Source organism: Sabethes cyaneus, chromosome 2, assembly GCF_943734655.1.
Source record: "Sabethes cyaneus chromosome 2, idSabCyanKW18_F2, whole genome shotgun sequence".
In the NCBI taxonomy this organism is placed as follows: Eukaryota; Metazoa; Arthropoda; class Insecta; order Diptera; family Culicidae; genus Sabethes; species Sabethes cyaneus.
Window position 1 is genome coordinate 87,819,004 of NC_071354.1, and position 576,716 is coordinate 88,395,719.

Consider the following 576,716-nt stretch of genomic DNA (forward strand, 5'->3'; position numbering starts at 1 on the left):
TTGATCCATAGAGGCACGGCCCCCCGGAAAGCTGCTTGATACTACCCTGCGAATTCTCTTGCAATTGAAGATAGACGACGTAACAAAGCACCTTGTAGGTGGAGTTGATCAACGTAACACCGCGTAAATCCTGCAATCGAGTCGATCGTGCTTTTTATAGATGGGATAAACCACATCTTCCATCTATTCATCCGATAGTTTTTCCTCCTGCAAAATTCTTTAAATTATCCAGTCAAGTATCGTTGCTAGTGCTAGTGGAGATTCCCGTCGAAGAACTGCTTCCAACTGTCGACTCACACTGGCTCACGCTCACTTGTGACCAGATTTCCCTCCTCATCCCTACACATATCACATTTACAAGAGTGGTTTACCTTCTCATGGAGCTTGGTTGCGCATCTCATTTGTCCAGTTCTAGCTCTTTACGATATCTGTCCCTCTGGCACTTTTTCCCCATCAGGGCCGTGGTCAACTCATTTCGCGCTCGTCGATCCTTGTCCAAATTCTCCCTCGTCGCTATGCTTGGATGATTTTTCCAAGCTCCTTTTTTCCTCTCTGTCGCTTGTGACATTCCCCGTCAAACCAGTAATTTCATGCACTCGACGTTTCTTCACCTACACCTATGAAGAACGTGATGCTCGAGCCACAAATGCTGATTCTTCACCTAGCACCGCGGTTGCGATCTCATTAACGGCCGAGCGTATCCTATTCCACTCGCCTTCGAAACTCGAAGCATCTAGCTCCACAGAGGAAGATAAAGTTTCATCCAGTAGGCGCGTGTAGTTCTCAACAGCTCCCAGATTATCTAATTGCCGAATGTATAACCGCGGAATGCGACTTTGTATATACCGAGGAAATTATCCATCGGCTGAAAAATAACAAAGTAGCAGAAAAGGATGGTACTAAAGAGGATCTTTAATCAAACCCGTCAAAACTATCCTGAATGTCGCCTACAAAGTGCTTTTCCCAGTCATCTTCCATTGACTGTCACCAATAGCCAATAAAGTCATTGAACGCTATAAGGCCAGTTTTATGGAAGATCGATCAACAACAAACTAAATCTTTACTTTGTAGCAGATCTTCCAGAAGTACCGCGAATTCCGAGTTCCCACGCATCAGCTATTCATCCACTGCAAAGCCGCATATGATATGGAAAATAATGAACGAAAACGGCTTAATTAGGAAGCTGCTCGGATTAGTCATGGGTACGGCAAATGGGATTCCGCTGATTGTTGAACCAGAGACCTGCTGGACACTGCTAGGCAATGGTGACGAGTTTTGGGTAATTGACCGACCCGTAGCCAAGGGGCTGGCGGCCTGTACCGACGAGTGACAGCATGCAACTTCTAGCCTAATTCTTATCATATGTTGCTCAATGGCATTCGGCATCTAATTGACTGTTTCGCTGTTTTCGATTTGCCTACCAACTCTCGCACTCACGCAATGAATACTATGAATATTCTTAGTGAACGACGGATGAAGGGTTTGTCTTCCAATTGCTGGATGGCAAAATTCGTCCTTTTCAAGTTGTACGTTCACCTCGTGATTTGGGCATTTGGAATGTTGACGTAAAACTCGTTCTTGATGTAATGCGATTGTCAATTGTGTGTTTGTAGGAGTTGATTTAATAGTCGTTTAACCATTTTTCCATAATACAGTTATTGAAGAGACTTCGTCTATGATTCATGTCTTTTGATACTCCAACAGTACGATACTAACTATGTTGCCACTGTAGTGCCGTATATTCTGAATTGCACCGATATCCAGTTCCGGTTGCTGCAGCAGCTCTCGAGCAAGAAAACTTGCTCGTTACTATTATTCATAAATCGGACAGTTAGGATACTCAAAGTACCGAGTTTTCATTCATTCACCATTAAGGGGCCACTCCATCTCAAAAGACCACACCGGCTGTAATTGACTATATTCGAATTCAACCAAATTTGACATAGTTGCAGATTCCGAGCCTACATTCAATTTACCAAAGTTTTATGTGGATTGTTCAATCTCCCTTGCAGTGACGCTTCTTCCTTTTTCTCAGATTTTCAAATAACTGATTTTTGACGTTCAAATGTCTCCAACCCAAATTCATGTGTAGAGTTAGACAAATAGGATTTCTTTCTACAAATTTCTATAAAAAGTTTATTTCTGAATAATATTTTGCCATCCGATAATTCGAAACGTATTTTTCCTGATTGGCCCATTTATATATAACCTACACGCTTAAAAAACTCGGCAAAATTTGCCGAGATTTAAACAGCCGAGCGTTCGGTGAAAATTTCGGTTTTGCAAATCGACGTTTACGGATCTACGTTTGGCATCATAAAAAAAATTACCGAACGCTCGGCTGTCCAAATCTCGGCAAAATTTTGCCGACTTTGGCGCTTTGTTTTAAGTGTATATATCTCATTACAAAAAATAACACACAAAGGATTGACTTTTCCACCGAATGGCTAGGTATATCTTCTCTTAATAGGGCAACAAACTAAATGATGATTCATGCTGGAAAGCCAGCCACCAATGGTGAAATCAAGTTCACACGCGTCAACTGTCTAAAGCAACCTTACTGTAAGTGCACCCGGTTTCAAAGCTCGCGAGCAGAAAAAAGAATTTCCTTTTTCATACAGCGCACTTCACTGCGTTTGCTGCTGCTTTGCCGGAAAACAAAAATAATACCACCCACAACCCATATTGCACCCGCCGAGCCGCAACAGCCCCAAGCAAGCGACGTTATATGCAACTTTCGGCTAGTCGTACATAAGAGCGTGATTCTCACGACTGTTTCACGATAGAAAGTATATAGTTTGCTTTCGAGCTACAGCTCATTCAATTATTGCTGGCGTGAGTCAGTTTCGTGATGAACTTGAACCGGGATACTTCGCGATGGAGTGATATTTCGGCTTTCGTAGACAGCATCCGTGTAGTGAGCCAGTATGATTGACCATAATCACTATCTGAGCGATTCAGAAAACCTCTCGCTCCGAAATATAGTTTTCCTGTAAGAGATTTTTCCCCATAGCTTTTATAGGGCCGGGAGAGAAAGGACTTTGACCACAATCGCAACGATAATGTGTGTGCATGTTATCAATTGAAGCGTTAAAATTTCTGGCCATATAGAAAAGTATGTCTAGCCAGTAGTGCATTTATGGATAGGTGAAGCCCATGACTCACGAAGCAATCGTATGTTCGTTCACAGGTCTGAGAAGCGTCTGACCTACCAAGTCATATAAACATGTATCGATATCGTTTGGAATTTAATCACAGCCGGTTGTGTTGAGTTAACTCAAGATGTGTACTATTTATCAGTTGTTTACGCTATCAAAAAACGAAACCAAAGATGAGTCATAAGTCATGAAGTTTACAGTGTACTCCAATGCTGGTTCAGTCAAGGATCGCGGAAAGGATGAACAAATATGTACGCGGAAATCAATAATTTTTAATGATACGAAATTAAATGGTGTGACTGATGATCGCTGGTGATGTAAAGCCGAATCTCATTATCAATTATTTCCATCCTTCCGAGAGAAATATAGATTGCACAATGTCATTCAGCGATTATGTTTTGATCAAGGTAAGATCTAAAACAATTCAATGTGAACACGATATCAATGATATAAGGTCTTGAAATAGTAGGCCTCTTACGATAACCGTAGAACGCACTCATGAAAAGCAACACACTATACATTTATTTAAAGCTTACATATTTAAGTTTTGAACGGCCAGTCCGTTCAATTCATAGCGTTCATTATTGGTTCAATTACGCCATTTGTAGACTTTTTATCGCGTCAGAATTTTTCGTTTATTATCGTTGAGGACCAAGTTGCCATTTCTAATCTCGCTTACCGTAAACTACTGTGTGTCAACGCCTTTGGCCTGTGACTGTCATTCGACTCTCACAGTGTCACCAAATTTCACCTGGTATATGCGTACCCTATGCTTCGGCATCCAGATTTGTAATCTTTCAAGGACATGAATCTTCATCAAATGGTTCAACAATTCCATCGAGCAGACGAGATCACGGATCTGAAATGTTTTCTTTCCCACGAGTAACCTCTACTACATACTTCTACGCAGTTTTTAGGACTTAATCTCAACGCTCTTCCGTTCATGCTGGGTAGAGTTCTATTAAACAGCCCAAACAGCCCCAACCGCCTCTCTTTGGTTTTGAACATACTTTTTCACTGCCGCAATGAGTGCAAACCAACTGGGATGCGAGGCGACGTTTATTACAAGCGCAGTTTTTTTCACCCGAGGCACGGCTGTGCATTTAATCGAGAGTGAGTGAAGTCGCGTACACTTTGTAGGCATCCTTAGGGCGCGAATCGCATGTGAACGGAGTCGCGTGGCACGCTAAGAGGCCAAACTAACGGTTCTACGAGATCCATCTCTACTTTCTTGAGGTCACACAACACATAACGAGACTGGGAAAGCATCAGCATATAAAAAATGGTACGATCTCTTCCGGAAAAATAACATACACTTCAACCGTGCAACGAACTATGTTGTTCTTGATACGCTCAAATGCTCTAGCTTGAAATAGGCTCCACTCGCCAGATTTGTGAATCCACGAACCGCACCGCACCTAGCAGGCGGTGCTGAAACATTCTACTCCAATCATAACTAACACGCACCCGGTTTAGGTGCATTTTTCCGACTCGCACCATAAACGAACATGAAACCGTACCTCGGTGTCAATTTCTTCTATTTGGCACGGCGTTATATACAGATGTACGCTCTTTCCCGTTTTCTTCTCATTTCGTGCTATATATCTGACAGAAAATAATGAAGAACGAAGACATGTATGTTCATTGGCACGGTGCCCACGAATTGCGAGCCGCTACCATCGCTACCAAAAGCTACCATCCTCCAGAAACTACAAAGCTTCGATGAACCAGAGTGTTCACGGAAACTTTAATAATAATCCTTAGCCAAATCATGACCTAAAAATATTACTCACTCGCGACTTGAAACAAATTTATTTGTATGTATACCTTTTCGCGTACGTAATGGCGGCCTTCAAAAAATATTAGCATGCCTTTGGTCAAGCTAACGTTTCCACCCTTGATTGTTGTTGTAGAACTGTCAAGCATACGTGAGCGGAGTTGTCAAAAGCAAAAAAACATTTTCGAAAAGTGTACCCAAGCACGCGAAAAGGTGGATATGGAGATTTGGAGATCAAATGCGACGGTATATTGTTAAATGCTAATTGATAATTGAAAATATTAGGTTTTGAAGATAAAATTAATTAGTCATGGTGTAAGACATTGAAGTAGATTTTCATGTTGCGGCAAAGAACTTCAAGAAAACCAGTACTAGAGACCGAGTGCAGAGGAGGAAGATATTGAGATGCGTTAACCAGTGGCGACTCGTGGTGGTTTAGCTTACCTGTTCAACCAGCGAAAAATACAAATTAATACGCAGCTTTTTTTATTATCGAAATTCTATATTTTATTCATAAAACAAACCTTAGGTGTATGCACGTAGCGCTTGCTATGTTGCGTAAACGGTGTATTTCGTGTATATGCTGCCGCAATTCGCATAGCAGTTCCGGTTTCTATGGAAGCGGCAGAGTAGCGGCAGTATAAATACGCAATACTCCGTATACGCAACATAACAAGCGCTACGGGAATACCCCTATTATTTAAATAACAACGGAATACGGCGGTTTACTTTACCAGCAAACCCGTCTCTGAATTTTAACTACGAACCTAAGACTTTCCGTTCAATTTACCTATTGAACCAAATTCAAGAATAACCACCACAAGCAATATGCGTAAGTTGTTCAATGCTAAAGATGAACGAGTTAATGAGAAAATTTTGCGAATAATGCATGCCATCCCCTTCGTACCAATACATTGTTCCTGGTGCTAATCTCTAAAGTAACGTTCAAGCGTCGTATTGAACGTTTTGCTCATTAGCTGCGTGACTAGATAAAATGGAATCAAAGCGCAGGCCATAGGGATATGTGGTAGTAAGTTGTTCAATGCTGAAGATGAACGAGTAATGAGACAATAATGCGCCCGCGCTTTCGAGTAAAAGCTGTTTCACATTCTCTTTTTATCTCCTTCGTACCCAGAATCAACACCAGGAATAATGTGTTGGTATATGCTTGTGCATTGAGATCAAAGCAACGTTCAAACGTCGTGTTGAACGGTTTGCTCAGCAGCTTCGTAAACTAAACTAATAATTTACCGAATTATTCGTATTGCATGTGCGTCGGTTCAAACGAAATCATGAACTAGTGATGAAAAAAAATTTTGTCGGGTTGAATTTTGTTGCCTGTCCTATGAACAGGTTGAACATGCGGACGAGTCGCCACTGGCGTTAACAAGAAATGAGCAGTCATTAACTTTACATTAACATTAACTTTCGGAAATCCCTATTTCGGCACAAAACTGGGTTCTGAATTTAAAAATGTATTCACTGCATTTTTCTTGCTAATCTGAACGCAGCGAATATATTCTCATGAACAGAAATTTTATTTCAAACAAAAAAACTGCTTTCGAAATGTACAAAATCAACGACGACTCATTTCACCTTAAATCCAATCCGGGATATGGCTAGAACTGCCCATGGTTTCATAGTTGACGTAACCACCATTAGGATGATTGAGAAAGCGTATTTTATCGTGTAAAATGTTCAAAGCCATATCCAGCTTTGTACGAGCCATAATGGCGGACGTGTTCGTAAAATTTGAACAGTATTTTTGACATTTCCCTAATACATCGCACGTTTTCTTTTCGCGCGTTCATGGTAAAACTAAAGGAATGTACGGAAAGAAAACGTGCGATGTATTAGAAAAATGTCAAAAATGCGGTTCAAATATTACGGACACATGCGCCATTATGGCTCGTAAAAAGCTGGATAACCTTTACGGTGAAGTTTTTCAATCAAATAATCTATCAATTTAGTAGAGATTATTAGTCAAAAGAGGCTGATGGCGTTCTATGATTCTTTTCACGTTTATTGTGTTTAAAAAATGCGAGTAAACAGACTGTTTGTTGAACGTTTATCCCAAAGCTTGGCGTAAAGCTATTGAGAAATTGTGCTGATTGATTATGCAGGGAGTTAAGTCAACTATAAAACCATTTGCAGAGAGCTCTATTTTCCCTAAATTTATCGAAAGTTTTTAAACAAACAAGTGTAGTTTGAGTATTGGGCATGAACCGTGGACTTCGTTCGTTTGACCGTTTTTAACCTGAACACTTTTTAATTTGAACCCCGCTGACATGACATTTGAACCATTTTTAATTTGCACGTCGTGCAAACCAGCAGGGTTCAAATTGAGAAGTGTTCAGATTAAAAACGGTCAAACAACGGGGTCCACGGTATTTACGGTATCACGGCAATGTACATAGTCGCATATTAGCAATCTTTATATATTGTCAATTGCAAGGAAAATTGTACCATCCAAAGTGAAATATCGCTCATAAAAGTGCTATTTTGCATTAAATCGTTTCGGTATCTTCGGCGCACTTTTTCGTTATCTTCCAAGCAATAAGTGAGCCGAAGAGACCGAAACGATTTAAGCTAAAATAGCCCATTTATGAGCGATTGCGCACTTATTGATTCGACAATTTTCCTTGTAATTGACAATAATTTTAATTTTATTACTATATGCATACATTTTTTTGCATCCGCCATCTAATGATCCAGCAATTTAAACTTTGGAAAGTTTTTTAATTTTGAGTGTACTTTTCTTTTCTCTGTTTTTTTGTAACATGGGACAAAATTTAATATTTCGGCACCAACTTTTCAAAAGTGCCAATCTGCAAAATGTAAACAAACCGAGTGAGGAATGCGTTCCCTATCTAGTCTAGCAAAAAACAACCCGCACTCGGTTTTACATTTTGCAGATGGTCTCTTTTGAAAAGTTGGTGCCGATTAGTATATCTAATAAGCTTCCAGTAGCAGTATAAAGAAATTCATAAACTGTTTTATTTATAACGAGCTCTGTTTTCAGTTCACAATAAGCGGCCTAAAGTAATATCTGGGTCGAGCCCAGCCATATTAAATTTCAATATTAACCAAATTACTACAAATTTTAGAAACATCGGCATAAAAAATTATCAAAACCGGAAGTTCGCTGACTTCATTCTCCCCAAAAATATCTCCAACTTTACCTTATTCACGGCCAAATCAAGAAGTAAGAGAATATTTACTGAAAAGTTTAAATGAATGCTTTTACAGTGGACCCTACGCTTTGTTATTGTTTTGGTGGTTTGATTCAGTTGGTAGTTGCATTGCAAGCAACGAATATTTCATTCTCCGATCGGATTTCTATCAGATTCTTTGGGAAAACGCAATGTGAAACATATTAAACACGATAGACTACCCAACAAACATTTGTGTTGTATAATAGCTTATTAAGCACTTGTTTATTGGATATTAGCTATATATTTAACGATTGAATAATACCGTTTTTGTTTTTTAACCTGGGTTATTTGCAATCCGACCACTGAATAAACAAACATTTTCGGGAGAATAAACAAACGTTTCGGGTTGCTGCTAATTTAATTGCTAGTTTATTGCTAGTAGCGGGGTTGAAACTGTAGAAAGAGCCAGGGCGAACCCGACGTCTAAAAAGTTCAACAGTAGAGCGAAACTAAGTCCAACCTGAGTGAAAAACCAAACGTTTTGACAGCCGTTCGATTGGAACTAGGACGAACCTAGATTGGACCTGAGCAAAAACGAAAACGCTATAAGCTACTATTCAAATAAAATGTTTGTTGGATAGTACCAGAGATGCCAGAAGTGAAGACATGTCTTCATTTTGAAGACATTTTTGTTACAAAGAAGACTTTTATTCTGAAATGTCTTCACTTGAAGACATGTCTTCACCATGCAAATCAAATGGGTAAAAAAAAATCTGGAAAGCCGGAAGAAGACAAATGAAGACATTTTTCTTGATTTGTGAAGACTTCAAAAAATCACCTGGCATCCTGGTTGAGAATGACATTTGAACAATTGCACGTCGTGCAAACCAAAAGCAAAGCCGTGGGCTTAAACCGTCATTAGACATTATCCTTCTTTATCGACAGACTTCGCAGCCGGCTGTTAGAGTACAGGCACAAATAAACAGACGAGACACTCGCGATAATTCCATCGTCCAATCAAAGACCACTCATTTTTCAAAAAAGCATGTTTCGCAACATGGCCACACCGCGGCGTGCAAGTGTTGCTTTGAGTTTTCAGTATAAAACCATTCAAATGTACAAAACCCTGCAGCATAAAACCCTGCAAATGCAAGCTACTCCGCAACATGCATAACAGAGGGTGCTAGTGTGCAAGCAAAATGTGCAGGACGATGATTTTTGAAGGATTTTCTTCTAAGTGTCATGTCAGTTCGTCAGTGGTACAGGAAAATTACGGGGCCAGTGTAATGATCCTACTGACTCTATCTAGCAAGCACCGCCTAGCCGAGATTCGAACATATACGACTACTAGCTTATTAGACCAGCATCGTACCTCGATGCTAACTGGGCGGTCGGGCAAACCAGCGGGGCTCAAATTAAAGTGTTAAGGCTGTGAACCATTTCGCGAAATTTTTAACTTTTTGGTTAAAATTTGACAGTTCGATGGTTATTTCTCCTTGAGTGGTTAAAATCAGTTCAGAATGTGAACCATTTCATATTTGACGGATTGATAGTTTTTTTTGCTCAATGAGAGCATATAAGGTGAGGATGAAAATATTGTTTTTTCTGTCCGAGTTAAAATCGGAGGAATTTTTGATGTTCATTTGCTTTTTTTGATAGATAAAATTCATCTCATTTCAATCCGGGTTGTTTGAACAAATTTGTAATGCGATAAGCATCCATACCAATGTAAAACAAATCTATCGAAAAATCAGCGAAACTTGTCGAAGCTCTCTTCCTCACCTGTGCATATCTCATTGGCTCTCAGAACTTGGTTAAAACTAACCATGCTCCCGAGCAGGGTTATTTTCGGAAAACCATCAAACTGTCAAATTTTAACCAAAAAGTTAAAAATTTCGCGAAATGGTTCACAGCCTAAGATTAAAAACGGTCAAACGAACGGGGGTAAACGGTAACAATAAATATAAGTGAAAATATTTAAGAGTGTATGAAATTTGCCTCGTGGGATTTTGTCAAACGAGTGACGTTTGCACATTGAACGCAACCAAATGCGACGATCGCGACGATGAAACATCTGCCTGCTCATTCTGTCGCATTAAAATTTTACAACAACATAAGATGTATGAACGAAATAATACTATCGCTTCACGCTTCACTCCAGTAAGTTATTTAGCGAAAAACGTCAAAGAAAGCAAACTTGCCATCAGCAAAGGCAGTCATTCATGAAAGTGCAGAAACTGTCGTACTAGTAATATAGTAGTACCAAATTTAAAAAACGATTTTTGTTTTGATGTTTTATTTTTTCATTATCCTTAGTTTTGCAATCGTAGATTTAATGCACATGTGCCACGTATGACGAATAATTTATGCAGTGAAACGAAATATTTTTAGTTTGTGTGCTTGTTTTCAATTGCTGCGAAATTTCTGGTAAGAATCTTATTTTCACACCCTTTCGACTTTCCCCGTCGTCGATACTGATGGCTGATAAAATGAAACCTGTCCGTCACTCGTACAACGAGTATATCGCACTGCTTGCTAAAAATAGCTCAAATGATGCTACTGATCCATTAAGGCATAATTGTTACTGGATTAAAATTTGATTTGAAAATCTCCAGAATCAATTTGTAGATTTCATGTTAGGGTTATTTACGCATGATAATTTTTCTATCCAATCGCACAGACTAAATCGTACATTATCAGGATGAACCGAGAAGAAAATCTTTGCTGGTTCCATGGAAAAGTATCCCGCGAACGAGCAGAGGAAATTCTTAGACGAGGTAAGTGTTGTTTCTAGATGCATAATGGTTTTTCATTGCAGATACGTTTTTTGTATCAGCCTTTTTTGCAAAATATCCTGTTAGCAGTGACATTCATCGCATTTTTCTTGTCTATGAAAATACATTGAATACGTTTTCGTGAACATTATAATATGCTTTAGAAATTTAAAAATTCAACGAGCAATAGGTACTTGAACTTTAAGTCAGCTACCTTGCCAGATTAGTGGAGATTACATAATTTCTGGCCTCAATTCTACCGTCTTGTTATGCAGAACCTAAACAAACTTATTTCAACAATAATAAACAGTGCTTTACTTGTCAACAAGTACGAAATGCCAATTCCATTATTCATTCGTCAGTTTTGCTCTATTTACCATTATCCGACCAATCTATTTTTCACAGTATTCTTTCAATCACTTAAAAATCATTCTCCCGTAAGCATACGTACACGTACGATCAATATGCCGTTGTGCTATAAAAATTAACGAGATACAGAAAAAATGTTTTTGAATTTTATCAATATTAGCCAATAACGAACATTGAAAGGTTTGAATAGTGACATGGTATTTTCTCACACACTGTCCTTCTAAATAATATGTGAAATTTTGTAACATATTCCCAAAACTGTTACTCTGCCATTCCCTGATTAATATAAACATAATTTGAACGAAATATACGGCTCTCTTATTCATTTCAGAGGGTGGTGACGGGATCTTTATGGTACGAGAAAGCAGCTCGTCCGAAGGAGATTTTGTTCTGTCTGTGCTGTTCCAGAACGAAGTTGTTCACTACCAGATCCGTCGTCACGGAGATGATGCTTTTTTTTCGATCGATGACCATACTCCGATCCACGGCCTAGACTCACTGATCGAACATTATCGGGAATCTTCCCACGGATTGGTCACTCAACTGCAGGCCATCTGTCGCAGTGAGCCTCCTCCCCATGATGTTCGCAGCCATGGGACAACGAATTTACTGCACAGAGCAACTAAAGAGTGTAACTACACGATTGTCTCGGAACTATTAAAATGTGGATACCGGAATATTGATTCTAAGAACCAGGACGGACAAACAGCAGTTCATCTGGCATGCCTACACGCAGAAGCTCGGATTTTAGAAAAACTTATCGAACGAGGGTCTAATATTAACAACCGCGATGCTCAAGGAAATACTCCTTTGCATGTGAGTAGATAAACATGAGTTAATAAAATAATATTTTTACGGTTCATATTTTTAGTACGCATGTCGAAGACAAAATGGTCTGGATATGGTTCGTTTATTGATTCACGCGGGGGCGAATATACAAGCACGAAACAAAGATACAGGATGGGTCCCATTGCACGAGGCTGCTGCCAATGGAAATCTCGAGTCGGTAAAGGAACTATTAGCTAATCGTGTGCCTCACATGCCCAGAACCAACTTCGGAGAACTCCCAGCCGATTTGGCTGAAGAGAAAAATTACTACACAGTTGTTGATTTTTTAAACAGTTATGAGCCTGCGCTTCCCACGACACACAAAGGTCAATGGTATCACGGAACTCTAGACCGGCAGGTTGCTGTTGAGAGCTTGAAGGAACATGCTCAAAAAATGCTGCCAATCAGTCCTAGAAAGGAAAATAAGGAAAATTCTACAAAATTTGAAGACTGGCCTGACACATCTGGAGTTTATTTAGTACGGTATTCCACAAAACATGGAATAGACGTTTTGACGCTGTTGTTTGATGGCGACGCAAAGCATTTCATGATCCAGAGAAAGCAAACTTTTCTTTACATAGATGATGGTCCTTACATGACATCCTTGGAGCATCTAATAGAACATTACAGTCGATTCTCCGATGGATTGCAGATTAATTTAAAATATCCTGTTCCGCCAAAACCGAAACCACCAATTCCTTTGTTTTCAACAATTCCTAAAACAAAGCACAAACTTGCAAGCAGTCCCCATGCGCAAATGAGTTCGCCTAGCAACGGAAGTACATCGTTCATTCGCAAATCAAGCGACAATAGTTTATCTAAAACGCAACGACCGCCTGCTCCGGTGCGAAATTTGTCCGTTCCAAATGAAAGCATTTTACGACAAATGAACAAAGTTGGTCTGTTTGAAACTGATCCAGACATTATTCCCACTCCAAAGATTTCTCCCAATATAGATGAGAGCAAAGCAAAGTCTGGTACTTCGACACAAAAAAAGAAAAAGAATATCATAATAGACGGCATGAAGAGTTTACGAAAAAGCAAAATTAAGCAAGAACCTCCCGCAGATCATGAGCGCCAACTGAATAGAGATAGTCTTATTGCACAAGTCATTTCGTCCAAAATTCTACCACAGATATCATTCTCTTCTGATTTTTCATTACCTCCGAAAAATCCACTGGATATGTCTGGTGAATTGTACAACATACCAAGCAACAACTGTGCTATAGTAGACATCGATATTGGCGAACCATCAGTTCCGTCCAGTCGTGTGATCGATCGAGTCAACAACAACGGAGCTTCCGCTGAAGGCAGTCCTTTGCATTTAACGTACGATCAACGCAGATCTTCCGGAGCTGCTGCAGGTGTCATCGATCGCTTCATAGAAAGTGATAAGGACATTTACAACGATAATAACCAGCTAGATAACAGTGTCGAAGAAATCTACTTTATCGATGCTCCGCCTACATTACCGGCTCCTAGACCTCCTCAAGTAAGGAATGATTTAATTGCTATGATCTATGTTTAATCTACTATGACTCCTCCTTTCTGCTTTTCAGTTCCAGACTGTATTTAATGACAATAACAATGCTTCGAGACAACCAGCACCACCCCCGCTTCCCCTGGTAACTGCTAATACTTCAACCAATTACATAGCCACACGAAACGTGCCTGTTTTTAGCAGTATTTCAGTAGAAGAAAGTGCTTCCCCTACTAGCCCTCCGCCCGCTTTGCTAGCCGGACTCCGCCAGGGAGGTCCGTTCGAGCGGTTGGATTCAACGTTGTCAACCTTTAGCCGTGATAGTGTCCAAAGCGGAGATTCGGAATTCCTTAGTATTATCCAGCAACAGCAAGATGAGGATGAGAAACTTCAGCTGAAATTGAACCGCAGTATATCAAATCGACCTAACTACTTCATCCCTAAGCAATGTATAATCACACAAAAAGTCCTCGGACGTGGAGAATTCGGTTACGTTTACCAAGGCTCACTAATTCCGTGCCAGTTAGACTCTTCGACGGATCTCTTGATCCCTACAACGGATAATCCATCTGAATACATCCCGATTGCAGTCAAGCAATTGGTCGAGAGCCAGGGTAAACGGAATCGGGCGGATTTTCTGCGGGAAGCTAGCGTTATGATCCGTTTAAGGCACCACTGCATTGTAAAGTTGATCGGCATTTGCAAAGGACCTCCACTGATGATGGTTGAGGAATTGGTACCGCTTGGTTCGATGCTGGACTACATTATTTCCCACAAAACTACTATAAATCCAAAACACGAGCTGATTATTTGGGCCGCACAGATAGCTTGTGGTAAGTATTTAAGCACTCCGTTGTTGAACCCGCAATGCTTAGATTATTCTTTTTCCTACAGGAATGCAATACCTCGAACAACATCATTTTGTCCATCGCGACTTAGCAGCACGGAACATTTTATTGGCTCATCGATATCAGGCTAAAATCTCCGACTTTGGTCTATCTCGTGCAATCGGTGCTGGTGATGATTATTATCGAGCCAGTCAAGGCGGAAAATGGCCAATCAAATGGTAATACTTCGAATTCTTAGTTACAACAAGGTTCTATTTAACAGAAACTATTGTTTCGGCTCACAGGTACGCTCCAGAGAGCTTCAACTACGGCACTTTCTCCCACGCTAGTGACGTATGGTCCTTCGGAGTGACAATGTGGGAAATGTACTCGCTAGGTCAACCTCCTTACCAAGACATGAAGGGCGTCGAGGTAATCAAACTGATCGAAAACAACCAACGACTTTCGCAACCAGACCTGTGCCCCAATAGAGTGTTTGATATTGTGAAAAGCTGTTGGAATTACAACCCAAAAAATAGACCGACGTTCAAATTTCTAACAAGATTCTTTACCGACGATATCGAATATCAAAACCTGCAAGAAATGGTGCAAAGTGGAAAGGAAATCAACGCGAACAGTAACAGTTGAGGTGATTCTTTTGCAAGCAGCAATATTAAAAGTATTATATTTCGATTATTTTGTCTCTGCAACTTGCTAATCAAATTGCTAAAGTACAGGGCTTTTTATAATACGCCATAAAACGTCTAACTGTACGACAAAGGATGCATCTGTGGATAATCTGTGTTTTATACTTTTTTCTAAAGTATCTCGTTTGAAAAGTTGTGCATATCGTTAGTCAACCAATATTTATTTGCCATAAAAGTAGTTGGTCGTACTTCTTTTAAAAATGTGGATGTTATACCTCTTATATTTATTTTAACCCATCATTCCTCTTCTTTAAAAAATGATAACTGTTTTAAGAAAACAATCTGAAATTTGACAAAGGTGAAATCCGTTGGCAAAATTGTAATGAAGCTTGTGTCATATGATTAAGAAAATCAGTATAAAGGATTTTATATCTTTCTTATGTGCCTTCAACCAATGTGTTATTTTAAAAGCATTTAAGATTGTCATTCAAATTCAGATTTCAATTAAAGGTTGAGCAAAAAAACAGTAAATACATAGTAATAATAAAACTGCATGAAAACTAAAAATGGTAGACAAACTACAGGATAACAAAACGACCTCAATTTTTTTTCTAAAACAATCCGAAAACGATATTTTTATGTTGATATTAGTTCTTACTAAGTACTGACATACAGTTTTAGCAACCAATCATATACAACCAGTAAACTGTTGATTGGGTAGTTATTATAAGTCAATATAGAGAAAGTTACAAACATGTTTAGATGTAGTATAATTTATTGGTACGGGATTATATAGATTACCTTGCGGCAATTACTCGATTAGTTTGAAGAATTCAATTTGAGCACGCCATTTGACTCTAGATTTTAAATCAGTGTATGATTCAGTCAAGTGAAATGAAGCAAACAGTTGAGGTTGGTAAAGGGCAGAAAATAGACCCCACCACGGTGGAGAGTAAAGATCGTATCCTGACAGGAAGGGGCACACTCATGCTGAGTGTTGACACGAAGATTAACCTGGCCAATTTTGAACATCTGATCGCATGTTAGAGAGCGTCTAATTGCTCCTGACGTTGATGCCAATGAAAGGTGAAACATCGTTTCCTCATCCTGCGGAATCCGTTTCACGATAACGTTTGACTCGGAGCGGGCGGCTAAATCGGAAAACGTGTTGTTTCTGCACTAAAGACAAAATGTCAGCCTCACCACGAAATTTGGCGGTAACCAGGCTCTAATGAGGCAAGCTACAATCAAGGAAATTCGATTTAGAACAATTGGAGTAATTCGGCGTGGAAGATAAGGCCAAGAAATGGAAACTTAGTACCTGAAATTGCCATTCGCTTCGTGGGTGACAATATGGCGCCCGAAATCTTGGCACTGCAGAAAATCTGCAGCGGAGGCAATAGGTGTGTGGAAGATCCATGGCGACAAGGCCCAGTTTTACCAGAGCGGTAGAGCCCCATCGAGCTAAAACGGACTTTGGCCCTTCGTGTTTGACGGTGAGCAAAATGCAGCATCGTGGGATGCACTGGAAGGCGATCAACGAGAGCATGTGTTTGTGGAAGCTTCCGTTTCCTTTTCCGTTTGCAGCACGAGGTGGGGCAGTTAGAGCCAAGTCTGTCCTAGGCTGAGAGGAGGTAGTTGTGATAATGATGAAAAAGTCCATGCGGACCACACTAGCGCTATAATGCGTTGATGATGATGTATTAATGAGAAAGAAGAAATGGCATAACTTGACTCTTCCCAGACCCGCTATCAACTATCAAGTAGCTAATTATAATAGCATAGAGATAAATTAAACTACAAACTATACACATATGCTTCTATAGCAAATGCAAATTAAAAACTTAATACCTAAATCGTGAGCAAAAGGCACACGAAGTTTTCAAAAAAAATGAAAGTCCAGGTAATTTGGAAAATTATTTAAATATAAGCAGTCAGCTAAAGCTGATCATAAATACCGCACTTAGGGAGTACAATCTTAAGACGTAATATGAAATCAAAACTTGCCCAAAAGAAAAAAAAAATTCTATAGATGACCGGCCGGACTAACACTTCGGTCAACTGAACGCCGTTCCTCGTACCAAGAGCACCAATATCACCCAATAATACTCAACGAAGTCTGTCATTTTTGTCATGCGTTATTTTGCTGTATTATATCCTCTTTCATTTTCATTTCATTTTTTAGCGCATAAGGCGGTCCAGGAGACTAGGTCACCAGTAAGAAATATCTATGCCCTCCATGCTGCGCCAAGGCAGAGAAAGAGAGACCCGGCAATCGAGAACAATAATCGTGCCGATCAATCGAATCCTGTTGCTCGATGCCAGGTGACAGATCAGAAAACAGTGGATAGCTCAGACCAGTGCTGAATATAAAAACATAATGAATATAAAAACATAATAACTGCAGCGTACAGATGATGCAAACCCCGTGCAGTTCTCCAATCGAACCGCTGTTGGGGACATATACCCTACCTTGCACCCACATACCTGCTATACAAGGTACCTGGAGTGATTGTCGCTACCAACCTCAGTTTGCTGGTCCCACCTTGTATTTTGTATCTGTTCCGATCAAACCTCCTTGCTGTCTTTCTTTGACCGCCTTCTAGTTCTATTGTATTGTCGATCATGATTACATGATTGTTCATCGACAGCGTCATCTTCATCCAAAATTCTATCCTCTGTAATGACCTGTAATACCCCCGTTGCTTCTCACACACATTAATGCATTGTGAAAGACGAGGTTGAAAAGAGAAAATAAAAAGAGAGAAATAAGATTTTTAGGTCAGTTTGATTTGGTGGTAATATTGAGTTTGAAATGGGGTTGGCAAACGAGAAAGCGTTCAACATAGCTTTCGCCAGCCCAAGTTCCTACCTAGCGCGTCCACGCGACCATACCTGGTAATACTCCATTGAGTAGCAAATCTAGGAGGTGCGATGCTGTGTGGTTCCCGGCTGCCTGATCTCAAAGCTTAGATTTTGGGCAGTCGGTTGAGCCTCACAGCTATGTTATCGTTGGCGGAACTAGTGCTCATTTCTAGGGGGGGCTATAGCCCCCGGCATTTTTTCGACCAATTTATTTCCTTGGCATATTAAGATTAAATGTACATTGATGCATAGGAACTTTAAGTTGTTTACTTTAACTTTAAGTTAATTACTCTTAGGTTTTATTATGTAATGTTATCTAACTATAGTTTTTTCTTAAATTTAAAAATACAGCCTAAATTTTCTAGGGGAGCTAAATGTTTTCTAGGGGGGGGGACCTTAGCCGCCCCTAGCCCCCCCTTGTTACTCCAATCGATATACCCGTAAGTACACCATACACCTGGTCATGTCTTTACGATTGTAGAAATGGGTACGTTAGTTGAAGTAACGATGAATATAAACATCGTTGTAAATTCTATTGGTTCGTCGAGCCTTTGTACTGCCAATCAATTGGCCATAAATCCTCGGTTTTCCCATTCTTCCAGCTTGCTCTTCACCAGCATACAGTTGGGAATTCTACGGAATGGATCAGCGAATGGTAAATAGTTAAGGTCCCTATATACGTATATGAGCATGATGGCCAAGAATGCTGATAACTTCTGGTTTGACCAATTAGCTCAGCAGTGTATGCCACAGGACCAAGCTAGCAGAAAATGTTGGGCTAGGCGCTCGGCTTGAATGGGCCAGCCAATATTTTGTTCATTTCGAGCACAACATAAGTGCGTGGAAGGTGTGAGGGGTGGTGAGGCTTAGAGCCACTTCCAAGCATTTTTTAAGAAGCACCTAAAAACTCTAAGAGTTTTATGCAATAAATACGTAAAATTGTTAAAATCGTCAATCGAAATTATCGCTTATCGCTTACAAAAGCAGTTATGTCTTATTCATAAAACATTCCAAAAAAAAAATTGTGGCATTTGTAAAGTTTCGTACGTGCGTGTGTGAGTGAGAGTGCTGGCTGGAAAGTGACTACATGTGAGATGTGAAGTAAACAAAAACAAAATTGTGCGGACATCAGACAACAGACAATAAACCTCTTTTTGGTAGCTGCATAATTCAAGTTATCATGAAAAAAAAATAAAAACCACTCATGAATTATTTTATCAACTAGAATATGTATTGCTAATTTTAAATTTCAGAAAACGTATTTTCACGATTACACGTTTATAGTGTGCGTAGGAGCAACTGTCATAGTTCTATAATCTAATGTAAAATGACTATCATGGTATTGTCATGCGAAGATTCTATAAAAAGTTGAAGTATGTATTGATAATGTGATGTTATCTGTCTACCCTGTCTACATTTGAGATCGCCGGAAATAGTACGCTTGAATCGCACAGTAATGCTCTATACAGAGTTCTACATTCAACGTAGATATAACATATAGCGTAAAATCGATTTTTATCTATATTGGCTTACGGTTTGCCACTGAGCAGACAATAGTTTATTAGGCAAAGTAAGTCTGTCGGGATAAGATAAAGTTTGCTGCTGATTAATCCGAAAGTGCACTTACAGCCACGAAAGCTCACAACACAGGAAAAGTTAACTAATCATAACAGTAAGTATAGCTGAAAACCTGGGGGTAATTAAAAGTCAATAAATGATTTATGTTTTCTAGCTTTGAGGTCCACAGTACAAAGTTTGATATAATTTTTTACAAGCTATGGCATTGTCCAGATCCTCAATATACCGTGACCTGTCAGAGGAGCACCCGAGAAAGCTTATACCGGAGCTATGTAAGCAATTTTACAATCTTGGTTGGGTTACTGGAACTGGTGGAGGAATAAGCATTAAACTGGACGACGAAATATACATTGCACCTTCTGGTGTGCAGAAAGAACGTATCCAACCAGATGATTTATTCATTCAGAACATAGACGGAGATGACCTACAGGAGCCTCCGGAATACAGAAAGTTAACGAAAAGTCAGTGCACACCACTATTCATGTTAGCATATCGTGAAAAAAATGCTGGAGCAGTTATTCACACTCACAGCCCCGCTGCTGTAATGGCTACACTTTTGTGGCCCGGAAGAGAATTTAGGTGCACTCATTTAGAAATGATAAAAGGAATTTATAGTTATGAATTGGAGCGCAACTTACGCTTCGACGAAGAACTCATAGTACCTATTATAGAGAATACACCATTCGAGAAGGACCTAGAAGAACGCATGGCCAACACCATGAAAGAATATCCGGGAACAGCGGCAATACTTGTTCGAAGACATGGCGTTTACGTGTGGGGTGGAAGTTGGCAAAAAGCTAAAGCAATGACCGAATGTTACGACTATTTATTTTCCTTGGCGGTCGAAATGAAAAAGCTGGGCCTCGATCCTAACGAAGTTCCAAAATACTACAGAAATAATAAGAAGTAACTTGATGTAAACCGGAACAACGAATAAATGTTTTTTTCTGAATTATAAGCAATAGGAAAACGGAAATGTAGTTTGAGCACATAGTGTTTTGCGATATTTGAAAAAAGAAAACCGCTTTAAGCATAGGAAGTTTTCTACCGATTAAAAAGTGCACCTAGAACCAATCTCCCATGTGTGGAAACAAAAGGGTACTAAGTTTAGAACCGTACAACCATTTATAAGCTTTTCAAATCTCAAAAATATTCGAAAACCTTCAAATTCGTTCGTTATTTAATTTATAGTTTTTTTTTAATTTGTACAGCACAATTACAGACTGGCGAAAAAAATCTACCTAAACTTAACTAAAACATGAAGCCGATAAACAACACATTTTTTTATATTTGGTCGGTGTTAAGTCAGACTGAACCAAGTGACAAAGCTCTGATTTCGAGAAAAACGCGTTCAAAGTTTGTTGTACTGTATGATTTATACCTATCAATCGTTCAAAATCATTTTATAACTCTAACCGTTTGTAACATTCATGTAATCTGTTTAAAACGACATGTAGCTTAGAAAATTATTGATCGTTTGCTGTCATTAACTCATTTTTTTAAATTTTGCGACTTGGTCCGGTCTGATTTAACACCGACCATTTGAACTATAGTATAAAGTAACTGAACCTATAGAAGATTGTTGGAAAGTGATCATTGTTAGTAGTAAGCCATGAGCCATAAAACATAAAAAAGCAATAGGAAGCCATAATAAAACTGAATAAGAAAAAGAAAATGAATAAGATTTACTTTTATTAGGTTACTAGCTGACCCGACAAACTTCGTATCGCCACAAATTAAACTGTGTTGTACATGAATCGTGAATCTCGGATGACATTTGTCACAATCTCGAGTTTCTGGGGAGTTCATGGGTGTTTTAATATACAAATTTTCCTCACAGTAAAGTAGAAAACAACTCCCCCCATTGCCTAGCCTGATAAAATAAAGCGGATAGCGTTTAAATATCCACCATCAATACAAACCATTTCGCCGAATACCATTTTGCGGAACACCAACTCTCGGTTGACCATAACACGGAATATAGAGTTTCGCAGAATACCATTTCGCGAAAAACCTTACGCGGGATGTACCATTTCACGGAACATCTTTTCGTAGAAAGTACCATTTCGCAGGGGTGACCCAATTGAAGGAAAGTAATAGAGGTCAGTAGATCTAGGAAAATAAATAAACCTAGATAGATGTGATCTCTACGGGGGCCTGCCCCCCGCAGTGGCCGGCGCTTCCGACGGCAGGTCGCCGGGAACACTCGCGGTCTCTGGCCGTCTCGCCCTGAATCATCTATTGTTACTATTGATAGTTTTTGGTAGTCTTGTTATTGACCAATGTTTTATGAAAGAGTCTAAAATTTCTCGAGTTCGAAATTTCGAGTTTTGCAGTTACCCAAAAATTTCTGTTTTATTTGTATGAGAGTCCTCATCCCCCTACCACAAGGGTGAGGGGTATCAAACAATCAAAAAAATTCCTGCCTCCAAAACCCCCAACATGCCGAATTTGGTTCCGTTTTGCTTGATTAGTTCTAGTTATGAGAAAATTTGTATTTCGTTTATATGGGAGCCCCCCGCCCCCCTCCTAAAAAGGAAAGGTCCTAATTCATCATAGAAAAAATGGTTGCCTCAAAAAACATCCACAGGCCAAATATGGTTCCATTTGCTTGATTAGTTCTCGAATTATGAGGAAATTAGTATTTCGTTTGTATAGGAGCCCCCCTCCCCTCCTAAAATGGGCAGGGGTCCTAATTCACCATAGAAAATATTCTTGTCCTCGAAAACTTTCACATGCCAAATTTTGTTCCATTTGCTTGATTAGTTCTCGAGTTATGAGGAAATTTGTATTTCATTTGTTTAGGAGCCTCCTAAAGTGGGGAGGGGTCCCAATTCACCATAGAAAAAAAAATTGTCTCCAAAAACACCCACATGCCAAATTTAGTTCCATTTGCTTGATTAGTTCTCGAGTTATGAGGAAATTTGTATTTTATTGGTACAGGAGCCCCCTTTCTTAAAGTGGGGAGGGGTCCTAATTCACCATAGAAAATATTCTTGTCCTCGAAAACCTTCGCATGCCAAATTTGGTTCCATTTGCTTGATTAGTTCTCGAGTTATGAGGAAATTTGTATTTCATTTGTATGGAAGCCCCCCCTCTTAAATGGGAGAGGAGTCATACTTCCCCTTCTAAAAAGGGGAGGGGTCCCAATTTACCATAGAATAAATTCTTGTCACAAAAATCTCCCACATGCCAAATTTTGTTCTATTTGCTTGGTTAGTTCTCGAGTTATGCAGAAATTTGTGTTTCATTTGTATGGGAGCCCCCCCTCTTAGTGGGGAGAGGGGTCTCTAACCATCACTAAAACCTTTCCTGGCCCCAAAAACCTCTACATGCAAATTTTCACGCAGATTGGTTCAGTAGTTTTGGATTCTATAAGCAACATCCCGACAGACAGACAGAAATCTATTTTTATATATAAGATGAGCCCTAAAAACTTTCCATAGAAAAGACTTTAAACAGCAGATATTTTTTTAGGCGTGAAAATTTGTCGAAGTGCCGTGAAGAAGCGATGCTGCAACATGATGAGCTGAGGGCGACTGTAAGAATAAGGCCCGTGCCATGAGTGAAGTGAGATGAGTAAGGTGACTGGAAGAATAGGACCTGAAAGCACTTATGGGTAGTGCCGAAAGCGAAAACGATTAAAGAAACCAGGGACAACGTGCGTAATACGGTCGAGGACCGTGGTTCAACGCGGAGAATTGGTTTGCTTCGGAAGCTTACGGCTTTCGATAGGATGATGACATCATCTGCCGGTCCTCCAGGGGTATGGCAACGACATTATGCTGTTGCTGACTAGTAACCAGGTGGTGGAGCTTGGCTTCAAGGTGGGTAGTTTGCCTGGTTTGTCGAAGTACGATCTAATCGTCTTTTTTCATAAAAACAAAAGAGCCTTCAACCGGAGTGACATTCTTTTGAAAGGAACCTTGAACGACTGCGACCATGACCATTAGTTTGATCTATTGTGGTATACTCCGGTTTGCGTTCCACCCCCTTCCTTATTGAATTGCATTACCTTTCGTTCGGTTCAGCAGACCATCTTGCTAGACGTAAGGACGCCCTTTTCGAGAAACCGGTCTTAGCCTTGCATTGACATAATTTGTATTCCGAGGTCTCGACCTCAAATTATAGAAGCGACATAATATGATATATCGTCTGTCAGCTTATCTATATTTTTAGGTGATATCTGCTCGGACAGTGTCTGGTTAAAATACCGATCATCATGCTCAAATCTGCTTATTCAAACTCAGTACCTGCTTGATAGCCATAATGGTGGCAGAACTTCCCAATTGGCATCAATCGTCGATAATTCTCAGACCCTAAGCTCAGATTTCAAGCACGAAGTAGGTAGCCCAAAGAATGGCTTAGATTAGACGAATTCAGTTGAGGAACTCGCAAAAAGAACGACCTTTTCGCAAAAAGATATTTGAAAATAGAAATGATATACATGTTTTGTTAAAAAAAAGTGCTACTAGCGATACTATTCGACATTCTTTTGCGTTCCATTGATAATAAACCCTGTAAATCTTAGAAAAAATACATGAATTGCTGCAGTAATTACATGAAATGGTTATGTAATATCTAAATAGCTCAGAGAGAATCCCAGATTATGTCTGTAGCACTCCGGCACGTAATCTGAGTTACTATCCAAATACTTAACAGCTACCCGAAACATTTGCTCCGAAATCTCAACACACACGACATTGCTATCCTGCAGCCAAAAATTTACAATAGGCTGCTGATCATATTTTTCATACCTGTACATTAGCTTCATTGTCCTATGTCTAACTAGATTGATATCGCGATGATTCTTTTTTATGACTGTGATGTCGTTATCTTCGTCGTCGCTGTCTCTGTCCTGCGCTTCATCACCATATTCGAGATGCTTATCCGTATCGAGATCCGTGCTTTTACGAATTTTAAATATATTTAAATTTGCATCCATGATCTGCATCAACAAATAGAACACCTCCCCATTCAAACCAGGTCTGCGCATTTCAAATAAAATCTTAAAAATAGGGGGCAGTCCGAGGTGGGAGATGAAGTTAAAATCATTCACAGTTTTGCGAACCAGATACTGGAAGTTTTCCAATGGTTGATCATTACGAAACAAGCACATTCTTGTTGGTTTGGTTTCGTCTGAAACATTCTGTAGAAAAAAAAACGTTTTAATATAATTTGATTAAATATCTTTAATGATTTTGATTGACAACTTACTGCTTGTGTTTGAAATTGAAGGTTTTCGTGCCACAGCTTCACGCAGCCGCTACGTTTCATTATTCCTAGATATTGCAAACAACGTTTACAGTACAGAAAACGTTCCGCTTTTAGATGAATACGCTGAAAATGTTTTTTGTCGAGAAGAACGTAAAACGGTCCGAAAAATACGTCATCTTCGGAAGGATTGAAGTGATTTGGATGAGGCATCTTTGCCGAGGAACATTCACCATTCGTATGAACAAGGTCATCTACTCTAGTGTGAGGATGCTGGTGACAATACCAATCATTGCTGTCCATATGATCTGACGGAAGTTCAAGCACTCTTTTAAAACTTACAGCTTCCTCTCGCAAAAAACTTCCACAGTTGCTACAGAGGATATTGTAGCTGCTACCTTGTTCTAAGTTGCATTCCAACTTCATATCAGTGCACCCATTGTATTCGTTAATTTCCAGCACTTCCGAGTGAAACTTGTTTTCATTAGTGTTTAAGCGAAAACAAATGTAGTTATTTTTAATCAATAATGAACTTAGTGTTTGGGTATGCAATTTGAAATAATCGTCTAGCCGAATCTCGTAACTCTCCGCATTGTTTTCCGTGACGATTATAATACGATCGGAACTAAGATCTATTTTGGTTGATTTGATTTCAGCAAAACGACGACTAAAGCAGATAAAAAAATTGGCACTTTGCAGCCGCGGTCGCAGCTCTATTAGCACACGTTCAATATTGCCGACAGCCATCCTTAATATTAAAGTTAAACAATCAAAAATTAAATTACCGTAGAAAATTTTAAATAGCTTTATCTATTGCCGACAATACTATTCTAATTTAGCCCTTTTGGGTTCGGGCTCAATCAGTTCGCTTCTCGCTGCCTCAAACTTTTTGTAGAGCTTATCAGTTTCACTTAAAACGCAGGAAAGTGTCGCCTTTTGATAATAATCTGGTAGCAGCTCAAGATTTCCGATAACTGATGTTAGAAGATGACTTTTCTCGCACTGAATACCAGGTGGGTCGTGCTTGAGATATGTTAAATGCACGTGTAAATGATAAAATGAAGGCTGATAGTGGATATAAACTCGCAGCTGATCAGCGCCGATTCCGTAGCGCGTTTTGATTGCGTCAATTCCTCGTTTTTGGATATTTTTCAGTAATGGCAAATGCGTATCATTTAGGTCCCGCAACGATTTGATACTTCGCTGACGTACTAAAGCAAGCAAATATAGCTGTTCCAATGTTTTACCGTCCCATTTTATATCCGGTAGCAAAATGAAGCCAAGCTCCTCCGAAGGATCCTCAAAGATAATACGGTCTTGCTCTTTGCGATGCTCTAATATGTTGTAAAGCCACTAAAATACAAATTGTTATAAAACAAAACAATATTCATCTCTAGATTCAATATCAAAATATAATCAATTAATTTAGCATGATGAGTTGTTTCAAATCTTTTAGATTCTATCATGCTGACTAAATAGGATTAGTTATATTATTTTTATTTTAGTTAGTAGACGTTAGTGGTTGGTACCAATATGATTTACTTCTCTAAACGCAATTATCCATTGTAAATCTCATATGACTACAATATCTGGGACATTATGCGTAAGTTAAGGACTACTGCACTCCAGAAAAAAGATCTGGACAACTTTCTAGATTATTTATATTATTATAGCAAATTATGCCAAGTCAACTAAATCTCAATTATGTTAGGCCAACTAAATTAGACATTCCTTTGTTTCGATTATTTAATTACCTAGTTCGACGAGACCTTTTATCGAAAGCTGCACAACCCAATGTTTAGTTTAGTGAACACTACGTTGATTTTAAAAATGAGCGCATAATGAATCAAGAAATATGAAAATTGCACAAACAACTCGTCGATACCAATGACGTAACCTTCAATAGCCACAAAGCCATGGCCTTCACAACCTACATATCAAACACAAAGTAACACTAACACCGACACCAGTTTTTTTCAGAAACCGTTAATCTATCACATCTGGAGCGAACAAACCAGTTATGTGACCAACATATTCTACATACTTAGATAATAAACACTAAAAAATGAAAGCGAAAGTCCACCTACCTCTAAGCTTAGCTGCTCCCGTTGTATGTGAGGCAATGTCACGGTTTGATAGTCTCGAGCAGTCTCCTCCAGCAGGTACTTTTTCTGGGTTGAAAATTTTATGATATGCTTCTCGGTAGCTGGATAAATGATTGTCACCTTAATTTCTGCCAAAACAAAGAAATAATGTTTACAGCTAAGTAGACGTGCATTCAAAGGTAACGCATCCAAGACTTACGATTCACTTCCGGATCTGCAACGCACAGAAAATTTCCGTAGATATCGTTAACAAATTCAGTCCTCAGCTGGGACGTGGTCGAAAAAAAGCTTCTCTCGACTGTTGCTGCACCAGTTGCGCTACTTTGCACACTTTCACTAGCTTGCGATAAGTTCGTCGCGACGTCTTTAGGATTTGCTATCGTCACCACCGCACACGTTTGATGACGCTCGTGGTTTCTCAGCTGCGGCTCGGTGAAGGCCGTCTTTTCCAACACAACGATCGCGTAATTTTCACGCGATAGATTCACAAAATGGCCCAACAGTGAGACGCTCTTATGGGTACTGTTATTGTTCAAAATACGAACGGGTTCGAAGTTTGCCAATTGGTAGCTGCTATCGGTTTTTCGGCTCACTCCGTCTTCTACCACTATGGACACTGAAGATGAATCAGACGCTCGGTTGGACAACGTTGCTGACGCTGGCTGACCTTGACGGCGCTGTGATTCGTCATAATTTTGATTGTTGCTTATGTTGTCTACGCTTGCCGTCTTCAGTGGATCAACACCTTCTAGCATGATATAGGAAACAAAATATTTACGATATTCTTTATCAAAACACTTGCAGTACACTTTTTTGAAGCAGTTTTTACTAAAAAAGTTAAATTTTAATCAACACAATACAATATAGATCGAAAAACAGCTAACAACAGCCAGAAAAACGAAAAAACCGCGTTTTTCTTTTCAAATAACATTTCAAGAGCAACATTTCAAATAGGCCGATCTCAAAATTGACAGTTTCGAGAAAATCGCTGATGAAATTTGTGCAACATTATTTAACTCCTCATTTGCTATAAACAGTTATGCGTAAAATTAAATATCGCATTTCGATGCAAAAACGTATCAGTTTATTGTGTAATGCAACAACTAGCAGCAAAAATATTATTTTGCCTTGCAATTTGCAAAAATGTGCGTTAGGCCCTTTACGGAAATCTTTCGGCAATACGACTTTATCATAAGGCCGATTTGATTATCCATTGTTGTTGTGCCTTTTGACATAAGGCTTTTATTTACTGCCAGTGGTGATATGATTTTGCTGTTCGGCCGGTGTTAGTTTGTGCTTCGCGTGCGGCCCTTTTTTATCGTAATATTTTGAAGCACAGTGACTTGAAAAAGTAAAAAGTTCTTGCCTAGGACACCGATTAGCTTCATTAGTTGTACTGGAAAAGTTGCGGTTTGATTTCTCCGGTAAATCTGATCCCCCGTTGAGCAGATTTCTGAAGCGAAACGTGTTACCCATGAGGTGCGGAAAATGTGTCAGTCCGTTAGGAATTAAATACAGCATTAACATTAAAGGTGTTCTATCCCAGTTAGGAATATAATGCTGATCTGGATCTCGGAGTAAGTTTCAATCAATTAAACGCATAGCAAGAATCCCCTGTATGAGTATTCATTGCTCGGCTGTTTCAGATTATTGACGTCAGACAATCATAAAAGCGAAAACTACGTTTTTAGGAGCAGAACCTGGTCAATGATTAAAATTGGATTGTCCTCGGAAAAAAGAAAGTGACCGCAGAGCAAAAAGCTAGCAGAAGTAGAAAATAAGAAGCAGTTTCACGATGATCCCGACTCAGTAATTATTCTCGTTGATATTGTACCGGCTAAGAAATCAAACTACGATCCGAATAAATGTGTAACATTCTTAAGTAAGCGTATAATTTTCTTGCTCTTTAAGAGAAATTGATTATTCGGCTAATAGTTACAAATGAAATAGACAATTTTCAAAACCAATCTTTTCTGTCTAATGCCAGAAACTTATGGTAATCACTATTGGTAGTTTGAAGCGATGCAGTGGGTTATTTACTAGCACTTACACTAAGTAGATCGTGTAACGTTCAGGTATATCTCGCCTTGGCAGTTCTTCGATAGTAAAAATCTCATAGGCGCAACAAACCAGAGAGAAAAGTATCCTCTACCGGTGATATATATGTATAGCGAAATAACATTTTTCGTGTGACCCGGAAAGTAACGTAGATATTAGTTGTCGCGCAGGTGAAAGTACTGGAATGTGTCGTCTACATTAGTAGAACTATATGAATGAGCATGCAGGTGAAATGCATTTAATCGTCGTATTTTTTTTAATTGGCCTTCCGAATATGGGTCTTCCTTGCAATTGTACGGTACGGATCATCTACACGGCAGCAACTGCAAATCTGACTGTTACTAAATTATACGATTGTTTACAGTTAACTGCCTTCGGAAACACAAACATTATTTACAAATACTTAAAACTTCTGCCAGTGATCATCCGCGAATCGCGATCCGCTCATTATGTGCGGAAATCCGTGGGAATCTCACATCAATCAAAATGGGCCGAACGCAAAACAAAACACAAATTGTGGATAGGCTTTTTCATGAGAAGGGCCAAAGCACAAATTGAAAACTTGGTTGCCAGTTTTCTCTTAGGACTTTTTTCAAATTTACTTTTTAAGACATTTAAAGTTTTCAAATAACTATGATGTTTTGTATTATTATAGATACTTGTTAATGCTATAGATATAACCAAAAACCCAGTTTGGTTATATTTTGCACTTTGGCCCTATTGAAATGTTGCTCTTGATTTTTTGTCTGTCATGTTCTGTCATTGTCACATCGTCGATACTGTCGACATAGTCGACCAAACAAGAGCATTAATTTTCGGTGGGTACATGTCATGGTACACTGAAACGAAATATTTAACATTTCAAAAACAAAATCAAACACATTTCATCAAGGAGACTTGCAACCTGCCCAAAGTCGAGAGACAGCTCAAGTAACAACGGTAGCTGAATTGCAAGAGCAATGGCTGTTTACGGATTGGTTTAAGGCGATCAACGCTGCATAAAGTAAGAACTTAAATGGTGTTTAAAAAGGCAATGTTTAAGCTATTTAAGTTTTTCAAACCAGCTCTTTCCCAAAAGCTGATAAACAAGCTTAATAGCGGATTTTTCTACTAAAAAATCTGCTTCTAAACAGGCATAAACATCAAACCTTTTTACGGCTGCTTAAAGGTGCTAAAGTGTAGAGTGGAAGCTTTCATTAGGCTCACTGCTTTCAAACTACTTTAAGGCTGCTTAATGGTGTTAAAGTGGCCTTACAAACTTCTACCAAGTTTTCTTTCGGCTCACAGCACACAGACTGTCAGAGCATAGAATTTCGCAATACGGCTGACAGCAAAAGTTTGTCAGTTATCGACATTATCGACTGCTTCACACTAGGTGGGCTAGGCTTCAGCCACTGACGAACTGACATGACACATAGAAGAAAATCCTTTAAAAACCATCGTCCTACACATTTTTCTTGCACAATAGCACCCTCTGTTATGCATGTTGTGGAGTAGCTTGCATTTGCAGGGTTTTATGTTGTAGGGTTTTTACATTTGTATGGTTTTATACTGGAAACGTGAAGCAACACTCGCACGCCGCGGTGGAAAAAATGAGTGGTCTTTAATTGGACGATGAAATTCACGCGAATGTCTCGTCTGTTTGTCTGTGCCTAAACCATAGATCAGCCACAGGTTGAATAAAATCAACTATAAAAGCGTTTGATCAGCCTGAAACTGTTACTTTGGAGTAATCCACCTTTTCGCGTTGCTAATGGCGGCTAGTGGGTACACTTTTCGACAATATTTATTTGCTTGTGGGAACTCCGCTCACGTATATATGCTTGAAAGTTCTACAACAACAATTAAGCACAGAGAACAGACATTTATGCTCATATAAAATTTGACGCTAATGATGTGTAAGCTTTTGAATGACAAACAGGGTTAGTTTTTAATGTGAACAACTGGCAACCCTGTGCTGAAACTTGTATGAACTGGCCGCCCTGCACTTTGTTATTATTTTGGTGGTTTGATTTAGTTCGTAGTTGCAAGCAGTGAATATTTCATTCTCCGATCGAATTTCTAGCATAAGCGTTGGGAAAACGGAATATGAGACAGAATAAACACACTAGGTTAGAACAAACAAACTGTGTTTATGTGCATTGTCTGCATAAGCAAATGATGTCGTGTTGAGAATAACATTTGAACCATTTTTAATTTGCACGTCGTGCTAGTCAGCGGGGTTCAAATTAAAAAGTTTTCAGATTAAAAACGGTCAAACGAACGGGGGTTCACGGTAATTTAACTATTATTAGCTGTTATTTTCGATACGCTGGCTGGTTCCTAATCGACCCTTTCGCGTGCGTAATGGCGGCTAGTGCTACAACTTTCGGAAAACGTTAGCATGCTTTTGGCAACTTTATTCACGTTAAGTTGATATTTCCAGCCTTAATTGTTGTTGTAGAACTTTCAAGCATACGTGAGCGGAGGTCCCAAAAGCAAATCAACATTGTCGAAAACTGTACCCACTAGCCGCCATTAAGCGCGCGAAAAGGTGGATTGTCGTCATCCATGGATGTTTAGTCCGCAAAATTTTGAAAATTTCACACCCCTGGTACAATTATTGGTACAAAATTCTTTATGAATGTTCCGAAATATCTGGCAACTTTGCACCATAATGTCATTTGTCATTCTTCTGTTTCGCAAACCGCCGCCGCCGAGCGAGTACTGCTACCGGTTAGTGCTTGATCGTTGATTATCGTTTTGCAAATTCGCAAATATTGCGTTCATACATTCAAGTAATTGTATATTGTTTAGCAAATTAGTAAACTAAGGAATATTTTTAACACAACCTGTTTAACAAAGTGGTAAACATTTATTAAGTAAACCTTCCAAGTGAACTAAGCGGAATCCTGTTTCTATAATGGAAATTAACGAGAATAATTTCGAGCGTCTAGCTAACTACTTGCAGCAAACACTTAGCCCTGATCCAGAAGTGCGTCGGCCCGGTAAGTCCAATGTCATACCGAAAGGTTATGTTGGTAAAATATTCATCTCATTCGTTAGCGGAGCGCTTTATCGAAAGCATCGAAATCAGTCAAAACTACCCACTGCTTTGTCTACATCTGATTGACCGACAGGCGGTCGACATTACCATACGAGTTGCAGCTGCAATTGCATTTAAGAACTTTGTTAAACGCAACTGGGGCTTTCATTTGGTAAGTATAAATCACCAGAAGAGTGTCCTATAAATTCTAATCCTGCATATGATTGTCACCCTTAAACAGGAAAACGACGGACCTGATAAAGTAGCCGAATCCGACCGAAATGGCATCAAAGCAATGATTGTCCCATTGATGTTAAAATCCCCGCTTTCTATTCAAAAACAACTTAGTGATGCTGTCAGCATTATCGGCAAATATGATTTTCCTCTCAAGTGGCCCCAGTTAATGGACGAAATGATTGAAAAATTTGCAACCGGTGATTTTAACATTATTAATGGCGTTCTTCAAACGGCTCATTCTCTCTTCAAGCGATACCGGTACGAGTTTAAATCTCAGGAACTCTGGGAAGAAATCAAGTTTGTACTGGATAAGCTTGCCAAGCCTTTAACTGATCTGTTACAAGCAACATTAGGTCTCGCAGAAGCGCATGCGAATAACGAGGAAGCGCTAAAGATAATATACGGCTCTTTGGTACTTGTATGCAAAGTGTTTTATTCACTTAACTCCCAGGACTTGCCGGAATTTTTCGAAGATAATATGGAAACTTGGATGAAGGCGTTCCATGGATTGCTAACTGTGGATATTTTATGTTTGAAAACGTCAGATGACGAGGATGCCGGTGTTTTGGAATTGCTACGCTCGCAAATATGCGAAAATCTTTGTTTGTATGCCCAGAAGTACGACGAGGAATTTGGACCTTATATGCCACAATTCGTCACCGCCGTATGGGAGTTGCTGGTGAATACAGGAATTCAAACAAAGTACGATACACTCGTTTCCAATGCATTGAATTTCTTGAGTACAGTCGCAGATCGCAATCACTACAGACATTTGTTTGAGGATCCAAATGTCCTGGCTAGCATTTGTGAAAAAGTTATCATACCAAATATGGACTTTCGAGTTTCTGACGAAGAACTGTTCGAAGATAACCCAGAGGAATATATTCGGCGTGACATCGAGGGTTCTGATGTAGAAACACGGCGAAGAGCTGCATGCGACCTGGTAAAAACGCTTTCGCAAAACTTCGAATCTAAAATTATAGAGATATTTGGTCAGTATTTGCAAGTCTTACTGGCCAGGTATGCCGAGAACCCAGTAAATAATTGGAAAACTAAAGACACAGCTATCTACTTGGTAACTTCGATGGCTTCCAAGGGCCAAACTCAGAAATTAGGAGTAACACAAACGTCCGAGCTCGTCCCGTTGCCTCAGTTTACACAACAGCAAATCATTCCGGAATTGGAACGAACGGATGTGAATGAGCTACCTGTGTTAAAGGCAGACGCTCTCAAATTTCTTATGACTTTCCGTACGATTCTCGGACCACAGATTATTGTGGCCACACTGCCATTAGTTACGAAACATCTGGCTGCCGGGAATGTGGTAGTTCATAGTTATGCTGCTTGCACTATCGACAAAATCCTCATCATGAAAGGTCCAGACAACAAAGCAATCGTTACGAAAGAAATTCTTGCTCCTTTAAGTGCAGAACTAATCACCGGTCTCTTTGCTGCATTTGCCGTGCAGGGTTCGAACGAGAATGAGTACATCATGAAGTGCATTATGCGAACTCTAAACACGCTACAGGAGGCATCACTTCCATTTATGATCGTGGTTCTGCCGAGACTTACAGAAATATTGACCGTTGTGTCGAAAAATCCGTCTAAACCACATTTCAATCACTATCTGTTTGAAACTTTGTCTCTTTCGGTGAAGTATGTTGTATCACAGAGTCAGCGCTCTTCAGCTTTTTATGAAACAATTATTTTTTTACAGGTTGGTGTGCAAGGCAGATCCAAATGCTGTTACTTCATTCGAAGAAGCTCTGTTTCCAGTATTTCAAGGCATATTACAAAACGACGTTCTCGGTGAGTGTTCATTTTACAATTATTTGGTACGTTATTTGACGTTTTGTTTTTCCTTAGAATTTATGCCATACGTTTTCCAACTGTTATCACTATTTCTTGAGATTCGCGAAGGACATCGTGCCATACCAGACACCTATTTGTCGTTGTTCCCTTGTCTACTAGCACCAGCGTTATGGGAGAGACCCGGCAATGTTACCCCACTTATCCGACTTTTGTGTGCTTTCGTGCGGCAAGCTTCGCCACAAATTAGCGCAGATGGTAAACTGAATGCTGTTTTAGGGGTATTTCAAAAAATGATTGCCTCCAAGAACAATGATCACGAAGGCTTTTATTTACTGCAAAATTTATTGCTGCATTATCCATCGTGAGTATTGATCCCTTTCCTGCTAATGAAAAAGTTTTTGAGGAATTTTACCTACGTTTTTCAGGGAAGAGTTAGGTCAAAGCATGCGTCAGATCTTTTCGTTGTTGTTCCAACGGCTAAGCTCTTCTAAAACCACAAAATTTGTACGCAGTTTCATCGTGTTTCTGTGCTTATATGCAGCGCGCGTCGGCGCTCAAGCTCTTGTGCAGATGATTGACAATATTCAGTCCTCGTAAGTATTATCTATTTACATTTGCTCGAGGTTATATGTAAAAGATTATCTCGTTCATCTTTTTCAGAATGTTTGGAATGGTCATCGAACGAATTTTCATACCGGATCTCAACAAAGTCGCCGGAGAGTTGGAACAAAAAATCGTCTCCGTTGGCATTACGAAGTTACTTTGCGAAACTCCGGAAATGATAACCGATCCGTATGTGAAGTTCTGGCCCCAGCTGCTACAAGCGGTTATTCAAATATTCGAGCTTCCACCTGACGAAACGGCTAGTGAGGGAGAAACTTTCATTGAAATTGAAGACGTGCCTGGTTATCAGGCAGCCTATTCACAACTTAACTTTGCACAGGCCAAACCAATCGATCCACTGCCGGATGTGAATAATATACGCCAATTTCTTGTGCAGCATCTAGGCAAACTGGCCCAAACTAACGCAGGTAAAGTTGGCGTTCTGGTGGCTTCTCTACCGGCAGCACATCAAGAGGTTTTGCAGAAATATTGCGCTCAGGGCGGAGTGCAAATTAAGCTCTAAAATTGCTCGCAGTCTGTTGTGCATCAGATCTGTACCTTGTGACATTCTTTTTCGTTTGAAACCAACTGCATTGATAATGTATATCATAAACTGTAGTTCAAGCAAAACTTCAATAAAGCCGCTAGGTGTTACTTTTTTAAATAATTTTTGTTGTTAAAAATTTGAATGCATGAATCAAAAGCGCATTATTTCGTTCTGTTTTAAAAAGCTAGAAGGAAAATATCACATATAGAAGATATCGAAAATCTTGCGAGGCTGCACTGAAGTAATGGATCTTTTGCATATCCCCAACTTGACGGTATCCAACGGGACCACACGGACGGAATCTGATGTAGATACTCTTTTTGAGATTTTTACCCTTGGCCAGTCTTTGTTCGGTTCCTTGGAGCCGTCGAAATACGATATCCTCTGTCCACCAGAAAATTGACTAAGCCTTCACGGTGCCTTCATCTTGAACAGATCTGACTTAATGTCATATCTACACAACTCCGCTCTATTTTACCCTTTAACGGGCAACATCGTAAAAATGATCCAATCAAGCTAATGACCATTTTTTTATGGAAGTACATTCAAAAGAAGCTAAAGTGTTGATTTTCCTGCAAAAATAATTGGACGAGCGCCAAGTCAAAAAGTCTAATTTCTCTTTTTGTTTCCCCATGTCTAACGCTCTATGCAGATATTTTTTGAATTCAGATATATTACAAATTTATACATACAAAAAATTTGAGGTCAAAAGTAAGGATATTCGCTTTTCGTGCAATAATTTTTTTCGAAATTTGCCTGAATTTTTGTTTTTAATAGATGATAACTTTTCAATGCATGGTCAAAATGTTGTGATATCAAAATGTCAAGAAATCTGTTCTGAATACATTTTTCATATTGTCAATTCAAAACAAATTACATATGTGACTCTGGAGCTGCAAAAGTGAAGGCCGTCTACAGACGCCTTTGCAAGCGTCTGCAAGTGTTTTAAAATTTTAAGAACCGACGTCTACAGACGCCTTTGCAAGCGGGAAAGTGTTTTAAAATTTTAAGAACCGACAAGGAGACTGAATATGTGAACGCAGTTTTTTGGGCCGAGGCAGTTTCAACAGTAAACAGAAATTCTACTAGATCCTCGGAGTAATTCTAGAAAAAGCTTGGTCGAACAAACAAGTGAATTTCCGTCATTTGAGGATTTTCGGATCACTGGCACTGGTTCATGTGCCGAAGCAAAAACATAAAAAGTTTGATGTGTAATCCCAGAAAGCAATTTTTGTGGGATATGCTGATGATATCAAGGGTTATCGAGTTTATGATCCGATTAAGCGTGATATCCGTATCGGTCGTGACGTGTTTATGATGCAGGAAGGAGAGCCCTAAAATTTACTTGATATTGCGGAAACTGCAGAACAAGTGCAGTTCATCAAGCTGTTCTGTGAAGCTGTTGGTGAAGTAGACAGCGCACCAGTTTTATCGGGAAGTGACTCCAGTGATATTTAATATGAAGATGGAGACAACGAACCTGCGCTCCCGTCGCAATCTAACAGACAAGCTGAACAGCAGCAAGAGTTGAGATACAGCGACCGGGAGCGCCGATGTCCAGGCAAGTATTCGGATTATGTAAGTTACAGTTCGTTTGCTGGTGAAGTTGTTTCTCCGCAGTTATCATTGATTCTGTCAGATATGCCGTCTGATGATCCCGAAAACTATGATGAAGCTCTAATCGCTAGCAGTGGATTGCAACCATGCGAGAGGAATTCGATGCCTCCGAGGAGAACAATACGTGGAAGCTATCCAATCTTTCAAAGAATAGGAAGTCCATTCGAAACAAATGGGTTTTTAGAACAAGGCGAGGTCCGAATATAACGCGCTTGATCGTGAAAGGTTGTTCTCAGCGGCCGGGAGTTGATTACGACGAAGTCTATTCTTCGGTGGTACGGTATTCCACTGTTGGTTACCTTTTGACGCTTGCAGTGAAATATAATTTGGATATCGACCAAATGGACGCTGTGACTGCATTCCCCCAAGGGTTGCCAAGTCTGAAAATTACAAAAACCGGCCGGTCGGTACTGCCTTAAAAACTGTGCGGGGGGGGGGGGGGGGGGGGGGCGTGCAGTTTGCTGGATGAGCAATGTTGTGGAGATCAATGGATCAATGGATTATTGAAGAAAGCTAGTTTTAGAGGGACAACAACTCGCTTCTGGCGCTACTAGATAATTTATTGTACATTACCGTCAGAAGCAAGATATTGCCACTGCAAAACTATCTCACAACACAAGTGAATCCTTGTTTATACTTTAAGCTGGATGGACAGAGGATGTTTGTCGTCACAATCTGTGTGGACGATTTTTTTATATTTTCTGATGATTCTATGCTGAGGGACAAAGATTTCACTCCTGCTTAATAGAATAAACCCAACGGATCTCACAAGTATTGTCCACGCTTCACGTGCGTAAGGAATTTAATCGGTTTGACCACAATTGCTTGTGAAATCCAAACTAAGAACGACTTTCAATTATAATACACCTCGCAGCTAGTGTCATTGTACCCCATCACCAGTCAGCGAAGGTGGACAAATTCGTCAACTACCTCGAACTCATCGCTGTCGATCGTCATACTACTGCCTAAGCGACGTCAGTGGGTACCTTGTGTACAGTTCTGCTACCGGGTCATCTGTGGGCTGTGGCATTCGATTGACCTCGGCAATCCCTATGAAACTCGCATACAGCATTTTGTATCATCCATCGTCTCCTAAATTAGTTTGATTAGCTTCCCGGAAAAGCCATTCTCGTCCACGATTTGCTAGCTCTTTGCAGTCAGATGAAAGTCAAGCGCAGGGAACCTGTATTCAGGTCCTTTTGGAGAATCTGCCCCAACGAAAGATTTGGTCCACCGTTGACAGTCCCCGAGAGAGACTTTGTCCAGTATGACCATACAGCTTCGAACGAATGCGCGTAATATTCGACGACATCAGGCTGCTTTATTGCCGTGAATCGCATAACAGTCCCATTTATATAGGAAACTCCTTAGAAAATGGGACTGTTATGCGATTCACTGCAGTTTAGACGCGCAAAATAAAGGCCAGCGTCGGTACCGATTGTTGTTCACAACGTTTGAATTGAGTTTTGACAGAATCTTAACCATCTCTGAGTACTGATCCAAGTTAACGGAACTTTATGTTCTTTCGTTCCTATCTCGTCGGAAGATGATCGTGCACAGCACTGTTTAAGAGTCATTGGCAGAATCAGATACCGTTTTGAGTAAGTAGCTTCTAACATTGTGCACAGGTACTTGAAAGAGCCCTGTTTCCCTGTCTGGGTGTGGCCAAGTATACCCGGGATTGGTTAACTGATCTTCTCCTGGTTATTTGTACCCTAATTGGTACATGTGGAGGTGGCATCTATATATGTCTGGCGAAACGAGAAACATTAATGGCTGAATGGCATTATTCAGCTGTTTACCAGCATATCAATTGGTCGGTGTTAAGTTAGACCGAAACAAGTGACAAAACTCTGATTTCGAGAAAAACGCGATCAAAGTTTGCTCCTCTGTATGGTTTTTAGCTATCAATCGTTCGAAATCATCTCATAACTCGGGCTGTTTGCAACATTTATGTAGTCTGATTAAAGTAAAATGTAGCTAAGGAAATTCTTGATCGTTTCCTGTCATTAACTTATTTTTTTAAATTTTGCGATTTGGTCCGGTCTGATTTAACACCGACCAATTATGCTTTGCATGTTTTGAAATTATGCAATGGTTCGAACTCGGACAGCTTTCTTATAATGAACTCAACTAGAACAGCCACGGCATAAATAATACAACAGACTGCATTTTTTAAATTTATTTTTCAAGGTTTCACAAAAACCAGTAAGGGAATGATTTTTCAAAGATTAGACTTATCCTATTTTATCCCACATACAAAGCTACTTCACCATATCCTGCTTCCGTCGACTGTTAAATATGTATACTGGGAAAATAACCTTATCCGTGAACTACATAACTACCTTCCTGTTCACTCTTAACTAAACAAATATAAATCAATTTCCATCATTTCTAAACGACGTCTTTTGAGCACTAGATACTACCAGAGTAATCGGAAATGTCGAACAAACACACTTAAATAACAAACGGAAGTATGGCCTTCCTACCCTTGGGATAGTCTTTAAACTCTTTCTTGTAATTCTTGTGCTTGCCAATAGCCCACAGTGTCATCTGGTACATACCGGCTGCAGCAAAAATCAACGCCGGAACGCAAGTAGTCATCAATGAAAAGGACAGCCAAGAGAAAAATTCATACGTATAGTTGGGACAGGAAACAAAGCTGGAAGAAAACACATTGGATTATTTTTAAAAATTTTAAGATAAAATCTGATGACTCACTTGAACAGCTGACTAAGCGGGTTGCCATCCGGAACAGGTATCTTGCGAACTGTCGAGCCAGCCGGTCGGAGGTTTCTCAACAGCATGTGTATGGAGAAGTTACCCAATTCACTTACCTATTGACAAAGAGAGAGAATAACCCACTTTTCTGAATTGAAATTCAAAATGATCACTTACTATAAAGCCAGCTAAGCCGGCATAGAGGACAGCTTTACTGGGCTCGGTAAAAAGTGGGTGGTTCACGTGGTAGGCAACGTATCCGGCGAACGCCCAATAATAAGAGCAATTCTTGAACAGATTGCGCAGCGGCATGGTGGCATGCGAAAAACGATGCACGAATAGAGTTTCCAGCAAACGTTTTCCATAGTGAGCAGTCCAGCAAGCTGCGGCAATGCTAAAACAGTTGATATAGAGCATTAGCTTTTTCTAAATCTTTGATTATTTAAAGATTTATTCAAATTTTACTATCGAATCACCAAAGTTAGTATAACACTGCCCCACCGTTATTATTTTTGATTAGCAAACTTATACGAGTTGTACCATCCCTTTTGGATACAGATATCGGTCTATTCCATGAACGATTTTACGTATGAGCGTCTAAAAGACGCTGCTACTTGTTTGGGTCGGTTGCCTATCTTCGTCAAAAGGCCAGATCAGGGGTGACATTGCGATTCTCGTTTCGTGTGATTTTGGTTCGTTTCGCCCATTTGTTTAACGTGGTCGAAACGAACCAAAACCACTCGAAACGAGAATCGCTATGTCACCCCAGATTGTCGCAAACGTTTGCCGGAGAACTAATAATCTGATAATCAAATAGTAAATTGTTAGATATAGCAATTCCATGATAAAAAGCAGTCGTCACATTATGACAAAATAGATATAAAACATCTATAATAAAAAATCTACCTTCAATCCAACATTTTACCTGAAAGGTAATTAACATATTATTTATCGTTTAATACTAAAGGCATTACAACGGATTCGGCAGAATAATTAAAAAAAGACAAGCTAAAAATGATGGTTTTTAGGACAACCCTAACTCAGAAGAAAGCGCACTAAGCACCCAATACACAATACGGTTCTAAATTTTCTTAAAAAAGAAAAAATCAAACAAAATTTGATTAAAATCATATTGGAAATTGACTGAATGTTTATAATCAGTCAAGAGTTAAGAGCTCAGCAAGAATATTTGCGAACGCTCAGTAATAGCGGTGTCGGCGCGTACAATGTTGTTTACGCTATATACACACAATAATGACGTCAGTACTAGCGTAATTCTATTTAAAGCTTTTTTGCAGGCAACTTTTCGAACAAGAAATTCGCCACAGTATAACTCGATCAATTGCATCACAGTTCAATGATATTCGTATTTATCAATCGATACCTAAAATCGATTAATTAACAACGTTACACTGTTTACCTTGCGTATCGCGTGTTGCGTAATTTTTAAGCCAAGACGTCCCACATGCTTCACATGTTCAGATATTAATGCATTTTTCAGGTTAAATAAGTGAAGATAATATTAGCTGAAAGTCATTTGCGTTGAAAATCATACCTGTAGGAATATGATTATTGGACATGGAATGGGACAAAAGAGTATGTTAACGACATAAAAAACGAACCGGCAAACGAAAATTAATAGAATGACAACAGCCGAAAATTTATTTAATTTTGCCAATGTACATATAACTTTATCGTGCACCGTGTTACCAACGAACGGTGGAGAAAGAAAAGCATTCAAGAGGAAATTATATAAATGACCTGGTGAGCTTTCGCTTTGATAACCGGTCAGTGCTATGAAAATGCGCACGTGTACAATTTTCGCATGATACCGTCACGCAGAGAACATGAGTTAAAACTGAAATCATCAACGTTTTCAAGTTTTCTTTTGGAAATTGTTGTCAACTAACGTGCAGCTCGATCAAAATCGAAAGTCGCAAAGGCGAAACATTTTATGAGGCGCTATAAATATGTACATAAATTATCGACCAGATAGCATTCGATAGTAATTTTAAAGAAATGTCGAGTAAGGTCTTGAAAAACTTACTTTGCCGTCAAACTCATCGCATTTGAAGCTGCTGTTCCATAGATTAAAGACGGTCGCTGATAGAAAATGAGGTATACAAATATCGGTCCCGCATATTCCGCCAGGAATACTCCTTTCCAACTGATTTGTGGTCCGAGGTCCCTGACGTATAATTTTCCACCGGAGGAAATGTTTAGGGCCTGTAGTGTATCGGAATCATTCAATGTTTTACCGCGGGGTTCCAAGCGAAGCGATTGGCGATGAATCGAGAGCGATTTCTTCAGTTTATATACTTCATTTTTCAATGCTTTTATTGTCGTGTCACCTTTAACTTGACACTTTCCTAGAAGTTTTGAGCTTTTAGCATCCAAAATTTCTACCTATAAATTAAGATACAATTCAGTGTTAGATAAACATAAGCCATATTCTATACTTACTTCCATGATTGATATTGGATTGCGAGCTGGCTCAAAATTAATTACTGTTAACAAGGAGCAAACACCGTACGATACACGCAAGCAACGCAACTTACTTTATGACGAACAAAAATTCAACTGACTGACAGAAGGAGAAGAGTGAAAGCCTTGTTGAACTGGCAGGGGTGTGCTCTGTTTATTGGGTTTATTGTTTGCTTCAAGTTGACAGAATGTTTCAAAGAACATATGGCTAAGGTATCCTTTTATGGTACCAGAATTTGCATGCGATATAACAGCCAACCCAACAGACCTCATACCGCTATGACTATTGAGATTGCTGACAGCTTCCGTACGCACACTAGGCCGCGTATACGTATACACGCGATACAGCTACGTATACAGCTCTATGAAGTCTGCTGATACCTGATATACAGCCAGAATTCGGAAATTGGGCCACGACTATCGAGTCATGTTCGTTAATTGGGTTTACTGACAGTTTCCTGAGGGGTACGCAAATTATTTTTGTTTCTGATTTTGAAAACTTTCGTGACTCCAAATACATATCAAAAACCTGGTTAGGTTTAAAATTGGAGTAATTTCGGTCTGCTGTCTTTGCATTCAAGTATGATGCATAATAATCGACTGTTGCTATGACTACCTAGTTTGTTTTTAAACAGACAATGTTAGCTGGGCTTATGTCCGCTCCGCTGAAAGCAAACACGTAAATAACACGTGCTCCAGTATTTGTTCGACGTTAGCGTATTCCGGACAGACGGAGCAGCAATATCATTGTTTGTAAAGTAATAATTTTCTGAATTGAAAGTTAATTTCTCCATGTTTCCTGTTCGTCCATGAGGACAAGTTTGGGATCAGCCGATGTGACTGTCTTCCGTTCACCGTATTGTCCCACTAACCTGTGTCACTTTCACATGATGTACGTGGTCTTTTCCGAGCTCCTCTGCTGCATCTGTTTCTGTGGCACTCTTGATCCTCCCCCAGCGTTAATCTAATGAGAATCTTTTTACCAATAATGCAGAGAGTTTAGCCATATGATTCGGTATGCAAGCTGTTCAAACAAGATTGGTTTTACGCGATTTTATTCGTATGATCCAGCAAGAATATCTTTCTTGCGTTATATCTTAGTATTGACGTGGCAATACTAGCCTCCTCCTGCTGGTAACTATTATTGAATTGTTTAGCAAGCTTCTGTTAGCGTTTTTATCGCTTTCGTCGCTGTATCACATAAGAGGCATAATTGTTTTATTTGTTTGTTTTATACTCCATCTGACTTATAAGTCTAAATGAATTTCTTACAACATAGGCACAGACAGACAGTGTGCAAACTGTCACTAAAGCAAGACTTAATAAGATGTTAGCGATGTTGATCGCCTCCCAGTTGGCCTCGAGGTAAGACGCTGGTCTAATAAGTCGTATGTTCGAATCTCGGCTGGGAGAGGCTGTTAGAGTCAATAGGATCGTAGCACTGACCCCGCACTGTCCTGTATTATAACAGCTGGTTGCGAAGTCTGTCGTATAAAAAACAGAAGTTCAAATTTCGATAACGGAATTAGCACCCAGGCTTTGCTTTTGAAGTTGATAACCCTCTGTGAGGATGGTATTTTACTTACTTACTTATGTGTCCATGTCCGCCGGTCCGGCAGAACAAAGGGATGAAATCAGAGATCTTCACAGCTGACGGTTACCCGGCATGGCTTTTACCTGTCGCCAGGACAGGCTCTCGTCTACAGCCCGGATGTCGTTGGCTATGCTCCGTCGCCATGAGCCTCTGGGTCTGCCTCTTCTACGCTGTCCTTGTGGATTCCAGTCGAGTGCTGCTCTGCAAACCTCGTTCGCTCCTATCCTCAAGGTGTGTCCGATCCACTTCCACCTACGTTCACAATTATCAGGCCACCAGGCACGAATAATGTATCGCAGACACCGGTTAATGAATACCTGCAGTTTTTGCGTTGTCTCCGCTGAGACGCACCACGTTTCGCAGGCATACAGCAGTACGGATTTAACGTTTGAATTAAAAATTCGGGTTTTCGTACGTAGAGTGATCTGGTTTGAGCGCCAAATGTTTCGCAGACCTGCAAAGGCACCCCTGGCCTTTCTGATCCGTGTGGCTATATCAGTCTTGGTACCACCATCGGGCGTTGTTTGGCTACCAAGATATTGAAAGGCGTGAGGCGTCTACCTGCTCAACTTGTTGTCCCGCTACTGTGAAGTAGGTGGAATTGTCAGTGTTCACTACCATAGACTTAGTTTTCGCTACATTGACTGTGAGACCTGCTGCCTGGGAGCTCTCGGAGAGGTCATCTAACTTGCTCTGCATATCGTTTCGGCGTTGTGCGAGCAAGACAATGTCGTCGGCTAGGTCGAGGTCATTTAGCTGCTCCATCGTTAGAGGATTCCAAGGCAATCCTCTCCAACTCCAACTAATATCTCATCCATAACGATGAGAAACAGAAGCGGTGACAAAATGCAGCCCTGTCTCACGCCAGCAGTAACCCTTATGGGGTCGGACAAGACGCCGTCGTGTAAAACCTTGCACGAGAACGCCTCGTACTGAGCCTCGATGAGATGGACTAGCTTATCTGGAACTCCTCTACGCCTAAGTGCGCCCCAGATGTTTTCGTGATTGAGTCGGTCGAACGCCTTTTCGAAGTCAACGAACATCACCAGAAGAGAGTCCTGGAATTCGTTGATCTGCTCCAATATAATGCGGAGCGTTGTGATATGGTCTACACATGATCGGCCAGCACGGAATCCAGTTTCTTGCCACCAGAGAGTAGCATCGATCTTCTCCTGGATCCGGTTGAGGATTACCTTACAGAGTACTTTGAGAGTAATACAGAGCAACGTGATGCCACGCCAGTTACCGCATTCCGTTAGGTCTCCTTTCTTAGGGACTTTGACCAATATGCCCTGCATCCAGTCCACCGGAAAAGTTGCGGTTTCCCAAATATTGCTGAAAAGCTGATGCATCATTTGGGCTGATAAAGATGGGTCAGCTTTGAGCATTTCGGCTGAAATACGATCTATCCCTGGCGCTCTATTGGATTACATACTCTTGATGGCTGCTACAATTTCATCCAGCGATGGCGCCTCCGAGTTCACGCGATTTATTCGACCTGTAGGCGTCATACGCTGCTGGTTTTGTTTGTCTTTGACATTTGAAACTCGGAAGAGTTGTTCAAAATGTTCAGTCCATAGCTTAAGCTGTTCTGTGCGGTCAGTCAATAGCTGACCAGCTCTGTCCTTAAGCGGCATCTTTGTATTCATCCTGCCACCACTAAGGCGGCGAGAAATATCGTACAACAAACGGATATCACCATTGGCGGCGACGGTTTCTCCTTGTTCGGCTAGGGAGTTATTCCAGGCTCTCTTGTCCCGCCTACAAGCACGTTTAACAGCCCTCTCCAGTTCGGCGTATCGTTGACGGGCAACTGTCTTAGACGATCTGATCCACGCTCGCTCGATGCCGGCTTTCGCCTCTCTCCGCTCGTCGATCTTGCTGCAAGTTTCATCCGAAACCCACTAACTCCGCCCACTGCGCGCTTTGCCGGGGGTTTCATCACTGGTCGTGATGAAGGCGTTCTTGATGCCGGTCCATTGCTCTTCGACGGTTCCACCAGGTGGCAACTCCGAGGCTCGAGATTCAAGTTGTTCAACAAAGGCCCTTTTCACCTCAGGATTCTCCAATCGGCGAACGTCGTAGCGGCACCCAACTTTCTCCTCCCGTCGTTGGACACGTGCGACGCGCAGACGTATCTCAGCGATAACAAGATGATGGTCGGATGCAATGTCAGCGCTGCGTTTGTTGCGAACATCCAGAAGGCTCCTTCTCCATTTCCGGCCGATGCAGATGTGGTCGATTTGGTTTTCTGTTCGGCCGTCGCGGGAAACCCACGTGACTTTATGTACTGGTCTATGGGGGAAGAGCGATCCACCAATGACCATGTCGTTATTGCCACAGAATTCTGTAAACAGCTCCCCGTTTTCACTCATCTCTCCTAGGCCATGGCGTCCCATGACGCGTTCAAGGTCCGCGTTGTTTGAGCCAATCTTCGCGTTGAAGTCGCCCATGTGAATTTGGATGTCCCCCTTCGGGATTTTCTCAACCACGCTGTTCAGCTGGCTGTAAAAACTCTCTTTCTCCTGCAGGTCGGCAGCATCTGTTGGCGCATAGCACTGGATTGCCGTAAGGTTCCTAACCCGTGTTCTGAATCTGGCAATGATTATTCGCTCATTTATTGGTTCCCACTTCATCAGGGCCGCATGTGCCCCTGGGATCAGTAGGAATCCAACTCCCCTTTCTCGAGTAGCATTTTCACCTTGTATGCCAGAGTAGAGCAAGACTTGCCCGGATGATGTCCTGTGTTCGCCGGTACCCGGCCAGCGGACTTCGCTCAGCCCCAGGATTCCAAGCTTCAGGCGGCTAGCTTCCCTGGCAAGTTGAGCCAGCTTGCCCTGCTGGGCAAGAGTCAGTGTATTCCATGTTCCGATTCGTGTGCGTGTTTTCATGCTAAAGGTCGTTGCCAATAATCCAGAGATTTCTTCTTTCATTTTCGGTAATTTTTTATGTTCTGGTACAGTAGGCTGTTAACCTAAGGTCCTTATCCCGCTGATAGGGCTGCCATCTTAATGTAGGCGGGAGCCACTGTGCCCCCTTTCCTGTTAGCATACGACAACCGAAGTTGCGTACCCCAGCCGGCACCTCGTGGAGGTAGGAATAGGAGTTAATGAACAGAGGTTATGGAATGCACATGAGGATCGTATTGAAGCGAAAAAATCCTCATACCATGGCCATATTTTAAGTATTATGACCATATTTTAGGAAGTGGAAATGATGGTATATTGAGGACAGCCCTTCGCTATCGCTTGAATCAGTCAGAGAATCGAATACCTGTTTTTACTTGAAGAGCTACACTCTAAAAAGATTTAGTTAGAAGTGGAATTCCAGTTGAAGTCTGCCAGGATTGGGCAATGGACAAGACAAAATGTATATCGAGGCTATAAAGCTTTTCGAGAGATCCACTGAGTCCAACCGCGCCGACAGTAGCAAGAATGGAGAGGAGCAGGCCAGCGGTGAGCGGCCACCGTCCGACTTGATGGATTCTCCGACAGTAGCTCATCAGGATTAGGGGGGTCTTTGGAAGACAAACAGCGTCATTCATGATAATTTTATATTGTTAGTTAAATACCGTTAACGCGATTAATCAAAAGACTTGCAAATCACTCTAATAAAGAGGAGAAATGAGAAAATAACTATAATTATTATAATTAATTACATGCAAAACAATACAATAGAGTCGACAGTAACAAAAATGATAGCTATATTGAAGATAATTATAATTGTAACACCAGTAGCAAAAACAATAATAATAATGAAGTAATAACACAGGAAACTGACACAGGAAACACAGTTACTGTCTATAACTTCCTGCCCGTTAATAATTGTAGTTTGGTAGCATAGGTATAAGAGAAAATTCCGACTCATCATAGAACACTCAAACATATATTCATTCATACCTATACACCCATGCACACTCATACATGCGTATATATACACATGTATACATGCACGTGTGTGTATATTTTTCAGTGCTGTGCTGTCTATAATCGCATAACAGTCACAAATTCTATGGCAATCCCATAGAAAATGTCTCGATTACCCAACGCATTACGATTTCGGCCTAAACGGACTTGATTTAAAATCAGATCCGTTCAATTCCGCTCCATTCCGCTTTACGAGACACATGCTGCACGTAAAGGTAAATTATGCAATACTACATACCTACTAGAAGACATATCTAACTTAAACTATATTACATTCTACATGCGGAACTAAGCTTAGGTGTGAGCCGCAGTGCGCATCGAACCAACTATCCATGGGAGGGATATTCTTTCAAATAATCATAACTGAAAAATGTCGAACGTCATTACAAATCAAAATACATTCAGATATATATTCATTCAGATAAATTGATTATTTATGGCGTGAACGATTAAAAATAATAAGCTATGTCATACGATTAAGTAGACAAGGCTAGCGATGTACATAATAGTTAACCTAATCAATTATAGTTGTAAATTATATCGTTTACCGCAAATGATACCTATATTTTTCGAAAAAATATTTACTGCATTCAACAAATTGTGATCCACTATGAGACGTACGGATCCATAATTTTCAATAAAAAAGAGATTAAGATGATGAAACTAGAATGCAAATAATACTACTCACGATTGCAAATATACATAAACCGTAACAAAACTGGGGATAGCCATATTTAGCAACTCGTACTTCTATTATCAGTCTGTCCCCAGGCTTTTAGAAGAGCAAGAGTTTTGTTCAGATGAGCACACCATTCATCGCGCTCTTCTTTTGAATCAGCCGATAGTAAGTGCCTATGAATTACATGAAACGACTCATTAATATCTGTGGTAATACAACCAATTTAAGAAAACTTACCGCTGAATGACAGTATTACCCTGTTTCTCCAGCACAAGTGATTCCACATCATCCGGTTTGGCCGGTCGTCGAAACTCTAGCAGTAATGTGTTCAATCGAGAGCACACCAGTCGAGGTGCAATGGTTACCTTCTGAGTGCAGCAATGCTGCAAATCGATGCTTCCGATCGGGGGCTTACGCTTCTCATCGTCCGGATATGTCCAATAGCGAAGCACGTGACCTTGCAAACGACACCAGCGTCGATGCCATGCCCCGAAACCGGACACATCCTCGAACATTGTGAGGAACCCACGATAATCGACATTTACCGTAAGTTCGCAATTCACTTTCATGTGAACGGTACCTTCCAGTGGACTTACGCCGGCAACTGGATTCAGTGTCCAGTTGGTTCGTTGGACTTCCTTCAATGAAAAGATTATAAAACCGTACTGAACCAACGCCGGACTGCGGACGGCTTGTGGGCCAGCCGGAGATTGCACCGGAGGCATTATCAAACGTGTATTGCTTTTTACACCTTTTGGTGTATGCAGCTTACTGGAGCCCTTTTTGTTCATTGCAATGTGGTACTTGATTTCATGAGGAAGAATTTCTCGTTGTGCAGTCATTCCATAAATTTCCATTGTTACCTAGAAAAATTAATGAAAAAATGTAGAATAACAGTTCTGAATCTTCTCAGACGATGAGTTATTGTACCTTAAAGTCGGCGAAAACATTGCTAAGCTGAAGCACGTCGGGGAATCGGACTGACAGCAGTCCTGGCAAAGTAGGAATGGTCTGAGTGGCTAGCACGGTTTCGTTATACTTAAGCAAACAAACTAAATGGTGACCACTAATGGTGTCAGATGCAAGTTTTCTTATGTATTCTTGCTTCAGGGGAAGAGTGATGTCTTTCACGGTCAAACGACCTTTCTCGGTGGGAGCACCTGGTGGTCTCAGGCAGCCTTCCACACGGAGACGTTGAACTTCATCTAGTATCGCCTGCCGTCGGTGAGCTAAGACAAAATTAGATAAGGAATTGTTTAAATAAACATTTAGACGGATTTTATTTAATTCGGTACTTACTCGCTACCAATAAATGGCGTTCGCCCTCGACGGATTCGCTAGAACCGGAAAATTCGATCGTTGCTGCGCACAAATTCAATGCTTGGCTGGTCTGTGCAATAACCGTCTGCTGTTTGCAGACTTCGTCTAAGAGCTTTTTAACCTTCTCTTGTATTAGATAATCATTTTCATCGGAAGATGTCGCGCTGGTTCCGGTGGCCGTTGAAGTGGCATCATCCGAATCTTCCGTTGTAGATTCCACTGCAACTCGCTGTGGATGCACAGGGGTGCGAACTATCTTTTTAACCGGTGTTGGGTTGTTTGAATTTTGTTGGCGCCTGTAGAAACTAACCGTGTGGACTAAAGTTACCATGTTGTTATCATCGGATGGGTTAATTTTAAGCTCAGATTTAACCGGGCTGCTGTAGTCTTGCTCTTGCTCACTGTCCATTTGCTGTTGCTGCTTAGGCGATGGTTTTTGCGGATCTTTCTTCTCTTCTGTTTCCTCCTCATTAATGGTTTGACAGTTTGTTTTTCGCGGATTCTTTTGATATGAAAAACTGTTGGATGATACTGAAGACTTGCGCTGCAAAACAAAAGTTTACATTATACATTCGAAAAACGATATTATAACCGACAATTAATTTCTACCAAGTTTTTATATATTTTATATTAAGTATTAAGTATGTTAAGTATGTTAGAAGAATTGTTAGTATCAAACAAGTTACTAGATAATTAGAACTGTTAATTTTAAAATATAAGGGAGAAACCAAAACAACAAAGCATCAATATTTTGTCAGTTCTTACTGGAGTGTCGAATTCTTCTCCGTTGTCCTCGTCGAGTGCTTCGTCGAGGTAGTCTTCCATGTCATCGAGAACACCGGAAACTTCACTTGTTGAACTATTTTGACTTTGGTAGCTCGGTACTGACTGATGATGCTCTGTGCTACTTTGTTGGTGCTGATCAATCTACAAAATTTGGGGATTGGCAATCGCAATACAGTGGTTAAGGGTAGTGCAACTAGTCCAAATTTAAATCTAATTGGGATAAAATTAACAATTCCACGCTAATCGCAAACTACTTTTTCAAAAACAAGCATGGCTTACGGTGGGGGGACTACTACTGGCTTACCTTAGTTCCGTGACTTTGCCGCCGTCTCCCACTACTAACGCGGCGGTCCTGCATTTTAACAGCTTGCATAATTTCCTGTCCTAGGCTAACGTCACAAATACCAGTATCCAAATCTGGGTCTTCATCAGAGTACATGTAGCTGTAAACACGTTTTACATTAGAAATATATCCTTCAAGCAACCAGTTAATTTAAAATATGATACAACAAGATACAATATTGTTATTTTATCCGGTTCTAATTGTCTAGTGAGTTTTGTCCCATCATCGGCAGTCAAGGAAGTAAGAAAAATGAAACACAACGTAGGGCGCGATCAAGTTGCTTTTCTCAAAATTTAGAAATGTTTTCTCAATTACCATCCTCTGTATCTTGCGCATAATGTGAATATTCGTATTTTCTTAGAAAAAAAAACTTGGATTGAAATCATTTTCTAACTTACCTATCATCGTCTTCATCCACCGATTCACCGTACTGGTCCAGCTCATCGTCATACTCTTGTTCTTCCTCACCGTAGCAGTCGTGATAGCGAGTGTCCTGGTTCCGGTCGCTCTCGTCTTCTCCGGAAACCGTTGCTGTCGTGTAGTCGTCACCCTCTGATTCCGTAGCTGTTGTTGTTTCGATGTCACTCAGTCTCGGATAAAGCCGACCATCCTTGGGAGCCACTATGCGAATACGTTTTACGTCGTCCAATGTGGAACGAACTTCGGGACTAACGTGCTCTTCACCGCTACGCCGCTTATTGCCGGCACTAACGGCGTCATCTGTACGACCCGCCTTCTTACTGCTCAACGTAAGATAACCAGCTGGAGGCATAGGAGGCGGCGAGGGGACCGGTTTCTCGATAAGTGCATCGGATGACATGTCAGTTGGTTTCGAAAAGCGGTTCAGCAACATTGCCATTTCCTGTTGACGTTGGCGTCGCGTTTCCTCAAGAATTTGTGATTCTGAAATTGTGCTGTTGTTGGACATCAACGCAGCGAAGGTATTCTTAATCGCCGACCCAGTGGCCGTCGAAGCCGCTGAAACAGGTTTGTTGTAAGTATCAATCTTTTGTTTCTGAGCAACTGGCTGCTCCTTTGGAACAGTTCCAATTCCAGTTCCCTGAATGGGCAGACAAGATGGAACGTATTTAATAGTAGCTGAAGACGAACTCTCTCCCGTTATTTGCCTAATAGAGGGTGCTATTCCAAAAGGCGATTTTGGAACCAGCGCTTGTCCTTTGTTCTTTTCGAAAATAGCCAGACGCTCCTTGAGTGACATTTCTGCTGGATCTTTGTGATTCTTAAGAATCGATTGACGGGAGTTAGAATTTTCGAACATTGCAGCTCGACCAGAAACCAAACCTTTGCTAATCTCAGCCTTTTTAGTCGAAGCTTTCACTATTTCTTGTCCTGACGATCGCTCCCGTGAGCCATCTGTAATATCAGGAGCACGAGACTTTTTCAATGGAACAAGAGCTTTTTCGTTTTGCTCTGTTTCTTGTTTCTCTTGAGACTGTTTAGATGGGTCTTTATAATCATACACCAGCTTGGAAGTAGTAGATTCACGCCTTTGAAATCCTTGTAATTCCAAAGCATCCATTACTTTTTGATCCCATTTAAGTGTTTTTGTGCCAACCTTATCAGAATCCATCCCGGAAGGTTTTGCTGGACTTAAAATTGATTTAGGTGGCTGAGGAGCTCTTTTTTTCGGAGTTGCTCCGGTATTTTTAGGACTTTCTTTTTTATTGGGACTTTGCCTTCGGTTCGGACTTTTATCTTTTCGTGCAACGGTAAGGGTGTCACGATGTTGTTTGATGTCTGGATGGGAAGTGTCGTCTTCCCAATTGTTAATCGAATCTGCCAGCATTGCTAATTTTGCAAGCTTTGGTTTCGGACGGGAGTTTTCTTTTCCCTGCGTGTTTTCTTCGTGGAAACGCCCTTCGGTGCGATGAACTGGTGATGATAAATCTTGCGATTCTGAGTATAGAGTTCCCAATCGCTGCAGTTGATTTCGGGAAGAGTCCCGAATCAAGCTTTTTACGTCAGTATCGTCCGTTTTATCAACTTTTCGGGTGACTTTTCCATTTGCATCAATCTCACATTCCGCCACTTCAACCTCAACCTATAAGATATTCAAAATTGTACACGTTTTAAAATTTATTTGTTAAATTTTACTTGTACGTTAGAGCCAGTAGTTATGTTGATCTCAACGGCAACATCAACATCCTTGCCTGAACTGGATGTCGGGTTGAGTTGAGTCTCGATTTTGGTGACTTTAGAGCCACCCGTCCCTTCTTGATGCATAGGATTCTTGCTTTGCGATGTCGTCGTTGCAGTATTGCCAAAATTTCTTGTCGGTTGTTTGGTGTACGCTCCTTCAGGCAAAGTGGGTTTTTTGGCCGGCGACTTAGGTGCCGCCGAGGACGAAGCCGTGGCCGTCGCGTCGTAATTGAACTCCGACAGTGGGAACTTGGGAACGTTTGTGATACCTAACGCCGCAGCGCGTTTTTCCGCTCGCTCCAATATGTTCTAGGGTTTAAAACTGTCGAAATTAGATTCAACGTGCTAGGATTAAGAGAAATCCGTCTACCTGCGTAAAAGGATCCATCTTTCATCAGTGAACGCCTACAGAGAATCGTCAACGGTCGAATTTAACTGCCTGTTTATTATAAATTGGGGACACTACACCAGGTTTCACTGTGTATAATAAGTGCAATACTTGCAATTTTCGTAGTTCAACCGTTCACAATTAAAATTAAGGTGTTTTTCAAATAAATATGACACAAAGCACAATTTTATCACGCTTTTAATCCGAGACCATCAACGACAGCGACTGTTACAATTTGCTTTCGTTCGTTCAGTGCGAAAATTTTAAAACTCTGCCAGAGCAGGATGCAAACTAGTAACTATGCAATTATACGTGCATACGAAAGAGATGGCAGCTTTACAGCAAAGTGGTGTGAGTTATGTTTTGGAGTTGCTTGAAGAGGGTACGCACGGAAAGTGGTATGAAAAGTGATGCGAGTCGTGATGTCTAAAGCTAAATATCAAACTTACACTAAAACAAGTAGCAGAGTATTTTGCAACCCAAGCAGAGATGCCAATGTTCCTGATATTTGTGCATGCATAAATTTGGGACCCTGTGATTTTCTCCTGAGTATTTTATTTTCTCAGTCTAATCTTTTGTATAACAAAAATACCTTATGGAGTACTTCAAACTTCAGGTATGTTAGTAAAACAAGAACTCACAGGAACTAAAATAATTAATGGGTCCCAAGTTTATACATGCACAAATATCAGGATCATTGGCATCTCTGAACCCAAGATACCCAAGATTTAACACTTCAAGAGCAACATTTCAATAGGGCCCAACTACAAAATGTACACAAACCGGTTTTTTGGTTAAACTTTAAGCTTTTTTTAGTATCTATAATAATATAAAACATCATAGTTATTTGAAAACTATATGTGCCTTAAAAATGAAATTTAGAAAAGCCTTATGAGCAATTGGCAACCATGTTTTCAATTTTGTGCTTTGGCCCTTCTCCTAGAAAAAGCCTAAAGCCAGTTTGTGTGTGGTTTTGCATTTGGCCCTTTTTGTGTGTGAAATTTCACGCACTGCGGCGAGCCGGCGGGTGGCCAATGGCCAATTAACGGTAAACAATTATAAAAGCAACTTTGTTCGAGAATTTCAAAAAGGTACATCGTGTTGTTTTCGATGCCGGTAACGAAATCAAGGTAAAGTTTGTTAGATACTTACAACCTGACTTACAGCTCTATAGTTTAGCTAAATAAATTTTTCGTCTCAGCTACCCATCAGCAATTTACATACTATCAACCGGGCAATCTTGCTTCTTTAAAGTACTTAGCAAAAAACTCACGGACTTTCTTTTCGTTTAGCGGAACGAAGGGAAAAGTAAACTTTCCACTTTGACGATCGAGTTTATTCTAATATATCGAACCAATTTAGCTTTCAGCTAAATTCTTACCGAAGAGCGAACAATATCAATAGCAATCGAAATGACAGCTGGATCATCAATGGGTTCGGACATCTATGCCCACTAGACTAGAGATCAACTTCTACACTCTACTTGATTATTAACCGAACTGTATATATATTACAATGCCTTCACCCTTAGGATCGAACTTATGCTTAATATTTTTACAACTATTTACAACATAATAAATTCGAAATTATTGAAATTATAACATTAGAATTCAATCGAATAATGAACATTTCATTTATAATAAACATAGCTTCCATCGAACTTCTTTTTTCTAGCTCGGCTAGATCTACGCAGATCTTTATCACTGTTGCTTCGAGAAGAGTCGTGTTGAACTCTTGAATCCTTTGATCGTAAAACATTCGGGTGTACTTCGTTTCTAGTTGGTACAGGTGGTTCCAAGTTCGGCGAAAATCCCCGGAATGGTTCGTCGTCATCGGAGCCTTCATGCCGCCTTTTTGAACCACGGCATAGCGTAGGTGTAAACCGGTCCAACTGAAGCGCCGTATTGCGCCTGCGTTCAGTTTCACCGAGCTTAATCTGCCCCCTGTGGGCCGAGATCAAGGCTGATCCGATCGAGATCTGTAAAGTATTCAAAGAAATTCTTTTAACAAACGTCGCTTCTAACCATTTCTGTGTTTCTTTCATATTATGATTTCTGTAATAAACCTTGTCTCCTGAAACTAGTTTATTGAACGGATCTTTAAGTGCCTTTTCAAACTGAACATGCTTTTCTTCATCGTCAAATTTGGATTGCTTAATCATTTTTTTGAAGTTTTTATTAGGGTTTGTCAAATCTAAAAGCGTTTTCGGTTTATAGCACAAAACTCTTTCAGACGGGAAATCTCCTCCCTCTGTCAGACAAGTATTACGGTAACCAAACAAAAAGTAGTCCAGTTTATCCTGGATACTTAAACTCTTTATCTCGGGATCAAGGAGAAATTTCTTTAAAATATCCTTTGCCACTCGTACTAAGCGTTCCGCTTGACCATTACTTTGTGGATGGTAAGGCGGACTTTTCATCACCTTGATCCCTTGTCTTTCAAGAAAAGAAATAAATTGTTGGGAATTAAACGGTGGTCCATTATCCGTCACCACAACATCCGGTAGACCAAAACGAGTGAATAAACTTTGCATGTTTTTAATAACTTTTTCGGCTTCCGTTCCATACTTCATCCATATTACTTCCAACCATTTCGAAAAACTGTCTACAATTAGCAAGAATACATTTCTTTCATGGTAGAAAAAATCCGCATGGATTCTACTAAACGGTCGAGTAGTTGGCGTCCATTTAAATGTAATGTTTTGCCCTGGCACAGAAACCATTTTTGCACAAACGTCACATTTTTTAACATAACGCTCAATGTCGTTATTAATGCCAAACCAGTATAAATATCTTCTTGCTAATTGTTTCATCTTGATAATCCCTACGTGATTTGCATGGAGTAGCTTCAACATCTTATTTTGGAGCGAAAATGGTATTACTACACGGTTCTGGAAAACTAAACAACCGTCCGTGATTTCTAAATCCTTATGTTGTGAATAAATATTTCTGAAACTTCTCTCTAATCTTTCTGGCCAACCATGCTTTGTAAAATATATTACCTGTTGAAGATATTGGTCATTCTGGGTCTCTTTAGCTATTACGGAAGAATCGAGAGGCAGTTCAATAGAAAAATTTAAACTATTCACGCTATAACTATCAACAACTTTAGGAACCTCGTTGCTTAAAGGAAATCTGGAACAAAAATCGGCGTTGCTCATTTTATCCGACGGTCTGTACAAAATATCGAAATTGTAAATGGACAACTCCATTATGTAACGTTGCAACCTAGTCACGAAAATTGAATTACGTCCCGATTTACCGAAAATTCCTAAAAGCGGCTTATGGTCAGTATATACCGTGAATTTCTGGCCGTACAGGTATTTATGGAACTTCTTTATCGTTGATACTATTGCCAGTGCCTCCAAATGCAGGATCGGATAAGTTTTTTGTGCTGTATTCAGCGAAAAAGAGGTGAAACTGATCGGCCTTTCTACTCCACCGATAGTGTGAGCTATCACTCCTCCTAATCCGTAGGATGAAGCATCAGCACAGACTATAATTGGTTTTTTGGGATCGTACAAAACTAATAAACTAGCATTGAGCAGCTGTAATTTGCATTCATTAAAGGCTTTGTCACATATAGAACTCCACACATACTTAACATCTTTTAGCAATAACTTATACAATGGACTTAAAATTGTAGATAAATTAGGAAGAAATTTGCCATAATAGTTTATGAGGCCAAGAAAAGCTTTTAATTGGGTAACATTTTCTGGTTTCTTAGCTTGCTGAATAGTTGCTACTTTCTCTGGGTTTGGCTTGAGGCCCTCCCCTGATATTACGTGTCCCAAATAAAGCAACTCTTTCACGAAAAACTTACATTTATCAAAGTTAACCTTGATATTAGTTTCATGCAATCTGTCTAAAACTAATAGAAGCCTTTTATGGCAATCCTCAAAATCTCTTCCAGCAACCAACACGTCGTCTAAATAGCAAAAGACCATATCTAGTCCTTTTAAAACCGTGTCCATTATTTGCTGAAAAATTGCAGCACTTGAAGAAGCACCTTGAGGAAGCCTGTTGTAAGTGAAAAGTCCTCTTGATGTATTAATAACGACAAATTTCCGTGATTTCTCCGATAAATTAAGTTGTGTATAAGCATTAGATAAGTCCAAGGAACAAAAACAACTACAATCAGACAAGGATGCAAATAAATCTTGCGCTAAAGGTAATGGGTACGTATTTTGAATCAAAACTTTGTTTATAGACACCTTGCAGTCTATGACAAGTCTAATCGTGTTATCTTTCTTCATAACCGCTATCACCGGCGAGGCCCATAAACTGGTTTTAATGGGAGAAATGATTTTATCCTTCTCAAGTTTTATTAAATAATTATCAACCTTTTCCTTCAAACGATAAGGGACTTGATACGCCTTTTTAAAAATCGGTGTATCCTCCCGCAACACCAAATCAGCCTCAAAACCAATAATAGGAGTAGATAGATTTTTATCAAAAATGCTTTTGTAATTGTCCTTTATATTGCTTACTATCATTTCAGAACGATTCTTTGGAAAAGTAGCATTTATTGAAAATATATTCGAAAAATGCTGTCTCCAACCTTCACAAAAAACATCCAGCCAGTCTCTCCCCATTAGTGGAGTAAAGCGATGTTCACTGTTTAAAATTATAAGTTCTAGCAAAGCCTCTCTATTATTGGTTGAAACTCTCACAAAAGCACTGCCTAGTATCTCCAATGTCGATCCATTTACCACCAAAAGCTTTCTATTGTTATTTTTCAATGGAACATTTAGCAATTGTTTGAAGAAATCAGATTTGCTCATCACCGAAACTGATGAACCACTATCAATTTCCATTTTTATCAATCTACCCTCAATGTCAGCTTCTAGGAAACAAGGTTCAGCAATCCTATTAACGGATCTAATCATAAGACATGGATAATCACCTGGAGAATCATCGCTGTTATAGTCGACCCTCAGTTTTTTAAAATAGTCGTACACATTGTCAGAACTAGGCGTCTCTGCGATGAACTTTACGGAATTCTTCCTCTGATTTTTGTAACGGTAGCAATTTTTCTGGATGTGACCCTTCCGATTACAAAAATTGCAAATAAAGTTGGCATATCTTCCACGACTGGAATTCCTGCGCCCCGAACGTGAGCGCCTTCTATCATTACCTCTATGATAGCTATTGTTCATCCTATCTCTACCTCTAAATCTGTCACGACCTCTATCAACTGAATTCCGCGGCCTATAATCCGATTCACGATTTCCTAAACGATTCCGAACAGCGTTAACACCAGTATTATAATCCGAATTTAAAGCACTTGTACTTGACATTATAATTTCTTTATTCTTAATCTTCTGTTCCACAATTCTCAACGTCAAATTATCAATTTCAAGAATGTTTTTTTGCAATTTCTTATCGTAAATCCCGTATATCAATTGGTCCTTAATAGCGGAATCGCGAAACTCTCCAAAATCGCATTGCTCTGCGAGAAGCTTTACGGCAAGTATAAAATTTTCACCAGTTTCTGTTGCACCTTGTTTCCTAGACCTAAACTTATGCCTCAAAATCGTGTCTGATTCGATTTTATCAAAACGCTCTTTTAGTTTTTTTTGTAATTGCCTCATAGGTAAGAGTTCTCAGCTCTATACCAGGATAAAGTAATTTGAGTTCCTCAAAAACATGCATTCCCGAGAAACTCATAAAAATATCTTTCTTTTTATCTTGCGGTATGTCATTACACGAAAAGAAATACTCTAGTCGCTCTACATAATTCGAAAAAGACGTGCCAAAGACGTATGGGTCTATTGTCCCCATTAACGCCATACCTGCACCAGATCAAAGCGACTAAAGATATATTTTTATAATAAATATAAAAGGCAATTTAAAAATAATAGACAAAAAAAAACGTACCTTGTCTAATCAGTTGTTAAACAAAACCGTGAAGCTCCTCGCTATTGTCCGTTCCACCGGATTTGAAAAGGCACTTCCGCCTTTGTGTGCTCCACAGAATAGCGCCTTTGTCCGGGATCCTAAAAAATGGTCACCTCCGCCTTTGTCCGCAATCTATTCAGACCTACGAAATGGTCACAGCCTTTGTCCGGAATCTTGTCGTACACGAAATGGCCACGGCCGCCTTTGTGTAGCTGGTACAACAAAGCCCGTCTCCAGGATCCTTTGAACGCTCCGTCCGAAATCGTAATTCCGTATTTCGCCCGCCTCTAGCGCGAAAAACCCGGTCAATCGCCAACTTTTTATACCTTGAAAAAGGTAAACACAACAAACCGGCAATCGGCGAAAGAAAAGCCCAGATTGCGTTAGTGTACTCTATACAACTCTATACCGTAGCATGCAACTATGTTGCCGATGCTGAGAGCGTTGCTTTGCAACCGACTGGCAAAACTTGCGCTGATTTAAAGTTGATAATTTGCTCTAGATTCTGCCCAAATTCGGCGTTCAAAAACGCTACCGAACGGCACCAAATTATCGCCCTGTACAAAACACTGTGTAGCGAAATTTCAGCTACCACTAAATGCCACTTTATGCACTTATTCAAACACACGCGTAGCTAACCGTTTTGGCTCGTCGCCACTTTAAAGCTCCTAGTGTTCAAATATTGCCAGAAGCATATTTGCAGTTTTCCGGTACGAAATTTGCGTTCTTATGGACCTACCTACGATTAGGATTGGACTTACGATTAAGAAAAATAATCATTCCTGGACTGCAATAACCGCATTCTTATTTGTTTATCGTCTCTAGTAAAATACAGGTTAATGAAGGTTTACTAACGTAATAATTTCTTTCAATTTTACTGACAAATCCCAAACTTTATAGGTTAGAAAGCTTTTATTCGATTTTATCAAATTACAAACTGGCAAGCTAATTGCAGAATTTCATCCACCATATCAAATTTGACTCCTGAAATCTGTATCAAAACAGTTTTACCAAAATCGTATCAAACCGTACCTCCATGTAGCTAGGAATCTCTAATCGGTGGACTAGGAACGCTCCGTCTTTGTTCGCCAATTACAATTCTTTGGTTTTTTCTATGAATGTTACAGCAACATTGGCAGCAAGTTCTTTGTCGTCTAATGACCTTTTCAGTGCTAAGCATTTCGTTTATTTTTGACGCTGACCTACAGAATGGAGGCTTGCAAAATGGCTTGGTTCAACTCGAATATTTTCGTCAACCATTCATTTAATTTTCTTCAGGCGTCAATCGGTGCCTGGAGAACATTTAGTACCTGTTGTAGTTCGACATGTTTCAATGCTTTCAATTCTTTTGACCCAGTTAACACAGATCTTCGATAACGGGAATGGTCATGGCAGAATTTTTGATACAACGGTACAACTAGGGAACAACGCTGATTGATGTTCCTGAACAAAAACTTTTAACAAATGTTGGAGTAAAACTTTTTCCGTACCTGCGGTATCGTTTACGGCGTTCCGCGGTCGGTTCAAAATAAATATTTCTTCTATCGGATACCACGCAAGCATAATCGTGCCCAAAGCGAGCACAACAATACCGCAAATCCGAGCGGTTCTTGGAATACTGAGAGCTTGTGGCAATTTCACCGACAAATTCCGGTTGCATCGTAACGTGCTGTTCGAACCACAGTATCGGCAGGAACACTCGCTGGACGTCCTCATATAAGCTAAAAGAACGGATATTGTGAGTCTTTACAGCCAAAAGAACAGAACGGAAGCTTACGCTATGTAGTTATTTGTAACGACTTCTATACGTTATATAGAAAATTCACAAGGCACTCGTAATCCGTTGCACAACCTCGTTCAACCTTTTAACAAGACATACTTCTTCTATAAATATTTATTTAACGTAAATTTCCATATTTTGACATACTAACCTTATCTTTTAGGTATTTGCCACTGTTTTTCGAGATTTATAATCAAAACAAAAAATGGGCCGAATGCAAAACATTGAATGAAAACGGCCTCAACAGCGAAGTCATATCACCAATGACAGAAAACAAAAGCCTCATGTCAAAAGCCCCAAAACAGCAATCGATAGTCAAATCGGCCTTATGAAAAGGGCCGTTCGCGGAAAATGTTTTGAAAATGGCCCAATGCATATTTTTGCAAATTTCGCAACAAAGCAACGTTTTAGTTTCTCGTTGTTACATTACATAATAAACTGTTATCACAGAGAACAGATTAACAGGCTCGAAGGAAGTAATCGATTTTTTGTGTGTAAAATCTGTCGGTAGCGCCCTCCAGAAATGAAGTATTCCACCACGCACACATATAAGGATTTTTTGACATTAGCTGAGGCCCTCGCTGAGGCTGTTTGCAGTAGGAATAATATCAAAAACATCAAATATCAAACTCCCGGATCCTCTCCTCCACTCTTCGCTCCCCTCTCACTCCTACATAACCGATCCTCAGCTAATGTCATTCTGGTTAGTGACGAAACCGCAAATTACTTCATAGTTTGCCAAACGCATCATAAAATATCCATGTACCTTTATCAATATTTCTTTGTGCTGGAGTTACATAGCAGCGATGGCAGCGACATCAAGATTTAGTTTGCCACTTACTGCTCGAGGGGTGCTTTATTGAAGGATTACTCGTAGATTACATAAAAACGTTTTACACACTTTTTGTTAATTACATGGTAGTCTGTTCTCTGTGCTGTTATTGTTTTACAGCGATATACGACAATTGTTTTAAAATATAACAATCTGTATTAAATAAGGAATTAAAAAAGATGCATACATTTCATCATCAGTTTTCTCGAAACTGTCAATTTGGACTTCGGCCTATTTGAAATGTTGCTCTTGACTTGATTTAACCAAAAACACTCCATCAAGAAGACTGGCAACCCTGCCAAAAGTCGAGAGACAGTGCATGACATTTGCAGGGTTTTATACTGTGTGTTTTTACATCTGTATGGTTTTATACTGAAAACTCGAAGCAACACACGCACACATGCTTTTTTACATATTTACATTTACATGTAATAATTTACATACACTAGCATGGGTTGGTTCAACTTTAACTCGGCAGATTGCATTTCTGCTAACCCTTAAATGCGCACGCTGAAAAAATTCATTTATAAAGAAAACTTACTTATCTAAAGGCGGTAAATATAATTTACTCTGGAGATGTTTTCCACTATGTTGTTTTAAAACAACATTACGCATTTAAGGGTTAAGGCCCACACACAATGCATACAGATTTTGCTCCCTGTCGGAAATTTGACAGAAAACCCATGGAAAAACTGTCAAATTGCCGCAACGTAGTAAAATCCGTATGCATTGTGTTTGGGCCTTAACCCTTAAATGCGTAATGTTGTTTTAAAACAACATAGTGGAAAACATCTCCAGAGTAAATTATGTTTACCGCCTTTAGATAAGTAAGTTTTCTTTATAAATGAATTTTTTCAGCGTGCGCATTTAAGGGTTAGCAGAAATGCAATCTGCCGAGTTAAAGTTGAACCAACCCATGCTAGTGTATGTAAATTATTACATGTAAATGTAAATATGTAAAAAAGCATGTGTGCGTGTGTTGCTTCGAGTTTTCAGTATAAAACCATACAGATGTAAAAACCCACAGTATAAAACCCTGCAAATGAAAGCTACTTCGCAACATGCATAAGAGAGGGTGCTAGTGTGCAAGCAAAATATGCTGGACGATGGTTTTTAAAGAATTTTCTTTGGAGGATTTATTTGAAAGACTTCTATGTATATCTCTATGCATAAATAAAAATTTTCTAAATCCGAAAATTTAATAAAATTTCTACATTCAAGTGCTTTTTAGCTAAAGCACCAACTGGTGATCACCCAACTAACGAACCGCCCAATAAAGCATTGCACGCAGACGTCAGTGCAAAGTTCTATAAACCTTTGCACGGTGCCTAACCTCAATTCTGGTTTGAAGTTTTTGTGTGGTTTGTTTTGATTCCTTTTGTAACCTAAATTTATTATTAGTGTGTTTATTACTATAATTCGTACCACTTATTCGCGGAACCGGATATACCCGTTTTTTCCGAACTGCACAACATACACTCAAACCCCGCTAATATGAAAAACACCAGATTGGACGAGTTCACGCGCACCCTATGAATTTTTTGTTTTGATTTGACGAAAACAAACATTTTGAAAACATTTTAGACATGCGCGAATTCTAACACGAATTCTACACGGCATATATTTGTCAATTTTGCAATTTTTTGCTTCAGGGTCTTGCGAGTAATCAAAACAAACCACACAACACTGTCAAACCTGGGACGAAAAACCAGGGGTGTGAAATTGTAAAAATTTTGCGGAACAAACATCTATGGATGGCGACAGTTTGGAACCAGCCAGCTTACCGAAAATAACAGCTAATATTAGTTAAATTATAGCTAACAGGCCTAGTAACAGGCTGGGTTTAACTGCTTTCTTACTACTGTTTTACCTGACTCACTGCAAATATACGTGTTATTGAAATAAAATATAACCATACGTTTTATTCGTTTATAACGCATATGCAGCTAATATCGATAACAAACGATTTTTTATAAGTTGTGCTTTTGTTATTGCATATAACTTATTGCAAAACGTTGCATAAAAAACAATTCAGTTTCATAACACAATTTTTGTGTACTACTGACACTTGAAATATAAGGTTTAAATACGTTATTTTTAGTGATCAAAATTAACGATATTTTCGATACAACGGCGATATTTTTCGAAACCTTTCGAACCAACACTATCCCGCGAACACAACGCATATTCGCAGTGAGTCAGGTAACACAGTAGTGACAGTAGTTTCATTTGTTTTAAAATGAATCAACTTTTAAGCACCTTTAAGTAGGCACCAGAACCAAAAGTACCAAAACCGCTGCGGAAAACACGCACTGACTTCGGCGTGCAATGCTTTATTAACGAATCCTCAAAGAGCAAATTATTGCTGTATTCAAAGCTGAAAAAGCTGCTGTGCTTTTTGTTCAGTGTTGAACTTTTATGGGATGTGAGCCAACATTATCAATTGAAAAAGTGTAAAAAAGAGAAAAAGCCAAAATAGAAAAAAAATTATTGTCAAGATTTTTTTGACAGCATCAACCCGCATCAAGGGAGAAAGTTTTTGATGCCATCAACTGGAAAAGCAAATTATTGTTTACGAAAAAATACTCGAATGTGTTAATTACAAAAAAAGTTATTAATAATTTATGATATTCAAGTGACTTGATTCCTTCCTCGAGTTAGTGCGATTGGTAACGGTTCTGCCGGAGGGTAAATCGATTATTTTACCGAAAATCGCATCGGCATGAATAATAGTGTGTACGATGTGTAAGTTACCTGTACGCAATGTAGCATCCTAAGAATCAGGACGAAACTTCTTTCATTTGCTTCATTCTTATTTTTGCAGACCGAATAACAATCCAGGCACCTACTGCCGGCTGTGTTTTTCGCAGACCAAGGTTGTGCCAATATTTCCGCTCGGAAGCAATCACAACCAGAAGTTGATCAACCAAGTGTATCAGTGGACCGGTGTACAAATCAACTATCAAGAGGATTTCACTTGTGCAATCTGCTGGAAATGCACGGTATATTTGGAAGAATTTCAACGCTTTTGTGATCGTTGCCGAAAGAACGATTGGATTGTCAAACAGAAACGCACTGACCAAATACGGCAGGTCCAGAAGAGCGAAAACTCACAGGAAAATAGTGGAAATCAAATGGACGATAGGCGTTTTGGATATATGTACCCATTGATGCAACCCGCCCTGGGATATGAATTTCGACTACCAAACGAAACTCGTGAACGACCGGGACCAGAACATCCTAGAACTCTTCCGCGAGTTTTTCATGAAGCTGTCCAACCTCCGGTCAGTCATGTAACTAAGTCTGAATCTCGCATAGATATTGACACAGAGTTTAAACATGTTCTTCCGGTGGAACGATTACCGGAAGAACTTGTTAACATGCTGGATTTACCGGCTTCATCTTCAAAACGACCTGCAACTAAAAATGAAGTTGTAGGCTCCGGAAACAGTAGCACCGGAGATGTAAAACCTCCTAAACAGCGCAGCAGTCAATATCAGAAAATAGTCGAATCCGGTGGCGTACAATGTCCCATATGCAAGAAGCCTTACACCACGGACAAAAATCTGAAAAAACATCTTCGCTTACACACGCTCTCATTACCGTTCACCTGCAACGACTGTGGAGCCAAGTTTTCCGAGCGTCGGGATTTCCAAAAGCACCAAGAACGATATCATGGTCCCAATGCAACTGCTTCCGTATCGGAAATCTTCCACTGTGAGTTCTGTTCCAGAGTTTTCACCCGACAGCGAGACATGACCAAGCATTTACGTCTCTTTCATGAGCCACCTGAAGATGCCAAGCTGGGGAACGTTAATTTGTAATGATTTGGTATTTAAGCAAATTGCGCAACTTATGCAAAGATGGGAAAAAATAATGGAATGATCTCAATATCTGCTAGGAATGGCTTGATAACCTAGGCACAAAACGGAGTTCACACCTGAAAATTTGATCAGTTCTAGAGTTAATAGTGGAAATTAACTATGAAAATAGTTTCGACTTTCCTTCATTTAAAGTTTTAGATTTGTTAGTTTAAAACAAATGTAATATTTCGTTTGACATAGTAAAACTGCTTGCACTACGACTTTGCGCCGTTCTGGGAATAAGATGTTAAAAATGAACTGTTTATGCTTGCTATTTTTACATGTTTTTATATCAAAAATTGAATATGTTTTAGTTCAATTCAAAAATGTGACTTTAAATTTTGTAAATTATGTATATTTCCAATGTTATACGCGAACGGAGAGTGGATCTCATATTTTAAAATAAAATATTACCTATGACTTGTGTTTCCAGTTTGTGTGAATCTATTTTTTCAAAGTTTAAGTTTAATTGTTAGAAATGATACTGCTTTACGAGCAGATCAAACAAGTCATTTTATTCAATTTCTATTGAGGAGAATGTGTACAAGTTTATATTTTAGAGTTTTCAGAAAATATTGCATCTAATCTAAGCGAGGTGTCTAGGGTATCAAATGCCATCAAGTTAAGAATGTTAGAAATTTCCATTGTTTTGTCCATCTATCATCGATACTTTAAAAATATCTGTACAACATTAATGTGTAATAAAGTAACAACATTGCCGCGTGGTAAAATGCGCTTTAGTTTGGTGCTTCGAGGTATTTGGGAAGTTGATAGTATTTCCCATAACCAATTTCTAGGAATTTTTTTCAACAAAAAATAATTAGAGTTTTCTGCAAGTACTACTTTACTTTAGTAGCGACGGTCCGTTATCGATCCTGCGCCGAACGAACTATGGTCCTCCAGTACTGACGGTCCTGGGCTGCCGTTCTTTGTCTCTTGAACACCAGTTAAAAGTGCATCACCCTCGACAGCACACATTCATTGGGTGCGGGGTCTGCGGTCTCTTTCTGGGGCTCTATTCTCACCTTCTCACAGTCACCTTACCTAATTTTTTTAGGTGAGAACACAATTTGCGATGCTCAGTCACGTAAGTGACTCCACTCACCTGGGTGACATATGCGAATGGTGAGCTGTTAGATGAGGTGAGGGTGACTGTCAGAATAGGGCGCGTGAGGTGAGTGAGAAGACTGTGAGAATAAATCCCCTGGTTCTCTGCTGAAAATAGTTTTGACTACTCTTTCGTTAGGCATTCTGGCCACGTGCCCAGCTCACCGCAGCCTGTTACTTACCTTCATTATGTCAGCATATTTTTTGTACAGCTCGTGGTTCAAGTGTCTGCACAACTTTCCATTTTACCACAGAGATTTTACCACGGAGTAATAGATCGCAGTTTTGCGCTCAAAAACCGTAACGTAACCGTCCGTAAAGAGCCACCGAGAGAAGTGATCTGTAGAGCACCAGCCACCAGTTTTGTCGAATTTGCAAACTACGGGACTTCAGCTGGCTAGTAATCCGCATTGGAAGCTGCAGTTCGTTGTTTTACTTCGTTGTCACCTGTTGCGAGCATAGCTAGGTACTATCATTTGGACTCCCATGTCCCATGCCAGCAACCATGCACATACTTTGTTTTGGCAGTGTCAATGGTGAGTCCCAATCTTGCTGCTTCCCATTATTTTAAAAGGCCTCTTCCATTGCTCTATACGGTTGATTCTGATAATGTCGACGTCATCCGCAAAACCTAGAAGCACGTAAACTTTTGTGATGATAATCAGTTCCTTCTTACGTTTGCTCTGCGTTTTGTACCTTCCAAGGAAATGTTGAATAACAGGTTAGAGAGTGCATTCCCTTGCTTTAGTCCATCCAACATCACGAAACCGGCTGAGGTCTTGTCCGCTATTCTGACCCGTGATTTCGATCAGTCCAGAGTCGCATGAATCAGTGTAACTAGTTTTGTCCGAAAACCATGCTCTATCAATATCTGTCACAGTACATTTCGTTTAACTGAATCGTACGACGCCTTGAAGTCCATAAACAGATGATGAGTCTGCAGGTTGTATTCCCGGAACTTGTCCAGTAACTGACGCAGGGTAAACATCTAGCCTTTTACGAAAACCAGCTTGGTACTCGCTGACGAAGGACTCCTCTAACGATCTCAGTCTACAGAACCGGATACTGGAGAGCGCATCTTATAGGTAGAATTGAGCAATGTAATGCCTCGATAGATATCGAGGTGCAGAGAAGCCCACGTTAAGACGTAGCAAGTACTCCTTGATGGCTGTAAATACCTTTCTTCTGGGTTTCCGTATAGAAAGAAATAACAGCTATATAAGCGGGACGCTCGGTTCTCTATCGCTGCTATATGGTTTCATGAGCTTTCATGAGTGTTCGTGTTTTCGTTGAAGAAAGTCCCACGTTATGAGGTCTGTTCCGTAGAGAGCCATCAATCTAATGAACATCCCGTATAGGGTAAATGAAGATAGAATTAACAAAAGGGCGAATGTCGCAAGCGTAAAAAAACCGAGTGAGGGTTGATTTTCCTATGCTGGTCCAGCAAAAAGTAACTCTCACTCGTTTTGTTTACATTTGCGACATTCGCCCTTTTGTTAATTCTATCTAGAAATCTCTTATGACCAGTGGTTGGAGAATTCGCGAAAAAGTGATCATTTGAATCGATTAACATCCCTCATGAACATACACTATTCGCCTGCCTCGCCGATAATGCACGCATCAGCTTTGAATTTTATCACGAACAGAACCTCAATATGAACATCAGAATTCGTTCAAAAATTGAATATTGAACATTGAGTGTGTTCGATTTTTCGGATATAGAATGCCCGGGGACGTCGGAAATTATTCAAAATAATATTACCACGAAAAGGGAATAGTTTAAAGTAGTGTTAGTGGCTTTACAAGCAGCAGAAAACGTCCATTTGCACTTTTGCTTTGCTCACGATATTCGTATATTCAGCGATGCTACGAAGCGTGAGTGTATGTTGCTCATTGTTATAGGCGAATTGAACCACTCGCGTAGCTGTTTTATCATGATAAAAACCGTTTACCGATGCTCGGCGTATCTATTCATTTTGCAAGTTTTCCAACCTCTGCTTATGACGCTACACTCAACCCCCGCTAATATGAAAAACACCTCGTTCAGATCAGGCGAATTCATTTTTAATCTGAATATTTGGTAACTCTATTCACTCCCGCATACGCGCAAAGCGCGCACCCTATGACTTTGTTATTTTGATTTGACGAAAACAAACGTTTTGATAACATGTCGAATATGCTCGAATTCTGAACATCCAGATTGTAATCCAGTGGAAATTGGCTCGACAGTTTCAACTAAAATAGTCTATTTTGAGTGTTGAAGAGAAATAAGTTGCATATGAGCTATATTGCCAAAGCTGCTGAGCAAGAGGAAACGTATTAAGTTTTTTTTGCTTTTTTTTTCAATTTGCCCGGTCAACTTAACCGTCAATTGTGTACGACGCTTGATCAGTTTTTAATGTGAACGCATTCATACCAACGGGGTTCAGATTAAAAATGTTTAGATTAAGGCAGGTCATTCCAGCGGGGGTACACGGTACTTGTATACCGTGGACCCCCGTTCGTTTGACCGTTTTTAATCTGAACACTTTTTAATTTGAACCCCGTTGGTTTGCTTGACGTGCAAATTAAAAATGGTTCAAATGTCATTCTCAATATGACATCATTTGCTTATGCACACAATGCACATAAACACGATTTGTTTGCACTGACCAAGCGTGTTTAATCCACCCCATCGGCAGGCAACCATGTTTTCGCTGCCAACATCTCGTGTGTGCGAAAATGATATAGCATGTCAGCACTGCGTTTCACTCAACTGCCAGCAGTCTGATTTGGGCCCGCTGTCAAATTTTGAGCCCACGACATGTTGTCGCTGACGTTTACTGCAGCTCGTTATAGAGATGTCGATGGGGTGGTTTAATCTGTTTCACACACCCCATCGCAGGCAACCATGTTTTCGCCGCTAACATCTCGTGTGTGCTAAAATGAGATAGCATATCAGCACTGCGTTTCACTCAACTGCCAGTAGTCTGATTTGGGCCCGCTGTCAAATTTTGAGCCCAGGACATGCTGTCGCTGACGTTCACTGCAGCTCGATATAGAGATGTCGATGGGGTGGTTTCACATTTCGTTTTCCCAACGATTATGATAGAAATCCGATCGGAGAATGAAATATTCGCTGCTTGCAACTGCCAACTAAATCAAACCATCAAAACAATAACAAAGAACAGGGCGGCCAGTTCATACGAGTTTCAGCATATTTAGGGTGGTCAGTTGTTCAAATTAAAAAGTAACCCCGTTAGTTTGCATGAGGAATCGTTCAAACGAACGGGGGTCCACTGTAATTATCATGTACTTAATAAATACATTGAAAATATGCTTGGAGTGCAGTGGGGAGGCAATAACGAAAAACTTATGGTTCAAATTGCTAAATTGCAATCATGTGTGGTAAACGCAGAAAATAACCACGCTAGTAATTTTCGCGTGGGACTCTAAATTGGTGGAAATTCCGCAATATTAGTGACGAGGACGAAACCGCAAATTACTTCATGTCAAAACCAGCTGACAGCATGCTGTGCTGGCACTATATCATCAGAGTTCAGAGCAGATAGCAGAAGCAGAGCCTAGAGGCTAGAGTAGTATTGGGCATCGAAACAAAAATAATCGATGTTGTTGAATCGATGTCAATAGTCTCGAAAACATCGGCACATCGATTAAATCGAGTGTGAGACATCGATGCTAATTGAATCGATGTTCGATGTTGGCTGGCAAATGAGGGAAATGGAGCTGCCGATGCTCCTGATCTGACTGACTGATTTTGTTTACGTTTGTACAAATCTAGAATTCTCACTAAAGAAAGTAAGAGATTTTGAAGGCTGGTTGCAGTAATAGAGTGACCTATGCTCTATTGCGTTATGCATTTGACGGAGAGCAATAACGTAGAATCAAAACCGTCCGCACTTGCGAGTTGAGCAATTTGTTATAAAAAACAAAATGGCGGTATGATGTTATACTTCCCCACCGTTCCCTTCATGGTGCAGTCATTCCGTTCGCACATATGCGAAGTTTCGTTAGATTTAAAAAAAATCATATTCTTATGAAGAACATTCGCAGAATATTAACACATAAAAAAACTAGAATCAGCAACACCGTCAACTGCGTCAATCGCACCGATCTGAATTGTCCAAGTTTCATCCAATTAATTGTATCGGGACATCGATGTGAATCGAAAAAACAACATCGATGTGACCGATTTTTCTGTTAGCTCACATCGAATCGAAACATCGGAAAATCGATGCTGGAACATCGATGTTTCGATTATCGATGTGACATCGCCCATTACTAGGCTAGAGCATTCATAGCAAAAGATACGAATATATTGTGTTACACTTGACCTTCCTTTTTTTCTATAAACTTATTTAGGTTTTAAATTTTTAATAACTTTATACATTTATATTTTGTTAATGTACTGATAGATGAGCTCGACAATTTTCTTTATTTTAAAATCATTAATGAGGTAGACTAATTTTAAATATTAGAAATAACAGTATACAATGCCTAAAACACGTTTTTCTCAGCTAAAATAAATATAATGCTGTAAGATTGACTTTGACTTGTCATGAGCGAGCAGTAGATTCGCAATTTGGGAGAGTAAAGTAAATGACGGCGTGACGCCAAAAGAGAAATAAAGCAGCTGATGACCCTGACGACAGGTTGCATCATCCTTTCTGCCCTTTGCGATCCAGTTTAAAACAAAGATCACGACAATTCGGTAGTAATCCATCGGTACTGATAATACGTGCCATTGCTCAGGTAATTCATTTCGCGATTCCAGTTTTGCATTACTCTTTTATGCTTTACGTGACGTAATAGCAATTGGGAAGGGGGCAAGCATTCAAGCTGATAATTTCTGGGCAAAGAAATATATTCATTCCCAGTTTTGTTCTCATCTCGTACGGTCTACAAAATGTCGAACGGTCTATTCCAGCCTAACGCAATGGTGAACTCTCCGCACATGGAAGAAGGTGGTGGCGACAAGCTAGCGCGAAAGGCCAAGGAGTCGCCTTTCATGCCGATTGGATTAGCAGGACTTGCCACCGTTTGCGGAATTGGTTTCTACAAGTACAAAACCCGTGGATCAATGTCGACGTCCGTATTTTTGATGCAACTTCGTGTGGCCGCTCAGGGTACCGTTGTAGCTGCCCTTACACTTGGTCTGGCATATACTATGGCCAATGAATATTTGTTTAAAAAAAAGGATGATAACTAGACGGCGAAGTAGTTTGATACGGTGCGCTCATTGAATTGAAAGGATTTCTAAATGTGGGTAAGTTACTGCTTGTTTAATGGTGTATCTAACACATTTAGTATATTGCAGTATTCACATCATTCTATTATTCATTAAGGTATTCAGAACTATAACGCTAAGAAGCACCGTTTCCCGGTAGCTCTTAATATAAATTAGCAAAAGATTAACTAATACTTCATAGTTTTCACTGAAATTAATGTGATGTGGTATTTTTTTTATCAATATACTAATGTCATTTAACCACTCGTAGTAAGTTTGTATTGAAATTTTAGGCGCATTAGCTTTCATTTTGTTGACTGATTGCTGATTTTTATAAATTCTCTTATTTGTGTTATTACAGATAAATTTTAAAAGCATACGCGCACGGAAATAATGTTACATAACTAAGCCTGTAATTCAAGCTACACGCCGGAAGTGAACGTCATGCCTTTAGTTGGAAAATATTCATCATACCTCGGATGCTCGTGATATCATTTGCACTCTTATACTGTGATCAATATCAAATATTAGAAAGGTATCGATTCAGATTCAGTATCATGTAGAGTAAGATATCAGTGTGCGAATTGCCAAACGATTTAATTACCAATTTCGTTTTGTGCGTGAGCTACTCGGCGATGCTGCTAGCTGCAGACCTATACGAAAGTGTGATCGCTTGTAATGAAAAGTGAAAATGAAAACTTGAAAGTTAAACTCATGATGATTCAGCACATTCTTGTTTGCGTTATCAAGTTTGTTTAGTTAATGCTAATTTAATTAAAATTTGTCTCAGTTATAGAAAAGTTGATGGATAAGATATATGTTAAGTATAAAAGTGAATATATAAGATAAACTACAAGAAAAAATATATTGAGTTATTTAATGTTATCACTGAATCAATAATCAATGGATAAAGGTATAGGTAAAAACGCTAGTTTATTTTTGACGAAAATTCAATTTAGATTTTAACTAACACAGAAAACAATTATAAGCTATTTCTGAAGCGCTAGATTTATTTTTAGTTTCATCTCAGCCACGTGTTTCATTAACGCTGACATGACAGTTGTTTATTCAAGGTCATGGTGCTTATTGCGGACTCAGTAATAATTGACAATTGAAGGATTGAAGTTTCGCTTGACTCTGCCAATTTTCACCAAAACAGTATAATATTTATTTTTAACGAGAAGAATAAGGCTGAATCGCGTACGCGCCGCGAGTGTTTGCTGCAACTATACGCTCTTTTTATTCAAAAAGAGAGAAGCTGGAAGCCAGTTGGCTAAGCCAAAGACGTTATCAACTTAGATTCATTCTCATTCTCGTTCCGTAGCTTATAGTTGGGCACTTTAGTCGTGCTGCTCTGCGTTTTCTGAATGTTTGCTAACGAAGTGGGCACTAACATGGAAGCATTTTCGGTAACAATGTTTGAGCTCAGTTATCTACACTTCAGCATTCTAACAATTCGAACAATTACGTTCCTACATTGCCAAATGTTTCACTTAGAATAGTTTGCTATATTGGCTAGCACTTTTTGAAAATTAAATGAACTTGTAATGTAGGAATAAACAATTCTAAGCACACCATTCCTCCGCCAGTATGTAGTCAGGCAGACAAACGAACAGTTTTGTGATAATTTTAAACGTGCAGCTTCAAAGCAGTCAAAATTGCATAAAAAGTTGAATTTTGATTTTGGCGTAGGACTACGTATTGCAGGAAGGTAGTGGTAGGGTGTCATTCCAAAAAATCTAAAAATACGAGCTTCACGAGAAAATGATAAATTTGGGGCGCTAGTAACCAGTAACATTTTAGTTTATGAGTAGCTTATTCAACTATTGTATAGCAATATTCGTAGAAGCGCTAATAGCGCTTGATAAGCTATTATACAACAAAAATGTTTTTCGGGCGCTCATTTCTCAACCATCTTGAACAATATCCCAAGACCATATATACCTTCGATTTCACTCGTTTCCATTTCTGAACTACACTAATAATTGTTTACATTGCTCATTTGGTCCCGTTCGTTTAATTCTTCTGGTACCCCTCTTTACGCAACTCTGATTTAGTTTTTTAGCAGAGAAAATATTATGTTTTATAGCTTTGTAAAACAAAGCAAAAAGTTTTATTAAGGGTTTAACGAAATTGGTCATGAAAACCACTAGAGGAACGTAATAAGACTTTAATTGCTCCATCTTCATCCTAACCAGGATGCTAGTATCTGTAGAAGGTAGCATGCACGTGCTTGGTTTTCCACTTCCACTTCTGTTCTGTGGTATTGTACTAGTACATTACCTCCCTTTCTTCGAAGTTATGGGTCCTTGTCCGCCGGTCCGGCAGAATAAAGGAATGAAATCAAAGATCTCCACTGCCGACGGTTACCCGCCTTAGCTTTTACCTGTAGCTAGGACAGGTTCTCGTCTACAGCCCGGATATCGTTGGCAAAGCTGCGTCGCCATGAGCCTCTCGGTCTGCCTCTTCTACGCTGTCCTTGCGGATTCCAGCCGAGTGTTTGTGTGCAGATCTCGTTCGCTCCATTCCTCAAGGTGTGTTCGACCCGCTTCTACCTACGTTCACGAATTTCTGAGGCTATCGGCCGTTGATGACATCGACGATGGAGTTTCTCATTCATTGGATATCCAGTTGTCACGCCACCAGGCAGGAATGATATATAACAGGCCCCGTTTAATAAATACCTGCAGTTTTTGTGTTGTCTCCGCAGAGACGCACCGCGTTTCGCAGGCATACAGCAGTGACTATATCAGTCTTGGTACCACCATCGGGCGTTGTCTGACTACCAAGATATTGAAAGTCTATCATAGAATTAGTTTTTGTTACATTTACTATAAGACCTGTTGCCTGGGAGCTCTCGGAGAAGTTCTCTAACTTGCTCTATGTATCGTTTCGGTGTTGTGCGAGCAAGACAATGTCGTCGGCTAGGTCGAGGTCTTTTAGCTGCTCCATTGTTACAAGATTCCAAAGCAATCCTCGGTTTGGTCTATTGTTAATTGCTCCAACTAATATCTCATCCATAATGATGAGAAAGAGTAGCGGTGATAGAATACAGCTTTGTCTCACGCCAGCAGTAACCCTTACAGAATCGGACAAGACGCCGTTGTGCGAAACATTACACGAGAACGCCTCGTACTGAGCCTCGATGAGATGGACTAGCTTATCTGAAACTTCTCTACGCCTAACTGCGCCCCAGATTGTTTTGTGGTTGAGTCGGTCAAACGTTTTTTCGAAGTCAAAAAATACCAGCAGTAGAGAGTCCTGGAAGTCGTGAATCTGCTCCAATATAATCCGGAGCGTTGTGGTATGGACTAATCTCATGTTTTTAGTCTTGACCTTGAAATGCCGTCATACATATATATTAATATTTTTTTTGAAACGGTGGTTCTACCATTGATGAAGGGACGGTAGGGGAAAGAAATGAAAATTTGTGGTGAAGGAGGGGAAAGAGCGGAAAGGTGAGGAGGGGGGGGGGATATTGGTAGCTACGCTTAACAAGTAGTCGTTTTGACTCCTACCTTTTGTCCAATGCTGGAAGGTGCATGAGTCGAACCAAGCTATAATCTGAGATTATAACCGGATTCGAACCCACAACACGCGCCAAGGCATGTGGTTCGCTGGTACTTGCACCTTTGAGCCGTAGAGGCAAATCAATATCAAGATAGCGACGCGTCTGGTTGGGTTATAGACACAAATTGTGCCTCTTCGTCCATCTATTGTAGATAACCACCGACCGAGAAGTTTTAATCTAACTTGTTTTTACTGGCAGGATTTTCAAAAACTTACCGTTCTGATTCAAATTTAGAACAGTCTCAACTTCGAACACTTCAAAATAATGTAAGTAAAGGGTTCACTTACGGCTAGACTCGAGCATGAAGACTTACCAGAAATCCCAGTGGGCGGCCTATCTAACCGATTTTAACGATCGTTGCTTTCCCTGGACGCGCGTTTGACGGTTTGGCTAAACACGTGACCGTAGCCCTATGGGAGGATGACTTTTGGAGGCGGGGGCAAACTATAATAGCACCGGACAGCCGCTCGACGGGAGGATGCTTGTCGGTGCCTTTGGACGTTTATCAACGGTTCATACTACGAAACAGCGTGTCGGCGAGAGGATTTCACTTTGGCGCTGGTACACAATTCCCTACCACGTGGCGTATACGGCTTACATTCGTGGATTGGAACGCCGGAAGGTAAACGAATGCTTCGCTTATGGACACTCGGATGGGGGGAATTAAACCGTCGCGCACTACACGGCCTACAAAGGCTCATTTTACTGTACAGGATTTATGATTATGGTTATATAAACCTCTAGTTTATCTTGTGGGCACGCATGGCACTCCGCGATATAACTATAGCAGGCTTCTCAACCATACTTTACGACCGAAAAGGTAACCGCGTGGAATTTCGAAGCATAGCAGAACAGCGGAGACACGCCCGATCGCTTCGACTAACCAAACAAAAACTCCCATCTCCTTCCGATAGGCTAGCAACGCCCTCTCGCAGGCTTAGGCAGGACTCCATAGCGTTACGCATCTCCTCTGCTCTCGGTCGGCCCGGGTGTTACAGCCATTGGCAACCGCGGCGTCTCGATCGGGATTTTTATCTTAAAACTAACAATTGTTTTTCCTACCTCCTGACATGCAACACAAATACAATTTTCGAAATTAATTATTTACTTTACTATGGGACATGGTCACATTTTATAGTAAAGTACTCGTTAGTATCGCTAATATGGCAAAATATTGTGCTTATTGTACACCGCCGTGTTCGTTAAAATGTCGTCTATCTGGCGTATAACATACACGGTACCGTTATTAAAAAATGAAATAGGCCATTTAAACGGAAAATGCCAGTTGGTTTGTATTGCCATCCCACACCTCTGAGCCTATTTTTAAAAAAATTGATAGACGAAGTTTTGAGTTACGCTCTTTTAAAGTTTTAAAAGGCAGACTGCTCATATAAAGTAAATAAAAATCTTCAATGACACTTCCAAAATGAACGTAACTCATAGCTGGTATTGATTTTTTATGCGACATACTTACTTACTTAGGTGGCTTGCCGTCCTAAGACAAAGCCTGTTGAACAAAATTTCTCCATGTAACTCGGTTGAGGGCTACCGCTCTCCAATTCCTCGGACACCGAGTACTCTCCGCCAGATCTCGTTCCACCTGGTCTAACCATCTTGCTCGCTGCGCTCCTGGTCGTCTTGTTCCTACCGGATTTGAGGCGAACACCATCTTTGCAGGGTAGTTGTCCGGCATTCTTGCAACATGCCCTGCCCATCGTATCCGTCCAGCTTTAGTTACCTTCTGGATACTGGGTTCGCCATAGAGCTGTGCGAGTTCATGGTTCATCCTCCGCCTCCATACTCCGTTCTCCTGTACGCCGCCGAAGATCGTTCTTAGCACTCGTCGTTCGAAAACTCCGAGCACTCGCAGATCCTCCTCGAGCATTGTCCATGCAACATGTTTATGCAACATATGCCCATTAATATGCCCATTAATATTTTTTTGAAACGATGGTTCTACAATTGATGAAGGGACGGTAAGGGAAAGTAATGAAGAAGTATTTTTTGGGAATGGAGGGGAAAGAGTAGAAAGGAATGGGGGGTAATAGGTAGCTGCACTTAACAAGTTGTCGTTGTGACTCTTACCTTTTGTTCAATGCTGGAAGATGCTTGGGTCGAACCAAGCTATAATCAGATATTATAACCGGATTCGAACCCACAACACCCGCAAGGGCATGTGGCTCGCTGGTACCCGTGTACCTATGAACCACAGAGGCGCTGGACAAAAGGAGACTGCAAAACCCATTTATCAAGATAGCGACGCGTCTGGTTGGGTTATAGACAGAAATTTGTGACCCTTCCTCCGTCTATTGTAGATAACCACCGACCGAGAAGTTTAAATCTAACTTGTTTTTACTAATAGGATGACGACACTATGCAGGCCCTTACGACTTGCAAGGTACTACACATGATGTTGTTCGTCTGCCAGCGTGTTAGCCGCGATTCTCAGCGCGGGTATTCGGGGGAAGGCCCGTTCTTATGAAATAGACTAATCTCCGACGCACCGATTGATGCAACGAACTATTGCCGTCATGCGCTGCTAGTTTTGCTGGTCTGTGACATTTGAAGCTCGGAAGAGTTTTTCAAAACGAATAGTCTATCGCTTAAGCTGTTCTTAACCTTTACGTCCCGATATCAAAAATGATGGTACTTGCAGTTCTACTTTTGGCTCTCTCTTCACTTATTTTCATTCGATTTTTATGAAATTAGTCTTAAAAGAACCACATTTGATTGGCCTTTAATGAAAAAATAAGTTGATAAATTATCCATTTTCCTGGAGATCCACCCCAGAACCAGCGATGAAAAATCCTTTGATTTGATACCCCATTTGCTATATTACTGAAGAGAATTCAAAACGACCAATTTTCACGCACTCTATTAAGCAGATTTCTAGTTTTATATCACATGCTACTTATGACGTCAAAAAAAATCCCACTGCGATCTGGAATATCTCCGGGAAAATAGAACCATAATTTATCAACTTATTGTTTCATTAAAAGCCAATCAAATGTGGTTCTTTTAAGACTAATTGCATAAAAATCGAATGAAAATAAATGGAGATAGAGCCAAAAGTGTTAGCAAGTACCATCATTTTTGATGTCGGGGACGTAAAGGTTAACGATCAGTCAGTAGTTGACCAGTTCTGTTCTTTAGCGACATCTTTGTATTCATCTTGCGTCCACTAATGCGAAAACAAACAGAAATCACCATTGGCGGCGGTGGTTTCCTTGTTCGGCTTGAGAGTTATTCCAGGCTCTCTTGTCCCACCTACAAGCTCGTTTAACAGCCCTCTCCAGTTCGGTGTATAGTTAATGGGCAGCTGTCTGAGCCGATCTGGTTCGCTCTGTTCGTCACTGGTCGTTCTTGATGCCGGTCCATTGCTCTTCGAGGGTTCCACCAGGTGGTAACTCCGAGGCTCGGGATTCAAGTTGTTCGACAAAAGCCCTTTTCACCTCAGGATTCTCCAATCGGCGGACGTCGTAACGTCACACCTACTGTTGTTGGACACGTGCGACGCAGACATATCGCAGCGATAACAAGTTTATGGTCCGAACTCGGAAGCAGTATTAGCGCTGGGTTTGTTGCCTACATCAAGAAGGCTCCTTCGATTTGGTTTTCTGTTCAGCCGCATTGAAGTGGATTTGAATATCCCCCCTTCGAGATTTTCTCAACCACGCTGTTCAGCTGGTTGTAGATTTTTTTTTCTCCTGCAAGCTAGGAGCATCTGTTGGCGCATAGCACTGGATTGCTGTAAGGTTTCTAGCCTGTGTTCTGAATGTGGCAACGAATATTCGTTCGTTTATCGGTTCCTACTTCATCAGGGTCGCATGTGCACTGGGCTCAGTAGGAATTCTCGAGTAGTATTTTCACTTCGCATGCCAGAGTAGAGCAAGACTTTCCCGGATGATGTCTTGTGTTCGCCAGTGCCCGGCCAGAATCTCGAGTCTCGTAGCTGACAGTTGGCGAAACAGCAATGGCATCCAGAACACTATCATCGCGACCAGTGACGAAGACCTCGGCAATGCCGGGCGGAGGAAGTGGTTTTCGGGTAAAACTTGATCGACAAGCAGAGAGAGGCGCAAGCCGGCATTGAGCGGAGATGGCTGTTGACCGAGTTTATAAGCGGGACAAGAAAGCCGATTTCCTAGCCGATAAGGAGAAACCGCCGCCGACAACGGTGATATCCGTTTGTTGTATGATATTTCTCGCTACCTTGGTGGTTCCAGGATGAATACTAAGATGCCGCAAATAGAAAGAGCTAGTTAGTCACTGACTGAACATTTAGAACAACGCTTTCGAGTGTTAAATTTCAGAGACCAACAAAAACCAGCAGCGGATGCCGCCAGTATTGGTCATGACTGTTGATATGTAATATGTATATCATATTTTCTAGCATAAACATATTAGGATAGATGTACCAGTAAGGGATTATAATTTTTCTTGCTTTGAAAGTTACAACATTGCTTCAAGTTAGTTTGTTTTTTATTGCATTGTGTTCTGAGAATGCTATTTACAAGAGATGGAATGGCATGCATGAATTTGTAGACACTTCACGGTGTGCAGACTTTTCACTTAGGTACTACTAAATTTTGCTATTCAAATAATATCGTTTGTTTCTGTACTTCGAGCACTTAGCTCGATTTTTTAGGAGATTGTGTTAAATCGCTCATAACATGTCCATCTTTATCCGTAGTACGTTTATAAACGTGGTTGCTGCTGGGAATCTGTACATATTCGTAGTCCAAACCTGACTGACTATTCTGGACAGGAGCAACTTGAGTATACACTGGTTGCGCTGCTACTGGTTCTACTCGATTTTGGGCATATATTGACGTCCTTCGTGCTGTTGGATGCACGCTGAGTGGCGTTATATTGATATCCCGATATACTGGTGCTCCGTGAGACGGACGCGCTGTTGTCACGACCACTGGGATTAACCCAGCTCGACCTAGTGTGTTGGATTGAATTTGACCAGGATCAGAAGTCGACGAGACGTACGCCAGATTAGTCGCCGGTTGATAATTGATGTACGTTCCCGATGATGGGGCTACGGTTGATTGGATGAGCGAGTTTGCGTGTGGTGCCGTGTTGTAACTGTGGATTTTGACGTCGTTCACGCGTAACCGGGACGGATAGTACGGTGCAGGGATCTGAGTTGGGGTGGCTTGAGCATAGTAAACATTCCGTTGAGGCTGTTGGACATGATGTTGGCGTTGTCGGTGAAGATTTTTGTAATAATTGTAGATAGGTTGAGCTGATTCTAGAGGTGATACTACTGGAACTGCTGTTACTGGAACCTGCACAACAGTTGGTGCCGCGGTTACATGATTGATTGTATTGGGACTATGTTCATTTTCATAAGTTACATCCGCTCGGTAGCCATTATTATCAGCTACGTATTTAACAATTTGCATTCGACCATCGGGAAGTTGAACTTTGTAGCTTCCTTTAACTGCTCCGTCCACATGTTGTTGCTGTGTGTGAGAAAAATCATCTCCAGAAGCTGCATCCTTCACGGAGTAGGAAAACACATAATGCTTTTTTTGGTTTGTTGCTTCCTGAAAAAAGTTTATTGATATAATAATATATAATGTGAACAATTCGCGTCTACCTACATTATAATTATCAATTTCGTTGTCCTCGTATGTCTCCTCTATCTGGCGATTCAAAACCCGAGCAGCGTGCTTTGCTAGAGCCTTGTATGCAGGTTTCACGATCAAATTGTCTGCTCCGGAAAAGCGTTCTGTTTTCGCCAGGCGTTCTTTCAACGCAAATTTCTCGTATGGATGAGATAAAGCATTCATCGTGGCCCTGTTCAGCAGTCGTGGGAACTGTATGGGACCTTGCCTGTTGAATGGGTTAAGAGATAGAGTTGAATGAAAGAAAAGAGGTTGTAAACCGATGTAGACTGTTTTGGTTTTTCAAGGTGATATTTTCCTTGAGTTTCAAAACAATAATTAGAATAGTAATTCGTACTCAAAAAAGTTCTGCATGAATTTTTCGCCATTAATGATAACGTTTTTATCGAAAATGCTGACTCCATCGTAGGCATTCTCATACGGATGAGGGTTTATATCTCGTGGTCTTAACAGGGACGAAGGCTCGGGTGTTTCAATAGCAAATGCGCATACAGATGATAGAACAATCACAAGAATTTGCTGTGCTGCTCTTGGTAACCAAATGTTCTGTAAGTGAGGAAAGAAAAACTTCATTTAGCACAAACTAATTTAATTTATATTACAAAAAAGTCATTTCAATGCTTAACAATGCGCTTCACGATCACTATATTCGTATCTAACTGGAAATTAGCTAATTTTAAGTTTGGTTTCAATCACAATTGCTGTATCGAACCCTGGTTCATATGTTTGATATTCGCGATATCTGTTTTTTAAGCACTCACCTGAATTTTTTTCAAATTATATTGCATTCTGCGTGACCTGCTTCCCTCGTATTCAGTAAGCAAAAATCATTTGCTCTTGTTTATTAGGTGTTATCTGCAGTAAAATGTCGAATTTTGAATAAAGTTAATATTTTATTTAATAAACTTAATGTGTTCACAATTAACCGCCAACACACCTCACAATGAAAATAAGCTGTTTGGTTATTTCATTTAATTACCGGCGTCACTCGCAGCGCAATTATTTTTGTAATTTAAACATTGCATTGCCTCGAGTACGTGGGGTTGCAAAGCAACCTGGTACGTGGAAATGAAATAAATGCTTTAGTGCGACACTGAACTGGCCACGCCATATTCAAGTAACGTAATCAGAACATTATAGCTTTGGCCCAATCTCCTTCCCTAAACTTAAATGGTGATTTTATCATCAACAAATTTAGTCTGTCGCATTTAGGCATGTCGCAAGTACCTTTCTACATTTTCATCGTGGTACCTGGTACGATTTATTGTCACTAGTAAAAATATCCCACACTGATTCTATCATAAAAGTGCACTTCTAATGCTGTGCAGTGGTTCAAGATATTTAAATAGTAGAGTTTTGTATTACCGGCTATGGATGGTTTATCACTAGTACTTATACTGACTTATAAGTCATATATCATGTGTATATCCGACATTGAAAAAAAAATTAAAAATGTATACTTAATCTTCAAGGTTGGACCTTACTTAAGCTGCAAAGTACCATATTCGTTGCCGTAACTGACTATTGGGCTATTAGCGTGTATCATATTGTAAAAATCGTTCACCGGCAGGCAATAATTCATAACGATCATAACATATTACGCCCATATGACTAAAATTGAAATTAATTTTTATATTTATGGAGCTAGCGACGGATAGCTTTGAATATCCGTAATCTACATGCTGGATAAAACAAGAAAAAACTATGCACAGCCATTTGACAACATCATTACGGTCTGCTTTTCAGCAATATATGGGGAACCGCAACTATGCAGGGCGAGGGCATATTGGTCAAAGTCTCTAAAAAAGGAGACCTAACTGAATGCGGTAGCTGGCGTGGCATCACGTTGCTCTGTATTACTGTCAAAGTACTCGGTAAGGTACTCCTCCACACTAGTCTCCGGCGGCAGCTAGCTGGATTCCGTACTGGTCGATCATGTGTAGACGATACAACAATGCATTATATTGGAGCACATCAACGAACTCCAGGACTCTCTTTTGTTGGTGTTTGTTGACTTCGAAAAAGCGTTTGACAGACTCAACCACGAAAACAACTGGGGCGAATTCAGGCGTAGAGGAGTTCCAGATGAGTTAGTTCATCTCATCGCGGCTGAGTACAAGGCGTTTTGATGTATGGTTTTGCACAACGGCGTCTTACTTACTTACTTACTTAATCAGCTCCAGGCCGCCTGCTGTTCGAAGAAGTCGTCTCCATTCTGCTCGGGACGTTCCGTCTTACATCTGCACTCCGTCGTAGATGGTGCGCAACACCTTCCGTTCGAAAACACTAAGGGCGCGTTGGTCCTCCACGAGCATGGTCCATGCGTCATGGCCGTAAAGGACTACCGGCCTAATCAGCGTTTTGTGGATTGTTAGCTTCGTGCGGTGGCGAATTTTGTTCGATCGCAGCGTCCTACGGAGTCCAAAGTAGGCACGATTTCCTGCCATAATGCGTCTTTGTATTTCTCTGCTCTTCATTATTGATAAGTCCAATCCGTTTGGCTTCAGCTTTCAATCCGATGTACGTTTCCGCTATCCTCTCAAACGTACGTGTAATGATGTCAACGTCGTCAGCGAAACCAAGGAGCTGGACGGACTTCGTGAATATCGTGCCACTCGTGTCTATTCCCGCTCTTCTTATCACACCCTCCAAAGCGATGTTGAACAGCAAACATGAAAGCCCATTACCTTACCGTAACCCTCTTCGAGATTCAAAGGGACTCGAGACTGCCAACGGTGTCTTATCCGGCCCTATAAGGGTTACTGCTGGCATGAAATAGCTATTTCATGGTTTGCTGTTTCTCATAGTTACGGATGAAATATAATTTGGAGCAATTGACAGTAGACCAAATCGTGGATTGTCCTTGGAATCCAACTAAATGACCGTGACCTAGCCGACGATATTGTCTTGCTCGCACAATGCCGACACGATATGCAAAGTAAGTTAGATGACCTCTCCAAGAGCTCCCAGGCAGCAGCTCTCACAGTCAATGTAGCAAAATCTAAGCCTATGGTAGTGAACCCCACCAACTTCACAGTAGCGGAACAAGTTGTACCAAGACTAATATAGCCACACGGATCAGCAAGGTCAGGGGTGCCTTTGCAGGTCTGCGAAACATTTGGCGCTCAAACAAGATTACTCTCCATACGAAAACTCGAATTTTCAATTCAAACATTAAATCCGTACTGCTGTATGCCTGCGAAATGTGGTACGTCTCAACGGAGACAACGCAAAAACTGCAGGTATTTATTAATCGGTGCCTGCGATATTCGTGCCTGGTGGCATGACAACTGGATATTCAATGAGGAACTCCATCGTCGATGTCATCAACGACCGATGGATTGTTTAACATTTCGCCGAATACAATTTCGCGGAAATCCAATTCGCGGATAGCCATAACGCGGAATATACTGTTTCATATAAAATCATTTCGCGATGTGAAATGTGAAACAGATGTGATTTCTTCCGACGGCGGGTCACCGGCGTACACTCGCCGTTGCTTGCGACCGGTTTGCCCTGAATCATCTAGGAAACGTTTGCTACTAACATGGTAAAAAGATGTCATATCTTAGGATAAGCAGAACTGGATCACCGCCAACACTCTATAAAACGTTTGCAGCATCTTGCACATTTTGCTATGTGGATTTCTGCGGAACATTTTACTGCGCATGTTTTCTGCGAAATGGTATTCCGCGAAACGGTACTCCGCGATATGGTCATCGGCGAAATGTTATACAACCGCAGAGAAGCACTCGACTGAAATCCGTAAAGACAGCGTAGAAGAGGCAGGCTCAGAGGCTCATGGCGACGCAGCTTAGCCAAAGACATCCTGGCTGTAGACGAGAACCTGTCCTGGCAACAGGTAAAAGCCATGGCGGGTAACCATCGGCAGTGGAGATCTCTAATCTCGTTCCTTTGTTCTGCCAGACCGGCGGACATGAAAACATAAGTAAATAACACTGCAAGGGTCAATAGGAACACCCCCAATAGGCCCAGGAATACCACATGGCTCAATTACGCATTGATTTATTTGGGAATTGGTTACTTTTTTATATTGGGTTCGTCACAGAGCTGCGCGAGTTGTCCACAATGAGTTCTTTCCCCTTTTATTTAGATACTGGTGGCATGAGCAGTTCGTAAACTGTGTAGAGCAATCGAAGCCTGCCTCAAAAGATGATCATTAAGACTGCCACGGCGGCTTTTCAATCCAATGTCCTTGTGGCATACACAGTGAATCCTCGTTACCTAATCTGCACAGGGCTTCGCGCGTTGTAGCACCGGCTCTGCTTTCAATAGCGATGTTTAATAAGATACGGAACAATCCATCCCCTAGCTGCAACCCTATGCGCGATTCGAAGAAACTCGAGAGTACCCAGCAAACATTTTCGTACGTATATCAAAGTAACAAATTTGATTTATGTACCGATATATATCTAGAAAAATCGCATTTGCTGCACGAAACCAGCATATGCGTACTGTTTTGGAGGCGATATACGTACTGCAAGTGATATGAAAATAATTCACATTCATAAGTATTTGTATACGATAAAATCCGACTCAACATGATTAGTTCCATAATGCTATACAATTCTGTGATGAAAATCGTATGTGAATCAGTTACTATCATTTTGTACGAATAAATGTAAACTAGGGTGCGCTTTATTAAGCCTTATGTACGATTTCGAGTTTGTTTAGCGATATTTAAGATGATTTTCACACATTATTATACGATTTGTGGTTTGCTGGGTACCATGGTTAGCTCGTTTGTCGCCAGGTTTCTCTCTTCGTCACTACCCAGTAAACAGTTTGTTTTATATAGGGGAAAAGTGTATAATGTGCCCCCCTAAGAATAAATGGATATATCTCCGTTATACTTCCCCAAATTAACGTTACAACTACGTGTATATGTTGGTACTTAAGCTGACAACCAATTGCAATTGTTTATTTCATTTAGGATTGTGGAATAAACATGCTAGGAATTATTTAATAGAAGCACCTAAATGTTGTGTTTCTCGTCTGCGCGGGGTAAAATGCCCCACCTGCGGTATAATATGCCCAATGCGGTAATTTGAGTATTTCTACCAGTGACAGACCAACTCTATTTTGTAGAAAGTAAAACTATTTCCTTTGTTTTGCAAAATATCGTTATTTTATGTAAAATAAACCTAGTTTCGGCCTTCTGGTGCACTTTTTCTTTTCTGCATGGGGCACATTATACGCAGCTGTGGCGTTTTGTACCGGGTAGTTGAATTACCTAGAATTTGGACGTTGGTAATAAATTATTCCCACCACGGTTACTCTACAATACTAATTGAATTAAATAATGGCAATCGACTTCAACTTAGATCTGTTTACATAGTTTTAAAGCCACATTTGCAAGGGGGGCAAATTGCACCACCGCAAGTGGGGCATTTTGGCCTGCTTTTACTTATTTGAAAAAATATTAAATGTTAAAGCAAGTCAAGCGTTTCATACCGTTATTTTTAGCAGGGATGTCATTTTGAAGTTCACTTTACGCAATCGAATCGCAACAACCGGTTATTTACAGATTTTGACAAGAAAATAGCTTATGGAAATGACGCCAAAAGTTACATCGGAAGCTGCTCAAAAACAAATTTATTTTTGTTTTGTTTTTACAGCATGTGACAACTGTCATACTTGCATAGTAGGCTAGTTCCATCAAATACTATGGTTTCTGGGTGGTTTTGCATTTTAATTTCGCTTGTTTAGCGAAAAACGAAGGGGGGGGCACATTGGCCACGGGGGGCACGTTATACATAATTCCCCTATCTCGATTGCAACTGAAAAATACGAAATCATAGTTGAACGAAAAAGTTATATCTCACACTACATAAAAACATATAGTCGATATAAGTACCAAAGTGGTGGCAATATACTTGCGAACATTTTGACAATCATTTGTAATTCTATCTTGCTTGTTTGCCTGGTCTACGAGGATCGAAGTACCTATCCACAAAGTGGAAGGTAGAACTTCATCCAGTACACGCGAGTAGTTCTCGGCAGGGATGATTCCTCTTCAGAATAAAAAAAGAGAAGAGAAAAATTCACACTTTACTCAGTCGCGATTTATGTTGCTCCGTTTTGTTTGAACTTTTCTCTTTTTTACTGATCGCGATTGCTCAGCAACCTGCTCATTGTGCTTCTCATTGAGGAATAAACTGAGCAACAAAGTGTTAATACACTTTTTGGCACAAAAAAACTGTTTAGACTTCTCGCAGCGGCAACAGTGCAAAAAATGTTGCATATGACGATGGTGGATGATAGATATGGCAACAATGTAATTCCCGTGCCGTTACTTGCTGCAGTACGAGCGCACAATGAGAATCTAAAGTTTGTTTATATTCCTATTTATTTTTGGTCTGTTTCTCATTGCGTGGATTTGTTTCTCATTTGTGGCAGTTCTGCTCATTGTTTTGAATGAAAAAAGTTTCACTTTTTGCACAATGAGTGAGTAAATGACAAGCCTGGTTCTCGGTAACTCACGGGTTGACTGATTGCCGAAAACTAATTGTTGAGCGTCGTAAAAATGGGGCGACTTAGTCTCTGTATATATATACAGAGACTATAGATTACAGGGAATCTATAGGTGCTCCCATCAGGTGGGTTTCATGGGGGCTCGCTCAACTACGGACCAAATTTTTACTATCCGACAGATCTTGCAGAAATGCCGGGAGTACAACATGCCCACACATTACATCTTTATTGATTTTAAAGCAGCATACGATGCAGTCGATCGAGACAAGCTATGGCAGATAATGCACGAACATGGTTTCCGGACAAACTGACGCGTCTGATCAGAGCTACATTGGATCAAGTGATGTGTTTCGTACGTATCTCTGGGACACTATCGAGTCCCTTCGAGGCGCGGCGAGGGTTGAGACATGCTGACGGTTTATCCTGCATGCTGTTTAACATCGCTCTTGAGGGCGTAATCCGACGAGCGGGCATCGAAACGAGAGGCATAATTTTTACCAAGGGTACCCAGCTTCTAGGCTTTGCAGAAGATATCATAGCCAGGAACTTTGCGACGGCGGAGGCAATCTACGCCAGACTGAAAGCGGAGTCTAGGAGAATTGGGCTAAAAATAAATGCGTCGAAGACCAAATACATGAAAGGAAGAGGCTCAAAGCCAAAGGAGTCAAAGGAAACTAGCGCGCGTTTCCCACGGACGGTAATCGTTGACGGCGACGAACTAGAGGAGTTTGTGTATTTGGGATCGCTGATGACCGCGGACAACAACACTAGTAAGGAGATCCAGCGGAGCATCCAAGCGGGAAATCGGGCCTACTTTGCCCTTCGTAAAACAATGTGCAAAACCCTTATTAGACTGGTAGTTCTTTATGGACTCGAAGCCGTGACGCTGCTCACGGAGGACATACGCGCCCTTGCCGTGTTCGAGCGGAAAGTGCTACGGACGTTATTTGGCGGAGTACAAACTGAAAGCGGAAAGTGGATAATTTCGGGCGTATATCTACTGCTACTAGGAAATGAATAGAGTCAAAAACCGTACCCCGTAGGGAGTGTATGTTGGTAATGTTCGGGAAAACCGGGCATAAAAGAAAATATGGTCGATTTAGTTAAATGTTCGTTGATCAAGTGATCTCCAGGTAGCTTTGTGGATATCTTTGCAGAGAAAGAAAATGCTTTTGATCGCCAGGCCAGCTGCAAAGTTGATGCATTGCTGGCCGTTATCGTTCGTGTCGGCGTGCAGACCATGGGGTCCGATCACCAGTCTATACATCGCTTCCTTGCCGATCTGGGCGTTCATATCCCCGATGACGATCTTAAGTCGTTGCCTCCGGTTGCGCATAGAATACTTTCTTCTCTTCGTCGGGTCTACCTTCGTGTGAGCAGTGATGATGGTGTAATTAAAGAAATACCCTTTTAGAAATGGCCCGCTTCCAGCTCATTGGTCACTCCACCGCTCTGGTAAAATTAGGCCTTACCGAAACGGATCCTCCATACCTTCTCGTCTTTGCAACCGATCGCTTGCAGTGCCACGATGCCGCAGTTTCGGGGTTCTAACTGATCGAGCAGCACTCTGGCGCCACCCACGAAATTCAGCAATCATTTCATGTGCTTATTTTGTTGTCTTTGTCTATGCCAAATTTTCCAAGTCCAACTTTTTTGATTTTTCGTAGTAAGGTGGGTTTAGGAAGGTTTCCTTAGTAAAGCCACGCTCGTGGTGGGCCGTCTTAAGTTTAGTGCCGAGACAACACATCTCTTAATTCAGCTTCCCAAAATCAGACGCTGCCGTGAGCCGCTCTTAACCTGGAGTACAACCGTGCACTTGGCTGAGAAATCGGCAAGCCACCAAGAGCCGCTTCTAACATGGGAACGTTCGCATGAGTTCCTCCCTTTCTGTCGGTATATAACCCTAATTCCTACCGGGATTGGTTACTAGATATCCACTAAAGTTACTCGTACCACGAGGAGGTATAGGGATGGGAGTTGCTGAATAAGAGGCTAAAGACTACGATGGGATTAATGTTATGCATTATCCAGTCATTCACCAACTAAAAAATATGCTAAACTACAGTTAATTACATAATACTAACTGATGACCTTAAAATAATCTTAATTGTCGTAACAAATCATAAGAAATCAGAATAATAGTATATATTGCAATTCTAATAGTGTTGAAAAGTCACCACTTGTGATTGAACACACAATATGATATAGGATAGTTACTCTTAAGTATTTTATGTAATCGAATATTTGCCCCAATAAAAAAAAAAAAAACTGATGACCTTACATAGTGAGTACCTATTATTATCTACAATGGCTTCTATATTATACTAAACTTATGAACATTCAATCCTAGATTTAACCTAAAAGTTAATCTAGAAAGATCAGAATCTTAGTACAGTAACGGTACTGTCGAGAATAAATAAAAATAGTCGAATTTAATTTGGAAAGGGGGGCTCCGTAGCCGCAAGGTAATCGAGTCAGTGTTACCAGGTCGATTGCCCATTTTCCCGCTGCCCAGAGGTTGATTTCCCGCTGAAATCCCGCTGTCTAGGGTCTATTTCCCACTAGAAATTCCGCTGAATCAAAAGTCATATTATTCTTTCGTTTCTGGTGCAGAATTAAAATTAAAAAATATTCATTTCAGTAAGGCTTGCGTTTGAAATCAAGATGATCTGCTGAAATTGAGAGGTTGCAATTAAATGAACATTATGCAAATTTGCTGCATTCATGTTGACGAAGCTTCAGGAAACAGAAAAAGAAATATCTTGTTATCCCTCATATAATAACAGTTTACTACGACATTTCGCAAGAATTATAAGATTAAGGAGTCTAAGAACACATGCGAAAATTTCGAAAGAAGCTTTTAGCACAAATTCTCTTTCTGTGTCTAGCTATGATAAAAATCATGTAAAATTTCAGCAACGCTGGCAAATGGTTATGGTTTTCGGTGACAATAGAAGATATGTTTCAATCTTTATAAGCAACCAAAATTCAAAAATATCTGAAAAGCGCATCGGCTCTTTGTTCTCGCTGATATTTTGTTTTAGCAAAAATGTACCGATTTGTCTTTTAGACTTAGGTTTTATCGGCTCATCAGCCGATTTGTTTTGATTTTGTTATCATACAAATGCTGCGGTATATAGCAAATTATGATGTACAGTGGACCCCCGTTCGTTTGAACGATTCCTTATGCAAACTAACGGGGTTAGCTTTTAATTTTAACAACTGGTAACCCTAAATATATGCTGGCTGCCCTATTCTTTGTTATTGTTTTGGGGGTTTGAATCAGTTGGCAGCAGCGAATATTTCATTCTCCGATCAGATTCCTACCATAATCGTTATGAAAACGCATTGTGAAACAGAATCAACACGCTAGATTAGTACAAACAAATCGTGTTTAGGTGCATTGTCTGCATAAGTAAATGATGTCATATTGAGAATGACATTTGAACCATTTTTAATTTGCACGTCGTGCAAACCAACGGGGTTCAAATTAAAAAGTGTTCAGATTAAAAACGGTCAAACAAACGGGGATCCACGGTATATAGATACATAAGTTGTTTATGTTGTTTTGTTTGCAATTCATAATTTGGTTGGATTTTGCCATTGGCAACGAATTAGTTTGTGGAAAAATTAGGAATACGCAAAACGGATTGGTTTGGTAGTCTTCTGCTTCTGTAAGTTCTAATGTGTATTTGTCAGAAATGATCCCATTATAGACAAAAACCACGGAGTTTTCTTATCAACAGAATATACTGAACCATCTGCCAATGCATGAGCAGACATTAGACTGTCAATAAACGAAGTTTTTTGCTCTCAACCTCTCTGTCAGCACTCTTCTTGCCTACCAAATATCGCAAAATCGAGATCCCGCTAAAATCCCGCTGAGTTATTTAAGAAAACCGCTAGATTCCCGCTAGCCGCTGTTTGGTTATTAAGTACCGCTATCCGGCTTGAAATCCCGCTAAATCTAGCGGGAAAACCGCTGATCTGGCATCGCTGAATCGAGTCTGCTTTGACAAGAGAGTGGTCGTGGGTTCAAATCTTAGTAGAATCAAGCCATTCGATGTCAAGTGACTTTAGCATGGGTTTATTCTCAGGCCCCTCCATTTACCCTTCCTTCATGCTGAATTCTATATTTACCCTCTGAAGCCTCTTGACAGTGCAAATGTCCCTCCTATGGTTAAGTGTACTGGTCAGAGGTACGAATGAGTCCTCGCCAGGGACGGCTATAATATGGGATAGTACTGCCAGCGAGGAATAAGTGGGTAAAGTAGATTAAGCTTTGAAAGAAGGGTAAACCCCAATACACACAAGCACGCATAAAATTTAATAAGCATATCGCTCATTCAATAGGGATTACAGCTAAAAGAAATGCAGTGCTGGTCATACAACAAACACCCGGGCGATATCACAATAGATCAACTGGTCTCGCTGATGAGTCCACACATGGAAAAAAATTTGGAAAAAGTTTTCTTTTATTTAATTTCAGGTTTCATATTCTACTAAGACGCTCCAAAAAACTTCAGTCAACCTAAAACAGCAAAAATATAGCGGAACATTAATAATAAATACTGAAAACTAGTTAATGATGCACAAAGAAATGCTTCCTGAGATTTTTTTACATGTTTTCCCACAAGTTAAGTGTGCTTAAAATGTGCTATTCTTCTGCAGCTTAATACTGGGCAGCTTTGCCACCCACGTTCGAGATCATTACATCTTTAAGTACCCTTAATTCTACTTTATTACTCGCAATCCAACGTGCAGACTGTGACAACATATGAAGTGATCATATGGCGAACATCAACAAGCCTGCCCCTACTTAAGTGTCAAGTAAACTAAGTGCCTACCTAAACATGTATCGACAAAATAATAATGATGTTATTGCTCCATCAATCGGGGCGGTCGACTCTGAATTTGTTCAAGACTCTTCAGAAAGCCAATTCTCCTGACGGGCGGTAATGAAAACAAGTCGAGTATGCTGACTGGCCGTCGGATTTAATTGCATTATGACAACAGTTATAGATAATCTCACCTATCAGCAGACGCTCACTTAGTTGGAATAACAGCTGGTTGACGTTTCGATTGAGTTGATTGTTTTTTGAATTTATCCTATATTTTTTAAAGATTTCGCTTTGATTTTTGATAATAAACTTAATCGTGCATGCCGCGTAGATCAAGTTAATTTGAGAAAATCTGTCAACGAGCTAACTAGTGTGCTATTTTAATTTTTGAGCCCCGAATAATCCAGCGAAGGAAAAAAGTGTTGATTGCAATACGAAGATTAAACATGTACGAAGCTGTATTATTCTCTTAAGGAAAAAATTATATGACGCTTTAACAAGGCGTGCCGGCACGAGGCACGATTCATTATTAAATGGAAACATAAATAAGTAAAAGCAAACAACGAGTAATCGCTTCTCGCACTTCGGTACTTGCTTGGGGTGTAAAGTGAGCGCACAGGTAGCTGTTAGAGCGGATCAAATACGAGGCTTACATAAATTGTTGCACATCAAAGGTATAGCATCTATGCCGAGCCGACTCAAAAATATTTGATGATGGTTTGTCTAATTAGATGGACATCTTGTAATACATCGTGTTAATGGTGTCAACACAATTAATCGATTTATCCGAAGACAACTGTTTTTGATTATGTCAACATATCAATTTTAAATTTCACAAATAAACTACAAGGTATACAGCCCTAAGGGTTGTACGAAAGGGTGACGTAGGACTATATCAGATCATTAGATCAAAGACTAATGTAAACTGCATTTCTGGCATATGTATGTGTAGGGAACGTATGAAGTTAGAAGAATTAACATAAAAATAAATCTAATGAAACTAAATCATTTGCTTCAGTGTAACTGAAATTGCTTTGCATGTGTTGCGAGAATTTGTCATGCGAACGGTAAGAGGCAAGGAGAGCAATCTTGAATCGCTCAATATTCGCGACTACGAAGTTGGTGATATTTGTTTGGTTTTTATGTGAGAAAAAAGAAGAGAGAAGTATTTTTGCTTTTTTCATCATTCATACTATGAAAGTTCGGCATGGGATTTCGCATAAGTGCGAACGGTGCGAACAGGCTTAAAAATCTTTTTCAGCTTCGTAGTCGCGAATGAGACTCACGTATACACCATAGAAAAAAATCGTGCCTTCTAAAACCCCCGCATGCCAAATTTGGTTCCATTTGCTTGATTAGTTCTCAAGTTTGAGGAATTTTTGTTTCATTTGTATAGAAGCTCCTCCTCTTACGCCCTCCATAAAATTGCTGGTCATTTTATCTATCCAACGACCTATAAATTGTTCAGTTTCGTTCAGTAGTTTAATAGTTATTACCATTTGAAATCTTTCATTCAAACGTTACACTTCTCTTTTCGTTTTCATAAAGTGCTACCCAGTCCCAGTATAGTAAACAAAGATGTAGTCCTACGTCAAAACGCACAGTACAAACATAATCAAAACAAAGATATGAAGTAATTTGCAGTTTCGTCACCAACGAGAATGACATTTGCTGAGGATCGCTTATGTAGGAGTTAGAGGGGAGCAAAGAGTGGAGGAGGGGATCCGGGAGTTTGGAATTTGATGTTGTTGATATTACTCCTACTACAAACAGCTTCAGCGAGGGCCTCAGCTAATGTCAAAAAATCTTTATATGTGTGCGTGGTGGAATACTTCATAAAACAAGCTGCTTTGAAAAAACATTAACAGAAAAAAAAAATCACAAGACAGTGTACAAGACACGACCGCATATATAGGTGACGCAGGACTACGTAAGTCTCTTTGTAGTGATAGTGGCATGTATTCATGCTTGTAATCATTCGATTCTTCATGTATACATGCTATATGCAATATATATACATGCTACTTGCGTTGTATGTAACATTTATCAAAGTAGTAACATTGCATAAGTTCAATTCTCAAAAGTTTGTGCATTTGAAAACAATTTAACAAAGAACACAAACTATTGCTTTTCTGCTACCTTACTGAAATTAAAGATAGTTTTTATTCTCCATGGTTTCCCACGTTGAAGGGATTTTACCAATTCAATCCTATTTTATCAACAGCACATCTTTTCACTACACTTCTAATGAAACGGCAAGCATGCGTATTCATACAGTCGTATTATAACCGAACACTACAGCTGTAGCACATTTTTCCAACACAGATATCAAATTCGCCGAGGTTTAATCGTCTCGCAGTAAAGAATTTGCGATCTGTTGGGATAACGAACTTGTGTCATTTTTTCTGGCACACTTCTCTAACACAGACATCAAATTGGACTAGGTTTAATCGCGTTCATAAGAAATCTGTTGGCACGAGGGGGCTTTGTTACTCTCTCTGGCGTACTTCCCAAGCAAGGACATCAAAATGGTCTAGATTGAACCGCGGTGTTAAGAAATCTTGTTGAAATGAGGAAACTGTCACTTGTTTTGGCTTGCTTCCCAAGCACAGATATCAAATTGGTATAGGTTTAGATCATCGTAAAGAATCTTCCAACCAATCACGAAGCGAGAATTCTGGTACAACATAGGTTCATTATTTTCAATTTTTCAATAGTTCAACATCAAGAATCCATACTTTTCTTCATTTGTGTCAATTCTTAGAAGATTTTTCGATCGATTGGTGTAAGAATATTAAAAATCGATTGGAAAACCGCTGAGCTATTAGCGCTCAAAACCTTTCATTTTTCGTGACGCTCGCATTTTTCGATTTTTTGGAATGACACCCTTTCTCAAAACTTGCCGTAAGACGTAGTCCTACGTCAAAACACATAATAGGACAAATAACATTTAAATAAGGGATGATTGAAACAAAAAACAAATACCCATTTGTTTGAATTTGTACAAACGCAAACCTTAAGGTGCTTTCAGTTTGACACCCGCTTAGGGTGTCAGCACGAACAATAAAAACAAATTAGCGATGATTGCTGAATAACACAGCTCGTTTGACTTGGTTCAGTGAAAAGCGAACACGCGTAAAATTCCCACAAAGAAATAAACGGTAATTTAGAATCTACATCGAATTGGAATGGGTGTCGGTTACACGCTGTCCGTATAGACTTGACTGCACGTTGTTTCTTTTTGCGTTGAATGAAATTATGATTATGCTTTTCAATGTCACCGACAACGGGTTATTCTTTTGTAGGGTGATCTATGCAAATATGGAGTCAATTTGCTCGGATGCCTATTTACAAATTCATTCGCATCACAATTTCGCACAATGATGACCGTAACATTGGCTGTTAAAAGGTTGGTAGCTAACAATTCATTGCAAATGTCACGATCTTGATTTGGGGTTCTCACCGTTTTAGGAACCGTTAGTACATTTTGCAAACTAGCAATAGCTATTAGACGAGAGAAATACTGATTGTTTGGTTTTGTTTAGAACGGCAATCTGATTTCTCCAGTTGGCTGTGGGCCATGGACCGAAAAGCTGTTTTTGATCACCGGAGTGGCACAGTTTGTACTCAAACCTACCATCATTTAGTGTGAAAAATTTAACTGTTGAACAAATGATTTCTTCTCATGTAACTGTAGATAATTGTACCTCAAAAAGATTTAATTTAAAATTGCCCTTTATACACAACGTTTTGGTTTATGCATTGCGTCAATGTTGATATGTAAACTTCGATTAGGCAAACTTTAACTGTTTCTAATGTTTAAAACTTGACTTATAACAGTTTTTGAACTTCTAATCCCAACTAGCAAAGTTTTTTTAATTTTCAGGCAAAAACAAATCATTTTAACAACTAATTAATAAGAGGTTTATTAACACTCACAGTAAATAAATCTATCTCTTTCAAACTGTGCTTTGCGCACTACCTTTCTACAATCATCCTTTTCGCTTTTCGCTCTGATAAAAGCTGAAGCAGTTCGCCAACTTTGTCAACTTGAAAATACATCCGTGAGCAGAAAAGTTAAAGTTTTACTGTCATCTGACTTCTGAACGATTTGGTTTATAGCGACCAAAATAAAATATCCCATAGAATATATAATGAATTTTGAGCAGTCTTAGTTCGTCTGCAGCATGTGCGCATTGAGTTTTATCGTGCACATTGATATGATAGGTGGATAAAATCAACACGCAACTGAAATTTTGTCATTTTCGAAAACTAGTTGTTTTAACCAAATAAATATTTTCAGTTAGTCAATCTTAATTTCTAGTAAAATCATTTAGTTGCTTCCTATGAGAGGAAAACCGATTAATAATAACTTCCTTTCTGCAAAACATTTTGCTTTGATAAACTTTTGTTTACGAGCTAAAACAAAATACTAGAATATGGCTTCGCATAAACAAAATATTTTTATGTTGAACTTTAGTATTCTTCATAATAGCAGCAAACTGTTTAGTCAGGGTGTTACCGTTTTAATAGCTCTATAAAACTAACAGATTTCTTGCGGTTTGACAAGCAACCGTGATAAGATAAATTTTAGTTGGTGTGCTATTTTGTATTGCTACGCCACACTTACGGTAAGTTTATAAGAGATGTGGTGCAGCCAACAAGTTTTAACGTAGTAATATAAGCAACCACAATAAATTTGCTTTATTAACAGTTTTATTATGGTTTCATAGCTGGTTATAAGTGTGTTTGGACTCGTATCCTCTTGGTATTGCGCAATACCACTATAAAACCAGAGGTAATGGTTAATACCGCAATAACACCTTTATAAAATTCAAGTAAAACCAAGTGAAATTTAGAATTGCTACTTGGGATGTCATGTTAAACAGAAACTTTTATTTCTTTTTTATTCACTAAGCCTTCACAGAACGATTGGATAATGCGTATCATATAAAAATTACCCCACAGTAGTTCTCAACCTGCTATCCAGCAACTTGTTTCTCTATCTCCACGAGGTTCCAGTTAGGAAAGGAATATCCAAAGGAAGCTTGGGTGACCAAACCTGGTAGGAGAACTTGGCCGTATGATAGTGAAAGGGATCTTTTTTAAACTTTTGAGCGTATGTCCTCCATGTTGGGAGCGGTGCAAAACGGCATCTAAACTCCATGAGGTAGGAAGGATACAACCACGTGTAATCGGATGGCGGACGATCAGTGTGGAGATGTGTAAACTAAGGATTAGAGTGGGGTGGGGCATAAGTGCGATGTTTGAAGTTGCCATCAGTGTCCATGGGATATACAGAAGCACAGCAATAAAATATATTTTATATTGATGCAACAGCTCAATATCAACACATTCACCTATAATTCATCTGGAGTAATAGTGTTATGCAAAACCATTTTTCTGGTTAGGTGCCGAATCGCACTTTTACCCCACTAGCGAGGCAAAAGTGCGAAGCTTGAATCCATGAAATTAGCACAGCAATAGCCATAATATCTTCAATCTACGATATGTTTCGGTAAGGAATTGCACCTTTCGTATTTTCCGCTACGTACCGCAGCCTCCGTCAGATCGAAACTTTACCAAACGTATTTTTATTGTTTCACCAGTGGATAGACACTGTTTTCCTCTGGCCAGGATATGTGGAGCACACAGTTATCTGAAGATCTTCCATATTTAGTATCTGTAATATTGTGCCTAAAACTGTATATAATTACCTGTGCATTTTTGCCTCGTCCATGAATCGCACTTTTGCCCCGTTCGTGAATCGCACGTTTGCCCCCCTAGGCGCTTGACGGAGTTTAATCAAATTATGGAAAAGCGAAATATATTTTGTAAATTTTTCCCACCGCATTTTCAAAAAAGGTGTGTGTGTGATGTGAAACGATGCTACAATTTTTTTAACAAGTAATATCCTCCTGTTGATATCGTTTTTGCCGCACTTTTATCCCCATCGCATTTTTGCCCCTCCTTACTCTAAAGACCCCCGATGACCCGATGACGATTGATCAGCTATGTAGAATAAGTGTACTGTGGCCCACAGAAGAACGTAAAAATTGTCATCGACGACATGAATGCTAAAGTAGGACAAAAGAGAATGAACAGCCTGCATGCCTCATGCAACGAAAATGCACAACAGTGTAAACTTCCCAGTTTCTTGTGACCTGGTAGTAACAAGCATCTCTTCCCCCGCAAAGATGTGCACAAAGCCACTTGGCGTCGGAGACCACCAGAACAACACTCAGAAAATAAAATCAACTCGATACCGAACGACGGCAAATGCTTCTCTGACATCACAAATATTCGTATACATATCGGCATGTAAAGATTTTTTTTTTTTTTTTTAACAAGTAGGGAAATCTGCTATCAGACACCTGAGAAGACAGCTCAGGGAGTGGGGTTTGGTATCCCGTGAAGATCGTGAAGATCCAGACCCACTAAAACCCTACTCGAGTCTCCAGCCTCAATCCCCCCTGGAACCACCTTATCGGTATTACTTCAGGGAGGGGCTATTGTGCTTAACGCACGCTCTTAGATAACTACTGGACTATGGTAGTTAGGCTGTTTATTCGCCGTTGATCGGCTTTCCAGCGGTTTTGTAGCTCAAGTACGATCTGGGTAGCAGCCGCATTGACCGCACCACAGACGTCCGAGCTAGAACACATCCTTTGGACTAAGTTATCCGGAGTAGTGTCCTGTCCGCTAACTGCCATCATGTTGCTTCTCACGCCCTCGAAACGAGGGCATATGAAGAAAGCATGTTCTGCAGTTTCCTCAACGTCCGCGCATTCGGGACACTCGGGGGACTCCGCATGCCCAAATTTGTGCAGATACTGTCTAAAACAACCATGCCCTGACAGAATCTGTGTCAGGTGAAAGTTGACTTCGCCATGACGCCTGTTGACCCATCCGGATAGTTCCGGGATAAGTCTATGTGTCCACCGACCTTTTGTGGAATCAGACCATGCCCGCTGCCATGTGATCATCGAGGCCGATCTTGTGGTACTCCGTATGCCTCTAGTTCCACGTTGGTTGAAGCACTCTACGTCCTCGCTGATGATGATACCAATAGGCATCATACCCGCTAAGACGCAGATTGCGTCATGTGAAACTGTGCGGTACGCACTCGCCACTCTTAAGCACATGAGACGATAGGTGCTTTCCAGCTTGGCTAGATAGCTTTTGGTACCTAACGCCGATGACCACACCGGCCCGCCATACCTGAGTATGGACTGGACCACGTTGGCTAAAAGCCTTCGCTTGCTGCCATATACCGCAGAGCTATTAGACATCATACGAGACAATGCCGAAATAGCTGTGGAAGCCTTCTTGCAGGCATAGTCGACGTGGCTCCCGAACTTGAGCTTGTCATCGACCATGACTCCAAGGAGTTTTAAGAACCGCGTTGACGAAATAGTGCAGTCCCCGACACTGATATTTGCTTGCTGCACCGACTTGCGGTTGTTCACCACGATAACCTCCGTTTTATGATGCGCTAGGTCCAGTTTCCTGGATCGCATCCAATCTTCAACAATGCTTATAGAGTGGGCAGCCGTCAACTCAACCTCTCTGATAGATTCACCGTAGACTTCCAAGGTGATATCGTCCGCAAAGCCGACAATCGCCACCCCTACCGGAAACTTTAGCTTCAACACCTCGTCATACATGACGTTCCACAACACCGGGCCCAGTATGGAACCTTGCGGAACCCCTGAGGTGATTGGAACGCATTTCTGACCCTCCTCCGTGTTGTAGCATAGCACACGATTCTGGAAATAATTTTCCAGAATTCTGTACAGCGACACCGGCACTTGGACGTTCCGAAGCGAGCTGGCTATGGAGTCCCAGCTAGCGCTATTAAACGCATTTCTCACGTCGAGCGTGACAACTGCGCAATAACGAATACCTGTCCTCTTGGGCTGGATTGCCACCTCGGCTGTCTTAGTGACAGACAAGATGGCATCCACCGTAGATTTGCCTTTTCGGAAGCCGAATTGGTTCCTTGACAGACCGTTTGTACCCTCCGTGTACTGTACGAGTCTGTTAAGGATAACCCTCTCCAGCACCTTGCCGGCAGTATCGAGTAGACAGATCGGCCTATATGACGAGGGGACACCCGGAGGTTTTCCCGGCTTCGGCAATAGGACCAGGTTCTGTCGCTTCCATCTGTCCGGGAAGTGGCCAGCTTCCAGGCATCTATTCATTACTGCCCCGAATAATTCGGGAGCCTCTAAAATAGCCGCTTTAATGGCCATATTCGGGATACCGTCTGGCCCCGGTGCCTTGCTCACCTTTAGGGATTTAGCGATATCAATGAGTTCCTCGTTCGTAACCGTCACTTCCTCCCCGACCTCCAAACCGCCGTCGCCCACGTTACTTTGGATGTTCGGCTGGGAGGCCGACCATCCTACGCTATGGTCTGAGATACTGGAACGTCGGCCGTGGGACGACTCAGCGGCCTGGGGCCAGGGCCTTGGCTCGTGGCGCGGAAAGAGGCCCTCGATGATCCGCTCCAGCATCTCTGGCGATTGCTCAGCAGGCGCCATCACACCCTTGGTCTTTGCCATTACGACTCTGTAGGCATCACCCCACGGGTTCGCATTGGCACTAGCACATAACCTTTCAAAGCAGTCTCGTTTACTAGCTTTTATCCCGCTCTTAAGCGCTGCGCGTGCAGCAACAAGTGCTACTCGACATTTAGCCCTGCTTTCATCCGAACGAGCTCTTTGCATAATTCTCCTCGCACGAAAGCACGCTCCGCGGAGTTCCGCAATTTTATCTGTCCACCAGTAAGCCGGTGACCTGCCATACCTAGGACGACCTTTCCTAGGCATGGTAGCGTCACATGCTCGCGACAGTACCTCAACCAAATGATCAGCGTTCGGATCGGGCATACCGCGATCACCGCACTCTCTCCGGATCGCTTCCACAAATACTTCGGGATCGAAGTATGATGTCTTCCATCCACGGGTGGTTGGAGTGTTGGCCCTACTCGCCGCCTGCCGCCTCGTTATCTGACCGACACCATAGCGGACCGCCTGGTGGTCACTGTGAGTGTAGCCATTATCTACCCGCCAGTCTCCTATCAGACCAGGACTGCCGAAAGTCACGTCGATGATAGACTCCGCACCGTTCCTACTGAAGGTACTTGTGTTGCCGACGTTGGCCAGATCTACGTTGAGCTTTGCCAGAGCTTCAAGCAGAATCCGACCCCTATGGTTCGTGCGACGACTTCCCCACTCTACCGCCCAAGCGTTAAAGTCGCCCGCCACAACCACCGGCCTTAAACCAGTCAGCACAACTGATACTCGGTCTACCATCCGCGTAAACTGCTCGATAGACCAACTCGGCGGAGCATAACAACTGCAGTAGAACACTCCACCCACTTTGGCAACCGCAAATCCCTCGTCTGCAGTTGACACAACCTCCTGAACCGGGAACCTGCTTGTTGTCCATATAGCCGCCGTCGCAGACCTATCCGAGACCCAGTTGCCGTTTCCGGCAGGGACGCGATATGGATCCGAGACTATGGCAATGTCCATTGCTGACTCAGAAACTGCTTGGTGTAACAGCTGCTGAGCTGTGCTGCAGTGGTTCAGGTTGAGTTGTGTCACTTGCACTATGAACGTGGCTTAGTCGCCGGCACACCGGCCGGGCACCTTGGACCTCCCGTTACGTGCTTTGCGTCCCGTTTACCGGTACAGATCAGGCACTTAGGAGGCTCCGCGCAGTCCTTTGCTTTATGGCCAGCACTGCCACATCTCCTGCACAACTGGCTCCTATCTGGCCCCTTGCAGTTCCAGGCTTTATGACCGTGCTCGAAACACCGGAAGCAAGCTTCCGACTGCTTGGACACGCTCAGTGGGCATACCGACCACCCCACTTTTAGCCTAGCAGCTTTCAGGGCTTTATTTCCGTCAATCAGCGGAAGTCGTATGGTGGCTACCTGGGTCCCGGCCGGACCCTTGCGTAGGCGAACCGCCTCGGTTGCCACCACCACTCCACTTTGCTCTTTGAGAGCTTGTACGACCTCACGCACTTCGGTGATCTCGTCCAGGTTCTTAAGCTGGAGAGTCACTTCTGGTGTGAGAGCACGTACCTTCACTCCGTCCCCGAGCACTCCTTCCGCTATGGGCTTGTATGCGGAACTCTTCTTTGTGGCGTCCTTCTTTAACTCGAGGATCATATCGCCCGTGCGTGAGCGGCGGATACTCCGTACGTCCGCGCCCAGATCCTCGAGTAGGGCGTCTCCTCTCATGGCCTTCAGAACCTCCGAGTATTTCGACCCGTCGGTTTTCAGGATAAGAGCGTCGCCCTTCTTCGCTCGCTTTCTTGCCGGTTTAGGTGGAGCAGTTTTTTTACTGGAGCCTCCTCCGCCTTTTCTCTTGGCCCTAACCTCGGTCCACGGGCCACCTGTCTTGGAGCTTCCCGCTGGTTCATCGGTTAGCTCTGCCAACCCGCTAGCCTGAGGGCTTTTACCGATCAGGCGTTTTTTCGGTCCGCCAGGGGTGCTATCCCCCGGGGACTGTCTCGGGCGCTTGGCGGATGCCTTACCGCTGCTGGTAGCGCTTTCCGTAGCCTCCTGGGCCGCGTTACGACACTCCGTCAACGGGCAAGCGTCCGTTTGTACTGCCTTCGACGCCTTCACGGTCACCTTCTTAGCCTCTCCTGCACGCGCCACGAGGTCGTTGTGCGTTTTGGTCGCTGCATTCAAGGTTCTCCGAAGCATGAGCAAGCTCTGCTTGAGGTCCTTGGAGAAATTGCCGCGACCTGACGTAAACTCGATTATTACCTCGAGCTGCTGTGACGCTGCTACCACTTTAGGTACAGCGTCTCTATTTTTCTCCATCGCCCTGATAAGCGCTGGGCCGTTCATCGCTGTGTCCGGCGTGGTAGGCATACCGCTGCCTTTGCCACCCACACTAGCGCTCCTAGTTGCATCCTTCTCCACCCTTGGTGGAGAACGCTGGATGCCTCCTCTCGCGAACGGGTTTTCCACCGTATCCACACTTGTTGTATTTTTGATTTTGTCTTCCATAAGAATCCCACGAGTTGAGGGGAAAGAAAAGTCAGCCACATCAGAGCCCCTCATGATGCGGTAAGGGCTGATTACTGTGGAGGGCGCTCTGGTACTCCACAGGCTCCGTTTGAGGCTGAGTATTTATAGAACCCCCCCCCCACCATTCATCCCTCGGCACGGGTCGCATGACACCTTGGATTAGGGGTTTATCCATTCATGTTTTTACTTTTAGCCATGGATAATAGCTATTAAAACCATCCTCCTTTGGGGGCTTTGGACCCTCTGCTCAGGTTCTCAGTATTTTCAGGTTCATCGAACATGCTTCTACCGAGATCCGTCATTTGCAGGCGGAGAGTTTACACTCAGCCTTCGCATGAGTGCCCCCTTCTCTATCCGCATACGACCCTAGTTTCCACCGGTTGTCCGATTTCCACTAAGGAGCGTATCCCGGATGGTACCACGAGGAGGTAGAGATAGGAGTTGCTAAATAAGAGGCTGTGGAACTTCGTGATAGTTCTGGAGCGCATTATTCAACCATTTACCATCCGGCATGTAAATATAGATTCGGACCATCGCCTAGTTGCCCCTGAAAACCCTAAAAGGTGTATAAGACAAAATCGAACGCTACGGGTCAGATTTTTGCAATTCGGATAGTGCTTCTGAATGGAATATGTATCGAGAGAATGTGTATGGACGAAGAAACAAACCTGATCATAATCGAGCGCAACGTGGTCGACAGGTGGACGCAGTTCATCGATGATCATCTCAATGGTGACATAATGGAAGGAGGTGGAAATGAAGTTAACCTGGAAGTGCTCACAAATGATTATAGCCTCTCCGCTTTCGATCTCGATCAGCCTCTCCGCTGATTCGGCGAGAAGTCGAACAGCGGCAAATACTACAGCCGCCGGAAAGGACCCACTTCCGCTAAAACTATACAAAAACTATAAGGAACGGCACTTCATTGGATAATTTCCAAGATGTGGGAGGAAGGGAAACTACCGGAGGAGTGAATGGGAGCTGCGGTTGGTACCATCTTCAAAAAGCTGCCATTACCGCGACATTGTCATTAATCAACGCTGCCTACAAGAAGGTCCGCAAATCTTATTATGTCGTCTATCTTCAATGGCAAAGATTTCGTATAGCAATGCCATGTGGGCTTTATGGGGGACCTTGCTACTACGGATCAAATTTGCACACTCCAACAAACCCTTCAGAAATGTCGGAAACAGAACGTGCCCATGGCATTATATTTTCATAAGTTTCTGGGTAGTTTACAATATAATCGAGCGCGAACAGTTATGGCCGCTAATTGAAGAAGGGCTGATTTCCGAAAAAACTGACGCGGCTGATCAAAGCTCAAAGCAATCAATCACAGCAAAGGAGCGAGTAATGTGCTATGTGTATGTTTCAAGCGCATTCTCAAATCGTTTCGAATTCTGCAGAGAGTAGCGATACTGTCCTATAAGTATCGCTATTGAACGTCCGGTGAGTGAAATTGTCTATATATTTGCACTGGTAAGAGGAAATGGTTATATGCTGTAAGAAGTGCTTCACTGGTTTCACAGCGCCTGATTTGTGCTGTCAGGTATTATGAACCAATTAGCAATGTATGATTACCATCAAATTATTATTCTCAGTTGCCTCGTTCGTTCCAAAAACAACAACCTTTTTTCGAAGCCACGACAGTTACTTATTTACTTCTACCACCCGACAGCCGGTGTGGCTCTTGCCATATCAAAAATTTCTCTACACTGTATTCGTACCTGGGCTATACTCGTCGCCAATTCGTTGCGCGTCTTGACACACGCAAGTCGGCTTCCACATGGTCAAGCCATCCAGCATGTTGGGCCCTTCTATTCCTGGTGCCGGAGGGGTTCTTAAAGAGAACGGAACTGCACAGTCGTCCGGCATCTTTGCGACGTGGCCGATCCACCGTTGTCTCAAATCTACGCAACTCTACGCGCTATCCGTTTGTACTCCACGAAAAATATTCGTTCAAATACGGCAGGCGCACGTATGTCTTCCGTAAGCGAAGTTATTGTCTCATGTCCGTAAAGGACTACCGGTCTGATTAGCGTTTTGTGCATCGTCAGCTTCGTGCGGCGACGTTTGCTTCTTGATCGAAGCGTCTTGCGGAAGGAAAAGTAGGCTCAATTTCCACCTTGGATGTGTCATTTAATCCTTACTCGTATTATTCTCAGCGGTGACCAGAGATCCCAAATATACGAATTCATCAACCACTTTCAGTTCATCGCCGTCAATAGTCACTGTCCGTGGGAGGTAAACGTTGCTTTCTCTGGAGCCTCTTCCTACCATATATATGGTTTTCGACGCATTATTTTGTAACCCTATCCTCCTAGCCTCCGTTTTTAGTCTGGTGTAGATTGCCTCCGCCGTCCCACGGTTTCTAGTAATGATGTCGATGTCGTCTGCAAAGGTTAGGAGTTGGCTACTCTTGCTGAAGATCGTACCTTTCGTTTTGAAGCCCGCTCCCACCTTCAATAGCGATAATGAATAACATACAGAACAGTCCATCCTCTTGCCGCAGACCTCTACGCGATTCAAAAGAACTCGAGAGTGTCCTCGAAACGCAAACGTAACACATCGCCCGCTCCAGGGTAGCTTTGATCAGCCGCGTCAGTTTGTCCGGAAAACCGTACTCGTGCATTATCTGCCATAACTGATCGGTTCCACTGTATTGTATGCTGCTCTGAAATCCACGAAAATATGATGCGTGGGCACGTTGTACTCTTGACATTTCTGGAGGATTTGTTGGAGAGTACAAATTTCATCCATAGTAGCACGGAACCCCCGCGGCAGTTACAACCATATAGCCTGTCGCCCATTTTGTAGATAGGACAGGCTACACCCTCCATCCTCTTCTCCAGTAGTTTCCACGCCTTCCAAATTCTTGAAATTATCCAGTAAAGTACCGTTACTAGCGGCTCTTGGCCATTTTTGTAAAGTTCTGCCGGGAGTCGGTCCTTTCCGGCGGCTCTATTATTCTTCAGCTGACCAATTTCTCACCGGATCTTTTCGAGATAGGGAGTCGGCACGCTATTGTCGTTTGTAGGTACTCCGGGGTTAACTTCCGTTGTGTCTCCTTCTGCTATATCGCTGTTGAGATGCTCATTGAAGTACTGCTTACACCAGTCGACTACCCCACGCTTGTTTATGATTAGATCCCCTCCCTCGTCATTACACATGTCAGGTTTAGGTACGTAGCCCTTACGAGTTTGGTTCACCTTCTCGTAAAACTTGCGCGTGTCAATAGCCCGGAATAGCTGATCCAGTTCCTCACTATCTCTGTCCTCCTTCTGGCGTTTTTTCCTGCCTAGGATCGTGATAAACTCATTCCGCGCTCGTCAATACTTGGCCAAATTGTCTCTCGTGGATATCTCTTTTTGTCCTCTTTATCGCTTGTTGGCATTCCCCGTCAAACCAATCGTTTCGTGAGCTCGAGATTTCCTTACCTAGCACCGCGGTTGCGGCTACGTTAACGGCTGAGCGTATCATACTCCAGTGCGCACGCAGTTTTCGGTAGCTCGCGGGTTGTTTAACCGAGCAGAGCGGCTTGTCGCGAGGTATACCGTCGATAGTTTTGAACGCAAATGTACTGTTACTAGGTGATGTTCGAGAAAAACCGACCGTCGATGAGAATATAGTCGATTTGGTTTGAGGTTTGTTGGTTAGGTGAGCTCCAGGTGGCAATGTGGATATCTTTGTGGGGAAAGAAAGTGTTTCTGATCACCAAGCCACGGGAAGCTGCAAAGTTGATGCATCGCTGGCCGTTATCGACTTATCGTTCGTGTCGGTGTGCAAGTTATGGGGTCCGATCACCGGTCTATATATTGCTTCCCAACCGACCTGGGCGCTCTTATTCCCGATGACGCTCTTGATGTCCCGTGATGAGCAACTGTCGTACGTAGCGTCCAGGTACACATAGAATGCTTCCTTCTCGTCGTCCTGTCTACCTTCGTGGGGACAATGTACGTTTATGATGGTGTAATTGAAGAAACGGCTTTTTATCCTCAAAATGCACATCCTCTCGTTGATCGCTTTCCATTACGCATTCCTACATTTTGACCATAACTACGAAGGAAGTTCCCAGCTCGTTGGTTGCTCCATCGCTCTGGTAAAATTGGGCTTTGACGCCGGAGATCCTACCAACCTTCTCGCTTTTGCTACAGACCTCCTGCCAAACTTTCAGTGTTCTAACTGATCGGGCAGCACCCTGTCGCCTCCAACGCAGTTTTGAGTAGTAGGATTACAGAGTGAAGTTTACATTAAAATTTTTAAGGTGGCGAGCTGAATATATGAGTCCTGTATCTCTGTATTAAGGCGGCCGGGCACTCATATACGTTACTTGTATGATTTTTGTATGGAAACGTAAATTCGCGGAGTAGTGAAGTTTTTAACGTAACGTTACTTAAACGAATTCGAATGCGTGATTTTGATGAGTTTCTCGATATCGTTATCTTAAAAATATTAAATCAGATCATGATCTAGTGCCCAGAGACTTTGCGAAAGCTAACTTCATTATCTATCGTTCATATCGTAATAAATTGTAAACCTCATCTAACAAGATGGCGCACGAAAAGTCGCGTTTTCTAAACAAGAATGTATAATGAAGATCGCGCGATAGTTTTTATAACGTAATTACTGACGCGTGCGTTGTTTCATTGGATCATATCATCTATCAAGATGAACCCTGATCTGCACCTTCCCCTACTAACACAAATCCTGTTCCGTGATACTTGTGGAGAGGCAGTGGTTCCCGCGGGCCGCGGTCTCTAGCAACAATAAGTATCGGAATAATATTCCTTCCGTTTTCCATGAGTACAACTCAGGTCGTGGTCGGCATCTTTATTGGTCAATTTGCAAAGTATTGAATTAGTAGAAGTACACAGTAGAATTGCATAATGAGAATGTCACGCTACTCCCAAGCAAGGATGGATCACTTAGACTCAATTCACATTCATTTGACAGTACCGTCTCAGTCATGCAGAATTTGAAAAAGATATATATAGCAAGATTGAAGAACTAGTTATTATCTACAACTTTTCTGAATGAAGTATTGCTGTATCTTTTGTATTTACGGTGCTACAATGCTAGTACCTCTTTGGTGTCTAAGCGAACGTTCATTTAGTCACTAATGAGTTACTAGCATTGTAGTGCCGTAAGTACAAATGATACAACAAAACTTTTTTCAGAAAAATTGTAGATAATAACTAATTCTGCAAATGTCCCATATAAAACTTTGTCAAATTTTGTTTGGCTGGAACGGTACTATCAAATGAATGTGAATTGAGTTAAAGTGATCGTGCCATCCCTGCTCCCAAGCACAATTCAGTTAGTTCTTTATGCAATCTTACTGGTTCAGCCAATAACGGAGTGCAACTACGGGCAATCTACCTTAGCTAAACTAAGCTAAGTAGCTTACATGCTTTATTTGAAATGTGTAATATATCGGAATTGGAAAAATAGACATGAAGACACGAAAAACATAAAAGAAAAATTAAATAATTTCTTGTCTGCAATTCATCCAGATAATTATTTGTGCTTGAAAATCAATACCTGAGCCTCTTTTGAATGTACTTTCATGAAAAAAGTTCACTCAAAAGTAGATGCTAATAACATAAGAACTGAGCAATTGTTCTGTGTATGGAAAGTTACAACATTGACAAGCGTTGATATCTTATCACCTTGAGCCGGTCATTTTCTATAATTAATTTCTAAAAGTGTAAAACCGTTTTACTTCTAATATTCAAACTGATGAGGTTGATTTAATAAATAAAAATGAATCATCACAATTTGTTTTTGAAATAAAGCAATATCAATAAACTTAAACCTTTTATGTACCACTTTTTGCTTAGATTATTCTCATGTAACGAAGTTGAGATAAACATGTAATTTATGTAGCTTGATTCCTAAGTTGAGTACTGACATTGAGACTTATTTTCGTATATTAAACTGATCGCATTAATGAAGAAATGTAATTTCGTTAAGTGATGATTTTAAAATAAACATTTAGAATTACATTGTAGAAAAACATCGACCAGGACTGGTATGATACTGGACTGGTATTCTACTAAATAAAAACAAAGATTTGTGTAATATTAGACACTTTCGCTTTTCAACGATTTACACAGAAGATACTATTTACCCGCGGTAATTATAAAATCATCCTAAATAAAAAAACTTTACAAATCGTGGAAAAAACTTAATTCATAAATTGTCGCAAACAATCGCGGTAATTTAAAAATGACAGAATTTTTTTTTTTTTAACCCAAAAATCGTCAAGAAATGGGACAAATACAAAAATCGCTCTAAAACAATGTTAATTCGAAAACATTGTGAAAATCGTCGTAAAAATAATTCGTGTTATTTAAAAAATCGTCGTAAAAACTGCTTCATTTTAAAAATCGTAAAAATAAATGGTGCAAAAAAACTCCTGAGTGCATGATTTTTCTGTTATTAATTTCGGTTGAAATAAGTCCGCAAAAATATGTCACCATTTGTGCAGGTTCGCACACTACAGTTAAGTTTGAATTGAAGTATATCACGCCAAACTGCGGTTTTGTAATTCCTCGCACGTTTTGGTCAGAAAGTGACCTAAAATAGCATGCATGCAGAGTTCTTCGAAGTTCGTTTTCGCCGGCGAGGGTGAGAAGACACGTAACTTACACTTGGTGTCCGAAAATATATCACTCAATAAGAAAATTTCACTGTTTGTCGTGATATGCAAATATTATGTGGAGATATGTCACTTTCAGTGGGTGTTATGAAATTGTTGGCGGTTGGTTTGTTGAACTGCATCGATAAGGCTTTTTGGGCTTTTAATTACTGCTTAACACTTGAAATGGTTACTTGATTTTTAGCACGACAAATCTATTGATCACTAAGCTAATTTCTTGGGTGAACTGCACAGTAAATTTGCCAAAGCAGCGCGCGACGATGGTCACTTGCGGAGATACTCGGTTAGTTGTCCAAAACTGATGGTGGTAGAAATGATACTAACAAAAGCTCCGGTGCTGGGCGTCAAGCTTCCGCATGGCTCAGCAGTGTACTTCTGTGCCTCCCGCGCATAATAGTGACCAATCTTGAAGGTGGGGAAAAGGTGCGCATAGAATATGGGTGGCAGAAACAGCATGCGGTACATGTTGTACATGTGCCTACACCTCGAGCGACCGTTTACGCGCATTTCAATCGTGTCGATCTGTACCGATGTCGGTAGGTTCTGACTCGGTACAAAGTACGACCGCTCGTCGACCACCGAGGTACAAGAAGGGTATTGTAATATGAATGTATGCTGTGAGAAATCCTGTAACTTCTGGCCAGATTAGCAAAATACAGTCCACTTTCCGCTTCGTTCTTGGTTTCTTTTCGGACGAAACACCGCGGCACGCGACGAAGTGCAACCGCGAGAAAATAATTGTGGGAAGATTGATTAATTAGGCATAACCTATGCGCTGAGATCGCGTTATCAACTGTTCTTTTGTGTTTACAGCTTCCATTATGTGGGTCGGAAATTAGTTGTCTTCAGTATTGGTGGATGTACGATAGTCTTACTATAGTAAGACGCATAAAGCTTAAATTAAAATAATTTGCACAATAAAAATGGTTGTAATAAAGCAACAACTAAAAGATATATCTTGCAAAATCAGCTATTAGGTATGCGACGGATTCCCAGGAGCCAGCGAATATCCGGTAAAATCCATAAATGTTTTTATGAAGAAAAAATAGATAAAATCGTCTAAATATCGAGGATTTCAACCCCTTCGCAACTTGTCCCTCTCGCACGACTATAGTTTGTAAGTATACTGATTTTTCATTATCAATGCAACTGGATCAAGCAATATGTATGGGAATGAAGCAACAGATTAGCAATCAGCTCACCATCCATTGATTGTGAAGACGAACTTTTCAAGTTTAAAGTTAAAATTTACATAACAAAACAATCATCGCACCGTGAGGATCGCGTGTTGTTTAAACTTGCGCAGTGGCATTGCCGAGCTCGCTTTTCTATCGTAACGTTGTGTACAAGACCAACTTCTTTCGGGCTTACCTATTAACCCGTTTATTTAGCCAGCTTTGATATGTGCCTTACAGGCTAGCAAAACTTATCGTGTGACTATTTGATGGTGATATTTTGCATTTTATGACTATTACCTACTAACGGTTTTTCATTTTTCAACGGCGTTGAGGCACATAGTTTCTTCCTGCATGAGTCACATTTGGAGTAATGGACAAATATAGACACTCTAGATTAGTTCCTTAGAATACTAGGAACCAGAGCAGAGAGTCCAAACCCCCGAAAAGGAGAATGATTTTCATAGCTGTTATCCATGGCTAGAAACGTGTTTGTAAACGTGAATGGTTAAAACCCCTAATCCAAGGTGTCATGCGACACGTGCCAAGGGATCAATGGCGGAGGAGGTTCTACAAATATTCAGCCGCAAACGGAGCCTGTGGAGCACCAGGACGCCCTCCACAGTAATCTGCCTTTACCGCATCATGAGGGACTCGTGTGATTCTTTATGGAAAATAAAATCGAAAATACAACAAGTAAAGATACGGTGGAAACCCCGTTCGCGAGAGGAGGCATCCAGCGTTCTCCACCAAGGGTGGAGAGAGATGCAACTAGAAGCGCTAGTGTGGGTGGCAAGGGTAGCGGTATGCCTACCACGCCGGACACAGCGATAAACGGCCCAGCGCTAATCAGGGCGATGGAGAAGAATAAAGACGCACTACCTAAAGTGGTAGCAGCGTCACAGCAGCTCGATATAGTAATCGAGTTCACGTCAGGTCGCGGCAATTTCTCCAAGGACCTGAAGCAGAGCTTGCTCATGCGGCCTCGGAGAGCGCTACCAGTAGCGGTAAGACATCCACCAAGCGTCTGAGACAGTTTTCGGGGGATGGCACCCCTGGTGGACCAAAAAACGCCTGATCGTGAAAAACCCTTAGGCTAGCCGGTTGGCAGAGCCAACGGATCAACCAGCGGGAAGCACCAAAACGGGTGGCCCGTGGACCGAGGTTAATGCCAAGAAAAAGGCAAAGAAAGCTCCACCTAAACCGGCAAGGAAGCGAGCGAAGGGCGACGCTCTTATCTTGAAAACCGATTAGTTGAAATACTCGGAGGTTTTAAAGGCCATGAGAGGAGATGCCCTACTCAGGGGTCCGGGCGCGGACATGCGGAGCATCTGCCGCTCACGCACGGGTGATATAATCCTTGAGTTAAAAAAGGACGCCACCATGCAGAGAGCCGTACACAAGTTGGTAGAGGAAGGAGTGCTCGGGGAGGGAGCGCAGATACGTGCTCTCACACCAGAAATTACTCTCCAGCTTAAAAACTTGGATGAGATCTCCGAAGTGTGCGAGGTCGTACAGGCTCTCAAAGAGCAAAGTGCAGTGATGGTAGCAGCAGAGGCGGTTCGCCTGAGCAAGGGTCCAGCCGGGACCCAAGTAGCCACCATACGACTTCTGCTGGCGGACGGAAACGAAGCCCTGAAAGCTGCTAGACTGAAAGTGGGGTGGTTGATATGCTCGCTCAGCGGGCTCAAGCAGTTTGAGACTTGCTTCCGGTGCTTCTGCACCATAGGAGTCACCTGTGCAGAAGATGTGGCAGTGCTGGTCATAAAGCAAGAGACTGCGCTGAGCACGGCCTAGCAGCTGTTACACCAAGCAGTTCCTGAGCCGGCAACGGACATTGTCATCATCTCGGACCCATATCGCCTTCTGCCGCAAACGGCAACTGGGTCTCGGGTAGCGCCGTGACGGCGGTTATATGGACGACAAGCCGGTTTCTGGTTCAAGAGGCTGTGTCTATCGCAGATGAGAGATTCGCGGTTGCCAAAGTGGGTAGAGTGTTCTACTGCAGCTGTTATGCTCCACCGAGTTGGTCTATCGAGCAATTTACGCGGATGGTAGATCGAGTATCAGTTGTGCTGAGTGGTCTAAGGCCGGTGGTTGTGGCGGGCGACTTTAACGCTTGGGCAGTAGAGTGGGGAAGTCATCGCACGAATCATAGGATTCTGCTTGAGGCTCTGGCAAAGCTCAACGTAGATTTGGCCAACGTCGAGAAGTACCTTCAGTAGGAACGGTGCGGAGTCTATCATCGCCGTGACATTCGGCAGTTCTGTTCTGATAGGAGACTGGAGGGTGGACAATGGCTACACTCACAGTGACCATCAGGCGGTCCGCTATGGTGTCGGTCAGATAACAAGGCGGCAGGCGGCGGGTAGAGCCGACATCCCAACCACCCGTGGATGGAAGACATCATACTTCGATTCCGAAGTATTTGTGGAAGCGATCCGAAGAGAGTGCAGTGATCGCGATATGCCCGATCCAAACGCTGATCATTTCGATGAGGTACTTTCGCGAGCTTGTGACGTCACCATGCCTAGGAAAGGCAGACATAGGTATGGGAGGTCACCGGCATACTGATGGACAGATAAAATCAAGCAGCTAAAGAACAATAAATCGGCTGTAAAGAATACCATCGAAGCGGAGCGGAGCGGAAAGAATAGCATCCTTCTCTGTACCTTGCAAGTTTTTTTTTTTCAAGACATCAAGTTCGCATAGGTTCAATGTTCAAATGATAAAATTATTCGAACAAAGGATGTAGTTTTACACATTTACAAAATTGTTTACTTTCAGGACATGAATATTAATCAGTGTTTCAACGATTTAAATTATACCTATTGGTATGGACATATTCTGTCCTTTTTCTGTCCTTTTTTGTTCTAGAATCGAAGTAAAAACGTAATCGCAGTTGCATAGGATCGTTATACCGGGCCTTTCAGTATAAACGTGATCACATGTGATTAGCTGATTCGTTCATTCTTGCCAGTGCCTGAAATTTATGCTTATTTCAAAAGGCGACAGCCGAATATACGACGAGTGGCGTGTAGTGTTTAGCACATAAATTCAGGTTAATTTCGAATCCCGAGCAAAAACGGGAACTCAGCTAGTCAATCAATATTTCAAAACGAATTTGGTAAGCAGAGAAATTCTTTGCATTCCAAACTACCTGATACTTCCTTCAATAGTGTCGGAAAGAGCAAGGAGTGACTCACGAACGAAACATATTATTTACATTTATATTTTTCATACCAGAGCATTTTGGCTCAGGCAACGGTGTCGATTGGTGATACAGATAGAACACAAAATACATGTAATTTATTGATTAATCACTTACGCCCACGCAGCCCGGCTACGATCGTAGAAGTGTAGTATGAAATTGAAACGACCGGTGGCCTTCAATTTGGAAATATAATTTTAATGTTTTACCATTCTCGTAAAACGGATCATTGTCGCCGCTCTATCGCAGTTATTTTATATCACCTTTAATGGTGCACCGAGATGTAGTGCTAGACTACATAGCCAAGGGGCTATAATCATCACGATCGCAAAGCGTCCCAGACACCCTTCGCATCTCGTGCGAAGCCAGGATAGGACTGGAACGGTGCAGCCCAAAAATCATATCTCGAAAAATGGTAACGGAAACAAAATACGTGCAACGATCAGACTCTCGGGGAACCATGACATTCCACGGCAACATGTGTTTATAAAGTAAATTAATTGGTGCCAGTCCTAGAGGTGTAACCCATGTTCGTGCGATATATCTGTTTCCTTCATGTAGCGTAGAATTATTTAGGGCACAAATGGTGGAGCTAAGAATAGTGAAACGATTTATTTTCTGCCGTGAATCAAAATCAAAAGAGTGTGAATTAACATTGTATCTTGATTTTATCGATTATGGGAAGTCGAGATCTCCTGTGTATGTTATCAGTTCTCGGTGTAAACATCAATCGAATTAATATCCAGGAGTAACAACCTTCATGAAGTATGTTAATTGGCTTTTCAGACAACACCCGCACAATCTAAGCACCGGTGGCTAACCACCAACCATGATCGGACTAGCGATTTTCTGATATACGTTTAACAGGTATAAACATATCTGCTGCCAGCGATTCGACCAAATTCGTCATTAATCATATTGTACCTGTTGTTTCATTTAATAGTAGTCTGTAAGATGGAGCGAGTTTCTTTCAAATGAAGTTAAAAAGAAATAGAATGTATACAGAATGTAATGCCACCAGACGACCAGACTCGACTAGATAGGGGGAGGAGAGAATAACGAATGGAATAAAGCTCCTGAGCTTTAGAATGGCGGTTTGTCTGCGTCTTATGTCCGAAATGGGAAACCAAGCGATGTTTTATTCTTCGTGTATTTCCTAAACTCTCTCTTGGCACGCCCAATTATAGTCCATAATTTGTACAGTTAAAAATCATTAGTATTCGCCTGTCAAATCGATCTGTCACAGAAAAATAAATAAATATAGCACTATTTGGTGAGTTGGAGGATATTTCTTTAGGTACCACAGTAACTATAATGGATTTTTCCGCATAAGAAATGCACAAAAATGTGTTACTACTTTGTCAACACGAAAGCTACCATTATAACATTGTTAACTTCAGAAGAAACCCTTTCTACTAACTAGTTCAGAAGCCATTTTCTGCATGTCCAATGTATACGCTTCTCAAGCATCATATCGTATAATCGATAAACTTACTAGCAATTTATGCAAAATTTGGTGACTAACTGGAACAGTCCCACGAACTTGGGGGACACGACCATGCCTTGCAAGTGGAATTTTGTTTATCATAAAAACTAATATTTTTTGCCATAAACTTTCCGATTGCTTTATGCTCGCGCATCACGCGAACTCAACCTCGTATGATTAATTATTTTATCTAAAGCTTCCCGAATATGTCCGCCAAAAGCCTCAAAACATACCATGACAGAACTAACATATATTTTGATGCGGTTTGCCAGTAGGCCAACTACCAGCCAACCAAAGCAAAACTACTTGGAGAATGTCTGAATTCCGTTACACAGTTGATGGCCCACCGATGCGATGGCGTTGCCAAGGAATTGTTTGCCGTAGCCTGGCGGCAGTCCCGTCCTGTCTGGTTAGTGGACTATAAAAGGAGCATGCATGATTCGCAAAGACCTTTAGTCGTCGGGAGTTACGCGTGTCGTCAAAATCGAGACAAAAAAATACACAAAATAAAAAGTGCTACCAAGTGAAAAAAAGTTGTAAGAACTAATCATGAAAACTGGCTATGGATTACCCACTGGAGATTCACTTGGATATCTTGGATATACGGCGAAACCCCATCTCTCAGTATCCCACGGTGCTGTCGGCAGCAAAGGATACAGTTTACCCAGTGGATTAAAATCACCCAAGCTCGGGGATAAGGATTCCATAACCTGGCGAGCAAAAAAATCTAAAATCAGGCAAGGCGAGGCTCAGTCAAGTGTAAATTGAAATTAACAGGTTTTAGTGTTGCATTACAATCTACTCGCAATTGGAATTGTGTGCCAACTCGTAGATTACTTCGGATACGTGCAAATGAAACCGAAAAATTAAGAAAATAATCATTTTTAAAATTTGATAGTATTCTGAATTTTCGAAAGTTTTACCAGGAAAAGTCCCAATCTAAAAAAGAAAAGTTTTGAGATAATTTAGTGAGAAGTGAGAGAGAGAACGTACTCAGAAATCCACCAAATATCGCAAAAAACCATTAGGTTGAAAACCACCTCTAATGCTAGCCTGTTCAATATTTTTGTAAAAGTGTTAACTAAAAACTGTGTGAAAAAATGTAAAAATAGGCACTTTGCAGATGCCTTTCGTTTTTAGCACCTCAGAGCCACACATGATATTTGTCTTGAATGGACAAAATGAAAAATGAACGGATTACTATATTTTGGTATAACATTACAATATTTTAACCATGCGTTCAAGAGAAATAGATAAAATAATATTTATTGGTAACAACATAGGTATTAGTTTATTGCATGAAAACAGATTCATCATTACTCATTCGCGTTTATCTTTATCGCCTTTCGTTCGCCTTTGTCTTTTTATTTGGTGGATCTATTATATCATCACAGCATCATTCGTCAGTAATCCGGTCATTAGAAACAAGTTTATTTTGACGTAGGACTACGTCTTTGTTTACTATACTGGGACTGGGTAGCACTTTGTGAAAACAAAAATAGAAGTGTAACGTCTGAATCTTCTTCTGTTGGGTACTCTCACCACTGCGTCCATTATTTTGAACTATTGTGGTATAACGTCTGAATAAAAGATTTCAAATGGTAATAACTACTAAACTACTGAACGAAACTGAACAATTTATACGTCGTTGGATAGATAAACTGACCAGCAATTTTATGTAGGGGGAAAAGAGCAATTTTACGGAGGCCTAGAACTAATCGAGCAAATGGAACCAAATTTGGCATGTGGGGGTTTCAGAGGGCAAGAATTTTTTCTATGGTGAATTGCGGCCCTTCCCCCCTTTAGGAGGGGGGCTCCTACACAAATGAAATATAAATTTCCTTATAACTCGAGAACTAATCAAGCAAAAGCAACCAAATATGGCATGTGGGGATTTTTGGAAGTGAGTTTTTTTTATGGCGTACTGAGACACCTTCCCCTTTTAAAGGGGGGGCTTCCAAACCAAAGAAACCAAATTTGGCATTCCCATACAAATGAAATACAAATATCCCTTCAACTCTAGAAATAACCAAGCAAATGGAACCAAATTTGGCATGTGGGGGTTTTAGGAGGCAGGATTTTTTTCTATGGTGTACTGAGACCCATCCGTCTTTTAACAGGGGCGGCTCCTGTACAAATGAAACACAAATTTCCTCATAACTCGAGAACTAATCAAACAAATGGAACCAAATTTGGCATTTGGGGGTTTCTGGAGGCAAGAATTTTTTCTATGGTGAATTAGGACATTTGCCATCTTTAAGAAGAGGGGATCCCCTAAGAATGAAATACAAATTTCTTCATAACTCGAGAACTAATCAAGCAAATGGTACTAAGTCAGGCATGTGGGGGTTTTCTGGGGCTAAATTTACTTTATGATGGTTTGAGACCCCTCACCCTTGTGGTGGGAGGATAATGAGTCTCATACAAATAAAACACAAATTTTTGCGTATGTGCCATATTTTCTGCTATGTAACAAGCGGTAAGCTGTGAAAGTAAACTAGTGTAACCTTCTCGGAGCAAGATACAGTGAATCGACGCCGCCAACTTACGTACTTGTTGACATTCATGTCAAAAGAGAAGGACATTCGAATGGCACGTCATATTTGCGATGAACGTGCTTTAGCTTTAATGTTATTTGTAACCAATGGCCCTTTTGAAGGCCACAAGCGAGTTAAAGTAAGGTTATTGAAACATGTCAAGTTACGCATAATCATATTTAATACAATAATCTGTGGCCTGGTCATTCATTACTATTTCAATCTTTATGATGCACACAAGTGATTTATAAAATAATTCTCTATGTATCAATGGTTACAGGCGTTATACTTAAGAACCCCTGTCCACGTATTTTCATAGCCACTATTGCATTCAATGAAGAATTGAGGCTGAATATTTCACTCTTCACTTTTAAATATTCACTTAAACAATGGCACTCACAGATTCTTATAAACATACATATGCCAGAAATGCAGTTTACGCTAGTCTTTGATCTAATGATTTGATATAGTCCTACGTCACCCTTTCGTACAACCTTTAGGGCTGTGTACCTTGTAGTTTTTTAGGACAAAATCGCCATCGTCGTCAGCAGGATATAGCCGAGGTGGCTCGTGCTGTTTCAAACAATCGTCTCTATTCAACTCGATCTTGGCCACTCGTCGCCAATTTCCCAGTCTTCTCAGAAGCTGCAAATCACTTTCGACCTGCTCGAGCCATGCTGCACGTTCCTGAGGCCGGTGGGATTGTTTGAGAGAACTACCTCGTGATTCATACGCCTTCGCCACTCTCCGCTTTTAGTTTGTACTCCGCCACATATCGTCCGCAGCGCTTTCCGCTCGAACACGACAAGGGCGCGTATGTCCTCCGTGAGCAGCATCATTAAGAACTACCGGTCTAATAAGGATTTTGTACTTTGTCAGCTTCGTACGACGGCATATGCTTCTTGATCGTAGTGTTTTGCGAAGGGCAAAGTAGGCCCTATTTCCCACTTCAATGCACCACTGGATCTCTATACTAGTGTTTTTGTCCGCGGTCTAGTGACCTCAAATACACGAGCTAATCTACCACTTCTAGTTCGTCGCCGTCAACGGTTGCCGTCCGTAAAAGGCACGCTTTTATTTTTTTATTTTTTATGTTTTATTTTGAGACTTCTCTTTTTTATGTATTTTGTCTTTGATGCATTTATTTATAACCCAATCCTTCTAGTCTGGCGTAGATTGTCTCTGCCGTCACAAGGCTCCTGGCTATGACATCAAAGTCATCTGCAAAGCTTAGGAGTTGGCAACCCTTAATGAAAATTATGCCTTTCGTTTCGATCCCCGCTCGTCGGATCACCGCCTCGAGAGCGGTGTTGAACAGCATGCTGGATAAGCCGTCACCTTATCTCAACCCTCACCGAGACTTGAAGGGACTCGAGCATCGCGCGTTCACTCGTTCCAACGTAGCTTTGATCAGTCGTGTCAGTTTATCCGGAAACAAGGTTTCGTACATTATGTGCCACAGCTGGTCTCGATCTACTGTATCGTATGCTGCTTTGAAATCAATAAAGATATAATGGCTGAGTAAGTTGTACTTTCGACATTTCTGTAAGATTTGTCGGGTGGTAAAAATCTGACCCATAGTTGGGCTTCATAAGGGCCCGCTTGGTAAATTACAATGTAAACTTACAAAGAATAACGCGGTTATTACAATTTCCTATTTTTTTGCTTCAATGCCGTGATGGGTAAAATTACTAATATTCACTGATAGTTATCAGTAGCGTACTAGAAACTACTGATAGTTATCAGTAACGATTACTAAAGATAGTTCCCATCCCAACGAGTTTCTTAGGACCGCGATAAACCTATAGTTCAGATCAATTTGATCTCCGGAGAGTGTACAGTTATAAAAAAGTGAGCGACCAATCCTATCATTCGCCCGATAATATCATCATGCTCATACTGCAAGAATTTATTCAAAACTGATGTCTTACATATAAGAAAAAGAGGTTGACGGAATTCAAGCATGTGACGTGATGGAGCAATTTTCAAAGTGAGGAAGAATTAGCGATTGTCTGATCCGAAAATACGTTTTCGACGTTTAATTTGTTGCTTTACAATAGTTCCATGTAATTGTTTACATACTTCCCAAGCAACCAGAAGTTCGAATATTACTTGACACGCGAACTCGATAGTTCACCATTAGTTTAAATTCAGTTCCGTGGAGCTTTCTTGCTGATTAGTAGTGTATATCAAGTATACGTGGAACTAAATGCTTTAAGAATTGCTGTGAGTACTTCATAGATACTTCAAAGCTATTAGGATGCTACATGAAGTTATGAAGTAACTTTAGTTGCTAACAAGTTCTGCGTGCTGCTTTTTGTTTACATTTCTGAAGATCAAATCAGCAGAACCTAAAACTATTTGAGATTAATTATTTTTATTTCACTCGAATAAATTTAATCCTCGCAGATTTCTAATTACAAATATAAATTAGAATGCAATGCTCTGCATTATTGTGTTCTGCTGTGTAGCATATGCGGTGTTTTCGAACAGTTCGAAAACAGACACTGAGGAAGCCTGCAAGTCGTAGGCGAAATACGTATCGGTCGTGAATAAAATATACATAGTAGAATTAAATTGGATAAGTTTTCTTCTTTTTTAATTTTAGGTTTCGTATTCTACTAAGACGCTCCAAAAACTTCATATATTAATATTTTTTTGAGACGATGGTTCTACAATTGATGGAGGGATGATAAGGGAAAGTAATGAAGAAGGTTTTTTTGGCAATGGAAAGAAAGAGTGGAAGGAAGAAGGGAGGGGAAAGAGTGGAAAGGAAGCTACGCTTAACAAATTGTCGTTATGACCACAGAGGCGCTGGACACGGGTACCAACGAGCCACACTAATTAACTAATTAGACTTTTTAGTTTCAAAACTTGAGGGTACAATGTACAAACACTATGAAGCAACTACGAAAAAGGATAGTAATAGTTAGTTTTATCAATATAATTAAGTTTCTTTTTGGGCTATAAATTAAGCCAGCTTTCAATATCCCGTGCTTATAGATTAATTATAAACGGAGATACTAGTGACAACAAGCAGTTTCAATGAATATACAACGACGTGTTCGTTAGTGGTAGGCAATGATAGCTACCGTCAGTGATGTCTCGAAGCGCAAAACTAGGTCCATTCAAAAATCAATACTAGGTCCATTCAAGATCATAAAAGGGGGTTAACATTTTTAAGGAATTTGAAGATTTTACTGGTTTTACTGAACTTTTAAATACCTAAATGAAAATTACACATATTTTAGCATCATTTTAAGAGTATTGTTTTGTTTTAAACCAGAAGGGTTCTGGGTAGTAACAGTTTGAAAATACTCTATGGTGACTGCCAAAAAGCTGAAAACAGTTACTTTTAAATACGCGGCAATAAAGTGGTTTTGGCTATAATTTTAATTAAATTTTAGTATATTTACGTTCAGAAATGCATAAAGATAAACATAAAAGTAAAATACAGTACAAAGACTTGATAGGTATATCCTAAAATTCTTATTTAAAAATAGGTCCATTCAAGATCAGAATTCGACTAGGTCCATTCAAATCATTTACCCTAAACGTAGCAAACTACGCAGGCTACGCGTTTTGATTTTAACGGGAAACTAGCAGTCATTAACTTTTCGACGTTCAGCCCAATTTCGGAAGTAGTTTTTGGGCCCAAAAGCGGGCTTCTGTTTATAAAAATGTAAATACTGCATTCTTCTTGCCAATCTGAACACAGCGAATATATTTTCATGAACAGAATTTTTATTTCAAACATAAAAACTGCTTCTGAAATTGGCAGAATCGATGACGACTAATTTCACCTTAAAACCAGAAACTGTCACGGCGGAGGCCATTTGCGCTAGACTGAAAGCGGAGGCTAGGAGGATTGGGTTGAAAATGAATGCGTCGAAGACCAAATACATGTATGGAGGCTCAAAGGAGAACAACGTGCGCTTTTCGCGGACGGCGATTGTTGGCAGCAACGAACCAGAAGTGGTAAATGAGCTCGTATGTGGGATCGCTGGTGGTCACGGACAGCAACACAAATGAGGAGATCCAGCAACGTATTCAAGCAGGACATCAAGCCTACTTCGTAAAACGGCACGTTCAAGAGGCATAAGCCGCCGTACGAAGCTGACAATGTATAAACCAGGGGCTTGCGATGGGTGCCATGTTTTTGTTGCCAACATCTCAGCACATCTCGACAAAGGTTGGCAGCAAATCTACCTGTCAGACGGGCGCTATTTCTTGCATTTTTTGAAATAGCGCCCTTCGTTAAGTGGACTGTCAAACACCGTTCGTTAAGATACGGATAGCACCCCGCTGGTATAAACCCACTTCTGGACCGATAGTTTTTAGGGATTTGACAATGCGCACTGAGGACATACGCGCCCTTGTGGACGGTGAACTACAACTTCAGAAACGCCTGGGAAATGGGCGACGAATAACCCAAGATCAAGTTGAATGAAGCTTAAAACAGCACGAACCACCCCGGCTCTAAGCTGTTGACGACGGCGACGAAGATCGTAATACCAGCCCCGCAAATTTTCTTGTGTTCTAAACCAGGACCCGGCATAGTCGAAACAAATAAAAGACGCTGACTTTCTATTACCTTCACATCATACATGAAGAGACTGGTCTCATTTGTTGAACAGAATGTTTCAAGCAAGCGCCAGCTGAAGTTGTTTCAAGCGACGACAACTGAAAGTCAGGCACGAACACGGTTTGTCGATGTTGACTAACTAGGTTGAATTTAAGTTGACGTAAATATTACATGCGTTATATTGTAGGAAATGTTACTCAAATTCAATTCATTTGCGTTAAAAGTTACTAACCTTCTACTGAATGTTTGATAGGAAAGTGAAAATGAAACTTCAAAATCGATCGTCATGCTGACGTGAAACCTGTTTTACTGACGCAGATTGAAACCAGATTTGAAGCGAAGCGGAGTTGCTTCAATGGAAACCGAAGCTTCATTGCTTCATTGTCGCGTGACAATTTGCAATTGAAGGTGATGTTGTCGGCTGCTCTAAGCTGATGGCTGTGAAATTTCAAGCTTGAAAGTGTAGAACAATTTTTCTTCTGGGGGATGTTTGAACCCCCAAACGGCCAGAACGGGCAACATAGCTGCTAGATGAACAATCAAAACAAAGCAAAGCCAGGTGTCACTTGCTGACAGTTGAATCACTAGCTTTTTAGCGGTCGATTCAGTACAGTTACTCGACAAAATCGTGTCGCGTGTGGCTTACAGAATACCAAAAGTAGACTAGTCAAGCAAAGTGACACTCGACGTAACTTACAGAATTCATTTTTTTTAGCAAGATCCTTAAACTAGTTAACATTCGTTTCAAGCCAGTTACCTAAAGTTGAGTAGTGCTACAAGCCACACAAAAATTTTCAAAATGCGATATCGTTGCCAATCATCAGAATAAATGTGATTGTGGCCTGATGAAACTCTTAGTGGAACTACTAACTCTGAGAAACGGATAAACCTTGTTGCGAATTTCCAAAATGAAGCGCAAAGACAACCCTGTATGTCGAATTTCACGTCACTCCGCGTATCGAGAAATGACCTTAGTGTCCTCCGGCTAGCTAATCACTGATTACAAAACGCGCAAGTATACAATTACACATTTACTTTAATGGTAGAATACCGATAGTGAAAACAAAGAGACGGACATATGATTTTCTTACGTCTACTCGGCTTATGAACTATATCTGCTGCTCTTCTTCTTACTCTATGTATCACCTGGATCGCGTTGGGAGGCCCATGATGACTGCTACGACATTTCAGGTGAACGAGCTCTGCTCTGTCACCGCCGATCTATCACTGACGTCGTCCGCTTAACTAAACTTCACCGAATCAGTGCACCGCGATGCTTTACTGTCCTGCTTGATAAAGGCTTGATCTTTGCCAAGGATGTGGCTATCTATTTAAGTCACCGTATAGCCATAAACATTTGCAGAATGTCAAGCTTTGTCAAATTGAACCTGTATTCGTAGTCCTACGCGACCCCTTTTTCCAGGAATCATTGTTTTTCCAAGACAAAACATCATTATTTTGTCAAACCAATAGTAAGCACAAAGCACAAGCTAATTGACATTTTTGCGGACTGGTGTCGAAAGAATGAGCTTTCTATTGGCGTACTTACTTATCTAAAGGCGGTAAACATAATTTACTTTGGGGATGTTTTTCACTGCGTTGTTTTAAAACAACATTGCGCATTTAAGGGTTAAAACAACTGAAACTAAGCAGGAAGCAGTTAAACACAGCCTTTTAGCTATAATTTAACTATTATTTGCTGTTATTTTCGAAATGTAGACGACTTCAGATTTGTCGCCATCCTTGGCGTTTTAGTCCGCAAAATTTTGACAATTTAACACCCCTGCCCTGGCTCGGATACTTCACGTGGAATGATCCATATAATGTGTATAATGTGTCATTAGCTGTTTGCATCGCCATTTGAGCGCAAGGAAATCATTCAATAAAATTATTATACAGCTTGATTAATAACTATAATTATAATTATTGACTCAATTATCGGGTCACGATTGCACTCAAGCTGATTTGCTAATTGGGCCGACTGACATTTGTTAGAAATTTTTAAACTCGAAATTCAATTGAATTTTGACATTCCTAATTTTGACATGTCACATAGCCTAACTAGCGAACACCTAACTAACGAACCGCCCAATTACCGAACCCTCAATTATTGAATATTTGCTGTATTCAAAAATAAATTGAAATAAGTATTTTTTAGTCCTAGCTTCGGCTGGACATATACTAACTATATTTTTAAACGTCCTGTATGGGAGTTATTTGTAAACAATTCACTACTGGGCGCCTCTATGGTTCAAAGGTACAAGTACCAGCGAACCACATGCCCTGGCGGGTGTTGTGGGTTCGAATCCGGTTGTAATCTCAGATTACAGCTTGGTTCGACTCATGCACCTTCCAGTATTGGACAAAAGGTAGGAGTCAAAATGACTACTTGTCAAGCATAGTTACCAATACCCCCCCCCCCCTTCCTTTCCGCTCTTCCCCACCTTCACCAAAAAAAAATTTCATTTCTTTCCCTACCGTCCCTTCATCAATTGTAGAACCATCGTTTCAAAAAATATTAATATATATGTATGACCGCATTTCAAGGTCAAGACTAAAAACTTGAGATTAGTCTGTCAAGCTCTGTCAAATTGAACCTGCATTCGTAGTCCTACGTGACCCCCCGATTTTCCTGGAATCATTGTTTTTCCAAGACAAAACATCATTATTTTGTCAACCCAATAGTAAGCACAAAGCACAAGCTAATTGACATTTTTGCGGACTGGTGTCGAAAGAATGAACTTTCTATTGGCGTGTGCAAGAATTCAGTCATATCTTTTAGTCACAAGAAACAACCTTTCAAGCATATGGAACTACCGCATCAGCAAAGAAATTGTGAAAAGCGTATGCGTGACCATTGAAGACTTGGGAGTGCTTGTTGATACGAATATCTATTTTCGGTAACACTACTATCAAAAGCCGACTAAAATTTGAGCTTAATATTAGATCTCCGGCCCGCCCAGTTAGCTCCGAACTACGATACTGGCCTATCAAACCAGCCGTCATATGTTCGAATCTCGCCTGGGCTATAGAGTCAGTAGAGAATTTGGAGATTTTACATTCATATTGCAAATTTACTTTTCAAAAAAGTATTTGACATAATTGTCGTTAAAAAATAATATTTTTTTGAATTCCTCGAAAATTTTCTTTGAGAATATGAAAATAGTTTCTTTTCAAACCTAAACATATAAAAGGATTTGACAAAAGAGGGTCTTTTAAAAAAAAAGGAAGTAAGAGGGGAGGTCCAACCGGCATCAAATTAGGGATTTTTACTTTCTGGCCTAAAATGAACAATTTGACTTTGGTTCAAATCCGAGAAGGTCGACTACAGACGGGGCACGAGGCTCGGACTAGAGGGATGGTGTGGCTGTCAAACTACATACATTGTCCATGTCCCACTCATTGGTTTTAGTACTTTTGGTTCTGGTACATACTCGGTACATACTTACTGGTTGAATAATCTTAACCTTTAAATGCGAACGCAGAAAAAAAACATTTTAAAAAATACTTACTTATCTAAAGGCGGTAAACATAATTTACTTTGGGGATGTTTTTCACTACGTTGTTTTAAAGCAACATTGCGCATTTAAGGGTTAAAACAACTGAAACTAAGCAGGAAGCAGTTAAAGACAGCCTTTTAGCTATAATTTAACTATTATTTGCTGTTATTTTCGAAATGTAGACGACTTCAGACTTGTCACCATCCTTGGCGTTTTAGTCCGCAGAATTTTGACAATTCCACACCCCTGCCCTGGCTCGGATACTTCACGTGGAATGATCCATATAATGTCAGCGGGGTGGTGTGGCTGTCAAACTACATACATTGTACATGTCCCACTCATTGGTTTTGGTACTTTTGGTTCTGGTGCATACCTAAAAGTTTATTCGTTTGAAGACTACTGAAATTAATTAAAAAGCAGTTAAACACAGCCTTTTAGCTATAATTTAACTAATATTAGCTGTTATTTTCGGTATACTGGCTGGTTCCAAGTTGTCGCCATCCATAGATGTTTAGTCCGCAAAATTTTGACAATTTCACACCCCTGTATAATGTGTCATTATCTGTTTGCATCGCCATTTGAGCGCTAGGAAATCATTCAATATAATTATTATACAGCTTGATTAATAATTATAATTATAATTATTGACTCAATTATTGGGTCACGACTGCACTCCAGCTGATTTGCTAATTGGGCCGACTGATATTTGTTAGAAATTTCTAAACTCGAAATTCAATTGGATTTTGACATTCACAATTTTGACATGTCACATAGCCTAACTAGCGAACACCTAACTAACGAACCGCCCAATTAACGAACCCCCAATTATCGAATATTTGCTGTATTCAAAAATAAATTGAAATAAGTATTTTTTAGTCCTAGCTTCGGCTGGACATATACTAACTATATTTTTAACGTCCTGTATGGGAGTTATTGGTAAACAATTCATTGCTGGGCGTTTTTGATATGTAGGTATGAAGGTCTTATTGTCGTTACAAGCAATTTTTTGCTCAAAATAATTATGTTAGTTCTTGTGTTCTATTTGACTAGATGAAGGCGTAAACGCATAGAGCAAAAACTGCTATTGAACTCGGAAAATCATTGACGTCCAGCTCCAATTTATTGTTACAAGATAGAAATTTACGTACTACTTAGACGCTCGTCCACCTCGTGGCATTGTAATGTACCTTCTTCGCTATTCACCCTAGTTCTGAAAAAAATACTGTGCCAAAAACAAGATAAACTCACCGTACAGCTCTCTACGTGACTGCTTTTCAGTTAATGTTGATTTATATACGACTAGAGTTCTCTTTCTTTCAGTCGACAGAAGTAAAGCGAGCTGGAAGAGACAGAAATACAAAACAAACCGATGCGCGACTGTAGCGCATACACGCAACTAACCAAACCATGTGCACGAACGAAGGGCATGTGTTAGATCAGGACCTTTTATCCTTACGCCGTGTATGTACACGTGTTGTTACGGGTAACTGAACTATGACGATCATTGTTGACGGTGACCAAACAGTTTCAAGTTTTTCATTATAAAGTAAAGTAACAAAACGATCTCTTTTATTTTCGATTATTAAAGTATATTCGTCGATCGAATGATATTTTGACTCTTGTCTTGATCAAAATGAACTCAGACAATGCAAGAATAACAGAGTTGGTGTTGAATTTTGATGCTTATTTGCCAAAAATACACGTTCCAGTAATAAGCATTTACACCATTGCAGGAAATCATCAGCAGCAGACAAAATCGATATTCCGCTCTACAAGAAGAAGACTTTCGATTTCACAGACTATGCATACCGCGAAGCGGTAAACCGTTTGAAGTTCCTATTAACAGAAGCATATGAGCCTACCAAAGTAGCGACATCAATTTATTATCGTGGTGTCGATGACGCTAAATCGGAGGTGTCCGACAATCAGTCGATTGTAGAGCGGCCATCTTTCAACGAGGTATCTAAGTATTTTAATCCTTCCGGGTTTTCGCGAAGCGGATCCGGCGCGATCGGCAGTCGGAGATTCAGTTTTATGAATACAGGGGTCGGATTATTGAAGCCAGTAACATCGAACGTCAGTTTGCAACCACCGTCAGGTACGCTTTTTATTGAATTTTATTAATTACAGATACTTTATCATATGTTTGTAGTTTGCAGTGTAACGCAAAGCCAGGAAGTTGCTCAACCGCCTCCGGAATTGCTTGGTTTCATAGAGAAACAAGAAAGTTATATTGAACAGTTGGAGAAAGAATCACAGTACTGCAGGGTAAAAATACATTTAAATTTTTTGTTGTCGATTAATCTCATTTTGACGATTTCTAATAGGAAGAACTTGCGACACTGCTTAAGAAAGTTAAAGATGTTGTTTCGGAAAATGAGGCTCTTACTGACAGAGTCCGGTCTAAAGCTATGTACCGACTGGATTCATCAGAAAGTGAAGATTTTGATTTAGAACGAACTCGAGACAAGAGACGACTGTCCGGACCGAACATTGTGTTTGAGTCACGTATCAGTGAGCTGGAAGCACAGTTGGCGCAATCGCAAATTGATCTAAAAAAATTATTCGACGAAAATGAGGAAAACAAACGCAAACTGGCGCATGGAACAAGCGACGCGAGCTGTTCGGACATATATCGTAAACAGGTGGAAAATTTGCAGAGGTATAAAAAATCACATTTGAAATTTCTCTTAATCAGATAAATATTATCCTATGCAGGGATAAGCAAAGTTTGGAGGAAACAGTGCGTAAATTGCAATTGTCAATCGACCAGCTGAAGGATTCGGAGGCAAACAACTTTAACAAATCGCAAAGATCCCGTGATATGATTGAACACGTTGCTTTCGAGCGAAATCAAGCGGAGATCGAAATTCGTCGGTTGAAGGTATGACATGTAATTCCGGAGTGAATCGCGATTGGGGCTCAACTACAAATTGTAAACAAATCGTTTTATCACACCATCAGCCTTAAAAAGACTGATAATATCCTTGGCAAGAATCCTTTCTTCTGTTTTAATCGTTAGAATGATTTAAAACAAGTTTTTAGTAATGGGCGATAGAAGTGTTTAATCAAAACAAAAGACAGTTTGCAGTTTAGCCCCTCGCATTGTTATGAAGTGACAGGCTTATTTGCAAATTGTTTTGTAAACAGGCGATAGTAAAGAGCTAAACTGCGTTGTTTTCAAAACACAGGCGCATTGTAAACAGGCGAAACTAAATAAAAAAATCAAAACAAGGCGAAACAGGGCTGGGCGAATCTCATTGTCAAAATGCTTTGAGGCTCATTCCAAGGGGTTCAACTATAAAACTTAGATTTTGAGCTTGAATGCACAAATTTTATGCAGTATTGTTGTGAAATTATAAGATTAATTTATTTTACATCAATTTATGTCTTTAAACTTGATTTTTGTAACTTTTATTTAAATTAAGATTTGAAAATGTACTGGCAAATTATCACAGTGATATTTCTCATTGTTCACACTTTGTTAGTTGCGCCCTTATCGCGAATCACTCCGGAATTAGTTTCTCGTTAAAAAATATATGAAAGTTTGTTGTTTCAGGATGAGCTCGATCGACAACACGAACGTGTTCGCGAGATCCAGCATGAAATGACAAAACGAATTGCAGAGGAACGGTCAAATGCTGAAAGACGCTATACATTCCAGGTTGACCAACTGGGAGGAGATTTGAGTAGCCAATGGGAGCAAGCGACGAAACTGCAGCTGGAAGTGGAACGTATGAAACGTATCGAGTCCGATTACAAGCGCGAAATCAATCAGAAAAACTCACAACTTGACGAGCTCAAGCTGGAGTTGAAAAATAAAATGGCAATTTTCATGTCCGATTTGAATCAGGCTAGTGCAGAAAAACAGTCTTTGGAACAAGAGATTACTTCTTTAAGGTAAAGTAATTTTACTATTTGGTATGTTATTATATGCATTATCCACAAATTAATTACATCGCTTGGTAATAGATTACAGTTGGAAAGAACTGAGCGTCAATCCAAAGTCGAAGTTTCACGCTTAACCGCTGAAATCACTTCATTACGCCAGCGCCTAGATCGCGCCGATGCTGATACGCTACATTGTAAGCGTGAGAATCTTAAATTAGCAGACGAAGTAGCATCTTTGGAAAAAGAGGTATTTTAAGATCTATATCATTGTAAAAGTTCTGCTACACCTTTTTAAATAAATTTCAGCTGACATTGGGAGAACTGAACAAGGAAACAAGACCTTCTAAAGAATTAGCTAAAATTATCTCGGATATGGAAGCTAAACACGGTAAGTTGGAGTTGAAGTAACATAGAATTGTTCAATATAGATCAATATAGAATGCTTAATAACATGGGTAAGCTATTGGAACCCGCTAAACGATAATAATCACTCAAACGAGTGCGCTATTTCTTTTCCATCATTTTGTGTTAAACGCTAGTGATTGTGATTATTTTCTTGCCTTTTTAACCGAGCATGCATCTAGATATTGCATTCATTTATGCTATTTCCATCGAGCAATTATTAAACAAATTCGCATACACCGCATTACACTTGACTGTGTGAAAGAGTGCAACTTTGAAGCAAAAATAATGTTTGCAACTAGCTTCTATGTGCTAAAACCTTGTGCAAGCGAACATGCAGTCAGTGGCAAGCCAAATAATGAACAGTGAGAAAATTTAAAATGATTATCTGGCGTGCTCAATAGTTTATCCATGAGCTTTAGACCCTTCATACTTCTTCTTTACCGTCCATAATGAGCTGCAGGTATTCGAATTTTCAATTCAGATAGAGGTGCTAATTGTACGGAAATTTATTGTAATATAAATGCTTGACCCCGTGGCTGTTAGCGCCACCAGATTGTCGCGTTTCCTTCAAAACAGACATCGGATATTAATAACGTGCACCTCGAAGCAGCTTTAGTGTGAAAACCATTTTCTTGAATACAATGCCCGCCTACCTTATTGCCATAATACACACACCAAAAATAACCGAACTGAAACTTTGTCTTGTCTCTTGACCACTTTTCTTCCTATAGCTGCAACGGTGTCAGAGCTCGAGGGCATGGTTCAAGATCAAAAAGAGCTCATGGAAAAACTAACCACCGAGTGCAAAGGCTTGACGCATAAGTTAGAGGACACGACACTGAAACATAAGTACATATTCTATGATTTTCGCTTTCCATTGTTTATTTTTCAGCCAAAGCTATTTTTTCTGTAGCACTTATTTGTTTAGTAGAAATTAAGCACAATTTATTGATAGTACTTGCAAGTTGTAAATTTTCCATACATTAGTAGTTGTTTAGTGAATCCAATGAGCAATGAAAAAGTGGAAACTAATTGATAATTTACCCTGAATCAAACATGCTAATCTCTTTAACCAACATTTCTGAATAAGTGGTTACTAAACCAAATTAGGCCGCAAAATAATAATTTAGCAATCGGAATAATTACTCTCAATTAGGGGTCAGTCCCGGCGTAGTGGTTAGCATTCACGCCTCTCACGCCGAGGACCCGGGTTCAAATCTCAACCCCCAGAAGTCACGAATGACCCAAAACTGGTTAAAGTGACTATAATATAAACAAAAAAAAATTACTGTCAATTATTATAGATTCAATTCCAAGCAATTATTACAGAATTTTTGATATTGGCGAGCCCAGACAATGAGCGATGGTGTGCCATCATTTTGTATCATATTTCATAGCATTGTTTGGTAAAGGGTGGTACATTCAAAATTTGGTCGGGCAACACAAGCATGCGAAAGTGGATTAAATTTTTAATCTAAAAAAATCATTTTCTTCCCTTTTAAGTTTAATTAGGCCATTACAAATATTTTATAAAGTTTTTGTCCTTCCGGTGTTGGGCCACCGAAGGGGGGAGCGACAAAAACATTGCATTATTTTGGCGAAAACAGTATCGTGTTGCTTCAGGAAAAACTGTTGACGTTTTTGCATGCACTCGTTCACGTAAATTTCCTTGTTGGCGGCAAAAAGTGTGCCTTTTCAAGTCACAGGTACAGATAGCTTGCCAAATCAGAAAATTATTAGTGAACTTTGACCATTTCATATGCTTGAAAATATCTGCAATACATTTCCCTTCCGATTACAGTATATAACTCCTGCCTAGGAAGCTACTTGAAGTCTGCCTTGATACAATTTTTGTCGGCCATCACTACGCAATCGAACTCCGTCAGCATCGTTGCATAGGGGGAAGTCCGGATGGCCAGATAGGCCTCTATGCCCGGACACTAGCGATTTCTCAAAAACAAGAAATCATAAAATTATTTGGAAAGAATAGGACAACAGTACCATCGAAGTACTATTGTTTCATTCTTTCCAAACACTTTTATCATTTTTTGTTGTTGAGAAATCGCCAGTGTCCGAGCATACAGGCCTGTCCGGCCATACAGGACTTCCCCCTATAGCCCACGAAATCTTAGTTTGCTCGTCTTGTTTTATTTCTTCTTCTTCTACCAACTGGGAGCCGGGGTGGTTCTTGCCGTATCAAGAATTCCTCTCCACGGTACTCGGTCCTGTGCTACTCGTCGCCAATTCGTAGAGCGTCTCGACATACGCAAGTCGACTTCAACCTGGTCGAACCATCTAGCACGTTGGGCCCTTCTATTCCTGGTGCCGGTGGGGTTCTTGAAGACAACGGATTTAGCTGCAGAGTCGTCCGGCATCCTTGCGACGTGGCCGGCCCACCGTAGTCTCCTACTTTGGCCAGGCTTACAATGGGAATCTCTCCAAGTAGTGCCTACAACTCAGGATTCATACGCCTACGCCACTCTCCGCTATCCGTTCGAACTCCGCCAAAAATAATCCGCAACACCTGTCGTTCAAATACGGTAAGTGCACGTATGTCTTCCGTAAGCAAAATTACTGTCTCAAGAACGTAGGGAACTACCCGTCTGATTGACATATCATTTTTGTCTGATTGGTGTCAGCTTGGTGCGACGGCGTATGCTCCTTGATCGAAACTACTTGCGGAGGGAAAAGTAGGCTCGACTTCTAGCTTGAATACGTTGTTAAATCTCCTCACTCGTATTATTGTCGACGGTGACCAGAGATCCCAAATATATGAACTCATCAACCTCTTCCAGTGCATCGCGTTCAATAGTCACTGCCCGTGGGAGGCAAACGTTGGTTTCTCTGTGGCCTCTTCCTACTATATATTTGGTTTTCGATGCATTGACTTGTTACCCAATCTTCCTAGCCTACGTTTTTAGTCTGGCGTAGATTGCCTCCGGCATCCTAAGGTTTCTACTAATGATGTAGAGGTCGTCTGCGACGGTTTGGAATTGGCTACTCTTGCTGAAGATCGTACCTCTCGTTTCGATGTCCGCTCGCCGGATCACATCTTCAATAGCGACATTGTATAACATATAGGACAATCCATCCCCTTACCGCAACCCTCTGAGCGATTCGAAAGGATTCGAGAGTCCCCGAAACTCGCACGTAGCACATCAATCGCTCTAGGGTAGCTTTGATCAGCCGCGTCAGTTTATCCGGAAAACCGTATTCGTGTATTATCTGCAATAGCTATTCGCGTTCAACTGATCGTAAAATCGTTAAATCCACGAAAATATGATGTGAAGGCACGTTGTACTTCCGACATTTCTAGAGGATCTGTACTTACTACTTACTTACTTATGTGCCTATGTCGGCCGGTCCGGCAGAACAAAGGGATGAAATCAGAGATCTCCACTGCTGATGGTTACCCGCCATGGCTTTTACCTGTCGCCAGCGCAGGTTCTCGTCTACAGCCCGGATGGCGTTGGCTAGGCTGCGTTGCCATGAGCCTCTGGGTCTGCCTCTTCTACGCTGTCCTTGTGGATTCGTTTCCTTCTTTCGCTCCTTTCCTCAAGGTGTGTCCGATCCACTTCCACCTACGTTCACGAATTTCTGTTGCTATCGGCCGTTGATGACACCGACGATGGAGTTCCTTCCTAGACGATCTGTTGGAGAGTAAAAATCGCCGTTGAGATGTTTATCGCAGAAAACCTATTAACCACTTCGCGCTCGTTGGTGATTAGATTCCCTTTTTCGTCCTTACACATGCCAGGTTTTGGTTGTGTTGGGTTCACCTTCTCGTAAAACTTGCGCGTGTCATTAGCCCAGAATAGTTATTCCTGCTCATCACGATCTTTATCCTTCTTCCTTCTCCTTCTTCTATCCTCCTTGCAACCTCAATGACGGCCGAGCGTGTCATGCTCCATCCATTTAATAAAGGTGTAGCGTCTAGCTCCACAACTGAAGGCAGAGCTTCATACACGTAATTTTCTGCAACTTGCAGGTTGTCTAATTGCCGAATGTTTAACCGAGGAGGGCGGCTTTGTCGCGCGGTATAAATCGTCGGTATATCGTTGTTGGGGTGCTCGTCATGGCTTGCACCCCAACAAACATTGTTGCTGCATAATTGTTTCTTAGGCGTTTGTTTCCTGAATGTTATCTATATGACAGTTGAATAAGTTTCTATTCAAATAAAATATCGACCACCACGCTCGTCCGTGAGAAGATTGTCATCCAAATTTTTGCACATATCGGCTTATAGTTCATAACCTTTGCGCGAATTGTTACGGTTCTCATAAAACTACCCTGCTTCGTTTACGTAAAATGGTGCTTCCGTCGTCCATCGTGATCACGTTCTTCCAGTTGGTACTTCTGCTTTGGGAGGGTCGAGATATGTATGTTTCGCGCTTGTTATTACCATTCCACGTTAGCTCCCAGATGTTGTTGATGTTGATCTTCTTTAAATGACTTTGCTGATATCTCTGCCCTAAGAAACTACTTCGATTTGCCACACCAACGAAGGTAAAAGTCTACACCAGTCTATACAATGCCTCTCGACCTACTAGAGCATTCATGTTTCCGGTGTTAAATTACACGTCTCTCTCTCTCTCTCTCTCTCTGGGCAGCCTTCATAAACTTGTTTTAGCAGCGCTTAGAACCATTTATTCTTGTTATCGTGTCTCGTACCTGCATGCTGCACGCCTGTTGAGATTTCGGCAAAATTTTACTGAATTCGGTGCTTTTTTTAAGTGACTACGGGAAAGTACCTGCAGCACTACGAAGTTGTGTGGTTGAAGTTCGTCATTATTAAAACACCGTTTACACTGTCAACTTTACAATTTAACGGCATAAGGATGATGAACGGTCGCGTTTAGCGTGAAATTCAAACGCCGTTTTGAGCCGATCCTAACATGGAGGACAGGCATTCGGAAGTTCGAAAGAGACCCCTTCCATGTCGGTATACGACCAAGTTCGCATTGTGGTTGGTTATTCGATCTTCCAATGGTTCAGGTATAAACTAGGAGACGACGGGGTAAGACGGCCCCCGTAAGCAATTAAATTGCTAGCATAAAATGCGCTCGAAAGTTCACTTTTTCTTGTATCACATATGAATAAGCATTTATTTACCAGCCATTAAAAATTATACAATTATTTGTTTTGTGTATTTTGCCACAATTTTTCGTCAATTTTCGAACAATTTTCAGGCGGGGTAAGAAGGACCACCAAAGGGGTAAGGCGGACCATGACGGAGTTAGACGAATCGTGGCAATTTTTAAGCGTTTTTAGAGTTGCAAAAATAACTTCAATAGTATGTACTCTTAAATACTTTTGGACACTTTACTTTTTGTTCTTACAATAAGTATGTATGTATCCTACTGAAACAAATTTTTTAAAGATTTTTCATAAAATAGCATAAAATTAAGTTGTAGCGCTCAGCCAACTCAAATGCCAGTTCTTTGACGTCACGCATACTGAGTCCATAAAACCGCTCTACCAGATGTAGCAAATGCTGAGCAAGTTCCTCATCCTGAACAGCATTTGAAACCAGGACTTTAAATCCGCCTCATTGTTGGCGTATCGTTACGTACTTTAATCTGCCGACGAAGGGTTGTCTTGGGAATTCCGAATGTGGTGCAAACTGTCCTGATGGACATACCTTTCTCAAAGGCTAATTTGGCCTGATTCATCTGATCCACTGTCTACTGCATCCGCGATGTTTTTCTAATATATTTTCGAGGCATCTAAGCAAACAAAAACGAACATCACATAGGAAAACCTTCAAACATTATTAGCGTTACCACGTATGGCCCTTTTACCCCGTGAAAAATGGCCCGTCTTACCCCTAGTTTACAATCTTCACCATTTTGCATTTTTCACTTAAGCCGTGCTATTTTACATACTTATTTCGACACACACAAAACAGGAATAATTATACAAACGTCAGCGACACGGACAAACATCGAAATACTCCGTTATTTTGCAAAAATCCCTTAGCTTGTTGCTGCTAAAATTAGATCACACAAAGTTACGACGAGCGACGAGTTTTGATTCTAATTTTGACGTTTTGTGTGGTGGATCACTATAGAGTGTTTTGAAATTATTGAAATACGTTAACAAAGAAGGTACGGTAGCGTAATTGCAAAAAATTTAAGGATTTCTATTCGAAATCGATGTGGTCCGTTTTACCCCGCCGAGACTTCTTACCCCGTCTTACACTATCAGCATTTACGGCTCAAGCAGTACATTCCTTTTAATCGTGGGGAAGATTTATGCCTTGTCCATCTTGCCCGTGCCATCATTCATGTGACAAGAATTAGAAGAAAAACAGAGAGAATAGGAAAAGGTGGATACAGGGTCTTTCAATGGTTATTCGTATTCTTCCAATCGGTAATTCGGGTATAAATACTTGAATCCTTCAACCCAAACCGGAACGATAATTTTTAGAAAAACTTCAATACAGACACACTATCTATACTAAACGAGGTTTCCTTTAAATTTTCTCGGTTTTATTCCTGATTTTATTCTACTCAGGGTAAGGATTAGGGTATATAAGTTTTCAGCAAAATGTTCAAATCATGCATCATGCATCCAAAGAAATATCTGAAAATAATTTTATTCATTAACTATTAACATTAAATGAATCATCAAATCAAAATATGGCATGCGCAAACTTTTGCGTTTTGGCAAAACTCACTTTGTTCACTATAGTAGAACTATGTATTGCCTAGACTATTGCACCAATTAGCTCAGACCACTCTTCCTAACGCTTGGGTTTTGGTTTTTATCCTTGCACGTTTTACCATTTTTCTTCACTGCGATGAATGGTGCTACAAAACCGTCACCGTCACCCAGTAGCCCCCAAAAACGCGTTCGCTTCTCTGCCGCTGTTCCAACGGAATTCGAATCGAGAAATCCGGCCAGAAGCCACTCCTTCGTTGATGTCCAGTCAACGACTAACACAGGAAGTGGCGTCGAGCCCAACAAGTTCTGCAGCAGCACAGCAACATCGCCCAACAGTAAATACTACTCCCATCCGCTCACGCCCCTTTGTCGCCGCTACCACAGACGCCGAATGCAAAGGGACGACTCATTCGTTAAGCGAAGAGCACGTGGAGAGTACTGCCAAACAGCAACACCCTATTAAGATCGACGTCAACGTAAGGATCAGTCCGATATCAAAACCAAAAACCGCCAGCGCCAAGGAGGAGTGCGTGGGCTAGATGTTGTCACGTGCTTCCTTGCGTTAAATCGTTTTAAATGCGTAGTACAGGTACTAGCTGAAATTAATACAGGTGCACGGTGTTGTTTGCAATTTCATAGATCACTAATTGTACAATTTTTGGGTTTCGATGTAGTTTTGTGTAATTAAGTTCGCTCTCATATATGGTTTTTCGCTTTTTTATTTGATTTGATAGAGAAGAGAAGAAAGAGTTGAGGCAGACCAATAATGAGCTTATGGAGCGTTTGAAGCAAGTTTGGGAAAACTACAAAAAAATAAACCCAACTTACAAGAACCAGCTTATAAAATGCACTGAATCGCTTGAATCTGATTCTAACATCTCATCTGTATCCAATTGTGATCCAAAGGTATGTAATAATTGTATCATTACTAATGTATTTCTTTTCGTATTTTTCGTCCATTGCAATTACACAGGCAGGAAATAGATATTCTGCAGAACAATCTTGAATTTCTCTCACAACGAATTGAATCCAGTGCTTTTACAGCGGCAACAGCTAATCATGATAATCAGTATGCTTTACCAAACACTATGGATAATGATAAACATTATCCAACTTCCGACCTTACTTCCACTATGTCTATCAATAATCCCATTAGCAATTATGATGTTACAAACGTTGACGCCAATGCAAAGCTCGCTCAAGAATATTTGAATTCATCTTCAAATCAAATGATGGCGATAGATGATGTGAAATATGAAGGTATCTTGTGAGGCTGGGAAGCCCCATTAAAAATTTCTGTTTGAACAACTTTATATATACATCACACCACTATCACTATGACCTGGATCTTTAAATTCTATCTATTTGGTCTAAACATACAACATAACCACAACAGCTATATTTTAACATACAACACACATTTTTGTATTTAAAAATGTTGAAAGATTAATTAATTATTTGTTTTCTAGGTTCCAAAACAGCTCCTTCCCGGCCAGGTAGTACAACGGCCCACTACCCTTCGATTCGGTCAGTGCAATCAGTCCCACAATCACAATCACAAACAGGCAAAATATCACGGCCAGAATCGAGAACATCCGACCGGCAGTATACCAACGGACGACAGCAATCGTATGGCGAGTTGTCCCGAACCAGCTCCGTCAATGATTACAATGAATCTAGAAGAAGCAAGCCTGCTGATGAAAAACGAAGCGAGTCCCGAGTGTCACGTTCCTCGATCCCCAATGAAGATATGCCAGTCAAGATGCCTATCAAGGAGTCGGAGTCTGGACGTTCTGACGTCGAACGATCGTCGCGAATCAGTGACAATACAACCGCTAAACCAGACAGCACCGGAAGCACTGGTAGAGTCTCACGAGAGTCCAATTCCAGCGGTGACCGATCGTCAAAACAGTCTATACGACAACAACCATCTTCGTTTGGCGAAACAGTCCCATCTAGTCAATATGTATCAGAACGTACAGAGTCCGTGGAACAGTATCAACCCAGTCCCACCAACCAATATTCTTCGCAATCTGGGGAACTCGAACAAGCATATCAACAATCGTCAGAACATTATCAGCCATCCAGTGAGCTCTACGGTGAAAATACCGGATATAACGCACCACAATATGACCCTTCGCAGCAATATGATCAAAATCAATACGAAGCATACGGAGAGCAGCAATATATGCCAGAGGCATACGACCAGCAAGCATACCAGCAGCAGCAATATCCAAGCTATCAACAACCATATGATACACAGCAGTATGCCTCTGAGCAAGTACATGATGAATCAAACTATCCAACCGGAAACTTGCAGTCCCCAACACAACAGTCAGTTCCGGCACCAATCGTCGCCCCAGCTCCAGTGGAATCATCCGAAGACAAACGGAATGTGGGATATTCACGCTCGAGAGGATCTGCAGGGGCATCAACCAATCAGCAACATAGCGCCGGGCCTAGAAACAAGCAGGCTGGGCAGAGCAAACAATCCAGCAACAAGTAATAGCTTTTGTTGCAACAGTTTACCGCGCCAGTTACCACAGAGTTGCCATTTTAAGCCGATAGAGTGCTACCCAAGTCTCAGCATTAGTAGCCCCAGTTTATTTGGAACCAGTCCTGAAACCAGCCTCACACCGTCGCCAACAACAACGGTACTGCAAAATTATAGCGCGGCCAGTCCAAATCCACACTAAAGCATCAAATTTATAAGAAATGAAAGTAAGGTCATTACTATTAGTTTTTGTTGTGAATATAAATAAATAGCAAAAAATAATACGTATATATGGTCGGTGTTCAATCAGACCGGACCAAGTCGCAAAATTTAAAAAAATAAGTTAATAACAGCAAACGATTACGAATTTCCTAAGCTACATTTTACTCTAATCAGAATAAATGTTGCAAACAGCCAGAGATACGAAATGATTTCAAACGATTGATAGCTTTAAACTACACAGCAGTAGCAAACTTTGACTTCGTTTTTCTCGAAATCAGGTTTTTGTCACTTGGTTCGGTCTGACTTAACACCGACCATATGTTTCGAGTATAAATAATATTTGGATCGAATATTCGTATAGTTCTGGCTTTAGTTTTCAAAAGGTCGTATAATCAACCCTTTTACATGCATTATGCGACCTTTTGAAAGCTAACGACAGAATTCGCATCAGTGGGGCTTTCTTCGGAAAAAATCCTTTATCTCATTATCTCAAAATGCTGCTGAGCTAGGTGCAATCATTTGATGTCCTAAGCAAGATATTTTTATTAGGATTCCAATGATATGGTGCTTGTTCACGGCACGCATTTATTTCTATCATTTTTTGCAAAAAGAAGGACATTTTACCCCAGTTTCTCGATATATGATGACATGTACACGTCTGTTTGCGACCACGAAACTAAAAGAGATTTTTAAGCCTCTTCCTGATTACACGAAATAATATTATATTTTTTGTTGTATATTTTCGCATAGCAAGTTCATTTCGTAGCTGTCAATAATTCAGCAATTGCTTAAAGAACTCACATTTTACCAGCCGAGAGCCGGGGTGGTTCTTGCCGTATCAAGAATTCGTCTCCATTGTACTCGACTGGGCTACTCGTCGCCAATTCATTGTGCGTCCCGACACACTCACGTCGGTTCAACCTGGTCTAGCCATCTAGCACGTTGGGCCCCTCTGCCGGTGGGGTTCTTGAAGAGAACGAATTTCACTGTACAGTCGTCCAACAGTCTTGCGACGTGGCCGGCCCACCGTAGTCTCCCAACTATCGCCAGGATTACAATGGGAATCCCAAGTATTACCTGTAGCTCGTGAGTCATACGACTCCGCCACTCTCCGCTTTCCGTTTGTACTCCGCCAAAAATAGTCCGCAACACCTATCGTTCGCTAGTGCACGTATGTCTTCCGTAAGCAAAGTTACTGTCTCAAATCCGTAGAGGATTAGCGTTTTGTACATCGTCTGCTTTGTGCGGTGGCGTACGCTCCTTGATCAAAGCGGAGAGAAAGGTAGGCTCGATTTCCAGCTTGAATGCGTCGTTGGATCTCCTTACTCGTATAATTTTGGGCGACCAGAGATTGATTTGTAATCCAATCCTCCTACTAGCCTCCGTTTTTAGTTTGGCGTAGATTACCTCCGCCGTTTCAAGGGGTCTACTAATGATGTTGAGGTCGTCTGCTAGGAGCCTAGGAGTTGGCTACTCTTGCTGAAGGTCGTTCCTCTCGTTTCGATGACCGCTCGCCGGATCACACCCAGGGTTGCCACATGCACAGATTATTCTGTATTTAAGGGGACATAAACGACCAAAAATTTTGAAAAAAACATTATTTTTTTGTTTCAGATTTTGATTCTGCTATCTTTTCCGCTTATTTTGATACTAAATTTGTAATGATACGACCATGGGAAGTGGTCGAAAAACGATCATACACATAAGCATTCCAGTGCGGCGTGGAACAACTTCGGCGGAATAAAACGCCGCTCCTGAAAAACCATGATTTTTAAATTTTATGTACCTTTTTCTCAGAAACTACACAACGTATTGGAACAAACTTTTTTTTGTTTTGTTGGTAGTAGCTTGGCAAAGACTTTTATAACTGTTCAGTTTCGTGAACAATACACAGCTAGAGAAAAAAGAAAAAGACAAAATTTTATTTTTTCAGGCATCTATTTTTCTTCTTTTTCGAAAAATAGAACAGATAAATTACAATGAGCAACTTTGACAACGAAGTTCCCGATTCACAGACTTGATACAGATTGTTAGCATCATGTTTACCACAATGAGTCCTATAGAAAAACAGCGACACTGGCATGATATTAAAACCGCTTACTTTCACGGAGTCCTTGAAGAAGAAGTGTATGTGCGTCAACCGCCAGGTTGCGAAGAAAAAGGAAAAGAAAACCTAGTTTGTCGACTTCAAAAGAGCATCTATTGAGCTTGCTGACATTTACCGTACGCACACATCGACGCGCTATTTGTTGTTGCTGTTGTTAGATTTTACATTGAGTTTACACGTTTGTTTTTGTTTTCCCCCAGTTGTACCCCGATAAAAAACATACGTGAAGTGAAAAACGATAAGTTTTTGTAGCCTTTTGCACTGGGCTTAGCAGCAAGCTCTATGGACTGCCTCAATCCGCGCGATGTTGGAACAAACGCCTTCACGCTACATTGAGTAAGTTTGGCTTCAAACAGTCAAAGGCGGACCAGTGCTTGTATGTGAAGGATTGTGGACATACGAATGTCTTTCTACTGGTCTACGTAGACGACATGCTTGTTGCATCAACCGACAGCAGTGAGTTGCAGAAAGTGTTTCGGAGTCTCAGTGGTGAATTTGAGTTGACGAATCTGGGAGATGTTTCTCACTTTCTCGGCATGGGAGTTCGACGAGTTGAAGGTGTTGAAATGAATTACCGCACCAATTTGTCGTTTAGTGTAGCAGGGAAACTGTTATACGATTCCAGCAGAATGCCGGCTGTCAACATAACGTCAGCTACCAGACGACGCCAGCTATCAGACGACGCCAGCTGTCAGAACGACTCCAGCTGTCAGACGACGCCGTCATGAACAACTCACTGTATTGTATAGGATCATGTGTATATAGAATTATAAGTATTGTTTCCATATCAATCGCTATTATAATGTAACCAAGAATCATGACCTCGATACATGTTACCAACACAGAGAACAGACTACCAGGTTATTGACAAAAAGTGTGTAAAAGGTTTTTATGTAATCTACGAGTAATCCTTCAAAAGAGCACCCCTCGAGCAGTAAGTGGCAAACTAAATCTTGATGTCGCTGCCATCGCTGCTATGTAACTCCAGCACAAAGAAATATTAATAAAGGTACATGGATATATTTTTATGCGTTTGGCAAACTATTTCTGGAGGGCGCTACCGACTGATTTTACACACAAAAAATCGATTACTTCCTACGAGCCTGTTAATCTGTTCTCTGTGTTACCAATAAAATTTACCTTTTACTCAGGCTAGATAAATAGTAGTGTTTCTATTAATCTACCTAGGTCCAACAGAAGGAACTTACAACATTCGTCTGCAAAGCTACATCGAAGAGTTGCTGAAAACACATGGAATGAGTGAAGCAAAACCTGCAAAGTCACCCATGGACCCGGGATATTTGAAGGATCAGTCTGAAAGCAAGCCGTTGGAGAATGCGGCTAAATACGGAAGCGTCGTTGGAAGTTTGCTATACGTGTCGGTAGTAGCTAGGCCGGATATAGCGAATAGCGCCGCCATTCTTGGACGAACGTTTAGTAATCCAACTGAGTTAGATTGGACAGCGGCTAAGCGTGTCTTGCGATGTCTGAAGAAGACGAAGAACTATACGTTACGTTTAGGTGGTGCGTTCGATGAACCACTTTCAGGCTACTCGGACGCAGACTGGGCCGGCGATTTACAGAGTCGAAGATCAACTTCTGGATATGCGTTTATGTTCGGTGGAGCTACAATCTCATGGGCTAGCCGTGGACAGTCGAGTGTTACCTTATCGTCCATCGAAGCCGAATACGTGGCGCTCAGTGAGGCATGCCAAGTGGCCATCTGGTCTCGCTGCTGCTCGCTGATTTCGGAGAGCATCAAACGGGACCAACTACAATCAAGGATGTCTCGCTTTCGTTCGTACTAAAAGATCCAGTCGCAGGTCTTTGCTGCTGCTCGCTGATTTCGGAGAGCATCAAACGGGACCAACTACAATCAAGGATGTCTCGCTTTCGTTCGTACTAAAAGATCCAGTCGCAGGTCCAAGCACATCGATACACGGGAGGAGTTTGTCCAGGAATTGCTCTAGAAAGAGGCAATTGCTCTGAAGTATTGTTCAACCGAGGTGATGATCGCCGACATATTGACGAAACTATTGGGACCAAATAAGCACAAAAGCTTCTGTGGTCAACTCAGATTGGAATAGGCAGTTATTCGGCAGTTGCGATCCATCGAGGAGGAGTGTGGAGAGCGATGTATACCCCTGCATTATTAGCGTGCATTTGCACACCCCTGATAAGTTTATTATATTATACGGCAACACTGCCGAGGGGCAAGACACTTTATAATATCATAATATTAATATATTAGGCCCTATTAAAACCCTATAAATGTATAAATAAATGTAACTTTATAGGGCTTTAGGTTATATTATGGGTGGGAAAGGTCAATATATTAAGGTTGGAAAAAAATTTCCATAGGGAAAAGTAATATATTTTCAACAGTGTCTTGCCCCTCGAACACTGCCTAGTCTCCCGTTTCATTCGCGCTAAAAACCTCAAAAAGAAATACAAGTGTTTTTTATACTTTGCAACCGTTTAAATAAAGTTACCGTCTAAATGTTCACCGCGTGCTTGTGAGTTTACTACTGGTCTTAATCTAAAGTCCCATACGCTGTTAGTTCCACTCGTTTGTTACTCTGCTTTGTACCAGCCATCATTTTATGCTTCAAACCACCCCATCGACATCTCTATATCAAACTGCAGTAAACGTCAGCGACAGCATGTCCGGGGCTTAAAATTTGACAGCGGGCCCAAATCAGATTGCTGGCAGTTGAGTGAAACGCAGTGCTGACATGCTATCTCATTTTCGCACACACGAGATGTTGGCGGCGAAAACATGGTTGTCTGCCGATGGGGTGCTTCAAACAAACAAAAATTCGATATTAGCTCAATATCGATTCAATGTTTTACAAAATTGTAACACCAACAAAAACGATGCATGCACCCCTCATGAAATCTTGCCCTTCTGTCAGTTGGCCCAACTAACGAATCACTTTTGGGCCGAGATGGTGGCCCAACCAGCGAAAGACGACTGTATATAGAGTGGCGACAATGTCAAAATTGGAATGATAATTATCTGTCAGTGTCATTCCAATCGAGCAGACGACCAATCCAACGCGTATGCAGGAAAGAGAAAGAAAATAAGCTTTGCTAGAGCATTGCATACTTTTGGGATCTCTGTATATAGTCACTCTAGTTAGTATGAGTGCGAGTTACCAGTAATTCACGTGAATGTTGCATGAAAAGTGTGATGGATGAGAATTACCTGTTTTCACGTAAACTTGACGTGCCGATTTTTTTGAGTGTGGGTTTAATTGATGCGCAGAGTTGCCAATGTTCCTAATTTTTCAAGATAATTTAGATTTTTTTATGGTGTTTCCAGAAATACAGATCGTGCGGGTTCGATTATCCGGGTGAAATTTTTTTTTGTTTTAAATAGGTTTTTTGAATATGCTTACGTTCAAAACGTAAATAATAAAAAAATTGTCCGGATAATTGAGTCCGACCTATACTTACAAACTTGTTTTTTTGATTGTCGAAACTAATGTCGAATTTGTTTATTCAATCCGGATTGGAACTGGATGAACTTTTTGCGTTCATTTGCTCCTATCTGACAGATAAAATTCATCCAGTTTCAACCCGGATTGAATAAAAAAGTTCGACATAGAGCTTGCGAAGTTGAAACCTGAAACCTCAATAACGTCTTAAAGATGTCTATTTTAATGGAATTCCGTCAATTTCATGCGATCGTGACTGGTGGCAGACAGTCAAAGCATAAGCAGCAATATGAGAGGATTTTTAAAAAATAATCTTTCATAAAAAATTGAAAATATAAACCGGAATTCTGGCTTTAGTTTTCAGATGGTCGCATAATGCATGGAGTTGATTCTAAAAATTAAAGCCAGAATTGATATTTTTATCCCGATTTTTAGAATTTTTATTTTCATTTTAATTCTGAAAAAAAAAAACTTGCAACTCTGGCTGTGCCAAACAAAAGAAAAAAATCTATCGACAAGACGACAAGATCCATCTTACCTGATGGTTCAATGTGAAGCGCTAGTGTAGTTCATCCGTTTCGCTTTCAGAAAAAATGTTTGAATAGTCGAGTAAATTTGATCAGGGACGTATTTATTTTTGTTCTGATAAAGGCTGTAGAAATTAAACGTTAAATATACAAGTTTCGTGCAGAAATATTACATTTAAATTGGCTGCTGTATCAATCGGAAAGCAGGAAGTATGGATGACATTGACGATTTTTTCGACTTCAGCAAACCCTTCAATCGGGTAGTAATTTCCGGTGGATATTGCAATGCTACGGTCGTGGAAGATAAGAGCCTTTTTGCCAAGATGCCCGAGAGGGAAAAACTTGGGAAAGAGTATGTCGGAAAGTTCGTTAAAGAGGAAGAATCGCAGTTAATTAATGTGAGTATTTTCTTCATTTAAGCTATCTACGCGTCATTGTCAGTGATCGACATTTATTGATTGCACTTTTTAGTTTTATGACTGTTTTAAAGGATAGGTAACAAAATGAAATTTTTGTTCCAGGCTTTTTTGGATGAAGCTGCTGGTCCATCTACCTCTCGCACTTCGAATTTGGAAGATGTGGATGACGATGCAACGATGGCTGACGAAGACGAAGAGCATACAAGAACACTTAAAGCCAAAGAGATGATGTTTCCTTTATTTCAACGGTACAATTTCGTAATGAAGCCTAGCAAGCTTCCCATCACTTACAGTAAAGATGAAATTTTGGATAGGATTCGGAGTAACGCCGTTACTATCCTGCAGGGAACGACAGGATGTGGAAAGACAACTCAAGTTCCTCAATTTTTGCTAGAAGATGCTTTCCATCGGAAAGAATACTGTAACATTATTGTGACCCAACCACGAAAGATTGCCGCTATGTCAATTGCAAATCGCGTTGCTGAAGAACGTAAATGCAAGACGGGAACACTTGTCGGATATAAAGTAGGTTTGAAGGAATGTGTCGGTCCGGACACTCGGTTGCTATATGTAACTACAGGAGTATTGCTACAGTCATTAATCACGGCCAAAACCATGGCTAATTATACTCACGTGATACTGGATGAGGTACACGAACGGGAAGTTGATATGGATTTTCTGCTAATAGTTGTGCGTAGATTTCTAGCCACTAATTCCTCTAAAACCAAAATTATTCTAATGTCTGCTACAATTGATGCGAAAGTGTTTTCTGAATATTTTAAAATTCCTAAGAAAAGTGGCTACCTTTCGGCACCCATAATTTCAATTGACCGTCCTCCTCCACATGAAGTTAATATATATTACAATGATGATTTGGACAAACTGAAAATAGATTTGGTTGTCGACTACGAAAATCCTGGCATTTCTCCGGAAATGTATAAAGTGGCTGCTAAACTCGTATTCATATGTGATCGTTTGCTTGAAGACGGCGATGACGATGGCAGAGCGTTTATAGGCAAACCATCTATTATCATATTCCTTCCAGGCATTAATGAAATCGATCATATGTATGCTTCTTTGATTGAGATGGCTGAACAAAGTCGTACATCCGAAACTAATCTGAAGCTTATTAAATTACATTCAACAATGCCAACTGACGAACAGGTAAGTTAGGTGGTTTGTGCATTTTTTAATGTGATATCTATCAGACGTTACTAAAACTTGTTTTTTTTTATTTTCAGGTTGAAGTTTTTCGTCGGCCTGCTCCAGGTCAGCGAAAAGTGATTTTATCGACCAACATTGCGGAAAGCTCTGTCACCATTCCCGATGTTAAGTTCATTATCGATTTTTGTTTGCAACGTAATTTATTTACGGACAGCAGTACAAGTTTTGCCACTCTAAAGACAGAGTGGGCTTCCCAGAGTAACCTCATCCAGCGTGCTGGTCGAACAGGCCGAGTAATGAAGGGCCGTGTCTATCGACTGATAAATCGTCGCTTTTTCGATCATCAAATGAACCTATCGTCTCCTCCGGAGATACTTCGTTGTCCATTGGAAAATGTGGTTCTTAAGGCTAAATTACTAGAGATGGGACCGCCTCATTCTATTCTGGCACTTGCTCTAAATCCACCCGATTTAAGCGACATTCGTAATACCGTTCTTCAGCTAAAAGAAATGGGAGCATTGTTGCGAACAGTAAACGGAAACACGGAACAGCTTGACGGAGACATGACCTATATGGGTCGTATAATGGCAAAGCTTCCGCTTGATATACGCATCTCTAAGCTAATCATTTTGGGATATGTTTTTAGCGTGCTAGAAGATACGGTCATCATTGGCGCAGGCATGAATGTCAAAAATATATTTCTTAGTCAAAACAACGTCAAAACTTATTCACAAAAAATGTTCTGGTCTGATGGATCAGGAAGCGATGGAATTGCTATTCTCAATGCTTATACCGCATGGAGAAGTCGTAAGGAACAAGCCGGAGATGGTGGTGACATGGCAAGTTGGACGCGTCGAATGTCACTGGACCTAAAGTGTATAATAGATATGGCTGAGTTGATACGCGAAATTAAGGATCGTTTGCAAAAAGCAGGATTAAAAGAAACAGCCGGCCCCAATCGAGTCGTTTGGTCATCCCGCGAAAAGACAGTGATCTTGAAGGTAATAATGGCTGGTGCCTTCTACCCAAATTACTATGTGCCCATATCGGCGGGTGGAAAAGAGGTGATGGAGCGGCAATCGTTCACAGAACTGGGCGGGCGTGATCCATGCAATACAGTGTTTTTCACCGGCTTTGACCACGAAAGATACATTGGCCCGCTCTATACTGCGCAGATAAAGAAGCTACTTAGTGAAGGCGATATATCTCTTCATTCTAACATCAAGGTAAGCAATCAAACATTTTTTTATTTTTCGTTCCTGCGTTATAGCGAAAAAAAACTTATATATCGTCATTCATCGTAGTTAGAGACTTTACGTGTCATGATGCTTAATTTTCTACTTGACTTTAAGCCCAATCCTATTTCATTTTTTATCGTACTGCAAACTAATAGCTCCTTAGTTGGGAACATGCTCTACATTATTTTTGAAACGAGCGTTTAATTATAGACCATCATATTATGAATTGAACAGTGCTTTGCTCTTTTCTTGAAAACCTTATGAGAGAAGCAAAACAAACTCTTTTCTGGAACCTAATGTAAAATATTACGATAAATGTATTTTTTCATTTGTTCTCTTACCAGGTAATGTATGATCGCACAACGAATCGCATATTCATCACCTTCCTCGGAAGTAACGATGATCGTAACCAGCGCGCCTCGTTCATGCCCGGCAAAGTCCACTCCGATGTGTACCGTGCCATAAAACTGCGCAAACTTGGCCAGCGATATCGCCCAACGGAGATACGTACCATGCGACAGAAGGACGCCATCGAGTATGCAACGCGGATTGGCCTCGGCAAATGGGAGGAGGCTAATGGGTGGGTACCTCGTCGGAAGATTGTTCGCAACGCTCATCTGTCGGTCATACCGCCGCTTCATCGGGCCAGTATGGTCTGTCAAGTCACACACGTTGTACACTGCAACAAATTTCATCTACGTCCAGAGGATAGTAGAAACAAGGATATTTTTGCCGATATTCATTCCAGACTAAATACTAATCCGCATCGATTGCAGCAATTCGAGCCGGATTGGCACTTTTCAATCGGACAGATGGTGGCTGCTCCATTACAGGAAAATAGCAAACAGTATGCAAGGGCTGTTTTGCAGAGTTACAAAAGTATGCGCAGCACAGGAGACGTTTTGTGGACTGTTTTCTTTCTCGATTACGGTCACACAGCAGTCTTGGGAGAGTCTGCCTTCAGATGTTTGGATGGACCTCTTGAATATTTGAAGGATATTCCACAGCGCGTGTTTGAAGCATCTCTGGCGGAAACTCAACCATCGGCTGTAATTTCCCCTCAAGGTATTTGGACAGCAGAAACGATAAATCGATTTAAAGAAATGACACTTGGAAAAATCTTTATTGCGGAAATTTATTCAGTTGTTAATAATGTTGCTAGTGTTTTTCTGAGAAAGGGAGATGAAATTGCAATAAATTGTGAATTAGTTCGATTGAAATATGCTCAATACTCTGAAGAGAGCTATATTTCAAAGCTTGACCATGACGCTCGCGAACGAAAACAACGCGAAATGTCGCTGGATGAAAACATGCGAATGGAAGTTTACCGTTTAGCGGAAACTAACCAGAATGTGTATGAAGAAGAAGAGTTAGAGGACGTGCACCCACCAGAAGAAAAACTACGTTGTAAAGTGGCTTTGTCTGGTCCTCACAGTCCCTTGGAGACAAGTGCTTCGGCAACTGTACGATCCGGTGTTATGAAACCGGTTGCTATCGAAGCCGATTCGGTAAACTCTGTATTGTTGGATTCCAATCCTCAAGATACCCACGAAAAGCTTTTGGTAGCTGGTTTCGTGAATGAACAAGGCAATCGCCTGATTTTAAGACAGACAACAATGATGCCGAACATTCCAGGTTTCGGTGCATTGATGGCTCTAATTTTCTGTCCAACTTGTCAGTTGAAGAAAGATGAAGATGAGACACGTGTCGTGAGCGTTCTTGCTGGGTTAGGCATGGATAAGTCTACTGGTGAAGCGTTGTATCCCGAGCATGATATTGCGCTTACACTAGATGTGGTTCTTACGGAAGAAGATATTTCACAGGTAAGTAACCGAAAAACATTGTTAGTACTATATAAAAACATTTTTCTTCCTTAGATAAATGCTTTGCGCTATACTATTGACAGTATTTTACACACCGACCACGATCAAACGATGCCTAAATTCAACGATGTTTCGATCGAGAAACTTAAGCTGAACATAAAAAGTTTCATTATCAAGTAATTTTCCCGGTGTAATATCACTGTCTCAGAAAGATTTACAGATGATTCTCTATTCCAGGATCCTAGAAGCTGAACGAAAGTTTATGGATGTTCGCCATGCTCCAAATGACTATATTTGGAAAACTGACGCAAATACTAGTGCAAGCTCTTCGTCTAAAAAGCGCAAAGATGATCTTAATATCTACAGCAATGCCATATATCCTCTCCATGAGCCGCTGAACCTACTGCCAGTTAGTGCTAAGGAGATTGAAAGAATGAAGAAACATTGCCGTGATCTGCACAAGCTGGCATTGACGTACGTATTCTGTTTGTTCATAATTTGTAGGAATAATTATATTTTTTTTTTATTTTTTTCTCTTCATTACAATCAGGGACATCCATCTTCCTCGACACGGTATCACATGTATGATGTGTAACACTGGATTGGAAACTCTGCCGCAGTTGCGAATTCATCTCTACTCTAAGTTGCACCGCGATCGTGAGTCACAAATCAAGTTCCGTCATTGATTTGTAATCTTTGCTTAAAAGGTGCGATATATCAGATCAAATTTGAAAATTTAATTTTCCTTTTATTATACTGTTTTTAATATGTGTTGGCGAAAACGCATTATTTCCATCCTATCTTGTCATTTTTTCCATATTGAGACGCTCCGTTCTGATGAACGTTTAGAAAATTATTTCAGTTTTTATCAGCCATACAAATTGGAAACTATCCTGAACTATTCAATGTAAAACTAAAGTTGAATAAATATGCTGATCATTTCATTCTGTCCTCGCCACATGTGACTATTCTTTATATCTTCGACGGGTACCATAATAAATAACAGAAGACGAAATCGCTATTGCGCGGTGGTCACCTTAGATAAAAAATTGTTTATTTGTACTGAAAATATCAACAGGCCTAGTGACCCAAGTGATAGACTTAACGTAGAAATTACGTGCTAGGATTTAAACAGGGATTTTTCAGCACTTTACGGTTGACGGCGTTGTCGGTGATCGTGCTGAAGTTACTGTAGTTAGTCCGTCGATGCGGCACGTGCATAAATGGCTATTGGGTAAGGTACAAGCCCGCACGTGTAGGTCAATGCTTTCCAGTATAGTGTTCGACATCGGAACGAGAATTAAAGTCCGGGTTCCGGTCCGGTCCGGTTAAAAGGCGTACGAACTTTGTTATTCCGACTATAAAATAAAAACTAATAATCCGGTCCGATTTGGCTCTGTTCAGGTTCCGGAACCGGAACAAAGCCAAATCGGACACGAATAACAAAGTTTGTGCCGATTTTTACCGGACCGGACCGGAACCCGGACCTCAATTTTCGTTCTGATGTTGAACACTATTCCAGCATAGTAGCCAAATAATCCGCCCGCGAGGTCAACAAAACGGAAACAACTATCACTCTATTCACGTCATGAAGAATATGCAGGGAGTTATACCACGCAAGTCTGAAGAGCAAAACGAATGAATGTCCGCTGCACTGACTCGATTCGGCTAACTGCATTTTGGTAGTAGTGACTCCAAACTGGAGCGCAATATTCTAGAATGGAGCGGATTACTGCACAATAAAGAGCTTTCAAGCAGTAAACATCATTTAAGCAGGAAGTTGACGTCATGGAAGTAGATGATAAATATAAAAGGACCAAAATGACAGCCTTGTAGGATTCCTGAAACCTGAGAAGTGGCCGCCGATATTCACCTTTAGTTGGCGATCGGATAGGTACGAGGGGAACCAATGCAGCCACCTATGCTAAGCTTATCCAGGTTAGCAATGGCAATTCAATGGTGGTTCAATTCGTCGAAAACTGCGGAAAGACCAGTGTAAAAACTACCCCTATTCTGTATTTCGAACGGATCACGCTATGTCTGAAGGGTGCGATTATTCAACTTTGTTGTACATAAAATTTTCTTTCACAACGTTTTAGTACAAGTCTCCACGATTCAGAATATGCTAATTTTAAAAAAATCCATCGGGGAAAAATTGAAAAAAGTCAATTTGAATATTTTAGCTGAAATCAACCGAGTACAGGTGTACGCACTTAGTAATTCCATGATCAAAAGTGCTCCGATTTTGTTCAAACTTAGAGGATTTGTTCTTTTTATGAAAATTTTAGACCTGTAGTTTTTGTTTGATGCTTAGGGTACATGCTCTTGGGACAGGGTGAGTGGACCACTTAGGGTGGTGCTAAAAATCATCATCTGTGTCATGACGCCTTCTCTTAAATACTTAACTTTTGAATCCCTCAACCGATTACAACAATTTTGATAGCAGTCGAAAGGTCCATTAATGAGTATCTAAAATAAAAACGTTACACTGTAACCTTTATTAGCTTTTATGAATAATATTGGTTTGCAACGCAAACCATTCAAACCATGGCATAATTATAAAAACCTTCCAGCAACAATGTGAGTTTCATTGTACATAACTGGTTCGAAACAAGTTGAACAAAATAAATATCCGTTTGAAATAGGGATGATTACCGGTTTGCGACCGGCCATCGAAGCTATTTAGCACGTAGGACGTGCGAGTCACAAGATTGGTAGTCGTGGAACCCTTGGCTAATGATTGATGTTGGAGTTGTATTGAAGGATCAAGAGTGCTACAGACAGACACCTGTTGTAAGTGGTAAGAGGAGTGGGAGAATTGAGTTGATGGAAGATGGTCACATGGGTTGAACCAGAAACTGTCCACACGGATATATTCCTGTTTGATTTTAAAATGCTGACGAAATGAAACAGGCGAAAACACATTACAAATTCATTGTCGCAAACATTCATTGGAGTTCGTCGGATATATGGTTTGCTGTGGATCAAAGTTTAGTCATACGGCTAGTAAGTACTACAAAAATGTCACGAGCTCAACACTTATTTATCGTCAGGGATAGTCACTTTGACACAGTTATGTATGGGACATTTGTAGTTATTTTCTGCAATTTTGATGAATAAAGCACAAAGCACTCTACTTAAACCTCTATGACTCGCCGATATTGCGAAGCCTTTGACCATATGAGCCAGTCCTTAGTGTTGATCGAACGATCTCAGAATTTCATGAAATTTTGTACGCGAACACAGTTAATGAATTTATGAACTAAAACCGTATTGAAAAATTTAGTCTACTTTAATTAAAACCCGCTTCTTTTAAAAATTCATGACTCTTGATCTAAGCATTGTAAATTATGAAAATGTAAGCAAATTTTCTCGGCAATCCAAGAAAAATATTCTTTGGAAAAGTTTTTTATATTAATTTGCAAGGCGAAAAAGTTCATTGAATAATTTTGAAATATCTTTTGTCACTTGGGTAATAGATTTTTAATCATAAAAATTTCACGGTAGTTTTGTTGATCGCATATATTTAGGATGCAACTGCTGACATTCAAAAAATTAAATAAATGTTAATGGAAACTCTTTTTTATGCTCCAAACTTCTGCTGTTTTTCCTCCTCGTACTTGAAGTGTAAATCCATACAATCCTGGTTTGAAATGTTAACCCAACCGGTTGGTTTAATGTGGTACACCCGTACAATTCCACCAGAAAAGGCGTCACGGTGTGTTGCATGGTAAATAGCACGGCGTCCAAGATCTTGTGCCTCCTCATCAGTTAAATCCCACCGATAGCCAGAGTCCAAAACACCGTAGGCATAGACGGAACCACTGCCAACTGAAAACACCTTTCCCGGGGTGCGTGTGCCTTCCGAATCAATGTAATACAACTGAGGACCCTATCAATGCATTAATTGTAAAAGGTAAGCATAGTTTCAATATTGTGCCTTAATCTTCTTACCCGTTTGTCGTATCCAGCCAACATCATACCCATACTCAGTCCCATTCCTTTATAATAGTACACGATGTTGGACATAATCTTACTAGCAGCCGCTACCGATATTCGCTCTTTGTTGCGTAGTTCGTAAATTCGACACTCCTTTGTTAGTACACGGTCCCAATAGACGCAGTCTGCTGCACCGCCGGCCAAGGTTCCCAATAGGTAGTCGTTTATCTCCACAATTTTTTTCATTGTCTGTGAACCAATGTATTGGCCGCCAGTTGCACGAGAATCAACCGCTAGGACGACGCCACCTTGGAATCGGAACCCGAGAGTTGTGGTTCCATGATCGAACTCCATTTTGATGCCACTCGATTCGCCATGAGCCGCCAGCTTGGCCAGATTTACAGCCGGCTGTTCGAAAGATTATTTCTCCTTAGTATCGAAACATAACCTAGGTAGCAATGACGATGAAAAGCAGAAACTTACATCTTGAAACGGTGGCACCGCCAATGAGAAACTATTCTGAAGATTTTCACAATCACGCTGGTACAGCTGGCGTCCCATGGTTGCTCCATTGAACAAATTCGCTGCTGATAAACCACAAACATCTGCAAGAGCCATTTTCACAAAAAGTTAGTAATCTGATGGAACCTGAGAATGGAACTGGATCTGACTGAAATTTTTTTTTTTTTTTTTTTTTTTTTTTTGGTTTGAGTGGTGATGGCCCGAGGAGCGATGCCTCATATTCGCCAGTGACCGTAGCGTTTTAGTGACGTCTAGTCGTTAAACAACGATATGTCCCATATCCAGAAATTGAAGAATTTCCTTCAGCTTGCCGATGTGTAATTCGCTCGTGTTGTTCTTTAGTAATTCCGATATGTTTTTAAAATTTCCCCAGTCGAAGTGGTTTCTGACATGTGTATATTTAATACAACGTAATAGTGCATGTTCTGTAGTATTTTTTTCACCACAAAGTTCGCATTCTTCAAAGTTTTCTATTTGCATTTTAGAGAGCCAGTAGTGTGAGTAATCGTGTCCTGCTACAATTCTGTTGAGTTTCCTGGTTTCTTCTCCGTTGAAGCTTGTGAACCAAAACCAAGGTTTTATAGGAAAGTGCTCAAACAGTTGATGGAATTTTGTTCCCTTGTTGTTTTCACGTGTATATTTATTGTACCACAAATCTGTGGCCGAATATAGTTGTTGCTTAAGCAGTCGTATCATGTCTTGCCATAATAGTTTGTTTGAAATCATGGCTAAGCTATTTACTCCGTTCTTTGCAAGAGAATCTGCTTTTTCGTTTCCGCTCAAGCCTACGTGACCCGGAATCCATTGAAGAACCGTACCAGTTGATTGTAGGTAGTTACATATTTCACCGGTTAATCTATCCCATCTCTTATTTGAATGGTGCGACTTTAGTAACTTGCAGGCTGCTAGTGAATCCGTTAGAATTACAGTTCTTTCTGGCTCAAGTTGTTCTACTTCTTTAAGTGCTTCCCGAATGGCTAAAAGTTCTGCAGTCATGATGCATGAGTCTTGCTCGAGCCTGATACTAACGCTGATATTGTTTTCTTCCTCGTAGATGCCGATTCCACATCCTGCTTCAGACCTGGAAGCATCTGTATATACTTTTCTCCAAAGCTGAAATTTAGTGTTTATATATGCATTGCATATATTCCTCATAACTATGGTATTCATTTTTTTCTTGTTTATTGGATAGTCCTCTATCTGAGTTATTATTTCAATGGCCTTTGGGTTTTCTATTTGTATGTTTTCGTAAACTTTGGTGACCTCCACACTATTTTCGATATAGACCCATTCCATATAGGAATAGTTTTTTTCTTCCTGTTTGTTTTCCAAATCTAATTGTAGGAGTTGGTGGCAAATTTGATCACCTTGCTTGAAGTGGCGCATTATTTTCTTTTTTGTGTGATAATATCTTTTTAATTCCAAAGGTTCCTCATTGGCCAGAGCGGCCAACGTGTTTATTGGTGTCGTCCTAGTGCATCCTGTGGCTATTCTCTGACATTGTCTATGTGTTATTTCTAGTGTTTGCTTGTATGTATTTGATGTTTTTCCGTAGATGGAACTAGCGTAGGCAAGATAGTTGCCATACAAGGCTTTGTGAAATAAGACCATAACTTTGGGCGTGGCACCTTTTTTTATGCTGCTAATTATTTTGAGCATATTTTGTCGGTGTTTTACATTGTCTCTGAGTTCTCTAACCTGGGTACCAAAGCCCAGATTCCGGTCCATATAGATACCAAGATACTTATGGTATCGCACACATTCAATTTGCTCACCCTGTATGTGTAACCCTACATCTGTTGCTTTGTGGTGGAATAGTATCACTTTAGTTTTGTCGGTATTTACCTTTAACCCCAATTTAGTGCTACATTCTGTGAATGAGTCAATTGCTTGTTGAGCCTTGGATTTAGCTTCTGATAACGTTTTTGCTTTTATAATTTTTAGGAAGTCGTCGGCGAATTGGATAGTTGTTACACTATTTCCTGTACCATCGGTGTAGTGGAGTTGGCAGGTATATATATTGAATAGAGTCGGTGAAAGCACATCACCCTGGGGCAGTCCTGACGAAGATGTTTTTTGAAGCGTTCCTTGTTCTGTATGTAGTAACAGAATTCTGTTGTTCAAGAAGTTATGAATCCATGTGACTATATCATCTGGTATATTCATTTCTCGCAATATAGTTATTAAGGTTGTTGTATTCACTGTATTAAAAGCATTTGAGAAGTCGAAGAAAATTCCGATACAAAACTGTTTTTCACGCTTCGCCTGCATAATATGATTAGTGGCATAATTTAAACAATCTTCTGTAGATTTTCCTTGACGGAAACCAAAGGATAGTTCTGGTAAGAATTGGTGGTTTTGCAAGTGCTTACATATCTTTTCGAGAACAGCTGTGTTCATCGCTTTAGTTATCGTGGGTAAACACGATATTGGTCTATAAGATTTGACATTGTTTGGGTCCTTATTCGGTTTAGGAATTGGAACGACTTTGATTTTCTTCAGGCTGTCCGGGAGATTTCCTTCACTGTAGAAGCTGTTAAGTTCATCGACTATTTTTTTCTTGACCGTTGTACTGAGATTTCGTAACATTTCGTAAGTGATCTTGTCTGGCCCTGGCGCTGAGTTTGCTTTTTTACTGCACACAATGGTATTCCATTTTTCCAGTGTAAGGAGTTGACTTTGGGGGGTTGAATCCGCTCTTATTGGCTGTATGTTGCAGGAGTCTTCGAAATTATCGTCCATGAATTTCGTAGCGATCTGTTTGTCGGTTGCTATTATATTGTTTTTGCTTTTATCCTCGCTGTTGTACTTTAATCTTCTAACCAATTGCCAATTTGCTCTGGTGTTAGTAGGATCTATATGTTTAGTAATTTCGGCGAGTTTATTTTTCATCAACTCCTTTTTCTTGCGTATAAATTTGGCTTCAGCCTTTTTCATTTCAATGAGATTGGCGATGTTTGCCAGTTGATTGAAATTTTTCCTGCAGTCTTTTTTGGTCTTATACAATTGTGTGAGCTCTTCGTTCCAGTAGTACTTGGGTTTATGCTTAGATAATCCAGCATTATTTTTAACAGAGATTTTTATTATTTCTTCCAGTGTGTTTATTGAATCGAAATCTTCAGGATGAATACTTGCTACCTCTTCAAGAATTTTTTTCTTATTGTATACTACTCTTTGTGTTTTTGTTTTGATGTTGTCGATTTGTATTTCTAAGAGCATGTGACCAGAACCGCCTAGGCTATAGTCTAATACCTTCCAAAAGCAATCATTGAAAATATTTACGGTGCAAAGAGTCAAATCAATTGCACTTGGTTGACAATTTAATGTGGCGGGTATAAAAGTTTTGCTTCCGTCATTCAAGATTAGGAGATTCGATTGGATTAACATTTCGTAAATCAATTTTCCTTTACCGTTGTCGTTCCTGCAACCCCAGGTGGTATTGTGAGCGTTGAAATCTCCGCCAATAATTACGTTTGTTAGTGGTTTGGTTTCGCTTAAAAGTATGGATAATCTTGATTCTAGTTCGGGTGTGCTTATTCTCGGATTTATATACACAGATATAAGGCTAAGTTCATTAGAAGGGATATAGATGCCAATCACTTCAAAATTATCGTTTGTTGTAAGCTGCAATAATGAATAATTATACAAGTCACGAAGGTATATACCTACCCCTCCTGCTGTTCGGTTCTGTCTGGTTTTCAGAATTTTATGGAATCCTGAAATGTTTACCGAGTGTAAACTATCATCATTTAACCATATCTCTGCTAAGATTGCTGCATCGTATTTATTTTCATGTAGTTCATGCGTCAACTCTGTCTTGTTTTTGCCGAGGCTCTGTATATTATTCTGTAGAATTCGAAACTTGCCCATCGTTAGTTGTATTCGTATTGGTACCTGTTGCGAGCCCCAGAGTTTGTCCCGCGTAAACTAGTATGTCTTTCAGTACAGCATGTCCATTTTCATGATTACCAGTAAGTACATTTGATAGTCCGTTGACGATTGTGGACATAGCGTGTGTTAGCTGTTCCTTTTGATACGTGGTTTTTTTCATTTGCTCTTCCCATCTTTGTCGAAGCTCTAAATACCTTGAAACTGTAATATGTTGTACCTCTTCTGGCTCTGACGGTTTACGTTTTTTATTTTGTACTACCCGTTCCACATTTTCGTTATTCGCAACCTTATCATTATTGTCTGTCTTGTGTTCATTTTGTGTTTGTTTCGGTGTTTGTGATGGGTTTACATGGTTTTCCTTTCTATTTGTTTGTTTAGTTGGACGACTTTGGGTGTTTTGTTTGGCCTTGATAGCTTCTGCATAGCTTTCATACGGTGTCGGAAACGAGTCCATGTTTTGTAAGATGCTGTATCCGTTTGTTGTTTCTATTTTGCACTGTTGCATCGCTTCTTGATATGTAATGTTTTTCTTTGCCATTAATGTCTTTATATTTTTTTGTTTGTTACGTTCTGGACATGAATAGTCTGTTGTTTTGTGTTGCCCTTTGCAGTGCGCGCATTTCGTTTCATTGGCACAATCTCCTTCGTGTTTTTCTGCGCAATTTGAACACCTGGGTGTTGATGTCTTGCAATTTTTTGTTATATGACCATAGCGGAGACATTTTTCACATAGGACAACTCTAGTGATGAACGGGTCAACTCGAGTCAGTACCCTGAAAACTCTTATAATGTTAGGGAGGACATTATTTCTGAAAACAATGCCGACTTTTCTTGTGGGTATTTTGTCACCATCTGAATCTCTGCGAGTCATTCGAAAAAGTTCCAATATTTCGACATCGGAATCGATATTTTGGTGCAGCTCATCCATTTTCATGTCTTCGGGAATTCCGTTAATGACACCTTTCACGGATAGATAGCCCTTGGGTATATATGCTTTTAGCTGTTTCAAAGATAAGTTTTGGCAATTGACCAGTCTGTTTGCTTCCTTCCACTCATCCACGTAGACGGTAACCTTGGCAAAAGCCGCCTTTTTTATATCCAACACTGTTTTAGTGAAACCATTCTGCTGTAATACTCTGCCTACGGCAATTTTGTTGATTCCGATTCGTCTGTCGCTTGTAGCGGGTTCGTGAATTTTTTCGACTGTAACCTTAAAAGGCCCAACATCTGTTGGCTTGTAATAATAAATTTCTCGCACGTGTCTGGCATCTCCTGTCTTTTCGTGGTATCCGCCATTTTGTTGATCCATCGGCACTCCTATAGGAGTGCCGTTTTCGACGCTCATACTCTTTGGATCGCAGATGAGAATCCGTAATGCACTTCGAGAGATTAATTTAGCTTCCTTCTTTTAATAAAGGACACTTATTTCAATTTTCAACACCTTCCCAATTTGTAACTTTTTTATACAACCAACGATTCGATAGCGTCCGTACTCCTTAAGAATCTGGCTGAGAATGGTCTGACTGAAATGATGACAAACAAAATGTAAAACAGAGATGCCAGATCGCCAAATATTTAAAAGAAACGGTCCAGTTTCTGATATTTAATACCCAAAAACCGAAAGCAACGCATTCGTCTTGGAAATAGTTTGAATTGAACTCTAATTTGCAATAAAGTCTACTATAAATATTTTTGCGTTTGCTGATATCAACGATATTAAGCATTAGGGCATTAGGGATTTGAAATGACAAATTCTATTTTTATTTAATTTAAACAAGCCCCTGGCAGACAACCATGTTCTCGCCGCCAACATCTCGTGTGTGCGAAAATGAGATAGCAATTCAGCACTGCGTTTCACTCAACTGCCAGCAGTCTGATTTGGGCCCGCTGTCAAATTTTGAGCCCCGGACTTGCTGTCGCTGACGTTTACTGCAACTCGATATAGAGATGTCAATGGTGTGAATTTAAATTAATTAGCTCAGCATATCTGGCATTCCTTGCTGATAGCTTTCGTCGCTTTCATCCAAAGTAAATTGATATATACCAGGTATGTGACCATCGAGGGTTGCATTACACTGTAAAAAATCAACACGTTTAAGTGAAGTGGATTCCACTTAGATCTGTGCTATAAGATACACCATATCAGATTCAAATGGAATACACTTGAAAGTGAAGTAGTGTGCTACACCAGATATCTTCAAGAAGGATACTCGGTTTTAACGTGTCATCCATTTGAAAATCAAAGTGCTACATCAGACATCTTCAAGAAGGATACTCGGGTTTAACGTGTCATCCATTTGAAAATCAAAGTGCCTAACATTTGTTTTTCAATCGTATCATATGAGATGTTAAATGTTTTGTTGAATGAAATTTGAATGAATTTCATATTGGATTTGATATGACTTTGCATATTAGAATCAGATGCTGTAATATGAGGCCTACTTTAGGCAAAAAGGGGTGCGTTTCTTTCGTATGAATTAAGCATAGTTTTACATTTATAAATTTAATATATCCGTTTATGATACATACCCAATAACTTTACGAAAGTTAAAATCGAACAAAGTCACAAAAATGTTATATATAAACTCAATTGAATGCAATGAAAGCATAAAGTTCCAGTGAGAAACTCCCGATTTCTTTCTTTTCGACGACTCATACCTAGAGCATAGATTTACAGTTGCTGTGCTCCTTCATAACCTAGTAATAAAAAATTAAAAGTCAAATTACTTTACATCAAAACAATTTAGTTGCAACTTAATCTCACCTGCTGAGCGAATTCGAGTAGGTTTTCACCACGGGGTTGAAGTGCCCTGTTCCTACTTCAGTCGTCCAGCTCGGAACTCGTGCTGTTCAAAGCTTAGGTCTAGGTTATCTTTCTAGATTTACGTCAAGTTGAAACTGTAATCATACGATACTTCGGGATGCTCCATAACTTGGAAAGTTGAAATACAGATAGTGTGTGTCGGGTTAAAACAAGAACGGGTGGCTATGCTTGAAATTCTCGCACCATTCTGATATACTGCCACTGGCAGGCTAAAGTATAATCTCTTGCCGCCCGGAATAAGATTCTTGCCTTTCGATGACGTGAATATTTGACTGATGGCGCGCTTTCCGGGAAGTTATAGGACTTTCTTAATGGTGCAGTTGCTGCCGGTAGTATTGATATGTGTGCTTGAAATGGGAAAGCTGGAGAAAACAATAGAAATGCCGCACGTTAGCCATGTTTATCTAGGCACCAGGCTTCTTTAGTTTCTTGAGTATAATCACTAGTTTGGTTAAACCGGAAGTTTCTGGACAAGACTATCCAAACTGCGAATTTGGTCCTCTAGGGACTATAATATTCGAAACTACACTGCACAACTTATTTTTTGACGGACTCTGATTTGAGGCCCTGCTGCTATCGACTAAAGTATTTCCAGTGGCCATCGATTGCAGTTGCAGAAGATGGTGATGAGCCGAAATTTTACGAATTTTATCTGCGAGCGATGACAACGAAAGTTTCCAGTATACCAGGAGAGATGTCTACGATGCCGAAGATACGCTGCTTTCGTTACTAAATTTGGAATGCTCACTTATCAGACAGGCATTCTATAGCGTTTACTACTTGATGTACGTCGGCAGGATTATTATTCACGCGATGTAATGATGTACAAAATGTAATATCGTTGGCAGGCTGTTCAGTTAGATTGGTTTTGTCTCTTTAACTTAATCTGCTCCAATTGATTAGCCAGTTCATCTACTTGAGGATCAGGTTTAGTGGTGGCGTCCGATACTAGTGGAGTAGATTTGAAACTTTCGGTTGATTTCTTATACTTTATAAAAATTTCCTTTTTTTTGCCATACCTACAAATTAAAAGCTTAAAATCATCTTAAGTTTTAAAAATCTGAACATATAAAAAATAGATAAAACTAGTCTACAAACTTGTTTCATAATTATTATTTAAAATTCTTATTTCTAGTTAACGATTTTTCGATGGAGATTATTTTGAGTAATCTTTCAATAAAATTAATGTTGTTTCTTTGCCCGTAACAATAAACGAATGATTGTGGATTAAGCATAAGCATAAAAATAGGATAGTTTTTACTCCGTTATCGACCAGAACTGATGAAAATAGCAAAATGATTGTTGGAAAAAGCGTGCTTGGGACATCAGTACGCAATTCCCCATTGTGCAGCTTTATCCGATCCTTGCATGCTGATCAAAACCGAAGCCGACCATGTCTGGACGCGGGTTCTGGTGGGATGGGAAGTTCAATAGTACTAAAGACCAGGAAAACTTCTGCATCTCCACAAGCATTTTAAAAAATCTGAGGGGTTGTTCACAAGACACAAGACAGCATGAGTCCTTATTCCCCTACCACAGAGGTAAGGGGTCTCAAACCATCATAAAATAAATTTATGCCTCCAAAATCCCCACCAATGTTCGTGATCGTAGTTAGGGTAGTCCGCTTACTAACGGGACTGGCTTCTTCACGCAGTAAAATAAAACGAGATGTCCGGAGACAACCATCCGCCAGCGGCGTTGGCTACTAGTGCACTGAAGGGGTCTTAGTACACCATAGAAGAAATTCCTGCCTCCTAGAACCCCTACATGCCAAATTTGGTTCCATTTGCTTGAATATTTCTCGAGGTATGATAAAATTTGTATTTTATTTATATTGGATCTCCCTTCTTAAATGTAGGGGTCCTATAATTCAACATAGGAAAAAATCCTGCCTCCAAAACCCCCGCATGCCAAATTTGATTCCATTTGCTTGATTAATTCTCGAGTTATGAGGAAATTTGTATTTCATTTATATGGTAGCCCCTTCTTAAAGGGGAGAGAAGTCATAATTCGTCATAGAAAAATTCCTGTCTCCAAAAACCCCCACATGCCAAATTTGGTTCCATTTGCTAAATTAGTTCTCGAGTTATACAGAGATTTGTATTTCGTTTGTATGGGACCCCTACCCCCCCTCCCCCTTAGGGACTCTAACTATCATAATAATATTTCAAGGCCCCAAAACTCCTACATGCAAATTTTCACGGCGATCGGTTCAATAGTTTCTGAGTCTATATGGAACATACGGACAGACAGAAATCTATTTTTATAGGTATAGATTTCAAACCTTTCAAAAATCTACGTTATATCGATGTAAAAGTTTTGTTATATTGAGTTACGTTACGTTGTGTCGAAGTTGCTTTAAATCGAGATTGCTTCATATCGAGGTATTGCTGTACATGCATTAATATATTTCAAAGTTATACTTGTCGTAATCGCGCCAGTCACATACTCTATACAAACTCTATAAAAAATATCATGGACACGCAAACAAAGTATATCATCTTCCAACGTTCACCCTGACTAATAGTAGCTCAGAGTTTTTAAGAATAGAACTATATTTGTTCAAAATTGAACATGATGTCTTAAAATCATGGCTGGCAAAGGGTGAACATGTGCATTCCATAACCTCTGTTCATCACCTCCTATTCCTACCTCCACGATACGCTGGGATACGCAACTTCGGTTGTCGTATGCTAACAGGAAAGGGGGCACAGTGGCTCCCGCCCACATTAAGATGGCAGCCCCATCAGCGGGATAAGGACCTTAGGTTAACAGCCTACTGTACCAGAACATAAAAAAGTTACTGAAAATGAAACAAGAAATCATCTCTCTGGATTATTGGCAACGACCTTTAGCATGAAAACACGGACACAAATCGGAACATGGTATATACTGACCCTTGCCCAGCAGGGCAAGCTGGCTCAACTTGCAAGGGAAGCTAGCCGCCTGAAGCTTGAAATCCTGGGGCTGAGCGAGGTCCGCTGGCCGGGTACTGGCGAACACAGGACATCATCCGGGCAAGTCTTGCTCTACTCTGGCATACGAGGTGAAAATGCTACTCGAGAAAGAGGACTTGGATTCCTACTGAGCCCAGGGGCACATGCGGCCTGATGAAGTGGGAACCGATAAATGAGCGAATAATCGTTGCCAGATTCAGAACACGGGTTAGGAACCTTACGGCAATCCAATGCTATGCGCCAACAGATGCTGCCGACCTGCAGGAGAAAGAGAGTTTTTACAGCCAGCTGAACAGCGTGGTTGAGAAAATCCCGAAGGGGGACATCCAAATTCACATGGGCGACTTCAACGCGAAGATTGGCTCAAACAACGCGGACCTTGAACGCGTCATGGGACGCCATGGCCTAGGAGAGATGAGCGAAAACGGAGAGCTGTTTACAGAATTCTGTGGTAATAACGACATGGTCATTGGTGGATCGCTCTTCCCCCATAGACCAGTACATAAAGTCACGTGGGTTTCCCGCGACGGACGAACAGAAAACCAAATCGACCACATCTGCATCAGCCGGAAATGGAGAAGGAGCCTTCTTGATGTACGCAACAAACGCAGCGCTGACATTGCATCCGACCATCATCTTGTTATCGCTGAGATACGTCTGCGCGTCGCACGTGTCCAACGACGGGAGGAAAAAGTTGGATGCCGCTACGACGTCCGCCGATTGGAGAATCCTGAGGTGAAAAGGGCCTTTGTCGAACAACTTGAATCTCGAGCCTCGGAGTTGCCGTTGCCGGAGTTGCCGGAGTTCACGACCAGTGATGAAACCCTCGGCAAAGCGCACAGCGGGCGGAGGGAGTGGATCTCGGATGAAACTTGGAGGAAGATCGACGAGCGGAGAGAGGCGAAAGCCGGCATTGAGCGAGCGCGGACCAGATTGGCTAAGACAGCTGCCCGTCAACGGTACGCCGAACTGGAGAGGGCTGTTAAACGTGCTTGTAGGCGGGACAAGAGAGCCTGGACTAACTCCCTAGCCGAACAAGGAGAAACCGCCGCTGCCAATGGTGATATCCGTTTGTTGTACGATATTTCTCACCGCCTTAGTGGTGCCAGGATGAATACAAAGATGCCGCTGAACGACAGAGCTGGTCAGCTATCGACTGACCGAACAGAACAGCTTAAGCGATGGACTGAACATTTTGAACAACTCTTCCGAGTTTCAAATGTCAGAGACCAACAAAACCAGCAGCGTATGACGCCTACAGTTCGTCGAATAAATCGCGTGATCTCGGAGGCGCTATCGCTGGATGAAATTGTAGCAGCCATCAAGAGTATGAAATCCAATAGAGCGCCAGGGATAGATCGTATTTCAGCCGAAATGCTCAAAGCTGACCCATCTTTGTCAGCCCAGATGATGCATCAGCTTTTCAGCAATATTTGGGAAACCGCAACTTTTCCGGTGGACTGGATGCAGGGCATATTGGTCAAAGTCCCTAAGAAAGGAGACCTAACGGAATGCGGTAACTGGCATGGCATCACGTTGCTCTGTATTACTCTCAAAGTACTCTGTAAGGTAATCCTCAACCGGATCCAGGAGAAGATCGACGCTACTCTCCGGCGGCAGCAAGCTGGATTCCGTGCTGGCCGATCATGTGTAGACCATATCACAACGCTCCGCATTATATTGGAGCAGATCAACGAATTCCAGGACTCTTCTGCTGGTGTTCGTTGACTTCGAAAAGGCGTTCGACCGACTCAATCACGAAAACATCTGGGGCGCACTTAGGCGTAGAGGAGTTCCAGATAAGCTAGTCCATCTCATCGAGGCTCAGTACGGTACGGTTTTGCACGACGGCGTCTTGTCCGACCCCATAAGGGTTACTGCTGGCGTGAGACAGGGCTGCATTTTATCACCGCTTCTGTTTCTCATCGTTATGGATGAGATATTAGTTGGAGCAATTGACAGTAGACCAAATCGAGGATTGCCTTGGAATCCTCTAACGATGGAGCAGCTAAATGACCTCGACCTAGCCGACGACATTGTCTTGCTCGCACAACGCCGAAACGATATGCAGAGCAAGTTAGACGACCTCTCTGAGAGCTCTCAGGCAGCAGGTCTCACAGTCAATGTAGCGAAAACTAAGTCTATGGTAGTGAACACTGACAATTCTACCAACTTCACAGTAGCGGGACAACAAGTTGAGCAGGTAGACGCCTTTCAATATCTTGGTAGCCAAACAACGCCCGATGGTGGTACCAAGACTGATATAGCCACACGGATCAGGAAGGCCAGGGGTGCCTTTGCAGGTCTGCGAAACATTTGGCGCTCAAACCAGATCACTCTACGTACGAAAACCCGAATCTTTAATTCAAACGTTAAATCCGTACTGCTGTATGCCTGCGAAACGTGGTGCGTCTCAGCGGAGACAACGCAAAAACTGCAGGTATTCATTAACCGGTGCCTGCGATACATTATTCGTGCCTGGTGGCCTGATAATTGGATATCCAATGAGGAACTCCATCGTCGGTGTCATCAACGACCGATAGCCACAGAAATTCGTGAACGTAGGTGGAAGTGGATCGGACACACCTTGAGGAAAGGAGCGAACGAGATTTGCAGAGCAGCACTCGACTGGAATCCACAAGGACAGCGTAGAAGAGGCAGACCCAGAGGCTCATGGCGACGGAGCTTAGCCAACGACATCCGGGCTGTAGACGAGAACCTGTCCTGGCGACAGGTAAAAGCCATGGCGGGTAACCGTCAGCAGTGGAGATCTCTGATTTCATCCCTTTGTTCTGCCGGACAGGCGGACATAAACACATAAGTAAGTAAGTAAGTCTTAAAATCATGTCTTAAAGTCCACGAATCAACAAATACTCATAAATAGATATAGAAGACCATCAAAGGTGGGCAGGCAAAGCCAAATTTAGATATAAATATATAGATACTAGCCGACCCGACAAACTTCGTTTGCCACAAATTAAACTGTGTTGTACATAAATCGTGAATCTCGGATAACCTTTGTCACAATCTCGAGTTTTGCAAGTTTCTGGGGAGTTCATGGGTATTTTAATATACAAATTTTCCTCACAGTAAAGCAGAAAACAACTCCCCCCATTAAATAAAATGATAAAATAAAGGGGATAGCATTTAAATATTCGCCATCATTACAAACCATTTCGCCGAATACCATTTTGCGGAACACCAATTCTCGGTTGACCATAACGCGGAATATAGAGTTTCGCCGGATACCATTTCGCGAAAAACCTTACGCGAGATGTACCATTTCCCAGAAAATCTTTTCGTAGAAAGTACCATTTCGCAGGGTTGACCCAACTGAAGGAAAGTAATAGAGGCAGGGCTTGAAAAGGGATCGCAAGTTGAATGTGACTGCCGTGAATGCGAACTTTCCGCATTCAAACTCCGCTTTTTGAACGATCATTTGACTGTTTTTTGAATCCAGTCAATCTCCCGCTTGCGCTGCTGCCGTCTTACAATTCATGCGGCATCTCAGCAAAAGCAACCAGTCGATCTCCCGTTTTGCTTTGCGCTTTGAGAATATAAACTGCAAACTGACTGGAAGCATACGGTGACGTATTTTTTCGTTTCTCTTTTTGTCTCCAAATCGGCTGCTCACAGTAATAGTTTGTCACCCGGACGTCGGTCCGACGCAAGCAAAATATTCGTTTGTATTGGACGGAGTCCGACCGACTTCTTCCATGCACATGTAGTGGTTGTTTTTTTGTAGTATTGAATCATACGATTGTGCGGTTGCTTTCGTTAGCGTGGTGATTGCCAATCATTTGACTGTTTTGCAGTCATTCGCTGCTCCAAACGGTAAGGCAACTTGATCGAAACAAAAATGTCAACAAATTTTAGAGCGCGGTCGTTCTGCTGCGTGCGATCGGCGTTTGACTGAGCAAACTGCCAGTTGTGTTATACATAGCGTTCGTATTCCACCTCTAAACGGACGGTGTGAACTTGAATGCGCGTTGGTGTGACTGCGGTAGAAAACAAGGATCGGTCGAAGCCCTGAATAGAGGTCAGTAAAAATAAATAAAATAAATAAACCTATGAGGAAATTTGTATTTCATTTGGATGGGAGTCCATCCCTCCTAAAAAGGGAGAGGGGTCCTAATTCATCATAGAAAAAATACATGCCTCCAAAAACACCCACATGCTAAATATGGTTCCATTTGATTAATTAATTCTCGAGTTATGAGCAAATTTGTATTTCATGTGTATGGGAGACCCCCTCCTAAAGTAGGGAGAGGTTTCAATTCACGATAGAAAAAATTCTTGTCTCCAAAAACACCCACATGTAAAATTTTGTTCCATTTGCTTCATTAGTTCTCGAGTTATGCAGAAATTTGTGTTTCATTTGTATGGGAGCCTCCCATCCTAAAAAGGTAAGGGGTCCTAATTCATCATAGAAAAAATTCATGCCTCCAAAAACATCCACATGCCAAATATGGTTCCATTTGATTAATTAGTTCTCGAGTTATGAGGAAATTTGTATTTCATTTGTATGAGAGTCCCCCCTCCTAAAGTGAGGAGGGGTCCCAATTCATCATAGAAAAAAATTTTGTCTCCTAAAACAACCACATGCCAAATTTGGTTCCATTTGCTTGATTAGTTCTCGAGTTATGAGGAAATTTGTATTTCATTTGCATATGAGCCACCCCTTCTAAAGTGGGGAGGGGTCCCAATTCATCATAGAAAAAAAATTTGTCTCCAAAAACACCCACATGCCAAATTTGATTCCATTTGCTTGATTAGTTCTCGAGTTATGAGGAAATTTGTATTTCATTTGTATGGAAGCCCCCCCTCTTAAAAGTGAGAGGAGTCATAATTTTCCTTCTAAAGTGGGGAGGGGTCCCAATTTACCATAGCATAAATTCTTGTCACCAAAAACACCCACATGTCAAATTTTGTTCTATTTGCTTGATTAGTTCTCGAGTTATGCAGAAATTTGTATTTCATTTGTATGGGAGCCCCCCCTCTTAGTGGGGTGAGGGGTCTCTAACCATCACTAAAACCTTTCCTGGCCCCAAAAACCTCTACATGCAAATTTTCACGCCGATTGGTTCAGTAGTTTTTGATTCTATAAGGAACATACGGACAGACAGACAGACAGAAATCCTTCTTTATAGGTATAGATTTAGATGTTCTATTTCCGAAACTTGACTTTTACCAGTTGTCACAGACTGTAACAGTCGGGTCTAATCTCGGGCCTAATCCAGATTCGATCATGCGATCGGAATGTTGGCCCAGTATCGTATCCCGAAGAATACTGGGAAGTGGATAGGATTTGGTTTTAATTTACTGTGAGCCCAGCGCGCATATCTACTTAAAGACATCTGCACCACAGACAACGTGCAAGCATGCCCAAGAATCCGCAGCAAATTTACTGGGCCCTCCTGGTCGCTTTAAATTATTATACAACTTCTTGATAATAGTCAATTGATTGATGTCTACACGCAAAATAATCCACATGTCCTGTCCATGTGAAAAATCACATAAATTTCTCTACAGGGAGTTACGTGACTTTCCGTTATTATTTCAGTTATTTCAGACGTTATTGGATAATACAATAACATTTATCTGATTTCCACGTAAATGAACGCATACGAATGCAAACAACGTGGAATTCACGTAAATAGCACGGGAAAAGTTGGATGGAAAATATTCACATAGATTTTCCCGTAATTTAGACGTGAAAATTATTTTGAGTCAATAAATTATATGCTTAAAGCGAGTTTTTTAATTACAAGTTGTTGATGTGTTTGGAAACTATTCACCTATACCGTGCAAGCACCATATTCAAAATAGTGCCTAATTCTGAACAGTTGCAAATTTTTCATAAATATTAACAAAATTCCAGCTATTTGAACAATTTAATCACTACGTCTGATTATTTTCTGTTATTTAAATGGTTTAAATAGCTAGAGTTTTGTCAATATTTAAGAAAAATTTGCAACTGTTCAGAATTAGGCACTGTTTTGAATATGGTGCTTGCACGGTATATAAGAATGCAACTAAATACAAATATAATAAAATAAACTTTACAATTTTGTATCGGAGTAAGGAAACAAATAATCAAAGGCAGAATAAAATATAAAAATTACCTCGGTGCTGCCCTAATTATCCGAAAAACAGGAAACTTAGATTTTACCACGGTTGATTCCCGCGAGTCTTTGCCCAACACAATCGTTAGAGGTTCTATACTTTTGTTGCGGGTATTTTAAATAAGCAAAAAAATTGCACTCATTGCTTTAACAGATTGTAGCAATGATGGATAATAACGACGATCAACGAGTAGACGCTACTTTTTCCTCGGAATCAAGTGTTTATGCCAGAAGTGCATTAGCTAAAAATGTGATGAATGTTGCTGCTATTAGATCCAGATGATTTCGTTAATTGTCGACGTTCGTTCCCGGCCACCTTGTGGGTGTCCAAACTAAAACGTAACTCAAATTAGTCAGTAATAAATTTACGGCAATAAAAGTACCTTAAAAAACAATATCCGTAGACCAGAAATATTGCCCGCACCACATCAGTGTGAGGTATTTTTAGCACGTCCCTTCATCTCCTCCCAGCTGACTTTTGAGTTTCGGCACGGTATCGCGTAGGGAATCCTCGGTGGTTGCATTCCGTGCTCCTACCGCACCAGAGTGTCAATCGCGACAATAGCAATACCCTCAGTCCATTTTCCTTTTGGTCGAAGGCTGTCGCTAAAATACCACCAAAATCAAATTACGTTTAAATCTTAACTAAATTTACCTTTAAACCAGAAAATAAATACTCAGCGATGTTGCTACAAAATTGATGCCTTAAATATCGATGCTGACACGATGCTCTGGAAACAACATAAATCAGAATATAAATAGCAATATTCACAAATTGATCAACAGTTACCTCTCATCAGAAATCTGTAGCCAAATCTAAACTTTCCGCAGGCAGCAATACCAGACTTGTACAGTTCAGCCATATTGTTTGTGATTGACTCTGACCGAAATTATTACTCACGTTCGAACAAAGTGGCTCACACTTGAATATTATGTGCATCAGCATATAGCACGAATTCAAGTGTAAACACATTTGATTGTTCGGTGCCTTGCCATATCGAAATCATAAGCACTGTCACTTGAAGTGTGTAAGTGCCAAAGCACTTGAAAGTGATGTGGATTCCATTTGGAATTTGTAGTGATTTACAAGTGAAATTGAAGTGTTCACCATTATTGACTTTCAAGTGTAGGTGGCATTTGGATCGAACGTGCTGTTTTTTTACAGTGATAGTGTGTGTAGAAAGAAGAAGAAATAGTTCTGAAATATGGTGGAACTTGCATGAAAATTAAAACTAAATTAATTGTAATTAATGAATGCAGCTATATTATTCCAGACAAATATTTGAACATTTACAATGAAATGTAAGGAATATATTTTAAAGTCATTTGCACTTGTAGCCTTTTTTATTATGCGTAAAAAATTTGAGAACATGGGTGACTAACTATTTCGATGTGCAATTGAAAAATGAATTAATGTTAATGTAATACTTCACGATCAATACGGTATACGGTTGCTTGAATTAAAACACGTTCCATCCATCATTTTGCTTGCATGATGCTCTTGAATATCTGCCTTTGATGTCTTCTTTTAAAAAATAGTTTTATTCGAATAGATGCTTGTGCTACTGCTTGAAAATCCTTAAGTTGAAGTCACTGTTCCAAGATGATACCTTTTTATCATAAATTTACCCGTCTCAACACTACGTAGAAAACGATAAAAAGGAATCTTAGATTGCTACAAAACGGTCTTAGAAGATAATTAACACTTTAAAAGCTTACCAGAAATCAGACGAAAAATATCGCGGGCGGATAACAATGTTGCTCATGCTGCTTATTGAACAATCATGTCCGAGCATTTTAAAAAAAATCTTTTTTGTTTTACTACTTGTAGGAAAGCGATATAACGACATTTCTTTGAGACATCTTGATACCGCTCTGACGAAAAAATTTCCGCTTGCAATTTGGAATGTTGCACTTCATTGTATTCATGAAAATACATACTAGAAATAATGTTCTAAGCATAAACATAAAAGCTGTAAGAAAAAAAAGACAAATCTTGCGTATCCAACGATTTTTTTAAAAAATTAACTAATGTTCCATACAAAATGCTCGAAATCTCAGAACTAGTGTAGATGTGTTAGTGCAAAGTGTATATGACAGCTCGCATTGTCATATACCTGGTATATATCAATTTACTTTGGCTTTCATCCAGAGATTTCATCCAAAGGTGAACAAAAAACGCTAAAAACGGCAAGATCCACAGATCATTGCACATGCACATCGCTTCTAAATAGAGTTTTATTTGATATTTTTTCATCCATAATGTTACATTATTGCTTAACATTATTGCTCTACACTCTTAAATGATTCTACCCGTAAATAGGTCGGATTTAGCTAAAGCTAGGTTGAGACTAAACTCAACCCCCGCTAATATGAAAAACAGCTCGTTCAGATTGGGCGAGTTCATTTTTAATCTGAATATTTGGAAACTCTATTCATTTTCACACACGCGCAAGACGCGCACCCTATGAGCTTGTTGTTTTGATTTGACGAAAACAAACGTTTTGAAAACATTTCAAACATGCGCGAATTCTAAAGGTTCGGTTTGTAGAAGACGAAATTGGCTCGGCAATTTTGACTAAAATGGTCTATTTTGAGTGCTGGAGAGAGGTAAGTTGCATATGAGCTATATTGTCAAAGCTCCTGAGCAAGAGGAAACGCATTAAGATTTTTTGCATTTTTTTAATTTATCGGTCAACTTTAACGTCAATTGTGTGTGACGCTTGATCGGTTTTTAATGTGAACGCATTCATACCACCGGGGTACAGATTAAAAATGTTCAGATTAAAGAAGGTCATACCAACGGGGGTACACGGTACTCAAAATGTCCCTAAAGTGTACAAACTCAAACTTTGAGTAAAAAATTCAACCAATTTTAGCTACTTGCTACTGATAATTAAATTATTCTCTGTGACGAGTTCCTACTACCAATTTTTGGTTGAAAAACTACACAATATCTGAGTTTGTGCACTTTAAGGGCAGAATGATTTAAGAGTGTAAGTCGTTTCCCTAAAAAATTGCATAACAATTTGTAACAGAAATTCAACAAACCCCCACCCACTACGTAATATTTTACCACAACCTTTGGCTTGGAAGACCAACAAAATAAGAACACAGTAGTGTCCCTGACGGATTTTCTCGATTTTTGGACGTTTCATCTCTTTCGCTCTTCACTGACGATTCAATTAGCGAAATTTAAATCATCTAAATTAACTTTTATTAGCGATTGCGCCCTTTTGAAGGTAATACTTTTCTTGAAATCAGCATTATTGAGCAGTCCACTGCTAATAGAGAGAAGACGGGTGGGTTTGTTTTTGTGCATGGAACTGAACCCGGTGAGAATTGTCACTACGAACCGGAAGTTTAGACACTATCCAGCTTTTTACGAGCCATAATGGCGGACGTGTTCGTAATATTTGAACAGCATTTTTGACATTTCCCCAATAGACCAAATCAAGGTGACGTCATCTGGCAGATACTGGCGCCCTTGTTTACAAACAGACCGCAGAGTCCAAAAAAGTTTCACCTGTTTAAACGGCAAGTTTGTTGTTTAAACCGAGTTTAACCAGCATTAGGACTAAATTTAAAAGCTATTATGCCTGTAAAATGTTAAAACACAAGCTACATTCGCTATAAACGGAAAAGAAAGTTTTTCAAAATGTAAACAAGGGTGCCAGTATCTGTCAATTGACGGTATGATGATTTGGTCTATAGACCAAATCATCATACCGTCAATTGACAGATACTCCTTGTTTACATTTTGGAAAATTTTCCTTTTCGTTTATAGCGAATGTAGCGTGTGTTTCAACATGTTACAAGCATAATAGCTTTTTAAATTTAGTCCTAATGCTGTTTAAACAACAAACTTGCCGTTTAACAGCTGAAACTTTTTTGGACTCTGCGGTCTGTTTGTAAACAAGGGCGCCAGTATCTGCCAGATGACGTCACCTTGATTTGGTTTATACATAGCACGTTTTCTTTTCGCGCGTTCACGGTAAAACTAAAGGAATGTACGGAAAGAAAACGTGCGATGTATTGAGGAAATGTCAAAAATACTGTTCAAATATTACGAACCCGTCCGCCATTATGGCTCGTAAAAAGCTGGATAGTCTAAATTCGTTAATTGAGTCACCGATGCATTCTAGGCTGCATTTCACTTATCAGTTCAGAATATGAATTTTCATTCAACTTCTTTATAACCACAGAGAGTATAACGTACGTTTTAAATGTCCCTTAAATGATGCAAGGGATGCAACCGATGCAACATGCAAGCAAAATATCTCGTTTTGTACGAGCGCAGCCAACGATAATATGTCAGTGAAAATTTCGGAGAGAATCTAATCTGATCTGAATCTGAAAGTGGTGTGTGCCTCTTGCTGTTTAATCCGATACATCGTTGCTTATCTAAATATTTAAAAGAACTTCCTATTTTGCTCAACTTGGCCATAACTTTTAACGTAAAATGCTTGCATGAACAAAGTGCTGTGCACGAGAATAACGCCTATTTTATGACCTAATATTACCGATTCCATCTCGTCACAATCCATCAGTATAGTAAAGTAAACGTCACTACATCACACGTCAGCCGGAATTCAGAAAATAGATCTGGAATTTCAGAGATTTAGTTGGTTTGTGCACAGTATTGAAATCGGTAAACTGTTTTGAAAATGGTTTTAATAGCGGCCGCAGTATGCACTAAAGCAGGCAAGAGTATGTGTTTTATATACCCAAGGCTTCTGGAATTCCGGTGAAATATCTCGCTAACATGGCTTTTTTTCAGCTATCGTGTCACGCCAGTTTGTCGAAATGACAAAGGCTCGTATCGAGGGTCTTTTAGCAGCATTTCCAAAGTTAATGACGTCTGGCAAGCAACATACATTTGTAGAAACGGATTCGGTTCGATATGTTTATCAACCCCTAGAGAAGCTTTACATGTTACTTATAACCACTAAAGCTAGTAACATCTTGGAAGATCTGGAGACATTACGATTGTTTTCGAAAGTGGTAAGAATACAGATTTTAATACATAATTTACGAGTCTAATATACTTTTTCAATTGTAGATTCCCGAATACTGTCGTTCATTGGAAGAGAAAGAGATCATTGAAAATGCGTTCGATTTAATATTTGCTTTCGACGAAATAGTCGCCTTGGGATACCGGGAAAGTGTAAACTTGTCGCAAATTAAAACATTCGTCGAAATGGATTCTCACGAGGAAAAGGTTTACCAGGCAGTTCGTCAAACACAGGAACGCGAAGCTAAACAAAAAATGCGTGAACGCGCCAAGGAACTACAACGCGCTCGAATGGAGCAGAAAAAAGGAGGGCTTGGAGCCGGTGGTCGTCCGTATGCTGCCATAAGCTCGGATGGATTTGGTAGCAGTGGAGGCATTTCCAATCACTCCACAATAACGACCCCGTCGATCGGTATTGGTGAAATTAAACCTGCCGCAACCGTACCGTAAGTATCAGTGTTTTGAAAGAAGAAATGACATGGTAAAACCTAAGTTTTTTTTACAGTAAGCCAGCTGCTCCGAAAAATGCGCTAAAACTAGGAGGTAAATCACGTGACGTTGATACGTTTGTTGATCAGTTGAAAAGCGAGGGTGAAAAAGTGGCAAGCAATCCAACCCCGGCTGCTCCAACTGCCGTTACCAAAGCAAAGCCTGTTTCTGACGTACCGATGGATGAGTAAGCGTGGTTATTTGAAATTTTTTACGCATTTTTAATATCTTATTCTTATTTTAGCATCCATCTCCGCTTGGAGGATAAAATTGTTGTTCGTTTGGGACGAGATGGTGGACTGCAGACACTCGAATTGTCTGGATTGCTAACGCTACGTATATCGGACGAAAAATATGGTAAAATCAAGGTGCAGTTGGACAATACCGACCAACGAGCTATTCAACTTCAAACGCATCCAAACGTTGACAAAGAACTTTTCAAAAGTAAAAATCAAATCGGTTTGAAAAATCCGGCCAAGCCATTCCCTATGAACACAGATGTCGGCGTACTCAAGTGGCGCTTCCAAACACAGGACGAATCAGCCATTCCGTTGACTAGTAACAATCATATCACTCAAAGCAATAGTTCATGTTTTATCTGAGTTTTGAAATTTTCAGTCAATTGCTGGCCATCGGAAAACGCAGAAGGTGGTTGTGACGTTAATATTGAATATGAATTGGAGCATCCGCGGCTGGAACTACAGGACGTGTGCATTACTATTCCCTTACCGTAAGTTGATCCTGTTATATTATTATTGTAATCTAAAAGAATAAAATTTATTCCAGTATGGGTATTGTCCCGGTTATATCCGAGTGTGACGGTGACTATCATCACGATTCCCGCAAAAATGTTCTTCAGTGGAATTTATCGGTTATCGATGGCTCCAGTAAGCGGGGCTCTATGGAATTCACGGCACCCAACTCTATTCCGGGTGATTTCTTCCCCCTCGATGTAAGTAATTACTTTATTTTTATAACAGCATTTTTGTTAACATTAGCAAGGTTAACATCAACTTTGTATTGGATAGGTTTCATTTTCATCAAAAGTTTCCTATGCCGAAATAATGCCCGTGAAAGTTCAGCTAGTTGAAGACGATGCAGACGTTAAGTTTTCAACGGAGACCCTCTTCTACACCGATAAATACGAGATTGTGTAAATTGCAAACTTTTGTCCGCTGCCGTTGTTTCCACTGTCAGGTGCCCTATAAACCTTTAAAATCCTTTCTGGGAATGCAAAACTATTCGTTCAAAATATTCAATATTGCATATATAAATAATTTTATGTTTATTTACCCATTAGTATGAGCTGTACTGTTTATTTTAGTTCTATTTGAATTCCATTCTGTAATGCTTAAGATTTATAATCACATCAAAAGCCCTTAGGTGTGTGGCAGGTGCGCCAAAAAATCCACGCTACAATCTTGAAATAAAATATATATTGCAAACATTAGCGGTAAGATATAAATTGTATCTAATTAATTTACTCGCATCGATTCAATGATATAAGTTCGTTAGAATACAGATTAATTTTTCAAATATGTTCTAAAATATATCCTGTTCCATGACATACCGTTAAATCTTGCAAAAGTTTAAAAGCTTTCGAAGCTCGATTTTGCTCTATTTCACATAACTTTTTCGATTTGCAGAAGTTGGCGGATAACCAGGAGGTTATTCAAGTCGTTAGTCTGGAATTCTACTACTCACCGGCAGTGTATACGTGAGCTAATGGCTCATGCTATATTCTGAGAGTCCCTTTGTCCTTTGTCCCTTAACTAATTAACGCTGGTGTCTACTTTCTTTAACAAAGCGCAACCCAAGGATCAGCTATGCTGGGTACCTCTACATCCGACATAGGACCAAGCCAAGCTAAACAGTTTGTCTACCCAGACTATTGGGTGCTGAACAATTGTTTGTCTTATCTCGTATATTGAACACATTATCACCGGATATTGTCGCGCTCTCAATCATTCAAAGAGTGTCGACTTATTCTTAACGGACATTTGCCGATTCAGTAACTCTGAACGAGAAAGTTCAGCGCATTTTCTATGCACATGTGGACCTTTTGTGTTGCCACTGCACCATTTCTTCGGAAACCATCGTTTAACTCTATTATACTTGTTGTGGAAATTTAATCATCAAAGCTCATTGGATTTATCAATCACGTCATACATATCTAATCCGGACACAGGTTTAAAACTAAGCAGTTCAACTCCAACTATGAACAATCAAAAAAATTTGACTGAACTTTTGGCTTGCTAACTACTTACTTTACTTACTTTTTCGGCGATAATCCGCTTATCGAATCCATGCCAAATTCAAAAGCCGTCTTCACATTACTCGGTCTTGGGCTACCGCTCTCCAGTCGCCCCTAACACCCGCTGTTCTAGCGTCCTCGTCAACAGCACTCATCCAACGGGTACGGGATCTGCCTCGTCGGCCTCTGTCCGGTTCTCTGCTAAATATTGTTTTTGCTTTTCTCTCATTTGGCATCCTTGCTACGTGGCCAGCGCATTGTAGTCTGCCGTAGTTAAAGCGCTTCACAATATCTGCATCTTTGTATACTTGCCACGCCACGGCTCACATCGTTGTCACATGTAACTAACGTACCAAGGAAAATAAATTCGTCGACCACTTCAAAAGTATCTCCATCTATCATCACCACAGTTCCAACAACCAACACCTGAAGGGCTACTACGCTCTCTCTGGTAAAATTTATGATAAGCCATATCCTCGCAGCTTGCGTGTACGCTTCTTTCACAGCTCAACGGTTAACACCGATGATATCGATGTCGTCCGCGAACCCTAGGAGCATATGAGATTTTGTGATGATAGTGCCGCTTCTCTGCACTTGGCCCTACGAATAGCACCTTTCAATGTAATGTTGAACAGCAAATACGATAGTCCGTCACCTTACTTCAAACCATCTAACATCACAAACGAGTCCGATGTCTCTACCCGCTATCCCGACGCTTGATTTTGAACCATCAAGTGTAGCATGTATCAGCCTAATCAGTTTTGTTAGAAAACCGTGTTCAAGCATAATCTGCCACAGCTCGTTTCGTTTAACTGAATCGTACGCCGCCTTGAAATCTATAAACAAATGGTGAGTGGTGAATTCCCGAAATTTATCGAGGATCTGTCGCAAGGTGAACATTCCCAGTAAACAATTTGGTTTGTATATCTCGATTGCAACTAAGAAATACGACATCATTTCTGAGCGGAAAAGTTATATTTCACGCCAGATAAGAACAAAGTCTGGAGTCCCGCAGGGTAGCAATCTGGGACCACTGTTTATTTTATTTTTTAACGATGCTGCTCTGACTCTGATTGGAAGTCTCAAACTAGTTTATGCAGATGATCTGAAGCTGTACGTAGTAGTACACACACTGGAAGATTGCTGGCGCTTACAAAACTCGCTAAAATCATTTGCTGATTGGTGTCAACGAAACAAATTAATTATCAGTGTGGAAAAATGTCAAGTGGTCACGTTCCATCGCAAGGTTGTCCAATTTTGTTCGACTATAATATCGACGGCGTTACTCCATCGTAACGGTGTTTGGATACCACGAACCAGTCTCATGCATGCATCCGTGCATTTACGACCGTTGAAGAGCATTTCGAGTTTGACGAACCGATTGAGCGTTTCAGAAGTAGAATTAAGTCATTGTTAGTTTAGTGTAGTTTTATTCATTAGGACACCATCATTGTCAGATGAATTAATTTCAAATAAACAAATAAACAAATAAGTATCAAAGTGGAAGTAACATACGTGCGAAAATTTTGACGATTATTTGTAGGTATTTCTATCTTGTATTTTATACAGCGACTTTTATAACACGCAACTTAATTCTTCTGAATATATGATTAAGATATAACTTAATATTGCAATCATCTATACTGCTTTATAAGTTACAGTTTACAGAGTTGTATATGAGGACACGCACGACTGCAAAACAATTTATTGTTCACTTTGGTTTGACATACTCTAATCATTACACAACTCCAATGTAAAATTGACATGCATACGATTAAATGTGAACTCTCTATTCGCCAACAAAGGTTTCCTGCAACGGGCTCATTTTGAGAAACAGGATGGGGTAGAGAATTTCGTATGCAGAATTGAGAAGAGTAATGCGTCGATAATTGCTGCATTCGTGTCGATGGCCTTTTTTGTAAATAGGGCATATGAGACCTTCCAACCAGTCCGTATAGGTAATTCCTCCTCAGTCCACACCTTTAGTATAACCTACCCTATTGGCATCTCTATGTCGAGCTGCAGTAAGTGACAGCGACTGAATGTCCCGGCCTTAAAATTGACAGCGGGCCCAAAACAATGTCGAGGCAGTCGAGTGAAACGTAGCCGTTGCAGTCGAGTGAAACGACGTAGTGCTATGCTCATTTCACAATACAGCCGTTCGCTCTCGACTTTCAAAAGTTCGGGCCGTCCTTTCCAACTGCTTTGCATTTTGGCTTGGTTGAGGCGACGAAATAGAGAATTGCATTGATAGAGAATTGAGAATTGGATGGTTAGTATCTGGAACAGCAGATCGCTGAATTTCACGGGTGAAGTCAGGGTATTAGTCGAAAGTTTGGCATCATGGCATTGCACGAAAACTATCGCAAATGCGAGAAGGAGTGGAAGATTCGTGGTAAAGCGAAGCGTTGGTGCTACATTCCGCTTTCGGAACTTGATTTTCAGTTTTTATTTAAAAGACTTTGCACGGATTGGATTACAAATCAATGCGTCAAAAACCAAATATATGGTACGAAGGGGCTCCAGAGAAAACAACGTTCGCCGCCCACAGACTGTCACCGCTATTCTATATTTCGAACGGATTGGTATTTCTAACGAAAGTTTTTTCGAACGAAATTTCCGTCAGCAAAATCAAATGGGCAAAACAAACAAAACAAAATAAAGATTCGTTCGAACTACAGAATAGGGGTGTGTGTCTATTTAGGGCAATGAACTTGAAGTGCTTGATAAGATCGTGGGTACTCTGGTCACAACCGCTGTCGACAATAGTTAAAAGATTCAACGCCGCATTCAAGCTGCAATTCGGGGCTACTTTGCCCCCGGCAAGATGATTCTGCCGAGGAGCATATGCCGCCGTACAAAGCTAACGATCAGACCAATAACCAGATTTGAGACTGTAGCTTTGCTTGCGGAAGATATACGTATCAGAGCTCGGCCTGAACACTTCATCTGATCCGGCCAACACGTCATTCCAGTCCGAGCAGCTGATACCGTTCACTCACGATGGCTCGCACTCCCCCACCGCGTGCAGAATCCAGGGCGTAAGATGAAGAATAGAAAAAGTAATATAAAATCTGTTTTCCAGTGTGCCGGTAGCCCTCACGGTCAGCTGGCTGTTCACGAGTTGTTTGCCTGGTGAGTGGGCTGTGTAAAAAAACGCACGAAACTGCAGGATGTCTGCAACGACGGCTGTTTATCATACGCTTGCGTCAGTGGCATAAGCGTTGGGTGCTATAGGTACTTCGAATACTCGCTTGCGTGAGACTGTGAGAGTAGGCATCGTTTGATTCTCGGTCGATATTTGCAACGTTGGTTATAAGACTCGTAGTGATTAGGGTTACTTCAAAGCAGAACCAGAGATTAAAACAGTCAGCATCTTGTTAATAAGGGTTACTAGTGTGTGACTGGATTGGTGGTTTGTGTGCATCGGGAAACGATTTCGCTATGGAAAAAAATTCGCGATGAACACATATTGCGTACAGCAAAGATTCGTTAATTGGTGGTTCGTTAATTGAGCGGTTCGTTAATTGGGTGTTCGCTAATTGGGCTATGTGAACACTTGAATGTCAAAATTGTATGGAATTTTTGAGTTTAGAAATTTCTAACAACTGTCAGTCAGCCCAATTAGCAAATCAGCTGGAGTGCAGTCGTGGCCCAATTAACGAATTCAGGCTGGTACACTCAACCCCCGCTAATATGAAAAACACCGCGTTCAGATTAGATGAATTCATTTTTAATCTGAATATTTGGTAACTCTATTCATTTTTACATACGCACAAGGCACGCACCCTATGAACTTGTTGTTTTGGTTTGACGAAAACAAACGTTTCGAAATCATTTCGAATATGCGCGAATTCTACACGTCTGGATTGTAGAAGAGGAAATTGGCTCGACAGTTTCAACTAATACGGTCTATTTTAGGTGCTGAAGAGAGGTAAGTGGCATATGAGCTGTATTGCCAAAGCTGCTGAGCAAGAGGGAACGCATTAACTTATTTTGCTTTTTTTCAATTTGCCCGGTCAACTTAACCGCCAATTGTGTGTGACGCTTGAGCAATTTTTAATGTGAACGCATTCATACCAGCGGGGTACAGATTAAAAATGTTCAGATTAAAAATCAGAGGGGTTGTGTACAAGACACGACCGCATATATAGGTGACGCAGGACTACGTAAGTCTCTTTGTATAGTGATAGTAGCATGTATTCATGCTTGTAATCATTCGATTCTTCATGTATACATGCTATATGCAACATATATACATGCTACATGCGTTGTATGCAACATTTATCAAAGTAGTAACATTGCATACGTTCAATTCTCAAAAGATTGTGCAGTTGAAAACCACTTAACAAAATCAAGAACACAAACTATTACTTTCCTGCTACCTTACTGAAATTAAAGATTGTTTTTATTACCCATGGTTCCCCACGTTGAAGGGATTTTACCAATTCAATCCTATTTTATCAACAGCACATCTTTTCACTACACTTCTAATGAAACGACAAGCATGCGTATTCATACAGAGTCGTATTGTAACCGAACACTACAGTTGTAGCACATTTTTCCAACACAGATATCAATTTCGCCTAGATTTAATCGTCTCGCAGTAAAGAATTTGCAATCTGTTGGTACAATGAACTTGTGTCATTTTTTCTGGCATACTTCCCTAACACAGACATCAAGTTGGACTAGGTTTAATCGTGTTCGTAAGAAATCTGTTGGTACGAGGGGGCTTTGTCACTCTCTCTGGCGTACTTCCCAAGCAAGGACATCAAAATGGTCTAGGTTGAACCGCGGTGTTAAGAAATCTTGTTGAAATGAGGAAACTTTGTCGCTTGTTTTGGTTTACTTCCCTAGCACAGATATCAAATTGGTATAGGTTTAGATCATCGTAAAGAATCTTCCCACCAATCACGAAGCGAGAATTCTGGTAAAACATAGGTTCATTATTTTCAATTTTTCAATAGTTCAACATCAAGAATTCATACTTTTCTTCGTTTGGGTCAATTCTTAGAATATTTTCCGATCGATTGGTGTAAGAATATTGAAAATCGATCGGAAAACCGCTGAGCTATTAGCGCTCAAAACCTTTCATTTTTCGTGACGCTCGCATTTTTCGATTTTTTGGAATGACACCCTATCTCAAAACTTGCCGTAAGACGTAGTCCTACGTCAAAAAGGTCATTCCAGCGGGGGTACATGGTATACGTATACGGCGATAAATGATAAATGAAAACAATCTCTATTCTACGGATGCTACATTTTTACTTTCAGTGTAATCAATGCACCGAACGCAGCCACTAGTGCCGGCAGATATTGCAGATGATGGAAACACTGTTCCGATGTAAACATGAAACGCAATAATTTTCGACAGGGCCCAAGTACGAAACAAAAGCAAACCGACTAAAAACAAACCAGTAATCGAGTAGAACCGCGCGCTTAGTTTTATTTCGCTTATAATATTCAACAGTTTCTAAATTTCCTTATATAAATATAGTGGGGTCAAGTTTTTCTATGAATGCATGTGTTGATTTGTGATGTTATTCAAGCGTTTTTTATACTCCTGTAACAAAACGGGCCATCTGTGGAGTAAAGCACGTTCTCGATCCGCTACACAAGAAACAATGCGATTACCCTCCACTAATTCGCCCGCATCGTTGATGGGAATTAGGTTTTTGTCAAGCATAGACCACAGGGAAGAACCTGCTCTCACAGCCGGAATATCCTTGTTCAACGTGAGAAAAGTTATTAAGTCATCTGGACTTGAATTTTCAGAAGGTTTCACATGTATTCGAACCAAATGTCCCGTATGCTCTGCGTTTCCCGAGCATGGCAAAGAGTCTGATGTGAAAAAAGAAATCATTTTTGTCAACAAAACGACAGGATGTTTTACTTGCTCCGCTTGTCACTATCTAGGACATTGGGATAAAATCGAAAAATTTTTCCTTCCTCATCATAGTATCAAAGCTGCACAGGAAATAAAAAAACTGAAGGATTTATTTATGGAGAAAAAAAGTACTGAAACACAAAGAACGATTGAGTTTCCTGTAGGATTACAAGAAGTCGATAATGCATTAGCTGTTAAAATCTGTACGATGTTGGATTTAAAGGTGCAATTTATTATAAAAGTACTTGTACATGAAAGCTAAATATTGTCTTTTTACAGGAAATTCCTGCCGCAAGTTTGGTAGCATTATCTTCGCGGTGGGATGCAAATCACCAGCGATTGTATGTTCCTTTATTAGACGTAGAATCAAAGTTAGTAGGTTATAAAATGGTTAGTGTTTCTGAAGATAGCACACTTGTGGAAGAAACCGTCCCCGATTCCAATTGTTCTGGGCTCATCTGTCTTAAAAGTACATCGATGTCTACCAAGGCACATTCCAAAGAACAGTCTAATGCTATATTAGTATTAAACATTTTGGATATGCTGGCGTTAAGCGCTGTAAAAATAAACGGTAAGGATGCAATACGGCAGTCTTCATTCAGTTTCCTGAAAATCAAGATTTCATGCAAGCTACTGCTGCTGTCTGCTGTGTACAGATTTACCACTAAAATGATGTAACAACCTCATCTTTGCAGCAATGGTGGTGTGTCTTCCTCATGATTTGAAAAGTCTGCCACAGCAGTGCCTCCCGGGTTTGGAAAGGTTTCAGAAACTTACATTGTGGTTTAACTACGACACTGCCGGTTGGGATACGGCACGGAACTACGCCAAAAAGCTGGATGAACGACGGTGCAATTTTGTACGTCCTACTGACGCGCATCCAACGCCAGCTAAAGCGCTTTCTTTAGGTTTGGACTTAAAATCCATCTATTCGAAAGCACAACCTATTCTACACCAATCAATAACCACTTTCCATGCATTGCGCCAAGACGTGTTAAGCGATTTGCAAAACATAGACAAAGTTCAGGGTGTAAAGTGGAAACGTTACCCGACGTTGAATAAACTTCTCAAGGGACATCGTAAAGGTGAGCTCACGGTACTTACCGGTCCGACTGGTTGTGGAAAAACAACTTTTATGTCAGATTATTCGTTAGATCTGATACTGCAGGGCGTTTCGACGCTGTGGGGCTCTTTCGAAATCCGTAATACTCGCTTAGCAGCGACATTGTTACGACAAATGGCTGGTCGACCCCTTGACGTTAATTTATCGGAGTTCGACTATTGGGCAGATGAGTTTGAACGACTTCCGCTGTATTTTATGACCTTTCACGGACAGCAGCCGGTCAAAGTTGTTATGGATGCGATCGAACACGCTCAGTATGTGCATGATATCCAGCATGTTATAATTGATAATCTGCAATTTATGATGGGTATATCAGAAGAAAGCAGGCATACAGACCGCTACTGGAAACAGGATGCTATTATTGCGTCGTTTCGATCGTTTGCAACTCGCAAAAACTGTCACGTAACACTGATCATACATCCCCGGAAAGAACGTGACACTGAAGATCTGACGACAAGCTCAATTTTCGGTGGCGCCAAAGCTTCTCAGGAAGCTGACAATGTGCTGATCATTCAGGATAAAAGGTTGACATCGGTTCGAGGGAAAAAGTATTTGCAGGTTGCCAAGAACCGTTATAGTGGCGACCTAGGAATCATGCCACTAGATTTCGATAAACCAAGTTTGAGTTACGCACAAAAAAGAAGAAAAAGTGAAGCGATAGGTACTGAATCGCCTGAAATAGCCATTGATGATAGTTAGGTATTTTATTTAATTGATGATACCTATGCCGTAAGACCAAAAGTTTTGTTAGGTATATGAAGAGCATTTATAATAATAAGTATTATAAAACGTTTACATTTATTTAAATTACGCTAGTTATGATATTACAAGCCTGATTACTGTATACAGTTATGCCGAAGATTGCCGATAGTTTTTTATATCCAGAAGCTTTTTACCGCACATAGCACAAATTCCTTTTTTGTAAGCACATTGCTGGCAATAGTGCGATCCGGCTTGATGGATTTTTTGCTTGCAAATGCTGTAATGTATCAAGCTGGTAAATATTATAAGAATGAATAAGAAAATGAAAGCAGCTTACCGGCAAGGTGTAAAATTTACTGCCATTGGATTATATCGTTGTTTTGCACTACTCAGTGCTTTATTTTCGTTAATCTTGCGACCGCCTCCTTCGGTGGTATTACGCGCTCCTGCCTTCCAAGGATCCGGGGTAATTACCTTGCCTAACTTTTTTTCACATTTCTCACAAACCATGTTATTGAACTTAGTATATTTTCAGTAAAACCTGTAAACTTGTAATTTTACTTAGCTTGATCCTGTGTTTAAATATTAAATTTAAAGCATTAGCATTGTTTGTTTATTTTTAATAATCTGTTTGATTGGTTTTATTTTGCGTTGTTGACACTTCTTGACACATCCTGGTGCCAGGGATGCCACATATAATTCTGCGTTTTTTGTTGGAAAAATCTGTCTATCTGTACATCTGTAAGAAAAATATCTGCGCAAAAATCTGTCTACTGCCAAACAATGAGGGTGAAAGAGACGGAGAGTCATTTTGCTGACTATGTCCGTCTCTTTCACTCTCATTGTAAGAGCCTAAAAAATCTGTGTAATTGGCGAAAATCTGTATTCTATGCATACAGATTCTGTACAGGCGATTTCTTTCAAATATCTGTTAAACACAGAATAATCTGTGCATGTGGCAACCCTGCCTGGTGCCTGCCGGTACTGTGGTGGTGAATTTTTTTAAAGGTGAGCTTGGTACCGGCGTTAAGCTATAGGCGAAAAAGTCTATCAGCAGAAAAATGTATAGGGTTGCCGAAAAATCACTGGCAAGTAAATTTAACAATGAGAGAGTGCCATCTGTGAGATTCTCAGTTCCGAAAGCCTTTTCGAATATTCAAAGAACCTGTTCGGTTTTATTGTCGGCTGCCAGCAATACCTTAGCAATAAAGTTCCAAATCTGAAAGCGACATCTATAAAGCAAGCGTCAAGTTGTACAGTCGAAACGATAAAGATTCTTGGGAACCATGCACAAACTACGTAAATCAGCGTACAACTGTACTACAGATCGTTACGTCAGACGTCGTTGAATATTCCCTTATGAGCAATCGGTTAGGCAAGATACGAACCAACGCGAAAGCGACACCTGTAAGCTCAGCATCGATTCACCTAGAAAACTCCGAAAAGATGTTTGTTTAAAAATCAAGTAGAATCAATATATTTATATATGACCGGAGTTCTGCCAGAACGAACCAAGCGCCAAAAATATTATTTTGAGTAATTCAATCTTTAACTTTATCGTCCCACCAACTGTTTGCAGCTGACCTAATAAATAATTTTATCACTCACATATCACAAACAGGATGTCTTTTATGCCATGAGATTATAAATATCCGTAAAATAGTATGTTATTATCGAAATAATTAACTTTTAGTTTTGGTATGCATGCACTGAGTTCACTTTGGCAGAATGGAATTGAAAGAATATGGTTTTCAGTTCAATCTGGTTGGATGTATTTTTACGTTATGTCATTTTTACAAGGTTGAGAACAACTTATGATGCATGCAAAAGTTCCATTTCGGTTTGACTAAAGATTGGTGAAGACTCTCAACCTTTTTCTTGAATCCGGCTTAAAGAATGGGGCATCTGGGTCGTGGCTATACTTAATCACAAGTATTCCGCATACGTGGGTTTTTATCCCATAATAAAACATCACCGTGTTTACATTTTTTGAGCCGAGGCGCCAATCGACGTTCTTCTGGTGAGAATCCAAAACTTTTTCAGAAGACTCAAAAGTAATGTTTTCTCCTGTTTCTGAAAAGTTATGTTTGAAGCAAATTAAAAAATTGCTCAGTCAAGATGAACCAGGTTCAACCAGGTTCACCAGGGATTAACCTCTTGAATTTCTGTCCTCCATAGCGAAGTCCCCAAGGAACAAAACGGCAGCACCTAAACAAGCAGGTGTGGAATAAGAGTTGTGTGGTAGCATTCGGTGCTGAATAAGCGAATTTGCTGAATTGTCTGTTGTTTAAACGTCATATGCTATATTTTTTCTAGCTTCTAATCAACATCTATACGTTGTTATATAAGTGCAGAATAAGAGTCGAATTATCGTTATGCAATCGTATCGGCAGTACGGCTAAGAGCAGGTGTGGAATAATGGTTGCTTAAAAGCTACCATGAAAATGCATGTCGAATAGACGTTGTGCAAACGTGTCAGTCAAGTGCAGGGATGGTTCGATCACTTTGACTCAATTTTGATTCATTTGACAGTACCGTCATAACGAGGCCAAATATGACAAAGTTATATATGGGACAATTGTAGAACAGGTTATTATCTATAATTTTGCTGAGTAAAGTTTTGCTGTATCTTTTGTAGTTACTGCGCTACAATGCTAGTATCTTAATAGTGACTAAATGAACGTTCATTTAGTCACTGAAGAGTTACTAGCGTTGTGGCACCGTAACTACAAACGATTCAGCAAAACTTTGTTCAGAAACATTGTAGATTAGAACTAGTTCGACAAATGTCCCATACATAACATTGTCATATTTGGCTCGGCTGAGACGGTACTGTCAAATGAATCAAAATTGAGTCAAAGTGATCGAACCATCCCTGGTCAAGTGCAATTGTGGAGTAAAAGTGGAATAAGAGTGGAATAAGCATTGCGCAAACGTATCAGCAGCATTACGGAGATCAAGTGTGGAATAATAGTGGAATAAGTGTGGAATGAGCGTTGCGCAAACGTATCAGCAGCATTGCTGAGAGCGAGTGTAGAATAAGAGTGGAATTAAAGTTGCCCAAACGCATCAGCTACATTGCTAAGAGGAATTATGGAGTATGTGTCGAATAATCGTCGTACAAACGTATCAGTAACACCACCAAGAGCAGGTGTGGAATAAAAGGTGCTTGATGGCAGCCAATAACACCAATAACTTGAATGTCACTTTATACTTTACACTTTATAATTTATGCTTTAAATTTATATTAGGTACACTTTATTTTTATTTTTTTTAGATACAATCAGAATAGAAAACATTTGCATAACCACTTTTAGCCGCCGCAAATCTTTGCTGGTAGTGGAATTCCTTTTAAGTGTTGTTGCCTGTACGGTGTGTATTTTTGCCCTCGGCGTGTCGTTATCCCTCATGGTACCGATAAATTTAACAAACTTATATCCAAAGACAGCTGGCTGCTTGACACTTTGCGAGTTACTCACAATGGATTTGCTCAGTGGGATGAATTTCGTCGGGCTGAAGTCACCAGAATTGTTATGATCGGGTGGTATAGTGGTGATACCACCACCACTGCTGGTAGCGCCGTAATCCTGTGACTAGCTCCCGCTCCCGCTGCCGGTGCGCGAAAACACCACTGCTTCTCGTGCCATTCGCTGCTCTTTTTTGTTTTTTGGATGAAAAAAACTAAATCAGAGCCGATGACAAATAGATTTGCACAGACAGCGAGCGACTTAAAGCAGCAATAAGCTCAGCAAAGTACTAGCACGAATCACTCCTGCTGTTAACTAATCACTGCTGCTGCTAATCACATCACTGCTAACTAAATGAACAATCGCTAGCCGAACATTCTGGATTTCTAGTTTCCAGTGAGTTTTATTCAGTAGCACCGCTCACCGTCGTCAATATTCAAAATGAAAAAGTCCTCGGCGTTATAAGTGTGTTATGTTGCTGGTGGTACAAGCGAAATGCTTTATTTTAGTACAAATAGTTTATTAAATGTTTAACATGTGCGGAATAAATACTTCTAAAGTAATCTAGTATAGCAGATGCCAAACATGATTTAAGAAACTACTCTTCAGCGCTTAAATGTATTTTAGCCCATTTTTGTTCCACGCTAGACAAACTTAAGCTGGTCTGGTAAATCTACATCGGCTAAAAACTCGGCGCCTGTCATATGTCAGATTATCTCAGATGTGTTCGTTGACGGCTTCCGACCGACAGGATGTAAGTTCGAATCCGGGTGAATGAAAAAAGTGTATGGCAGGCTTGATGAATTTTGAGCCAACCAATGATTTCCTACTAAGCCTCTTATTAAATTATAATATATGCAACATGGCCATGAAAATAACGAAACCCACAAAATAAAATAAAAATACTTCCTGCATATTTTTTTTCTTTTTGCTTGCTAAAGGTTGAACTGCTGTGGAATAAACGTAGCTTCAGTGCCATCAGCAAAAGTTTAATAAACATATCTATACGTACTGAATAAACATTTTAGTATACGTTGCATAACAGTCATACAAACGCATCTTCCACGCCCATATTCAGCACTGTGCTGTTTAAATTCTCCAAAACCAACTGTATAAGCATTGAACAGAGGTGTTTAGACATACTTGAAAAGCAGCTATATAGCATGTGCTGAATAAAAGCTGTCGGTAAAACGTTTAATAAGCAAAAATTGTTCCTTGGGTCATTCTCGATATCGTTCGAAAATATCCAGCTTTCCACGAGCGATAATGGCGGATATTGAGCACAAATGGGCACAATCTTTTGACATTCATTGGAGGAGCGTCGAATTCGCCCTGACGGAGTTACTATGGATACATTCATGATTGTTTGTTGTCCGAATGTAAAAATGTAAACATTGTTCAATTTTGCAGATCAGCTAAAGAGGAATATAATTGAACGGACAACAAGTTTTATGGATTGTGGCTTTGCAGTTTTCGCAAATTTCAAGGAGAATGTCCAAATACGCAGCGGAAAGTTTCTTATCAAGTCGAGACGCTGTTCGAGAGCAAACTTGACAACGGCTCGACCAACATGGAGTTGAATGTTTGCGTTAATGTGTAATGATTGTGAAAAAGTATTCTGATCCAGTGTCGCCAGCAAATTAGTTATGTTCCATTTCAGCTGATCTGCAAAATTAAACAATGTTTACATTTTTACACTCGAACAACAAACAATCATGAATGTATCCATAGTAACTCCGTCAAGGCGAACTCGACGCTCCTCCAATGCGTGTCAAAAGATTGTGCCCACTTGTGCTCAATATCCGCCATTATCGCTCGTGGAAATCTGGATTCGAGAAATTTAAGAAAATTGAGCTACTCTGCTATTGGTTTCACGTAATGCTACTGGTTGACGTAATACCCTGCATAATCAATCAGCGTAGTAACCTGTTTGTTTTCGTAGCTTTACGCCAAGTTATGAAAATAATCGTTCAAAAAAACAGTCTGTTAATTCGTATAAAGTGGCGTTCGCATTTTTTAAACACAATAAATGAGGAATGAATCATAAAGCCCCGTCAGTCCTGTTTTGATTAATAAACTCTTCTAAATTGCCAGATTATTCGATTGAAAAAGTTTATAGCAAAGATTATATGATGGCTTTAAACGTTTTGCCTTTCTACTATATGAAAATATAGTATAAAGGTATAGGAATCACTCGAAAAACCGAAAATCGAAAGAAAGCCTACTGTTTTACCTGACTCACTGCGAATATACGTATTATTGAAATAAAACGTAACCATACATTTTATTTGTTTATAACGCAAATGCAGCTAATATCGATAACAAACGATTTTTTTATAAGTTGTGCTTTTGTTATTGCATTTAATTTGTAAAAAGTTGCATGAATAACAATTCAGTTTCACAATACAATTATTGCGTACTACTGACACTTGAAATATAACGTTTAAGTACATTATTTTTAGTGATCAAATATTTTCGATACAAGGGCGATATTTTTCGAAACCTTTCGAACCAACACGATCCCGCGAACACAACGCATATTCGCAGTGAGTCAGGTAACACAGTAGTGGGACGAATGTCATATACCATTCGACTCAGTTTCGAAAACTGAGCATTTTCTGTGTGTGTATGTGTGTGTGTGTGTGTGTGTGTGTGTGTGTGTGTGTGTGTGTGTGTGTGTGTGTGTGTGTGTGTGTGTGTGTGTGTGTGTGTGTGTGTGTGTGTGTGTGTGTGTGTGTGTGTGTGTGTGTGTGTGTGTGTGTGTGTGTGTGTGTGTGTGTGTGTGTGTGTGTGTGTGTGTGTGTGTGTGTGTGTGTGTGTGTGTGTGTGTGTGTGTGTGTGTGTGTGTGTGTGTGTGTGTGTGTGTGTGTGTGTGTGTGTGTGTGTGTGTGTGTGTGTGTGTGTGTGTGTGTGTGTGTGTGTGTGTGTGTGTGTGTGTGTGTGTGTGTGTGTGTGTGTGTGTGTGTTTGTGTGTGTGTGTGTGTGTGTGGAACGCTTTTGATTGAGCCAACATTTCTCGAAGATGGCTGGACCGATTTTAATGACCTTAGTGTCAAATGAAAGGTCTAGGTGTCCCATTGTTTGCTATTTAATTTCATACTGATCGGACTTTTAGTTCAAAAGTTATGTATAAAAATATGAAAAATATGGGACTTCATTATCTCATAGGTCCCTTAACCAATTTGAATAAAATTGATTGCATATGAAAGGGGAGACTTTTAAAACCTTAACTTCAAGATTTCATGACAAATGGGCTTGTGGTTTGAAAGTTACATAAAGAAATGTGAAAAAAATGTATTTAAAACTGCTTTTTGTTGCATATAAGCATTACCGTGGACCCCCGTTCGTTTGACCGTTTTTAATCTGAACACTTTTTAATTTGAACCCCGTTGGTTTGCACGACGTGCAAATTAAAAATGGTTCAAACGTCGTTCTCAACATGACATCATTTGTTTATGCAGACAATGCACATAAACACGATTTGTTTGTACTGACCAAGCGTGTTTAATCGGTTTCACATTTCGTTTTCCTAACGATTAAGATAGAAATCTGATCGGAAAATGCAATATTCGCACTTGCAACTGCCAACTAAAACAAACCACCAAAACAATAACAAAGAGCAGGGCGGCCAGTTCACACAGGTTTCAGCATATTTCGGGTTACCAGTTGTTCAAATTAAAAAGTAACCCCGTTAGTTTGCATGAGGAATCGTTCAAACGAACGGGGGTCCACTGTAATTCAATAGGAAACATCCTACAATTTATTATCATTTGAAAGTTACTGTTGAGATCTATAAAACGAAACCAAGTTACTGAAAATTGGATGATTGATTCAAAAGTATATGTATGTATGTATGTATGTATGTATGTATGTATGTATGTACAGTGGACCCCCGTTCGTTTGAACGATTCCTCATGCAAACTAACGGGGTTAGTTTTTAATTTGAACAACTGGTAACCCTAAATATGGTGGAACTTGTGTGAACTGGCTGCCCTGCTCTTTGTTATTGTTTTGGTGGTTTGGTTCAGTTGGCAGTTGAAAGCAGCCAATATTCATTCTCCGATCGGATTTCTACCATAATCGTTGGGAAAACGCAATGTGAAACAGATTAAACACGCTAGATCAGCACAAACAAATCGTGTTTATGTGCATTGTCTGCATAAGCAAATGATGTCATATTGAGTATGACGTTTGAACCATTTTTAATTTGCACGTCGTGCAAACCAACGGGGTTCAAATTAAAAAGTGTTCAGATTAAAAACGGTCAAACGAACGGGGGTCCACGGTATGTATGTATGTATGTATGTATGTCTGTATGTATGTATATGCGATTTGCAATTTTAAAATTTGCATAGAAATACAAGAAGAGTGAGAAACATTTCAATTGTTATTTTCTTTACTTGCTGTTACTCGCAATCGGACGAGCAAAGCAAAAAGCGAAGAAAAGTATTTGATTTAATCATATAGGTATAGTGGTGTATAGTATTTAAAATACTAATGAGTTGATTTTCCCAAATAAATTTGTACCAATTTCAAACAAATTTTGCGCATCAATAGATGCTTTTACAATCAATAGACGCTACTGTTTTACCTGACTCACCGCGAATATGCGTGTTATTGAAATAAAACGTCACCATGCGTTTTATTCGTTTATAACGCATATGCAGCTAATATCGATAACAACCGATTTTTTATAAGTTGTGCTTTTGTTATTGCATTTAACTTGTAAAAAGTTGCATAAATAACAATTCAGTTTCACAATACAATTATTGCGTACTACTAGCACTTGCAATATAACGTTTAAGTACGTTATTTTTAGTGATCAAAATCAACGATATTTTCGATACAAGGGCGATATTTTTCGAAACCTTTCGAACCAACACGATACCGCGAAAACAACGCTATGCGCAGTGAGTCAGGTAACACAGTAGAGCTTAGAAATTTTATATGAAAAAGAGGAAGAAATACTAATAATTCTGTACAATTTGTTTTCGCTAGTGACACTTTAAAAGATAAAAGATGTCATGTATCATGTTTTAATACATAAATTAATATGGGTCCACTCATATCAGGAAAAATAACAAGCGCCGAAAATTATGTCGATCATATGGCCATCCTCAAGCATGTTTATGGCGCTGCTTTTGTTTCTTTGATCTCATCGTTTCCTAAAACATCTAAAGGGCAATATCATATAAACGATACGATCAAACTAATGACCATTTTTTCATTAAAGTTTATTCAAAAGATGCTCTAGTTTCGATTTTCATGCAAAAATAATTAACTGAAAGAGCGCCAACTAAGAAAAAGTCCAATTTCACTTTTTCGTTTTTCATATCTAATGCTCTACTCAGTTATATTTTCAGATTCAGATACTACCTTTTTTCAGATATAAGAATTTTAAATAATAAGGAACGGCAGAGGCGGGCACCGCTAATCAGCTAACCGCTAACATTTTAGCTACTGTGTTACCTGACTCACTGCGAATATGCGTTGTGTTCGCGGGATCGTGTTGGTTCGAAAGGTTTCGAAAAATATCGCCTTTGTATCGAAAATATCGTTAATTTTGATCACTAAAAATAACGTACTTAAACGTTATATTTCAAGTGCGAGTAGTACGCAATAATTGTATTGTGAAACTGAATTGTTATTTATGCAACTTTTTACAAATTAAATGCTATAACAAAAGCACAACTTATAAAAAATCGTTTATTATCGATATTAACTGCACATGCGTTATAAACGAATAAAACGTATGGTTACGTTTTATTTCAATAATACGCATATTCGCAGTGAGTCAGGTAAAACAGTAGCGAGCAGCACGTTCGCTACTGTGTTACCTGACTCACTGCGAAATGCGTTGTATTCGCGGGATCGTGTTGGTTCGAAAGGTTTCGAAAAATATCGCCCTTCTATCTAAAATATCGTTAATTTTGATCACTAAAAATAACGTACTTAAACGTTATATTTCATGTGCCAGTAGTACGCAGTAATTGTATTGTGAAACTGAATTGTTATTTATGCAACTTTTTACAAATTAAATGCAATAACGAAAGCACAACTTACAAAAAATCGTTTGCTATCGATATTTACTGCATATGCGTTATAAACGAATAAAGCGTATGGTTACGTTTTATTTCAATAATACGCATATTCGCAGTGAGTCAGGTAAAACAGTAGTAGGTTTTAAATGTGCTAGCGCTTCTATTACCTTCCGATAAACATAAGTACTACTAAATAAACTACCAGTCACTAATTTTTGAAAATAATTTTTGGAAATAGTTCAACTAGCCATGAATGAACTATAATTGCTCGCGTCGCGAACAGCAGCGAATAATTTTATCAATTTGTAAGAATCAGCACACATATTTTTGTTATTATTTTCAAAAATTAGCGGCTAGTAGTTTATTTAGTGGCACTTTAACTTATCGGAAGCTAATGAAAGCGCTAACAGATTTGAAACCTAGCGAACGCACTACTCGCTGGCTAAAAGGTTAGCGGTTAGCTGATTAGTGGTGCCCACCTCTGAGGAACGGATATTTAAAAATATAGTCAAGTTAATTATAGATGTTCCTAGGAAAATTAAAAATAATTAGGCATAATTAGGCAGTAGAAAGGCTAGGTCACACCGCTAGGTGGATTAATTCGGGTTTTTCACGATAAAACTGCGTTTTCTCAACAATGATGGTGTTGGTCGTTACGTCGACTATGCATCCATGGGCAGAGTAGATCTAGGAAAATAAATAAACCTAGATAGAGGTGATCTCTACGAGGGGCTGCCCCCCGCAGTGGCCGGCGCTTCCGACGACAGGTCGCCGGCAACACTCGTGGCCTGTGGCCGTCTCGCGCTAAATTATCTAATGTTGCTATTGATAGTTTTTGGTGGTCTTGTTATTGATTAATGTTTTATGAAAGAGTCTAAAATTTCTCGAGTTCGATTAGTTTTTGAGTTACGTAAAAATTTCTGTTTCATTTGTATGAGAGTCCTTATCCGCCTACCACAGGGGTGAGGGGTCTCAAACCATCATAAAAATCAGAGGGGTTGTGTACAAGACATGACCGCATGTATATGTGACGCAGGACTACGTAAGTCTCTTTGTAGTGATAGTAGCATGTATTCATGCTTGTAATCATTCGATTCTTCATGTATACATGCTATATGCAACTTATATACATACTACATGCGTTGTATGTAACATTTATAAAAGTAGTAACATTGCATACGTTCAATTCTCAAAAGATTGTGAATTTGAAAACAATTTAACAAAATCAAGAACACAAACTATTGCTTTCCTGCTACCTTACTGAAATTAAAGATTGTTTTTATTACCCATGGTTCCCCACGTTGAAGGGATTTTACCAATTCAATCCTATTTTATCAACAGCACATCTTTTCAATACACTTCTAATGAAACGGTCGGTAAGCATGCGTATTCACGGGAAACTAGCAGAAATTGACTTTTCGTCGGAAAGCCCAATTTCGGAAGCAGCTTTTCGGCCCAAAAGCGGGATTGTGTTTATAAAAATGTATATACTGCATTCTTCTTGCCAATCTGAACACAGCGAATATATTTTCATAAACCGAATTTTTGTTTCAAACAAAAAAACTGCTTTTGAAATTGGCAGAATCGATGATGACTAATTTCACCTTCATACAGAGTCGTATTATAACCAAACACTACAGCTGTGGCACATTTTTCCAACACAGATATCAAATTCGCCGAGGTTTAATCGTCTCGCAGTAAAGAATTTGCGATCTATTTGGACAACAAACTTGTGTCATTTTTTCTGGCACACTTCCCTAAAACAGACATCAAATTGGACTAGGTTTAATCGCGTTCGCCAGAAATCTGTTGGCACGAGGGGTTTTGTCACTATTTCTGGCGTGCTTCCCAAGCAAGGACATCAAAATGGTCTAGGTTTAACCGCGGTGTTAAGAAATTTTGTTGAAATGTGGTAAATTGGTCACTTCTTTTGGCTTACTTCCCAAGCACAGATATCAAATTGGTATAGGTTTAGATCATCGCAAAGAATCTTCCAACCAATCACGAAGCGAGAATTCTGGTAAAACAAAGGTTCATTATTTTCAATTTTTCAATAGTTCAACATCAAAAATCTATACTTTTCTTCATTTGGGTCAATTCTTAGAAGATTTTCCGATCGATTGGTGTAAGAATATTGAAAATCGATTGGAAAACCGCTGAGCTATTAGCGCTCAAAACCTTTCATTTTTCGTGACGCTCGCATTTTTCGATTTTTTGGAATGACACCCTATCTCAAAACTTGCCGTAAGACGTAGTCCTACGTCAAAAAATCCTGCTTCCAAAACCCCCCACTTGCCAAATTTGGTTCCATTTGCTTGATTAGTTCTCGAGTTATGAGAATATTTGTATTTCATTTGTATAGGAGCCCCCCCCCACTATTGAAGGTGGGTCATAATTCCCCTCCTAAAGAGGGGAGGGGTCTCAATTCACCATAGAAAAATCAGAGGGGTTGTGCACAAGACACGACCGCATAGGTGACGTATGACCAGGTAAGTCTCTTTGTAGCGATAGTAGGATGTATCCATGTATGTAATAATACGATTCTTCCTGTATACAAGCTACATACGTAACGTTTATTAAAGTAGAAACATTGTATACATTCAATCCTCAACCGATTTTGGAGTTATATCCATGAATTTTATTAAAACGAAGCCAAGTCAGCAACTAAACCAAACAGTAAATAAATTTTTATATGTTTCTACGTTGAATAGTGCTTTTTCTCTGGTAATCGGTAGACGGTACGCGCGAGTTTTCAAGAAGTTGAAAATTTTGCGCAACTTTTCTGCGGCTTACAAAAGAACACTGATAAAGCATTTACAACCTGCAGACGTTTTGGAAGTCGCAGAAAATGTCGCCCGTGACTAGAAAACTTATTTCCGTCATTTGTTGGTAGTCCGCAATACCGAAAAATTCAACTTTTCCCTCGTTGCCTGTGTTATTATGGTATTAACTGGGCAAGAAAATATAATAAACTCTTCAATCGTTGTGTGGCCCTTGAAAGGACCGATTATTTGATTATCATAACTCCAGCTTGCAATAAACGCACTTAACGTAATTCTCTGTTCGGCAAATTGGAGTACCGATAACCGCTAACCAGGTACGGCTTGTTGCAACGGACCAGCCAGAAAGCTTCAGCAGCGATTAACGAAGCCGTTCGTGTATGGTCCTGAATAACGATGAAATACCACTCAAAGTGGCCAGCTGCAAGTGACGTGGGATGCTTCTGGTCGTTTTGCTGTCGCGTGCAGCATATTTCCTGCCAATTCCAGAATTTCAGCAGCCAGATATTCCTTCACGGCAGCGAAACGAGTGCTCCAGCTCCAACACCTCGCTTGGTGAATTTGTATGTCTTCGTTGCCTTATCCGTGGGAAGCAGCAACAGCTGAAGCTCAACAATTTTCGATCGGTTTCTATAGGGCGTAAATTAAATACAATCATAAGGAAGCTTAACTCATAGCTTATATCGTATATATTTCTGTCATCCGTGCTAGGGAAGCACTGATGAGGGAAGGCAAAAATATGGAAATATTTCAATTTTTCAATGACGTGCATTGAAAATCAATAGTTTTCTGTATTTTCAATGTTTTCAATCGATTTTCCAATCAATGGGTGTAAATATCTTGGAAATCTATTGAAAATTGACTGAATAATAAGTCGAAGCGTGCCGAGGACCCGGGTTCAAATCCCAACCCCGCCGAAGTCACGAATGACCAAGTTGGTTAAAGTGACTATAATCTAGCAAAAAAAAAGTCGAAGCATGAAAACGCGTTTCTACTTTGATGACGTCATTTCCAACAACCAATCACGAAGCGAGAATTCTGCTAAAACATAGGTTATTTATTTTCAAGTTTTCAATAGTTCAACATCAAGAATTCATACTTTTCTTCATTTGGGTCAATTCTTAGATTTTCCGATCGATTGGTGTAAGATCATTGAAAATCGATCGGAAAACCGCTGAGCTATTAGCGCTCAAAACCTATCATTTTTTGTGACGCTCGCATTTTCGATTTTTTGGAATGACACCCTATCTCAAAACTTGCTGTACGACGTAGTCCTACGTCAAAATATGTGGTATATTTACCTTTATGGACGCCCATATAAACTTTTGAAGAAGTCCAACATTTTTCAGAACTATCAAAATCACCAAAAACTACAAGGTATACAAGCCCTACTGTGTTACCTGACTCACTGCGAATATGCGTTGTGTTCGCGGGATCGTGTTGGTTCGAAAAGTTTCGAAAGATATCTCCCTTGTATCGAAAATATCGTTAATTTTGATCACTAAAAATAACGTACTTAAACGTTATATTTCAAGTGCCAGTAGTACGCAATAATTGTCTTGTGAAACTGAATTGTTATTTATGCAACTTTTTACAAATTAAATGCACTAACAAAAGCACAACTTATAAAAGATCGTTTGTTATCGATATTAACTGCATATGCGTTATAAACGAATAAAACGTATGGTTACGTTTTATTTCAATAATAGGCATATTCGCAGTGAGTCAGGTAAAACAGTAAGGGTTGTACGAAAGGGTGATGTAGGACTATATCAGATAATCAGATCAAAGACTAATGTAAACTGCATTTCTGGCATATGTATGTTTATAAGAATCTGTGAGCGCCATTGCTTAAGTGAATGTTTAAATGAAAAGAGTGAAATATTCAGATTCAATTCTTCATTGAATGCAATGGTGGCTTTGAAAATACGTGGACGGGGTTTCATAAGCACAACGCCTGCAACTTTTGAGACATAGAGATCTCTTTTAAAAATCACTTGTGTGCATCATAAAGTTTGAAATGGTAATGATATGACCAGCCCACAGATTATTGTATTGAATATGATTATGCGTAGCTTGATATGTTTCAATAATCTTACTTTAACTAGCTTGTGGCGTTTAAAAGAACCATTGATTAAAAAAAAACATTAAAGCCAAAACACGTTCATCGCAAATATGACGTACCATTCGAATGTCCTTCTCTTTTCGATTCACTGTCTTTTGCTCCGAGGTTTTACTAGTTTATTTTCACAGCTTATCGCTTGTTACATAGCAGAAAATATGGCACAGACGCAAAAACTTTGTTTTATTTGTATGAGAGTCCATATCCTCCTACCATAGGGGTGAGGGGTTTGAAACCATCATACAACAAATAAATTCAAAATAAATTCATTCTTCCAAAAACGCCTACATGCCAAATTTGTTTCCATTTGCTTGATTAGTTTTAGAGTTATGAGGAAATTTGTACTTCATTTGTATAAGAGCACCCCCCCCCCCCCCTTTGGAAGGGAAGAGGTCTCAGTACATCGTAGAAAGAAATCCTGCCCTCTGAAACCTCCACATGCCAAATTTGGCTCCATTTGCTTGATTAGTTCTCTAGTTTTTAGGAAATTTGTATTTAATTTGTATAGGAGCCCCCCTTCTTACGGCGCTCCTTAAAATTGCTCTCTTACCCCCCCTGGCCATTTTATCTATCCGACGACATATGAATTGTTCAGTTTCGTTCAGTAGTTTAGTAGTTATTAGCATTTGAAATCTTTCATTCAAACGTTACACTTCTATTTTCGTTTTCACAAAGTGCTACCCTGTCCCAGTATAGTAAACAAAGACGTAGTCCTACGTCAAAAACAATCGCTCTAATAGAGCTTGCTAAGCCCAGTGCAAAAGGCTACAAAAACTTATCGTTTATCACTCAAACGTATGTTTTTTTTACCGGGGTATAACTGGGGGAAAACAAAAACAAACGTGTAAAATCAATGTAAAATCTAACAACAGCAACAACAAATCGCGCGTCGATGTGTGCGTACGATAAACGTCAGCAAGCTCAATAACGGAGTGATAGAGGGATTTCACAAGATTATTAAAAAGAAATCAAAAATTGCAAGTTTGTTGGTGATACTGACAGAATAAGGGTTGATGATTACATCACACATGCTCATGAGCCAAATATCACGAACAGAGTTGATCAATTCAGAAACCAAATTCGATCATCAAATCGCAACGCTAAACAAAATCGAGGTTTTACAACGGATCGCAAAAAAAGAAAATATCCGTTCACGATAACATCAACACCTAAAAAATCAGATGCACTGTCAGATAAACCTCAAGCTTTTAAAACTCCTAGCAGTATGTCCAGTCTGGTTTGATTAAATCCTGCTGGAGATATTCTGATTTGCGGAAGGCTAAAGAAACCTTCAAAAAAGGTAAAAGCAGACGTAAATTGCCTTTCTGTGAAAAATCATTTAAACCTGTGAATATAATGGAGAAACATTGGCAGGATAAACTGGGCGTATATAATTTAACTCCAATCGAGGAAGAGGTAATTTCAAAGTCAATTGAAATTGATGCCCAACGTTTATCTCCAACCAAACACATTGATTCAGGTTTAAAAGAGCAAAATTTATCTTTGGCCGAGGCGAAAAAAATCGCACAAACAGCTGATGAATCTGTTTTCTTCGGAATCGCTTCAACCGAAGATTTTGCAGGATTCGATAAATTCTTGGCTAATAGATTAGTCAAAGATTTAGGCTACTATACAGGCAGAAGAAACAATGATTGTGATACTATTAGGATTGCATTTGTAAACAATAATTGTTTGGAATATAGCGATCTAAAATCATTGTTTCGAGAATTGGTTGACTAATTTCATGCTAAATGAAATTGTCGGCCTACTTAAAAATAAATACAATAAAGAGGCATTTATTCTCGATTGTTGCTTTACTCCATTATTGTTCGGATTACAACCGACAAGAGTTTTTTTTTCAAAAATTGCTCAGTCTGAACTGAGTATATTACCAATGCTACATAAATCGCATTTCCCTGTAGCTATAATTGACGGAAAAAACAAGGAGTTGGTTTATTTTGACTCTCAAAAAGGGCTCACATCAACCGATATGCATGCGAAATTGCTGAAAATGGTTAAAAATGACAGTTTTTTCCAAACATTAAAGCCAATTGAAAAGCTTTGTAATTACCAGCTTTACGACGTTTTGACTTATCTGTGCTTTGGAAGTATGCCAGAAAGAGTGATAAAGTCCTCTCGTCCGAACAAAATTTCTTAGGACTGCGACAAACCTAGTCCAGTTTGATGTCCTGAAAGTAAACAATTTTGTAAAAGCATACAACCATCCCTTCCTTTTAACCTAGTTTATTTTTAAACATTGAATCAAGTCCAAATTGATGTCCTGAAGGTGAAAAGTCACAGAAAACTAAGCAGCAATCCTTTCCTTTTGCCTTTAAAGAATTTTGCTTTAAAGAATTGCAGGCAACTCACTGACGCAAAGCAGCAATTGAAACATTCAAAACTATTCTCCGATAAACGAGTCGCTGATTTTCCTCACTTTGAGAATTGCTGCGTTACTTCACATGCACAAATATCCCTTCAGCCGTGTTTCTTTATAAGACAACAGTTCCGAAAAATTTCTTGCAGTACCTATTCGCGATTGCGTAAGCTAAAGAGATTTTTAATCCTGTTCGCATTTACACGAAAACCCCGTTGTCAAAACTTGCGTGAAAACAAAAATACTTCTTTCACTTTTTTCTCACGCAAAAACCAAACAACTATTAGCAACTTCGTAGTCGCGAATGTGGATACAATCTGGCAAAAGGAAAGGATTGCTGCTCACTTTTCTGTGACTTTTCACCTTCAGGACGTCAATTTGGACTAGATTCAATGTTTAAAAATAAACTTGGTTGAAAGGAAGGGGTGGTTTTATGCTTTAACAAAATTGTTTACTTTCAGGACATCAGAGTAGACTAGGTTTGTCGCAGTCCAAAGAAATCTTGTTAGGACGAGAGAGCTTTATCACTAAGACGCAGTTCTACGTCAAAACCCGCTTACGTAGTTCTACGCCAGCTGCGCGGTTGTCTGGAATACAACCTTTCTGATTTTTTATTTCGACATCAGTTTAAGATTCGTTTAAATTTCAGGTTTTGATAGCTCTGCCGGCTTCGAGAGGTCTGCCGACTTCGGCGACTCCGCCGGCTGCACCTGCCGTACCGGCTTCGCTGGTGTCGCCTTTTTTGTTGCTGTGGATGTAGGCATTTTTAAACCACAGCGTCAACAAAACTGAGAAAAGAAATTGTTAAAACAAAAAAGATAGGTAATTTATTAAAACAGAACATACGATTATTTTTGCCTTTACAAGGACCTTGCAGAATAAACCGCAACGGGAGCAAAACTAAAAAATAAAATATACCTATAATATATTAATTATTAAATTTTTATTCACTTACCATTTTTGATTTTCCAGGGAGCACGTGCGATCTTCAACTCAAAGTTCTCTAATTCAAAATGCAAATTGACAATAGGTGCACAAATTATTTCAAGCTGTCAAAACACATAGAAAACTAAAATCATCAGAAGCGAATTTGAATTTCTTTTTACAATACGCGTAGTGATCCGAAATTTTCAATTATTCGATTGCCGATTAATCGGCGAGCGTTGTCTGCACTAATCGATTGATTCAACTATTCGTGGTTAGTGGTATTTGATTAGAAATAATCGAATATTTTTTTCATTAATTCGATTAATCGGACGATTATGAACGATTAGCGGCCATTATTCGGGGATTATTCGCATGATTTCCTTTGAACTATTCGATTAATTCAACTACTCGTGCTGGCAGTATTCGATTAAAAATTATTCGAATATTTTTATAGTTATTCGATTAGTTGAATTAATCGAACGATTAACGGACATCACTAACAGAGGCCACAGTTCGTCGGAAGAAGCTGCAGAAAACACTTTCTCAGGGCAAACATATGATTTTAGCGTTGGAGAGGAGGTCCTCTAAACTGTAAATGACTTGTTTTGCTTATGAGTAAAATAAAGTTCCCCGAACGGGTAGGGCAATCAAAAATATTGGTTTAAGTTAAATTAGGATACTTTTTTCGCTTATCTGGCCGATGCAATCCTGCCTGCAGTTTCCGGTAAGCGGCTAATTAAGTTTTTCCTGCGACACCCTGAATCTTGACACTTTCCTACTGTGTTACCTGACTCACTGCGAATATGCGTTGTGTTCGCGGGATCGTGTGGGTTCGAAAGGTTTCGAAAAATATCGCCCTTGTATCGAAAATGTCGTTAATTTTGACCACTAAAAATAATGTACTTAAACGTTATATTTCAAGTGCCAGTAGTACGCAATAATTGTATTGTGAAACTGAATTGTTATTTATGCAACTTTTTACAAATTAAATGCAATAACAAAAGCACAACTTAGAAAAAATGGTTTGTTATCGATATTAGCTGCATATGCGTTATAAACAAACAAAATGTATGGTTTAGGGTTGCCAAGTCCGAAAATTTCAAAAACCGGTTTATTTAGGTAGTCAAGACAACTAGTTGTTTCTGGTGCTGGTGGACAATTTAATGTATATTACCGCCAGAAGCAAAGTATTGTCACTGCAAAACTGGCTATCTTCAATGATCCACTGTTCAGTATTGCTAATAAATTTATCAGAAAATTTAACAAATCAGGAAAAAAGTACCAATTCGGCTTCCTATGTCGGTAAACCGGCCTTTTTGCAGGATTGACCGGCCATCGGCTTTGCAGGTGAAAAACCGGTCGGGCCGACCAAAAACCGGCTACTTGGCAACCCTAGTATGGTTACGTTTTATTTTAATAATACGTATATTCGCAGTGAGTCAGGTAAAACAGTAGCTGTCGTTCAAAACAATGTACAGCTGTTTTAGAAATGTCATTTCCAAACACAAGTTATGACAGATTTTTTAACAGCCTGGTTGTGGTAAGCGTAAGTAAGCGAAAATAGTACCTACGAAAGCCTTCGCTTACTAACTTAGGCGTTGGCGGCGATTTTGTATCTTCATTCATATAGAATGACAACATTGAGTGACATAAGCACCACCTACGAGACGAACGAGAAAAAACCTGTTCTTCGCCTACAGCCACACACACAATTTGCATGTGAAGCGAACTATATATCTCCTACAGACTGTTTCGTACCGGTTAGCACATGCCATCTGGAATCAATATTGCATTAATTTGATTAAATTCTTCGGATACTGTTCCCGTCTTCTCAAATACCAATAAGCTATAGAAAATAAACTCGATACAACATGAAAAAGTAGCGTGACATTGACTCGTACTGTAAAAGCGAAATATGAACAACGCCCTAGTTTGGTCGATACATTTCCTTTCCTTTTAAGCAAACTGAGCAAACGATTAGGTCATCATACTTCTTTTTGCTCAGGCTGGAAGATTACCATATAAAGAAATGTATTGATCATTCAAAAACCTACGCAAATAAATAATGAAAAACATGTTTGCTGCTGATTTATGCGTTGATTTTATTTGTCAAAACCTCATGCATGAGGAAAAATCGGTTTTTTTTGCGATTTGCACAATTTAGTATTCTTCTGCTCCTTCGCCCTCACCTTCACCGGAGTCCATACCAACTTCCTCGTAGTCCTTCTCGAGAGCGGCCAAATCCTCACGTGCTTCGGAGAACTCGCCCTCCTCCATACCTTCACCGACGTACCAGTGGACAAAGGCACGCTTAGCGTACATCAGATCGAACTTATGATCAAGACGAGCCCAAGCTTCGGCAATGGCAGTTGTGTTGGACAACATGCAAACGGCACGTTGAACCTTGGCCAGATCGCCACCTGGAACAACGGTTGGCGGCTGATAGTTGATGCCGACCTTGAAACCGGTTGGACACCAATCGACGAATTGAATGGTACGTTTAGTTTTGATGGTTGCAATAGCGGCGTTAACATCCTTAGGGACTACATCACCACGGTACAGCATGCAACAGGCCATGTATTTACCATGACGGGGGTCACACTTGACCATCTGGTTGGCTGGCTCGAAACAAGCGTTCGTGATCTCGGCTACCGAGAGCTGCTCGTGGTAAGCCTTTTCGGCCGAAATAACCGGAGCATACGTGACCAATGGGAAATGGATACGTGGGTATGGGACCAAATTGGTTTGGAACTCAGTAAGATCCACATTCAGAGCTCCATCAAAACGCAGTGAAGCGGTGATCGAAGAAACGATTTGGCCAATCAGACGGTTCAAATTGGTATAAGTTGGTCGTTCAATGTCCAAGTTGCGACGGCAGATATCGTAGATAGCTTCGTTGTCAACCATGAAAGCACAATCCGAATGCTCCAGGGTAGTATGGGTCGTCAGAATGGAGTTGTACGGTTCAACGACAGCAGTTGAAACTTGAGGAGCCGGATAGATGGCAAACTCAAGTTTAGATTTTTTGCCATAATCTACTGACAGACGTTCCATCAAGAGCGAGGTGAAACCGGATCCAGTACCTCCACCGAAAGAGTGGAAGATTAAGAATCCTTGTAAACCAGTGCACTGGTCAGCCAGTTTGCGAATACGATCCAGTACTAAATCGACAATTTCCTTGCCGATGGTATAATGGCCACGAGCATAGTTATTGGCAGCATCTTCCTTTCCGGTGATCAATTGTTCCGGGTGGAACAGTTGCCGGTAGGTTCCAGTACGAACCTCATCCACTACGGTTGGTTCCAAGTCAACGAAAACGGCACGTGGCACGTGCTTGCCTGCTCCGGTTTCACTGAAGAAGGTATTGAACGAATCGTCGCCTCCGCCAATGGTTTTGTCCGATGGCATCTGACCGTCCGGTTGGATTCCATGTTCCAAACAGTACAGCTCCCAGCAGGCGTTACCAATCTGGACACCAGCTTGGCCAACGTGTACAGAAATACATTCACGCTAGGGAAGAGAAAGTTTAAAATTAGCGCCTTTCAACAAAAAATGTCGAAAACGAACGGTGAAAGGAAAGAAATTCCAACTGGAAAATAGGCTATAGCATAAACGAAAATAACTGCATTTTTGGTCTTTCTTGCTTGCACCCCTCTTTTATGCTAACTGCAGCACAGCAGGAGTGTGAGCAAGAAAAAGCAGATGAGTCATACCTACAATGCATGCCACATTCGGCGTAGAAATGGGTGCGGTTTTTTAAAATTTATTTTTTGATATTGTTATTCAAGTAATACAATTTGAAATGAGACGAAAAATGAGATCAATTTTTTGAAAATGTTAACTTAAATGCGTATATTGCAGTTGCGAAGAAACATCTGCTGAGCAATCGGGAATAAAGACGTCGAAAAAGGGCAGATTGTGCAGCTTTCTTTAAATGAAAAATGTTTTAAATGGATAAAATTGATTGTTACTTACCATTTTGAATTGAACTTTTCACACAGCAGCAATAAATTAATAATATAGATTAAAAATCTGTGGACACGGGTTATTCACTCACGCTTGAGAACAGCAGATCAGGATGCCTTCCAAACCGAGAATGAGGTTTTCCGTTGCAAAGGAGCTATTTATGTGCTTCGGTTGCCAGCCCACGGTTAACTACTTGCGAGAGGGAGAGAAACTGTTATGCGCAGACGCCATGGTAACGTGGGCCGATGACGGGTGTTTTCACCTGGAAAGACTGAATGGAGAACTATACTGGATGCGCTCAAAAATTACCGCAATATGTTGCCGGTTCTCTTCTCTCGTCAAGTTTTGTTTAGGGTGGTACCTTTGTGTTTATTCATCTATACCTATAAAGAAGGATTTCTGTCTGTCTGTCTGTCTGTCTGTCTGTCTGTCTGTCTGTCTGTCTGTCCTGTGTTCCTTATAGAATCAAAAACTACTGAACCAATCGGCGTGAAAATTTGCATGTAGAGGTTTTTGGGGCCAGGAAAGGTTTTAGTGATGGTTAGAGACCCCTCCCCCCACTAAGAGGAGGGGCTCGCATACAAATGAAACACAAATTTCTGCATAACTCGAGAACTAATCAAGCAAATAGAACCAAATTTGGCATGTGGGTGTTTTCGGTGACAAGAATTTATTCTAGGGTAATTTGAGACCCCTCCCCTCTTTATAAGGGGAATTATAACTCCTCTCCCCTTTAAGAGGGGGGGGGGTTTCCATACAAATTTCCTCATAACTCGAGAACTAATCAAGCAAATGGAACCAAATTTGGCATGTGAAGGTTTTCGAGGGCAAGAAAATTTTCTATGTTGAATTAGGACCCCTCCTCACTTTAAGAGGGGGGGCTCCTGTACAAATGAAATACCAATTTCCTCATAACTCGAGAACTAATCAAGCAAATGGAACCAAATTTGGCATGTGTGTGTTTTTGAAGACAAAATTTTTTTCTATGATGAATTGGGACCCCTCCCCACTTTAAGAGGGGGGGGGGGGCTTCTATACAAACGAAATACAAATTTCCTTATAACTCGAGAGCTAATCCAGCAAATGGAACCAAATTTGGCATGTAGGTGTTTTTGGAGGCAAGAATGTTTTCTATGATGAATAAGAACCTCTCCCCACTTTAGGAGGGGGGGCTCCTATACAAATGAAATACAAATTTCCTCATAACTCGAGAACTAATCAAGCAAATAGAACCAAATTTGGCATGTGGGTGTTTTCGGTGACAAAAATTTATTCTATGGTAAATTGAGACCCCTCCCTCTTTATAAGGGGAATTGTAACTCCTCTCTCCTTTAAGAGGGGGGGCTTCCATACAAATTTCCTCATAACTCGAGAACTAATCAAGCAAATGGAACCATTTTGGCATGTGAAGGTTTTCGAGGGCAAGAAAATTTTCTACGGTGAATTAGGACCCCTCCCCACTCTAAGAGGGGGGGCTCCTGTACAAATGAAATACAAATTTCCTCTTAACTCGAGAACTAATCAAGCAAATAGAACAACATTTGGCATGTGGGTGTTTTTTTTGGTGACAAGAATTTATTCTATGGTGAATTGAGACCCCTCCCCTCTTTATAAGAGGAATTATAACTCCTCTCCCCTTTAAGAGGGGGGACTTCCATACAAATTTCCTCATAACTCGAGAACTAATCAAGCAAATGCAACCAAATTTGGCATGTGAAGGTTTTCGAGAGCAAGAAAATTTTCTATGGTGAATTAGGACCCCTCCCCACTTTAAGAGGAGGGGCTCCTGTACAAATGAAATACAAATTTCCTCATAACTCGAGAACTAATCAAGCGAATTGAACCAAATTTGGCATGTGTGTGTTTTTGGAGACAATTTTTTTTTCAATGATGAATTGGGACCCCTCTCCACTTTAGGAGGGGGGGTCCTATACAAACGAAATACAAATTTCCTCATAACTCGAGAACTAATCCAGCAAATGGAACCAAAGTTGGCGTGTAGGTGTTTTTGGAGGCAAGAATTTTTTCTGTGATGAATTAGGACCTCTTCCCACATTAGGAGGGGGGGCTCCAATACAAATGAAATACAAATTTCCCCATAACTCGAGAACTAATCAAGCAAATAGAACCAAATTCGGCATGTGGAGATTTTTGGAGGCAAAAATATTTTCTACGGTGAATTAGGATCCTTCCACACTTCAAGAAGGGGGGCTTCTACACAAATGAAATACAAATTTCCTCATAATTCGAGACCTAATCAAGCAAATGGAACCATATTTGGCATGTGGGTGTTTTTGGAGGCAACCATTTTTCCCATGATGAATTAGGACTTCTTACCTTTTTAGGAGGGGGGGGGGGGCTCCCATTCAAACGAAATACAAATTTGCTCATAACTTTAGAACTAATCAAGCAAATGGAACCAAATTTGGCATGTGAGAGTTTTAGATGGCAGAATTTTTTTTCTGTGGTGTATTACGACCCCTTTCCCTTTTAAGAGGGGGGGCTCCCATACAAATGAAATACAAATTTTCTTATAATTTGAGTACTAATCAAGCTAATGGAACCAAATTTAGCATGTAGGAGATTTTTGAGTCTTGAATTTATTTTATGATAGTTAGAGACCTCTCACCCCTGTGGTAGGGGGATATGGACTCTCATACAAATAACAGAAATTTTTGCGAAACTCAAAAACTAATCCAACTCGAGAAATTCGAGACTCTTCTATAAAACATTAATCAATAACAAGACCACAAAAACTATCTATAGTAACACTAGATCATTCAGGACGAGCCGGTCGCGAGTGTTGCCGGTGACCCGCCGTCGGAAGCGCCGCCCACTGGGGGGCTTGCAAAACTCGAGAAGTGAGAAAGATCATCCGAGATTCATGATTTATGTACAACACAGGTTAATTTGTGGCAATACGAAGTTTGTCGGGTCAGCTAGTCTTTTATAAACAAAATTAGTTATGAGTTAGTTTAACTTTTTCAGGATTATTGAATGTGAAAGAATATTTGAAAAAATCACACTATACAAGTTTTGTAAATTGACGGTAGGCGTACCGGTTCATCGAGTGTAACGGTTCAATGATTAAAATGGTTATTGAGAGCTTGACTCACCATGATATGTAGTTGGATCGTAAACTGACCAAGCAATTCAGAAAATATAAGTAGCGTAGATGCTCCAGTAATGGAGGGATTATGTCGGGGGATAGTGTTTAAAGACAATTTGAACGCTCAATTTATCAGTTTCCAATTGAACTACATGATAATATGGTGCACCATAATGTTGGCTTTAAATACATACCAAACTTATACTATTCTGCTGGTTTATATATCTAAAATATTGTTTTTCCTGACATTAGTCTGTGCTCCTAAAGTAGTGGTAATGTTCCTATAATAGTGGAAAATTTGCCTATAATAGTGGAATTTTGTTTACCGCCCTTAGTAACGCTTGCAGTGAGCATGGCAGCAGGTGGATAACAGCGTAGGCTTGTTAAAATGTTATGGATTGTTACGAATTTTTTAAGCAATTACACTTTATTGGTCTGTTCAAAGGAATTTGTAATTTTTGCACCAACATCTTTAATTTTAACTGTGTATCTTAGATAAAACTGTTAACAAATATATATTGAACAATATAAAATTGAAATTATCTAGAAATTCGCCAAAATTATGATATATTTCGCGTTTCCACCACTACTGGTACTACCACAACTACTGGAGCATCTACCCTACAAACATTTCAAACCAGCTTCCAGAAACGTGAGTAGGTATATAAAAATTTTACTTATTTTTAAATTTAAAACTCTGTGGCTAGGAGTACATAAATACAGTAGGTATTTGATGTAATGACTAAAATGAAAATTTTGAAGCGTCCTTCTTGGTTTAGTGCACTACAATTACTTAGATTTACTAGTGTTGACTGAAGTTTTTGGAGCGTCTTGGTAGAATACGAAACCTAAAATTAAAAAAGAAGAAAACTTATCCAATTTAATTCTTCTATGTGTCACATAGTAGAATTAAATTGGATAAGTTTTCTTCTTTTTTAATTTTAGGTTTACTAGTGTTGGTCAAACAAAACTATTACAAAATTCCGGTAAAAATCGTAACAGGCTTCCATTGCAATGATTAGCTCTCTTTATAGATGCTGTATATAAATCGTGAATCTCGGATAACCTTTGTCACAATCTGGAGTTTTGCAAGATTCTGAGCAGTTCAGCCTTAGATAATTCATTTTGACAGTTACGTAACTATATGAAAGCATGGGTAGTTTTATATACAAATTTTCAATTTTTCCGAACAGCAAAGTAGAAAACAACTTCCTCCATTGCTTAATCAGAGATGAAATAAAGCGAATAGCATTTAAATATTCGCTGTGATTGTATAACATTTCGCCGAATACCATTTTGCAGAAAATCAATTCTCGGTTGATCGGTTGACAAAACCATTTCGCGAAAAAGCTCTATGCGAAATATACCATTTCACGGAAAAGCTTGCTGTCGTTCGTTCGGACCCAGCTGAAGGAAGGTAATAGCACAGAGAACAGATTAACAGGCTCGAAGGAAGTAATCGAATTTTTGTGTGTAAAATCTGTCGGTGGCGCCCTCCAGAAATAGTTTGCCAAACGCATCAAAAAATATCCATGTACCTTTATCAATATTACTTTGTGCTGGAGTTACATAGCAGCGATGGCAGCGACATCAAGATTTAGTTTGCCACTTACTGCTCGAGGGGTGCTCTATTGAAGGATTACTCGTAGATTACATAAAAACCTTTTACACACTTTTTGTCGATTACCTGGTAGTCTGTTCTCTGTGGTAATAGCTCATCCATAATGATGAGAAACAGAAGCAGTGATAAAATGTAGCCCTGTCTCACGCCAGCAGTAGCCCTTATGTTTTCGTAGTTGAGTCGATCGAACGCCTTTTCGAAATCAACGAACACCAGCTGAAGAGAATCCTGGAATTAGTTGATCTGCTCCAATATAATGCGGAGTGTTGTGATATGGTCTACACATGATCGGCCAACACGGAATCCAGTTTGCTGCCGCCGGAGAGTAGCATCGATTTTTTCCTGGATCCGGTTGAGGATTACCTTACACGCGACGTGATGCCACGCCAGTTACCGCATTCTATTTGCTTTTCTTTCTTAGGAACTTTGATCAATATGCCCTGCATTCAGTCCACCGGAAAAGTTGCGGATTCCCATATATTGCATCCGGTTATGCATCCGATGGGTTAGCTTTGAGCATTTCGGCTGAAACACAGTCTATCCCTGGCGCTCTATTGGATTTCACAGTCTTTCATCCAGCGGTGGCGCCTCCGAGTTGACGCGATTAATTCGACGAACATTTGATCTCTGACAGTTGGTCTCTGACATTTGAAACTCGGTAGAGTTGTTCAAAATGTTCAGTCCATCGCTTAAACTGTTCTGTATGGTCAGTCAGTTGCTGATCAGCTCTGTCGTTTAGCGGCATCTTTGTATCCATCCTGACATTACTAAAGCGACGAGAAATATTATACAACAAATGGATATTACCATTGGCGGCGGCGGTTTCTCCTTGTTCGGCTACTGTGTTACCTGACTCACTGCGAATATGCGTTGTGTTCGCGGGATCGTGTTGGTTCGAAAGGTTTCGAAAAATATCGCCCTTGTATCGAAAATATCGTTAATTTTGATCACTAAAAATAATGTACTTAAACGTTATATTTCAAGTGTCAGTAGTACGCAATAATTGTATTGTGAAACTGAATTGTTATTCATGCAACTTTTTACAAATTAAATGCAATAACAAAAGCACAACTTATAAAAAAATCGTTTGTTATCGATATTAGCTGCATTTGCGTTATAAACAAATAAAATGTATGGTTACGTTTTATTTCAATAATACGTATATTCGCAGTGAGTCAGGTAAAACAGTAGGGTGTTATTCCACGTTCTCTTTTTTACGAGTAGGGAAATCTGCTAAGCACCTGAGAAGATACGGTACTATCAGACACCTGAGAAGACAACTAAGGGTGTGGGGTTGGGTATCCCGATCCTCCTAATGGGGCGTGTGGATCCCGACCCACTAAACCCTACTCGAGTCTCCAGCCTCGATCCCCCCTTTTTTTTTTTAACGAGTAGGGAAATCTGCTATCAGACACCTGAAAAGACAGCTCAGGGAGTGGGGTTTGGTATCCCGTGAAGATCGTGGAGATCCAGACCCACTAAAACCCTACTCGAGTCTCCAGCCTCAATCCCCCCTGGCACCACCTTATCGGTATTACTTCAGGGAGGGACTATTGTGCTTAACGCACTCTCTTAGATAACTACTGGATTATGGTAGTTAGGCTGTTTATTCGCCGTTGATCGGCTCTCCAGCGGTTTTGTAGCTCAAGTACAATCTGAGTAGCAGCCGCATTGACCGCACCCCAGACGTCCGAGCTAGAACACATCCTTTGGACTAAGTTATCCGGAGTAGTGTCCTGTCCGCTCACTGCCATCATGTTGCTTCACGCGCCCGCGAAACGAGGGCATATGAAGCAAGCATGTTCTGCAGTTTCCTCTACTTCCATGCATTCGGGACACGCGGGGGACTCCGCATGCCCGAACTTGTGCAGATACTGTCTAAAACAATCATGCTCTGACAGAATCTGTGTCAGGAGGAAGTTGACTTCGCCGTGGCGCCTGTTGACCAATCCGGATAGTTCCGGGATAAGTCGATGTGTCCACAGGCCTTTTGTGGATTCAGACCATGCCCGCTGCCATGTTGTCATCAAGGCCGACCTTGTGGTACTTCGTATGCCTCTAGTTCCACGTTGAATGAAGCACTCTACGTTCTCGCTGATGATGATGCCAATAGGCATCATACCCGCTAAGACGCAGATTGCGTCATGTGAAAGTGAAACTGTGCGATACGAACGCGCCACTCTCAAGCACATGAGACGATAGGTGCACAAGCACGTTTAACAGCCCTCTTCAGCTCGGGGTATCGTTGACGGGCAGCTGTCTTAGCCGATCTGGCGCAATGCCGGCTTTCGCCTTTCTCCGCTCGTCGATATTCCTGCAAGTTTAATCCGACATCTACTCCCTCCGCTCACTGCGCACTTTGCCGACGGTTTCACCACTGGTCGTGATGAAGGCGTACTTGATGCCGGTCCATTGCTCTTCGACGGTTCCACTAATTGGCAACTCCGAGGCTCGGGATTCAAGTTGTTCGATAAAAACCCTTTTCACCTCAGGATTCTACAAACGGCGGACGTCGTGGCGTGTGTCAGAAAACCCGCGGCTCACCCCTCAAGTGATAGCTTAGGGTGTCACAATAAGACTTTTATATGACGTTAACATTGGTTGACGCGATTTAGGGGTCGCACATTTGAGTTTTATGAAAAAATGGCATTTTTCAGAAGTAAATTCAAAAAAATATTTTTAGAAATGTTAAAGTATGGTAGAGGCGTAGAGTTAAAGTAAACCGCTCCGTACACCTGGCGAGACGTGAACCGATCCGGAGATGGCGACTTTCATAACGTCCACTCCTTCACAGCCACCCTCTCAGGGTTCTGCCATTCTTGATGCTACTCCTGCTCCTTCACCGTCCACTTTCCTTGCACCTGTCGAGACGTGTACCGATCCAGAGATGGCGACCATCATGACTTCCATCTCCTCACGGCCACCCTCGCAGGGTTTCTTATTGGGCTCAGCACTACTCGGTTGAGTTCGCCACTGCACTTCCACTTCGTCTGTCGAGACGCGAACCGATCCGCCCTCGTAATGTTTCTGTCAAAGCTTGGTTTGCTCCGTCCCGCTCGTCACTCCACCCAATAAGTCACTCCTCCAATAAATCACGTAAATATTATAAAACTAAATAAAAGGTTTTGATAAAGTAAATTAAATGATGCTTACAAATATTTATGCACTCTAGGAAGGAAAATGTAATTATCGCACGCAGTATGTTCTTGTGAATTTTACTGGTAAATAAGGATTTTGAGGAATAAGGAACGGAAAATAGAGTCAAGTTTATTATAAATGTTCCTGAGAAGTTAAGAAATAATTATTGTGGTAGTAGAAAGGCTAGGTCACACCACTAGGTGGATTAATTCGGGTTTTATGTTTAAAAATCAATTTCCTACAACCCACGCTTAGATATCATTTTGGAGCGAACCTAGTATCCGATATACGTTTTTCGAAACATAGTACAGTGGACCCCTGTTCGTTTGAACGATTCCTCATGCAAACTAACGGGGTTCGTTTTTAATTTGAACAACTAGCAACCCTAAATATGCTGAAACTTGTATGAACTGGTCGCCCTGCTCTTTGTTATTGTTTTAGTGGTTTGATTTAGTCTCGTTTACCATCATAAGAACCTTTCCAGGTCCCAAAAACCCCTGCATACAAATTTTCACGTCGATCGGTTCAGTAGTTTCCGAGTCTACAGACATATAGACAGACAGACAGAAATTCATTTTTATAGGTATAGATGAGGTACATTTAGTTTTAGTTTGTCCTCTATTTCGATAAAAAACTCTTTTTAAAGTGTATGTTATGCCAGGATCTTTTTTGGTAAACGCTCACCTAAGAATATTGTCTGGTGAGGCAGCTGATTGTATGTTATGAGCATAATGAATTAAATACATTAAAAACTTAAAATAAAACATTTCGTATGATTGGTATTCGATGTGTCTGTCAAATTTAACACAAGTTTTTCGTAGTCAAATGAGTTTCATTTTTCTATGTAATTAATGAGAGCCGTTCCGAATTATAGTGGTCTATTGACCATTTAGTTAATTTTACATAAGACGCAATTGTCTAGAAAACTCTATAATAAATTCTAAACAATTATTTTCACCAAACCTAGTGTTCTAATGTGTTGTGTTATATACAACAGTGATTCAACATGAGAATACATAAAAATCCCAACTTTTGTCAAAATATGCGATTTATTCACACCAATGTAGATAGGTAGACCACTATGATTTCATATATAATGTACCTGAAATCTCCGAAACGTTCCGCAATATAGTGGTCTATATCCATGGGATTTGTAAATGTCAATAAATGATACAAAATCTATAAAACGGGTATTGATGAAAGAGTATGACGACTGGGTATGGAATATTGTGTTCTGGCGCCATTTTGGAATCAAAGATGGCAACTTCCGGTTTTCTGAAAATGACCGTATATGCGGTTTCGAACAAGAACGTTTCCAATAAGGATGATCTCGAGTGATTCCATTAAGGCGGTCGAACGTTCTCATTGGAGTCTATGTAGCATATAGGAATTAACTTAATTAGTTCCAACATGAAATAAGTCGTGATCCTGACCGTATTTCAAGGTGTTATGGAAAATAGCGCAGAATTGTCTTACTACGTGGCGCTAGTTTATATGTAATATTTTTATATAGGCTGTATCTTGCGCTGCTGACTGTCTAAAAGGTTGCGGTCTTCGAGAAGGTTATTCAAATGACTGCCAGCTTTAAGGTGATATGCAAAATAGCGCAGAATTGTCTCACTACGCGGCGCTAGTGTATATGTAATATTATTATACAGGCTGTATCTGGCGCTGCTGACTATCTAGAAAGTTGCGGTCTTGGGGAAGGTTATTCAAATGACTGCTAGCTTTGAGTTAATACGAAATAGTACAGAATTGACTCACTACTACAAGGCTATGAGAAATAGTTAACTTCAACGCTCAATTTTTTCTCTAGCAACGTTCACTGCCTGTAAAAAATCCATCTACCATCTGTTAATGCTATTTTTTAAAAGGTCAGAAAAAGCCCACCAACTCACTTAATCTATTGGTCTCAGTCACGTGAGTACCAGTACTGCCAAATATTTTGACGTAGGACTACGTCTTTGTTTACTATACTGGGACTGGGTAGCACTTTGTGAAAATGAAAATAAAAGTGTAACGTTTGAATGAAAGATTTCAAATGGTAATAACTACTAAACTACTGAACGAAACTGGACAATTTATGTCGTTGGAAAGATAAAAAGACCAGCAATTTTAAGGAGGGGGTAAAAGAGCAATTTCTATATAGGCTTCTATACAAATGAAACACAAATTTCCTCAAAAATCGAGAACTAATCAAGCAAATGAAACCAATTTTTTTCTACAGTAAATTAAGACCCCTCCACTCTTTAGGAGGGGGGCTCTCATGGAAATGAAATACAAATTTCCTCAGAACTCGAAAACTAATCAAGCAAACGAAACCAAATTTGGCATGGGGGGGGGGGGGGGGGGGGGTTGGAGCTAAGGTTATTTTCTATTTTCTTCTTCTAAAGGGGGGGGGCTCCCATACAAATGAAATACAAATTCCCACCTACTGTTTTACCTGACTCACTGCGAATATGCGTGTTATTGAAATAAAACGTCACCATGCGTTTTATTCGTTTATAACGCATATGCAGCTAATATCGATAACAACCGATGTTTTATAAGTTGTGCTTTTGTTATTGCATTAAACTTGTAAAAAGTTGCATAAATAACAATTCAGTTTCACAATACAATTATTGCGTACTACTAGCACTTGCAATGTAACGTTTAAGTACGTTATTTTTAGTGATCAAAATCAACGATATTTTCGATACAAGGGCGATATTTTTCGAAACCTTTCGAACCAACACGATACCGCGAATACAACGCTATGCGCAGTGAGTCAGGTAACACAGTAGCTCGAGAACTAATTTATTTATTTATTTATTTATTTGCTTCATCCGACAAACTGTCTTAATGAAGATTTGATTTGACTGGGAAAAGCCGCCTTGAGTTACATGTTACTCAAAGCGGCATAAAAACCCAGCATCTTTTAATAGAACAGAGGCAACACATAGTACATGGCATAACTACATACATTATTCAAATTACACACAACATTCACTAAAAAGAAAATTCATTTTCACGTCGATTATATTCCAGCGCCATCTACCGAATAGGTTCATGAAGGCCATAGTTGGTCCGGTACGGGTCAACACGTACAAGCCGTTGATTCCGTTGAGGCCGGAGAGGGCAGTATAGATGCAGTTGTGACAAAATACCAGGGCAGTCCAGAGCACCCGACAGAATTTTATAAGCAGTCTTGGCTACAATAACTTTTCGCCGCTGCTCAAGAGGTAATACGCCAACAAGCAGACAGAGTTCCTCGTATAGAGGCAGAGCATCAGGGTTTCTCCATGGCAGCATGCGACAAATTTTGCGGATAAAGCACTTCTGAATTCGCTCAAGACGAACAATCCAGTAATCGTAATGCGGATTCCAGACAACGGAGCCTATCTCCAGAATAGAGCGAACCAAGGAGCAGTAAAGGGTACGTAAAGTACAGGGATCACTAAATTCACCGCCGATTCGGAAAATGGTTCCCAGCTAACTGAATGACATTTGGCTATCCAATACGATGCCAAGGTCCGTCACACTATCACTGCGCTGTAGTGGTGTGCCGTCAATACAGTAATCAAAAACTATCGGGTACTTTTTACGGGTAAAGCTGATGACAGTGCATTTCTGAATATTAATTAGCATATGATTGGAGCTGCACCATTTCACGAACATATCACCCAATTTTTGCAGACTCAAACAGTCAGTGGTTGTTTTAATTTGCAAATAAATTTTTACGTCATCTGCATAGCACAACCTTGTTCCATGAGGCAATAGTCGAGTGACATCATTAACGAACAGTGAAAATAATAGTGGTCCTAAAATGCTACCTTGAGGTACTCCTGATCCATTCTGAAACCACCTCGAATGAGAAGGGCCTAGTTTAACGGCAATTTTGCGATTGCGTAAATAAGTGCTCAGCCAGGAAAGTAAACTAGATGATGATGATGATTAAGCAAATGGTACCAAATTCGGCATGTGGGGGTTTTTTGGAGGCATAAATTTATTTTATGATGGTTTGAGACCCCTCACCCCTGTGGTAGGAGGATAAGGACTCTCATACAAATTTCGTTTACTAGAGACCAATCTGATGTTCTCTTTATTCCGTACATTAGATACAGATAACATGATTACTAGCCCTAGACTACTACGTAATGTACAATGTCTTTCATTGATCGTCTTTCACTGTCTCGCACACTTTAGGAATCTCTTTTCCGTTGCTTTATGAGTTTCGCTTAGTTTAGCATACACATTTCTTTCGCTGTCAAAGGTACATAACATCTGGTAGAGGTAAATTATTTCTCATGTTACGGGCGAACAATTATATTTGCGCTAGCGCTGCTGCTATGACCAATCTGTAGTGGTTGTCAAGCATGGCTGATTTGCTGACGGTGACATCTCTTATTACTCTACTCGTGCTTGACAACTACGATGCCAACATAACTCTTTATAATATTGGATAAGATAATGAACGAGTTACAAACCAACACTATAATAAACTAAAGAACAACAACAACTGTGGATCCTCTTATATTACTCAAGCGTAATTGTCGATCTTGAATAACAGGCAGATATTAAAATTTAACTAAAAATATTTTTTTAACATTACTGAAATATTTTTACAGATGGATCGACAAGTATAATAAGTCCTACTTCTCGGTATTTCGGTATTTCGTTCTCGGAAAATGGGTGCATTAGAAAATTGAGCTATAAACATTTGCACATTTACTTCGACTACAAACTATACAGTGTACAGTTTGTGCTTTGATTGTAGTTCAACCAACATCTAATGGTTTCCCATTTCTTACCAAATTATTATTTTTACACTGTAACTGCATTGTAGTTGTTAACAATATTTTGTTTTATGTTGTCTTAACAACATCGAACTTTTTTTTTAATTGCGAGAAAATGTAATAGTAGCCTTGTAGGAGATTATATTGACATTTTGGATAGCCTTTTCTGGATTCTGGCCCACTGTGCTGCGTATGATGTAGAGAAAATGCATTGGAAATTCCATTCATTTCAAACTAGAGAGTTGACCGTAATTGCTAATTAGCATTTTCTTCACTCTCTAATAGGTTTTTACACGGTTTTGAACCACACGAATAATAAATATTTATGTTTAAAGGATGCCTAACAGTTATTGCTACTGTATTAGGCGTAAATCCCCGGCGCCAATTGAAGACCTTCGGGTGTCTATATTATTATCGACTGTAACTCAGTTTGTATCTACCTGAAGATCAGAAAACTTTCAGGTAGGTGAAAAATGGTCACACTCTCACAGGCAAATGAATATTTTTAGTCATATGGAATTACGAAATTTGTTATTCACTTTGTTGGGATGAAAATTATAATTTACTGGGTGATGGATGGAAAGTGCTTGAAAACTCTAATGGAAAAAGACTGTCAGCCACCGGTTCAAGATACATGCTCTACGATGCAAACATATCGAGAACTACTGGGGCGTGTAATGTACACAATGCTGTCCTGTGTATTCGTCCGTATTTCAATTATTCCGTAGGGTAACTCGGCAGATATCTACAGAATACTGAAAATCTCCACTGGTATAGTTACTGAAATGAATTGTTCGCTACTTGAAATGACTTCAAGCTATAGTACACCAAGAAGGATAGTTCCATTGCTCTTGTAGGATTTGCCGACGATACTGTAGACCGAAAATCTGGTTGGAGACCATGACTACATTGCAATAATGAAGAACGTAGAATGCGGTTGCCGATTTTGCCATAGGAGGTGCTGAATTAACATCCAGATATGTTGTCCAATGCAATTATTTGAATACTGCAATTATTCTGACGATGTAAAACTATACTTACCAGTCAAGACTGACGCTGACTGTCTCAAACTTCAACTTGACATGGATAACTTTGAAAACGTTTTGCTCGGTAATGACTTTTTCTCGGAAAATCGAGTTTCAATACTACACTCAAAATATTCTGCACATAACTAATAGTAAATTTTCATATGAAATCTATACCTATAAAAAAGGATTTCTGTCTGTCTGGCCGTATGTTCCTTATAGAATCGAAAACTACTGTACCAATCGGCGTGAAAATTTGCATGTAGAGGTTCTTGGGGCCAGGAAATGTTTTAGTGATGGTTAGAGACCCCTCCCGCCACTAATAGGGGGGGCTCCCATACAAATGAAACACAAATTTCTGCATAATTCGTTCCCTATAATTATCATGAGCCGCATATAAACACAACCCTCCCAGAAATACACATAAAAATTATACGCATATGAATAGTATGTGCAATTGTACACATAAAAAATATACGCATATGAATAGTATGTGCAAAAGTATCGCGTACCCATAAATTATAACTGTTTGGCATATAAAGTTCATTAACTGGGCACATTGCAAAAATCTGTGTGTGGGACACATAGAAACTATACGAAAAGTTTTCTCAGTGTAGGCCGTATGAATAAAACAGTTTACTTTGCTTTTTCCGTTTAAATCGTATGGGAGTATTTGCTCTAATTCATACGGCCTACTGTTACAACAAAATTATCCTGCCCCGCAAAGAAATTGTTCGCGACCTAGCAATTTATTTTCGATAGCCCACTTTACGGAAGCTATGGGCAAATGTCGAAAGGTGGCCCAACCATGCTGACATTCCCATAATCAACAAAAAATGATAAAAATCTATATGAACTTATGTGCAAGTTTATCCAGCCAATTCGTTAAACGTATTTTTATAGTATAGTTTTAAAAGAAACTATTGAAATTAGGATACTGAGATTTACATAAAATATGTTAAGCATTTATGGTAAAAGTATTGCCGAAAAGATAGATCGCAATACAGGGATACCTCGATATAAGACTGCCTCGTTATAAAACAACCTCGATATAAGACAATTTTTGTCTTATATCGAACAGATCCCTTTGACATAGCTGGTAATGATACCAGAGTTAATTTTCCATTTCAAAATCGGCGCTATGAAGATGTTCATTATTTCAAAATAACCCTAAAATTATAAAAAACTAATAGTTCAAACAATAATAATTAGTTCAAAAAACGTAAACACACAACACAGAGCAAAATTTTTGAGAAAAACATGTTTCGATATCAGACAATTTCGATATAAGACAACTTTTTGAAATTATAAATTGTCTTATATCGAGGTATCCCTGTATCCTCTGACACTATCGCCAAAAAACATACTAGGGTAAGGGATCTAGTTTTCGACCCTGTGCTAGTTTTCGCACTACTGCTAAAACATTCATCAAATAGATTCCTAAGAAAAAGGTAGAGCAACGCTATTATTTAGGATATTGTCAAGGCTGTTATTCTGCTAGAAATTTTGCAAGACCCCACCAAAATTTGCGTCTGTGCGTCGAAATAATCAAGTTTTTTAAACTGGGACTGGAGTTCGAGTGTTTTCTTTTCGTCTAGTGAAAACAGATACGGAATCAAAATTTCCATAAATTGTGTATATTAGGACACTGAATTCATGCAATATGTTTTTATACAAAGAAAAGGCAATATTTCTGTCCAATTTTCTTTTGTTGCAGTGCATATTTGTTTTTTATGATGTAATTAGAGACGTTTAAAAAAGTACGAAAATTGAAACGCGAAACTGTTTGTGTTCTAGATTTCGACCGGTCGAAACAGTCTTCTGTTTTCTTTCAAGGACGCGTGTTTCATTTTTCGACTCATCGTTCAAAAGCCATGGAAGTCTAAAAAGTATCCAGACCCGAAAGTAATTGTATGATTTCAGGCGTTTTCCGGGATTGCATTTCATACATTTTCCATACATTCATTTAAAGGAGTAGGGTAATTGAAATAGTCTACAAAAAAGGTTTACGGTTTAGTTTTAAAAAAATAATACCAATGTGATATTACAGAAATGTTGCAGTTATTTTTTTGCATTAAATTCATTAATTTAAACAAGCCTCGACTTTGAGAATACAGTACTTTGTACTTGGGTCGAATATTAGAACACGTAAGGGTCGAAAACTAAAACAAGGCGTCGAAAATTAGCCCAATGGAATATTGAATTGAAACGAGAAAATGAGTGAAGAATATACATCGTACACTTATTTCCTTTTAAATGTCAATTGAAAATACATCCTTTTGTACTATTCTAACATATTTTCGAAAAAATAGCGCTATTTGGACGATATATTGCATTTTGTTAGCCATGCGTTTGTTTCATAGGTCGAATTATAGTGCCCTTACCCTACTATAGACTAATCTCAAGATTTTAGTCTTGACCTTGGAATGAGGTCATACATATATTTAATATTTTTTTGAAACGATGGTTCTACAATTGATGAAGGGACGGTAGGGGAAAGAAATGAAATTTTTTTTTTTTTTTTGGTGAAGGAGGGGGAAGAGCGGAAAGGAAGAGGGGGGGAGGGGTATTGGTAGCTATGCTTGACAAGTAGTCATTTTGACTCCTACCTTTTGTCCAATGCTGGAAGGTGCATGAGTCGAACCAAGCTGTAATCTGAGATTATAACCGGATTCGAACCCACAACACCCTCCAGGGCATGTGGTTCGCTGGTACTTGTACCTTTGAACCATAGAGGCGCTGGACAAAAGGAGACCGCAAAATCCACTTCTCAAGGATAGCTACGCGTGTTGGTTGTGTTATCGACACATATTGTGCCGCTTCCTGCATCAATTGCAGATTACCACCGAGCGATTACCACCGTCGTCCTGAAAGTAAATAGTAGTTAGATTAAAACTTCTCGCTCGGTGGTAATCTGCAATTGATGCAGGAAGCGGCACAATATGTGTCGATAACACAACCAACACGCGTAGCTATCCTTGAGAAGTGGATTTTGCGGTCTCCTTTTGTCCAGCGCCTCTATAGTTCAAAGGTACAAGTACCAGCGAACCACATGCCCTGGAGGGTGTTGTGGGTTCGAATCCGGTTATAATCTCAGATTACAGCTTGGTTCGACTCATGCACCTTCCAGCATTGGACAAAAGGTAGGAGTCAAAATGACTACTTGTCAAGCATAGCTACCAATACCCCTCCCCCCCTCTTCCTTTCCGCTCTTCCCCCTCCTTCACCAAAAAAAAAAAAAAAAAATTCATTTCTTTCCCCTACCGTCCCTTCATCAATTGTAGAACCATCGTTTCAAAAAAATATACTACTATAGGATGAAGTGGCTAAATAGAGTTAGTGCAAAAATCACTAAACAGAACGGCATTTCTCAATGTGTCGTTCGCAATCGATTTAAGAGCAAAGGGTTCACCAAGACCAAAGTTTGGGAAGGACTGTATGTTTTGTTTGCAGCTGCAGGTGAAAACTTAAAAAAAACTGTCTTGTTTCGTCCAACGTTGAGTGCAACTTTTCCACACATAGCCTCATATCTTATCGACTACGAGAATGTTCCAATAAACATGTAGATTTATACAAACTAAGCCTGATCAGCTTTGCATTAAACCCCCCGGAAGAGGGGGCTTAAACTATTTGTTATGCTTTCCACGTCAACCTATCCATATCATTTGCTAGTTTCACATTGGCAAACAATATTGTTCAAAAAAGCAGATAAAATCCAATTCAAGAAAAACTGTTATCAAAATGGGTATTTCAAAGATCAGATCATCTCAATAAAAGAGTATTATCGATGATAATAGGTCTCTGTTTAATCTTCAAGATGACAAACTTAAATAGTCAAGATGACAAAAAAATAGTTAATACACATAATTTCTTCTTTCCATGTATATGCAGCCTTTAATGCTAATTGAGACTGTAAAGTCGTAAATTTTCAATAAACATGAATTAAGTAGAAATCACACTTGAATGCATGTTTGAACAGCTTTCTGTGACTTGTTGTAAGCTCCTTCTGGAAAAAACGCTCACATAATCATTTGTTGCAGCTTACTAGCCGTCTTAGTGATAAGAACCTACCTTAGCACCCAACAGTGCATAAGTACCAACATGATTTTATGTGTGTGGGATATTTGATTGCTTTTTATGCTGTGCCTGCATTTTTTTACATTCTTAAAACGTACGGACGTAAGCAACCCAGCTCTCAAGAAATAAGAGAACCTAATCCTACAAAGACACACATAGCCGGTTCTTTATTGACAATGTAGATATTAACTAAGTATGGTGCGCAGATGTATTTAGCTTGTATCAGCATTATGCTATTGATTTTATGTTTGAAATGAAATATGGTTAAAAGATGTTGGCGTGTGCAGGCGTTCTATCGATAGTATTTTCCGGATGTTCCTTTCGGTATATGAGAGGTTTGCATGAGACCACCAACTCATTTTTGCAGCCCATTGAAGTGCAACCATACTGCTTGATATAGAACTATATTTCATTGTGTTTTACCAATGTGCGAACAACAATCGTGCTGTCAGGATAACTGCAACATTTACTCATTTGTCCTAATGGATAATGGTTATAAAAACATTTTGAAATTTGGAAACTTCATGCGTAACCTTTGGAAAATTTACAATAAATCGCATGGGTTATTCTATCTTCATCATCCATAAAATAACCAATTTCATTTTGAAATTTTTATTTAAGCTATGACTATGTACATTTGAAACGTCTGGATCAATATTCTTCTAATGTTGAAGATTGTTAAAGAATTATCTGGCGATATAATCTAGATCGTTTTAAAAATTGAATTTATTGGGCTTGATTTCACTTTCTTTTGTTATATCGCTGTTGAGGTTCTCATCGAAAAATCAGGCTCGTTTGTGATTAGGTTTCCTTCCTGGTTCCTGCACATGTCAGAATTCGGTCTATAGGCCTTACGAGACTGGTTCACTTTCTCATAAAGCTTGCGCGTGTCAGCCTGGAAAAGTTGTTTAACTTCTTCACGATATTTGTTCTCTGTCTGGCGCTTTTTCCACTTTTTTACAAACTTTTTGTATTGCTATTGTACATTGCCTCCAGCAGCGCATAGACCACCTGTTTCTTGTTGTGAGGGCCATCTACAAGCGGGCAATGCACGCTGATATGTTACAATTGAAGAAACGTATTCTCAACATACATATCATATTTCGTTACTTGGATCCATACTTAATCTGAAATTAAAAAAGAAGAAAACTTATCCAATTTAATTCTACTATGCATATTTTATTCACGACAGATACGTATTTCGCCTACGACTTGCGGGCTTCCTCAGTGTCTGTTTTCGAACAGTAGTAGTAGCCTGCAAGTCGTAGGCGAAATACGTATCTGTCGTGAATAAAATATACATAGTAGAATTAAATTGTATAAGTTTTCTTCTTTTTTAATTTTAGGTTTCGTATTCTACTAAGACGCTCCAAAAACTTCAATCCATACTGAATGTTCCGAGTCGATTTTTCCTTCTTAGTTGTTGTATTTAAACAGATTCGGTTCCTTCTTGTTTTACTATGTGCCTGCCATATTGATTTTAGAGTTCAAGATTCTCGCTCTGAATCAGACATTGTCATGAGCCGCTCCTAACATGGAGTGCAGACGTTTACTGGGCATTTGGTTGATACCAAATGAAAGGCATTATTATTACATTTATTATCTGTTAGTAGAAGTGATATGAACCAACTAAACCCTGACTAAAAGTAAATTTGGACGAATTGCACAATCTATAAGTCGTGACTGGAGTGTCGAAAAAAAACCCATAAATGACTGGATTGCAGTATTTTTATTCAGTTTTAAGTTTCACAGTGTTACTTTATTGCATTTATCTGGTTCTGATAAAATCTCGAACTTTTTTTCTTAATAGAACTTATCATACCCTGCACAGTTGAAGATGCGACTGAATCAGCAGGTTTCTTCACCTTTGAACTGTGTTCTCCGGCGAAGCCGTTGTTTGACAATTGCACAAAAATTTTCAATGGGTCGAAATTCCGGACAATTTGGAGAGTTTCTCTTTTGGCACGAAATCGACATCATTAGCTGTATACCACTCTAGCACCACTTTCGAGCAGTGACAGCTAGCCAAATCAGGCCACAATATAACGTTACCCTTCTGTTTTTCTTTGCCAGATTATGGCTTTCTTTGCGAACTTATCAGCAAACACGAACTTATATTTGCCTGGCACATCACTACGCCCAGTTGCAATGTGAAATTTTTGACCGGGAAGTTGCTTGAAATCCATTTTCACATGTTTCGTCGTCCATTAAATACATCCATTAAATTTCGTCAAAATATGCTCGCACAAACGCCTAGCACGCTTCTTGGCTACCAAATTCTGCTTCAAGTGCCGATTCGGAAGATTACTGGCACTGTAAGACCTTGTATAGCCTTCTCTAGCGAGGATATTCCGCGTGGTTTGATAGTTGGCATCGTACTTTCTAGCCATATCCCGGTTGGAGATGCGAGAATTGAGCTTAACACACCTCAATATTTTCCTCCTCAGCTTTCGGTCCTTAGTTCCGCTTTTCTTAATAGTTCTTTGTTCTTTGCAAAGGGGAAAGGACTCAGCTTTCTATGTGATCCGTTTACGCTTGTTGGGATTAGCAGCATGCGGTTGTTGGCACTTACTTACTGTACTTTTCTTTTTCGACGACAATCCGTACGAATTCAGGAGCTGTCTGCATGTTTCTCGGTCTTGGGCTGCCGCTCTTGAATCGCCCCTAACAGCCGCTGCTCTAGCATCCTCGTCAATAGCGCTTGTTCAACGGGTACGGGGCCTGTCGGGATAGTTAGCATCTTATAGAGTACGAGTTTTGTGCGGAGTTGCAGGCTGCGGGACCTCAGTGTCGTATCCGAAACTAAATCACGTCTTCCGTTCTCAAAATTAGCACACAGAATGACGTCTGTGACATTTCTATCATTATTCAACCTTACGGGATACGTTGGTCACACGCAAAGGAATTATATACTCGGTTGCCAGATAATACGCCAGACTTCATTAGCGCCTGAGCAGTGCTAACATTTAATTGTCATTTCTATTTTATGTTTATGAACGTCATTGACTTGTTCACATTCTACATTTCCAATGCTATTCACTACACTCAGCTAACTACGTAATCCGTAGAAAGTCCTGTTGGCAGCCGCTATCCGTCTTTCTACTTCACGGCTCTCATCGTTGTCACATGTCACTAACGTACCAAAGTAAACAAATTCTTCCACCACTTCAAAAGTATCTGCATCACCGCAGTGCCAAAACCCGAAGGGCTACCAGCCACCGTATTCTTTGTTTTGGTAGAAGGTGGAGGTGGAGGTGGAGGTGTTTTGGTTGGTTCCTCCTTGCGTATATGCCTCTTCCACAGGTCTACGTTTAACACCGATGATATCGATATCGTTCGCAAGCCCTAGGAGCATATGAGATTTCATGATAATGCTACTGCTTCTTTACACGCCTGCTCTTCGAATAGCACCTTCCTATGCAATGTTGAACAGCAAATTCGACAGTTCGACACCTTGCTTCAAACCATCTAACGTCACAGACGAGTCCGATGTCTCACCCGCTATCTGGACGCTTGATTTTGAACTATCAAAGGTAGCACATATCAGCTTTGTTGGAAAACCATGTTCAAGCATAATTCGCCACAGCTCATTTCGCTTAACTGAATCATACTTCGCCTTGAAGTCAAAAGGTGACTTTGCAAGTTGAATTACCGATTTATTGAGGATTTGTCGCAAGGTGAACATTTGTTCCTTCGTGAAGCGTCCCTCTTGAATACCGCATTGGTATTCGCCAAAAAGGGTTTCCAGCAACGGCATCAGTCTGAGAAACAGGATCGGAACAATTGTCAACACACCATTTCGCAATGGTCGATAATGCCTCCTGAACAAGAGCGCGCGGTGTCGGACAGATTCTCGCCTTTTGATTACAACTTAAGGTCGTCTGCAAACAAGAGTCGCGGACATTTATGCAGGAAGTTTACGTTATTGAAGTAGACATGGAATATTAAAGGACCGAGATGGCTACCTTGTGGAATTCCTGAATGGGCCATTTATAAAGTACGTCACGCTTATATGGGGGAGGAGGTTTGACCTAATTAATCGTGACGATTTGTGACGGTGGGGGGAGGGGGGGGGGGGAGTATGAAGTTATGTAACGTCATATTAATAAAATGTCAAATGGCAAATTTATTCGGGGAATTATAATTTAGCCTTCATTTTAAGATACTGAATGTGTGACAAGAAGGGAGAGGGTTGATTTTGGTCAAAATTTGCGTGACGTACTAAATGGATGTCGTCAATGAGCAGTGTACGATCTTGATAAACGGCCATCGAATGATCTTGAGAAATGGCCACCTTTAGGTGGCGATCGGATAGATATCAGCGGAACTAGTGCAGTAACGGGCCACCTTTGCCAAGCTTATCCGGTTTGACAATGGCAATTTGATGGTTCAATTTGTCGAAAACTGCGGAAAGATCAGTGTAAATAACATCTGTTTGCGACCGGTATTCTAAGCTATTTATCATGTAGGATGTGAAAGTCAAAAGATTGGTAGCCGAGGAGCTGGTTATCAGCGATGTACTATTTGAAAAGTGCAAATACTGGTTCAAACGCGACAAGGTCAAACAGTTTTGATATCGAATTTAAAGCAGGGATTCCACGATAGCTGTCTACGTTTATCCTATTTCCCTTTTTATGCACAAGAAACATGTAGGCCGATCACCATACTGAAAGAAAGACGCCTAAGTTGAGGGAAAAGATGAAAAGCTGAATCATTCGAGAAGCAAGAACGTGAATGAAGTTTTCCAGGAAAATAGGTGGTATGCTTCGGTCCAACGGATCGAGAAAGTTTCAGCTTCGTGGCGGCCGATGTAACCATCACTTCGTTTTTCGACGATTGGCCAAATTGACTGTAACACAGCGTTAACTATAAGTTGAATTACGTTTCAAAGATGTGTCGATTTCTGTCTTAAATAACAAGTAAGATGATACAACAAATGTTCTTTTCACCACCAGGCGGATTCAATCGGGTTCAATTGTATTGAGTTTGGGCCGCAGGATACTATAACAGTTAGACTTATGATTGTTTTTCAATCATTTCCCATAGTCGGATCATTTCAAAAACAGTGGAACAAAACATTTCAAAATAAGCGGAAAAGTCTATAATAGCGAAATTTGAAATAAAACGTAATGATTAACTTTTTCAAATATGCAGTCGGCTTTGTCCTTTGTCCTTGCGAAACAAATTCGAAGTAAACAAACGCCGCGCGAGCTATTTGTTGTACCTTTTTTTCAGGAACTAAACAGTGCAGAGAAACTTTATTTGTTGGATATCTTTAACAACTTTGGCGCTTTGTCAATAAAATATAACCCAAGTAAACGTTCTTCTTTAAACGTTTTGTTTGTATGTTTTTAGATGTTGTTTACTTTCCGCAAAAAGGTACATGATAGATTGAGAAACGCCTGATTTCACAGGAACCGAACGGCGTTTGAATGGAACATTTTCTATATTTCCCCGTGAAATGGCAACTCTGTTCTTGCCGGTTTGCAGCATAGCGCGGAATGTGTGCGTACGGGTGCGTATGTTGATGTGGGTAAAGGGGGTAGCTATGCTGTTGCGGGCGATGTGGGTAAATGGGTGGCAGGTATGCTATTGCAAGTTGGTAGCTCTATTCGTGCTGTTCGTGGTGGTAAGTGAATTGGTTTTCATGAGTTTGTTTTGATGATATATATGTGGAAGTATTTGTTTTTGTTCACGACACGCTTCATCTTTTGCAAGCCCAGTTCATATACCTATGCTTGGAAGTGCTGAATATCGTACCCTACACATTCAAGATGGCTTCAGTTTCCAACTAACACGGCAGACGGAAGGTTGATATTTGGATTTGCAGTTCTGTTTTTCGTCAGTAAAGACAAGTCGACAGCGAGTATAGTGGGTTTTTGGAAGTAGCAGGTAATATCCTAACTATTTTAATTCATGACAAAAAACAGTGAAAGTGTTTGTTCGTTTGGTTCGCTAAAAAGGGATAAGTTAAATAGATTAAAACGGTTCCACTCGGTAGCATCCAACATGTAGGATTATTATAGACATGTGTTTACGCAGTTTTAATATAAAACCTAGCAATACACTGCGGACCTCGTTTTTCAAATAGTGATTCGAATTTCAAAGGATTCTAAGCGATGTGACGAAATACCATGGATCCCCATTTTGAATTACATACACATGCTTTTTGAGCAGATTGTAAATATGAGTTTATTCGAGTTGTGTCAGTGTGAGTTACAATTTCCCATATACGCGGCAACAGGACCGGCAAAACGACAACGACGACGACGACAGCATGAATGTTGATGTTTCTCGTTCAGTTGGATTTGTCCAGTCGTAGTGTGCTGTGCCGCTAGAAGTTGAAAAGTGTTTCAGACCGAGCAGTGATCACGATATTTTTCGTGATTAAATGTGATTTTTTCTGATCAGCAAGGTACCGTAACACTGAAAATTTACTATTGAGTAAAAATTTCTATTAGTTTTATCGATACACTTTGTAATCATCAACCAAAGGCGGGGGTTTGGATCACACTGCTCGTGGTGCACAAGTTGCATGCAAATGTGGGTAAAATGGCGTCGAGTTCAATTTATTCCGATGGCTTCTCTGTTCAAGCCGGCAGTCAATTTGTTATTAGTCGTGCATTATAGTTATTATTTTGAACATTAAACTACTAGTGGTGTAAACCAAAGTTTTATAGTCGTGTACAGCGTGTTGCGAAAATGCCATGTTTCATATTTTTCCAATGACGAGACGCCATACTTGTCCCCGGTGCAATAAATGGGTAGCATAAGTTATGTCTCTGTAAAATCATTTTGCCACCGGTAGAACCCCAGCACCGGTGGGAAGCAAAAAATTCACTGGAAGTTAAGTTTCATATTGCGCTGAACGTGCAGTATTTTGCTTACTTTTGCTTTTTTCGAGTTGGTGCTTAGCATGTTTGACACTTGCCATACATATCTTCAAGTACCAGTATGTGGTACGGTCTAAATTAATTTATTTTTTCTAATTACGTTTGTCATCTTTTGATGTTTCATTTCATTAAATTTTACTACAGTGTAATGAGCGTTGCCATTTCACATCATTTTGATAAAATTTGAATGCATTTCAAGGTGGGTTATGTTTTTTTTTTGTTTTTAAGTATGTATGTTTTGTGCTCTTGTGCGTATGTATGAATAAGTACTTGTATGTATAAATGTGCGTATTTGATTTTGCACTTTGAAAGGGAAAAAATAGAGCGTTTTCAGCAATCACGCGGTTTACCGACGAAACCCAACACTCTGAGCCTTTCTCGTTCCTGGACCCCCCGTATAGGTTACTACGTGGCGTACCTAGACTTTTTACACAAAACTCATTGTACAACAATGCAATATTTTGTTTTATAGTTCGGATGTCTGGACTTTTTAATCTAATCATTATTTCCACAAAAATGGCCAAATGGTATATTCAATGTTAATATATGCATCCAACAAATAAAATATTATTGATTACTTTTGTACTGAATGTTTGACTTTTATAAACGTACCATTTTTTTACTTTTTCTAAGTCAAGGATGTAATTTTTTCTAATGGATTCACTGCAAATCAATATAATCTATAAAACAAGATTACAATATTACTATGACTTTTCGTTTCGTAAGACATTATATATAAAAACTATTCTGCTGGGGCTTTTGTAGAATTAGTTATTATCCGCAGTATTGTAGAAGTAAGTATTGCTATGTCCTTTGTATTAATGGTGCTATAGGACATTACAGTCCAAATACAAAAGATAAAACATTACTTCTTCAATAGTATTGAAGATAATTTACTAGCTCTACAAATACACCATACGCCATTTTCCAAATTCTGCTTGGCTGAGATGCAGTAATCAAAAGAGCAAAATCGAAGCAAAAAGAGCACTGCAAAGTCTGAACCTCAGTGTGCGATAGTGCGCCGAAGTTAAACAATTCTTCCACTTTTGTAAACGTTTTAATGCCTATATTCTGAAATTGGCGCGATCCAAATGCCGTCTGATGAACTGTGTTTATTGCAGCTCCATTGAGCGTTCGATGTTCGATGCGATGGTCGCAAATTGAACGGGATAACAGTTGTGGACAGTGAGATTCACTGTTAAGGACTTTATCTACAAATCTCGCCTGTTGCATTTTTCATCGGTGTTAGAGTGTATCTAGATCAAGTAGACGACATCTGTCTCCGTAAGGCGGCAAATTATCTGGATTTCACTTTGTGAGTATTCAGAGACATTTTTTTGGAATTAATATCATCCATAAGGATAAGGTTTTGCGGGGTTGTTATAGGAAAGTTCATAAACTTTGAATTTGAAGTGAATAATCGTATCATTAGCCCTGCAACTGTCCAGCACTCCAACAGTCGACTGCGAAGTCTGTTGAACAAAAAACGAAGGTCAACTTTCGGATTACCTACGAATGGCCGAATCACGAATGTCCGAAATAACAAATGGCATAATATATCTAATGGCCGTATCACGAATGGCCGAATCATCAAAAGCTGAAACACGAATGGCCGAACATCATATTCGGCCGAAAATAATCACGGCCTTCAGCCTGCACAATTGTTGGGTATATGCTGTCCTTACTCGCTGCCGCTCGGTCGGACTTAACTAAGGGTCAGTAAACCTAGGAAAATGCATGCCCCTAAATTATAGTGGTTTCTACTCCGCAGTGGCCGGCGTTTCCGATGGCGGGTCACCGGGACACACTCGCGGCCTGCGGCCGTCTCGTCCTGAATCTTCTAGGAAGCATTTGCTATTGGCACGACCAATATGTCTCGCATTCTATAATAAATCATTTGCGCTTAGAGGAAGACACAACTAACAATCATTTATACTCCACATCTACCAAAATAAAAAATAAGGTGCATAGTATGTGTTGTTTTTGTGAAACTAAGGTACAGAATTTTACGAAATGCTTTTTCCCTTCACCTATCAATGACGCAGATCATCACAGAGCTGCGAGTGGAACAAAAGGCAATAGATTTGATTTGATATGATTTGTCTTTATTGATGTGTAGGCTTTGTCCGTTATCAGACTTAAAAATATATATATCAATACATACAAAGAAATGACTTAAAAAACATTACATAGAATTGTTAAAATATTCTCTTAGACTAGATTTTAATTAAACACTAGACATATTAACAGAAATGACGGTAAACAGCCATTATCCGACACATGGGCTCGTTCCGGGCGTAATTCTGCGATCTGTTTGATAGATGAAACGGCCTAACCCTTCTTAGGTTGGTTCTACCTTCGTAGTTCGTCACCTGGCTACACAAATATGGAGCACTGTATTTTCCACAAATAAGGTCTTTGAGAAACAAAACATCTATCAAAATTCTTCGATCACTGAGACTGTTGATTCCTACTAGTAAGCATAGAGATCGGTAGTCCGGCAGTTGGTCTCTCCAACCAAAATTACGCACAGCTTATCGCACAATTTTTTTCTGTACCCGCTCAATTCGTTTGATGTATACGTTATAAATTGGTCGCTACCCCACGCTTGCGTACTCGATGGTCATGCGAGAGGGGAATATTTTAAATGTTTCAAATTCGTGAAGAGAAACAGATGAAAAAAATTATTGAAAATGTGTAAGGTCTCACAAAATGAGCAATAAATTTTTTTTGGAGCAGTTGCACTTTTATGTAAGTGCTAAACAAAGGTGTTCTCGAAGTATATTTTTTGTTTTATAATAAATAGTTGTGTTGCCTATTTTATTTTTTGTTTGATTAAAGTTATTTGTTAACTGTTTGCAATCGTTTTTTTGAACAGTTATTTAGGCATTCCGGGAAAGTCCGGCTTTTTGTGATTCGGCCTTCAGTGACTGTTATTGAAATTCGGCCATTTGGATTTCGGCCATTTGGATTTCGGCTATTTGTGATTCGGCCATTCGGTACAAGCCCCAAGTTTCTGAAACGGAATGTATCATCTAGGCTTGCTAGGCTTGGGCTTGGAATGGTTATTAGATGAAAATTTTAACTCTGTAGGAAAGCAAAACAAAAGTATTAAACACAACTTAAATAGAGCTAGATAATCTAAAATTATTTTTGAGCGTCTTAGCAGAGTCTCAAATATCAGTATTTACCTATAACTTATATAGAAATGTTGTACAACAGGTTTTTGAGGTTGCAAAAATAAAAAAAGAAATATTCACTCAATTATTTCGAATCCAAAATAGCTGATAGTATTTGTATGCCACAACTCATGAACAACTAACTTCTTATATTGTAATTTTATAGTATGGTCAAAATAAATTGAGAATCAAATATTGCAAAACTATTTGAAAAAGTCACCTCTTTAACAACAATCACGGCAAAATTATTTTATGGTTCAAGTTTTTGCCAAAATCGTTCTGGCATGGTATGAAAAACCCACAAAGCCACCCAACCCAAAAACATTGTTCTACCCGAAAACAGTAACCAAAACAAGAGCGACATCCTACTCGATAGTGATCCTTTACCTACAACAATCCAGTCGAACATAAAAACATCCTTCTTCTACCTGACAATAATAGCAATAATGGCACTCGTCGACTGATACTCGACACAATAGTTTTTGTTATTTCCTGGGGGCTTTACCATAGCTGATTGCAGTACAAAGAATATTAATAACATCATCAAAACGGGAACCACCAATAACTAGGGAAAAACCAATGCCTAATAAGAAGCCTAGTGTTGCCTACGATCAATAACATTATGAGTTTCATGTAGAGATATCCCTGGGGCGCTTTAAGTGTCGCAATGCGAAAAAACAAAAGTTTGCTGATTAATCTAGAAACATATCTTTTATGACAGTAGTTTTTACAATCCGCGGACATCAAATTGTAGAAGAAATCAATGTTGATAGTATCTGAGGCAGGGGAGACAAAGCGTGTAAAGCAAAGCCCCATGGGTATAAACGTCCTGTTGAGAACTTGACCCTTCTTCATCGACATACTTCGCTGTCGGCTATTAGAGTACAGGATAATTACGGGGCTAGTGCAACGATCCTAATGACTATATAGCAGCACCTCCCAGCCGAGATTCGAGCATACGACGACTGGCTTGTTAGGCCAGCATCGTACCCCGATGCTAACTGGGCGGGCAAAGAGTGAAGCAACGCTTATTAAGTTTGTATAACGTTCCTCGTTATCTAGGCTGGGAGGTCTGCGGATCGAACTAAGCCGTAATGGGAGTCAAGTCAAGTCGGATTCGAACTCAAATTTCTCTGCGAATATTTTGAATGTTTTTTTTGCTAAATTTCACCTTTTTGGTTATGCATAGCTTTTGGCCATTCGATAATCAATAAAACGTTGAAAGTTAGTAAAAAAATGAACGATTTATTGTTAAGGTTTTATATATCAGCAGTGAAAGTATTGCTAATAGTACTACAGGCCGTAAAGCCTTTCATGATCGGCTAGCGTTGCAATGGTCCTTAAACGTAAGAAATTATCAGTAACTTTTGGGATTTCGACAGCAATGTTTTATGTATAATGTTGTCTTACGGGAAGGCAGCAATATTGGTAAAATGGAAACGACAGCAATGTTTTCATGTATAATGTTGTCTTACGGGAAGGCAGCAATATTGGTAAAATGGAAATCTTAAAATGAAAGAACGCTCAGCTTTTAACCGATTTTTATAATTTATGCATCCATCAAAAATCCTAGCAATTGAGTCCTAAATAATGAGAAATAGGTTGTCATTTTTTGGTTGTAACGCAAGAAGGAAAAATAATGCTGCCCTGAATTCTTTACCATTGAAATGACATAAACGACTAAAAATTTTGTAAAAAATACCATTTGACTTGCAACATTTCAAAAGGTCCAATGTGCAAATGAGATATTCTTTTTGTGTCTCATCTCTTACGCTTATCACGGCGGGATAAATGCACTTAAATGTGTCTATTTTGCATGAAACGGTTGCTGGCGTTATTGGCTAGCTTACCTTAAGAAAAATTGGGTTGAAATGCATTTCGCTGTGATAAGCATAAGAGAGGAGACGCAAAGAAAATCTCTTTTTTGCACATTGGACATTTTGACACGCTGGTAAAGCTTTTTTAAATTTGGATTTTGATTTTACATACTTTTTCGCTTATTTTGATATTAATTTAGTTGTGATTCAATTCCGTGGATGCGATCATACATATAAGTATTCCAGTGACAAGCAGAACAAATGCATCGTAATAAAACACCGCCCCTGTAAAACACAATTTGCCTTTTTCTCGGAAAATAATAAACGTATTTAAACATTTTTTTGCTTTGCTAGTAGAAGGTTGGAAACATTTTTTATAGCTTTTAAGCTTTGTACACAAAACACAGAACAATATGTAAAAAGATAATGGACAAAATAAAATTTTGTGTTTTCTTTTTTCTCTGACTGCGTTTCAAAAACTATGAAAGTCTTTTTCTAACTTTTAAGATAAAAATGAACATGGTTTGGAAAAAATTTTTTGCGGAATTCACTGCCCTTCCTGTTGAAAATTTTTTAAACTTCTTCTTGATGATATTAGGCTGAATTTAGAGCGAATTTACGTAAATTTTCATAAAAAAAATCAAATATTGGAAACTTTCTATTTGATTTTTTAATAGGATCTTTTTTAAATAAAACTATGCTCTTGTAAGAAATTTGATAAAACTCTGGGACCATTCGACTAATTCCATCTGATAATTTTGAAAAATGTCTTGGTTTATTAAGAGAAAACTGCCAAACTAGGTATATATTTTATAATTAGCAAAACTTAAGGGCACATTCCATTCACAGAACTTCTGTTTTAGTCATTACTCTTTGTGCATCACATGTATTTTGTAGAAGAATTGTGCATCATACGAATGAAATCAAACCAAATAACAAATATAAAATATTATCGACACCTTTCGTAAATCCTAGTGAAACAAAACAAAAAACGGCTCAATTTAAGTTGAACAAGTTACAAAGGCTTGCTACCATCTCCATAACAGGAGCTATGAGTAGCACTCCCTCTAAAGCCTTAGAAGCTCTACTCAATCTTCTTCCTCTACATCAATTCATCCAATTGGATGCTATGAAAAGTGCTTTGAGGCTCAAGCGATCCATGAGGTTCTTCGATGGTGATCTCGTTGGACACTTGAGTATTTTCAAAGAGTTTTCCGTAAATCCCTTAATATTAATGAACGAAGATTATATGCCTAAGCGTAACTACTTCGATCACAAATTTCGTGTTCTTGATTTTACTCGCTCTGATTGGAATGCCAGAGAACCAAACTTTCGCTCAGGATCACTGGTGTTCTACACAGACGGATCAAGACAAAATAAGATGGCAGGTGCTGGTATAACAGGCCCAGGGATTAACGTTTCAGTTGCAATGGGAAAACACCCCACTGTATTTCAAGCAGAAATATATGCAATACTAAAGTGTGTATCGATATGCATAAAAAGAAACTACAAAAATGCAAATATCTGCATTTGCTCGGATAGTCAAGCAGCATTGAATGCTTTGAAATCAAAAACTCACACTTCTAAACTGGTGTGGGAATGCATAAAACTGTTGGAAAAACTTTCCTGTCGCAATATGGTCAACCTCTATTGGGTTCCTGGTCACTGCGGAATCAAAGGGAACGAAACCGCTGATCAATTGGCAAAGAAGGGATCATCTATGCAGTTCATAGGACCCGAACCCTTTTTTGGACTATCTTCATGTGCCCTTAAAATGGAACTTAGGAATTGGGAAAAACTAAAGGTACAGTCTAACTGGAATATTACCTCGAATGCCCGGCAATCGAAACGTTTTATAGAGCCAAATGCTCTTCAATCACAAAAACTATTAAACCTTTCAAAACCCGACTTGAGCACATACACCGGTTTGATAACAGGACATTGTCCTTGTAAGTACCACCTGAAACTCATCGGTAAACTTAATGAAGCTAACTGTCGCTTTTGTACTCATGAAATTGAAAGCTCCGAACATTTGTTGTGCGACTGTGTTGCACTATATCATAAACGACGTAGATATCTTGATAAGGGGCTGACTCAGCCCTGCGAGATTTGGAATGCTGCTCCTAATCAGGTGATAAATTTCATACGAAATGCATCACCTGATTGGGATAAATGCCGACAGTAGTTGAGGTGGCTCATCAAACTTTGATAGCTCACCGATACGACATGGCGTAAATTAAAAGAGGACACACCACAATAGATCAAAATAATGGTCGCAGTGGTAAGTCCCCAACACGGGAAAAAAAATCCTAGCCAAAAAATTTACAGCCAAAAAAAACTTCGACCAAATCGGGAGAATTGAACCGCTATTGAGTCGCTACTCGCTATCGTGAAAACTAAGCTAACAGACACCGTTAACCACATTACCACGGACACTATGCATATCTATATACTAAACGAGCATCACAAGTTCATAAGAATATACTCTCATGGCCCTCGTAGCCAAAACAGGTCGATAACCTCGCATGCAATGAGTTTTTGTGTGGATCAATGGGATTAATGAAATATGAGTTGAACCAACCACGAACCATTTGTTAAAGTAACTTTTGCGGCAGAAATTAACCCTTTCAAAGTTGCAGCTTGTTTTGCGTATATTTTTTCTGAAAAATAATAATATGATCAGTTTCATCATAACGGAAATATCTTGTCTCTATTCGATGCTTCTTTGAGAAAGTCTAACACATTAAAATAAGGATGTTGCTCAAAATGAAACTGAAAATCTCAAGTGACTGCATTCGCTTAACGGTCATGGGGGTCATAGTCATTCTAACAATCACTTTTCGCGAGTGTGTAACTTTTATTAAACTTTGGTATATCTAAATAAAGTATGTGTTTATTTCGTACCAAAAATGATAAAGTATAGTCTTGTTAAGTCACCAACAGTAATTATAATGAGCAATTTCGGTATTGGCTACCATGGCCATGAATTCCTAGCGCCTAGTTTCTCGAATGAGTATTCATCGAATCACAACTTTCGCCGAATTGGTTTAATTTCTGATTTTGCTCAGTAGGGATCACATTGAATGGTTCAATAAAGCTACACCTGTTAACAGTGGCTTTTGTTAAGTTCCTTTATAAGCGTATAATATTATTCCGCCGACAGTAGTGGTATTTCTCATTGGGTCGAACCAGAGCGGGCGCGCCATGCGATGCGTTGCGACTCATTTTGTAGCAGTTGAATGCGCAGCTTTTTTCCGTTTGCTGTTGTATGAAATCTTACTTAAGGTTGTCTAGTATCGCAGCTCGTGTTCACTTTGCAAGCACTTCTTGTAGCACTTTCCTTGTGTTGGAGTAACAAGAAAAACCTTAACAATGCATCGCTATCAGCAAAGAAGACAATAGCGAAATATTAGTTTCCGCACGAGACGCCGCGTGAAGTTGTTAGTTCTTTAAGGAAGTTGTAAGAATAAGGGTCAAAATTGCATGCTTTGATTTTTAAATTTTGCTGTTCACACTTACGGAAATTTAATATTTGAGTGCAGTCTTTTATCCGTCCGCCTAGCGAAGAGTCAAAATAAGAAATAAGAAATCCTCAGGTAAGTTAGCCGGCATAAAACGAACAAACATTTTCTGTCAACCATAGTTTGTATTGTGCAAGTGAAACGAATTCCAAATATTCCACCTTATAGCACTATGGCAGAGAGAAACAACAACCGTGGTGGAAGAGGAAGAACACGAGGGTTCGCTACAGCTGGTGGCGGTGGTGGTGGGCAGCGTGGCGGCGGCGGCGGCCGTGGACAGCAACGTCAAGCCCCTCCGCAACAACAGGCGTGGCCATCGCTGGGGCAACCCGCACAGCCAGCTGCTTCACAGCAGCCATCCGGTTGGGGTAATCAAGGTGCTCAACAACAGCGCACCCACACTCAACCAGCGCAACAGCAGCGTCACCAGGCTCATGCCGCGCAACAGCAGCGTCCCCAGGCTCATGCCGCGCAAGTACAGCGGCCCCAGGCACAGCCTATGCAACAGCAGCGTCCGCAAGCTCAGCCTGCGCAACAACAGCGCCCAGTGCAGGAGCCTTCGGCTGCTCCGCCCGTATCTGACTCAGAACATCGCCCACAAAGGGGATCTACTGGTGATGGACTAGCGGGACGTGGGGCGATGCGCGGAAAACGCGCACTTCCCGACGTCGTTCGCACGCGCCCGGTCAATTCTGTGGTTACAAAACAAGGAAAAACTGGTCAAGTGATCACTCTGCAAACTAACTATTTCCGCGTGACTCGCAAGGAAAATGAATCGATATTTCAGTACAGGGTTGATTTTAACCCACCATCCGATAGCATGAAAATTTTAAGCTCCTTGATGTACCAACTAAAGCCGATTCTTGGCGGCTATATCTTTGAGGGTACACAACTTTTCTCCAGGCATAGATTTGCTAAGGACGAAGTGGAATATACTACCAGAGATGGAACTACCGGCCAGGAGTACATTATTTCTTTTCGCAAAGTAGGAACCATCGACGGAACTAATGAGATGGCCCTCATGATTTTTAATTTGATCAATAGAAAAGCAATGGCAGGTTTAAACCTACAGCTAATTGGCCGAAACTTTTTTGATCCAGAAGGTAAAATACGCATGGGTATGTACGAGATTGATCTATATCCTGGCTATTTGACCAGTATTCGGCAGCATGAGCAAGATGTACTTATGTGCGCGGAAATAACGCATAAAGTAATGAGAGTGGACAACTGTTATGTGCAACTCAGGAGGTGCATGGACCGAGGGGGTAACTGGAAGGACACCTTCAAAAGATTGATAATTGGAACGATTGTCATGGCCAATTATGGCAGGTATAACACATACCTGATTAATGATGTTGAATTTAATACTACACCGGATAGCAGATTTGATACACAAGACGGGCCAACCACATTTATCCAATACTTTAAATCACGTTATAATATTGATATCAGGGATTCGAGACAACCCATGCTAATTTCGCGATCGAAGCCCAGAGACATACGTGCAGGTAAACCAGAAATCATCTGTCTGGTGCCGGAATTGGTTCGTGCGACTGGTATCACAGACGAAATGAGAAAAGATTTTAAGTGAGTACAAAATTGCATTTACCATTACATTTACCGTAATAGAATGTTTTTCAATTTACAATTCAAGGCTGATGCGTGATTTAGCGGATCACACTCGTTTGACCCCGGATAGACGTATTGAACGTTTAGAGGCATTCAACAACCGACTGGTAAAGACGCAGGCAAGCAGCGAAGTGTTTGATTTCTGGAAAACGGAATTAGATCGTCGGCTGGTTGAAGTACCAGGCCGCCTTTTACCCCAGGAAATTATCGTGTTCGACTTAGAGAGACAGTATGATTTGATTTATGATTGAATGATCGATGTTCGAAAATATATATTAATGTATTTTACAGAGGTATCCCTGCGGGAGAATCAGCGGACTGGCAAATGGCATTCCGCAACAGTTCCATGACCGTTTCTATACCATTGAAAAACTGGTTCGTTATTGTTCCTGGTGGACAGGACCGGTTGATTGCGGATTTTATAAACTGTTTGAAGAATGTTTCATCCGGAATGAGATTTCAAATGCAAGACCCTCTGGTCGAAAGAATAGGAAATGATTCCCCAGCTGAGTATGTGGCGGCATTGAGTAGACTAGTTGAAAGAGATCCTCAACTAATCATGTGCTTAGTAAGCAACGATAAACAGGATCGCTATGCCGCAATCAAAAAGAAATGCTGCGTCGATCGCGGCGTTCCGACTCAGGTAATCAAAGCGCGAACCATTACCCCAAAAGGCGGTAATGTGCGTACCTTGATGTCCGTTGCTACCAAAGTGGCTATACAAATAAATTGCAAGCTTGGAGGAATTCCGTGGGTCATAAAGAATCCGCTTACATCGGTAATGGTAGTGGGCTTCGATGTTTGCCACGATACAAAGGATAAGGCGAAATCTTATGGAGCGTTGGTTGCTAGCATGTACTGTGGTAACACTAAATATCCCAGATTTTTCTCCACTGTCAGTCATCATTCGAAGGGTGAAGAATTGTGCGACTTTATGGCAATTAACGTTGTTAAAGCGCTACGCTCCTATCAGAGCGATTTTGGAACATTACCGATGCGTATCATCTTCTATCGCGATGGTGTAGGTGAAGGACAGTTTAAATATGTCTACGAGCACGAGCTCAATGTCATCAAAAGGAACCTGTCATCCGTGTATCAGGGTGTTGAAGCAAAACTGTCCTTCTTTGTCGTCAATAAACGTATCAACACGCGATTATTTGACCAGAAAAAAAACCCCTTACCTGGAACGGTAGTCGACGATGTCATCACTCTGCCAGAACGGTAATTTTTCATTAAACCTCTACGTTTTGTTTTATATATGCTTGCTATAACAAATATGTTTTCTATTGCAGTAATGATTTCTATCTGATTTCTCAAAGTGTCCGCCAAGGCACCGTTTCGCCAACATCGTATAATATTTTATACGATAATACTGGACTGACGGCCGACCAACTGCAGCTTTACACGTACAAACAGACGCATCTTTACTATAATTGGTCTGGAACAGTTGGTGTTCCTGCCGTTTGCCAGTACGCTCATAAGCTGGCATTTTTAGTAGGACAATACCTACACCAGGCCCCAGCGGCCAATCTTGAAAAGAAGTTATACTATTTATAATTAAGCATTTTTATTTTTTTTTCATACCTTTTATTTCAAAGGAGAAATTATCAAAACAATTTATATTAAATATAATATATAAGTTTTAGGCATGTTTAGAAAGAGCAAAAACTTTTAATTATAAAGAGAATACCCGAAATTCGAGACCATACTATGTTACTTTGTATAAAAAATCATAAAAAATAAATAAAAAACTGGAAAACACGTTTTTTCTGTGTATGCCATGCTTCTCCTACTTGTCGCCTGTAGTTAGTCCTGTTGTTGCTTGTTGCTTAAACAGTTAATGATATTAATCTGATTTGATGAATTGTTTTTTGACTATTATTTAACTAATATTGAATACTCAAGGTTCTTACTCGCAAATGTTCGTAGTCGGTCTGTTATTTGTTATTTTTTTTATCTGTTGTATCGGTGTTGGCAATCGTCCTGTATGCCCAAAAATTAAAACAGTAACTCATGTCAAATTATTATTTTTTAATTTATGAATAAACGTTCAACAAAATATTATGTGCAAACGGACTTTCTCAATAGTGTTTTATAAGGCTATATTACATTTCAAATGAAACTAATAGCGTATAAATCGTTTTGGCCATCGTTGAGAAACTTGTTAAAGTGTAAGTGACAGCAACAGCTTTCATTTGGTACTAAGACCATTGAGATCGGTTGTATGGTTCCGGAGAAAATCGTCACGTAGTTTTCACATTTTTGCTTACAACTTTTAAACGGAATGTCGAACCACGAAACACAAAGCGGTGTAGCGAGCGGAAATCATAGTAGGAGAGTATGCCATAGTCTCGAAGCGAGCAGTGAAGCACCTAGGGATGATGATCGACGATCGGCTGAACTCAAACAGCCACGTGGACTATGCCTGTGACAAAGCAGCGAAAGCCATCAACGCAGTGGCCTCGGTCCTTGGTCAAATTGCAAGAGGAATGGGATGCGTCGTTAAACGGTAGATGAACGCACAGGCTCATACCGGTGCTGTCGACCTGGCTAAATAGGAAACATGGGGAAGTCAACTTTTACTTAACGCAATTTTTGTCAGGACACGGCTGCTTCAGGTAATACCTGCATCGGTTCGGACATGCAGCGACACCCGTCTGTCCAGAATGCGAACAAACAGAAGAAACACCGGAGCATGTGGTTTTCGAATGCCCAAGGTTTGCCGCTGTGTGGAATGACATGCCACCTCTGACCGTGGAGAGCATTGTGGGTGAAATGTGTCGAGAGGAGAGCATTTGGAATGCTGTCAGTAGCGTGTTAGCACAGATTATGGTGCAGCTGCAACGAACGTGGAGGAACAATCAGCGAACAACTAGACGTATTGGAAGTGGAAGCGGACCGGATAGAGCAGTACTGAGCTTGATGATAAGCCCTGCGAGGGTGGCCGTGAGGGGATGTAAGTCGGGACGGTAGCCATCCCTGCATCGGTACACGTCTTGACAGGCGTACTGTTAGCGTAGCATCCGGCGTGTTAAAAAACCCCTGCGAGGGTGACCGTGAAATCATGGAAGTCAAGTTGGTCGCCATCTCTGGATCGGTGCACGTCTCGACAGGTTTACGGAGCAGTGTGATCACACAGCCTCCCCCCAAGTAATGCCTTGCGGTAGTTCCTGGCCAGCAGCCCGTGAGGTTTTTAGTGGGTTAGAGTCCCACACCGTGCCACGTGATGTGTATCATCATTAGGATGCCACGCATTGAGCGTTTCCCCACGATAAAAAAACACACACACATACACATTGCTTTGCACACACACACGCACATTGCTTTGTTCGTCAAACCCTATCGATTGGTAGATTGGTATATGTAATTTCGTGTTTTTCGACCAATTCCTTAACCTTTGGTATTGTATAACAAAGGTAAAAAGGAAGGAAAAGCAAAAGTAGGCTTTATTTCTAATTCCCGTCGTAGTAAGGAAAGCCACTCTAATTGTCATCATTTCTTAGGTGAATTTAATGAATACTCCAAAAGTTCTGCTGCTGATTTGACTCAAACACACTTAGGTACCTTCAGATTCGTGCCCTTTGAATTCACTAAAAAGCGATTAATAAGGCATTTGATTGAAATTGCGCAACTAACTTTATATCGTAAATTCGTCGTACCGTCGTATTCAAATCCGTCCATCAAAATTTTTCATCGTCCGAACTAAAAATTACAATAATGTTTACGAAGTTAGCGCGCATGTATTTGTGTAGGACGGCATGATAAATGTTATTCTGCAAATTTCTGTAGGTTATGCAAGTTTTCCCGGCTTCAGAATAGCAACAATGCGTTGCGTGAGTTATTTTCATTTTATGAATTCTTTAATGAAAAAAAAAACATTTAAATAGATCTCAGTTCACTTTGACTGATTACGCGAGAGGCAACAATCTAAAATATTAGGGAATACCTTTTTTTATTGTGATTTAATGTGGTTTTAACCAATTGGTCATTCACCATGGGATTACCTAATGTTGTATTATGTGTCATAAAAATCGCTGATATTTTTATTAAAACTTGTGTTGTATAGGACGGGAATAGGCAATTACGATGGAGCAGCAATATACCCTATAAGAGAAAAAAGAGAATTTATGAGACCATGAGAGAAAAAGGTAGAACATGGGATCTAAATATAACTTTTCTTTTCATTTTACTTTTTATTTATTTCTTACGGTATTTCGTCCCTAACTTTCTGGCTTCATTAGTTAGTTCGAACGGTCAGTTCATTAGTATGTAAATGCTGCTGTATGCTAATAATTAAATAGTACAACCAAAAGGAAAAGGTTTTTCGTTCTCTATGCCCTCATAACTCATTAAGCTGAAATTAGCAGTCATCGATTCTGCCAATTTCAAAAGCAGTTTTTTTGTTGGAATAAAATTATATTCGCTGTTTATAAAATTATATTCGCTGTGTTCAGATTGGCAAGAAGAATGCAGTTTTTAAATTTTTACAAACAGAACCCCGCTTTTGGGCCCAAAAACTGCTTCCGAAATTGGGCTCTCCGACGAAAAGTCAATGATTGTTAATTTCCCGTTAATTTCGAGTTTAGATTAGCATGAACTCAGAGTCGCTTTTTACGCGAAGGATACGTTCCGTGTAAATCAAAACCGCGTAAAAATAAAATTATAAATTCTAAAACTATGTGTAAAAATAGACGTTTTAAGCGCATCCGTGTAAATTGCGAAAGTCGCATTAAAAAGCCGCGTAAATTCCGAAGGTCGCGTAAGAAATCACGGGAATTCCGAAATTCGCGTAAAAATAATCACATAAAAACAAATCGCGTTAAAAGCGACTGTAGTGTAAACGATTACGCTTCTTTTTTACTATACCCTATATACAAGCTACTGTAGCTGGCATCGCTGGATTTTTAGATACAGGATTAGTCTGCCGCCTGCGCCTGAATAAAGTCGAACTTGCTTTGCGGACAAACGACGCTCGTCGTAAGTTATGCGCGACCATTTTGCAAATAATAAATGACAATATAAATTCGGACAATTCAATAAGCGATACGATTTCGTATGACCTGCATTGTTCGTATTTCAGCTGCATTGTTCTCGTGGACATGCTCATACCTCATAACCAATGCACTCGTTTATCTAATAATCTGTTTCAATACTGTCGGTGACGAACAATTCCGAAAAGAAACATTTTCGTTAGATTGGTTATTGTGAAGTTTCAGAACTTGTAAATCTTCTATACCTATAAAAAAGGATTTCTGTCTGTCTGCCTGTCCCTATGTTCCTTATAGAATCGAAAACTACTGAACCGATCGGCGTGAAAATTTGCAGGTAGGGGTTTTTGGGGCTACGGAGGATTCTCTCGATGGCAAAAGTCCCCTCTCCCCACTAAGAGGGGAGGGGGCACCCATACAAATCTGGATTTCTGTCTGCTTTATGTTCCTTATAGAATCGAAAACTATTGAACCGATCGGAGTGAAAATTTGCATGTAGGGGTTTTTGGTGCCAGAGAAGGTTCTTATGACGGTTAGAGATCCCTCCCCCCACCAAGAGGGGGGGGGGGGCTCCCATACAAATCTATACCTATAAAAATGGCTTTCTGTCTGTCTGCCCGAATGTTCCTTATAGAATCGAAAACTACTGAACCGATGGGCGTGAAAATTTGCATATAGGGGTTTTTGGGGCCAGGGAAGGTTCTTATGATGGTTAGAGACCCCTCCTCCCACTAAGAGGGGGGGCTCCCATACAAATGAAACATAAATTTCTGCATAACTCGAGAATTAATCAAGCAAATAGAACAAAATTTTACATGTGGGTGTTTTTGGAGACAAGAATTTTTTCTATGGTGAATTGAAACCCGAGGGGCAAGACACTTCATAATATTATCATAATATAAATATATTAGGCCCTATTAAAACCCTATAAATGTATAAATAAATGTAACTTTATAGGGCTTTAGGTTATATTATGGGTGGGAAAGGTCAATATATTAAGGTTGGAAAAATATTTCTATAGGGAATAGTAATATATTTTCAACAGTGTCTTGCCCCTCGTTGAAACCCCTCCCCACTTTTGGAGGAGGGGCTCCTATACAAATTAAATACAAATTTCGTCATAACTCGAAAACTAATTAATCAAATGGAACCATATGTGGCATGTGGGTATTTTTGGAGGCATGAATTTTTTCTATGATAAATTGAGACCCCTTACCTTTTTAGGAGGGGGGGCTTCCAAACAAATGAAATACAAATTTCCTCATAACTCGAGAACTAATTAATCAAATGGAACCATATTTGGCATCTGGGTGTTTTTGGAGGCATGCATTTTTTCTATGATGAATTATCTCTCTTTTTAAGAGGGGGGGGGGGCTCCCATACAAATGAAATACAAATTTCCTCATAACTCGAGAACTAAGCAAGCAAATGGAACCAAATTTGGCATGTGGGGGGTTTTGGAGGCAGGAATTTTTTTTAATGATGGTTTGGGACCCGTCACCCCTGTGGCAGGGCTCTCATAAAAATAAAACAGAAATTTTTGCGTAACTCAAAAACTAATCGAACTCGAGAAATTTTAGACTCTTTCATAAAACATTAATCAATAACAAGACCACCAAAACTATCAATAGTAACATTAGATAATTGAGCGCGAGACGGCCACAGCACTATGGGCCAGAAATTAAAATTTCGGGACAAAAATATTTGCGGTTAAACAGCATGTCTCAGCACAATGTGGTCTTCGGCAACTTTTTGAATAAAAAATTGATGCATATTTTGAAGGGGTCGACCAATATTTAAGCGTTACTTAAACAACAATTTAAGTAATAACTTTTTGAGTAAACTTTTTTTCACCTTTTTGGTTTCAAAATATTAAAGATAAACCAATTTCAAGTAATTTTTCTGAAGATATCAAACTTCTACCTTTTACCGATTTTCAGCAATAGACCTTTGTTTATAAACGACCCGTCAAATCACATTTCTTCTTGTAACATGTTTATTTCAACAGACAGCTCAATGTGATGTTCTAGAAAATATTTTGCACATAAAAGAGGAATATTTTTACTGAAGACTGCTTTGCTTTATATGCATTAATTAATAAGATATAACTGGTTTTAGGTTAAAAACCGTCTGATGAAAAATCCGAATATCTTAGCCATCTGCAAGTATCTGCAATTAGTTTGCATACCAATTTGTAGGGAAATATCAAAGCTATCTGCCCAAATGTGTATTTCAGAGAATACCTGGGAATACCATGGCTGGGAATACCTAGGAATAGTGAGGATTTTTATTTCATACGTTTTATAACTTAATAAATATGCGTCCTAGCGTCATACAGTCTTCACAGAAAATATGTATTTTGACATACTAAATAACTTTATAGAACATTTGAAAGCAATAAAATAATCGTGTGAAAAGTTATTGAGTGTAATTGAGTTTTGAGCGCTCTTTTTTAACACATCATTATATTTCGTAACCGGTAAGAGATAGATAATTACTTTATTCAGCAAAGTTGCTTATTTTAGTATTTTCTGCAAGTTTTGGAGAAAAAAACTTTTTTTTTAAATTAATTAAGAAAACAAAAGTTTGTATCACCCTAATAGGTGAATTCATGGTCACCCTAATAGTGCAGAAAGATGCGCTATATTTTATTATTTTACTTCTTCGAAGACACCACCCTTGAAAATATACTCATTTTTCATCAAACGGTTTTTAGCCTAAAAACAGTTATATCTTATTAATTAATGCAGAAAAAGCAAAACAGTCTTCAGCAAAAATATTCCTCTTTCATGTGCAAAATGTTTTCTAGAACATCACATTGAGCTGTCTGTTGAAATAAACATGTTACAAGAAGAAATGTGATTTGACGGGTCGTTTATAAACAAAGGTCTATTGCTGAAAATGGGTAAAAGATAGAAGTTTGATATCTTCAGAAAAAATACTTAAAATTGGTTTATATTTAATATTTTGAAATCAAAAAGGTGAAAAAAAATTTACTCAAAAAGTTATTACTTAAATTGTTGTTAAAGTAACACGTAAATATTGGACGACCTCTTCGAAAGATGCATCATTTTTTCATTCAAAAAGTTGCCGAAGACCACATTGAGCTGAGACACGCCGTTTAACCGCAAATATATTTGTCCCGAAATTTTAATTTGTGGCCCATAGTGCACAGGCCGCTAGTTTTGCCGTTGCCGGCGATCTGCCGTCGGAAGCGCCGGGCACTGCGGGGGCCCCCCGATGAGATCACCTCTATCTAGGTTTATTTATTTTCCTAGATCTACTGACCTCTATTACTATCCTTCAGATGGGTCACCTATGCGAAATGGTACTTTCTATGAAAAGATTTTCCGTGAAATGGTACATCCCGCGTAAGGTTTTTCGCGAAATTCTGCGAAACTCTATATTCCGCGTTGTGGTCAACCGATAATTGGTGTTCCGCAAAATGGTATTCGGCGAAATGGTTTGTAATGATGGCGAATACTTAAATGCTATCCGCTTTATTTTATCAGGCTAAGCAATGGGAGGAGTTGTTTTCTACTTTACTGTGAAGAAAATTTGTATATTAAAACACCCATGACCTCCCCAGAAGGTCATCCTAGATTCATGATTTATGTACAACACAGTTTACTTGGTGGCAATACGAAGTTTGTCGGGTCAGCTAGTAGGGGAAGGGCGGTAAAGACGGACACTGCGGGAAAGACGGACACTTGTCATATTTCATAAACAATAATTTTTTGAAGCAAATCAATGATGGGAAATGTTTCTATAGATTGAATTAACACTTTTGAACTAAACTGCCGATTTTTAGCAGCGTAGCTGACAAATTTATAAGCAAAACAAAGAAAAAATGCGTATATACGCTAACCGATGTAATTTTGTGCGTGAAGAAAATAGCTGGTAAATCTTTAAAAAACAACATATTCATGCTAAACCGACGACATTGCGTTAGTTTGATCTTTCACTGAATATCCTTTGGAAACCTAGTGAATTTTTGAATATTCAGTAAAAAGTTATTGAAGTTTGAAAAAATGGTATCCAAGTCGGGAAAGACGGACACCCAACGGTAGGGAAAGACGGACACACAGATTTTGAACCCACTTTGCCCAACAACGATTTAACATTGCAAATACTTACATATTATATATGTAAAAGTAACCAGAAGTCATATAGCAGTTGCAATGAGCCAACTTTTAGAAACGATTAATTCGTCACCAATTAAAATATTGAAGGGAACCATACTATTTTCTCGCTCAAAGGGGGGATCGGGAAGGGGGTTTTACCAAACCAATTCTTTCCTAAATACATGATGAAATATGTTAATTTTTCTTAATACTGTTAATTCAACGACGCGTGACACCTTTTTGCGAGTGTCCGTCTTTCCCATATCAAGTGTCCGTCTTTCCCGCCCATGCACAGAAACTCTGATTTATACATGATGTTTATAATATTAAAAAAAGCATAAATTTTGGAAGAAATTTTCCAGCACACGTTGTAACTTTATTAGACAGAGACTTAAAGGTTCAGTTTATACGAAAATTGGGATCAATACAGTTATATTTGAGTAGATATTGAGTCTTTACCTTAAGGTGTCCGTCTTTACCGCCCTTCCCCTAATCACATAAAAACAAATCACGATAAAAGCGACTGTAGTGTAAACGATACCCTATATACAAACTACTGTAGCTGGCATCGCTGGATTTTTAGATACAGGATTAGCATTAGTCTGCCGGCTGCGCCTGAATAAAGTCGAACTTGCTTTCCGGACAAACGACGCTCGTCTTAAGTTATACGCGACCATTTTACAAATAATCAATGACAATATAAATTCGGACAATTCAATTTTTCGTTGTGCGTAAACTGACCAAATAGAAAGTGGCGTAAAAATAAATTATAATGCCAAGCTATCAAGGTATGTACCGCAGCTACTGATCCAAGCGACACGATTTCGTATGACCTGCATTGTTCGTATTTCAGCTGCATTGTTCTCGTGGACATGCTCATAACCAATGCACTCGTTTATCTAATAATCTGTTTCAATTCTGTCGGTGACGAACAATTCCGAAAAGAAACATTTTCGTTAAATTGGTTATTGTGAAGTTTCAGAACTTGTAAATGTATGATAAAATAACTGAATAATGTTAAAAGATAGCAGGCTAAACGATGCGCGGTACTCCATCAGCATTCCATCGATATTTTTATTGACGATTAATTTAGCCAGTTTTTTACATAGAAAGCCCAAATAGCAATTTAAATTTTACTGCACCGATTGTAACTTGTTTAAAAATATTTAACTGCAATCAATATCAATACCAGTAAATATAACAGTATCGACACTTTTGTCGATACACCACTTGTTACTGGTATTGCGTTACTTGACACTCGTGACAATAGATTGGCAAAACCAGCTTACATTTTTACGGGGGCTAGGTAATCCTGATTAAACAATAAAATCTTATTGTTTCTAGAGCGGGAGGATCTGCCCAGCTCCAGCGATGATTTATTTGCGTCAATGTTATCACAATACGTTCCAATTAGGATTGACTTGTAAATTTAAACGAATATTTAATTCCAATTGCAACTGTTACCTAGACAGCAAATACCTAGAAAAACAGGCGTTTGATAAACTTCTTAAAAACTAAAATGTTGGTGGGGTCTCAAATACATAATACAAAATTTAGGGGTCAGTCCCAGCGTAACGGTTAGCATTCACGCCAAGGACCCGGGTTCAAATGCCCTGCAGAAGTCACGAATGACCCAAGCTGGTTAACGTGACTATAATAATAATAAAAAAATACAAAATTTGACTTTGCCTTAGTGTGCCACTTACAATTTTTGTTAATTTTGAAAATATTTTAGGTAATCGTTTTTCATTTGTGATGGCATGTAGAAAAGAATTTTTAAGGCAATGTTTTATTAATGTTAAAAATGAATCAATTTTTGTTTTGTTATTAAAAACTTATTCTGCTGCATCTAAATTTATGGAAAGTTTGTCGAAATTTTGTCCAGACTTTATTTCCGGAGATGATTTTTATAACGTTGGTGCTTTTAATGTTAGCATTCTAACAACGTATTTGTCATTTGCACGAGTAAGCCGAAAACAGAGACCTCGACTTAAGTGGCCGATAGCGTGCGTTTCAAATTTCAATCTTTTCCAAGTTAAAAACTTAAACTTCCATACGTTTCATTGTATACACTTGCATACTCGAAAAATGTATTCTCCATCATTCAACACTTGCTGTTGCGGTTGACTCTTTTTGGTGCATCGCCCATACCAGTTATGCACCCTAGTGTTTACATGGGTCAAATTACATATTTGAATATCTGCTGCCACTAAGCAACTGTGGTATCCTGTCCTGGTCATGTTGTTGACAATTATTGTGTGCCGATAGATTAAGAAAATTTTGCTTCAGTCTTCAGAAACATTCATTATAGGTTTTCTTGTATACGAAGGGAAAAGGAGCGGGCAGGCTTCGAAATCACTTTTTCAAATGTGCACAGCACATAGCGGTTCCTTCAACGCGTGATGATGTGCAAGTCGATCGGTAAAATACATTTGAATTGTATTTGTTTTTTTTTTCGATTTGCTTTGCTTATTTGCTTATTTGCGCACTGTACGAGTGTGTACGAGATGCAATTGTTAAATTTTTTTTGTAAGATTATAGTCACTTTAACAGCTTGGGTCATTCGTGACTTCTGCGGGGTTGGGATTTGAACACGGGTCCACGGCGTGAGAGGAGTGAATGCTAACCACTATGCCGGGACTGACCCCGTTAAAATATTTAGTTTGCAGTTCAGGCTCCTAAAAGTCTAAAAAAGGTTGATAGGTAATGTTGCTGATGTATTCTTTTTTTGCTCATATGAATTAGGCCATTGCAAATCATTTTAAAAGTTTTTGGCACCCCCCTTGGAAATTGGCTTGAAAAATCGGGGGGCAAAAAAATAGTTTGTGGGATATGAGCTAAATTTTTTTTATAAAATCAATTGTCTGTGGGCTCTACAGCCTGGAAAACTTGAAAAATGAGTGTACGAGTTGAGTTAACGCATGAAATAGAAATGGAAATTCAAACAGCGGAATTTCCGAAAATCGGCCAAAAAAATTTTCTTTCGTTTTTGTCTTTTTTCGTAGATTTTTGCAGGGAAACTAACAACGTAGATATTAAAATCAAAAATAGATTTGGGTTTCACGTTTAAACTTAAAATAAAAATGCCTAAAATCCATATTGTTTGCTCGATTAAAAAATTCTCTGTTTTTTTTTCGCCCCCCCCCTTCTTTAATGGCCCAACACCGGAGGGACAAAAACTTTTTAAAATATTTGTAATGGCCTTATCATACATAAAAAACAATCAACAAGTGGATGTGATTAGTCGACAATTACGTTGTTTAATGTGTAAAAACCCGATTTAATCTATCTATTGGTGAAACAAACCTTTGTTATACCATATGTTTTTTAACAGTTTGTAACAAAAACGATCTTAGAAAGCACTTGATGGACGAATGAGACCAAATTTCCACCGAATACACGAAAAAAGTCGTAGACAGCATTTCAAAACGACTAAAGGCAGTTGAAATGACCAAGGGATACCATACTAAATACTAATCTTTGAAATTAGGCCACAGCTGCGAAATCAAAACTGTTAATTCGAATTCCGTACGAATATGAATTTGAGCGGATTTTTTCAAGCGCTAATTTATAATTTTTTTTTTCAGATAAAAACCATTTTTCCAAAACCAGATATCATACCTTAAAATTAACATCTGACACTATGATTTTACTTAAATAACATGTCCCTAAAATTTCTGTTAACTTTCAAATGTAGAAAAACGAAATCTGCATGTACGAATACGGATTTGTATCAATGTACTTCGAGGCCAACTGAGAGGCCTGTATAGCAACCTATTGGATGTGATTAAATCGCAGATATGAGTCAGAAAGACAATGCAAACTTGAGAATCAAATTACAATACATAACGCATCTTTTGCATTTATCTGATTTTCGGTATCGGTCAGACATCCGCCTCAGCCGCAGAAGGTTAAAGCTCTGTGGCTAACCGTGCCCTAATCTTAAGCCTCACGTTAGGCGAGTTTACAACCTGCTTGTAGACTCGTCTAGTGTTATCACGTCTACTCGCTAACTAGCTAGCTGGTAGACATGATGACATTGGACGAGTTTACAATCAGCAAACTCACTTGCTTGACTGCTAGAGTCAGTAAAATCACCTGATGTAATTGAGGCATTAATGATTAATGACAATGCTGTTGCAAATAATATAGAATCGAACTTTCCTTGAGCCTGAGCGGGAAATTTCCGCCAGCAATATTGTGCCATTCAGCAATTTTACGAGTCCAACGCAAATTCTTTTTTAATAATTATCCTGTACTTACTAAATGCATTGAAAATATGCTTGTCAAGCAAGGAAGGGGTTGTGGGGAAGCAATAACGAAAACCTGATGGTTTCAATTGCTAAATTGCAAACATATGTCGACAACGCAGAAAATAACCACGCTAATAATTTTCGCGTGGGACTCTAAATAGGTGGAAACTCCGCAATAACAGCTTACGTTACAAGCTGTAACTCACGGCTGAGCTGAGACGTTACACTGTTACAAGTTACCAGCGCCAGCCGATTTTGGCATTACACGGGAAAGTGGAATACACCGTTAAATAAGTTTACTCATAAATTGGTTGTATTTACCTTTAAAAGTTGATTAAAGCTACTCAGCAAATAGGACAAATTTTCTGTTCAGCCTGAGGTTGTTGTATTTTTTAACTTGAAAACTTCTTACCTGAAGCGCGGTAACATTAAAAAGTGATCAAGCATTGTGTGTTAAGTTAACTGGACGAAAGTAACATGTTTTTTGCCTTTCTACTATACAGTCAACTTTCGTTCGTTGGGCTATAGCCCATCTAAAACGAAGTCAAACGTCATTTCTGACAGCGTACCCAGGTAACCAATAAGCATTAAAATAAGCAGTAAATCAGTCGTTTATTAGCATCCCTGGCGTTTTATACTGCAGGTTGTTGTTTATCAGCTTTTTGACTGCATAACTGTTGTAAATTGGCATCCACAATTCTATTTAAACTCTTGTTGTTGGTAACTAGCTGCAAATAAGCATTGTCAGCACTATAAGAGGGCTAGCAGTAAAGTAGCCGCATATTTTGCCAAAATAGCATTTAAGTAGCATTTAAGGCAACTTAAATGCTTATTGGCTTGCTTTTAAATTGCATTGGAAATGCTTATTGGTTACCTGGGTATTTTTTCTTCTGAGGGGCTCTTGAATATAGTTGATTCAAGTGTGGAAAATATTTTATATAGAAAATATTAAAATTAATTAAATGGAATATTGTCAATTGCAAGGAAAATTGTACCATCCAAAGTGCGATATCGCTCATAAAAGTGCTATTTTGCATTAAATCGTTTCGGTATCTTTGGCGCACTTTTTCGTTATCTTCCAAGCAATAAGTGCGCCGAAGATACCAAAACGATTTAATGCAAAATAGCACTTTTATGAGCGATATCGCACTTTGGATGGTACAATTTTCCTTGCAATTGACAATACAATTGCATCACATCGTTTTCCGATCAATTATGAACTTGACCCTGCCATTTTTAGAATCACGATGAAACAGTTAAAAATGCCAATATATATTAACATTGTCGCATGAAATTCTACTATTTACTTGTTAAATAATCTAGAAATAAATTTCAACAACGAAAAGATTAGTTTCCACTAATCTACTGATTCCGTATTTAATATAAGTGTATATTTGTATAAACCTTTCTGCGACGATTTCGACAAAAACAATCGATATATCCCTCGGTTTTGACGTCTCAGCCCAATTAACGAAAGTCTTTCACTAAATGGGCTAAGAGTTTAGTGCAATTAGCGAAAGTTGACTGTATATGTATTGTCAATTGCAAGGAAAATTGTACAATCCAAAGTGCGCAATCGCTCATAAAAGTGCTATTTTAGCTTAAATCGTTTCGGTCTCTTCGGCTCACTTATTGCTTGGAAGATAACGAAAAGTGCGCCGAGGATACCGAAACGATTTAATGCAAAATAGCACTTTTATGAGCGATATCGCACTTTCGATGGTACAATTTTCCTTGCAATTGACAATAAATATATAGTATAAAGGTATACAAATCACTCGGAGGAAATGTAAAGAAGGTCCTGTGGGCAGAATGTCATATCCAGTTTTTTACGAGCCATAATGGCGGACGTGTTCGTAATATTTGACAGCATTTCTGACATTTCCCTAATACATCGCACATTTTTTTTCCATACGTTCCTTTAGTTTTACCGTGAATGCGCGGAAAGAAAATGTGCCATGTATTAGGGAATTGTCAAATATGCCGGTCAAATATTACGAACAGGTCCGCCATTATGGCTCGTAAAAAGCTGTGTCGAAAATATACTTATAAACAGGGCTGTCATTCGCTCACACTATGCGCCCAATGTTCCAATATTATGCCTTGTCGCACAGAGCGATTCGGCAACACACCTCTACAGCTAATATGCACACAGCGTACGAGCGAACGACAGCACTCGGTGAAAATCGCCCAGCGAGTGACCATCCAAACAGCACTTGATGCTGCCCTTTGCCACACTCCGTGCGGAATTAACGCAAAAAAATTGTTTTGTATTTACAAATTTTCTGCCCTTTTAAAAGTGAAAATACACGCTGTACTGAACAACTAATATGGTCTATGTTAAGTTAATACGGATCAGGCGACGCAACAGTAAAAATGTTTTTTTCAATCACACCACTTCAACTGACCCAGCGCGGGGTGTACAATCCAGCCGCGCAGAGTGCGGCTCTTGGTGTGGTAAAGCACGCAGCAAATTTATCACTCTGCGTTTGCGACTGCCTTTTCCTGGTGCGCGTAAAACACGAAAGAGCGTGTTTAGCAAAAGAGACACTGAAGGGAATTTGTGGGCGAACACACACCGCATGGCGAGTGTTGTGTTGTTTAAGAATGTGTGTCTTTTGGTCTGCGCTGCGGTTTATGCCACCTCTGCTTATAAAATTTACTGATAATAAAATTAACCGTAAATAGCATTTTATGTGATAGAACTACAGTCGGATCTCGTTCAACAGCAAATATAGATACGCGATTCTACGTTTCATAATTGCAACTCTGTTCTCGTTGTGAAAGTGTTGAAAACTCTAACAAATGCGACTGGACTCTGACGACATTCACCTTAAGCAGGAAGTACTCTGAAGCATTTCAATCGTAATTTTCTTCTCTTACTGTTACCCGCAATCGGAAATGTTTGTGGCACTTTGTTTTTTGAATTATTGATTTACTACATATATTCAGTCTGGAGTCTAGTAAGGAAAATACAATAATAGTTGCTCGCAGTAAATTGAAGTTAAACAATATGGCTAACTGAATTATAGATACATATTCAGATACTAATAAATAAAAAAATATGTAGTAGAAAGGCCAGGTCACGCCGCTAGGTGGATTAATTCGGGTTTTTTTTTCTTGTCCATCCGCTTTGGCAATATACAGCAATGATTCGCTCTTTGTCTTTTTTATTAATTTATCAAAATCAGCGGTTCTCTGTTTTCTACAATTCGGGTATTGAAAATTCATGCACATTTTAAAAACTTTTTTTTTTCATGAAATCCATACATGTTCGCGGGGTTCGCTACTTCATGAAAATTGAATGAAAGCTACCAAATATTTAGAATAAAATATGGTATGGTCTAAAAAAATTTCCCTGTAGACAAATTCATTTCAAATGTAGTACATTTTACTCAGGGTAAACAACGAAAAATCAAAAACAATACAAGGATAATTTGATCTCCAACTATAGATTGCTGCTACGACAGCTGTTTATAAAATAACTTATGTACAGTTACAAACATTCAAGTGTAGATATAAATATTTCAACACAGGTAAAAATAACTAAGCGTGAATGCTACAACAGTGCTCCTAGAAGTTCTGCGAAAATTTTCAACCCTGTTCAGTGCTAAATAGACACCAATTTTTTACTTGTTTGGCTATTACTTCGCTTCTTTTGTATTGGAATGTCAATGCATATTGTTTGTCACATAAGGTAATCAGGACTTATTACATTAATATATACATAAAACAGGAACAATGTTCTACTCAGATTTAAAACATCACTCAGCCTACGGACGACCAAGGGTATGTAATCATGCTATCTCTTTCTTATGTAGGACTGAAGAGAGCATCCTTCAACTAGTTCGCCGGCAATTAGATTTTCCATTGAATAAAGCGTTAGCCGTCACTCGAACCGAAACGTCAGAAAAAACGGTTACACTGCAATCATATGCATTTGACGTTCGTTTCAAACCCCTGCGGACGACAGCAAGGTAGCGTTTATTTTCCATGTGTTAGGTAGACCCCGCAGTTTATTCAGGCAGTAATAAACTCGAAACAGTCTTATTTGCCTAGCTCAGTTGGTTTGAAGTTTATTTTAATGTTGATCCTAAAGAGCTAGAGACTTGCAGTATATTATTTGCTGCATTATCAGTTTAACAAGTATAGTAAACGCAGCATGTCTGATCGTAAGTAAAGTTTTCAATCGTGTTCTGTGTTAGGTGAATCTAATTTGCTGTTTGGTTTCTGTTATTTATGAAAAGTTAAATCAACAAAAACGAAAACAAACTGTAAACGTGATAAAAAATCGTAGATAAACTTTCACTTTTTTATCGATGCCGCAACTTAAGTAATCGAGGATAGGACAAATTAACATTCATTGTCTTATGAATTATGAAAGATGTAGCAAAATAGTAAGCTTTGTTGACATTCCGCTCGCATAAATCGAGTAACAAAATGTTGCCTTACTCTAGATTTACTTAACACGTTGGCCCAATGGGCTTTCGGTGTACTGGTGGCCGACCAAATAAAACATAACACGTTGTTTTTATCAGAAGAGTATGGCCACAGAGAACAGACTGCCAGGTAATTGACAAAAAGTGTGTAAAAGGTTTTTATGTAATCTACGAGTAATCCTTCAATAGAGCACCCCTCGAGCAGTAAGTGGCAAAGCAAATCTTGATGTCGCTGCCATCGCTGCTATGTAACTGCAGCACAAAGAAATATTGATAAAGGTATATGGATATTTTTTGATGCGTTTGGCAAACTATTTCTGGAGGGCGCTACCGACCAATTTTACACACAAAAAATCGATTACTTCCTTCGAGCCTGTTAATCCGTTCTCTGTGGTATCGTTACCAAGAATTACGAAAGTATACCGAACTTCTCACTTAACTGGACTCTGCAGTTTGAAGAGAATGTGCGACAATGACAATGTTGTTGATAGGAAGGAATAATCCAAATTCAGCTGTAAGGCACAATAATCACAATTTTCCATTTTTTGCATTGTAATTCCTATTGTAGGAAACCTCTGGTTTTTGAGTATTGGGAGCTTTGCCCAAAGTTGAACGCGGTCCAAAGGAAACACCGCATTTGAAGCAAATATCGCGGTAGGACTGCTGCCGGAATGTTGTAAACAAACGTGTTGTTCTGGTTGTTCACATAACTGTGTTACCAAAAGCAACTAAACTAAAACTTTATGATTTCCATGTATAATCTTCTAACAACATCAAAATTGATCTGGCAACCATGAAAGAGCATATCATTTTTGATAACTTGCGCGGTGGATAACTTTCAATGAAACTCACAATATTTTATAATACCACTCCCCCCAATCCGGCGATAATCAATCAATAGTGGGTATTTTGATCGGAATTTTTTCTTTAATTTCAGGAAATCAATGTAAAATCAATGATAACTTTAAGTAATCATAATCAATTTTTAACAATTATAAGCGTTTGATTAAAAGTTATTATTAAAGTAATCAGTAATCTGTGTTTTTTTGCTGCTGTACGTTGTAATCGCAGCTGTTGGAAACCCGTTGTGTTAAGCTACTCACTTTTTTCATATTTTGGTAGAGTAAATTTTAAACGAACCTTACGTGTAATGTGTTTCGTGGTAAGGAACGTCTATTTTTCGTTTACCGTGTTTGAATTCCGCGCGCGTTTGGGGCGCCTTCTTTAGTTTGAATTGAAGAGTTGTCGTGAAACAATACGCAGTGCGTAACAGTGTTACTGTTTTCATCGTAGCAAACTTGGTGTAAACCGAAAAAAGCAATTTTGTAAAATTCCGGTTAAATTGCTTGTTCCGCCTAAACCCAATTTATAAAAATTAAGTTTTGAAAACACCATTTTACTAGATTGTGGTAGTTTAGAAGTTCCACCTGTTTATACAATCTATAATTAACTACGTTTACGTATTTTCCCGCAGGATACTATTCAAGAATGGCCGATGGTAGCAGTCCGCAGGATGGCAACGGTGGACGGAGCCGTGCCAGAGGATTTGCCGGCGGTTCCTCCCGTGGTGGATACAATGGTGGACCGTCACGTGGTAGCAATCGGCATAGTAGTGGAGCCGGATGGCCGGGCTCTGAAGAACATTCATCGAGAGGACAGGTCGGTAGTTTCCATCACCGCGAGCAACAACCTGGCAGCAGCCGTTCGTCTCGCCCTTATTCGCCACCACCACGGGCGGAAGATGCCGAATCACGGCCAGTAGATGAGGTTGCCGCACTTGTCCACAAAACGGAAGGATCAGGAGAACGCGGCCAACGCGGATCAGGCGCAGCTGGGCGAGGTGGAATGAGAGGAAAGCGCTTTATACCGGAGATTTGTCGCACAAGAACTGATGTCAGTGTTTCAAAACAAGGTTCTACAGGACGACAAGTCATGCTTCAGACTAATTATTTCCGTGTAGTACGAAGTGAAGATGAGCGTATTTTCCAGTACCGAGTTGATTTCGACCCGCCAGTCGAAAGTAACAAGCTAATGAAATCTCTTATGTACAACTTGAAGTCTAGTATCGGAGGGTACTTGTTCGATGGCACAATGCTGTTTACACGGAGTAAGCTTTGCAGTGAGGAGATTCAGTACAATACAAAAGATAGTACTACAGAGGAGGAATATCTCGTGAAACTACGACGAACTGGCGTAGTAGACGGCACAAACGAAACAGCGTTTGTCATTTTCAATTTAATAAACCGCAAAGCTATGGCCGGTCTGAAGTTGCAGCTGATTGGCCGCAGCTACTTCGACGCGGATGCTAAAGTATCAGTCCGGCAGTACGGTATTGAGCTGTATCCTGGATATGTTACTAGCATCCGTCAACATGAAAGGGACGTTTTGATGTGCGCAGAATTGACACATCGAGTTATGCGTACGGATACCTGTTATTCACTGTTTGAACAGTGTATGAATCAGCGAGGCAACTTCCGCGATAATTATAAGCGGATGGTACTGGGTTCCGTTGTAATGACAACTTATGGAAATAACAAAACATATACCATCTCTGACGTTGATTTTAATGTTACCCCAGAAAGTTCTTTTGAGACGAAAAACGGATCCCTTACGTTTATGAAATACTTCAAAGACCGCTACAATGTTTCTATTAGAGATCCCCGTCAGCCGATGTTGGTTTCTCGCCCAAAGACCCGTGACATCCGGGCTGGTATGCCTGAATTGATCTACTTGGTTCCAGAATTGTCACGTATTACCGGCATCACCGATGACATGCGTAAAGATTTTCAGTAAGTATATACAATGCTTATATAACCAGTATTTTGTCCAATTACCTTTGAATGTTGCATAGTTGCATAGCATATGAAAACCAAAATTTAATCCCCCTACTTATATTTTAGTTTGATGCGTGCTCTTGCTGACCATACTCGTTTGACTCCGGACAAACGTATCGAGCGATTAGAGGTGTTCAACCGACGCCTGCAGCAATGCAAGGAAAGCAGTGAAATCTTCACTTTCTGGAAGACGGAACTGGATCGTCGTTTGGTTGAAGTTCCGGCGCGAGTTTTACCCCCTGAAACAGTCTTTTTCCATCCGGAGCAAGCCAACTAGTAAGTATTTGTACTTGTTTACTTTTGATCTGGCTAATTAATGCTTTACAATGTGATTGTTTTTTTTACAGTCAAATGCTGGCGGGCGACATGGCTGAGTGGCAAATGGCTTTCCGCAACAATCCAATGTATTTAACTGTTGCTCTCACCAACTGGGTCGTTGTCATTCCAGGAGGCAGTGAGCGATTGATTGCAGATTTCCTGCAATGTCTGAAACAAGCCGCCCATGGTATGCACTTCCAGGTCGAAGATCCTCGTCGGGTGGTCATCCCGAATGATTCTCCAGTTGTGTACGTCGAGCACCTGAGCCAGATTTGTCAGCGTGATCCCCAGCTAATTATGTGCTTAGTCACAAACGATAAGGCCGATCGGTATGCTGCTATCAAAAAGAAGTGCTGCGTAGAACGTGCGGTTCCTACTCAAGTTATGAAAACACGCACCATCACGCCCAAAGGCGGCAACGTACGTACACTTATGTCCGTCGCAACTAAGGTTGCCATTCAGATGAACTGCAAGCTTGGTGGTATTCCATGGGTTCTAAAAAGTCCCCTGTCATCAGTCATGGTCTTAGGATTTGATATCTGTAAAGATTCTAAGGACAGACAGAAAGCTTATGGTGCGTTGGTAGCGTCAATGTATGGAGGAGGAATTAAGCATCCTAAATATTTTTCAACGGTTAATCAACATGCCAACGGAGGTGAATTGTCCAGCTTCTTGGCCCTGAATGTCATCAAGGCCATTCGTGCATACCAGGGCAGCTTTGGCGGTGCCATGCCACAGCGTATCGTTATTTATCGTGACGGAGTCGGCGATGGCCAACTGAATTATGTTTTGGAACACGAAGTAGCCGCTGTCAAGGAGAAGTTAGATGCAGCCTACAAAGCTTCGGAAATGCCATCCCGTTTGACATTCTTTGTAGTGAACAAGCGTATTAATACACGTCTTTTCGATAACAGACGTAACCCGCCCCCGGGAACAGTAGTCGATGATGTCATTACGCTGCCCGAAAGGTAAATTCACTTTGGCCTATTATATCATATGTTGTTTGTAACTATAAGTTATTCTGCTCTTTCAGAACCGACTTCTACTTGGTGTCGCAAAGTGTACGCCAGGGTACAGTTTCACCAACGTCTTACAATATCCTGAGAGACGAATCTGGACTTAATGCTGATAGATTGCAGCAATACACTTTCAAACAGACGCATCTTTACTACAATTGGTCCGGCACCGTTGGCGTACCTGCAGTTTGCCAGTATGCACACAAGCTATCTGCTCTGGCCGGACAGTTTCTGCATCAAACGCCCAGCACATGGCTTGAGAAGAAACTTTATTACTTGTAAGTTAACCGTTAAGATGTTTAATGCAATGAAAAAAATTCTTTTACCTTCGCGATATATCATATGAAATAAACTACGGTCTTAGACGTTTAAATTTGCATTGAATTATTTTAATTAAATGCTTTCCTGGCTTCACAATGTTAACTGTCGCATATTAGATCCTGCGTGCAGAATCATATTTTCTATAAAGCTGGAAAAATTGCTTGTGAAATGTTAGTGGCAATTCAGCTAAAAAAGTCTTGACTGCTGCATTAAATTGTTCATCACGTCACCTTGTCGATTGAGTTCGCTCTGCAGGACAGTAACATCGAATTCAATGCTTCATATCAAGTCAAATCGCCTTTGTTGTTATGCTGTCATACTTTTAAATTTTACTTTTAAATTGATTGACTGTGCTTCCTTTCAAAATATACGAATTTAAATTTTATTATCAATTAGAGTTATTAAATTTAAATAACTATTCCATGGATTTAAGGATGTTTTCTATATTTTGAACAAAATTTCTAATTGACTTGCCTTCAATAAATTATTTTCTCGGAGAGTAGATCTCGGATAGGTCAATTCAACTCCGCCAGCGACGGACCTTTGTCGAAGAACCACTACGTGTGGCTCTCTAAAAAGAGTGATTAAGTGATGGGAAAATTGGATTGGGACCCGAGCTGTCTGTCACAACCCAGCATAAAGGAGGAGTGTCAAGGTTTGTCGCTCGGCGTGATGCTTCGGATGGCTCCGTGGCAAATTTGTGGTGGAACCATCCGAAGCTGTGCACATCGAATCTCTTCCACGGCAAATCTTGTAAAAATCTTTTGCTCTCAATGAGCATGCAGTCGAGTAGCATGCTACATTCTGAACGAAATGCGGAAGAGGACCCTAATGCTCGGTATAATGCGATTGTGCTTAGGGGAATCTAATAGAGTTACCCAATGTCGAATGGAGCCTACAGGGTACCAGAGCATCCTGTGCAGTAAATTGCTCCCTATGTTCCAAGCTGGTAAAGGACAGTAGACTTTTCTTCCCAAGTGAGTATTACCAACGCGATGGAAAACTTCTCAAACATAATCGATAGAGAAACCAACAACCCCCAAAAGTTGGTGCTAAATACCGGAGTAGGTATGAAGGCAGCGCACGGAGGTTGTGAAGGGAAGTTTAATGACGGATTGCAGACATTATTGGTCGTGCAGGCTGAAGGAATCATAAAATCGAGGCCCCCGATGTACTCGCTGTTGGAATCCAAGCAATCCTGGCTCGACAACCCACGAACGTTCAAGCAGGGAAACTTGCGGATGATTACCGAATCGAGTCAGGAAATGAGGTCATGTCGCTCGTATGATTCAGCATTCGCAAGATGGATGGAATAGACAAACTCTTGATAAAATCGCGAATAAGATCGCAGTGCGGCCGGCGTCACGGTTGGCATTGCTCGATGTGACAGGAAGACGTGAAGACCCGGAGATCTCTGGACTACACCCGGGGAAGACTGTCACCGCAGAGAGCGGTCATCTGGTCACCCAAGCCAACACCATTTCTGAAGGGAATCCAAGCGGCGCGTCACAGCGGTGTGTAAAAGCAGCGCGTCGAAGGGGTGACAATGTGTGGTGAACGGGCTACAGGTCTCGTTCTTTCTCTGTGTAACCGTGTCCGAGAGTAGCCGCAGAAAATCGCCACGAGTGATCAAAGTGAAATTTACAAAACATATAGCTAAAGTTTAGTTTAAAAGTGTCTAGTTTAAACTTAAGGCTAGGTGAAACTTAAAGCTAGCTTACACTACTTAAAACTAAATACTTTCCAATGTATATCCTAAAACTATTACTTACCTATTACATACCAATTCTAAAATGTTACTTAACCTAGAGCAGAGCACTACGTGCAGCGCATAGAATTGTGCTTGAGCAGCCTTCGAGAGGCAAAGGATACTTAAAAGTAAGGTACTTAAATGCTAAATGTAACCTAAAACTAATATCTGAATCAAAATCTGCAGATTTGAAGCTAATAAAATACTTGCTGTCAAACAAGTTGCCTTTCTCCTTTCAGCTGCGTCAACAGAGGTAGAAGTGCACAGTCAGTACGCACGCTACTGGCGGAATGAGGGACACAGGAATGGAAGAGGACTTTAACCTAAATTCGTCAATAGGGAATGAGGAGAGGGGTGTGTGTGGATAACCATGCGTACAACACCTACTGCAGCCATGGAGGCATTGCTATGCTTACTGCCTGTGCATCTTCATGGGAGGAAGGAAGCAGAGCTTGTCCCTCTACGGCTGCAAAGCAATAAAACTATACTCGAAGGTGACTAAATCGGTCATCTTCGCATACTTCGGGAGTTCAATCTGAGGTGATTGAAACAGATCACTCTATGTGGAATAATGGAGGGCCCGATCTTCCACCTAGAACCAACTGCCTTTTTGCAGATGATTCATAAATGGAGGCCTGCACAGGCTCCGAAGTCGACGAACCTGGCATTAGGGAAACTATCCTATTAGGAAAGTGGCCCGCCGTTTATCAAGCAGAAGTATATACAATCACCCTTATTCTGCGAGTCACGTGCCTCAATACGACAATTGTCACTCGCCGTGACTCGCCACGGCGAGTCGAGTCACCTAGGTGACAACCGTGTCATCCTAAATATAGTTTATAGAGATTTAATCAGCTAAGCTGATCCGACGCCAATTTGTGATACACTAGAGTAACTATGGGTTAAAAGTTCAGACCCTCCTCGCTGCATTAGTTTAGGTGCTAATTGCCTGCACTAGCGCCGTCCGTTGAGTCAATTCTGCATTATTTTCCATACCACCTTGAAGGTGTCAGTCATTTGAGTAACTTCCCGAAGACCGCAACTTTCTAGATAGTCAGCAGCGCAAGATACAACCTGTATAAACAAATCACGCAGACACTAGCGCCACATAGTGAGTCAGTTCTGCGCTATGTTTCGTGCCATCTTGAAGATGGCAGTCATTTACGTAACCTTCCCGAAGATCGCAACTTTCTAGATAGTGAGCAGCGCAAGATACAGCTTGTATAAGAATGTCACATATACGCTAGCACCACGTAGTGATTCAGTTCTGCGCTATTTTTCATGCAATCTTGAAGGTGGCAGTCATTTGAGCAACCGTCCCAAAAGACCGCAACTTTCTAGATCAAGGGCTAGGGCGCAAGATACAGCCTGTGTAAGAGTATTACATATACGCTAGCGCCACGTAGTGAGACAATTCCGCAATAATATAATCTAATGAAAACCCGTTGATGTACTGAACAACTCTGTCGAAGACACCAACCTTCTATACGGTCAGGATCACGAGTTATTTCATGTTGGAACCAATTAAGTCAATTCCCATATGCTACGTAGACACTAATAAAGGGCCAAACAGAATGCTGCGTCAACGCGTCCTTCAGCGTTATTCTGACAGTTTTCCCATGGGTTTACTGTCAAATTGACGCTGACGGACACGTTGACGCAGCATTCTGTTTGGGCCTTAAGGATGTTCGACCGCGTTAACGGAATCCCTCGACCCCGTCCTTATTGGAAACGTTCTTATTCGAAACTGCGTTATTCGAGGGACTGCTGTAATCAAACCTTAACCTTTAACCCTTTATAAGGCAGTGGCAACTATATTGCCACCAACGTTTTGCACCAGACGGGCAGTGGCAAACATATTGCCACCAACATTTTGCGCTAGAGGGGCAGTGGCAACTATATTGCCACCAATTTTTTCAAGTTTTTCAGCAATTTTCTCAACAAAAAGAATATAAATGGGTTCTACCGAATGTTAACATTATGTTTCGCTGAAGTTTGTGTTAATTCCACGCGTAGTTGCCACGGCCTTATAAAGGGTTAAAATAGCAACTGAGTAAGCTTGTTCACTAACCTCAAGCTGGCCATGAAAAGTGAACTATTAATTTTCGGTGGAAGCTAAATTTTCATTGTCTTTCAAATGTTTTTGCTTTTGCGAAAATTTATGCAAAATTTCAAGTGAAACGTTACCCACAATTACAAGATGTCCGCTTATTCGCTATCCGAGGAGCAGGAACGTCAGTTCCGACGAATGTTTGAAACGTTCGACAAGGACGGAAACGGTTCGATTACCGCCTCGGAACTAGGCATGGTAGTGCGTGCGCTCGGTATGAATCCCTCGCAGGCGGAAGTTGAGCAGATGATACACGAGGTCGATCTGGACGGCAGCGGAACGATCGAATTGAACGAGTTTTTGGTGCTTATGGCCCGTAAACAGCGCCAGGATACCACGGATGAGGAACTGCGTGATGCATTTAAGATCTTCGATAGGGATGGCGATGGTTTCCTATCTGTTGATGAGCTGTCGGCCGTTATGAAAAATTTCGGTGAGCGTCTGTCCGATGACGAATTGGCAGATCTACTGGATGAAGCAGATATAGACAAGGATGGGAAGATAAATTACGAGGAATTTATTATAATGTTGACGAAATAGTCGTTTTAAATCAAATTGCTATCGGTAATTTTTCGGAGTGATTGAACTGAATCGATGGATTAAAATTAATGGTTTTATTTCTATAATGAAAATATAATATTTTATTAGCCTATAGCTTTTAATGTGTGTTCATTTCGTGATTGCTTAAGTATTTTCTAAAAATGTAATAAACTTTATCTGTTTTGTATTTCAAGTGGTAGAGTTCCGTGTGAAGAAGTCCTATTATCTAAAATAAAAACGGATGATTCCGCATGTCGTCATCGTTAATATTGTCAATTAACGCAACGAACCAAACAATAAAACTTCTGTTTTGCTTAACTTAAAAACTAGATACGCTCGCCGCTTGTCGATGCGCATTACGTTTCAGTATAGTTATTTTTACATGCACATATAAAAATATATAAAAAGTAAATATGGCCAAACATTTCCACTGTTTTACCAGTGCTTCGGTTATGCGATAAAATTTTCTGGGTTATAAACATTTACAATTTGGCGCTTATCAATTAGTCAATAGATACATCTTTCGGATACTGCGGAAACTGGCTGCGGGCTGGATTGAATTTCTATTTCGGTTCTATGCGAAGGTGCGAACTTTTTATTATTAATACTTTTGATTAATAGTAAAATGGAAGATCTAACTAAATTCATATCGTTGTGTTTTGTATGCAATCTCCCAACTGCGTGTGTTGTAAACGATCCGCATTATCCTGGTTATTTTCATTCCGTTCAAACAATAATTTTGGAATGATTGCAATGATTACATTGAATTAGATTCAAACAAGTACTTAAGTCTTTTATAGCATTTAGCGTAATTCCATAGAAATCTCATACGCATCTACTATCAATTGCACCATTAGTGAAGAAAATAATGAGTGGTTAGTCGTGGAAGAATAGTACATAGGTATTTATACATGTGACATCCGTTCAGTTGCCACCGAATTTGCCACTCGGATGTTTGGATTGATTCTTGATTGAGGTAATGCTTACTGACACCTTATTGCTGGCGTGATTGTTATTGATACTGCCAGCGTTATTGTTATTGTTGTGGATAAACGGTGGCGGGGATCGGGGACTGTCATGGCCATTGTTCAGCTTACTGGTAGAGTTGAACACTGGGATACGGGATGGACTCGCTTTGGTGCCGTTTCCATTACCGTTCATCGTGACCTGCAGAGTGGAATTTACTGTACTGGAACTGTTTAGGTTTATCGATGGAATCGAAGTTCGTCGAATCAAAACTGGGATTTCCGTTTTGGAGTTACTCCGTTCTAGCACGGAACGTACGTCTGTTTTGGAGTTGCTGCGTTCGAACGGGCGGACATCCGGTTTCGAGTTGCTACGCTCGAAGGGGCGAACGTCGGGCTTCGAATTACTTCGTTCGAATGGGCGAACGTCTGGTTTGGAGTTGCTGCGTTCAAAGGAACGAACATCAGGCTTAGAGTTACTTCGTTCAAAGTTGGAACGTATCTGGTCGATTCCTAGCGGACGTTTGTCATGGTTTTTGCCAGAGTCGTATGTGGAGGTGGTGAACTTAATTTCCGTATTGCGCGGGATGTAACTATGTTCACTGGACATTCTTCGTTCGACGGGAATGCGAGACGGCGGTGTGGTAGGTTTTTCCGGTTTCGGAGGTTTTTTCGTTACCTTAGGAGGTTCTTCGGGTTTTCCGTTTTGTTCTGATTCTGGCGTTTTTACGGTTATTTCCGTGACGAAACTATTCGGTGTAATGGGTTTCTCGGTGATGGGCGGGTTAGTTTCGATGACTGTTTTGTTTATTTCTGATAAAAAGTTGTGCTGAGACTCTGTATTGGCCGTATTTTCAATGCTGTCTTCAAAATCATCCAACGTTTGCAAACTAAAATCCAGCTTTTCGTCATCTATTAGAATGATTGACGATGGTTGAGAGGATTCCGTAGAAATGGTAACGATATTGTCCAGCGAGAATTTTGGAGCCACCGTGAATGGTTTGCTGTTGAGCGATTTGGTTAGATCAATTTCCAATGAGGAAATATTGATACTGCTTACGCCGTTTGTATTGCTGGAAAATACCGGAGAAGCTTGGCTACTCTCCGTAAGGTCGTTTTCTACCGGATGTGTTTCCGTGCTATTGATCAGAGTCAAACTGATCGGTTCACCAATATCATGATAGCTATTTTCGATCGTTATTTTGTTAGGATCACTATCTCCAGAGATGAACACAGATGGTGTATTTTCAAGCTCTTCTTTTTGCCCCAAAAGCTTCTTCAACACGTCTGATTTAGGCCGCTCAAGACTACCGAAAGGATATCTTGAGACTTTAACATCATCCGGTATGTTTGTATCATAGTTGGTAATTTTCACTTGATCAGTTTTGTTCATAACCTGTTCTGCTTCCAGGGGATAACTTCCATTATAGTCCATGTTGATTGTAGTTAACGAAACGTGTTCATTATCTTTTTCCATTTTCCTCTCTTCTGCAACAATGACTGCCGGAGCTACCTTATCTATCACTGTAACAGAGCTTGGTTTGTTGTCTTCTGTTCGTTTTTGTGGTTGGACGTCTAACGTTACGATATTGTCTTCAATACCATTTATCATAGTAGTTCCATTAACCATTTGAACCACAGCACTGGTGTTTTCTGTTAGCGGCTCTTTCGTGTTAGCGAATCCATTCTCTACAGAGACGACTGTCTTCTCTGACACATCTTCTGTGGAAGTCTTGATGTCACTTTCCGATGAACTATTCAACAATTCTCCAGAATTGATCGCATCCTCTAAATTACCCCAAGCCGAAGCACCTTTAAGCCTTTGCAAAGAGTTTATTCCATCCATCAGACCACCACTTATACCGGACGTTAGTTTGGGTTCCTTCGGGTCAACTTGTACCTGACCCTCGATTGATACTTTGCGTTTCTTATTTCCAGTTGTTGTGGTTCCAGTTACAACAGCAATGTCTGCATCTCCAGAAATTTCCAGGCTCTGTGCTCTCTCCAACGTATTGCTGTTGCTTCCTGGATTTGATTTCTGAGTTTCAAGCTTTGACAGATCTCCTAAGCTAGCCGTTCTTCTGTTGCTATCGTCGATCATCTCCTCGCTGCTGGTCGGGCTTGGTGAACTCTGGTGTACGGTTATGTCACTGGAGTCCAGCTCGATCTTGTTACCAAGTGGGACCTCGTGGTGTTCGACGTCAGAATCTGAAAAATGACCAAAACAACATTTATTTATTGCTTTCGATTCTGCAAAAGTAGAGGTTGAGTACGGAAAAATCGGAACACACGAAAAATTGAGTTATTTATTTATTTATTTTATGTTTAAAATTTTTCAAAACTTCAATGGATTACATTAAGAGTGTGTAAAATCACAGTAGGGATTTGTCGACAGACTAAGTTCATTTTTTTTATCATGGCAGAGGATAATGGGAGATTTCAAGGCACGTTGGAGGTAAAGAAATGCTCAATGTAGCTCTACGTGCGTTATTGTGGGTGACAAAATGCAAGGTAATATCCGGCCTGAACTCAAGAAGGTTATACCCAGCGTACTAGCGTACTACGGTTGACTAGACTGTATTTCGCTAAGAGCGCTAGCTGTCAGGGTCACCAAAGAGGACTTGAATAGTAATGCTTTCTTATCAACGAGAGCCAGAAAATTAGAAAATTTGCAAAACAATAGGTTGTTATCTTTTCTGGACCAGAATAAGGTTAATTGCCTTTTCGGGCCCAGATTGACAAGGCTGTTCAAACACTACGATAGACAAATATTTGTGACGGAACTTGGACTTGGATCTGAACTTGAGGTTGGGTCTGCCTAAAGCATAATTTTAATTTAACAAGATTTTCGTGTTCGAGTTTTTTTCCTATTCAATCTTTAGTCAACTTACCGTGACCAACTGCGTGCGTCATACTCTCGGTCATGGAACTTTTCTTGCGGTCACTCTTTGGTGTCGAACTGTTACTGGGTCCCTCTTCGTCGAACTTTTCCATGCCCGAAATACTGTCGATGGTACAATTTAGGACTTCTTCTGCGAAGTTATCGGAAAAGTTCATACGATCGCTGACGTTAAATTTCTTCCTGTCAGTTTCCTGTTCCGGAAGAATTTCTATGGTTTCGCCGGCGATTTGGCTAGCGTTGCCGACGCCGTCGGTTACATCGGAGCTAAGATTGGTGTACATGGTAACTGTGCTGTCATCCATTCCGGTTTCATTTTGCGGGGGTCTCGGAGCCTTTCCCTTGCGCTTGTTGTCAGCTTCGACGTTCGTCGATTTACGATTATCTTTTGCGGCATTGGCAGCTTGCATCATGAACCCTGGCATTTCCTGTGGAATGCCGGCTGCATCGCGTTTTATTCCACTGGATGTCAAGCTATTCTGGCGTTGAAATTCAGTCGGTGTGACGTTTACCTCAACCGGCGCTGTTTCAATTACCACTACATCTGGAACCATCTTTGGCTCTTTGGTACGCTTCTTTACAACCGGCGGTGAGGGAGATTTTTCCTTCTTGTCTTCGAATTCTTTCTTTTCGATGTTGGTGTTGTTTTCGTTGTCAGCTTGAATTTTGGTTGGACTACGACCGAACAGCTTATCGTTTACAGATGGTGGGAAAACGCGAATACCGAATTTGTGACCTTTTTTACCCTCTCCACTCGAGTCTTTACGGTCGACTTCCGCATGGCGTGACTGAAACTTTTCCTCTATCATCTCCTTCATCTGTTGTTTAAATGAGTGCTTTTTCGGTTCCTTTTCGTTCTCCTTGTGGACCGTGGGCAAAACCTTGTTCAAGCTGGGTGGTCCGGAATTTTGTTCCATCTTCAGTGTCGAGCTGGCGTCCTCACCGGGAAACATCTTTTTGCGGGAATTGCGTTCAATCTACAATTCGTAACGACTAGTAAACAACTGAACTATTGAGGTGAGATGCAAACTTACCGTATTCATGTCGGACTGACTGCTTGACCGTACCATAGGGTGAGACAGGGGTTGATGGCCAGGCTTGGGACTTTGTGTTGGTGGAATTTTCTCGCCACTGACACACTCCAGCTGAACGTTATACGGGGATGCATAACTTAGAATAGTCATCGCATCTTCCAGGGCGATGTGTCGAAAGTCGATTGTGAGACTGGTGATTCTGTCGGCTGTGGAAAGATGAAATATGAAACAAATTTTAGTTATGATATAAATTTCCCTATTTCCATTGTTATTCAACATTGACGAATCGATGAAAATAGTGTTTTTTTTGTAGGAGAATGAGCCACTGCGACCAATAATAGAGATCTATCGTGGTAAAATAATGTTAAAAATAATGTTTTCGTTAACGTGAACGAGGCTGACCAATGATCATTTATGTTAGTATTTAAAGAATAGATTCACGGACGCAAAACAATGAAACGGAGAACCCAAAAGTAAATAACATATAAGATAATATTTTTCAATGCAAAAAGGGACTTTAGTTTGTGACGTTTGTGATGTTTGCAGAAAGTTGGAAACCTCACAATCTAATGTCGATCGTGCTAAAAGAAAATTGAAGTTTAAAACTTGTAAGAAATAGAGGGAGCCGAAAAGAACCCAATACTATCCAAGAGTTTGAGAATGGAATAAAGACAATTTTTGTGCATTTTTCTTGAAACAACAGCGACTAATTTTTTTTTTCGTTTAGAGTTGTTTTTTTAGTTAGGGAATGACAGTTTCCGAAGCGCATTACAGCCTTCGCTCAGTGAATTTCCCGGGCAGGAGTCAGTAGGACAGATTCCACTGGTGATTGGACAGTTCAGCCTGCAAATGAAGCAAACGAATGAAAAGGGCTCAAGATTCGTCGACTTTATCACCACAAGATGGTTTGACGTATGGATGGTTTGAAAGTATGGCGATATAAACAGAAACGGAGGCAGCAAACTCGACTCTTTCAGGAGGAAATAGCAAAATAGGGTCTTCTGTTCTATCGACAAAAAAGGCAACAAGTTGTATTATTAGAACTACCGAGCGATCTCTACCCTGAGTGACGTCTACAAAGTGCTTTGCCAGGTCGTCATTGACCATTAGATTTGTAGGACGTTATCAGGTTTCATGAAAAGTTAGTCTGTGCTGTCGTGCTTCGAGACAGATTTGCTGCTGTCTGTTGTGTATTAAATTTACCCAAAAAAGGGTATAATTTTAAGAACGTGTAATTGATCGAAATCGATCAATTATATCAATTATGGCGGTCTTTCTGGCAACACTGTCATCCGATAAAAAAGTAGAATACACGAGCCGGTCTCGGCAGTCTAAGTTGATCTTCCAACGTGAACTATAGTGCTCTGTGCTCAGTGATCCGAACTCCTTTACTACGACCTACGACTATCTGCAGATCTTAGAGGATCTGCATTTCACCATCTGATTGATCTTTTCTACCTCTTTGGATTTCTGACTTTACCCGGACACACAAAGGAAAGACTTTAAAGTGGCGACGAGGATGGGATGTTACCTTAAAGCAAAAAATTCTTGGTGAATCTGATCAGACGCTTGAGGCGGCTGAAAAAGTGATTCAAACGTGGGAAGCAGCGAAAAGTAGCGTGGAAAGTTTGTCATCTGGCTCTAGATCTACTAATATGACTATTGAGCAAGTGGCATCTTTGCATAGACCTGGTGACCCTGTTGGTCCAACAATGGGCAGATTTTTAAAACTCGACAGGCTAATAAAAGAACAGGAGGAGAAGGATAAACTTTCGGTAAAGGAGAGGTTGGGGTATCAACCATATAATAAACATTTTTCTAATAAAAAGCGGTTCCAACCAAGCAAGCGTTGGAATTCTACAACAAAATTTAAGCCAGCTGAGTATAGGGAAGAACAATTTAGATTATCCGGTGGTTATAAAGATTATCGCGTCTGTGATTTTTGCGGAATAAGGGGTCATTTGAAGCGGCGATGCTTCAAACGCAAGGACTTGAAGAGGGAAGCTATTAACCTTGTAGATCAAATAAAACCGGGGCCATCGGGAACACAAAATTTAGTTGACCTTATGCAGAGGATGAGAACCGACGAGATTGACGAGACTGACAGCGATTCGGACGAAGGTAACTTGGAGTGCATGAATATAATTTCGATTAACAGGATAAGTGAACCATGTTTAGTGTCCGTCCGGGTTGAGGATAAATCTTTAGAAATGGAGGTTGACTGTGGTTCCTCCGTTTCGGTAATAAGTAAAACACAGTATTTCTCTCTTTTTACAAACTCTTTACGAAAATCAGCTAAACAATTGATAGTTGTCAATGGTGCTAAACTTATGATTGAGGGAGAAGCTAAAGTTTTGGTTTCATTCAGGGGGAAAACTGAGTTGTTAAAGCTTTTGGTTTTGAATTGCCAAAATCAATTTATTCCTCTTTTTGGCAGGCCATGGTTGGATGCCTTTATCCCGAACTGGAGAAAGTTTTTCTCAGATTTTCTGGAAATAAACAATGTTGCTGAAAATAGTTCTAACTTAATTGTTCCAGAAATTAGACATAAATTTGGTCATTTATTTAAGAAAGATTTTTCTTCGCCAATTGTTGGATACGAAGCCGACTTGGAACTTAAATGTGATAGGCCAATATTTAAGAAGGCTTATGACGTTCCCTATCGTTTGAGGGATAAAATTTTGTTATATTTGGACAAGCTGGAGAGGGAGAAAGTAATTACTCCTATACAGACCAGTGAATGGGCGTCTCCAGTAATTGTAGTAGCAAAAAAGAATAATGACATTAGACTTGTAATAGATTGCAAAGTCTCTATTAATAAAATAATAGTTCCAAATACCTATCCATTACCCACAGCACAGGATTTATTTGCTGGTTTAGCAGGGTGTAAAGTATTTTGTGCGTTAGATTTGGAGGGCGCATATACCCAGTTGTCTCTTTCACAGGAATCGAGGAGATTTATGGTGATAAACACTATTAAGGGTTTGTTCACCTATAATAGATTGCCACAGGGTGCTTCATCCAGTGCATCTATTTTCCAGCAGGTAATGGATCAAGTTTTAAATGGTTTAGAACATGTTTATTGCTACTTAGACGATGTACTAGTTGCAGGTACTAGCTTGGAAGATTGCAAGCAAAAGCTTTTTGAGGTTTTAAAAAGGTTAGAAAATGCAAACATAAAAATTAATTTTGACAAGTGCAAATTCTTTGTCACAGTTCTTCCATATTTGGGGCATATTATTAGCTCTAATGGGCTGATGCCTTGTTCAGATAAAATTGCCACAATTCAGCAGGCAAAGATACCAAAAAATGTAACGGAACTCAAATCGTTTTTGGGTTTGATAAATTATTATAACAAGTTTATTCCTAATTTGTCTTCTAGATTGTATTATTTGTACAATCTCTTGAAGAATGATGTAAAGTTTATCTGGAATAAAGACTGCGACAGAGCTTTTGAGGAAAGCAAAAAGGCATTAATAAATGCAAATATTTTGGAATTTTATGATCCTAATAAACCTATTGCAATTGTTTCAGACGCTTCTGGTTACGGTTTGGGAGGAGTAATTGCACATATCGTTGAAGAATTTGAAAAACCCATAAGTTTTACTTCATTTTCTCTCAATACAGCGCAAAAAAACTACCCTATTCTTCATCTAGAAGCTTTGGCTTTAGTTTCGACTATCAAAAAGTTTCATAAATATTTATATGGGAAATTTTTTTATGTATTTACAGACCATAAGCCTTTAGTAGGAATCTTTGGGAAAGAGGGTAAACATTCAATATATGTGACCAGGTTACAGAGATATATTCTAGAACTTTCAATTTACGATTTTGAAATCAAGTATAGACCTTCTGCTCAAATGGGAAACGCGGATTTCTGTTCCAGGTTTCCATTAGAGCAGATGGTTCCTAGCGATTATGATAAGGAATATATCAAAAGCATTAATTTCGGTCAAGATTTGCCAATTGACTATAAAAGGATTGCTTCAGAGACAAAGGATGATGCCTTTCTGCAGCAGATAGTAATTTATATGAAACGTGGTTGGCCTAAACGTCTTGACAAGCGCTTTGCTAATATATTTTCAAATCAGCAGGATTTGGAATTTTTTAACGAATGCTTACTCTATAAAGACAGGGTGATTATACCAACAGCAATGCGAAGCGATGTTCTGAAGCTTTTACACGCCAATCACGGGGGCATAGTCAAAATGAAGCAGTTGGCAAGAAGATACATATATTGGTTTGGTATAAATAATGATATAGAAAAGTTTGTCGCTAGTTGTGATGCATGCAACGGAATGGCGATAGTTCCAAAGTCAAAAGTACAGTCTCAATGGATTCCTACTACTAGACCTTTTAGTAGGGTACATATAGATTTCTTTTATTTCCAACATCACACTTTTTTGATTATCGTTGATAGTTTCTCAAAGTGGGTGGAAATAGAGTGGATGAAGAAGGGGACAGACACAGGTAATACCTTGAGAAAGTTAGTAGCATATTTTGCACGTTATGGATTGCCTGATGTTCTGGTATCAGACGGTGGTCCTCCATTCAACTCGCAGGCCTTCGTAAACTTTCTTGAAAGACAAGGAATTAAGGTTTTCAAGAGTCCTCCATATAATCCTGCTAGCAATGGGCAGGCGGAGCGATTAGTAAGAACAGTTAAAGAGGTTTTAAAGAGGTTTTTGCTTGAGCCGGAAGTTGCCGAGTTAAATTTAGAGGATCAGATTAACTTATTTTTATTCAATTATCGCAATTGTTGTTCGACGGTTGATGGACGATTTCCATCAGAAAAGATTTTCTGTTTTTCTCCTAAAACACTAATAGATCTAATGCATCCGAGGAAAAGTTATAAGCAATATTTAACAAAACTAACAACGCATGATCCACCTACGCAACCAGCTAATGATGTAATGGTAAAGGACAATTATGCTATAGATGTAGCGGATCCTTTCAAAAATCTGATGGCCGGTGATGAGGTGTGGTACAAAAATCACAACCTTCAGAACCATGCCAGATGGGTTAAAGCAATTTTTCTAAGACAAATTTCTAAAAATGTCTTACAGGTGGAAATTGGAAGCGTTCCAATAAACGCTCACAGGAGACAGCTTAGAGTAACACGTTCGGACCCGATGGTTCGACCCAATGTATTATACTCAGCAGGGGTTGCTGAGAGGACAAGCGAGACGGCAGAGGTAGCGGAGACAGGCGAGGCAGAAGAAGAATTAGGAAGTTTGCCGAAGGAGGTTTCAAGGAAAGGCCGGAAGAGAAAAAATGAAGAACTTTTTCCGGAAGAGATTTCCGGGAAAGATCGGAAAAGAAGAAAAGAAGAAAGGAAAGTCACTCCAATCAGGAGATCGACAAGAAAAAGAATATTAAATATCGATAAAGATTTTGTCTATAAATAATAATTGTTAAATACGATTTCGAATGTTTTATAGATATAAGATGTATATTCTTTCAAATGTTTTTTCTTAAGAGGGAAGAGCTGTTGTGTATTAAATTTACCCAAAAAAGGGTATAATTTTAAGAACGTGTAATTGATCGAAATCGATCAATTATATCAATTATGGCGGTCTTTCTGGCAACACTGTCATCCGATAAAAAAGTAGAATACACGAGCCGGTCTCGGCAGTCTAAGTTGATCTTCCAACGTGAACTATAGTGCTCTGTGCTCAGTGATCCGAACTCCTTTACTACGACCTACGACTATCTGCAGATCTTAGAGGATCTGCATTTCACCATCTGATTGATCTTTTCTACCTCTTTGGATTTCTGACTTTACCCGGACACACAAAGGAAAGACTTTAAACTGTCCTTCAGCCAGCCTTTTTGCCAGCGCTGCCGTCCACTCCTTCTGCTGTTCGGGGCATACCGCGCCGCCTGTGTGGTTCCACCACCTTCACATGTGCCTTTCTGTTCGAAAGAACCTTGACAGTGTTGTCAGAGCAGACCAATGTGAATCGCTTTATCAGTTTCGTCATTAATTATTATTATTATTATTCTTATCTCCCACATGCGCAACGAACTAAATCTTTATTTTGTGGCAGATCCTCCAGAAATACCGCGGATTCCGAGTCCCAGCGCATCATCTATTGGTTGACTTCAAAGCTGCATATGATAGAGTAAACCGATAAGAACTATGAAAAGTTATGAATCGACGAAAATGACGACGAAAATTTAGTGCGATGTTAGAATTACGGGTAGACTGTCAAACTCAGCTTCACAGGGGACCTCGACAAGAAGAATACCTTAATCTGCTCTTTAACATTGCGGTAGAAGGTGTTATAATATAAAGCAAGTGGTAATCAACATGCCAGGCGCGATTTATCTATTTTACCGATGACGTCGATGCTATCGGCAGAATATTTCAAGCCGTAGAAGGTAGAAGATCAGTACGCCAGATTAAAACACGAAGCAGAGAGAATGTGATTGGAGATGGTACACCTTTTTTGTATGGGTATTATCACTACGATCAGTATTTCGATCTGTTGTGATATCATCCAGGTGTTGTATTGCGCACTTCGTTTTTTTTTGCAGTATCGCTATGGAGTGCGCGAACTGCTTACAATCCTTGCTTAAGTGTCGGTTTCGCCCTTTTTTTCTTTTTATTCTTCTTTCTATTTTTTACCATCTCTTTAATTATAGAGTACAAGTTTTCACAGAATACGTAGAGTTTCCACAACCAGAATAATTTTAAGATAAATTTAAGGTATAAAGAAATAATTGTATCACGCGTGCACGGTTTTTCGTATGTTTTGGGGGGTGCGTTCGAATCAGAGGGGTGGTCAATTGACACTCACCCACAGTTAGCTAACTCCGCTTCTGAGTCTGATAACTCCTGCTTTCGACTAACGTCAAGCACCGCAAATTTAACCGCCGGTCTCTCGTACACGCCCTTCGCTGTTTTGATCGTAACCGTGCCCGCACGTACTTGACCGTCTCGGTTTACCATCCTAATGACGCGTCCTTTCGGTCTACAATTCTTCGGCAGATCCGGGTTCGCAATCAGCATAATATCATTTCTCCTGACCTTCTCATGCCATTTACATCGCTGGGTGAGTACTCTCGCACCCACCACTTCCAGAAATTGTTCACCATTTGCTGAGATAGGTGTCAGTCATGACTCAAAGCGATTGAGTAATCGTTCAGCTCAGTCCAGGGTTTAGAGCCGTCGGAATTGCCTAGCAACCAGCGATTTGGGGTAAAAATGGGAGTTGCCTCATCCTCTGTCGTGCGACGTGGTAACCGAAACTCTGCTAAGGTACTCTTCACTGACTGATTAAGCCGTTTCCTGCTCACCCCCTGTGGGGAGATCCCGGTGGATTGAATCACCAGGTGGTTGTCGAAACCACGAGCTCCACTGTAGCAGTGCATCATTACTCCGTTCCCATACGCTACAATCGGCACGTAACGGAATAAAGTTGTGCTAGATCCTGACAAATGTGTATTGCACGGTTGATCAATTCCTTATGCAGTAAGGGATGGTGTTTGAAGGCGCAGCTATTTACCTTGCAATCCTTTGATTTATATCCACCTTTGTGCTGTTTCAAGCACTTGCGACACGCTCTCACCTCACGTATTGCCGATGACTGTTCATCGTAAGAGAGTTCCAAGAAGCGTTTGCATTTCGTGAATGACACGCGAATGACACGAATGACACGAATGCCCTCTGCAGGCAAACAATGCAGCTGTTTTGGTTTACAATCTTAGCTCCAGTCATCGTGGATACGTTGGATGCATGCCCTTTGGTAGAACACTACTCAACGTGTGTGTTTACAAAAGCCTTCGACTTCTTGCGGGGCTCCTGGTTCTGGCAAGGCTTCGGCTGTCTACGCGGCTTAGAAACAAGGCAGGTATCTTCTGTTATAGCATAGATCTTCTCACTTAAGGTCACAAGATTGTCCCTTCGCGAACACCTGGTGTATCTTACCCATTCAACAAAGCGGAAAGCTTCCCAACAACGTCGTCCAGCAACGAAAAATCTCTCAGGTATTCCTTTCGCCCGCACGCGTCGATTGTACCAACAAGATTCTGCACTGCCAGCGTGAAACTGATCAACTTATTCATCGAAACGGTTCTAAATGAAAGCATGGGTAAGACTTTGTGCTTCAACTGCGGCTATCCAAACCGCAGCACGATACAGTCGAGCGCAATAAAATATATAAAGCACGAACGCTTTTCCGGACTTATCGACGCGGTTGATCCAAGCTACCTTGGAGCGAGTGATGTGCTACGTGCGTGTTTCGGGGGCACTCTCAAATCCTTTCAAATCGCGCAGAGCGTTGCCGCAAGGGGAAGGTCTGTCCTGTATGTTATTCAACATCGCTACTGAAGGTGTGATCCGGCGAGCGCCAACGGGAACAAGAGGAACGATATAAAGCAAGAGTAGTCAACTCATAGCCTTCGCAGACGACCTCGACATCACTACCAGGAACCTTGAAACGGCGGACGCAATCTATGCTAGGCTGAAAACGTTGGCTGAGAGAATTGGGTTACAAATTATTACGTCGAAAAATAAATATATGGTAGAAGGAGGCTCCAACTTTCGCTTCCCATGGACAGTGACCATTGACGGTGATGAACTGGAAGTGGTTGAAGAGTTCATATATTTGGGAACTCTGGCCACCGAGGACAACAATACGAGTAAGGAGATTCAACAACGCATTCAAGCTGGAAGTCGACCTTACTGTTTCCTCCGCAAAACGCTACGATCAAGGAGCATACGCCACCGCACAAAGCTAACGATGTATAAAACGGTAATCGGACTAGTTGTCCTCTACGGACATGAAGCTGTAACTTTACTTACGGAAGATATACGTATTTGAACGAAGGCTGTTGCGGACGAAATTTGGCGGAGTACAAACGGAAAGCGTAGAGTGGCGTAGGAGTATGAATCACGATATACAAGCACTACTTGGAGAGATTTCCAATGTATACCTAGCGAAGGTTGTGGGCCGGCCACGTCACAAGGATGGCGTACGACTGTGCAGTGAAATCCGTTCTCTTCAAGAACTCCACTGGCAACAGGAATAGAAAGGCCCAACATGCTAGATGGCTTGATCTGGTTTCAAAACTGACTTTTATGTGCATCGAGACGCTCACCAAATTGCCGACGAGTGGCTCAGGAGGACCGAGTACAGTGGAGAGGAATACTTGATATGGCTAGAGCCACCCCAGCTCTAAGCTGCTATAAGAAGCAAGTCAGCTTTGCAATGCAAACAAGAGGATAAGTAACTAAGTAGTGGTGGGTTTTGTAATTTTTTGACAACAGTTTGTATTGAACGTACTCGTCTTTCAGTGCTTAAAGTTCATACTGTTACGTATAAAAAAGGTTGTGTATTTCAACGAAAGTTTTCTTAACAATTAGCTAGCAGATAAGATAGATAGATAGATAAGAATCTCTCATTGTTACTTAGGTGCTCTTGAAAAGTTACGTGAGGCTTGCTCTACAAACCGCGAAATAGTTGAATTTTGTCAAATCTACCGTGTAGAATGTACTGAAACGTTTTCGTATATGAGAATGCCTGGCCTGAAAGAATCGAAGTGGATGTTGTACTAGAACATGTAATTCGTAGCTAAACCGGGAGTTATTAAGAACAATCAAGGTAAACTCAGAACTCTCGGATTGGGATATCATCAGAAAATACGGTGCCAGATGTAAAACCGATCGAAGGATGCATCTGCGAGGAGGCTACCAGTCTGTTCATGCCTGCAAACAGCTTAACAAATGCCTGAGGACATCCTTTTGGCAAATCTTCGTGAAACCCCAACCTTACCGTCGCCTAAAATTTGACGATAGAATTCAGTCAAGGCAAATGTGCGGGTGTTTGAACTGGAAAGGGAGGCCCATAACCATTAGTCGACAGTCTAAACAACATATCGTTAACAACAAGCTGAGATGAATTCAGGAAGCCGCTTATTTAGTTACATATTATTATATTATTTATTAAGGTTATCATATTGTATAGAAGTTAGCAATATAGTTTTATGGATCCTTAACAATCAATTATTATTATGCTCCATCCAAGTACGGTTCGATTTCGAAAGAAGGAGCTGAACGGTGCAGCAAAAAACAAGTTTCTTACCTGTGTTTACGGAACCGGCTGCTGGGCCCTGGGGCATGACTTTCTTCACGAAAATACCCTCCTTAAGTCCACCGTACACTTCCACTCCTAGTCCGGTGAAGTCTGACCCACGCAGGGAAACAAGCCTGGGGGTGGCGATCTGGGGTGGGAAGAAGAAAGGCACCTGTGAGCGGTTTTTTTGCAGTAGATGATGAACTCATCAATTGGATAATAAAACAGATGATTGACGATGAAGATCAGGTTGTTGTTACATAAAATAAATTTTTCTCTCGATATGTTCGTCGAACGGATGTTTTGACTGAGGTGTTTGTTTTATGGCGAGATATAAGTAATGAAAGTGCAAATAAATCTGTTGAAATTGATGGCGAAAGTGGTAGTTGGTCACGGTGTTGAACTGTGATCATGTTCGTTTTAGCAAATCTAATTTTGGTAATTTTATTTTATATCTCGTCAAGGATTATTATTTTTACCGAAGGGAAACCGTTACTTACATTGATGCAGCTATCGTCAACCGTTTTCCGCTTGTCGAGGCTGTTTTGCTTAGTGCCAGATGTCCAGCTGGGATCGAGCGGAGAGTTGCTCTTACTGATCCCGGCGGTGCCATCGCCTGTTTTGAACGCTGGGTTATCAAACGCAAATTCATCCTTCTTATTCTCGGGGTCCTCCGGGACGAGTTGTGATTCTACAGGCGAAAAAGGGAAGTAAAATAATTGGAATTAATGGTAATTGAGCCAATTAATAAATGATGCATCATTATGAAAAGGTTCTTAACGTACACTACTTCGGCAAAAGAAGGTTTGTATCCGAAAATGATACGGGAAATGTAAGTTTAATTTTTAAGTGCCTAATCATCGTTATTGTTTTTTTTTCGAAGAACCGATACCGCGCACATAAATAGGTGATGGATTGGATATGGCTTGCCATCCCCGCAAGCGGTATACAGAGTTGTAATACCGGCATTTAACCTAACACTCACTAATATATATCAGCAATGAGGCGATCGGCAGATGAAGTTGTTGTTGCGGATAATTTCGCGGATGCTGAGAAAATCAATGTTTGTCGGATGAATATATAACTGGAAAATTGTTCTATTAAATACTGGTTCCAGTAAATAGTGAAGCTTAGGAATCAGCTAATATTTGGTTATCAGCTGAACGCTCGACCTTGCTCGGGACCACCACCCTTTTTGTCTCCCAGACATTTGTACATTTGTTTTCTTTCTAGAAACTAGGTGAAGTGAAGTCAGTCAAGAAGACCCCAACGAATCAGCGGCAGTCAAGTAGCAGCAGGAAACCGAAGGCAGCTGACTTAGTGAAGGCCACGAACATGTTGTGTCTGTTGAAACGTCGGCCGTGAGTCCAACAAACTCCAACAACTTGTCCAACAAACTATGAAATGTACGCTTTTAATGGTCTGTAAGGTATTGAACCCAAACGAGACATAAAACAAAGAGTCCACAAAGAAATTGTCGGGACAGGTCACATTTAGCCGTTTTATGTGCACCGAAAGACGTCAACCCATCAGACTAAAGGGCCTCGACGAACGGACGAATCAGACTAAGGTCATCATGTGGATTTCCCACGACGGCCGAACAGAAAACCAAATTGATCACCTCTGCATCAGTCAACAGTGAAAATGGAGCTTTCTAGATGTACGAAACAAGTGCAGAACTGAAACTGTACCCGACCATCGCCTTGTTATCGCTGAGACATGCTTGCGCGTCGTGGGGTTCAGCGACATGGGGAGAATCTCGAGGTGAAAAAGGCCTTTATCGAAAAAATTGAATCCAGAGTCTCGGAGTTGGCTTGTGGAACCGCCGAAGAGCAATGGGCCGGCAAGAACGCCTTCATCCCGACCAGTGACGACAAAGTACGTAGAGGACCGAGGAGCTCTAAACGCTGATAAAATTGAAGCAGTTATCAAAAGTGTGGAATTCCACAGATTGCCAGGCATAGGCTGCATTTTCACCGAAATGCTCAAAGCTGACCCATCTTTGTCAGTTCAGATGATACTACATTCAGCAATATATGGGACTATTCAGCAATATATGGAAAACCGCAACTTTTCCGGTGAACTGGATGTAGGGTATATTGGCCAAAGTTCCAGAAAAAGGAGACTCAACTGAATGCGGTAATTTTCGTGACATTGCATTGCTCTGTATTACTCTGAAAGTACTCCACAAGGTAATCCCTAACCGGACCCAGGATCGACGCTACTTTCCTGGGACAAGAAGCTGGATTCCGTGCTTGGGCCATATTACAACCCTCCACATTATATTAGAGCAGATCAACGAATTCTATATCTTTCTTCTGCTGGTGTACGTTGACTTTGAAAAAGCACTTAACCGAGTTAAACACGAAAACATGTGGGGCGCGCTTAGGCATAGAAGAGTTTTAGATAAGCTAGTCCATCTCATCGAGGTTTAGTACAAAATGTTCTCGTTCAAGGTGTTACAAAACGGAGTCTTGTCCAACGCTATAAGGGTTACTGCTAGCGTGAAATAGGGCTGCATTTTATCACCACCGCTGCTGTTTCGCAACGTTATGGAATTATTTGGAGTGATGGGGCAGCTAAATGACCACGACCTAGCCGACTGTCTTGCTCGTACATCGCCGAACCGATAAGCAGAGCAAGTTAGATGACCTCTTCAAACGCTCTCAGGTTGCAGGTCTCACAGTCAATGCAGCAAAGACTAAAAACCCAAAAAGAATGCTGCGTCTAGGCATCCGTCAGCGATAGTAAACCGGTCAGAATAACGCTGACGAACGCGCTGAAGCAGCATTCTGTTTGGCCCCTAAGTCTAGGGTAAGTAACACTAACAATCCAAGCAATTTTACAGTCCGTAGCGGGACAACAGGCTGAGCAAACGAAAGCTTTTCAATGTTTTGATAGCCAGACAACGCCCGATGGTGGCATCAAGACTTATATAGCCACACGGATCTAAAAGGTCAGGAGTGTCTTTGCAGGACTGCGAAACATTTGACGCTTAAACCAGATCATTCTACAATGTAAAATCTACATACATCACTGCCTGCGATATATCACTTGTACCTGGTGGCCTGATGACTGGATATTCAACCAAAAACTCCTAGTACAATGTCATCAACATTGACATTGACATGTCATGTCATCAGAAATTCAAGAACGTAGGTGGAAATGGATCGCACACACCTTGAAGAAAGAAGCAAACGAGAGAAGCACTCGACTGGAATACACAAGGACAATGAAGAAGAGGCATACTCAGAGGTTCATGGCGACGCAGCTTACGCCAACGACATTCGGTCAGTTGACGAGAACCTATCCTGGCGACAGGTAAAAAGCTATGGCGGGTAACAGTCGGCAGTGGTGATCTCTGATTTCTAGAGATCAGTGGAAGCATCACCGACGCGGCGCTCTGGAACCGCGTGATGTTTATGTGGGACGGGGGGATGCTGGCCAACGTCGGCGCCCACAGCCGATCATTTGTGCGGCTGTTGCAAGATGAAGAGTTTTTCATCAGAAAACACGAACTCCTGACCAGCGTGCCGCGAAAGTATCAGTTTTGCTCTGTCCAGCCTCTTCTTCGTTGTACCCTCCGTTACCCCGTGAACGTTGCGTTTCTTGTACGGCTTTCATCCCGGGTCCTTAGCCATGATGGTGTGGACAGTCCCGATCGACACATCCAGATCAACAGCGGTCTTCCGGATCGAGTGGTTCATTTTTCGACGAACCCGCTCCCTCACCACCTTGATGGCTGCTCTAGCATGGTCCTTAGCCGAGCCTGTCTCCCGATACCGACGGGTGGTGTTATAGATGAAATTTCGCTTCACCCCGTGCAGCCAAGTAGCCAGAAGTGGGGACCAGGAGCCCTATCTTGGCTCCTAATACGTTATATCCATATCTCACTGCTCATAAATATAATACATTACAATACATTCAATGTATTGTAGTTCTAAGCGAAAAAAATATGCATATAAAAAAGTTAAAATCAAAACTGGGCCCCGCCCGCCTTCTGGCTACGTGGCAGACCCCGTGGGATTTCAACCGCCGAAATATGTCGCCGGGTCACTCACCTCTCGCAAACAACTTTACTACGACGTTGCGGTACTCCTTCATCGCGCGCGGTAAACAAATAACAAATGACATCAACTCGACACCTTGCGCGACGGTTAGCCTACATATAACGCTAAAGCTGGCACCAATACCAATACACAGAATGCACATTTTGTGCACTTACACAACGATGAAAAGTTGTATTCGAACTTATTGAACAGCCTGTAGTTGTAAATTCTCCAAATTTTTGAAATGCAATATATCCGAAAGCACAAATATTACTTTATTCTCGTTGAGTGATTCTTATAAAAATGGACTATGTAGTACTTTATAGCATTATGAATCAAAAAAATAAAACCGGCCGCCCTTAAGGATTTTCAAATGTGTTCGGAAAACATGAAAACTCGTCTGAATGAACCTATTATAAACGAGTTTAGAAGTTCAGGAAACACCATGAACCATCTATTGCAACAGGAAAAACAATGTTGCGAATCGACCCAGAAGCCAACGTTGTCTACTCTCACGCGAATGAGTATGAGAAGCATAGCATTCAACGCTTACACCGCACACTCAAACGTAAAACAAACAACCACCGTTGCTAAGTGCAGACATTCTGCTACCCACATACTCGCGCAAGCACATCCTCATATCGTCTTCCTGCATAGTTTATTCGCAAGTCAAATAACTCTTGAGTATTTAGCTGCCTGTGAGGCATAGGGGCTCAGTGGGATACAGGTTTTGCATTACTTTTTCTTTTCTTCTTCATTCTCGCCCTCGATTCTACTCACGGGCGGGAGAGCAAACTTTCGCGAGTAATCGATTTCAGCAGCTCGGGCGGCAACGAAGAACGAGAGAGACGAACGTAGCTGTTAGCTAAACACAATTAGATCACAAGAGTGTGGGCTTCGCAACACTGAGGAAAAATCAGGAAAAGTCAGAGAATTTTATTTTTGAAATTAAACCAACATTCTGAAATTACAAAAATAAGATATAATAGTAAAAAGTTAATCAATTGATCAATTTGGTTTAGAGATATTCGAATGTGCAAAATGAGTTTTTTTTGGAAATCTGCGAGAAATTGCGAGAAGCACTATTGCAAAGGAGATTAATAAATCTGTCTTAAACGTTGGAAAATGAATGAACAATAATTATACTGATTTGGGTTGAAGTCGCAGATGGTCATTTGCAACCGATCCACAGTGGCACGGATTCAAATGAATCACAAATGATTTTTTGCAGGGAAACTACTAAGTTTTTCGCATTTGTGTCTTCAGGAAAGTTTCTTGGTTTTTGAAGTACTTTTCTGTTATTAAAAAAATTGTATTAAATGGGTGGGTCAATAAATAATCAATTTAACATTTTTATTTGAAGACAAAAATAAACAATCCTTAAGAAAAAGTTGTACAAAATGTTATTTAAGTTTTTGTCGAAGAAAGAAAACTACTATCTCTCAAGGGAAATAACTTATAGTGCTACAAACTAATGCAACTTTCTCGATATTTTGAATTGAAATCGAAATACGCTAGGCACAAATGCCAAAAAATTAGCAAATGAAAAAATGCTCGGTTGTGAGTGTCTCAAATACGCACCGCAAGTCATGCACGTGACTGTTGATTTTTTTGGCAATATTTTTCCTTGCATATTTTGGTTCGGAACAAAGATATCATGCAAAATTGTGAATTTTATTCACAGTTTTCTCAAATGTTCCTCTGTGATCCACCGTGACATACATATGAAATGAAACATACTACATTGCAGTGCGTAAAATAGCGGAGATTGACTGCGCATACCTGCGCCCTTTCAAAATAAAGCCATTAAAGGTTGTTCGAAAACTAGACGAAGGCTGTAATAGTTCTAGAACCCAAAAGGGTGTATTTTGTACTAGTTTTTCTTAGGGAGTGTTCATTTTGACTTCAAATAAAGAAGTTAAATTGGAATAACAAAAAGTACTTTGAAAGCCAAGAAACTCTGCTAAGGACACAAATGCGGAAAACTTAATACTTTGCCCGCAAAAGCTTTTTTGGATCCGTGCTATTGATATGGAATAATCAATACTGTACACGAATTAAATATGCCCAAAGCAGTCTAGCACGGTGGTACCCATTCATGTTACCTGGTGTTTTTATTTGTTTTGTGCAAATGTAAAAACATGTAATCCTCTGCCATGTAGGGCTTAAGTACCCTGATATGTTTTTCAACAATTACTGTTTTAATGTATTTACACAAATTGCACCTATTAGACATTGCATTTATTATATCCGATGTTATAGCATCGTAAATATAATGACATCGTAATGTGTTCTTTTTTTATGTTAAATAAGATAATTTATTTGCCACACAAAGGGTTATAACACGTTGATCAACTTGATTGTAAGAGCTTTCCAAAACTGCTTTGCATTTTAAAAATAGAACCAGAAATAGTATGCAAAGTATCTATTAAACAACATCTATTGACAAATGCGTTAAGTATTGTTTTTTCACATAAACGCCAGAATCAGGTGTTTATGAGCTGAATGAAGATTTCTATATCTAAAAGTGGCTTTGGCTCCGAGAAATGTTGGATAAAAATCATTGTTAGACACATAAACGAATTCCTAATAGAAAACGGTTTATACCAGACCTTGGCAGCGTGTTTAGTTAATTTAACGCTCTATCCGTTGCGGTTATTTATAAGTATTACAGAGTTTGACATTTTTTCTTCTTGAAGACTCGGCACTGTATGGTGCCTGCGGCTAAATAGGTGTGAAAACAAGTTCACAAGTGGCTTGTTTTGGTGTCCACATGGCAGAGGAATTGATTTGTACGCACAGCGCATTATGTAAAACTTTTTCTCACACCTAGTTAACTGGGTGGTGAGGCAGAACCGATTGGGGAATTCACCAAAGATTATTGAGTTGGCCAAAATTGAACGGCTTGTTAATAGTTGAATGGCCTTCACACAAGGCGCAAATATCTAATCAAGTCAAAATAATTATTCAGTTGGCATTGGGAAATGAATATGAAAGCACCGAGAAAATCAACTGCATTCATCTGATAGTGAGCACTTTGCACTTTTTGAATTGTTTCTGTTGATAGATGTGACTGTTTTTGACGAAAATATAAAGGTCATTGAATGTTGTTGATTGTTTTACGATTAACATCTATCTTTTTTAATGGAATGGCCGCTAAAGTCTCATTCATTCAACAACACGTACGGTGGCTCTTAGGCATATAAAACAGTGTATTGCAATTTTAAATCATTATAGGGTAGGCATTTCATCATAAACGAGAAAGGGAAAAAAGTTTTTATTCAAGCATTGTGTGCTCAGCATGCTAATTATCCATATGTACGCACTGATCGTATCGTGGGTGCTTTAAATTCACTTGAAATACACACTTGACAGCCGAGATTAGTATCTTGTTCACGCAGCAGGACCTACCGGCACATGCGTCCAATTGGCTACCGGAGGCGCGTGATTGTCCGATGTATGGGGCTTTGTGGTGGGCCACACCTACGCCATCGGGAACTCGGCAGTGGGGAAAAAGAAATCAAAAGTGAAAAAAGTGAATCTTTCCGCGAACCGGAACAACAAATAAAACGAGCAATCACCCGTGTAACTTTCAACCGGCCGGCATGCGACGGCACACGCGACCCGTTTATACACCGAATGTGCCGAGATTTATTGTGTACCACATTTCGTATGGGCGTGCGATCGGCTTTTGTTTTCGAAAACAGAACTCTCACCTGTTCGGATGGCTACTCGTGCTGGACACCGGCAGCAATCATAACAAGAGCATTATTAAGTAGCGGGTTACTCGCCGATCCGTGTGTTGGCACACTGTGTAGCCCAAACAGAGAGCCGTCCGGTTCAGCCTTCTGAATAATTTATACGGCCGGCAGGTTGAATAGATGAGCTACGTGTTTAGTAGTGCTCAACATCAAGGTTACTGTGTCAGTGCATCCGGAACTGCACCAGTAGACCAGGAGTTCTCATGTACATGTATACATGCGACACAAGTTGATAAATTTGACACTTTCTTTTACGCTTGAAAAAAGCAAATACAAGAGAAAACAAATCGTTTGTTCATCAACGAAGATAAACTGGCTGGTTTTTGCGAAAGTATCTCGTCACTAAAATAAGTGTAGCAGATATTCGCAGAGAGTCTCACATCTTGAATTCTAAAGGGTGTTACGTTCAAAATTTGGTCGATTTGAACTTGACGCATTTCATAAAAATGCAAAATGATACCTCTATTTTAAAGCTCCTCCGTTAACAAAATAGCGTTTAAGGTAGAGGAAGCAGCTGACGAAATTCGATTGCGTAGTGATGGACGTCGAAAACTACATCAAGTCAGACTGTCAACACACTGCTGATCAGGAGTTTTATACGGCCATCAGAAGGGAAGACAGGGGGCAGACATTTTCAAGCATATGAAACTGTCGGGTTTCGCTAAGAAATATCCGGTTTGACAGACTGTCTGTCTTTGTGGCTTGAAAAGCGACATTTTCATTGAAACTATAACCGTCAACCAAGAAATTTACGTCAACGAGTGCTAGAAAAACAGCATAGCTGAATAGATTTTGTGTGTTTTATAGAGATTGAAAGTTTAAACGAGAAATAATTGTCCTTGATCAAATAAAAATTTTATTAATTTACGCGCATTTTGGTTTGATCAAATTCATATCATCTCTTCAGACCCACACCGGTGTTTGTTAATTGATTTCGCAGTTTCTTGTAGATAAGTTATTTGACGATCAAAAGGTTTAAGTTAAAAAGATTCTTTTCGGAATTTGCAACGTAAATATCTATTCTTTTTTCCAAATATTTCACTCTGTATATATTTTTTCAAGAGAGCAAAACTTATCTCGATCCATCACAATTAATTCCCCCAGTTTCCACCGATTAAATAACAGATAATGTGTCTGGCCTCTAGCATAACAACAGTTGCAATCGTCACATCTAGCCGCCGAGTGTGGTCCGATTAGAAGGACAATAACAGCAGGACACTTTTGTTGCTTTCACGGCCATTAGTTAACCACAGACCTATCAACTAGAGGTAAGACAAATGGCGCGTATTGTCGTAATGGTTTAATGTTGCCACCAAGGTAGAAACCTGTAGCCATCAGCCAGGAATTTCGCATACCTACCATTCGATTATCGAGCGTTTCGTGCCCAAAAGCCTATAGGGCAAAACCTGCTCTAGACAGTTCGTAACACACAAGAAAGCGTCGGTGAGGTAACGAACGGCCGTACCAACCTCTTACCTTCTAATGGGTTGCGCGTGTGTAAAAAATTACCTTTCTAGGCCGATCACAAGTCGTGAGTAAAATGGTTGCAGGTTTTCTAGGAACGACTTATCTTGAAATGTTAGCTGAAGAACGATTAGATTCGGTACGTTTAATGAGCTTTGGCAGGATGGATTTCTTTTGTGGCTTTATGTAATGTGATATGTGAAAGGAAATTGGACACTTGTAGAATCAGTCTAACATTTTTTTTTATTGTCAGTCTTACAATTTTTTATTTTAACAATTTTAGCAGGTCTAGTCTTCTTTAATTTCTAGACGAAATGGTATCTTGTCTACACAACTCTACGAGGATGATACATATATGTATGTAAAAACGTCTATGATACTGGATAACCGAAAAAGAAAAACTGTAATTGAAACCCAATTAACAGTAAATTAGATTTCTTACAAAATTTCAGCAATGTTCTAAACGGGTGATCACGATAAAATTGTAAGCCACGCGCGCGTAGAACAGTTGTGAGAAGTAGTTGTGAGAACAGTTGTGACTCCGAAAGAGGAAGAAGTCGCTTTTGGAGACACTCTTTCAAATAGACTTGTCCATTCATCGTTTCAGCGGTCACAAAAGGAGTACACCGCTTTCCGCATGAATAAATTGTTTGTCAAACCTAGAATTTCTTGGCATACTTCGACATCTTCTGTTGGCTCCTAATATACCTTCGTTCGTTCAGTGAAACCCCTAGTTTGGGTAGAGAGGAACGTTATACAAACTAAATAAGCGTTGCTACGATGACCCTCCCTTACCTAATTATCCGCTCTCTCACGTGTTGTCTCGGAGATACTATCAACACCTTTACTTCACTACTTTCTTTTACTGTTCCTTCCTCTATTGGAAAGACTGCCGTTATAAGATTTCAGAGATGTAGGAAAATTTGTAAAGTGAACTATATTGTCATTATAAAATACTAACTGACCCGGCAAACTTTGGTTCCATTTGTTTGATAAGTTGTTGAGTTATGAGGAAATTTGTTTTTCATTTGTACGGGAGCCCCTCCTCTTAGAGGGGAGAGGGGTCTCAAGCCACCTACAAAAATTTCCTACCTCCAAAACTCTTGTATATGCCAATTTTGCTTTCATTTGATTAGATTTATTACATCTTCAACATAGTTGCATAGACAACTTACTAAACTAATGATTGGTTCCTACGTCTAAAAACAGTCTTACTTATTTGAAAATCATAAGCTTCACCAACTTCATTGAAAACAAGGTAACACATGGCCCAAGGTTCGTTGTATCCGTAGTTTGTGTGACGTGAGGGCTGCCACAGTAGGCAGTAGGATACGATTTCGGAGCTGCCTTCCTGGCAGCTTGAGATGTCTACCTGGCTTAAGAGAGAGCTGCAATCGACATCTCCACTCAGTAATCCGAAAACAAAAAGCCGTTGCAGTAATTTTCTTCTGGCAGCTATCGAATGCAGATCAATAAGCTTGGAACGTTCTTCGTAGGCTGGTAGATTTGATTGATTAGTTCTTGAGTTATGCAGATATCTGTGTTTTATTTGTATGGGATTCCTTCCTCTTAGCGCGGGAGAGATCTCAATCCACAATAGAAAAAAATCTTGCCTCTAAAAATCCCCAGCTCTCGAGTTATGCAGAAATTTGTGTTTCATTTGTATGAGAAAAGGAGGAGGGGTCTCAAACCATCATAAAAACTTTTCCCAGCTCTAAAATTCCGATCGGTTTAGTAGTTTCCGAGTGTTTAAAGCACATACAAACATAAGTTTATTTTTATACATAAAAATTTGCCATGCTTAAAAAATAGCTAAAAAATATGTATAGATCAGCCTCATGTTATTGTGTTGATTTATTAATCAAATCAGATATTTGAATACTTTTTTACAACGATTGTCTTTCAAATCTAACTTGATAAGAAGGGACGAAAAGATTGTTTCAATGCCGCTTCGCAACCTAAATTTCCGCTCTTTCCCCTTCAAGTCTTGTCTCGCCCTGGACATGCTATCAACACCTTTGTTTCAAAAATTATTCAAATGGCTGACTTCACAAAACACGACAAAAACAAGTTATCACAAAAACATAAGGTTCCTAAGGAACGGAGTCTAACCCGAAACCCCATGTTCTCCAAATTCATACATGTGTTCCACCGAAGAAAACATTCGAATGCACGCTGCAATAGGTTCGTTATACCGTGGACCCCCGTTCGTTTGACCATTTTTAATCTGAACACTTTTTAATTTGAACCCCGTTGGTTTGCACGACGTGCAAATTAAAAATGGTTCAAATGTCATTCTCAACATGACATCATTTGTTTATGCAGACAATGCACATAAACACGATTTGTTTATACTGACCTAGCGTGTTTAATCGGTTTTACTTTTCGTTTTCCTGATGATTAAGATAGAAATCCGATCGGAAAATGCAATATTCGCACTTGCAACTGGCAACTAAAACAAAACACCAAAACAATAACAAAGAGTAGGGCGGCCAGTTCACACAGGTTTCAGCATATTTCGGGTTACCAGTTGTTCAAATTAAAAAGTAACCCCGTTAGTTTGCATGAGGAATCGTTCAAACGAACGGGGGTCCACTGTATCCGAAAGTTGTACGGTGCAGTTGAGGTTGAGCAGTTCAGCAGAACGGAGTGAACGTTGAGAAGCACAGAAGGTCAGCAATGAAAGAATGTTCGTTAAAACTATTTCTCCATTCAGTATCTTAGCAAAACACATGGTTTGCTGAATTTTCCTACGACGCTCCAAGGTCGCAAGGTCAAGCCTAAAAGAAGGACAGCAGTACAGCGGTTAGGATACGGAGGCAGGTTCACAGGATTTTGCCAGAAAAGTTCACGTAACGGTAGACGAATGAACTTCTTTTACACCCGTTCTATTCTTTAATTCCAGTTTAGTTGGTAGGGAGTTCATACGGAATACGCGCTTTCTAATAGTGGTCTCACCAGGGAATAGTACAAAGCCTTCAAGCAGTGCGGAACCTTGAAATTTCGCCCAATTTTCAAAATAAAGCTGAGCTGCCGAGTTGCTTTAGTCATAATAGCCGAGCGATTCAGGTTAAAGTTCAGCTTATCATCGAAAATAGCTTCAAGATCGTTAACTTATTTAACACTTTCGAGTGCTTGATGCTGTTTAAGAAAAGAACAGATCATAATCTGATTCTTTGAAACATTTACGATGAGTCATTTCTTGGGTTACCAGTTAACGAAAATATCCAGCAGCTTTTGCCGGTTACGACAATCTTCAATTGACCGTACAGCTAGATACAATTTCAGATCGTCTGCATGCAGAATTTACAACCGTCACGCAAAGCTGTGTCAGTGAAGTACAGCGAGAAAAATAGTGGTCCCATATTGTTGCCTTGTGACACGCCCGACTTGTTTGAGAACAGCAAACACGTAGCGTTCGACCGCATAAGTAGGAGCTTCACCTCTCAGTAAAGTTTTGTGATATGCCTAGTCGAGAAAGTTGTCGTAAAAGTATTCGATGGTCAATACGGTCAAACGTTACCTTGAAATCGGTGTACACTACATCGATTTGTGCCCATTGTGATCCAAGTGATATGATTCTTTGCAAGCCGACGTAAAACCTATAAGCTTAGAGCAAACGGATCGTCCTAGCATAAGCCCATGTTGATCGACAGAAATATAGGTTTTCGTATGAGGAAGAATAACAGAGCTTAATATTATTTCCAACAGCTTGTATGACGCTGACCGCTTAGTTGGTTTCGAGGTATGATGCTGGGCTAACAAACCAGCCGTCGTATGTTCGAATCTCGTCTAGGAGGTGCTACTAAATAGTCAGTAGGATCGTTGTACTAGCCACGTAACAGTCTGTACTCTAATAGCCGGTTGTGAAGTCAGTCGATAAAGAAGGGTCAAATCTTAGAAAGACGTTTAAGCCCATCAAGGCTTTGCTTTTTTGTATGACGCTGAAAGATGTGTTCATTCTGCTATTGCTCTTGAAAAACATTATAATCTGACCGATAGATATAATATGCAGTACGAATAACGTATGCGCATTTTCTTAGTTTTCTAAAAATGATTCGATTAGTACATCTGATGTCAAGAGACCCGTGTTGACCGGTGTATCCGAGCATGCTATCAGCAGGTTTCGGTTACGAATGTCCGAAAGCAAGCCTGTCAGTTTTGATTCGTCAAAGCAGAATCCAACATTGACGAAAACAGGTTTTACAAGAAGCGGGCACAAAAAATAGAAAAGAAAAAATATTCGCCTGACCGCAGGTTGGCTGAAGCGGCAGGTTTTTAATACGAAATGACCTAGCACCAGCCAGCCGGTCGGTGTTTATCCGCGCTGTGATGTGATCACTGATTGTTGTGCTATTTTGTTCCAACTGCGTTTTAGCGGACACAAAATTTACCCCTTGAACGAATTTGAAGTGGAAAGTTCGAAATTAGTCATCGTTGACAAGTATGCAAATTGGTATCATGGCATACGTTAGCACTGTAACGACGGATCATGGCAAATTTCGCCCAAATGCAGCAATCATTTTCCTCAGGTACATTATCTATTATGAGTTACGGTTAAATTTTAGTTGGGTGTACATTACATGTTTTTAATTTAATAGTTGCGTGAGTTAGGATTTTTATTGTCAGTGTTGCTTATTGAGTGAGGCTCATAACCGAAATCCGCCCCTTGCTCGATGCATCCCTTAACGCCGACGACCGAAAGCAGGAAATGGAATGGAAACGAAATAATTTATGATTTACAAAAAAAAAATCCCAGAAAGCTGTAATAAATTGGCTCCCTTCTTCGCTTTCCATTCAAGTAACAAACAGTGTAGCGTGGAGAGAATGGGATATCATCATAATAAGCATGTTGGGTACAGACGGTCACAGGCAAGTCGAAAATGTGATCATACCTCAACATTCCTTCATATACCTACCTACCAATAAAGGATTGGTGCAAGCTTCTTGTAGGCTTGTTGAGACAATGATCTGGGATTGATTGTGCTACCTCAGCACGGGTAAACCCATGAGAAAGGGACATTATTCTTTACAAGTGTGTCTCTCATGAATCGTCACCCGCAGGAATTTAAACTTACAAATTTCTTTAGCTTAGGATGTTCATTGAGTCATTAGAATGTAGACAATGCGCGGAGTTGATAATCGGTTTTTATTTTTTTTGTTGACAGTTGGTGTTAATCAGATGAAGCAATCTGTTAAACAAACGCACATACAATCGAACACACGTTCCGAGCGTTACGGGGGGAGAGAAAAAATTGACAAATTAGGCCAAATCTGAACGCATTCTGACACAATAGCGCAAATTGAAAACATTTATGCTGGCTCATCAGTTCGTTCAGATCGTTCCGAAAGCACTTACAAATGTAGGTCATATCGAAACAGCGAAAAACGCGAAGAATGAGCAAAACAATCAATTTTCATGAAAACCACTAAATCAACAGTTTTACTCCGCACATGCATCGGAAGTACGATTCCTCGCGAAGGTAAAGGGGAGGGCCAAGTCAAGTGCCATAAATAAAACTGGTTTTCTCGGTCGCTCTTCAATCAGTTGCACCAGCTGAATGCATTGGGATGGAAACTTGCAGCATGGGCTCTTATCATTCGCCGCAAGAAATGACCAAAACAATGAAAAAACTGGTCGGTCTTGTCGGTTTTCACCGATTCACACGCGTCATTATACACACACACATACATATGAAAATTTTTACGACCGACCAATATAGGCACATAGCCGGTGCATGCATGAACAGTGATATCGATGTGTCCAGTCATGGATAAAATCAGATGCAAATTCCAAACGTTAGTGCTTTTGGTAATAATATAAATCAGAAGATAGCTATGATGATAGCAAAAATCAGATGAACAGCATGTGAAGAGGACTCCAAACTGTAAACTAACCGAGTGAAAGTTTTTTTTACTGGACTAGTAAAGACAAAAGAGCTCCTTTCTGATTAACTTTTAGGGAATGTACATACGTTTCAGGAAAAGCGAACTACTTTATACCAATTATCGTTAGAAATACTCAGCGTTTCACTCCTTTAACTACCCAGGTAGCTTCGAGGTATAACGTTGGTCTAATAAACCAATCGTGGTATGTTCGAATCCCGGCTGGGCAGTACTGCTAGATAGACTAAGTAGGATCGTTGCACTAGCTGTCGCCGTTTCGTTGAACATGGCTGTCTAATGAACGTACTCCAATGGAAGATATTCCGGAAAGCCGTTGATTTGCACCAATAGGTATGACAGTATGACAGTTGGAGAGTAGCATCGATTTCCTACGGCTATTGAGGTTACTTTGTAGATTATTTTGAGGGTGATATAGAGCAACATGATGCTGCACTTTTTCCTTCATTCGGATAAAACTGATTTCTTGAGGATTTTACCCTAATGCCCAGGATCTCACTCTTTGAGGCTCCTAGTTGGCCTCGAGGTACAACGCTGGTCCAACAAGCCAGTCATCGTATGTTCGAATCTCGGCTAGGAGAGGCTGTTAGATTCAAGAAGATCGTAGCACTAGCCTTTCAATTATTTTGTACTCTGCAAAGTCTGTTGAACAAAAACAGAAGGTCAAGTTGTGATAATGGAATGCAGCACCTAGGCTTTGCTTTTGCCCTGGATATCGAGGCGCTTTCCCAAATGTTGTTAAAAAGTTGGTGCTCGGATAGTACTGGATCAGCTTAGAGCATATAGAGTGAAATGTAGTCTACTCTTGGCACTCTTCTAGACTGGAGCCCTAATACTGCTAAGTCGTCCCTTCCAATTGGTTTTGAGATATGACACTGGCCTAACAGACTAGTCGTCGTATGTTCGAATCTCGGTTGAGAGAGACCTTTAATAGCTTCCTAGCACAAGCCCCGCAGTTGTTATGTGCACAAACAGTGGGTTGCGAAGTCTGTCAAACCAAAAAGCAAAAGGTTAAATTGCGTAAGAATGTTTCACCGAGACTTTGCTTAGTTTATCACACAGTCGACGAGAAATTTGCTCCATTTTTTCGTTCTCCTTTCAGCTATGCAATTGATTTAAGCTCACTTGTCTCACCTACAATTTTTTTTGAAAGCTCGCTTAAGCTCGACGTAGCGTTGAACGGTGATTCTCTGGTTTCTGGCTGCTCTGGCCTGTCGCTACTCAATGTTAGCTGTCGCTATCGGTACTCTACGATCATCTTGCAGGTTTCATGCAAAGTGCATTCCTTCCAGCTGCTATGCATTCTTGAAGCAAAGCAAAGCATAGCAAATCCTAGGTGCCACTTTTCGTAATCGTAACTTAACCTTTTGTTTTTATACGACAGACTTCGAAGCCAGCTGTTAGAATATACAGGACAATTGCAGGGCTAGAGCTGCGATTCTATTGACTCTAACAGTCTCTCCCAGCCGGGATTCGAATGTACGGCGACTGGCTTATTACACGACTGAAATATACATATATTTAATTCTTGGCTTATTAGAGCAGCATCGTACCTCGAGGCCAACTTGGAGGCTAACTATGCATTCTATCGACAGTTAAATCAATCGTTGTGACGAAGACATTCTTTATTTGCTTTATTGCTGTTCTACAAATTCGTTAAGTGGATTTTCTGAGGCTCGGATTGCTGGTTTCTCAATAAAGGTCTTCTTCGCTGAAGGGCTAAGGTATTCCCACGCGCACGCCAATCATATTCTGACGTCATCTGGCAAGTTGGTTCGTGGGCAGTGCAGTACAACTAGAGCAGCGACACTACAGCTGGGTAATAGGGTAACAGCTGGGGCTTAATAGGTCAAGACACCAACAACCGAGGACTTAAATACTTATATTCTGGGTCGTTTCTGAAGCCACCATGATTGATCACCTTGATTAAAAACAATTTTACATTTGCGAAGATAAGAGTTTAGCCAGGAAAGTAAAGCTGATAAAAGCCTAATATGTCAGGTTTGCCTACATCCATGGTCGACGCATTCAAATGTCGCCTTCAAATCAAAATAAATGATATCCATGATCTGCGCGGTGAAATGGAACGGCCAGGATAAAATTCATGTTGCGAAGTGGAAAGATCTCGGATAACTTTTCAAAAAGAACTTATGTAACAATAAGATCTTTACTTTGCCTTTCCTCTCTTTCGCTTACGTTAAAGAGGTAAATTTACTTGAGGTGATCTGGTTTGCATGAATCGAAAGTTGACGTTAGCTGGCTAATCTTCAAGAAAAATCACGTTAAAATGCTTTCATGTCGCTGTAATCATCGAAAGAGCTGTATTTCGAAAAGAATCTCTCAATGTTACATAGGACCTTTTGAACAAACAGTAGACGATATATTTTATTTCAAATATTTCAAAACGAGCGATTTCGCGATAGTGCTCCGTATTGTGCATGTGACTCTTCTTTCTAAAATAATATAAATGGAATAGCTTGCTTTTGTGGTAATACTATATTTTGAATCACGGTACAATAAATTTTGTGCAGATTATTGTTTATAACCCGATACAATAGTGTTGAACTTACTGCGGCAATTTTCTTCATACAGCCATTTTCATACACGTTACGACGTTCACAGTAAAACCAACTCAATTGAAGTGAAGCCCTGTTGGGTGAAATCAGAGACTGTAGTCTGTAGTCTAAATTTTGTCTGTAGGCCACTAAATTTCGAATCAAAACGCAGAGCTCTGTTTATGATGAGACTCTTCGATTCGATTCAAAATTTTGCGGTTTTTGAGTGCCTTGACGCCGCTTCTAGTTTACGTTTTCGCGTACGTACGCTTACGTTTTCGATGGATTACAGTGGCTATGTTATCGTTGCACCTGTCAAAAAACGTGTAATTACCGGGGCAAGTGGGACATATATTCAAATTTGGTTGAAAAGCATAAAATAACAGAAAATTATGTATGTGCATATACAGCAACGTTAAAGCATTGAAAAAAGCAATCAAAGACAATGTTTCACCAAGTGGTTCATCCAAAAACGCCGTTACAAAATCGGATTACTTTTAAAGCACAACCGGCGACTTTATAATTACTATAAAACACAATTCGTGAACAATTACGCAGTTATGTAGTGGAGTAACGCAATGCAGTTTAATATGTAGATGTATCCAATTCTTGCAAGACGTAATTCATGATTAACCATGATTTCGAAAATGCCCGTTAGATTCATGTCATGTAAACCAATAGTATAATAGAAATACAGTAAAGATTTGTATAACGCGGTGGGTGGTGCTGTACGCCCTCGCGATATCTCAGCTGTGAGCTGTCCATTAACCAATAAAGTTTATTTTTTGGTAGTTTACTAGGTTATACTACATGCTAACAATGTATGTAACCTGAGATATCGCGATGGGCGTACAACACCACCCATCGTGTTATACAAATCTTTACTGTATTCATAAATTAGTTTTATTTGATAAACTGGGTCTTGTTAATTGTTGTTATTTTGCTTTGCTTCGCTTTTCAAAGATTTTTTTTGTATTTTTGTTTAATCTATAGGGTAAATGTGTTAACCCATAATCCTCCAACCAATAATTAGGCCAAAATCGGTGTGAATGTTACCATTTAGTGACGTGAGGAGTCGTCTGATTGACGACTTAGGACCCTAAAAGAGATCTTCGATGTTCACCTCGGAACATCCAGACCAGGTGTTGGGGTTTGGCACGGAGGCTCTACAGGTTCCGCAAGCAATCATCTTAGTACCAACCATTTTCTCCGTCGCGAGTCTTGATGAACTCGACAAAGTTTTAAGTAGCCTCGCCGAGTGAACTCTTGGTGGGAAGTCTTGGACGAGATCAGAGGGAAATCTGAGTCCCCGTTTCTGATTAGCACGATACGTTTAATATACGCGGAGATATAAGCGCGCAGTGAACTGAAGATAAACCAGGGAGGGTCGAATGCTACGTGAGTGGTGATACATGCATAGAACTGGATTCCTCCCGGTTCCTCGGAGTACCCTACTACATTAGTTAGGTCAACAGATCCGGTTTAGCACGAGGCGCGTAGAATCTACCATGGCTCCACTTTACGCAGTGAAGATTTCGATCCAGCACACACACCGATCCAGCACGCATTTCGATATCAGTACGGATTCCAATCCAGAAAAAGAGCCACGATCATCCAGGTACGTCTCCTTTTCCTCCGTTCGATGTTCATCAATGGGTCCCAACACGTGACGTCCAGCGCTGCATCGATGAGTCGGTAAAATAAAGTTTGCATGCATGTAAGGTCCTATCTTTTATATTTAATTTAGAGCCAGTATTCCATTCCTTCCTTCCTTCCTTCTGGTAGTTCCGCTTCGTTTCGGGTTGCATGAGTCCTCCGAAGGCCGGTTGCCGACCCTGAGATAAGTAAAATTGAGCTAGCTGGGTCGAGTGTGAGAACCAACACTTATAAGGCCAGTAGTTATTTCTCCTTCGATTGGCAAATAACTAGAGGTTGGAAAATTCGAAAAATGAATATATACGCCGAGCATCGGCAAACGGTTTTATCATGAGAAAAACAGAGATGCGGATGGTTCAATTCGTTAGAACTTATAAGCCACATACATTCACGCTTCATAGTATCGCTGAATATACGAATCGTGCGTGCGCAACGCAAAAGTGCGAAATAACACCTTCTGCTGCTTCTAAAGCTACTAACGCTAGTTTAAACTAATCTCTCTTCATGGTGATACTATTTTGAATACTTTGCAGCGTCTTCGGGTATTGCAACAGGTCTCACAGTCAATGTAGCAAAAACTAAGTTTATGGCAGTGAACACTGGCAATTCCACCAACTTCACAGTAGCGGGAGAACAAGTTGAGCAGGTAGACGCCTTCCAATATCTTGGTAGCCAGACAACGCCCGATGGTGGTTTCAAGACTGATATAGCCACACGGATCAGGAAAGCCAGGGGTGCCTTTGCAGGTCTCCGAAATATTTGGCGCTCAAACCAGATCACTCGACGTACAAAACCCCGAATCTTTAATTCAAACGTTAAATCCGTACTGCTATGTGCCTGCGAAACGTGGTGCGTCTCAGCGGAGACAACGCAAAAACTGCAAGTATTCATTAACCGGCGCCTGCGATACATCATTCGTGCCTGGTGGCCTGATAACTGGATATCCAATGAGGAACTCCATCGTCTGTGTCATTAACGGCCGATAGCTACAGAAATTCGTGAACGTAGCTGGAAGTGGATCGAAGAAAATGAGCGAACGAGCTCAGCCGAGAAGCACTTGACTAGAATCCACAAGTACAGCGTAGAAGGGGCAGACCCAGAGGCTCATGGCGGCGCAGTTTAGCCAACGACATCCGGGTTGTAGACGAGAATCTGCCCTGGCGACAGGTGAAGGCCATGGTGGGTAACCGTCAGCAGTGGAGATCTCTGATTTCATCCCTTTGTTCTGCCGAACCGGCGGAGTCATGGACTAAATCGACCACACTCAATTTTCACTATTTAATTTTGTAACAAATTCCGATGTTCACGAGGAGGTTATGTTCGTGATGAGTTTCAAAACCGAAGGATGCATTATCGGTGTTTTTTTTAACGAGTAGGGAAATCAGCTATCGGACACCTGAGAAGACAACTCAGGGAGTGGGGTATGTTATACCGACCCCCTACTGGGGCGTGAGGATCCAGACCCACTAAAACCCTACTCGAGTCTCCAGCCTCAACACCCCCTGGCACCACCTTATCGGTATTACTTCAGGAAGGGGGTATTGTGCTTAACGCACACTCTTAGATAACTACTAGACTATGGTAGTTAGGCTGTTTATTCGCCGTTGATCGGCTTTCCAGCGGTTTTGTAGCTCAAGTACGATCTGGGTAGCAGCCGCATTGACCGCTCCCCGGACGTCCGAGCTAGAACACATCCTTTGAACTAAGTTATCCGGAGTAGTGTCCTGTCCGCTCACTGCCATCATGTTGCTTCTCGCGCCCGCGAAACGAGGGCCTATGAAGAAAGCATGTTCTGCAGTTTCCTCAACGTCCACGCATTCGGGACACGCGGGAGACTCCGCATGCCCAAACTTGTGCAGATACTGTCTAAAATAACCATGCCCTGACAAAATTTGTGTCAGTGAAGTGTAGTAATGTTTGATTGTAATTTTCGGGAAGGTATTCTAGGCATTGGCAATTCGTACGCAGGTGAGGGGGAACATTAAAACCCTATCTAATCTAATCTAATCTCACACTAACGCAGACAATTCTTGAAGGCATCCTGGAAAATGACGATTACTTGAATCAATCATTTTTTTTGTCAACGGCCAGGCCAACTGCGCAGCATGTACCGCAGAGAGAATTCCAAGGAATCAAGTGGAACCAGAAAAAATATCTAATTCCATTTAACTCCTTGAAATCAAGGGGAAGGAAGAAAGCGTGGACCTCCCGTACCAAACGCTTCCCGTACACATAGATAATGATTTATTTACAATCGTTGGGAGTATCTTTGCTAATAAAGGTTAAGTGATACTCCGGACCCTCAGGGATGAACTAATGGTATTTAGACCAGAAGCCAGGCTGCAATTGGCCAAGGATATAGCGCCTTATTTCGCTCTCTGAAAATAGATTAGTTTGCCAAAAATATTAGTTTAAATCATATAATACTTGAAAATAAAGTCGTGTGGTTTAATGGTTGCCTAAAACTACATTTGTAAGGTTAGGAACTGAAAACCGCACGACCGAGGGGGAACATTAAAACCCTATACTACAAAACATTATTTTTTGACGTAGGACTACGTCTTACGGCAGATCACAATAGATCAAAATGCTGGTCGTAGTGATAATATCCACAAAAAAAACGTCTTACGGCAAGGTTTGGGATAGAGTGTCATTCCAAAAAAATCGATAAATGCGAGCGTCACGAAAAAATGTAAGATTTTGAGTGCTAATAGCTTAGTGGTTTCCAGGTCGATTTTTTACGCCAATCGTTCGAAAAATCTACGCACCCACACCAATGATGAAACCTATTGATTTCAAGGTACGTACTATTGAAAAATTGAAAATAATGAAGCTAAGCATTGTCCAACTGGAAATCCTCGCTTCGTGATTAGTTGGAAGATTCTTTACGATGATCTAAACCAATGGTGGCTACGGTATAAGCATAATGCGGGTTAAATCAGATCTCCTCAATAGATCCGCGGCCCAGAATGACCTCTGACATTAATAATTTCCCCCTATAGTTCCCGTCCACCATCCATCAAAGCAGTCCGCGGGCCGCAGGGACCATATTCAAGAGTGGGGATGCTATATCGGTTTTACCGAAACGGGTTTTACCGGTATTACCGGACTATTTTCCAATACCGAATTACCGGTTTTTCTACGATCAAAAACCGGTATTTTCGATATTTTTTGCATGATCAAATAACAACTCAAGAAGCCTGAATCACTGATAAAACTTTTGAAGCATAGGGTAAACTTAATTTTATGATTGAAGGTTCTACAAATAATAACTCAATTATGTAATTCTTCCAAAGAGAACATCCCGAAATACCTCACCACTGCCAGCATAGAACCGGAGTGCCTCGTGTTTTTCAAGCAGTCGTCTCCATTCAACTGGCTCCACTTCATGGGCTACTCGTCACCAATTTCCCATTTGTCTCAGAAGTCGCAAATTTGATCGAGCCATCTTGCACGTTGAGCCCCTCTGTTCCTGGTGCGGATGAGGCTGTTGAAGAGAACTGTTTCCATTGCACTGTCTGCCGGCGTCTTCGACGTGTCCACCCCACCGTAGCCTACCGACTTTCGCCAGCTGTACGATGAATCTCCCCGTGCAATGCCCTTAGTTCGTGATTCATACGCCTCTGCCACTCTCTGCTTTCAGTTTGTGCTCCACCAAATATTATCTGCAGCATCTTCCGGTCAAACACGACAAGGGCGTATATTTCCACCGTGAGCGATATCACAGCTTCAAGTCCGTAAAGAACTACCGGTTAAATAAGGGTTTTGTACATTGTCTGTTTCGTATGGCGGCGTATGCTTCTTGATCGTAGCATTTTGCGAAGGACAAAGTAGATCCGATTTCTTGCTTGTATGTGCCAAATAATTAAGAATATTGCGCAATAGAAGAAATGTGCGATATCAGTGAAGCTGTTCAGAAAATCTTCAGTCAAAACACTCTGTTAACTCTAGAGAAATGTCATAACACAACACGGAAAAGAAATTCGTTCGGTTGCTAGTACAAACTGGAATAGAAATAATTTTATGTTTAGTTAGAATAACCTGTTGGCAGGGCTGAGACAATTCTGTGGGCTTCAATCATCGCTTCGATTGTTTCTGTCCGATCAGAGAAGCAACGGTACGCTTTACTTAAGCGATGAGGAATTCATGAAGAAAGAAGATTTTGTCGCAGTGCTAGAGCATGCTAGAAATGCTAGTCTGCTGCTGTCGAATTGCTGTACCAGAAAAAAAGCAAACTTTACGAACTACGAACTCTAAAACTACTCTCGGCACACCTTTCAGGTACCGCACAACTGCTGTTCGAGTTACTGTATCGGAAGAATTTTAGAGAGAGCTCGTATATTTAATTTTATTCGTTTTATAAACAGCCGCACTATTCGTGATGATTTTATAATATTCTTCAAGACTTCAAGGATGTTTTGAGAAAAAAATTCTGCAAGGTTTTATTATTTTAAAAGTCAGTGGAATAAATTTAGAAACCGAGTAGGTAAAGGAACCAAATCAACTGAACTTTCAGTTATAATTTATCATAAATGTCAGTTTCTAAGCAGCTTATTAAATAAACTCTTGATTATTGCATTTATCAATACCGAAAAACCGGTTTTCAAAATACCCCCCGGTATTGGCATCTCTATTAAGAGCCGCATGCGGGCCGTAGTTTGGCCATCACTGGTCTAAACCTGTACCAATATGATATCTGTGCTTGGGAAGTAAGCCTAAACAAGTGACAAAGTTTTCTCACCTCAGTAAGATTTCTTAACACTGCGATTGAATTTAGACCATTTTGATGTCTTTGCTTGGGAAGTACGCCAGAAAGAATAACAAAGCCCTCTTGTGCCAACAAATTTCTTACGAATGCAATTAAATCTAGTCCATTTTGATGTCTGTGTTAGGTAAGGGTACTAAAAAAAGGCTTAAGTTCGATGCCCCAACAGATTGCAAATCCTTTACGGCGAGACGATTAAATCTATGTGAATTTGATATCTCTGTTGAAAACGTGTGCAACAGGTGTAGTGCTTCGTTATAATATGAATCTGTATGGACACGCATGTTTGCCGTTTTATTGGAAGTGTAGTGAAAAGATGTGCTGTTAATAAAATGGGATCGAATTGGTAAAATCCCTTCTACGTGGGGGAACCATTGGTAATAAAAACAAGCTTTAATTTTAGTAAGGTAGCAGGAAAGCAATACTTTGTGTTCTTGATTTTGTTAAATTGCTTCCAACGCATGTAGCATGTATATATGCTGCATATAGCATGTATACATGAAGAATTGAATGATTACATGCATGGATGCATGGTACTATCACTACAAAGAGACTTACGGAGTCCTGCGTCCCCTACCGCCCATTAATATTTACATTGAAGATAAAATAACGCCTCATCTGTCAAAATATGTAATGGTTCGCATTCTGAACTGATTTTAACCACTTGAGAGGAAATAACGATCAAACTGTCAAGGTCAGACTAAAAAGTTAAATTTTTAGTCAAATGGTTAGCATAAGCATAGGATATTGCTCTTATGCCGCTACTCCGTCATTTACTAGGGCCAATGAAAATTGTTAAATTTTTCGCTAAATGGTTAACAACTTAAGTAGGGCTATAGAAAATACTCAATGAATTTCATGATAAAACGTAAATAAATGTTTGATTCTTATGTATTGTTAATTATGTCATGATTTTTTTTTCAAATACATCTAGAATAAATTGTGTTGCAAGGATTTCTATAATCTTGTACGTGGTTCACGAGTTAAGCTTGAAAAGTCTGTGCGACTATGGAAAATAATTTACGAAAGAGTTAAATTCAATTTGGAAATATTGATAAATTTACTGTCAAGAAGAGACACATTCTGCAAAGCATTGGTTGAGGTTTTTTCCCGATTGAATAATCGAATTTATCCGCTGTGCCAGCTCGAAACAGTTCCCATCGGTTGCGCGCTTTACCAGCAAACCTTGGTCGGAAATGTACCAAGAAGCATAGCTTCATGTTTGTTAGCGAAAAATAGCGAACCGCAAAGAACCACATTCCAAGCATAGTCCCCTCCGTCGAACCATGACCAGAAGATATTACTTCATTAGGCGCGCATTTGGCTGAGTTGTTCTCCTCGGTAGAAGAAAATAACCGGATAGTCCAATAGAACTGCACGCAGAAATGAAACAGAGGCAAACCTTCAGGAATAACTTGCATGCCAATAAAGCAACCGTCGAGCAGTAGTGGCGACTTGCACGCTCGCGTTGCGGGGGTAATAAACAAGACAGGAACCCGCAACTGGTTTTCCCGTATGTGGGTTATTGTATGCGAAAGACGAATGGGGTTAGTTGCATGCTCGCTTTGGCATCCATTTCATGCCCTGTAATAACGTAACACAATAATCGATTCCCGATCCAGATAAATAGCGAAATAACCAATTGTTCCCGCGGGCTACAAAACTTCAGGAACAAGCATTGATAAAACCATCCATCACGGAAGGGAGAAATGCAGTTTTGGCAAGGCAATAATTATCACTACTTTTGTTGTTCTCGTTTCTCGAGGCTAAACGAGTGTAAACGTTCAATGGGAAGCAGTGTTGCTTTGAATGAGCTATTTATGATAATATTTTTGTGAAAATGTTCCGTTGAAAATAAATGATACAGGTTAAAAAATTTTAAAATAAACTAAATTACGCTCGATTTCTCATATCACTATTATACTGAATTAACTAATGTAGTCCTACAAATGACTTCTGTGAAACTAGAGCCCCTTAACCTCGACTTAACCAATGAGTTCATAAATGCCATGCGTGCATTTAAACATAAAGCCATAATTTTCACCGGCTGTGCGCTGGCCAACTGGTCGCTCCTTGGCGGTGAACTATTGAGAAACTGTGGCTAATCCATTCGCGCTTTTCATGCCGAGCTTTGCGCTCACCACACCAATCCGCGTATGCTTCGGAAGATAAGTAATCCATTAAAAACCTGCATCCTCGCGGGTATTAAAATGAAATAACGTCTTAGTCGCCGTGCATTGAGGGCAATAGAAATGTTGCTGCTGTTGTACTATCGTCAATGTATCCATGATGATTGCGGTCTACATAGTTTTATGTATGAAATATCCTTGCAATTATGTTGAAGTAACGTAAAGTTGGCATATTTTACATTAATTTTTTATATTTTACATTCACCACATATCAAAGTACGACTGCGGTACAGCAGTAAAGCAATTTCTCATGATAAATTAAAATCGTATACAAGTTTGAAATCTATCGACTGTATGTCTCTCCTATATTTATAATCAATTGGCACTTCTCTGTCGTTGATCCGAGGCAGCAAAATAATAGTGATTTTATCATTAACAGCAACTTTTCTAGTTTCCCTCCACAAAGTACATACCTGACCGGTCATCTACAGGAGCCGATTAGCCCATTCATCGCAAGTATTATTTGAAATAGAAACTTCCACTTTCGTTGAGCGAAATCGAAACCAAGCGATCGAAAGTAAAAGTGTCATCGCGTTGCGTGTACAGATGAATGGTCATCCTCGATGATGTAGCGATGATGTTGCCTATTATGAGGAAGGCAGCAGAGGAAGCACGCCATAAATCACCCACCTAGTATACCTGCGGTGCGTATAAAGTGCTATTCCATTTCATTCCATTCCATTCCACTGTCCATATTGGCGGAAAAACTCCCGCAGACCGCTTATCTAGGCTGCTTGGCATTTTTCATCAGTGCCCAACTTGAGCAAGCGACCACTGGACTGCCATGATTGCACCATCCATGGTCGATCACTTTGCCGCTGATGACGATCAAGGAGAAGTCCGACTGCCTGGCTGCACAAACCGGTATTAATCGTTTTGTATAATTAATCAACGCACCGCAGCATGATCGATTTGGACTCTCGGTCAGGCAGTGCAATGAATGGTCTACAACTATGGTTTCCACCAGCTGATGATGCCGTACTCGGTTTTATTGGCGACCAACAACAGGAGCAAGCATAGGCGATGATCGCTTGTGGTGGTTGCTGGGTCAAACGCGGACACCGTCGTCGTGGTGGCAAACGGTATGAAATTACCTTCGTAATTATGCTGAGCATAGGTAGTTGCACTTCGTTGGTAAAAAAAACCGAACGTACACAGTCCATGATACACGTAGGCTTGCTTGGCTGAAAACCATTTTGCAGTGCAACGATGTCGATGAGCTATTATCTCAATAACAAGTGACTAATGTTCTATACGTATCTATGGGTCTCGAACAATCTGTTCGTGCAACTTTCTGTTATTCTTGTGCCGATCTTGACAATTTCAGGTATTAATTAAAGTGACAGAGGTTATTCAGTGTTCTGGTCGAGTGCACCGTTCAACGATTTGTCTATTTGTGATCGGGGTTTTCTATGTAGTGGAATGTTCAAGTCTTTCACTTTATGGATTTATTTATTTGACAAAGGTTAAACACGATCAAATCCAAGCACAAGGAAAACTTTTTGAAATTTCACTGAATTACATTTAGTGTTAATAGAATTATAGTGTCAGTTTCTGCTTATAACATGGCGTTACCGGAATCATCATGCCCAGGCACACTGCTGATTAAAATCTTCGACTATCCGCTTGTTAGTAGACTGAACTATTGAATAATGCCGAATCCACGGTGTGTGTTGGTTGGTGATAACAGGGAAATAAATCCCACAGTGGTCCTTAACCTCTTATCCAGCAACTCCTATCCTTAACTCCTCTTGGTACCAACCGGAATACGAGCAACCTTAGTAGATATCAGGTAACCAAACCCGGTAGATATTAAGAGTCGGGGTCGGCTCTTGATGGCTTAACGATTCCCCAACCGAGTGCGCGGTTCTGCGCCAGGTTAGGAGCGGCTTACGACAGCGTTTGATCTGGAGCGGGCTGCTCAACACTAAACCCAAGATGGCTGCCCCATCACGAAACTCGATAGGTTGGCTCTAGTAGGGATGGCACAATCACTTTGACTCGATTCACATTTATTTGACAGTCCCGTCTCAGTCAATCAGAATTTGAAAAAGTTAAAAGGTACTCTGTGACAAATGGCACTTAATTGCATAGTTAGAGTTACAATTTACATGAAATGAATCTAACGAAAATTTTCATAATCATGGCGATAGGTCCCACATGCATCATACCTCATCTACCTATATTCAAATTTGATTGAAAAGCACAATATAAGAGAAAATTGTGTATGTTGATATACAGTAACGTTAACGCGTTGAAAAAACGATTCAAAGACAATGTTTCAACTAATGGTTCATCCAAATATGTCGTAGCAAAATCAAATTATTATTAAAACACGCCGAGCGACTTTATAATTAACATAAAACACAATTTGTGAGTAATTACGCAGTAATGCACGATTATAACGCAATTTAGTTGAATATACAGCTGCGTTCAATTCTTGCAAGACGTAATTTATGATTAATCATACTTTAATAGCTCGTAAATACGATTATGATCGGTTTGAAATCTACCATACACAATACTACAGAGTTGCTGGTGAAACTATCATAAAAAATAGTTGCACTATAACTACTATAACGCTTTATTGTTTCACTTCCTGCTGCAGATTAGCTTAATTATATCAATTCTGCCTGTCCAGATTCACATAACATCGGTCACAATGTGTTGCCAGAATGTGCCCAAATTGTTTGCTCTCTCAAAAGGCCTTGTTAATGGACTTATTTTTTGGGTCCCCTTGGTTTAGTCTATTTCGGTTTTATTTTAAAGTTTTACCGTTACCGTTACCGTTAGTAGCTCCGTTACCACTTACTTGTAGAGCTAGTTTTATCTACCAGTTTTCTGAATAAAAATAGGCTGTTTCTAGTGAATTTACGGTGCTACGATCCTGCTACTTCGCTGGAAGCGAAGTGAACGTTCATTTGGTTACCAAGGAAGTAGCAGCCGTTTCCCACCATAAATACAAAAGATAGGGTAATTTGGGGGAATTTGGACACCCTAAACAAATCACCTATTATCCCATTTTGATCAAAATTCCTGTTTTGAACTCAGACCTGGTTGTGTTAAATCATAGTTTGATCAGAATTCAAAATTGACATTCTGATCCTAGTAGTTTTGATAAGAATGTAAAATCAATGCGTTTCTTGAGTTTGCAAAACCAAAAAAGTTAAATGGATTGTGCGATTTTCATTCAATGATAGGGGGGGGGGAGGTTTAGATAACGTTACGTAATTTAAAGGGGGGGGCTGGGCTATGCCAAGCGTTACTTTTTGTTACATAGGGGTTGGAGGGGGTCAAAAAACCATAATTTTTGCGTTACGTAATTAGTGTACCACGTCTAAGGCAACCTACCTTACTACGAAAAATCAAGGATATTCAACTGGGAGCATTCAGCATGGACAAAGACGACGAAATATGGACATGGTATGGATGCTTCGTGTCTGAGTACTTCTCGCTGAAACGGGGCCACTACTGACACGAAGTCTTCAAATATTGGCACTTTTGCACTTGATTGGTTGAAAATGGTTAAAAAATAAAAATTGCACTTTTAATGCCTCGAAACAGAGGACGCCTCGTTCGAGGGCCAGGGAGTCCGAAAGTTTCAAGAAAAGTGGAAGTTTTATCAAACTATGAAATCTATATGGTGTGACATTGCCTAAATTTGAAATGAAATAATTAACAAATGGCATGGTTCTGTAAAGAAGAAGAACAGGGTATTCAAATGGAGTAAAAAAATTGATAAAATGATGAAAAAAGGAGATATTTCCAATTGTTATGAAATGAACAACAAGCGACCCGGTTTTGTAAAGAGGAAGGATAAGGTTTTTAATCGCAGTCTTCGCCATGAGTCCCACAACCAATTTTCATTTTAAGACGACCATTGGAAAGCTGGAAAAAAATGCTATAGAAAGCATTCATTAAGTTTAATGTGCAGTGAAATTACCCTGATTGCAGCATTTTTTTCATAGTTTTCCAATAGGGGAATAAAATATAAATGGCGAAAACGGCGATTTTTTAATAAAAAACTATTTCATAGCAAATTTTGAAAAAGTCATAATAATTATATGAAAATTGTGAATGCTATAGATAATTGGTTGTTTCATTTAGTTATTGTCATCTCAATGATCAGATCTCAAGGTTTGCTAAAAATACAACTTTTCTTGAAACTTTCGGTCCGCTCGGCGCACGAGGTGTCCACTGTTTCGAGATATTAAAAGTGCAATTCTTATTTTTTTAATAATTTTCAACCAATTTAGTGCAAAAGATCCAATATTTGAAGACCTCGTGTCAGTAGTGACCCCGTTTCAGTGCGAATTACTCATCTGGAACTGCAGATCGCTGAATTTCGTAGGTAACGGTAAGTTGCTGCTGGAACAGCTAGAACTACAGCATCAGAATTGTGCCCTGTTCACACAATGATAGATGGTAGACCAGATTGGCGGGGAAGCGTTGTATAGATCGGTGATCAGGCCCAAGGTGAAGGAGGATAGAGACCAAGAGAAGCTAGGACAACCACTCCAAGCCAATCAGACGCGCAAGTTCTTTGTGAAAATGAACCAATCTCGTAAAGGGCACACACCGAGGCCTGAAATGTTTGGGACGAGTTGGGAACCTGGTCACAAATGAACATGAGGTGGTCGACAGGTGAAGGCAGTTCTTCGATGGGCATCTAAAATGCAATATAAAAGAAGGAGATGGAAAGGAAGTGAACCTAGGAGTGCCTAAAAAGGATAACAGTGTGTCGGCTCTTGATTTCGAAGAGATCCAGCGAGAAATCGGTCAGCTGAAGAATAATTGAGCCTCCGGAGAGGACCGACTTCCGGCAAAATTCTACTAAAATGGTAAAGAACCAATGCTCTCTCAGATTTTGTTGCGTCATCTATTCCTAAAAGACAATTCATAGGTCAGTATCAGGCGGACTTTACGGGGGCTCGTGCTACCATGAATAAAATTTTCACTCTTCAACAAATCCTCCAGAAATGTAAAGAGTACGATGTACCCATGCATCATGTTTTCGTGGATTTCAGTGCAGCATATGAAACAGTCGAGTGCGAACAGCTATGCCAGATAATTCACGAGAAAGTTTTCAGGACAAACTGACTCTGCTAATCAAAGCTACTCAGAAGTGAGTAATGTGCTACGTGCAAGTTTCGAGGGACTCACTCTTGAGTCCCTTCGAATCGCTCAGAGTGTTTGCTCAAATAATATTCATTAAACGTGATTTAAGCCAACAAGCTTTAAAAAAGTTGTTTTACACAATTAAAAAAAAGTGCCGAAGTCAGCAAAATTTTGCCGAGATTTGGACAGCCGAGCGTTCGGTAAATTTTTTTATGATGCCAAACGTTAGTAAAGATCCGTAAACGTCGATTTGCAAAACTGAAATTTTTACCGAACGCTGGGCTGTCCAAATCTCGGCTAATTTTGCTGAGTTTTTTAAGTGTGTAGATCCATCGATAGAATCTTTCAAGTACGATGTCATAAAGGGTGTCACACATCAAATTGCATCACGGAATAAACGCTGTAGAAAATCACTTGACAATTTGGGTAGAAATAGTTTAAAGTGTATTGTTAACATTGTATTTTTATCGCTGTCAGTTTTTCTGAATTGGAAAAAATGGTGTCACCCGAAAAGCAACTTCGCGAATTGAATCTCCTGCAAGCACCTGAAAAATCCTCAGCTCTCTCATAGGGACACAGGAAAACAACTCGGAATCGTGCAGTCAACGGTGAGTCGTGTGATTAAACGTTACTACGAAACTCTGAGCAACGAACGGAAGGAAAAATGCGGTTGAAATGGATGTTTTATTAGTGATCAGGATCACAAGCATGTCGTGAAAGCGTTTAAGCGGAATCCCAATGCTTCGGTTAGAAATACAAGCCAAGAAATACATGATTTGGCAAACGGAGTTCGCCGTTCGTGACTACCGGGACTGTAAACGGGCAGATCTGTCTCAAGGAGGATCTACAGAAGCGTCTGCTTCCTCTGTTGAAGCAACACGAGGGCTCTATGATTTTCTGGCTGAATCTAGCTTTGCGCCACTATTCAAAGAATGTCCTTTGGTACGAAGATACGAAGCCAACCAACGGGGTCACTTTCGTACCCAAGAACATGAACCCCTCTAACGCACCGGAACTAAGGCCCATCGAAAAATACTTGGCTATTATGAAGCAGGCATTATGGAAGCATCCCAAGGAGGTCAAATCTTAGGAAAACATGAAGAAAAAGTGGGTTTCCGTACAGAAGTAGCTCCAGCTAGACGTTGTACAGAACCTTATTAGTGGAGTTAAGCGTAAGTATCGGTAGTATATATATATTTCGGCGGATACAAAATCGGGAACCAATTTAAACGTCAAAAGCGGGGCCAATCGTTTTTAAAAATCCGAAATGTGGGAATAATTTTAAGAAACACATTTTATTTTCATAAAACTAGTCATTTTCAACACCCACTAGCGATTATTTTCCGTTGGTACCAATCCACTGTTTGCAATTCGTGGTTCTCCAGTTACTTTTGTACACCAAGGAACTCAAAATCCCGAAGAAATCTTCGATTGGGCACACTGTGACAGATTTTTCGGGTCGTGGTTTTTTGGGTACAAACGGGATCGAATGGGTATTCAGGAACGATTGTGTTTTTTTGGCGTAATGCGATGATGCTCTATCCGACTAAAACACGTATTGTCCATCTGCATGATGTTTTTGTAGAAACGGGATAATAATTTTCTTCAAACATTCGTATGGTGCACATCTTAATTGATAGCCAAACCAAATGGCTTGTTGTTGAAGGCACGAGAAAGAGAACGATGTCCTTCTGCGTCCATAATTTTTGCTGGTCTTCCACTACCGTGCTTGCGAATAATTGTTGGGCATCTTAGGATACGGTAAACAGTCGAAGCCGCAACATATTCGCTTTTTAAATGTTGTTTTAGATATACTTTTTGCGGAGATTTCTGTGGCAATTCGTAGAAGTGTACAACGCGCTTCCGACATGCATCTTGTTTTGACGCCATTTTAAGCAAAACTGGGTAAACATCAACAAAACAAAAAAATATTGACAAAAAGAGGAGAGAGAGAACTAACACATTCATACTCTCATTTTTCTCTGAGCTCGCTTATTGTTGAGCATAGGGGCCGCGAAAAAATTGCAAATTTTTAGTTGCCACCGGTTAGTTTGTGTAAGTTACTAACATAAATCAAACACATCTTTCCTTCTAACCAGTCTTTATATTACCATTGATTTTGTGCCCCACAGCCAGGGTTGATTTGCTCTTTTTACTTCTCTTTTGCTCTTTTGACTGCAGCGCCTCCAGCCAAACAGAATTCGAAAAAGTGATTTATACGACAAGTGTAGAGTTACTTATTATCTGCAATATTATTGAAGAAAGTATAGTTTAATCTTTTGTATTTATAGCGTTACAGAGCTGCAATGCCGTTGGTAGCCAAAAGAGTACTCCAGAGCGGGGTATCAGCTCCATAGCGAATAAAAAAGATAAAACTATACTTTCTTCAACAATATTGTAGATAATAATCAACTCTACAATTGGCCTATGCATCTCCGTTTCGAATTTTGTTTGACTGGGACGCTGTAGTCAAAAGAGCAAAAATAAAGTAAAAAGAGCAAATCAAGCCTGCCCACAGCAATTTTCTAATTTATTCTACATCAACTTTTCCTCAAAGAAGCATCCTATATAATTACCTCCATGCAAATAAAAGTCTTCGATACTATTCAATTGAAGATGAGTTAATGATTTTGTCACTTTAGTTCACTGAAATTGATAAAAAATTAATTTCAATCGAAAATCCGCATTCTACTGTATCTTATTTATGTAGTGAAGAAAGTAGTCGTGGCAGCACTCGCGGATTTAAAGTGCTGTCAACGGAAATTATTGCAACATAAAACTGACTGAACATTTCTACTATTAACTTAACGACTGTAGAGCTTTGAAAGAAAAGCTCATAATACCCAGGTTCATCGCAAGTTATTTTTATGTTAGCACCAAAGAAAGTTGAACAACAAAACATAAACATGCAACTTTATGTTTTATAATTGGTCATAAAGAAAAATAAACTAACTACTGAAAAGCTTGCTATCGCTTGCAAAGACGTTTAAGCTGTGAAAATATTTTATTCAACACAGAAAGAAAACAACAGAAGACTTTGGATAACACTTTAGCATAATAGGCTAAGGATCCGCCAAACTTGAATCCTGTATACCCACACCTTATTTTGTCGTTTCAAAGCAAGCACAGACCTTCACCTTAAACTGTGAAACTTTTTCTACGAGTAATTGGAATCATGCGAATTTAACTATGCAATTCGTTTTTCTACATTGAGTACTTACAATATACGAACAGGTCTCGGTTAGCGAAAGTAGACATTTTACTGCAAGTCTGTGTTGTTTGACCCGAGGCCATTATTCTACTATCTCTTTCTGCTGTTTTTTTTGCGCAGCATTTTGGTCATATCATTTCACGTTCGAGGTGCATCGTTAATGATCTCTAGGCACATATACGACGGCCAGAAATCAATGTCAAATCGAACCATATGCGTGGCCAACCTGAACTGATCGGTGCCCGTTTGGTCGGTCGATCGGTCCGTCAGTCTACAGTTTCCACTGCTCGGACCAGGTTTTTATTTTATTATTTTACACACGATCATCGGCTGAAGGTTGATGACCGTGTTCGCGCAGATATCCATTGCTGTGTTGTTGTTGTTGTTGTTACTGTTGCTGCTGCTGCGACACAACAATATGTTTTACGTGCAAGACAAAAAGGGGCGAAATCGAAACACTTTCCCTTCTCGAAAACATTCGATCGTGTTCCCTGCTCGTCTCGCCAGCTGGCAGCGGAAACGGTGGGGCACAATTGCTCCTGTGCTACGTAATGAATTTCCGAACAGGCTCCTTCGGCAGGCAGTGAAATGCAGAAGCCAACAACGATAGAAAATGGAAAATCAACCAAGCTGCGAGAAAAGTTGGTTAGAAAAACGATTTATTCCCACTCAAATGCATCATTTTCTTATACTGTTACACATTATATTAAATTAATTATATGTGTCATTTTAAAGCTTGGTGAAATTAGTTTTTGTGCTGTTGGTTATTGCCTGGATAATGTCTCTTGTCTCAAATTAGTTCTTTTTTTTATCAACTTCAATTTAATTTAACTTCTACCAACTTTCTTCGGGTAAACGGTTGCGCCTACTCGGTCGTTTATGTAATTGAAAACAATTAAAATATCAATTATGTATAGTATGTTTTGAAATGTTGATCATTTTAGGAAATGTTACGATCGTCGCTGGTTTACTTGTGGACATTTGCTTGCTGTAGTACGTATTCCGGTAAAGAAAACAACAACAATCGGTTAGTTACCAAGCAGGTATTCACTGGGTCGCAAAGGAATTCTTCAGTAAATGAATCGTAAAGTTGCCTGTTTGTATGGACACAGTTTACAGTATAGGATAGGGCCACCTGCTGCTGCTGCTGCTGCTGCTTCTGCCGCAGTCTATTGTACAGGAAATCACACAAGCAAATGCGCATGACCAGTTTTCTAATCAATTATTGCGACTAAAAAGCATGAAAGTATTTAATTACGTCTGCTGGTCGGAGCTTTTGTTATGAAATGACATACCGTCCGTCCGGTACTGTTAGTTCTCTGTATTTGGTTGAAGTTGATGCCGAGTTGCGAAGTAGTGACTATCCAAGGTGTACTTACGAAGTTGAATGTTCGGCATTTAGCACTGAAGTGAGCCACTGACCTGAAAGTAATGGACAAGAGCATAATTAGTGCTACTTCAACTGTGGTTACTACAAATAATTATTATTTTGTTATTGGGTGTCATTGGTATGACCTAAATTAACATATTAATTGCATATTGAAAAATTGTAAATTGATAGAATCCATGCATACTGACGTAAAGTAGTGAAATCCTTTGTAGCAGTTTGTTTTTAATCCAGATCTAAACAGAAACACTTTTTAATATAAACTAAACTTTACTACATCTGCTCGCGGCGGTTATGCCATGTCGAATGATTTAACGGTTAATAAAAAGCAAAGCCTTGGCGCTACATTCCGTTATCGAAACTTGACCTTCTGTGTTGGCTGGTAAACGCGTACCGTCGGTGCCTTGTGCACGTGTAGGCATAAAATAGACCCTACAGTGGTTCATAGCCTCTTATTCAGCAACTCCTATTCCTACCGCCTAGTGGTACCAGCCGGGATACGAGCAACTTTGGTGGAGATCGTGTAACCAACCCCGGTGGAAGCCAAGGTCGTATGCTGACAGGAAAGGAGGGCTCTTTCGAGCTTCGTTGGCCCTCCGGCGAAACAGGGGGTTGGTGTAGCAGGCTTTGCAAGCCGTCACCACGAAAAATACTAAAGCATGGAACGAAGAACAAATATATTCTTACTGGAACAATCGGAATAGACCCACGCGACGAAAAAGGACTATGGATTGGAAACTCGGGACGTGGAACTGCCGATCTCTCAACTTCCAAGGGAGCACTCGAGTGCTCTCCGACGTATTGAAGAGCCGCAAGTTCGACGTCGTAGCGCTGCAGGAGGTGTGCTGGAAGAGCTCAACGGTACGTACGTTCAGAGATGGACATACCATCTACCAGAGCTGCGGCAACACACACGAGCTGGATACAGCTTTCATAGTGATGGGCGAGATGCGGAAACGGGTGATTGGGTGGTGGCCAATCAATCCTCGAATGTGCAGGTTGAGAATCAAGGGCCGATTCTTCAACATAAGCATCATCAACGTGCACAGCCCTCACCTCAGAAGTACCGATGACGACAAGGATGAATTCTACGCGCAGTTGGAGAGTGAATACGACCGCTGCCCAAAACATGATATCAAGATCGTCATCGGGGATTTCAATGCTCAGGTCGGCCAGGAGGAGGAATACAAACCGGTGATTGGAAGGTTCAGTGCACACCAGCGAACCAATGAAATGGGCCTAAGACTTATCGACTTTGCCGCCTCCAAGAATATGGCCGTACGTAGTACCTTTTTCCAGCACAGAATCCACCATAAGTACACCTGGAGGTCACCAAATCAGACAGAATCACAGATCGACCACGTTTTGATCGACAGTCGGCACTTCTCAGACATTATCGACGTCAGATCCTATCGAAGCGCTAACGTTGACTCGGACCATTACCTAGTGATGGTTAAGATGCGCCCAAGACTCTCCGTTGTGAACAACATTCGGTACCGACGCCAGCCTCGGTTAGATCTCGCGCGGCTGAAGCAGCCAGACGTCGCCGCAAACTACGCGCATTCACTCGAAGCTGCACTGCCGGAAGAGGACGAGCTGGACGAAGCCCCTCTCGAGGCCTGTTGGAACACTATCAAAACAGCCATCAGCAGTGTAGCGGAGAGCTCCATCGGGCATGTGGCCCGGAATCAGCGGAACGATTGATTTGACGATGAATGTAGGAGGGTGATGGATGAGGAGAACGCTGCGCGAGCGGCCAAGATGCGCAGTGCCACACGTCAGAACGTGGAAAGACACAAACAGAAGAAGATGCAGCGAAACCAAATCTTTCGGGAGAAAAAGCGCAACCTGGAAGAGCAGGAATATGCACAGTTGGAGCGGCTGCATCGTTCTCAGGAAACGCGGAAGTTCTACCAGAAACTGAACGGATCCCGCAAAGGCTTTGTGCCGCGAGCCGAAATGTGTCGGGATAAGACTGGCAGTATTCTGACGGACGATCGTGAGGTGACCGATAGGTGGAAGCAGCACTTCGACGAACACCTGAATGGCGCCCAGGCGGAAAACCATGGCGGCAGGGAAAGCGATTTCGACGGTGCAACAAACGGGGAAGAGGTGCCAACCCCAACGATAGGCGAAGTTAAGGAGGCCATCATGCAGCTAAGGAACAACAAGTCAGCTGGAAAAGATGGCATCGGAGCGGAGCTTATTAAAATGGGACCAGAAAAGCTGGCCGTTTGTCTGCACCGACTAATTGTTAGAATTTGGGATACGGAACAGCTACCGGAGGAGTGGAAAGATGGGGTTATCTGCCCGATCTACAAAAAGGGCGACAAGTTGGACTGTGAGAACTATCGAGCGATCACCGTTCTCAATGCCGCTTATAAAGTGCTGTCCCAAATCATTTTCCGCCGTCTATCACCAATTGCGAATAGATTTGTGGGAACTTATCAAGCCGGCTTCGTCGAAGGTCGGTCTACAACGGATCAAATATTTACACTGCGGCAAATCCTCCACAAGGGCCGTGAATACAGAGTTCCCACGCATCATTTATTCGTTGACTTCAAAGCCGCATATGATACCATCGACCGGAAAGAGCTATGGAAAATCATGGACGAGAACAGCTTCCCCAGGAAGCTCATCAAACTGATTAAATCTACGATGGATGGTACGCAGTGCTGTGTTCGGATTTCGGGTGGATTGTCAAGTTCATTCGAATCACACAGAGGGTTTCGTCAAGGTGATGGTCTTTCATGCCTGCTGTTCAACATAGCGCTACAAGGTGTTATGAACCGAGCGGATATCAACACGCGGGGCACGATATTCAACAAATCTAGTCAATTCGTCTGCTTTGCCGATGACATGGATATTATCGGCTGAACATCTGTGGCGGTGGCTGAACAGTACACCAGACTAAAGCGCGAAGCAGAAAAGATTGGGTTAAAGGTAAATACGTCTAAAACAAAGTACATGCTAGCCAGCGGAGCCGAGGCCGAACGACACCGCTTGGGCAGTAGTATATTGATCGACGGCGATGAGTTTGAGGTAGTCGATGAATTTGTCTACCTTGGCTCACTGGTAACGGCAGACAATGATACCAGCCGTGAGATTCGGAGGCGTATTATCAGCGGAAGTCGTGCTTTCTATGGGCTCCACAAGCAATTGCGGTCGAGCAGACTAAGTCCCCGTACAAAGTGCACCCTGTACAAGACGCTTATTAGACCGGTTGTTCTCTACGGGCATGAAACATGGACAATGCTCGAGGAGGACCTGCGAGTGCTCGGAGTTTTCGAACGACGAGTGCTAAGAACGATCTTCGGCGGCGTACAGGAGAACGGAGTATGGAGGCGGAGGATGAACCATGAACTCGCACAGCTCTATGGCGAACCCAGTATCCAGAAGGTGGCTAAAGCTGGACGGATGCGATGGGCAGGGCATGTTGCAAGAATGCCGGACAACTACCCTGCAAAGATGGTGTTCGCGTCAAATCCGGTAGGAACAAGACGACCAGGCGCACAGCGAGCAAGATGGTTAGACCAGGTGGAGCGAGATCTGGCGGAGAGTACTCGGTGTCCGAGGAATTGGAGAGCGGTAGCCCTCAACCGAGTTACATGGAGAAATTTTGTTCAACAGGCTTTGTCTTAGGACGGCAAGCCACCTAAGTAAGTAAAGTAAGTAAGTAAGACCTTCTGTTTTTATACGACAAACTTCGCAGCCAGCTGTAAGAATACAGGACAATTGCAGGGCCAGCTGCTACGATCCTATTGATTCCAACAGCCTCTCCCAGCCGAGACTCGAACATACGAGATACGACGACTGGCTTATTAGGCCAGCGCCAGCATCATACCTCGAGGCCAACTGGGAGGCATGACGGTTATGATGAATGTCAAATATTTTCCACATTAGAGTGCCTAATAACAGAGTACAGTGACTGTGCGCCCAGAACGACGGAATATCTGCGTAAAAGAACAGGTACGGAACGGAATGGGGCCCATATTCTTAGTATGTGACGTAACCTAATATAAATAAAACTATATGTAATTGATTGCATTTGGAAATAAGCTTCAATAAGCTTAAGCTGAAATTAGTCGTCATCGATTCTGCAAATTTTAAAAGCAGTTTTTTTGGTTGAAACAAAACTTGTGTGCATGAAAATATATTCGCTGTGTTCAGATTGGTAAGACGAATGCAGATAATAAACAGAACCCGGCTTTTGAGCCAAAACACTGCTTTCGAAATTGGGCTCTCCGACGAAACGTTAATGACTGTTAGTTTCCCGTTAAAGTTCAAAACAATTCAGTTTATTTTATCAAATAAGATTTCAAGCAAAAGAGAAAAAACTAGGCATTTTGCCAGATAAACTAATATTGTATGTATTAACCTACTGGTTGATTTAACCCGCCTCTACAACATGTGATAGCTCCACGGTTTTACCTAACATCGCTAACAATGACAACACCCGTGAATCGAAACCCACGAGCACCGATCGAACATGGAAAAGCAACTGATACCATCGATTATAATCGTTTGCTAAGTGGGACCCTTTTCCGTAGCCGAACTCATTTGCATTTTGGCCATTAAGGATGCGGCTTTGTCTATGCGCTTGTGAATCTAACGACCTGGCTGAGGGGGTAATCTTTTCTCTTTTCAAACCCCCCCCCCCTCAGCTCCGCCTTCACGGTCCACTCTTTGATCGAAGCTACAGGAATGGAGAGACACGTAGTTCGATCGTGTTTTTGGAACCACTTCGCTTCGCGATCTGAAGTGATTTCGGCAATGTCCAATGTGTGGGGAGAAATTCCACGTCACTAATTTTGAAAGTGGTTCCCATCGGCGTGACCCGCAGTGAGGGAGGGAAGTTTTGGTTTTATTTGTTTAAAAAGTTACTAATTAAATAGATGTTTGCCTAGGGTGCCGCTCGGGGCAAACCCACCTTTAACTCCGTGAGGCAGTACCGGATAAGCGGCTGTTCAAGTGTTTGTTGTTAATTTGAAATGTAGACATCAACAAGGCTGTTACTTTACAGCGTCTCAAGTGGACGGGGAACTTTGAGATCTGACGGGGGATTTATCCATCGGTTATTGAGGTGCGCGACTACTCGCGCGGAAGTTTAAGTGATCAGCTGATGGTAGGGCACATAATAAGAGCTTATAGAGAATATGTAAATGTCTTTTCAAAAGATTTATTCCGATGACTTTACATTTTGATTGGGAAACTTTTGAATTGGATTAGAGATTGGATTGGATAGGTGCTTCAAAACTCAGCAACATCACCGAGATAGAACGAAACTTAAACGGAAAAACTGAACACGCCGAAACCACCGAGTTCACAATTTTTAATAGCCATGAAACTTCATTTTTTGATATTGTTTTTTCAATATTTCAATAATTATTGTGTAATTTTTCATAAAGATCAGTCTTACAATCAGAGATTTTCTTCAATGTCCCACTCTTCTGATTATCACCGCGACATAAACACATTTCAACACAAGATTTAATGATTAGCTAGCTAATGATAATGCACGAGTACGGGTTTCCGAACAAACTGATGCGGCTGATCAAAACTACTCTGGAGAGAGTGATGTGCTACGTGCGCGTTATGGGGACACTCTCGAGTCATTTCGAATCGCGCAGAGGGTTGCGGCAAGGAGATGGACTGTCCTGGACGTTATTCAATATTAAAGGTGAAACTATTGAAGTTATGATCCGGCGAGTGGGCATCAAAGCGAGAGGAACGATCTTCAGCAAGGGTAGCCAACTCCTAGCCTTCGCAGGCGACCTCGACATCATTACTAGAAACCTTGGGACGGCGGAGGCCAGACTAAAAACGGAGGCTAGGAGGAAAGGGTTACAAATAAATGCGTCGAAAACCAAATACACTCAAGTCGCTTTTTACGCGAAGGATCAAAACCGCGTAAATTCCGAAATTCGCGTAAAAACCAAAATTTCACGTAAAAATTTTGTGAATTTCAACACTACGCGAAAAAATTGACGTTTTGCGCACATCCGCGTAAATTCCGAAAATCGCGTAAAAAAACCGCTTATGTTCCGAAATTTGCGTAAAACAAAGCCGCGTAAATTCTGAAATTTGCGTAAAAAACCGCGTAAATTCCGAAATTCGCGTAAAAATAGTCGCGTAAAAAAACAAACCGTTTGAAAAAACGCGTTAAAAGCGACTTCAGTGTAGTGTTCGACATCGGAACGAAAATTGAAGTCCGGATTCCGGTCCGGTCCGGTTAAAAGGCGGCACGAACTTTGTTATTCCGACTATAATGACTAATAATCCGGTCCGATTTGACTCTGTTCAGGTTCCGGAACCGGAACAGAGCCAAATCGGACCGGAATAAAGTCGGAATAAGAAAATTCGTGCCGATTTTTACCGGACCAGACCGGACTGGACCGGAACCCGGACCTCAATTTTTGTTCCGATGTCGAACACTACTTCAGTGTATATGGTAAGAAGAGGCTCCAGAGATAGCAACGTTTGCCTCCTACGAACAGTGACTATTGAGGGCGATGAACTGGAAGTGGTTGATAAGTTCGTATATTTGGGATCTCTAGTTACCGCCGACAATAATACGGGTAAGGAAATCCAGCGACGCATTCAAGCTGTAAATCGAACCTACTTTCCCCTTCGCAATAGGAATGGGAAAACTATAGGCAATAATATCACTAAGTATCAGGAAGATCCGGTGTTATTGATATTGACTGATACAGTTGAGTGGTGAATGACCCGTCGGTTAAACCACTCTATAATAAACTCAATAACAACAACTGATACAGTTACGTCGACCCGTTAGAAAAATCAGCTAGAATAAACTTATTGGTCGGTAGTTGCGTACGATAGATGAGGAAGACGCAATATGCCGTTGTTGTCGTTAACTGCCTAGAGATGGGGTGGTTCGTGCAGTTTCAAGCAGTCGTCTCCTTTCAACACGATTTTGGGCCATTCGTCGCCAATTTCCCAGTCGTCTCAGAAATCGCAAATCAAACCATCCTACACATTGCTTCTCGTTTCGATGCCTGCTCGTCGGAATACCCCTTCAAGAGCGCTGTTGAACAGCATGCTGGATAAGCCGTTACTTTGTATCAACCCTTGGGCCCAAGACGCGCGAAATACGTCGCTCGTTCCAATGTAGCTCTGGTTGGACGCATCAGTCTATCCGGAAAACCGGTTTCGTGTATTATCTGCTATAGCGGGTCTCGATCGACTGTATCGTATGCTGCTTTTAAATCAATAAAAATGTGATGATTGAGTACGTTTTTTTGCATTTCTGTAAGATCTGTCGGACGGTAAAAATCTGGTCCATTATTGCGCGAGCCCCCATGAAGCCTGCCTGGTAAATTACAATATAAACTTAATGAGTAACGCAGTTATACAATTACAATTTCCTATATTTTTTGCTTCAATGCCGCCATGGGTAAAATTACTGATATTTACTGATAGATATCAGTAATAATTTTTATTGATCCCTACTTCGCAAGACGCGTCGATCCAAAGGCATTTGCCGCTGCACAAAACTGACGATGCACAAAACGCTAATTAGACCAGTAGTCCTCTACGGACTTAAGACAGTAACTTTGCTTACGGAAGACATACATGCACTTGCCGTATATGAACGAAAGGTGTTGCGGACTATTTTTGGCGGAGTACAAACGGAAAGCGGAGAGTGGCAGAGGCGTATGCATTACGAACTACAGGTATTGCTTGGAGAGATTCCCATCGTACACCTGGAGAAAGTTGGGAGACTACGGTGGGCCGACCACGTCGCAAGGATGCCGGACGACTGTGCAGTGAAATCCGTTCTCTTCAAGAACCCCACCGGCACCAGGAAGACACGGGCCCAACGTGCTAGATGACTCGACCAGGTTGAAGCCGACTTGCGTGTGTCGAGACGCGCAACGAATTGGTGACGAGTAGCCCAGGACCGAGAACAATGGAGAAGAATTCTTGATACGGCAAGAGCCACCCCGGCTCTCGGCAGCTAAATCATCATCAATCAGCTAATGATGTCAGGGACCGATTCATTCAATACAGATGCTTTTGTATCTCCGTAATAAGCTCAAAAGAGTAGAGGCGAAAAAAATCTCAAAGTAATAGACGACTGATCAGGTTGAAACCCGGACGGGGAATATCAAGGTCCTATACCGACAGGGAAGGGGAAATTGTGCTGTTTCGCAACCTCACATCACGAGACTCGGTAGTATGGCCCTAATAAGGCAACTTACCTAAATCAAACTATTACGGAAATTCAATCGAACACGGATCGGAATATTCGACATCGACCTAGGCGACGAAACAAGGACGACGAAATGGTTAAACTTTGCAGCTGGCGACGGAGTCTACTCTAACAGCTTGAACCTCGTAAACTCGGTATCGAAGCTCTGCAGGAAATCTGCTGCAGAAAGGAGCGAAGGTTTGGAAGATCCGCGGCGGAAAGGTTCTGTTTTGCTCTGGTAAAACAGAATCTTTCCGCCGCGGGTCTTCCAAACCTGGCACCAACTGGGGACTGAGAACGGGCTTTGTAGTGTTGGACAAAATGCAAAATCGCGTGATAGATTGGAAGGCAATCAACGAGAGAATGTGTCTATTGAGCATAAAGTAATGCTTCTTCAATTACAGCATCATCGCACGAAGGTTGATCCGATGATGCGAAAGAAGCGTTCTACGTGAAGCTGGAGGCTGCTAGGTGAAAATCCCCTCGAGTATACAAAATGATTGGTTTGGCGAGGAATGCCAACAAGTAGTGGAGAGAAATAAATTGCTAGGAAAAATTATTCGAGATTTGTCACTAGGGAGAACGTGAGCAAATACCTATAAGCTAGACATCAGTTGACCGCAGCACAATGGCAGATAATGCAAGAACATGCTTTTCCAGACAACTAACCTTATTGATCATAGCTATCAATGAATCGAGTAATGTGTTTTGTGTGTATCTCGGGGACAATTTCGAGTCCCGAGTTTGAGACGCGGCGTGGTTTGAGGCAAGGTAACGGTTAATCCTGCATGGTGTTCAACATCACTCTTGAGAGGGTGATCCAACGAGCGGGTATCATGGCACGATTTTCGTCAAAGGTAGCCAACTTATAGGTTTTGCAGATGACTTTGATATCATACCCAGGAACTTTGCAACAGATTGAAAGGAAGATGCTCAAAGGGAACAAACACGTGCCTCTCCCGGGCGATAACTGTTAACAACGACGAACTAGAAACGGTAGATGAGTTCATGTATTTTGATCGCTGGTGACCGCGGACAACAACACTAGTAAGGAGATCCAGTGGCGCATTCAAGTGGGAAATCGGACCTACTTTATCCTTCGCAAAACGCTACGATCAAGAAGTATACGTCGTCGTACGAAGCTGACAATGTACAAAACCCTTATTAGTCGGTAGTTCTTCATGGACTGGAAACCGTGATGCTGTTCACTGAAGACATGCAGGCTCTTGCCGTGTTCGAGCGGATAGTACTACGGACGATATTTGGCGGAGTAGAAACAGAAAGTGGAGAATCATGGAGGCGTATGAATAACGAGCTACAGGCATTATTCGGAGAGATTTCCATTGAACATCTGGCGAAAGTCGGTAGGCTACAGAGGCGTCGTAAGGATGCCGAACGACAGTGCGACGAAAACAGTTCTCTTCAACAACCCGACCGGTACTATCGTGGAAGATGGCTCAACCAGGTCGAAAGTGATGACTGAGAAATTGGCGACGAGTGGCCCAAGATCGAGTTGAATGGAGACGACCGCATGAAACAGCAGGAGCCACCTCGGCATTAGGCTGCTGGCGACTACAACGACGATGTTCGGAGTTTTTGCTACAAGTGTTGGTTGCTGAACTTTACCGCGACGTCCCAGTGTGTCCAAACCCAGTAAAAAGACAACGTTATCGATACAGAGGAAGATTTTCTGAGTCTTTCCAAAGTTAATCCATAGGAGCGATACGGCTATATCGTCTAGGACCATAGAGGACTACTAAGGGAGTGCGATTTTACGATTCTATTGACTCTTACAGCCTTTCCTCAAGTCTAAATTCGAACCTAGGACCTAGCTTCATATAGCCCCATAACATAGTCCAACGGTGTTAAATCGCATCATACTGATGTCTGCTGCGATATCCCTTAGGATTTTACCTGCATAGCAATGTTCCGTCAACATACTCGGTACTCCTCGCTCCTTTCTCGAATGTCCCACACTTTCTAGGTATTGCTCCACTTCCACTTGGTCTAACCATCTAACACCTCTGCGTCTGGGACCAACTGGATTCGAGGCGAACACAATCTTTGCGAGGCTCTTGTCCGTTACTTTCACAACATGTCTCGCCCATTCCAGCTTTAGCTGCTTCTTGGATACTGAGTTTGCCGAAGAGCTGCGCCAGATCCTGGTTCATCCTTCTTCCCCATACACCGTTTTCAAATAGTCCCGCCATAGATAGTTTTAAGCACACGACGTTCGAAAACGGCCAGTGCTATCAATCCCCCATCGAGCATTACCCACTATTCGTACCCGTATGGGACTATCGTTCCTTTTAACGTTTTGTACATGATACATTTAGTACGGGGGTGAAGCCAACCGGACCTTAGGGTCTTGTGGAGTCCGCAGTAAGCACCACCTCCTGCAACAATACGTCTGGGTATTTCTGTACTGCAGTTGTTATTCGACGTCATCCGTCAAATTTAGTGTTGGTTGGGAATGTTTCCGTATTCGTCACAGTGGTGGTTTTTAACGAATGGAGGGGAAGGCCACTTTTAAAATACTGAGTAATTCTCGTTGAAATGGGGCACCTACAGACACGAGGTCTTCAAATATTAGAACTTTTGTACTTGATTGGTTGAAAATGGTTAAAAATGAAGCGTTAGGAAGTTATTATTATTAATGATGAAGATATCCATATGAACAATTTGCAACGGCTTCGTGGGTGTTGCTGTTAATTCATATTTTTGTTTATATGGACGTCTTTCGTACTTAGCCTTTTGACAAGATTTACAGATGTTAATGAACTTCGTGATTTTACTTTTCATGCCTGGAAAGAAATATTTTCGAGAAATATGGGCTTTTGTTTCATTGATGCCCCTATGGTTAGCATTGTGTTGTCTTTGAATGACTAGGTCTTGTTCGAGTTCGTCTGTGACGTCTTCGAGCATTTTTTCGGTCCAAAAGATTTTAAATGTTTTTGCTCTAGAAAAATAATTCTTATAAATCGTTTGCAAATTAAGGAGCGTGTGTTGGTCACAGAAAAGGCCGTTAGCACAGTTCGGTGATGCACGTTCCTTTAGAATGTTTATAAGTATAGCGGGGCTGAACACTGGTTTTTTGATAATTGTTCTATGGTAGTTTCTAAAGATTGTGTTGCACTCTATGCTATTTTCGTTAGAGATTTCTAAAACTATTTGGTTTCTAAAATCATTGAGCGGTCTCTCGGTTGAGGGAATGAAATCACTGTCGTCAGTGTCTGCAGAATGTTGTGTCATGCTGTCACTGGAAGTGTTTGCGTTTGCTTCTATTTCAGGTTGAATTCTGGAAAGAGCATCTGCGTTACTGTTTTGTGTCCCTTTTTTGTAGTTTATTTCGAATTCGAATTCTTCTAGGGCCAATTTCCAATGAAGAAGTCGTTTGTTGAGATCGTTTTTCTGTCTAAGCCAGATTAACGGTTTGTGATCTGTTCTGATTTCAAACTTAGTTCCAAATAGGTAAGGTCTAAAATGCTTTACGGACCATACGATAGCTAATAATTCTTTTTCCGTTGCTGAATATCCCACTTCGGTATCATTCAGTGTACGTGAAGCATATGCAATTGGGTGTTCTTTGCCATCGTCGAAGCGTTGGGACAAGACAGATCCTAAAGCAAAATCGCTAGCATCGGTTTCGAGAATAAATTTTCTTTCGAAGTCAGGGTATTTCAGCAGAGGGTCTGTAGTTAGAATTTTTTTACAATCATTGAAACATTGGATGAATTCCGCATTATGTATAATCTGTGCATCTTTTTTTAGACATTTGGTCATTGGTTTCGTTAATTTCGCAAAGTCTCGGATGAATTTTCTATAATAACCCAGAATACCGAGAAAGCCTTTAATTTCGGTTGGTGTTTTTGGTATTGGCCAGTTTATAATTTTATCGATCTTGTTCGGGTTCGGTTTGATTCCATCTTGTGTGACTACATGTCCCAAGAATTCGCATTCTTTCTGAAGAAACTCGCACTTGTCAAGTTGTATCTTCAAGTTTGCTTTTTCTAGTTTGTGTAGTACTTTGTTCAGGTTATCCAGATGTTGCTGCAACGAGTTTCCGAAGATTATAATGTCGTCTAGATAAACTAGGCAACAATTTCCAATCAAATCGCCTAAGATGCTGTTCATAGCTCTCTGGAAAGTTGAGGGAGCATTTTTAAGGCCAAAGGGCATCCTGATAAATTCAAAGTGTCCTTTGTCTGTGCTGAACGCTGTTTTCGGGCGGTCTCTTGGATTGACTTCGATTTGATGAAATCCAGATTTAAGGTCAAGGGTAGTGAAGTACATGCTTCTTCCTAACCTGTCTAGAATTTCATCGATATTTGGAATCGGAAACTTGTCGTCGATTGTCCGTTCATTTAGCTTTCGATAGTCTACGACTACGCGCCATTTCTGTTTTCCGCTGGCATCGGCCTTTTTTGGCACGATCCAGATGGGCGAGGTCCAGGGTGAAATCGAGTGCTGTATTATTCCATCAGCAAGCATTTCATTGATTTGTTTTTCGACCTCTTGCTTATGAACGTGGGGATACCGATATGTTTTTGTATGGATGGGTATGTCGTCAACCGTTTTTATTTGATGTTGTATGGATGAAGTGCACGATAATTTAAAATTTTCGTCGTGTATAATATTTGAATGTTTCGAAAGTACATTAAGTAAAGCATGTTTTTCTTCTATGTTCAGGTGCGAAATTCTAATGAGTTTCGCGACATCCTGACAGCTTAGCTTTTCGTGTTCTGAAGTTTGGTTTAAATTAATTTCGACTTTTGAGAGAATTCCGTGTACTTGTGCAGGTTTTGTCCATTTGAATGTGATTTGTTCGCCATAATTCATGCTTAGAGCTTTAATAAATCCATTTTGAGATTTGTAGAGTCCGGCAGGAACTTCTGCGTCTCCTATCCTGATTGGTCTTTTTAGTAGAACGTCACCACTTTTTTCTGTTACTGGTATTTCCAAAACTGTAGCAGTGTGAGCATTAAGTTTAATTTCCGGTGATCCAAGATTTCGTATGTTCAGCTTGACCGTTTGTTTTGGTAAAACGAGTCTGTGGTTTGCAATATCCAAAATTGCTTCAAGTTCTGAAAGAGTTTCATATCCCAAAATACCATCAAAAAATGAATGGAATCTGAGAAGGTAAAAATTAGCTTTTTCGCCATTAGCAAACAATTTAATGGCTACCTTTTCACTGCTTTTGTGACTACCTGAGCTATTTGAAATTTTAATTGTTTTGCATGGAATCCGTACGTTTTTTGGAACCAAATGTGGAGATATGAAATTTTTATTTGCACCACTGTCTATAAGGATTTTTGCCTGTTTGCCAAAAATGTTAAATGTGATAAATTGTAGGCCGTTAGTAGCATTTATTTCATAATGTCCTTGTAAGAGCCTATCTGAAAATTTGACTCTTCTTCCGCTTCTGAAGCTTCACTATCTGTTTCAATTTCTTCATCCTTCTCGGCAGTATGGTTAAAAAGCCTATTTCGTTGATTAGATCTAAGGGATGGGTCGATATCCATGGGCGTAATTCTGTTTCTGTCCGATGATGGTCCAGGTTTTGGATTGGAATAATTTTTCTCTTGATTGAATGGTTTGTAGTTCTTTTCTTGGTTAAATGGCTTGTAAACTTTGCTATGGTGAGGTTGCTCGTGTGCAGGTTGTGTTTGAGATTTCGTTTTTTCTGCGTTTTGGAAGCGACATAAGAATGCGTATGCCGTTTCTAAATCGCTTGGCTGAGCAGTTTGGGCATACCCGAAATATGGTTTACTTAGTCCATTGATAAAAGCTGCTAGAACTTCTTGTTCTAAGAAATGATTTATTGCAACCCAGTGTTGGTTGTAAGTATCGTTTCGTTTGGCTAGAGATTTCATGTTTATCATGATCTCTTTCGTACGTTTGTAGTACGTGTGCAAGGAATCTTGCATTTTTGTTGACCATAGTTGTGTCTGGTATGTAGCAATATTGTTACGATCACCATAAACACTTTCTAGGACTGTTGCCACCTCTTCGAACGTCGAAGGGTTTCCATTAACACAGATCGTATCACGGGCTTTGCCGTCGATCTTGTTTATTATAGCCTGTTCGTAAACAGCGAGTAATTCGGCTGTTACGAGTGGCCTGAATAAATTTAAAGTTCTTCTAGCTGATGTCAGCCATGAACTTAATTGTTTCTTATTCCCATCAAAAGAGGGAATTGTTCTAATAGGATCAGGAATCCTATAGAAATCAATTCGCCGGTCCTCCACAACGGGGGCCTGCTGCTGTCGTTGCAACTGTTGCTGTTGCTGATTTTGTTGTTGTCGGAGATTTTCATTTTCCAACTGGAGAGCGCCGATTCGCTGCTCCATATTTTGAATCGAGTCAAACAGGTGTTGGAAGTTTGGCTCCATTTTTCTAGTATATTTTAATGCGTTAACTCTAGGAACGGGGTTAAATCTTTTCATAAAAAGGGAGAGGAAATAAGTTACTCACGGTTCTTTACCCTTGAAGGATGAAAATCCACCAACTTAGTTGTTTCCGGTCCGAGCACCACAAATCGCCTGCGGGTTGAGGGATGGCCGTCGTCTTCTCGATGAACACTGTAGCCGGGTTCTCGTAGTCAATGGTTTGACACTAGCACTTTGTCCGAAACAGTTTTTGATTGTGCACTATTTTCTATGCCACGGGTTGGGCCTTTTCACTAATAGATTAATTTGGCTTGCTAGTCCGAGTTTTCACTAAGTCGTAGGGTAAGCCGTACGACTGCGCCAGTTACGTTAGGGGTTCATTTATATTAATAAAAAAATAAACTTTTATTCACCATCACTTAATCTAACACAGAGTTTACACGTTTTCACTACCTTGAGGTCTAACAAGAACTGACTACTGCTACCGCTAAAGTCTACTTCTGAACCTAAGCTGCTGGCACATTCTGCGTTGTCAGGATTTTCGTGTCCGAACATGCTCCAGGTGTATCCAGGTTGCATCGAAGGCTGCATTCTGCTGTGTCAGGAATCCGGGCGTGCGAAAGTTCTGGGCGAACTCCAGCACGCTGATGTCAATCGATATTGGTGCCGGATGTCTGATGTTGAGGTCGGCAATATTTGTGTTAAGCGTGGCGTGCCGGATGTCTGATGTTGAAGTCGGCAATATTCGCTGCTAAGCGTGTGTTGGCGTCTTTGTCGGCTGTTCCATGTTGAAACAGGGAAGAGCCCACGTGTTGTTGATGTTGGTGCCGCTAATGTCCATAACTATAGATCTCAAGGTTTGCTAAAAATTTCACATTATTTAAACTGTCGAGGTATTGAAAGTGTCAAGTACAAAAGTTCTAATATTTAAAGACCTCGTGTCAGCAGTGGTCCCGTTTCAACGAGAATTACACACTTGCTTATGCGAGGGATACTCCTGTCGAAAGTTATTTTTGATAATGTGAATCACAGACGGCGAAATATGCCTGACGATATTCTTACGGCATTTTCTTCAGTGTAACGTCTGTTGGTCTCTGGCGAAATTATTCGTTCACTGGAAATTTCCATCAATAAATTAATTGTGGAACGCGCGGAATGGCATGTTGCACCGTCTTGTTGAAACAATAGATCTTCCACATTAAGGGCATTCAATTGTGGTTCAAAAAGGTCGGTGATCGTGAGACCTTGTAACGCCATTAATTTTTATGCTTATTTTTGAATTAAAACACCTGTCGGCTTATGAAGCGTGCAAATAGTGGTTTTATTAGAATGCTATGAAATTTCGACAAAAGCACTCACTTCATTCTTGGCGTATCGATTTATCAAGCAAATCAAATGAAACACAAAACAGATAACAGCTGACAAGATGGCGCACATTTCAAAAACGGTTGTCATCTTAAACTGCTTCTATAAAAAACCTTTATGAACACACTCTTTACAAGCAGTTGAATTTTACAGTCTCCTGAAATATTTGTTAAAAACTGCGATGCGTATAATATTAGAAGTCGCATGAAATACTGTAAATAGCTTGTTTTGCTATTTAATAACAGGAGAGCGTGCAATTGCTACCGGCTGCTGGATATTAACGATAAAAGGCCATAAATGTTCCATACAAAATTAAGTAATAATTTACTTATCGCCAATTCGAATAAATTGATATAAATATGCAGTATAATCCTACACTACCGAAGTGTACGACATGTTGGGATTCACTCTTTAATGATTTTTTCCGTATTCTTTGGCTCCCTAAAATAAATATTTAATTTACATATTTTTTCCATTTCATTTGAATGAAACAAGATACCGCACAAAGTAATAAAGTGTGTTCTAAAAATCGACACGCTTTAAAAACATTTTCGAAAGATTGCAGATATATATTTTTTAATCAATTGAATACTGTATTATTCGTTCTGCATTGGGTAATCGAGCAAGTTCGCACCATAAAAATTAGTAATTTCGTCAACAGATGACTAATTCCTTCGCTCGGTTAGGCTAATGAAGCCTGAAAATACGATACCTTGTGTTATTAGTACTGGGCGGCGCGGCGGCGCACCGCATTCGATCAAGCCTTAGATGCGAGAGATAACATCGAAACGAAACAAAAACATCATCCTCCATCGCAATAGTCCGGTTCCATAGCCATTCCGAGAGGAATAGCACATTCCATCGACCACGAACAGAGACGCAGGTTCATACGAATATGTCAAAAGATTATCTCCCGCAGCCACGGCAATGCACAAACCAGTTCTCCAAGACGCTTTGAAGGTCAGTTCTCGGCTGCCAGCAGCAGGGCTCTTGCAACAACAAACGTATGGCAAATACGAGCCGCGAAATTTCAAATCATTACTGATGCAAGTGTGGTGCTAAACTGGACGTGCCGTCATTACGGTTTGCGGTTGTCGCCTCGGGCCAAAACCAGCAGCGGCAACAACCAAATGATTTCCTTAAGCGTTAACGATTTTCTACCAAATAGGAATTAAACGGTCTTGGAATCCGTTTGTATGGTTTTAGCGTGTGCACAAGGCGGCATACTAGTAAACATTATACGACAAATCATTTCTACCACCTGAGAGCAAACAAATGTCTACACACAAGTAACCTGCCGCGAACTCAGCGGGTCTAACGTGAACAGAAGTGTGAATGAAATTCGAAACCAACCTCCTTATCGAGTCTATCGGTAATGCAGTAGTTCCCTGAACTGAGTGTTAAATACCTGGATAAAAGAACTGAAGCCACGGAAGGTGTTCTCTGTGATGTGAAAAAAAAACTTTGAAATAACTAATTTTCAAATATGACACATGCATAAAAACTGGTCCAACCAATTAAACTTTCTTCGGAGAGATTCAGCTGACCGAATCATTCTTTCAGCACCGGGTTGCAGTTGACAGCTTATTTTAGCAGCATGGTGTGAAAATTCAACACCCAGAAATTGACGTGTGAAAGTCGATTGGGCGACTCTAGAGAGAAAACGGGCTCTATCGTAAAATATTACATGTCACCTTACGCTTCTCGGTGATGAACATGCATCTTGCCCGTTGGTGGTGAATGACAGACAACAGTTAATCGACGGACGATCGATCGGCATCCGGTCGGTGAGTATCCGATCGTTGTCGATTAAATGTATCGTACAGCAGTGTCTAACGGCGACGGGTGAAAGATTAATCATTGGCGGAAAATTAATCGTGAACCAGCAATCCGCGAACATGCGCAGTCCGCTCCGGAGGAACACTCGACCCGAGCTTTGCTTGCGGACACAAACACGTCTAATCTCGGAAATGCTGCGACAAGCAAAATGCCAAGAAAGCGGTCGCGATAAAGAAATTTGTCATTCGAAGCAGGATTTACGGCCCGGTGTGTAATTCGCGCCTCTTCTTCTGTTTGGTGTGCACTTCCTCGCCTTCATTAATATATTGAAATTCATTCCGGCCAGCCAGGCCTTATCTTCCGACTCTAGCCGCGCGAGGGATAAGAGAAACTGGGCGTTCGCAGTACTTTGTGTCCAATTACGGGCGGGGGCCGGTGAAAAGTAAACGATTTGTATTTTCTATCTTCTCATGAACGCGTGGAAACGCGGTGTGCGGTTTTGTGGGTTTACCAATGCGATAATTAATTAAATTATATTAATTACGGTCTCGATTTGTGGAGCAGCGATAACAAATGGTAACCATTATGCATGTTGTTCCAGTGTCGCTGTTCCCCAGATATTGCAACAGTGTATTTAGCAATTCGAATGAAAATTATGTTGCCATTTGGGTATTTTTAAAAATTATCCTACATGATGTCTGAGCGGTACCAGAATTTTGTGAAATTTTATAACATGACAAAGTTCATGGAATTAAATTAAACTAACATAAAATCGAGGACTACTGTTTTTCCAGAAAATATTGGATAAGCTTCATCGAATGTACTTGCGTGGATTCAAATTCGTCATTGGCGTAATTTAAATTTCAGTGTTCAATACTTCAGAAAAATTGGTGAAATATATAAATATTTATTAATTCTATTACTCTATTTTCATCTAAGGGGGCCTTTACAGTGACTTAAAGTAGCTCCACTATCCTTTTTTTGGAGGGAGGGTGTGCAATAAGTATAGCAATAGCGATCACCAGGTGATCTACAATAGCAAGTGCAAGACTGTGCAGTCGCAGTGCCGATGATAAAAAAAGTTGAACGGAAATGAAAAACGAGAACCTTCGTTAAGCACCTCTTCGTTGAGGCTACATCTATGGAGTTGGAGCGCTCATGGGCTTTCGAATATGGTAGTTAGGGCATGTGATGCTCGTGAATAATCGTGAATCGTGGAGCTCAATCACCGATCTAACCATCACTTCCTTGCCGATCTGGACATCTCTCGTTGATCGCCTTCGAGTTCATCAAGCGATCTTGCATTCTTCCCATCAGTACGAAGCCAATTCCCAGTTCGTTGGTCACTCCACTGCCCTAGGTACCTCGTGTTTTGCCACCACGGATTCTCCGCATCTTCTCGCCTTTGTGACAGTTTTTCTGCAATGCCACGATGCCAAATTTTTAGGGTTCTAGCTGTTCGGACAGCATTCTGTTGCCGCTCACGATTTGCAGTTCCAAGTACCAAGCATTCAGTCGCCCACTCCGAATCAAACGCTGTCGTGAGCCACTCCTAACAGTCGCTAGCAACCCACCCCGTACGAGTCACTCCGACTCTATGCTGCTACAGGAGGAGAAGGGCACGTGACTATACCAATAATGTTAGAATCCAGGAGCCAACGGCGCCTAGCATATTGCTGGAATGAGCAACTCAGCAACCTCCGGAGTAGTTGTTACAGAGCAAGAGGACGAATTTATAGAGCGTTAACCGCAGCAGACCGAGGGCCGCCCTGAATGAAGGGAGATAAAAGCGAGTAAAACGAAGTGTCATAAAGAGTTGGTTCTTCTGAGACGAAACATACCGTATTGTGATAGCGAAGATCAAAGGATCAAAGGGGGACAATGGACTTCCATAAAACATGCCGGCGAACACTCGCCGTTGCCTGCGGCCGGCTCGCTCTGAATCATCTAGGAAACGTTGAGTATATAGATTATGGCAAACGTACATTATGACATTCGTCTGTATGGCTCCCGTTCATTATGGCAAACATACATTATGGCATTCGTACGTAAGGCAATCCGTCCGTATAGCTATCGTGTTTATGGCTCTCGACCGGTCACCGAAGAAAACAACGCCGATAATGTACAGTGCAATTGTGAATAGTGAATTGTGCAGTGGACTGTCGCTTGTCAAACATGTGGAAGATACAGAATTTGGGATTACTGCCAAAGCCCCCTGCAGCACCGTATAGACCAATTTGACTGCTGGATTCAATCGAAATTTTTTTGGAAAGGATCATTGTCAAAAGGTTGATCAAGTTTACGGAGAATCCACACGGTGTGATGAACCGTTCTATTCCGGAAAGGAGACTTAACAGTTGGTGTTATTCGAACAGTAGTTGTGAAGGCCGAAAAGTCACCCAAACAGATGCGAAGGAGCGCTCGATACTGCGTAGAGTGCTTATCTACGAGACTGCTAAGGGAAAGATACCGGTGGAGATCATGGCTTGAGTTCCTCATGGTTTTCTTCTCGGTCCAACGCTCTAGAATGAAATATGCAAAGGCGATGATCGTTAGCATTGCAGACGATACTATACTGTCGGGTGCAACAGGAACGCTGAAAGATGGAGGTTTATTGAAATGAAAAAAAATTGAATGCAAGTATTGAAGCTGCAGGTATCACACCGTAAAACTAAAGTGCTGTGGGACAGTAATTGCAAGGCGTTGGAGTTGTTGGAGAGACCGCCATAATTACGCAGCGAGTACTGAAGCATCTGGGAATGATGATCAACAAGCGGCTCAACTTTAGTAAATAGCTACGTGAACTATGCCTGTGTGAAAGCGATGAAGGTCATCAACACAGTGGCTAGAATAATACCAAGCCTGACGGTAGTATGCATCATCTCTTGGCTAATATCTCATTATCAATTGTCAGATACGGAGGTCTGGCCTGTAGCAAAGCTGAAAAGCACATTCCTGTTTCTGACTATGCAATCATATTTTCGTTGATTTCTGGCGTATGCTGCCCTGCGCGTCGGGTACGAAAACCTATGGCAGTGCTACGTGCGTATTTCGAGGGCGCCCTCAAATCCCTTTGAAATGCGCGGCTGCTGCGAAGGTTGCGGCAAGCAGATGTACTGTCTTGTTTGTTAATATGCATCGCTATAAAAGGCATGATACGTCGAGCGGACATCGAAACGAGAAGAACGATCTTCAGCAAAATTAACCACTTGACATTATTAATAGAAACCTTAGGACTGCGGAAACAAACTACGCCAGACTGAAACGGAGACTAGGAGAATTGGGTTACAAATCAATGCGTCGATAACCAAATATATAGTAGGAAGAGACCCCAGAGAAAACAACGTTGGCCTCCCATGAATAGTGACTATTGGCGATGAACTGGAAGTGGTTGATGAGTCCATATAGTAGGGATTTTTGGTCACCGCCAACAACAATACGCGCAAGAATATTCTATGACACATTCAAGCTGTAAGTCGGGCCTACTTTTTCCTCCGCAAGACGTCAGGGAGCGTACGCCGCCGCACAAAGCTGGCGATGTATAAAGCACTAATCAGACCGGTGGACCTCTACGGTCTTGAGACAGTTACTTTGCTTACGGAAGACATACGTGCCACTTACGGTATTTGAACGAAAGGTGCAGCAGACTAGTGTTGGAGGAGCACAAAAGGAAGTGGCGAAGTCGTATGAACCACGAGTTGCAGCGAAAGTCGAAAGTGTAGTGAAACATGTTCTCTTCAGGCGCGCCACCGCACCGGCACCGGGAATAGAGGAGCCCAACGATGGGTGACCAGGTAGAAATCGACTTGTTTATGTCGAGACGCACAACGAATTTGCGACGAGTTGCCGAGAACCGAGCATAGTAGAGAGAAATTCTTGATACAGCACGAGCCACCTGGTTCTATGCTGCTAAAAGTAAGAAGTAAGACCATTCGAGTTTCATAGGAGGCTCCCTATGAACCCTATCCATAAGTCCATAGGATCTATAACAGTTGGTGAATCCACCCACGTGTCGCCAATTGTCGTAACTTTGTTGTATACAAAAAATTGACAGCATTAACACTTGATTAACTGCAGCCATGGCGAAAACAGTCAAGCAACTACGCTCGATGCTTATTTCGTACTGCCAGCTCTACTTCGGAGCGAAGAAGTCGGACATCGTGAGGCAATGATAATAAAGCACAGTGTTGAAGAAAATGTGAAAAAGTAGGAGTAGTATATGTACAGGAAAAGCGGTCGGGGATTTCATCACAACGTTTGTTTTGGTGATAATCATTTGCAGAATTCAAATATCAAATCCACACAAAATTTCACGGGCTGCAAAAAATACCGTCTACTTCTACTTTGAAAGGAAGCACTCTGGGTCCATCGGATAATTCTACACGTTGTGCTGGAAGTATTCTTTGAAAATAGTCGCACGCAGTCCCGGACGGAATCGTTTACCATGATGCTTCAACGTTTCTACCGTCAGCTGAAGGGATTAGGGTCAATCGGTAGTGCTTATTCATTTACCAAGCCTGCAGCCGCGGTAACCGATTTGGAACTGTTGAGATGTAACTTCGTGAATGACTTTGAATTTTACCATGGCCATGGGACATACTTCAATGAAAAAGATGATCCGTTTACAATGTATATGTTCAATCTAGAAGGAAAAAGTGACGTTTATTTTCAGAAAAATGAAATGTTTCCAGCTATCAAGGCAGTTAGAAGGGAGTTTAATAAGTTTATGGAAGAAAATGTTTAAAAAAAAGTGAGCTAGACTAGAATCAAAGGATTTTTTGGCAAGGCTCACGACAACTGTCGTGTGTACTTTTAGTATAGGGTGCCATTCGATGAATAGTACAAAATCGGAGGTTTCCAACCTCATTATGGCAGCTGTTTGCGAGACTATCAATTAACATCTGAAAAATAATGTTCAAGGAAGTGGCTTTATGGACTTACTGTTCCAGATGAAATCTCCAGATGAACCTAAAAGTGATGATGACCTGGTTGCTTTCAGTGAGACAGCTGCTGAGGCATTATTATAGAATTGTAGGCTGTGGTGGCTTTTCTTGCTAACTTTTCTTGCTTTGTGTCCGCCAGATTATAGCATCTTCTCCCTTTTGGAGAAAGACGAGAGCGTCGAATGGAAGCCCAATTCTGTACAGCATAAGCTGTACAATTCCGAGGAATTCCGAGAGCAACGTACCTCATGGTTCGGCGCCTTGGGCCAGGAGGTCAGAGCAACCAGCCAAACGATGGAGAAGTACCTGGTCTTGATGTTCTTTATGTACCTTTATGTCCCCCACTAACGAAATAAGCGATGCTATAAAATATGCCTTTCACTTCAGGTTCTCGAAATGGATCCTTCTGTGGCTGATGATTAACGAGAAGGGAATGTTCAAGCCGCTGTTCTTTCTTTCAGGGCTTCTGGTGAACGATATACAGTACGAAGTGCTTGCCGGAAGTAACCGCCGTTATCAAAAAGTATCACGCGAAGAAAGCTTTTGGCTGGACCTCACATCGGCCCATTATGCTAAGAAATCACTGGAGGAGATGGATCGGTTGAAGAAAAGCGTGCTACCGAAGACTGCGTGCCCTCCCAACGTCTCTTAGTTGCGATCGATAGAAAATTTTTAGGCTAAAACCTCAAATGGAAGATCTATTTCAATAACTTCGTGGCCGAAACGGAGAAGCACCTGATTGTGGGGGGCTCAGGAAAGTTCAACACAGCTATTCACGAAGCTTAAAAAGTAGCTTCAAATATTTAAGGTTTCAACCGTTAAATTTCTGATTGGACCTAGATTTAAAAAAGAAGGATGTGCCACAAAAAAATTTCATAGAAATGAACAACAGATACGATTTGCTTGATCTCTGAGCTATAAAAAGTTATAATCTATAAAACTCCACAGCAATCAAACCTCTTGTCAATCTGTTGTCGCCTTTTGTAACATTCGGAAAGTGATAAAATCGTGCGCAAATTCATCGTTCAGGCAGAAAAGCGTCAAAAATAATCGCTGGCACGCAAACACCTTTTTCTTTTCCCTTCATTTGCGAGCGTTTTCCATTTTCCCAGAGATCTTACTCTGGAACTTCCTAGGAACGGTGGTGCAGTGCTGGGAGTGCAGGTCGGTCCCTGTCAGCATTCAAATGCCAATCACTTGGTGTGGGGTGGAAATGATAAATAGTGATTAAACGCATAAGGTAGAGAGAGAGAGTGCTTGCTTGTGTACATTCTCGCGTGCATAGCATATAGGAGTAAATTACACATTCGTCTTGTTGCAGCTCATGATAGGTAATGATTTGAACCATTTGAAATAGCATAACAACATTGTAAACTGAAATATACCAACCAATGGGTAATTATGCTCGAAACAGCCGGATACGATTTTCTCGCATAGTTATCGATGTTATCATTACAAACCAAACATTTCCGTATCGGATCCGTCATGTGCATTATGCATAAAACTATCAAACTTGTGTTCATGCTGACTTTCTACATTCCTTGCTGAATGTCTTTTAAATGGAAAATTGGGATGGATAGATGCAACCAGCCCTGGCGATCATTTATTACTTCTCATCAAGACCTTATTGTTGATAGAACTGAGTCCATTAGTTCTTCATGTGCCGCAAAGAGCTCTGATTGGAAAATAACTTTCAAAAGGGGTTTCAACCTAGCAAGAATTGATGGCAGAAATCTGCTTCATCATGTGCGCTGCGCTCGCCAGGTTTGTGCATTTCCTTCTTGACACAGCATTCTCACTGTTCGATTCTAGAAGCGATTACTATCGATCAGGAGTTGGAAACGGGAAGCTTTTAATAGCTAATGATTGTACAATAAATAAAAATAAATTAATCTATTGTTAGCTGACATACACGTACCATGCGCGGCTTTTCACTGCATTCTACCAGATCATGGAATAAATCAATGTTCGTCGGACCGTAGATGGCCAGTTTGGATGATGAAATTTTATGGCTTGCAGCAAGAGGGTTAAACGAATGGAGACACATTCGCGAGCATTAATAGAAAAATCTTGTTTAGAACTTTGGAACACTGTAACATAGAAGAAAAAAAAATTATCTGGACCAAACCATGTTCAGAGTGAATATACCGAACTCACTCAATTTACGCCAGTCCTAGCTTCGGCTGGACATATACTAAAATTGGAACTCAATTTACGCCATTATATGTCAAATTTTCACTACCCATTTAATGGTCATTCGAATTGACCTACAATTTAATCAAAGAATTAAGTTTATATCTAACGGACAAAGCGCTATCAAATAGGAGCAAATGATCTGTGCATTCATTTCGATTAGTTGTGTAAACACTTCGGTGGCCGATTTCTAACAAATAAATGCTTGTAATTCAACAACCAAACTATGAAGAAATGCACTCCGGTAGCTTTTTACGCGTCAATCAAAACCGCGCAAATTTCGAAATTTTACGCGAATTCCACATGAATTCTGAAAAAACGTGTTAATTCCAAAATTTGCGTAAAAATGCGTAAAAAGCAATTTCAGTGCAATTCATGTCAGGATGGTTTTTGCGTTCAAAAGCTTTCATTAACTATAATCTGGAGTTTGTTTGCAAAAACTACTAGGCTGTTTTAATTGTTAAGTACCTATTTCGAGGATTTCGTGGCTACTTTTTGGATCGCTGCATATGCGAAGCGAGATTTTTATTGCAAATGATCACAAAAGCTGCCACTAATGGTACTAGTTCTATAAAAACGGTCATTATCGGTTAAAACAGTTGAATTAATGATTTTTACTTTTACTTTTCGTATCTGGAACAGCGTATTGCATTAAAAAAGACTTGGGTCAGGGTACTTTTTTATTGCAGATTTAAGCATCTAAACGACAAAAGTGGCAAACATGATTTTCGTCAAAACAATAGTTTTCAGTCGCTCTGTTTCGGTTCATGAGAAACAATGTACCGTTATGATTCAAACTTCGAACACTTAAGCTATGCTTCATCATCTCATTATAATTCAACAGTTTGAAAATTTACTTATTTTCGCGGATAAATGTTTAAAATTACGATAAAATCATGCTTTATATTAAAATAGTTCTAATAGTTGTAGTTCACTCTTAGTCTTAGTTTTGAAGCTTGAAGTTATACCTCACATTTCAGAAGTATCCGAAGTTTGAATCAGAACGGTAAGTGCAACCAAATGTCGAAAATTGTTCTACTGCAATTGCAACGAAGAGTGAAGAAAAATTGATAAACGAGCGAATTGTTTTGGTGTCTTTGGTGAACTGACGAAAAAGTGCACCAATTATTACAAAAAAGTGCACCGAAGGCACCAAGACGATAGAACGTAAAATTGCAATTTTACGAGGGATTGCGCACTTTTAAAGGGTCCAGTTTTTAATAATATCTCACAGTGCAAGATGCAAAAGTCGTATCCGAGCGGTGTAAAGGTGAATGCACAAAATATTGTGCTGTTCGATATAAATCCAATGCTAGTTATTACCGTGTATTTAATGTTTTCTATTAAGTTTTTATCGAAGATCTCTTTAATACCCCAGGTAACCAATAAGCACTGGCATTTGCAATAAATCAACCTTATATTTGTCTGTTGGTTGCTGCATAGCTGTTGTAAATTAACAAGTAAAATACTATTAGAATATTTCATGTCGGTAAGCAAGATTTCGGTTACATAAAAGCTGCAAATAAGCATGACCGATGCTTAAAATATTTTCTTATTGTAGCTTGAATGTTGCGATTTTAAAACAAGAAGATTGATTTCAAAGACAAACTGACGCGGCTGATGCAAGCTACTCTGGAGCAAGTGATGTGCTACTCTCGAGTCCCTTCGAATTACTCAGAGGGTTGTGGCAAGAGGATCGACCGACCTGTGTGTTATTCAACATCGCTATTGAAGGTGAGATCCGTTGAGCGGGCATCGAAACGAGTGGAGCGACCTTCGGTAAAAGTAGCCAATTCCTGTCCTTCATAGACAACCGCGACATTATTACTAGAAACCTTAAGATGGCGTAGGGAATCTACACCAGACTAAAAACGGAGGCTGGAAGGATTGGATTACAAATTAATGCGCCGAAAATCAAACATATGGTAGAAAGAGGTTGCAGAGAAAACAACATTGGCCTCCGATGAACAGTGAACTTGAAGTCGTTAGGTTCATATATTTGGTGTATCTACCGACGTTTATATGAGTATGAGACCCAACCAGGCATTCAAGCGGGAAGTCGAATGTAAAGAGCATGTGCCGCTGCATAAAGCTAACGATGTACAAAACGCTAATCAGACCGGTAGTCCTTGTGCAAAGCCTAAATTGCAGCCACAAAGAATCGTTTAGTCTTGATTGTTTTGACAACCATGACTAATCGAAGTAACGACTGAATATAGAAATTCCTTATTCTTGCAATTTTCCTCCAAAACTGCTCTTTAGGGTAATATTGATGATAATCACAGGCTGCAAATGCAATAAATCCCATAGCATCCAATTTTGCATTAACGAGTGCGAGTAAAGTCAAACATTTGTTTAGTTTTGATGTCAGGAAAATGCAATGAGCAATGAGTTATCCGGTGGAGACCTGATGATAATCGTACATGTGTGTTGAGAATTTAGAGCATATTCTTCCTAATAAACGTACGCACATCGACAAATGATAAATATGCTGATGTTAAGGACGGATTATACGACGGGTTCGAGACGACTTGGATAGACATTATTTTTATTTGTCGACTAATGATAACGATCTAATTTTGCCGCGACCAGAAGAATGGCCAACTGTATCACCTACTTTCCACGTCTGAATATTCACAAACACACCTGAAGGCATCCAAATAGACACTCTAGCTGCCAGATAAGCTCACACCGAGGGGACGCTACGTTTCATCATGCAGCAATTGACGGCAGAAGGCGTGGAAACGGAATACGCTAGAAAGCTTGTTCAACGAATCGAACAGCAGAACAGAAGATAAGGAAGAAGGTATAAGTGGGCTGTGTAGGAATCACCGTCGTGCCATTGAAACAACCGCGGAAGAGCTGGTAGGCACGACGCGTGGAAGCTGGAAGACAGTGTTTAGCTGATTTGATGCCAAATGCCAGAGAGTAGCGGATGAGAAGAACTAGGCCAGAAGTCGCATGCTCACTGCGGCTACACATTATAACAGAGAATGGTACTGAGAGACTAGAGCAGCGGGAAAAAGAACCCACCGCCTAAAAAACGCGAGTACGAGGAGCACGTGTTCGCCGGCGCAGAGAAGCGACTCGGAGTTTCCACAAAACGGTGAGATGTAGGCATTTTGTCATGCTTATGGTGTGCAATTATAGTGCTAGCCACCTGATTACTGACAAAACAGCGGTAGCAGCCAGGCGGAAAAAGCACTCCTAGATGCTGTTAAATGGAAGGACAAGCACGGAGACCACCAAGAACAAGATAAGAATTGTGAGCAATGGCCAACCTGTGGAGCCACCAACACAGGAGGAGGTTAAGAAGCCAATCAGCAAGATTAAAAACGGTAAGGTTTCTGAGAAGGGCGGTATACTGGCGGAAATTTTAAAAGCGGTGAGCGAGCGGCTGTACGAAGCAATCCACCGGATCATTGTCTGAAAGGAAGAACAAGTGCCGAAGGAGTGACTGGATGGCCTCATTTGCCTTAAAAAAAACATAGGCTCGAGCACTATAGAGGCATTACATTGCTTAATTCTGCCTAAAAGGTGCTTTCTCGTATTCTGTTCGGTAGACTAATGTCGTTAGCGGAGTCCTTTGTCGGCGAGTACCAAGCTGGTTTTCGTGAAGGTTCAGATGTTTACCCTGCGTCAACAAACTTGTAGACTCATCAACTGTTAGTGGATTTGAAGGCGGTGTACGATTCAGTCAAACGAAATGAGCTGTGGCAGATGGTGAGACCGCAGCAGAGACTGAAGCAAGGGGCTGCGCTCTCTAGAATACTAATCCTCCCGGTGGCCCTTTACGGATATAAATCATGGACGCTAAAGGAAGCTGATCGACAAGTCAAGTGCTTGAGGATGGAGTGTGGCGCAGACGCATGAACTACGAGCTGTATCAAGTATACGGTGTAGCAGGTTGCGGACTAGGCACATGACCAGAATGCCCGAAGTAGTAGCCATAACTATTTTCAGTAGAGAACCAAGAAGAGGCCGTAGAATTCGGGACTGTTCCGCAGAAGCTGGATGTGCATTGTCGAGGACAATGCACCTTCAGCTTGTGTTCAAGAAGATTGGAGCACGGCAGCCCAGGACTGACAGTTCTGCAGGACCATAATTTGTTCGGCGCAGGATTGATAACGGATCGTCGCCACTAAAGTAAAGTAAGTACAATTAAGAGTATTGTTAAACAGTAAAAAATGAAGCAGTACTCTAGAAAAATATCAGAATACAGTGCACAATGCATACCACAGAAGAGGAATTCGTTTGTTATTGGCTTGCAACATACCACTCACGCGTGGTGGCTTCAAAAACTGGGTGTTCGACGAGGAATGCCATCGTCGATGCCATCCGGGGCCGATAGTAACAAAAGTTCAGAAACATAGACGGAAGCAGGTCTGACACGCTTTGAGAAGAGAACCGAATAAGATCTGCAGGGAACCACTTGGAGGTTTCTGATCTCATCCCATTGTTTTGACAAATCGACCAGGCGTGGACCAATCAGTAAACAAGCAAATGAGTAATAAGAAATGTACAGAAAATGCGATGATTTCGATGTTGACGACCGTCCGCAAGAAGGTAGGTTCCGCAAGAAGGTTGGCCAAAAACCTACATAGACGCTGGATTGAAGGCATTGCTCGATGAGCGTCCATGTCAAACGCAAGAAGCATAAGGAATTAAACGCCAAGATATTCCCAAATGAATGCATGCATTAGGAATGATTCGTAAGAAAGAAACTCGGATTCCTAATGATTTGAAACCAAGGGGCTTTGAGTGCCCCTGCAAAAACGAAGGGCTTTCTTCATCGCATTGTGACAAAAATGATAAGAACTGCTCGATCATGCTTATAAGCCGTCGGTTCGGTCAAGTATTCATGTTGGGAAGCAGGGCTGGCGCTTCTCTTAAGCAAAACAAGCAGCTGCTAGGATCGCCACTTCGGGGGCGCCATTTCACCTACATTAAAAAAACTGTAGCATTAAACATATAAGTGGTTAATATAAAACTTTCTTTCTTCTCTTTTAGGATAAAGCAAAGCATAAATCCGAGATGGCAAGTGGTGTAACTAGAGATAGTCTCCGCTGTATTGGATCCTGGGCTATTTGCCGCCAATTCGTTGAGCATCTCGCATCTCACATATGCATACGTGTATGAGGCCCAAGAGAAGAGATTCACTGCATTTCGCTAGCCCTCACGGGCAGCTGGCGGCTCACGAGTGATTTACCGTGAGTGGTTATGCAGAAAGACTGTGCGTTTGCGAGTGTGTAGGTAGTAGAATGTCTGTGAACAGCAACGCCGGCTGTTTTTCTTTTGTTCTGGGGGCGCCATTTTGAGAATTTGCGTGGAGCGACAAACTGGCTAGTGCCGGCCCTGCTGCGAAGGTTATGCCCAGTGGTTGGAGAATTCGCGAAAAAATGATTATCTGAATCGATGAACATCCCTCTTGAACATACACTTTTCGCCTGCCTAATTGATAATGTTTACATCGGCTTCGAATTTTATCACGAACCTCATTGCGAACATCGAAATTCGTCCACAAATTGAATATTGAGTGCCCAGCAAACCACAAATCGTATAATAATGTGTGAAAATCATCTTAAATATCGCTAAACAAACTCGAAATCGTACGTAAAGCTTAATAAAGCGCACCCTAGTTTACATTTATTCGTAAAAAATGATAGTAACTGATTCACATACGATTTTCGTCACAGAATTGTATAGCATTATGGAACTAATCATGCTGAGTCGAATTTCATCGTATACAAATACTTATGAATGTGAATTGTTTTCATATAATGGGCAGTACGTATATCGTCTCCAAAACAGTACGCATATGCTAGTTTCGTGCATCGAATGCGATTTTTCTAGATATATATCGGTACGTATATCATATTTTTTACTTTGATATACGTACGAAAATGTTTGCTGGGTGTGGTCGATTTAGCGGGTATAGGACTCCCGGGGACACCAAAAGTGTTCAAAATTATATCACCCTGAAAAGAAAATAGTTTAAAGTAGTGTTACCCAACAAACATTTTTGTTGATTAGTAGCTTATTCAACAGTTGTATAGCTAATTACCGGGTTACACGTGCTTGATAAGCTGTTATACGACAAAAATGTTTGTAGGGTAGTTACAAGTTACAAGCAACAGAAGGTGTTATTCGTATACTCAGCGGTGCTACGAAGCGTGAATGTATTGGTTACAGGTGAATTGAACCGTTCGCGTCTCTGTTTTCTCATGATAAATCCATTTGTCGATGCTCGGCATATATAGTCATTTTGCGAATTTTCCAACCTCTGGTTATGCTATATCTTTGGTGTGTCCAGGTCGGTGAGTTTTTCATAAGCTGATGAACCCGAATGAAATCACCACTGGGGAACACTAGCGAATTCAATTGTTGCCATTGAGCCGAACACTGCGCGAGAAACGACCATACCACAATACGAGCAGCGGAACGACAAAATGATTCTACACCATGACAACATTCGACTTCAGGTTGTCAAATCTGTTAAAACCTTTTTAAAAACATTCCAATGTGAAGTCTTATTCCACCTGCTATATTCCACAGATATTGCACTGTCAAATTATTACTTTTTCCGCTCGTTGGCTCACGATCTAGTTGATCAGCAGTTTCGCTCATATGAATGAACACGTTAAAAATTACTTGGTTCACCGATAGCCTTGTAAGAAACAAGTAAAAAAGTATTGCAAAACTCAAATCGTTTATTAAGAAGGGTAACAAAGTCTTTGTCAAGATTTATTGCAGCATGCTTTATCCAGTTTTAACCTTGCTGAAATCACCCATTCACCAACCAGATGTATAGATGCAAGCTAAACGAGCTGAATGATGGATTCATACTTAAAAATGACACCTTTATCGAGACAGTGATTAAACCTTGGAACGTTTAAACAGTCAGTAATTGATACACAGGTTCCGCAACGCTTCTTCCAGAATATTAGTGGATCTTCCATTCCCATTCCAGTTTTTGTATTTGTTTATTCTGCACATAAATTAGGAATAAATTAGCAAGGCGCAAATCCTGCTAGAGTCACAAATTTGATGCCATATGACATGTACAGCGACTTACCGCTTACCGGTCATTTTAAATTTTAAGCAACAAACTACAGCGTAATTTTCCCTTAAGCAACACGATCCTAATCTAGTCGGTCAGAGATTCTATGCAACTCCAAACCGTCTACCATGTCATGTCTTCGTTCCGATGACATCGTGTAATTATCCAGCAAGCGTACCTCTTCCTGCATATTGGCCACGAACGACTCGACCAGAAATCCGACTATGTGGGAGAAGTTGCGGTTCAATTCCTGCCCGCTGCGAAGTGCGCGTAAAACATATGTATTAGATGCGGCAGACAGCAGCCGGTGACTAGTTAAGTAACTGTTGTTTACTCCGTTTTCGCCGTCAACCGTAACCGGTCAGTGTAGACGCATCAGGTGCACGAATAGTAGTAGTAGCAGCAGCAGCAGCGGCTAGCTGGGCTGCCACAAATGGTCAGTAGGCAAATCGATAGCGGCAAAACAGCGATTACAGTTATCGCAAACTGCCGGCAATTGTGCCGACGACGACGTCGCTGTGGTTCAGCGCCAAAATGCGAAAAAAAACTGTTGTTGGCCGGCTTGTGCGCCTCGTAAATGCATAAAAGCGAACCGGTAGATCGGTACAAGTTCAGTTTAATGTCCGAAATTAATTAACTTACTTTGACCGACATCTGAAGCGTGCATGAGCTTTCCAGTTTGTTCATGTGTACATACCTGTAATTAATCATTTGAGAGAGAGAGAAAAAAAAAAGAATATATTAGAAAACATGGCTAACATTCTGGCGCGGTCTCAATAAATAAGATGGATTCTGGTGGTTTAAACTAATTGATAAATTCAAATTGGAAACTCAGAGTCTTGTAGTTGGTTTGACAGTGGAAATATTTATTACCGAGACAGTTGTCGACAGGGACGTATTCGAAATAAATGTGATTATCAAAAAGCACTGGAGTCTTAAAAGATTGCATAGTTACTTAGTTCTTATTTTGCCATAGGCAATGTTCTAATAATAAAATAATACTACAATGTTGACCAAATTCCTAAATACTACCCATTAGCCTAAACTACGACCCCATAAACCAAGGCGTGTGGCACCCAATTTACATATTCTAGATCAGTTGGCGGAAAGAGTGAGCGAATAAATGCACAACATAAATCGAGCGAACGTGCACTTCGGCAGGCTCTAGGTGGGTATATTTGAAAGTCTAATTACTTTCTAATAAATCTCCCACTAGCGAACGGCCGCCAGGTCACAAGGATGAAGCAAAGGTATGGCGTCGGGGTGGCTCCACGGACCGGTGCCAATTCTTTGGTGTAACTTTGCTCCTGCTTAGCGAACCCACAGCATTCCACCGGCAGCAGTTTTCTGGTACGTTTCGTCGCGTAAGCATTTACCGATTCGACTGGTTTTATGCAGAAATCATGAAAAAAAAAACATAATCCGACTAAACAATCCGTTTGCAGGGAACCCCCTCCCCGTCTGGACAGCGAGAGAATGCGTCAAATGCTGTATTCACAGTCACATTCCTTCGCGAAACGTAGATCGATGAGGGCCAGCAAAAACACAACTGGATCGGCCAAGCCTCTGGTGCTACATGTACCAGTTTCAAGTATTATTATGGGTTAAGTATAAAAACGCCATCGACAGTCGTTTTGTGCCCCGCTAAATTGCTAGGAATCTCACCCGGTTCACCTGGCTCACCTTGATGGGCTACACAATTGAGAGGGTGATTAATGCGCCAGTCAGGTTGTGATTGGCGGGTTAAACGTGTACGAACACATTTACCCAAATAAGCCAAAATTGTTATAATAGGTACAGGTGCTAATTATGGAACACAAGTTTGGTGCGGTGGAGGTTCTCCACGCTCCTGATTGGAGGTGTTTCGTTGAGTCACGGTTTGGATTATCTTTTCCATCTCTTCCGACCAGGCCTGAACAGATTGGCTTGCAAGTATGTATTGGTTTGTAGTGTACCTACTTTGTAATGCAGTGCGCAGCTTGGTTAGCTTTGGTTAGCACAGATGGGAAGGAAAACATTCTAATATTGTATTTATATTATTGCTATTATTGGGATAATAATACGTTTGTAATAATCGTTTTGCCTCAGGATCTTGTAAATTTGAAACCGCGTAAAAGTACCAGTTTTACAGTACCCAGAGAATAAGCATTAAATTTCCATCGAGCCTACATTAAATTAAAAGAGACCAAAAGCATTAGGTGTGGTAATGATTTATGTTAATCGTAAGATCAACATTAAATTGAATTGCCGATTACGTTACGTTGCTGCCATATTGAGCGCGTTAGGAAAATAAGATGCAGCGTTATTTCCAAAGCGCAAGAAATGAACAGATTCTGTACGATTGTTGTGCTGAAAAAAATGTATATGCACAAATTGAATCTTAAAAATTTATACTGCAGTGAGTAGGATTATAATTATACTTTATACGAAAGTTGCGCAAAATGGAGAAGTTGCCAACAGCGTCATTTTTCAGCAAGTCGTAAAAGAATTAAGTTTAAATCCATCATCGGTTTTCCCAGAGATTTTGTTCGAAACTTGCTCCGTGTCCATTTCGAATGTGATTTTGAGAGCTTCATTTTGTTGATTTTTAGTTTCCTGCGTCAGTACTGTCGTTTCTGGTCGAAATTGAATTGCATTCCCCACACTTGTTGAAACGGTAATAACCATAGACAAACAAACATGACATCACTGCCCTTCGCATATGCTTTGACAGTCATTTTAAATCTGGTTTTGGTTGGGAAGGTCTCTCCATACTTGAGGTAACAGCTTCGTTCACCCGAAGTTAACGTTAAACTGCATACATTAGGTGAGGAAAGACTAAGTTTTTTCAAATATTTTGGTTTTTGTAGTATCCAGCCACTACGTTGAACTGTTTTAACGTATCGTAGATTTAACCGACCTAAATATTAATTTGAGTACTCCAGTCTAAGTTTGATCTAAAAATTACACCAAGAATATTAGCACGTTTTACGGATTCGACCTGTTCATTTCCTAAAAAAATCGTGGAGGACTAGATGGGTATTTTAGCTTAGAAAACATCACTGCTTTAGTTTATGATTTGGTAGCGCGTAACTATCAATGTTTTCACAAACGCTTATGCATATTTGCGCATTGTTTCCAAAGAGATGTATAAAACAGTGCTTAAGAACATTTGGTAGGCCATTAATGAATAATGAAAACAACAGTGGACCAACTATTGAACCTTGGGTATCACCAGAATCAATATGACAAAATAAAGGCATACATTCATAGGAATTAAGCAAATTGATAGTACTATGACAAAAACTATATTGCGAAATCAACTTATTCAATAGCTTGCAATGCGAAACATGACCAAAAGCTGTGCTAAAATCGATAACTAACAAAATTGCTAGACCTTTCTCCTAGCTAGTGATAGTCCTAGTAAGTGATGTAATTCTTACAAAAACCAGGTTAAAATTTATTCAGATTTTTTTTTTCATTTGTGAAATCCGCTATTTGAGCTTTAATAAGCTTTTCAAATGCTTTCGAAAGGGTATTAAGAATACAGGTTGGCCGCAGGTTGGTTACCCGATCAAATGAAAATAACAAATTTATAACAGGATGAGTTCTAAATAACACGTTTTTTCTAACAAAATCTCCTTTGCGTCTTGTTATAAACTTGGTGTCGTTAGTAGTTAAAATAACAAAATCCGCTCTAGGCTTACCACAATTATATCAAATTATGATATAATTTGATCTAGTTTATTTCAAGATACATACACTCAAGTCGCTTTTTACGCGAAGGATGCGTCCCGCGTAAATGAAAACCGCGTAAATTCCGAAATACGCGTAAATTCCAAAATTCGCGTAAAAAACAAAATTTCGCATAAAAAAAACTTTGTGGATTTCAACACTACGCGAAAAAATAGACGTTTTGAGCACATCCTTGTAAATTCCGAAAATCGCGTAAATTCCAAAATTCGCGTAAAAAACAAAATTTCGCATAAAAAAAACTTACATGTTATAAGTAGCAGAACGAGATAGATTCTTGGTAAAACATTTCCTGTGTCGCAAGTTTTGCTATCACATTTATAACACACTTTGGTAGAAATATCAACTGTAATATTTTTGTTAGAATCATCTGTTCTAATAGCTCTGTGAGCCTTTGGTTCTTTGTGATAGAAATAATCTCCACGGATTTCCACAAAAACAGGAATTTCAAGTTAAACAAGTGGAGTTATTATTTTCATAAAAATAATCGGAATATTGTTCAACCCTATACCATTGGATTTAATAGAAATGAGAGCATTTCCTATTTCGTTCTGTTCCAAGGTACGAAATTGAAAACCGTTCGGCCGCTGTGAGAGTTGTCCTTCAGCTACAGTAGGTATAATTCGAAGCAAAAAACTCATTAATTCCACTAGCCGTAAAATCTGCACAATTGCTGTTTTGAGTTATGCTACCAAGGTTTTTAATATATCACCAGAGTTGACTGCTTGAAATATTACCATTTACATATGTGCCTTTTGTTAAAATTTAGCTTTCCAAACAATAAAAATTTTCCCCGTCCTAAGTAGTTTGAAGTTTATTTCGTTTTCAGGTGATCTTTTGTTCTTCCAATTGCTGTAAGCAAGCTCTCGATTTATTATAGCTTTCTCGTTTTTCATTAATATACCAAGGATTTTTCTTAGTGATTAATAGATCATAATGAGAACTTCTAGTTTGGTAGAGGTAAGTAAGCTTACTTTACTTTTTTGGTGTCAATCCGCCTATCGAATCCGTGCCGAATTCTGGAGTCGTCTCCATGTTTTTCGGTCTTGGGCTGCCGCTCTCCAGTCGAAGATGCTGCTCTAGCATCCATTTGACCATGTCAACAGCGCTCTTCTAACGGGTACGGGGTCTGCCTCGAAACCGTCGGCCTCTGTCGAGTTTTATACTGAATATCGTTTTCGGTGGTCTCTCATCTGGCATCCTTGATATGTGGCCAGCCTATTGTTGCCTGCCGTGTTTTAGTCACTTCAGAATATCCGCATCTTTATATAATCGGTATATTTCATGATTGCTGCGCCTGTGCCACACTCCTTCGTCTAATATGCCGTCAAGAATTAATCACAGGATCTTACGCTCAAAAACGCAAAGAGCTCGTCGGTTGTAATCTTTTAACGTGTCGTATCCGTAGAAAACCGGGAGAATTAGCATCTTAAATAGTGCGAGTTTTGTACGGAATGGTAGGCTACGGGACCTCAGCTGCTTACGTAATCCGTAGAAGGCCCTACTGGCAGCTGCTATCAGCCTTTTTTACTTCACGGTTCACATCGTTGTCACCTGTCACTAAGGTACCATGGTAAACAAATTCAAAAGTATAACAACCGCACTCAACACTTGAAGGGTTATTACCACACTCTCTACTAGCCATTATATACTTTGTTTTGACAGAGTTTATGACAACTCTTATCCTCTTAGACGCAAACGTCTTCAATAAAACAAAAAAGCTCTATCCTCGCAGCTTCCTCCTTAAGCTTTACACCGATGATATGGATGTCATCCGTGAGCTCTAGGAGGATGTGAGATTTTGTGATGATGGTTACCGCACACAAACCAAAACCTTAAACGTCTTTCTAAGACTTGGCCCTTCTTTATCGACAGACTTGGCCGGCTGTTAGACTACAAGACAGTTACGGGGCTAGTAGAAAAATCCTACTGACTCTATCTAGCAGCACCGCCTAGCTGAAATTCGAACATACGACGACTGGCTTGTTAGACCAGTATCGTATCTCGAAGCTAACCGGGCGGTGGGCAATCCTCTGCACACCTACCCTTCGTTGCGTTGGAAAACCATATTTAAGCCCAATCCACCACAGCTCATTTCGTTCAACCGAAACTGACGACGCCTTAAAGTCTATAAACAAATGGTGAGTCTGCAAGTTGAACTCCCGGAATTTAACGAGGATTTATCGTAAGGTGGACATTACGGCACCAACTTTCCTAAAGGGTCTAACTGCAAAATGTAAACAAACCGAGTTCATTTCTACTGGGCAAGCGCAGTAAAAGAAATCCGCGCTCGGTTTGTTTACATTTTACAATTGGACCTTTTTGAGAATTTCCTTCTTAGTCCAAACCTTCAGTATTACCTGATGGATTGCACAATACAGCCGTTCGCTCCCGACCTTCAAAAGTTCGGCGGGAATGCCATCCTTTACATCTGCTATGCCGTTTTTCAGCTCTCTGGCTGTTTTTTAACCTTGTCTAAAGTAGGTGGATTCACTGCTTGTCCATCATCTTCAATCGTCATCTTGTTTCTGTTGACAGCTCCATCTTGTTCACCATTCAACAGTACAACCAAATGTTGTTATAAACGCCTGGTCACCTCCAATCTTTCGGTAACTGGGTTCCCTTCCTTATCGTTGCAAAGTCTGTACTCGAAAAAAATGCATTGTTTTTGTGTACAACTTTTTATTGCATGGGTAAAAATTGATGAAATTTTGGGTAAAACTAGTTTAGAGTGTAATGTTTACAAGTGTAAAATTTCGGTACAATCTGTCAAGTGGTTATTGAAATGGCTTCCAAGCGAAAAGTGCTTCGACAAAAAATTATGGACGCGGTCCTTAAAAATCCAGGAAAATCGTTCAAGGTAACCCAGCTGCAGTGGCGAGTTGGCCACGGAAGAAAAGCGAAGACGGAAGATGAGGGATTACTTCAAGCACAAATCCGAGTCTTTCGATTCGGGACCTGGTCAGGGTAAATTTATCCGTCAGGTAGTACGCGTTGGTAGCCTTCACTTAGAAGGTTTATGAGATTTTATGTGATTAATGTTCGTTTTAAATTGTATGTAAAATGAAAGGCAGGAAGTGTTTGTTTTTGATGTTTTTTTCTCTCAAAGTACCACCCAAAATCACTCAACAGAAAGGTAGCAATTAGCAAATCCATCTTAGGTACGCTGTCTGCCACCCACCTTATCAATGAATGCCCCCCCCCACCCACGAAGAAACGGGTGGAAATTGGGGCCGCCTGGATGTCAGAAGCGAAAAACAACATTCAAAAGAGAAATCATTTTCTAAGGGGTACTCGAGTTGAACAGCTGATAAAAGTACCAGCTATATCCTTCAAAGCAAAGAAGTCCAATAAATCCAATTATTTGGAGATAGTGAACTTGGAACTCTGTGACAACAGATTATACCCTGCCCTATGCCGCCGTTTCATTGTTTGAAGCCCTCGTTAGTCAGCTAATGCATTCGGTGCTTTCGTCAATACCATAGAACCCCGCAGTGTTTTATTATAAACCTATTTCCCAACCAACAATTCTGTGGCGGATTGGCAAAGGCCGAATATTCATATCTAAGTGAGTGATCGTCATCCAGCGCAGAAGGAGCGGCATGGGCCGCTGATTGGTAGTTCGGCGGGTATCCCGGCAGGAATACCGGGATCCCGGCAGTGGTCACGGACAGCAGCGTTTGGTAAAAGAAAGTCCAAATAGTAAGAATAGTAAGGGAATAGTAAGAAATTGTGAAAAACTAACGTCTAGAGTTTTCCATCGGCTATATCAGGTATTTCCTTGCAATCCCGCCAAAATCCTAGATAAGCGTACCGGCCCTGGGACTTGTTCAGGGAGTCTCAGCAACGCCGAGGCTGAGGGCTGAGGCTAACCGATAACTTACAAGATTCGTCCAACAGACAGTGAAGTTGGTCGAATTTCATGTCTTCAAGGCAAGGAAGGCGCTTAACAAACAGAATACGGTGGCCAAATCTCGCACCAGGAAGTTGTCCCGCGAGTGGTTGGTGCAGCCGAAATGCATCGTAATGGACTATGAGACGTACAACAAAGCGGACGCCAAGGTCTGGAAAGTCCCACCGAGAAGTTTCGGATTTGTATTTTCCAAAGTTTGTATGTTTGTATGTTCCGCCATAAGTCCAGTACGCCTTGACCGTATTTCACCAAACTTGACACATATATTTTTTGAAACAAGGGAATCAGCACTGGTGGTTGACAAAAAGAGAGTTTGTCCTATCAAGGAGGAGGGTCCAAAAAGGCATTTAGACAAATTGCAGTTCTACAAGTGGCTGGAAGACAAGTAAGCAGAGGGTTATGGAGGGGAATTAGAGAGGGGAGCTAGGGGGTATATATGAAAAAGGGTTTGTTTCACTTCCGTTGTAGGGATTTTCGGAAAGCAAATAGATGTATAAATGTCTACATGATAAAATGAGGAACTGACTGGTAAGGACTTAACAGTGGGAGACAAGGAACGTGAGTGCAAATATATATTCTGCCATAATTCCGAAACATTTTCTAATGAAGAAAACAAGCTTCCTTTCGTGCATTATGAGAATTTTCGTTACAATAACAGATGCACAAGTTACAAACGGGCCCGAGTAAGATCGAGCAATCAGCTAGTTTTTTTTTTTTTTAATAAAAGCAAAAGAAAATAACAGGGTTTGACAAAAAGGGGTCTTTACTTTAACTTGAATCAGCCCAATGATGTTATACACTCTTAAATGAGCTTACCCGTAAATTGGTTGAATTTAGCTAAAGCTAAAGGTTAAAACTACTCAAAATGCCCTTAAGTGTACAAACTCAGATTTTGACTAGTTTTTCAACCAAAAAATTGGTAGTAGGAACTTGAAAGTGCGTTATTTGTCACAGAGAATAATTCAATTATCGGTAGCAACTTGCCAAAATTGGTTGAATTTTTTACCCAAAATATGAGTTTGTACACTCCAAGGGCATTTTGAGTAGTTACAACCTAGCTTTAGCTAAATCCGACCTATTTACGGGTAGAATCATTTAAGAGTGTACGGCATCACTTGGTAACTTTTATACTTCTCGCTATTAAATAAAACCAAATCGCTATTTCCACCAAGTAGTTACACTATTTAGAAGGCTAATAGATATAACAAAGACTGACAGACGTAACACTCGTTTTCCATTCTTCGCATCAATTATACCATCATTTCAACTTTGGGCTTAGCTAGGAATGTCCTCGTATTCGTCAAAGTGGTGCTTTTTAACGAACGGATGGGAATGCCCCATAAAAATACTTGCTAATTTGAGAGATACTCCTGTTGCTATTTGATATTTGGAAATGTCGATCAAAGATGGTACTAGTGTTCAGGCAAAATGTGTGGAAACAATTTTTGTTGATTTTTCTTCCAAGTGTTATGTTTGTTTGTCTATGGATACAGTTTGACAGGAAATATCAAATTAGGTATTTGAACTTTGTGCATTCTGGGCTTATTCGGGTTAAAAATCGAGGTGCTGCCATCACTCGTGAGGAGGACCAACCGGCACCAAGATTTTTATTTTCTTATAAAATTTGCTAACCAAGTAAACCAAAATTGGACAAAATCAAATGAAAGTGTTTACAAATGCTAAGCATGGTGCGTCCCAAATCAGATCTCTATATGAGGGAATAACTTCTGATCGTTACGTTTCAAAATAAAATATAAACCACAATATTTTTACCGGATAGCTTTTGTGTATCTTTTATTTTTTGTATCAAGAAATGGTTGAATTTCAGTCATTATATTCCTTGTAAGATGTAATACACCATCAAAAATTGAAAATAAATGACAAGGTCAAAGTCATGGTCAATGGCACACCTATGGGAGAAGGTTTAAATTGAGTTGGCATGATATCTGCTAGTAATTTTGCAAAACACAACGTGTTTCGTCATATTACCATTGATGAGCAATTGAAATGTTTACTACATCTCTTCAAATACCGGATGTTGCCTACCCTTTCGACCGTGCGGTGTTCGAGTGGTATATCAATCAATTAACGGATAGACACCGGTGAAACTGTAGGTTCATCACTTCTAGCAACACGCTACCAGAATTAGGTTGGTAAAATCAAAAGAGTTTCGCAAATATCGTGAACACCACGCAGCTTGTTGCATGATACCATAAATGGCCATGCCACAGGATGTTCCACTGCACGAAAGTCTTCCGACCAGCCGTCTATAGTCTAAATAATGGGTGCGTTTTCACCCCCGGATCGTGGATGTGGATGTAGGCGAGGCTCACCAAGTAAGTATTCAGCTTTACGGCACACACATACATCGCGTTTTTGTTTAAATAACCGCGGGTAGCCACATCAATGCGTCATGAGCGGCAAATGATCAGTGAAATATTGCACTTACTGCACAGATGAAAGGGAGCGTTTCAACCGTCAAATGCAACACCACCGCATTAAAAACCACGGACCCAAGCGCGCGCGCTAACCTTGACTATATACTAAGCTCGTCTAACCACGTCGGAAATTTCTATTTCCAACCAGTCCAATGATCATCGCACCAACAGCACTAATTGATCTCGGATCCAATGCTGTTTTCCATAAAAAAGACATCTTGATAATCGTTGTGGGCCTACAAAAAGTTGTCGATGTTGTAGATTAGCATAAAGTGCCAATAAGGCCAGCCGTTAGGCGAGAAAATATCGGTGTCAGCAACGGTGGAATTCATTGTACGATTGCTGCTGACTATCTTGGAATGCATTCGAGTGGAATTGAAAGTACAGCGGTGGACCACACATAAACCTGAACCGAACCGGCTCGAGTCCTGTTGAGTCATTCGCACAATACCGCGCGAATTTTCACTTACAACTAATTATCGACAGATTGCGCTTAACAATGGGCGTCAACCGGAAAAAGATAAAACACCAAAATTGCCGTACTTGCAGGAAGCAGCTTCACTACCGCAAACAAGCGTCGCATTGCTCACGCACCAGTGGGTATTATAGGTTCGGATTCCGTGGGTATATTGAGATCCACAGAGGTTGCAGGCTTGGTCTAACATTGCCCCGCACACAGCCAGCCATCACTGGTCGATGTGTAGTAATTCGTGTAATTTGCTTGTTAAATCGCAATTAATACGGCGCAATGAAGTTAGTGAGGAAGACGCCACTCGGAAAGCAAGAGAATAAACAAGCCAATAACAACTGTACAGCAGGGAGAGAGAAAAAACAACAACAAAAAAAACAGGTAACACACTTGTTGAAACCGAACCCATAACATCATCATCCGTGCCCGGTATGGTACGTACCACACATCTGCTGCCCGGCGGTGATCAATTGTAAACATGCAGGTGAAAATTATGAATGATCATGCCTTATTAATTAATTACTGTACTAATGTTTTAAACGGATTCTCGGAACGCGAGTTTCAACACACAGCACTTTCCGCGCGAAACAGGGTGTGCAATTATAGTGGTAGTAAGTAGATGCTTGGAAGTTGTGGTTAACGAAAAAATAAAACTTTGGTTATTTCGAATGGGTTAAAATAGCAGTACGAGCGATGCATACGAAGTAATCTTAATAGATTCAACTATGAATTATTTGCAATTACTTCCCCGTTTGAACAAGTTTGTTTATTTGACGTTTTAAAGACCTCAAAGATCGAAGATTTTGCTCCGAGGATGAAGACATAGATCTTCGAAACGTCATCCTGCAACGCCAGCAAACGTTTTAGCCTATACGCTCAAGTAAATATAGCTCTCTATTTGATCGTCGTATGTTAAACAGGTTGACGTAAGCATCGGTAAAAATATTGCGTACCGAACGTAAATGGAAGATGGCGACATTTCTGCACAAACTTTTCAGGGTCAATCTGCACAATGTGAACAAACCAGTGAGGGTTATTTTTTGCTGGTCTAGCATAGGAAAGGAAACCCTCACTCGGTTTGTTTACATTTTGCAGATTGGCCCTTTTGAAAAGTTGGTGCCTATTTGTTTTTATTTTTGTTTCACTGACCTATTCGACTCGTTCGACAACATAACGAAAACGAAAGTAGAATTGAAATTAAAGTGCTCATAAGTGCTTCATATTTAAGTGACATAACGTTACGGATGTCAATGGATTGTCAACGCACAGGAAATTTAATGCTATATTTGATTGGTTACGTTCGATAAATAACATCTACAGAATATATAATAAGGCTAAACGTCACCTCGCGCACTTGTATGCCAAACAATAGACCCCATAGCGGTTCTGAGTCTTTATCAAGCAATTTCTGTCCACAACTTCAGGCGGTATCAACTGGGATACGAGCAACCAAGGAAAGATCAGGTAACCAACCCCGAGTGGAATTTGGTTTTATGCGCTACTAACAGGGAAGAGAGGAGGGGAGTTTTCCAAACTTCTAAGCGTCTGGTCTTCATATTGAGAGCGGCTCAAGCGGCGCCTAAACTCTACTGGGACCTGAAAGCCGCCACCATAAAAATCAATACAAAAATAACGATTACCGGAATAATAAGAATAGACAAACGCTTAGAAAACAGACTATGCGTTGGTAATTTAGGACGTGGAACTGCCGATATCTCAACTTTCAAGTGCCGTGTTGGTTCGACATCGTAGCATCATAGGAGGTGTGTTGGAAAAGGTAAACCTTAACGGTACGTACTTTCAGGGATGGTCATATCGTCTACCACACATGAACTAGGTACAGCTTTGAGCGAGATGCGGAAACGGATGATCGGGCGATGGCCACTTAATCCTCGAATGTGCAAGTTGGGAATCAAGAATCGATTCTTCCTGGTTATGCCGTGTTCATGCTTAGCTTATCTCGATCGATTGTATCGCATGCTGCTTTGAAATCAATAATGCGTAATGCGTGGGCACGTTGTACTCCCAATATATCTGCAAGATCTGTCGAATCGTAAAAATATGGTCCGTAGTTGCGCAAGCCCCCCTGAAGCATGCCTGGCAATTCCTTACGAAACCATGTGCTATCGATGACTGTCGGCGTAACATGATCTGGAAGAGTACCTTGTAAGCAGCGTTTATTAGCGTTATGCCGCAAAAGTTGCAGCAGTCCAAACGATCACCCTTTTTGTAGCTGGGACAAACCACTCCTTGCATCCATTCCTCCGGTAGCTTCTCCTCCCAAGCTTTGGAAATGACCCAGTGTGGACCTAGCGTTTCTCGGTCATGTTTATAAAGTTCTACCGGTAAACGTTGGTGGTTTGTTGGTCTTCGATTTGGTTGGTCTTCGGCAACTTGATTTCTCGTTTGATTTCTTGGAGATCAGGTGCTGGGACATTATTATCTTCCATGGACTTATTTAATTGACCTAACGTCTTATGACAAGGCCTGCGCAGTATAATTTCTGCATCTATTTCGGTCCATGGCAGCTGGTCACCAGTTGCGCGGGCACTCCACCTTGTCTTGCCACGTCGCTTGCTGTGCCCCTCTTCGTCTTGTTCCTACTGGATGCGATGCGAAGACCATTTTTGCAGAAAAGTTGTCCAGCATTCCAGCAACATGTCCTGCCCAACGTATCCGTCCAGCTTTAACCACTTTCTGAATACCTTCTAGGTTCACCGTAGAGACGCGCGAGCTCGTGGTTCATTCTTCGCCTCCATACACCGTTCTCTTGCACACCATCAAAGATGATTCGTAGCACCCGCCATTCGAAAACTCCGAGTGCTCGGAGGTCCTCTTCTAGCACTGTACACTTTTCGTGCACGTAGATGACAACCGGTCTAATTGGCGTTTTGTACAGTGTGACTTCGTACGGGGACTTAGATTGTTCGACCACAAGTGTTTGTGGAGTCCGTAGTAGGCCCTACTTCTGCTGATAATACGTCTTTCAATCTCACGGCTGGTATTGTAGTCCTCTGTTGCCAGTAAGCCAAAGTATACGAACTCGTCGACTACCTTAAACTAATTCTCGTCGATTACCACGGTACTGCCTTTAGTCTGGTGTACTGATCTTCCACCGCATCAAACGTCCTGCCGACTGCATCCATGTCGTAAGAAAGTATATAAATCGATTGGATTTACTGAAAATCGTGCGCCGCAATTCGATCGCCATCCTCTTATAATACCTTCAAGCGCAATGTTGAATAGCAGGCAGGAAAGACCATTCCCTTGTCGAAGTCCCCTGCGAGATTCTAATGGGTCCGACAATCCACCGGCACAATTCTCACACAGCCCAATGGATCTCATCCATTGCAGCCATGATAGTAAATCTAGTAAGCTTACCTGGCGTGCCGTTTTCGTCCAAAATTGTCCATAGCTCTTGTCGGTTTACACTGTTATATGCGGCTTTGAAACCGATGAACAGGTTATGCGTGGGGCTTGGAATTCGCGGCACTTCTGGAGGATCTGCCGCAGGGTGAAGATTTGGTCCGTTGTACACCGACTCTCCATGAAGCCGGCCTTTCCACAAATCTATTGGCTATTGGCGATAGTCGATGGAGGATGACTTGGGACAGCACTTTGTAGGCGGCATTCAGGACAGTGATCGCTCGACCGTTCTCATAATCCAGCTTATCTTTTCTTGTAGATAGGGCAAATAACCCCGCCTTTCCACTCCTCCAGCAGTCATTCCAACAATCAGTTGATGCACACAGCCGGCCAACTTGTCCGGGCCCATTTTAATAAGTTCCGCTTCAATGCTACCCTTTCTCGCTGCTTTGTTGTTCTTCAGGCTCTGGATGACTTCTTTAACTTCCCCTATCGATGAGAGTGGCACATCTTCCTCGCTTGCTACACCATGCTTCCATGGGCACTCCTAGATTAATTTCCGTTTCGCCCCTTTCTGCAACTTTTTAATGGGGTTTAAATCTGGACTGAATACTGATGTTTTGGTAACGCTAGGACAATTGAATACCGCCATATCGCTTACAATTATCGACAGTATGCTTCGATTAATCATCCCGGTACAATATGAAAGTACCACACAATTACAAGTGCTTTAATTTAATTAAATTGTTCCGATAATCCAGTTTACAGTTAGTTCTATCCAAAAATATATAAATTTGCTACCGCACAGCTTTCTATGCACCTCCACATATATATAGGGGTTAGGCAAAATGAGGAGACCGGTAAAATTTCGATAGATTTTTTTTCCATCTGTTTGATAAAGTTATAAAACATAAAGCTTGCTGTGTAAAAAGCTATATCACCCGAACAGCTTTAATAACTTGAAAATATATAGCAGTGAGCAGAAAAGGTAAAATTTCACCGTCAGATCATCCTGATTGATTTGATTTACAGCGACCATAATAAAATATCCGAAAGAACATATAATAAATTTTCAGTTGTTTCCGTAGTTGTGCAGTATATACGCATTAAATGTTATCGTGCATACCCGAGCAACAATGTGAGTTTTTTCTACTTTTATGGCGGTTTTTATGACTAATTTTGGTCTTAAACACCATCATAAGAGTGTAATAAAACCCAAATTGTTACTTGGGTAGCCAGCTTTACTTATTTTTATAACCAACTATAAGTATTTTTTGACTTGTATTATCTTGGTAATACGCAACACCATTGCAAAATCAGAGGTAACGATTCATACCACAACAAAACCTTTACAAAATTCAAATAAAAAGCAAGTGACTTTAGAATTGTTACTTGGGATTGCGCAGTACCATAATAAAACCAGCGGTATTGAATAATACCACAATAAAACTTTTACAAAATTCAAATAAAATCAAGCGGCTTTAGAATAGTTACTTGGGCGTGACGACGTGAAAATCATGTTCGAAAATGACCAAAACAGAGTATGATTTATTTATATTAAACTAATTTTAAAATTTTCTAATTAAATTATTTTTTACAAGTAAAATAGTTTATCCAAATATGCACTCTCAGAAATGGCGTTTAACTTCATTTTAGATGGACTATAGTTCAATTAAAAAGGAGTCTGATTAAAATGTAGCCCACTTAAAGAGTCCATCGAGCGGAAGTTGATTGCAGTAGGTAGGGGAAGGTGGCATAATGTGCCTCCCATCGTGCTTCCCAAATTAAAGGTTACAACTGCGAGTGTATGTTAGTATTTGAGAGAAAAATCAATTACAACTATTGATTTCAGTTAGAATTGTAGAATAAAAATGCTAGGAATTAATAAAGAATTTAAAAAAGGCGCCTAAGCTTTGTGTCTCGTTCGCGTGGAGTAATATTCCCCACCACTATGTAGTATAATACGTCCTACGCGGTATTTTGAGCATTGCTACCAGTTGTTTTCAAAATATTAGATTGTTATATAAAATAAATCTAGTTTCGGCCTTCTGCACTTTTTCTTTTCTGCATGGGGCATATTATACTGCAGCTGTGGCATTTTGCTCCGTGTGGTTGAGCGACCTGAAAAAAATAAAGTGGGATATATTGTCCTGCATTATACAACTTTCCCCTACATGACCAATGTAAAGAGTATGACAGTCACATCACCCACCTGAGAATAATTCAACTACACTATATCTTACCAGTAACTTAATTCTGCCTTGAGAGAAAGCACACTTTATGACTTACTCATAGGATATAACGAACCAGAAGTGCGCCTAATTCTGCGCATGTTTCCTAATTGTGCGCACTTCACATTTCAGTCAAAACGTCCAGATTCCTGATATTTTTAACTCAATTATCACAGCTAGGAAAATATGTGTAGATGTAGTTAAGACAATTTTGAATGTTACAATTCTGAAAATATGCGGAGGGCAGAACTAGGAACCATGCGCAGAGTTAGGCGCGTTTAAGGTAGTTGATTATTCTCAAATCTCAAATCATTTATGCTAATTTTATTTTTTTTATAAAGAGACGCAAGAGACGGTTAATGTCAGTTGCAATTTTTTATGTGAATTTTATTATTTGCTCATTTTTACAGAGGAGTTAGAATAATGTTATAAGAGCTTATAACATTAATTAAACTTAGAAATAATTCACTGATTGCTTAGTTTCGCAGGTGTTGCAGGCAGGTTTTGTGAAATGTTTAATTTTGTTTTCATGTTTTATAAATACATAGTCAATTAAAACAGATAGTCCGGATATTGCACTCGACATTATCACATTTGTTTGGCGACTCTTTGTTTTTATATGTATTCTTCTAATCAACACTCAATGATTTGCAAATTGTAACATAATTTTGTCACATTACCCATTCGCATGGTACATTAGATCGAGACATCCGGGCTAGAATTAAAAATGTTAACACTTCACAAGTATCATTTACAGAAGAGTCATCTTTGCTCGATTGCTCTTTTATTTATATTCGTCAGATGCTCAACATTTCAAACAATTTTCTCAGCCTTCATCCAACAGCTTCGGCCAAGTTTCATCGTTTGACATGAATGTATATAGGAGTAGGGCATATCGCAATTTTATTGTGAACCTTTTTCTGTCTATGGCCATAGACTGTTACGCCGTCGACCAATGGTAAATATCACCAGTGGCACACAGTCTCCGTCTTTTAGGCTCTTCCATTCATTGCTTCTATGCTTAGGAGAGTGTGCAGCTTGCGACAGCCGATTGCTGCGAGCATGAAATAGCATCACCAACGTTACCTCAGATGAACCGCAAAATGCTATATCTTATCTCACTCTGGATTGCTATGGGCATGTCGTGGAATGCTGAAAAATCGTCATTATAGTCGCACAATGCTTTGGAGATTGTCTTTGATGTCACCAGCAGCAGCAGCAGAAGAAGCAACTACAAATGCTAAATCCTTTCGAACAGGACAATTATTGTATTTATTGGATCAATTAGGGCGACAAACCAATGTTAACGGGCAGGTTGCATCGTCATTAAGCTTATCAAACAGGTTCATAGCCTGTCGCTCGTCTAAATCACCCACTGTTATCGGTGCAGCCGCGGTGAATTATGAATGAACGGCTTTTCTCCTTCGTTTCCTCTGCCGACTGCATTTTCAATCGCATTTTTCCAAGCTCGCTTTTGCCCGTTTTTATCGCATCACTAAGTTAAACATAGCTAGGCATCACATCTCGCCAGCTTTCGTCATCGTGCAGCGCGTGGGCTTACGCTTTTTATCTCTTCTAGGTATTTCATTTGCCATTAGCATAAATTTTTGTTTATGCTTTTTAACGCTCCAGCTTCCTTCTTCGCCGCACAGAAATGCATTTCTTATGAGCTCAGCCAATTACTCATTGCTGCCGTTGACTTTCACACACTTTTTCATAACAAATAAAACGAGTTATCAAACTGTTTATCATATCTTCGCTGAAAAATAGTTTAAACAAAACAGGCCCAATGAAAACCAACGTCAAACAAAATTAATCTCTGCTTACAGATCTGATGAGTGGATGATACTCATACGAGATCGGAAAGGTCTTCTTCCTTCCACCAAAACTAATTCCCATGCTGTGTGGCATTCAATATCTGCTTCATCATTGTACGCAATATGTGTTCTTCTCTCATTGCTACGCTGCATCTCCAAAACTAATCTCGTCCGGTCACCTTCCTGTAGTGCCCCATCGACTCCGTCGATAAGAGCATCTGCCATCAAAACCCACACAGAAGGTGTGCCCCCATTGATGAGATCTTACATGATCTTCGCCTACTCAAAAACTGTTCTTCTTCCTCTTTTACATCCTTTTTATAGAAATACACACACGTCTGTACGTGCACACCCAGTGATTCTGGATCCCGTCCCGATAATGGAAGAAATTAATTTACGGAGATTAGCTATGCACTGTTTGTGAGCCCATACACGGTATAATCGATTTGGAATTGAATCGAATTTTCCTGTCTAAAAAAGAAAGAATCGCAGTCCTTCAAGAAGTAGGTTTGCAAAGCAGAAATATCCAAAGCAAACCGAAGTTGGTTGTTTATTTAATTCATGCCAATTGCTTCCCCCTGTCACTCCGGCATGGCCGGCAGCGGTGGTCTCCGTGGATTGTCAAGCAGCGAGTAGCGTTTCATCTCTCTTACACAACAGGTTCCAAGCTATGGCAATCTTTGGCTCCCTTGCAGGTGGTGGACCCCACGGACACGTACCGGACCGTCATGCCGCACTGTCATCGCACAAACACACGTTAACTGGCCCCGAAGATGTTTATGCAACTACAACTTGAATCACTCATCATCGACCGCCGTCGGTAACAGGTAGACAGTCGCGGAATGCTTTTTTTCAGGTTTGGGGTGTGTTTTTTCTCCTCCGCTAAGAATATTCAAATTACACATGATGTGCTGGGCGCTGCAGGGTGCAAATATTCAAAACGGCATCATTGCCTCGGGGATAAAATCATGTTACTCGGTTTGGTTGAGCAACATGGTGTGGTGGGTACTTTGCTGCCGCAGATTCGTGTGATGGCAGGTTTGGAGAGTGAGTGAGAATGTACTTAGATCAAACGAGTGAAATGAAACAGAGAAAACTGCAGATTTGGGAAAATAAACAAAGGTGTGTTTTATTTTACTGCTGGTAGCATTGGTCGAAATCCGACTGGGGAATCCTACCAAAAGATAGCATGTTTATAACACATTGTAGGTTTTGAGGCACATTAAGCAAAAAGTAAAGCCTAAGGGATGCATTATGTTTTTGAAACTTGACCTTCTATTTATATAAGACAGAATTTGAAGTCAGCAGTTAGAGTACAAAATAATTACGTGGCAGGACTTTCCCAGTCGCGATTCGAACATACGACTACCACCATCGTACTTCGAAACTAATCCCAGGAAGCGGACCGGAAATTAGAATTACAAACAAACTTGACTCTTCTTTATCGACAGACTTCGCGGCCGGCTGTTATAGTACAGGACAGTTATTTACAGGGCTAGTGCAACAATCATACTAAACAGACACCGGCAAGCCGAGATTCGAACATACGACGACTGGCTTGTTAGACCAACTCAAAATGTGGGCTCAAAATGTACTGGAAGTGAGACTTGAAATTTCACTTGAAACTGAATCAATTCTAACGCAATTAATTCTCTCATTGCAAAAATATCAAGTTATTCAATTAAAATCAAAATTCCGGACTTGAGAAATTGTTTGATTTAAAATTAAATTGTATAGCACAGCCAATATGCACTTATTAAATACTTTTTTATATGGGGTCCTACATCCCCCCCCCCCTCAGAGGAATTTTGATTCTACACTTTCTAATCTCAAACTCAAACTTTTTTGCACTGACGAACTGACATGACACATAGAAGAAGAAATTTCAAAAAAATTGATAACGAATTTTTGAATTACGCCCTCTTGAAGTTTTAAGGGGAAGATTGCTCATATGAAGTAAATAAAAATCTTCAGTGACACTTCCAAAATGAATGTAAATCTCAGCCAGTATTTATTTTTCATGCAACATAGGCTCATTAGCGACTATTTTAGGAGTTTTACACTGCATTGGGACTAAACTAAAGCGACCAGTTTTTTTTGGATGAATGCAGGTCGGTACGGTAGTGAATCATTTAGAAATTGGGCACTTCATTTTGGTGATAGCGGCGCTCCCAGTGGCCGTGGATGCTAGCTTTTGGTAGCGTTGAGTTATTTGTAAACAGTTCTGCTCGGTACATTTTTTCGCAGTTTAAACGTAACGTGGTTTCGAGATATTCATCATGCAGGAGAAACGAAAGTAAATGTGTGCGGTCACCTACAGAATCCATCAACAACGGCTCGAGGGCTGGCGGGACTGACGGATTATCCTAAAAGACCTGTGCACAGCTAATTTGTTTTGCATTTTATAGTATTTTTCTTGTACTTTCACATGGGTAATAAATGGCTTGCATGTATTTTTATGTTTAGGAGTTATTGCTATTGAAAATTGTGTGATTTTTAAAAGAAAACTTTAATTTTCTCTTCAAATATTGACGATAGCAAGCAACTATATTCTAGAAAAGTATGTATTTTGACTTTTTGAAAATCTTTTTCGAACGTCTCAAATGTGTATAAATACTATAGAAAGAGCTGTGGTCAAAATATTGATTTTCGTAAAGTCTCCATAGAAATTGTTCCATATCTCTAAAACTATAATAGCTTGAAGGATAGTTTCTTTGGCAAAGTTCTTTATAATAATCTTCTCAAAAATTATTATAAATGTTTTACTTGTTTTACTACATTGTTTTACTATATCTCTTACTGTTCAAAAAATTTTTTATCTGACTTTTAGGGGGCTTAATCAAAGAATCGTTCATGCCATATGAAAAAGCCTTTAACGCTAAGAAATTTCTCTTAACATACTTAACCAGTATAATCAACCATTTTGGCGCAATTGAAAAAACGCGTGTTTTGATACCACTGGGACCACTGTGCTGTGGTTGAGGGATGCCAGGAAACTCTCAGGGCTGTCCACAAGGCGCAGGCCAGACGTTGGAGTTGAATTCTTGATCGTCAACTGCGGTTGAAGGACATTCGGAAAGTTAAGGCTTATCTCAGCATCACGAATTATGCTTTGGCGAAAAAACTGAATACTGACCGCTGTACTGTACGGCGAATCCGTCTCGGAATGGCTACAAGTGTTACCGAGCAAGTGGGTGTGGGAAGCCCAACTAACAGAAGCCTCAAACAATAAACAAAGAATCCGGTCTCATGGGCTGTGAGGCCGGGTGGTGAAGAAACGCGATGCATGTGTCTGACTCGATGATGAATAAGCTTCAAAGAAGGCCGATTTCAGCCAAATCCAGGCAATAAATTCATCAAGCTCTGGCTCGTGGGAGGGTTTGTAGCAGATTCGAGTTTTGGGGATGGGTTCGTGATAAAAGGTCATGACTTGGCAAGGGATCTATTTCATTGACATCGGTGTGAAAACCGGTGTTTTGTGACGGATAAGAATTCGGAGATACACGGGGGTAGGTGCCTCACCAGGCGGATTTTGCCCTCCATTAAGTCCCATGATGTCCTGCCGCAGTTTCAGCATGCATGCTAGAATGGACAATGGACTTCAGTTCATCTCAAAAGAGCTGAGTGCACCAAATTGTCCCCTGGCTCGTTCAGTATTGAAATAACGGGGGATAATTAAGCGAAACCTGAAGATGAAGAGAACAGTCACCAGCGACATTGGTCAGATGAGGAGTTCAGGATGCCGGTTGGCCGGGACCGTGACTGAGGAGGGTGTGCACACCAGCTGACAAGTGGTGTCAGCAGTAGGGTTTTCATGCAATGTAACATAATTTCCTATGTTTCATCCTCAGAAACTGTTTCGATTAAAAAATTAATCAATGCGAGACACTCTCCGGGACGCTTAGTAATCTGGGACAAGCCATCTAAATCCGGGACGTCTAGTCAGCCTAGACTAACCGGAAAAGTTCAGGATTAACTTATCGCTACGGGAACTGGACTGTATCGAACATGAACAAAAACTTATCGTGCGACACCTCAAATTATGCCAGAATTTAAAAACTAGATTCGTAACTCAATAATTCGTCGAACGATTTTTTTTTGAAAATTGGCTCAGAGGTGTAGGGTGGCAAAACAAACCAATTGGCATTTGCCGTTTAAATTAAATATTTTTTTAACACCGTGGTATGATTTTATGCTGAAAACTTGAAGAGTCACTCGAGCGCCGCGGTGTAGCCCTGCTGCGAAATGTGAAAAACTAACACTAGCACAAAGACACATGTTCGCGCTGATTATCAAGCATATCTCCTAGGTACTTTTACGAACCTAGCGTACGCGATACCGAGTGTTTCCGAAGTGTTAAAAACCGGTGCCTAAAATACAACACCAAACCGGTCGCGGTTGCTTTGTTTTGAGCATGTAGTGCATTGCATCAGTTCATGGCAGCAGCGTACCGATTCAAATAAAGTTCTTAGGAGGTTTCAAATGCAGCACGAAGTGCGGTTCAATTTTTATAGATGCCTGGTGACAAGCTGGATTGTGGATCACTATTCCGAATGCCATCCACAAAGTATATTTTCAAGTCATCTTCCATCGACTATCGCCAATAGTCAAGTGGTGTAACTTAGAACGTTATCTGGCTGGCTTCGTGAAAGGTTGGTCTATAACGGACCAAATCTTAGCTTTGCAGTCGATTCTTCATTAGTACCGTGAATTCCGATTCGTCATACACCACCTGTTCATTGAAACCGTAAACCGTCAAGAAATATAGAAAATTTTGGACGAAAACCTATTTCCGGGAAAGTTGACCAGCCAGACATATCGTAGTTATGTTGCTGTGTGCGTAATTCGGGTGGACTGTCGGTCCGATTCGATTATCGCAGGGAACTTCGACAAGCTTGGCGTTTCCTGCCTGCTACTTAACATTGCACTAGAAAGTGGTATAAGTCGAGCAGCAGGTAATGCATGATTTTCTATAAATACAGTCAAATTAACAATTTTGTCGTTGTGTGTTCATTGTTAATATAGACTTTTAAATTTTGAACTTAAGACATTTCCCCATTCTATAATCATCTCAATGAGGTAATGTAACGCCAGGATATTTTTTGTAAAACTCCCCCTAGGAATATTTTCTGGCTAAGTGTCTGCTTGTTTACCTTACTCCCTATTAATAAAGAGAACGTGCTGCTTAAGCCACAAGTGTTTAACATTATGGATATTCGAGGATATCCAATGGATGTAATGGAGCATATGACCATGCAAAGCGGTAATCAAATCTTGATCGAAGAAGTTTTCAAACTTCTGTACAAAAAGAATATAATAATACATTCCATAGAAATATTCCGCTCACCAGGCCCTTGTTGGACTAATCCCATCGCAAAGATAATTACTGAACGTCCGGTGAAAAAATAGTTAAGCTGCAGCAGAAACAACTGATTGTGAATCCTCTCCGCCAGTAAGGAAAATTCAACACCGCAGCAGCAGCGGCAGAATCTTCGCAGAAACGCTCGAGGATATCACGCAAGACTGCATCGCGCGCCGGCTCACAACTAAACGGTAGTGCAACATAACGTTATTTTAACTATCAATTTAAACACATTCAATACCCTGACAACCGACAGCTCAAGCTGTTAAATGAGTTTTTGATGATCAGGGGATGTCGGATTTATATTTCGCAATTAACGGGCGTAGTGCAAATGCCGTATGATTGCTTGTTAATTGCAGAACTGCCACATAAAATAATGAAGACCTGTTATTATATTCTGGGTACCCAGGTACAGAAAGATACAAAAGAAGAGAACATTTTTTTCAGTTAAATATCTTGTGAAAGACTTAGCAAACTCGTTTTTATCCAGTTAAATCAGCTTATAGCATATGTTACTCGTGTAGGTAGATATTGTATGCAAATCAAGGTTCTAATTGATAAAATAGGGGGGTTAATAAGGGAAACTCTTTGAAATTTTTAAATTACTAACAAGTGATCCAATCTATTGTTTTTACAATAGCAGCCCGTTCGTGACAGCACCACATGTAAACGTTTGAGCATATGGATATTTCTAAGCATAAAACATTCGTGACTATGAGACATGCATATCTTGTGTGTATAACAAGTTTCGGCATTTATTTGCTGTCTACAGCGTTGGCGAAAGGCTTGTTTTAAGTATGTACATTAATTTTTTCCGTGAAATCAGTGTATTGTTTCAATATTATGAAGTATAAATACCATATTTAAAAGAAAAAATGAATTTTCAATTGACGTATTAACATGGATAATGAGAATTGAATAAAAAAAACAACTCCACTACGGAAAGGAAAACAGCCAATTGCAAAGGGCTAAGGGAAGATGGGATTTAAAACTAATGATTGCGCTTGCTGCTGCATATCTTTGCATCCATAATCTTTCTGATCGTTTCTAGAGTGAACGATGCGTAAAGCCATCACGGATGAGGAGGTGAGTAAATGAAAGCGCAAGTTGTGAAAGTGAATCACGTTGTTTATATTTAACACAAGTGCACTCACTGCTTTGATTCGACTAAAGCTAGGCGGTTGTTAGATTGGAAATATATTCTTGTGTTTTATGCCTTTGAATATTTTTTCGAAACGAATGTGAAAAGTGGTTTCTACTAATCCGTAAAGTGAAACAAGGAAAAGGATAAGTTTTTAATGCTCCCAATGTATTTCCGGTATAAGATATTTTCGCTGGATTCGTCCAAGTGGAAAAGACGTAAAGGTTACACCTATGTAATCCGAGGACCCACTGTGTCCAATCACTTAAGTTACAAGAATTTCTATCCTTACTTCCTCGTATTACTAACCAATAGGAGCAACTTTAGTCGAGGTCGGTTAACCAATCCCGTTCGAAACCAAGGTTGTATGCTGACAAGGCCTTGCAAGGAAGGGATGCGGTCGCTGAGCGTTGACACACGGTATAGCCTTGCCAGCTTGGAGCGTCTGTTCACACGTCAGAGGCGTCGATCGGAGATAGGATGTGTTTATTGAGGATAAAACATCGTTTCTTCAACTACGCCATCATCAACGTGCTTTTCCACATGAATGACAATGGCTCCTCACTGGGTTAAGTAGCTGCTCAGTTGGAGTTGTTTGTCTCATCTAAAAAAAATATTTGGCTAAACTGCTGCAATTATCGCGGCATAAAGCTGTTAGACGCCATCTTCAAAGTACTCTCCCAGATTCTGATACGCCAACTGTTCTTCTCTGTTACTGGCAGTACAAGGTTACGTTTCTTGAGAGTTTTCCCCTCAGCGGACCACACATCCATAATCCGACAGACAGAATTCAATGTGCCCATGCAGCACATATTTATCAATTTCGAAGCAGAATAGATACAGATCGATACAGATACAGTCGAACGAGACCAGTTTGGTATAGCAGGTAATGAAACTAATTAACGCGACTAACCAGATCAACATTGGGTCGAGTAATGTGTTTCGTGCGTATGTTGAGCACGCTCTTGGGTCCATAAGGAACTAATCTCCTTATAAATCCGGAGGTATGTCGCTTAGACCAAAATGCTTTTCAACATTGCTATTGAGGAGGTTATCCGTCGGGGTGGCGATCAAAGCAAGAACCACGTTTTTCAACAAAGGTAGCCAGATCCTGAACTTTACAGATGACTTGGACCTAATAGGCAGCTACTTTGCGACATCAGAGGCAATCTACGCTAGACAGAAACCGTAGGCTAGGAGGATTGGGGTAGAAATAAATGTGTCGAGAGACCAAAAGCATGAAAGGTAGAGGATCGAAAGGAACGAATGCGTGCCTCTCATCGTTGAGGACAACACACTGGAAGTGAGAGATGACTTCGTATAATTGGGATCGCTGGTAACCGCGGAGAACAAACAAATACAGGAAATCAGATCCTTCGTAAGGAATTATGATCGAGAAGCGTATGGCGCCGCACGAAGTCTACAATGTGCAAACCCCTGATTGGGACCGTAGTTCATTGTGGACTTTCAGCTGTGATGCTGATCGCGACAGACATACGCGCTTTTTTCGTGTTCGATCGGTAGATCTTTGATTGAGTACAAACCGAAAGCCAAGAGTAGCGAAGGCGTATGTATCACGAGCTACAAGCATTACTTCGAGAGTCCTCCACTGTACATCTAGCGAAAGTCAGTATGTTACGGTGGATATATCGTAACGATGCCGGCAGACAGTGTGGCCAAAACCCTTCTCTTCAAAAATTTAATCGCCCATCCCCAGCAAGAGAGGAGCCCAACGTACCAAATGATAAGAGTGAAATTCATCTATCTCAACAGCAGTAGTGATCCATCGGAAATTACACAGCACACCAGTTCTGATTGAAAATCACGTCTCGCCTGGCTTACTACCTGCAATTAAACATTGGTGACTTCCAGTATTTCCTGTGTATTGTGTTGTTGACAGCTTTGTTGCTCTGGTAGCGTCATTGTCGTGGGTTATTCAAGAAGTATATTGACTGTCGCAATGCTGAAAGGTTTAAGCCCCAAACACAATGCATACGGATTTTACTACGTTGCGGCAATTTGACAGTTTTTACATGAGTTTTCCGTCAAATTTCCGCAACGTAGTAAAATCTGTATGCATTGTGTCTGGGCCTTTAGTGATTTTGACATAAATGTCAAAGCAGTGTGAAAGTTGAGCGCTGAATATTTTTATTGGTAACTGATATTTGCCCTTATTCTGCGAGTCACGTGACTCAATACGACAATTGTCACTCGCCGTGACTCGCCACGGCGAGTCGAGTCACCTAGGTGACAACCGAGTCACCTAGGTAAGAAACCCCTGTCACCTAAGTGACAGACCGTGTCACCTAAGTGACAAAGCGAGTCACCTAGGTGACAAATGTCACCTGATTCGCGGTGACTCCAAATAGTCACGTCACTCACCTCGCAGAATAAGGGTGATTGTTTTGGTAAATAAGAGCAAACATAAAAACTAGAAACCAAGTAAAAACCCGATTTAATCCACCTAGTGGTGAAAGGAACCTTTGTTATACGGTCTTACTTGCTATTTGAGGTAGAAATCGACACGTCTTCGGAACATAATTCATCTATTGGTTATCGTTGCGTAGTGCGTTGATTTACATAAAATTTTTGAAAATTGCATAAGTTTACAAAATTTGAACAAAATAGAAACACTTTTAAATTTTGATAGATCCTTTGTTCATGAAATTTCCGAGTAAGGATAAGTAAGTTGTTATTAACCTGAGTAAGTGCAAATAAAAGTAAGTTGTAAGTGGAAATCTTATCCTTTAGCATATACGTTGTCTAGTAAAGGTTTAGTGTATAGGTTTTTGAACTATGCATAGTTTCCTGTAACGCCATTCTATTTCACTCACATCAATAGAGTTTTCTTGAATAATTTTCATCAACTTTTATTAACTCACGCTGTTATATTTTATTCAACACGTGTAGGTTTTTCAACGCCATATTGTTATAAAATTACAAATCGTTGTTTAACTAACGTATATTCTTCAACAAACTTATTGTGAGCAAAATATCATAATTATTCAATGCATTAATAATTTAAATTGTTGGGAAAATGTATGCAGCAAATCTATCAGCAAATGTAAAATGTTTAAAATGTATCCGTCTGCTGGTAGTCGAGTAATGCGGAGTCAAAATTAGAGTATTTTTTATAATCAAAGTTCCACAGATCCTAAACAAGCAAACATAGAGGTATAGTATTTTCAGCAAAATTGTGTATTTTTACTATTTGTACAATTTTGTAGTACATGAAAAAGTCTTACAATAATTACAAAAAGAGCAAAAATAGAAAACTGATTTTACAAATTCATATACAATAAATAAGATATTTCTATCTTCGCTGCAGAGATAGATGGTTACTGCCTTTAGCAAAATTTCTTGTAATAATATGTTCTATAACTTTGCAGAACACATCAATGTGTTATATTGACACTGAAGAAAAATAATTTTTTTATTTCACTTTTAGGGGGATTAATCAAAATTTAAAATCCACCAGACGATCGAGCTTTTAATTTCAAGACACTCTTCCAAAGGTTCGATAAACCTAAAACCAAGTTTTCCCAGTCAAAACTCTAGTGCACACGTTTTCTTTGGTTTAGGGCTATTTTGCGCGCGAGTAACCGTGTTATAAAAGTTGGCGCGAGTGTTCGAGGATTAATATCTTTTAACCGGTAAAACCAATTCTTATGAAATTTTGCATATATATTCGTAGTGTCAAAACCTCTCGTTTGATATTAAAATAATTCAAATTAGGTAAATTATCTTGGTTAAAATCATTATAAATTATTGTTAATTTTGGTGTGGTGTATACGGTTGCTCATAACTTTCAAATTAAACGTCCAATCAAAAAACCATTCAATAGTGATCTATTAGGATATATTATCTTTCAAATGAGATTAATAGCGCATAAATCGGTTTGGCTATCTCTAAGAAACAGGCGATAATTATTACCTTGTCAAAACAGGTTTTCTAAGCATAACTTTTAAACTACTTGTTTGTTTTCAATTAAAAATTCCTGAACAATTTAGCTTTAATAAGGGCTTTCATTTGATACTAAGATCGTTGAAATCGGTCATGTAGTTCCGACGAAACCCGTGTCACGTATTTTTCACATTTTTGCTTATAACTTTTAAACGAAACGTCGTATCACGAAACAACTCAATAGTGATCTACTAGACAATAACACCTTTCAAACAAAAGTAATAGCGAACCATTCGGTTCAGCCATCTCTGAGAAACAGGCGATAGAAAAAATCATTACATACATACACACACACACACACACACACACACACACACACACACACACACACACACACACAGACATTGCTCAAATCGTCGAACCCTATCGATTGGTATATGTGACTTGGCCCTCCGGGCCTCGGATCAATTTCGTGTTTTTCGACCAATTTTTAAACCTTTGTTATAGTATAACAAAGGTAATAACAAAGGTAAAACTCGTTTGCAAGAAGTGACATCTGCTGTATTCAATTAGAACCACAGATAGTTTCAAGAATATCTCTGAAGGATGGCACCACGATAATATACTAGTACCGGCTTCTACTTCTTGTTATCAGTGATGACTACCTAATATATTTAGTAAAATATTTAGTAAAACATATGATTTATTCGAACATGGAGGGGAAAAAATTGATTCTCTCTTCATTTGTTTGGAAACAAATCGTCATTTGCTAGCGCTATTTTCTTCGTTCTAGTGTTGTTGTGTTGATTTTAGGCCGTCACCTTTGTGAATGCATCTAAAACATCTAATGCAATGTACCTAATGTACCTTTTTGTTGTCACAATAAAACCAAGCAATCAAGCAGAGCTAATTGAGGTTACTAGGGTAAAAGCACCATTAGTGATGGTAGTACCAGTAGTGGTGGAGACTCGAATTATTCCATTATTTTTGCAGATTTTGGTACAAGTTTGATATTTATCAAATAATACTGTTACTGGTGGTTCAATACTTATCAAGCTTGTACCAAAATCTGCAAAAATAAAGGAATAATTCAAGTTTCCACCACTACTGGTACTACCCCCACTAATGGTGCGTCTACCCTAATAATGTTGCAAATTGAAAATTTTATTATGCCATAGTTTGTTTTTAAATTTATTAACAATTGAACGTAGGTACAACATACAAGCAGCATACAGAAAAAACAGCCTTGAAGTTGCGTTTTTCCTTCGTTATTTGCAAAAGTATGCTTGCCTTTTCAGTAAAGCTTTACAGCAGACTCGTTTAAGCTGATGAAAATGTGTGATGCTAAGCTATGATTACTTAGGTTCCATAAACACTTATCAAAGCTTTAAAATCAACCGCCATTTTAGTGGCAAATTTGCACTTTGAAGTGTAATAGTTCAAGGTGTTTTCCTTTATACAGTCGTTCTACAATTAGGTGTCATATACAATTATTAGCCAGTTTTGACTTTAATTGCTTATTTCCGTTTTAATATTACTCATTGTTTGAAAAAACTAGCCGCCCAGTTAGCTTCAGGGGTACGATGCTGGCCTAACAAGCCAGTCGCCGTATGTTCGAATCTCGATAGAGTCAGTAGGATTGTTGCACTAGCCCCGTAACCGTCCTATACTCTAATAGTCGGTTGCGAAGTCTATCGATAAAGAAGGGTCAAGCCTTTAAGGACGTTTATACCCATGGCTTTGCTTTTGTTTGGGAAAATAATTTTCCAACAGTAGATACGTTTCTTCTGTACCATTAAACATGTCAGTAGTATCTACGCCTGAACGCTGAATAAAATATGTTTTGAGTGTTTTTCATTTTCACATAATCCAGCTGTCAAACAATCGCTAAAACTGTAAACATCTCAAAATGCGGCTAGTGAATTAGTAAGCTTCGCAAATGCAAATTAAAAAGAATTAGGGGTATTAGGGGCATAATGAGCACCCTAACTTGTTGGCTGGTTTAAGTACCCAAAATGACTAGATTTTTAAAGGGTCGTCATTGCAAAACATACATTCACTATCGATAATTAAAGGCATACTGTTGACAAATTGAAAAATAATTGATTTGATGACGAAAATTGCAATTTAAACTTATGCTTCAAAAACTAAAAATCGGTCAGCGTGTGGGGCAAAATGAGCACCCCGTGGGGCATAATGAGCACCCTTATAAACACATGCTTGAAGGGTGTATATAAGTACAACAACCACACACATACACATACACACACACACACACACACACTCACACACACATGCATATACACATACATACACATATATACATACACTTACACACCCATACATACACAAACATAAAACGTGTCAAAATGTCGAAAAAACTATTGACCGTAAGCCGCTTGAAGCCAATTGAGCCGCGGAGGTTGCCTCTGGAGCACACAAAGAATGTTTCGGATGACGCTAAGGCTAGCTGTATTTTAGTGTTGAAGACATATGCTTTTCCGTTTCCCTCTGCCAGCTGGTATACGAGGATTCTGATTTCACGGGTAATAATACCGTAGCATCGAACCTCCATTTACAAAATATGGACCACCAGTTCTTGTTCTGCAGCGGGAGTGAAAACAGACAGTTTTGAAGGAATCAATTTGGTCCACCTCTTGCCCCGAGATTGCCCTTTCGTATGGCCTCACATACCGAGCTAACGCCTGCCTCAGAATGCCGTGGAACTTGGCGACTTATTTTGTGGATATTCCGTCTCGCCGTATAGTGGTCAAGGTCGCTTGCAATGCCTTTTTTGACCAATTATGTCTTCTGGATTCTCTTGGCATATTCATACCATCACTGTAAACAAGCATAGACGCGATAAACAAAGAAACTGACAGGTTAGTTAATGCGACACAGTGCTCGTTTCACCCCACCTAAGGGTGCCCATTTCGCCCCCAGTCAAGTAGTTAAAGTAAAAATGGGTTTTTCCACTAATTATAGTATAAAATCAAAACTTCAATGAAGGTGAAATTTGAGATACAATGCATACATTATGTTGCAGTGTGCACTTGATAGATTAAGATATTTAAATGATCGTAAAAGCTTATTTGGTAGTGCACCAAAATTATAATTTTTTCAGCGTCTGAGAACCTAGTTAAGTTTTTTAATATAACTCCGTGTTTTAAAAGTAGAGATCACTCATTTTTTGATAAATTGATGCTGTAGTACCTACAGCAGTGTTTCGCATGCCATATGATGTTACAAAATGCGTACTTTCGTAGAAAACAGGGGTGCCCATTTCGCCCCGTGTGCTCATTATGCCCCTAAACCCCCTACTGCTGAAAACTGTTGTTCGTAAAACTAATTTTGTTCAATTCACCATATTTGTCCGTCCATGAGGCGCAATTGAAGCTTCAATAATAAAGAAAATAATGGCGTTTGGCTACTAACAGGGAGGGGTTTGAAGTAAGCTAAGTTGTACAATAAAAGTTATAGGAGAATCTGGACCATAAGCGCCCCGAAATCAAATTAGGAATGACAATTTTAGAGAAAGATATCCAAATCATCCCAAACCATATGTTCTTTCATCGTTTTGAGCGCATTATCTCTGAGTGGATAATAATATGTGTTCTAATAATAATATGATGGATGGATGGCAAGTAGATACAATTTATACAGATATGTCTAAAGTTTTTGACGTAATAATTGTAAATGCAATTACATCATTAAGTATGGAATAGGCGGTATAAAACTTAGGTGGATTAGCGATTATCTAAAAAATCGATCGCAATATATCAAGATTGACAAGAGCAAGCTTCATTCCCGGTCTGGTCTGGTGTGCCTCAAGGGGGTCATCGTGAGCCATTGCTTTTCGTCACAGTCATGAACGAACCACTGGAACTTCACCCTGGAGTTTACATCTTAATTTACATTGACATTGTGACGGTTCTAGTTTAAATTCCAGCTATAAATTTAAGTTTCCAGTTTAGTTCTAAGTCTAGGTTTAAGTTCAATTCCAAATACAATTTCAATGCAATATAAATCCACTTTATATTCCATTTCAAGTCAAATTTTACCGATGGATTTCTAGAGGAAAATCGTGTTTTCGTGCTGGCCCTGAAGAAAAAACGGAAGTAAGTTAAAGAGTACAGAGGAAAACGAAACAAAAACTGAACAAACGGGATAAAAAGATTGAAAATGCGAAAAAGAAAAAGAAGAAAAACTAACATGAAACATAATCGAAAGGAAAATCGTGACACAATGAGAGGTTAAACGGAATGTAAAAAAGAAACAAAAAGTGGAGAAGAAAAGCAGATAAACTGGAAAACCTGGCAAAAAAGAGGAAACTGGACAGAAAAAGAAGAAGAATGGAATTGAAAATAAGTTAAATGAAGAAAAAACTATGAAGAAAATTAAAAAAATGAGGACCAACTAGACTAGAAATGAGAAAAAATAGTACGGAAAAGGGAAAAACGGGATAGAAAAAGAAGAAAAGAAAAAGAGAAAATGCGGGACCAGCAAAATTGAAAAACCAAAACAAAAAACTCTCCATTTGGCAAAAGACGAAAGACAAATTGGATAAAACAAAAAACAGAACGTGACAGAAAAGGGGGAAAAGTAGGACATAACAAGAAAATGAAAATGGAAGAAAAAAGACAAAAATTGAATAAAAAACAGCAAAACAAGAGGAAAATCAAGACTGAAAAGGGTGAAAAACGAGACAGGAAAAGATGAGAAAAAGGAAACAGAAAAAGCGGACAGAAAAAAGCAAAAGCCTACCAGAAATCAGAAAACCGATAGAGGAAATTAGGAAAAGAAGTCCAAAGGGATATAAAAGTAAATAGATGGGACAAAACGGGAATGCGCTGGAAAAATGGGACAGAAAAAGAACAAAAGAAACAGTAAAAACAGTAACAAAAACAGTTATTTTTTGAGCAAAAACTGGAAAGAAAAAGACGAAAAACGGGAGATAAAACAGGAAAACTGGAGAGCAAAAGGAAAAAAAGAAGCCAAAAACAGAACAAATGTGACAGAAGAGGAGAAAATGGTGCATTTAAAAATAGAAAAACGAAATAGACAAAGACGTAAAACAAGAAGGAGTGTCATAAAAAAAAATGAAAACTGCAAACGAAAAAAGGGAAGAGAAAAGAAGGAAATGGTAAAAAATATCACAAAAAAATTAGTGAAAAACAAGAGAAAAATAGTAATAAAAATATGAAAAATGGAACATAAAACAAAGAAACCGGAACTATGAAACCGAAACATGAAAAGAAAAAAGAAAAAGAGAAAAAACGGGAGGAAAAAGAAGAAAGGTAGAGCAAAGCCAAGGAAAAAGAAGAAAGTTAAAGCAATACCAAGAAAACGATACAGAAAAGAGAAAAAAAGCGGAACAAACTGTGGAAAAACGGGACTGAAAAAGAAAAAAGATCAGAAAAGATGCAAAACGTGTGACAGAGACGAACACTTTTTACCCTGATTTTTCTTTTCTGTACCATTTTCTTGGTTTTTGAGACGATCAATACATTTGTTAGGACGAAATATGTGAATCCTAATTTCAAACTTCACGTCTAATCTCGTATGCATGTCCAAATTCAAGTCCAATTGAATATCCAATGTCAAGTTGCATGTCCGATTTTGAGTTCAATTTCAAGTCTAATTTCATTCCAATTTTAACTCATATTTAAACTTGATATCAAATCCAATTTCTAGTTAAATTGGAATTCCAATTTCAAGTCTAATTTTAAAAATAATTCCAAGTCTAATTTCAAGTCCAATTTAAATCCAATTTGCTTTCAATTTAAAGTTCAATTTCGAACATAACCTGGATTTATTCATGTTTCAACTTTAATTTCAAATCTAATTTGAAGTCTAAATCCAAGTCTAATTCAATTCCAATTGCAATTAAAATTTCAAGTCCAATTTAAAATAAAAACTTTAAATTATCTTTTAAGTCAGATTTCATGTCTAATTCCAAGTAAATCTTCCAGTCCAAATTACTCCCAATTTAAATTGAATTTCAAAACCAATTTTAAGTCCAATTTTCAGTTGAATTTGTAGAGGGTGGTGAATAACCATATGGTTAAAACCACACTAAAAAATTAAAAAAATAAATTAAAAAGTACAATTTGATATAAAATTTCAAGCCCAAATTAGTAAAAATTTCATTTTAATTTAATGCCCTATGTCTAGTCCAGTTTCAACTGAAAATTCTAGTCTAGTTCCAGTTTAAAGCCAATTGCACTCGAAAGTTTGGAGTTTTCTAATCGGTAAACCTAATCGGCCGGTATTTTCGTGATAGGTAATAAATAATACATCCATCCCACAATTATTCGATTTTCCCGACCAAAACAATCTTTTGAAAGGTTAGGTGCTCCACCTTTTGTTTCCATCTGGGTACGCTAGTGTGTACCAAACTGACCCAAAATTGTGGTTTTAATTAGATCCGAACTTTTTCTTTGTTTATATATGCAATATAAAGATGAAATACTAGCTAAAACATGTTTGAAATAATGAATTGAAGACACGATCATCTGAATGTGTGACGTTCTAATAAATGGTTCATTTTAAAATGGATAATGATTTATTTTGTAGTGCGATGATTCGTTAAGTGGCTCATAATTGTGGAACGACTTTACATCTTTTTAGACCGAACACGTTTTCTTAAGGGGACAACGGACTAACATTAAAATAGAAAGCGTGAAGGCTGTACCTTCCGTAAAAAGGAATCATCTGATCATGGCTTTTTTACTATTTTCTGCTGCAAAACAGATTATATGGCATCGCAATTTACAGGTTATTTTCTATTTTTATGAAAATGTAAACAGTAAACTTGAAAAACTAAGAAAGTCGACTAACTATACCGCGTGATCCAAAGCGGACCAATAAATACAAATAAATGAATATAATCCTACCGACCATCAGCAAAACTAGCAATTGAGGTTCACACGAGCGAGTGAAGCAAATGCTATTAAAGTCCACGCAATTATGATTAAATTTACATTGTACATAATCATATAATTTTAGCTAGTATGTTGCCAATTACGTTGACACAGTTTCGAAGTTAATTTGTCACTTCAGAGGCGGTCGATTTTGTGTACGTATATAAAAAAATACCGGTACTTTTTGATGGCATAGCAAACCCTATTAAGTGTCATTTCGTTTTTCTTGCACTGTATTTGGGTCATAACATACGTAAAATTGAATGTCTAGGAGTAGTAATGCAAAAATCTGAAACTATTGCTGTTTTTCGTTATATAAATAAGTGGATGCTGTTTAAAGATGAAATTGGTTTGGTAGTATTTCAAGAAGCTTTTATTACAGTGTACTATGCGAACTATCTAAGTCATAGTTTCGAACACGGTTCGATAATTGAGTCCACCCAAGCTATCCTTGTCGACGGCCATCATTCCATCGTGATGGGGCGTAAGCTCATCGATCGACAACCGACAGTTAGCTGAGATGGACGAAACAGGAATGATCACATCATCCACCCGAACGTTTGCAGGTAGCTTAGCAATAATGGCAAACTAGCCGGAATGGATGAAAAAACGGGGATTGGAAAGGTATGTCGGTGAGGTGAAATTCGTTACCCGTCTGCGCATCATCAAACCCAGAGCTTGGTGTTATGTAACGAACGCGTCCGCGTCGATCTCGCAATTCAAACGAAAACAAAACATCATCGGAATTCGATTGATTGGTGCGTGAACAAAGCTTGCGCCTTCAGCTTTTTTAAGGACAGTGGATCGTGCGAAAAAATGTTACCTGACAACGCGATGACAGCATCATCGAAATTCGGTCGGCAATTTATGAGAGGATTGTGACCGGATGGGATGTCATAAAAAATTCAATTTATTTCAAAAATTGAAATAAAATTATGCAACTAATCCCACTTTAAGTACATCTATACATCATTCATTCTTGTCTATAATTGAAAAAAAAAGAAACTCATTATTTTTCACGAGGGAAAAAAGTATTTCATTCAATTCGATTACGATAAATAGTACAACTCCAAACGGACGAAATCAATAGCTATAAAATTAGTCATTAAAGTTTGATGTCGATCAGAACAACATTCCTGCGTCTCTTCCGATTACCCGTCATAAACCAAATCACGCGTGTGGCTTAACTCTGATAAATATAACCTACTTCGCCAGTCCGCGCACCGGCGCGTTCCTGCTGCCCCTTTGCGGCGATAACGTCCCCTGTGCTCGTCGGCCACACGTTAGTACAATGATTAAAAACAGTCCTCAATTGAAAAAGAATCGTTTCATGGCCAGCGACTTCTCGCTGATCTCGAAGCACACACACGCTCGTCGCTGTCTATAGCTAGCCTGCCAGTCAGACGGAAAGAAGCAGCCTATCGCAGCCAAGCTGTTCCTTTCATAAATCGTTTGAAGGTTGGTAGCAGCGGGCGTCTTCAAAAGGGCCGCGTTCCGATGATTCTCATTCCATCAGTTGCGGCTATACCGCAAGCTCCGAACAACACTTCGAGCTCGCGCGAGAATCGATCAAGTGTTTTGTAATACACGATTTGCGGTGGCGTTCCTCGTCGAAGGATTGTAGAGCATCCTACTACAGCTGCGTCATCCCAGCCACAGTCAGATCATCGTAGGTCGCATCGTCGCAACCTTTCTGCCATGTCATGTAGCCACGAGAATGTAGTATCGGTTAGGAATAACCCGGTAAGCGCGATTGGAGTCATCTTTTCTTTATGGCATCATGCATATGGAAAACTTCTAAGGTTTGGCTCGACCAAAGACGGGAAAAGGTCTTTCGTGCAGCTTCACCGGTACAACGATCACGAGGGTGCGCCAGTCGCTCGCTCGGTTCAGCAAAATCTTCTACCTATATGTGATTATTTACTTTTCTGCTCTCTGTCATTCATCCAGGTACGATCAATCAAATTTGTCTTCATCTCTTATGCAGGTACGCAGGACTTCATTTTCCTTCTCTGCCGTTGAGCCAACGAATAGAAGATTGATGGTTGAATCAATTGCTTTAGTTGTACCTGAGTTGTTTTGTTTTATTTTCTTTTTCTGGTCGTATCCCGACAACGGATGAGAAGGAATTCCGATGCAGTGCACGAGGGGTAGCTGGAGAGAATTTCCTTTAGTAATTTCACTGCCCTTCGAGCGGTCAGTAAATCCCATTCAAGGCGCTCCATAAACTTCACCGTGTTTGATGATGCGTTGGTTGTAAAAATAAAAACAAAACAAACAGACTAATCTTGGGTTTACCCGAATAAGACCTTGGAAAACCCGTCGTATAATGAAATTTGCATGCAACGGGAAATTACCACCAATAATATCCATCGCACCCTAATCTTTTAGGACATATCGTTCAGATTTTCCATCGTATTTCAATGTTATTGTCCTGTTTTACATAAAATTGAAGTAAAATTTAAAATTTTCCAATGAAATAAAGAGATTTTTTTCTTGAGACTAACATCATCAAAATCAGTCCAGACATAGTTTTCATAGTGATCTACACCTACAAGTCGTATTTTAATGAAATAACCAATTAAAACCTTTAGAAACATAACCAATCCTTTTAAAAAATCCTGCCTGCTGCGTGCAATAAGAGTTGCTTTGTAAAACTTTCTGTCCTACTAAACTGTGAGAAACCAAGACAACCAATTTGTTTTCAATCGCTTAATAAAACTTTTCCTTTTATTTTGAGTGCTCGTAAAAGATTAATAGTTTTCACCTTTACGAGCACTTCAAATAAAAGGAAAACTTTCCTGCTGTGGGTAAAATCTGAAACTTTTGTAAATGAATCGACCTGTTAACTGTGCGTTCGACTAGTGAAAGGGTATTTAATTGTAACTTTAAGAAAATCGATAGTGAAAATCGCTCTAAGCAGGCTGCATTTAGTAGTGAACATTTATTTTGCACAAACCACGACTAGAAAGCTAGAAAGTGAAAAAACGAAAAACACATTACAATAGCATGGCCTCAAACTTTAAATAGAAAAATCCCAGTGCTTCTATCTAATTAGGGTAGTTGATCCAGTAGTTGTGGTAGTACCAATAGTTGCGCTACTATTCATTATTAATGCATATTTTCGTCACCGTAGCATTTTAGATAAAACAATTACATTCATTATATAAAACAGGTTTTTAGAAGTATTGGTAATTAGACTACACCATTTAAAATTAAAGCATTATTTGCTAAAATGCCAATTTTCCAAAATCTAACGCGCAGTTGGAGCGCACAACTATAGGCGCTCACCTATAGTTTTGCTACGATGTTTTTTCACTTAGCAACCTAGCAATGTATATGGAATAACACAATTAAAGGAACATCAAACTTAATTAAGGAAACATTAGCGCAACTGTTGGTACAATATAATTGAATCGGAAAATTCATTTTTTCTTTATAAAGCTTCTCGTACAATGAAAGCAATTGTCTTGCCTTGTGACAAATACCTTGTATTTGATAACTTTATATCCCACAAGCATTAATTTAAGCATATACCTCAATAAACAAGCAAAATGAAGGTATATTGTGCTTAGTGGCGCAACTAATGGATCATCTACCCTAGTTAATTTACCTTTTTATCATTTTTTCCACTACATGCTTTCTTCAAATCCTGCATGTTCAATAAGCATTGCTTATACTTTCCATGAATTCCGTTATGACAAGATGGTAGCAAATGCTTAAGTCCTGCTCAAGCACTGGCTCTTTTCGTGTTTTCGTAGACCTAGATTTGTCGCAGTAATGACGGTAGAGCGGAGACTCACCGTTAGCTGCTTAATGTCCAGGCGGACATTCGACCGCGGGTTGACGCACGAGTACAACTCGTTCACCAACCTTTTTACTTCCTCCAGTTTGCTACAGGCTGGAGGTAGCCCTACTCCTACAACAAGAGGATTTGCCACTTCCTCGGTCGACGGTAACGATCGGTCGATTGCTTCTTACTACCGCTGGCGGCCACCTTTTTGGCAGAGCGGCAGCCACCTGCAGTCTAACCGGGGTGTTAGACTTCGGTGGAGTCGACTTCTTGGGGAGCACCTCCGTTTTGGGGCTTCCCTCCTTGGGCTGCTGCCCCGATAACGGCGGGCCTTCCTTCTTGGGGTACGTCTCCGGGCTACCTTTCTGATATCCTTCATGGGGATATGGTGCAGAGCCAGATCAGCGTTCATCAGGAATGTACCGTCTGAGTCTACAGCCACCGACTTTGACGTGGGTGACAAGCTTTGAACGTACCTATAGACCAGCCTCCTTCACCTTCAGGAAGGTGTCACCATTGCACTACGGACTACGCCACCCACAAGTACTAAGTGTCCCAATCAATTGATTTTAATAAGTTCCGCTCCACCGTTTGAACGTTCTTATTTTTCCTATTATGTTTGTGTTCATTTTCGGTGCATGTCCTAGGGTACATCAGCTTTTGCAAAAATACTGTATGCAACATGCGATAACTCGGAAGCGCATAGTTCATTGCATGTAAAAGGACACGTTATGAGTACTATCGTGAGAAATTCGAAAGCATGTTTAGCGTAAAATATTATCAAATGTTTGTTTCAGTTAGCAGCTAATTTATAACAACAAAAGATAAGAGCAATATAATTTCTTATTTGTGTTTTCCTAAAGAACTACCAGCCGAAAACTTGCATGAGTTACTAATACTTTTCCATTTTGGCCAATAAGGCCATTGCAAATCATTTCAAAAGTTTTTGTCACCCCCCCCCCCCCCTTGGAAATTGACTTGAAAAATCGGGGAGCAAAAAAATAATTTGAAGGATATAAGTTAAGTTTTTTTTATAAAATAAATTGTCTTTGGGCTCTACAGCCTGAAAAACTTGAAAAACGAGTGAACGAGTTGAGTTAACGCTTCTAGCATGAAATAGAAATGGAAATTTAAACAGCGGAATTTCCGAAAATCGGTCAAAAATATTTTCTTTCGTTTTTGTCTTTTTTTCGTAGATTTTTGCATGGAAATTAACAACGAATATATTAAAAGCAAGAATAGATTTGGTCTTCACGTTTAAACTTAAAATAAAAATGCCTAAAATCCATATTTTTTTTCTCGATTAAAAAATTCCCTTTGTTTTTTTTCGACCCCCCCCCCCCCCTCCAGTGGCCCAACACCGGAGGGACAAAAACTTTTTAAAATATTTGTAATGGCCTAATAACAAGTGGCTGCATTTGACGTTGGATTTTTTCCTATTCGCGAATCTCTCTCAGATTGTGACCATAATAAAATATTCCATACAATAAATAATAAATTTTCAGAATACTCTTTAGTTGTGCAGCATATGCGCATTAAATTTTATCTTGCATATTGATATGATAGGTGAATAAAGTCAACGCACCATCAGAATTTAGCAATTTTTGAAAATGCTAGGCAAGAGATGCTGGAAAATAATGCAGATGCCGTGGAACCAAGCAATTGAGGTAAGACTATAAGAAATAACAAAGGAAATCTTGGATTAAATAAGGTACCTACTACGTACGAAATAGAAAACGGGAGGAAGACTAACGATCTGTGTACTACAAAAACTAATTGAGGGTGTTAGAAGGAAAGGAGTGTATGTGAGAAAATTGAAAAAAGTTAGATAATGTCGCGAAACGATATTTTGCGCATAGTTTAATGCATGCTAGAAAACTCAAGTCAAAATTTTTACCTTTTAATGACTTTTTAGAGTCATGAAAAAACAACAAAATAAAAATTTGTTTTCACTTGGTGGAAAAGGGGGCGCGCAAGTGCATTATATTCTTTCCTTCCAAGTTAGTTGGCAGTTTTTTTTTCATACTCAATATGTATTTATTCCTGATAATTAAGTAGCCCTCGTTTCAAAAACAAGCCGGAAGTTTTCGGTTCTTCGTATGGAAACTGAGCCATTTCGATCTATAGATCAAAAGCAGTACTTTCTTTCATTCTTTCCAACAAGGACGTCAAAGGAAGCCATAAAACCAGTAGTTTCATTTTGAGAAATAAATCATTCACGTTATTTTATAAGAATAATTTGAATGAGGAGGACCCCTTGCAGATCATCGATTTGAAAAAAGTTGAACCAGGGCGGCCATCCTTTGGAGGTACTATTAAGCTCAAGCCTTTATATCGTCAGGCAGGCAGGCAGCTAGCATTAAAATCGCCAAGTATAATGATCTTCAAAAGTTGTTGAACTATTTACCACCTGCGCACTATCAGTTTTAAAAGTCAATCATATACAGCGCATCGAAAAAGCAACATCCTACTACAAGTGATGAAGAAGATGATGTTTAATCTGTGGTTTTTGATTACGGTACAGATGACTAAACTTCAAAGCAAATTCGTTTTGTTTAATACATCAATGTTTTTTTTTTTTTTCAATGAAAACTAGTTATAGCTTTTACTGAGCATATTATTAACTGAAGTCTTGTAAGAAAAGATGAGGAATGTGATTGAATATAAGTCAAGTCGCATTTTTACGCGAAGGATTCGTTTCGCGTAAATCAAAATCGCGTAAAAAACGCGTAAATACCGAAATTCGCGTAAAACTAGTCGTGTAAAAAACAAACCACGTAAATAGTGTCTTTAGTCTATACTAAAGCAGTAGTGTTCAGATGTAGGCATCAGATCAGGTCTTCCCGTGGAAACCGCGGGCCGCATTGATTTCGGACCATTACTGCTCGTAACAATATGGCGTCCATAATCATTTCTGGGAACTCATCATAATATTCATACCGGAAAGCAGTGGGAAATTCTCCAATTTTTGGCACATTATTCAGCGTTTTCATGAAAGAAAAGCCCTATCGAACCTGAATTCGAACTCTGTTCAAACGTTCTACATTGGTCCCTATTTGGAACATCAACATCCTTTTCCCTCTTAGTTTGATGATTTTCACAGCAAATGTATTTTATTTCGCTATTCGGAAAGAATATTGGATTGAAACTCAATAATTAAAAAATGGTAAAAATGGTAGTTTGCTGAATGCTTGATATTTTGTGTAAATAAATGTAGGCTGTTTCAATGAGAAAAGTTTGCTCTACAGCAAGTTATTTACAATAAGTTTCAACAAAGGTGAATGTAACCGAAATGTAAAAGAGGGAAGTGTGGTCAAATAATTTGACATCAAAAATAAGATGTTGAGTTTTGATCTTACAAGGACTTAAAACTTATTTCAAGGTTTTTATAAGACTTTCGATTGTAATCGCGCTTCTAGAAATACTTTAAACCAATTTGCATCATTAATAATTAGTATCATTGAGTGAGTTTGAAATAAATGAATATTTAATGGGACCGTGACTCGATGGGTACAACAGCATGACGCTTAAGCTACCTGCTAGTGAATTCAATCGATCAATCGAAACAGCATACAATGTAATAATCGCATAATCGCATATTATCCGTCAATCAATATTAAGCGATGAACGAGACAAAAAATCACACATCGCATCGACGGTAGCATGGATATGAATTTGAATAAATCAACGTCTGGAGTGGTTCAATCAGACTTATTGTAGCAATACTTTCATTTTTGGCGCGGAACAAAGCTGCGTCCGTTGCCAATTTGCGGGACAGCTGGCATACTTGTCAAAATATGCAAAAAAGCTTTCAAAGCACGTTGTTACCCCATTTCACATTCGCAGTCAGTGATGTAATTATGATTGGTCGAAACGGAAACATTCCATTCCCTTATGAGGCTTCCCTTTTTTTTGTCTTGGCCCCCTTGGAATTACGAAAAGTAGAGTTGGCACAATAATTCCACTAAAAATCTGTGCGTTTACGCTTTAAAAGAAATCTGGGTAGTCTAAACCCATGATTGTATAAAACTATTTGATTATTTTATCCCACTTATTAGTTCATGCAATTCTAGTGCAAAAAATGAAAAGTGATGAAAAATAGAATCCGTGTTACGGCAGGTGTTAAATGCCTCGACTTTTACTATTCGATTTACGCTTTTAACGATAAACAAGTGAAGCAAAAAGTTTTGATATAATTGCGCGTTCAATAAACTTGCATCGGAAGGCAAAAACACTTTTCCATCCACATACTTACGTACAGGTGACTAGTTCTTATTGCACTATCTAATTAAGCAACATCTGGTGGAGAAACGGCACTGGTACTGCCAGCCGACTAGGTAGGTACCTACATATGTATTGATCGTCCGAAGACGCTCCAAATTGAAATAAAAATCAACAGGAAATACTGATTAAGTCATTATAGTCGATCATCGTGAATCCAGATCACTGCTTGATCCACATACGAAGCCCGGCAGTATTCAGGTTGATCCAGTTTTGGTTCGTCTCGTTCACCTGCGGTTGAGATGGAGTTGTTGTACACAGCATTGAAAAAGATTGTTGTTCGGTTGAACTTGGGCTGCTCTGATTGGGGAGATTGGGAGCCTCATGGTGGTGGCCACGCTAGAGGGGTGTGCACGGTCACCGCGGGTTCACATTTTTTATCGTACAGCAAAGAAAAATATATTTTTTTCATAACGATAATTCTCGTTTCACGGCATGTGCGCGGACGGTTGCACTTTTTTTACTCTCAATCACCATAGCTTTACAACAACTGGCCAGCTGCAGTTTGCTGCAGGCAAGTGGTTGAAATGAAAGCAGTAAACCTTTTCTGGCGCTGCTGGTTTGCTGGCGGTCCACCTTCCATATCCCGTGGCGTTTAACTGGCTGAATGGTTCAGCCACTGTAGTAAATTGTATGATGTGATGAAGTACAATGTGGAAAAACGAGGTGATCGGAATTTCAATATCACTGCAATTTATTGTACTGCGTCGACTCAACCCATATAGCAAGTCTATGGGGTTGCCAGGTTGAAGCTTATTCATAAAATTAAGCCAAGAATACTATCATGTTGTGTTGTATTATGCCCATTGAAGCATAATACAGACCCATTGCAGGACGCAGTCATCGATCTGCATGAAAAGCTAGGAAGGAAGCTGCGGTGACTTTAAACTTAAACTTTTGCTATCCTATGATTGCTGTCAACCGCCTCCAATTTTATTGCAATTGATCTCTCTATAACAATGAATTCTCTTTGCTGTATATCGAACTTTTGTAGTTATATTACAATGCTAAGTACTGCAAGTTGCAGCCTCTAAATGAGAAAACAGGGCTTTCTATTTTAAAACGAGAACACTTTCTTCATCTGAGTAGTCACCTTTGGCATCAAAATATCTATGAACAGATCCAAATTATGCGAAACCAATTTTAACGATAATGGGAAAAACCGTTAGAAAAATTTAACAAATCCCCACATGGAAGACCTTCCAATTATTTGGCACTGACAGCTAATTAGGCCCCTTTTCCCTCAACTTCTTGTTATATCTTAAGAATTAGACAACTATGACGACGAACACAAATGAGCTACATAATTTGCATATAGCGAAGATCAATAATAGCCCTGCCTGAAAGGTGCGAATTCTTTCCTGTTTATCTCTTTTCAGTTAACTTTTGGCTCTCGAGAGAAATTGGAAATCATTTTTAGGGTGTGGGTTTCTTGACATGAATCGCCTGTCATCCGATCTATGCCAATAATCGCTTTGGGCCGTTCGAGCACCGGGCGTCGTCTCGTCATCATACACAGGTAAGTGCGCGTAAGCAAAGGAATGTGGTAATCGATTTACCACCCGCCCGCGTGTGTTGACCGATTGGAGACGATGGACAACATCCAGAAGTGGAAATATGGGTAAACAAATCCAAAACTAAAATAAGGCCACAGGTCACCACTATTAGGTGTGTGGTAAGAAGTGTGATGAATATTAATACATTATATGATCGTTTGTTTACTCGTAAAATATTACTTACATATTGGAAGAACGAGTGGTACTCAGATCTTGAGATTGAGGATTGGATGATCGTGTTGTTAGTTACCTGCAAGAAATAGGGATAGATATTAACTCATCACATTCAAATAACATACAATAGGTCATTGAATTAAGAGAATTTCTCCATTATATAACTTTTAATCAATGAAACTATTGCCATTTAATCTAAAATTATATACTAAGAAGTTTGAAAGATTTCTAAAATTATGCTATTACCATGTAACAGCTGACTTTTAAGATTTCAGATCCATCCGGTTTCAAGGTTTCAAGCATACATACGGTAGTGGAAGTGACACGAACAAATCAACAAAACTTAATCACGTAAAGGGTGTCCACGATAAAATTGCATCACACAAAATTAATCCGCAATATTCGAGTTTTTATCCGATTGCTATCAAACTTTCAGGGTCTCAAGTGAGACAATTAAACTTAGTTTTAACTTCTTTATTTTATTAAATTTCGCTTCCGAATCCGGCCAAAACCCCATCCATGAGATTTTGCATAACCTCAAAATCGACATGTTTGGCATATTTACCCATAGTTTCTTAATTTATTCAACTGTTTTGACTGCTTTAGGATAGACTAATCTCATGTTTTTAGTCTTGACCTTGAAATGCGGTCATACATATATATTAATACTAGCTGACCCGACAAACTTCGTATTGCCACAAATTAAACTGTGGTGTACATAAATCGTGAATCTCGGATGACCTTTGTCACAATCTCGAGTTTTGCAAGTTTCTGAGGAGTTCATGGGTGTTTTAATATACAAACTTTTCTCACAGTAAAGTAGAAAACAACTCCCCCCATCGCTCAGCCTGATAAAATAAAGCGGATAGCATTTAAATATTCGCCATCATTACGAATCATATCGCCAAATACCATTTTGCGGAACATCAATTCTCGGTTGACCATAACGCGGAATATAGAGTTTCGCAGAATACCATTTCGCGAAAAACCTTACGCGAGATGTACCATTCCACAGAAAATCTTTTCGTAGAAAGCACCGTTTCGCAGGGGTGACCCAACTGAAGGAAAGTAATAGAGGTCAGTAGAGGAAAATAAATAAACCTAGATAGATGTGATCTCTACGGGGGGCTGCCCCCCGCGCTGAATTATCTAATGTTACTATTGATAGTTTTTGGTGGTCTTGTTATTGATTAATGTTTTATGAGTCTAAAATTTCTCGAGTTTGATTAGTTTTTGAGTTACGCAAAAATTTCTGTTTTATTTGTATGAGAGTCCTTATCCCTCTACCACAGGGGTGAGGGTTTTCAAGCCATCATTAAAAAAATTCCTGCCTCCAAAACCCCCCACATGCCAAATTTGGTTCCATTTGCTTGATTACTTCTAGAGTTATGAGAAAATTTGTATTTCCCCCCTCCTAAAGTAGAGAGAGGTTTCAATTCACCATAGAAAAGATTCTTGTCTCCAAAAACACCCACATGTAAAATTTTGTTCCATTTGCTTGATTGGTTCTCGAGTTAAGAGGAAATTTGTGTTTCATTTGTATGGGAGTCTCCCCTCTTAGTGGGGGAGGGGTCTCTTACTAGCATAAGGACCTTCCCTGGCCCCAAAAACACCTATATACAAATTTTCACGCCGATCGGTTCAGTAGTTTTCGATTCTATAAGGAACATTCGGGCAGACAGACAGAAATCCATTTTTATAGGTATAGATTTGTATGGGAGCCCCCCCCTCTTAGTGGGCGGAGGGGTCTCTAACCATCATGAGAACCTTCCCTGGCACCAAAAACCACTACATGTAAATTTTCACTCCGATCGGTTCAGTAGTTTTCGATTCTATAAGGAACATAGAGCAGACAGAAATCCATTTTTATAGGCATAGATTTGTATGGGAGCCCCCCTCTTAGTGGGGAGAGGGTTTTTTTGCCACCGAGAGAACCTTCCCTAGCCCCAAAAACCTCTACATGCAAATTTTCACGCCGATCGGTTCAGTAGTTTTCGATTCTATAAGGAACATAGGGACAGGCAGACAGACTGACAGACAGACAGAAATCCTTTTTTATAGGTATAGATTTTTTGAAACGGTGGTTCCACAATTGATGAAAGGACAATAGGGGAAAGGTAGGAGCCAAAACGACTACTTGTTAAGTGTAGCTACCCCCCCTCCTTACCTTTCCGTTCTTTCCCCTCCTTCACAAAAAAAATTCATTGTTTCCCCTACTGTCCCTTCATCAATTGTAGAACCACCGTTTCAAAAAACATTGCTTCAGGATATTTCAGAAGATTCTGCTTCATAATAGCGCAATATTTGTCGGTTGGCCGCAGCACCGGTGCATTTGAGGGGTTATGTTCTTTCAGCACGAAATCGCAATTGTTTTCCTTGTCACTCCAGCACGGCCTTTGCGTAATTGCATGAAACTAAATCCTATTAGAAGATGTAGGAGACGTAGGAGTAGCAGCAGTGAGACTTCAGAAGAGGCAGAAGTCGCTTTTGGAGACATTCTTTCAAATACACCGGTTCATTCATGATATCTGTGGTCACGAAAGGCGTACTCCGCTGTCCACATGAACAAATTGCTTGCCAAATCAAGAATTTCTTGCCATACTTCGACATCTTCTGTTTACGGAGGTGCTTTAAAAGTGAATTTCTTTTTAGATATTTCAATAACAATTAATTTATAATAATAATTTACATTCGCCTAACAAAATACGTCACATTTCGAACGAGAAACAGATAATCATGCAGCGAAAATTACGTCTGTTGCTGGGGAAATACCGTATGAATCGTTCTTTTATACGCACATTAGTATAAAAGTGATTCAGTGATCCGTGATTCCGCCAATGTGACGAGACTCCCATACGCTGGAGTTTTCGTAAAAGAATACGGTGGTCGATCCGACCGAACACTGCTTTGAAATCAGCTTTAGAACCCGGCTGTACTGGTAAATGACCATCGGAAAGTACTTCCAATTACCGGTTTGGTTGTATAACATGGTTAATATCTCCCAAAACGGATCGAACGCCGCCATCATTAAAGGCAGGAACAGTTTCGGTCGTTCTCGTCAACTTTCAAGCCAGCTCGAATGTCCTGTCGGCCGACGTTTCAAAGTAATTGAAGGGTGTCATGTACTGATAGTTTAATTGTCAAAACATTTGGGCGCAAACCGAAAGTGTGTGGGTTACAGTCCCACTCAGTAATTGCACTACGCAATATATTTTTCCCCTTATATCGAGGTTTCGCAATATCATCGAGTCTACCATTCTTCCTAAAAAAATAGACAATTGCAAATTGTCGAGCTTTAAGTCGATGATGAAGTAGCAATGAGCAATCATCCCGATCAAATTTAGCAACATTTCTTTTTTGAATAACATCAGTTTATGGTATATTTGAGGTTTGACGTAAATCATTCAAGGATGTTTACTCTCGATTTTAGTTATGATCCTTCATCATTCGCCTTTCGTCTTTGTTTTTCCGTTTCTCATCTTTCATTTTTCGTTATTTAAATCTTTCATTTTTATGTCTTTCTTTCATTCTTTGGTTGTAATGTACTCTGTTGTCTTTCACTCTCGTTTTATATTGTTTTTTGCTGCTTTTAACGTCTATTAGTCGCTTTTCGTTTTTCTTCTCAGAGATTTGTTGCCATTTTTATCGTCTTCTAGGGCGTTTTTGGTTCCTCTTGATGCCATCTTTTTGTCGTCATTTGTAGTTTTTGGTGCCTTTACAAGTCTCTCCATCGAATTTTCTGCATTTATTTATAGTCTTTTCGTCGTTTTCAATTGTATTTTTTGACATTTTTTCGCTTCTTTGGCGTTTTCAGCATCTTTTTATCCTATCTTTGTTGTCTTTTGCCTTTCTATTACCGTCTTATCGTCTACTTGTTATCACTTTTTTATCTGTAATTTTTTCGCCATCTTGGGCTATATTCGCATCAGGTGGGCTTTATGGGAAGTCGTGTTACTACGGATAAAAGTTTTACTCTTCGACAAATCCTCTAGAAATGTCGGGAGTACAACGTGCCTACGCATAATATCTTCTTGGATTTCAGGGCAGCATATGATACAGTCGAGCGCGAACAGCTATGCGAGCGAACAGATAATGCACGAGTGCGGTTTTCCGCAGAAGCTGACGCGGCTGATCAAAGTTACCCTGGAGCGAGTAATGTTTCGAGTCCTTTCGAATCGGTCAGAGGGTTGCGGTAAGGGGATGAACTGTTTTGTATGTTATTCAACATCGCAATTGAAGGTGTGATCCGGCGAGTGGGTATCGAAACAAGAGGAACGATCTTCAGCAAGAATAGCCAACTCCTAGCCTTCGTAGACGAACCTCGACATCATTACTAGAAACCTTGGGACGGTAGAGGTAATCTACGCCAGACTAAAAACGGAAACTAGGAGAATTGGGTTACGAATCAATGCGTCGAAAACCAAATATATGGTAGGAAGAGGCTTCCGAGAAAGCAACGTTTGCCTCCCACGGGCAATGAACACATATGAACTGTAAGTGGTTGATGAGTTCATATATTTGGGATTTCTGGTCACCGCCGACAACAATACGAGTAAGAAGATTCAACGATGCATTCAAGCTGGAAGTCGAGCCTACTTTCCCTCCACAAGAAGCTTTGCTCAAGGAACATACGCCGCCGCACAAAGCTGACGATGTACAAAACACTAATCAGACCGGTAGTCCTCTACGGACGCGAGACAGTAACTTTGCTTACGGAAGACATACGTGCGCTTGCCGTATTTGAACGTAAGGTATTGCGGACTATTTTTGGCGGAGTACAAACGGAAAGCGGAGAGTGGCATAGGCGTATGAACCACGAGTTGCAGGCACTACTTGGAGAGATTTTCATCGTGCACCTGGTAAAAGTTGAGAGACCACGGTGGACCGGCCACGCTGCAAGAATGCCGGACGACTGTACAGTGAAATCTGTTCTCTTCAAGAACTCCACCGGCACTGAAAATAGAGGGGCACAACGTGCGTGATAGCTTGACCAGGTTGAAGCCGACTTGCGTGTGTCGTGACCAGGGACCGAAACGGTTACACTTTTTCTATTACATTTACCAGCATGCAATGCCATGTCAGACTCTTAACCAATACCATCACTCTGTGCTGTTTCTGTACCGGCAGTGCCTATCTTATAAGTGTCGAGACTAGCCAGAATATGTACATGATAATAAGCAAACATTTTCATACGTTAGCCGACCATTCACACAAAATGTCGTGTAGAAATGACATGCATTCGCCGCTTTTTGCTTACAGTTATAGTTGAAATAGTATGGTGAAGTGATAGAGAATAAGATGTATTCGGAACCTTCTTATTTAAAACCGCGTTGTTTGGGGGAAAGCTGTATGTTTGGCTTACGGACGCAAAGCAGCAAAAGAGAATACAAAAAAGAGTGTCGCTAAGACTGGTGACACTCTTTCCCCCATATCGAAGAGTGTCTGACATGTAGAACAAAGGATGTTTTCGTTATTCTTGCATTTCTTTTCGGTGCTTGTGTACTAGTAACATGTCGCAAGACTGGTAGCAAAATAAAATGGTAAAAGTCTTCAAGTTTTTGTCACCAACCAGTACATTTAACGTCCCTGGTCGTGACGCTCAACGAATTGGCGACGAGCAAGCTAGGACCGAGTACGGTGGAGAGGAATTCTTGATACAGTAAGAGCCATCTCGGGCCTCGGCTGGTAGAAGAAGAAGAAAAAAAGAAGAAAGAGAAGAAGAATATAGTGTACTCGTGATTTTTGTAACTAAATACATTTTCAACGTTTGCCGTAAAGCTTATGAAAACCCGTAAATTCGAACACTTGATCCGTTGGTCCGTAGAAAATTTCATATTCCGTTGAACTAAGGACAAACCCGTATCTATCATGAAGGGATGTCTACAAAAAGGTTGCTATCAATGATTAATCTATAAACTTTAAATTAAACTCTTGACCGGATCCCGCTTCTTGCATCCGTGAGGATGCAATAGAGTGGTTGCGCTAGAACAGTACACAAAGGAGCTGATCTCACCAAACTGTTCAGATATTCGCTCTTTCAATATTTCCTGAACAAAGGAAGGGAAACATTTTACGTTTGAAAGCGTTAAAATATTCTAGACAGTTAAGCATAAATTGGTAAATAACTCAGACAAATAAATTAAAACTGGAAATAAACAAATGTAAAAATAACTATCCTGGAGAAAAAAATAAGAGACTAATATGGTTTCCTCTACTTAAGAAAGGAAGTGTATTTATATTTTTCGGAACAGTCGATATATCATTCGATCCACGCTACCAGTCACCATCAATATTGAATTGTATTTTGATTTGGATTAATGCCGCGATAACTACAATCGCCACGTCCAATCAGCAGGAAGAACTGTCAACGAAAATAGCTCCTATTAGGGCACTCGCTACCACACCTCCGCTCCGCCCCGGTCAGGTAAAAACAAATCCAACCAAGCCAAATATACAGTTAACCCGCGGGGTCTCTCTCGTTTAACACTTTTGCTGACACTCGGGGAACCCATTTCAGACGATAGATAACTATCATGAATCCGATCACGAATTCAGGCAGCAAACCACGCTGGTCTAAACAGGAGTTCGAATTTCGCTCTACAGCCAGCTAGCGTTCACATTCGCTCGAAACCTGTGAAAAAGGGTAGCCCAATTTGCCAGTTCGGTAGTCCTGCTAAAAGGGAAAAGAACCGGTTGAAATGCCAATGCATGGTGCTGTGCCACTTCGGCCAGAATTTGGAGGGTACCACCAGGTACTCAATAAGTGAAAAAGTATGTGCTCGAATCTACATGGGTTGTAAATATTTCTACCCTGTCAAGTTCAAATATATTCAGAATTGGTTTCGAGGTTTCGCGTAGGTATAAGTGGAGGTGGATTATTTCGTTATTGCATTTAGTTTAGCATCCTTTATTGGCATTTGAAGTTTTGCACAGGCGAGATTCATACATAAGATGCGATTTCTGAACAGTAGTTTTCACAATTCCTTTAAGTTTAGCTGAGTATTTTACAGGCTGTTTAATATTCATTTTATTCAGCGCCGTGTACACCAAATAGTGAAATAAACATTAAATACCAATTAAAAGTCTACCGGTTGGAAGCCGTAGGAACAGAAACAGAAAGTATTCAAAATGTAGCACATCGTGCATTCATCTTCGGTTGGGGGGTGTTTTACACATTAAGTCGATCCCCATCAGCTCGGGCGAGAAGATCCCATCAAAACGATAAACCACGATGAACCGCACGCTGAAATGCATGGCCTGCTTCAAAATAAACATGGAACGGCAACTGCTCACAGCGTGGAGGAGATTCTCTGACTGCGATTCTCTGTAGTTTCCTATATGTATGAGAGGCAAAAAAAAACAACTCCCCAACTCCGTTAGCCCTCCCCCAGGCCACCACCAATCGATCTTTGCGCTCTCACTCAGATGCGCCGATCCCCGAAGCTTGCAAGCGAGGAATTCAATTTAATTGATCGTACCGGTTCTCTGCAAAAACATTCCATAGTACCAACCCCAGAACCGTACGGTAAGTAACCATAACCTAGAGAACGTACAAAACTCGTACAGCAGGTATTAAATCCGCGGCGATTGTTTTCCTTTTCTTCATTCCAGTGTCTTATACCTATCCATCGGCAATCCAGCAAAAAAGATGTACCGGCTAATGTATACAAATAGCGAACCTGCTGCTTTTAACGTAAGCTTGATACCGTCTAAATCACTGTAAGCTCAGCGAAATTGTGGGCTAGCGATTATCTTACTTGCTACGCCCCTTTACTTCCAAAAGAAATATGGTCCTACATCCGTCGTTTCAGCCAGCAGTAGCGTGGGTCTACTTTCACTTCCATATAAACTTAACGATGAGCGGCTCGGGAAAAAAGAAGATATCTGTTTATTCACGAATTGACACCATAATTCATGACACTGTTGTCGAACGATATGATGATGCAAGCGCACATGGTTAAGGTAGGTAGCTCACTGTCAGCAGTGTTGGCCATACGAGTAACATCTACATAAAAGCAACATAATTAGATTTAGGTTCTCTACACAATGGTGATCATTCATCGGATTCACAGAAGCGACGACGTTTGAATACTGTGGCTGGGAAATAAGGTGACACAATTGTGGTTCCCGATGCATGGCAGCAGGCAACGTCAGCCGGTTAGTTGACGCGAACATTCTTGAAAAGGGAGAAGGAATGTCCATTTCCTGTCACCTTATCGGGTGCCCGTTTGTTCTATTTTGACCACAAACCGATTCAACGACTGGCGCAGGCTTTGGATTGAAGGTATAATCTGACCGCAAATTATAGCCGCAATGTAGTGTTCTATTTATTTTTAATGAAGTTTCGAATCATTAAAATCAAACACGTAAGTAGGCGAAACTATTCGCGGTTTACGGAACTATCAAACCAGACGATGGAATGATTAGCACATTTAATTCAACCCGTTTTGACAAATGATAACATGGTAAGGTGTGCTAACATTCGGATAGTATATTACAAATTATAGCTGAAGTATGACCACAAACTATAGTAGTATCATTTTTACCTATTTTGTTTAAGTCACTCAAAATCACTTACACAAATGCAAGAGAAACGCACCCTTCTTTTACTTATGTGGACCTCCCCCCCTTGTTAGGGCTTCCTCTTTTTGGCAACCTCCCAGTGCTGATTCTCTTATGTCAAGGAACATGTGTGTCAAGTTTGGTGGAGAACGGTCGAGACGTTCTGGAGTTATGGTGGAACATACAAACATACTCATGCACAAACAAAGCGCCGGTGTCCCTCAAACAGTTCACTATAATGAACGGTCTGCTGAAAATGCCGTGGATATTGCAGATCTTTTCTCCACGTTCTTTCGCAGTATTCTGTAACTGCGCAGTAACGTTGAACCCCCCGTAACCGAATGTTATTTGCATGGTCTGCCTCAGTTCGGTGTATCGATTGTAAATTGTAAATTGTAATTGTAAAAAAATTGAAACGGTACGGGTGTCCGGATTGGTTTACAATATGGATTTTCTCGTACTTGTGTAATCGAAGTGCATCTGTGAGAATTGTAAGCAACATGTCACAGCCATTCGATATCTGCTGTAGCGTTCCGCAGGGCAGTCACTTCGGCCCGTTGTTTTTCGTATTATTCATAAACGATTTATGCAAATTGCTCAGAGCACCGAAACTTATGTTTGCAGATGATCTCAAGTTTTTCCGTGTGGTTACTTCTGTTGCGGATTGAATATTTTCGCGTTCGATTTTTTTCTTGTTTTTTGCAGGAGAATATTTTACTCAAAATACGTTATTATCAGTGATAAAGAAATTGTATTACAGTTGGAAAAATGCTTAAAGAAGAGTTGCTACTTGCAGTAGCTTGTTCAAGGCGCCTTCCGTTTGAAGAGATTGTTGCCATTTATGTTTTGGAAGTTGGCAGGGCGGAAAGTGAATCGAATTATTCAGGATGTTTGATATTTTACGCTTGAATGAAATCTCAATCAACTTCAATAAAAAAGGATGTGATACGAGGTCAACCGGATTCTCTGAATGAGCTGCGCTTGACTTCCAGAAAATTGGTACATGGAGTTTTTACTTCGAAGACGAGTATTTTGACAGAGGATTCCATCGAAAAATATGAAAAAGTTTTCGCTGTCAATTCCGAAGGAATTGTTCGATTAACCGGACTGTTAATACTGGTTGACGGATTGTTATTACCGGATTGAAGGTACCGTAATGGATACAGGATGTACTGTCAGTGGATGATCGCTGTACTACCCATGCTGAAGCGGTGAAAGCTTGCTGTTAGTTTTGGGGTTGACCTTGAAAATTACGACTTAAGGAAAATCAAACTCTGCCGAACCCGGAGCTCCTGGCGGCGGCGAACGCCGACAACCACGGAGTCGAAGATTCTTCCCTGCTATATAACTCGTGTTCCTTCCAACCTGACAGCAGGATGGCAGCAAATTCACAAACCTCACTGTGCTGATGGAACGGGCAAGAGAACATTTTGCAAATGCATGGCGGTGAGATCGTTTCGTATTTTAATTATTTATCATAACTATGATTTTCTCTATGCTAAATGTAGAATAGTGGATTTTACAATTCTTTAATCTGATTTATTGAAAATTGGTGTTAAAATAATTTATTTTACTTCTTTCTTTCGCTAATTTGGTTTTGTATCAATTTTGAATAATTATTAAATTATTATGTCAGCATATTAATAATCAGTTATATGCATAACTTATTAATTAAGCTTTAGTATAAAGCCGTTCTCATCATTTTTTCGTTTACACTGGTTTGTAGAACAATTATTTTGCTATTTTTAGATCTTGTTCTATTCTAACACTTCGGTAGCTGGTGCGTCTTATCTATTTTCAGAGAGCGAAATAAGGCGCTATAACCTTGGCCTATTGCAGCCTGGCTTATGGTCGAAATGCCATAAGTTCATCCCCGAGGGTCCGGAGTATTATTTAATCTTTACTAGTTGAACACTCCCAACGAGCATTAAAACTAAACAATAACAATTGAACAGAAACGGCTGGTACGAGACGTCCCCGTTTCTTCCTCCCCTGTTGATTCAGAAATGTATTTATGTATGAATAAATTATTCACACAAGATTCATTTCACAGAATCGTCTTTGCGGCAATACCTCACAGTTGGCCTGGCCGATTTGATTTTTGTGATATATCTGGGATATTTTACAAATGTCAATACTGACAAGAAAATAGTTTGAAATATTTCTATGTTAAGAAATAATTTAAATTATTTCCAGGAATCCTTTATTGTGGCTGTGACAGTATTAATGAGTAATGAGTAATGAGTAAATGAGTAATGGGCTGGTAAATGGCTAGGTAATGCGTACCATCGGTGCCTTGTGCACTGGGCATAAAATAGACCCCACAGTGGTTCACAGCCTCTTACCTAGCAACTCCTACCCCAACCTCCTCGTGGTACCAGCCGGGATACGAGCAACCTCGGGTGGAGATCGGGTAACCAACCCCGGTGGAAACCAAGGTCGTATGCTGACAGGGGGGGAGGGCTCCTTCGAGCTACGTTGGCCCTCCGGCGATACTGTGGGGTTGGTTGCGGGCTTTGCAAGCCTGAACCACTAAAAAAACCAAAGCAATGGACTCCGCAAGTAATAATAATAACTCTAATCGGAACAATCGGCAAAGACCCAGGCGACGAAAACGGACTAACGATTGGAAATTAGGAACATGGAACTGTCGGTCTCTAAATTTCCTCGGAAGTACCCACGTGCTGTCTAAAGAAGTGAAGAGCCGCAAGTTCGACATCGTAGCGCTGCAGGAGGTATGCTGGAAAGGAACGATGGTACGTACGTATAGAGATGGTCATACCATCTACCAGAGCTGCGGCAATACACACGAGCTGGGCACAGCTTTTATAGTGATGGGCGAGATGCAGAAGCGGGTGATCGGGTGGTGGCCGATCAACCCCCGAATGTGCAGATTAAGAATCAAGGGCCGATTCTTCAATATAAGCATAATTAACGTGCACAGCCCTCACCTCGGAAGTACCGATGATGACAAAGACGAATTCTACGCGCAGTTGGAGCGTGAATACGACCGCTGCCCAAGACATGATGTCAAAATTATCATCGGGGACTGTAATGCTCAGGTTGGTCAGGAGGAGGAATTCAAACCGGTGATTGGACGGTTCAGCGCTCACCCGCAAACGAACGAAAACGGCCTAAGACTTGTCGACTTCGCCGCCTCCAAGAACATGGCCATACGTAGTACCTTCTTCCAGCATAACCTCTACCATCGGTACACCTGGAGATCACCCAACCAGACAGAATCACAAATCGACCACGTTCTGATAGATGGTCGGCACTTTTCAGACATTATCGACGTCAGAACCTATCCGGGCGCTAACATTGATTCGGATCACTACCTAGTGATGGTAAAGATACGTCAAAAACTATCTGTTGTGAACAACATACGATACCGCCGCCCGCCACGGTATAACCTAGCGCGACTGAAGCAACCAGAGGTCGCCGAAAACTACGCGTTATCTCTCGAAACCGCGCTGCCGGAAGAGGGAGAGCTGGATGAAGCCCCTCTTGAAGACTGTTGGAATGCCGTGAAAACAGCCATTAACAGCGTAGCGGAGAACGTCCTAGGTAGTGTGGCACCGAATCGACGTAACGAATGGTTTGACGAGGAATGCCAGCAGATATTGGATGAGAAGAACGCAGCGCGGGTACAAATGCTGCGTAGAGCCACCCGTCAGAATGTGGAGCGATACAAACAGAAGCGGAGGCAGCAAACCCGACTCTTCAAGGAAAAGAAGCGCCACCAAGAGGAGAAGGAGTGCGAAGAACTCGAACAGCTGTACCGCTTTCACGACACACGGAAGTTCTATCAGAAACTCAACGGATCTCGCAAAGGCTTCGTGCCGCGGGCCGAAATGTGCAGAGATAAAGATGGAGGTATCTTGACTGATGACCGTGCGGTGATCGAAAGGTGGAAGCAGCACTACGATGAACACCTGAATGGCGTGCAGGCGGAAGACCATGATAGCGGAGGAAGTGACCACATTGGTGCAGCAAGCGACGAAGATGTGCCACCCCCATCGATAAGGGAAGTTAAAGAAGCCATCCAGCGGCTGAAGAACAACAAAGCAGCGGGAAAGGATGGCATTGGAGCGGAACTTATTAAAATGGGCCCGGACAAGCTGGCCGGCTGTCTGCATCAATTGATTGTCAAGATTTGGGATACGGAACGACTACCGGAGGAGTGGAAAGACGGGGTTATCTGCCCTATCTACAAGAAAGGTGACAAGCTGGATTGTGAGAACTACCGAGCCATCACTATCCTGAATGCCGCCTACAAAGTGCTGTCCCAAGTCCTATTTCATCGACTATCGCCAATAGCCAATAGATTTGTGGGAAGTTACCAGGCCGGCTTCATGGAGGGTCGGTCTACAACAGACCAAATCTTCACCCTGCGGCAGATCCTCCAGAAGTGCCGCGAATTCCGAGTCCCCACGCACCACCTGTTCATCGATTTCAAAGCCGCATATGATAGCGTAAACCGACAAGAGCTATGGAAAATTTTGGACGAAAACGGCTTTCCGGGTAAGCTTACTAGACTTATCATGGCTACGATGGATGGGATCCAGTGCTGTGTGAGAATCTCGGGTGGATTGTCGGACCCATTCGAATCTCGCAGGGGACTTCGACAAGGAGATGGTCTTTCCTGCCTGCTATTCAACATTGCGCTTGAAGGTGTTATAAGGCGAGCGGCGATCGAAATGCGGGGCACGATTTTCAATAAATCCAGTCAATTTATCTGCTTTGCTGACGACGTGGATGCTGTCGGCAGAACATTTGAGGCGGTGGAAGATCAGTACACCAGACTGAAACGCGAAGCAGAGAAGATTGGATTGCAGATAAATACGTCTAAAACGAAGTATATGCTGGCGGGCGGGACCGAGCGCGACAGGGCTCGCTTGGGCAGCACCGTGGTAATCGACGGGAATGAGTTCGAGGTAGTCGACGAGTTCGTATACCTTGGCTCGCTGGCAACAGAGGACAACAATACCAGCCGTGAGATTAAAAGGCGTATTATCAGCGGAAGTCGGGCCTACTACGGACTCCACAAACACTTGCGGTCGAACAATCTGAGCCCCCGTACAAAGTGCACACTGTACAAAACGCTAATTAGACCGGTTGTCCTCTACGGGCACGAAACGTGGACATTGCTAGAAGAGGACCTACGAGCACTCGGAGTTTTCGAACGGCGGGTGCTAAGAACCATCTTTGGCGGAGTGCAAGAGAACGGTGTATGGAGGCGAAGAATGAACCACGAGCTCGCGCGTCTCTACGGCGAACCAAGTATTCAGAAAGTGGTTAAAGCTGGACGGATACGTTGGGCAGGACATGTTGCTAGAATGCCGGACAACTATCCTGCAAAAATGGTTTTCGCATCAAATCCGGTAGGAACAAGACGAAGAGGGGCACAGCGAGCGAGGTGGCAAGACCAGGTGGAGCGAGATCTGGCGAGCACTGGGTGCCCGCGGAACTGGAGATCAGTTGCCATGGACCGAAACAGATGGAGAAATTATACTGCGCAGGCCTTGTCATAAGACGCTAGGCCAATTAAGTAAGTAAGTAAGTAATGAGTAATGAGTGGTTACTTCTGTTGCGGATTGTATTGCACTCCAGGAAGATATTGACCCTTCTTTTGAAATGATGTGAATGTAATGGAATGGAAGCCAACGTAAAAAAGTATCACATCATTACGTTCACCCGTTAGCATAACCCAATCGTCTACAACAATGTCCTGAGGGACATCGCACCAGGTGTTACACGGAAAAAATACTTCTCAAATTACCTAGTGTACGTTGTTAGTCATACCTAGTACATCATAAAAACACATTTGAAATCTTCCTAATACCCCCAAGTTATTGCAAAAAAACGTTTTTTGGCTAGGTGTACACATACTATCATGAATAACTCAAAAATTTTCCTAGCAATTTTAAGTTTTTTATACATTTTTGGAAAGCTTAGAGGATAAGCTTTCAGGATATATATACATTCACCATGGTTATACAAAAGTTAGACGAGATTTTTTCAATTAAATATGAAATTTAACTAAAAAATTAAAATTTTTCTCACTTTAGGGGTCCTTAAAGTTACTTTAAAAATGACCCACATTCCTAAGTTCAACATCACTTGTTTTATATTCAATCCTAAGACTTTGGTCAAAATTTCAGCCAAATCGGTCAACAAAGTCACCGAGAGGATTAGTGTTCTCTAGAGCGTCAGTTTTATGCGAATTTGCAAGCTACGAGACTTCAGCTACACCTGCGTATTACCTGCGTAAAGGCCAACTCGCAGCTGCAATTATTAGTCGTTTTATTTTGCGACTTACATCGTTGTCACATGTCACGAGCATACCAAAATATATTCAGTTCCTCTTCGACACCAATACCATTTGGATTTCCACACCATGTGCTTCGTTTTGGCGGTGTTAATGGTAAGTCCCAATTTCTCAATAAATGTCCTAAAGGCTTCTTTCCCTGCTTTACTTTTGATTTCGGTTATATCGACGTCATCCGCAAAATCAAAAAGCACGTGAGGTCTCAGCTGCTATTCTGACTCATAATTTTTATTCATCCAGCCGTAGTTCTATGGGGAAACCATGCCTTAGCGTTAACTGTCACAGCTCATTTCGTTTGACTGAACCGTATGCCGCCTTGAAATTCATAAACATATGATGAGTCTGCAAGTTGTACTCCCGGAACTCGTCAGTTACTAGACGCAGGGTAAATATCTGATCCATCGTGAAGCGATCCTCATGAAAACCAGCTTGATACTCGCCGACGAAGAACTCCGCTAACGGCCTCAGTCTAAACACAGGATAGGGAGAGCACCTATCACCTATGGCAAAATTCTTGCACCTGACCGTTTTGTAGAAACTCCGTTTGTCGTTGCTGGCGAACCTCTCCTCTGGACTAGCGGGCACGTGCTCTTCGTACTGGCGTTTTTAGACGGTGAGTTATTTTTTCCGCAGCTCTACTAGGACGAACCAAAAAGATTCGCGTAATCTCTGGGATTCCTCATATTGGAATCGTGTGAAGATATTCTGCACAGGATTCGCACAGAATACCTCGCTTATAGAAGCAGGATTCTTATAGGAGAATCCTAGAGTTGAATCTCAGGTATAGCAATAACTCGGCACGGGAATCGTCTGCACTATGAACTGTTCTGTTCTGACGTGTAGACGCAGTCAGCTACTCATATATATTGAACTGTTGACATCCTATCATTTATAAAATCAGCTTATTTGATACTTGTAATTTTGCATGTAATTAACGCTATAACTTAAAATCTGCAAATATATAAATGGGTGATAGATGAGGAAAATATTGCATTGGTGGCAAAGATGCACAGTGCCACTCATCAGAATGTAGAAAGCGCTCTTCCAGGTTCGCTGAAGGACGGTCAGTAAAGAATCAAATATTCACGCTGCGGCAGATCCTCCAGAAAGTCCATGAATACTTGAATTCTGTATTCTGCACAATTATTTCATTGATTTCAAAGTTGCGTATGATACCATCGACCGTAAAATCATGGCCATTCTAACCTCGCAGGGGACTTTATCAACGTGATAAAGTGGGCTTTTCTCTCATGTGGGCTTTTCAACATGCCGCTACAGGCTGTTATGAAAGGAGCAACACACGGGCACAATCTTCAGCAAATCTAGTTAGTTCGTCTGCTTTGCCAATGAAATGGATATTGTCGATAGAACAACATCTGTGGTGGTGGCTGAGCAAACTAAAACTCAAAGTAGCGAAGATTGGGTTGAAGAAAAATGCGTCCAAACTAAAGTACCGTGAACCACTAATATGACGCACGCGCTAGAAGCTGGTGACTCGGTCCTAATAACGACTGAGTTTGTTTTGTTTCGAGCATCGAGCCGCTATGCTGCTCGTTCTCCTGGTAGTCGACACTCGACAGTGACTGAGTCTAGTCGAGTTGCACGACATGACTTACAAAATAGAGCCCATATTCATTCGATTTACTGTCTGTGTAACGCCGATGTGTTTTGAGAAGATGTCGTTTTCTGTGATAATTTACTATCATGAGAATATTGCAAACTGAGCCCCTAATCTCAAAGGTCCGGCAGGCCCTTTGGCTACCAGTCCGCCCCTGCCTCCAGGTGTACATTTATACGAGTACTCTATACGAGTTACACGAACTGGAATAATTACGTACGGTATTACGTACGGCCATGTTCTCAAAAGGAGCCAAACCAAATCTTAAGTTCATGAATATTATTGGTCAAGTGGTGTGCGCTGAACCACCTAATTACCAGTTTGTATTTTTCCTGATGGTCTCCCTGAACTTTGAATCAAAACTTCCGAAGTCAAGACAATGCACGTTGATGATGATTATGCCCACCGTCCATATCACCCATCGCTACGAAAGCTGTACCCAACTTGTGTTTATTGCCGCAGCTCTGGGAGATAGTATGACCATCCCTGAATGTGCGCCCTCTGAGGGCTGAATGTGGCAATTCAGTGCGTGGGAGAGCACTTGTGTGCTCCGCTTTAAAATGAAAGATCGGCAGTTCCACGTCCCGAATTTCTAATCTGTAATCCGTTTTCGTTGCTTTGGTCTATTCTGATTACTCCAGTCCGAATTTTCTAGTTCTTCGTTAATTTTGTATTAAATTTTTTGATTGCGGCTTGCAAGCCCTGAAGACCAGCCCTGTGAAGACCAGCACTGGGGAACCATCGTGCACAGCACTGGCGCAAGGACGATCGCCCCTAACTTGGAGATTGGACACCGTTTTGACATGAAGGCCAGAAGGTCTGAAGCATGAAAGTGACTTTCCTCGCTGTTCGCATGCGACGTTGTTCACACCGGGGTTGGTTGTTGGCTATTCGATCTTCTTTTGGGTTTTCGTATCCCTACCGATACCGCATGGGACGGGAAATGTTGAATAAGATAAGGATGCGAATTACTGTGGAGTCCATTTTATGGCTACAGATATGCGAGGCACTTATCGTACTTGTATATGGTAGATTCCTAATGTGCTAATTCCTAATAGTTTTTTTTTCTTTAATAGAAGGAGTGAAAACGGCGTTTCCGCAGCACCATATAAACTACCCTTTGTAGCCATAAATTAAGAACGTAGAATTGGACAACCTACGGTTTTAACAAGAAGCCACAACATACTGATTAACCTGTCAAACAAAACAAAGTGGAAAAATGATCTATACCTATAAAGAAGGATTTCTGTCTGTCTGTCTGTCTGTCTGTCTGTCTGTCTGTCCGTATGTTCCTTATAGAATCGAAAACTACTGAACCAATCGGCATGAAAATATGCATGTAGAGGTTTTTTGGGGCCAGGAAAGGTTTTAGTGATGGTTAGAAACCCCTCCCCCCACTAAGAGGGGGGGCTTCCATACAAATGAAACACAAATTTCTGCATAACTCGACAACTAATCAAGCAAATAGAACAAAATTTGGCATGTGGGTGTTTTCGGTGACAAGAATTTATTCTATGATAAATTGAGACCCCTCCCCTCTTTATAAGGGGAATTATAACTCCTCTCCTCTTTAAAAGGGGGGGCTTCTATACAAATTTCCTCATAACTCGAGAACTAATCAAGCAAATGGAACCAAATTTGGCATGTGAAGGTTTTCGAGGGCAAGAATATTTTCTATAGTAAATAAGGACCCCTCCCCACTTTAAGAGAGGGGGCTCCTGTACCAAAGAAACACAATTTTCCTCATAACTCGAGAAGTAATTAAGCAAATGGAACCAAATTTGGCATGTGGGTGTTTTTGGAGACAAAAATTTTTTCTATGATGAATTGGGACCCCTCCCCGTTTTAGGAGGGGGGGATCCTATACATTTGAAATACAAATTTCCTCATAACTGAAGAACTAATCAAGCAAATGGAACAAAATCTGGCATGTGAAAGTTTTCGAGGGCAAGAATATTTTCTATGGTGAATAAGGACCCCTCCCCACTTTAAGAGGGGGGGCTCCTATACAAACGAAATACAAATTTCCTCATAACTCGAGAACTAATCAAGCAAATGGAACCAAATTTGACATGTAAGTGGTTTTGGACGCAAGATTTTTTTCTATGGTGAATTGCGACCCCTCTCTTCTTTAGAAAGCGAGTTATGGCCCATCTCCCCTTTAAGAGGGTGGGCTTCCATACAAATGAAATGCAAATTTCCTCTTATCTCGAGAACTAATCAATCAAATGGAACCAAATTTGGCATGTGGGAGTTTTAGATGGCAGAAATTTTTTCTATGGTGAACTACGACCCCTTCCCCTTTTAAGAGGGGAGCTCCCATACAAATGAAATTCAAATTTCCTTATAACTTGAGAACTAATCAAATAATGGAACCAAATTTGGCATGTGGGAGATTTTGGAGTCTTGAATTTATTTTACGATAGTTAGACACCTCTCACCCCTGTGGTAGGGGGATATGGACTCTCATACAAATAAAACAGAAATTTTTGCGAAACTCAAAAACTAATCGAATTCGAGAAATTCGAGACTCTTCCATAAAACATTAGTCAATACAAGACCACAAAAACTATCTATAGTAACACTAGATCATTCAGGACGAGACGGTCGCGAGTGTTGCCGGTGACCCGCCGTCGGAAGCGCCGCCCACTGGGGGGCTTGCAAAACTCGAGATTGTGACAAAGATCATCCGAGATTCATGATTTATGTACAACACAGGTTAATTTGGGGCAATACGAAGTTTGTCGGGTCAGCTAGTCCTATATAAATGATGGATATATTCGAATAATGAAATGGATCGATGTAATGTTATTTTTAGAGGTAAACACTCTCAAAACATGAGCTTCCTATCGTGAATTCTATAAACACGAAATTTAGTGTGTTTTAAAGCTTCCACGGCTTCTACAGCTTGCTTGATTCTTGCAATACTCGCGATGCCTTATTCTGCCATCCTGTTCGTGTGCTGGAGTGTAAGATCCCGCAATCGATTCTCAACGGCAAATTGAAAGTTCCATTTTAGTTATGCGACGATTAACAGATCTATCTAAGACCAACAAATTATTTTATTAGAGGCCGGCTACTAAAAGCTAATTTGTTTAATTAGTTTTCGGAAGAACGAAATCTTCATAAACGAGCCAATTTGACATGACCTGCGTACACAATCACCTGCAACAAACAAAAATTTATCAGGCAACCAATACTCTGATTCGCAATGATGGTGATTTTTGCATGAAAGCACAATTATATTTCTTGCGATAACGCACGTGCCATGCGCCCCAGTGGCACACTTTTATGTACATAAAAATAAGGAAAGGAAAATTTCCATTCTGATCGCACTTTCGCATGGTGTTAAACTTACAAGAAAAAATGTTTCCCATGTTGGGCCCTTGGTCAGTAAGCTATTTTTAACGTTAAAAGGAAATGTGTATCACTGGGTAAGCGGAAACCATGTATAACAGTGTTACTACATCTTTTTTTCACTAACAAATGTTTGTAGGTTCGCAGTAGAGGAAAGTCATACTTCGAGGCGAGCGGCGAAACGGACTCTGTGTGTGGAACAGTTTTATCGTTTGCCGGCAATTATTATGTAATTATAAAAAAACAAAATCAAGCACATGAGCGATTGATGGCAACGATGGCGATTGCATCGAATTGTTAATTTTTTCGCTTTCAATTGTTATAAAATTCACGGGTCCGCAGCAGGTGTGTGACATTCAGTGTCGGTGGCAAGGCGTGTAAAGATCGCACGATCGATGGTGAACCGCGATGGTTTTAAAAGGTGTTGTGGTAGTTTTGATACTGTTGCTGAAGAATTGCTGTTCATTCGATCTGTTAGCGGGGATATTTGATCCTAATCCCTTCATACCAAAGATCCACCCTGATGTACTCGCAATAACGAAGAATGTCGAGCACAGCTATTCTAAGGTTCCCACGGTTACAACGGATGCCGAACACGACCATGAACAGAGTGAGCAGAGTAGTAATGATGAAACAGGAGAAACAAACGAAGGTGATTGGGGCTATCTAAAACTCCAAAATGAAAAAGAGATTGAAGCACTTCATCACGGTACAGGTCCGGATACGAATGATTTCGAGTACAAGTCATCGGAAGACTCTGCTGATTCTGACGGCGACTGGAAACCAGTGAACGGCGAAGGTCTAGGAATTTCATATCGAACCTACCGAGTAACGGAAGATCTCAGGTAAGCGAAGTGCTTCTGTTTTGTTGGTTCAGCAAAGAATCCGCCGTTTTCAGAGACGACGTTAAGGATCCAAATAAGCAGAGGGTTTTCGGGGCACCTGCGAACAATGTGAAACAATTACCTCAGACTTTGCCAGTACCTGGCAGTTGGTACTCCTATCCAGCGAAATCAACGGTCAAGGAGAATGAGTATGGATACGAATCGGTTATTTATCACCATGGCGAATACGAGCAAGCAGCAAGCAGTAATAGTTTACAAACGAACGGACATGCTGCCCCACAACAGCCAGTGTTCGTCTATCTAAGTAATGTCGAAACCAAAAATTCACAAGAGGATCGTCAAGAATATTATTATCAATACCTCTCGGATGATGCTGGCAATCGCGACTTGGAACAGCATAATTATAATACTCTTAGTTTCGGCAACGATCGTGTATCGAGTGGGTGGTAAGAAAAATTTATTCGAAACTGCCCACATACGAGCTCGTAGGAAATTGTACCACATTGGGCCAAAGAATTAACTTTGTTATAATTTGTACAGCATTTAATTTAATTAACTTTAAATTATACTTCAATTAGTTAAGGTAGACTGAAAATAAACGTTTATTTAACTGTATATTTTAGATTTATATCACTTGTCCGAAAAGTAAATGAATCGTTTGTTTGAGAAACCCCACAAGTCCACTCGACACTATTGTTGGAAAACAACAAAAAACTGATTTTCTCAAAATTTTGAACCAATCCTTATATTTTTTGGTATGAGGTTTTATGATAGTATCTAAAATACATTATGTAGACTTATCTTTTGATCAAAATAATGATTCTAGCTAAAATTACAAGGCTTTAAAGTTGGTGGATATTTGGGGTTTCTCAAACAAACGAGAAATTGACAGTGCACTTGAGTAGTTTTAGACCGGTTTTATTCAAACTTGTGATCTTTCTATGTTCATAGAGTGTAATTTGCTACCATATATCACAGGGGATGTTAATTTAGTACGTACCGCTAAAAAGAAGAAGGGAGGGGCGCTAAATATTATTTATCAAAAATTTTGAAGTAGAATACTACAAGTTTTAGAAAAAGTTTTGTACTTTTTTAATCGAAATTTTTATCATGGTTTGCATTTACCTATGAAATAATAAAAGGTAAATAGAATAACGGCGGGTTTTAAATTGCATAAATGGACCAGAGTAACACGAACTCACATCGCATAGAATACCTTGATACTTTGCTAGTAGTAATCAAAGATATTATAACCAGAAAATAAGCATTTTGAATCTTGGATAACAACCGTACTATAATTATGGAGCAGAATCTGAGAATAAGTGTCTGTTCTCAAATTACGTTATACCAAAAGGAAACGGAGATATGTAAACAGCACCTTAAATAGTTCGAACGGATAAACTATTGATTTTACACTGACTCGGGAGTGCTCGACGGATCACTCACATTAGATAAATAGAAGATTTAACCTTTTATTTAAATATTGTGCTATTATTAACATTGTATAGTAAGTAGTGGGTTACTGCTTTTGTGAGAAACGCATGGATAGTTTAGTCTGTCGATTTCCGGAACGAGATTGCTACAGTTTTTACTGTATCTAGATTACAAGAATGGTTTATTTACGTTTATCTTGTCAACATACTAATCCAAGCTTATCTGCATTTGCAATCAGCTCTCACTTTTTCAGCTAAAACTTTTTTTCTTTTTGATTCCATACGCCGTTCTTTTACTTTTAATAACTTTCGCCTTGTATTCTGTAGTCCGCCGAACACTATGTTTCTTCTTTTTGACTGTGTCTAACTCGTAATTTTTCGATTCCGAAGACATTTGTATACGATTGAATTGTGTTGCGAAAACTGCTTACAACATTGCACGTAAATATTGAATGATAATTTTGTACCTATCGCAGCGCCGCTCTAGGTGATTATCGGAAACATGGATATTTGGGGTTTCTCCAACAAACGGATATTTGCAACCCCAATTAAAAGGGGTTTGTGGAACTAACTTTGTCTGGAAATTTGAGGGAAGGTGTAGATATCCTCAAGGATTTGAAAACTGTTAAAAAGTCAATTTTCAAAAAATTGTGGGGTTTGTCAAACAAACGATTCAAATAGTCAAGTAAATCATATAGACTAATCTCAAGTGTGCCAAGCGCAGCTACCAATACCCCCCCCCTTCCTTTCCGCTCTTCCCCTCCTTCACCAAAAATTTTCACTTCTTTCCCCTACCGTCCCTTCATCAATTGTAGAACCATCGTTTCAAAAAATATTAAAGTAAATCATTTTAATTTGTCATCACAGGAATAATTTGAAGACCACTTTTCGTCGTACTAAGCACGATCAGCACTTTAATCCGAGTTTTTAACGAAAGTGTATGTGCGTGTATCAAAATTTTGCATTTAAGATAAATTTTACACTTCTTAGCTGTACATGTGTTGTATTATTGTACATTTGTTGCATCCTTTGGGGCAGACAAAATATTTCGGAACTTGCATTTTTAGTGAAACAAATCTTCATGTTCCAACGCTTAAATTTTATCATACGAAATATAAAAGAACAGAGGGTAGGCCCAAAATAGAAAGTCGTAAAATCTACTACCATATACAAACAACACTGGGTTAAATTTAATCTTTAATATAAAAAAGTTTAATTAACAATTCTAACGGTATAGTGTATACGGCACGTGTCCATTTTTAGCATTTTTGGCCAATTGAAGGGCATTGAGACTTATCAGTGACCTGACCATATATGCGTGTGAATAGTCTCTCGATTTTCCTATAGGAACGACTCTGGTGTTGCACTCTAACAACTGGCTACGAAGTTTCTCGAAATCAGAAGGTCAAAGTTCAGAAAGCGGAACGTTTAGAAACTGAGGTTTTGCTTTTTATATGCGTGTGAAGAAATAAAAGCAAGTTCTTTGAGTATAGCACGCACTGACAAGCGATAAACTCGTTAACGGAAGCAGGTATTCTATGAGTTTCTCGGGAAAACATATGAAGGTCAATCATGGAATTATAAATACACAGGTTATTGGTAAACGCTAAAGAAAACCATCATTCTTTCACAAATGATAATGGTCTAAGAACATTCAAAAGTATATTTCGAAACCCCCAAATTGAGAAACCCGCACTCAGGTCGATCACATTTTACTCGAATGTTAAAGGAGTCTGCAAACGGTACAAACTTTCGACCTTTTTGAAGGCCAAATGTCGACTTGGACCACTACCTCAAAGTATACCTACAAGGTTACAAGATTCGTGCCCTGCTATCTAACGTACTGAAATGAAATGAAAACATTCGAGGAAAACACGATTGAATATTAGCTGAAGCAGGAATTGCAAAGTACTCACAGAGAGTTGATGACCAGGATGTGATAAGCTTCCATAAAATCCTATTATATGCTAAACAGAAAGGGAATTCTGACAATCAAAAGTCGTCAGAGGTTGAATACAATAGGCCGTATGAATAAAAGAATTAGAGCAAACTCTCCCATAAGATTTACACCGGAAAAGCAAAGCAAATTGTTTTATTCATACGGCCTAATAGCTTGATATCCTCTTGAACAGAGAGGTAAATGGAATCATTGAACAGAATGGACATTGAAAATGACGGACAATGTATGGATCCATCACTCTTATTTCAGCCGCAGGGCCGTCTAGTAAGTTTCGAACTGCGATGCTGATCTAACAAGCCAGTCGTCGAATGTTCGTATCTCAGCTGGGTGGTATTGCTAGAGGCAGTAGAGCAGTTCCACGTGAAATAGGTAAACTGGTCTAATCTAATCTCACACTAACGCAGCGAATTCTGGAAGGCATCCTGGAAAATGACGATTACTTGAAACAATCATTTTTTTGTCAACGGCCAGGCCACCTGCGCAGCATGTACCGCAGAGAGAGTTCCAAGGAATCAAGTGGAACCAGAAAAAATATCTAATTCCATTAAAGGGAAACTAGCAGTCATCAACTTTTCGTCGTTTAGCCCAATTTCGGAAACAGTTTTTGGGCCCAAAAGCGGGGTTCTGTTTATAAAAATGTAAATATTGCATTCTTCTTGCAAATCTGAACACAGCGAATATATTTTCATGAACAGAATTTTCGTTTCAAACAAAAAAAACTGCTTTTGAAATTGGCAGAATCGATGACGACTTATTTCACCTTAAGCTCCTTGAAATCAAGGGAAAGGAAGAAAGCGTGGACCTCCCGTACCAAACGCTTCCCATATACATATACATAGATAATGATTTATTTACAGTCGTTGGGAGTATCTTTGCTAATAAAAGTTAAGTGATACTCCGGAGCCTCAGGGATGAACTAATGGCATTTAGACCAGAAGCAAGTATATTATATTTACAATAAAAAATCCCATCGCAAAGTCCCATCCAAAGTGACGCAAAAGTAACACCCTCTTCCGGACAAAAAGGTGACTAAAAGCTTTTTGTAATAAAAATTTTTAAGCGTGTAACCAATACATAAGAAAAAGGGGCGGTAGATGCTATCCCTAACGCTATGACGTCATTCTTCTAGATTGTAACGTTAGGTATAAAATTTAATTGTGTTACTATCACCCTAATGACATTTCTATATCGAGCTGCAATGAGTGACAGCGTGAGGATGTCCCGGGCTCAAAATTTGACAGCGGGCCCAAATCAGACTGCTGGCAGTTGAGTGAAACGCAGTGGTGAAATGCTATCTCATTTTCGCACACACGAGATGTTGGGTGCGAAAACATGGTTGCCTGCCGATGGGGTGGTTACTATCCATACTATGCTGGTTCCCTTGTTTACATATCAAACGACAGAATTCAGCAAAGATTCAGTTGTTTAAACGGCATGTTTGTTGTTTAAACAGCTGCAAAACTGAATTAAGAAAGCCATTATACCTGTGAAACGTTAAACACACTACATTCGATGTAAATGAAAAAGAAAATAGTGCAAAATATAAACAAAGGTGGCGGTATCTGTCAATTGACGGCCTGATGATTTGGTCTTTTTCATGAGTACAAAAGGGATGATAGAGCTTCTTAGTCGTGAATTAAAGCTAGAACCAACAAAACGGCGAATGTCGCGAGCGCGAACAAACCGAGGGAGAGCTGATTTTCTTATGCTGGTCCCCAAGCTGGTCCCTCTCCCGTTTTGTTTACGTTTGCGACTTTCACCCTTTTGTTAATTCTATTTAGAATTGGCTAAACTCTATACTGAAAGTTGAGTTGTTTCCGATAGACGTGTCGAATTTACGGTGAACATTGGTAACCTTTTATGCCACTATGGTGCTAGTGGCCGTGTCTTTAGGATTGTAGAAGAGTGAACTAACAATATAGTATAATATATTTGATGCAGTTTGACAGTGAAGTTCCCGTTTCGAACCTTGAACACTCACACATACGTGCTCATAATGTAAATGCACCATCTGATGTGTCATGTGTGATGTTTCCTTCAGAGAACGGCAGGAAAATGTTTAAATTTCAATATTGGGTTAATTTGTGTAACGTATAACTTATTTCCGTTGACAGTGTATTTATTTACGTGTACTTTCAAGTGCTGGATCAAAGCATCGGAATTGTTTAATTATAAATTTGTGAAAATTTACGCCAAAGAAGCGTTTACGAGTTTGCGGCTTCCTCATAGGTAGGCCGAGGAAGATTGCCAAGCTGGTAGGATGTCATTTGGCCACAAATTGCAGGACAAGATGACCTTAAGTAGGGGAAGAAGTACCCAGAAGTGGTGGTCCGCTGTTTGCACGTATGCCAAACGTGATCAAATCGGATCGTGCAAAGATTGCTCGCAACCCGGTAAGGTTCATAAGGAAACTTGCCTAGCAAGCCTAAATTTCTGAAAAATCCATGCAAATAATCATCAAAAAAGACTTGAAGACTGCATAATCCTGTTCTCCGATGAAAAGCTGTTCATCATTGATGCTGTATTCAACAGTCACACAGATCGGTTCATTTCACCGGACAAAATTGAGGATGTTTCAGAGAAAGTGAAGTTTAAGTTCCAAACCAAACATTCGACTGGTGTCATGGTGTCTGGCTTTGTGGTGTCCAACGATTCGATAATGACGCCTGTTTTCATTGATGCTGGTGTTGATTTTACGTTTTGACTCATGTCTTACAAATTTTTTTGTCCTAATACAAAATACATAATTAGTTATGTTCGAAAAGTATGTTCTAGCTTCCGGCGTCGTCATCAGGATGTTATTGATTGTTTGAATGGATCGAATAAATATAACATTCGAAAATGCAGTTATTATTACCTAAACTAGTAGGAAATGTGATTACACGGACCCTTACACGGGCTACTGCGACAGAGGCATTCTAACATTTCTGATTCTACTATTTTAGACGGTCCTGAATAAGCGCGGTTGTAGAAAAATTTGCTAGTGGAGTGATATAAATAAGTGTGGAAATATCAGGGCAAAGGCAGTTAAGAATTGCAAAAGCACTTCTTCGACTATGGTAATATTCGAGGCATAACTCTCCTCAGCTCTGTATATAATCATTTACTGCATTATATTGAACAGATTGAAGAAGAGGAATCTTTTGGCAATTATTAGTGTGATTTAAAGAGGGGCACTCTACAGTGAATCAAATATTTGCGTTAAGAAACATCATCGATGCATTTGAAAAATTTAATCAGGTACACTATCCGTAATAGACTTTCAGGCAGCGTATGATTCAGTCAAGCAAAATGAGTTAATCAAGATTATGATAAAATATGGTTTACTAGCAAAATAATAGCATACTTCAAAAATATATTTTTGCGATATACATACATATTTGATTACTTATATTTTTGTTCATCAGAATTTCCAGTATAGCCGGAGGTATCTGGAAGTATCAACTATGCAGTATTAATTAAAAATTAGCTTATTAGTGACTTTATGTCGAAGCTTGGGACTCATTCAAAACTCATTGTCAAAATTCTTTCTCATTCAATTCTTTTTCAAAAAGTTTATCTATATACTTTTTCAAAATGAGAATCTCATCACAATAAGTACCTGATCATTGTTCGGCAAAATTCTATGTTTAATTTTTTTACCATTCTATTCCTTTCAGCAATTGAAAAACGACGGCATGTTATAGTGTCACAATTCTGCCGATCATTTCATCTTTACAAAGACGTACCGATTGATCAGTTAAGTCCGCTGAACAGAAAACCACACAGACGTCCACGGGAAAGCAATTGATGCTTAAAACTATTCAATACTTTAATAGATCAATACTATAAAGCGTTGTGCGAAAGCTATTCTGAAAATTTTATTTTTCATTTACCGCGGCAATGCAATAATTTCTTTTACTGAATACAAGTTATAATTAGAGATGGGATTGAATAAAATAACTGTAATGAAAGTCAATGAACGCAATGATGTTGAATATATGATTTAAAACATTTATTGGAGTTAATTTAGAAAACTATATTACTATATAACTCACGAATTGTTGACCTACATAGATGTTCAGATGTAACGCAGATAAGGAAATATGTACATCATGGTGTGGTACGGAGTCGCACTCGATCGGTCGGTGACGCAAATTCGAATGCGCATTGCATGCATGGTTATCTCAACTCGAAACTATTTGCTGGTGCTTCTGTAACTGCCGCCACTTATCGTGGCGGTAATGGTACAAATGGGTCGGTTTCCACTGTAGCGATTATCGTGGTCGGTTGTTTCAGAACAATTTATGACTGGCGGCGCGGTGCGGTGGCGGTGGCGGTTGGTGGAAACCGGTGTATGTAAGTCTGAAGGCGAAACTTCGGTAAATGTTTCCTGTTGGCGGTACGTGAGTAAATCCAATTTTATTGAAGCGGACAATTAAGAAAACTTATTGGGAACCCCGCCGGTTGATTCGCTCGCTTCTATCAGGTAATACCAGGTGCAGGTGGTGGATGGTGAAATCGGTAACGTTTTTGATCCTAGCAGGACCAATCGAACCCAGTAATTTATTGGTATACCAACAATTTGCTGCATACCTAGTCAACATAGAATGTTTATCACTTATGTCAACGTCGTCGTGTAATTACTAGATACAACTTTTATTGGAATTGTCTTACGCAAATATCTCTTGTGGCACCTGAACAAGATTCGATGGGTAACGGGTGATTAGTATCGGGCTACATTTTGATATTAGAGGATATCAACTACAATTATTATTCCAATAATAAAACTACCACAGCAACATTACGCGTTGAACGAATAAATTTAAAAATAGGCCATGCTAGTGCAACTGGCGTTTTATCGAATCGCAGAACACTCACTATATTTCTTCATTGGGTTATGGTTTCCATAATTACTATAATTTTTCGTATTTTACATTTAGTCGAGATATATCACTGAAGGGAATAATTATATCACGCAAACCAAGAGTATGAAAATTACTTGTTAAGAAATGAAAAATTGCACATCGTCTTCAGCTGGCATGCAACCTTGCAACCGAAGTGACTCGTGCCGTGTCAAGAACTAATGTCAACTCCACACGGTCGTGGGCTACTCGTCGCCAGTCTTAGGGACCATCCACATACCACGTGGACATCTTAGAGGGGGGTGGGGGTATGAAAATGTCCACGCTTATCCACGGAAGGGGGGGAGGGGGTACGGAAAATGTCCACGTGGACAAGTTTTTTTTTCATGCAATAGAAATTAGAAACAACTCAATAGAACTGCAACAGAAATTTTTTTACAACTCTTGCCTTCTTTGGGAAATGATAAATGTAACGGAAGAATCCACGAATATTCACCAGTCACGTGACTCATTTATCACATAGGTCGCACTTGCGCCAAATGATTGCATTTTGCCTCAAAATCAAATGCAGCTCGCCAAAAAAGGGCTTCCATGGACAACCTATTTCCAAAAGGCTTCGCCTTCAAAAAATTTTACGAATCAAATTGCGTCGAAAAGGTCTTGTGTTGCGTTGAAGTAGTCGGCCAAGCTGAGATGTTCTGGATAAAGATACTCTGGACAGAGAAGAATCGTCAAGCGAAAGTCAAGCTATCAGCTTTCTTGCAGTCGATAATAATTTGCAGTAGACAAGATCATAAGAATTAAGGTCCTCGGATTTTAATACGCTGCGGAAAGTTGACGGAAAATCCATAAAAAAACTCAAATTTCCGCAACGCCGTATGCATTGTGTCGCGGCCTTTAGACTGGCGCTTCCTTTCACGTCAGCTTTTTGATAAATACTGCATAAATCAAGTTGAAAACAAAATTTAGAACAATGCATTTCTGTTTTGTTAAATTTGACATAAGAAAAAAAATGTCCACGTGGACAAACAGGGGAGGGGGGTGGGGGTTGAGGGAATGTCCACGCTTGTCCACGGAGGGGGGCGGGGGGGTTGAAAATTGGTATTTTTCTGTCCACGTGGTATCTGGATGGCCCCTTATTGAGCGTCTCAACACTCGCAACCCATCTCGGCGATCCATCTAGTGCGTTGGACCCCTCTATTTCTAGCGTCGGTTCCTTGAAGGGAACAATATCGCAATGTCACCTGGCATTTTCCGGATGTGGCCGACCCGAGCAGGAGCGAATAGCAAAATAATATCAAAATGTGTTATTGGAAATTGAATAACTCATATCAAAATTTGGTCTTGTTTTGGCTGACATAGTTGGTAAAATAACAAAAAATAATATCAAAATTTTACTCCTTTAAGGCTAAAAGAATAACTAGTTGTGTTATTTAAATAACAAAGCAATAACATGACTGTATTCAGAGTTTAGAATAACATATTTTAGTATTATTAAGGTATTGAATAACAAATGCAGTAGTATATGATTTATTAAAAAATCCTTTTATAAAATATTTAGATTCTAAAATTTCTTTAATCAATAAAAAAAAATTGTTTGAAATATATCAAATGTCATTTTAAGGCCAAAATAAGATATGATAACAAAATCAGTTATTATACTCATCTTACAACCACTGTTTTGAATATCTACTCAATAACAAAATGTGTTATCAATGTATCTCCATATCTATTCAATAACAAAATATACCATTATAACACAGTTTGATATTGCTTTTGCATTGTTTTGCTCTTCGCTCCTGCTCGGGGACCCACCATCATCCTTCAATTTTCGGCAGGTGTTCCGCTTTTTGTATGTACTTCGCCGAAAATAATTCACAGTCGTTCGAATACGGCGAACCCTGTACCCGTCGCTCGCTGGTAAGCAAAGCTACCGTCTCAAGTAATTAGCGTTTTGGACATTTTCAGCTTCGTGTGGAGGCGTATGGTCCCTGATTAAGCGTCTCGCTCAGAGAAAAGAAGCCCCGATTTCCATGAATGTGTTTTTCAATCTCTTTACTCGTGTTGTTGTCGGCACTTTCTGGTTGTAATGTCGAGGACGATTGCCAAGCCTAGAAAATTGGTTGAATATCGTGCTTCTTATTTCTATGCTCACTAGCCGAATCACACCTTCAATAGCGATGTTGAATAACATACAGGATAGTCCACCATGTTGCCGTGACCCTCTGCGTGATTCGGCTATTGTAGCTGCACTAGGTTATCCGTCAATCCGCCATAGTTGTCCTCGATCGACTGCATCATATGCTGCTTTGACGTCGACGTAAATACGATGTGTGAGCATAATATATTCTCCACATTTCTGAAGGATTTTTCGAAGTATAAGAATCTGAACCATAATGATGCGGGTTCCAATAAAGCACGCCTGCTACTGCCCTGATTATTCTCTTAAGGATAGACGACGTAACAAGATCTGCTAAAGCTTTTTGTAACGACGTTGAGCAGTGTTATGCCGCGGTAAATACAGCAATTAAGTCATAGGCTCCGAATTGTGTTGTTTTAATTCTCCCCGATAAGCATACATCCTACTCCCACTTTTTGCCTCCTCACCTCAGAATCACTGTTAACTCATTTCGCGTTCGTCGATACTTTGCCAAGTTCTTCCTCGGTGAAATTCTCTCCATCGCTTGCTGGTATTCCCCGTCAAATCAGTCATTTCGTGCACTCGGGGATTTGGTTTCCAGAGCCGCGCCCAGAGCAGAGCCGAGAATTTCACACATCTATCTAAAATTCGCGCCGTTTCGGTAACTCAAACATCACAATTTTGAGCCGCAAAAATGATTTGGCGTTTTTGTTTATTGTTAATACTCAATATGATCATTTGCGATAAATATTTGCAAAAGATAGTTGAGATTTAATGTAGCCAGCTCTCTGGCCGGCACTATTATTTCATCCATAGTCAGATAAGATATTTATTTTCTTTTTCTGGCACCCAGGATAAACAGACTTCTATATTTTATATACATGGCAATTTTTGGCTTCTCTTAAAGAGTTCACGATAGTACTTTTTACACGGCATTTTTTACATATCGCTGACAGAACTAACAAGTCGTCACGTAACAACGAAGCAATAAAACAGCACCAATCGCTTCAAAACTAGCTTCAATCAGCGTCAGTAAAACCGGTTTCACTTCATCATGACGATCGGTTTTAAATTTTCATTTGTACTTTTGTATCAAATATTCAGTAGAAGGCCAGTAACTTTGAATGCAAATTAATTGAATTTAAGTAACATTTCCTACAATGTAATACATATTATAGTTAACCTGGTCAACAAAATCGTACCTCGACCAAACCTCGCGATTTTCTAGCCATGACCATGAAATGCGGTCAGGCATATATTAATATTTTTTTGAAACAATGGTTCTACAATTGATGAAGGGACGGCAAGGGAAAGTAATGAAGGATTTTTTGGGAATGGAGGGAAAAGAGGGGAAACGAAGGGGGGGGGGGGGGTAATAGGTAGCTACGCTTAACACAGGAACGGTGCCTTCCCCCGAAACCCCGCACTGAGAACCGCGGCTAACACGCGAGCAGACGAGCAGCGTTCACGCGCAGTACCTTGTAAGTCGCAAGGGCCTGCATAGTGTCGTCTTCTCGTCAGTAAACACAAAGTTAGATTAAACTTCTCGATCGGCGGAGGAAGAGACACAATTTGTGTCTAAAAATAGCCCAACCCATGTTGCTACATTAATAAGGGGGGTTACACCTCTGTGTTTCATAGGTACACGGGTACCAGCGATCCACATGCCCTGGCGGGTGTTGAGAGTTCGAATCCGGTTATAATCTCAGGTTATAGCTTGGTTCGACCCATGCAGCTTCCAGCATTGGACAAAAGGTAGGAGTCACAACGACAACTTGTTAAGCGTAGCTACCTATTACCCCCTCCCCCTTCCTTTCCCCTCTTTCCCATCCATTCCCAAGAAATCCTTCTTCATTACTTTCCCTTACCGTCTCTTCATCAATTGTAGAACCATCGTTTCAAAAAAATAATAAAATCGTACCTGACTTTCAGTCGTCTTCACTTGAAACAGCCACCATCAGCTGAAGCTTACTTGAAATGTTCTGTTCAACAAATAAAACAAGTCACTTCATTTATGAAGGGAAGGTAAGAGAAGTTTCATTTATTCGTTTCGACGATCCCGGGCCCTGCCTACAGGTATAAAATAGACCCCACAGTAGTCCTCGGCCTCTTATCCAGCAACTCTTATCCCTACCACCTCGTGTTACCAGCCGGAATACAAGCAACCTTAGCGGAGATCGGGTAATTCAACCGATAGGGAAAGAGGCACCCATGCGAACGCTGTATGTAGCAGGAATGTGGAGGAATAGCCTGGTCGATCTTAAGCGACTGCGAAGGACGCTTCTTGGTGGCTTGACGATTCCTCAATTAAGTGCGCGGTTGTACGCCAGGTTAGGAGCGGCCTACGATAGCAACTGATCCAGAACGGGCGGCTAAATTAAGAAATGTGATGTCCCGGCACTACACCCAAAATGACAGTCCCATCACGACACACTGTAAAGAGGCCATAGTGAGAACCGAACCGAACGAAACCGAATGAACCAGGATGTGCCAGCAGGTATTGAATGAGAAGAATGCAGCACAGCTACAAATGCTGCTTGGAGCTTCTCGTCCGGCTGTGGAGCGATACAAACAGAAGCGGAGACAGCAAACACGACTCTTCTAGGAGAAGAAGCGCCACCAGGAGAAGAAGGACTCAAGCAGCTGCACCGCTTTCACGATACACGGAAGTTCAATCAGAGACTCAACGAATCTCGCAAAGGCTTTGTGCTTCGGGCCGCAATGTGCAAAGATAAAGATGGAGGTATTTTGACTGACGACCGTGCAGTGATCGAAAGGTGGAAGCAGCACTACGATGAACATCTGAATGGTGTACAGGCGGAAAACCATGATAGTGGTGGAAGTGACCTCATGTTTGTAGCATTCAACGAAGATGTGCCACCCCCATCGATAGTTAAAGCGAAGTTAAAGAAGCCAAGAAGCCAACAACAAAACAGCGGGAAAGAATGGCATTGCATTTTTTAAAATGCATCATCTGATTGTTAAGATTTGGGATACAGAACGACTGCCGGTGGAGTGGAAAGATGGGGTTATTTGCCCTAGCTACAAGAAAAGTGATAAGCTGGATTGTGAGAACTACCGAGAGATCACTATCCTGAATGCCACCTATAAAATGCTGTCCCAAGTCATCTTCCATCGACTTTCCCCAATAGCCAATAGATTTGTGGGAAGCTTTCAGGCCGGCTGCATGGAGGGTCAGTCTATAACGGACCAAATCTTCACCCTGTGGCTGGATCCTCCAGAAGTGCCGCGAATTCCGAGACCCCACGCACCACCTGTTCATCGATTTCAAAGCCGCATATGATAGTGTAAACCGACAAGAGCTATGGAAAATTTTGGACGAAAATGGCTTTCCGGGTAAGCTTACTAGACTTATCATGGCTACGATGGATGGGATCCAGTGCTGTGTGAGAACTCGGGTGGGTTGTCGGACCCATTTGAATCTCGCAGGGGACTTCCCAAGTAACACACAAAACAAGTTAAAAAATAATATTCGTGGAAAGTAGTCGCTTAAGAGTACTATAAACGTACTTTGAAAACATATGTCGTTATTATTAAGGTTTTGAGATGTTTTGGGATAACATGAATTTATTTGACAGCTTATATCAAATGTATAATGTTTGTTTTGTCAATATGTCAACACGAAGTTTTTATTATGTCTCCATTACTAAATTTAAACTACTGGAAGAACAAGTGGTAGCTTATGCTTTAAATAACGTTTTAAAGTGATATGAAATAACCTGATACATATTTTTTTCAATTCTTGTTTCATTAGACTTCAATTTTTTGCGCTGTTCAGGTAATAGAGAAGTTGTAATATATGTAATATTATACAGTTCTATAACAAGCTGTGTTGCTTGGGTTTGATAAGGAGATGGTCTTTCCTGCCTGCTATTCAACATTGCGCTTGAAGGTGTAATAAGACGAGCGGCGATCGAAATGCGAGTTACGATCTTCAATAAATCCAGTCAATTTATCTGCTTTGCTGACGACATAGGTGCTGTTGGCAGAACATTTAAGGCGGGGGAAGATCAATGCCCCAGACTAAAAAGCGAAGCAGAGAAGATTGGGTATAGATAGGTCTAAAACGAAGTATATGCTGACGGACGGGACCAAACGCGCCAGGGCCCGCTTGGGAAGTACCGTAGTAATCAACGGGGATGAGTTTGAGGTAGTCGACGAGTTCGTATACCTTGGCTCACTGACAACAGAGGACAACAATACGAGCCGTGAGATTAAAAGGTGTATTATCAGCGGGCATTATAAGTCGGGCATACTACGGACTGCACAAGCACTTGCGGTCGAACAAACTTTGCAGCTCTTCGAAGCCTGATCATTAGAAGCACTCTCTTTCCCCGCAAAGATTTCCACAAAGCGCCCTGGAGATCACCTGATCAACGAACATTGAACGAAATCGACCATATTCTCTTCGACTGCTGGTTTTTCTAGAACATCACCAACATACGCTCCCTACCGGGTGAGAATATCGACTCGGATCATTATCTAACAGCAGTACAAGTGCGCTCGAAGCTATCGTTTGCGATGGTTCAAATCTCATGATAAAGCCGCCCTCATCAGTTAAACATTCGGCAATTGGACAACCTATCAGTTGCCGAGAACTATACGTGCGGGTACTGGATAAAGCTCTACTTTACTTTGTGGAGCTAGGTGCTTCGACCCTCGAAGAAAGATGGAGCAGAATACGCCCGGCCGTTAGTGAGGCCATAACCGCGTTGCTAGGTGATGAAACCTTAAGCATACGAAATTACGATTGTATTACGCTGATCAACACCGCCCTCAAGTTGCTCTCCTAGATTTTATCCTCAATAGCAACAGAATTCGATGGGCAGTACCAGGTGGGCTTTATGGGGGGCCGTGCTACTACGAGTTAAATTTTTACTGTTGTTCCTCTTCAAATGCTTAATGCGAAAAATATAGATACAGGCAAACTGAAAACTGAAATAGGCCAAAAATATAGCCAAATATAGCGAAGGTGAAAGTCGAACTCACAGTTCTCAATCTCTAGTCGAGTGTATTGCTTAACCAATTACACCACTAAGGTGTCTATACTCTGTGGTCTAATATCAAGATTTTGTTAACGCCTGATTCTGTCATTCAATCGCACAGTTATCCAGCCCGAGTATATTTTTGTTGACTGTATTTGTTGCAACCGTACAGATTGATAGACATATAGCTACTCGGTTTGTACTTAGCAACAATCAGTTTCTTACTCTCCGACAAATCCTCCAGAAATGTTCAACGTACCCACGCTTCATTATTTCGTGGATCTTAGGGCATCACATGATACAGTCGTGCGCAAACAGCTATGACAGATAATGCACAAGTACGGTTTCCCGGATAAACTGGCGCGGTTGATCAAAGCTACCCTAAAGCGTGTGATGTGTTACGTGCGGGTTTCGGGAGCACTCTTGAGTCCCTTTCGTATTGCGCAGAAGGCTGCGGCAAGAGGATGGACTCTCCTGTATGTTATTCAACATCGCTATTGAGAGTGTGATCCAGCGAGTGATGTGATCTTCAGCAAAAGTAGCCAACTTCTAGTCTTCGCAGACGACTTCGACATTATTACTAGAAAGCTTGGGGTTCTATACTGTTAAAACAACTATTTTACAAAACACCACAAAATGTTGATATAAATAATTATGATAGAGCAGAAAAAGGTCTGTACGAAATATTTCTTACACTCTATCTATGCCAAACGATATTAATGCCAACGAAATGTCACTGAAATTGTCAACAAAGCAATATGTCTGTCATTAATGATAGCGTATAGATTTTCAATGTGTACACGGTTAATTTGATTCAGCTTTCAAGCGATTGCAAAGTAACAAGGCTTATGTTAGTTAACTGAGATCGTGCACAATTTTGAGAAACAACGTATGCATCGCCGCAAACTTTGTTGAATTCAGATTGATACCTCTCTACAAACATTATCTCTTGCAGTTTGGCACTTACGGATGTTGTCCTAAACGATTTCTACGACTAAAGTTTTTTTCCCTTTTGATCCACGTGCTGTCCGTTTGTTGTTCGTTTGTCTGCTCAATAGTTTATTATTGTATGGTGCCGTGTGAAAATCAAATTTGTAGTTTTTATTATTCGAGTTAAATGGTATCTTTCGCCAAAATCATATAAACAGTGAAAGCAGTGTTTTATCAACCTGTGGAGTAAATTGCTAACTGGATAATGGGGCTCTTCACTTACGAGCTCAGAAAATCTTTATGCTATAACGGATATCTAAGACAAAGGGAGTTAGTTACTATGAAAATTTCACTTTCCAACATAGTATAAATGAAGAGAGAAAATAGTATTACGTTAATATCTACAACTATAAAGTAAATTCCGAAAATAATCGTATTTCTAATGTTATGTTATTTACAGTCTGATCCATATGACAGACATCTTGCTTTCTCTATAAAAACTTAACCCCAACATTTATCGCAACCAGTCTACAATTAGACATGCAGGCAGGCTTCACCGTCAACCGGCTGGGTGGTTTGTCCATAATATGATTATTTTCATGTGCATTTTATCCCAATCCAAATCGTTTGGGTGCTTAAGAAAACGATTACATAAATAAGCATTTTTATGGTGGAATTACCGTATGACTCTCTTCTGGTTGTCTCAGGTTAGGGTATAACATCGCAAAGTACACGTTGTTTTACAAAAGCTACACGTTCAACTGATTTAGAAATACGGAATTTAGCGTGTACAATATAAATATTATTGGACCGGTTCCCTTAACAGCACTAGCACTAGTAAGCAAGGTATTGATGCTCTTTTATTAATAGCCTTGATGCGAATTAAAGTTCGTATAGTTTTTTTGCACCAAACAACATTGCGCATTATGGAATAACAATGTTAAATGTTTAAAATCAATAACCTAATGATCGGTGTATAAAATTGAAGTATTTGCAAATCAAGCAAGCAACTTAAAAAGAACGACGTCCGCTCGGTTTGATAACATAAACATTTTTTTCTCTTCCTAATTATTCCACAAACACGCACGCTCACTCGTCTGGAGCCAGGTCACAGCAGTGTGCGATGAATCAAGAGCTCACCTCTTGGATTCTTCACTACTTGTCATTCTTCCTAACCTTTTCATCTTTTTCCTTCATTCAGTCCCAAATTTATCCAGCACCAGCGAGAAAAAAAAACAAACCACGATTCCTCCTTCGTGTCGCCGACCCATTTCTTCACCGACCAAACGTATATAGTAATAAACATTCTTTTCAAAAGTTTGACTTCGCAAGTTGCCGGCTGCTGTTGTGTGAAACCAGTTTTTGTTGTGATATAAAATTTATTCACCTGCCCTCTCCCCACACGGGTTTGGCTGCTCGCGAAGATCATTCTTTTTTCGTCGGAAAAAGTCAACATCAACAGAATCTTCGCCGCATGCCTACGGCTGGCAGAAGGTCTCCCGTGCGTTAGCCGCTTGGACGTACAAATTGTCCTGCCAACAATGCTATTTCGGGCTTAAAGTCGATCAGCAGGAAACAGAACTTCGGTGCAAACGCGCTGAGCTGGATTATACATTCTTTTTTCGGCAGGATGTGGTTTTGAGAAATGTTCGTTCGTTGGAATTTTGATAGCACTTTTAATAGTGCTATCAACAAAAAATTGCGTGATTAAACCACATCTTAACAAATATAACTGTTTTAAATTAATTAATTCAAAAAGTGGTGTTACGTAGAAGTCAAATTTGTCAACTTTCATATTTTATCTTTTACATTTTATTTTTATCTTTCAACCTTTTTTTGTTATCTTTCATTTTCCATTTTCTATACTTTATTTTTCATGTTTAATTTTTTATCTTTCATCTTTCATCTTTTACCTTTCATCTATCGTCTTTCATCTCTTATATTTCATCTTTCATCTTTCGTCTTTCATCTTACATTTTTTATCTTTTATTTTTCATCTTTCATATTCCATCTTTATTCATTCATATTACATATTTTATCATTCATCATACATCTCTTATCATTCATCTTACATATTTTATCACGGATCTTACATCTTTTATCATTCATCTTTCGTCTTTTATCTGTCATACAATTGGATGCCTGAACTTTGTGCCTCCCATTGACGTATGTACTAAGCTTTGACATGTAGACTGATAAAACTGATTCAACGGGTTGTATAAAAACGTATGCAGCGCAATCAAAAAAATTCAAAAATGGCGCTACATCTGGGGACTAGTCGTCATACAGGATTATAAAAAAGTCTGGAAAAGAAAGATGAAACCAAAACTAGCCTTCGGGACGAATCTTTCGGACCAGCTTTCCTCTAATCACAAAAGATGATCACCCAACAGCATCAACTATGCGCGTCGCTTCAGGGAAAACAGCCCGGTTCGCTTGAATGGATTTGACTGTTTTGTTCAAAACCACCCATTGGAAGTCTTATTGGTGACCGGTGCGGACGTCTACGATAGACATTAATGAGTTTCTTCATTCCTGCTACACCTCTAACCACCACTAGCTAGCCAGCAGCTCAACGGCTCATTTTTTATCCGTCTTAACGATTGGCGTTGATGATCTCTTCAAATCACAGACCTTTTGGGGGAGGCTCATCAAGAGGAATTATACAAAGCGAGTAGACGCTGTCTACGACGCTGGAGTGCTATTTTGTTACAATTTTTTTTATTCCAAGGTGGGTAGGCTTGTGCTAGGTTTGTCTCGATGAAATGAATACCAACAGAAAAGAATTCAGTTATGTGAAGCAAGGTATTCAACATAATCAGAATCTCCATAAAAGAAATACCGGTGGAACAAGACAGCACGGCCGCAACCGCCTAGTTGGAGAGGTATTTGTTAGTGTGTGTAACGTGTAGCAGTGTGCGGTTTGTCGGTTCTTTGGTTGCTTCTCCTAATAAATTACAACTAAATAAATTCGCCAAAGATTTGCTAGTATAAATGAAATACTCCGAAGTATAAACAAAAATCGGTGTTTGAAAGAAAACAGCAAACGGATTGCACTTTGTTTAGATTATTCATAAAGAGATCACGTTTTGCGAATGTACCTGTAAATATTTAATTTTGATCTGACGAAATCCGGATTGCAGAGTTTCTCATTGAAAATGTGTGTTTCTTTATGTATCATCTAAAACAAATTAGATTGGGTATGCCACGATCTATAGATTCATCTCTCGTGTTTTCAAGAATTAGCCGAAAAGTCACGTTAAATATTTGCATTTCTATGTGATAGATAGCATGCAAATCGAGTCTCTTAAAGCAGTTCAGGTGCACTGTCCTCTGATGAATTTCTCCCAAACACGCATTTAACTACAGTAATGTTCCGATTTTGTCCACCCCCGATTTTATCAGCTTTTTATCCCGATTTTGTCAGCTTATAAATTTTGTTTAACTTTTGTGCTTTTGAACAGGATTTACAAAACTTTTCAGTCTGCATGAAACTAGTCTGATTCCCTAGGAAGAGTTTTTGAATGAAATGATGCTTGTTTTGCGCGTAATACGGGGTCAAAATTAGGGTATTTTTATAATAAAAGTTCTACAATTCCTTAACAAACAAAGATAGAGGTATACTATATTTAGCTATGTTGTGTATTTTCACTATTTGTACAACTTTGTAAAACATGAAAAAGTCATACAACAACTACAAAAACAGCTAAACTAGAAAAACTGACAATTTTTGAAACGGTGGTTCTACAATTGATGAAGGGACGGTAGGGGAAAGTAATGAAAATTTTTGGAATGGATTGGAAAGAGCGGAAAGGTCAGTGGGGGGGGGGTTTATTGATAGCTGCGCTTAACAAGTAGTCGTTGTGACTCCTACCTTTTATCCAATGCTGGAAGGTGCATGGGTCAAACCAAGCTATAATCTGATATTATAACCGGATTCGAACCCACTGCACTCGCCAGGGCATGTGACTCGCTGGTCCCATGTACCTTTGAACCGCAGAGGCGCTGGAACTGCAAAGCCACAATTATTGGAATCTAATTCAATTTCAATTTTACCTCCGATTTTAAGTCCAATTTTAAGTGAAATTTCAGGTCCACTTGACGTTCGATTTCAAATCAAATTTAAAGACCCTCTTTGAAGACAAATCTAGCTTAGTTCCAATTTTAACTTCGATGTGAAGCCGAACTTCGAATCCAATTTACATTCAAATTCGAATCTAAGTTAATTCCAGTTTCAGTTTCAATTTGAAATTCAGCAATTTCTAACCCATATTCAAGTCTAATTTCAAGGCTAATTGTTGTCCTATTTTAAGTGCAATTTCAAGTTTTATTTAATTCTAATTTTGCCTCCGATTTCAAGAAAAATTTCAAGTCCGATGTCTCATTTTAAGGTCAATTTCAAGTCTTATTTAGTAGCAATTGGACTTAAAATGGGACGTTAATTTGAAGGCGAAATCGCACTTAACATCGGATTTGAAATTACACATGAAATTAGATTTGAAATTTGGCTTAAGCTGAGTTTAAATTGGAATTAAATTAGACATTCAGTTGAACTTAAAATGGGACACTAAATAGGACAAAAAATGGACTCAAACTGAGACTAAAATTTAACTTGACTGGATGGACTACTTAGAAACTAAACTTGCAATTTGACTCAAAACTAGGCTTGCAATTGGACATGAAATTGGCCGAAATTGGTGTTGAAATTGGAATGGAATTTTACTTTAAACTAAATTTAAGTCAAAATTAGACTTAATATCGGACGTAAAACAAAGCGCCGTTAATAATCCTTGAAGGCGAACATTGTTATCTTTCAAACCTCTACCTACTATATATTCGGATTTCGACATATTATTTTTAATCCAATCTTCTTAGAGTCCGTCCCAATGATTCTAGTAATAATTTCGAGGTTGCCTGTGAAGTCTAGGGCTGACTACAGAAAACCATTCCTCTCGCTTCGATGCCCGCTCGCTCGATGACACCTTCAATAGTAACGTCAAATAACGTACAGATCAGTTCATCCCATTGTCGCAACCCTCTGTGGAATTCGGAGGGACTTGAGAACAACCCTTGAGATGAATATGTAGTACACCACACGGTCTAAAGTAGTTTTGAACAGCAACGTCATTTTTCCAGAAAACCAAATGTGTGCATCATCTGCCATGTAGCTGATTCCAACCGATTGTATCGTGTGATACACGAAAATCTTCGAACATATGATGCGTGGTAAAGTTTTATTTTCGATATTTCTGAAGGATTGGTCGGAGTGTGAAAATCTAGTCCTTATTAGCGCGTGGTCCGTCAAATTCGTAAAAATATTTGCCCCACTAGATGGGGCAGTGCTGACCATGCGGGCGCACGGAGCCTCGCGCTTCGGGGGAGAAAAATTCTAATGGACAATACCTAGCTGTATATCACACAAACACATGGTAATAAAAAAATCGATGAAATAAGGCCACGCTGTTTTGGACTCGGTCGTTACATAATGTGCCAATCGACTCAGCTCTACTTGGACGCCGATTGTTTACGAAGATTTCAATTGTACGGGCACTTAGATCTTTCGAACTAATGAAATCTCCAGATCCGGATGGTATTTTACCCATCTTCGTACAGAAAATGGACGACGTCGAGCAGATAAAAGAGATAAAACCATTCATAAGCCATTCATAACCATTCATGAAGAAAATCACGGATAACTAAATCCGCAATGAGTTTGTAAACAACTCTCCATTGTATGGAAATGAACATGCATGCCAACACAGTAAATCTACAGAAACCGCACTGCACTTCACAGTGACGTGAATTGAGAAATCGCCTAAATATTAAGAGACGGCACTTTATGCTTTTCTCGATATTGAAGGATCTTTCGATAACACGTCCTTCGTTTCAACTATTACGACTCTCTTTCAAACCGGAATCGACCGAAATTGTCATCTTCACTTTTGGTTATATGCTACTATTGCACGGCCTAGGATAACCTATGCTGCAGTCGTATGGCTGCCAAAGGTGAACGAGGTGACAACCAAGGCCAAAGTTAATAAAATACAGGGTCTGGCCTGTCCTTTAGTAATCAGTGCCATGCATACAATATTTAGTCATATAGTCATGAAGGAAACTTTATACCTGCCATCCTTATGTAAAGAAGGAACCTGAATTCAGCCTACAAAGGTTACACTCGAGGGTGACCAAATCGGTCAACTTCGCATATTGCGGGAGTTCAATCCGACACCGCTTGTAACTTCAGTTTCTGGTTGTATAGAGAAGGCCCAATCTGGACAGTTCATATGAAATAATTGAAACAGGCCGCTAAATGTGGAATAATGGAGGGCCCGATCTTCCACCTAGAACCATCTGATTTTTACAGATGGTTAAAAAATGAGGATCTGCGCAGGATCCGGACTCAACTTAATTCGTAGTGAACTACGCACAAGCTTGCCCCCAAAGTCGGTCACAGTGTGTGTTTGTCCACAATCCATCGCCCACTGACCGGCAGCGCTTTTATGTAAAAAAAATTACTTGCATCCAGAAAGTTTGTTTCTGTAAATGCAAATAATTTTAGTCCTGGAGATGGAAGGTGATAGCTCTATTGTTCATCCAGCGACCCATTTCTAGAATGCCTGGATATACACGTACATTCCGAGGTCGCCTTCATAAACAATAAGCCCCGCATGTATATTTTTACATATCCATACTTCCAGAATAATTTTCATTATTCTGGCACGTATTTAGTTAAACAAAATCATAATTGCAAAATTCTTCTAGACCAATTTAATTTTGATGCATGAAAGAATAATTTCTACCGTAGCGCCAACTACATGTCAAATGAAATCACTTTTCGTCAATAACTATCAAAAATAATTTTCGATAATTGGCATCTGGAAGAATTTTATCGGGGTCTATCAGGTTTGTTTTGTTTCCATGACATGTGTTTGGAAACTACTTTAACTTTGAAAATGTATACTTATCTCTTGCCAATCGACATGGTCAGCATACTACAGGAAAGAACAAACACTAAACAGTACACTCGCACAAACCATATCAATAAATACTTTGATTTAACACTAAAAATTTTTAGAAAAACGGAGCGTTCGAATGAAAACAAACAACCGAAACCGTGCTCCCAGACCAATCAAGCTGCCCTCAAAGTCGGTCACAGTGGCCTTTTATCCGAATGCGGTTCTGGCATACAAAAAAGGCCTTGCGGCTTAACCTGCATAAGGCTTTACGCGCTGTAACGCCGGCTCTGGTGCTGACCAGTAGGGTTGCCAAGTGGCCGGATTTTGGCCGACCCGACCGGTTTTTCACTTACAATGCCGGTGGCCGGTCAATCCTGTAAAAAGGCCGTTTTTCCGACACAGGAAGCCGGATTTGTTCTTTTTGCCTGATTTGTAAATTTTCTGATAAATATGTTAGCAATCCTGAGCAGTGAATTTATTGAAGATAGCCAGTTTTGCAGTGACAATACTTTACTTCTGACGGTAATATACCTTAAATTATCCACTAGTACCAAAAGCAAGTAGTTTTCACTCTGAAACTAGCTATCTTCAATAATCCATTCAATGTTCGTTGTGGTTTCGACTGTGAAGTTCTACCATTCGCTATCTTCACAACTTCATCCCATTTACACGGGAAACTGTCAACCGACTTCCGGCGATTACCCATAAAATACGTCATAAACCCCCCCCCCCCGCGTTTTTTGAAGGCAGGATCGACCGGCCGGTTTTTGTAATTTTCAGACTTGGCAACTCTACTGACCAGCGCAATGCAGTGGTAATTACCGGAATTCTCCACCTTCTAAATCCAGTGAAGTGACGTTGCAAGTGGTTCTTTGTCATTGTTTAGAGTTTTGCCGAGAGTCAGTGCTTTCCAGTGGCTGTTTTCGTTATCAGCACCCCGATTTCTCGAATTTGTATACTAGGCTGTATGAATAAAAGAGTTAGATCAAATGCTCCCATACGATTTAAACGAGAAAAGCAAAGTAAACTGTTTTATTCATGCGGCCTACTGTTACATATATTTGTATATAACGAATTTAAATAACTCGAGTTGTATATAATGTCGGATAACAACTACAGCAGTAATATACGCAGACTTATTCTTGTCGGAATTCGCGCTTATTACGGACTCCATAAGACCCTAAGGTCTGATAAGCTTTAACCCCGTACCAAATGTACTATGAAAAAAAAACGCTAATAAAACCAGTAGCCTCTACGCGGTCTGGCGGTGTATGAGAGAACAGTTTATGGAAGAGAAGAATTAACCACGAGCAGGCGCGGCTCTTCGACGAACCCAGTATCCAGAAAGTTATTTAAACTGGAGAATACCGGACAACAACCCCGTAAAAATGGAGTTCACCTCGAATCCGGTTGGTACCAAACGCAGAAGTGCGCAGCTTACTCGATGGCTAGACCAAGTGTAGCAAGACCTGAAAAGTGTAAGACATTCGAGAAATTGGAGACGGTCAGCCATGGACCAAGTTTGTTGGTGGAACATTGTTAGGTAGATGAATTCCTAAAAGGCACCAGGATAAGAAGAAGGCGATTCTTAGCAGACCTTTTCGAGCAGGGACGCTAGTATCATTTATGGGCACTCCCAGATTTACTTCGTTTCACCTCTTTTCCCCATCTATTCATCAAAGAACTGCTTTCACTTGTCGATCACCTCGCGCTCGTTTGGGATCAGGTTTTCTTTCTCGTTCCTACACCTGCCAGGCTTCGGTGTGTAGCCTTTAAGAGAATGGTTCACCAGCTTATAGAACTTGCGCGTGTCAAATAGTTGTTCTAATTATTCATGATCTCTGTACTCCTTTTGGTGTCTTTTCTCCTCAAGTTTGTGTTCGTTCGTTCCGCTCACACCGATACTTGACCAATTTCACCCTCGTGGCAATACTTAGATAGTTTTTCCAACTTCTTTTTTTGTCTGTCAATCCTTTGTTGGTATTCCCCGTAAAACCAGTCATTTCGTGCACTCAGATTTTTCCTCAGCTAGCGTCGCATGTCTTCGAGGGTCGAAGCCTCAAGCTCCATAGACGAAAGTAGAGCCGCATCCAGTAGACGCGCGTATTTCTTGGTAGCTTATGTATGGTCTAGTTATCGAGAAGAACGGCTTTTTCACGATAGTATTGAGCGCAGTACATACTGCTTGTCACTTAATTCAGCAGCCCGCTTCGGGTCAGACGCTCACTACGATGAGGAACTATGCTCGACTTGGCAGTGGAATCCTTGTCAAGAGTTATCCCTGATACGGACTCAGACGCTCAAGATTGGCAAAGCTATTTCACATTCCAGAAGTTGAGACTAGCAAGCCGTAAAAATTATTTCCTTCACAATCGTGAATGGTTTGGCAGTTGAAAACGAGTTTTATGTGTCAATTTGGTCATATTTGCTTATGTGCAAAATGCATGTGAGAAAATAACAAGTTCGTGCAATTGCAACTATTGACAAAAGGCTTTCGATTTCTCTTTGATCCATCCGTAAATGTTTACGATGGTAACATTTGGTTTTGTAACAGTATGCAGCGAAAAACGTGATCACTAGCGTACTGTAATGATACTAAACTTTTTGAAAGTCGCCTTAAAAATTTAAACAGAAACCAAAGTTCGATTACCCGCTGCTTTGCATCTATGCGTGTTCTTCTTCAAGCAACTACACGGCCGGACGGGTTGTTGTTACACCGCAACCTGGCCGTCGCCAGAGGGCTGTACAGTTCAAACATCAGTAGAGAGAGCAAAGGAGGACTCCTTTGTTTTTTTTCATGCGAGCAACAACTATTGTAGGTTCGAAACTTTTTCTAAGGTTTAGTTTAGCACTTAAAGTTAATTGCTTTAAACTCTAAAACTTTGAACTCTTCATGTAGCTGAGATTGGACCAAAGTTTTAGCTATAATTTCCTGAACTGACTTAGTGAAAGATTCACCAGAAATAGAACGAAAGTCACGCGGTAGGAAGTGGCTACTGACGACATGGTTCTTTTTGCTTCATCGCCTATCATTATCGATGTTTTCTCTGAACATCTGGAGAATATTCGGAACACAAGCTCTGTCTACGGAAGTGATGATTGCGTAATATGATTTTACTGAAGTTCGAATTATAGCAAGTCGAAGGCTGGGTCTGACATTGTCATTTGTACTTACAATTTGGCTACTCTAAAAGAACTCATTGATTCAACGTGCGAGAAGTTCAGAATTACGCGATGTGCGATTAAATTTTTTGCGTTACTTAGACGCCATTTTGATAACTGAAGATTAGATGTCATAATCATAAATAAAAAATAGTTAACTCCTCACATACACTCCTGTAAATGGGGTTGTTCAGGCATTTCAAATGCATGATTTTAAAAAATGCGACAAGGTCAACCAAATTTAGAGAAAACTAAAAATAAAACATGTAGCTTTTAGCTTCACTCTAAACAGACTTTCTTATTCAATCTTTTCCATGTTCAACCTTTAGTAAGTCTGGTATTTTGCACGTGATTAGTTAGATTTTGCACGTGATTAGTTGCATGAATATTTCACTAGTATTGAAAATGGCTATCATTGTTAATGACTAAAGTCCGTTCATTAGTCGAAAAGTTTGATATTCCGTAGTTTGATTTGTAAAACCAAACAGATTTAAATTCATAAACATGGATATGTTATTTATCTAAAAATATTTGTTTGCTGCTAAAACGCAGATTTTATCGACGGCTAATTTTGATATGATGCCACAATATGACACCCGCATCAATGCGTCTACGAAAAGATACGCCGGCCCTGAATGAAATGATTCACAGATTGAAGGAATCTTCACAAGTAAGAACTGGTTTTAGCGTAAACATTCTCACTGCTGCTAAATAAAAAACAAGGCAATAAACAAATAAACATAATGGTGATTTTATTAGGTTTCGATTTTAGCAAAATATATTTTGCGCAGCAGAATCAAGATTGACTTGGTATTGGTGCTATCTGTTAGATGCACTAAATTAATGGGAATCAATCTGCGTGAATAATTTACGGCAGCAAATATATACAATTAACATTACGCAAGATATTGCATGTTTAAAAACCTGTGTAAAAAACAACAATCAAGAATAAAAATCAATAAGATTTACTCTTTAGGTACCTGACAAATTGTAAACTGCAAAGTTAGTTTATAAAAACATCTTAACCGCAGATACCTGGAAAAGAAAAAAAAACTTAATTAGATAAATCTATATGGTAAACACGTTAACAATGTTAAAAATATCAAATTTCTTATTTATTTATAAAAACAATCACTGACCCCAAGTTAGCTGCAATACAAAACAATCGTTATGATTTCCGCCCTCGCGCCCAGAACTTTGTTCGCGAATTGATCATCATTATTATCCATTCCGGATCACAAACTGGTTCCACGGAGTCGACATCGAAATCCATACGTTTTCACCAACATAATTTTGCATTTAAATCGCTAGTATCATTCAAGCTCAAATTACCGATATTATAATTTCCAATTCAGAAAACTGGTTTGCTGTTAGAAACATTCTAAAACTTCCAAAAGACTAAAAAATAAATTTCTCATCAACCCAAGCCGGACCCGGTAGAAAATCTTAGAAAGCACAGAAACAAATGGAACCTATTTATTCGACACGGTAAGCCTTTACCTTTTCGAAGAAATATAAACTTATGCTAATTTCGAATATTCTGAAGCTGTGCGACCATGGCATCCGAGACTCCCCGCCCCGATGGATTCGCGCGTGTTTGTGCTGAGAAGCATTAGGTTATATTGCAAATACGTAGTGAAGATTCCAGCTAGCGATGCAAGCATCGAAGCTACTTATAAACCAAGACAAACTGAATATTTGCTATTTGAATGTGATTAGTCTGCCTGCTACAACCATACATCGTGCCCGTGCGCAGCAGCAAATCCTACAACAGGTCGGGAAATTCCTTTCTGGAACTCGATATCGTTAATGTTATTTCACTCAAAGTCCAGCCAGAGATGCTGATGGCGATCTAACGATGCTGCCTGAGCGACCCTAGTTGCTTGAGCGCGTGACGATTTCAACAGTGCAACCTCGCGGAATCTGTGCGCACACAGCAATGCGATATGAAGATAGCGGTTTTTCTCACACAACCCCATTAGGCCGGCTAAGCCTTTTGACAACCTTTGGGCAGAGATCACCGTTCGTCGCAACAACGCAACGGCAGCAATTGCAGTTTACTGCCATCATCGGTCGACACCGCGTTGGCTGGTGCCGGCCGGTCGGTGGTGTTGCAAAGTCCTGCGAATGAGGATATATAACCCAAACGCATCCAGTTAAGCGCTACTCGCGCGTCTAACTGATATGTGGCCCGAGGGCATCGTTCCGACAGATCTATGAACTGAAAACGACGAAGTATTATCACCGTATACCTAAGCGTAGATCCATCACATTCCAAGTGTGCGATGAACTAAAAGTAGGTCAGCAGATATCTGTTTCATATTTGTACACTTTTCACTAATTTATCATTTTTATAATTCATCTATGGTTAATGGGCAAGTACCGCTAATAAGCGATTTATCCAGAAAACTTTCAAATGGGAGTTAAACATTGAAAATTATTGGGAAAACAAAATAGATTATAAGTATTAGAAATATCAGTGAAAGCAGAAACACAATATAACTTGATGTGCAGAGTAGTAAAAGTAAAAGAAACTTATTTTGTTGTTACTCTTACCTTATACCGTCAAAACCTATATTAGGATTTTAATGATCTGAAATTCAATAAACATGCTATTGTACAAAAAAAAACACAACGTTGTCGTGAATAGTTGTATAAAATTTATTTGAACATCATTTACTGGTAATAGCACATTGCAACGTAATTATTTGACATGTTGATTTGCTTCATGGATTTTATAAATGTTTAACCTCATAGAGACTACAATTAGAATTGATTTGGAACAGATCATTAACGTTGCTTACATTCATCAATATAGGGTTGAATCTAAAAAGTTGGCTTTGAAATTGAATTTTTACCTTACTAATATGTTTTGTTTATTGTATGCATTCACCTACAACCAATGTTATTGTTTAGAACTTAACAAGAAACTATAAAACACTTTAGTACGTACTTACATGTATCCAAATTAACAACAACTTTTATGTTTGGATTGGTCTGGCGAAATGAGATAATTAAATAAAGGGTGTCCTGGATAAAATTGCATTACCTGCATTTCGCGACTTTGAAAGTGAAAGATATTTTGAAGTCTACTTGCTTACTTACTTTACTTTACTTTACTTTATTTACTTTAATGGCCGACAATCCATATTAGCGGATCCTATCCGAATGTATTAATGATTTCCAAGATTCAAAAAAAATTTTTCGTTCAAATACTAAGTATACGCCGATCTGTTTCTCTCAACGTCCAAGCCTCATGACCATAAAGGGCCACCGGCAATATTATATTGTGAATATTGTGAATTCGTCGATAACCTCGTACCGTTTCCCATCTATTTCCAGCTCAGATCCAACATCATACAGACTTCCACGCTCTCTGCCAGCAACCATGTACTTCGTTTTGACCATGTTTATGATCAGTCTGATTCTCGCAGATTCTCTTTTGAAAGGCAAAAATGCCTCTACAATAGTTCTACGATCAACACCAACAATGTAGATGTCACCCGCAAAGCGTAGAACCATGCGTGATTTAGTGATGATGGTTCCATTCCTTTGCACGTCTGCTCTTCGTATCGCCCCTTTAAGTGCTATATTAAACTGTAGGCTAGAAAGTGCATCGCGAGTGTTTCAATCCGTCTAACGTCACGAATGCGTCTGACATTTCACCAGTTATTCTGACGCTTGATTTTGATTTGTCTGGCATTGTACGTCACAGTTTCATTAGCTTGGTCGGAAAGTCGTGTTCAAGCATTATCTGCCATAATTTAATTCTTTTCACTGAATCGTACGCTGCCTTAAAATCCACAAACAGATGGTGAGTCCGCAAGTTGTATTCCCGAGATTTGTCAAGGGTTTGACGCAAGGTGAACATTTGATCCGTAGTCGATCTTCCTTCTCAAAAACCACACTGGTAATCGCCGACAAAGGATTCTGATAACGGTCTCAATCTGTTGAACAAAATACGGGAGAGTACCTTATAGCCGGAATTTAGAAGTATTATTATGCCCCGATAGTTACTACAATTGAGTTGGTACCTCTTCTTGTATATCGGGGAAATGAGACCAACAAGCCAGTCTGAAGGCATTTCTTCTTTCATCTAGATTTTTTCAATCGTGGCAAACAGCTGCTCACACTCCACTTTCAGAAGTTCGGCCGGAATTCCGTCCTTCCCAGCAGCCTTTTCATTTTCAAGCTCTTTTATCACCTTTTTAGCTTCAACTAGCGTGGGTGGCTCCACAGCTTGACCATCTTCCTCAATTCGTATTCTGTGTCTGATGCTTTCTCCATTAAAAGCAAAGCCTAGGGGTGCTACATTTCGTTATGAGACTTGATCTTTAGTTTTTATACGACAGGCTTCGCAGCCAGCGGTTAGAGTACAGGACAATTGCAGGGCCAGTTGCTACGTTCCCATTGACAGTCTCTCCCAGCCGAGTTTCGAACATATGGCTTATTAGGCTAGCATCATACCTCGAGGCCAACTGGGATGCTTTCTCCATTACCTGCACCAGTTAGAAGCTCTTCCAAGTGCTCTTTCCACCTGGCAGCCACCACAGCTTCGTCAGTTAACAGTCAACCGGGTGCTCTTATTCGCCGTACTGTTGACTATTTTATAAAAACTGCTCGCGTCGTTTCTGGAAAAACAACCTTCTGCCTTACTGAGCGCCTGCTCCTGGTACTCAAACTTACGACGCCGATGGGTTCTTTTCTCTGCTGCTGATAGTTCTTTATATCGTTGCCTGTTTGGGCGTGTAGCCGCAGTGAGCATGCGACTCCTAGCCACGTTCTTCTCATCTGTCGCCTTTTGGCACTCTTCATCAAACCAGCCGTTTCTTGGTCGGCTTGTACCCAGTATGACGATTGACGATACCCAGTACCTCAGTGGCTGTACTTTTTAATACATCATGGACCCACCGCCACCTCGCATCCAAAGTGTCTTCGTTCATTCGTTGTTCAATTCTCTCATCAAACTTATGGGCATATTCTGTGGCCACGACCTGAACCGATAGTCGCTGGATGTTCAGCCGCATAGTTCTCTGTCTTCTGGAACTTGTTACGCTAGACAGCCTATCGCGAATCTTACATACCACTAGGTAATGATCAGAGTCAGAAATCTACTTACACTGACACTAAATGTCGTACGGACTGTCATCGTGTGTGTGATGACAAAAGAAACAAGCATTCTTTTTTTTCCCGCACAATAATCAAAGTAAAATCAGCAATTTCATCGTCACGAATTACTTTTTCTACCGTTTGGATTGAGTTCTTTCAATACTTCGGTGGAATGAGTTCATCGTGTATTGTTTACACTGCGTAAGTTTCATTAATAGTCGCGCGATAGTTACGAAAAATTGGATCTAAAGAACAGGCCGTATGCAGAAACATTAAGGGGGCATAGTACTTTTTACACCATATTTTTTGCCTAATTTCAAATACTTTATTCTCCATAACGCGAAAAGCGAATCGATTCGGGTTTTTTGCATTCCAAACATTGCACTTTATACTAATACTAGTTGACCCGACAAACTTCGTATTGCCACAAATTAACCTGTGTTGTATATAAATCATGAATCTCGGATGATCTTTGTCACTTCTCGAGTTTTGCAAGCCCCCCAGTGGGCGGCGCTTCCGACGGCGGGTCACCGGCAACACTCGCGACCGGCTCGTCCTGAATGATCTAGTGTTACTATAGATAGTTTTTGTGGTCTTGTTATTGATTAATGTTTTATGGAAGAGTCTCGAATTTCTCGAGTTGGATTAGTTTTTGAGTTTCGCAAAAATTTCTGTTTTATTTGTATGAGAGTCCATATCCCCCTACCACAGGGGTGAGAGGTCTCTAACTATCATAAAATAAATTCAAGACTCAAAAATCTCCTACATGCTAAATTTGGTTCCATTTGCTTGATTAGTACTCAAATTATAAGGAAATTTGTATTTCATTTGTATGGGAGCCCACCCTCTTAAAAGGGAAAGGGGTCGTAATACACCACAGAAAAAAAAATTCTGCCATCTAAAACTCTCACATGCCAAATTTGGTTCCATTTGCTTGATTAGTTCTAAAGTTATGAGCAAATTTGTATTTCGTTTGAATGGGAGGCCCCCCCCCTCCTAAAAAGGTAAGAAGTCATAATTCATCATGGGAAAAATGGTTGCCTCCAAAAGCACCCACATGCCAAATATGGTTCCATTTGCTTGATTAGTTCTCGAATTATGAGGAAATTTGTATTTCATTTGTGTAGAAGCCCCCCCTCTTGAAGTGTGGAAGGATCCTAATTCACCGTAGAAAATATTTTTGTTTCCAAAAACCTCCACATGCCGAATTTGGTTCTATTTGCTTGATTAGTTCTCGAGTTAAGGGGAAATTTGTATTTCATTTGTATTGGAGCCCCCCCTCCTAATGTGGGAAGAGGTCCTAATTCATCACAGAAAAAATTCTTGCCTCCAAAAACACCTACACGCCAAATTTGGTTCAATTCGCTTGATTAGTTCTCGAGTTATGAGGAAATTCGTATTTCATTTGTACAGGAGCCCCTCCTCTTAAAGTGGGGAGGGGTCCTAATTCACCATAGAAAATTTTCTTGCTCTCGAAAACCTTCACATGCCAAATTTGGTTGCATTTGCTTGATTAGTTCTCGAGTTATGAGGAAATTTGTATGGAAGTCCCCCCTCTTAAAGGGGAGAGGAGTTATAATTCCTCTTATAAAGAGGGGAGGGGTCTCAATTCACCATAGAATAAATTCTTGTCACCAAAAAAAACACCCACATGCCAAATGTTGTTCTATTTGGTTGATTAGTTCTCGAGTTAGGAGGAAATTTGTATTTCATTTGTACAGGAGCCCCCCCTCTTAGAGTGGGGAGGGGTCCTAATTCACCGTAGAAAATTTTCTTGCCATCGAAAACCTTCACATGCCAAAGTTGGTTCTATTTGCTTGATTAGTTCTCGAGTTATGAGGAAATTTGTATAGAAGCCCCCCCTCATAAAGGGGAGAGGAGTTACAATTCCCCTTATAAAGAGGGAGGGGTCTCAATTTACCATTGAATAAATTCTTGTCACCGAAAACACCCACATGCCAAATTTGGTTCGATTTGCTTGATTAGTTCTCGAGTTATGAGGAAATTTGTATTTCATTTGTATAGGAGCCCCCCCTCCTAAAGTGGGAAGAGGTTCTTATTCATCATAGAAAACATTTTTGCCTCCAAAAACACCTACATGCCAAATTTGGTTCCATTTGCTTGATTAGTTCTCGAGTTATGAGGAAATTGGTATTTCATTTGTACAGGAGCCCCCCTCTTAAAGTGAGGAGGGGTCCTAATTCAACATAGAAAATTTTCTTGCCCTTGAAAACCTTCACATGCCAAATTTGGTTCCATTTGCTTGATTAGTTCTCGAGTTATGAGGAAATTTGTATGGAAACCCCCCCTCTTAAAGGGGAGAGGAGTTATAATTCCCCTTATAAAGTGGGGAGGGGTCTCAAATTACCCTAGAATAAATTCTTGTCACCGAAAACACCCACATGCCAAATTTGGTTCTATTTGCCTGATTAGTTCTCGAATTATGCAGAAATTTGTGTTTCATTTGTATGGGAGCCCCCCCTCTTAGTGGGGGGAGGGGTCTCTAACCATCACTAAAACCTTTCCTGGCCCCAAAAACCTCTACATGCAAATTTTCACGCCGATTGGTTCAGTAGTTTTTGATTCTATAAGGAACACAGGACAGACAGACAGACAGACAGACAGACAGACAGACAGACAGACAGACAGACAGACAGACAGACAGAAATCCTTCTTTATAGGTATAGATTTACAATTTTGTTTGCATATGTGAACCCCTTCCCCTCTCCCCTACGGCTCCTTGAATATGATCGTTCGAAAAAAACATGATTTGCGGTACCATCGATTGGCGCTGGGGGTCTTAGCCAAATTGCAAAATTCCAAAACGACATGAAAGTATATTAAATTATCTCGTGTTTGACCCATCCTTTTTTTAAAATTCGAACGCATAACAAAATGGCGGACATTCAAACATAAAAGTAAGGTTTTTAGTCGAAAAAATTGACTTTAAACAGTTCTAAAAAATACAAAAATAGTAATATCAAAAAAAGGATGGGTCAAACACTAGATTATTTTGTTGGCTTTAAAACAAAAAAAGAATCATGAGAATTGCTTGAGCCGTTCTTGAGATATTTATGGTACCGACTTTCAAACCCTGGTTTCGAGAAAAACGACGTTGAACTTTTTATTCGCCGTGTAATCGCTCCAGACATGCGCGGTACAAATAGCTGTAACTTTGTCAATTTTTGGAATTCATTGAAATGACTTGAAACACATATGGTCAAAATGTTAATCTTTCGAAATAATCATTAAAAAAAATTTCGTTTTTTTTTTAAGTTGAAAAAGTACTATGCCCCCTTAAGTACACTCCCTCCACAATTATGGATCACCCACAATTATGGATCACTTTTGTGTTTCAAGTTAAATAACTCAGTTAAACAAACTGTTTGAAGGTATGAAGCATTTTTGCAACAAAATATACCCTATTGACTAGCTTTTAACACATAAAACATCCTTTAAATCCCGACATTGATGCTTTTTCAATGAGCGTACAAAGTTGTTATCGAGAATCTATCAACATGTCTGTCGTTTTTTTTCAATCAGCATAAGCAGTACGTTCCTCATTCATAAGGTTGCTATGTGACATAATCACCAATTTTCGAGCAAAACATGACTCGTACATAAAGATCAAGCTAAGTTCTTTACGATTCAGCGAAATATTGGTGGTTGCCAATGATGTTCCTGTAAAAATAAGTAATTTTTTAAGTGATCCATAATAGGGACCAAAACAAGTTAATTTTTCACAATTATGGATCACTTTGATTCCAATGTAATTTTTACAAATTCAAACATTTTGGCACCTATTACAAACATTTTTTAAGCAGAATCGAAAGCTGCGCAGAGCTGAGTTTTTGGAAAATGCTGTTTCTAAATTACGCAGGACAGGAAAGCTTCGTAAGGCAGTAAAACGCTATGATGGTACCTATGCAACGGCTCATCGCAAAAGTTAAGCGAATGTTAGCTCTCATGCAACAATCTAAAACGTTAATTTTTTCCTTTACTTTTTAGACTTTGAATTTACTAGTTCTTCGAGCTTTCGGTCAAATACGCGCGATTTCCTTCTATGATTATTTTTAATTTTTTCGGTTTATTGTCGCCTTTCCACTGTTTCATACAGAGTCGCATCATAGCAGCGATTAAATTAATCTCTTGCTTCGATTAACTTTTCCGAGATCCACTGTACTTACTTCGTTAATAACAATTCGGAAAAAAGAAAACTTCATCCTATACCAATTTTTTTTTGGAGCCAACGCAGCTGGTGAGCCTAAGACTTTTTTTCCAGGACAAAAAATCAGTCGTGAAATCGCGAAAAGCATTCCCAAAGACGGATCAGTAGGTGTCTACGAAGAAGGACGGCAGGCATCTAAAGACAGACCAAAAGCCACACAAGGTCTTTCATACGATTTGAAACATGTTATTTTTATGTTATTACATGATTTGAATAAAGTTCATTGAGAAAATTCGCTGCAAAAAGTGTATTTTTGTTTTGATCCATAATATGATGAAAATTGTTTCATAATTGTGACCGCTTCCAAAAGTGATCCATAATTGTGTATTTGATCAGTCATAATATAAGCTTAATTTCCGTGGAAAACTTGCACTAAATGGGTTTAATAACTGAATCAACTGAAAGATTACATATTTCTGTAACTAAAAACATTTATAAACTGCTTTTAAACAATAGTATGCGCTACAATTGATTGATTTAAAATCATACTTCTGCTTAAATGGTCCATAATTGTGGGGGAACTGTAATGCGTTCTGAAGAAGATTTAAGTTATGGCTTGTTTGTCGATCGTACCGCCATCCGGGTGACATTGGGCCACGGTGGTGAGATTGTGCCAAAAACCAATAATGTTTGTTTATAAAAATGTATTAGATCTATGCAAATTGATGGTGCTAAGTTTTAAGTGTGTTTATTTACAATATATTGAAAGGCTTTTGACTACGAACATAATTTTTATTCCAAACTTTGCACTTTCCGAGCTTTACGAGGTCATATGGCGCCAAACTATAACCACAGACAAACAGACGGGACACTCGCATTAATTCCATCGTCCAATCATTTTTCAAAAAAGCATGTTTCGCAACATGGCCACACCGCGGCGCGCGGGTGTTGCTTCGAGTTTTCAGTATAAAACCATACAAATGTAAAACCCCTACAGCATGAAACCCTGCAAATGCAAGCTACTGCGCAACATGCATAACAGAGGGTGCTAGTGTGCAAGCAAAATGGGTAGGACGATGGTTTTTAAAGGATTTTCTTCTATGTGTCGTGTCAGTTCGTCAGTGCTATAACGATCGATTCGGCGTGTGGAATTCACATACACGACAAAATACGCCAGTGTGGCACCATGTCACCCCCTAGAGATTGTGCCATATAATTTTAATGTAATCAATGTTCATTGTAACTAAACCATCTTTGTGGCAGTTGTTAACTAAACATTGAAGTATATATTTACAGGCTTCGAATCACCTTAACCCTCTAACGGGTAAGACCGTCTGTAGACGGCCTTCGCTTTTGGTGCTCCAGAGTTGCATACAAAATTTGTTTTGAATTGACAATACGCAAAATGTGTTCAGAATAGATTTCTTGACATTTTGATATTATTATCACAACATTCTGACTATGCATTCAAAAGTTATCATCTTTCAAAAACAAAAATTCCGAAAAATTTTGAAAATATTTAATGCGCGAATATTTCCTTTTTTACTTTTGGAGAAAAAGCATATCTAGAACAAAATGATTGACCTTAAAATTTTTCTATGAGTAAATTTCATGCTTTATTTCAATTTTGTAATGTATTTGAATTGAAAAATATCTGGGTAGAGCGTTAGACATGAAAAACGAAAAAGAGAAATTGGACTTTTTGTATTACAAAAAGTGGCTTCGTGCACAAATTACGTAACGCACAGAGGGGAGGGCGGAAGGTTGAGCTTGCGTTACTTTTTGTTACGCAGGGGGGAGGGGGAGTCTTGAGAAGGATTACGTAACAAATTTATCAAATTAAAAAAAAGTTGTTGAGCAAATCTGAGCAGCTATAGACCATTTGAGCCCAACAAACTCTTTATGATTTTGGTCTCGATGCTACTTTTTGATCAAAATTCTGTTCTAAACTCAGACCTGGTTTTGTTATATCATACAATTTGATCAGAATTCAGAATTGACATTCTGATTAGAGTGGTTTTGATAGGAATACAGAATTGATGCTTTTCTTGACTTCGTAAAAATAAAAAAAATAAACGAATTGTGTGATTTTTATTCAATGGTAGGGGGCGGAGGTTTAGTTAATGTTACGTAATTTTAAGGGGGGCTATGCCAAGCGTTACTTATTATTACATAGGGGAGGGAGGGGGTCAAAAAACTACAATTTTTGCGCTACGTAATTTGTGCACCACACCTAACCTAGCGCTCCTCCAGATAAATATTTTTGCATGAAAATCAGAATTTAAGGTTCTTTTGAGTGCACTTTAATGATAAAATAGGGCTCATTAGCTTGATCGCATCGTTTTTACGGTGTTGCCCGTTAGAGGGTTGCTAAAATTGTGTGTATAACAAGCTAAAGAACAAAAACCTATGCTTTTTTGGCAGAATCTCACCCCGGCAGATGGTAAGTAAACAGTGTCCCGTACTACATATCCTAAATATTAGAAACGAGTATTTCTTTCAACTGATAGATTTGCTTACCCGGACCCGGATAGTTACTTCAACAACACTGAAGGTTCAATTTAGCAGTAGATCGCCAATGTGATGTTCCATCATTTGCTATCCTGCGCAACTGACTCGCCCTTCCAGTTTCACGGGAAACTGTCAACCAAACTCCTATCACTATCCCTGTGCTAGTTACACTCTACCGTATCCAAATAATGTGTAAACAACACCCATTCTAGGCAAATCATCAAATAGGGTATAAATACTAGAATGCCACAAGACAAATATAAGTGTTTTTTATAAAGGCAGATGTTTACAATCGACGGAGGTAACGGTAGAAGAAAGTAATTAAACAAAGAAGTTGATAGTGTCTCAGGGAAGATAAGGCGTGAAGGGCAAAGAGCGGAAAATTAGGTAAGGGAGGGTCGTAGAAGCAATAAGCATTAGCAAAAGCATAAGCATAGGGTACCGCCCGTGTGCTGCTACTCCGTTATTGACCAATACCGCTGAAAATTTCAAAACGGTGGCTGAAAAAAACATACCTACTTGGGACAGCACGATATTCCTCATTGTGCAACCTTATCAGGTACCTGCATGCTGATCAATACCGACGCCGGCCAGGTCCGAATGCGGGTCCGGGTGGAATGGGAACGAATATTAGTCCAATACTTTCTGGTACTAAAGATCTGGGAATCCTCTGCATCTTCACAAGCATTTCGGGAAATTGTTGTTTGTAGAAGAGGGAGCTAGATAAAGGTCTATCTTAATGGATAATGTAATCCGAACGCTACGCGTGGTTTCGGTGTGGTTTTATTAAAACGCTCGTCAAGTGTCTTAGCACCGACTAAGCACCGATATTCGTCGTCAAGACATATTGCAATACCTGACTATTCTTTTATAAACCCAATATATTGGTACCGAAAGTTATCAAGTATTGTTTATTCATCGGTATAAAGAATAGTACAGTATCACTAAATTACGCGTGCGAGACTGTAATGCATCAACAACGAGAACTATCCGAGAACGAAAACGAATTCGAAGGCCGCCCGCTCGAAACAACACGACATCTCTCATAGAATGTCAGTGGGATAATCAGCCAAAACACAGTTAGACAGCAACATTTCAGATTTGACGTTTATTTCTAACCCCTGGGTTTTACTTCTCCTAATGAATAAACGGCGAATAAAGTTTGGCGCAGTAATGCAAAAGATTACTTTTACCTATACTTCTTTATGACTATCCATCATCAAAAATCTGCACAAAACATAGACAAGGTTAGGATTTTCTAAACCACAAGTTTATACAGCCCAAAATAAACATTTCGATCACCGCAAAACATTTCGAACACCGCAAAACAAACGGGAAAAATAACCAGTGAAATTGCCCCCAACCCTGAACGATCAGGTTACTATACAAAGCTAAAAAGACGTAAAACACCTCCGAATGATCGTATCATTTTGAATGGTAATAATAAACACTTAAGTATGTAACCATAACGTTGCAGACAGTTCAACGACATATACCATCCATTTGGTTCCTACGAACAAAACGCTTAACTCGCACGACGACCTTCGCCCATGGTTCCCATAAAAACAAAAACTCCCATAAACTCACTTCACATTGTACAGCAACAATTTGTATCGGAATGTAAAACAACCGCTCCGATTTAGCGGGTGGCGCTACGCTTGATCTCGCTGCCTCACCGAAGCGGCCAACTGTAGTTGCTTATCATGTTTTTCTAATTAAATCGCATCATAATATAACAGCATCATCTTCATAAACAGTGCATGTAAGCAGGCAGCTGTTGGTGTTTCGGTGAAACATGACAGCCGCTGGTGCATGCAATAGTCTCATTTAAAATGCGTTGATTGCCAACGATTGACGATGACCAGCATCCGAGAGGGAAATGTGTACGCGCGAAACTATAGACGTAATACGATTATTAGCGAGTCGTTATAGAAGATAAATTTGCATGTTCGCTCGTCGCATTTCCCTGCACTAGCAGTGCTGTCACATCGACTTATTTGCTTTGTGCCTATTAGCATCGGATGATCATTCATCCGTTTACGGCGAAACAAGTCAATCCTTTCATTAAATCACAACTCCGGGCACCGTGTCCATTTCACGGTAAACCTTTCTGTGATTCTCGGCCAATCTTTGTTAAGCAGAAAAAAATGTAAATAAACCAACACATACGATAGCGTCGCGCGGGAAACTAGTGCGGTATGTAATTTACGGCGATAAACATTATGATTCATATGCAAATGATCTTAATTCTATCCGCTTTGAAGGTGATTCCACAATGTGGTGTACGAGTGATATACTACGATGTAAGTTAACACATGACCGTGAGCTTCAGCTAAAAGTGGATTCGGTTTTGTAATGGTTGTTTTTACGATTATGTACTGCTGGTACCGACAAGCTTCTTTGGTATTTTGATTAATCTGATTAATCGCTCCAAAGGATTCTTATAAATTTTACCTGGATTTGAACTAAAACTTCGAAATCGGTATTGTTTTTTTCACTGTTCTCGTCACAACAGTACACGCCAGAATACTGCAGAGAGTTGGCAACTATTTCAGCAGTGGAATTTATATTAAAGTGGCATTGTTCCGCTTCAAAATTTAAATTACGTTAACAGTAAACAGAATCACAGTAGTTATTTGTTGTTAGGACTTAACTTACCTTGTTTACATCATCTGAACAAACGTGAAACAAGTATATATGCTCACAATGAAACTCCTGGGCTATCCGCGAGTAGATTTGCTGAAATTGTTTAATTATGAAATCCATCGTTTTAAGGAACGTCTGACCATTCAAAGTGGAATCCATAAGTGGCAAAAAGGTAAATGCAGCTGATCCCAACAGGGTGTTAATTACTCCAGGTAAGTAAAGCCATGCAGGAACTTTTTGCGAACTTTCTAGTTCTGTTAGAAGTTGCTTTGTATTCCCTTCGAAGTTTAATCATCAAATACGAACTAGAAAGCACGGTTAATTACTTAAAAATTAAGCTGAATTGAGTTATATTCATGATCATTTCTTTGACTGATTAAGCCAAAAAATCCCCTTTTATCGGAACTTTTGGTTACTTGGGTGGGCATAAACGTCCTGTTAAGAACTTCCCCTAACTTTCTTTATTGACAGACTTCGCATACAGGACAATTACGGGCTAGTGCAACGATGCTATTTACTCTATAGCAGAACCTTCCAGTCGAGATTCGAACCTACGACGACTGGCTTGTTAAGCCAGCATACGTCAAATTAGTTGGAAAACTATAGTAATGACGTCGCCAAAGGCAAATTAAATTCTACAATAAACTCACAACTGCGGCGTTAGTGTAATGTTTATAGTCCATAAATACTAGTGCAAACTGTTGTTAGTGTAGGGGAACAAGGGGTAAGAAGGCCCGGCGGGGTAAGAGGGACCACATCGATTTCGTCAAGAAATCCTTAAATTTTCTACAAATGCCCCAGTATGTTTTGTTTATTAGCCTATCTAAACACTTTCGAGACAACCTGTGGCACTCGGCCGTATCCAACGTCAAAACTAGGATCAAAACAAACTTTTCGTTCGCAGTGTCTTCGCGCGATATAATTTCAGTAACAACAAATTTAAGGTTTTTCAGCAAAAAAGCTATGTATTTTGTCGTTTCCCTTACCACTGACTTTAATTGGGCAATTCTTGTTCTGTGTGTGGCGGAAAAGGTATATAAAACAGTACGGATTGAAAGATAAAACCAAAATAATGTAAATTGTTAACTAGGGGTAAGACGGGCCATTTTCCACGGGGTAAAAGGGCCATACGTCATAGTGCTCATAATTGCCTAAAGTTCTTCTGTTTAGTGTCTTAATAGATTTTAAAAATATTGAATGAAAAAACTAACTTTTTTCCTGTTGAATTTGACTAACTTTTTTATTATTCTGACATATACGCATTTCGTTTACGACTTGCAGGCTTCATCAGTGTCTTTTTCGAAATAGAGTACACCTGTAATAAAAATTATTCCTGAATCTAAGATCATCCTGTCTAACACAGAGCCTCCCACGTCAACAGAAACCAACAAGTGCCATTCGAATAACACAATGAATGTAAATTTGGATCTAACGGAATCAAAAATCGATGATTCCAATTCACTTAACGGCTCATTTAATGTGTTGCCTTCTTTGCCTTCACCTAAAGTGAAGCGTATTCAAAGAGTCAAAGTCCTGCTGACAAACCAACAAAATAATGCCAAGAAAAGAGTAAATAAAAACCAGTGGAGTAAAATAACGTCTACTCTTATTTTCAAAATTGAACTAGTAGTAAAATTCCTTCTTTTAGCAGGTCTCTAAATTAAACTATACCTTCTTTTAGCATGTACCTAAAACCCCTTAAGAAGTTGTTTTTACTTAGTTAATAATATTGAAATTGTGTTTACAACTCAGAGAAACCTTCAAATCTGCCACAATCCGCCTTACTCCGCCATGGGCCGTCTTACCCCTTTGGTGGTCCTTCTTACCCCGCCTGGTTGTGAACGAGTAATTTTTAGACGTTTCGAAAATTGATGAAAAATCACGGAAAAATAGACTAATTAATTCTTTATATAATTTTTAATAGTAGATAAATGAATGTTTTTCCACGTGTGGAACAAGAAAAGGTGAATTTTCGTACACATTTTATGCTAGCAATTTATTCGCTTAGGGGGGCCGTCTTACCCCGTCTTCCCCTACAAATCATTTAGTCTGGCAAAGTACCATTTAGTTGGGTAGGTACAGTGGTGGTGACGTTAATATATTAGTCGATTTTAATTTGACATTTTATCGAAGAATTCCAGAAAAAATTATTCCTGAATGGGTGCCTGTTCGCTGTGGTTTCTCTTTCTCTCTACTTCTCAAAAAGCTTTTTGGATAAAGACTTACCAGTTTCCACATCGCATAGTCGCTTCTTTGATATTTTTACCTGTTCAATCTATCAAATGTTCAACTCAAAATTCATTCAGTGCCAACTTGTGTAGTAACTAGGGCCCTACAACGTCACTTTGAATTAATGAAGTTCTGAATTCACTTGAAAGGATTCCTATTTACTTCATAACTGGATTTCATCATAGTCAGTGAAGCCGGTTTCAATACATCATGATCATGAAAATATCTTTTATAGTTTTACGAATATTAGTACAGTTGACTCTCGGAAAAGTAAATCGATTGGTCGAATAACTTTTCCGAGTAGTTCTAAAAATCATTGAAAATGATAAATACAAAAGAGAAAAATGCATTCTGGGATATAGGACACACATTTTTATGTATTTGGAAGTTGTAATGGAAAGAAATATGTAGCAAGATCTTTATGAAATAATATTTAGTTCCTCTCAGTTAGTTCAAAATAGTCGCTAGTTTACTTTTGTTTTTTCGTAATTTGCGACTACGTTTTGATAATGTTCGCGCCTGTTTTTAGTTCCTTGCTGTTCTTTCTTTTGCATTTAAAATTTAATCTGAGTTTGCGCTTTTCCAGTATGTTATCAATAATCCTGAAGTAACTATGTGCCCGTATTGATCTATTGTTGCAACTGTCCGGTACAAGAGTTTAATTTAATCCCAGTTATGATGAGACTTTGTATGAAGTTATAAAAAGGCGATAATAAACCGAAAAATGAGAAATAAAGATAGAACACACGTGTGTGGACGAACGCTTGGACAACCAATAAATTCGAACTCTCAGAAAAGTTAATCCAAAAATTAACTTTTCAGAGCGTTGCATGAGAGCTGATATTCGTTTAACTTTTCTGAACAATTAATTTTTCAGAGAGTAAACTTTTTCGAGAGTCCACTGTATAGGGGTAGTGCGGTCTTAGCCGAAACTGCCACTCTCCTAGAGTTTAACTAGAAAGCATTAATTAATTGTGTTATTAAATATTGAACATGTTAGTACTCAGTAGGCCGTATGAATAAAAGAGTTAGAGCAAATTCCCCCAAAAGATTTACACGGGAAAAGTAAAGCAAACTGTTTTATTCATACGGCCTATTATTTCAGATATTTGAGCTTACCATGAATCATCAAATGTCAAAACAATAAACAAAACAAACGCGATTGCCCACGATGCACAGCCCAATGTAACGTTTCGCGAGTAGGTTTTAAGCTTAAATTCTCAGAAGAATTTTCAAACTAAATTTTATGATTCTAGATATTATCCCTAGTACGGTTTGTCATCAGTGAGATTTCAGTAAAAACAAGTTAGAGCAGTAAATGTGTAAATCGTCTTCTTAAATAACACGTACTATAGGGGTAAGTCCGGCACCCTTCGAACGGAGTAACACAGGCATACTGGAACAGAAGACATGAGAGACCAGACAAATTTTTCTGTGGGATTCGGACGCACTCAAAGCTGAGCTGACCAGCTTCCCGAGAAAGTTGTTCTCGTTCATGATTTTCCGTATTTGCTGTCGATGGTATCATATACAGCTTCGAAGTCAACGAACGAATAATGCGTGAGAACTCTCTCATACCTTTGTAGAGGTATAAATTGGGACCATTATCATCATCCAATCACGGCCTTTTCTGGAGGATCTGCCACAGCGTAAATATTTATCCCATTTTGCCCCATTCACCCTTATTTTTTAATAGTTTTGCAAGAATCATGCACAAACTCTCTCCAATTTGAAATTCTTTGGTAAGGAAAGAAAAAGAATCTTGTGAAATAGGTACATGAACAATTTTATTTTAACATAACATAATCTAGAAGTCTGTTTTGCCCCATTTTCCTCAAGGTTTTTGTACTACAGGCAAAATGCCAATTCGATACTTTTACCAAAGATTTTCAAGAAGGCCTGCATGTTGGGCAAGTTAAAACAGTCAGAATATCGAATAACGATCGCACCCTAAGGATCCACCCTAAGGATTCAATAAAAATATGAGTCAAAATTTTTTTACTAGAAACAAGCACATCACATTTGAACGCAATCGGAACACTTTTACAGTTGTTCGTTTTCCTATCAATACTTTCTCAGATTTCAGTACAAGTTGTAGAGAGTAAAACAAGTCAAAACATTCCCTTACACGACATTTTTGTGAAAAACTTGATCGGCATTCGTTATTCCGACTGTTTCAGCCTCACAACAGGCATGCCTTCTTGAAGATCTCTGGTAAAAGTATCGAATTGGGATGTTGCCTGTAGTACAAAAACCTTGACGAAAATGGGGCAAAACAGACTTCTAGATGATGCTATGTTAAAATAAAATTGTTCATATAGCTATTTCCCAACATTCTTTTTCTTTCCTTAATATTAAATCTTAAATTAGAGAGAGTTTGTACATGATTCTTTCAAAACTATTATAAAATAGGGGTAAATGGGGCAAAATGGGATACTTCTGGCTATTTCCGCACGTTGAGACCATCACCAATCGGTTTCTCGTGACTTTTTACATAATAAAAGTCACTTTTTGCCGCTTAAAAACAGCGACAACAAAAAATTTCGTTTGTTCGGTCGATTCTGCCCACTGTGCACCGTTTATAAAAAAATATTAACCTCTTATACTTTTGTTGCACCGTCGTTTTTTCCGCCGCCATAGTTCTCTGCCTGGGCATCATTCAGGCGTCCGTCGAAGTACAGTTTCCATCTTTTGGCCACCGATCGTTGGTCGTCCGTACTGCTATTCTTAACTCGACACGGCAAAGCTTTCGTACGATACATTCAGTTTCTAACTCAACTTTAGCAATTCCTGAAAACTGAAGCTATTCTAACTCCGCATATTCCTTCTCTTCCAGGCAGAGCTTGTCTCCAGTACTACTCCCGTATACGATTTCCCTGTATCTACTTCTGTTTCCGTCATTTTACGTTCTGGCGAGTTCAACTGCGTCAGCAAGCGTTCACGATGGTACGTCCTCTTGCACCGCTGGTACGTCCTCGTATCTTCGCTGGTACAACGAGGAGCAAGGAAAAAAAGTTGCTGAATTAAGCCCGACTAAAAGTGAATTTGGACACCCCTCGTACGAAACCGACACCCCCTTGTGGTATCAATTGGAACTATTTGACATAACTTTGTTTACATGTTTATGAAGAACAACTAGTGCAAGTCCCGTCAAAATATTCCCCCACGTTGCGGAGTAGTACAGAACGGAACTCGAACGACGTAAAAAAACGTAAAACAAACACCTGGAAAATCCAGAGTGGTCTAGATCAAAGTTGGCGAAAGTGTTAAAATAATAATGTTCTAAAAGGTTATCAGGAGAACCTAGGTGTGGAAACACGGTAAACAACTTATAAGAAAACTGAAACTAGGGACAGAAAACTGAGGGGGAAGATATTGAGCTGCATTAAGTCCAATCCGGGGTACAATGCTGGCCTAACAAGCCAGTCGTCGTATGTTCGAATCTCGACTGGGCGGTGCCGTTATAGAGTTAATAGGATCTTTGCACTAGCTGCGTAATTTTCCTGTACTCTAATAACCGGCTGCGAAGTCTGTCGTTAAAGAAGGGTCAAGTTCTGTAGAACGTTTATACCCATGGCTTTGCTTTTTGCATCTCCATCTGGAATACGGCTAGAAGGCACGATGCCAACTATCAAACCACGCGGAATATTCTCGTTCTATAGAAGGCTATAGGCCTTACAGTGCTAGTAAACATCCAATCCGGCACTTGAAGCAGAATTTGGTAGCCAAGTAGCGTGCTAGGCGTTTGTACGAGCAAGTTTTGATGAAATTCAACGGATGTATTTTAATGGAAGACGAAACATGCGTGAAAATAGCATTTAAGCAACTTCCTGGTCAAAAATGTTACATTACAAGTGGGCGTGGCGACGTGCCAGGCAAGTATAGGTTCGTGTTTGCTGATAAATTCGCAAAGAAGGTCATGAACAGGCAAGGAATATGTAGCTGGGGACTGAAGACTGCAAAGTGGGGGGACAGTCAACAGTGCTATAGAAATGCGTGCAAAGTGGAAGAAACATGCTGAATCAGTCGCGTCTTCAACTGCGCAAGGTATGATGAGTTCTATTAAGAAAAAAGTTCAAGATTTAACCAGAACAAAAGAAATGCAATAATGTAACACTGTGAAACTTAAAGCTAAATAAAAATACTCCAATCCTGTCATTTATCGGTTTTTCTGCGATTGTTCTATGCGTCCAAATTTACTTTTAGTCAGTCTTTAAGAGGCTGGTTGTTGACTAAACGTAACTGACGATACGCTTTAGTAACATAAAACACCTAAAGCATTGGGTCTATTATACAAGGCCTACGTTATCACTGAACTGTAGTGAATGCCATTAATGTTAAAATTAATGGCAGTAAAAACTAAAAATAGCCACTGCAACCGAAAAAGTGCATTTTCATATGCTGATGCTGACATATTATTGGATCTGCTGCAGCTTTTCGCAAACAAACCAATTAATTGTTGAACCCTTATTCAACGCTCGTATAACATTATTCATCATCACCGAAAACAGCAAAAGTTCTATTGTGCTACCTTGAGGTACTTCGGAACCGTTCTGAAACTACCTCGATTGAGAAGGACCCAGTTTAGCAGCATAGCAATTCAGCATTTTTTGCATTTGTTATTCTTGCTTGCTTCAGTTGGATAGATTTTGATAATTTGATGTTGATATTTTTTGATATTTGATTCAACAAATAAGCGACAAAGCTATAAAAATCGACTGTGTTTTCCCACTGAAACACTGAACAAATAATGAATCGCATTTACATAACAGGAACTATTTGACTGGTCCAATCAGTGGTCCTCTCAAGCTGGGGATAGTAGATTTCACCTGCAACGAGCCAACTATACAAAACTTGTATATACTCGTATATTCGCCCCGGTACGTTTTGCTTATCTTCACGCCATCATCCGTTGCCCGTGGGTCACCGCACTGGAGCACGCCCAGGCTAGGAGCGATCAGTAGAGATCATCGCGTGGTTACACGTGACTCGTAACACAACATGTCACCACGGCAGGCAGCAGGCAACGTCTCGGCAGTAATCTTATGAAGTTATTAGGTAACACACATGGCATGTGAAGCGTAATGAAATAGGTGATGCATTCCACAGATACCCGGCGACGAATCGGAAGAGCTGACTGCCCCTTATGCAAAGTCGAGCTTAGCGATCCAGCGATAACGACGGTGACGACGACAGAGGCAAAGGGTTTGACTCGCGGTGGAAAAAAATGTTAAAATGACAGTATGGTGAATACGTCCGCTTCCTCCATGTGGCTTCGTTCGGAGGCATTAGAAATTAACAGCATTTCGCGGCCGATAATTACGAACGCATTGAACAACCACGCCGTCGCGTCATCGTCGGTGTTTTAATCGTAAATTACACTATTATATCGTACGCCATGTCACACAATCAGTATGCAGTGCGAAATCGGTGCAAGGAAGCAATAAAGCGATGCACAAATATATGATATAAACGAATACGTCAGGTGAATCAAACTGGGCGGAAAGAAAAGCGGTCGGCATTTTTGCCTACAATTATCGCAACCTACAAAGTAGAGATCGAAGAAATCTCAACAATGAAATGCGGTAATTTCAACCGCAGCATTGTGTAATATAATTTTTATGACCTAATAAAAAAATCAATCATCAACCAAACGATTTCGTTGATATATTGGTTAAATTTCAGAACGGGGCACACCCTCGCTACGCCAAAAGTATCCTGCCGGCAGGTAACTTTAAAGCTTTTCAGTTAATTGCAAAACACGTAAATTCGGTTTATTGTCAGTCTTTTAGCCTCGGCATAAGAAAGAAACGACCAGCAGTAATGCCGCAGTCATCGGTATCTGCTCCGTACCGATCGGCGATGCAGTTGGCTGAGATTCCTACCCATGCAGCTGCTGTTACTGCTGCTGCTGATGGCTGATTTCAGTTCTCATAACTTCCACGAAAACTAAATTATGGAAGGTGTGCCCGACGGTTATGGCTCGAGCCAGAGCTTTGCGAAGTAATTCGAAATTTTCACTTTCTACGGCAACCGCAGCCAGTGAGTGAGTGGTAGCAGCCATGGGAAGACCCTGCCTGCCCGGAAACTGTGCCCGAAATCAAGACCCATGGACGGAGGAAATAAATCAATTTGCGACCGCTTGAAAGAAGATCTACTGCGCCCTGGCAAGAGATGAGGAACGATTCACGGCCGAAGCTTACGTGTTCATTAGGGCATTTTTTTTTTTTTTTTTTTGATAAATGAGGTTTTTGACTGCGGGTCTTTTGCCGGGTGCTTCCTCTGCGGTCTCCAAGGTTGTTGCGCGGACTCTATAATCTGACAAGTAAAGCTCTCCGCTGATGTTCAGTGACTAGAAAACTTTGGGCGGTACTCAAGTCGCAGGGAAAGTGGTGAAATATTATAGGTATTTGGTTAGAGAATGAAAGTGAAAAACAGCATTGGAAATTTCTAGGCAATTGCAAGAGACTTTTGTATAATAAAAATTGATAATGTGAATGACATTTTATGAATTACATTCCTTAAAACTTAACGAAATTTTCAGTAACTGATTCATTAACAATCGCAATTAGGAACGGAGATACCAATAATAAAACAAAACATGTACAGTATGTTCGCTTACCTTTAATTTTCAGCAAATAGCCTTTCCGGTAGAGCCACCATGCCAGCCCGGCGAGAAACACGACGGCCAGCAGGGTCCCAAAGATGGCACCGGCGATGTCTCCGCCGCCGAAGCACGATTCGTTATCCATTTTGTCGACACGTTTGCGAAAACAGACCTTCGCGTGATTGACCTTTGCCTCGTGCTACAGACCCTGGTAGTGGCAGCGCAAAATGCAAAACCAAACTATCTGAGAAAACGAAATCTTCACAGTGCACGTACGAAAGATTTTTATTTCACTTTTATTTCTCTGAAACTGGAATTCGTTTCGTCGTTTCGATTTTTTTGTTATTACGTTCACAATAACAAATTTAGTGTTATTAACTTCGACCTGCCTTCGTACGATTTGTACCTTCACTTCAAACTTGCTACGGTTCCAAATTATGCAATCATCGTATTTAGATCCCAGTGATTATTTCTATTTTTCTCCGATTTCGATTGTTTAAATCCCTTGCTGAAAACGTGTAAAAGAAAGAAGAAATTTCAGGTTAATAAACAGATGCGTATATATATTGAAGGTTTTTATTTTGTTTTGATCACGGATGATGGCGACTATCGAATGGAGGAGGAGAAGAAAAACAGTCAGCAAAACGTTGGCAAATTATAGGTTATTTCCGCTCAAAGACGTTTGGCCAGGTTGTCTACATCGTGCCGATTCATTGCTTTTCAGCACTGAGCAATTGAGAGACACTGTCGCTGCACTCTGATGAGTTTGTCTACCGGTTTGATTTATCCTCCGGCTGCATCACCAGTAAAGACTGAAATCTGCATTTTTCAGCAATTTGGGGTTCAACTACAAGTGTGTGTGAAAATGCTTCACCTCGGAGGCGTAAAATTGTGCATTGTATGGATATTGATGCGAAATAAAACATTAGCCGTACGTAATAGGTGCAGTGCGTTTGTAGTTATTGCAGCCAGCTTTAAAATGTTATTAGAGTAAGTTTAGTTTTTAAATTTTATAAAAGAATACATGAACACTAACTGTAATACAATAAATACTGCATGTCATTAGTACTTGTACTTTGTTACCGACTTTTTTTAATAACGATTATTAAAAACTAGCGATAAACATTAGTTCATGGATACCTCGATATAAGACAGCCTCGATACAAAACAACCTAGATAGAGGAATACCTCCATATATGACAACAAAAATGATAAATAATTTATGTCGCTGCTTTTGGAATGAAGTTTAGCTCTGGTGTGATTGACAAATTCAGGGAAATTTGTTTTATACAGGGAAACCTCAATATAAGACAACCTCGTTATAAAACAACCTCGATATAAGACAATTCGAAATAAGACCCCAAGTAACAATTTGGGTTTTATTACACTCTTATGATGGTATTTAAGACCAAAATTGGTCTTGAAGACCACCATAAAAGTACAATAAAACTCACATTGCTGCTTGGGACATTTTTTAACTCGATACAAAACAAATAGTTGGTAAGGACACCAGAGCTAATTTTCCATTCCAAAAGCGGCGAGTTGGGAGCACTGTTGCAAATCGAGCGAGAAGAAAACGATGCCTACTTTCACGCAAGCTAGTATGAGAGGCATAGCATCCAACGTTTACACCACTGACACAAACGCTCGAAAAACAGCCGCCGTTGCTGTGTGCAGACATTCTGCTACCTACACACTCGCGAACGCACGGACTAGTAGCGTCTTTCTGTATAGCCTGTTCACGAGGCAGACAACTCGGCACTTGGACGTTCCGAAGGGAGTTGGCTATAGAGTCCCAACTAGCGCTATTAAACGCATTTCTCACGTCGAGCGTGACAACTGCGCAATAGCGGATACCTGTCCTCTTGCACTGGGTTGCCACCTCGGCTGTCTTACTGACAAACAAGATGGCATTCACCGTAGGTTTGCTCTTTCGAAAGCTGAATTGGTTCCTTGACAGACCGCTTGTACCGTCAGTGTGCTAAAGTGTCAGTGTACGAATCTGTTAAGGATAACCCTCCCCAGCACCTTGCCGGCAGTATCGATCTATATGACGAGGAGACACCCGGAGGTTTTCCCGGCTTCAGCAATAGGATCAGGTTCTGTCGTTTCCATCTGTCCGGAAAGTGGCCATCTTCCAGGCATCTATTCATTACTGCTCCGAATAATTCGGGAGCCTCTGAAATAGCTGCTTTAATGGCCAAATTTAGGATTCCGTCTGGTCCCGGTGCCTTGCTCACCTTTGGAGATTTAGCGATCTCAATGAGTTCCTCGTTCGTAACCGTCGCTTCCTCCCCGACCTCCACACCGCCGTCGCCCTCGTTACTTTGGATGTTCGGCTGGGAGGCCGACTGTCTTACACTATGGTCTGAGCTACTGGAACGTCGGCCGTGGGACGACTCAGCGGCCTGAGGCCAGGGCCTTGGCTCGTAGCGCGGAAAGAGGCCCTCGATTATCCGCTCCAGCATCTCTGGCGATAGCAAATTGAGCCCCTCTACTACTGGTGCCGGTGAGGTTCTTTAAGAGAACAGATTTCATTCAACAGTCATCTGGCATCCTTGCGACATGACCGGTCAACCGTAGTCTCTCAACTTTTACAGGTGCACGATGGGAATCTCTCCAAGTAGTCCCTGCAACTCGTGGTTCATACGCCTTAGTCACTCTCCACTTGTACCACTCCGTTTGTACTCCACAAAAAATAATCCGCAACACCTGAGTTCTAATGCAAGTGCACGTATGCCTTCCGTTAGCAAAGTTACTGTCTCAATTCCGTAGAGGACTACCGGTCTGATTAGCGTTTTGTATATCGTCAGCTTTGTGCGGCAATCTATGCTCCTTGATCGAAGCGTCTTGCGGAGGAAAAAGTAAGCTCGACTTCCAGCTTGAATGCGTCGTTGAATCTCCTTACTCGTATTATTCTCGGCGGTAACCAGAGATCCCAAATATATGAACTCATCATCCACTTCCGGTCCTTCGCAGTATATAGTCACTGTCTGTGGAGGGCCGAAGTTGTTTTATGTGGAGCTTCTCCCTACCATATACTTGGTTTCCGACGCATTGATTTGTAACCCAAACCACTTAGCCTTCGGTATTAGTCAGGCGAAGATTGTCTTCGCCATCCCAAAGTTTCTAGTTATGATGACGAGGTGGTTTGCGAAGGCTTGGAGTTGGCTACTTTTGCCGAAGATCGTTCCTTTCGTTTCGATGGCCGCTCGCCAGGTCATACCGTCAATAGCGATGTGGAATAACATACACGAGAGTCCCTTGCCGCAACCATCTGCGCACTTCGATGTTATTCAAGAATACCCTCGAAACACATTCTGGGGGATTAGTCGGAGGGTGAAATTTTTTTCCGTAGTAGCACGCACCTCCATAAAGCCGACCTGATACTGCCTTATGAATCCTCTAGCTGTTGGGGATAGATGACGCAACAAAATTTGGGAGAGCATCTTGTAGGCGGCGTTGGTTAGCGTAATGCTGCGGCAATATCAGCAATCGAGCCGATCGGTCTTTTATTAGATGGGACAAATCGCACCTTCCATTCATTTCTCCGGTAGTTTCTCCTCCTCTCAAATCTTTTTAAAAATATATATTGAAGTGCCGTTGCTAATGGTTCTTTGCATTTTTGTGGATTTCTGCCACTAGTTGGACCTTTCCAGTGGCCCAATTATTCTTCAGCTGACCGATTTATCACCGAATCTGTTCGAGATCGCGAGCTGAAACGCTCTATTACCATTTATTGGTACTCCTAGGTTAACTTCCGTTCGTCTCCTTCTGTTGTATCGCTATTGAGATGCCCATCGAAGAACTGCTTCCATGTGTCAACTACCTCACGCTCGCTTGTGACCAGGTTTTCTTCCTCGTCCCTTTCACATATCAAGCTTCGGTTTTCGGTATGTATCCTGCACGAGATTGATTTATCATGTTACAGAACTTGGCGCAGGTTTCTTCACCTAGCACCGTTATCGTTCGCGTCGGAGTGCAGGTTATGGGCCCTGATCACCGATCAGTTCCCTATCGATCTTGGCGTTCATATGCCTGATGATGATTTTAATGTGGCGTGACGAACAGCTATCCTACGTAGCCTCCAGCTGCGCATATAACGCTTCCCTCTCATTGTTGGATCTACCTTCGTGTGGACATTGCACGTTTACAGTAGTGTAGTTGAAACAATGACCTGTTATTCCTCAACATTCACGTCCTCTCGTTGATGGCCATTCAGTCCATCACGCGATACTGCATCCTGATCATCACTACAAAGTTCGTCCCCAGCTCGTCGGCCGTTCCACCCCTCTGGTAAAATTGGGGCTTGGCGCTGTAGATCCTTAACGAAAGATCTCCTGCCACGATAGCGGAATTTAGTTGTTCTAGCTGTTACAGCAACTCTCTGTCGCCACCTGTGAAATTAAACGATTTGCAGTTTCAGGTATCAAGCATCCAGCCGAATTTCCTTGATTGTTGGTAGTATCTTTAGATTTAGGTAGGTTGCTTAGATTTAGGTTTAGTTCCGAGACAACACATTCGTAATTCAGCCGTCCGCTCAGGATCAGACGCTGTCGTGAGCCGCTCATGATCTGGAGTACAATCGCGCACTCAGTTCATAAATTGCCAAGCCTTGATGGAGCCGCCCCTTGGCATGGGAACAGACACTTAAGGCTGACATGACTGTTCGTCGTTGCTATACTCGTTGCTATAGCAACGTTGGGTTGTACGTGGTTAGTTGGTTACCCGACCTTCGCTAAGGTTGCTCGAGTTCCGACTGATTCCACAAGCAAGTATGGATATGAGTTGCTGGATAAGAGGCTAAGGACCGCATTTATCCAACCGTTCATCAATTGATGTTAGTATTATGGTATTATTTCGACAAGTTTATCCGATGGACTATGTAAATAAAATTAGGGTATCAAGAAATTTGGGAAAGAGGAGAAGCCACCAACAAAATACTCTCACAGATCTGGTTACACTGGTTGTTAACGATGATTCAATAATTTGTAGGTAACCGTTAAGTTAGATTTCATTGGAGTCACGGTAATTTCGGAAACGGGGGAAGAATTTGAAATGGAAATTTTAAAGGACTTGGTTGGTTGGAAGTGTGTACAAAAGAAATTTTCAAGATATCGAGCGTACTGGGGGATCAATTGGTTACTAAAATGCTGAAAATGTTCAAATGCGGCTATGGAAAATAGCCACTGAATTTCAAGAGAATGCGCAGTTTTATTCTATATTTATTTATCATACTGTGAATTATTTCACGATTTTTGTTTCCAAAGACATCTTAAACATATTGTAACAGACTAATTTCTTGACCTCATTCTCATACCTGGTTCAGGAGTCTAAAATGTGTGTACGGTTATAGAAAACAGTCACACTGTACACTGTACAATCGCGTTGCAATACAAAATCAATTTTGTAAACCATAAAAGAGAGATCTTAGGCTGCATACAATCATCAAACGAATCTGCGTTCAACAACACAGTTCGTGAATCAGTAGAGTTTTTTGTACCGACGTTAATTCATTTTGTACTGAAACAAATAAATAAATACCAAAGTCGAAATAACCATAAATAGCTACCCATAGTATCGAATCATAGTATATTTTCTATAAATAGAAATGATTTGAAAACATTGCAAAATAAGTAACCGGCAATCAAATATTTTTCCCACCAAATCTCTCGATATATTCCGTGCAACAATGCAGTTCCAACACAAAGGAAAGCACTCGGAAATTGTTGTTTTGCCAATTTCCATTTATGCCGAAACTCCTCTCACTGACATCTGACGTCTACATCCATCGGCCTCTGCTGATCGCACACCACACGTATGAATCATTGCATTTGTGTGAATATGTTTCTCCTCTTGCGAGCAGCATAGTTTTTTCTACGGTCTTAAGCCAGTTAAGGCAGGAATGCGCAGCGAACAGCATTTGTAGCTTTCGTCGTCGTCCGTCGTTGCGAATCGAGATTAGTGCTCCTCAAAGCCAACCACACGACTGGACCAGTTTTCGGACTTTGGGCGACTAAATGGACAATGATTTATCAGTATTTTATCTAGCTTTTTGTACGAATATGTTGCTGTATTTTCGAGGAGAAACGTGCCTAGAAATCGGTGAAATTTCTGCCAACTGATTCACTGTCAGCGTAAATTAGGGGGATGTGGAATTTGCATAACTGGCGGGAAACTTTCTAAATTGCGTAATTTATTTTTACAAACGCTTGCGATAGTGATATCATAATGTGGGAAGCAGCGTCAAAAAAATCTATCGTATAGGATATGAGCTCAGCTTAGTTTCTATTTATAACTGATATTGAATCACAAGCAACCATGAAACGGCTAATTTTTGATCACGTGGCTAAGTTTGATCTTTTCCAAAAAGTTATTTTTTCGTTTTAGACAATTTAATTGACAATGTTCAAAAACAACAGACAATTTGCAGCTTCAAATATGCGTGCTTTTTTGCGTGTGTGCGAGCAAAAGCATTTTTGTCAGATTTGACCCCGTGCGACTTTTATAATTAGGTATTATAACTTTTTCTTCTTCGCGAAACTCGTGGTAGTTAGATTGCCACTCTAGTCTTTTCTAGTCAATTGAAGTCATAAAAGAGAGTTGGATTTATTCAATGCGGAGTTCAATGCCAGACTAATAATCAGTCTATGAACATTTTGAAGATTGTAAATAGCACTCGTGTACTTTGTGATAATTACTTTGAAATTTTACGAATCGTCTCTGTCTAAAACGTATACCAATCGAACAAATGGCGATGATTACGAGTAACAACAATGGTACACTCGATGCTATCGAAAGTATTTTCAGTACAAATAGCTCGAGTGCTGCAGCCAGTCAGTCAAACGTCAAGCGTTCGTTGACTTCTGCTTTCTGTCCATCCACTATCACCCACGTGCGATCTGTCACGAGACAAACCAGCAAGGTTTCCGATTACAGTTCGATCGTTTCAACAATATTGCAGCCTGCTGGTGCCACGGTTTACGGGTTTCTCTCTACCGATCAGCAGCGTTGAAGTCTCCGGCTACCACCGTCGGTTCATGCGGTAAAAGTCCTCCGTGTCATGCATGCCGCAGTGACGAACTATGCCAGATACGGCACGAGAAAACGTAACATTGAACTACCAAACCACAATCACTCATTCGCCACTCATTGATGTTGGTCTTCGGTTCGTCTTTTCATGGTGTATGGCGAAGGTGAAGAAAACGCATTAAGTTCCGACTAACCGTCCGCCGGTCCCATCTGGCCAACAGCAGCAGGCAATTTGTACAAATATAAACATATACATACAGTGGAACTTTTTTTAGAAAGTATCAGCGCTGGTGACCGACCAGTGCAGTGATAGTGACTGTGACAGCTGAGAGGGAATACATATATCGATTTCTTTTCCGAAATAAAGAAGTTGAAAATAATTTTATCCTGTGTGGAGCGGTTTCCGACAGTGGCTGCATGGGACCAGCAAAAAATTCTTTGCAAAGCACCACACGAGCGGATGACCTCTCGGACTATGCTGATTCCGATAAATGATTGATTCGAACTTAGACGCCAAATACGATACCTAACAGGAAAGCAATGGCAAGAAATCCGGTTTTTCAACTAATATGCTAATGATTACTAGTATTTTAGCGAAAGAAAAAATATGCACCTATTAAATTTACATAAAAATTTGTAGTATTTTAATGTATCGTCTAATAACTAATCTATAATCCTTTGGAACTGTTAGCTGATACAAACCGAAACCATACTTAACATTCAATGATTTCTCTGGCGTAATTTGAATACCTAGAGGTTGAGTTCATGGTCGATAATGCGCATAAAAATCATTCGGTTTACATCATCCTGTTAAAAATCTTTTCTCAATCAACTACTTTAACATAAGATTAACGCTCAAGAACTGTAATAAACTGAAACAAACAAAAAGTTTAATTTGACATTTTAGCACCAATCTTTCAAAAGGAAATGAAGTACTTTCTGCTGGACTAGCATAGGGAAAGAAACCTTCACTCGGTTTGTTTACATGTGCAGCCCTTTTGAAAAGTTAGTGCCGATTTATTCCCTAACTTGACAATACTGTCATCAAAAGCGTAACGAAGGGGATAGTGTTAGGGGTTCAAACTCTCTTTACCATCTCTATTAAATTTATTCGTACACTAATAATAAAGCTTGATTTATAGTACAAAAACAGACGTTTGTGTTACGAATTCTTTCGTTGTTTTCTGCCACGTTGTTATTCTTAAAATCAGTCCTGAATATTTCGTACATTTGAACAAAGCTATATTCGTCCGAATTATTTTATTTAAAAAAACAATCCTCGCAACTCGTTCTCGTCGATAACAATGCCAGACAACAATGATGCATTAAATTGGTTTTCATGCAATATATGCTACGAATGTAGGGTATTGTCGTTATCGTCGGGCCACTGTTATGGTCGGGCCATCACGATTTTACAGTTTTAGTAACTCTTGATATCTATGATACAACCGTTGTAAAACTTCTTACTGTGATAGCTAACTTTTCACAATATTGTGAGTTTCAATCGTGTATTCAAAACACCTGTACTGAATTCAGTGACTAAATCTTACAAAAAAAGTTTTCCAGGTGCAATGAACTTTTCTTCAAGAAATAATTCATGAAATGCAATTATCGAGATAAATTTTGAAAATGTATGAAGTGTGTTGTGCTGCACACGAAGACTATAGAAAAATCCCCTCCAGTAAGGTGTTTGGAAAGGCTAAGGTGAAATACTAGAAAAGCGCTATTTGTAAAGGTTGGGCCACTTGAGTAGTCATGGTTGGGCCAACATAATTTTAAGCGCAGAATCGCTAGAGAATGTCAGTCACGTAAAATGTGATGAAATAAAACAAAATTAATACGATAAAAACCTAGATTTTTGTTATTTTTTTTCCATTGTAGTTGCACACTTCGGAAAAGGCGATTGTAGCAATATTGATTTTACAAGATCTCCAAAATTTCGCAAAAATGCAATTAAAAATAAGGTATTTATACCTATATGAGCCGTTGTTCACGGAATTCAGTCTTTTCATGTCTCTATATAGAATTTCAATACGTATGTCTTAGATTTTCTGCGGTGGCCCAACCTGTACAACATGGCTCGACTTTGACAACATTTTTTGTCTTCACGTAAATGCCTGTAACTTTTTTATTTTTCAAGCAATCAGTTCAAAACTTTCCGGAAATATACCTTATTCTTAGACCTTTGCAACGATGTATTTAGGTTTCCAAAATTCCTTTTGAAACGAAAGTTATGGGCGAATTCCAAAACGTGGCCCAACCACGACGACACTCCCCTACTCTCGTACAAAATACGAACTGTTCATAATAACAACATTTGCGGTAGACAACAAGCTTACGCACTTTTTTAAATGGTATGAAACTATTTTTATCAACTGCGAATAACCTGGAATAACCTACTAACCTGGACACGGGCGCTCATGGCTAACAAGGCTATTCCTTTGGCCAATACTCAGCAAAAGCATGAGTGCCTCCTCCTCTGTCGGTATACGATCTTAGCTATCACTGGGGTTGATTACCCGATCTCTGCTAAGGGTAGTCGTAAAGGGCGTTCCACATCAAATTGCATCACGGAAAAAACGCTGCAGAAAACTACCCATTCAGTAATTTCTCTTGAAAATTAGGATAGAAATAGTTAAGCGTGTATTATTTCCACTGTATTTTTATCGCTGTCAGTTTTTCGAAAATAGGAAAAATGGCGTTTCCCAAAAAGCAACGTCGCGAATTGATTTCACTCAAGCACCTGAAAAATCCCCAACTTTCTCATGGGGATATCGGAAAACAACTCGGAATCGTGCAGACAACGGTGAGTCGTTTTATTAAACGTTACTACGAAAAATTGAGCATCGAACGGAAGGAGAAATGCGGTCAGAATGGATGTTCTATTAGTGATCAGTATCACAAGCGTACCGTGATTCTGTCCAAGTCCTTCGTCCAGAGAGCCAAGGATCGGGAGGGACTACATACGTACAAAGTTCAGAAGGCTTCAAATCGAGACGAATGGCAAAATACGGTGGGAAAGTCACGGGCCCGGAAATTGAACGCCCAGATGCTGACGGAGACATGACATGGATGATGAGACTTACGTCAAGGCAAGGTGGTCTTCCGGAAGCTTCCGGGGCTATTGTTCTTCATCACCCAGCACAAGTTTGATGTTCCGGAGGAAGTAAGGAAGCAGAAACTTTTGAAGCTAATAGTACATGATTTGGCAAGCGATCTGCTCATGTGGCAAACAGACTGCGCCTTTCGTGACTACCTGGACTGTAAACGGGTTGATCTACCTCAAGAACGAGCTATATTGATATTCCCAAACATACCACTTAGAAAGCTCAGATCATTTTGAAATGGGGTGCTTTATTTTGGCGATAGCCACGCTTGCAATACACTGCAGTGACCTGATATGCAAGCTTTCGACAGCGTTTTGTTTTTTGCTTGGTCTATTCAGTTTAAAGTTAAGTCAGTTTAAAACTAACGTGGTTCCGAGAATTTATTTGATATTGAAATACTTTTGTAGACCTTTCTTGATACATAAACAGTTCTACTATATTGCCAAGTCATGAATTATTTTGGCAAATTTATTTGCGAAAGCAAACTTCATTCTGCTTACCGCGAGCAAGAGCCTTGCAGAGTTTGATCCCCGAAATTTGAAGAAACCGATTATTTCATAAGTTTCATCGTCGAGCAACACACATCCATCGCGTTTTGTCAGCCCCTGGTCGTATAGCTTACAAGCCCATTTTCTGGTCACTATTTGTTGTTTGAGACTTCGATTGGTTGGATTGTCCACTAGCTCGGTAACACTTGTATCCCGCCTGGAGACGAATTTGCCACACGGAACAATGATCGGAAATCAGTTTTTTCGCCAACCCATTATCCGATATGTTGGGATAGGCCCTGATTTCACGAATGACATTGAAAACTTGAAGACTATGGCAATCATTGCAAGTTTGGCAAGACTATGGCAGGGAGAAATGAGAGTGTGTATTTGTTATCTCTTTCTCTCCTCTTTCTGCCAGTATGTTTTGTTTTGTTTATGCTTGCCAAGTTTTGCTTAAAATAGCGTCAAAACAAGAACAACAACATTCAACAACAAAGATTTCATGAGTCAACGGGATGCCGCAAAAAAGTCAACTGTTACCACCAGTACATCTGAAATACATTTAAAAGAGTAGGAATAAAGTGCTGAAAGACTGCAATAGCCCCGGAATATAGAGATTGCTGACATTTACCGCACGCACACTTCGCCGCGTTTACGTATACGCAGTTAGTTTGCATCAGGGCTTGGAAAAGGGATCGCAAGTGGAATGTGACTGCGCGAATGCATACGCTTTCTACATTCAACCTACACTTTTCGAACGATCATTTGACTGTTTTTTGAATCCAGTCAATCTGCCGCTTGCGCTGCAGCCGTTTTATAATTCATGCGACCTCTCACGAAAAGCCAACAGTCGTTCTGTCGCTTTGCGCGTTGAGATCGAAGAATCTCAACTACAAACTGACTGCAAGCATAAGATGACGTATTTTTTCATTTCTCTTTTTGTCTTCAAATCGGCTGCTCACAGTAATAGTTTGTCACTCGGAGCAATTACGGTCGAGCAGACTAAGTCCCCGTACAAAGTGCACCCTGTACAAGACGCTTATTAGACCAGCTGTTCTCTACGGGCATGAAACATGGACAATGCTCGAGGAGGACCTGCGAGTGCTCGGAGTTTTCGAACGACGAGTGCTAAGAACGATCTTCGGCGGCGTACAGGAGAACGGAGTATGGAGGCGGAGGATGAACCATGAACTCGCACAGCTCTATGGCGAACCCAGTATCCAGAAGGTGGCTAAAGCTGGACGGATACTATGGGCAGGGCATTTTGCAAGAATGCCGGACAACTACCCACCAAAGATAGTGTTCGCCTCAAATCCGGTAGAAACAAGACGGCCAGGAGCGCAGCGAGCAAGATGATTAGACCAGGTGGAGCGAGATCTGGTGGAGAGTACTCGGTGTTCGAGGAATTGGAGAGCGATAGCCCTCAACCGAGTTACATGTAGAAACTTTGTTCAACGGGCTTTGTCTTAGGACGGCAAGACACCTAAGTTAGTAAGTTGTCACCCGGAGTCGGTCCGACGCGAGCAAAATTTTCGTTTGTATTGCACGGAGTCCGACCGATTTCTTCCATGCACATGTAGTGGTTGTTTATTTTTTTGTAGTATTGAATCATACGATAGCGCGTTTGCTTTTCGTTAGCGTGATGACTGCCAGGCAAACAAACCACTGATATAGTCACCCATCAGCAAACCTTATACTGAAGGACAGATTTCGACGCTGAAATTCAAATGCCACTGGCTGGTAACAAATTATTCCGGAAAATGTTTTGTTTTGGACAACGAAAACTACTTCCCTTTTTCGAAGACGCGCATTCTCGGGAATGGTCGATACTATTCCGTGGATAGTTCTACTGCATCTCCAAACATAAAATACAAGTTTAAACATAAGTTTAAGAGATACCAGATAGATGTGTACCAGAACGAATGCTTAAAGAAAATTTTGATCCCGTTTCTACAAAAACATCATGCAGATGGACCATGCGTGTTTTGGCCGGATGAAGCATCATCGCATTATGCCAAAACAAATTCAGTAAATCAGATTTTCTTCAAATATCATTGTCTTTTTTTAACAGCTTGAGATAAAATTCCAAAATTTTAGTTGCCACCCGTTAGTATCGGCGTACAATAATCATGTAACAGATGGTAGTAGTTTGGTAACACCATAAACAGTAACGGTCCCAGTATAGTGCCATGAGGGACTCCAGAATTGTCATTGAACTAGCCAGAATAAGATGCACCCAACTTTTCAGCAATTTTTCGATTGCGTAGGTAGGGTTTAAGCCATGCTACCAGTACAATACTAGCCTGAGTCCATACCACACAGGCAAAATAAGATGAATTGCAATAAATTGGTAGTTACAGACCTGACAGGCAAGAATGCATTTTGTGCAGTAGAGATATAGTTTTTTACGGTGGACATCAAAGAATGGAAAATAATAGCTTCAAACATTTTCGAGTAGGCGCACAAACAGGAAATCCCGCGAAATTAAAACAAGTCTAGTCTGTTTGGCTGTGGTTTGCATATCCGATCACTGGGAGTGCCATTGTCAAAATAAAGTATTCCATGTACAGATAATCTAAACTTTACTTTGTCGTTTGAAATTGTTTTCTGAATGGTTTCTCCTTGTTAAACAGTTTTGATAGCGTAATTTGTTGATTTGTTGTATTAACAATCAATAGCGTTAAAGAAATCATGATCCTTTTCAGATAGCAACTTTAAGGCGTACTCATCGTAATAATGAATTCTCTGTCTGACAACGGCTGCAATCATAATCAATAATTTGATCACCTTTTGCAAACCTGTAACCCTTGATATAATTTAATTGATTAATTATGTTAACGATCGAGGGTAAACCGATAAATAAGTCAGCAAAAACGTGTTTCCCATTCAGCAATACAAACGGGTTATACAGGAAACAGGAGAATGTTATTTTCAATGAACAAAATTGTCGAATGTGTAAGTAAAACCCAAGTAAAAATTAAAATTCGCAGCAACTTCATTTTCGAAACAACAAATACAACAATAATTCAAAATATGCCATGAAAACTATCAAAGCAGAAGTGCAACAAATCGGAAACTTTCCAATTTCAACATCAATTCTCAATATTTGGAGCTCGAGCGGCACGTTCTACATAATTATTTTGACGATTTGTGAAGGCACATTGGGGAACGTTTAGTTTCAATTGTTCTACTGCACTTTTGCGATAAAATCCTTACATTCTGCATGCCACTGCTTGTATTTCCAGGCCACTTTCGTCAAATCTGTTTTGTAAGTGGCGATTAGTTCCTGCTCTATTCGCGGTTGTGACTCTCCTTTAAGTAAAATCCATGTTTTCTACGCATTACCAGAACATGCTTTTCCTTTTTCCTTCACTTTGAAGGTTTATTCACAAACAATTCTGTTTATGTATTTACATAAAACAAATCGAAGAAGAATATTTAAAATTAACACAATATGTCTCACTGTATTTACTGGGAAAAGTAGAACGATTATTTTTGAGAAGAGTTCATCCAAAAATGCTATAACAACGGGTAACATTATAATTACGCAGTAAGACAGTAACGGTATGCAAGGCAACTGAATATTTAATTGTGTTAAACCTCGTGAGGCGTCACAATTGAAGATTAAGATTATTAGCTATTTGTTATTATTAACAATATATAATTAACAATTTATTATTAACAATAATAATAAACGTCGCTTTGGCCTTTTTGATTGTGCCTTTTCTGTTTCACTTTTGAAGTTTCGACTAATAAATATTAGAAATTTTGTATAATTAAACTGAAAAATTGCATTGTCAATACACTAATCATGTTTGCCTGTAAGAATCAAGAAAAGAAACATTCTCACTGCCAAAACAAACCAAACATCTCATAAAGTGAAGAATTTTTTTTAGTACGACTATTATGAAATTTACAAAATATTTACTTGACAAATGATTCGTTAGCAAAATATTCTCCATAAAATAATTCTTACAACAAATTATTTACTCGCACAAATATTCTGGAAATACGTGCTTTGACTATTACCTGCAAACAGTGTTTTACTACGAATTATTCGCCAATATTTGGTATATTCCACAGTAGTAGAACTAAATAAAAAAGTTCTTTTACTAATATTTGAGACTCTAAAGACTCTCAAATTAAACTTTTGATTATCATAAATAGACCAATGTAGAAAGCACAATATAAGCTGAAAATGACATTAAAACATATTACTAAATTTTGATACATATTACGATTGAGAATTTTAAGTATCATCTCAAACGAATTCAAGCGTTTAAGTTACGTCTTTCATTTCTAGAAAGATTCGAGAAGGATACGTGAACCAAATACGCCCTCCTTTCTTATTTACCCCGGATGCATAACTGTTCCGGTGTAAATAAAGGAAACGTTCTATATTTTATGTTCGAGTCGGAAGTATTAAATACATGCAGTATGTACGATTTTATTATCACCCACTTGAAAGAAGTATGGATGATTCGTCTGTACCTATGGCTATTTGAAATGCAAAACTGTGTATCGCATGTCTCTTACTTGCAATGAGCATTAAACACTACATATGCAATATCGCAATTAAAACTCATCTAATTTGTTTTGAGAACAGAAGATGCAATGAATGCCACTAGAGATGGTTGCGCGCTGAACAAATTGGTAATCTACCAATTAAAACGAGAATTTATTTAATGGACGTAACGGTAGGTATGTTCTTTATTCTATGAAGTATGTTTAATAGCAACGGTTTTTTTGTAATTTTACGAATTGCATAAGTTCAATTATAGAACATCGTTTTTTTCCTCTCCGTGGAACAAGACTTCAAATGGAGCCGTCTGATTACTATTAGCTAGGTTGTTATTATTATTGGCTGAATTATTGTCGTTCAACAAGTGCAATATAATTTAATTTTATTCACACTTAGCTTCTTCACCAATCAATGTCGTATCTGTCGCTGAACATGCCAATTATTGTATAATTGAGTCTTCAAAATGAATACGGTTGCGATTCTTTTGATAGTCTCCTCAGGCAAATTTTTTAAACACCACCATAACCGGACCTATTATTTTGAAACCATGAGCATCAAATAGGTCTTCTGTTGACCCATTTCCTGACAAAAAACGTATTCCCAAAATCAGTGCGCACAATCCATCCGTTTTGCCGTTTGTTTTTCCTCCGATCGATTTTTATGGAGCAAACTTTTAAAGTCCAAAAATCAAACACCACAAACTCACTCTGTACTTTTTTATCCGTTCTCAGCTTTGCATATCTCACAGCACTTTCGTTCGTTCCTCCAATTGCTTCCAAATGGGGCAGACAGACCACAAACGAGCAAACCGATTCGCACTTAATACCCACACTCTGTAGCACGTTTTCTCTTCCCTTGGAATTCTTCCACCTCACCTACAGTGCTTCTAATCAATCCAGTTATTCTATAATTGTTGACTCGCTTTTTGCTTGTTTTGCCTCTTCGCTTTACGTTCTCTACGCTTGGATCTCGAACACGCTGTTATTTTTCAAATTTTCATTTGTTTACAAACTTTTCATTTCTCTTCACTGCGGTTTGCGCTCCTGGTACCACTTGTGCATTTTTTCCGCAAATCTCTTGACTGCAAGCATAACACCACTAAGGTTGACACGCAGTGCCGTAGAGCTGCACTTGATCCAATTTTTTCACTACCGTACGATCCAATTCGATCCCTGTTCATCAGGCTACGCTGTCTAAGAGGATCACTTTGCTACCACCGCAATTGTGCCACAGGCAGGTAAAACTTCTCTTTTCATCCACACACGCACACTGACACAAAACTATGCTGATGTTTCGATTTTCGCGGATCCTGTTTTATCGCTTCCAGTGTATACCTTTGCTGTTGAACCACTGCAATGCACCTTACAGTTTTCCAAACCGTTCACCTGAAGGTTCGAAATGGAACTAAAGGTGATCGGCAAGCAACAAACTCACCAGACCGGTGCCGGTGTCGAATCGAGCAGTTTCCGCAGTTACTTTACTGCGATTTCTCCGTTTTCCTCCTTCCTTCGGCGATCGCACTTGTGAGCACTCGATCACGTTCTGCACCCACCAGTCGGTGCCACTCGTGCGGCCATTAGGAGGCTAAAGCTTAAAAAATTCCGCTCAAATCAGGTGTTGGCCTGAGTACGTGCGCATACCTGGCGTATTTGCTGCAAAGGAACACAGCATTGGTGGATACCCCAAGAGAGGAGAGATATCAGTGGATTTTTTTCTCTCGCGCAGTTTGCGTTCACATGGAGAAGCTTTTGATGAAGCTTACGGCCAGTGTTGGAAGAATGTCAAGATATAAATTAACAACATTTATATTTTAGAATACAGTGGTAACCCGATTTTGTCACTCCCCGATTTTATCACTCCCCGATTTTGTCACCCCCGATTTTGTCACGTTTTTGACCCGATTTTGTCACCCCCGATTTTGTCACGTTTTTTACCCGATTTTGTCACGCTTTTGATTTATCAAAAACTTGGTTTGAAAATCATTTTGAAACATGTCAAATGAGTTAAAACACTGTGAAAATAACTGTGTTGATTATCGTGGAGTTTTCACAAAAGTTGTTTCTTATCTCCACAACTATAATAGCTAGAAGGTCACTTTCTTTGGCAAAGTTCTTTATAATAATCTTCTCAAAAATGTTGTAGAACATTGTTTTGCTCTATCTCTTACTGCTTGAAAAATAAATTTTCTATCTTACTTTTAGGGGGGTTAATCAAAGAATCTTTCACACCATAAGAAAGAGCTTTTTACGCTATGAAATTTCTATGAACATAGTTAACCAGTATAATCAACCATTTCGGCGAAATTAAAAAACGCGTGTTTTCATTCCTGTGGGGCTGCTGTGAACAGGTAACAAATGTCCACATAGAGGTAGAAGGAAGTGCGAAATGTCCTAAAAGTGATCAGAATGAAATATATGTAGTTCGTTCTAAGTTATCTGCAAAAAAATAAAAATTGAAAAAATACCCAATTTTGTCACTGTCCCGTTTTTGTCACCCCTAAATTCATCATGGGGGTGACAAAATCGGGTCATTACTGTATTTATTATGGGCGTTTTTTTCGGAATTATTTTATTCAAAATTAGATTTTGACGTAGGACTACCTGTTACGAGAATGTAGGGTGTCGTAGTCTTGCCAAAATTTCTGACTTTGCTTCCAAAGTCCGGGACGACAAGTTTAAACAGCTGTAAATTCGACTATCTTGATTCTTCTTGAAGAGGAAGAAAAATTGAACAGTGTTAAGGCGGAACCGAAAGTGACTAACGTTATTGTGTTATTGCGACAAACACTGTACTGTACATCTCATGTGTTCGTTAAAAACCTAAACGTTTATTTGAATATTGCATTAGTATTGGTAATATATGTTAAATAGCGGAGCTTGCAAACATAAACAGCTGATCCGCAGCCAACCGCACTGACTACAAACATCCCGAAAAAGGGTTTGTTTTCTTTATCAAGGCATTCCGATTCAATCAAAATTAACAGCAGCAACTGAATAATGCGTAGGATCACTAGGATGTTTAATTAATCCGCTTGCATCGGATTTCGTTTTTGATTCCTGCGTTTGCGTTTTGTTTGTTTACTTCACTCTAAGCTCATCGATGCGGCGAAAGTTGAAAGCTCTTTAAAAGCTCATTGATGTGACGAAAGTTTGATACTGTGTTGCCGCTTTTTCGGAAATCGCTAGTTCAACGAAATATGTGCGTAACCAAATATCTATTAACCAATTCCAAATTATACATTGGTCGCTTTTATGAACACGTTCAGTTAAATCATATGTTCAGTTAAATTTATTTTCCATTAGCAAATATGTTGTGCTGAGCGTTTATTGATACATAGCAGATCGATAAATTGAATTACAAGTTTTAGGAAATTATAACAGCGCTGGAAGCACTGATTACGTGGCGAAAGCGTGCTCTGCCAATACAGATGCATTTTTAAGGCGCAAAACAATACATGCTTCGAATGGTAGCCATTTATCCAGCCATCTTTGAGCCACTTCCGGTTTCCCCTTAACCATCCTTCTTCTTCAACCGGTTTGATCGTTTGTTCATTGAACCTAGAGCAACTTGATGTGCTGAAAGTAACCGATACTAGAAAAGTGAGCAACTATCTATTTCATTTGTAAAAATTTTTTTCGAAGCTAAATTTCCTTATGAAAACGCGGAAAAATCAATACCCCGTTGTCAATACTTTGCCCTACAACAGGTTGGCACGCCATATCACGAGCCAAATCGGACCCAACGATGAATCGCGATGGCTGACCAAGATCATGAAGTTTTGACCGAAAGATTTGTGATCCCCTAGCTGTCCGGACCTTAACCCATTGAATTATTCCATTAAGGCGTATATTGAAGCGTAAGCCTGCAAAACATTATTTCACCTTAGTGTAAAGACCCTGAAGTTTGTCATGACGCGCAGATGGCAGTCGATGTCGGAGGACAATGTTCGAAAGGCGCGTTCTAGCTTCCGGAGTCGTCTGGGGGATGTTATTGATACAAATAGACGACACGTCGAGTAAATTTATTCGAAAGGACCTAATAATAATAAACGAACTCGAAAATTTTGATATTATCGTTTAAAATAGTTGAAAATGGGATTTGAAAGAAATACCATAAATTTTCGCAGTTTGCTCTGTCGCACTATTTTTTGTGCTAGTAAAGGTGTGTAGAATTTATAAAAATTGGACATTTGTTTGCTAACGATAAAGTTGTGGCCCTATTACAGTGTAAATAGGTACATTATTTTGTATTCTCAAGCTCTTCACTTTAGATTGCCTGTTCGATGCACTAATCATGGACCCTATTATGCTGTCATCGGTTACCAGCGAACCTCTAAAAGAGTTTTGTCGTATCCCGTCATTAAATCAATAAATGTTTATGCCAATGCCAGGCGATTGAAACGCATACCCAGTTTTTCAGTATTTCTTTCTTTCAGCATTCTTTCCATGTCTGAGAAAGCTTACAGGATTTACGTCTCTTTCGCGATTGTCTCTTTTTTCATAATATAACACATATCTCCTACAAGTTTCTTCTGGATTCGACAATTACATCTACGTTCTAGATTTAAGGCAAACTTTTCAAGTACACTGAATCACCTTTACGGGGTTTGTTTTTTACGAGATGATTACGAAGCGTTTTTCGGATTTTACATACGTGGATTTGCTCTATGATGAATGTATTTTTACACGTAGCTTTGGAATTCACGAGGTTTTTTACGCAACCCAAGCAACAAATCTGAAGCGGCTTGATTTTATTAAATTTCTTGAAGTTTTTATTACAGATGAACTATTATCTAAAGCTTTATAGTGGTCGTACCCATTGCCAAGAAGAACGAGTCATATGTGATATTTATATCCGGTGTTGCGATGCCCACACTCGTGTGGTCTAATTTTCTCACACACGCGTACTCATTCTAACGAACACGCCGGCATAAGCATCCCTTTAAAACTCTCGCTCTTATTTCTTCATGCACTGCAACGAGTTTTTGCGACTGTATGTTTAGCTAATATCTACAGTCGTCGCTTGTTGTTCGTCGTTGCAACCCGATCGGCTGGTACAGATTACTCACGACGGCTCGTACATCCGCCCGTGAGTAGAATTGAGAGCAATGATGATGAAGAAAAAGAAGAAAAAATAATACAAAATTTGAATCGCAGTGCACCACCAGACTCACGGGCAGCTGATATCCCACGAATTTTTTGACTCGGGAATAAGCTATGCAGGAAGACGATGTAAGGATGTGCGTGCGCAAGAGTGTGGGTAGCAGAATGTCTGCACACAGCACCGGCTGTTGTTTCTTTTACGCCTGCGTGATCCTGCGTTAAATGCTATGTTTCTCATACTCTTATAACCGCCCAGTTAGCTTCGAGATACAATCGCAGAGAACAGACTACCAGGTAATTGACGAAAAGTGTGTAAAAGGTTTTTATGTTATCTACGAGTAATCCTTGAATAGAGCACACCTCGAGCAGTAAGTGGCAAACTAAATCTTGATGTCGCTGCCATCGCTGCTATGTAACTCCAGCACAAAGAAATGTTGATAAAGGTACATGGATATTTTTTGACTATTTCTGGAGGGCGCACCGACAGATTTTACACACAAAAAATCGATTACTTCCTTCGAGCCTGTTAATCTGTTCTCTGTGATACAATGTTAGTCAGTAGATAGAGTCAGTAGGATCGGTGCACTGGCCCTGTAATTTTCCTGTACTCTAATAGCCGGCTGCGAAGTCTGTCATCATTCTCAACATTGTATCTAGGGTGATTTACCAGGGCAAGTCCTGTTTTCGCGTGCGTTGTCCTGGTGTCCTGGTTTACTGCGAAAAATCCTTATTTTCAAAATGAAGTCCTGCGTTACTGAAGAAATTGAAATACAAATGTTTTTAAAGTTCTGTTTTGTCAGTCTCTAAAGAAACAGGTTATCTTGTCTTCATAAATATTTCGATGCCTGATTGTACATTTTCAGTTTCATAAATGTAGCTGTAGCTGTTTATACTGCTATACACCCAACGATGAGACGAGTTTTTCTCAAATATCATCAATATCCATTCCCTGCGGGGTGCGGATCTCACCCTGAATCATTACGTAGGACCAGTAACTATGCGCTCAAACCTACCGTCGAATTGAAGGTGTAATCCGACGAACAAGCATCGAGACGAATGGGACGAACTTCAGTAAAAGTAACCAACTCCTTGTCTTCATAGAAGACTTTGATATCATTACTAGAAGCACTGATGAACTGACATGACACTTAGAAGAAAACCCTTTAAAAACCATCGTCCTGCACATTTTGCTTGGACACTAGCACCCTCTGTTATGCATGTTGCGGAGTAGCTTGCATTTGCAGGGTTTTATGCTGTAGGGTTTTGCACATTTGAATGGTTTTATACTGAAAACTCAAAGCAACACTTGCACGCCGCGGGGTGGCCATGTTGCGAAACATGCTTTTTTGAAAAATGAGTGGTTTTTTATTGGACGATGGAATTATCGCGAGTGTCTCGTCTGTTTGTCTGTGCTAGAAGCTTCGAAACGGTGGGGGCAATCTACAATAGTCGGAAGCTAAGAGGATTGGGCAAAAAATCAATGCGTAGCAAACCACATATATAGAAGAAGGAGTCTACAGAGAAAGGAACTTCCCATGGACAGTGACATTTGACGCCGACGAACTCGAAGTGGTTGATGAGCTTATACATTTGGAATATCTGGTCACGTCACCACCGATAATAATGCGGGTAAGGAGATTCAACGATGCATTCAAGCTGCAAGTAAGACCTTTTTTCACTCCGCAAGACTTCCCCACAAACATTTCTGTTGAATAGCAGCTTATTCAACCGTTGTATAGCTAATTAGCGGGTAACAAGCGCATCACAAGCTGTTATACAACAAAAATGTTTGTTGGGTTGTGACTGCACATATCTTATTGTATACCTGCAACACCAAAACAAGAAAGTAATCCTGTTCATACCCGCAAGCGGACAATCGTTCATCCCTTCATTTTGTTGTCGTTATCCATTCTGGGTGTTACGTATGTTTGTTTTATAGGCAGAGAATAACCAGTTTATAGCTCTTCGTTCTTATCCTTTATTTTTAATTCCCTGGTTTTTATTAATATTGCACAGACGAAAAATTTCTCAACCTGCAGCAACTTGTTTTCGCGAATTTTTAGGAGCTTCACGAAAATTTCTTTATTTTTCTAAAATCAACTATTTTGCAGTTTTTTTTTTCTTTTTTCTTTTTTTTTCTAACGACGTTTAGCAGTCGGCTTTACTTTTCTGTTGGGGATTCAGTTTGACTGAATCTACATTTTTCGCATTAAGCATTTATTCTTCCCCAACAGTTTTTTTCTGTATCCAGCTTTCCACGAGCGATAATGGCGGATATTGAGTACAAGTGGGCACAATCTTTTGACATTCATTGGAGGAGCGTCGAGTTCGCCCTGACGGAGTTACTATGGATGCATTCATGATTGTTTGTTGTTCGAATGTAAAAATGTAAACATTGTTTAATTTTGCAGATCAGCTAAAGAGGAACGTGATTGAACGGACAAGTTTTATGGACTGTGGCTTTCCAGTTTTTGCAAATTTCAGGGAAAATGTCCAAATACGCAACGGAAAGTTTCTTATCAAGTCGAGACGCTGTTCGAGAGCAAACTTGACAGCGGCTCGACCAACATGAAGTTAATGTTTGCGTAATGTGTAATGTTTCGAATGTTTAATTCGCACGATTGCCTTCAGCAAATTATGGCCGCAAACCACTATAAAACTATCCGTTTAGTTATGTTCCACTTCAGCTGATCTGCAAAATTAAACAATGTTTACATTTTTACACTCGAACAACAAACAATCATGAATGCACAGAACAGAAGTGGAAGTTAAAATCCAAACACGTACATGCTACTTTCTGCAGATACTAGCGAACCTGGCGGTGGCGAGTCACTTTTTTTCACGAAAACACCCGAACGCTTACGAATGCACACGAAAACATATGAAAGCTGCTATGCGATAGGTAGCGAGTGTTCTGCTTATATTGCCGTTATTCGCTTCTGTGCGAAAACCTTCCCAAAAGAAAAATAAAACCAAAAAAGATTCTGTTACCAGTTTTGATCGCCGAATCGTTCGGACTTCCACTTCTGTTCTGTGATGAATGTATCCATAGTAACTCCGTCAGAGCGAACTCGACGCTTCTCCAATGAATGTCAAAAGATTGTGCCCACTTGTGCTCAATATCCGCCATTATCGCTCGTGGAAAGCTGGATAGACAATAGAAATACCTCGATCACACTCCACGCTCATAATTAAAACATTCTGATTTACAAACAAAATTGATCTCAACCTGCAGCAGTCTCCCTTATACCACAGAGAACAGACATCCAAGCGAAAGGTCCCCATTTGGATAAAACAGTTTAATCAACATATATAGAATGCCAGTGTCGCTGCAGTACGCGTGGTAAACATCACACTTGTTCAGATAATGTATTTACAGTATATATGCATATGTGTGTGCCTGAGATTCATCAAAAAGGAATCTCATTGTCAAATTTTGACAACCAGTTTAAAATTTCAAATATGGCTGTCAAGTAATGTGATTGGAAACTTCGCTTGCTGCAAATTTCTGAAAAAATCGGTGCAAAAGGGCGCAGTTGTGGGATTCAATTCATCCGGACGAAAAGAAAAAGAACGTTTAAAAACATTTCACTGGCATGAATACACAGCGATGAGCGTACTGATGACAGCACCAACGAGCGCACAGATAAATAACAATGAGCAACTTTGACAATGAAGTTCCCGATTCACAGACTTGATACAGATTGTTAGCATCATGTTTACCACAATGAGTCGTAAATAAAAAACATCAACAACAACAACCACAATGAGTCCCGTAGTAAAACAGCGACACTGGCATTCTATATATATTGATTCTACTGATAAAACTTATGTCAAATTAGTTGGGAAACTATAGTGATGATGTCGCTAAAGGTGCATAAAATTCTACACTAAACTCACAACAGCTAGCTTCTGACGCTAGCATAACGGTTACAGTCCATATATACTAGCGCCAGAGGAGCCAAAGGTTGTCAGTGTGCAAATCAAAAGAATCATTTATAGTTGGGAAACTTAGAGTGACTATATATACAGAGTGGCGACAATGTCAAAATGATAATGATAATTATCTGTCAGTGTCAGTCCAATCGAGCAGACGACCTATCCAACCAGCGGGGTGCTATCCCAATCTTAACGAACGGTGTTTGACAGTCGACTTAACGAAGGGCGCTATTTCAAGAAATGCAAGAAATAGCGCCCGTCTGACAGGTAGATTTGCTGCCAACCTTTGGCGAGATGTGCTGAGATGTTGGCAACAAAAACATGGCACCCATCGCAAGCCCCTGTATCCAACGCGTATGCAGGAAAGAGAAAGAAACCCCTTGGAAAAACCGCATTGCATACATTTGGGATGACTTGTCGCCACTCTGTATATGGTCACTCTAGGGAAACTATAGGCGAATTCGAGCAAAACTAAGAGCAACCGTTCGCTTCCTGGTTGTGATTATTGGGACTACAAAAAAAGTGCAATTCCCAAAATGCTTGCTGGCACCTACATGAAACTCGACTTTAAATGTAATATTTTACTGAATTAATAACAGTGGTGTAACGATGTGTTGTTCTTACCGAGAGAACGCAACGAGTCGAACTGGCCATCGTGTGCTTACGTAAGTAAAAAGAAATTACAACTACTGCACGCTACACGAAGCGGTTGATATTAGACTCGGTAGCAATAGTGGTTTACTCTAGAGTAGACAATCGTACAGTGCGGACGCATGCGGACGATGCAAGAGCAACGCGACATGATCTTTACAATGGCGACGAGAATCAAAATCGGTAAGAATTCTTTATCAAGAAAAATATTAAGTGTTCTTCGAAAAAAAACGCAAAGAAACTTTTGAAAAATTGTTATTTCTTGTGATTAAACAAAGAGTGAATAAATTATTTAATGCCAGTTTATGTGAAAAAGAACAATGAAAGTGATTTTTTGTGGCTGAAAAACAAAATGGGGAGGAATCAATGAGCATCGGTAGAAAAACTGAAGAGTGTCGTCATCAGCAGCGAAGAGTGTGGAATGCGTGTTTTGTGCTGGTATTTATGTACCATTGTGATTAAAAGGTCTATGCGAGTAATTTTGTTCGGAATACTACGTGTATTGAAGAGTACCAAAGAATTGGCACATGAAATGTATGTGCTGGATAATGTTGAGCTTGGTGCTATGCTAGAAGAAGGTTGGCTACGTGCCGTATGATGCTAAGCTTTGTCTTAGATGATGTTTAGCTTCGTGCTGCATGAGATTAAGCTTCGTGCTCGTTGAAGAGCGGCTACGTGCTACGTGTGAATTAATATTGCGCTAGAAGAAAGCTAGCTACGAGCAGTATGTTGCTTAGCTTCGTGCTATGGGATGTTAAGCTACGTTGCTTGTTGAACCTTAGCTGTTTGAAAATTGTAAGTTTGCTATGTTAAGTCGTTAATATTGATTGTATGCTAGAAGATGGGGAGCTATGGCTTTGCTTCGTCTTAATACAAAATTCGTCACATATGAGCTGGGTATCGAACGTTGGTTCTGCAGCATGCAAGTTAGTGTATGGCTGCGTGGTACTGCATGATCCGTGCAAGTGAGAATGAATGCTTTATTTTAGATTAAAATTGAAACGATAAGCAACGAGCGCTATGATTGTGTTGCTTGTGACTATGCAAATACTATGCTTGAGGGGAATAAAATAAATGATTTCTGCGTTATTGACTTCGTTATAGCTGTAAAGTGTTGCTAGATGATGTAGAGTATTAAATATGAAAAGTAGCCAACAAGTCGCTTTGTTTGTTTGTTTTTGGACTTATCAGTGTTGATGCCTCCGTTCAAGGTAGGAGTGGACCAGCGAGCGATTGGACTAAGTGGCAAAGAGCCTTGGATTGTTTTTTACGAGCGAATAAGATCGACCATGATGACGAAAAATTAGATCTGCTACTAGTTGTCGGAAGCATAGAGCTTTAAGAGCATTATGACAAAATCAATAAATATGAGGTTCAGTAGGCTACGGAGTCTGGGTAGGTAGTAGTTCTAAAATATGATTCAGCTGTAGCGTCTTTAGAAAGATGTTTCGCTGCACAGCTCAGTAAGTGTTGCGAGCGTATTCCGTGCAATTAGGCATGAAGACTGCGAGTCTTTTCATGAATTCATGTTCAAATTGCAAAATCAGGCCAAACGGATTTGTTTCGCTGATTCGGACGACATGATGATTAACCGTGCTATTGAAGGGTAGAGCTGCGTAAGAAATTGTCGATCGTGGATGTGAGACTGAATGATGTTATGACACTAGGGAAAACGGTAGAAGTTCAATGGCAGCCTGGGCAGTATGCAACGACAATTTCGATGGACGAGCGAATGTACAGTGCGTATTAGGAGGGTTTCCGGGAAGATGCCAAAATGCCCGGAGGGGAAACAGGCATACGGGCATATGTATTGGTTACTCCCGTTACAGCATTCATCCCATCATAGGATCCAAACAAGTGGATACACAGAGATGTTCCCTCAGGTTCCAAAAGTGACGTTAAGGATTCGAATCGATGAGAGGGTTTCTCCTGTTGTTCAGGTGGCCCGGCGATTGCCCGTATCCATGTAGGCAGATGTTGAGGAAGCAATTCAAAAATTACTACCAAAGAATGTTATAGAATCCCAACAAACAATTTTGTTGCATAATAGCTTATCAAGCGCTTGTTAGCCGGTATTTAGCTATATAATTGTTGAATATGCTTTTTTCCAACAAAAATGTTTGTTGGGATGCGCGAAGGAACCGTTGAGCTGGATTTCATCTTTGGTACCTGTTCGAAGGTCGGATGGAAAGATGGCTTGTGGAAGATATGGAGCCAGCCGCATTCACAGTTGAGAGGCTAGTGTCGCATCCAAAGTCCTTCCTCTTATTGCCACCCATGACGCAGCACGCAGCAAATTGCTAAAGCGTCTTTCGTCCACGAAAATATCCAACAGAATGAGTCTCACTGCCAAATGACTGTTCGAATCCCAACGATTGGAAATTCCCTCTCTTTCTCTTTCCAACGACCTATCTTGAAGTGCCTACATACAGAGTGGCGACACTAGAAAGATATTAAACATTGCATATATTCGAATAACATGTCGTCACTCTGCTTAATACGTACGCTATTCATACTCTTTTCCGGTGTTCGCTCTGCGCAAATCAACGTCATGCTATCTCAGTCTAACTCGAAGGTTGGAGATACTTTCCGTCGACTGAGAAGAATGTGCCATCAAATAGGCTCTCAATTTCCGAACCGATCGTTATTGCAAATCGGCTCTCCGCGTCAGAGCTGCCACGAATACAGATATTTCTCTCACATGCTGGTGAGTTTCGAGCAGTTGTACACTCTAATTTGTGGATATTCACATTAAACTTTAATCTTACTTAGTTTTCATTTATACTAATCCATGTCATACATACTACAGCTAGAAGGGGCCATAGCGGAAGATAACGAACGTCAAGTTGTAAAGGGCGCAGTGCCCGCTGAAGTTTACCACGTGCAATCAAGGATGGCTTGACGGCACACGGCGAATTTGTTTTACGCGGAGATCGAATCGTGATACCGAGGCGATTGCGGGAGAGGGTCGTGCGACTCGCTCGTTCGGTACATCAGAGATGCACAGCCATGAAAGCTCAGTTGAGAGCCAAGGTATGGTTGGCATTCATGGATGGACTTGTGGAGGCCGCAGTGTGCGGCTGTAAAATGAAATGACCAACAGGGCCACAAAAGACATTAAGACTGTGGCAGTGGCCTTTTCACCCGCGTCCTTCTGGCACACAAAAAAAACTGGGCTTCGGTCCCTTCGGCATCCCTGTTGTCCCAACAAGGGCCCCTTGTTGTTGTTGTCAATAGACAATGGACCTCAATTTGGGGTAGATGAGTTCTCACGTTTTGTGCGTGTGTGTGTGTTAAGGTGTACACTTAAACTTATCTATACCGGATTCCGGATGGTCGGAAGAGAGTGGCGCTGTTGAAAGGAGGATGCGCGGCATTGGTGAGAGACTGCAAAATGGGCGAGGTTCAGGGAGCAGATTGACAGGTTGATTTTTGCGAGTATCTAGCAGTGTGCCATGCGACGTCTCGGGAGGCAACTGGAGTTTCACCAGGACACCTACTGGGACGCGAAATTGGGACACACATTCCATCGATGCGCACGCCATGTAGGTTGCAATTGGGAGAAGCTGGAAATAGAGATGTGGCTAAGAAAAACTACAAAACAGGAAGCCGACGACCAACGCCACGTAAAAGATCCTACGTTTAGGAGGGAACATGCTGTTCTTGTGCGTGGCCTGAATCCAGGTGCATTGGAGCCAGCTTTTGGAGGAGAGGAATTCGAGGTACTTGATATGATCGCAGTGATATTGAGATGGGGTCGTTGGACACAGGAAACATATATTTGCGCAATGGCACGGGCCTAAATGGGAGACGCAATTGAAGATACTCGAGACAGCGAACCGACATTGATGAGCGAGTCAAAGGAGGCAGGAACCATGGTTGGACTGCATGTGGATGCATCTGCTCAAAAGATAAGTGACCACGTGGCCAGCCAATCGTGGCACGTGTGAGGTGCCAAATGGGTATAATGATTGCATAGTAAATGTTCATGTAGTCATATGTGAAATGCAGGTTTGATTTAATATGGTATTGTGGCTGTCAGCTATAAATCTAGATTATTTTCCCTAATACCGGTGTATATGACGGAGCGAAACAGCAACATTGCCGTTGTTGCTCTTTCCCTTTTTTTGCTATAGTGATTTCAGTATGTTGCAATTTGATCGCTATTCTGTGCAGTCGCAATTTCAAACTGCGAAGCCCTGTTTAGTGGGAAATGCGGTATAAAAGCGTTTATAAACTTTTGACTCAAGTCATAAAAAGGGAGGGATGTAACGATGTGTTGTTCTTACCGAGAGAACGCAACGAGTCGAACTGGCCATCGTGTGCTTACGTAAGTAAAAAGAAATTACAACTACTGCACGCTACACGAAGCGGTTGATATTAGACTCGGTAGCAATAGTGGTTTACTCTAGAGTAGACAATCGTACAGTGCGGACGCATGCGGACGATGCAAGAGCAACGCGACATGATCTTTACAAGTGGGAATGATGAAAATGGATAATAAAGGTAAGAAAAAGCATTACCTTTCATTTGATATATATTGTTACTGCTTCGGGAGATTCTTAGAGCTTCGCAAGTGTTTTTATGTTTACGAACTGATAGGTTATATGTTTGGTTCTTGGCGCAGATGATGCTAATCAAGAAAATAAATCCGTTAGCATTTGAAAACACATTGGAAAACGCTGAGGACTGTAAATAATCGGTGATTCTCTATCCAGGATATGTAAACTTTACAGCTGACTAAATGTACTTTTGTTTCATGCGGTACAAAATTAAACATTAACATTTTTCTGCCATAAAGTTAATTATTTCGAATATTTTCACTTACCTTAACGTAGATAAACAAATTTCTTCCAATATTTCGCTATCTAAACTCCTGACAATTAAAAGGGTTATTCAAAAACTGCATTTTATTTCAGTTTTTTTTCAAAAATGTATGGAGTTTGACAGCGATTTTACTTATCATCACTTTTTTTATGCAGCGCCTCTAAGCGGGCGATAGCTTGTCAAAAACGCCTATAGTGGTGGTGACGCTAGCATATTAAGGTGATTTTAATTTGAAATTTTATCCAAGAATTCCCGAAAAAATTGTTCCTGAATGGATGTCTGTTCTCTGTGCTTATACGTTATACCGCACTTTTCACTAACCGAGATAGAGATAACGCAGTTTGTTTGAAGTGGCGACTGCACAAAACTGCTATCCAATTGCGATATACTGACATCACTATAGTAAAAAAAAAGAAAAGCAACAACGGCAATGTTGCTGTTTCACTCCGTCATGTACATTAGCATTAGGAAACAAATAGACCAGAGTTATCTGCCTACTTATCTGCCACCTGCCAAGCACAATACCGTGGACCCCCGTTCGTTTGACCATTTTTAATCTGAACACTTTTTAATTTGAACCCCGTTGGTTTGCACGACGTGCAAATTAAAAATGGGTCAAATGTCATTCTCAGCATGACATCATTTGTTTATGCAGACAATGCACATAAACACGATTCGTTTGTACTGACCTAGCGTGTTTAATCGGTTTCACATTTCGTTTTCCTAACGATTAAGAGAGAAATCCGATCGGAAAATGCAATATTCGCACTTGCAACTGCCAACTAAAACAAACCACCAAAACAATAACAAAGAGCAGGGCGGCCAGTTCATACAGGTTTCAGCATATTTCGGGTTACCAGTTGTTCAAATTAAAAAGTAACCCCGTTAGTTTGCATGAGGAATCGTTCAAACGAACGGGGGTCCACTGTACATAAACATCAAACTCTCACACGATTTGCTTCCATTTACCGCTTAATCCATTTTCACAATTTCGGCGAGAAATTGTTCAGCCGATTCCGGTCTACCGCGAGTTTGTATCATTGCACAAAACGAATTGTCAAAAAACGTCAACAATCAATCCGCTCAGGCGTATCGCGTATCGTCGGAGCATTATTATCTTCATTCAGAAGGTGTTGCAAAGTTTTAATAAAGTTTACGGATAATTTTATCTCATTTACAAATAATGCTTTCGTGGCACCAAGGTTTTAGCACAGACTAACAAATCATGGGGTTTCTTGAGGACACAATCATCATTCTGGTGTCACAGGTATGTTGTTTACTTCTCGCTTTTGCTTTGTTTTTTAACCGGTGCCGGCATTCGATTTATAGATCGTGTTTTTCATCGGAGGATGGATTTTCTTCGTCAAGCAATTGTTTCGAAATTACGAGATCCGACATGTGTTCGTGCAGTTGGTTTTTTCCACCACATTTGCTCTATCGCTGACTATGTTCGAATTGATCATATTCGAGATTATCGGATTTCTGGATTCTAGCTCCCGATACTTTCACTGGCGGCTAGGATTGACACTGTTGCTATTCATGGTAATTGCACTGATACCTTATCACATAGTGTATTCCTGTATAAACAATATTCGGATTGGTAAGTTGGGATTGAGTCAATATTCTTTCATTGTTTATTTCTAAGAAATTTATTTTAGTGCCTCAGAAATGGGTTCAACCTCTATCAACATTGTTTTGGTTCTGCTACCTTTACATATTCTGGCGAATAGGGGATCCTTTCCCATTGCTCAGTGTGAACAAAGGGATTTTTTCCATAGAACAAGCGGTTTCTAGGATTGGTGTTGTTGGTGTTACCGTTATGGCTGTTCTGTCCGGCTTTGGTGCAGTCAATTATCCATATACCAGTATGTCCTATTTCATTAGGCCAGTGTCGCAGAGCGATGTAACAAACATCGAGCGACGTCTAATGCAAACAATGGATATGATATTAGTGAAGAAAAAAAGAATTGCATTGGACAAAAGGCGAGCGAAACCTAATGCTAAACCCGGAATATGGGGCATGATTAGCAGCGTAACGCAGAGACCGCCTGGAGCGGAAAGTAAATATAGACAAAAAATTTGTTGATACTAACTAATCATACTATGTTATCAGATATTGGACAGCTGAGATTAGAAATATCGGCGCTGGAGGAACTATCTAGGCAACTATTTCTTGAAGCTCATTCGCTAAAAAATATGCAAGAGCGCGAACGATGGGCTGCCACTCTGCAAGGAAAATATTTTAACGTTTTAGGGCATTTCTTCAGTTTGTACTGTTTGTGGAAGATATTTATAGTAGGCTTTTATAGTAATTTTTCATAAGGAAACGTATCTTCAAACAACATTATTTTCAGTGCACCATCAATATTATCTTTGATCGCGTTGGTAAAAAGGATCCTGTTACACGTGGAATCGAAATTGCTGTTCATTGGTGTGGTTTTGAGATGGACATAGCCTTTTGGAGTCAGCATGTATCTTTTATGTTAGTTGGTTGTATCGTTGTCACATCTATCCGTGGCCTGCTACTAACGCTAACCAAGGTAAGCTTTCATAAATATGGTATCAAACATTTATAGAGCAAATCATTATCATTATTTCAGTTCTTTTATAAAATATCCTCGAGCAAATCCTCCAATATTATTGTGTTGGTGCTAGCTCAAATTATGGGCATGTACTTCTGCTCATCTGTGCTGCTGATGCGAATGAACATGCCTGCCGAATATAGGGTGATAATAACTGAGGTACTCGGGGGTTTACACTTCAACTTTTACCACCGTTGGTTTGATGTGATTTTCCTGGTGAGCGCACTGACAACGATAGTTATACTCTATCTGCTCCACAAACCGCCTAATGTGGATACCAGCATGTAACAGGTACGATTAGCATTTTCATAACAAAGCCTCAGTTAATTGTAAAGCAAACAATCAAACGGACAAAGTGAATGGGATCAAACCGGCGAGTGTAAGTCTATAATCTAGTTGATCGACATTTAGGAGCTAGGATAACGAAAAAATTCCATATAGTTTAACTATCGTTGCCGTTGTTTAATTGGCCCAACAACTAACACAACTAGTAATCAAAAGCAATCTCTCTTTTCCGCGCGAGTGACGTAATGCCAAAAAATGTTCGAAAGTTCGACTGTATGTGTTGTTGAATAAAAAGTAGACACAACGGAATGTACATAATCCTTTTAGCACTATTAACAATGCTGTATGAATGCTAGATCAGTATGCTAAATATACGTGTATAACTATGCGACTCAGAATAAACGTCAAACAGTCGGCTTTTTTATGATGACTTGGCCACTTTAGGACTAGCGGTGACGTCAAACGTAGAATGCACGTGTAATTTGCTATTAAACAACAAAGTTTGTAGAATGTACGAATGGCGAGTGTCCAAAACACGATGTGAAATTTTTATGTGAGAAGAAGAGGTTCAAACTGGAGAACGATGCTTTATTTGAACGGTATTCCCACACGAGGTTGACCATTTATAGAACTCTGATATGGACCTTTCAGTAAACAAATGAACTTCTGGGTTTTCGAATGGAGGATCTATACTGTAACATACAGATGGCGGACGAAACATGCAGAAGGCGAATGAAGCGCGAACTGCATCAGCTGCTTGACGGAATATTCGTCGTTCACACCACTCCGTGATATTTGGACGTTCGCAGTGCCTCTGGCTAGGGATAGTAGTACGAGTAGAAGACGACCAAACGGACCAAATAGACTAGAGACGAGTTCTATATGTGTTGCAAAGAACACACAGACCTTAATCTGATTATCAAGGTAAGGTTCAGAGTACTCTGCTGAACTCTGTTGGGTTGTTTATTACCTATACTGCCGCTATTCGCATAACAGTCCCATTTATATAGAAAACTCCATAGAAAATGTGACGTTTATGTGAATAGCGGCAGTATAGAATTATTGCAGCATGTCGGGTTCTCTGCCGAATATTGTTTTTGCTGATCGCTAATCTGACATTCGTTGTTCGCTCTCTCCCAACATTCACGCTTCATGACCATAGAGTGCCACCAGGAGAACTAACATCTTCAAGAGCGTGAATTTCGTATGAAGTTGCAGGGGACGGGACCTCAACTGGTTACGTAATCCGCAGAATGTCCTATCGGCAGCCACTTTCAGTCCGCCGTTTTGTCACATGTCATTAACGTGCCAAGATATACAAATGGATAGGCGCAGTTCCAACATCCGAAAGGCTCTGTACCAGCTACCATATACTACGTTTTGGCAGAGTTTATGATATGCCCTATCCTTACAACTGCCTCCTTAAGATGCGAATACACCTCTTCCACAGTTTTACGGTTAACACCGATGATATCGATATCGTCGGCCAACCCTAGAATCATGTAAGATTTCGTGATTTTTTTTTCTTGTTGGGGACCTTGGACCACTGCGACCAGTTCTTTGATCTATTGTGGTGTGTCCTCTTTTGTTGTATGCCTTTACTTATGAACGGCTACTATGTTGTTTAGTAATTGTTATTTTAATTGAAGGCATCATCCCAACACGGTAATATCTCTTTTTTGATTAAAGCAGAGGAGCGTTTGGTGCGAAAAATATTGAGAATAAATTGTATTACTTTCTGAGGAGAACTAGCCCATATTTCCGAAGGCTCCAACAGTCCTTTATCAAGAAATTTGCGCCTTTTATTGAATAATGCCGTGCATTTGCACAGTATATGATGAGCACTTTCACACTCTAGATTGCAGAAACGGCATCTATCATCATTAAGCTTTCCTATTACCTTCAGATGATATTTGCTTGGACAATGACCAGTAACCACTCCGCTAAAAGTACTCAAATCTTTTTTTGAAAGATTCAATAGCTTTTGCGTGATTGAGGCATTTGGCTTAATAAACCGTTTTGCATGACGAGCTGATAGAGTATTATGCCAGTTCAATGTGACCTGATTCTCTTCCCATTTTTTCAGTTCCATCTTGCACGTACTATTGGATACCCCACAGAAAGGTTCGGGACCTATAAATTCCATTGCAGATCCAGATCTGGCTAACTCGTCTGCTCTTTCATTACCTTCTATACCACAGTGCCCGGGAACCCAAAAGAGGTTTACCCTGTTGTGTGTAGATAGCTGTTGAAGCAGTTTTACACAGTCCCAGACTAATTTGGAAGTGCAAGCAACAGATTTTAGAGCTCTCAGAGCTGCTTGACTGTCTGAGAAAATACAAATATTTGCATACCTATATTTTCTCTTCAAGCAGATCGAAGTACATTCTAGAATAGCATATATTTCGGCTTGAAAGACCGTTGGCCATTTGCCCATTGCCACTGACCTATTCAGTCCAGGACCAGTAATGCCAGCCTCCACTCGGTCTGCCAATTTCGAACCATCAGTGTAAAAAGTTATTGAACCATCTCTATCAACCATTCACTACGATCTGGTTCATGGATGCTAAATAAATGGTTAAAAAGATTTCGTGATAATGGTGCCGCTTCTCTGCACACCTACACGGAGCGAAAAAGCTCCAGTTTGTTTCAAACAAAATGATTGTTGTTTTAAGCCTTAATAAAATATTTTTATAACAACCTGAAAATATTGTTGTTTCCAAACGAGATTCTGTTTGAATCAAGTAAATAACAGTTTTGAATTAATAGTAAAGTATTTTCAAATTTGAAGTTGACATTGATGTAACAATAAATATTTTCATTTCAATCATACATTTCAGTTTGAAACAAAACGAAATTTTTGTTTGTGCGTAAAACAACCATAAATATGGTTTAAACTACATTTTTATTCTCCGTGTACGCTTCGAATAGTATCTTGAAATGCTGAACAGCAAGTTCGATAGTCCATCGCCTTGCTTCAAACCATCCAATCTCACAAACGAGTCCGGTACCTCACTCGCTATCAGGCTTCATTTTGCTCATCTTATACATAGAGAGGCAGAGCAATCTGCTTCTCACAACGATCGAGTGTTTTCATTTTCTGTTCAACCGTTTCCTCTCCCTCCGAATGATGCCTGAATAATCGCCTCGATCCTGCATTCCGATCGGGCTCGTTCCGATCAGAAACGTCCCGATCGACGTATGGTATAGCATACGATGTATTCCGATCGAAGCGCAATTTCTGATCGGATCCGGCTTCGATCGGTAAGTAGAATAGAGGCGACTGTTTTCTCTTACGAACACTCATCTTGCGCAGAAGGAGCACAGCTATAAGCAGAGCTAATCTTTTCTTCGCATACTGGAGACACGAGACTACACTTCGTGTCCCAAAGAGAATATGCGACAGGCAATTATATGGACTGGAACGATTTGCTCCGTGACCTTGAGAGCATGCGTTCGGTAGCGCTCCGACAGAAAAAGAAAGATGAAACCAAACTGATGCTCACTCAGCGGCAGAGCAAAGCAATAAAGCACAGCAAGAGCAACAAAAAACTCACTCGTCGCGTCGGATAAGGTTACATCCGACTGAGAGAGAGCAAATCGTTTCGTCTTCTGCGTTTTGCTAATAAAACGCCGAGAAATAAAATTTTTGCAGACCACGGCAGAAGCCTGCTCGCTATTCTGATGGTTGATTTTGAACCATCAAGGATAGTACGTATTTATTTGCCGAATCAGTTTCGTTGGAAGATCATGTTCAAGCATAATCCGCCACTGCTCATTTCGTTTAACTGAATCGTACACCGCCTTGAAATCTATAAACAAATAAACAAACGTTCGCTTCCACCTTTAACAATTTCAGCGAAGATGTCGTCCATTCCAGCTATTTTGCCCTCCTTATCGTGGCACATAACAAAAACTGGCACGGTCCGGCTCCTGATTCCCTTAACCGTCTTAAAGAAGCTTCGTGCCTCCGCAACGAAGCTTCTTTAAGTTTTTTACAACGGTGAAGTCTCTTTTCAGCAACTTTAGCATCTCGATTTCTCTCTCTGCCTTGATAGATCACATGTGAGGGCTAGCTCGATTCTTCTCGTCAATTATACCGTATATGTGTTTCCACTACTCCTTTAGGTTCTCTCCAACTCGTTCACCAATTCGCTCATCAGTTTTCCGAGAGTACTCTACAGCAACTTCTTCCGCTGATAACTGCCGGATGTTCAGTCGTATTTTCTTTATTGCTCTTGATTTGAATACGTTGAACAACCGGGCCCGACTCTTGCCTCTGAGATATTGATCCGTGTCGGCGCCCGTAAGGACCGCACGTCTGCGACTTCCAAAAAGTACCGACCATCAACCAATCAACATAGTCGATCTGAGAGCAGACATCTCCATTAGAATGCTTCCAGGTATACTTCCGAATGTTCCGCCGTGAATGAAGTGAAGTTGATTAGCCTCAAGCCGTTGTCGTTCGTAATAGAGTGTGGGCTTTCTCTACCACTAACTCTTCGCGTCCGACTTGTGCATTTGTATTCCCGATGAATATCTTTATGTCATGTCCTGTTCACTCTCCAGCTCCTTTTCGAGAAGCTCATAGATACAGGCGCATGCATGATAAGGAAACAACGATCCACCGTACAGTGTGATCACCGTCATGAGCTGGCCCTAACCTGCGGACAAGCTCTCACGGCTGGCAAGACGATTCCTTCTGCCACCACTCAAAATCATACAAAATTCAATTTGTTATAATGTTATAATAATTAACTTCAACAATCAGTAATCTATCGTCGCAGTCGAGAAAGGTTCACACCTAAAACTGCCCTTCAATGTATTTCTTCTGCATACCATGCTTAAAACAAATTAATTGCCTGAGTATGGCAGTCAGCTCATCAGTGGAACTTTTGTTTGAACATTTTGTTTACTATTCCTGCCAACGATGACCTACTGAAATACGTACATATTGATTTCGGTAAATCCTCCGACATTAGTAGAACTAGAGCGGGACCTTCCCCATGGTGGGTGCTGCCGCTGGCGCGCTGCGGCGATGGGACAAAGAGCCATCAAAATCAAATAGACAGCCCACACAATTTTCCACCCTACACCGACGTGCCCGGGTGGCCCCATAACGAAGTTGATCACCATGCCGACTGTTTACTCCTAAATAAACAGCCACTCGTTTCTGTAAGGGTATGTGCTTCGCGAATGGTTTGAATGCTTCGCAACAAAGAACTCCATAAGTGTCCGGATGCAAAGTGAACTTCGTTTCCAATAAAGCAGGACGAATGGCTATTCCTTCGAATTGTCCGTGAGAACAATGAGAGTCGAGGTCGTTCAATTCTCAGATCGCGTGTGTGACCGGAACATACAAATCATCATATTAATCGTTGCATCCTCGTAGAGCCAATCGATAGGACAGTGAAACTGTGCAATATGTTTTACAATGTGATATAATTGTCGAGCTAGCAGTAAAGGAAAACTGGATTATCGGTTTCCATTCGTCAAAGTCTGAAACGGCAACGGAAGTGTGGTAATGAAAACTTTCGCGCCTCGTCCTGATAGTGTAGTCGATATGCTAAAGTAGCCGCGACATGCAGTGCGTGTTTTACGTGTATACTTCTATTTGATAAAAAAAAAATCTACCAACGGCGATTTGAATTAATAATTGTGTTTTTTGTAAAACAGTTTGTAGGCTTCCTACCGTGTTGGCGTGGACTTCAAATCAGTTGTTGGCGTAATATCATGGTTGTAACTGCAGCTGTGCAAAACAAAATCAATATTATATCACTAACTGTTTAATTGATGCAAATATTGTGCAGTGTGCATTAAATTACACAACGTTGATTTTGGAATTTACAAGATGCAGCTTAGAAGAAACAAAATAATTTGTTTGATCGAAAGTTGATTTCTGTTTATACAGTTAATGCGTTAGTATACGAAGTGATGCTGATGATAGATAAGCATTCGAAGGGAAAAAGTTTTATTAAAGTGCAAATGTAATTCTAGTGAAAGTAATGCAATTGAATACCTATGAGTAGTTAGAAATGAATGTTGCATAAAACTCTCTATACTTCATCATACATATTAAAATGGGCTGCAATACAAGTCAAGAGTTACCTAATTATAATACTAATCTAGATAGTGAGAACGACAAGCGAGATGAGATTGCAGAATTGTTAGATGGTGATATCGAAGAAGGTAAGCCTATTAATTAAGATATTAGGACGACAATACGCTGTTCGTTCTGCAACGGTATATAGAATCGCGTATTAAAAAACACCAGGGCGAACCGTTGTGTTACAAGTAGTTCTACGTTGTATTATTCTCGCAAATTACCACCGTGTCTTCTTTTGTCCTGGACAATTGTCCATCAGCCGAAAAGATTATTGAACAAGTTTGACAGTAACTTTTTTCATGATCAGATTCACGGAATATTACAGGATTAAACAAAAAGCCGCATATGTTGGACAAATTGCAACTCGCCAAACCTGCTTCTTGGACAAACAGCAGGCTTTCGTACATTTTAAATATTACCAAAAGTGAACAATTGAGTTCTTTGCAGATCTCAACCTCTTCACCCAGATCGATTTGGATCGATATCCGGAAAAATCGAACGTGACCTCTTAACAAATTGATAGACTTTGCAGCGGGGATAATAATTCCATAGAACTCGAACAATAAAATTTTGTTCCAACCTTACCAAAGTCAATCAATCTGATTTATGCGTACTTTGACCAAAAGCCTTTCGGTGTGTTGGTGACCGACCAAATAAAATAAAACTTAAGGATCTTATGCAACATCGTGTATTATTAGAGTGATATTTACGAGACAAAATGGCGTAAAACCTAAATAAAGAGAGCGTAAAATGCATAGAATCTTCTGACGCAAAGGCAGATGAGTCAGAAATCAATCATAACTTGAAAACTTGTTTGAATTTTTTAAAGCTGTATTTTAATTTTTTTTATATAAAGTAATGATAAAAATTGTGCCTGATTAAAATATTTTTTGTTTTGACTAGAAGAACAATAGGTCAAATAGGTAAAGAACAACCAAATAATTTAAATCATTGCGTAAAAGGAAGAGTATGGACGGAATTAATGGTTGTTTTCTAATACCGATAGAAAAATACGCGGATTATTTCGGAATTAATGATTCTCAAGATAATAAAGTTGACATATTTTGTAGAATTTATTATACATTTCCAGTTGTACCTGTAGATCATATATTTAAGTTACATTACATTATATTTGTTACTGGCATAATAAGAATAAATACTTTGCAAAACTTAGGAGTCAAAAAGCCGGCGGGGCAGGGGATCAATCCTTTCAGAAAGCTTGAGAAAGAAGGTGTAATTTTAAAATTAGGAATATTTGAGTTACAAATTAGATTTATTTCGTGTTTGTTCTTAGACATTACACATTCTCTTGTTACTATCCTTGCCAACCGATTTTAACGCTACTTTGTATTGGAAATTTGACGTTGATAAAAAAAATGAGCACCGGATCCGGAAAGATGATTAAACACACAATGATTGTTTGAAGATATTGCTAAACACTCTTAACAGAAATATGATACAAATCAACATTCGTTTCATATAACCAACAATATCAATGTAGATGCAATTGTATAATCTATTCAGTATGAGTGTTTGGAGATCGGACCATCTGGCTTAAATTATTTCAGATATATGAAAAAATACTTTACATTGGTTGATTTCCACCTGCGAATATATTTTTAGCCAGTCATTATTTATATTAACGAAATTCGTCCCAGTTGATGATGGAGCTCGAGTATACGGCAAGAATTTTATTAAGTTATTTAATAAATCGTTTCTGAATCATATCATCAGCGATGACTTGATCAGATCGCTGATCAAAAAAAAGCAAAGTCATGGGCTTAAACCGTCATTAGACATTACCCTTCTTTATCGACAGACTTCGCAGCCGGCTGTTTTAGAGTACAGGAAAATTACGAGGCCAGTGTAACTATCCTACTGACTCTATCAAGCAAGCACCGTCTAACCGAGATTCGAACATGCGACGACTGGCTTGTTAGACCAGCATCGTACCTCGAAGCTAAGTAGGCGGTTGATCGCTGATCAACGTTCATATATTAAAATTTTTGATGGGCAGCTCAGAACTACTCAAACTTCAATGAACGTAGACAAAATTGAGGTCCTGAAAGAAAATAGCTGTGTTGCAAAAATGAGTAGGAAAGAAAATTTATGCTCAATTTCGTTACATTTCTTCTGACCGAACCGTTATTGCTAGGTTTATTTACTTTGCTCGATTGGTTCCAACAACAAAACAGTGATGCTAACAAAATTTGACATTTTATCTGTTAAAAGCAAAAACGTCTATTTTTACGACCGCTGCCCAAAACATGATATCAAGATCGTCATCGGGGATTTCAATGCTCAGGTCAGCCAGGAGGAGGAATACAAACCGATAATTGGAGGGTTCAGCGCACACCAGCGGACTAATGAAATGGGCCTAAGACTTATCGATTTTGCCGCCTCCAATAACATGGCCGTACGTAACACCTAACACCCTCTTCCAGCACAGAATCCTACACAAGTACACCTGCAGGTCACCAAATCACACAGAACAACCACGTTTTGATCGACGGTCGGCACTTTTCAGACATTATCGACGACAGATCCTATTGAAGCGCCAACGTTGACTCGGACCACTACGTAGTGATGGTTAAGATGCGCCCAAAACTATCCGTTGTGAACAACATTCGGTACCGACGCCAGCCTCGGTTGGATTTCGCGCAGTTGAAGTCGCCAAATGTCGCTGCAAACTACCCGCATTCACTCGAAGCTGCGCTGCCGGAAGAGGGCGAGGTGGACGGAGTCCCTCTCGAGCACTGTTGGAACACCATCAAATCAGCCATCAGCCAGTGTAGCGGAGAGCTCCATCGGGCATGTGGCCTGGAATCAGCGGAACGATTGGTTTGACGATGAATCTAGGAGGGTGATGGATGAGGAGAACACTAGCCGCTAGAAAAGTTAACCATTTGTATGCACCGGCTTATTGTTAGAATTTGGGATTGTAACTTACGACTAGCTCGGTCGGACTCTTGATTACAGGGTCGGCTACCCACCAATGTACTGGAGGAGACTCACTTCCCAGAAACTTACCTCGAATTATCAAGCAGACAAAACACCAAATATACATGCAAGACAGACATAGGGCTCAGTAAAGGAAAAAATTATACAAAGCAAATCATTTTAATACTTATATTTATACGCAATCGTGCATTATTTAAACGGTGCGGCCGACTGGAACCGTTGGGGCCCTGATGACAGGAACATGCAGACGTAGAGGGGGAGAGAGTGTGACGTACCTTAGCTAGAACGATAATGTAGATAGAGCTTCTAGGATCCTGACGGTCGCTCTACCCACGGCGCTCGTGAACGAAGTAGGGACTCATCGGTTCTGGCGTCGAAGAGCGGGGGCCGCTCAACCAGACCACCCCGGGCCTTCCCCTCCGAAACGTTCGTCCCTTCCGACGAACACGCGTGACTCGACGATGGCGTAACTCGTCGGCCACCAGCACCTCCTCTGCCACCGGTGACACGTGGTTAAAATAGCTTCTTATTCGGCCGAAACGAGATTTCCGTGATGGTTGCAGGTCCAAAGAAACCGACCGATGTCAGCCGCGTTGATGACAAAACCTTCCAGGATTCGGGCTTCCCCCAAAAATGTTTTCCGAGATGCTTCAATCCACACTTTGTGAGCGAACTCAAATGATGAAGTCACGATGGCGACTGAAGACGTGTTACAAAATTAATACGGTTTTCCTCTTGCTACCGCATACGTTCGTTAGCACTAGCCCGATCAGAAGAAGGCTATTCTTCCGGACGAAATATCACACGTGGACCGATCAACTACAATACCAAATCCTCCGTCGAAACCTTCTATGTAGGCCGTTTTTCCTTTCGTAACGGCTCAACTACCGCGGAATCGACTTTTGCGCGCGTCGATGGAACTTTTCACCGGTAGACTCGTATTAAAGAATAACTTGTTCGATTTTCCTTGAGAACAGGCAACAACGATCCTGCCTCTTGATCGGTCTAACCACGATTGATCCTTCCGCTCATCTGTCATCACTCTCAATCCACCTGTCACACTCTCCTTCTCTGTCGAACACCGGGCACAGTGGTGTTGCGTCGATTTCGCCTATATCTGAAACTGGCCGAAGAGATGTTAGTCGTTGTTTTCAGGGTTGAAGATTTTATTGCGGTTCTTTGCCGTCTTTTTTTTTGGTCTGTACAATTTTAATTTGTTTTTATGACTTCATGCACAGTCTAACATCATTTCCTTTAGCTGGGTGGTAAGTTTAAGGTTAGTACTTAACTTACTTAAATCTATTACAAATGTAATGAGCCACCAAAATTTGAACAAAAAGGAAACAAAAGTTAATAAACAAAGAACAAATTGGAATTTAAATTAATCAAAATAAACTAAATGCATGCCTTGAATGTCCATTCAATGCCTTGTTGCCGGCATCGACGGTAACAGGATACAGAGCAGCTACCGGAGGAGTGAAAAGATGGGGTTATCTGTGGGGTCTGGGATGGTCCGAGTCAACGTTAGCGCTTCGATAGGATCTGACGTCGATAATGTCTGAGAAGTGCCGACCGTCGATCTGAGATGGTGTACTTGTGTAGGCTTCTATCTGTACGATAACTTCGAAGACCAGTATTAATAAATTAATAAAATTAAATCTGCCCGATCTATAAGAAGAGCGACAAGTTGGACTGTGAGAACTATCGAGCGATCACCGTTCTCAATGCTATCCTAAATCATTTTCCGCCGACTATCGCCAATTGCGAACAGATCTGTGGCAACTTATTAAGCCGTCGAAGGTCGGTCTACCACGGGTCAAATATTTACACTGCGGCAGATCCTGCAAAAGGGCCGTGAATACAGAGTTCAAAGGATATTATCGGCAGAACATCTGTGGCAGTGGCTGAACAGTACACCAGACTGAAGCGCGAAGCGGCGTATTATCAGCGGAATTATCGTGCTAGGGTTTCACTAGCAATTGCAGTCAAACAGACTAAGTCCCCGTACAAAGTGCACCCTGTACAAGACGCTTATTACACCGATTGTCCTATACGGGCATGAAACACAGACAATGCTCGAGGAGGACGTGCGAGTGCTCGGAGTTTACGAACGACGAGTGCTAAGAACGATCTTCGAAGGCGTATGGAGAATGGAGTATGGAGGCGGAGGATGAACCATGAACTCGCACAGCTCTATGGCAAACCGAGTATCCAAAAGATGGCAAAAGCTGGAGTTATATGGCAAAAAAGGAGTTATATGGAGAAACCCTGTTCAACTGGCTTGGTCTTAGGATGGGAAGGCACTTAAGCAAGTAAGTAAGTAATAAAAGGAACAAGAGAACAGACGAAAACCGGGATCGAAAAAAAAGTCACGGGACAGGTAATGAGAAAAGACGAAACAGGAAAAAAGAGGAAAACCGGCCTGAAAACGAGGAAAAATTTGAAGAAAGAGACGAAAAAAAGAAGGACGAAGACAAAGCAGGACTCAGGAAAAGGGCGAAAACGGAACGGGACAAGAAGAGAAAAGTAACACTGGAAGAGATCCCCTTGGGTGTACAGTGTCCGGGCCCGCGACTTTCCCACCGTGCTTTGCCGTCTGTCACGATTTGGAGCCTTCTGCCCTTCTGTACGTATGCAGTCCCTCCCGTTTGTTGGCTCTCTGCACGAAAGACTTGGACAGATTCGGCTTTTTGGTCGCATCCCTGCATTGGGATTCTTCTTAAACGCTTTCACGACACACGGAAAAAACAAAAGACAAAAAAGGCAAACCAGAGGAATGGGAAAAAGGGTACCAAAAACAGAATAAACATGTAACATGTAAACATAACATAAAAAAATTCGAAAAAGCTGGGCTTCAAAAAGAAGAAAACCAAAATAGACGAAGATGAAAGAACGAGAAGCAAAAGAAATACAAAAGAATTGGAAAAAGATGAAAACTGGAAATAAAAAAAGGGAAAAGTAGAAGAGAAAGAAACGGAAAATAACGAAAAAAAAGTGAAAAACATAAGCAAAAACAGTACTAAAAATAAGAAAAAATGGGACAGGAAACGATGGAAAACGTAACAATAAAACAAGAAATACGCGGCAGAAAAAAAGGAAAACAAGAGTAAAGGAGGAGGAAACGGAAGGAAACCAAAGAAACGGTACAGAAAAGCAGATAAAGCGGAACAGAAAGGGAATAAACGGGACAGAAAAGAGAAAAAACGGAACAGAAAAGACGTAAAACGTGTAAGAGAATAAGACGGCAAATGTCAGGTTCGGATTGAGTAAAGTTCTGTGTTTGTTTTAGTGCCCATGTCCGGTGACCAAGTAAAATTTCCAGTTCAAATTGGTCCAAATTCTATTCTAATGTAATGTAATGTCCAATGTCAAGTTCAATTGCATATCTGATTTTAAACCCAATTTGAAGTCTATTTTCAAATATAATTCAAAGTCTTATCTCAAGTTCAATTTAGGTCCAATTTTAAACAATCTTATTTCTATATTACATAACATCAACATTATGTGTTGTTAGGTGTGCGTAAATATTTTTTTAACTGGTTGTACCTCAATTTGAATTTCAGTGAGACATTTCCAACAACAGGTAGCTTTCGGACACTGCTGAACACCGGCTCTCAACCGTTTCCAAGTAGAACGCAAAAAAATCGAGTTTGCTTGTTCGATTCGTCAGCAACATACATTCTTACATGCTTTCTTCGATGTAGACACACATGTTGGTCTCGACGTCTTATTGGTACCACTTGCTGCAAGTCAGACACCGTCCGGTGCATATACATGCAAGTACCGCAGACTGCATTTCCTTTATATGTCGTCGTGGCATGTACCATAATCGAAGGGCAACATAATAGGGTAAAACAAGTTTATGTAAACAAATTGGGACAGTCTTTGGAATGCGCGTAGAACCGTTTACTTTGCATGCTGTGGTTTATGATAAAATGTGAAACACAGAGAAACAGTATCAAATGTGTCGCTCAACTCATTATACATTTTTAACATACATTTTTATAGCACTTTTTGAATATTTAAGGATATTTTTTCTTAGTGTGGGTTCATCACTGCGACCAGTACTATTGATCTATTTTGATATTGGCCGTGTTTTTGCTGTTTTATTACTGAATATATTACTTTGCAGACATTTATCTGTGTATTAAGTTAATGTACAATCCTCATGGGTTTTGTCAACCTGAATGTTGAGTATTTATTTTTATGTACCTAAGTTAAAAATGAGGACGAACAAATCAAATTAAATTTTCTAACAATTTCTAAAATTAACCAAACTTTAATGCTCGACGTCAAGCAACATCTTCAATACAAATCGTTTATATTCTATCGCTGCGTTTCGTAGATTTTCCTTTGCGGGTCTCTAACTTTGACTGTATCTATGAAACATTGTTTGTATAAACGCGCAGCCGCGTTTGTTGCTTGCTGTATTCCACAAATATATACGCTTCCTATAATATTGCATCTGTAGATCATAAAATCAATTCGCCGGTCACATACACCAGTTTACTGTTATATACCGCGCAACCATAATATAGGAATGTTACTCATTTTTGTGACTGATAAAATGACTAATTTTTGTGACTGATAATAGCTGATAAATTCGTATTGTGCCGGCTATTATTAGGTACAGAATCAGTATCATTGAAATTAACAAATGCGCAGACTAATAGCACATTTAAAATATATACTTTTCTAATGTAATTGAATACGTCTTTTTTCTGATAACTGAGCACCCCTATTCCGTACATAATTACTTGTACTGACCCGCTGACGAAACTGTACCAGCGTTAGTAGTCGGTAGCCAAGTGTTCTACTGTACACTCCAGTATTGCAAAGTTTACTAGGAAAATGGTTTTCAGTGGCAAGTAAGTCAGTTCTTTGATATTTATTCCAATAGCTGCTCATAATTGTCAGTATGAAGTATTTCGAATCCTTATCAGAACAATTCGTCGTTCATTATAAGTAGTGTACAGTTCGGAGAAAAATGGCCAACCATCCCACTCCATGTTAATTTTGTGGGTGGGATGGGTGTGTGATACTGGTTTGTCTCATTTGGCGATGACGCGATAAAATCGTCCGTCGTGACATACCGGGAGCGACACAATTTTCATTAGTGACAACAGGCCACAGTTTTGACTACTTGAACAGTGTGAGCATAGTGCAAACATGGTGCCAATTAGAATGGAATCACGACACGGAAAGATTTAGCAGCAATTTCACGGGTCATTGAAACCGCTCCGCTGCTGGGTGGAGTGCAGCGAATTTATCGATTGTGACTCCCTCCCGTTTTCTCCGAGCATGGAATATGCGTGCAGACGATGAAAATTTTAAGATACTGCTAGGGCTCTGGAAAAATGGCATGACTTAGCTGAAGAAGAAAAAAATCAACCCGATGAATGAACATAGTTTGTTGTGGTGACCTCATTTCCAATGGAATGCCAAATAAGCTGCATCCGTCTGATCGTAAATCAACACTTGTAGAGTTTTCACCGGGTTCTAGCCGTCTAATGTTACATCGGTGTAGCGTGGGGGTTTTGTACAAGCCAAGTTTGTTTACGTTGTTGTGCTTAATCATATCGTTCCTGACTTTTCATTCATCGGAATGGATTTATTTGGTAAACAAGTTCCATTTTTAATATGGGTTGGTTCTGATGCTCGAAAATGTATATTCAGATTCATACAACTTAAATCAATCAATATTACGGTCCAAACTTGTTTGATTCGAAGCAAAAAAAAATATTTTCGTTCAACTCATGGATCACCGGAGGTAAAATAAGCGCAAACTAGTTCTGAAAATCTCAGTAAGATCTCAAATATATGAGCAGAGAGAAAATATAGTGCTGTGCCTAGCAAATGATTGATTTTTTTTCATGGCGAAAATATAACCACCAAACTATTGAAATTCTAGACATTAGCTAATCGAAAATGTCTAACCGCTTCTGCATCGACCTTAAATTCAGACAAAAATCGTATTGACCATCATGTGAGCTGTACTTTGTATGCGAATCAGGCATGTGACAATGCACATCAAAGCTAGATATAAATCAGTATCGCTAAATGTTAACTTTTATCACCGCCTGCACTTTGTATATGTGCGATGCCAGTGCTAGATTTGAGCTGTGATACTGTCGGCGCGTCGTGAATGGTGTTAATAGAATGATTAAATAATGACATATGTATAACACTAACAATTCTCTTCGACGTGAATTGCGTGGGATAATTGCAAGCATTAGCGTAAAATGGTACATTGCATTCTGGCTGGATTGTGCTTCTTAACTGTGCTCATAGTGGATGCACAGTGCTAGTACAGACATAATATATTTCACTTAGTTTCCATTTTTCAACCAACCTTAAACGCTTGAATATTTCGCAAACCAGTAAGAGAATCTACTTATAAATCATTTAGTGACACTCTTTCAACAACGTGCACAATTTAAGCGAAAGTTTGTTTATTGTAGTACACTTTAGTAATAACCACAAAGTACTTCTATCGAATTAAAGAGAATAATCCAAATGTAAATTAAAAATAGATTTTACAGCTTTTTGTTATAACGTATAATGCAGCAATCATATAGAACACATTCAGCATTCTTGTACTGATAATGAATTAAAATGCAATCAAAGTTCATATTGCAAGCTGTAATCAGACCCGCGCATTTAAATTCATTTTCGTAGAACCGATTACAGTTTACAATACTGTTGAAATATAGGTATTGCTTTAGCACTTGCATTTATGGCGGCTTAAACCTAGTGCCCAATTGCTGCTACAATGAGTGCTCTCTCTGATAATAATAGGGTGGTGCATTATAGCGCTGTACAGTGGCCCCGAATCGCAAAAACATTTGCATAAAAATGTGTAATTTTGCAAGAGTGGTGTCTTTGGAGAAGTTTAATAATAAAATAAAGCATCCTATTTGCTTAAAATAGCGCATCTTTTTACAATATTAGTGTGACCATCAATTATTCCATTAGGGTGATGGAAACTTTTGTTTTTTTTTAAATGCTACAAAAAAAAATTCTTCAGAAATATTGTAGAACATACTGAAATGAGAAACTCTGCTGATTATAGTAACTATCTATCGCTTACTGGTTGCGAAATACATATAATGATTTGTTGAAAAATGGCATTTAAAAATCAATTCTATTCGATTCTATTCAACTTCGCCCACGATGTTTTATTGCTTTCAAATACAAGGTTAATCAGTTTATTAAACTTTTCATTCCTCTGAACTATTCTTGGCTAGGTTGCATATTTAATGAGCATTATTAATGATATTAAAAAAAATAATTTCCACTATACATTTTTTTCAATTTCTCGCTACTTAGAGCAAATCAAATTATTTTTAGAGGAAAACACTACATTTGTCTACAAAAAAAACAAAAATTTCCATCAGAAAATTACGAAGCAACCTCGGAAAAAATCTATTGAAAAGCGTGTTACTTTTTGATAGAATTCTTTGTAACTCGCTAAAACAAAGAGATAAAACTGCATTTAATAAAATAATTTCTATAACTTTTCTGGCGACATTACTTTTGAAAACAATTAAAGAAACAACAATGTGTATCTCGTTAACGAGTGAAAATGCCAAAATCGCAATAGTTTTTTATAACGTACAAAAGCGTAATTTGTCAAAAGTTGTGTTTATCAATAAAATATAGCACATCTTTTTACACTATTGGAGTAACCGTGCATTCACCTATTAGGATGAAACATACTTTGTTTTTTGTCACACGTCAAAAAAATTTCTTTAGGAAAGTCGTACAACATTTTAAAATAGGCAACATTGCTGCATATAGTAACTATATCTGTCTGTCTCTTACTGCAATTTACGAACGGTATTTGTTTACTGGCTTAAAGAATTTACTTACAACATATAGTAGTCATTGGGCGCGCAACTTTTGGTCAAACAAAAATAATAGGACACCATACGAACCGTTGCTTTTCAAGAGATGGCGCTTTTCTATTGGTAGTAAAATCAAAATTTCTCACTTTTTTATGTTTACCTACCTACCTGAAAAACAATCACTAATCATATTTTATTTGTGGTACAGTTACTCTGTTATACTTAATTTTCATGACTTTTGCCTAATTTTGATAAAAACCAAATATTTCCTTTACCCCTCCATAGCATCTTGCTACCAGTCATACGAGAGCCCTGAAAACCCAAAACCCTATAAAGATACATTTATAGCGCTTTATGAAAAGCCTGGCCGAGAACCAGATGCTGATATGTTTGCAACATTTTAATTCGAAAAAATAAAATTTCGCAACATGAACGCAATAAATAAAAACAATGTTTACCAACTATTTATTGGTTCGGGTGTCAAACGTTATATTGCGATTAGCGATAAACACAAAAAAAAACTGAGATGTATGAGAGAGTAAGGTTGTTGTGTTCAGTAAATTTCTTGTCGCGCAAAATTCAGCTATTACGGAAATGCACAATATGCGTTACGAAGTAACGACATCTGTTGTATTCAACTGGGAAACATTGATAGTTTCAGACATACTCTCAGGCATGGCGCATGATGAAACATTTGCGCCAACTTCTGTTATTTATTATCAGAAACTAGAGGCGGTGTCCTAATAGGCAGCATTTTGTGGTTTCTTTCAGAATGTGTAATCTTTCTTATTGAAGATACAAACTCCATGGAAATATTTCGCTCAAAGGCATTAGCATGAAATTTTGCACTCATTTTCACTCGATCTATTTCAAATACATTCGTAGGAATCTACGTCAGTTGCAGAAGTGAATCGATTTTTTCGTAAACAAAATTTCACTTTTTTAAATTTAGTGAAAATTTGTATTTTTTGTTAAATATTCTACCTTTTACAATCATTGTCAATAATGGAAGAAGAGGTAGCCGAGAAATAGAAAGCAAAGGGATGAAAAATAGCCAACAAACAAAAGAAACTCACTAAAACTGCGACTGAACTGAACTGAACTAATTACCCGCCATGGTGGTAAGGTGTTCGGCCAAGTTTCCATGCCGGCTGCAGATATTTGTAAACATTATTCGTTGTCGATAATTTCATACCCCATTTTCCCATGAAACACTGTAATCTAGCTGTCTTGAAAGATATTTTTTAAATTTCGATACATATAAAAAAACATTTAACAGAAAAATAGTAGCAATCAGTCTAGTAACTGTCAACCACTTCCATTGCTGTGATATCGCGATGAATTACTTGCGGCCAGCATCGCTATTAATAATGATGAAACCTATCAAATGTTGCGTAATCAAATTCGAATATGGAAGCTGCAATTCAACTACAATTTTTAACATATTTTAGGAGCAGCGTCGCAATAATGTATTGAATCACCAACCGTTCATCTTAAAACAAAAGAATTGCTTCGTCTCTTTTGTATATATTTTCAAAGTCGTGAGAGAATGATAGGGAAAAGTGATGAGGGTAGGCGGGGCAAAACCGCCCACTTAAGCAAAACCACCTGTGTAAAAAAAAGTTGTAGCTCAATTTCTCATTTATCTGCTTTAAATGAACAATTGATCTATTACCTACATGTTAAAACTAAAAACATAAATATCTGTAATGATTTTCTATTTTTTTATTGCGATTTAAAAATACGTCCAAAAAAATAGGTTATTTTTTCCATGCGAGGTGAAACACGCCCACTAATGGGGTAAAACCGCCATAGCGTATAACTTTAACAATATTCAACCGATTTGAACGAAACTGGTGGCATTGGATTCGTGAATTTATTTAATTTAAGCAAATTAAATCAGTTTGACATCAAACAATACATGGTTCCCCGAGATTCGCAATTTCGAAAGAGTGTCCGGCAACCACTCGTATTGGAAGAATATCAGTAATATAGGTACCAACAGTCTTGAAATTGATATCGTGTAGTTTCCTTAGACAACAAGATGGATCGGGTTAGGTATCCTGGAGTCAATCTTTAAGGACTAGAGAGAAGATAAAATATAACAATATGGGTATTAAAGTTCCTGCAATTGATCCGGTAAGTCATTTTTTGACATTTCAAATTGTTCTGATTGATAAAAACAGATACATATTATTTTTGCATTGCTAAGAAAATTTGCTATATTTTCATAAAAAAAATTTTATTCTATGATATTTGTTCCAAGAGGGAGGAATTATTGAAAAAAGCTATATCCGAGAAAACAAAGAAATGTCCATAGCGCCCGCAGGGAAAATTGGCGATTTAGATTTTTTCAAACAGTCTACCAGCTACAAGTTAAGCACATTTACATTGTTTTATGTAAATTTGTGATTCTTTGGTCCAAACTATGCAATTATTTTAAAAATCTCCTTATCGCACTAGCATTATGAACGACGGTTTTGCACTGTTCGTTGTTGGCGGTTTTACCCCAAATGACCGATTTACACATTTCACTATTTATTTCAACAAAACTGTATGAACAGGCACCTAATCTAGGTACTGTCGGATGAAGACAGAATCAAAGATGCGATATGGGTTGGATTTACTAAAAGTTTTAACGTTTTGAATAAAATAAACCCTAAGTACTGCGGGAAAAAAGTTACCTGTTTTTATTTTTTTCTCCGATAGTTTATACGATATTGCTGTACAAGGTATTGTAAAATATTGCGTACGCATTCAGTAATCAGGGCCCTGTAAAACCATGGTGGACGGCTTTACCCCGGCGGGCGTTATTACCCCGTTTACCCTTACGAAAAAAACGAAAATGAAAGTGACAGGCTGTGAGAAATCGAAGAAATCTGAAAGTTTTATAGAATGGAAATGTCGTTTTGGGCAATGTTGCAGAAAATTGAGATTATTTTACCATCATTTTCAGTTAAAAACAAGGATGAAAATGATTCTTTTCAACACTGGTTTAATCCAATTTTTTTTTAAATTCGCATTGTCTGTGTGCCTTACTGTTCGAAATAGGAATGTTTTAACTTCATGCAGCATTAGACCCGCGCTACGTTACGTCGATTCGGTACCACACGGGCTAGGACGTTCTCCGCTACGTTGCAATAACGAGCAAAGTAAGGCACACAATGCAAACATCCCTTATTGCCACTGCCGGCTACAAACTCCTCCACATACAAGTATTTGAGCCGAAAAGTTGGCCAAAAGTATTGTTAATAATTTTGATTAGAGTAAACAAGCGGTAATGAGTGAAAAATAGTATCATTAGTTGAAGTAATTTTTTATGGAATTATGTTTGTATCTACCAGGTAGTATAACACAACTTTTCTGATATTGCTTTTACTGTAGTTGAAAACTGGAAACTTTTTTAGAAATTGTGTGAATTAAAGGAGAGATATATATGAGAGAGAGGTGTGCGGAGAAAGAGAGAGAGAGAGAGAGAGAGAGAGAGAGAGAGAGAGAGGTGTGCGGAGAAAGAGAGAGAGAGAGAGAGAGAGAGGTGAGATTTTAAACACTTGCCTTCGTTTTCCTGTGCATGCTTCTCTCTCGGTCTATTATCGAATCCCTTCGACATTGGCGTAGCTAGAGGGGGTGCCTAGGGTACCAGGCCCCCTCCAGAATTCTGCAGGTCCCCTCCAGAAATGTTGCTTATTGGAATTGGAAACCGGGAAAAAACTCAGTGTATCCAGCTTTTTACGAGCCATAATGGCGGACGTGTTCGTAATATTTGAACAGCATTTTTGACAGTTCCCTAGTACATCGCACGTTTTCTTTCCGCGCGTTCACAGTAAAACTAAAGGAATACACGGAAAGAACACGTACGATGTATTAGGGAAATGTCAAAAATGCTGTTTAAATATTACGAACACGTCCGCCATTATGGCTCGTGAAAAGCTGGATATGTTCCCGCTGTATAGAAATTTTCTTTTTCACTAGGCATCGCAAAAGCGTAGTTGTCGCCGTTGTCAGTAGCTTAGTAACCACCCCGGCTCATGCTGTTTCAAGCGTTCGTCTCCATTCAACTACATCTTGGGCCACTCGTCGCAAATTTCCCAGTCACAGAAGTCGCAAACCACTTTCGACCTGGTCGAGCCATCTTGCACGTTGAGCCTCCCTGTTCCTGATGCTGGTGCAGATGTTAAAGAGAACTGTTTTCGTCACACTGTGGCTTACTGACTTTCGCCAGATGACTATGGCAATCTCTCCAAACAGTGCTTTTAGTTCATCGCCATTAACAGTTACCGTCCGCGAGAGGCACGCGTTTGTTTCCTTTGAGTATTTGGTCTTGGCCGCATTTATGTTTAGAACACTCGAGCTAGATTGCGATTTCGTCGGATCACCCCTTCAAGTGCGATGTTGAATAGCATGCAAAATAAGCCGTCACCTTGTCCCAACTTTCGCCGCGTCTCAAAGTAACTCGAAAGTATTCACGAGATGCACACGAAACATAACACTCTCTCCAATGTAGCTCTGCTCAGTTGCGTCAGGTTACTCGGAAAACCGTGTTCGTGCATTATCTGCCATAGCTGGTCTCGATCGACTGTATCGTATGTTGCTTTCAAATCAATAACGATGTGATGCGCAGACAGGCTGTACTCCTTATATTCCTGGTAATTGTGCGGACCCTCATCAAACCCGCCTGGTATTTCCCTACAAAACCTTGTCCTATCGGTGACAGCCAGAGTAACAAGATCATAATCAAAGATTTTTTGGAAGGCACCCCCTAGGCCCCCTCCAGGGAAATTTTCTAGCTACGCCAATGCCCTTCGATGGGTGACCCTCCGGAAATTATCACAGGAAAGTCTAATCCAGATCCAGCATATACTTATTCTTCTTGCAAAACAGGCCTTTTGACTGCTAACAAGCTTATCGAATGAATTGCGTAAAGAAGAGACTCAAAGCATGCGCAAATTTGATAGAAATTAAAGACATTTGGCGAATTTTTCTTTTAATAGGGTTTATTTTTAATTCCTGTCGTAGTAAGGAAAGCCACTTGAATTTTCATCATTTCCTAGGTAGATTTAATGAATACTCCAAAAGTTCTGCTGCTGATTTGACTCAAACACACTTATCTTCCGATCCGTGCCCTTTGATTTCACTAAAAAGCGATTATTAAAGCATTTTTTTCAGATTACGCAACTGACTTTATATCTTAAATTCGTCGTACCGTTTTAAAATCCGTCCATAAAAATTTTTCATCGTCCGAACTAAAAATCACAATAATGTTTATGAAGCTAGCGCGCATGTATTTGTGTAGGACGGCATGACAAATGTTATTCTGCAAAATTTCTGCAGGTCAGGCAAGTTTTCCCGGCTGCAGAATAACGACAATGCGTTGCGTGAGCCATTTTCATTTTATGAATGACGGAAATTGAAACGATTAGTCGACATTTTCTTTTTCGTCGCACGAAAAAACGCAAGAAATTTCACTCACAACGCTCTTCCTGAGACTCTAAGCTATCAAATGGCATCAAAGATTGAGATGAGAAAAGGTGAGAACATAAACAAATATCACTTTAAAGTAGCAACATATTTGTGCTAATTTGCTATAATAAATACTACTCGCTTGTGATCATTATATTCATTGAAATCTAAAGTCTATATCAACAAATAATTGTAAAATCTTTGAGTTTCAAAAGCCTTTTTACAGCTGATCGATAGGATATATATAGCCTTAGAAATGTGAAAGGCACATCCTTACCTACATGAGCGAAAATATGTGCCCCATTTTTACTCGAAGTTTGACAGCTCTATGCAAGATGTAAACAAAACAAATGATGTCAAAATTAACGTTACATTGTGTGATAGGTATCTGGGAAGACAGCAAGGTTTAATTGGAGGGGATTGAACGAGTTTCAACTTTCCTCATTTTAGACAGCTTTTTGGTCCAAATACTCCTCTGTGTGCTGTCAAAACATTCCAGTTTCGACCACTAGAAGCGCTGCAGTAAAATAAACAGAGCGTCCGGATATTAAATGAACCGAGCTTTAGTGGTTCTTTGACGGTAGAGTTCTCCCAGGAGCCGCTTCTCTCTGCCGGTTTTGTTGGTCTTCGTTACACCAATTTCTCACCTAATCTCTTGTAAATTAGGAACTGAAATGCTACTATGGTTTGTGGCTCGTGGAAACCAGATTTTCAAATAGATGGTAGAATAATACATAAATGAGTAGTGTATGAGTGCAAAGCACTGACTGATTCGGGTTATCAGGTTATTAACTATCTGATTCGTGATTGATTGTATGATGCACTATTGTTTGTAAAACTAACTTGACGTACTAGTAAAAGTATTTTCAAAAAAATATGCATTACTAATAATTTGCAACATAGCTTCAACACTGCAATGAAATTGAATAATCGACCAATTAAACATGAGCTCCTCAGAATCTTTTCTCCAAATTTCCGGCAGTTTTCTTTCTTGGTTGGCTATCATTTAATCTTATGATAAGAATTTCTCTTATAATAAGAATCTAATTATTAAATGGCGATCCATACTGACTATTATAACATCTATGATAACAATAACTATAGTTTGTAACTTGTTAAAATTTCAGCAGAATGGCAGCATTAACACGCCTCGTCATTGTGCTGTTCGTGATTTCTTCACTCGAGCGGACCATTGCAGAAACTTACGAGTGTACCGTTGGAAACTACGGCTCCGACAAACAGCAGCACTGCATCTTCCGCAATGTTCGGTATAACCAAAATTCCACTAATATCGTGTTCAAAGCACCCAATAGTGACAAACAACCGAGGATTGTTTTCGAAGATTCAAAAATGGATCATTTACCCAAGGAATTCCTAGAAACCTTTGGCAAAGATTTGAAGGTGCTGATTGTGTCTAAATGTGAGCTTAGATCTGTAGTGATAACCCATGCATTAGAGGAACTGCATGCAATTGATAACTATATCACTAAAGTGATTGTGCACCAAACTCCTCAAAGTTCTCCCTTGAAAGAGATTCACTTACAATCAAACCGTTTGAAAGATATTTCGAATATTACGAAAAGCTGCAAGAATGCTCGAATTGTTGACTTGAGCCGAAACCAGGAGTTAGCGGATCAGGACACATTCGATCTTTCGATGTTCAATGGGTTCAACCAGTTGGAATATCTACTATTAGCTGATATTGGAGCTTTCTATCTGGATAATACGAAAAATGCGGTTCTGCCGGCTTTAACACTGCTTGATTTGTCGATGAATAATCTGCTGCCAAGTGATCTTCGGTTGGATCGTTTAGATGGTTTTGAAAAGCTGGAAGTATTGAGATTAAATGACAATAACATGGCACAGTTGGATTACGCATTACTCACTGGTATGAAGTCATTGAAGACGGTGTATCTAGAAGGCAACTCATTTGACTGCTCTTATCTGAAAACAATGGTCAAGTTCCTGAATGAAAATAACATCGTCACTCCAGTTGCTCGTCCGGCGAATAATTGTGACACTGGATTCATGGTCGAACACGAAATGTGTTGTAAATCGGCACAATTGTCCCACATTCCTAAACCAAGTCCCACCCGTCCACTAGTTCCAGCTCAAGCCAATCCAGCTCCTGCCAATCCAGCCGCACCAAATACTCCTATACTCAACGAGGTCGAAACTAAACCAATAGACGTCGTTAACGACAACACGCCCGTTATGAGTGAAACACACCCCGATAATGGAGTTACTAATTTACGCGTAAATTTGTTATTCATATTAACAGGTGCGATTGTGGCTCTCGTGTCACGTGATTAAAATCACTTTAGAAGCCTGAAAAATATCACATCTCTGGTTCTGGCGAAAATCAATCGCAAATTAACAATAGAGTTTAAGCATTTTCGCTGCACTTCTGAAGATTCCAGAAGAAATAAAATTAAACCTGTGAACTGTACGCACCTAGATTGTAAGAGCAAAACGACACTGATGCCTACAAGGATAAGTAAATACCAAAAAAAGTAAAAGATACTGTTAATGTGATAGAACACCCCAAGTAAATAATTTCTTGCGACTGCTAGCAGAAAAGCAGAAATTTTTGTGAAAATTCGCTTGCCTCATCACCGTCAGGGTAGCAAACCATTGCAGAAGGTGCCCCACCAAATCAGATGCTTCGCCCAGCAGGTAAACACTTTTTTACTTTTTTACTAGGATAGTCGGAAGTGCTCTTAAGTATTAAGGACTGAAGGAATCTCAGCGTAAAACGCTGTTTGGATGAATTTAGCCTTATTGATCGAGCCGAGCTTTTCGTTTTATCTAAGACGCGTATGCATTTGAATCCACATCGAGACGACCGACGCAGGGCGTGTTTATGTTTTGTTAATTTCGATAAGGAAAGAGAGTGTTATAATTAGATAAAGAACAGATACGACCAGAAATGTAGAGAGAAGTCCTTCAACGTGATGGGAAACGTCAACCAACGAATCCGGTGTGATACAAGTGAAAAGAGAAATACCAATAAACTAAAACAGTAATCAAATAATTACATTAGGAAACCATGAGGAGTTTTGGCTGCTAGACAGATCGGTGCTGCGTGCCTATTTTTTTTGTATCGAGGGAAATCAGATCTGTTTTACATGTTATCGTACTCGAAGTTGAGTGCGGTGTAGGAATCTAACATAATGTATGATTGACCATTGAATATATCAATATTAAAACAGAATGCGTTCTTTTGCATTGTATGAACAAATGTAGTTTTAAAAAACGGTGGTGTAATTTCGAACTCCATCTTTGGTACTGTAAAAATAATTCAGCTTTCCGTCTCTTTGATTAAATCGAGTGTTCCATACTAGACACGTTTTCACGATATTCATATTTCATCAAAAGATTGAACAATAGAAAATACTATTACAAATGCATTAAAAATGTATCAGATTACATTAAATCTAGATTTTACACCACATCTTCTAGTTAAGATAATGTCAAATTGTATTTGTAATGCAATTCTATTTTCTTATTAAAGAATATTACTTGGAAAAAATCATTTTAATTACTGTTTGCTCATATAAAACTTATTTTTTGAATATTAATTATTTCGTGTGTCATTATTTAAAAAGTATATTTTAAGTAATGAATAAATATTTAAAAATAAAGATTCAACTCTTTCATATTTTTTTCTACGTATTCAGTAACTCTGTAATCACCAAACAAAATTCAAGAAACTTGATATCGCAATATACTAATTATAAATATAAGTTAGTATATCTTGAAGGAAGCTAATCCTGGAAAACTGATTCAAATCGCCAAGGCTAACGATATGCATTTCCTAACTCCCGTGTTTTCCGGCTCTAAGTAGTAATATAGTTTGTAATAATACCTTCTAGTCAACTTAGCCATACGAACTGTATCGATCCACCTCGATGGAGTCATAGAGTCGTTTAACTGTACAAGAACACAGAAAGACACACAACTATAAGAGTAATGCAATAGATCATTTCGTACGTAACGCAATTCGTCCGTAGAAAGAAAAAAAAACAAATGACAGCATTTTAACCATTGATTTATGCTACATATGGTAGAGTTATTCAAAGCCGTTTGGCATTCTGATAAGATCGAGTAATGATTCCACGATTGTAGAGTAGCAGAGACATTAGAGAGCAACTACTTTGATGGGTGTTAGAAGCCATAGTTCGTTGTTCGGCTTTAAGAGACTAGGACCATAAAGCTACCATGTAATATGTTAGGAGTGAGATTCGTTTCTGAATGAATTTTGTTAACAGAGTACGATCGAACATAGTGCGTGACGAACACAGATATTTGCTTAAACGTAATCACGAATTCAGCTATCACTCTTTGTCTGCAAATTCAAGTCGCCAAATTTTACTAGTTTTAGCATGGAATGAAAAAAAAAACAACAAAATAAAATTTTTGCTAACAGAAACTAAACTATTTAAAATATTCAATAGATGGCAAAAGAACCCTATGACCGTATTGTTTTGGTTTGACGAAAACAAACGTTTTGCAAACAAGTCCAATATGCGCGAATTCTGAACATCCAGATTGTAGAAAAGGAAATTGACTCGACAGTATCAACTAAAATGGTCTATTTTGAGTGCTGGAGAGAGATAAGTTGCATAATATGCTCATATTATGAGCTATATTGCCAAAGCTGCTGAGCAAGAAGAAACGTATCAAGTTTTTTTGCTTTTTTCAATTTGCCCGGTTAACTTAACCGTCAATTGTGTCCCTTGACTTAAAAGAATAAGATGGCTACTTTCTTGCTTTTGAATCATTTCTAACGCTAGCAATTTGAAATTCCTTAGCTGGTAACACCTAATGCATGCAAGAGCATGCTTCACTCTTCTTGCATTTTGCACCGATCCTCATCAAGCAATGAAGGCATTCAGTATCCTAAAAAGTTCCTGGCCTTCCGTGCACGGACCAGGTTTCAAGGTCCCAAGGTCCAAATCAGCATCTTTGAAGCGACGGATCCAATCAAGGCACGTTATCTCACTTCGAGCTTCCCGCAAATCAAGAATATTTGGCATAAAATCAGACATTTTCTAAAATGTCCAACAAAAGTATATGATGCATTAACAAGTTCATTAATATTTAAAAACAATAGCTGAAACAGCCTCCCAGTTGGTTCCGAGGTATGACGCTGGCCTAATAAGCCAGTCGTCGTATGTTCGAATCTCGACTGGGAGAGGCTGTTAGAGTCAATAGGATCGTAGCAACTGGCCCTGCAATTGTCCTGTACTCTAACAGCTGGCTGCGAAGTCTGTCGTATAAAAAAAACAGAAGGTCAAGTTTCGATAACGGAAGGTAGCACCTAGGTTTTGCGTTGCTTCAGCTGAAATAGCAGCCAAATGTACTTATTCCAACAATTATTCGTAAATACAGACCTTCTTACTTACTTACATACTTAGGTGGCTTGCCGTCCTAAGACAAAGCCTGTTGAACAAAATTTCTCTATGTAACTCGGTTGAGGGCTACCGCTCTCCAATTCCTCGGACACCGAGTACTCTCCGCCAGATCTCGCTCCACTTGGTCTAACCATCTTGCTCGCTGCGCTCCTGGTCGTCTTGTTCCTACCGGATTGGAGGCGAACACCATCTTTGCAGGGCAGTTGTCCGGCATTCTTGCAACATCCGTCCTATCGCATGGCCTATCGCATCCGTCCAGCTTTAGCCACCTTCTGGATACTGGGTTCGCCATAGAGCTGTGCGAGTTCATGGTTCATCCTCCGCCTCCATACTCCGTTCTTCTGTACGCCGCCGAAGATCGTTCTTAGCACTCGTCGTTCGAAAACTCCGAGCACTCGCAGGTCCTCCTCGAGCATTGTTCATGTTTCATGCCCGTAGAGAACAACCGGTCTAATAAGCGTCTTGTACAGGGTGCACTTTGTACGGGGACTTAGTCTGCTCGACCGCAATTGCTTGTGGAGCCCATAGTAAGCACGACTTCCGCTGATAATACGCCTCCGAATCTCACGGCTGGTATCATTGTCCGCCGTTATCAGTGAGCCAAGGTAGACAAATTCATCAACTACCTCAAACTCATCGCCGTCGATCAATATACTACTGCCCAAGCGGTGTCGTTCGGCCTCGGTTCCGCTGGCCAGCATGTACTTTGTTTTAGACGTATTTACCTTTAACCCAATCTTTTCTGCTTCGCGCTTTAGTCTGGTGTACTGTTCAACCACCGCCACAGATGTTCTGCCGATAATATCCATGTCATCGGCAAAGCAGACGAATTGACTAGATTTGTTGAATATCGTGTCCCGCGTGTTGATATCCGCTCGGTTCATAACACCTTGTAGCGCTATGTTGAACAGCAGGCATGAAAGACCATCACCTTGACGAAGCCCTCTGTGTGATTCGAATGAACTTCCCAGATAACACAAGATCGTAATAGAAAGTGCACATTCAGTCGTATGCATGTCAATTTTACATTGGAGTTGCATAATGATTAGAGTGTGTCGTGGCGAAGTGTACAATAAGTTGTTTTGCGGTCGTGCGTATCGCCATATACAACTTATGGCTGTGAATTGTAAAGCAGTATAGATGGTTGTAACATTTAGTTATATCTTAATCGTATATTGAGGATTATTAAGTTGCGCGTTCCAAAAATTGTTGTATAGAATGCAAGATAGAATTATCAAAATTTTTGTTCGTATATTGCCTCCACTTTGGTACTTATATGTTCTTATGTGGTGTGAAATATAACTTTTTCGTGCGGATATGATTTCGTAAATCTCAGTTGCAACCGAAATATACGAACCAAATGGTTTACTGGGTTGACAAACCACCCGAAATCCGAACACAGCACTGCGTACCATCCATCGTAGATTTAATCAGTTTGATGGGCTTTCTGGGGAAGCTGTTCTCGTCCATGATTTTCCATAGCTCTTTCCGGCCGATGGTATCATATGCGGCTTTGAAGTCAACGAATAAATGATGCGTGGGAACTCTGTATTCACGGCCCTTTTGGAGGATTTGCCGCAGTGTAAATATTTGATCCGTTGTAGACCGACCTTCGACGAAGCCGGCTTGATAAGTTCCCACAAATCTATTCGCAATTGGTGATAGACGGCGGAAAATGATTTGGGACAGCACTTTATAAGCGACATTGAGAACGGTGATCGCTCGATAGTTCTCACAGTCCAACTTGTCACCCTTTTTGTAGATAACCCCATCTTTCCACTCCTCTGGTAGCTGTTCCGTATCCCAAATTCTAACAATTAGTCGGTGTAGACAAACGGCCAGCTTTTCTGGTCCCATTTTAATAAGCTCCGCTCCGATGCCATCTTTTCCAGCTGACTTGTTGTTCCTTAGCTGCATGATGGCCTCCTTAACTTCGCCTATCGTTGGGGTTGCACCTCTTCCCCGTTTGTTGCACCGTCGAAATCGCTTTCCCCGCCGCCATGGTTTTCCGCCTGGGCGCCATTCAGGTGTTCATCGAAGTGCTGCTTCCACCTATCCGTCACCTCACGATCGTCCGTCAGAATACTGCCAGTCTTATCCCGACACATTTCGGCTCGCGGCACAAAGCCTTTGCGGGATCCGTTCAGTTTCTGGTAGAACTTCCGCGTTTCCTGAGAACGATGCAGCCGCTCCAACTCTGCATATTCCTGCTCTTCCAGGTTTCGCTTTTTCTCTCTCGAAAGATTTGGTTTCGCTGCATCTTCTTCTGTTTGTGTCCTTCCACGTTCTGACGTGTGGCACTGCGCATCTTAGCCGCCCGCGCAGCGTTCTCCTCATCCATCACCCTCCTAGATTCATCGTTAAACCAATCGTTCCGCTGATTCCGGGCCACATGCCCGATGGAGCTCTCCGCTACACTGCTGATGGCTGTTTTGATAGTATTCCAACAGTCCTCGAGAGGGGCTTCGTCTAGCTCGTCCTCTACCGGCAGCGCAGCTTCGAGTGAATGCGCGTAGTTTGCGGCGACGTCTGGCTGCTTCAGTCGCGCGAGATCTAACCGAGGCTGGCGTCAGTATCGAATGTTGTTCACAACGGAGAGTCTTGGGCGCATCTTAACCATCACTAGGTAGTGGTCCGAGTCAACGTTAGCGCTTCGATAGGATCTGACGTCGATAATATCTGAGAAGTGCCGACTGTCGATCAAAACGTGGTCGATCTGTGATTCTGTCTGATTTGGTGACCTCCAGGTGTACTTGTGATGGATTTTGTGCTGGAAAAAGGTACTACGTACGGCCATATTCTTGGAGGCGGCAAAGTTGATAAATCTTAGGCCCATTTCATTGGTTCGCTGGTGTGCACTGAACCTTCCAATCACCGGTTTGTATTCCTCCTCCTGGCCGACCTTCAATTCGTCGGAGAGCACTCGAGTGCTCCCTTGGAAGTTGAGAGATAGGCAGTTCCACGTCCCGAGTTTCCAATCCATAGTCCTTTTTCGTCGCGTGGGTCTATTCCGATTGTTCCAGTAAGAATATATTTGTTCTTCGTTCCATGCTTTAGTATTTTTCGTGGTGACGGCTTGCAAAGCCTGCTACACCAACCCTCTGTTTCGCCGGAGGGCCAACGAAGCTCGAAAGAGCCCTCCTTTCCTGTCAGCATACGACCTTGGCTTCCACCGGGGTTGGTTACCCGATCTCCACCAAAGTTGCTCGTATCCCGGCTGGTACCACGAGGCGGTAGGAATAGGAGTTGCTGAATAAGAGGCTATGAACCACTGTAGGGTCTATTTTATGCCTACACGTGCACAAGGCACCGACGGTACGCATTATTCAGCCGTTTACCAGCCTACAGACCTTCTAGGAAAACTTCTAAATTTTCAGAAAAAAAATGTCTCGCCTGTGACGTTTCTCTTAACATTTCTTCTGACACGATAAAAAATCAATCAATATGGGATACTTTCCGGAACATTTGGCCATCGAGGGCAATCCATTCGAATCCGAGACGTCTGGTCAGGCTAGACTAATAACAAAACGTTTCGAAAACGGTTAAGCGGTCGTTGGGTACAAACAGCTTCGAATAATACGCTTTAAAACACTTATGAAAACTATTTACGTCTTGAAGGTGATGTACTTGTTTTTATATTTATTAAACTTCCACCAAAAAATATTGACGGACTCGGAATTTACATACTATTTTACGATGCGTTGAACAAAATCATCATCGTTTTCATCTGAACACTTGGCTGCTTTGAAAAGAACCTAATCGTGTGAATTGCAAGTTTCAAAGGCAAACTTCGAATAAGCTTTTGCTGGTGTAGCTTTCTAGAGAGTGACATTCGAAAAAGTTAAAAGGAAGTGTTTTCTCTTATTGGGAGGAGAAAAAGCTTTGTTCTTCCTTTGGTATACAGTCTAGCTTAATGATGTAACGATTCTCTTCACTCTTTACTATATTATAATTATTTCTAGTTTTCAAAATTTATTGAAAATGCCAAGTTTCAACATAATTGATATCAGTTTGGTTAGATTATTGGGATATTCAATGCAGTTATAAGACCTTATACAAGATTTTAGAAACCGATTACTAGGGAAAACGCTTTACACTTTTATGCATCGCAATTTCAACTTGTGTAAACCCATTAAAATTTATTCAGTAATATAATGTACTTTATACTTAGTATAGAAAGTTTCCAAATGAATTTTTCAAACGTACAATGTAACAGAAATTTGAACCCAACGAAAGCTGTGTTTCGAACTTCCCACAGTCCCAGCCAAGCGGTGAGCGCGAGAGCGAAAATTCAAGCCGGAAATGTTATGCAAGCGCAGGCCGAAAAACATCGCACACGGTGAAGGCCAACCCGAGCGGCCTCCTGTTGCACTGTAGTGGTACGAGAGGTAAAAACCCGAGCCGTGCCCGACCTCGAGCATCCAAGCCAAGCCAGCTGACGGAGGCAACGATGCCAGCTGATGGGCCACGTAAGGATATGCTTCCGTGCCACTTTGATGTGATTCTTTTGCCTGTGCACACGTGCGTGCGTAGTTCGGTCCAGGTTCTGTCCGGTACGGCGTGTAAGTCTGTGTCTCACCTGCTCCACTGAGTAAGTTTCACGCTCTTCAAGCATTTTTCCAGCCAGTACAGTCAGTGGGTTGGTGGTTCGCATTAGTCAAGTGGTGCTTTAACGTTTCACGTTGATCCTACTGTGTGACGGGCGTTAGTGGAATACCAGGAGCAGATAGCTCTGTCGTCGGTAAGAAAAGTTTCGTTTGGCGGAATATTTACATACTCTTTGCATTAGCAATTGCCTTCGCTATCGTTGGTGCCAGCAAGAGTCCTTGCAGGTCGAGTGATATAGTGCTACAGAGTTATTCAACCCAGGGCAAGTTAAGGTAAGGTAGAAAAACATGCTAATTACCACTAAGTTCTCGCCAAACAGGGTAATAATATGATAAATGTATTTTAACAGTCATTAGCTTGAAACAACACAGTGAATTCCGTAGAACACACCATGTGAATACAGTTGGTTGCATGTATAAAATCGAACAAAATAATCCGAATAAATAAAATATAGTTACATCAAGCTGTGCTGCCGAAATGTTATGCTTCTCTTTTACTTCCGCTGCCGATTGATAAATGCATTTGCCAACATCCCCCACATGGCGGTTATGTAATGCTTCCCGAACAACTCGGTGCACTCCCATATAGGATGATTCAAACTTCTGTTGCAACATACTTTTGAATAACTTATAGTTATGTGTATACTATAAAAACAAAAGTGCAATTTAACGATAAAAATCATGTTCTAAAACAGCTTCAAAAATCCAAAGACGGTAGTTGTACAAAAGCTAGCAACACAAATGCAAACTATAAGTGAGCCTAAGCTGCATCCTACCGATGAATGAATTGCAATTCATGGTACGGAAAATTTATACAGTTGATTGTCCCACAGGAACTACAGCTGAAATTCCGATCGGGAACCACTCACGCGTGTGTAACTGTTACGTACATATCAGAAAAGCGACGAAAACCGTCGCCACGAAATCAATAGCTTAGCGCAGATTTGTCGTTCTAACCGCAACAAAACTGATAATTAGAGAGCATGAGGGTTAATCTGGGAGGGACTGTTAGAGTCAATAGGATAGTGGCATGGCAATTTTCCTATAGGTTTTGCTTTGCTTTTATCTAGCAACTAGCACTTCAGTATTTTAGTTGTTTTTGTTTTACAGATTATTATAAACCGACAATATAACATGCCCAACTGATTGTACTGACATTATTAGCAATATTTGTTTTGGGGAAACAGATCATTATCTATTCAATTCCCAGAAATAAGTTGAATTCACTTTTACCCATAAGGTTTTCCACAACTTTCATCGAAAGTTTGTAACGGGCACCTAAAGGTATTTCAGTGCCATTTTTCAACAAAATTGGCTCGTTGATCTAAAGTATTGTCTAGCAATTGATCAAAGGAACAAGCAAAATAATAATAATTTTTAACAAAATGGTAGTTTCTCAAAAACAGAAAACCTATGTTTTTTGTCCTTAAACTTTTCAAGAGATGGAGAATGTTTTTCGGTGAGAAAAAAACATCGATTGATTTCTAGAAAATATACTTAAAAAGCCGGTGTTAAAATTTGACGCTGATCGGTTCAATCATTTCCAAAGTTTCTTTTACTAACCGACTTTAAAGACACAACTTTTAGAAAAGACAAAAAATTTCGGGGATAACGCTCCAATGTTTTGGAAATTTTAATTAGTAAAGTTACGCCAATGGATTTGGTGCATTTTTGCAAGACAACAGAATTAGAAATCTAGCAAAAACCCAGTACATTCCCAAATATACAGAAAACTTACCGTCAAAAGGCTGCTCATTATTTATACAATTTTACATAAATTGAAACGCTTAAGTATAGAAAAACTTTTACAGTTACAATCGGCTCCGGCTGCTCGAATTTCGGGCACACGGGATCAATGAGAGAGAGTATGTATCGACGTGTTACATACCGGCATCCCACTACATAAAATACCGTTACCTACGGGGACGCTGGTGTTAAAAATGAAAAAAAAAAAATCTGCGTTATAATATTTACGAATCTTCTCTCGCCAAAATGAGCATTTTATGTATACACTGCAATTGGATTCATAACTTTCGGTGAAGTAATAACTTTGAACAAATGAAAATCGAGTACCAACTTTAAACAATGAACAGTCTTTATATTGTTTCAGAGTGCTTTTCAAGCTTAAATGCCCCAAACAAGCAGATTTATTACCATCGTTTTGAAGAAAACACAAACAAATTAAGTATATGACCGTCACGGAGCATGTCGTAACAAATAACACCCTGCCAGTCCTACCAAATACACAGTAACAGCTTCCTGACCATCAATCCTGACTTGGCCACGCGTTCGCGCTAGCTCACTGCCGAGCGACAATGACCACGTTTTTACTTGACGTTATCGTAAGTGATCTACTTTTTATCACCAATGCCCATCCGCTTCAAAAAACATCGATTTTGTTCGGCGCTCAAACACTTAAAAAGCTGACTGAAAAGTTTTCTTGTAGCTACATAAGTTAACCTTTCAAACTCATCTAGCGTGGCCCGATAACATTTATACCACGCAAGAAGAATAATGAATTTCTTTTTATCACACTTCTAAAATCTCTGCTTGACATTCGTTGAAAACATTTATAACGACAAGTATTTAGGTAAACGAAAAAAAAGTTTTGCCATTTGAGTGGCAGGTTGATGCGGGCAACTTGTATACATCTATGGCAAACCAGTGGCAATAAAGTCCTAGATACAGCATTATAGGAATCAAATCGATTTTTTAGAAAGTTGCAAAAGAAGCGTTAATTCGTGAGAATGAGTCTGGAGGATTGTGAGGAACCTCCAACTTTAGATTCCTCCATTTTTTCGTTGTAATTTGTGTACTTTGTCATTTTGCAATATTATGCAATAGGATAGATATTGATCTATTGACTGATCTGGGTTATTTTGTTTGAAATTTGAGAACTATTGTGTGTGCAATTTGTGTTGGTGGATCATTCTTATTCAACCATTGCATTGCATAGTTGGGTTTATTTCGAAAGACGGCCATTTGTCTCAATATATTCAAATGCTGCTTTGATAGAGTTAATCGTCTGGTAAAATATTGTATAAGAATTCCAACAGCATGATTTTTGTTCACGGCACGCATCTGTCTCTGGAAGTGTTGGCAAAATTAAGAGCATTTTACTCTCGTTTTCTGTATGTAAAGTGATGTAAATATCTTTTTTTTTGGATTTTGTTGAGATACAATTAATGGTTGTTTCTTGATGGTTTGAATTTTTGTTGATTTTTAGTTGTTTCTTGATCAAATAAAGGCATTATACCCTCGATGTAAGTGAGGCTAGTATCTCTGGATTCCGCTTCAATCTTTTGTCACTAGAAGATATTTTAAGAGGGTGTTAGGTTAGGTAGCTTAGTTCAGATATTTCAGTGGGTGATAGAGGACCACATTAGACGAAAAAATTCCTTCTACACTGAAGTCTTTTTTAAACGGTTTGTTTTTTTCAATTACTCAACTACGGTGCAACTTAGGGACCATTTACAAACTACGTGACGAATGTCGGGCCGGTCCCAAATGTATTGAGAAATAAATGAATGGTCCCTAAGTTGCCCCGTTCTTAATAATCGAAAAACCAAACCGTGTAAAAAAGTACTTGAGTGTACGCATATGGTCAAATCTCAATCGTTACAGGGTTATTAAACATTTTTAGTTTTCGGGTCTGCCAATCTCCACCTGAAACACCTATCTCTTTTAGTTTCGTTGCAATTTTATTTAAAACGTGTGGTATTGGGTTTTGAATTAGTATCTGAAAACTGTACGAACTCATAAATCACGCATAGCACACTAGATCACCGCGTGCGACGGGCACGGTCTGACGCATATGGAAAACAATAACGAAACAGACTTCTTGAGTCTCTCTGGGACGTTTCTGAAAACGATTGCAGTATTAAAATTTATTTTCCAGAAGAACTCGCGACATTCACCTTTGTTATGGCTTAAAAGCTTTTTGCTTCTGAAAAGTTACTAAATTTAATGAAGTAGGAGGTTTAAGACCAATTTTCTCAGCTTTCGAATGAAAATAACAGAATTGAGCCATCAGGAATCAGGAATCAGATTATTTTGGCTTAAACGGCACGCTTCCCATACTTATAAGGAAATTTGTGCCTTGCCGCACTCTCTCATCATTTTCCTGATGAAAAGGGAAGGATAGGGATAGGTAGTAAGGATATGGGAATAGTGACGACTAGGAAAACGACGGCACATACATATATCAGAAATGTTTTTCTCTTTCGAGTCAAAAACTTCAGAGAGAACTAAACTTCTTTCGCACATTGGTTCAAAAACATAAGAATGTCTTTTAGTTTCAACTGTCTAACAGTATGATCCTCTATATAGGGTTGTCCAAAGACCCGTAAACGCAATTGCATTTTTGTAGGACAGACACATATCAAATGATATGAAGTTCCATAATCGGACTCACAAAGATCACAAGAGTATTAACTCTGTAACTCTACACGTTGAATAGTGGCCATATGATAATTGAGTTTACAATGGCCAGTCAATGCTCTAACAAGAATCTTCATATTTTGCTTAGAAAATTTTAATAAATTCTTTGAAAACGCTAGATTAGGCTCTGCCAAAAATACTTTAGTTTGACGACATGTTTCAGAATTTCACCAATGGGAGGCGTGTTCAGCTGAAGCCCAGCAGCGAATCTTTTGCTTTATCCAACAGCAGGAAATAGGCAAAGCCGGTTCCGGACCGATGAAGTCGATTTCTGCTCCGGCTCTTGCTAATTCGTCAGCCAATTCATTTCCAGATATACCAGAATGACCAGGAACCCATATAAGGTAAACAGCATTTAAGATGCTCAAAACTTCTAGTTGAGTCCGACATTCAACTACAGTTTTTGATTTAGAATTTGTCGCATTTAGTGCTTTGATAGCAGCCTGGCTGTCAGAACAAAAATAAATTCTTTTGCCAGACAAGTTTTGTTGAAGTGCCGATTGTACTCCGCACATAATCGTAAAGATTTTAGGTTGAAATACCGTGCAGTACTTGCCAAGTGGGTACGATTCTTCCAATCGCAATTCATGGCAGTAGACTCCAGCACCTGCTCTACCGTCCAACAGTGATCCATCTGTATAACAAACAATATGTTGTTCCAGTTCTCTTTCTAAGTAACCAGACTGCCATTCACTCCCGGCAGGTATTTTTGTATAAAAAGTTTTATACGGAAAACTGCAATTTAGTCCAATATCACTGGCAGCAACAACATATTTGTCCCAGGAAACTAATTGAGGCCACACACGAGTATGACTCATATTACAAGATAATAAATTACTATTCCAGTGTCCAGTTACCTGCAAACGGTAGGCACATAACAGTGCTTCTTGTTTCAGAAAAACATGAAGAGGTTTGATGCTCAAAAGTGCTTCGAGAGCGGCAGTTGGAGTTGTAGTGAAAGCACCAGTCATTGCCATAAGTATCATTCTCTGAAGGGGATTTAGCTTTGACTGTATGCTAGCAACTTCTCCTTTCTGCCACCATACTAGGCAGCCGTACGCCAAAATAAGTCGAACAATGCTTGTGTATATCCAATATATGTACTTGGGTTATAGACCCCAAGTTTTCCCAAATGCTCGTCTGCACTGTCCAAATACCATGCATGCTTTTTTGATTCTGGAATCGATGTGAGCAGACCAGTTCAACTTTGAGTCAAGAATGACCCTAACGTACTTAACTTGGTCTGTAATAACGATTTCAGAGTCAAAAAATTGCAGAGGACGAATACCAGTTATTATTCTTTTATTTGAAAAAGTATCATCGAAGTCTTGCCCGGATTGACTGAGAGTCGGATTTGCCGACACCATTGTTCAACAACATGCAAAGCTTGCATTAAGTCAAACAGTGTGCTTTCGCACAGACCGGAAATCAATATATGATAATCATCCGCAAAGCCATAAGTTGGCTAACCCAGAGCATTTAATTTGCTTAGTAAGCTATCCGCAACTAGGTTCCATAGGAGTGGTGACAGAACACCACCCTGAGGGCAGCCACAGATGCTCAGCTTCCTTATTCCTGCTAGTCTCAATGATGAGCAAAGAATCCGGTTGCTAAGCATTTGGCGTATCCAGCTTATTATAGTAGATGGAACTCCATGGGTTTGTGCTGCTTCCAGTATAGAATTGAAAGATACGTTATCGAAAGCTCCTTCGATATCGAGAAATGCTCCTAGACAGGAGTTTTTGTGAGAAAATGCTTTCTCGATCTTGTAAACGACATTATGTAACAGCGTTACAGTAGATTTACCACGTTGATATGCATGTTGCATATCATGAAGTGGATAATCACTCAAACTAACATCACGAATATGGTGATCAATAATTCATTCTACAGTTTTGAGGAGAAAAGAACTCAAACTGATAGGCCTACAACTTTTCGCTTCTTCATAAGACGAGCGACCACCCTTGGGGATAAATTTCACAACTATTTCCCGCCACTGTGTCGGGATATAAGCAAAGCAAAGCAAAGCAAAGCCTAGGTGCTACATTCCGTTATCGGAACTTGACCTTCTGTTTTTTATACGACAGACTTCGCAGCCAGCTGTTAGAGTGCAGGACAATTGCAGGGCCAGTTGCTACGATCCTATTGACTCTAACAGCCTCTCCAAGTCGAGATTCGAACATATGACGACTGGCTTATTAGGCCAGCGTCATACCTCGAAACCAACTGGGAGGTGTCGGGATATAACCGGTGGCAATACTGCATGTAACGATCTTTTTCAAAATATGTTTGAAATGTTCATACCCTTTCTGAAGCAAAGCAGGGAAAATTCCGTCTGTTCCAGGAGTTTTATACGGAGCAAAACTCTCGATTGCCCATTTAATCGATTCAGTTGTTATGAGTTTCCTGGCTAATGCCCAAGACTCGTAGTTTGCTGAAAAGATTTCACAATCAATCGTTGGAGTTGGCTCCGTACAACCTGGAAAATGAGTGTCAAACAAACACTTAAGTACTTCATCTTCATCCGATGAGTATTCACCAATAGCAGTTTTTAGTGAATTTACATTAAAATCCTTCGTCTTGGAGAGAATTTCATTAATTTAAGAAGCTTCGTTTGTACTCGAGACATTAGAGCATAGGTTTCTCCACCCAGTTCTCTCAGAGGCCCGGAGCGCCTTTTTATAAGCTTTGCGAGCTAACTTGTAGGCATCCTGACCATCTCTGTAACGTCGGTTCCAAGCCCTTCGACATTGCTTTCTAAGTTTCGCAAGTTCTGCGTTCCACCATGGGGTAGCTTTTGTAGCACTCACTGTTCGAAGCGAACTAGTTTCTAGTTTCAAGTTTAGTTTTCTATGATGGACTAGGGCCCCTCCCATTTTTAGGAGCGGGTGGGCTCCCATACAAATGAAATCTCGAGAACTAATCAAGCAAATGGAACCAAATTTGGCATGTGGGAGGTTTTGGAGGCAGGAATTTTTTTTATGGTTCGAGACCCCTTACCCCTGTGATAGGGGACTGTGATAAGAACTTTCATACAAATAAAACAGAAATTTTTGCGTAACTCAAAAGCTAATCGAACTCGAGAAATTTTAGACTCTTCCATAAAACATTAGTCAATAATAAGACCACCACCAGGTATTTTCCGTGAAATGGTACATCCCGCATAAGGTTTTTCGCGAAACTCTGAGTAATTCTCGCTGAAACGGGGCCACTACTGACACGAGGTCTTCAAATATTGAAACTATTGCGCTCAATTGGTTGAAAATGATTAAAACATAAGAATTACACTTTTAATACCTCGAAATAGTGGACCCCTCGTTCGCCAAGGGGCCTAACAGTTTTAATAAAAGTTGAATTTTGAGCAAACCTTGAGATCTATATCATGTGATATTTCATAAATTTGCCATGAAACAACTAGCCCGGTTCTGTAAAGAAGAAGAACAGAGCTTTCAAATGGAGTAAAAAATTTTTGGCGGCCATCTTGGATTTGGTCGCCATATTGGATTTTATCAATAAATCGTCGTTTTCGCGATGAGCCCCCCAACCGATTTTCGTTTTAAGACCACCATTAGAAAGCTGAGAAAAATACTACAAGAAACATTTATAAAATTAGGTGTGCCATGGCATTTACTGAATAAAACAATCAGTTATTTGTAGCAAGGTTCACAATTTTCATAGAATTATTGTGATATTTCCAAAATTTGCTATGAAACAAACTACAAACGACACGGTTTTGTAAAGAGGAGAGACAGGGCTTATAAACGAAGTGAAAAAAAATCGGCGGCCATCTTGGATTTTATCAAACAAAAACCGTTTTCGGCATGATCCATCCAACCAATTTTAATTTAATTTCAAGACCATCGGACTATCGGAAAGCTGAGAAAAATGCTAGAAGAAACATTCATCAAGTTAGATATGCAAATTCCATGAAAGATTATTATGGGTATATTACTTTAAAATTGCTGGACATTTTATCTTTCCAACGACATATTAACAGTTATGTTTCGTTCAGTAGTATAGAAGTTATAAGCATTTGAAATCTTTCATTCAAACGTTACACTTCTATTTTCGTTTTCACAAAGTGCTACCCTGCCCAGAATAGTAAACAAAGACGTAGTGCTACGTCAAAATAATTTCATCATTCAGAAATGGGGCAAACCGCAATAAAATAAAAATTTAAAAAATTAATTTCGGTCATGTGCCACAACTATATCAAGCATGACATCCACCTCACATCAACCTAATTCTGCTGCTTACGGTTTTTACACCCCCCAATGGAGCTTACTGGAGGAATGGATATAAAGCGCAGTGCAAGCCTGATTATTATTTGAGGAAATCGGTTCGTTCTTGCATACCAGAACGTTATTGATTTTACATTCGTATTAATCTCGCAAATGCATTATTCATACGCTTTCGATTCGTTTCGAAATTGTTTGCAGAATGGTTGAAAATTCGAACCCAAATTAATTACTCGAGTTCGAGATATGATTTAAAACCGGAAAATTTATGGTAATTTTCGGTAAGTACTGATCAAATTGTAGGGCCTTCTTAATTAAGAGATTTTGCCATCTATGCATCTAACAACTTGCGACCTACAAGAAATCCCATATATTATGTTATAAAGTATGTAACATGTCATTGCGCTATGCAAACAAATTATAATTAGATTGTCCTGGATACGACTTTTTTAATAAAACTATTATGCTAGATGGTTGTTACGAAAAGTTATGACTGTTATTTTGAAAGTTTGATTTTAATGTGCTTTTTTTATTATTGCCGACGTTGCGAGTGTGTCAAGGTCAGCCCAATTTCAAAGTGAAACGACTTATTAGTTTCTTATGCTGTTGATTTGATATGGACACATGAATTATTGAAAAACTATCGCTTAATTTATTTTCAGATTTTCACTGAATTAGGTTAAGAGAGATTCTATATCACAGTAGGTATTTATTGTCACAGCAAGTTCAATTGTTTACTTCATGACTTTAACGGAACAAGCCTGTCACCGTAATCGATTCTGCACTTTCGCAATGAAAATCCCGAACTGTTCGCTCGGGAGTTAGTTATACTGTTGAATTACTCATGTTTAATTCAACTCCGATTTCAAGTCCACTATCAAGTCTAATTTTAAACCCTATTTCAAGTTCAAGCAAAGTCCAGTTTGAAGCCAGTTTCCAGTAATCCGGTTTGAAATACAATTTCAAGTTAAATTTAATTCCAACTTCTACTTTTGATATTTTTCTTTTAACTTATGATTTGTTGTAGGACTTTTAAAAGCCAAAACTTTAGTTTTTTTTTGGTTAACAATCTCTGATTTTTGAATTGCGATTTTGGATATTTATCCTTCGACTTTGGAGCTCTTAATTTTGAGTAAAACTTAAAATATTTGATTCTTGGCTTTTGAGTTTGGACTTTTGAATTCTGACGTACAAATTTTGATATTTGACTTTCGATTTGACTTACAGAATTAAACCCGTGCCATTTTGCTTCTGACTTGAATTTCAACTTTTGATATGACTTCTGTTTTCCCGCCTTGGTAAGCGGTTACTATTCCAATTCGACCAAACAGTAGTAGTATAAAGAGAAAGGCGTTTTTTTATCCCCACCGAATGTAATCCAGCCAATTCCCCGAAGCTAAAACCAATTGCAGAATACCTACTGGTCGATTGTGAAGGGCAAACCGAAGAATAAAAGTGGAACTGCAAGCGACAAGAAGGAGTTCAAGTGAAATAGAATTTGGCTGCCAAAAGTCATAGGCTAGGCTCAGCGAAAAGTTTGAGATCTAAACAAAAGTGCCACACCTAGCTTGAAAATATCGGACAAATTTATCATGATGTATCTGTTTCTATGCAAAATATTAGGCTATTTCAAAATTATGGACGATTACGCTAAAAATGCAGGAATTTTGAATTATACCATGAGAAATTTAATTATTTTACATTAAATTTAAAATAAAAGATGGACATGCTGCCGTCTTATAAAAATCTCCTTTTGATTTTATCAACGACAAATTTATTAGCCTTATTTGCAAAATCAGTTAAGCGGATAATATATTGTTGATAATATAGTGTTACTTGGAAGCCAACCATTAGTTATTTAGACTATCAATGCTTTCATGTCTATATTACAAGTATTGATCAAATAAAGAGTATTACGACTGTGCAAAATTTTTTGATCTCCCTACCAAATTCGGTGAAAATAACCACTAGACAGTATCATCGATATGTGCACTCGAAACTGTTCCATATTCTCCGCCGGGTATTGCTCAATCACTATTTATACGCTACATAGAAGCAAATGTTTGCTTAAGACAGACAAGCATATCGATGATAATAAAGTATAATATGTACCTAATTTGAAGCGAAACAATGGTAGCAGCTGCTTATTTTGCATACTCGGACGAGTGCAATGATAGCAATCGCATAGATAAAAAACCATAAACTTATAAAACCATTAGCTATGATATTATACAGCAAAACGCTTCGCATCGGTTCGTTTCACCTTGAATTGAGTTCAAGTGTCACGGGAAATTTTAGTGCAAACATGTGTTTTTTTTTCTGCCGAGCATCGTGTGAAGTTTTCGCTTTCAAGGATTCTCGTAACTGGCAAGGAACTCGTGTGGTTTGCTGATAAAAAAGAGTGCATACAGCAATATTCCCTACACAACTGAAGGTTTTATTCGGAAGCGTATAGTTTAATGTTATCTACGCTCCAGCCGCACCATACCCAGCAGAATTTTGTTGTATTTATGGGTCTCATGATAGCGGAAGTTCAAGCAATCTGCTTCCGGCTGCTTACGATAGTTTCCGCACGCTTTCACCATGCACAAATGGTACGAGGGATCCTAATCCTAATTCAGTGTAATTGGCTGTTATTGGTGCTTTTTACTTGAACCAAAGAAACCATTTTACTTACAGCGATGAAAGAAAAGTTTATAATAAATATTTTAAATTTTACTTAGAAACCACAACTCTATATGTATTTGTATTGTGGCGTACCTACCTTGTTTTCAGTTTCACGCCGGATGGCCAAAGCGATTAACATCTTTGACCTTGTGAGTTTCAAGGCCCCCACGAGTACTGTTCAGTTCTACATATAATTTGCATACAAGCAGGAAAAAGCATAATTCACAGTGCCCGGGACGTATTGTTTGTAGCACACGAAAGATGGTTAAAATGGTCGGTGATGATTGTCACGTTCTCCGTATGAAGGATTTTATCATCAGATAGCCCGATCATATGGTTCTGATAAAAATATTGCTAAATTGTAGCGCAAGTTGATATTTCTATCTACTCAGAGCTCTTTCTGTAATAAATTTGTTATTTTGTTCTGATCGGGAACCTACAATGAAAACTTTGTTTGAACTATAGACTAAGTTTCGTGAACTTTCGGTTGGTAAAAAGTGCTTAATTTTCAATTGTACTGTTCTCTCCCGAGTCTGTCGTTCGCTTTCAATCGAAGCATGGAGCCCAGAGTAGACCTAAGCGATGCGATGGCAGTGCAGCACGGACATAAAAGTTCGTGCACCTCTCCAGCGGAACCAGCCAGCATTTTATATAACAAGCAGATAAAATGTTTGCCATCTACTGAGTGTACCCGGTAGCCATGGTTCTGACGTTCCGAAATTGAAGTTCGCAATGCAGGTCACGAGATGACAGCAACCGCTTCTCGTTTCATTTGTCGGTGCTTTGGCAATCATGTGCTGTTAGCCGCACGATAGTGACTCACTGGAGATTTTCCAAGCTTTGCTTAAATTGTTTTTATTCTGGTGGTTTCTCTATTCTAGCTTCGGTGCCAGCTAATCAATGGCACTTCAGGAGTCTGCAGGACGGAACATTCGGGTTGACAAAATAATGTAGATATAATACATAATGTTGTAACAATATAAGACTGTAAATAACTAAAGAAAACTGAAAGTTAGTTTGAAAACCCCATTTAATCCACCTGGTGATGGTGAAGGAGCCTTCGCTGTACCAGCTGTCTTGTTATTTCAGATAGAAATCGACACGTCTTCGGAACATAATTCAACTTTTAGTTAACGCTGTGCTAGTTGGTTCATATCACTGCTACTGACAGATTATAAATATAAGCAAAAATCCGAGCTTTTTTAAATTTTGATATATTCTTTTTTCATGAAATTTTTGAAAAGATACATATAAGTGAGTTGTTGTAGATTTGAGTAAGTACAAGTTAAAATAAGTCGTAAGAAGAAATATTGATCTTTAATCATTAATAGCCTGTTAAAGGTCTAGTTTGTAGGTTTTTGGTAATATCGAACTATGCATAATTTCCTGTAAAGCCATGTGATCCTTTCCATAATGATCGATTAAACTTAAATGTTTTATAAGGAATTTTTCCATTTCCCTAACTTTATAACAATTCACAAACAAAGCTGTTGCTTCAATGCTTCTTAGTAAAAAAAAAGTTTTCCCCATTGAACATAATTACCATCATCACAACCAGTAGCTTCTAACCATTCGGTCCAGCGGTCCCTTTTGATTTCGAAAAAGGTGTTCCGCGATGCTGTGTAATTTAGATGATTAATTACACACCTTACCGGTTGGGTTTTTCGAGCTTCTGGTACCTATGTGAGCAAAAGGCTGAATAACAGTATTTGTATATACTTTTGCTCTCCACGTTTTTTACAACAAATGAAGGTTAACTACCCATTATATATGGGTTTGGGCATTTCGTATCAATAGCAAAACAGCAAAAGGATCCAAAATGGTCTGGAAATAATTGAAAATGAAAGCCGATGAAATATGAGCCCGAAAGGGTGAAAAATTGCCTTTGTTAGCTTCCACACTTTATTGGTTCTGCTTTTAAATTACTTTCAACGCAATCGATCCTGATGTGCACATCGCAAAGGTAATTAAAATTCATACTCTATATTTGCTTTCAATTACGCAATCAAATTAAACGTTTTCTTTATTCTCTCACCTTTAAAACCTGCGGGCTATTTTCATTTTATTTCATTCAGATACAAGATGTCACACATGCTTCCGGCTGCCATAGTATCGGATTAGATTTATGCATCCATTGTAGTTCAGTATGTAGATGGCAGGGCAGGAATGAGAAAAAAAATGGACGACCGGTAAATGTAGCACACTCGTCTGAGCACGTTCACTGAGGGGGAAAAGTTGCTGCGAGCTGATTGCACATTATTTCCACATGCCCGATGTGCCATGACGGGGCAAGTTCAACACTGTGTGTAGAATCCTGGACATTCTAGACCGGTGGGTGCGGTGGTGATGCAAAAAGTGGCAGAAAGCTGTGTTAACAGCTTAAACGTAACTGATCCGGCGTAGTTACAGCACCCGGTGATACAGTAGCGAGTGGGTGGCGCAATTTCATTCTCTTTCATGTGCTCTCGGGCGTGTAAACAAAATGATACTTTTTTTCTCGCTGGAACTACCGTTCTGATTCAAACTTCGAACATTCGTATAAAAATTCTGCTGAAAGAACTAGGACATGACGACTATCTACAACAATTTTTAGTAAGCTTTTCCGGTTGTTTAAACTTTGGATCAGAGCGATAAATTATTGTCGAGTTATTTGATAACTATATATTTTCCCGGATATTGTATGGATTTAGTTCGCAGTAATACCATTTCAAGGCTTCTGTGACTTTCATGGTCAACTATACATTGAATAGATATATTTAATCGGATTGTATTAATATAATACTCGTTCGTTGGACAAGTTGAAAGGAATCTGTACAATTTCAAATAAAACTGTAACTCTGCTTACTTCAATTCAATCCTGCCGCAGCATTGATTTTCTTGAATTTATGAAACTATCTTTGCAACCAATTGCCACCCGTACTGTATCAACTAATTGGGCGCTATTCTCGCACTCGCCTCGGCTATGTCTTTTAGGTTAGAGCACAATTTGCGATCCTGGATGACTCCGGTGACCTGACTGACTGAACAAATCAAATGGGGACCATAAGGTGAGGTGTGGTGACTGTAAGCCAATTGTTCCCATTTTAACTAATTTTTTGTTATGCACCATACATACCGTATCCGTACAACTCATTTTTCTCGAATAAATGAGCTACTTCAAATTTATCGCCGTCAATATTCATTGTCCGTGTGGATGGGAAACGAGCGAGGTTTTCTCTTAGACGCATAGACGTTACAGAGTAGCTTTGATCCGCTTGTGTCTGTTTATCCGGCAATCACTCATGCATTTTCGGTAGTAACTTTTCCCGTTCGACTGTATCTTATGCTGCTTTGAAAGTGACGAACATATCATGTACGTTATACTATCGACATTTCGTTGGAGTGTGTAAATACAGTCCGTAGTAGCGCCTAGCGCGGACGATTACAAAAACTTGTCTTGTGAATTTTCTTGCTATTGAGGATAGACGACGTAACAAGTTTTGGGGGAGCAACTTGTAGACGGCGTCGCACAACTAGGGCAAAAAGCTGGCCAAAATTATTTTCTTATGTATTAAGAAATATTTCGTTCGAATATGAAGTGAAACGTAAAAAAAGTTAATTTTGTAACAAACGGATGCCATTACTAGTCATTTCAATTCACATATCAGTGCAGATTATGCTTTTCTTCTAGTCACTAATTTGCAGCCTTCTCCAAAACCTACAAATGCATGAGCAAATCAATGAGTATCTAGTTTGTCTCTTATTCATATTAAAAATGACATTGGTTAATACCAAATTGTTGATAGTGGGGTAGACTGATTCTTGGACACTAAATCAACGCAGATGTCTTCTCTGTGATATATAGCCTCTGTTATGCAATTTATCAAATAACTATCACGCCACACATACTATAACATACTTTACCGTCACCCAATTAACGTTTTTCCTACTATTTTTGTCAACGAATTTTGTTGAATGGGAATGTTAATTCAAATAAAGACACATCTGGAGAACAGACCTCATAATCCCTAGACATGTAGCATAGCTAGTGTGCCCATTGTATTCAAGGGCATTGTATTATCTTGCACAAAAGATAGTACGCAACTAAATGCGAATTGTCGATATTTCCTTGAAAACAATATGAAATATATAATTATAAAAAGGGTCGCAAATGCCAGTCCGGAAGCTTCCGGATGAACTTTACGTACCGATTTATTCAGAATACAACACAAAGATTCATTTTTCCTTAGAATATATGACCAGATTCTGCAAGATTTGATAACTTTTTACCATTGAAAAAGCACAAAGTTGCAAAAAAATGGTTGTTTGACAAAACTATTTAAAACAAATCATATTTTCAAAATTTTAAATTTTCTTCCTACAAACCAGTTAGAATTACTTATGATGAACCTATGTTTTGATAAATATCCTTTGTTTATCTTTTTGTTTACGTCTGATGGAATCCGTTTCCTGATGCTTGATGATTAAAAAAAAAAAGTTTCAAATATTGTCAATGTTTGTACAGGTATGTTTCTACGTGTTTTGACTAATAGTACTTTGTGCAGCATCTATTTAAGCATACAAAAAATATATATTATATTTGAAGACCGAGAAAAATGTTTTTCTTATTTTGGTCAGTTTTTTGCCCTAATTACTCCTCTGTGCGTCGGCCAGCGTAATGTTGCCGTAATTACAGCAACGATAGCTGACCAAATTCTTACTTGTGGCAATGCTTAGATATCCTTTTTATTTACTTGTATATGTATATGTATAACTACTAGATCAGTGCGATAGAAACCTGCAGTGCGTTGCCGGCGATCGCCCCGGCAGGTCTTCATGTGATTAACCACCAAGGGGTGATTTTTGCTTTTTATTTACTTGTATATAACTCTATACGCGACCATGACGTAAACTCTTTTTGGAAAGGGAGGAAGTGTCTTATGCGAAGAAAGATTATATTGGATGAACTAGAAAATTTCGATATAGGCCAAAAATATATTACGCTCTCCCGGTTGATACCCGAGGGTTCTACTAAGTAAACTTCCACCGCCCCGTTATTTTAGGTAATCTTATACCTAGTTTCGTTTTATTTTTCAATTCATACGTACCACATGCAATTAAATCTTTCTTCGCATCAGACACTTCCTTTTTGTTCCTGTAAAAATAAGTAATTTTCCAAGTGATCCATAATAGGGACCAAAACAAGGTAATTTTTCACAATTATGGATCACTTTGATTCCAATGTAATTTTTACAAATTCAAACATTTTAGCACCTATTACAAACATTTTTTAAGCAGAATCGAAAGCTGCACAGAGCTGAGTTTTCTGAATTACGCAGGACAGGAAAGCTTCGTAAGGCAGTAAAACGCTATGATGGTACATATGCAACGGTTCATCGCAAAAGTTAAGCGAATGTTAGCTCTCATGCAACAATCTAATACGTTAATTTTTTCCTTAACTTTTAATAGTTTGAATTTACTGGTTCTTCGAGCTTTCGGTCAAATACGCGCGATTTCCTTCTATGTTTATTTTTCATTTTTTCGGTTTATTGTCGCCTTTCCACTGTTTCATACAGAGTCGCATCATAGCAGCGATTAAATTAAACTCTTGCTTCGATTAACTTTTCCGAGATCCACTGTACCTACTTCGTTAATAATTATTCGAAAAAAGAAAACTTCATCCTATACTAGTCTTTTCGGAGTCAACGCAGCTGGTGAGCCTAAGACTTTTTTTCCAGGACAAAAAATCAGTCGTGAAATCGCAAAAAGCATTCCCAAAGGCTGATCGGTAGGTGTCTACGAAGAAGGACGGCAGGCATCTAAAGACAGACCAAAAGCCACACAAGGTCTTTCATACGATTTGAAACATGCTATTTTTATGTTATTACATGATTTGAATAAAGTTCATTGAGAGAGCTCGCTGCAAAAAGTGTATTTTTATTTTGATCCATAATATGATGAAAATTGTTTCATAATTGTGACCGCTTCCAAAAGTGATCCATAATTGTATATTTGATCAGTCATAATATAAGCTTAATTTCCGTGGAAAACTTGCACTAAATGGGTTTAATAATCAACTGAAAGATTACATATTTCTGTAACTAAAAACATTTATAAACTGCTTTTAAACAATAGTATGCGCTACAATTGATTGATTTAAAATCATACTTCTGCTTAAATGGTCCATAATTGTGGGCGAACTGTAGTTGATGTAGTTGATAAGTATTTGTTCATGTTCGATACTGGCTATTTTCCACAGCAATAACTTAATCCGGAACATTTCCGGTTAGTCCCAATACAGCGTAAAACTCCTAAAATGGTCGGCAATGGGCATGTGTTGCATAAAAAATCAATACCGGCTGTGATTTACGTTCATTTTGAAAGTGTCATTGAAGATTTTTATTTACTTTATATGAGCAATCTACCCTTTAAAACTTCAAAAGGGCGTAACTCAAAAATTCGTCGATCGATTTTTTTAAAAATTGGCTCAGAGGTGTAGGATGGCAATATAAACCAACTGGCATTTTCCGTTTAAATTGCCTATTTTATTTTTTAATAACGATATTTTGAACACCGTGGCTTAGAAATCTCATATTCGATTTATGCTATACACCTGAATTGTTGCAGTATACTGCACGTTTATTGCTGTTTCTAGTACAGTTGAAATGAACACAGCATTGCCAATGTGAAACAAACGCTTAGAGCGAATCACTTGCGTTCATGTTTGTGTTGCTCTCCACATTCATTCATTCTCGACAATAGTGAATGAAATCCAATGTGAATCATTCATTCATTTTGAACTGCCGACAATGGCAAACAAAATTACAATAAACATAACAATTGCTCCGAAATTTTAATCAATTTGCTTCAGCCAGCTTCTGGTTGATTTTAAAAGGTTGGCAGTTTGAAAAACTAAATTTTGAGATCTAAAATATTAGTTAAGAGCAAGAAAATTTACTGACAGGTTAGTCGAAGTAATCATTCAGCACTGTAATTCATGAAGGGCAATTTTGAAGGGTGGAAAACTGAGAAAGACAAACACTGTCAGCAGTTCAGTAGTCATGTTCGTGGCTTGACAGATAAAAGAATACTGCCAGGGGTAAAACTGTATGCGTAGAATGCATTTTATATTTGCCTTCATGCAGAGTAGTCAATTTTTTCGAACACTGATAATAAGTACATAAGTTAATCCTATTAGCAATATTAACGAGAATTTTGTTCCTAGTGTTCGTAGTTTAAATCAGAACAGTATCCTGTGCCAATTGCGTTGTTATAAACAAACATGCAAAAAAATAATATGTGGAGCGAATCATTCGATTTAGCAGAAAGGTGGAATAGCGTAGTCTACAAGCTAAAATCTTAACTTAAACTTAGCCCAACCTTAGCTAGAACTTAGCCTAGTAATTCTTGCTAACTTTAGCAAAGCATATAAAGAATAGTTTTAAGCACGTATCGGTACGACAATGATCGGTCTTATATTTGCCTCTAAAATGTTTAAATCGGTACCGTTGCGTTGAAAAAATACTTTGCTCAATATACACACAATTTCGGAACTAAGCTGATTTCAAACCTGTCAATATATACTAAATTGTCCAATTAACAACTACCGTAGAGATGGTTTAGTTACAATGTAATTTTACTGGAAGTGCATTATGGGTGACATTGTGCCAAAAACATAAAGTTAGGCTAAAACCCTAAACAGTGAACATTAGCATGTTTATAAACAATACATATGGGTCATTCCACGGGAAATTTACAGTCAAAAATTTTTTTCCCTTCGGAATATTTTTTTTACGTGCTTTGTTCAAAACAAATCGACACGTATTTTTTATTTCGATGTTACTGTTGGAATTCGCAAGGTATGATTTTTTAAAGTATTGTAATCTGAAAAAATCACTATTTTTTAAATGCTGATTGTAAACATAGTTTATAATATCAAAAAATGACTTTCTACCAGATGTGTTTACTATTCCACAAGCTTCCAAAATTGGTATACCATACCTCCTCTCGATTGTTTTTCAATAGTTAACTAGTGCATTTTCATAAACAATTGCAATTTTTTCAAAGTTGGAACTTTTTTTCTCGATTTTTTTTATTTTAAAATATTTGTTGATCTTTCTCGAAGAAGTATGCAAAATTTCGAAATGGAGAAATGAAAACTCTGCAAGTTATGAGTTTTTATGTCTTAGCGCGTGTGTTAATGTGAAGCGAGTGGTTATGCTCAACCGATGTTCTAACCCACGGGTAGCTTCATAACGAGGCCGCCTTTGATGCTATTAAGTGTAACGTGTCGTGGAAGCGTGCGCGTTCATCCGCTCGTTTTCATTAACTTGCGTGCTTCGATATAAAAATTCATAGCTTCTAGAGTTTTCATTTCTCCATTTCGAAATTTTGCATGCTTCTTCGAGAAAGATCAACAAATATTTTAAAATAAAAAGAATCGAGAAAAAAAAGTTCCAACTTTGAAAAAATTGCAATTGTTTATGAAAATGCACTATTTAACTATTGAAAAAAATCGAGAGGAGGTATGGTATACCAATTTTGAAAGCTTGTGGAATAGTGAACACGTCTGGTAGAAAGTCATTTTTTGATATTACAAACTATGTTTACAATCAGCATTTAAAAAATAGTAATTTGTTCAGATTACATTACTTTAAAAAATCATATCTTGCGAATTCCAACAGTAATATCAAAATAAAAAAATACGTGTCGATTTTTTTTGCACAAAGAACGTAAAAAAAATATTCCGAAGAGAAAAAAAAATTTGACTGTAAATTTCCTGTGGAATGACCCATATAAATATCAGTATAAAGTAGTTCATTTGGGGCCGTCCATGAACTAAGTGGACTATTAGGGGCAGGGGGTCGGCCAGAAACAACGCATCATACAAAAAGTATGAACGAAAATAACCCGAAGAGGCTTGAAATAACTAAAAATGAGCTCGTAGTCAATGGACAGCCTTTATATAGCCAGTAGCGTTTCTAGGGTTAACAAGCGGGAGATATATGAAATGGTGTATCCTAAGGGGGCATACCTATTTGATCATTCAACAAAAGTAACCATTACTTCGTTCGAGAACCCGCGGCCGCAGAATATGTGACCTATCACACCCCCTTCCTCACTCCTTAAAACTGGTAGTTTATTCACGGTATAATATATTCGTCTATTAGAGTGTTTATTCAAAGTATCCGAAATTTCCAGAGAATAAGTAAAAATTTGTTTAAATTATTTAGCAGACCTATGATGCTGTTTGCTCCAAAATGGATAATGCAATCTAATCTATCGAAATATTGTACTCAATAGTAAAAAATGTGAGTGTACTGACGTATTTTTGTTGTGTATGTGAAATCCACAAAATGGATCGATCATTATGGCTTGGCACAATCTCACCCCCGTGAAGCTCGAAAAGTACAAAGTTTCGAAAAATATTATTTTCGTAATCCAAACTTATCCAACGCATAATAACTTTTCAATACATTGTAAATGATTAGTTTATATACCTTCAAAATAGCAAGTTGATGCGATTTATTGTTTGGGTTGGTTTATGCGGGACATTTTTTACAAGCGTGATTTCCGAGTATTTTTGATCGCGAACTTTGAAACCCTGTTTAGGCTAAATGGTTTGCTAATATTATCTGTGTAATGAATGGAAGTTATAAATAAATATGTAATGTTCATCATCATTTTGAATTTAGGTCACCAGTTTCTATAGATATAATACATTTTCACAAATAAACATTTTTCGTTTTTGGCACAATCTCACCCCCGTGGCACAATATCACCCCGGATGGCGGTACAAGTAATATTTTCGAAAACTTTTTCTACCATCTTCTTTTTATATGATCTTTGTAATACGTCTATTCAATGCAAACAATATTGATCAATTCAATAAATCTTTCTCAAAAAAGCATCGTTTTATGAGTAAATTATTACGGGTCTGCTGAAAACTTACAATCAGTAAAAATTAATTGCAAATTTTTTAAATAATGCTATATCTAAGGGAAATTGAAAATTCTACTTGCTTCAAATAATGGTAGGTTGACACAATTAAACTTACTCCTATTTCTTAATGAAAAATTTTCAATTCACGTATTTACCACTCTTGTTTATAAAATATTTGTTTGTTTAGCAAATCATAATGTTATGTTTGTTTAGCAAATCATAATTTATTACATTGAAACTTTATTTTTCGAAAAACTGGCAGAAACATGTAGACTCATCTACAATAGTTCCAGTAAGTGTTTTTCGATGTTTTCCCTTTCTGCTTACTTTGGAATATCACAGTTTACCGTTCATTTCATACTGGTTGAGATAAGATTTCCTTGTCCCGCAAGTACAATTCTAGTATCCATTCCAAATGCTACCAGTTTCAAGCTTCTGGATTTTTGGTCTTGTCAGTAGAGCTATGAGACTTTTTCTCTGTCCTTTTTTCGTTTATCGATTCTAAATTTCGCTACAAAACTCCAAACTAGCATGGTCATGGTAGCCTATCAGGTACATACTGGTTGAAATTTCCTTGCTTCAACAGTATGAGCTTAGCATCAATTTCAGATGCGACCAGATTCAAGCCTTTGGGTCTCCGGTCTTGTGATTAGACCTGTGGGACATTTTCTCAATCCTTTTCTTATTTATCGGTTCGAGGAAGCGAGATTCCTGCTTGTTGTCTACGTCATTGCCAACGTTATTTGCTCTTCCCAAGGTTGCATTGTAGGTATATAAATACATTAAAATATAATACTTGAACTACCATGTGCAGCGCATATTTTCATGCTCCATATTTCACAGGATTGAGAAAGATTATTTTTATTTGATTTGATTACCGACGAGTTTAGTTTTAGTTTCCGCATTACTCTACTGGTGACTAAAAGTTCTGTAGAATGAAAGTATTAAAATCTAAAAATAAACTTAGCCTCGATCATCCACGTACGTTTTCACTCCCACGTTTAACATTTTCATCGTTCCATTTATTCTTGTCCAATCAAACGGAAACCAATAAATAATTCCAGCTAAGCCAATCAGAAAGTTCACAGTCACGCGCACAAATCATACGACTTCAGCTTTCTACGTTCGACAGCCTGCAATCAGAACCGTTTGTTTCCTTCGGCCTTCGTTCAACTTTCAATTCAATTTATATAGTTCTGTGGCCAGCTTGTAAAATCCATATTTCACCTGAATTTCAACTTCAAATAGGTAAACAGCTAGCGTTACTATTCGAATCACCATAATTGGCACCGGCAAAACAGGAAAGTTGCTCAATACATCCTATAGCTATGATCGACATTTACCAGACATTATTTTCCCATTCCCATCCTATAACGTTCGTGGTAAACCTTGGTTTCAAACCAGCTGTCAATAATATAAATGCATATAATGGTGCGGTTAGGTCATTATCGTGCAACTGTAAGCCTAAGCCTGTCAACATATTCTATGTACCAAATATAGTACACTGTCATGTACGCTGACCCTTAAACGATACTAGAACAAAATAACACACCGCCGCCGATAGGAAGCAAATTGTCCACAACGGGAAAAGCCAAAGCTTAGTACTTTATGCAGTCACCGGTACAAGACTGGGCTGTGCTCAAAGTGCAGAAGAAATTCCAACAAACGACCGCCGACAAATGAATTATGTAAAAGTGTATATAGGTATAGGTATATTACCATACCGATATACCTTGCTTTACCATTCCTGTACACATAATATAATACGCCAGCTCGGTGAACATCGGACTAAAAGTAATTGATTTCATTCAACTGTTTCCCGTCCCCCTTTCTCACTAATATTGACCACGTCGACTTAATCGACAGGGATTGTAGATGATTTGTAACGTTTGCAATACCGTTGCTGTAATCGGAAACAGTTTTTATGTGAAATCAGAATCAGCAGGAGACTGGGCTGAAAGCTTGTGAAAGCCAGGTCAAACGATAAAAAAAAATCTGATCTGGAGAACATTTACTAGCAAACGATAATGTTGCTTCTGGTGAATTGTAATTATATCACGGCGTAAAGGTTGTGTTTTATTGCCCGGAACTACCTGTAGTACATGTCCATACAGAAGGTTATGTTTCGGAATCAGGATGTAATTGCTCTTCACAACGTGATACGAATCAATAACCAAGCGTCTCCATATTTTCAACAAGTACCGTAAAAAGCTTCAAGAAAAATTTTAAAATTTGATATCGTTTACAGCAAGTATCAAATGATATTTACCAAACGGATATGTTGTTTCTATTGCCTGTATATCGAATTCATGCGTCTGTTTGTGAAACGGAGAATTTGATGTATTAATCCCTCAATTGAATGGCTTCGCTTGGCAAAATTATATTAGTAGATTCGAAGCATTGAATACTACAATGCGTCTAGATCGGTCGCAGACCGGCATTGTTTGAAACACGTGCAAAGTCGATGGAGTGAAACGTGTATCGCTGCTTATCTCTATCGCTTCGTTTGTCATCGATTTCGAATAAACACATAATTCCGCTCAGCGTAATCCAAAGTACCCATCGTGGCCAATACAGTGTACAGTAGACACAAGGATCGATATCGATGTGGGGCTAAGTTCACTTCCACTCGAGTCAATCTCAAGTTCATTGGTCTGAGCGGTGGATTTGCGGCTAAACGTTGGCATTGAAAGTATTTACGTCAGCCTTTGGCCTCAAGTTTTGTTTCATTGTTTTGTTGCTTTTTGAATAATTTGTTTTTTCTTATGTTCTTTTCTTTAAATAACTCAAATTGACAATCTATATTGAAATTAAAACTTTTGCAGCAAAAAATCAAAATTTAGAAAAATCTTCTCCATGCATCGATCATCAAAACAAAAAAAATGAAGCAATGTGTCCTTTCCGAGAAAAGGGTAAAAAAGTTCAGGATATATGATTCCTCAAGATCAGCGTCTGTTTGCAATAAGTGTGTTCCGTGAGGTACTGGAGTCATTTAAGTGCATGATTTTTCCAACCACTTTCTCATGTGGGATCTTTAATAGAAAAGCAAAGCAAAACCTGCATTCCATTGCTTTTTGTTCGACAGAATTCGCAGCCAAGTTTCTAAGTTTTCAAAATAATTGACTTTCACACGTAATCAATATTTCACTCTAACTTAATACATAAAACTCTGTATTTGCATGGATAGATTAGACTATAATGAGAAAGAATGAGTGTATATTAATAAATGAAAATGAAGCATCAGGAATTCATATGGATTCCAAGATAAATACCAAATGGTGGGTTTTGGCACCGGAGGGTTAATATACAATTAAATAATAGCAAGAATTTGTGATAATCAATAAATAGTTTTGATGGTTTTATATATTTAGCTGTTGAGCCGCTTGCCACTCTACCACCAAGCTATAAAATCCTTCTTGTAATGTTCCATACCTGCTTAATTTACCGAACCTGAGCAGGAATTTCAATTTAGCTTCCGAAGAACCAACTGTATTATTGGTGCTTTAAGCCATTCCACAACGGTGGTGGGCCCCGTTGTACAATGTCAGCAATGTGAAGGCGTATTGCGTATATCTGATACGCACGTTGAGTGAAATGTTTAGTTTGCACGTGTCTGTAATTCCAGATAAACAGAATCCTCAATGGGCCAATCAGAGATTATAAGCTTTAAAAAGAATCGTACGGATGCTCTTTGGCCGACGGACGACCGAAGCTCTTTGGCACTATTCCAACCATTGCGTCGCAGGCCATACAGTAAACCAGAGTTCGTTTAGCCAATAGCGATTACACCCCATTAGGCATATGGAGTAAGTTGACGCGGAGACCAGCGAAAACTAAATAGAGGTCAATAGACCTAGGAAACCGAAATACAGGGTGTTCAATAAGTTCGAATACAACCTTTCATCGTTGTGTAAGGGCGTATCATGTGCATTCTGTGTATTGGTATTGGTGTCAACTTTAGCCTTATATACAGCCTAACCGACGCGCAAGGTGTCGACTTAATGTTATTTGTTATTTGTTTACTGCGCGTGATGAAGAAGTACCGCAACGTCGTAGTAAAGTTGTTTGCGAGAGGTGAGCGACCCGGCGACATATTTCAGCGGTTGAAATCCCACGGGGTGAAGCGGAATTTCATCTATATCACCATCTGTCGGTATCGGGAGACGGGCTCGGCCAAGTACCTTGCAAGATCCGGGCGGCGCGTTCGGCAGCCATCAAGGTGGTGAGGGAGCGGGTTCGTCGAAAAATGAACCGCTCGATCCGGAAGATCGCTGTTGACCTAGATGCGTCGTTTGGGACTGCGCACACCATCATGGCGAAGTACCTGGGACGCAAGCCGTACAAGAAACGCAAGGTTCACGGGGTAGCGGAGGCAACAACGAAGAAGAGGCTGGACAGAGCAAAACTGATACTTTCGCGGCACGCTGGTCAGGAGTTCGTGTTTTCTGATGAGAAACTCTTCGTCTTGCAACAGCCGCACAATGTCCAAAATGATCGGCTATGGGTGCCGACGTTGGCCAGCATCCCCCCGTCCCACATTAACATCCCGCGACTCCAGAGCGTCGCGTCGATGACGGTTTGAGGGGCCGTATCCAAGCGTGGCAAGCTTCCACTGGTGTTTATATCGCGAAAAACGTGAAAATTAACGCCGCGTACTATAAGACCGAAATTCTGGAGAAGCTTGTGGCCCCGATACTTTGTGACTTCTACAGGAAAGATCGTAACGTCTTTCTATAGGACGGCACACCGGCCCACACGGCAAATATCGTCCAAGTGTGTAATTCTTTAAGAAACGTCTCAAGCTCGTCATAAAGCACAAAGGGGGGCGCTCCCACCAAATATGTCGTAGAGGTTCTCAATAAACACTGCTTCAATAAAAATTGACTCAAAAAAGAATATCTTGTATTTTCATTTTTTAAACACATTTTTAAAGTATATTCGAACTTATTGAACACCCTGTAATGCGATTTCTGCGGGAGGCTACCACTGATTCACTTCGGGTTTTCACTATTATTTGTGTGAACAATGAAAACTGAAAAATGAGCAGTGAGTAATGAAAAGTAAGAACTAAGCAGCGAGTAATGCGAAGTGAGAAGTGGGTATAGAAAAGTGACAAGTGAGAATCCAGTAGTGAATAATGAATAGTGAGTAAGCCAGTCGCCGTATGTTCGAATCCCGGCTAAGAGAGAGGCTGTTAGAATCTAACTGGTCCCGCAATTGTTCTGTACTCTAACAGCTGGCTGCGAAGTCTGTCGTATAAAAATAGAAAGTCAAGTTTAGATAACGGAATAGACTTTTCTATGAGAATAATGAGAAGTGATTTTTTCTTGGAAAGCGAGGAAGTGTCTGATGCGAAGAATGATCAATTGGATGAAGTGAAAAAGGGGTTCGCACCAATCGGCCCCTATCGCTCTATCGGTTGGTACCCGAGTGTTTTACTAACTAAACTACCTTCACCCGCAATATTAACGGGTGACAACTAAAATTTTGGAATTTTTTTCTAAAGCTGTCAAAAAAGACAAAGATACATGAAGATGATCTGATCTACCAAAATTAATGATACATTATCCATTGTTAAAAAAATTAGTGTACATTTAAAAACAGTCCGTAATCGGCTGTTCGGCGAAGCTTTCGTTTGACGTCGAAACGGGAGTGTTGTACGGCCGTCATGTCAACTTTGCGAATGCATCTCTTGATTCTACCAATCAACTTTTTGCAATTCGTGGATCTTCAGTTATTTTTGTATACTAAGGAACTCAAAATCCCGAAGAAATCTTCAATTGGGCGCACTGAGACAGATTTTTCGGCTCGTAGTTTTTGGGTAAAAATGGGATCGAATGGATATTAAGGAACGATAGTATTTTTTTGGCGTAATTCGATGATGCTCTATCCGGCCAAAACACGTATTATCCATCTGCATGATGTTATTGTAGAAACGGGATAAAAATTTTCTTCAAACATTCGTCTGGTGCATTTTCATTGATAGCCAAACCAGAGAACTTGTTGTTGAAGAAACGAGAAAGAGAACGATGTCCTTCTGTGTGCATAATTTTGGCTGGTCTTCCACTACCTTGCTTGCGAATAGTTGTTGGGCGTCTTAGGATATGGTAAACAGTCGAAGCCGCAACATATTCGTTTTTTAAATGTTGTACCGTATACTTTTTGCCGAGATTTCTGTGGCAATTCGTAGAAGTGTACAACGCGCTCTCGAAACGCTTCTTGTTTCGACGTTTTAAGCAAAACAAGACAAGTATAAACAAAACAAAAAATATTGACAAAAAGAGGAGAGAGAGAGCTAACACATGCTAACTCTCATTTCTCTCTGAGCTCGTTTGTTGTGGAGTATAGAGGCCTCAAAAAAATTCCAAAATTTTTGTTGTCACCCAGCCTGTAGTCTAATATCTAATTTTGTTTTATTCTTAACACTCCCGTATACGCATCACACACTTCCCCATGCAACGATATTATTTGTATGACTGCTCTTTGTTTCTACCACTGAAGAAATAGACTGTTATTTACTCGGTATGATATGATAGATCCCTGCTAGCACAGTTGTTATTAACTAGTTGTGGTAACCGGTTAATGACTAATTTCGGTCATAAATAGATATGAGCAACCAGAAATGATAAAAGTGTGCCACTTGGGAAACACAGCAGTACGTTGCCGACGTTCACCACGGCACGTCTCGGAATAAACCCACCACCGGGTGTAATTAATTAAGTTTTCAGTATGAGAAGTGCAAAGTTAGTATTCATAAGTGAACTGTAAGAAGTTGTCAGAAGTAATTAATTAAATTTAATTAAAGTAATTAAATAATAACACTTGATCTCTAATTCGGTCTCGGGTCTTATCAGAGTCGCGTCAATTAATGACTTTTAGCAGTATGCCTTCCATCCTTTATGTATAATACAGCAAATCAAATCATATAATACAGCAAATGTTGACACGAAAAAAAATCATCAATAAAGGTGACTACGGCACGAATGGAATCGACCAAGTGTCCCACAAGGAAGTAATCATGGCCCATTGTTCATCCTCATTGTTAAGTCCATTGAAAACTATTCTTAGCTCCAATGGCTCCTCCGTATTTTCGACGACTGCGCTATGGTCGAAAAAGGAAAAATTCAAGCCACATGCCCTGGCAGGTGTGGTGGGTTCGAATCCGGTTATAATCTCAGATTATGGCTTAGTTCGACCCATGCACCTTCCAACATTGGACAAAAGGTAGGAGTTACATCGACTACTTGTTAAGCGTAGCTACCAATATGTCGTTTGTAGGCACTTCTAAGTTAACTTCCGTTGCGTCTCCTTCTGTTATATCGCCGTTGAGATGCTCATCGAAGAACTGCTTCCACCTGTCGACCACCTTGCGCTTGTTTATGATTAGATCCCCTCTCTCGTCCCTATATATGTTAGGTGTAGGTGTGTAGCCCTTACGAGTTTGTTTCACCTTCTCGTAAAACTTGCGTGTGTCGTTAGCCCAGAATAGTTGTTCCAGCTCCTCACGATCTTTGTCCTCCTTCTGGCGCTTTTTACTCCTCGGGATCATGGTCAACTCATTCCGCGCTCGTCGATACTTGAACAAATTCTCTCTCGTGGTTATGCTTAAATAGTTTTTCCAAGCTCTTTTTTCCTTTCTATCACTTATTGGCATTCCCCATCAAACCAAAATCATTTTGTGCGCTCAAGATTTTCTCATCTAGCACCACGGTTGCGACCTCGTTCACGGCCTATGACACGCTTCATCCGTTTTCGTGGGTTGAAGCACCTGACTCCGTAGAGGAAGGCAGAGCTTCATCCAGTAGGCGCGCGTAGTTTTCGGCAACTCGCGGGTTGTCTAATTGCCGAATGTTTAACCGAGCCGAGGAGGACGGCTTTGTCACGAGGTATAACCCATTGACAGTTTTGAGCGCTTATGTTTTGAGCGCTGCCAATCACTACAAAGTTTGTTCCCTGCTCGTTGATCGCACAACCGCGGTAAAATTGGGCCTTGCCAGCACGGATCCTCCACGCCTTCTCGTCTTTGCAACAGATCTCCTGCAGTGACTCTTCCATCTGGAGTTCCTCAAAGCAGTATTCTGGGACAATTAATTTTTGTATCTTTTTATCGAACGAATGTATGTAGCTCGCTCCGCTAAACAATATAGCAAAATTTCGTGTCAAATAAACATTAAGTTAGCCCAACAGGAATTGTCGATAAAAACTATCTCCTAGAACAACCTCTACTATCAATGTGGAAGACCTTGAAACCAAACGCTCTAATATAAATAAAATAATTCTCTGGGTATTTTTTGTGAATATTGATATAATTACAATACGAATGACACCATTCGACGAAATCAACATTTTAATTGCATTCACAATATCACATTTTAATATTGGAATTTATACCTTTCTAACGTATATTGAGGCCTCGAACTATTCCAGATAAAATACCATCAAGTTATGTGAAATTTCAAGCGCAAGTTTCCACAATATTGACATCTGTAGCTGCAGCGGAATGTTACATAGCTACCGATTATGCTTTACATATTGCCTTCCGCTTAATTACAACGTCCTAATGGAATCCCCGCATTGCTCGCATAAGGTAATACGAAAACGTCTGCTGCATAGGACTTAATGCCTCTTCCATTTCCAATCAGCAATCAACATATTATTGCTCATTTTAGACCAATTTACCCAGGAGAAATCTTCCTATTTCAAAGCTCTCATAATTGATTACCAGATCGATTGCACTTTACGATCTGTCAATCCTCGAACAATCCTCGGTTGCTTCTAGCCCGATTGACAGATTTAGCTTTGGCAGCCGTCCCTCACTTGGAGCTTCCCGTGTTTCACTTATGAATAGTAAGCAGTTTCGTTCCCTGAAGCCGGTGGGTGGCTGGTAGGATAGCGCAGAAGGGATTTGATTGATTACATGCAATATTGTGCCGTATAGCGTACGCGTAAGCATGCGGTATTCTCCTCGTAACCAACACCTGCGAGTATCAAGCTATCTAAATACGGCATACGTGAACGAACCTTGCCGTTCTTTAGCAGTAAAATGGCCAGTTTCAATTGAGATTGGATGTCGGTTATGGGTTGGTGTTACGATACGGGCATTGGTTGTACTTACCGACAAGGCACTCGTCTTTTATTGTAGAAATTTCAATCAGCTAACCGTCTGTGACTTATTTATTACAAAGAGAAGCAGTTAAAATAGTTGGTCACAATAAACTTTTATGATTTCAGTCCTTGGTGACGCACATAAATTTAAAAAACTATTATCAAAACGGAACTATAATAGACGTAATAAAAGCCGATAACAATCAGTAGTCATCGTATTACCGCAAATATTAATTCAACCTTAATCTTCTTCTCAGCTCATATATTCGTGCTAGTGAAATGTTCTTACCCTTTTAAGCCAGCATTAATAATAAAAGCATTACTAAAAGCTTCTTTCAACTCTAACGGCCAATTCAGTCAACTACCGCTTCTTGCATGGTACCAAATAGCGTCAAAGGGTAGAATTTGTTCTGACTCTGGTGCCACCGTTATTCATGACGGGCCAGCTATACATACCTATACCTAATGCATCCTAAAAGATTTTCCATGAAACTATACAGAGTTGATAATAATCTACTGTTCCAAGCCATATAGCCAAGCTATAAAAAGACATCATTCTCGAGAGCACTGCACTTGGAGACGTCCTCGAAAAGCATCTGTTCTTTGATAAAATACTCTTACGCCCGAACATCATCGAGCATGATGACACCGTTTTGTTTCCTGGTTTTATAAACCGGTACAAATCGGTCTTACCTTCAAACTTTTCCTAGCAGTGAACACAATCAATGAAGTCGAAGTGGACAATAACCTTTTGCACCGAACGTTACGGTGTCAGTCGTATTCATCAAAAACTTTTCAAGCATAGCTCTGCATTTTGAGCATCATTATCGCACATTAGACATAAAAATGGAGGAGTCTGATAATAATATTTGCTGTGATGATTGCTTGGAATATTTTGTTGCGTAAAATTTTGTTTGAGATTCAATTTGACTATTTTTCTGACAGTTCAATTTCAAATATCGATATGTGCTTCATAGCATGCATGCATGCATTATTTTAGAATTGGCAAATGCAATACAGAAAACCCGATTTAATCCACCTAGTGGTGAAAGGAACCTTTGTTATACGGTCTTACTTGCTATTTGAGATAGAAATCGAAATCGTCTCCGGAACATACTTCATCTATTGGTTATCGTTGCGTCGTGCGTTGGTTTACATAAAATTTTTGAAAATTGAATAAGTTTACAAAATTTGAACAAAATAGGAACACTTTTAAATTTTGATAGATCTTTTTTTCATGAAATTGCTGAGTAAGGATAAGTAAGTTGTTATTAACCCGAGTAAGTGCAAATAAAAGTAAGTTGTAAGAGGAAATCTTATTCTTTAACATATACATTGTCTAGTAATGGTCTAGTTTATAGGTTTTTGAGCTATGCATAGTTTCCTGTAATGCCATTCTATTTGAATCACATCAATAGAGTTTTCTTGAATAATTTTCATCAATTTTTATTAACCTTCGGTTACTCACGCTGTTATATTTTGTACAACACGTGTAGGTTTTTCAAGGCCATATTGTTATAAAGTTACAAAACGTTGTTTAACTAACGAATATTCTTCAACAAACTTATTGTGCGCAAAATGTCATAATTATTCAATGCATTAATAATTTAAATTGTTGGGAAAATGTATGCAGCGAAACTATCAGCAAATGTAAAATGTTTAAAATGTATCCGTCTGCTGGTAGTCGAGTAATTCGGAGTCAAAATTAGGGTATTCTTTATAATCAAAGTTCTACAGTTCCTAAACAAGCAAACATACAGGTATACTATTTTCAGCAAAGTTGTGTATTTTTACTATCTGTACAATTTTGTAGTACATGAAAAAGTCATACAACAATTACAAAAAGAGCAAAAATAGAAAAGCTGATTTTACAAATTCATATACAATAAATAAGATTTTTCTATCTTCGCTGCAGAGATAGAAGGTTACTGTCTTTAGCAAAATATCTTGTAATAATATGCCCTATAACTTTGCAGAACACATCAATGTATTATATTGACACTGAAGAAAAATATTTTATTTATTTCACTTTTAGGGGGATTAATCAAAATTTGAATTCCACCAAACGATAGAGCTTTCAATTTCAAGAAACTCTTCCAAAGGTTTGATAAACCTAAAACCAAGTTTTCCCAGTTAAAACTCTAGTGCACACGTTTTCTTTGGTTTGCGGCTATTGTGCGCGCGAGTAACTGCGTTACAAAAGTTGGCGCGAGTGTTCGAGGGTTAATATCTTTTGACCGGTAAAACCAATTCTTATGAAATTTTGCATATATATTCGTAGTGTCAAAACCTCTCGTTTGATATTAAAATAATTGAAATTAGGTAAATTATCTTAGTTAAAATCATTATAAATTATTGTTAATTTTGGTGTGGTGTATACGGTTGCTCATAACTTTCAAGTTAAACGTCCAATCAAAAAACCATTCAATAGTGATCTATTAGGATATATTATCTTTCAAATGAGACTAATAGCGCATAAATCGGTTTGGCCATCTCTAAGAAACAGGCGATAATTATTACCTTGTCAAAACAGGTTTTTAAGCATAACTTTTAAACTACTTGTTTGTTTTCAATTAAAAATTCCTGAACAATTTAGATTTAATAAAGGCTTTCATTTGATACTAAGATCGTTGAAATCGGTCATGTAGTTTCGAAGAAACCCGTGTCACGTATTTTTCACATTTTTGCTTATAACTTTTAAACGAAACGTCGCATCACGAAACAACTCAATAGTGATCTACTAGATAATAACACCTTTCAAGCAAAAGTAATAGCGAACCATTCGGTTCAGCCATCTCTAAGAAACAGGCGATAGAAAAAATCATTACATACATACACACACACACACAGACATTGCTCAAATCGTCGAACCCTATCGATTGGTATATGTGACTTGGCCCTCCGGGCCTCGGATCAATTTCGTGTTTTTCGACCAATTTTTAAACCTTTGTTATAGTATAACAAAGGTAAAAACAGCATTACTTTTTTTAGACCGGCCTGATATTTCAATTAGTTACTCTGTTGGACGATATTTATCAAAATTCAGCAAAAGTAAGCAAGTTTCACATTATTGACGTCTAAATAGGATCTGTAAAAATCCAGAAATGCCACCGCCAGCAGTTTTCTGGGGGCTTTAATTTTTTTTGCGAACAGACGTATGCACGTTGATAAATGAATGCAGGTGTAAGAATAAAATTCAATTAATGGATTTCATTCAGTGTAAACACAAATTTAATGAACTATAGCAAACATTTTTCAACGTTTATTGAGACTTGTAATATTAAATCTGCTATTTACCTACGTTCAATACTACACCTACAGGATGATGAAAATATCTCTCAATAAACCCCCTTCTTGGGGCAGCAATTCCAAGCTTTATCAACGCTGTACCAGGGCAATACCTGAAACTTATTAAAGGACCGCAAATTATGTAAAGTGCTAATTAATTGCCGGCCACTACGTGCTCTTCAATCTATTCGCACCAAGTGGGTCAGCATTGAGCCTCCGATGATTGCCAAATGGGAAATATTTTATGGCACTCGTCTCAGCTTTATCTCCTCTAATGGCACTTCTAACCGAACACCTGAGTGTGTGTGCTATGCTGCTCCGTCGCTATACTGATGCGGTCCACCGGTGACATCAAATTGACCGCCGAAGCGGAACACATTCACGTAGTTTAACAGGTTCATTTAGGCTAAATTTATGGTAATTACTGTCGGAATGGCGAGAATGGAGCAAACAACAGCATAAATATGCTGCACGATATTCACTTCCAGCAACACGTCATGGTTCGCTGCTGGCGGTAAATATTTTTCTTGAGTTAGAAGGAAAAGTTACACGTCATTTGTAGCTTAATCGTAGGATGCAAAAATCTGAACAGCTATTAAGGTTAGTTACAGGTTACAAAAATCTGAACACCTATCCGTATTCTGTTAGGGTATAATAAGAATAAAAAAGAAGTTTTGCTTTGCTTAGTCGATAGTTTGTCAACTCACCACTTCTCATTAATTTGTTTGTTTTTGTACTGCTTAAATAGTCAGCAATAAATTAAGTTATAGACAGCAGCGAGCTTTAAAAAATGTTTTCAAACAGTTAGGTAACTCATACATAATAGGTTGAGATATATTCCCTCTTTCACTTTTATTGTCGGTTGGATTGATATTTTCAAATTATCATTTTAGAGTGTATTAAAATTCTTTTTTATAGCTCGTAAAACGGTTTGAGCCATTTTTACACAAGGACTTTTGTGACCTCAAGCAGTCAGGAAGTTCAACTTTTTCAAATGAAACAGTTCGACGCCCATCAAAATTGAACCGGCCAGGCCATTCATTCGGCTCTTTTCATTTCATCGAAACCTTTTATATAGGTCCGTCCATTTGTCCAACATATTTGGTAAGCATATTATACAGCAATGACCAAAAGGTGTGCGAAATCCCAGCACGCATATAACATTAACGTGACTTTTATGCTGCATCTATATAACACGTTTTACTAACTTCGAAGGGTCACAAATTTTACTTACACTATGACAGGACATGACAGGAAGTCAGGTACCGGAAGCGTTCGTGTCATGGATGGTTGCAATGCCACTTCCAGCTTTAATAGAATAGTTTGGCATCAAAACATGTTTCACATTTCATTCTTTATCACATACCCGTAAAAGCTGGATACGAGCATACGAGCACCCAACGAGTTGATAAAGTTTGTTCATTTTTTTAATTTCCTGATAAGAAATTTCATGTATTTAATAATTATCTAGTTTCTACTTTATCATTTTACGTTCGCCACACATAATAAAATGCTGCTTTACTCAGCAGTATGGACGCACTGTATGGTATATCCTGATTTTATATGTTCAACGCTGTCAGGATGATATTGAATCAATTCAAACGTCGATCCAACGTTTCAATTCTGAATGTGGCAAAAAAGGCTAAAGTTTCAACTTGTTTTGTACAAAAACAATGAAACGTTTTGTATGGTACGTGTAGGTACATATACAAAGTTCGGAAAGAACGGAAACTGGAACAACAAACAGAACATAATGGCCAAAACTTACACAAGGAAATTGCACAGGAAGTGGCGCACAAAACCGTTCTGCATTGTGTTAGATGATGGGACCTATATCAAGACCAACACCCACATCAAATGCCGAGACAGACATACTGCGTCGCCACCTCTCGGTTGGTCGTTGATTTCCACAAAGTTTAAAGAGAATATTTTACTATTTACGATAAACGTGTGCAGTTACGAGAATCGTGCGCAATGATATTAAGCAAAATTGATTTTGACGTGCTTTTTTTCAAACAATACCTACATTTTTTAATTGAACTACAGACACAATAGTTGAAAAATTTGTGGGCTGAAAAAAACTATTGTGATTTTGATGGTTTTGTGCGACTCATGTCAAACACTTATAAAATTTTTTTCTCCGAGTTTCCACCGGTGTGATTTGAACCAAATTTTGTCAGATTATTCGTTTCAGGTCAGCAAGAAAAAATCCAAAGTTTGGTGCCGATTGGACGTCCCTCCGATCATTTTTAAAGAAAAGACACGTTTTCGTCCAATCCTCTTATTTTCTTTTGCTTGTAACTCTGGAAACACTAGGTTTAGAAAGACAATTTATCATGTTTCTAAAGGAAATTGCCCAAGGAATCCGAAAAAAATGTTAATTTTTAGCGGCTGCACTGCCAAACCATACAATTCGATTTAAACACTAAATTTGCATTTTTCTCTCAATGAGTACAATATGAATTCAAAAATTCCAACTCCATTGTATTCCTCAGATTTTTCGGGTGTTCTTTGCCGATGCAGAGTTACAGCGATTTGAAGAAAGAAACCAGCGATTTTTCATAACTAATCAATAGTAAAATTACATTTGCTTGAAGCACTGAGTTTCCTTTTCCCACCCTTTAATGTCCACGGTAAAATTGCAACACACAAAATTAATTCGCAAAATTCGAGTTTTTATCCGATTGTCATCAAACTATCAGGGCATTAAATGAAACAATTAAACTTAGTTTTAGGGTTTTTATTTTATTAAAGTTCGCCTCCGTATCCGAATGCCCGTACTTTGGCCTTAACCCCATCCATGTGATTTTGCACAATCTCAAAATCGACATGGTTTGCATATTTACCCATACCTCTCAGTTGGCTTCGAGGTATGACGCTGTCCTAATAATCCTAATAAGCCAACGGTTCAAAAGTTAGAGGCTCTAACTTAGAGGAATTTGAGTGTGTTGCAATTTTACCGTGGACACCCTTTAGTTAAGATTCCGAATATGTTAAGAGTTATTTACGATAATTTTCGTATGATGTACTATTTGATGCTAGCTGAGAAACTTGATAGCTTCGAAAAATTACGCATTTTTACGCTATAATAGATAATCGCTTAGCTGGTTTCGAGGTATGATGCTGGTCTAACAAGCCAGTCGTCGTATGTTCGAATCTCGACTAGGCGGTGCTGCTAGATAAAGTCAGCAGGATTGTTGCATTAGCCCCGTAACTGTCCTGTACTCTAATAGCTGTGAAGTCTGTCGTTAAAGAAGGGTCAAGTTTTAAAAAAGGCGTTTAAGCCCAAGGCATTGTTTTAGATAATCGCGTTTTAGAGGTTTGGTACCACTGACTGTGCATGACTTTTGTTCCGTAATGGAAGAACGCTAAGTCCGGTCAAAATAGTATGGAACAACTATGTTACTTCAAAAAAGGCAACATGCATTTTATTCTGACACTCGCTCACCTCGTCGAAATTTCCTGGTTGACGGTCCCAGACGCAATGGAAATGTGGTGGATACTGCCCTTGCATGTGCCAAAACACACATTTTGCGTTCATCCGGATGTCGACCGATTCACGCTTCACATCTATTTATATAAGAGGCTTATGTCTGTACCGAAAACCAGGTCTCTGACAGGACGTCATAAAAGGCTTATCGGTAACTAAAAACAGGTCCCTGACGGACGTCATGCTTTCGTAGCAATGGGTTGTATTCTCAGTCACCTCACTGGTCGACTGCTGGACTGCTCGATTGCTCAATTGGTCGACTTAACTGCACGATTTAACTGCTCGACTGGACTGTTCGATTCGACTGCTCGACTGGACTGCTTGACTGGACATGGGACAGCATGATTCATCTGCTGACTAGACTGCCCGACTCAACTGTTCGATTCGACGCACGACTCAACTGCTCGATTCAAATTCATGATTCCACTGTTCGACTGAACTGCTCGACTCAACTGTTCGATTCGACGCTCGACTCAACTGCTTGATTCAACTTCTTGATTCTACTGCTCGACTGGACTACTCGATTCAACTGCTCGACTAGACTACTCGATTTGATTGCTGGACTCAACTGACAGTTTGATCCAACAGCTCGACTAGACTGCTCGATTTAGCCACTCAACCCGACTGCTCGACTCAACTTGCTTAACTTAACTGCTCGATTCCACTGCTCGCCTGGACTACTCGACTGAACTGCTCAACTCAACTGTTCGACTTTACTGCTCGACTGAACCGCTTGACCCGACTGCTCGACTCAACTGCTCGACTAGACTACTCGATTTAACTGCGCGACTAGACTACTCGATTCAACTGCTCAACTGGACTACTCGACTTAACTGCACGATTAAACTGCTCGACTCGACTGCTCGATTCAACTGCTCGACTTAACTGCTCGACTCAACTACTCGACCAGACTGCTTGACTGAACAGCTTGATTTTGCTGCTCGACTTGACTGTTCGACTCGATTGCTCGACCCAACTGCTTGACTCGATTGCATGATTCGACTGCTCGACTCGCCTGCTCAACTCGATTGCTTGTCGCGATATGTATCATATGGTCGGTGTTAAATCACCAAGTCGGACAGAGTCGCAATATTTTAAAAAATGAGTTTATGATAGCAAACGATCAAGAATTTTCTAAGCGACATTTTACTCTAATCAGACTACATAAATGTTGCAAACAGCCAGAAGATTTTATTCAGTTAAATAAAATCGAATACGATCATTAAAACTATTTGTTTTAGTTTCCAGCTATGACCCTTTTATGTACAACATCTTAGAGCCTATTATTGAATTTTAGATCTTAGAGCTATATTATGCAATATAAGAACTCAAAGAACTAATACAAAGACTAAAAATCTTCGTAAACACTGGCCAATTGAATGTATCCACAGTTTTCGGAATTTTGAACAGACATTTATATTTTCCGGATCGTAAGATTCGGGCTCAACTAGTTACTATATATTGCTGACTAAACTAATGGCGGTACCAAGAGTGATTTAACTGCACAGATCAGGAAGGCCAGGGTTGCTTTTGCAGGTCTACGAAACGTCTTGCACTCAAACCAGATCACTCTACATACCAAAACCGAATTTTCAACTCAAACGTATTGCTGTGCGCCGTGATGCATCTTAGCGGACTTACTTGCTTACTTGTCCGCCGGTCAGCAGAACAAATGAAAGAAATCAAAAATCTCCACCGCTGATGGTTACCCGCCATGGCTTTTACCTGTCGCCAGGACAGGTTCTCGTTTACAACCCGGGTGTCATTGGCAAAGCTGCGTCGCCATGAGCTTCTGGGTCTGCCTCTTCTACGCTGTCCTTGTGGATTCCAGTCGAGTGCTGCTCTGCAGCCCTCGTTTGCTCCTTTCCTCAAGGTGTGTCCGATCCACTCCCACCTACTTGCACGAATTTCTGTGGCTATCGGCCGTTGATGACACCGACGATGGAGTTCCTCATTGGATATCCAGTTGCTAGGCCACCAGGCCCTAAAACAATATATCACAGGCACCGGTTAATAAATAACTGCAGTTTTTGCGTTGTCTCCGCTGAGACGCACAACGTTTCGCAGACATACAGCAGTACGTATGTAACGTTTGAACTTCAGATTCCGGTTTTCGTGCGTAGAGTGATCTGGTTTGAGTGCCAAATGTTTCGCAGACTTGCAAAAGGCACCCCTGGCCTTCCTGGCCCGTGTGGCTATATCAGTCTTGTTACCACCATCGGGCGTTGTCTGGCTACCAAGATATTGAAAGGCGTCTACTTGCTCAACTTGTTGTCCCGAACCTGTGAACTTGGTGGAGTTGGCAGTGTTGACTGCCGTAGACTTAGTTTTTGCTACATTGACTATGAGACCTGCTGCCTGGGGCTCTCGGAGAGGTTATCTAACTTGCTCTGCATATCGTTTCGGTGTTGTGCGAGCAAGACAATGTCGTCGGCTAAGTCGAGGTCATTTAGCTGCTCCATCGTTAAATAATTCCAAGACCATCCTCGATTTGGTCTACTGTCCATTACTAATATTATCCATAACGATGAGAAACAGAAGCAGTGATAAGATGCAGCCCTGTCTTACGCCAGTAACCCTTATGGGGTCGGACAAGACCCCGTCGTGCAAAACCTTGCACGAGAACACCTCGTACTGAGCCTCGATGAAAGGGACTAGCTTATCTGAAACTCCTCTACGCCTTAGTGCGCCCGAGATGTTTTCGTGGTTGAGTCGGTCAAACGCCTTACGGAAGTCAACGAACACCGGCAGAAGAGAGTCCTAGAATTCGTTGGTCTGCTCCAATATAATTCGGAACGTTGTGATATGGTCTATACATGATCGGCCAGCACGGAATCCAGCTTGCTGCCACCGGAGAGTAGCGTCGATATTCGTGATGCCACGCCAGTTACCGCATTCAGTTAGGTGTTCTTTCTTAGGGACTTTGACCAATATGCCCTGCCTTAAGTCCACCGGAAAGTTGCGGATTCCCATATATTGTTAAAAAGCTGACGCATCATTTGGGCTGACAAATAAATGAAGGCGTTCTTGATGCCGGTCCATTGCTCTTCGACGGTTCCACCAGGTGGCAACTCCGAGGTTCGGGATTCAAGTTGTTCGATAAAGGCCCTTTTCATCTCAGGATTTTCCAATCGGCGGACGTCGTAGGTCGTTGGACACGTGCGACGCGTAAACGTATTTCAGCGATAACAAGATGCCATTTTTGGGTGATGCAGATGTGGTCGATTTGGTTTTCTGTTCGGCCGTCGGGGGAAACCCACGTGGTTTTATGTACTGGTCTATGGGGGAAGAGCGATCCACTAATGACCATGTTGTTATTACCACATAACTCTGTAAACAGCTTCCCGTTTTCGCTCATATCTCTTAGGCCATGGCGTCCCATGACGCGTTCAAGGTCCGCATTGTTGGAGCCAATCTTCGCGTTGAAGTAGCCCAGGTGGATTTGGATGTCCCCCTTCGCAATTTTCTCAATCATGCTGTTCAGCTGGCTATAAAAACTTTCTTTCTCCTACAGGTCGGCAGCATCTGTTGGCGCATAGCACTGGATTGCTGTAAGGTTTTTAACCCGTGTTCTGAATCTGGCAACGATTATTCGCTCATTTATCGGTTCCCACTTCATCAGGGCCGCATGTGCCCCTAGGCTCAGTAGGAATCCAACTCCTCTTCTTGCAAAAGTTTCTTGCAAAAAGTTGCAGAACTAAAATAAGCAACTTTGCTGAATATAACAACTGTCAATCTCTTACTGGTTACGAAATTTAATGATGTGCTTAAAAAGAGCACTTAAAAGTCAATTATGCTCAATAACTTCGCACACGATTTGTTATTGCTTTCCAATGTTCTACAAAATTATTCAGGATGTTAAAATACACATTTTCACTGAAGACTGTTCGTTGCTAGGACGCATATTTAATGAGTTATAAAACATATTAATTAAAATTTTTGGCTATTCAAAAGAAATTCAATTTCGGGTAACTTCACGCAAACCAGACAACTATTAGGTGCAAGTACTACATTTTGCCTTTAAAAAAATATTTCCATGAGGAGATCTCCAAAGGAATCTCGGAACAAATCAATTAAAAAATGTGTGATTTTTTGATAGAATTTTTTATAGCACGTTATGGGAAAGAGATAGAGTGTAACATGTAACAAAATTTGTTATTTCAATGTGATCTGCAACTTCGCTGAAGACTGCATACCTCTTTGAACTCATTACAAAAATTTGTATCACACTAATGAAACCACCAGTTTTTTAAAACGTTCAAATGCGTAACTTTTTCGGCATAATGTCTTTGGAGAAGTTTATTACAAAAATATAGCGCATTCTGTTACACTATTCGGGTAGCCGTTAATTCGCCTGTTAGGGTGATAAAAACTTCAATTTTCCAAATAAGTTCAAAAGTTGTATAACATACTAAAATATGTAACTTTGCTCAATATGATAACTGTCTATCTCTTACTGTTAGCAAAATATAACGGTTTATTGAAAAAAAAGCACTTGAATACTTGAACACTCCATTATGTTCAATAACTTTGCACACGATTTTTTTATGGCTTTCAAATGTTCTACAAAGTTATTCAGTATGCTACAATATACATTTTCTGTAAAGTCTGTTTTACACTAAGATGCATTTTTAATTAGTTATAATATATTTCATCAAAAATTACCACATTTTTCTAATATTTTTTCCGATGATGCTTCGGAGATCTCCTGATGGAAATATTTTCAATTTATCAGGTAACGTGCCCGTTCTAATAATATCTCACATGCTCTCACATTAGCAAAGTAATTTTTTTTATTTTTGCAACAATTATGTTTGATTACAGTGTAATCAACGCGTTCCACTGGTTGGAGGATTTGTTCCAGTGCCGCGAACATTGATTATAAATTAGAACACAACAATAATGTTATTGTTGTTCGTTTACGCTTATTGTATCGCTGGATGCTGATCATTTTACACATAATCGTTTTATGCTCTGTTAGAATAATCTCCCATAAGGCATTAAACTAAGAACAATTTTCAACAACATTTTGATTACCCATGCATCCTGTGTGTCGAATAAGTTTTATGTGCCGATTCCATTGAAAACTCTACTTTAATTACACAATTTTGAATTTATCTATATTGTTATAAAACAGTTTGGCAATCTTCTGAAAAAAAATATATTTTAAAATAACTGATGTTGTCTTTTTCATTCCAGGTACGACCCAGAATCAGAGCTTCTGATTAATACAAGGTTACCCATTGAAGACGTACATAAAGGTAGGCTTATTTGGAGCGAGCTTGGCATAGCATTCTTCCGAAACATTGTTGTAGATATAGAAAGCTCATAAATTTCAATTATAAAAAAGTTTCCAGCCTTTCCATCGCTACAAGAGATACCTATAACCGCAAACTCACCTTCTAAAAGTAAAGTTTTAATTAAGTTATTTAATGCATCAACGACCAGAAACTTGTCGGTAACTTTTTACTTCCGCAACCCGGCAGTGCGCAATCATCTTTTATCAGAATGTAGCCGCGTCAGTTAAAATGGTCTCAAAAGGATGAAAATAATAATAACAGAACGAATGCTGACATCGTGCCATACCTAAGGGTGACGACGGTGGGTGGTGTGAAAATGCTTCCCATAGACGGATAGAAAGACTGGAGCTCCGTTTATTATTTTCTATGGAAACCTGAGTGCATTTATGGTACTCCCTGTGGTTTATTTTCACTGTAAATTAAATTGGTCTGGCTCTGAGAAGGAAATATTCAAATCTGTACACTGTATAACTCCGATTACATAACGGGTTTTGTTTGTTGAACGGTTTACAATGCAAGGCTGCACATCATACGAGCAAGGCTAATTTATTGTCAGTCTTATGGAACTAGATTCCAATGATTGAAAAATCACGCTATTCGTGCTTCGTTATCATACTCCAGACTCACTTCGAGCGTAAAGTAGAACGTCTACCCTTTTCTTCTAACAGGATATTCGTGAAGACGTTGCACGGGTACGTGATCAAAATGAACAATTTTCATTCTCAAACGTGCTTTGCAAACTAAACTATTCTGTTGCAAAATCCAATTCATCATGCATCGATTATACAAACACTAGGTTTCCGGTATAATTTATGAACAAGTCAGTTGTTAGACTCTGTGATATAGTTACATTCTTTATAAGCACGTTATTCTTAATTATATTTAAGATAACAGGGAAATTAAATATAACTATATACACAATAATCGCACAAGCCACGGTAAACATTATGTTTAAAAATTAAAATTAATTTTTTTTTTTAAATTAAAACAGCGCGAAATAGAAAAATTTTAG

General features: G+C 40.0%; 23 protein-coding genes and 1 long non-coding RNA gene across 29 annotated transcripts in view; 14 read left to right on the top strand and 10 right to left on the bottom strand.

Moving 5' to 3' along the window:
- The first annotated feature begins 10,329 nt into the window (after positions 1-10,329).
- On the top strand, positions 10,330-15,580 carry LOC128733532 (tyrosine-protein kinase Shark). The gene is made up of 7 exons (XM_053827183.1): positions 10,330-10,517; positions 10,771-10,867; positions 11,565-12,049; positions 12,105-13,553; positions 13,621-14,374; positions 14,436-14,607; positions 14,674-15,580. Exons 2-7 carry the CDS (start codon positions 10,792-10,794, stop codon positions 15,014-15,016), a joined length of 3,279 nt encoding a protein of 1,092 aa, XP_053683158.1. The 5' UTR covers positions 10,330-10,517; positions 10,771-10,791; the 3' UTR covers positions 15,017-15,580.
- Positions 15,581-18,977: 3,397 nt separating this feature from the next.
- Positions 18,978-21,207, top strand: LOC128734868 (probable methylthioribulose-1-phosphate dehydratase). The gene is made up of 3 exons (XM_053829249.1): positions 18,978-19,037; positions 19,134-19,552; positions 19,613-21,207. The coding sequence occupies exon 3, from the start codon at positions 19,658-19,660 to the stop codon at positions 20,366-20,368; it is 711 nt and encodes a 236-aa protein (XP_053685224.1). The 5' UTR covers positions 18,978-19,037; positions 19,134-19,552; positions 19,613-19,657; the 3' UTR covers positions 20,369-21,207.
- Positions 21,208-23,982: 2,775 nt separating this feature from the next.
- On the bottom strand, positions 23,983-25,419 carry LOC128734419 (uncharacterized). Its single transcript, XM_053828617.1, has 2 exons — positions 24,676-25,419; positions 23,983-24,607 (listed from the first exon to the last, which is right to left on the bottom strand). The coding sequence occupies exons 1-2, from the start codon at positions 25,417-25,419 to the stop codon at positions 24,029-24,031; spliced, it is 1,323 nt and encodes a 440-aa protein (XP_053684592.1). The 3' UTR covers positions 23,983-24,028.
- A 78-nt stretch (positions 25,420-25,497) lies between these two features.
- On the bottom strand, positions 25,498-27,627 carry LOC128734420 (m7GpppX diphosphatase). The gene is made up of 3 exons (XM_053828618.1): positions 26,977-27,627; positions 26,760-26,905; positions 25,498-26,025 (listed from the first exon to the last, which is right to left on the bottom strand). Exons 1-3 carry the CDS (start codon positions 27,530-27,532, stop codon positions 25,498-25,500), a joined length of 1,230 nt encoding a protein of 409 aa, XP_053684593.1. The 5' UTR covers positions 27,533-27,627.
- Positions 27,628-31,536: 3,909 nt separating this feature from the next.
- LOC128734248 (exportin-2) lies at positions 31,537-35,152 on the top strand. Its single transcript, XM_053828324.1, has 7 exons — positions 31,537-31,822; positions 31,881-32,032; positions 32,102-33,753; positions 33,815-33,906; positions 33,964-34,270; positions 34,335-34,502; positions 34,570-35,152. Exons 1-7 carry the CDS (start codon positions 31,738-31,740, stop codon positions 35,033-35,035), a joined length of 2,922 nt encoding a protein of 973 aa, XP_053684299.1. The 5' UTR covers positions 31,537-31,737; the 3' UTR covers positions 35,036-35,152.
- A 3,697-nt stretch (positions 35,153-38,849) lies between these two features.
- Positions 38,850-41,975, bottom strand: LOC128737054 (probable very-long-chain enoyl-CoA reductase art-1). Its single transcript, XM_053831601.1, has 5 exons — positions 41,861-41,975; positions 41,445-41,803; positions 39,575-39,791; positions 39,398-39,513; positions 38,850-39,338 (listed from the first exon to the last, which is right to left on the bottom strand). The coding sequence occupies exons 1-5, from the start codon at positions 41,864-41,866 to the stop codon at positions 39,134-39,136; spliced, it is 903 nt and encodes a 300-aa protein (XP_053687576.1). The 5' UTR covers positions 41,867-41,975; the 3' UTR covers positions 38,850-39,133.
- Positions 41,976-48,020: 6,045 nt separating this feature from the next.
- LOC128735661 (anillin) lies at positions 48,021-54,521 on the bottom strand. Its single transcript, XM_053830145.1, has 9 exons — positions 54,459-54,521; positions 52,645-52,998; positions 50,928-52,591; positions 50,491-50,629; positions 50,166-50,327; positions 49,380-49,944; positions 49,011-49,309; positions 48,318-48,943; positions 48,021-48,253 (listed from the first exon to the last, which is right to left on the bottom strand). Exons 1-9 carry the CDS (start codon positions 54,519-54,521, stop codon positions 48,136-48,138), a joined length of 3,990 nt encoding a protein of 1,329 aa, XP_053686120.1. The 3' UTR covers positions 48,021-48,135.
- A 9,614-nt stretch (positions 54,522-64,135) lies between these two features.
- LOC128737332 (zinc finger protein 536-like) lies at positions 64,136-65,558 on the top strand. Of its 2 annotated transcripts, none has more exons than XR_008412031.1 (2): positions 64,136-64,345; positions 64,414-64,520. XR_008412031.1 is itself a non-coding variant. In XM_053831949.1 (2 exons), exons 1-2 carry the CDS (start codon positions 64,312-64,314, stop codon positions 65,411-65,413), a joined length of 1,023 nt encoding a protein of 340 aa, XP_053687924.1. In that variant the 5' UTR covers positions 64,136-64,311; the 3' UTR covers positions 65,414-65,558. The 2 variants fall into 2 exon arrangements, 1 of the variants encoding a protein (XP_053687924.1); XM_053831949.1 differs by having other exon boundaries at positions 64,136-64,334; positions 64,414-65,558.
- A 14,430-nt stretch (positions 65,559-79,988) lies between these two features.
- On the bottom strand, positions 79,989-86,367 carry LOC128735662 (uncharacterized; the record flags this gene model as incomplete). The annotated part of the gene is made up of 4 exons (XM_053830146.1): positions 79,989-80,915; positions 80,973-81,204; positions 81,334-81,520; positions 86,352-86,367. Coding segments are annotated over 4 exons (1,362 nt in total), but the record flags the coding sequence as incomplete, so codon positions are not given.
- A 41,812-nt stretch (positions 86,368-128,179) lies between these two features.
- On the top strand, positions 128,180-140,204 carry LOC128735663 (coiled-coil domain-containing protein 158). Its single transcript, XM_053830147.1, has 11 exons — positions 128,180-128,208; positions 128,280-128,644; positions 128,699-128,814; positions 128,874-129,208; positions 129,265-129,430; positions 130,106-130,446; positions 130,519-130,684; positions 130,744-130,825; positions 131,574-131,691; positions 138,243-138,414; positions 138,990-140,204. Exons 1-11 carry the CDS (start codon positions 128,180-128,182, stop codon positions 140,202-140,204), a joined length of 3,105 nt encoding a protein of 1,034 aa, XP_053686122.1.
- A 3,383-nt stretch (positions 140,205-143,587) lies between these two features.
- LOC128735664 (uncharacterized) lies at positions 143,588-144,139 on the top strand. The gene has a single exon (XM_053830148.1). The coding sequence runs from the start codon at positions 143,588-143,590 to the stop codon at positions 144,137-144,139; it is 552 nt and encodes a 183-aa protein (XP_053686123.1).
- Positions 144,140-146,295: 2,156 nt separating this feature from the next.
- Positions 146,296-151,940, top strand: LOC128738345 (probable ATP-dependent RNA helicase spindle-E). The gene is made up of 7 exons (XM_053833398.1): positions 146,296-146,696; positions 146,820-147,881; positions 147,959-149,107; positions 149,464-150,942; positions 150,997-151,118; positions 151,180-151,416; positions 151,493-151,940. The coding sequence occupies exons 1-7, from the start codon at positions 146,511-146,513 to the stop codon at positions 151,626-151,628; spliced, it is 4,371 nt and encodes a 1,456-aa protein (XP_053689373.1). The 5' UTR covers positions 146,296-146,510; the 3' UTR covers positions 151,629-151,940.
- Positions 151,941-154,452: 2,512 nt separating this feature from the next.
- LOC128734792 (proteasome subunit beta type-5) lies at positions 154,453-155,537 on the bottom strand. Its single transcript, XM_053829140.1, has 3 exons — positions 155,365-155,537; positions 154,897-155,289; positions 154,453-154,834 (listed from the first exon to the last, which is right to left on the bottom strand). Exons 1-3 carry the CDS (start codon positions 155,497-155,499, stop codon positions 154,526-154,528), a joined length of 837 nt encoding a protein of 278 aa, XP_053685115.1. The 5' UTR covers positions 155,500-155,537; the 3' UTR covers positions 154,453-154,525.
- Positions 155,538-161,812: 6,275 nt separating this feature from the next.
- On the bottom strand, positions 161,813-171,526 carry LOC128737581 (uncharacterized). The gene is made up of 3 exons (XR_008412038.1): positions 171,201-171,526; positions 162,059-163,137; positions 161,813-161,991 (listed from the first exon to the last, which is right to left on the bottom strand). It is a non-coding gene; the product is annotated as an uncharacterized LOC128737581 (long non-coding RNA).
- A 4,010-nt stretch (positions 171,527-175,536) lies between these two features.
- Positions 175,537-178,212, top strand: LOC128734113 (coatomer subunit delta). Its single transcript, XM_053828132.1, has 8 exons — positions 175,537-175,910; positions 175,981-176,204; positions 176,263-176,660; positions 176,720-176,890; positions 176,948-177,261; positions 177,322-177,433; positions 177,490-177,655; positions 177,732-178,212. The coding sequence occupies exons 1-8, from the start codon at positions 175,868-175,870 to the stop codon at positions 177,858-177,860; spliced, it is 1,557 nt and encodes a 518-aa protein (XP_053684107.1). The 5' UTR covers positions 175,537-175,867; the 3' UTR covers positions 177,861-178,212.
- Positions 178,213-184,490: 6,278 nt separating this feature from the next.
- LOC128734732 (mitochondrial DNA helicase) lies at positions 184,491-186,713 on the top strand. Its single transcript, XM_053829061.1, has 3 exons — positions 184,491-185,067; positions 185,124-185,415; positions 185,540-186,713. The coding sequence occupies exons 1-3, from the start codon at positions 184,495-184,497 to the stop codon at positions 186,664-186,666; spliced, it is 1,992 nt and encodes a 663-aa protein (XP_053685036.1). The 5' UTR covers positions 184,491-184,494; the 3' UTR covers positions 186,667-186,713.
- An 8-nt stretch (positions 186,714-186,721) lies between these two features.
- LOC128734733 (cysteine-rich PDZ-binding protein) lies at positions 186,722-187,251 on the bottom strand. Its single transcript, XM_053829062.1, has 2 exons — positions 187,007-187,251; positions 186,722-186,946 (listed from the first exon to the last, which is right to left on the bottom strand). The coding sequence occupies exons 1-2, from the start codon at positions 187,177-187,179 to the stop codon at positions 186,817-186,819; spliced, it is 303 nt and encodes a 100-aa protein (XP_053685037.1). The 5' UTR covers positions 187,180-187,251; the 3' UTR covers positions 186,722-186,816.
- Positions 187,252-206,468: 19,217 nt separating this feature from the next.
- On the bottom strand, positions 206,469-208,488 carry LOC128737843 (tubulin alpha-1 chain). Its single transcript, XM_053832577.1, has 2 exons — positions 208,359-208,488; positions 206,469-207,893 (listed from the first exon to the last, which is right to left on the bottom strand). Exons 1-2 carry the CDS (start codon positions 208,359-208,361, stop codon positions 206,544-206,546), a joined length of 1,353 nt encoding a protein of 450 aa, XP_053688552.1. The 5' UTR covers positions 208,362-208,488; the 3' UTR covers positions 206,469-206,543.
- Positions 208,489-231,878: 23,390 nt separating this feature from the next.
- On the top strand, positions 231,879-265,466 carry LOC128738969 (protein aubergine-like). Of its 4 annotated transcripts, none has more exons than XM_053834488.1 (5): positions 231,879-231,986; positions 241,673-243,091; positions 243,159-243,362; positions 243,425-244,354; positions 244,426-244,834. In XM_053834488.1, exons 2-5 carry the CDS (start codon positions 241,677-241,679, stop codon positions 244,688-244,690), a joined length of 2,814 nt encoding a protein of 937 aa, XP_053690463.1. In that variant the 5' UTR covers positions 231,879-231,986; positions 241,673-241,676; the 3' UTR covers positions 244,691-244,834. The 4 variants fall into 4 exon arrangements, with proteins under 4 accessions (XP_053690463.1, XP_053690466.1, XP_053690465.1 ...); XM_053834491.1 differs by lacking the exons at positions 241,673-243,091; positions 243,159-243,362; positions 243,425-244,354; positions 244,426-244,834 and adding exons at positions 262,412-263,726; positions 263,838-264,047; positions 264,119-265,057; positions 265,123-265,466 and having other exon boundaries at positions 231,893-231,986; XM_053834490.1 differs by lacking the exons at positions 231,879-231,986; positions 241,673-243,091; positions 243,159-243,362; positions 243,425-244,354; positions 244,426-244,834 and adding exons at positions 232,397-232,509; positions 262,412-263,726; positions 263,838-264,047; positions 264,119-265,057; positions 265,123-265,466.
- Positions 265,467-269,376: 3,910 nt separating this feature from the next.
- LOC128738189 (calmodulin-beta-like) lies at positions 269,377-269,826 on the top strand. The gene has a single exon (XM_053833125.1). It carries the CDS (start codon positions 269,377-269,379, stop codon positions 269,824-269,826), a length of 450 nt encoding a protein of 149 aa, XP_053689100.1.
- Positions 269,827-270,299: 473 nt separating this feature from the next.
- On the bottom strand, positions 270,300-484,817 carry LOC128737216 (uncharacterized). Its single transcript, XM_053831805.1, has 7 exons — positions 484,178-484,817; positions 468,335-468,827; positions 285,304-285,494; positions 284,813-284,951; positions 274,725-274,930; positions 273,683-274,667; positions 270,300-272,999 (listed from the first exon to the last, which is right to left on the bottom strand). Exons 2-7 carry the CDS (start codon positions 468,462-468,464, stop codon positions 270,751-270,753), a joined length of 3,900 nt encoding a protein of 1,299 aa, XP_053687780.1. The 5' UTR covers positions 468,465-468,827; positions 484,178-484,817; the 3' UTR covers positions 270,300-270,750.
- A 14,263-nt stretch (positions 484,818-499,080) lies between these two features.
- LOC128736927 (Golgi pH regulator) lies at positions 499,081-501,249 on the top strand. The gene is made up of 6 exons (XM_053831439.1): positions 499,081-499,257; positions 499,320-499,590; positions 499,649-500,050; positions 500,104-500,285; positions 500,345-500,530; positions 500,591-501,249. The coding sequence occupies exons 1-6, from the start codon at positions 499,216-499,218 to the stop codon at positions 500,858-500,860; spliced, it is 1,353 nt and encodes a 450-aa protein (XP_053687414.1). The 5' UTR covers positions 499,081-499,215; the 3' UTR covers positions 500,861-501,249.
- Positions 501,250-514,735: 13,486 nt separating this feature from the next.
- LOC128734738 (uncharacterized) lies at positions 514,736-526,920 on the top strand. 2 transcript variants are annotated; one of them, XM_053829070.1, is made up of 2 exons: positions 514,736-514,792; positions 524,359-526,920. In XM_053829070.1, exons 1-2 carry the CDS (start codon positions 514,776-514,778, stop codon positions 525,542-525,544), a joined length of 1,203 nt encoding a protein of 400 aa, XP_053685045.1. In that variant the 5' UTR covers positions 514,736-514,775; the 3' UTR covers positions 525,545-526,920. The 2 variants fall into 2 exon arrangements, with proteins under 2 accessions (XP_053685045.1, XP_053685046.1); XM_053829071.1 differs by having other exon boundaries at positions 514,740-514,792; positions 524,362-526,920.
- Positions 526,921-533,431: 6,511 nt separating this feature from the next.
- Positions 533,432-576,716, top strand: part of LOC128735665 (uncharacterized) — a 108,215-nt gene continuing 64,930 nt past the window's right edge. The window contains exon 1 of the mRNA XM_053830150.1: positions 533,432-533,528. The gene's annotated coding sequence lies outside the window, so the exon portion shown is untranslated. The remainder of the gene's footprint in view (positions 533,529-576,716) is intronic.

Bases quoted from the DNA above. Each gene is read 5' to 3' on its own strand.
- LOC128735664 (XM_053830148.1), top strand. From the start codon at position 143,588: ATGAGTGAAGCAAAACCTGCAAAGTCACCCATGGACCCGGGATATTTG.
- LOC128738969 (XM_053834488.1), top strand. From the start codon at position 241,677: ATGGCAGAGAGAAACAACAACCGTGGTGGAAGAGGAAGAACACGAGGG. The intron at 243,363-243,424 runs GTATGATTTGAT...TGTATTTTACAG, and splicing joins GTGTTCGACTTAGAGAGACA to AGGTATCCCTGCGGGAGAAT. The intron at 244,355-244,425 runs GTAATTTTTCAT...TTTCTATTGCAG, and splicing joins GTCATCACTCTGCCAGAACG to TAATGATTTCTATCTGATTT.
- LOC128734419 (XM_053828617.1), bottom strand. From the start codon at position 25,419: ATGGCTGTCGGCAATATTGAACGTGTGCTAATAGAGCTGCGACCGCGG. The intron at 24,608-24,675 runs GTAAGTTGTCAA...TTTTTTCTACAG, and splicing joins TTCAATTTCAAACACAAGCA to AATGTTTCAGACGAAACCAA.
- LOC128734248 (XM_053828324.1), top strand. From the start codon at position 31,738: ATGGAAATTAACGAGAATAATTTCGAGCGTCTAGCTAACTACTTGCAG. The intron at 32,033-32,101 runs GTAAGTATAAAT...ACCCTTAAACAG, and splicing joins GCAACTGGGGCTTTCATTTG to GAAAACGACGGACCTGATAA. The intron at 33,907-33,963 runs GTGAGTGTTCAT...GTTTTTCCTTAG, and splicing joins ATTACAAAACGACGTTCTCG to AATTTATGCCATACGTTTTC.
- LOC128737332 (XM_053831949.1), top strand. From the start codon at position 64,312: ATGAATAATAGTGTGTACGATGT. The intron at 64,335-64,413 runs GTAAGTTACCTG...TTATTTTTGCAG, and splicing joins AATAATAGTGTGTACGATGT to ACCGAATAACAATCCAGGCA.
- LOC128734868 (XM_053829249.1), top strand. From the start codon at position 19,658: ATGGCATTGTCCAGATCCTCAATATACCGTGACCTGTCAGAGGAGCAC.
- LOC128734792 (XM_053829140.1), bottom strand. From the start codon at position 155,499: ATGGCTCTTGCAGATGTTTGTGGTTTATCAGCAGCGAATTTGTTCAAT. The intron at 155,290-155,364 runs GTAAGTTTCTGC...TCTTTCGAACAG, and splicing joins CGGTGCCACCGTTTCAAGAT to CCGGCTGTAAATCTGGCCAA. The intron at 154,835-154,896 runs GTAAGAAGATTA...ATGCATTGATAG, and splicing joins TGGCTGGATACGACAAACGG to GGTCCTCAGTTGTATTACAT.
- LOC128735663 (XM_053830147.1), top strand. From the start codon at position 128,180: ATGAACTCAGACAATGCAAGAATAACAGA. The intron at 129,209-129,264 runs GTATAAAAAATC...TATCCTATGCAG, and splicing joins CAGGTGGAAAATTTGCAGAG to GGATAAGCAAAGTTTGGAGG. The intron at 131,692-138,242 runs GTACATATTCTA...TTGATTTGATAG, and splicing joins GACACGACACTGAAACATAA to AGAAGAGAAGAAAGAGTTGA.
- LOC128738189 (XM_053833125.1), top strand. From the start codon at position 269,377: ATGTCCGCTTATTCGCTATCCGAGGAGCAGGAACGTCAGTTCCGACGA.
- LOC128738345 (XM_053833398.1), top strand. From the start codon at position 146,511: ATGGATGACATTGACGATTTTTTCGACTTCAGCAAACCCTTCAATCGG. The intron at 146,697-146,819 runs GTGAGTATTTTC...TTTTTGTTCCAG, and splicing joins AAGAATCGCAGTTAATTAAT to GCTTTTTTGGATGAAGCTGC. The intron at 149,108-149,463 runs GTAAGCAATCAA...TTCTCTTACCAG, and splicing joins CTCTTCATTCTAACATCAAG to GTAATGTATGATCGCACAAC.
- LOC128735661 (XM_053830145.1), bottom strand. From the start codon at position 54,521: ATGTCCGAACCCATTGATGATCCAGCTGTCATTTCGATTGCTATTGAT. The intron at 49,310-49,379 runs GTAAGTACCGAA...ATTTTGTCTTAG, and splicing joins ACGCCATTTATTGGTAGCGA to CTCACCGACGGCAGGCGATA. The intron at 48,254-48,317 runs GTAAGTTTTCTT...TGTAATTCATAG, and splicing joins GGTAATACTGTCATTCAGCG to GCACTTACTATCGGCTGATT.
- LOC128734732 (XM_053829061.1), top strand. From the start codon at position 184,495: ATGTTATTCAAGCGTTTTTTATACTCCTGTAACAAAACGGGCCATCTG. The intron at 185,068-185,123 runs GTGCAATTTATT...GTCTTTTTACAG, and splicing joins GTACGATGTTGGATTTAAAG to GAAATTCCTGCCGCAAGTTT. The intron at 185,416-185,539 runs GTAAGGATGCAA...TCATCTTTGCAG, and splicing joins AAGCGCTGTAAAAATAAACG to CAATGGTGGTGTGTCTTCCT.
- LOC128733532 (XM_053827183.1), top strand. From the start codon at position 10,792: ATGAACCGAGAAGAAAATCTTTGCTGGTTCCATGGAAAAGTATCCCGC. The intron at 10,868-11,564 runs GTAAGTGTTGTT...TATTCATTTCAG, and splicing joins AGAGGAAATTCTTAGACGAG to AGGGTGGTGACGGGATCTTT. The intron at 14,375-14,435 runs GTAAGTATTTAA...TTTTTCCTACAG, and splicing joins GGCCGCACAGATAGCTTGTG to GAATGCAATACCTCGAACAA.
- LOC128734113 (XM_053828132.1), top strand. From the start codon at position 175,868: ATGGTTTTAATAGCGGCCGCAGTATGCACTAAAGCAGGCAAGA. The intron at 175,911-175,980 runs GTATGTGTTTTA...GCTTTTTTTCAG, and splicing joins ATGCACTAAAGCAGGCAAGA to CTATCGTGTCACGCCAGTTT. The intron at 177,656-177,731 runs GTAAGTAATTAC...TGTATTGGATAG, and splicing joins GTGATTTCTTCCCCCTCGAT to GTTTCATTTTCATCAAAAGT.
- LOC128737216 (XM_053831805.1), bottom strand. From the start codon at position 468,464: ATGGATAACGAATCGTGCTTCGGCGGCGGAGACATCGCCGGTGCCATC. The intron at 274,931-284,812 runs GTAAGAAACTTG...ATCTTTCCACAG, and splicing joins AGCCGGTTCCGTAAACACAG to CCGACAGAATCACCAGTCTC. The intron at 274,668-274,724 runs GTAAGTTTGCAT...TACGAATTGTAG, and splicing joins GTCAGTCCGACATGAATACG to ATTGAACGCAATTCCCGCAA.
- LOC128737054 (XM_053831601.1), bottom strand. The intron at 39,792-41,444 runs GTAAGTTTTTCA...CAACTGTTTTAG, and splicing joins GCGATGAGTTTGACGGCAAA to CATTGCCGCAGCTTGCTGGA. The intron at 39,514-39,574 runs GTAAGTGATCAT...CTTTGTCAATAG, and splicing joins CCGGCTTAGCTGGCTTTATA to GTAAGTGAATTGGGTAACTT.
- LOC128734420 (XM_053828618.1), bottom strand. From the start codon at position 27,532: ATGCTAGAAGGTGTTGATCCACTGAAGACGGCAAGCGTAGACAACATA. The intron at 26,906-26,976 runs GTAAGTCTTGGA...TTGTTTTGGCAG, and splicing joins TGCAGATCCGGAAGTGAATC to AAATTAAGGTGACAATCATT. The intron at 26,026-26,759 runs GTAGGTGGACTT...TTTGTATTTTAG, and splicing joins GGGAGCAGCTAAGCTTAGAG to TGGCTTTACAACATATTAGA.
- LOC128734733 (XM_053829062.1), bottom strand. From the start codon at position 187,179: ATGGTTTGTGAGAAATGTGAAAAAAAGTTAGGCAAGGTAATTACCCCG. The intron at 186,947-187,006 runs GTAAGCTGCTTT...GATACATTACAG, and splicing joins GTAAATTTTACACCTTGCCG to CATTTGCAAGCAAAAAATCC.
- LOC128736927 (XM_053831439.1), top strand. From the start codon at position 499,216: ATGGGGTTTCTTGAGGACACAATCATCATTCTGGTGTCACAG. The intron at 499,258-499,319 runs GTATGTTGTTTA...TTCGATTTATAG, and splicing joins TCATCATTCTGGTGTCACAG to ATCGTGTTTTTCATCGGAGG. The intron at 500,531-500,590 runs GTAAGCTTTCAT...TCATTATTTCAG, and splicing joins TGCTACTAACGCTAACCAAG to TTCTTTTATAAAATATCCTC.